We start from the raw sequence: 485703 nt of genomic DNA, 5'->3' as shown, positions 1-485703 counted from the left end.
GGGGCAGGGCTGGATTGGGGCCACAGTTCGGCCCAGACAGCCAAAAAAAGTGGCCCACATTTGCAGATCGCAACCTTTCCTAATACACTGCTTAGTTAGGATAATGGAGCTAAATAATGACACATTTTCAGTAATAAACGTATTTTAAAGCTTATAGGGCCAGGACTTAAATAGGAAATTAACATTCCAATGGAAAAAAATATACTTTAGAAGCACAGAATTATTAAAAATAATAGAAACTCACTTTTAATTGTATTTTTTTATCCATACCTTTGCTGTGGAGGATTTGTTTAATGTTCACTGGGAAACATGATATGGCACAGACCGAAACTGCCTTTTACACTCACTTTTTTATGATATTCATTTTATTTTTTGTGGTACTTAAGAGAGGCCCTTCAATGTTCAGAGACTGGTGAAAGGTCCATCTGTGTTTTTTGTTTTACTTGCAGCTAGCATAACGTTCTGAGAAAGGGAATGATGCTTGTGTGAAAAGAAACAAAAAATAATGTCATTTTCCTTACATGCAGTTTTATATAGCTTGAACTAAGCCTAAGGGCACTGGAGCGCTTTTCATGAGCACCAGATAACATTACAGAGTGTCATATTCCTTTACTTTGGTTTATGTAGAGTAAGTGATTTGCCCAGAATCACAGGATGTCGAACTGACGCTGGGATTTGAACCTGCTTTCCCAGTTTCAAAGTCAACTTACGCCACAACCTGTCCCTGTTGACTGCATTAATTGTTATCCGGCAGACAAAGGAGAAGCGCAGAGACTGCTTTAAATCTGCTGCTTGCATGGAGTGGAAGAGGACAAAAATCAACTGAGGAGCTCCCTTGCTGGCCCTCACCAGCCCCCACCACCCAATGCTTCAGTCCTCTCCCCTGCTGTAGTCCCCTGAAAAGTAAGAGCTAATGGCTTCCCATCAGCAGCTCCCGTCACACCTGGAGGAAGGCAGGCACAACTCATGCTGTGACAGTCGGAGCAGAGCAGCCAGCCTATTGTCATTCTGACTCTGCTCGTGAAGTCAGGCCACTGGGCGAAAGTCAAAGGGTCATGTTTCTAAAGACTGTAACAACAGCCTTTCATACTGCGCATCAGTGATGGAGTCCTTTGTAGACCAAAAAACCGACCCATCAACTGACCTCAGCCAGAAGCCCAATTGCCGATGCCTGACTGCCCACCTTGCCAATCGAGGCTGGATGGGGGGGGCATGACCATGCTGGCGTCCAAGTTGGCTGGCTAGTGCGTAGCTCTGGGACAGTACCTGACGCTTTAACGCCAAACGGGACAATCCAGCCTCACCATTGCCGATGGACATTGGGTGCATCCCCCCGTATATTTAGGATGTTGAGGCATGTGGGCGCAGTTGGCGCTCCTGGTACATGGTTGCGGCCACCTCTCCTGCCTCAAAGGTTGGGTGGCGACATGGGTCGCTGGCGAGCCTCCTGCTGAATAGTAAGCCAACTACTTCACTGGGCCGTGGGGGTAGATCCCTGTCGGCAGGGCTGGCGAACACTGGGAGACCTTGTCAAGGTAGGGCCTCCTGCTGCACCGCGTGTGGCCCGACCTTGATGTGGAGACTGGGTGTGGGCCGCCGCAGACGTCGGACCTCCAGACCTGCTACATGAGGCCCATTTAGGCCGCCCTGCCTGTACTGGTGAAGATGCCCCAGTGTCCTGAGTGGTGCTGCGACAGGGGAGCTCCACTGATCGGAGGTGAGATGCAGGTGTGTCTTCTATGATTGGACTATGGGCTTGCACCACTTTGGGATGCCACTGCGAACTATTAAACCTTCAGTCTGGGTGCCCCTGCTGGCTGCCTCTCCCAGGTGATAGCCTAGTGCAGGGGTTTTCATACTGGGGCGGGGGCCTCAAGTGATCTCAAGTAGGGCACCAGGCTCTGGCCAAAAGAAGCATTAATGCTGATATGCCGTGCTTTTTTTTAAGTGGGGGGTGTGGCCGAACGAGCAGCAGTAATATACTCTGTAATTGGCCTTCACTAGCTTCTTTTGTCATTCATATCCTAGCTGGGATTATGTGTCGAATGGAAAGGGACTCCAAATATTATTCAAACCCCCAACTCCATTTCTAATAATCGCATTGTGGTTTTACACGTTAGTAAGGCCTCCCTGACCAGAATAGTGTTTGGAAATCATGTCTTTAAGTGCATTTTTTAAATGGTTTCAGAATTTAACTGCAATGTTTAAATAGGTCTTGTGTTTAAATAAGCTGAGAAATATTTAAACATTGGCAGTTTAATAGAGTCATTTTGAAAAATCTCAGGTGGGGGGCGATGATTTGTTTTTTATTTACTCGGGGAGGAGGGCGCAACATAAGTTTGAAGACCACTCTCTTAGTGGTCTTGCGTCTCTTGTTGGGGGGTGCATGCTCTGGACTGTAGCCATCACCGCCACTACTCTCCTCCCAAAAAACCACTAATACTCTTCCTGTGTCGAGCTTTTGTCGGCCTTCAGGTTCGTTTGTTTTCTCTGACTTCTACCAGACACAGAGAAGACCTGTGGACATGGGTAAGGGAGACCCTAGATAGGCTAAACTGCAATTTGAGCAGAAGTCTACCCAAAAAAACATGCATTACTCTGGTACCGAGGAGGCGGACCCCTGAGGCCTCTGCTCGGGTGGGCTGGTGATGCTCTCTTTGTGGAACTTTACAGAGCCTTGCACTCCATTGGCAATAAAATCAACTCCTTGGCAAACCCAGATTGATCAGCACACAGAGAGGTTGGATTGACAGGCAACACTCTTCAACGGTGTGGAGCACTGATCTGGAAGATGATAATACTGCTCATGGCACCGGTTTGTCTAACATGGAGAAACAACTCTCCCAGGTAATGGCTAAGAATAAGGATATGGAGGCCTGATCCAGATGAAACAAACACATTTCGGGTATAGCTCAATCTAGGATCATGGATCGGCCAGATCGATTTCTTGAGAAACTGCTTGGGGAATTGTTTGATGCCTCTGAGATCTCCTCTGCTTTTCTGGTGGAGCGTGCTCATAGATCTCTGGGACGGCAGCCACTGCTGGGGGCTTCACCCTGCCCCTCATAGCCCGATAGTTAAACTACTATCAGAGCAACACGGCTCTTCACCTGGCGAGGTAGAGATACCATTTCAGTTTACATAGGCGGTGCAGGATGCTTGTAAGAAATTCACTGAGGTGAAGACGTTGTTGCATGGCAGGGGGATCCGATAATGCATGTTGTACCTGGCGCAGCTGTGGATCTATGTGAATGTCAAAATACACATCTTTAGCAACCCTGCAGATGTATGTCTTTTCTGCAAAAAGCATAAACAGAATAAAAACCGGAATACTCACCAGGAGACTACTGCGAGATCTGATCCCAGGTAGGGCTGTGGAGACTGATCTGCATTGGTTGCCCAGACCTCCTGGACTGTTGTATCTAGGGTGCCTCCTCGGTGTCACCGGAAAGGCTGGAACTCCCAGTGACAAAGCTTTAGTTATGCTGTTTTCACTTGCACTCTTTTGATTGAGACTGAATTGTTATATTAATTGGTTCGATGGAATGGTTTTACGGACCTGTATCTTCACCCATGGTCTGTAGCACCAGCTTCATATTTTGTGAATTTAACTGTGAATTGTCAATTAAAGTTGGGGAAGTTGGTGTGGGAGGAGGGAGGTGGATTGAGAATTTAGAATGTTTCCTTTTTTTTTTTGGTACGGTTGGTTTACAACGAGGGCCCACACAACATGATCCGTTCATGCAGGATGCGGTCCAGACTCATTGGATGATTTATTAATCACTTTTCCCTAAGGCATGACTACAGATGCAGCTAGATATCTAGCATTGTTATCCTGGAACATCCGAGGGATTAACAGAACAGCGCAAGGAGAAATTTATACTGGTATATTTTTAGCGACAGTGCATAGATATTGCATTCTTACAAGAAACATGCCTTCCACCTGGAAGGACATCTATGTTCGCTGCTAAGTGGGGGGCTCATAGATTATACTTCTCCTATTGCACTTACGCGCAAAGTGTCTGCGTCCTTGTACAAAAACGCATCAATTTTGTTATGCATACCGTAAACAAATCCCCGAAGGGTGATACATTTTGGTAACAAGCATGCTCGAAAATCAGAAGGTAGCACTCCTCAACACTTATTCCCTAAATGTTGACGCACTCAAATTTTTTCAGTCTCTCTCACAGACTCTGCAGTAAATATGTTTTACATTGTTTATTTTTGCATTATTAGTAAATAAATGAGTGCATAAATAGTTTATTAGTCAATTAAAACCCCATAAACACAACTCCAATCATTCCATACAAAACATCTAAAAAGAAGTCTAAAACTTATTTTAACTCAGCAGCAACCGTTGCATACAAATTGGTAAACCTTGTCATTGCTTGCTGCCCTTCACGTGAATATGGATAAAAATGTCGAATACTAATCATAAACGTAGTAGGGTGAACCAGACTGCCTAGCGCCTTCCTACGACTCGAGGGTAATTGGTCGCAGACTGACCTTTTCCCTTGTTGGTTATCATGTGAGTTTTTTACGATGCAGCAAGTTGTGATTCTGCACATGAATGCAGTTACTCAAGACTATCGGTTGCAGTGCCCGTGTGCAAGTCCATGGAGCAGGTAAAATATATGTGCTTTGCTAAGGGGTCAGTGATAGTACTACCAATAAAGTGCAAGTGTGCAAAACTATGTGAAGTTAAAGTACCGATGTGCAGGACATAACTGCTGGATTAAGCGATTTTTGCCTTTGCATGACGGGATAGGTAACAACTACTAACATTATCCCTAGCAGCCCGTTCTTGCGTATTCATTTTACCTGCACATGAAAGTTTACATAACTTAACAGGATTGGCAGAACCTTATATCAAGTTCTCTGGAAGTCCTTAACAACCTACCCTGGAGCCTGCTAGGAACCTATCCGTCTCATCACTGCTCCCCCACCCCCCAAGTTCACCCATCATCCTACCTACGCACTAATCATGTTTTTAAAAATAGCCAGGAACTGTATTAATCTAATGTTCAACATTATTTTCCTTGGTCCATTGACTCCACTAGTGCAGTCCTGCAAGACCCGATTCCCCAGTCAAGGAACTCTCGTCTTAATAGGCTTCTTCGTTGATTGACCAAAACTGAGCAAATACATATAATGTGGAGCAGAGTCTCGATCCCCTGATGGCATAGTCAGCAATTCTTGTCTTCACTTAGGCTGGCTTTCCTCAATGTTGGCTGGAAGTCTAATGTGGGTATCTCACAAAATCTAAGGGCCAGGAACAACTGTTTAACCTTCCGATGATGAGGTGCTGCCAGCAGTAGAGATTCTTGTAAGATTAAATATGATTTCAACACCAGCCACCCATGCTGATGTTTGGTCAACCTTTCCTTGTCTGCAGTCCAGCTTTGCAGTTTGGTCGACTTATTTACCAATTTCTTAAAGGTTGCCCAGGTATTTCAGAGTTCCATAAGTTGCCTAGTTCTAGCATCTCGATGCTGTGCTCTAGATATTGCCTGTGGGCGCTATCCCCCCGCTGTAGGTTGATTTCGGACCAAATTTGGTTAGCCAGAGTGTTATCAACCGCTGCATGCAGTTTGTGACAAAGCTTTACAAATGTCGCCGGCCTGACGAATTACTGTTTTGATAGTGAGAATTCCGACTGAAGTTGCACTGGTGAGGCTGACCTGGGTAGCCGTACCCTGCAGCTTGTCGACATAACCCCCTTAATATAGAAGGGGAATCTCAATTTTGTAGTCAACACTGACAACAACTGTACAGGACCCAGACATACCGGGTAAACTCACTCTGCTACAACATTGGTGTAGCTCATCCAGATGTGGGCTCTGACTGTTGTCTGGAGAATTACACATTCTAATGTTTACGAATACACATTTTATTCAGCCACCCCCACAGTCCCGTATTGATTACTGGCTACCCTCCCGGTCCATCAATATGTCGGTCAAAGACGTCAATCACCAGCGTTCACTGTCCAGACATCCACCAGTGAAAATGCTCCTCCAGATACCTGGTCGTGGGTTTCACTGTCCAAGCTCTTCGGGGAGGAGTTGCATGAGGCAATGGAAGACTATTTTAGACTAAATGAGGGGACTGTGCTCACCCATTCCAAACTGGGAAGCTTTTAAGGCTTGTATATGGGGAAACACAATATCTCTAAACATTTGGGGGTCTTCAAGACCATCCGTACACAGCTTACTAAACTAGAACGTGACCTATTGCAGTTGGACATGACCGCATCAATCCCTCCCCCCTTCCCCTTTCGCTGTGCATTTACATGAGAGACACCGTCTGCTCCAACTCTATAGGGAATTTGTTGATAGTGAGGTGTAGTGTTCTTGGGCAAATATGCTCGTGCCCAGAAGTATGGAGGAGGCGACAGACCAGGTAGGATGCTGGCTTATTTATTGCTGGAATACTCAAACATACTCAAACCGGACACACACAACTCACATACATAGGAGAAACCATATTCTCCACGGAAGAAATGTTAGATGAATTTGCCCACTTCTGTGGCAACCTCTATAGAACACAATTAGTCACATCCTCTATCACTATGACGTGGCAAAAGTATGGTTGGAGCGGGCAGGCCGACAATTCCTAAGAGTCCCCATCACTGTAGAGGAAGTAGTGGCAGCCATTGAATCCTTGACAGGCCTCAAAGGACCTGGATTGGTTGACTGGTGAATTGTATAAGGCATATAAGCACCCATTGCCTATAGTGGTTTATGCGAAAGCCGTACAGACCGTGATTCTCTCCCCCACCCCCTCTATCCGCGAGGACATGTTTACGCTCCTACCTAAGTCCGATAAAGACCCAGCGTATTGTGCTTCATACCGGCCATTATCTTTAATGAACCTTGATTAAAAAAAATATATATTAGCAAAAGTAATTGCACCACGCCTTTCCTTACTGATGGGATATTTGCTCTAGTCCGTTCAGTCCGTTTTTGTGCCCCATATTTCCACATCCACCAACCTGTGTACAGTCTTTGTAGTGCTTGATCAGATAGCCCCACAGGTAATTGCGACAGTCTTTTTAGATGCAGAGAAGGCATTTGATCTTTGGTGTGGCCTTTCCTATTTCTAGTGCTGACAAAGGTGGGCATTCCATCAGATTTAAGTGCACTTATTAAGTTACTCTACACCGTATTCTGGTTAATGGCTTTCAAACTGACCCTGCACCAGTACCCAGAGGCACGAGACAGGGCTGCCCCGTCTCTTCTGCTCTTTGTGTTGGCCATGGAGCCCTTGGCCTGTTGTTCACCCGCGATCCAGAGTCCCACCTTTCTCCTGTGATCCATGCTATCATACAATTTGGTCGTCATTCTGTCTCAACCATCAACTGGGCGAAATCTGAGATTTTTCCCCTTACAGACTGCACATTGCAGGCTCCCCTAGAATATCCTATTTGTTGGGAAGCTGACACAGTTAAGTATCCGAGCATAATACTGCATCGGAACATACGGGCTATAGTGCAACAAAACTATGGCGCTGCACTTGACTGGCTGGAAGCAGAGGTGCAGCTCTGGATTAAGTTACCCTTGTCCAAGGCTGACAGAATTGCCGTAATTAAAATAGTGGTTTGTCCCCTTTTTCTCTAACATTTTGTCAATAACCCATTTCTCTCTAATGTACCTTTTTCAAAACACGCCATAGCATCTTGATGAAACTTATATGGGCTTGTAATCAATCCCACATCGGCTGGCACTTTCTCACGTTACCGTATGAGGGAGGGGGGGGCTAGAAGTACCAGACCTGGAGCTCTGTTATTTGGAGGCACAGTATCACTATGTAAGGCACTGGTATCATCCTGATGCCAGCCTCGCCTACTTGCGACCGAAACAAGACCAGGCTGGCAACACATCTCTTCACACTATCCTCCCGGTGGGCCTCCCCGTGCACATTACAGACTGCTGGAACCCCTGGCTGAGCCTGGAAAAAACTGAGTAGAGGACTGGGCTACCCTAGCTTATACTTACAGGCATACCCATCCTAAATCACCCACTAATACTACCCACGACTGACGGGCTAGTACATTGTGTCTTGACGAAATGGGAGGTGAGAGAACTAGGCAGTCTTTACCCCCAACATTTTTTTACAACACTGTATCACTTTACTGATATAGATGCCCCCTTCTTTAGACCTTGTCCTCAACCTGAGGGTGTGTCATGCTGTCCAGGCATGTGTACCCAGCTTCCACGACGAACCTCAAGACTTACTCCCCCCTTGACCTTGAGTATATGCTCTACCAAAAACACCAAATGGGTATCCTGTGTCTATAAAACTTGCTCTGCGTCATGAAGTGACACCCCTAGATCTAGACAGATCTAGAGTTTCATGGAGTAGAGATTTAGCAACTGAAATCACCATTCCCCAAGGGACATACTGGTGCCATCAAATCATAATGATTTCAAATAATCACAAGCATAAACATGTGCATTTTAAATAACTTCATTGCCCTTGCTCCACACCTGCCAACAGAGCCAAAATTGACCCTTCCCGCTGACATCAGTGTGCTCGGTGCTCCCATGACTAAGCAGACTTTCTCCATTTAGCATGTGATTGTCCTAATATATAGGCCTTCTGTAGAGAGGTGGCTGACTTGTTAGCTGATTTGATTGAGTTCTGCTTGGAGCTCTCACCCCTGGTTGCCCTTCTGGGCATTGTGAAACAGTTTCCAAAGAGGGTATGTCAATTCATAGTAATTATCCTGGAGTTGGCGAAGAGGCGCATAGCGCAGTTAGTCCAATGATGCTGTGCAAATAGGACTGGCTTGGAGACTTGGTTTACTGCAATACTCATTGTGAACTTTATGTGCAGCTACATCCCCTGGCTTCTCGGCCAAGACACATCTTTGTACCCTTGACGACTTATCTGGCTCATTCTAGTGAGTCGGATCCACATTCTAAAATAGAGGATGGCGATGAGACAATGGTCGCTTGCTCACCCTCAGACCCTGTTGGGTGATGCTGTTTGTATGGGTGCTGACACCGACATTGGTACTCTTTGTATGTCTCCCAATCCCTGCCTATTCTGAGAGGATTGTTGGTTCCAGATTTTCAATATTGTACAATTCCAAACATGTACTCATTGCTCCAAATTTTACCGCTATAAATTGATATGTGACCTGAGTGTATCATGCCATGTTCTTGTAATCATTTGTAAACTCAATAAAAAAACAAAAAAGAAGCCAAATTCTACTGCAAGCTAACTGAATTGCCAAGTACCTCTTTTTTTAGGCTTTGACTTTCAGGAGAAGCTGAGATCGAAAGATCAATGTTTAATCCTAGAGGGTGGTTTGGTGGCAGGACTAGTCATTCTTTTGTGCTGATGATTGGTTGTTAACAGTGGCGAATTTCTCGGTGCTTGGCTTTTCCTTTCCCCCTACAAGCTACAGCCTTATGATCAAAAAGGAAGGAGTGGGTGTAGTTGCCTGTCCTGTACTTTGCACACCAGCCATAAATGATGAAGCATCACCCCAACAGGTCGTTGCCGGCAATGTGACATCACATCAGTAACTTCAGCTCCAAGTTAACAACATATTGTTGACTGAGTTTAGCTCTGTAAGAGTGGAGGAGTGGGTACCAACTGATCTCGCCTTCCCCCAGACATATCTTTAGGGAACGTAGATGAAGAGTTAAAATAGTAACTCTACACTCACCTTTGCATCCTTACCTTCACAATATTATTCTGTCTAGAATATATTAGAAGGACGATATTTTTGTTCAGATATTCCAACAAACATAAGACTGGTTGGAAGATGCCATAAGACAAGTCACAGGGGAGGAAGTGGGTGTACAGGGGGTGGAGGGGCTGCCATAAAGGCACCTCTTGGGATGTGCCCTGAACTATTAGAGAACGCGCTTCACAAGATACTGGAGCAATCTTGTGTGCATGCTCCAAAGAGTCCTGACAGAAGTGCGAGATGCTTTAGCAAGCTGGAGCACTCCAAGATGTGGGAGACCGGAAAGCACCTCCCAAAAGGCACCAAGTGATTGGCTCCTGTGGTGAGTAACTTCTGAGGGGTCACCTTAATAGAATCAAACTTAGCTTATATAATTCTCTCTCTTTCCACTGTCTCCTCTCTCCCTACCCTCTTTGTTCCATACTCTTCCTCTTTGGTTCTTGCTCCCTCCCTTCTCTTTCTCTCCTGCCTCTCTTGCTCTTTCTATGGTTTCTCTGTTAAAATTATAGATGGTCCCTGCTTGAATTGAGGTTTTATAAAGTTAACACAAGTTGGCTAAAGTAATAGGTAAAGATTTATACCACACCAGGTGCATGTATTCTTAGCTCAGCCCAAACACTTTTGAGTTCAACTGAACCAGTGGAATCATTGAATAGGTTTACTCTGCATTAAATCACCCATACTATGGAACACTGATAAGTTGACCCACAAAACGCAACAAACTCAGGATACAATGCTCTCCTCATTCACTGTTGCTTCATTCCTCTTTTGTCCCACACACTGGTACTTTTCACTTTCTCCCTCATTTTTCTCTTTCTTTCTGTGCCCTCTTCGCTTTTCTCTCTACTCCCTTCCCTTCTCTGTCATCCTCTCACTCTCTAGCTCCCGTTCCCTTTATATCTTATTTGCTGCTCCCCAACTCAAGGTTAAGCAAGTCCAGCCACACCCATCTACTGGATTTAAGTGGGATTCTCATCAAGGGCCAGTTCCAAATGAGTCTGCCTGTGCTGGACACACAGTAAGAGTGAAGAAGGCGCTCAGATCTGGTTCCTCACCCTCCTCTCTGTGGTGCTGAAATCCAGATCCATGACAACTGGCAAATCAAGTTTGAAAACGTGTTGAGATTATTTTTCTATGCAAACAGACCAGCTAATCATATCTACGAGCTCGCTCACAAATATTAAGTGGATACACCGCAGTATGTCAGCTGGATTTAGTCTGTGAAGATGCTGTTTAATAATGCAAAAGATGTGATTAATGGAATAGTTTCTTTCTAGCGTACTTATTTCTGAATTCTGAAAAGGGTTGAAGAGAGATTTCGTTTGGCTGTGAAACAACTCTTGGCGATTATAATGCATGAAAGTGCAGTTTGATTCGTTTTAGTGAGGGAATTTTTGTTTATGTGCAAACTGTGCTGTGTCAAAGAAATTATGGGTAAGAGAAATAGAAGTGTGGCATCACTGAGATTTTCCAAGACCTCAACATTTTCTGGAGTCATTCCATTTCGATTCCTTTTCAGAGTAGCACATAGGCATAAAGACAGTCTTATTGAATCCATCCTTACTTCCCACGAAACCTTCCTTGCCCATGACCTGAGAGTCATTCCACTGAATCATTGTATGCTGGCTGTATTTACTTCGTTTAAAAAAACAACAACATTTTATAGCTTTTTATTAGTTTTTGTATCAATACATGAGTGAATCCGCATTATCTGTGTACTGCATCAGATAAAGTAGCGGTTCCCATTGTCGTCATTCTTACTATGAGCAGTATGTACTGGGACTATGAACACTAGATTATATATATCATAGTGTGATGTGTCAGAGTGGATTTTTATCTGACAATCCTTCCAAGGCAATCGGTAAATGGTTTCATGCACCATAAGCTATGCCTTTTATGCCTTTTCCTATCTGTTTATATACTCTAATTCATGTGTCAGTTTCAGCATTAGATCATTTATTTAGATAATTTATCCACAGTTTCACTGCAGGCGCCCTGGCTGATTTCCACTACTTTGCTCTCTGTCTTTTTTGCCAATATTAAGGCTAGATTTATACAGTTAGACACGTTGGTGTTTTTTGGACATTGGAAAATACCCCATTAAATATAACAGCTGGCACTGTGTCAGTTGTTTTTTGGTGGTATCTCTTAAAATGTTGAGGACATCTCCCCCGTATTCCTGAAATGTAGGGCAGCCCCAAACCATAGGGTAAAAATCCGCATCTAGTGACCTACACCTAGGACAATAATTATTGGCTCCTGCTTACATTCTTCCAATACTTTCGGGAGAGAGCTACGTCTGGTAAAGGTAATTACATTGAGTGTATTTGAGGCTCGGATTTCTAGAGACCATGTGTGAATATTTCGGCCACTTATGCTATTTCTCATCTGCTATTGCCTGCCCTGTCTGTGCTTCCTAATGTGCTCTTGAGTCTATATTTTCAGGTAGGTAAAGTTGTAACCCAGCTTTTTTGTGGCAGAGTTATAGCTTTCTTACCATGACCGTAAAAAAGTGTAAAGTGCAGCAGTTCATATTTTGGTGGTCGTGTAGAGTTTTCTTGATTTTTAGTTTTTTTAAAAACAGTTGTTTGTTCTGTTTTGAGCAAAAATAATGGCGTCCAATTTGGAAGGATATGCCTAAGATTTTGTTAAAACTGTACTTTGGACCTTCAAATACATTTTCAAAATCATGTCTCCATAAAGTATCAATGGACTCTTAATTTTTGAAAATAGATATTTAATATTCCTACCTAATGCCCAAAAGCTTTATAATATGTGTCTTTTAAAAAAGAGTATATTTAATATTCCAACCTAATGAAATGTACCTCGAGCAAGAACATCATTACAATTGTGGTGGACTGTAGTGTGTTTATTCATTTTGCTGGACCATCCTATATGCAGCTATACCACCTAGAAATAAAGTTGCACATATATAAAGGCACAGTCTTGTTGAATACATCCTTAATCCCAGTAAAACATTTCTTATTTGGATTTGAGTTTTATTAACAAGTTTATTCTGTTTTGCATACAATAATCATGGCGGATTTTGAAATATTTGGCAAAGATGTCTTTATAACTGTACTGTGGAATATTAAAAATATTCTGTACATCCTACGTCTCCATAGAGCTTGAAGGGAATCGAGGAAGCATATTTTGAAGGGAGAATGTTAAACAGCACCATCTAGAATCCATTAGCCTTAAAATATATGGCTCGAGCAACAACATCATTGGAGTAGTCATGGCCTGTGGTGTACTTATCAACTTCTGGATATGTCCTGATGTTTGCGGGACCGCAATTATAGGCAGCAATTGCACCTAAAAACAAAACATGAAGCTCTTTACAAACAATGTAATTAACAATCTGTCATTGATTATTTTGTAAGTTATCATGTTTGTTATTAGCTTAAATATCAACGCAGTGGTGATTTGACTTGCTCCCTTATCCCATCCCACCCCACGCATATATGTAGTTGGCATTGGCAGCATTTAACCTTTCGTATGACCTGCAAGCATGAGGCTGCAGTCTTACCCTGGCATCCCAGGCAGGAGTGCTGGTAGTTGCACCTCAATCATTTTCTGGAGCATGTCAGGCACTTCCACTTAACAGCTCTTGTTGGATAAAATAACTGCCAAAGCACACTGCTTCACAGCCCTCCATTGTTGCCAGTGTTTAGGGAATCTACCAAATCCTTTTGTTTTGGCTCCTACCCTTCCTCCTGGCATGTAATCTCCTTTGTATAATACATTTGGTAGGTGAGCTCAATCCCACCACATTACCGCAACTGGGCAGTTCTTGCCTGCACCTCACAGGTTTCTACACCAAGCCAGGCAGGGGAAAATGCAAATGGTAGCAGAGAGAAGTGGCTGTGTAGGGGACGCCCTAATTAAAGCAATAATAATAAAACTATAAAAGGGGTGCTCAATGGGGGCCCTTGTGAAAAAGGTATTACAGGCATGGGGGCCCCCCATAACGCAGATGAATAAAATAAGAAAAACAGACGGGAGGCACTTGAAACAAGAAATTACAAGCATTAACAATGCTAAGTGTTGGGGGAGGAGCCTAGCGCGCAACCAAGATGGCCGCGTAGGTGCGAAGCTCCCGAGGACCTCCGCGACCTCCTGAATTAATCCTGATTATATCCTTTCTTTGACGAGGGGACTGTGTCTGTGTACCCGAGCTGAGGCGGCACCCGTTTTCCGTTTTCGAATCGGACCCCGGACACTGGTGGGAGCACCGCTCGAAGATTGCGGCCTTCTCCGCGCCGGCCCCCCGGATTGGAGTTGTGGGGCGATCCAGGGACAAAGCGAACAACAGCGGCGGGCAGGGCTGGGTGACTCGCGTACCCCGCGCTTTCACTTTCGCTTTTGCGCCCTCCTTGCCCTCAAGCGAGGTAGGGTTGCGGAGCGGGGTGCGGTGGTGTGGCCTTGTCCCGGTGCCCGGCTGACCCGCCGGCTGTGAGTTGTCCTGCGGTCCAGTGGTCACCCCCCCCCGGAACCCGTGAACTGGTTTATCGGCCCTTTTGAGGAGATTGGCACGACTTTGGGAGTGCGACATGTCCACAAAGCAAGATGGCGACCGGGCAAAGGTGAAATCGACCCGCCGTGGCCCGGCACATCAGTCAAACAGTATGGACCGCTACACCCTCCAGAAGGGATCCCCAGAGGCACAGCGTACATCCCCCGCGGGCCCGGCTGAGGCGTCTGCTCAGCCCGCGGATCTGACCCTCCGGGACGTCATGGGCGCCATTGCCGAGATGAAGGCCTCGGTGGACCAGCGCTTTGATACTCTGGCGCAGAAGATAGACTCGGCCCTGGTGGATGTGGGCCTGGTGAGAGCCGACTTGTCTAAAACAAATGACCGGGTCGATTCCCTGGCCCACACCACCTCGAGTCTCACTACAGACGTGGCGGCCCTTCAAAAGGAGGTGCACCGGCTTGGCCAGGCGAGCGCCCTGATGGACCGTCGATTGGAGGACGCCGAGGGTCGGGCCCGGAGGAACAACGTTCGCATTGTCGGGGTGCCGGAGGGACGGGAGGAGGAGGCGGCAGATTTGTTTGTGGAAGACCTGATCCTCACCCGTCTCCAGCCCCGGGGGCTGAGTAAACTTTTTGCGGTGGAACGTGCTCACAGGGTCCCCGGAGGAAGACCTAAGGCCGGAGCCCCGCCGCGGCCTCTCATTGCCCGGATTTTTAACTTTCGGGACAGAGACGCTATCCTGCAGACTTCCAGGCTACAGGGACCGGTCAAGCTCGATAATATGGACGTGAATTTCTACCCTGACTTTACTCCGACAGTCCAAAAGCAGAGACTGAGTTTTCTCGGAGTTAAACGTCGCCTACGGGACCTGAACCTTAAGTACTCAATGCTTTTTCCAGCTAAGCTGAGGGTGGAGGTGGATGGTCGCACGCACTTTTTTGACCGTCCCGAGGCGGCTGGGGACTGGTTGGATACTCTGCCTGGGGATCGGGGCCGGGGGGGTGGGGGGGGGTGCGGTTGGCGGGGAGGGCTCGCCGGATCAGAACTGAGGGGTGAATAGTAGGCCTTGCTCTGGACAACATTCCTGTTACCATTCCCTGATCGTGTATGTTCCCCTCCTATGGAGGTCGTGCGGGGTCCATTGGGGGCTTTCCCTCCTCCTCTGGGGGACTAGTTAGTTTTTCATCTATGGGGCGACAGGCACACTGCACTTTGGGGGGGCTGTCTGGGCTCATGCAGGGGTGCAGGGAGGGGGGAGTTCTGTTGGGATGGGTGGGCGGGGGTGGAGTGTTGTTTGTTTGCACCGCAAGGCGAACCCTTTACTGTATTGTTGTTTTTGAGATGCTCTTTGGGGGACGACTGATGGCTTCCATGTATGATGGGGGGTAGGGATTTGACTGTGTTATCATGGAACGTTAACGGACTGGGGGATAGGATTAAGCGTGGTGTGGTCCTGCAGTATCTGAAACGGATTTCACCAGATGTGGTCTTCCTGCAGGAGACACACCTTATAGGTAATTCCTTTCATGCCATGAATCGGCGAGGCTATCGCTTGGCGGCCCATTCGGGCTTCACCTCGGGCTCGCGGGGGGTGGGCATCATGATTAAGAACTCGCTCCCATTGGAGATTGATGAGGTGCGCCATGATGAGAGGGGACGTTACACTGTCTTGGTGGGTAGAATGGAGGGCAAAGTGGTCGTTTTTGTATCAGTGTACGTTCCGCCGGGGTTGCAATCTACCACGTTTGCGGACCTGGGGCGCCTCCTCCTTGACCTCCCGGGTGGGCTTCTGGTAGTTGGGGGAGACTTCAATGCGGTGGCTTCTGGGTCTATGGATCGTCATCCCCCCAGGGACCTCCCCCGGGCACAGGCGTGGCTGTCCGGCCTTTTAGATACACTAGGATTGGTGGATTGCTGGCGACTAAAGCATCCCGCGCAGCTGCAATACACCTTCCACTCGGGTGCCCATGGTAGCCTCTCGCGGCTTGATTATGTCCTTGTCCCTGCGGCCTATGCTGGGAGAGTGGGAGAGGTGCGCCATTTGGCGCGGGGTATTTCAGATCACTCCCCATTACTGTTGCACTTTGATGTCTTCCCGAGGGGGGAGGGCAGGGTAGCCCCAATCAATGCCTGGTACCTGCGCGACCCCACTATTCGAGCAGAATTGATCAAATCCTTGCAGCGGTACTTTGAGGAGAATGTGGGGTCTGTCCCTTCGGCTATCTCCCTTTGGGAGGCTTTTAAGATAGTTCTCAGGGGGGAGGCCCTCTCCCTTATCTCCCATGCCCGGAGGCGCGAGCGGGAGGAGGTAACCCGGGTGGAGGCCGAAATTACTGAACTAGAGGGTGACCTGGGGAGCGGGGTGACGGATGCCACATTGCATGTTCTACACCTCAAGCAGGCGGCCTATAGGGCCCTCGTCACGGAGGCGGCCAGGGGCCTCAGTAGGGAGCAACAGGGGCGACTGTATGATGTGGGTGATAAGGCTGGTAAATTGATTGCGTGGTTGGACAAAAAGGAGAGAGCGAGTCGTGTGGTTCCGTTGATCGAGAGGATGGATGGTGTGTGTGTCACCGAGCCGGACGCCATTGTCTCCTGCTTCGCGGATTATTTCCGCGAGGTGTATTCCCCGGTTTCTCCCTGCTCGGAGGAGGATTCCCATGCCCTGCTTCGGGACATCGCGCTGCCCTCCCTTTCGGTGGAGGACAGGGATTCGCTGGACGCTCCTCCCACCTCGGACGAAATTGCCCTTGCTATCCGCTCGGTCGCATCTGGCAAGGCCATGGGCCCCAATGGCATCCCTATCGAGCTGTATAAGCTGCGACCGGATGTACTGGCGCCCCACCTGCGCGCGATGTTCCTGGTGGCCCGCTCGCGGGGTTCCCTTCCGCCGGACCAGCGTCTGGCCACGATCGTGGTGATCCACAAGGAGGGGAGACCCCGTGAGCGGGTCACATCCTATAGGCCCATCTCGCTCTTGAACGCGGAGCCCAAAATCCTCGCCAAGGTGCTGGCCAACCGGCTGGTCGGCGTGGTGGGCGATTTGGTCCACCAAGACCAGTCCGGCTTCATACCCCATCGTAACACGGCCCTTAATCTGCGACGCTTGCACGGGGTGCTCGCGCGTGTCCCGTTCGTGCGGGAGCCGGCCATCTTGGCGTCCTTGGACGCCACCATGGCGTTTGATACGCTCGAGTGGCCATACATTTGGGCGATGCTGGCGAAGTTTGGCTTCGGACCGGGCTTCATCGGCTGGGTCAAGTTGTTGTATTCCGGCCCATTGGCGCAGGTGGTGGTGAATGGACGAGTCTCGGCTCCATTCGCACTGGGACGGGGCACGCGACAGGGTTGCCCCCTGTCGCCTCTCCTGTTTGCACTGGCCCTGGAGCCCCTGGCGGAGTGGCTGCGGTGGCACCCTTCCATCCGTGGTCTCCGCTGGACCCCCGAGCATGAGGACCGTGTGTCTCTCTACGCTGATGATATCCTTCTATATCTCGCCTCCCCGCGTAAATCACTGATCGTCCTAGTTGATGTTTTGCGCTCATTCGGTCGCAACTCAGGCCTCGTCATCAACTGGGGGAAATCCTGTGTATATGTGCTTGCCGGGGAGGCTCCGGTCCTACCACGGGACTGTCCGATCCAGATTGCTTCCCAGGGGTTTCGGTACCTGGGTATATATATTACTCTGGACCCGGAGGCCCGCTACGAGCGGAATTTGCTGCCCCCCCTCCAGCGCTTGAGGGAGGACGTGGTGCGTTGGCGGCGTCTGCCGCTTTCGCCGCTCGGCCGAGCGGCCTTGTTTAAGATGATGTCGTTGCCGCGCTTTCTGTACGCTCTCCAGAACACTATGGACTTGGTCCCGGCGCGCTACTTCCGAGAGGTGGAGAGTTTGCAGCGTCGCCTGTTCTGGGATGGGAGGCCACGTATTGCCTTGGCTAAATTGACGCTTCCGTGGTGCGATGGGGGGGTCGCCCTCCCGGATATTAAACGGTATTACTGGGCCTCCCAGCTAGCTGCGATTAATCATGGCCTTTACGGGCCCGCCCTGAACCCGGCATTTGAAATGGACAAGATGCTCCTGCCCGGTGGCGACTACAATCGAGCGCTCTATTCTGGCGCGCCGGACCCGCGCCTGACGGGACCGACGCGTGTCATGGTGCGTGTATGGCACGCGGCTAACGCAGCTATGGGGTGGAAGGACCGTTTGACCCGGGCGTCACCGCTCTATGCGTCTGCGAGGCTGGGCTCCCTGTGGACCTCGAAGGGCTTCGAGAAGTGGGACACGATCGGTATCAGCACCGTGGGAGATCTCTGGACGAGGGGGGGATTCAAAACTTTCGAGACGCTGCAGACGGAGTTTCAGTTGCAAGGCAGTGAGTACTTTCGGTACTTACAAGTCCGCCACGCGCTGGGCTCCGTCTTCCCGGATGTCGCGTCCATTCCGGAGTCTTCCCCCCTAGAGGACAGAGTGCTGGATGGCCATGTCCCAGACAGCACGATCTCCCTTATATATAAAAAACTGATCAACGACGGATCGGGCCTGCTGACTGGCCTCCGCGAGGCCTGGGTTGCCGATGGGCTGGAATTGGATGACGAGGACTGGATTTCCGCGGTGGCCTCTCCGAAGGAGGTGGCCATCCCGGCTCGCCTTCGCTTCGTCCAGCTTAAGATCCTCCACCGGGTTTACGTGACGGGGCCAAGGCTTTTACGTATGGGCTTTGCTGAGGATGGACTGTGTAAGCGTGGCTGTGGTGCTTTGGCAACTTTCTTGCATATTCTGTGGGAATGCCCAAAGGTGGAGCGATTCTGGCGTGGTGTGCACGAGGTCCTGCGAGTGGTTACGCGTGTCGCGCTGTTGCCTGAAGCGAGGAGATGCTTGCTGAATGTGTGGGAGCCAACCGACTACTCGGTTCCGCAGACGCGGTGGGTGACTCTGGGATACATGATAGCTAAGCGTGACATTGCTCAATTGTGGGGATCCCAGAGGCCCCCGGCGGTGTCGGCCTGGAAAGAACACATGGATTGGTGTATGTTTCGTGAAAAGGTGGTGTATGTTGCGAGGGGTAAGCCTGGGGCGTGGGTGAAAATCTGGGGCCCCTGGAACGCCTATCGCGGGGATATCTGCGAGCCGCCACTGCTGCCGGCTGCCTCACCAGCTCCGTCCCCCTAGCCGACCCCCCTCCCCCAGCCATGGGCACGTGGTTCCCCAGTCCCTGATCTGTTCTCATTCCCCTCTTCAGAGTTTGGCGATTGGTTGGGGTCCCCCACTTAAGGAGCGCGTGCTGTCACTTGGGATTGCGGGTTGCCTTGCGGGTGTGGTTTTTTGTGTTGTTGTGTTTCGACAAAAGGAAACCGTATTGTGGGTTTGGAGTTATGTGGCCTGCACTGCTGACATCTCCTGATTTACCCTTTTTGCACCACCAAGAGATTTTTCTGTATGTATGTCATATGCTTCTGCCACTCTAGCGGCCGGCCAGATGGTTGTAGGCCCATACCTGTAACTATTTGAGATTGCAATAAACGGTTTCAAAAAAAAAAAAAAAAAAACAATGCTAAGTGTTCTAACTTTTTGATAGAGTTGGGCCAAATTGAGTGTGTTACCTCAAATTTCCTAGAATGAGAATCCCATAATGAAGAAACATCTTGGGCTAAAGCTAAGTGGATGCTGGGAATAGGACCCTTTTCATGAATAGACTGCTTTACTAGAGTTAAGCAGTACCCTTAAAGAAGAGTGTTATGAAAAGGAGCTGAAAGATTAAATTTACCTTGTAAGTGCTGATCTTAAAGGGCTTACATAGGAGGATATTGCTTAATAGATACTTTTTACAAAGGACGTACAGACTGCATTAAAATGTCCCAGGATAGATTGGACTCTTTGCTTTACTTGCAGAGTTGCAGTGGGACACAAGAGAGGTTCTGTAGGACCTGTCCTACTTGCCAAATGAGTAGTAAATAGGCAGGTACGACCGCAGCACCTTTGCTTCTGCTGATGGTAGTGTGTCATTTGAACAGGTGAGCATTGACATCCTTGGTACATTTGACTGCTCCAAACATTCCTCCCGCCATCATCAAGCAACACATCTTGGTTGTGGTGGGTCATGCTACCAGATAAAAAGAGGAAGTTCTTCTGAGGAGCACAGTGACTAAGGTAGTTCCAAGAGCACTCCTAAGATCTTGCAATGGGTAGGATGTCCCAAGATGGTAATTTCCAACCAGGGAAAATAATTAATTTACTCTTACATGAGAGCGATGTGAGAGCAAGCTGGTGTGACTTACCACTTCTCCTTAGAATACCACCTATATTCTAGTAGGTTGGTGGAACTGTTTAACATGAGTGTTAAGAGCGTGACAGGAACTCTACCAGAGAACTTCATCAGAAAAATAGAGTTGTTTCAGCCCTTTTGAATTGCTATTTGGGCATTCAGTTCATGACCCATTCACCCTGGCTAGAGAAGAGTGGGAAGGAACTTTTAAGTCAAGCACAAAGGATGTGGTGGGCTATGTGATTGGCCTCAGTAGACAGATGGCGCTGTGCATGTGTCTGGCAATGACAAATATTCAGACAAACCAAGAGTTGATGAAGGGGTGGTATGACCAGAAAACAGTGCTGATTTGGTACTAGGAGGGTCAAGAGTTATTGGTTCTGAAGCCCATTGTCCCAGCACATTGGAGGATGAGTGGTCTGGGACATACAGTCTGGCACAGAAAATTTCTGATGTTAACTACCTAGTGGACACTGATGCCACTTTAGAATTATAGACGGTGATCCATATGAACTGGCTGAAGCTTTTCCCTCAGAGAGATTTTATTATGGACGTCCTGGCAATGACAGGGGAGACTGAGGAGGACAGTAAACTACTCTCTGACCTTTTGCACAGTGATGAGAAGGATGACTCTAGAGAAGAGGTTAAACCTGCGCCTAAAATGAATACTAATGAGCAAGAAGAGTGTAGAAAGGTACTAAGACTATTTTCCCATGTTTTCTCACTAACATCAGGGTTGGTGCCCATCTATGTACACGGGATAGCTTGCCAGTGAAGAGCAAGGTTAATAGGATGTCGGACCTGGTCCAAGAGCACATAAAGACAGAGGTTGCTAAGATATTGGACCCAAGAGTGAGTGAGCGCTCCCGTAGTCCCTGGGCCATCCCAGTGGTGTTGGTTCCCAAGCAATAGTTCGAAGACCTGCACTTTGGTTTCCTCAGTGAGGTGACTAAGAACAAAGCACTCCCCATTCCCCACACTTATGAGCTGGTGGACAGGCTGGGTGCTGTGTTAGTGCTTGAGTACCTTTGATCTGACCAGTGGAGTTTGGCAGGCTGCTTAGTGCCAAGGAGAAGAATGCATTCTTGCTACCAGAGGGCCTGTATCAGTTTAAGATCATTCTGCTTAGGCTTAAGAATGCACTTGAACTTTTCAGCACCTGGTGAACTATTTTTTAGTGGATCCTGATACGTTTGTATGGCCTACCTTGACAACATTGCTATCTTTCGCCATTCCTGGGAAACCGCCTGAGCCATCTAGAACAGGGGGTGGTCAGGAAGTAGGTGGCAAAATGGACCATCAAGGCAACCAAGTGCCAGAGGGGGCAATACTCTGTTGTCTGCCTTGGACATCAGATAGGCAACAAGATCGACCCATTGGGTGCCAAGATCAATTCTGTTTTAGATTGGGAGATTCTCACTAGCCAGACCCATGTAAACGCTTTTTTAGGACTCACAGAATATCACAGAACCCTTGTGGCCAAATATTGTCCAGTGCTGTACTCTTAACAGCTCTGACATCCAAGCAGCCCAGAAAAGTGATCTGTAGTGGCAGAAGGACTTGGAGAACCAAAAGGCGACACTGTGAGGTGCTTCTGCATTGAAGACATCTAGCTATGGCCAACCATTGATTATACAGAGGCCTCAGATATACCAGTTGCAGCAGTCCTGGCTAACTCAATTACACAGGAAAAGAGCTTCTGGTGGCATTCATAAATCACAGATTGCTTCCTAAAGAACATATTGGGGCTGCCATTGAAAAGGAATGCTTTGCAATAGTTTGGGCCCTGAGAAGGTTCCAGCCTTACGTATTTGCTATCACGTTTGTGGTTTGAACAGATGACGAACCACTCAAGTAAATATCGCCAATAAAGGAGAAGGATGCCAAGTTGCTGAGATGGTCTGTCTATTACAAGGTGTAGATTTCATTGTAGAATTCAAAGCCAGAGATCAACATGGGAATGCAGATGGACATGCCCCCGGTTTTGTTGATCCGATGATCACGCTTCTTTAACAGTGGAGTAAGGTTCTAGGTAGTCTGATCTGGAAGGGGCATCTTTTGGGACAGGAATGTCCTCTGCGTGGTGAGTGGGTGTGTACCACTGGCCTGACTGACCCGACTTGACCTGACTGCATGTGAAACTGAAATCCTGTCTGTACATTAGCTAGACTGTTGTATGCACTAAGGCCTAGGCCTGTCCATGACGATTCTTAGGTCTAGAGAATGTTCTAGGACCTAGCGGGGTGCACCAATCATGCCCTTTATCTAAACATAGGACTTCCGTCCATGTCCCGGGTTGTTGACATATAGTGTGTGGCAGAATACCAATTTTTGTGGATTATAGTACTGGTAAACTATTTTCCTGGTTCGGGTGGAGTGTTGTGCCTACATGTCTCACTTGTGTAAAGTTCCACTTGTAGGTGACGCTATGATCTGTGCGCTGACATCCTGGGGCCTGTTCACAAACTGCATTTTGTAGTACATTAGTAGTACTGCAATAGTACTACTAATCTACTACAAAATGCTATTCACAAATTTACGTGCAGAGGTTCTGCCTTTAACTCTTCTATCCTTTTCTATGTGGAGTTGTCTACCGCAATTGTGAAGTTTGCACACATACACATGTACTTTTTAGTAGTAAATATGGGAGGGACAGAAGCGAGTGGTTGGAAAATAGAGAATACTTAGGACTAGGAAGGAGGTCATCATGCAGGAGTAAGGAGGAGTTTAGGGAGGGAAGTGCAGCCACAAACAAACAGAGAAAAACACATTGTGGTACACAAACTGTACTTCTGAAGTTACTTCAGCTAAAAAGGACCTAAAACAGTAGTAAATGTACTTCAGCTAGGAGCTGGAGCAAGTCCAGCACCATACATGGACAGCCACTGGTACTGCAAAATCCTTCCATTAAAAAATGGTGATGGTAGGGACTTAAAATAAAACCCCTTAGGAAATAAAGTTAAATTAAATTATTTAAACTAGTTTAAATATAGATACATTTAATGTAAGAACAAATATCTAAAAAGAATCTATAGTATTGTATTTTAAAATATTTGAATACCCTTTTTAAAATGTTTAAATTGTAGCAATGTTCTATTAACATATAATTAAATTGCTTATAATTATATGCATCAATTTTAATAGGTATTAATACATAATACAAAAACATTTTATGTGGGGATTTTTTTAATTTAACTTCAGAAAAACAATTGTGATTTAATTGATTCAAAATAATAAAATGTAAAATGTTAATGAAGTTATTAATGCTGTATTTTTTGATTCGACATCTAAAATAAATATATAAAATTAATTAACAGTTATATTTGACATAAAAATGTGTAATTTCTTTTTACAGTTTTGTAAGCTTCTTCACTTTTCTCAATGCTTTACATTAGGGAGATTTCCACCACTGGGCTGTTTGAGTCTTTATCAAGTGCAGTTCCTCTGCCACTGACCATCTGAGAATGTTTTTGTCATTTTTCAAAAAAGGAATGCTCCGAGCGGCTGATGCGAATGGCTCCTCAGCCCTCGCCGCAAAATCCGACATTTATCCTGATAGACCCGAGTGCTTAGCCCGGAATTCAAGGTGGGAAGGTGCCTGCATCCCCAAGACTTCATTGGTGGCTTGGCGGTGCCCTGCTCAAAAACCCAGACGTGCTGTGGATGATGAGCTCACAATGGCGGCAGCGCGGTGCTTGGCCGTGTGAGCCTCGGCGCGGACTGCGGTGTCCGTGAGACCCTGGACGCTGAGGCAGTGAGTCTGCTTCAACCAATGTCAAGGAGAGGACGGCAGTGACGGAGAGCAGGTTCGATCCAGCGGAGCCAGTCCCGGCTACGGAAGAGGCGGTGAGTGCGGGGCGGGAGTGCGGCAGGAGGAGACCTGGCTGGCCAGGCTGAAATCGAGGCCCCGGCTGTAGCCTGGGGTTAGGCCTCGCCGGGCGATTGGCGCCCCTCCCCCCTATAAGCGCCCGTAACGACACAGGGCGGCAACATGGGAGCACATAATCGCAGTGGCAATAGCGTTGAAATCGGCGGGGAGGGCCGGTTCATGTGACGCAGCCCTACTCCCACAGAACTGCTCCCATCATAGCGGCAATGCATCAGGGGAGGCCTGTGGGACACGGCGGCACCCAGAGACGCCGAGGTGAAGGGAGATGAGACCTGGGACATTCTGGTACGAGAGGGGGCCGCACAAGAATTCAGCTGCAGGGAAGGCGACACCAGGGGAAGTTAAGGCCTGAACCTGCGCCCAGAAGACACACTGAGCTATAGCTCCTAGTGGACACTAACAGACGCTGCTCACAGTCCAGTGCCAGAAGCGAGTTGGTGGCCGCCCCTTGGGAAACCCGACAGGCCGCCGAGGGATCAGCTTCCACTGGGCAGGCGGCAGTGATTACCAGGGCAGACCACAGGTGGTGCACCAGTTCGCCAGCGGTAATGGCAAGTGGAAAAGGACCCAAAGCCTTGGCGGGAGAGGAGAGGGACACAACGCAAGCGGAATCATCAGGAGAACCACGCGGCCTCTCCCCACAGGTGGACCCCACACTCCACGACATCATGGTGGCCATCTCAGGAGTTCGCACATCCATGGCCTCGGTGACTGTGGAGGTGCCCCTGCTCTGCGCGGACTTTCGCGAAATGGACGACAAAGTAAAATGTTTGGGGGACTCGACAGCTGTGTTGCAGGCAGACACATCTCAGCTCCAACAGCAAGTCAGTGTACTGCAAACTCAACAGGCCTTGATGGCTAAACAGCTGGATGACTATGAAGGGAGGGCACAAAGAAATAACATTCGAATTTTGGGGGTTCCAGAACGGGCTGAAGGGCCCGCAGCAGACCTATATGTGGAGGAGTTGATCACCAAACATCTTCAACCCAAGAGACTGTCTGGTTACTTCTCCATTGAAAGAGCGCATAGGGTGCCGGAGGTCGTCCTAAGCCGGGGGCTCTTCCGCGCCCAATCATCGCGCGGGTCTTCAATTTCAGAGACAGAGACACGATCCTGCAAACGGCCAGGGCAAATCCCCCACTGAAGATCGACAATAGCGTACTCACCTTTTTCCCCAGACTATACCGCGAAGGTCCAGGCACAACGACGGAGCTTTCTGGAGGTCAAAAAAGAACTGAGGCAGCGTGATGTGAAATATGCGATGTTATTTCCTGCGAAACTGCGGGTGGAATCGGATGGGAAGTCATGGTTCTTCTCCAAACCAGAGGAAGCCTGGGATTGGTTTGAAGGGTGGAGAAGAGTCGAGGTCCCGCGAAGAAGTCTCAACGGAGGAACCCGGACACCCAGCGGTGCACAACAGCAAGACAGGGCAGACGTCGATTCTTCGTCTGAGAAGGGGGAGAACACACGATGTGGCACAGACTGAACCTCAAAGCAGGAAATAATGGTATCAATTGTAGACTAATGGTGGACAAAGATAGTGACACTGAGTGATTCATGGGTGGTTATAATGCAGGCGTGGAAGCAAGCACAGTGCATTACATAGTACAGCACAATCACTATGGCGAGGCGAGGGTGACAGGGCAGCCAGCCAACACCCAAAAACACAATGGGGGGGTTACGAGGCACTCTGCCTAGTTTGGGTGTGGGTAGTTTTAAATCCACGGGCAGGGGGGGCAGGGAGGGGGTAAGAAGGGCAGTTTAGGGGAGGGGGGGGTGGGATGTTTGGGTTGTTTGAGTTCACGTGACAAAGGTAAATTGGGAGCATATTTCAGGATTGACCGATCCGGTCATATTACAGAGCAGAAAGGTGACATTGCAACAGTACATCATGTGTGCGCCAGGGTTGACACAGGAGAACGCTGGGGGGTTTTCCTCCGACCGATTGCAGTTCTCCGTATAGGGGCCATGGTGTATGTAGGTTTGCACTCAGGGAAGACAGATGGCAGGGTTTAAGAGGGACATAGCACTATCAGTGATGACGTGGAATGTGCATGGCATGGGGGACAAAATTAAGAGGGGAATAGTGCAGCAATACCTTAAAAGACAAGTCCCCGACCTAGTGCTCCTCCAGGAGACGCATATGGTGGGCAATAAATGCAAGGCCCTTACAAGATGGGGATACAAACTGTTGGTACATGCGGAATACACCTCAGGCTCCCGGGGAACAGGTATCCTGGTCAAAAAGAATGTGGCACTCACAGTGAGGCGGACATGGGCGGACCAGAGGGGCAGGTTTGCAGTGGCTGAGGTGCAGTGGGAGGGCAGGTCTTTAAATGTGGTCTTGGTGTACCTCCCTCCGGCATTGGGCAGGGAAGTGCTGGCAGATCTGGGAAGGTAGTAGCAGATCTTCCTTTGGGTATGCTAATACTAGGAGGGGACTTCAATATGACGATGGATGACAGCAGGGACAGACATCCACCCAGACAATTGCCACGACCGCACACACAGATGGAAGAGTTCGCTGGGCCTTAGGCCTAATTGACATTTGGCATGCACTCCAGCCCGATGGGGTTCAATTTACATACTATTTCAACGTCCACAGAAGCTCCTTACGATTTGACTATTTCCTTACGCAATCAGGCTCTCTTGGCCAGTTTCGGAACCCCAGGGCCCTCCGACAGGGCATTTCCGCCCACTCTCCAGTGACAGTAGAGTTTACAGTTTTTGAGCGCCAACCGCACACCACCCTGACCATTAGCCCCTGGTTGCTGAAGATCCCAGACATTAAGGAGGATCTAATTGACTGCACTCAGAACTATTTTAAAGAAAATGTAGACTCGGTAGACTCAGCACAAACAGTGTGGGAGGCATTCAAGACAGTGATCAAAGGGCAGGCCCTGGCTCTCAAGGTGAGTTATACTACACAGCGGCAACACCATATAGTCCAGGAAGAAAGCGACCTCCAGAGACTGGAAGATGACCACAATATGGCCCCCTCCGAAGACACTAGACACCGACTGCAGCTCAAGCAGGAGGAATATAAGTTCCTGACCAGAGAAAAGATACAGGCCAAACTCCTTCATACTGCACATACACTGTACGAACTAGGGGACAGAGCTGGGAAATGACTGGCGTGGTTGGAGAGGAAGGAACAGGGGACGAGATGGGTGCCCCTGCTGACTCTCGGGGAGGGGTCGCACGTCACACACCCACTAGATATTGCCAATGCCTTTGCCACTTACTTAGCACCAGTTTATACCCCGTCCACTTCATACACCTCTGATGACTCCCACCAACTCCTGGAAGACAGTGACGTACCGGTCTTATCGGACGAAGACAGAGAGGCATTGTAGGGGGATTTGATAGATGTGGAGATCCAACAGGCTATGAGCAAGATACAATCAGGCTAAGCGATGGGCCCCAATGGTATCCCTACAGAATTCTTGAAAGTGGCTGCCACACAGGTGATGCCTCATTTGAGGGCAATGTTTGAAGAAAGTTATGAGAGGGTCTCCTGCCGGCAGACCAATGTCTAGCGTCCACTGTAGTAATTAGGAAACTGGGTAAGCCGGCGGATGCTTGTGGCTCCTACCGCCCGATTTCCCTGATTAATGCGGAGGCAAAGATCTTATCTAAAGTCCTAGCCCTACGTCTAATAGCGGTCATCCCACCACTGATCCACCCATATCAGTCGGGCTTCATGCAGCGTTGAACATTAGGCGCCTACAAAATATCATTGCCCGTCGGGAGTTTATCAAAGAAGATGCTATGATCCTCTCCTTAGACGCTTCGATGGCATTTGATTCCATCGAATGGCCCCACTTATTCGAAGTCTTGAGGCGTATGGGTTTTGGTCCTAAATTCATGGGGTGGGTAAGACTACTATATAGAGATATTCGGGGACAGGTACGGGTCAGTAACCATACATCCAGGTCCTTCCCCCTCGGCAGGGGTACCAGACAGGGTTGCCCACTCTCCTCTCTGCTGTTTGCTCTGATGCTGGAACCATTCGTGGCATGGGTTAGGCGAGATGCTATGGTGTGGGGCTTGAGGTGGGCGGAGGGGCACGAGGACAGGATATCACTTTATGCAGATGATATTTTGCTTTACCTGGCATCCCCCTATAAATCATTGTATGGGGCTTTGGATATATTCACAAACTTTGGGAAATACTCGGGATATGCCATTAACTGGAGCAAATCAGTGCTGTTCATCTTGAAGGGTAAGGCCCCCCGATTGCCATCGGGCTGCACGGCGGAAATCACCTCATGGGCTTCCGATATTTGGGGATCTTTGTGACTCCGGACCCCCAACTTTTCTACGATCGTAATCTCGCAGCCCCCCTGGTCGGGCTTCGAGTGGACGTCAAACACAGGCACTCTCTGCCTCTATCCCTGGTGGGGCGAGCAGCTCTCTTTAAGATTCTGGCCCTTCCCCGTTTCTTGTACATCATTCAGAACTGCCCCTTCACAGGGTCCCAGACGCCTATTTCGCTGGAGTGGAGAGCAAAATTTGCACGCTGCTGTGGGATGGTGGAAGCCCTCGAATAGCCATGCACAACCTGACTAAAGGGTGGTATGATGGGAGTATTGCCCTCCCCGACCTCCGTCTGTACTATTGGGTGACGCAGCTAGTGGTGGTGAACCACTGGATCTACAGATCTCCGGCAGATCCGGCATACATGCTGGATAGGTACCAGATGGGAAGATTGGGACATCTGGAGGCGCTATACTCTAAAGCCCGAAAAGGTCGATACGTTGGCCCCACAGCTCACACGGTGATGATATGGCACCTGGCGAACTCCCATCTGGGATGGGCAGCGACCCTCACCAAGGCCACGCCTCAGAGACTGGGAATCTTAGGCAATCACCCCAGGTTCGATAAGTGGGACACTATCGCAATTTCAACAATAGGAGACTTGGTTAAAAGGGGGGCGCTTCTCAAATTTGAAGACCTACAGAGAACGTATGCTATGGCCAGAGGGGAGGTAGTCAGATACCTTCAGATCAGACACGCCCTCACAACAGCTATCCCTGACATGGCGGATATCCCCGACTCGTCCCCTCTGAAAGACAGGTTACTTGACGGTCCTCTGCCTACGAAGGCTATATCACTCACATTTAAAAAACTATGTAATAATCTACCGGACACTTTTCATAAACTTCGAGAGAGATGGCAGGTGGACTTAGGAGCAATTGATGACGAGGAGTGGCAGGCGGCATTGATGTCATCTCGGGAGGCAGCCATAACACAGCAGCATAGACTTATCCAACTAAAAATGTTACATAGATCATACCTCACGGGAACGACCCTTGCAAAGATAGGCTCCAGACCTGATGCATTATGCCTAAGAGGGTGTCAGAAAGACGCATCCTTTTTCTGCAGGATATGGGAATGTCCGGGGGTGAGTCCCCTATGGGAGGGGGCCACGGAAAGTATCCTAGAAGCCCTGGGAAAAGAGCATACCCTTACGCCTCGGCTGGGTCTACTAAATATATGGGAGCCGACTGACCTTACAGATGCTGAACAACAATTCATGACATTGGGTTACACATTTGTCAAGAGGCAGATAGCGAGGAAATGGGGGGTGGCAGACAGACCCTCACTCCGGATGTGGTCCCGGAAATATGACAAATGTATGATTGCGGAGAGGGACGTGTTCAAGGTGAGTGGGTGCCCCAAAAAATAGGACAGAAAGTGGGGCAAATGGAATACATATCAAGGTGAATTATGTGTGTCCCCTACAGTGAAACTAGAAATGCAATGTTCAAAACGAAGATCACGAGTTGTCCCCTGACTACGCTAGAGGTTTTACATGGTGAACTGTTCTGTATGATGCAATATGCCAATTGTTTCTTGATTACACACGTGATTTGTTTTTGTTTAACCTTAATAAAAAGATTTTTCAAAAAAAAAAGGAATGCTCCAACCTGCATACCATTACGTAATTATAACCATGCATTTACCACTTGATCCATCTTCCTTGTTATACTCATTACTAATTGAGGGTATGTCCAACCAGAAACCTTGGCTACTTTACAGAGCAACAGCTGAGATGACAAAAAACATAATGAACCCCCAACTGAGGTACTCAACTAATCTAATGAGGGTGGTAAGAGCAAACCAATAGAAGACCTTAGTCAAACTAGCATAGATTTTATATAGCCAAGCATAATGGAAGAAACCCAAGATACCATAGTTTCAGGGTGGAAATCCATCCTGTGCTTTACCCCTGGTAGTAACTTTGAAGGGGAGGGTAGAAAAGAATCCAGAAATGCATCACATGCCGCTGAGAGGATCAAACTGTAAACACAACTGTTTAGGAGATCCTATCTCAAGTTATAACCAATACTGTCCCAATGGCCTATACCTAGCCTTAAGAAAGGTGTTATAAACTGAAAGGTAATATAGTAAGTCTTGCAGGAAATCAAACAAGAAATGAATGGAAGAAGTGAGATTTGAAAGCCTCCCTGGGGTAATGTATGCCCTTTCACACCAACAACTTAGGAACACCAACCATAGAAAATACAGCAACGGATAATACTGGTGAACTTTCATTAACCTTGTTAACGTGTTGGATCACAGATCCCCAAAGGGCCTAGATCCTTTCCCATGATACAAGAGCATGCCAGATAGAGGCATTGGAGTCTTGGGTCCTCCACAGGGAGCACATAACCAAAACTGTGGATAGTGAACACTATCTGAAGAAGAGAAGGCTTAAGGACCTAAAGATGTGGGAGGTAAACAATATGTGGGCCCAGTGAAAAGGTATGAGCCTAGACAAAAAAACATAAGGGGAGTAGTCGGGTTATCAGCTCTCACCTGTGCACAAGGCACCAGATCTTTCATCCTTCTTCTAGCCCCCTCCCCCTTCCTACGAAAAGGAGACTATCATTTTCTAAATTCTGAAGCAGTCTTTTCATGCCAGTTGTGAGTGTCCTAGGGAACTTATGGGCCACTGGGCAATCCTTGTAACAAGCATCGCCTGTTGTCCCATCAACCTCCGGAATAAGATATTACTGTAAGACAATGAAATGCTTAAAAGACTCCATTTTAGGATTAAAATCTTCAGTGGCAGCAAAGTTGCACCTTCAGAGGTTATTCTTGAAAGGTTTTTTTGATATAACACAAGACTATTGTGATTAAATTAGCAGGCTGTGTTATAACTTTTTTCCCCACAAAGTATAAGATTTGTATTCACAGTTGAAGGTTTGATACCTTAGTATGAATCTTTGTATTTACTAGACAGCAGGTTACACGCAACACAATGAAATGTGTACATTCTAGATTTCCCAGGTATGCAGAGGAACCCTACATGCACTGTACAGGAATTCAATGGCAAACATCTGTAAAAGTCATGCTCACGAATGGTCTGGTCTGTAGTGAAAATGTAGGAGGTTCTTTGCAAGCCACATGTTGACATGACCAGACTGATCTGGTCTTGTCAGATGAGCACACATTATGGGTCTCTATTGGAACCAAACACACAAGTCTTACTGTTCTTTCTGGGAAATATGCATCAATGTGGATTGCAGCTGCAGGAGTATTAGTCCTAGAGTAGTTTATTCACTGGTGGGTGCAGGGATCTTTGAGTGGTATGCCACTTCAGGCAAATAAGTGTCCCAGACACTCAGCTACTTACTTAGCCACTGAACGTGCTTGCGGGGGCACAGGTAGTTCAGTAGATGTTAACTGGGGTTAATGCAATCTTTGGAGCCACGTGAATTGGTCTGAGAAGGCACAAGAGGGATGCAACAATGTCTCCTTTGTGATGGCCAGCACACAGGGAGAAGCAGATGTCAGGGTGCTAAGAACGCCTATGGGAAGCTGCAAGGCACAGAGGTATTCCCCAAAGTTACCTGAGCTCTTCGTTCTTCTTCATGTGGTAGGTGGAAGGTCCTTCACGTATTTCAGCACATTTCCCCGGTCTTGTCCACATTCTATGCTTTTGAACTAATAATTCCGGTTCTCATTACAAATTACATCAGATCACAGCAATGCAAGCCTTTTCCTAGGTCTCAAAGTCTAGGTTAAGACTTGTATGAGGACAACCAAACTTTCCTCTGGTTGGGCGGAGAGCTTGAATTTGAAATCAAAGGTGAACATCTCATAGATTGATAGTTGGGGGCACGGCCTGTCACACAGACCTTGTGCAACACTCGTAGTTTTCGAGGAGGAGGAAATCGGGGGCAAATGCAGCTTGCTCAAAGTACAGTCTGGTCTTTAGTAACAAACAAACCATAATGTCAGTGTCACTGGTTCCAGGTTCATAGAAATAATTCCATAATGCCACCAAGAACTATTAATATCACTCTGACAATTTTCATTCTGTATGGAACTTTTTGCTGGATTTATGTCCACTCCTGACAGAGTTGACCACGTGGAGTGGATGATGGTCCCTAAACACTTCTTATTTGTTCAGGTGTTAGTGGCCATGTCCTTCACCACCTTCTTTGTCAGTGTAATGGCTCTTTGGAGGCTACAGGTTGACATTAGCAAACTGGTTAGATGAGTACAAATGATGTTTCATTTTACCACTTAGAGTTTGTGGATCGATACTAAACATGTAACAAGTTGGTTACAATGGCAAGTGTAGTGAGGGGAATTAGAGTGAGCAGCGCAAGTATGTTCTGAAAACACCAATTTCTCAAAGCATGTTGTCTTGTGGTCCCCTATGTTTAACAATACTGAATTATCGGCCCCCAGGAGCCGGCTGGCCCTGTGCACGTGGCTGACAACCAGTTTCCGACTGGTTTGGTTTTGGTGAGTTATTCCCCAATTATTAGTACCCCACACAGTCAGTCCTTAGAATAGGAATTGATTTAATTATTTTAATAGGTTGCTCTTCACCCTGTCCTGAAGAAGACACCCCATTAAGGAAATAATTGGCCTAGGTACTATTTATATTGAAATAATCCAGTTGGGACCTATGGTTTTTGTACTATGTTGTCTAACATGGCAAAACATCTTCAGGGAGCTACTCATAGATGGGGGGTGGGGTGGAGGCTGTTTCGGATATCCAATAGTGAAAATGTTGCTGGTGGTAACCAGTGAGTTGGTGGTAACCAGCAAACCTGCCTGCCCAGGCCCTGCCTGGCCAAGGCATTCATTATCAGGAACAGCTCACACAGGGGTCAGAGCGTGGTGGTTTCAGCCCCTCCAACCAATGCTCTTGTACCAGGGTTGGATTGGGATAAAAATATCGGCCCGGGCACGCTAAAAAAAAGCGGGCCACATTTGCAGATTGCCTTTCTGCAAAACACTGAGGCATGTTTTCTTGACTTTACTTTGATAAAAAAGGAATGAACACACCTGAAAACAAGTAAGGCCACTTCTGCTTGGGCCCCCTGCTCGCACTCCACCTGCATACATTAATGGGCCGGCTCAGCGAGAGAAAGGGAGTGACACCTACGCCTGTTGATAAAAGGGAGGTCATTGAAGCCCATCTGCCTTCAGAAAAGCCACTCGGGCACCAAGTGGGCCGCTGGTGGCATCCTCCCAACACAGACACCGCCCACATCTCCCCCCTCCCCAGGCTGCCCAAAAAAGCAGCCCACATCTGGAGCTGCGATTACGGCCCCTCGGCCATTGCCCGAGTGCCCGCCTTACCAATCCGACCCTGTCTTGGGCCCTCAAAGTAAAGCAGGAGCACGTGTTCTGTGATTGGTTGATTACAGATGGGGCTAAATAGTCTGCACTGCAGTCAGCCAATCAGAGGACAACTCTCTCAGCTAAGTGTTGGACTAGCTTTGACTGGTTCACTCACTAGGCCATTGTAGTTTGGGAGTTGGCAAGTTTGTGCTTGTGCAATCAAACTGTTTTAACACTTGAGTGGAGGGTCAGAGCCACTGTGGTAGGCACAGTGTCTTGCTGACTTATCGCAGTGGTGACAACAGCTGTAGTTCACCGTCATATAATTTACCAGTTGACCTCTTTCTCTCCCATTAGAAGCCCAAGCACTGGAGCTGTTCATCTGCGCAGATGTTGCAAAGTTCCTTTCCAGAAGCATTCGGGTCCAAATTACATAAACGCCGTGTTTTATGATTTTGGCACAGGGTTCTGAAAGTAACTACAGAACCACTGCTAGTTAACTCCATTAGAAGTAAACGAAATTGCCCCTAGAAGTATTCTGATAAATATATCCCCTCGTGCTAACACTACCTGTAACCAGGTGGCGCACTGCCCCCTTCAGGGTCTGTCCTTTCATTGGTTCTGTCAGACAACGAATTAATTTTCGACTGGACGGTTGCACAATTCCTAGATGCCCTACCTAACTCATGGCAGACCAAGCCCAGCCTTCCTGCCCTCTCCTGTGGTTGCTCCAGGCGTTATGAAGCCCCAAGGTTTATTAATGCCATGTAACGTAACTTCCCTTTTCATGTCCAGTTAGACCAGATACGGTGTACAAAGCTCTGTTTACCTTTAAGGATTAGGTCAGCTTAACCTCACATTTGCCAAATCTGTCCATTGTTGTGGGCCTCCTGTGCCCTTCTGTTTTAATATTGGTCTCCAATTGGTTCTGAATCACCAAAGCAGGCTGCACAGTGTATGGCCTGCTGAATGGCTCCAAGGGCCAATCAGAGGCTCAGCGTTAGTGTGTCCCCCCCCTGCCCGAGCGTCTGTGATAGGCTCTGGAAGTTCAGGAAGTTCGTTACGCAGCTTGGCAGTCAGTAATGGGAGGTCTGTATTTTAGATTTGCTTATCATTTGTATTGACAAGGTTTTAATGAACTATTAATACTATCAATAAACATCCATTTTTCCATTTAAATGTCACTGAGAAAGGGCAGGAAGGATTAGAGAAACATTTACTAAGGGGGCCATTCTGGCTAACATCAAGAGGTGCTCTAAAGATCTGAAGATAAAACGAATGTTGCATAAACATATCTTTCGACATATTAGTCACAAAATAAAATGCAGAAACCTGGGCAGAGAGAAATAAACTCCCGGGATAATCGTATCTCACAGCGGAATGGTGCCATATGTTCAAATTATGCCACCAAATTGCATATATATTTTTTAGGTATGTGGAGAAAAGGATCACACTAACAAAAGGAATTCCCGAATGTACTGGAAACCGATTTTCATCCCAATTGATTTTGGGCAGGTGGTTGAAGGAGCAGGGCTTTGGAATTTAAAAACAACAACTGGGCAGCAGTTTGATCCTTGTGGTCATCGGGTATGAAATGGTTCCCCTGCCCCCTCTATGGACGAGAGATTCATTCTCGAATACGTGGCTGTATCCTTGGCATGTTTGGCTATGATAGGTTCACTCGCTGAGGCTGGGCAAGTCAATTTGAAATGATAGGCCACATCGAAATTTAGGAAAGGACAGTCGCAGGTACACAAAAGCAGTGACTCTGAATTACAAATGGGGTCCTGTCAATGAAAAGATACTGTAACTCTGCTCCAGAGTAGCGCCAAACGTGTGTAATCTACCACATGTGATCCTCTGCGATCAGACGCCTTTGGAGCCTGACACTCACCTTTCAACTGTTGATTTATTGTCCAAGTTGGAAACTTTATCTGGATTGCCTTCATCATCTGGATTAAAACCTCAGTCCCCTGAGTAATGTGCTCTGCACTGTCCCAATCCCCTTTAGTCGTGTGCCATTCTTTGTTGAGCTAAAACACAAGGCCATATAGTATGTATTATTTTCAGCGAAACAAAAAGAGGTTCATTGAAGACTTAAATCACAACCGCGTTGCCCTGATGTCGGTTCTCACCTGCATTAAGCCAAAATATTTCCCCCCAGCATCCATTCCATTCTTCAAGATGGCGCCCACATGAGACTCGCGGGAAATAAGTGCAGCTATCACAGCTGGTTCTATGCACAAGTTGTGAGCAACAATTCCAATAGTTACTTTGTACTTGGCCAGCCTTTTGAAATCGGCTTCTGCCATTTGTAGTGATGCAATGTGCCCTACGACAAAGAAATCAGTGAGATGACATTAAAAGCAAAATACTCTTTGACCTCTTTCGTTGTTAAACAGGCCAATTAGCTTTGTAAATGTGAATAATCACTACATTTTGTATTGTAAAAAGATTAAAAACAGAATAGCTGACGTTGTTTATCGGTTGATTGTCTTTACTTGCAAAAGTAGTTTGCATAAAATCATTAAATAAATCCTTCATAGTGCAGAAAGATTTCATGGGCCCAGTTGAGCATAGTGTGAAACTACATTAGGTATTATGACGCAATCACCATTGTGATCTTTACTGTCCCAAAATACAAGTTAGGCATTAAAAACGTATACACCCTGTTATATTTCCGGGTTAGGCCCATGTAGCGAAGCAGCTTATTTCTTACATTGTCCTCACAAATAACATTTGCAAGCTGTGACCTTTTGCATACATTTGCATGCACAACAATGTTGAATTAGTTTCTCTGAAACTAAAGTTGTTTTACATCCAGCGTTGCACAACATTATCACAACGCCCTAAACATCATGTACAAGGTCTCGTTCCTTACTACGTACAAATGTCATCACTAACTTCATCCAGTGGGCGACAGGCCTATCTACACATCCACAACATCACTAATCTATGCGTACATGCAAGGCTGCTTTGTATTTATAAAAGATGAGCATCCCGATAGATTAGTAGAGAAGGTACTTCCGCTGACATCGAGGGTCCTTGCATGCTGAGAAATCACCACGCAGCAACCTGACATCTCGTGAGGGGGGTCGTATCCCATCAGGTAATAGGGTTGGATCGTCCCTTGGGGGATTCTTGGCTCTACACCTTTACCCACTCTAGGGTTTGCATAGTAGGAGTACTCTAGATTGCCACACTGTTTATATGCCTGCATACATACAATTGTTTAGCACCATGGTAGAACTACATCTACTATTTACGCTGTTGGTGCTTGTAATCCCGTTTATCTGCTTCTATCTACCAATCATTGCAGCACATGTATTTAATACAAGAAGAATGTTGGTTCAATAAATATTATTGAAAAAGTCCCACTGTGTACTCTCTGTATATTTCTCTGACTGAGCGAAAGGTTCTGTACTGTTTCCACAATTCCTGAGGAATCAGGGTTATCATGCTCCGTGGTTGCCAGAAACCATTCACTCCCTTGTAGGTTAGGGGGCTTACAGTGGCACTCTGAGCTAGCTGGTTTTTAGGCCAAAGTGTCCTGCGGGGGTCTCTGGAATCAGTCTTGACACCAAGCTCTTAGTTAATGTTGAACGAACAATGGGCAGGTCCTACGGATTGGTAGGAACTACACGACAATCCCCAAGCAAACATTACAGAACCGCCCACCTTACCTCCCAACACCCAGTATTTTCATAGCCAATATGTGAATAAGCACCCAAGTGTCCTCCTCTTTGCACTCCTATGACTTCAATCAATTTTAAGGAACACATGGGTACAATGAGTATCCTGATGCATGTCAATAGGTGTATTCAGCCTCTTTAAATGTGTTGAAACCTTTTGTCTTTTAATTCAGCCACCCAACCCTCTAATATTTCAAAACAATATTAAACATTTAGAATGATAAAAACATAACTAAAAATGAAATCAAGTAAAAAAGCACCAACATTTTTTAAATCTTTAAAATTAATTATACTTTGACAAAAATAAATAAGAATATATAGAGAAATGGTAGATTGAAAAAAGAAGCTACAAACGAAAAAAGGTTTAAAAAACACAAACGAAGAAAGAATGAAAAATACACTAAATATGGAGGACATGAGCAGCTCAACTATGGAATAGAGCTGATGTGAAAAACTTGCAATGAAATTAGCTAGCAGAGCACAAAGATCAATGAGACATGCAACAGACACAGACAAACAAGAATAAAATATATTCCAAATAATGCAACAAAGAGAAATAAAGAAGTAGATCAGTCATTGAAAGATTATATAAGAGATAAAATAACATTGAAATACATATATCAGAGATACTGTTACAGAATAACTTCAGTGATCAAGGACAAATAGACCACACAAAAGCAATATTAAAAACTAAACATGATCAGGCTTTTAACCCTTTCGCTGCGGCGGGAATTCCGCCGCAGCGCTGGGGGGGGTTTGGGGGCAGCGCGGTGGCGCGGTGCTCATGACGGAACCACTCCGTCATGAGCCGCGGTTGAGCTGTGCTCATGAAGGAGTTGTTCCGTCATGCCTCCGCCCACTGCGCTAATCGCCCGCACAGGCGGGGAATTAGCGCCGCGTGGGCGGCGCGGCCGCCAACGGCCGCAGCATGACGGAACCACTCCGTCATGAGCACATGGCGACCGTGGCTCATGACGGAGTGGTTCCGTCATGAGTGGGGAAGGGGCTAAATAAACAAATTTGGCCTGCTAATATCAGCAAATGAGTAAGTATTACTATTGTAAGTCCCCTTAAAACATCGATGCACCAGTCCATGTCTGTTATTAGGTTCTTTAAGCGGAGATCACAGTGCCATAAATTCCTTTCTAGGTTTCGCCTGAACAGCGCTTGCACTGTGCTTGTGAAATCTATTGTTTTTAATATAAACTCAAAAGAGGCGTACATCCAGCCCCTCTTTTTTTCCTGGCTTTTCATTGGTTCCTGTGCTTGCCACTGACTTTTCCTCCATTTCTATTGTTTGCAGCATATTTTCCTGTATTTACCAATGCTTGTTCCCCGTCTGCTTCTCTTATCAGTTTCCCGTAGCCAAAATACTGTTAACATCCACTTTGGTGGAACTATTTTTCCATAAAGTTTTGCCTCTTTTTGGCTCGTATGCTACTATAAATTCAATTAGCAGATTTATATCACCCAGAGAGATTAAGTAATTTGCCTAGAATCACAGGATGTTGCGCTGCCAAGACTTGAACCTCGATTCCCAGCTCTCGAGTTAGCATCTCTGGCCGCTAAGCCACATCCACTCCACTCCTGTGATACTTGTAAGGGAGCTCTTTCCTTCGTTTTGGATGGTGATTGATAAAAATAGCTTATTATTCAGTACATCGGAGAAACCAATGCATTACCAATGCTTGCTCTTTGCTGGAGTTGCCCCGAATAGGTTTTGTGGTATGTAACTCGTAAGACCAGACTAAGTTAATTGTGTCTTTTCCTCATCAGCATTGACAACTGACATCAATTCTTTATTCTCCAAAATTACATTTTCCAATTATGACTAACTTTAGGGTCCCTACTGAAAGATGGATATTCATTTCTCTTGCCTAAACAGTGAGTTCATTGCAATTTCAGTTCATTTAAATTAGACAAACCAAGGTACTTAGGCAGGAACTTCTTGAAAATATATAACATTTGATCTCCCTCAACTTCTTTGAGAACGCCATAAAGTGATTGATTATTACAGTGATTACTCATTTCTGAGTCCTCTATTTTCTTGTTCCGTAAAGATCATTCATCTTCCAACTTCTGATATTTAAGTGGTAACATTTTTATATCACTTTTTCTCTGTTCCATTTATTCAACTCAGTTTTCAATATTTATAGTTTCTACAAAGAACATTGAACAAGCACAGCATATACTCTTCCACAAACTTAATGGAAATACTTTATTATGGGCAATCTATCTGAAAGAAACTCATCCCAAGGACCGGAAAACTGAGTTATGAGTACAGAAATTGTGCACTGAACAGAATATATTAAATTAGTCTCATCCACTTGTCATTATTTATTACAAAGAGACCGTAATATTGGCTTCATAACATTAATCAGCAATTTATATAAGTGGGTAGTACTGACTTAAAATGCAAATGCCCCAGCATAAATGTTTCAAAAACACTTCACAAGATGTTAATAAATCATACACAATAAGTGTATTCATTCCATTGTGAGTGTATGATATTTAGCAAAGAAAAAGGAGATGTTTAGGCAGTTCTCAGTATATTGCCTGATGTTCTGTTCTGTTCAATTTGCGTTTATTTAGACCATTGTTCCTCAAACCTTACATATATGATTAAAACACATCTAAAATTGCATTACCTTAAATACACTAAACGCATCTTAAAACACATACAATTAATACACCCTCCCTTAATTAATTAAGTCTAGGTGGCTTAAAAACTCATTTAAAACCAATAAGAAGAAGTGCCTTCACTTTTGCATGAACTTCCCAATAGCAAAGGCAATGTCTAATTGGCTCATTTCAGTCACCAAAATTACAGCCTGGGCCCTAGATTATATCTCATATTTCCTAAAAATCGGTCTTAAAAACATAATTCGAATATCAAGAAACTTCTGGCAATCTATTAAGATAGGTAACAAGTCATATGAAGTACCCAAAGTGCTAATACATCTTCCCATCTTATCAATCGTTGAGCTTTTTACCACATTATTTACATAACACAGGTTTACCCCAATTCTTACCCTTAAAACCTCTCTTCGCAAGCGGCAAGCGGGTAACCCGTCAACGTAGGGAAAGCATTGTTCATTTTTCCATGCCATAGTCATAAAGTGTACTGAGGTTTTATTCGCAAGGTAGTTTTGATCCTGTGCCTGCGATATTTCGTTCCCCAATGTCCTAAGTACCTTCTTATCACAATTAATTATGTAAGTGATGGGGCACAATTTAACCTTCATCGTACAACACAGTTTCATCATGATAGCTCTAGTCTCTTTTGCCCATTTTAATTCGCTGTTCTGAATTTCGTTTTTACACCATTGTAATATTTTGGTATCTCACCTACTCCTAGGCATTGCCAAAAACGGAGAAGAGCCATACTGGCTAGAATGCACCATGAAATCAGTCCTAATTCAAGTCTTATGGCCTGTACTATTGCCGACAAGGGGAGTGAGAATAGGTTATATATATATTAAATGAGTCTCATCCACTTGTCATTATTTATTACAAAGAGACCGTAATATTGGCTTCATAACATTAATCAGCAATTTATATAATTGGGAAGTACTGACTTAAAATGCAAATGTCCCAGCATAAATGTTTCAGAAACACTTCACAAGATGTTAATAAATCATACACAATAAGTGTATTCATTCTATTGTGAGTGTGTGATATTTAGCAAAGAAAAAGGAGATGTTTAGGCAGTTCTCAGTATATTGCCTGATGTAAAAACACAGTAGGCTTCACTGACAAAATGTGAAGTGTAGGTTATAAATCTCAAATTTAAAGCAGCTACTAAAAATGGGTCAGATGCAATGTTAAGTAAGAAAGTGTAATATCCATTGTCAATATGGACATACTCCACAGCATTAGGCAGAAGACACTTCCAGACACTTACAATTGTAACTGAAAATGCAAGCTGTATTGATCAGCTTTGGTAGTACTTGTTATTTAAAAATCTTTGAGTCAGACCGTAGACTTTACTGTAGCAGGCTTCAATACTGCTGGTAGTTACTAGAGGTCCCTGAAGTTAAATACAAATACTTTCTTTAGTAGGCTCCTTGGAATCAAACACAAATCATTTTCTGTACCTAGCTGGGTGCTTCATTTTAGTTGGTGGTCATAGGTGGGGCCCATAGGCATTCATTTTTGGGACCAGCACTACTTATTTTTCCTCATCAGACTTTGACCCAGAGCAAGAAAGAGAAAAACACAAAGGGAAGAGGAAATGAAAGATGGGAAAGTAGTGACAAAAAGAAAAGCAGGAATTAAACATAACCTGCATGAGAGAAATAAAGAGGTCAGGAGTATATGGTGGTGAAAGAAAGCGGTATCAGGTGGAATCAAGACTACACAGCCCTGGTGTTCAGCAATCCTGATATCTGTCAATGTGGGCATCTGAGAAAAACTTTGGGCTTCGGCACTTATTTTACAAATTAAGCACCGATAGTACCATAGTCATTCTAAAGGTCCTTGGAGTCAGAAACAAATCTTTTCTGAAGCAAGATTCAGTACCTTAGGTTGTTATTGGAGGTTCTTGAAGTCAGACATATGCTCTTTGTTGTAAAAAGGCTGCAAATCCCTAGGTCATTACTAGAGGTCCCTGGAGTCAAACACAAATCATTTTTGTATCAGGGTGCAGTGCTGTAAAGGCAGTGCTTAATTTGCGCTGGTGGTTTTTAGTGCTCAGTACCGGCACTTAATTGTCAACACCGGCACTTATGACAGTCTATCACAAGGTGACAGTCTCTTATTTACAGATAAGCACAAAAACAGTTGTTTATTAGTTCAGTATACATTAAAAAAAAACAAATACCTACCACTCAAGCCATTCTTATATCTGTGACGGCGTGGAAAAGTCTGACTGTCACACTTGTAGGAGTGTGATAGTTAGTAGTTGTGTTGGTACTGTCATTGGCAGCGCTAGCAGAGGTCATGGGTGGGGCGAGATGCAGTGGTCTCCAGTCTAGGGCCCTGGCACTTATTTTGTTACAAATTAAGCACTGTTTAAACGTTGTTAGTAGAGGTCTCATAGGTCAGCCACAAATAAGTTTCCATAGTGGACTGCAGTGGCTCCCGCTACTAGAGGTCCCTGAAGGCAGACTCTAATCCTTTTCCGCAGCAGGCTGCAGTACTTGCTGCTGTAAGGTCCCTGGAGTCAGAAACAAAAAATTTCTGTAGCTAGCTGCAGTACCGTAGGTTGTTGCTAGCAGCGGCGGCTCCTCTGCTAAGGTGGTGGAGTGTCGCCCCACTGCATTTCGAGCAGTGGATAAAATAAAAATAAAAGGATAACACTAGGTTATTATCATTTTATTTTTCCAGTTTACGGGGCGGGCATAGCTGTGTCACAGTCAGCAGGGGGAGCAGTGGTGGGCACTTAAGTGGGCATGAGTGCTTGGCCTGCCATCTTGGCCCGGCTAAACAGTCATGCGCACTTTGCAAGTTCTCCACCAGGCTGTAATGCACAGCATGGTGAAAAACTTGCACAGGCTCCTACTGCCTGTCTGAGCGCCAAACCACGGTGCTCAGACCAATCGCAACGCTGCATTGCAGTGTTGTGATTGGTTGAGGGAGCCTATTTGTGCTTTTTCAGAGGAGGACAACGCGAGACAAGGCAGTGGTCCATGAGAAAGCTGTCCTTTTTAAAATTTATTTTCCTATCCCCCCACCCTGCCTCACCCGTTATAGCTTCAGAATAAGATATTTCCTTTTTGTCACAGTATTTCAGGACAATACACCATACACAGAGACCACTCTGGGGGACTGTCTGTCTCCACCGAATACCGCGGGCATAATATCGGGTGGCCAACATTGGCCTGAAATACTGTGACGAAAAAGAAATATCTTATTCTGAAGCTCTGGACTTGACAGTCACCAGCTTATTGAGAAGAGCAAGACTTTATTCCTTTATACATCTGAGACGATACATCATATTTAGGAATGTTTTACGTGATTAAGCCCTGATGAAGTGCTGTGAAGGGACGAAACGCGTTGGCTATTTCATGAAGAATTAAAAAGAATAAAGGATTTTGAAAATGTAATTACGTCTCCATGAAATTTTTTGAGAATAATTGGAATGAGAAAAGCGATTCTTATTACTTAACTCTAGTCTGTGAATAAAGTGTGTGCTGATCAGCCTGTTGTGAATGTATATTAATTTTATTCACTAATTTGGGAAATAGGAGGTCTTTTTTCCCATGATCTTTGCACTCATAGACAAAATCCCAATAGCATAAAAAGTACGGTACTGTGTGTCTAAGTCCTCCCTGTAAATCTTCTGCTCCGATCCCATGTTCAAAAGCATCTGTCTAGACAATGAACTTTTAGCTGAAATCATGTGCCTTTAGGACAATGCTGAGCACAAAGATTTTTTGAGGGTTTCAAAGGCCTTTTGACACTGCTTAGTCCAGATAACTTTTCTAGGTTGTTTCTTAGAGGTGAGTACTGGTAGTGTTGCCACTTTTGTACCCTAACCTTTAATAAACATTTTTTAGTACACAGCAGGCCCACAAAAGGCTCTCACTTTGGGTTTGTGTCCTACGAGCTTCCCATGCCAGAACCATCTGTATCTTGGTTTGGAGCGGTTGTACATGGCCTCCACCTACTTTGTGGCCCAAGTACACAACAGAACCTTTCCCTATCTGGCACTTACTTGTCTTGATAATCAGGCCTGTCTGCTGCAGAGGCTGATGCAGGTCTTTGAGGTGGACCTGGTGATCCTCCCAGGTGGAACTGAAAACAGCAACATCATCCAGATATGCTGTACTGGAACTTTCCAAGCCGTAAAATACTATGTTCACCAACCTCTGGAAGGTGGCAGGTGCATTCTGCAACCCAAAAGGCATCACTTTGAATTGAAACTAGCCTTCAGTTGTAGAAAAAGCAAACCTTCATTAGCTCCTGGTGTGAGGTTTACCTGCCAATAGCCTGCAGCCAGGTCAAAGGTACTCCGATATTATGCAGCCCATAACTTATCAATGAGCTCATCAGCTCTGGATATGAGTGGGATATCAGTCTTGGTGACTGCATTTAGGCCTCTGTAGTCCACACACAACCTCATCTCAGGCTTCCCTCCTTTTAGGTTTGGTTTGGGCACCAGTACCACTGGGTTGGCCCAAGGCCTCTGAGAGGGCTCCATCACCCACAACTCTTGCAACATAGCCACCTCAGCCTTGATACTAGCTTTCATCTGGTCTGGCAGTCTGTAAATTTGACTCTTGACAGGCAAGCTGTCACCTTAAGGGCCAGGCAAGCTGTCATCTTAAGGGCCAGGCAAGCTGTCATCTTAAGGGCCAGGCAAGCTGTCACTTTAAGGGCCAGGCAAGCTGTCACCTTAAGGGCAAGGCAAGCTGTCACCTTAAGGCGCGCAGGTCCTGGGTACCCCATGTACCACACACTAGGGACTCATAAGTAAGATAGCTTGTGCCAATTGGATAAAGGGCAATGGAACATGCACGTTTAAGGCTCAGGACACTGGCACTGAGGTCTGGATTGCAGGCATCAGTGCACTCTCAGAGTCAAAAACCAGCAGCAGCAGACCAAAACGAGGCATTTCCTTATGATTGGTATAGATTGGTACAGATTGGTACACTACATGTAGGGATGAAAGTTATTAAACTGTTTTTTGCTATTCTTGTCTGGTTTTCTCTGTGTCCCCCATACCTCTTTCTATGGGCAAGCCCACTGAATGCATTTCACATTCTTTGTTCACTCAGGTGTTTACATTAAGTGTACCCCCACATGTACTGTAGTAAGTGCCTTTCCCCTCAACAGGCTATTGTGCATCATGGCTTTTAGTAGCTGCTGAACTTGTAGGGCCTGGAAATGGTCTTTTTTGCTTGTAACCCTGAAAGAGTTTACTGATCACCTCATGAAAAATCTACTCATTCTGAATAAGAGAAGTCCTTCACTTCCCTAAGTGCACACGTTCTGAATTATGTGATCTGTGTGATGTACACTTTGCACCTCTCCATATCCATGTGCTGTTCGGATGGTGTTTCAGAAGGCACAGCATAAGCAGCACAATTAGGATTAATTTAGGTGCGTTCATGAAATTGACAATCTGCATCTGGGGTCTCCAGTCTTTTCTGTAATAATAACTACTTATGTTCAATGAAAATCCCCCGAGTTACTTTTAGTGTTGTAGTACTGACCACATCAGACAAGATTGCATTAGTGGCCAACAAAAGCAAGATTACCAGCAGTGATGGCCTCAGCGTGTCAGGCACCGTTGCCGGCATTAATGTAAAACAGGCCTGTCAGCGTTGAACGCCTCTACATGGGTAGTACATAACAGCCGCAGCTGCAATGCCCCTGGCATCAAAGTAATAATATTAGTATTAAACCTCCCCAAGCGCGCATGATTTTATTACAAGACAGGAGATTCTAATATGCAGCCTCTTTTCCCGCTGTTAAAGGGGCACATTTAAAGCACACTGCATTTCCCACAATCCTGTTCTCCTGGGTAGGAAGTAAGGACAAAGAAGAAATACCCTCATCCCTTTAAATAGGGACAGTCTATAACTATCTTTGTCTTTTGTGGCTGCTAAAGGTAAGTACTTGTCAAGCCTTGTACTGACTTTTGATATTAGAGCAAATTTGGCATTTTGTTTATTGTGATTGAATAGATTGTATTTGTTAAAGACAATAACCCTCCTGTGTTGAGGCAGGCGCGAAGTGCAGGTTTTGATTGTTAGTTTTTTTGGTAAGGCCAATGATCTTTTTCACGAAGGGGAGGTTTTGAGCTGCATCCTGCGTAGAATTGAAATTCTGTTATTACCACAGTGTTGCTTTGATTAAACAGAAGCATTTGACAGCCTAACAAGTTCTGAATAGAAACTCTGTTTCCATCAAGGGTGCATTACTTTCAGCACTTGTTGATGTGGAGAGCTCTTCATTTTCTAAGCTCCCAGCTGCCCTACCACCCTGTTAATGGTGGATTCTGCATGCAGACTCATAGTTTTAAGAGATACCTGTTGCCTAATGGTTAAGTCTTGGACTCTTGCTCTGAAACTAACGGTTCAATCCCAGGGTCTCAATAATCATGTGTTTGTGCTACTGATATGTTTATTAGCAATATACAAGGGTGCATTTACTGACTTGTGTTTAGATCCTGTTTTTCTGGGTAAATTGACTCTTTTCTAAGTTAGCGAGTAGGAAGAGAAGGGAAATGTTGACTGTGAGAGTTTTGTAAGCATTCAGAATAAAGTGTTGGTGCACATTTAAACAGCTCTGGGTGTGTTTATGTTTGTACAGAACTATGTGTGTGTCACTGTCTTTGGAGGTTCACTTCCTTCTTGGTGACATCATGATATTGTTGGATACTTCTGTGTCAAACTCAATTCATGATACAGTCACTTTGTCTGAAAATGTGGGTACCGATATCAATATCTCAGTTGCGACCATAATATCTACTACTTTATTTTCACCTGCTGAAAGAAAAACGGTAATGAAAAATAAACATGTGGTACTCATTGAAAATTCTCAAGGGAATCAACATAATGTAGGTTGTGGTGGTTCAATTCTGCAATTTGAGAACGACTTAAAGTCCATGTGGCAAGATACAAATATGGGTATAGATTCTCCAAACAAAAGGTCATTTAATGATTCATATGACCCGTATCAGAATGATTTATATGACACTGATGCATTTTATGCTGATGATAATGCCACTAATAGTGCTAGGAAACTGAAATCAGCCAATAAGCCACACATGGTAATCAACAATGCCGAGGAAATCTCATGTTTGATCCCGATTTGTTACAACACCCTTACTCTATGGAGTGGTTTCCCCAACATTTTGTGGTTGATTATGCAAAAGCAGGGATCAGAAATCCTATTGATAGCTCCACTAGCTCCAAAATGAGGGCATACTGCTCAAAGCCTGCTATTACTGATAAAGTAGCTTTGGCCCAGGTGTTAGACACACACATTGTTACCTTTTTAAGTAAAGGGGCTAAGGATCCCAGAAGGGATGTGAATAGACTAGAGCCTGGGCATCATACCAGGACAACATTTTGGACACACTAGGTCCACTGACCTAGGGTGGCCTGGCTGAGCAGGCAAAGAGCACAATGAAACCTTTTGATCCAGAGGTGGCCTTCAGGTGGGCCTAGAGGGCCGTATGACTTTTGGGAAATACATACCCAAGACTGTCATATGAAAGGCTTAAATGTCTTTTGCTGAGGATAGACCCAAGTTTGGATTGAATAGACAGGGGTCTCTGTTTGGCGATGACTTTCCTAGGGAGATTGGGCATTATGTGCAGGTGTTTGCTTCACTGGACAAAGCCCTCTCCTCACTGATGAGGATGTTTGGCTGGGTCTTTCCCAGGGCCAGATGATACTGGGGTTGCTCCACTGGACTTTTCACCTACTTCACGCCCTACTTCAACTGCTAACAGTACCGATACACCCAGCTGATTTTCTTCCCACAAAGGAGGAGAGGAGAACAATTTGGCATAGATAGAGGGCAAGCAAGGGAAAGGAGAGTTTATGGTAAGAGTTTTGTCCATTGTGTTATGCTTAAATCTCTGTGCAGTCAGAACATACATATCCCGCTAGAAAGTCTGCACAGTGTCTCTCTAATCCACATATTTTTAAATCTTTTGTTGCCTCTTTTCCCCTTCATTATGAAAGATGTGCTGGAACTATGACTTTTAAACCTGGCATAATTTGCGACGTGCCCTGCATCTCCAGTTTGCCATAAATACTTGACCGCTAATATTTTGTATTTGCTTGATCTGACTATGCACATAACATTTTAAGTTCTTCATCTTCCTGTCCTCATTTGCTGAGACGCAAATTAAAGACCTTAAGCAACTATTCCACTGTCTACCTACTGGCCTCATCCAATACTCATAACTTACTACTCTGCAGCAAGTGGCGGTATTCACAAACAGCAGGGCCCCACACCACCTCATATGCAGTAAGTAGTTCATGGTATAATGAGGGTCTGGTGAAACCATCTTTTTACTACACCATCATCTTTCCATTATCTCCGTCTACCCTGTTTACTGCACACTCTATTTGAACAGGACAATTGCACTAGAATTGGTGCCCACGTGGAATAAGCGCACTCGTTGCAAATTGGGGCTTTGCACAGCGAAATTTGAATGGTTACAATAACATGGTTAGCAGCTAAGTGAAGACCTCCTCACTTTAGCCTTTCTAGCTAGGTCAAACGGCTGCATTTCAAACAACTGCTCGGACACGGGGTTGTAAATCTGAGCGGTTTGAGGGATCACAAGCATATTACACCATTGCCAGTTTAGGTAGAAGTTTAATTTAATCACTTCCCTTTGCTGCAAGCCCAGCTGCTATCGACGAAAGCCCTAACAAACTTCTCCACATAGACAGTGGTGGATGTGGAATTGGAAATGCTAAGTAATATGAACGGATATGAGCAGTTACCACCAGGTGATCCTTCACATCTGTTATACAAGTATCCTTCATCAGCAATGAGTATGGCAACTAAACCAGGACATCAATGATCTGTTCAGAAGACCCCTTCATTGCCTTATACATCACAGGATGTCGTACAGAGAAGCTCAGAAGAGGGGAGGTTTGAGGAAAAGCGACCACACGAACAGGTCACGACGACATCAAAACTGCTGGACAATATGAAATAATGGTTCCCAGATCGCATCTGTCCCTTCTCATTTAGCAATTAGGTCCCTCCCACCAACTATTGTTGGATTACTGATATTTTCTTGAAATCACCTGTGTGGTTCTTAACCGTTATAAAGTCAAGTGGTCAACCCTTGTAGTTAAATTGTCAGTTCATTGGTCGAGAATTACCAGCCTATAACCTGGTTCCTGTGTTGGAAACAGCATCCAGCATTAGCATACTTCCACTGGCCTGAAAATGTGGGTAATGTGCCCCTGTCCTCAAAAAAAGTTAATTCTTTAGGAGTTTTAATCAATCGTGACCTTTCCCACTCAGCTAAGATTACTGTGGTTTCGGCAACATATTTCCACATACTATAGCAGCTGGGAGAAGTCCTCCCATTCATAGCCAACCAACTTGAGGTCAGGCCGCTTCTGCATGCATTTTGTCAAGGAATGACTCTCATAACATTCTCTTTTTAGACCTTCCTGAGTCTTCCCTAATCAAGCTTCAAAGGGTTCAGAGTCTAGCAGCGCGAAAGGTATGCAAACTGTACAGTCACTCAAGCTAGAATTCAACTCCACTGACTTCCGCTTAAGCAGAGGATAGTTTTAAAAAAAATCTGTGTTATGTACAGAATTTTTTATGCAACTAAAAGATCTCCCCATCTTCATTTTTTCACTCACTACACTTTTTTAAAATCTCTGTATTCTAACTCTCCACTGCTGCTCTCTGTCCTTTGTATTAATTACAGTTTCTCATGCAAGAGGCTGGAAACTTTGACTGCTGGTCCCCCAGCTCTGGAAAAGCCTCCCATTACACATTCAAAATATTCAATCATATATTTCCTTCAAGATAGCCCTAAAAATCTTTCTTTTCTGCCAATTTTTGTTGTTGTAGGATTTAGGGCACCATTTGCTTTAACTGTTCCTAAGAGCTGAAATGCCTCTGTAGGTGAGCGTGTGGTGTATAAATAAAACAATCAATCAATTATGGAAATAATTGAAAGGAGTGCAGCCAAGCAACTGTCCACAATCCTAGAAGTATGTGGGTCTCTGGATCTGTGGCAGTTAGACTTTCACATAGGCAGGGAAATCACCCTACCCTTGGCTTTAGATGAACTGAGAATGACAGTCAATAGGAGGGACGCAGCAATACGATAATGGTGAACCTTTCTACCACGTTTGACTTAGTGGATTCCACCATCTTACAACTCAGGCTTCGAGAAAGAGGTATCATGCAGTAGTAAGGTGTCCAAGTGGTTCTCCAATTTTTTGAGTATCTGCTCACAGTCCCCTTATTCACCACCTTTTGGTCTACAGTTTTGATGGCTCTTCAAAGATCTTTCCTGTCACCTCTCTTGTTGTACATGGATGTGAAGACACTGATATGATTTTTAAATACCATGTACGTGCCGCCTTGATGTAGCCAGACGAGACTCAGCTCATTGTAAGAATAGACTAATAAGCCTCTAAATCTCTAACCTACCTCAGCGACTGTTTAGTAATCTCTGAGCCTCGATGATTGACAAACTTCCTTTCACTAAATAGTAGAACAAACATTAGCAAAGCCAAACATCTGACCATGGCCTTTCCAAAGCTTGAGTTATCAAGGTAGACAACCCTTTTTACCAATACATAATTTCAAAAGTATTCAAAGATGGCTGCATGTGTGTGCGGCACACGAGAAGCCATATTTGACTATTTTCTAAACTCTATGATATTGCTTACCGTTCCGTGATGTCCAATTCATTGAAACGGTATCAGCCATCTTGGACCGGGTAAAATGGATAAAGTACTGAAAAAACTACTCCAAGATGGTCACATGCAGGTACATGCACAGTGGCCATCTTGTTTTTTTTATAAATACACTCTATAGCTTTTGGCATTCTTTATTATTACTCTACCATTCAGGAAGGCTGGTGTCATTTGGGAAAAGTAAATAAAGATGCTGTGCACATTCAGATGTGTAAGCAACTGGGTAGCAGTGTATATAGCGTTGCCAGGCACTTGCAAGAAAATAAAGAAAAACAATTACAAAAACATAATAAAGACAAATGTACTCCTACAAACCTTGGCACTGAAGTGCGCTATTTAATGCCGGGATAACCTCATTGTGAGCAGGCAAAATTGTGTCACTCACAGTGAGGGAAGCAAATTGCTGAAGTGGTTTGATCTATTCATCAATGCTGTGTACTGTAGTGATAGTAAGCATAAAAATATATATATATATATATATATATATATATATATATATATATATATATATATATATATATATATATTCCAAACGAAGAAAGCTCCCACTTGAAGCACCACACCCAGCGTGTTTTTCACCTTTTATTTCAGCAGGCGTGCGGGTGATACAGCACAACATTTCCAGCATTCGTGAGTGCCATACGCGTTTCGGGCTTCCTAGCCCTTGCTCACTGGCATCTTGCAGGGGAAACAGCAGTCAAGGTTTTCACCGTTCTCACAGCGATTCTTTTAAGTCTTGCCTTTAGTGGGCGTGACTAGATGGCATTATGGTCTTTGAAGTCCTTGTGATGCCGTATTGTCCCAAATTTTCTTATATCCCCCAGTGGGTTACCAGAATTAGTCTAGCTGGTCCTCCGCCTTAGTCACCTTACTGAACGGCCACGTTGGTCCTCTTCGCCACACAGTCATCAGCGAACGGCGATCAGGAGCTGCGATATCCGCAGCGGGGTGCTTCGCGACCGGGATGGCCGCAATATATTCCAAACGAAGAAAGCTCCCACTTGAAGCACCACACCCAGCGTGTTTTTCACCTTTTATTTCAGCAGGCGTGCGGGTGATACAGCACAACATTTCCAGCATTCGTGAGTGCCATACGCGTTTCGGGCTTCCTAGCCCTTGCTCACTGGCATCTTGCAGGGGAAACAGCAGTCAAGGTTTTCACCGTTCTCACAGCGATTCTTTTAAGTCTTGCCTTTAGTGGGCGTGACTAGATGGCATTATGGTCTTTGAAGTCCTTGTGATGCCGTATTGTCCCAAATTTTCTTATATCCCCCAGTGGGTTACCAGAATTAGTCTAGCTGGTCCTCCGCCTTAGTCACCTTACTGAACGGCCACGTTGGTCCTCTTCGCCACACAGTCATCAGCGAACGGCGATCAGGAGCTGCGATATCCGCAGCGGGGTGCTTCGCGACCGGGATGGCCGCAATATATTCCAAACGAAGAAAGCTCCCACTTGAAGCACCACACCCAGCGTGTTTTTCACCTTTTATTTCAGCAGGCGTGCGGGTGATACAGCACAACATTTCCAGCATTCGTGAGTGCCATACGCGTTTCGGGCTTCCTAGCCCTTGCTCACTGGCATCTTGCAGGGGAAACAGCAGTCAAGGTTTTCACCGTTCTCACAGCGATTCTTTTAAGTCTTGCCTTTAGTGGGCGTGACTAGATGGCATTATGGTCTTTGAAGTCCTTGTGATGCCGTATTGTCCCAAATTTTCTTATATCCCCCAGTGGGTTACCAGAATTAGTCTAGCTGGTCCTCCGCCTTAGTCACCTTACTGAACGGCCACGTTGGTCCTCTTCGCCACACAGTCATCAGCGAACGGCGATCAGGAGCTGCGATATCCGCAGCGGGGTGCTTCGCGACCGGGATGGCCGCAATATATTCCAAACGAAGAAAGCTCCCACTTGAAGCACCACACCCAGCGTGTTTTTCACCTTTTATTTCAGCAGGCGTGCGGGTGATACAGCACAACATTTCCAGCATTCGTGAGTGCCATACGCGTTTCGGGCTTCCTAGCCCTTGCTCACTGGCATCTTGCAGGGGAAACAGCAGTCAAGGTTTTCACCGTTCTCACAGCGATTCTTTTAAGTCTTGCCTTTAGTGGGCGTGACTAGATGGCATTATGGTCTTTGAAGTCCTTGTGATGCCGTATTGTCCCAAATTTTCTTATATCCCCCAGTGGGTTACCAGAATTAGTCTAGCTGGTCCTCCGCCTTAGTCACCTTACTGAACGGCCACGTTGGTCCTCTTCGCCACACAGTCATCAGCGAACGGCGATCAGGAGCTGCGATATCCGCAGCGGGGTGCTTCGCGACCGGGATGGCCGCAATATATTCCAAACGAAGAAAGCTCCCACTTGAAGCACCACACCCAGCGTGTTTTTCACCTTTTATTTCAGCAGGCGTGCGGGTGATACAGCACAACATTTCCAGCATTCGTGAGTGCCATACGCGTTTCGGGCTTCCTAGCCCTTGCTCACTGGCATCTTGCAGGGGAAACAGCAGTCAAGGTTTTCACCGTTCTCACAGCGATTCTTTTAAGTCTTGCCTTTAGTGGGCGTGACTAGATGGCATTATGGTCTTTGAAGTCCTTGTGATGCCGTATTGTCCCAAATTTTCTTATACCCCCCAGTCTTAAGGCAAGACTTAAAAGAATCGCTGTGAGAACGGTGAAAACCTTGACTGCTGTTTCCCCTGCAAGATGCCAGTGAGCAAGGGCTAGGAAGCCCGAAACGCGTATGGCACTCACGAATGCTGGAAATGTTGTGCTGTATCACCCGCACGCCTGCTGAAATAAAAGGTGAAAAACACGCTGGGTGTGGTGCTTCAAGTGGGAGCTTTCTTCGTTTGGAATATATTGCGGCCATCCCGGTCGCGAAGCACCCCGCTGCGGATATCGCAGCTCCTGATCGCCGTTCGCTGATGACTGTGTGGCGAAGAGGACCAACGTGGCCGTTCAGTAAGGTGACTAAGGCGGAGGACCAGCTAGACTAATTCTGGTAACCCACTGGGGGATATAAGAAAATTTGGGACAATACGGCATCACAAGGACTTCAAAGACCATAATGCCATCTAGTCACGCCCACTAAAGGCAAGACTTAAAAGAATCGCTGTGAGAACGGTGAAAACCTTGACTGCTGTTTCCCCTGCAAGATGCCAGTGAGCAAGGGCTAGGAAGCCCGAAACGCGTATGGCACTCACGAATGCTGGAAATGTTGTGCTGTATCACCCGCACGCCTGCTGAAATAAAAGGTGAAAAACACGCTGGGTGTGGTGCTTCAAGTGGGAGCTTTCTTCGTTTGGAATATATTGCGGCCATCCCGGTCGCGAAGCACCCCGCTGCGGATATCGCAGCTCCTGATCGCCGTTCGCTGATGACTGTGTGGCGAAGAGGACCAACGTGGCCGTTCAGTAAGGTGACTAAGGCGGAGGACCAGCTAGACTAATTCTGGTAACCCACTGGGGGATATAAGAAAATTTGGGACAATACGGCATCACAAGGACTTCAAAGACCATAATGCCATCTAGTCACGCCCACTAAAGGCAAGACTTAAAAGAATCGCTGTGAGAACGGTGAAAACCTTGACTGCTGTTTCCCCTGCAAGATGCCAGTGAGCAAGGGCTAGGAAGCCCGAAACGCGTATGGCACTCACGAATGCTGGAAATGTTGTGCTGTATCACCCGCACGCCTGCTGAAATAAAAGGTGAAAAACACGCTGGGTGTGGTGCTTCAAGTGGGAGCTTTCTTCGTTTGGAATATATTGCGGCCATCCCGGTCGCGAAGCACCCCGCTGCGGATATCGCAGCTCCTGATCGCCGTTCGCTGATGACTGTGTGGCGAAGAGGACCAACGTGGCCGTTCAGTAAGGTGACTAAGGCGGAGGACCAGCTAGACTAATTCTGGTAACCCACTGGGGGATATAAGAAAATTTGGGACAATACGGCATCACAAGGACTTCAAAGACCATAATGCCATCTAGTCACGCCCACTAAAGGCAAGACTTAAAAGAATCGCTGTGAGAACGGTGAAAACCTTGACTGCTGTTTCCCCTGCAAGATGCCAGTGAGCAAGGGCTAGGAAGCCCGAAACGCGTATGGCACTCACGAATGCTGGAAATGTTGTGCTGTATCACCCGCACGCCTGCTGAAATAAAAGGTGAAAAACACGCTGGGTGTGGTGCTTCAAGTGGGAGCTTTCTTCGTTTGGAATATATTGCGGCCATCCCGGTCGCGAAGCACCCCGCTGCGGATATCGCAGCTCCTGATCGCCGTTCGCTGATGACTGTGTGGCGAAGAGGACCAACGTGGCCGTTCAGTAAGGTGACTAAGGCGGAGGACCAGCTAGACTAATTCTGGTAACCCACTGGGGGATATAAGAAAATTTGGGACAATACGGCATCACAAGGACTTCAAAGACCATAATGCCATCTAGTCACGCCCACTAAAGGCAAGACTTAAAAGAATCGCTGTGAGAACGGTGAAAACCTTGACTGCTGTTTCCCCTGCAAGATGCCAGTGAGCAAGGGCTAGGAAGCCCGAAACGCGTATGGCACTCACGAATGCTGGAAATGTTGTGCTGTATCACCCGCACGCCTGCTGAAATAAAAGGTGAAAAACACGCTGGGTGTGGTGCTTCAAGTGGGAGCTTTCTTCGTTTGGAATATATATATATATATATATATATATATATATATATATATATATATATATATATATATATATAAAAATATTGTCTCAAAGGCCAGACCCAAAAATCTTTCATTTTTTTCTACCAGCCTGGGAGTGTTGAAGGGTTTACATACTTCTTTGATTATGTCAGGAATGTCCCTCAAAAGGATCAGTCTATTTTGCAGGCAGTGAGGAAAGTAGGTTTACCTTTAGGGACCTCACTTCCTCTCAATTTTGGGCCTTAATGAAATACAAGTAGAGAATTGTAGGCTTCTCCTAAATGTTCTCTTTAAGTATACAGAAAATGATTTTTGCTGAGGGAGGTAAATATAGCATGGAGACGTTAACAGCAGAGTTTTCAACTATGGTTACTGTCCATACAATAGGGGCCTTTTGAGGGCTTATGGCTCAGCCAAAACTGCTTTCAGCTACCAAAGAGGTAAACAGCAAAGTACAGTTGAGCCCTGAAAACTTTCTTTTCACACACATCAGACAAACTTCATGGATTTAGTCAATAAAAGTAGTCACATGTGCCTAGGATTTCTATATATTTCAGTGTACACATTACGTGTATCTCAGAATTTACTTTTTGAAAAGTTCCTAGAAACATCACAGAACATATTAAGCATTTCACACTTGCCTCTTAAGTGTGTAAAGACCTGGCCCATGGTAAGATGCTCTGATCTAAAACACAAAAAGATTTGAGGAATGATCAAATTGATTCCCTCACTACATGAATTCTCCTTTAATTTTTGATAATTATAATATTAGTAAACAGGGCCATAGCAGGTGTAAAGATGTCTGTGATGGGAGAATGGCCAGTAAGCCCATAAGGCAAAGTAAGGTGGTTCTAAACTAATGAAAAAGGGCCAAATGTTGTGGTTTTTGTTGTATGGGGAGTACTCCAGCTGGCAATACTGTATTTAACCTGGAGCATTCTATACCCTAGCACCACTTGGGGATGATAGGAGTCCACAGAATCAAGACATTCTATAAAATTTATATCAAGCGTAATCCAGATAACATTGATTGCAGTTTGACTTTTGACTTGTAGATTTGTTAAAATATATATATTTATATATGCCGGCTCAGATGCATCACCATTAGTAAGTGATATGTTCTCATAATAAATTAGGATGCGAACAAGAAGAATCCCCACACATATCGTTAGTATGGTAGTATGCAACAAAATAGAAATAATCTTGCTTCTCCCCATTTACACTTATCAGCCTGAGCTTTCTGCGTTCTGTATTTTCTGAAACACATTCTGTTTTTTTGTACAGGTGTTTTTTAAATTATAAAGAAAGTGAAGTGCAAAAAAGAAACAAAAAATAAAACAAAAAATAAAATGTTAGAAAACTAGCCCCTTTGAAGCCTAAAGATCACTTGTCTTAAGTTTGGAACTGTCTGCATTTGCCACAGGTGGAGGATAAAAACCACAGGACTGCAGTTTGAGGCTATCATGATGGACTGCGCTGGTCAGGAACTGTTTTATGCGCCTGCAGATTGAAAAGTTACTTCATTTAAGGGCCATATGTACAAACATTCAGTTTAGCGAGTTGCAAATTGCGCAAAATTGTGACTCGCAATTTGGGGCTCACTAAACTGACTGTACAACAGTGTCTCAGACTCTGATTGCGATTCCCAATGGGGTCGCAAATTGCATGCCTCATCAATATTCATGAGGCAAGTGCAATTTGCGACTCCATTGGGAATGGGTAGCACTTCCAGGGATGGTGGCCTGCTGGGGTCAGCAGACCACCATGTCTGTGACTGCTTTTTAAATTAAGCAGTTTTTTTTAAATGCAGCCCATTTTCCCTGAAGGAAAATGGGATGCATTTAAAAAAGAAAAATTAAACTTTTCAGTTAAGTTTTTTAAGGGCAGGCAGTCGTACCTGGGACCAAAATATTTTCACACCCATTCACAAAGGATAAGGGGTTCTTTGGGTACCTCTTCTCGTTTGCGAGTGGTTTACCACCTACTTAAAGTAGGTGGTAAACTGCAGTTGCAAAACAATAGTACATTGGTGTTAGAGTCGCTATTAGGAAGACTTGGCACGCCCCTTCCTAATAGCTAGTCACAAACGGGTTGATTTTCCTTTTTCGACTGCAAAAAAGGGTTGTACATCTAGGCCTTATTTCTCTGATTTAGACCTTCATTTTCAGGCATTGCAGCTTGAAAACAGCGATCTGAGTTTGCCTCTTCCTGCTTCTGGGTTGTGGACCCAGATTCGCAAAGGTTTAGCAGTATTTCTGTAACGCTAACCCAACACTACACCTATTTGGGTATTAACAAACCAGAGGTTATTAGTATTAGCGTTGGTTTGTATGGAAAAGTAACGCAAAGCAGCATGAAATACTGCTTTGCATCAAGGGGGCATTACATGGGTCATATATGGGCTTTTCCAATTCCCATGACACCCCCCCATGCTTATTTATGCTAAACCCTATCTACTGACATTAGGAGCCAGGGTTTAGCACCAAAAGTTAACACTGCTGGAAAGCAGGCGTTAAAAGGAGGAATGTTTTCATTTCTCCTTTCTTTTCTGACTTTGCATGTGTCCTGTGCTGTGCAGTACACATACAAAGTAGGAAAAGGTTTTAAACTTGTCCAGCCATAGTATTGTGTACAGGAAGGGTATCCTTCTTGTAAAAAACCTATGGTAGACTCAAGCACACTCCCTAGCACTGTGGTGCTAAGGTGTGTGGCTGCTGCACGGCAGCTGAAATCTTCCTGGGCTCTAGGGGATTGGGGAGGAGAGAGACATATCTCTGTGAATATGGCATTATCCTGCTCTCTCCCTATCACGCAATGCTGCTCAGCCTCTTTGGGTGCTTGGCTGCATTGTGACACCTTTGTAAATCTGGGCAGCGCGGTCTAAAACGATGAACTAACTCGGAATTAAAAGAATTCAGTCAACAAACTGCAGATGCATAAAAACGAAAGCCAGCACAGCCACCATGATAGGGCTCCTAATGTGCAGAAGCCATCTTGATGTAAGCCTGATAAAGGACAAAGCGAACGAAAGGAACTGTTCTATCAAACAAGGGATAACACATTAAACGGCAGCACATTAAAATGAATACATCCTACAGGGCCTGACTGGCTACCTGGCTTCCCTTAATAAACAATGCAAAATAAATGTGTAAAAAAGTATGCTTTAAAGCTATTTGTTTTGCATTGTTCATTTAGAAGCACTGGAAGCTCCCCAGCAACAAAATCAGCCTGGACCCCACCCTGCCACCCCAGCAAAAAACACCCAGGAGCCAGTCCGGCCCGGACATCCATCTTATTTGTTCCAGCAAGGGAACTGCACTCCATCCCCTTCGCCCTAACATTTCCATCTGTAGATTAACGCAGTACTTACTCTCCAATTATGTCACAGTTCATACCTTTTCTGCTTGTTTTCTATAATCTTTTGTTTTGCTTTCCTCACACATAGCATTTTATTATCAGCAAGGTACAAACCACTTTTACCAGTGATATGGTAAGAAAGGAAAGGAAAGACAAAATAAACGCCTGCGTTGAAGCACACCCGAGTGGTATTCGACTGCTCGGGTGGACCCCGATGATGAAGCATGTCACCAACTAGGTTGGTGAGTGAGGGGTTTCATAAAAAAGAAATAATTTCTCTTTTTACTTCTCTGAGAACTCTCTAACAGACAGAAGGTCTTTACCTTCTCTCATTTAAGGATACCCCCTTCTTTGTTTATTTTGTATACCTCAGGGGACTGGGAGTACCCCTTACAACTTAGTTGTGAAATCCCTTTCTCTCTCTTTTGTTATATTGTAAGAAAGGAAAGACTACTGTCAGAAAAAGATGTTGAAATGTTTTTAATTGATTGTATCTAGCCAATGGACTCTGACTGTGAAACAAAATATGTATCAGACTTAAAGTCAGTGAAATGACTTGAAGCCCAGAGAGTGTTGTATTTCCTGAAGAGTCCAAACATAATAATAAATCAAATACATTGTTCCATGATCGCTGGCACTGAAATGCCCACAATCGCAGGGAAGGGAGCCAGTGGTTCAAATGATCTTACCTACTGACTCAATGATTATTTGAGCCAGCGGTTGCCGGTGGGGGCTACTGGCACTCATTTCTGGGGTCCTGCACTCATTTGACCCTTTCAGACATTTCCCGAGAGTAAGAGAGAGAAAAACACACAAAGGGGAAAGACAGAGGAAGAATCCAGTGTCCAGCAAGAGTGAGATAAACGGGCAGAGAGTGTCTGTCAGTGGATTAAAGAGGCCTGGGGTGGATTTAAGACTACACAACCTTGGTATTAGTGACGCTGACATTTAATAGCGCCCTCTGCAGCCTTCTGGGCAGAGCATTGGGCACTGGCGCTCATTCTTTTGAAAAGTAAGCAGTGCCCTTCCCGGCGCTGTATTCTGTGGTGGGCAGAATCCAAGAGTGAATGACAAATGAACAGATCTATGATGAAGATAGCTGGCTGAAAGCCCCAAATTATATTTATAGTATATGTTTTTTTATTCTTAAAAACAATCTTCTGGCGAGACAGCTAAAACTGTCCCAAAATGAGCTGATTCTAGTATATATTAAAATATTGCACAAACCTCTATGAAGCAACAGAGTACTGTACATTGCATGAGAAGTTGGGAGATGATCATCGATTGTGTACATCTAGTAGGGATTAGACAAATACATTTCAACATACATTTTTAGACACAGGGATATTAAGTGATTTGCCTAGAATCACACAGTATTGAGTCAAGTGCTTATGCTGGAGCAGAGTTTTCTGTTGAAAATTTATTGAGTTTTAAGCTCCAGTTTTGTCTATATGTTATGAATAAAATTACTAATTTGTAATCACTAATTAATAGTTTGTTTTGTTAAAAGTCTAAATTAATCAACAATACTAATGAGAGAATCTACACGTGGGATGCATATATGTTGCTTAATAATAATGTGCGGGTTTATTAAATGAGTGTTGTAAGTGCTATTTGTTTTGTGTTTGTGCGTTTAAAATAACGTGTACTAATGCTTTATTGCGTTGCACAAGGCTAGATAATTACATACACATAGGGGTATTAGTGGGAATTAACATTGTTTAATCATTATGATGTGGTAACGTTGTTTTGTGTTTCTTTTAATTAAGATGGTCCGTTTTGGCCTAAAACAAGATGGCTGCCATTTACAGCCTGCACTCGAGTGATTGAATTTTGACGAGAGGCCTTGCTGAACATGGTCGAAAGTCACCTGACCACAGCTTCTGCCTGTGTAGAAAGTTTCCGTGAGGACAGTAGCTCCGGGAACGATTCCAATTGTCCTTGGAAGAAGGATAAAGCCACAAAGAACAATGATCAGTCTGCGGTGGCTCTGCTATGATACCAAGGAAGAGCATTTATGAAAGTAACATTTGCAAACTCGAGTTTCCTTCTTCCGTATTTTTTATTTTTGTGATTTTCCCTGAGCGGAGGTTTTCTAAATGTAACCAAGAGACTTCCTTTCCTGCTTGCTCTGCTCAGCGGCTCAACGGATATCTAAAATTTGTTTGTAACTTTAATTTGTTATTTTTCCTATAAAAATGTTAGACTAGAGAGGGTCCATGTTCATTGCGCTCCTTTCATTCATCGCGTTCCTTGCGGTCATCGCGTTTTGGACTTCATGCAGAGGACGGCAGCTCGAGAGACTTTACCGAGAGACCAGTCCTGACCCATTTAGCTAGAATAGGTAATTATGAGAATAATGATTTACTAATGATTGATTTCCATTTTTGAACTAATTTAGATAACTAAGCATTTACTTGAAATCTTGTGTCGGGTGGTTATTTCTTTGTCATTTATTGAGTTTCAGATGTATTTCCTATGTTTAAAATCATGACTCAGGACAATTTCTTTAAGGTCGCATTGGCCTCGCATTAGATGCAGATTGGTTTAGGTTTCTCTCCTATATTCAGTGTGGATAGAGTAATAGTGTGAATTTAGTGTGATGGGCCCTAGCGAATGAAGAGTGTATGTGCGTGTGACTGTAGATTTACTCTGTCCGTGGAAGTAGGGAGAATTTATATGCGCCGATCTGCAGCAGTTTCCTGGTAGCAGTATGATGGTTTTAGATTATTGTCTTGATCTGATAGATTGCTTGTACATAGGCTTTTGATTTATTGATTATTGATTGATGTTGGTATATGTACTAATACTATATGTTGAAGTCGTCGTGTTGAGTTTTATGTAGTGTGTACGGCTTCTGGAACTTGGGAGCTGGTGACGGTTCCGTAGTAGGGCAGAGGGAAATGAGCGCTGCTCTCGGGAAAGACGGGATTGTTGGAATTACCTGTATGTATGCAGGAAAAACGTGTGACAATTGAAGTTGCGCGTCACATTGTCTGGGTTCGGAATCAGTGACATCGTCGTGTGTTACTATTAGGGACATATTTTCAGTATAAAAGGAGTGTGTATGGTAGCGAAGGTTATCTGTGAAACTCTGGTCTTAAGTCCTAGGGATCCATAAGGTTCGCCGTTAAAGCTTATCGCGGGAGGAGTAATAGGTATTCTCTGAGCTTGTCTGTAGGACTGGGCAGAGGTAAGCACTGCTTGGTTAACGCGTGTTATAATTCTGTAGTGGGACAGACTGTTCGCTGTTCTCGGGAAAGGCAGGATTCTGTGTGCAGGTGCTACATTTTCTGGTGTGAAAGTGCGTGAATGTATGAGCATTTAGTTGATTGTAAGACTCTTTGGAGCAGTCCTAGAGGAAACAGTTAATGGATGCATGTTAGAAGGGCAGAGTAGAGGGATGTGCTACTGTGTCAACGAAAGTAATTATTCCGTGGTGGAGCAGAGGTAAGCGCTGTTCTAGAAAGAAGTGGGATTCTTGTGAGAAAGATTTTCTTTACTATTCTGTGGTTAGCGAAGCAGACAATGGAGATGTTTATATGTTGTAACTAATAGATTTTGTAGAGTCTGAAACAAAGTCTACTGAGAAGGCTTTGTAAAGGAGGGGTAGACGAGTGACAGGAGACAGGAGACAGGAGCAGAAGTGACTGCAGCGATTGCTGACGTCATACTGACCGCGCTGTGATTGGGTAGTGGATCAGAACAGTGCTCGCGCTAGGATTGGTGCGTTGGTGTGAGCCGCGCAGGGATTGGAAGGAGTACAGAGTGACGTAGACGCTCCAGGATTGGTGCATTGGTGTGAGTCGCGCTGTTATTGGACAAAAGATCGTACAGTTGCGGAAGTGACTAGAGAATATTGGTAAACGTTAAAATGTATTACCAACCGGAGGAAAAGAAGAAAAAATCTTTGTTCGGTAAAATAAAAAAGTGGTTCGACAAGGATAAAAACGTAATAACTAGAGAGGGCGAATTGTGACCTCCGACGAGAACTCCTGCATCCTTCATGGTTGCGAAATATGGGTATCATACCTGTATATGGTTAGATAACTGGGCTAAGTATACTAAAGAAGATGGTGTCTTAGCGTTCCCGGAACATGGTTCATTTAATCTGGCCGTGTTGAGAAATTTGTGGGAGAAAATGATGTGTCTAGAGCCTAGACCAAGGCCGACACAGTTTGAGGCGTTGGTGGAATGGCAAGATGAGGTACATGAGCGAGAAAAGCAGAGGAGTGGAGGCAATTATAGGTACTTTTTTGGGAGGAAGTATGATCGTGAGACTCATCATGATCGAATGAGGAGATGGCGAGATGTTAGTATGTCAGAGGGATTATATCCTATGAGGACTGTTGAAGAAGCGGAAGGAAGGAAAGGTGCAGAAAAGGTGCCTGATACAGAAGTGAGAAGGTATGGAGTTAATGATTACGAGGATGAGGTCTTGGATGACATGGTTTACAAGAGACCACCTCCGTATAGACCAGAACCAGAAGAGTGCACGCCAATTACTACTCCTGTAAGAGATACTTTGCGAATTATTAAAACTGAGGTTGTGACACCTGATTTGAAAAGTGGTAGCTCTTTCACGGAAAGTGAGAGAGAGAGAGAGCGGGAGAGAGAGAATCGAGTCAGTGAAGAGAAAACAAGAGAATTAGCCAGAACAACATCTGAGCTGACTGAGAAAATCCGAGAGCTGACGAAAAATCTTGAAGCCGTTACAGTGTCTGTAACTATTGGTCCGGTTGTGCCTATTTTTGATAAACAAAGAATGGGTGAAAATGGTTTGACGGTTCCCTATGTTGGAAATGGTTTCGTTGGTACTTGTACTTTGGAAGAATCAAGAATGAGAACAGGAGAAAATAATTTGAGGCAGTCGAGACATGACACATGTAGTGGAGGATCAGATGTGCAGCCTAATTTAGGATTGAATACTGGTTGTTTGGGAGGAACAATTTTGGAACCACAGAGGATGACAGAACAAGTGGGTGTAGTGAAAAAGTCTACTGAAATAACAGCTGAAGATTTGAATGCTTGGTTGAAAGTTCTTCAAAAGAAGGATAAAGATTCACAGGCAATTGATGTAGCTAGGTTGCGCATAGAATTGGAGGAGCTTATTGCAGGGACAATTCCTACAGATATACTCAAAAACCATCATGATGGAGAGTTGTTATTTATGTGCAAAAGTATCACCTGGAGGGCTAAGAGTACACATGACAGGTTAAGAGCAATAGCGAGTGAACAAGGAGTTGACATGGATAAGGTGAAAGCTTTGCAGAAACCTTACAGGGTGGATTTTTCAGACAAGGATATTGAAAATCTAAATGGTGCTGGCAGAACAGGACAGATTAAAGAAATGATTGCCATATTGAGAAAATGGGGTGATGTAGAAAAGTGGAAGGATAGGTGGTACAAGAAAAGGGAAGATTCAGTTGACAGGACTTACTCAGCTTTCCCCATGAGAGAAAAGGAGAAAACAGTGGATGCTTATCCTATGAGAGAGATTCCTGGAGAAGGATATGTACATGTCCCATGGACTAGACAGGATATTTTATCATTTACGAATGATTTCCCTCGACTGAGAGAAAAGCCCGTCGAGTGGTATAGGCAGGTAGACAGGTTTGTGAAATTGTCGAAAGTGCTGTGGATTGACCTGAATAGTCTGTTTGATATAATTGTTCCAGCAGACTTGTGGGCTGAGTGTAAAATAGTTGTAGATTGGCCTGCTAAGGAGTATCCAAGAGACCCGAAAACAGGAGCACCAGATCCAGAGGTAATGAAGAAGTACGAACAGGTTATTGTGTTCCTGAAGAATAAGGTACCCCCAAAAGAGACAGACTGGGTTAAGATAGATCGAACACATCAGGAAGCAAAAGAATCAGTTCATGCTTTTTACGAAAGGCTGATACTGGCTTTTAAACAGTTCAGTGGAGATGAACACCTGGGTGACAAGGATTTGAGTCATTTTGTATACAGATTTGTATATGGCCTGAGACCAGAAATCAGTGAAAGAATACGTGAGCATACGGTTGACTGGCAGAGTAAAAAGATTGATGAAATCCTGAGACATGCAAAGTACTTCAGTGATGAGATTGAAGCAAAACAGAGAAAGCTGAAAGAGAAAGCAATGTGGGCACAGGTGAAAGTTGCTGAGAGACAAGAAGCACAGTTGATGGAACAGGCAAATAATCCAGGAATTAGACCTAGATTTGCAGGAAAAGGAAAAGGGAATTTAGAGGAAGCAAAGAAGAAGTTCCCTTGTCACAACTGTGGACAATTGGGGCATTGGAGATCCGAGTGTACCAATCCACCATTAGTGAGTAATGAAAATAAACCCTTAAATCAACAGGTGCAGAACGAGGGGTGTAATCAACAGCAGCAACAGCAGAAGGTTGTCAGACAGCAGAGTCAAGAGCCAAAACCACCCTTGCCACAGAATAGAGGGTCCCAAAAGTATAACCAGGACTCAGGATTCTACAATGATGAGCAGGTAAACAAACCAAGACGTTCTAACTTGGTACAGCAGTACTGGTTAAAGAATGAGGGGAGTTAGTCTGAAGGGGACTATTGACGGTGCCGAAGAGAGGAGGAAGAGTGCATACTTGGTGCAACTCTAGAAATAGACCAGGCAGGACCATTTGTAGATGGGAAAATAAATGGGGAGAGTGTTACTTTTTTAGTAGACACAGGAGCGACGAGATCAACTGTCAGGTCAGCAGATATTAGAAATCTTCCTCTCTCGGACAAAGCAATCCAAGTAGTTGGTGTAGCCAATACACAGATTAAGACTCGTCTTACCGAACCAGTAAGGGTAAGAATAGGGAAATCTTCAGACATGCACAGATTTGTGGTCTGTGACACTAGTCCAGTGAACTTGTTAGGTAGGGACTTATTGTGCAAAATGAACTGTACAATTTTCTGTACTCCGGATGGAATAGCTTTTGAGACACCAGATGAGGATGTTTTGTACCGAATGACTCTAGATAATAGAGAGAGTGAGATTGTTGGTACATATGCTGTGTTTAATCCAGATGATTTGCCACAGGAGTTGAGACACACAGTGAAAACAGCAGTTTGGGATTTTACTGGAGAAGATGTGGGATTGATGAATAATGTAGATCCAGTGAAAATTTCAGTGAAAGAAGGGATTGTTTATCCTAATATTCCTCAGTACAGATTGACACCGGAAATAATTGAGGGAATTACTCCTATAATTGACAAGATGATTCAACAGGGTGTTTTGAGAGAGTTATTAAGCAGCCCGTGTAATTCACCGATAATGGGGCTAAAGAAACCTAATGGAAAGTTCAGGATTGTACAAGATTTGAGAAAAGTTAACAAAATTGTGGTGGCATGTTGTCCCATTGTGCCAAATCCTTCAGTGATTTTGTATCAGATTCCACATGATGCTGAGTGGTACACGGTGATTGATTTGTGTCATGCTTTCTTTTCAATTCCATTGCATCATGATAGCCAGCCGATTTTTGCATTCCGGTTTGGCCAGCGTATTTTAGCATGGTGTCGTATCCCACAGGGGTATACAGAGAGTCCTTCGATATTCAATCAGTTGTTGAAAAAGTCATTGGAGAGTTTGATCATGCCTGAAAGCTCAGTACTAGTGCAGTACATCGATGACTTACTTGTGGCATCGAAGACACGTGAAGCTTGTGAAGTAGATACCATAGCTTTACTGAATCATCTGGCAGATGGAGGGTTAAAGGTATCTCCAGCCAAATTGCAATTTTGCAAGAAAGAGGTGCATTATCTTGGACACAATATTGAAAAAGGTCTAAGAAAGGTGACTGATGACAGGATCAAAATTATCAGAGGAATGAGAGCCCCAATGACCCAGAGAGAAGTGAGGATGTTTCTGGGTATGGTGGGTTATTGTCGTCAGTGGATAAGTAATTTCTCCCTGATAGCAAAGCCACTGATTAAGCTGACAAAAAGTGAAGTGAGAGACCCATTGGAACTAGATGGAGAACAAATGGCGGCATTTGAGGAGTTAAAGAGCAGAATGTGTGAAGCCCCTGCTTTGGGAATGCCAGACTATGAGAAAGAGTTTGAGTTGTACTGCAGTGAGAGAAATGGTTGTGCACTTTCAGTGTTAATTCAGAAGCATGGACAATTAAGAAGGCCGATTGCGTACTTCTCATCGACACTTGACCCTGTAGCTGTGGGTTTGCCAGGTTGTCTGAAAGCAGTAGCTGCTACATGCAGAAGCTTGGAACAGAGTGAGGGCATAATAATGGGATATCCTGTATGGGTATTCGTACCTCATGATGTGGCAATTCTTTTAACAAGAAGCAGGACTCAGTACATGTCACATAGTCGGTTGACTAAATATGAGAAAATCATTCTGGGAGCATCAAATGTGACTCTTGAGAGATGTGTGAATGTGAATCCAGCAACGTTGTTACCGGATGCTGACAATGTGAATGTGGGAGATGATGTTGATCATAATTGTTTGGATGTGCTTGATTACTGCACGAAACCAAGACCAGACATAAGAGATCTGCCGTTGCCTGAGAGTGATCATGTGCTGTTTGTGGATGGATCATGTTTAAGAACTGATGATGGTGTGCTGAGTGCAGCATATGCGGTGTGCAAGGTTTCAGAAGTAATGGAAGCTTCGCCTTTGAAAGGAGTAAGATCTGCTCAAGTGGCTGAATTGGTGGCATTGACAAAAGCTTGCAAAATTGGGAAAAATCTGAGAGTGACTGTGATGACTGATAGTCAGTACGGATTTGGAGTCGTTCATGATTTTGGCCAGCTTTGGCTACAGAGAGGTTTCTTGACGTCGAGTGGGACTCCAATGAAGAATGCTGAAGTGATTGGAAAATTGCTTGAGGCGATACAGCTGCCTAAAGAGTTAGCAGTTGTGAGGTGTGCTGCTCATGGACAAGGAGATGAATTTGTTACTCTTGGTAATAGATTTGCCAATGACATAGCACAGTATTGTGCCAAAAACAATCATTCGATTAATAGGGCACGAGAGAGGGAAATGTCTTTTTGTTCTGTGATGTTTACTAATGTCCTGGAAACGTGGGATGAAGTGAAGCAGTTGCAGGATGAGGCAGGAGATGAGGAAATGAGAGATTGGATCCAGGCAGGTTGTGCCCCAAGAGAAACAGATCATGTTTGGATCTACAGAGATGGTAGACCAGTCATGCCCAACTCAATGCTGTCGACAATGGCAAGAATGTATCATGGCCAAGGACATCTGGGGAGGGACGCAATGATTAGGTCCTTTAAGCAAACCTGGTACAATGCAAAGTTCAGGTTGATTGCAGAGAGCATCTGTCAGAGATGTTTGATCTGTCAACAGTTCAATACTGGGAAAAAGACAGTGGTGAGCCTAGGAACAATAGGCAGAGAAGGAGGTCCTTTTACCAGAATGCAAATAGATTTCATTGAAATGCCCCAAGTGAACAAATTGAGGTATGTTCTAGTGGTAGTCTGTTTGTTTTCAAGATGGGTGGAGGCCTATCCGACTAGGAGAAATGACGGGATAACAGTTGCAAAGTTACTGTTAAGAGAGTTGATTCCTAGGTACGGGTTCCCAGTGACCATTGAGTCTGACAGAGGTGGACACTTCTACAATGAGCTCATGGGTTTAATTTGTGAAGCATTGAGCATACAGCAGAAGCTACATTGTGCATACAGACCAGAGGCTTCTGGCGTTGTTGAACAGATGAACGGCACAATAAAAAATCGAATTGGTAAGATGTGTTTAGCCACTGGAATGAAATGGCCTGATGTCTTGCCTCTAGTGCTGATGACTATTAGGTCTACTCCAGATAGAACAACAGGTTTAAGTCCGCACGAAATCTTAATGGGACGTGCAATGAGACATGCATTTGTGCCTGTCAACAAGTTGATGACAATAACTGATGACATGATTTTGGATTACTGTAAAGGCCTGGCTGACGCAGTTCATTCTGTGTTTCACCAGGTTGGAGAAGACGCTACCACACTTGAGAAGAAGCAAGCCCATGATCTGAGTCCAGGGGACTGGGTGAGGATTAAGGTGCACAGGAGAAGAAATTGCTTGGTTCCAAGGTGGGGAAGGCCAAGACAAGTTATTCTGACTACAACAACTGCAGTAAAGTGTGCTGGTGTGAAAAACTGGGTGCATGCGAGTCATACTCTAAGAGTTCCAAATCCAAAAGATGGGACTGGTAAGGAGTATTTTGAAGAGTCAGATTCCAGTGATGATGCAGAAACTGAACCAGTGAGAAGGGGGAAAAATCCTGAAAGGGGTGAAGGTGAAAGAGAGTTGAGTGATTCTTTCCCTTTTCCGAGAGAGGCTTCAAGAGAAACATTGAGAGTCTCAGAGGAGAGATCGGATTCTGTAAGAGTGCCTGAGGTTCCAACAAGCAGTAGAAGAGAAAAGAGCAGTTCCACAGAAATTACACGTGAATCAGATGAAGAGGTTGAAAATCCACTTGAGATTACACCTGAAGAAGCAGGGTCAGAAGAAGATAGAGAGGGACAGATTGCGGAAGACCCCCGAGGAGGTGTAGGGAATATTCCTGATAAGCTAGGTGAAGGGACAAGTAGACAGCAAGAAGATTGCGTGTCGGAGACCCAAGGAGGGACAGAATTAGGGAAATCTCAATCAGTGGTGGAAAAGACTGTGGAGCAAAAGAAAATTGTTGAAGAACAAGAGGCAAATGAAACAGAATCGGATGAGAGTGAAAATGAGAAATCAGAAAGTCGAGCTCTGAGAAAGAGAACTTGGATCGGAGAAAGAAATAATAAAGAGGTAAGACCAAAGAGGGTTGTAAGAGGAAATCTTTGGCCCAACAGGATAAAGAGACTGAGGTACAGACTGACACGAGCAAATTCATCGAAAGCTGAACAGGTGAATGAGGTGTCGAGTCAGAATCAAACAAAAGGTGGAAAACAAAAAGTTACAAAAGAACCAGAGGAGATCAAGAGAATCAGAAAACCTAACCAGAAGTATAGGTCACCGGAATGGACGTACGTGGCACTGTCTGAAGGTGAAGAGGCAGAGAGTCAAGAAAATCCAGAGGGGACCGTACGAGAAGTGGTTGAGGAGAAAACTGTTGGAATCCTGAAAGTTATCCTGACTGACATTGGAGAAGAGTCGGATGCACAGGATGTTGTTGATGATCTGATACAATTTGATGTTGCTGAAGAAGAAGTGAAAAGTGATGAAAATCCAAACTGAGTGAATTGAAAGAGTCACTTGGAGAAAAAGTGAAAAGTGGAAAATCTAAAAGTAGCTGTTTGAATTAATCTAGAGTTCTAAAACTCAGTAGTGGAGTAGAAGAGGCTAAGTCAAAAGACGCTGTCAAAGTAGTAAAATGGCTAACACAGAGAATAATCAAAGTAGATGTGCCTTCTTGAAAAGATGGTGTAAAATGTGCTGCTGCTGTACTGGATTATTAATGCTATTATGGGGTGTATTAGCTCTATTAGTTACCTTTAGGGTTACAATAGATACTTTTGGAATACATACTGAAAATGTGACTAATATAGAGAAGAATTCACAGAAAGTAGTTCCAACTAGAATTAGTAACATTTACGTACATAAAGATAGGTCAATTAATGATTTTTCTAGCAATGTTTTTTCAAAGTTGTTGTATGAATACGTAAAGACAATGGAAGTTAGGGATTGCTACGTCTGTATGCAATTACCTGCATCCGTTTCAGAGGGTGTTACTTATCACCATTTACCAGCTACGTATGGAATTTCATGTAGTGTGCTAAGTAGTGTTTTTTATTTGTTAGGGAAAATAGATTATGAAATGTCTAACAAAGGTAATATTTTTGGGCAATTGCCTGTGGACAAAAGGCTGAATCCAGCTAAAGAAGCTAACATTTTTGGTGAGATTTTTATTGAGAAAGAAGAATTAACTTTAGATTACATTTTTAGAAACAATTTAACATGCAGTCTGAAAGAAGAGGAGAAGGCCTTCCTAAACATGGTAGAGGAAAGGAGAATGAGCATGCATGAGAAGGCAGGGAAATACAAAGTGAGTGAGACAATATGGGACATTGAGATGGGAAAGGAATTGAAGAATGGGGCTAGTCCGACTTTGGCGTTAGATGCGCCACAGAAGGGTAAACTATGCATTACCAGAAAGAGATCCCAATATGATACATATTTTGTTGGGACTAGTGAGTGTCATGATACATACTTCATTGCAACAGGATGGGGTTTTAAAGGTGGTGAGGATCCAGTTTTCCCAGGAGTGTATTATGTTTGTGGGAACAAGGCTTATTACAAGTTGCCTGACCATTGGTATGGCACGTGTTATGTGGGCCTGGTCTTTCCAAAGATTTTTCATATAGATAGGATAGAAGATGTAGAACATATTAATCTACTAGCACGTTTTAAGAGAGAAACTTGGTCAGAAATTGTAGGTGACATTTTTGGTGCTTTGATTCCAGCAGTGGGAATTTCTTTGAATGCATATGGGATTAGGAAACTGTCAACAGTGGTGGATCGTTTATCGACAAGTACCGCTGGAGGGTTTCGTTTGGTAAATACGGAGATGATTGCCGTACGTGCCATGTCTATGCAAAATCGACTTGCCCTTGATATTCTGTTAGCAAGGGAGGGTGGGGTCTGCGGAATGCTGAAAGTTCAACATTGTTGCACTTATATTCCTGACGAAAGCAGAGACCTAAAGGTCTATATCAAAAATATTACTGATTTGCATGAAGAATTAGTACCGCTGGAAGCTGAAAGTATCTGGACTAAAATAGCTAATAAAATAGTTGCTGTTAAGAGTTTTATTGCTAAGATAGGTAGTACCATTATTGGTAAAATATTATTTCCATTGACATGTGTAATTGTTGCTTTATTGATACTAAGATTGGGGTGTTTGTGTTGTAAAAACAGGGGAGGGAAAAAGAGAATAATTAGAAGGGATACTGAAAAGAAACAAAAGAGGTCAAGGAGAGACCCACAAGAAATAGAATTAGAAGAATTGAGGGAGAGTGTTTACTTGGAGTCTAAGAGGGATGATGTGAGAGAGTCTGGTGTTTAATGTTCATAAAATACATTTTCAATTTCTCCTCAAAATTGGGACTACATTTTTCTTTTTTGGGTTGGTTTTTGTGGTGATAAGATATCACCAAAGGGGGGATTGCTGGAGCAGAGTTTTCTGTTGAAAATTTATTGAGTTTTAAGCTCCAGTTTTGTCTATATGTTATGAATAAAATTACTAATTTGTAATCACTAATTAATAGTTTGTTTTGTTAAAAGTCTAAATTAATCAACAATACTAATGAGAGAATCTACACGTGGGATGCATATATGTTGCTTAATAATAATGTGCGGGTTTATTAAATGAGTGTTGTAAGTGCTATTTGTTTTGTGTTTGTGCGTTTAAAATAACGTGTACTAATGCTTTATTGCGTTGCACAAGGCTAGATAATTACATACACATAGGGGTATTAGTGGGAATTAACATTGTTTAATCATTATGATGTGGTAACGTTGTTTTGTGTTTCTTTTAATTAAGATGGTCCGTTTTGGCCTAAAACAAGATAGCTGCCATTTACAGCCTGCACTCGAGTGATTGAATTTTGACGAGAGGCCTTGCTGAACATGGTCGAAAGTCACCTGACCACAGCTTCTGCCTGTGTAGAAAGTTTCCGTGAGGACAGTAGCTCCGGGAACGATTCCAATTGTCCTTGGAAGAAGGATAAAGCCACAAAGAACAATGATCAGTCTGCGGTGGCTCTGCTATGATACCAAGGAAGAGCATTTATGAAAGTAACATTTGCAAACTCGAGTTTCCTTCTTCCGTATTTTTTATTTTTGTGATTTTCCCTGAGCGGAGGTTTTCTAAATGTAACCAAGAGACTTCCTTTCCTGCTTGCTCTGCTCAGCGGCTCAACGGATATCTAAAATTTGTTTGTAACTTTAATTTGTTATTTTTCCTATAAAAATGTTAGACTAGAGAGGGTCCATGTTCATTGCGCTCCTTTCATTCATCGCGTTCCTTGCGGTCATCGCGTTTTGGACTTCATGCAGAGGACGGCAGCTCGAGAGACTTTACCGAGAGACCAGTCCTGACCCATTTAGCTAGAATAGGTAATTATGAGAATAATGATTTACTAATGATTGATTTCCATTTTTGAACTAATTTAGATAAATAAGCATTTACTTGAAATCTTGTGTCGGGTGGTTATTTCTTTGTCATTTATTGAGTTTCAGATGTATTTCCTATGTTTAAAATCATGACTCAGGACAATTTCTTTAAGGTCGCATTGGCCTCGCATTAGATGCAGATTGGTTTAGGTTTCTCTCCTATATTCAGTGTGGATAGAGTAATAGTGTGAATTTAGTGTGATGGGCCCTAGCGAATGAAGAGTGTATGTGCGTGTGACTGTAGATTTACTCTGTCCGTGGAAGTAGGGAGAATTTATATGCGCCGATCTGCAGCACTTACTCCTGGATTAACCATGGATCACCAGGTTCCAAAAGTGGCAGCTCCAGCCACTAGGCCACCTCTCCTTCTTAAAACAATAGCAGAATTCTATCTCCCTTGGCACTGCCCTGCAGCAGTGTGCTGTGATAAGGGCAGAGGGGCCCCACCCTCAACCTTTTTGCAGACATGAAGAGTGTCTGTCAGGCTGAACAACCATCAGTCTGACAAACACTTTTTATGTTCAATTCAGGCAGTCAAGTGCTATGCATGCGCTAAATGCACAGGCACCTGGCTGCCTGAGCTGCACTTCTTTGGGCTGATAATTTCACAGCCTTGTGGGCATGATCTCCTCAGACCAACAGAGTGCTGCAAGGCTCTCTCCCTCATGATAAGAGGGAGTGTCACTGACAGACTCAGATCTAGGCGCTTCCGTTTTAAGCCCTGAAGTGCCCAGGGCTGAGTGTCAATCAGTGGTAGTGTCAGAAACTTTATCTGACCCCATTCCACTCTCTGATGAGTAAGGGACCGCTGCCTTCTCTCACTGGCTGACCCAAGGTAAGTCAATGAGAGGAGGCAGAAATCCCAACCCTCCAGGCTTTTCTCCCTTCACCCGAGATCACTGCTGCAGCCGGTAAAGTGTGATTTAAAAAAAATGTTTGGTGCCTGTGTGTGTTAATGTATGAATGTATAAGTATTCTTGTATGTGGTGAATGGGTGTGTTTGTATTTGCTTATGAATAGTCAGTGTATGTGTGCACGCTTGTGCAAGCATAGTTGTGAGTTCGTGTGCATGTAGATGGGCGAGTGTATGTGTGTGGCCTGCCTGCCCCCCCTCCTGCTCGAATTACTGGCCACCCCTGCCCTCTGCACTTATAGTCAAATCGCTGGGGGTCTAACTTGATCACATTAAGTCCTTCAAAGATGAAATTAAATGTTATTTTTTTCCTGTTTTCATGCTCTTAAAATGCAGAGAAAGGCAGTGCCGTGTATTGCTACACCCCACCATACTAAAGACATCTCCGTATATGATCTGTCTCTTTTAAACTTCTGAATTGGTCTTTACATGGGTCTCCTGATTTCTGTTACCTTCACATTATGGCACATTCAGAACTTTACAGTGAGGAAAGAAAGTGATCTTATCAAGTTTGATCATATGAGAGCAGCCACCAGAAAAATTAACTGGCTTCTGGTAAACCAGCGGGTCCATTTTAAAACCCTTTGCCTTATGCATAGGTTCTGCTATTGAATAGATACATCCTCACTTAAGGAAAGTTGCCAAAAATGTGATAATATGCACATAATATGTTTCATTTCTTCACTACTACTATAGGTTTCTAGATTCTAACTTGCTTATGTAGGTGTCTGCTTTTTTGACTTACTTAGGCCCCACTACTTGGAACAGCCTCCCCTTTTAGTTCATGAAAGTTTCCAAGCACCTTCCTTTTAGGAAGACCCTCCGGACCATCTTATTCTCTTCATCCTTTTAGGAGTTTTTTGCCTTTCAGGGCCCTGATAATACCTGAGTGACAAGTGATTTTAGTAATAATAAACAATAATAATAAAAATAATAATAATAATTGATGATGATGATAATAATGATAATAGTTGCTGGCCCTTTTTTATCCCCGAACTTCATTACTATTGTACAAATGTGGCTTTTTGAACGTGGACATTTCTATGTGCTTATGACTACTTGTGTTTTGCAGCCTGACTCCAATCCACGTCTAGGGCAGAGAGTCAGTGAGGGTTTGTGCATACTTTACAGACAGTCATCACACAGAGAGGTTGGGGTGTAACAGGGTTACATCTGAATGGTCTTCCTGGGCTGGGAGAGAGAGAGGTGGGCCGCACTTACATTTGTATTAGCTGTGTCCTGCTCTTACACAAAGGGCTTGTTTACCCTACTGATGTCTGGAGCCAGGGCTGGGGTTGAATGGGGGTGTTTTGCATTTCTAAGGTTCTTTTGAAGTTACCTCCCATATCAAAGACATTTTGAGTATAAGTACAGGGTCCCTGCCCCCATAATCTTAGACACTGCGTGGGACTTGTAACCAACGATTGCTGTCTCTACATGCAGCACCTTGCCAGGGGACTGTTGTGCTGCTAGGAGGCACCGCCACTTGGACTGTCTGCTTTGTTGGGTGGCCTGCTGCCTGCCAGGCTGCAGGAGAGACTGCCACTTTGCACTGCCTGATATATTTAGCACTCTGTTCATCATTTTATTGTGTTTACTGCATTAAGATCTGATGTCACTTCCTGTGAGGTCATGGGCTGTGATGGCCCTTCCCGTGATGTCAAGCGCTGGGATGTCACACACTGTGATATCACACGCCAGGATGTCACTTGCATACAGCCTAACTTGGTTAGTACGCTCACTTCTTCTTTTTTCTGTTTTTGTTTTTTAGGACTTGTGCCCTGCGAAGAATCGTTGATTTGTGAGGATTGCCAAATACTGGATTATTTTAAAAATTACTTTGTGCTATTTTTAGCAAATTGACCTAGAAATCTTTGCTGGTAACATTCTCAGTCAGCGCAGAGCCTCCCTGTATAAGTGTGACTGAAGCACTTTAAAAGTAGCTTTGTCATGCACATTTCCACAGTAACCTGCCTCAGTTATTCACCTGCATGTACAAAAGCTTCTATTCATGATACTCAGGCTAACGACAACTGTTCACACAGGGGGATAGCATGTCACTATGACCCATTTTAAAATCCTCTACTTTGTTGGCTCTGGAACCTGAGATCTGTTATGAATAAAAGTGTTGCTGGTTTAACATCCATCAGTTTATTAAATTCAATTCACATTTATCCAGTTTGCATAGAATACATTTAGAGGTAAAATGCCTTACTGAGGTTTAAGAAATTAGGAGTCTGGCTCCAAGCTACTTGAAAATCTTGATAGGCACGAATTTCTCCAAAAGCCAACCCAAGTGCCATAACTGGTGCCTCGGATTGCACCAAACACAACTGTTTGCAAGTTTTGAAAGTTTTAAAACTAAAGGGTAAGCAGAATTCCCTGGAATGAGTGACAGCCTGTTGCCCACTGATCGTGACTAAGTCATATGGAAAAGAAAGGGGGTACTTCCAGGGATGTAGCTTCAATTGCTGAAGCAGGTGCAGTGGCATCAGAACCCAAAACCCTGAATGGCCCATTGATACTTGATAATTGCTGTATTGTACTACCCCAATAGTCCAAGAGATAATTTCTCTTGGCTTGCACCATGGCATTCTTGGTATGCTACTTTGTACAGCTCCGTTGTCTGGCCCTCCCTGCGAAAGAGCTGCCAAGTTTCTCAGTTATATGCCTGATGTTTTTGTCCAGTCCAGGTTTTGCCTTTAAATTTTAGAACTTGTAGTCCTGTTTTATAATGGAATAAAAAAGACTACAAGTCCCAGGATCCATAAAAAAAACCTTTGACTTGAGCAGCCCCCCTCTTGGACCTGAGAAGCTTGACAGGGCTGTTGCGAGGACTCACTAGAGACAAAAGAAGCAGTTAGCAGGGGCAGACATTTTTCGTACCACCACCACCTCTGTAAGATGATCCAGCAGCAGTCTTCTTTTAATGCATGCATGACGGTGTCCAAGCCCCTCCTTTACAGTAGCAATATTGGGCTCCTTTTGGTTAGTTTTGAGCTAGAGAGTGTTATAAAAATCTAGCAACACTAGATAGGAGTTTATAGTGTGGAACTGTTTTTAAAGGCATGCCCTATTCTGTATTGCTGACATAAATGTTGTTGATGTCCCATCTTATCACCCTTGTCTGACACCCCCTCTTCCCCTGTCATGCTCACAATATCAAATACAGTGTGCAACTTGTATTTTATTTCTTATAACGATCAGAGTGTTTGTAATTATCAATGTATACAATGGTACTATCTTAAGTAGATTAATACATTTTATTGTTCACAATTGCAGTTTCTAGCATTTTTATTTCAAAGTATTGACTGCTTTGTTCTTGGTGAGTTTAGTATGCCACAGGCATAAGTACTGATCAGCATATTACTTGCTAAATCTCTTAATATATTCAAGTGTACTCATGACAGACCAACTGAACATGCATGTCACTTCCTGTGATGTTACGTCCTGTGATGTCACGTGTGATGATGTCACATACAGTGATGTCGCACACATTCTGCCTAACTTGGTGAGTCCCCCCCTTCTTTTTATAGGCCATGTGCCCTGCACTTTGGGAATTAACCTTTGTCGCCCTGCTGTCCCCACTAGTTACTTATGGAGCAGGGTGGGGGCACCTCAAACTAAGGATTAGGGTTCTCCTTCAGGGAACTGATGAACACAAGATGGTGAAATAAAGAAGCATCTCATCCATACCTGTGCTATTACAATCCGCAGCCCAATGAAGTCTGCGGTTGTGCTGATAAAGGGAAATGTAATGCAACATACAGTGATTAATTACCCTGCAGCAGTCATCTCAAACCACTTTATGAAAATAGGTTACAAAATCCAGTTAGATGGAACACATTGCGATTTTTGTATTTTGTCAAGAATTAAACAGTACCTACCACAATATTTCAGCTTGTTTACTTTTGCAGTAAGGCAACTTGCCCCAGAAGTTTGGATTTCTTTTACATAGCCATAACAAAAAGCTCCGCTCGATAGATCTAGAAAGGTAAAAAGAAACATTTTAATTAAATTGACTGATTCACAAGATTCGGTGTTTTTAAAGCTCACTAACCTGTCAAATTTGGTAAAAAGAATTTAAAGTACATGCACCTGGAGCATGGCCTGCAGGCCAACATGGCGGATGCAACCATGGAGGCTCCCACCTGGCATGCACACAAACATTAAAATCCGGTCTAATCTGCACAACTGAAGACCTCCTACACCCACAGCTGGAAGCGGTGAAAATGTGGAAGCTAACTGTGGCCCAAGACACCTAGGACCTGCGGTGCAGAGTCACTGCGCACCAGGGACTCAGTCTTCAAGGGGAAGGCAAGCAACGTCTGCTCATTCTTCGCACACGCAGCTAGGCGAAGGTGCACGAGTTGAGGTGCAAGTAGGAGAAAGTCCAGGGTCTTGGGAAACAAGGGAGGAAGAAATTGCAGAGAGGCAATACGGGTGGAATCAGAATGGCCTCCACAGAAGAAGGAGGCCTGCAGAAGGGCTTTGACAGGAAGCCTCCAATCCTTTTAATGAAGATACTGGGCATGTGGTGCCGGGCCTGAATAATGCATATGACCCCTGAGATGGAGCCAAAGAGTCCATTAAAGGGTTGAGACCTTCCGCCCACCCTCCCGCATTGAAGGAACAGACACAAATGGTGGATTGAAAACAAGACCAGGGGGTGTCGAGCAAAAAAGGGGGGAGGGGCAATTAACACTCACCTACACTAATAAGAGGTATGCATTGGCCAGACCGCAACTGTGTGTCATAAGGAATGGAGGATCCTATATCAATCTCCCAACTAGATGGAAGGTGGACATCAGCAGTGGGGAAGACAGCCATGTTCAGGGACCTCTTGGAAGGTGACGATGACCTTGATGTAGATAGGCACGGACTCCTGAACTGATGAATACTGCCCTTAAAAAAAGACAAGCTAATGTAGAGACACCCTCCTGTAGTTCTGACACTCATGGCTGGGCCTGCCTGTGGCAGGCCCATCCCTTTGGAGAATGTGTGACGAATCAAGTGTTGGGGTGATTCCCTGCTAGTCATACTCTTTGCCTGAGGGTTGGCCTCCTCCCTATGAGACATTATTGATTGAGCATGCAAGGTAGGCACCAAAGATAAGGAGAGGAACTTTCTAGGAACCCTGTAGGGCTGGGAACAAAAAAGTACAATATCGCCCCTAGCAGTGTACCTCGTGGGACCATGCCCACAGGGACAGGAAATATGAGGGGAGGGAAACAGCCTTTACACCGCAAATGTTACAACACATGCATTTATCCTGCATGCCGTTGCAATGACATAGGTGTGCAGCAGTGGGTAGAAGGTGTTGGATTTAACTCCAACACGTTCCCTACTGTTGCACACACTGGAGTTGGAATAGAATATTAATCTATTCCAACTTCCAGCGCTACCCCGACAGCACGTTGGGGTAAAGTATGGTGTTACGACTGCATGCGGGGGTAATGGTATGCGTTGTAAAGCCACATAACCATGAGAGGAGGGTAGAAGATTTCACAGCCTCACCTTCCCATCATCCACTTTGCTATGCACTGCACCTGGACCAGTCCAGCCAACTCACAGTTTAGGAAATTCACAACCAACCTAGAAACAAGAGTGCTCATATTTCTGAAAGGGGTAAATATCGGTAGTACACACGTGAAGGAACTCCTGCACAGCGGAGAAAGGCAAGCCCAATCAAGGGCTACAACAGCCCACAAATTATACATTTGCCAAGCCTGTGGTTGTGGTAGATAAGCCCATGGGTGGAAATGGCACCAAAGCAGAAGGAACTGTTGAAGAGGCAGAGCAAAACAACAATTATTTTGCAATCCTACAGGTGATCAGGAGCATTCTGTTCCTGTTTCAATATTGGGCGTGTCCAGAGAGCACTCACACAGAAGTCCCTTGTATTTGGGACCAAATGGGAGTGGGACTGGACCCAGCCAACAAAGATGACTCCTGATGCGACCGGTTTTTATGAAATGATAATATAGGGGTCCCAGTAATGGTAGCCAATGAGGAACAATGCAATGACACTATTAAATTCACATTAGGGGGTGTCGGCTAAGAGCTAAAACAATCACAGAATGTGCCTCCTTTGGTTCCTGTGCCCAACCCACACCCCAGATGCACTAATTTGGGGGGGGGGTATTCTTGTCCAAGGCTTTCCTTTGGGACCCAGCCACAATGGTAAATGTTGTAAGTAGATTAGATAGGCATCAGGACACGTCTTCAGGTTACAAGATAGATTTATTAAGATAGCACAGCAGCGATAAAGCACTTCGCTAGCTGACCAGACCATCAACTGCCAAGACTGGAACATTCACATACCAGATAGAACACTCATAGGTAGTAAGGGAGGTTGAGAAGATATAAACACAAAGAATGGACTACTGACCCCAAGTAGCCATAACATATGAAGCACATATATACAACATATCTTCTTCCTTTACAGAAAACACAATAAACGCTTCAAACACACAACAAGAGCTTAAAGCATGAAAAAGGAAAAGCAAGAAAACATAAAACATGTAGGAGGTCAACGACCTCTTGGACTTCCAGATGACGAAAGCAAAGGGCAGGATAAGAAGAGGATCACAATGAGAATCATGATGAATATCACGATGACATGACCACCTTCTCCCCTTCGATTGACGAAAAACAAAAAGAGACAGTCTACTCTCTACAGTCCGTCCTTGTGGCCATCAAAAACGGGAAGAGACAGCTTACGTTCTCCAATCAGTTTTTCGTCTGTCGCGGCTGACTGCACACAGTTGAAGATATAAAAGTTCAACAAACGCCTCTAATGCTCAACAGCTCTGGAAGAATGCTCCCTAAGAAAAATTTTAGCCAGATTTCTTACAGCCCAAAATGACGTTCTGGTTCTTTTCTTGGGTTAAAGGCCTCTCGATGTGGTTCGGGCCTCTACATTAGACTTAAATTTAATTTCTTTGTTGACAAACTGTCTCAGTACTATGGGCTAAAAAGCCCGGCTCTAATCGCGGAACATTTGTCCCGGTAGAAAGAACCTCCATGTCACGATTTTGTCTCGTGGTACTGGAACTTTTGTCATCACAACTCTAGGTCGTGAACTCTCCTTGTCAAAGGACACATTTTTTCCTTTCTTTTCCTATCCCGGTACTGATTTTATGACATCTGTTGTCTCCCGCTAGATAGGTTGGAACTTTAGTTCTCTCATTTTTCCCCTTTTCCTTTGTCTTCGTCTCCTTACGGTGCTGGGACATCCTTTGTCCTCTCGCGGTTTCTGGTTTCGCCGGTCCTGGGACTACCATTGTCCTCTCCCGGTCGTGGTCCAAGGCTCACTTCCTTAGTCCTTACTTTTCCCTGAAATAGGATTAGGGTTGCAATATCTTCCCTAAACAAATATTTAAATAGGAATTCCACTTTGCAATTTTCCACTTGCATTTCATCTCGTGAAAAGACAGTCTTTCAAAAATTCTAAACAGTGCCAACTTTTCATTTACTTTGCAATTTTTCCATTTGCATTTCAACTCTTTAAAATTGACAAAACTTCAATACTTTTGAAAGGTGGCATCTTTTCTTATCCTTTATCTGCCACACCTGCTTTTGAACTGCTCTCTGTAAACGCTAGAATTAAGTGAATTACACTCTCCAAAAGTTGATGCTGATTGATGAAAGTACTCCTCTTTGCGCTTCTTCGCTACTATTAAATATATGTGCTATTAAACATCACCATCAGAACAATTTACTGTTCCAAATCTTACCATATCAGGTTTTAGATCTCTGATCTTGTTTTATAACACTCTAACTTTTACTGTTCTTGGCCAACATTTATTCCAGCTTACACATGCAGATCAAAAGAGTAATGCAGTCATAGGTTTTTATGATTTCCAAGCATTACTTAAATGCCACTCATTCTGCCTGCCTTTGAAAAATATTAACGTGCAACACGATCACAAAAACAAGAAGTCCTTCGAAAATCCACCAGGTGGCACTCTCGTAAGTGGATTCATATGTTTAACCTCGGCTCGTCTGTGCTCCCATGTGTCGCTGTGACTAATTGCTGGTCTTTGTGCTGAAAGGGCAAATCCAACGTAGTGCGACCTAAATTGCTGAAACTGTGTGAGTAGCCAGTATCACATCTGTAATCATTAAATAAATACACGGGCCTAAAAACGGAACTGCCAGTGCTTCAGTAATTCGAACAATTCATAACACTCTCACCTTTAACTCTCCGGCATTAGAGTGAATCACCGGCGAGATAATGATGGTCTGCCTGCAGAGTAGCGTCCAGTCCATCCCATTACCATGGGAACACACAACCAAACTTACAAAGATGGCTTCCTGACGTTGCGTGTTGCGCGATGACGTGCTCACTCTGGCTACGAGGAAGGCTTTCTCCCAGAGGCAGTAATAAACGATAGAATTACGTTTCTATGACGGTAGGCAGCTGATGTTAGACATGGAATGTCACGCTTCTCCACCGATACCCACGGAGAATTCTAAGACATCATCATTTTCAGGATGGCAGCAACGTCGGAAAGATCTCTCCGAAGCATAACGGTAAGGCGGAGACTAGGACACGCTACAACTTTGTCTTGCTCCGTGTCGTTTTCTCAACTCATTACAATGTCCATGTCATTAAAAATAGATCTCATTGCATGCCTCAGCCACGCATATCGTTTACCACAATAAACAGTTCCAGACACACGTTGGCTTAATTTTATCCAATCGATCGCACTTGTTTTAAAATATGTCAGTTTCAATCAAACATACGCTCTTCATGTTTGGAAACTGACATGTCACCTAGTGTCAATATGATGAGCTCTTGGTTGCGCTTATACAGGAAGTGGCTTCCATACCTGTCATGTCGTCTTGACTCAGTGTTAACAGCAAATGGAGAAATGACAAGTTTCTCGATAATTCTTGTTCCTTTTCCCCCTTTTCCTTGCGTTACTCAGGTTTTCAGTTTCTCAGGTTACCAGTTTCTTTCAACTTTTTTTTTTTTTATTTGAATAACTTGCGGCAGATTTCTTCTTTTCTTGGTGATTCTGTCGGTTTCTTCATATTTTGGTTGAAAACTTCATCCATACAGAAGGTTTCTTTAAGTTTTGCGACATACCAGAGGTATCTTGTTTACTTTTACAGTTGCTTTCAGCCGCAGATGGATGACAAGGTGTCTTGGGTTCTTGATGCGAAGTGTTTCTCGTGCTGCGCTGTGCTTCTGCCTTGGTCTGGTCAGCCAATTCGTCGCCAAAATGTTGTAAGTAGATTAGATAGGCATCAGGACACGTCTTCAGGTTACAAGATAGATTTATTAAGATAGCACATCAGCGATAAAGCACTTCGCTAGCTGACCAGACCATCAACTGCCAAGACTGGAACATTCACATACCAGATAGAACACTCATAGGTAGTAAGGGAGGTTGAGAAGATATAAACACAAAGAATGGACTACTGACCCCAAGTAGCCATAACATATGAAGCACATATATACAACAGTAAACTCACTACATGCATTAACATACCAATAATTCATGATGTAGAAGAGTTGTGTGGCGGTGGGCGAGGTTAGTTTAGTAAGATTACAGTCTTTTTCATTTGCTTTTGCAAATATGAAATTGACAGAGAGCAAGAGGCACATATGCCACTCACGGTACAAAATCAAGCAGTAGAGAATGGCCTCTCACCTGGAAAATCCGATCAAATGAGGTGCAATCCTTAAACTAACAAACAATACAATGCAGATGTCATTATACAGAAAACGCACCCAATGGGAACAAAATGTCTGCCTCTCGCATGTCAAGGGTTTTTACATCAAACTGCATGCTAGGGTCACAAAGGGATCATGAAGAGGGGCGACACTGCTCATAAATCACCTCTCTTTCACATGGTTCCATACAAGGAGGAACATACAAGAATGCTATATTGTGACTATGGGAATCCTACATGGGAAATCCATTTATTCTAAGCATCTATGACCAGCTCCCACAAACTAACACTTTTCTTAAACACAAATGTCTGCTCAAATCGCAACTTCTGACACAAAGACTGATCCTAAGAGGGGATCCAATGAGGTACCAGTTTGTTACAAAGATAGGACAGGAATGGAAGCACCCAACCCACATACCTAGCCGACATGCTAAGGAATTCTAATGTGCCTTGGTTATTGTGACATTTGGCGTCACTTCCACCTGGCCCCAGAAAAGGTTTCACTTTTTACTGTAGAACTCATGCTGGGCCTACAGGGAGGAATGCGGATGGTGGATTACAGATGGGCGAGAAAGCAAAAGACACTCAATTGATGTACGGAATGCAAAACAAATCAAAACATTCACCCCCAGTCAAGAGATCTGGGTTAAATCCATGATTCTTTTGCTCACCATGCCAACCCAGTTTAGACCTGGCAATATGCAAATCAGCCTTGACCCTGTGCCTCATGGGAACAGACCAACCCAAACTACCAAGCCAGGTTCTCCCTGGACCAGAAACAAGCATCCTAAGACCGGTTTCGGGGTTTCACCCCTCATCACCCAGGATAGCTTGATTCCAATGGCACAGTGAGCCCGGGACCCACATCTGGGCATACCCGGCACACTTAGGGCGAGAAAGCAAAAGACACACAATTGATGGACGGAATGCAGAACAAATCAAAACATTCACCCCCGGTCAGGAGATATGGGATAAATCAATTATTGTTTTGCTCACAATGCCACCCCAGTTTAGACCTGGCCATATGCTAATCAGCCTTGACCCTGTGCCTCATGGGAACAGTCCAGCCCGAACTGCCAAGCCCGGTCCTCCCGAGACCAGAATCAAGCATCCTAGGACCAGTTTCGGGGTTTCACCCCTAATCAGCCAGGATAGCTTGAGTCCAATGGCACAGTGAGCCGGGACCCACATTTGGGCATACCCGGCACACTTAGGGCGAGAAAGCAAAAGACACACAATTGATGGACGGAATGCGGAAAAAATCAAAACATTCACCCCCAGTCAAAAGATCTGGGTTAAATCAATCACTCTTTTGCTCACCATGCCACCCCAGTTTAGACCTTGCCATATGCAAATCAGTCTTGATCCTGTGCCTCTTGGGAACAGTCCAGCCTGAACTGCCAAGCTCGGTCCTCCCTGGACCAGAAGCAAGCATCCTAGGACCAGTTTCGGGGTTAAACCCCTCATCAGCCAGGATAGCTGGATTCCAATGGCACAGTGAGTCCGGGACCCACGTCTGGGCATACCCAGCACTCTTAGGGCGAGAAAGCAAAAGACGCACAATTGATGGACGGAATGCAGAAAAAATCAAAACATTCACCCCCAGTCAAGAGATCTGGGTTCAATCAATCACTCTTTTGCTCGCCATGCCATCCCAGTTTAGATCTGGCCATATGCAAATCAGTCTTGATCCTGTTCCTCATGGGAACAGTCCAGCCCAAACTGCCAAGCCAGCTCCTCCCTGGACCAGAAACAAGCATCCTAGGACCGGTTTCGGGGTTTCACCCCTCATCAGCCAGGATAGCTTGATTCCAGTGGCGCAGTGAGCCCGGGACCCATGTCTGGGCATACCCGGCACACTTATATATATATATTTTTCTCGGAGGTGGTTCGAAAACCGGAAAGGCGGCGCTGCATAAAGGTGCGTGGTCCTCGCGGTTCGAACCTGAACCGCTAATAAATGCCAAATTCTTCTCCGTGGGAGAAATCAGGGTCGCACTCCAGTTTGCTCAGTTTATAGAGATGTTTATTTCATTTCAATGTTCCATCAGCAATCGTGCCAGACACACAGGTCTCCAAACCAACGCGTTTCGGTATTCTCACAATACCTTGATCACGGTCGATTGTAACATGTCAAATGATTGGTTTTAAAGAAAAAACTATCAAGGAAATGTTAATTACCTCATTTCCTGTACCCATCAGGACTTGCTCCATAGATTTATGGGAGTTGTAGTCCGGTGATTTTATGTGTTTCAAACCAATGTATAAAGTTTAAAGAAAAAACATTGAAACATTATTACTTCAATACTATTTCAAAAACGAGATAAAGTAATGAGAAACAGACCAAATCAAACATTATCAGGTCGACTTTCACATCTGTCCATGATACGAACTGTGTTAGTTCCTCTGAAAACTACAACATTATTTTCGTTGAATAATTGTTCATGAGTATGAACAAGTTTTTTTTGTTCGTTTATTCTCCTCCAGTGGAGCGTCTCACTTTATTTCACAAATTGGGTAGTGGGTGTTCGTTATCCTTTTCAAATGTTGTTGTGCAGTTTCGAGATTAAATGTGTATATAAAGTTCTTCTGACTGATTCAATCCATTTGGTGCCAAAGTCCTGAAATTCAGGATGTGGCGTGATTCCCGTTGGCGTAGCATTTTCTCTCTATTGCCACCGCGTGTCAAGGTAGGGATGGATTCTATCCCATGAAATTTCAAAAGTTTCCAATTGCCATTGTGATGAGTGTCCATGTGTTTTGCAACTGCGTTGTTTTTGTCTTTGTTTTTAGTTGCGCGAACATGTTCTAATATTCTCTTTTTTAGTTCGCATATGGTGCTCCCCATGTACTTTAACTTGCATGGGCATTCAATGATATAGATGGTATATTGACTCTTGCAAGATATTAGGTTGCGTATTTGCCAGACTTTTCCACTGGCCATTGAAATTTCTGAGATTGGTTGTGCAATTTGGCATACCTTGCAGTTGTGGCATTTGATGAATTCTTTGGTCTTGAGCCAGGTTTCCTTTGATTGTTGAGTTTGTAGATGACTGTGTATCAGTCGATCCTTCAAGTTAGTTGCTCTTCGAAATGTTATAGTAGCCCGGGATCCCATTTTCTCACCAATTGTGCCATCCATTTGTAAGATTTTCCAATTCTTTTGTATGATTTTGGCCACTTCCCTTGATTCCAAGGAGAAGTCCATGATTAGTCGGATGGGGTCTGAGTCAGATATTTCTTCCAGATCTTTCGATTTAAGGCATTCATTTCGGGTGATTTTGTTGGCTTTAGACCAGCATCGACTGATGATTTTGGTATTGTATTTTCTGGCTTTGAATCTTTGAAATGTCCCAGCACTTTGTTTTTTCCACTCAGATTCTTCACTACAAATTCTTCTTAGGCGTAAGAATTCACCATACGGTATGCTTGATATTAGGGCGGGTTGATGGAAGCTTGTTGCTTCTAAGGTCGCATTGGTAGCTGTTTTTTTACGATGGAGTGTGGTTTCCAGATGATCGTTTTTCACATAGATTTCAGTGTCTAAGAAGATCGTTTTTTCTTGACTGATTGTGTAGGTGAATTTCAAACCCTTTGTGCTGTTGTTGAGTATAGCAAAATACTCCTCAAATTCATCTGTCTGTCCATTCCAAATGATGAATAAGTCATCAATAAAGCGAGTCCAGCTCACTATATGTTGGGTGTATTTCTCATTCAGTTTGTTCCATGCGACTGTTTCTTCCCACCAGCCCATTGTTAAACAGGCGTAACTGGGACTAAAAGAAAAGCCCATAGCCGCCCCGTTCTTTTGTCGGAAAAGGTCCTCACCAAACAGAAAGATGTTGCTAGTTAGGCATGTGTTGATCATGTCCAACAGCATATCGTTGTGATGTTTGTAGTGTATGTTTCTATCTTGTAGGAAGAAAGTGATGGCATTTAGGCCCAATGTATTGTCGATGTTGGTGTATAGGCCAACTACATCCATTGTGATTAGGTGATATGTACTTTGCCATTTGATTGTTTCAAGAATCTTCAACAGATCTGTAGTATCCTTTATGTATGACCGTAATTTGGTGACATATGGGATCAGAAAGTAATCAATGTAATTTGAGATGGGTTCTAATAAAGAACCTTTGGCTGATAAGATAGGTCTACCCGGCGGATTTGTTCGATGTTTGTGAATTTTCGGGAGAAAATACATTGTTGCCAGTTTCGGGAAATCAACCTTGAGGTACTTGTTTTCATCCTCGTTGATCAAATTTTGTGCACACCAAGTTCTTAATTTTTGATCCATGTTTAGTTTAAAAGCTGCTGTGGGATTAGTCTGTAGTTTTTCGTAATAGGTAGTGTCCAACAGTTGTCTCCTGGCCTCAGTGATGTAGAGGGTTTTGTCCCATATCACGATGTTGCCGCCTTTGTCAGCCATCTTGATTTCCAGATCCTGATCTTTGGCTAGTTTCTCGAGTGCTTCTCTTTCCTGCTTGGTGAGGTTATCTTTGTATTTTGTCTTCTTCATTTTGTAGAGGTCGTGGACAACTGCTTCCTGAAAGAGGTCAATTTTATTACCAGGTGGTAATTGTGGGTAAAATTTTGATTTTGGGTGTTTTTTGCTTCAACCTGCTCCCAATTGTGGGCATGCCGTTTCTAAAGATATATCCTGCCCTTGTTCTGCATTCAAATTCAATAATGTGAGGAAGTCACTGCTTTCTTTGGCCAGTAGTGATGACGTGGGTTGTTCCAAGGGCTTTGATTGTTTGGTTTTATTTTGATTTTCCAAGAAAAATTTGGCCAGTTTAATCTTTCTGATGTACAGGTAGAAGTCTATTCTCATTTGAGCTAAATCCATCCATGGAAAATCAAAATAAAACCAAACAATCAAAGCCCTTGGAACAACCCACGTCATCACTACTGGCCAAAGAAAGCAGTGACTTCCTCACATTATTGAATTTGAATGCAGAACAAGGGCAGGATATATCTTTAGAAACGGCATGCCCACAATTGGGAGCAGGTTGAAGCAAAAAATACCCAAAATCAAAATTTTACCCACAATTACCACCTGGTAATAAAATTGACCTCTTTCAGGAAGCAGTTGTCCACGACCTCTACAAAATGAAGAAGACAAAATACAAAGATAACCTCACCAAGCAGGAAAGAGAAGCACTCGAGAAACTAGCCAAAGATCAGGATCTGGAAATCAAGATGGCTGACAAAGGCGGCAACATCGTGATATGGGACAAAACCCTCTACATCACTGAGGCCAGGAGACAACTGTTGGACACTACCTATTACGAAAAACTACAGACTAATCCCACAGCAGCTTTTAAACTAAACATGGATCAAAAATTAAGAACTTGGTGTGCACAAAATTTGATCAACGAGGATGAAAACAAGTACCTCAAGGTTGATTTCCCGAAACTGGCAACAATGTATTTTCTCCCGAAAATTCACAAACATCGAACAAATCCGCCGGGTAGACCTATCTTATCAGCCAAAGGTTCTTTATTAGAACCCATCTCAAATTACATTGATTACTTTCTGATCCCATATGTCACCAAATTACGGTCATACATAAAGGATACTACAGATCTGTTGAAGATTCTTGAAACAATCAAATGGCAAAGTACATATCCCCTAATCACAATGGATGTAGTTGGCCTATACACCAACATCGACAATACATTGGGCCTAAATGCCATCACTTTCTTCCTACAAGATAGAAATATACACTACAAACATCACAACGATATGCTGTTGGACATGATCAACACATGCCTAACTAGCAACATCTTTCTGTTCGGTGAGGACCTTTTCCGACAAAAGAACGGGGCGGCTATGGGCTTTTCTTTTAGTCCCAGTTACGCCTGTTTAACAATGGGCTGGTGGGAAGAAACAGTCGCATGGAACAAACTGAATGAGAAATACACCCAACATATAGTGAGCTGGACTCGCTTTATTGATGACTTATTCATCATTTGGAATGGACAGACAGATGAATTTGAGGAGTATTTTGCTATACTCAACAACAGCACAAAGGGTTTGAAATTCACCTACACAATCAGTCAAGAAAAAACGATCTTCTTAGACACTGAAATCTATGTGAAAAACGATCATCTGGAAACCACACTCCATCGTAAAAAAACAGCTACCAATGCGACCTTAGAAGCAACAAGCTTCCATCAACCCGCCCTAATATCAAGCATACCGTATGGTGAATTCTTACGCCTAAGAAGAATTTGTAGTGAAGAATCTGAGTGGAAAAAACAAAGTGCTGGGACATTTCAAAGATTCAAAGCCAGAAAATACAATACCAAAATCATCAGTCGATGCTGGTCTAAAGCCAACAAAATCACCCGAAATGAATGCCTTAAATCGAAAGATCTGGAAGAAATATCTGACTCAGACCCCATCCGACTAATCATGGACTTCTCCTTGGAATCAAGGGAAGTGGCCAAAATCATACAAAAGAATTGGAAAATCTTACAAATGGATGGCACAATTGGTGAGAAAATGGGATCCCGGGCTACTATAACATTTCGAAGAGCAACTAACTTGAAGGATCGACTGATACACAGTCATCTACAAACTCAACAATCAAAGGAAACCTGGCTCAAGACCAAAGGATTCATCAAATGCCACAACTGCAAGGTATGCCAAATTGCACAACCAATCTCAGAAATTTCAATGGCCAGTGGAAAAGTCTGGCAAATACGCAACCTAATATCTTGCAAGAGTCAATATACCATCTATATCATTGAATGCCCATGCAAGTTAAAGTACGTGGGGAGCACCATATGCGAACTAAAAAAGAGAATATTAGAACATGTTCGCGCAACTAAAAACAAAGACAAAAACAACGCAGTTGCAAAACACATGGACACTCATCACAATGGCAATTGGAAACTTTTGAAATTTCATGGGATAGAATCCATCCCTACCTTGACACGCGGTGGCAATAGAGAGAAAATGCTACGCCAACGGGAATCACACCACATCCTGAATTTCAGGACTTTGGCACCAAATGGATTGAATCAGTCAGAAGAACTTTATATACACATTTAATCTCGAAACTGCACAACAACATTTGAAAAGGATAACGAACACCCACTACCCAATTTGTGAAATAAAGTGAGACGCTCCACTGGAGGAGAATAAACGAACAAAAAAACTTGTTCATACTCATGAACAATTATTCAACGAAAATAATGTTGTAGTTTTCAGAGGAACTAACACAGTTCGTATCATGGACAGATGTGAAAGTCGACCTGATAATGTTTGATTTGGTCTGTTTCTCATTACTTTATCTCGTTTTTGAAATAGTATTGAAGTAATAATGTTTCAATGTTTTTTCTTTAAACTTTATACATTGGTTTGAAACACATAAAATCACCGGACTACAACTCCCATAAATCTATGGAGCAAGTCCTGATGGGTACAGGAAATGAGGTAATTAACATTTCCTTGATAGTTTTTTCTTTAAAACCAATCATTTGACATGTTACAATCGACCGTGATCAAGGTATTGTGAGAATACCGAAACGCGTTGGTTTGGAGACCTGTGTGTCCGGCACGATTGCTGATGGAACATTGAAATGAAATAAACATCTCTATAAACTGAGCAAACTGGAGTGCGACCCTGATTTCTCCCACGGAGAAGAATTTGGCTTATATATATATATATATACTATATAAACACCATTTCCGAATCCCACATATGAATCGGGCACCGACACATGGGTAGCGTTGCCATTCAGTCTTGCGTTTTAATCAAATCTTCGCTGTAATGCGTTTTGGCACACCTGCCTTGTTCATTATTATAATATCCCAAAAAGACCACTTCAGTGTAAAGTAATCGGAGGACACACTGGGGAACAGCAGTAAGTCCAATTTATTAAAACTGCTTTGGCAGACGCGCTTCGACAATTTGTGCCTTTTTCATATGCCGCTGATGCCGGTAAACTGCCCCAACCAACCTTTTTTGAAAGTCCCACAGAACTCCCAATTGGTGGAAGTCTAGCTGGCCCCAATTCGTTGTTATGAGAGAGGCTGTAGTTTCTGGATAACGAACTACAGCTTCCAGCAGGCACCACTACTGGGTAAGTTTCTCCAACGGGCCCCTCATGGTTGTTAAATATGCGCTGGTAATGCTAGCAAAAAGGCTGCTGTGTGTGAATAAAAGTCCCGGAATTTTCAACAGCCTGGATCTTTCCTGTGTCCCCAAACGCCCAGCCACAATCACAAGCATTAGTAGGGCCGTGAAACACTGATACAGTAATCATGTCTCACCGTGATATGTATAAAATTCACGATTAGTGTAACAATATAATTGACAGATGACAGAATACAAGGAAAGTGCAGTCCAAGCGACGGGCGTCCATAAAGTCGCCACTGATTTTGTCACCTCCGAGGCCAGTAGTCTCAAAGGCAGTGCAAGGGGCAAGCCAGGGCTGCGACCCCTAAATGACTTCCATGGCAGACACCACACCAGGACCACCTGCATCCCTGGGACCGGCACAATTATCTAGAGTGCACCCTATACAGATATTGCATGCACAACCATGTAGGGTGAGCCCAGAGATTTTTTTGAACGGGGGACTTTGTTAATTCTGCGGATTCGCTTCTGTAGAGTGCTCATGCACCCCTCTGAGGGCAATTCCAATTCTTCGTTTGTCAGTAGTTTCCACATGTGCTGCAGGCCGGTAAGGAAAGCAGAGAGGGCTCTCAGAATCCCATAGAGGGAAGAGCAGAGGACTACCAGCAGCTCAGAGATGGCAGGCCTCCCCCCCTTCCTGATTTCAACATGCGGGGGAGTTTTGGGCACTGTTGGCGGAGGGGATTCACCAACTGTTTTCTGGGATCTCTTCTTGCACCCCAAAACGCAATTAGCCACCCGGTGGTGTGACTTCAGCAGAGGGAGCCTACATCCTCCATCTGCCAAGGTTAAAAAGAGGTCCTCATTTAAAAACAAAAATGTGCTCTTGGGTAAAAAGTATGATTTGCACACCCAGGCTTTGTGCCGAGCGGGCATACATTTTTCCCCCAAAGAGTTATACACCTTTAAAAATGGTGTGGTGAAATTTCTTTCACACCAAATTTTCAAATGAAAGGTGAACACATGTCGCTTCTCTAGGATATATGGGACCAAAGGCTGAAACACTGTGCACCCCCATATTTTGCTGGAAAAGAAAAGCAACATTGTAACACTGGTACAAGTAGAAGGTACCGGCTTGGCTTTTGTCTCAATGTTATGTTGAAAGCATTTAAGATAGAAGACTGAAATCTTGACTTGTCTGCCTACATTCTGTGCTTGGCGCAGAAGGTGCAAATTTTCGGTCTAGGATAAGCCAAGACCTTTTGATTTTACTAAAACTATACGTATAATGTACTTATAGGGGCATTCAGCCAGCCCTCTTCATCCGTTTGTCTGTTACTGTGGCATTAACATGTTTCTTCCACCAAATACAGCATATACCATGGGGCAAAGGTCAGCCCACTTCAGGCCTTTCGCAAGGAGAACATCCGTACACAAAGTAGTTCCCTTTCTCTGCCAGGAACTACTACGGCAAGTGGTACTTTTTTTTTTTTTGTTAAAATGTGTTTATTGGTTTAACAGCATCGTTATACATCATAGACTGAGGATAAGTTCTTTTCTGACCCCACTTTCGGATGTACCAAGTCAGTAAACAGAATATACATTTCATTCAATCTGCTCTTTCTGCCTGTTGACGCATTTCCAATTCAGCCGTGGGGGATGCTACAGGTTCCCCTTGGTATTTGGTCCACCTTTCCCACTTCCGATCCCATTTTTTGGGACATCCCCTAGCTACATAGTCCTCCGTTTCCGCCAGCATACATCTATCAAGCTCTGTCACAAGTTGTGCTTTTAGAGACAAAAAGATAAGTCTGCTTTAACCAATGGGTTTTTTGGTTGATTGGCAAGGGTCCAGCAGCTAGCCCAACAATAAAGTTTTACAAAAACACAAGACAAACTCAAACAGACATTGAAAAAGCAAAAAGGTTGGCAGCCAAGGTAGACCTATTGGGTGGAATGATTTATAGTATAGCAATGCGAGAAGTAAATCAGTTTTGCACTCACTACAGTGGGACTTGGTAGGTACCCATTTGTAATTCGTCTCATTGTCATAGTATAGTAGCTTTATGCCAGTTGATCAGAGCAGTATTTGGACACCAAAATATTGTTCTAGATGCACAAACACACTCACACTTGATTTTTTAAGTATTGTGATTGACTCTTTTCTGAGAATAGACATTTTGCATTACTGTTTGAAGTGGATGGTACACACCAATCTGTTTTGATGTTATGTATAGAATCGTGACAGAAAGCTGCAAGAATGTTTTGAGCAACCAGGTTTTGTGCTGCCTGCACATGAGTCAGTTTAATGAATGAGAGTGTCAGACCCTTTGAGATAGGTGGGTGAGTGGGGGAGAGAAAAGTATTTTAACCCCCAACACTGCAAGTGGAAAAATAAGGTACACTCTTAAAATGTATGATACCGATAAATTATTGGGTGTTCCTGTAAATTTGTGAAAATCAAATTTGCACCCACATTTTGTGTGTATATATATATATATATATATATATATATATATATATATATATATATATATATATATATATATTACCTACTGGCGGTCGCCAGTAGGTAGTTATAGTTAGGACCCTGTTTCCATAGGAAATCCGCAACATTCTATTTTGAATAACTTTGGCGCCGGTCGACGAATCCTCGCGAATTTCTCAAAATAGGTGGGGCGCTACGCTCCGCTCCTACCCTGAAAGTCTCGGGGGGATTCGTCAAGCGGGGGCTGAGATAAAAGGGGGGTCTCAAAACACGTTTTTCCCATGCATTTTTCCATAGGACCTTTAGACAGGGCTACAGCCCGAACGGCTGAACAGAATTACTAGAAATTTGGCAGAGAGGTAGTCCTCAGGTCAAGGAAGTGCCTTTTGTAGGTTTGGTGTAAATCTGTTCAGTAGATTCTGAGAAAATAGCCTTTAAATCAATATATATATCTGAGCCAGCTTACGGTACGCTTACCGTAAGCTTACCGTACGCGTACGGTGGCGTGCGCGAGCGCGATTCTGATTGGCTGTTACATCTAAGTAAACATTCGAATCGGTCGAAACCAGGAAGCGGCGGCCGCCAGTTTCTCTCTCGCACTCTGAGGGGGGGGCTGTAAACAAAGGCAAAAAACATATAAAGGGGCTGTTTAGACAGCGCCCATGCACATAGCCATGTTAGTTGAGTCCTCAAAGATCCCCCAAGGCCAAAAACGGTAAATTTTTATTTTTTGAAAATTTCGCCGATTACGCTTACCGTACGCGTATGGTGCGCTAACGCAAAAAATTTTAATAAAAAAAAAAAACACTCTCTGTGCATGGCATATTATTGTCATCACTTACAAATTAAATTTAACAAATTACCTATCACAAGGAAGCGCATAATATGTCCTCCATGTGCGCACGGTGCGTAACGTGGGCACGCGGTGCGCGTAGCGCACTGCGTGCCCACCTTGCGTGTACGGCACTAACTGCGTAAAGTGGGCGCGCGGTGCGCGAAGCGCACCGCGTGCTCACTGTGCGCGCATGGTGCGCGAAGCGCACCGTGCGCGCACGGAACGAACTGCGTTAAGTGGGCGTGCACGCCACAAATGGCGTAAAGTAACTTAGCATTTAAAAAAACGTACAAATTCACTGAAAAAACCATAGGTTTCACACACGTTATAGTTAGGAATTAGCATTTAAAAAACCTTGCAAATTCACTGAAAAAACCATAGGTTTCAGACATGTTATAGTTAGCGGAAATTTTACTGATAAAAAACCAATGAAATTCCCCCGTTATAGTGAGTGCAGGCAACTATAACTCACGCGACCGCAATCTTCTGCTGATGACATATGTGTCTTTATGAAAAAAAAATATTTGTAATATATGTATAGCTAAAAATTTATGGAAGAAGACATGGGCAAATAAGTGTCTAAATACAGTATTAGCATCAGCAGAGGATTGCGGTCGCGTGAGTTATAGTTGCCTGCACTCACTATAACGGGGGAATTTCATTGGTTTTTTATCAGTAAAATTTCCGCTAACTATAACATGTCTGAAACCTATGGTTTTTTCAGTGAATATATATATATATATATACACATACATACATACATACATACACACACTCACGGACACACACACACACATATATATCTCTCAAAGAGAAGATTGTCGATTGTGTTGTAGAGTGCCTCATGAAAAGGAGATTGCCCCCTCCTGAAACTTGATCACTACCCAGGGTTCCCTTCTTCTCTATTGCACAAGTTATGAGATACTTAAAACCTGAACGGCATTGTTTGGATTTATACTGGGTACTCCTTTGTGTCTGGACAAAACTATGCTTCTCTGACGAGCCGTAATGAGAGCAAAACACTTGTATCAGAAGCTTCTTTTATTAATTCCACGTCCATTCTGAAGCACACATATAAAAAGGAAAAAGCCTCTTGTGATTGTTTTTGTACAGGTAGGAGTTCCTTCCTGCACCAAAAAAATCATCCCCGCAATGCAGGCACCCTTGCATCATGCGTTAGCACACTGGAGCCCATTTTGCGCCCGCGCAGGCAAAAAGGACAAGAATGCGCCGTATCTAATAGATACGGCGCATTCATGTCCTTTTCTTTTGCCGTAGGGCAGCGCAGCAAAGCAGGAGGGCCTACGGTGCTGCCCCACGGCAAAAACTCAAAAATGAGGTCCCCTGTTAACATCCTATGTGTTGAACTCTTTAATTTGAAATATTTTTTATCCAAGAGAGGACCTGAGTCCTATAATTTATTTCTACTCTCAATGCCTTTTTGGAATTTCTCAAAATATTTATTGATGAATAATCATCTATATTAGAGTTTGAGGCTGTTGTTACAGTTAATTCTTTATATACCAACTGGAAATTCTTTGCTGTTGCGAAAGATCCCTATCTTGCTTTTTGTCAACAATTTAGTTCAAACCACGGATTATTTTGGAAATTAGAAAACTATATTTCCTTGTAGCCTACATTGCTATATTTCTTGTAACATTTAACAGGAACTATGGCAAGGATGCATTACTTACCTACGAAGGCAGTTAAGTACAGACCGATGACTACAACCAATGCTGTTTCAGGCATTTTCATTTTCCTAAAAAGAGTTAGCAAACATAAAACATTAATACTTCAGATTGCAAAGGCGCAACGCAAATGAAACACAAAATAAGACGAAGCATGCACATATCTTCGTTAGTGAGCACAAGTTGTTGCTCACATACAGTACAGTACAGAACACAAAATCTATCATTTAAATTTGAAAACTCTTTAGGTTATCACAAATCCAACAGTTCCTTAAGACAGATGTGGATGTGTGTGCTGAGGTTTTGGAATATGGTGATGGGCAATTCTTTTGCTCTTTTTCTGGCCCTGATGTTGATTCTGAATGTAACCATCTGTCATATGTCGGGGGGCAGTCTTGTGCTCCACCCACTGTGTTCTGCTCCTGTTTCTTATCACTTCAATGTTATGTTTTATTAAACGGTTAAACAAAGTTGTTGTTTTTTTTAAATCCACCACTTTCAAACAGAGGTGTCGAATTAAAAAAGCAAGTGATTTTGAGAATATGTTTTATATAATTTATTATTATATAACGTAGACGAAAATATCATTATTGGTCTGGTGCATTGAATTTTTTATTGTGTTTCGTAAACTAGTTTTTGCTTCTAGTTTCAACTTTTTATAGAGGCAGGTGCACACAAATGTTAATGAAAATGTTCAGGTAGTGGTTATCTTCTTCAAGGAAGGTAGACACTTGCTAGTGTGTCGTATTTCAGAATTTTATCACGTTGTTGTAGATTAAAATTAAGAGTAGGTTGAGAATGACCATGTTGCAGCTGTTCAGGGTTCAATGTGAAATGAGCTGTTGGTCTAACTCGATTCAAAGTAAGCAGATGTGTACCCTTTTAATCCTATTATACCAGCACAATTTGTATTCATTCTGGGCCTTCAGATAAGTCGAGGACTGAAACAGATTGGGGAAGAAAACAACCCTCACGTGGTGGTCAGGCCTGTGTCCGGTACTGCGAAAACAAAGGGCATCATTTATGAGGTTTTGACATAGGACCGCACCGCAACGAATCTACGTCAAAACAAAAGGGCAGGAATGCGCCGTTTCTATGAGATATGGTGCAAACCTGTCCTTTTCCCCTGTGCTGGTGCACAATGAGCTGCCGTGCACCAATGCAGGCATCCTTGCACCATGGACACCTTCCTGCACAAAATCAATCAATTCAGGCGATTTCCTCTTTCTATGTGTGCTGCAGAATGGGGTGGTGTTATTTTCTGACGCATTCCCAGGTTTACGATTTCTCGTAAATCTGGGAATGCTTCAGATTCCATGGATGTTGCGTGAGAACATCCACGGCAACACCCATGGAACACTCCTTCCACACAGTGTTCTGCGTGAAAGGGGCAAATAGTTACAAGGCCATGAAAAGCCTTGTAAATATGCTGGGGCATATTGCGAAGCCGGAATACCCAAAAAAGTATGTTCCGTGGCACAAAAGTGCTCATAAATGAGGCCCAAAATATTTAAACCAGACTTCAAGTGGTTGACATTTGTAGAATCACATCAGAATTAATGTAATTTAAACACTAATTAGACCAGGTCCAATCCTGCCACCACCGGCAGCCGTATCCATAACTACAGTGGCGGCCAATGATGTCTTGGCAGAATGGTGGAGCATTAGCTGAAAGCGGCAAGGCAATACATGAAATGCTGGATGATATTTTGCCTGATTGCTCGATATGACTACCTAGTGAAAAAAAGGAGCTTGGGGTCCATGACATTTCACTCCCTCAAAGCCATGCAAACATGGTGCCATGGGGTGGAACCCAAACAATGCATAATGACAGTGGCCCTTGTTCATTTTTAGAATTACCTTCACTTGAAGTGCAAGCACCCTCCCCCAACAAAAGTGGAATCCTGGGATTTCTCTCACCAGTATAGATGATTTCCTCTTGCCTTTTGTGTGTTGTGTAATCACACTTGGCAACATTATGATATTAGTCAAAAGGAACAAAAAAGGGCCCACATTCTGGCTCTTAGGCCCGCACATTTGACAGTGCCAAAGTGTCCGATATTCCAGTCCAGAAGTGTTAACCTTCCTCTTTCACGACACTTCAAATGGCATGCAAATGCTAATATGTTAGGGTATCCTAAAGTTGCAGCGATGTGCTTTGGAGTACGAAGTAGCTGGATCCATCACACATCTTGCATAACTAAAAGAGTGCACCACTTTGCCCATTGTCCTGATGAGGGTGTAAATTAAAAAATATTTTTGCCCCATCATAGCCAGAAACGTTTTAAGGCATGGGCAAAGTGGGAAATTGCCCCGGTCCCCATCTTCCAAGGGTACCCCTGGGCAATTTCTTTGTATTTCACTTTTGTCTCTCTACCCAGTGTCATATAAGGATTATTGGAGTCCTGAGCAAGAACTATATGAACGGTTTTTTGTGATCATGTGAAAATATAAGATAATTTTGTATTGTTTGGCATCATGCAGTTTTATATTAGCAGGAACTTGATAATATAATTCAAATTTGTTCTCTACAGGGACCCACAAAATAAGTTTTGCCCAAGGCCCCCAAAATCCTTAAGATGACACTGATCATAGCCCATATAGGGGCATATTATCAAGAAAGGGCGTTAAAATTATCGCCGCTTTAGTGGCAGAAAACTGCAGCTAAAGCGGCGATAATGTGCTTGATAATATGCCGCAAAGAATTCCAATAGAAGCCCATGTTCTTGTGTCAACATGGGCTTCTATTGGAATTCTCTAGTGCATATTATCAAGCCCATTATCGCCACTTTAGCTGCAGTTTTCTGCCGCTAAAGCGGCGATAATGTTAACGCCGTGCTTGATAATATGCCCCATAGTCTGTCAGAATCTTCCATGCTAATGTGCTCCAATTCTTTTAATCTTCCTGATACTCCTTTGGAGAACTCTACGCATAGCTCTAAGTGTGATACAGGCCTCCCTACCCCTGCTTCATGCTACTACCAAGAGAACATTTATTTCTTGATGCTCAGAAAGTGACTCCTCGTCACTCCCACAGACCTCCAGTCTTTGAAGCAGACATCTAGGCCCTACCCTTATCTTTAGCTGGGGCTCTCTCTGGGTCCAGTCTTAATTGACGAGCTAAACTTTCGTCAGAGCTGGGTCTCCTTTGCTTTTCTTATTCCTGTTGGAGCGAAAGGAGGTCAACCAATTGACCATTCAACTGTAGTTCTAGTCTTTTGGTGCCAGCAGGAATCAGAAGTCCTTTAATCTCTTTTCCTAGTAACCAAGCAACACCTTCCTTCTTCTTGATGTTCTTTCCAGGCCCAAAAATGTGATGAAAAGGTGGTAGTGAAGTGCCAGTCTCATCCTGTGCACCAACCAGCCAGTAAATGGAGAATTCTCTACACTTAATCTTAGGAACTTCCCCATGAAAACATACCCTTCTTTTCCAGCACTTCTATCACAGTTCCCTGAAAACCTTTGCAGAGTTCCTAATTTAAGATGGCCTCCCTTTTCTAGAGAATGCTATGCCCACTGAGACACACACTTATGGGAATGACGTCTCCTCTTTTCCCCCTTCTCCACGTCCTGATACTGGTGTCCTGCTGAGAGGGGTGAGGGGATACAGAGAGAAAGTCTAGCTGGGTTCTGGGAATTAATGGTTTCTACTCCTGAGAACCTTCATATAGGTAGTTCACTTAAAAGGAAGAGCTCTCATGGCAGTCATTTGTGTTGCCATCTGCTCCTTTTCTCCATGACGAACAATCCACTAAAAGCTGTTAAAGCAAATGGCACCTAGCACTAAAGGAACAACAAGCGTCCCTAAGGACCTGGGAAAAACATTAGCAAATAAGTCTATTGAATGCAGCATGAATGATCACCCACATATAATCTTTAAACATATTTTCAAAGGCAATCATTAAATTTCCAAGTATCATGTTGAAAAAGCTCGAATTTTGCTAGGAAATTCCAGCTATTTACTCTGATGAATAAACTCAGCCCCCCCACCCCCCACCAAAGCATGTAATGCTTGCGAAAAGGCACATTTTGTGTTCCAACGTGTAATCTAGTAATTTTCAATAAATGGACATTTAGTTACCAAGCATTAGCTTGTCAGTTTTAATCAATAACCCATGTGTACTACTGTCATATAGTGGCAAATTCTGCCTTAAATGCCCCCCTATCACCAGTGCATGCCAGGGATGTTTACGATTATTCCTTTCAAAGGTCACAATTAAGACTGCCCACAATATGCTGAGCATGAATGCAACTATGTAAGACCCATAATATCGCCACGGGAAAGTTCTAAAATGTAAATGTAAAGGATGCACACAATACGCGAAGGATGGCCTAATTTAATCAAGGTTGACACTTGTCTGCAAAGAATGCCTGCCATTAAGCCAAGGCTAAGTGAATGCTAGAGACAAACTTCATAAGCCAAGGTTGCCCACAGTTCCCAGGCGCAATATGCTAGCCCTCAAACCCACTTGGCTGCTGACTGTCAAAAAAGAATACAGTCATCAGAGACCCTCAGTTGGCTCTTAGAGTCTTAATTTATTCTAAGCCACCTACAACTAGCCCTCAGACCCACTCTGCCTGAATTAAGCCCCACTTTGTCAGTCTTTAGAGGCTTTACACATTCTATATTGGCCATTGTACAGCCCTTGCACTCTCCCAGACACTTGAGACCTTTCCAGAGTCCACCAGGGTCCCTCTACAGCTCACCCTTAGACCCCCATACCTGGCCCAGGGAAACCATTATCCAACTCGCAAAAACCCTTAGCTGGGCCCACATTACCACAGGAACTCTTTATTGGCTCTCAACTGTGTCTCAAATACCCTCTACCAGCTCTCACAGCTCTTCATCACCACCCTACCAATACCCAGAACATCTTAGACTGTATCTACTGGCTCCTATGGTCCTACAGCTTACCCTTGAATGCAATATCTGAAAATCTCTACCTGGTCCTCAGGACTGGTCAGACCACATCCACTAGTTCTCAAAGCCTCTCTGAGTGGATGACTGCCAACTGTCTCCAACTTAACGGCAGCAAGGTCGAGGTGTTGGTCGGGAAAGACGCTGGGTTATAGAGTGAGCGGTGGTGGCCTGTTGCCCTCGGCAGCGCCCCCAAACAGGTGGTAAAAAATCTGGGGGTATAGATGGACTCGCCCCCTAGTTTTCAAGCCCAAACTAAAAAGGTGGCAGGGACATGTTTTGGGCTACTGCGGGAGCTCAGACCTTTATTGTTTTTTTTTGACCCATCGACCCGTCAAGTTATCGTCCAGTCCGCAGTTCTGTCGAAACTGGACTACGCCACCTCGCTCTATCTGGGGACAAATAAGGCAGAAATTCTGAGACTACAAAGGGTCCAAAATTCAGCTGCCAGGACCCTTCTCGGCCTCCCTAGAGCCTGCTCTGCGGCAGATGCCATCCGCCGACTTCACTGGTTGGGGGTGGCCAGGTGGATAGAGTTTAAAGCTCTCTGCATGGCCTTTAAGATTCTGAAATCTGCCTCCCCAGGGATCCTGGCTAACCTGCTTTTGCCCTATGTACCTACCCGCCAACTCTGCTCTCTGGGGCAGCACCTATTGGAAGTCCCCCGGGTGAGGAAGATGCGCATTGGGGGTCGCTCCTTTCGCACCATGGCGGCAAAACTTTGGAATTCTCTCCTGTTACAGATTCGCAGCTTGAGCAACTACCTAACATTTCGGAAGGCAATTAAAACATACCTCTTTCCTTTGCCGTAGGCTCTAGTTTCCACCTGGGTATCTGTTCTTTCACTGCTGTCAGTGCCGGGACGCCTTTTTGCTGTGGCAGCTGTGCGCTATACAAAAATGTATAACATAACATAGTACCTTACAGGCCTTTCTGAGGACATTTTGAGCGCCTAAATTGATCCTTGGACCTGAAGACTGTCTAACCTTAGCTCTTCTTTGCAACACTCAGGGCCCCTTTGATATTATCTCCAAACTGTAAGAGTACTTCCTAGGGTCTAATAGACTTCCTTCAAGCCTGGCTTCGGGCCCCTGGAAGCCCTTCACACACTTAACACTTACCACTAAAGCTCTTTTCCCAGCCCTCATAGCTCCCGAGAACCACAGCCAAACTCGCAACAGCTGCGCGGCTTCCTAGCCACAGGCACCAACATTTGCTGTCGGGTCAGGTGCTTTACTGATCTCTGAGCAGTACCCCTCTTTGGTCTATCCTTACAGCGAATTAAACTACCAGCAGCACACTTGTCTACGTTTCTCAGGTCCATACTGAAGAGAACGTATGCATATACTTATCATGACACACAGATCTAGGATGCAATGTATTTGTCACGTGATGGAAAGAGCTGATTGTTTAATGGGAAATTCCATTAGCAATGGCACAGGGACTCACTCCCACTGCGTGGAATCCCAGTTTGTCCGATTTTAAGCGCGAGAGGAACCAATGGATTTTCTTTTCACAGTAAAACATTGAATCATGTCTGGATAGATTAGGCTTTTTTCGCTGATTTCTGAGCCACCTCTGTATGTCGCAGTTTATCGAAATATTGCATTGCAACAGTTTCATTAAATGCTGGAAATTAACTTTAGTTTGCCAGTTTCAGGTGGTAACTAATTGTTTCAAGTGGCATGAGATCCCCTACATAGTGAAACTTTTGGTTTACGGCCATATAATAAATGCAGTCCCATAATGTTTCATCCTCTTGGTTCTAGAAAATGTTCAGTGTCAGTAGTCTTGTTTGAGCTATGACTATTGCGACAAGTTTGAGCAGGAATTGGCCTTCTGTTGATCTGTGCCTGTCCCCTCTCCTCATAATTGGCCATTAGAGCATCAGTGGCCCTGTTATTTAGACACTGAGGGCTTCATTTACAACAATTTGGCAGAGGACAGTGCTACAAGTCGCTTTGCTGCACAGCCCTACGTCAAAAATAAAGGGCAGGAATATGCCGTATCTATGAGATATGGTGCACTCCTGTCCTCTTCCACTGTGCTGGTGCACAAATTGGTGCCTAGTGCCTACGCAGATACCCTTGCACCATGGTGCAAGGGTGTTGTGTTGTTGGCACAATTGTTTTTGTACAGAAAGAGGCACCTCCCTGCACGAAAACAATAGCTAAGCTTTCCCTGGGGAGGCGCATGGTTCTGATGCATTTCCAGATTAATGCTGTGTTGTGAATCTGGGAATGCATCAAATACCATGGGCGTTGTGTGGGAAAAACCATCACAGCTCCTATGGCACACCTCCCTGACGCAGTGTGAGGCAACGGAGAGACTTGTGCTGCGTTACCTTACACCATATTTATGAGACCCTGAAAAGCCACACTGTTAGACCTGTCAGCCCTGAGGGTGGTCCCTCCTCATCATTATTTATTTTGTCCCACCTTTGCCTCAAACCCTGTTATGAATTTTTTCCTTTTTGGGAACCACCAGACTTTTTAGTGTTGATGCAGGATCAGGGAGCCATTTTCCCTACCCCTGGAACTTCTGTCTAAGGGCCTGAGACACAAAATGGAGGCCACCTGTGACATCATCAGAACCCACTGGAGATTTCTAGAACCTTCTGCAACATTCTGGAACCCTGTGACAGTTGGAGGCAGTTTGGAATGTTGGGAGGCCATCTCAGAGTGGCAGTTGGCACTTGACTGGAGAGGAGAGAGGACAGAGATTCAGAAGGAGGAAGGAGTGAGGCAGCAGGGGTGGAAACCAGTGCTTGGAGTGGGGTCCAGAAACCCACCCTTGATGCTAGTCCCTACTGACCAAGCCCAGCCTAGAGCCCTGTGTGGGACCAAGTCCAGAAAAACCATCTAAAAGGACCTGAACATTTGGAACAGGCCTTACAAAGGAAGAACAGCAAGTTCCTGACCTGTACAGCAGTGTTCTCCTGGAGTCCTGACGTCGAGAAGCCTGGAGACCTGGAGCCCGAATTGGAGAAGCGGCGCTGACTGAAAGCAGACGTCGTACCCGGAGCCGCCAGAGGTCGATAGAGGGCGCCGACGGAGGTCGTGGAGTTACCGGAGGTCGAGTAGGAAGTCACCTGAGGTCGAGGTGAGACGTCGACGGGGGAGTGAAGTCCGCCCTCCGGAGTCGCCGGAAACCGAGGTGAAGCGCGCAGGAGATCGGGAGTGGAGGTCGCACTCCGGAGTCGCCTGAGGTCGAGGTGAAGTGCGCAGGAGGTCGGGAGTGGAGATCGCACTCCGGAGTCGCCGGAACCCGAGGTGGAGCCGACGGAGGTCGGGAGTGGAGGTTGCACTCTGGAGACACCCGGAAGCGGGGAGACCGTGACCCTATGACGCCGGAACACGACATCGAGCCAAGGCCGCCCAGCGACATCGATCCGGAGCCGCCACACGGCACCGACCCGGCGTCAGGTAAAGCAGATCGACGCGACATCGAACCGAGGCCGCCCGGCGACATCGAACCGAAACCACCAGATGGCATCGACACGGCGTCAAGTGGAACAGATCAACGCGACATCGAACCGGAGCCGTCCAGCGACGCCGACCCGGCGCCGAGCGGAGCCGATCATCGTGAAAAGGGCAGTAAGTGGTAGAAAGGGCATTTGAGGCCCTGTGGAGCCCTAAAAGACCATTCTAGGGGCTAGAGGGGTGTTAGAACCAGCCTGGGAGTGCCAGGGGTGAACTGAGACTGGTGTAGTGACCTCTGTAAGGGGTTGTGTATTGTGGGAGAGCCAGATCCGTAGGTTACCCTTAGTCTACCTCAGTGCAGGCCCAGCCTTGACCAATCTAGGTGGGACACCCCCCATGTCATCCAAATGACCACAAGCTGTACTTGGGCATAGTAAAACCAAACTACCTCAGGAAAGTGATGTGAACTGTAAGTGTCATTAATTGTGTTATTTAAGTTATTGATGGTGCTTTATTTATTGACTGTATTTATTGTCTGACTGTATTTATTCCTGCATAATATTTATTGTCTGACAGTATTTAATTGCCCTCTGTATTTATTGTACCTATAATTATTTCGTGTTTATTTATGACCTGATCCTATGTATTGAAACCCCACTGTGGTATTATTTATTTGACCTGCTATTTTCAAGAAAAGTCTTATGGTATTGTATGTATGTTTTGAAACCTGCAACTAAGAAAAAAAATAAGATAAAGACAAACTTCTTCCTTTTATAATTTTTACGGTGTAGTGTCGTTTTTGGAACGGATGAACGCATGGTTATTGTGAGGGTGTGACGTACGCTTAGCACGGTGCCTGACCCCCGACCGCTCGAGCCAAGCTACAGTTGTGCTTGGAAACCTGGTGACTGCTGACCCGGTTGCCCGGTTTCCAACATAAAATTGGTGTTCAGCGGTGGGATAGAGCTGTGCTTGCGTCCACTCGACAATAACTGTGGGTAGTCCATAGGCCTACACCGGGAGTTTTCTCCAAGCGGACTTCCTAATTTTGAGTTTTGTTTTTTTCAAATTTACTTCTGGTGGTGGGAGGAGGTATTACAAAAGGTACCCCCCTGCATAGATTCTGTAAGCAACTGTCTTCTATCCTGAGTGGGCAAAATGGAGTTTGTATTAGAGGATGTGGAAACTTATACTGTGGCCCAACTCAGAGAGTTTTGTGAGCGAGATGGGGTGTTTTGTCCCCAAGGTGCAAAGAAGGGTGAACTCCAAACAAGCTTGAGGGCTTGGGGGGAGGCACGACGAGAAAGTAAGGTGGAGAAGGAAGATAGGGATGGAGAGCCTGTCAGCGAGGGGGCTGGTTTGTACCAACCTGAGGTGGGGGACCTAGTAGCGGGGACCAGAACACTTTCAGGGAAGGGCAGCAGTGTCTCTAGCAACGGCTTATTAGAAGCAGAATTCACTGACCAGAGGGAGAAAAGACAACTCACATGGGATTTGGCGAAGCTGGAGAATGAAAAAGAGGAACGGAGGATGGCTCACGAGTTGAGGCTCAGGGAGATAGATCTCCAGATCCTACGGGTCGGGGCACACCCTGTTCCTAGTGGTGGCAGCGAAGAAAGAGGAATCACCAGGGAATCCAAACCCTATTTGCCAAAGGACATAGTAGCTAGCTATAGTGTAGGTGATGATATCGCCAAGTGGCTAGCGGCCTATGAGATCTCATTAAGGGTCCATGGGGTTCCAGAGAAGTACTGGGGAGGGGGATTGTACAAATACATGCCTCCAGCTGGTAGGGATACATTATTGGCCCTGGAGCAGGATGAGCAGACCCACTACCCCACCATGAAAGTGGCGCTCGTAAGGAAGTTTGGACTAACACCCGAGAAGTATAGACAGAAGTTCCGGGGTAGCCACAAACTGGGCACACAGAATTGGGTGGATTTCCTGGACTATGCAAAGAAGGCATTGGAGGGTTGGATACACGGCAGTGAGGTGAGGGACTACGAGGGGTTGTTTGATATGATGTTGAAGGAACACCTGCTCGAAAAATGTTTCCCTGAACTGCGTCAACACCTGGTGGATAGCAAGTTGACCAATCCCCGGAAGCTTGCTGAGGAGGCGGACATTTGGGCTAGTACCCGGGTGTCCACAAGGGGGACTGGAGGGGACTCTCAAAAGACCGGACAGGGCGCCCCCCAGAAGAAAGAGGGAGGGGGAAGAAAATGGAGTTCTCTAAAGGCCCCCAAAATAGTTCCCAAGGGAAGGGAACAGGATTCACCCCTAGGGCTAACCCACCCAGAAACCCTAATCCTGGCCAGAGTCAGCAGCCAAGGGTTGTCCATTGCTACAAGTGCGGTGGTGTCGGACACTATAAGGGAGATGTGAAGTGCCCGAAAAGACCACCCCCTCCCAGCGGAGGAAAGACCCCCGGAGTAGCTAGTGTAGTGCTCGGGGAGGAGATGCCCTTAGGTAAGGGAAGGGAGTGGGCGGGTGTCACTTTAGTGTCCCTGGGAGAACGGGAGATGGTTCCTAAGATCCAGGTGCCCGCAAATACCACAAAGTATGGACAGTGGGTCACCATCAATGGCCAAAGAGGGGAGGCTCTGAGAGACACAGGAGCCAGTATGACTATGGTACGTAGCCAACTGGTGTCTCCAGAGCAGGTAATTCCCCATGTACTCCACCCTGCCGCGATGGCTGACGGCAGAATGGGCCACTATCCGGTGGCCGAGGTTCCATTTGAATGGGAAGGGGTTGCAGGTTCACTTCGAGTTGCCGTAAGCCCTGCCGTGCCAGTCGATTGTCTGCTGGGGAATGACATGGAGCACAATGCTTGGAAGGAGGTGGAATACCGGACTCATGCTGAGATGCTGGGTACACCTGACTGGGCCTGTGTCAGCACAAGGTCCGCGACTACCCGGAGGGGGAGTTCGTTTAGGCGGGAGCCTGGAACAAAGGCACCGCCGGCTGCCAATCAAGGGAAGAACCGAGGACAGGAGGAGCCTGCCTCGGCATCCGCGCCCCGTGTGACGGATAGGCCACTGGAGGTGGTGGACCAGGAGTCCGCGGAGGGGGATGTTACCAACTTGGAGAACCTACCCATCCCGGCCGAGTGGCACGTGGAGGGAGGGCCGACCAGGGAGGAATTCTGCAAGGGCCAGAAGGAGTGTCCTACCCTTGAGGGACTGAGGCGACAGGCCGAAGCCCAGGCAGCAGGGAACGTTGAGGGGAACTATAATATTTACTGGGAGGATGGCCTCCTCTACAGTGAACCCAAGGCACCCATGCACGGATCGTCACGGGCCTTGGTTGTCCCTCAACGTTACCGAGCCTTCCTTTTGGAATTGGCTCATGAGATCCCCTTGGCAGGACACCTGGGGCAAGACAAGACCTTTGCCCGTCTTGTCCCACACTTTTATTGGCCTCAGATGAAAGTGTCGTCCGACACCTACTGCCGGACGTGTGTGACTTGTCAAGCCAGTGGGAAAACAGGGGTGAAGCTGAAAGCTCCCCTGGAACCACTTCCTGTCGTTAGCACCCCCTTTGAAAGGGTGGGCATCGACATTGTGGGTCCATTAGATCCGCCTACTACAGCTGGTCACAGGTTTATCCTGGTTCTGGTGGATCATGCCACACGGTACCCAGAGGCTATACCCCTGAGGACCATTACTGCACCTGTTGTGGCTAGGGCCCTGATGGGAATCTTTACCCGAGTGGGTTTTCCCAAGGAAGTTGTGTCCGACAGGGGGACCAACTTCATGTCAGCATACATGCGGGCCATGTGGAAGGAGTGTGGAGTGACCTACCGGTTCACCACTCCTTACCACCCCCAGACCAATGGTCTGGTGGAGAGGTTCAACAAAACCTTGAAAGGCATGATCAGAAGTCTGCCTGAAATCCTGCGGAGGAAATGGGACGTCCTCCTACCCTGTCTATTGTTTTCCTACAGGGAAGTGCCACAAAAGGGAGTGGGCTTCAGCCCCTTCGAGCTTTTGTATGGGCACCCTGTGCGTGGACCTCTCAGCCTGGTGAGAGACGGATGGGAAAGAACTCCCAGAAAGCTTCCCCAGGACGTGGTGAGCTACATTCTGGCCTTCCGGAGCCAAATGGCTAAGTTGTGGAAGCAAGCTTCTGACAACTTGGAAGCCAGCCAAGCAGTGATGAAGGCGTGGTATGACCACAATGCTCACCCGGTGGAGTTGGAGCCTGGCTAGAAGGTGTGGGTGATCGAACCAGGAGAGCTTAGCGCCCTCCAGGATCGCTGGTCAGGACCCTTTGAGGTGTTGGAGAAGAAGGGTAAGGCTACCTACTTGGTGGACCTGAAGACCCCCCGTCAGCCCCTACGGGTGCTGCATGCCAATCGCCTCAAACCCCACCATGAGAGGCCCGAAGTCATCTTGCTGATGGTGACTGACGGAGCAGAGGACGTGGAAAGCGAGCCTCTCCCCGACTTATTTGCGTCTCAAGAAAAGGATGGGTCGGTGGAGGGAGTGATTCTCTCCCCATCCCTAACTCCTGAACAGCAGGAGGACTGCCGCCAGGTCCTGGGGCAGTACTCCTCGTTGTTCTCCCTTGTCCCGGGTAGGACTCACCTGTGCGTCCATGACGTGGACACAGGAGACAGCCCACCTGTGAAGTCCAAGATCTACCGGATGACAGACAAGGTGAAGGCCAGCATTCACAGTGAAGTCACTAAGATGCTGGAGCTAGGAGTGATTGAACCTTCCAGCAGCCCCTGATCCAGCCCGGTGGTACTAGTACCAAAAGCTGCACCACCGGGTGCCCAACCGGAACTGAGGTTCTGTGTAGACTACCGGGGACTGAACTCAGTAACCAAGACTGATGCTCATCCGATCCCAAGGGCGGTTGAATTGATTGACCGGCTGGGAGCTGCCCAATATTTGAGTACCTTTGACCTTACATCCGGGTACTGGCAGATCTCTTTGACTGATGGAGCTAAGGAAAGGTCAGCCTTCTCCACGCCCAAGGGCCACTACCAGTTCTGCGTGATGCCCTTTGGGCTCAAGAACGCACCTGCCACGTTTCAGCGTCTGGTGAACCAGATCCTCGCCAGAATGGACAGTTTCTCTGCTGCTTATCTGGATGACATTGCCGTCTTCAGTAACAGCTGGGAGGATCACTTGCGTCACCTGCAAACTGTTCTCCAGGCCCTGAAACAAGCTGGGTTAACGATCAAGGCCAGTAAATGCCAGATCGGGCAGGGGTCGGTAGTGTACCTTGGACACTTGGTGGGTAGGGGAGCGGTGCAACCCCTCCAGGCGAAAATCAAGGCTATTATGGCCTGGGAACCCCCCAAGACTCAGACTGAGGTCCGAGCTTTTCTGGGCCTCACAGGATATTACCGCCGCTTCGTGAAGGGGTACGGTACCATTGTGGCCCCCCTTACGGAGCTTACGTCCAAGAAACAACCTCGACGGGTAGTCTGGACGGAGGCTTGCCAGCAGGCCTTTGTGAAACTGAAGCAAGCCATGTGCGAGGCCCCGGTCTTAAGGGCCCCAGACTTTTCCAAGGAGTTCATTGTCCAGACGGATGCATCGGAACATGGCATTGGGGCAGTGTTATCGCAACTCAATGAAGAGGGTCTGGATCAACCCGTGGTCTTCCTATCCCGGAGACTACTTCCCAGGGAACAGAAGTGGAGTGCAATAGAACGTGAAGCCTTTGCAGTGGTATGGGCTCTGAAGAAGTTGCGGCCATACCTGTTTGGCTCGCACTTCCTGGTTCAGACCGACCACCGACCCCTTCGTTGGCTGATGCAGATGAAGGGGGAGAATCCCAAGTTGCTAAGGTGGTCTATTTCCCTACAGGGAATGGACTTTCAGGTGGAACATCGGCCTGGAGTGGACCACGCCAATGCAGACGGTCTCTCAAGGTATTTCCGCCTTAGTGATGAGAACTCCCAAGGGGTTGGGTAGCTCTCCCCACTTTCAGCTGGGGGGGACGCGTGTTAGACCTGTCAGCCATTTGGGTGGTCCCTCCTCATCATTATTTATTTTGTCCCACTTTTGCCTCAAACCCTGTTATGAATTTTTCCTTTTTGGGAACCACCAGACTTTTTAGTGTTGATGCAGGATCAGGGAGCCATTTTCCCTACCCCTGGAACTTCTGTCTAAGGGCCTGAGACACAAAATGGAGGCCACCTGTGACATCATCAGAACCCACTGGAGATTTCTAGAACCTTAAGCAACATTCTGGAACCCTGTGACAGTTGGAGGCAGTTTGGAATGTTGGGAGGCCATCTCAGAGTGGCAGTTGGCACTTGACTGGAGAGGAGAGAGGACAGAGATTCAGAAGGAGGAAGGAGTGAGGCAGCAGGGGTGGAAACCAGTGCTTGGAGTGGGGTCCAGAAACCCACCCTTGATGCTAGTCCCTACTGACCAAGCCCAGCCTAGAGCCCTGTGTGGGACCAAGTCCAGAAAAACCATCTAAAAGGACCTGAACATTTGGAACAGGCCTTACAAAGGAAGAACAGCAAGTTCCTGACCTGTACAGCAGTGTTCTCCTGGAGTCCTGACGTCGAGAAGCCTGGAGACCTGGAGCCCGAGGTGGAGAAGCGGCGCTGACTGAAAGCAGACGTCGTACCCGGAGCCGCCAGAGGTCGATAGTGGGCGCCGACGGAGGTCGTGGAGTTATCGGAGGTCGAGTAGGAAGTCACCTGAGGTCGAGGTGAGACGTCGACGGGGGAGTGAAGTCCGCCCTCCGGAGTCGCCGGAAACCGAGGTGAAGCGCGCAGGAGATCGGGAGTGGAGGTCGCACTCCGGAGTCGCCTGAGGTCGAGGTGAAGCGCGCAGGAGGTCGGGAGTGGAGATCGCACTCCGGAGTCGCCGGAACCCGAGGTGGAGCCGACGGAGGTCGGGAGTGGAGGTCGCACTCCGGAGACACCCGGAAGCGGGGAGACCGTGACCCTGTGACGCCGGAACACGACATCGAGCCAAGGCCGCCCAGCGACATCGATCCGGAGCCGCCACACGGCACCGACCCGGCGTCAGGTAAAGCAGATCGACGCGACATCGAACCGAGGCCGCCCGGCGACATCGAACCGGAACCGCCAGACGGCATCGACACGGCGTCAAGTGGAACAGATCGACGCGACATCGAACCGGAGCCGTCCAGCGACGCCGACCCGGCGCCGAGCGGAGCCGATCATCGTGAAAAGGGCAGTAAGTGGTAGAAAGGGCATTTGAGGCCCTGTGGAGCCCTAAAAGACCATTCTAGGGGCTAGAGGGGTGTTAGAACCAGCCTGGGAGTGCCAGGGGTGAACTGAGACTGGTGTAGTGACCTCTGTAAGGGGTTGTGTATTGTGGGAGAGCCAGATCCGTAGGTTACCCTTAGTCTACCTCAGTGCAGGCCCAGCCTTGACCAATCTAGGTGGGACACCCCCATGTCATCCAAATGACCACAAGCTGTACTTGGGCATAGTAAAACCAAACTACCTCAGGAAAGTGATGTGAACTGTAAGTGTCATTAATTGTGTTATTTAAGTTATTGATGGTGCTTTATTTATTGACTGTATTTATTGTCTGACTGTATTTATTCCTGCATAATATTTATTGTGAACAGTATTTGATTGCCCTCTGTATTTATTGCACCTATAATTATTTTGTGTTTATTTATGACCTGATCCTATGTATTGAAACCCCACTGTGGTATTATTTATTTGACCTGCTATTTTCAAGAAAAGTCTTATGGTATTGTATGTATGTTTTGAAACCTGCAACTAAGAAAAAAAATAAGATAAAGACAAACTTCTTCCTTTCATAATTTTTACGGTGTAGTGTCGTTTTTGGAACGGATGAACGCATGGTTATTGTGAGGGTGTGACGTACGCTTAGCACGGTGCCTGACCCCCGACCGCTCGAGCCAAGCTACCGTTGTGCTTGGAAACCTGGTGACTGCTGACCCGGTTGCCCGGTTTCCAACACACACCAGGTGGTTTTTGTAGCCTGGTAGATATGGGTTTGCACTGTGCACTGCAGAACATAAAAAAGTGATGTTACGGTGGCACAACAGGCTTGTAAATAAGCCCCTGAAAGTTTAACTCTTTAAGTGCAGAGCAGTTCTCTGGCCGCTTTAAACCAAGGAATCCCGGCTCACTTATGATTGTTTGTGTGTCTATAAAAGTTTTGGCAATTATTTACTGAAGAAAAGGGTTGTCCTTGCTTCATGCAAGTCATTGCAAGACAACGCAAGTCCTTAACTGGATTTACTGAGCTATGCAAGGGGTTTGGAATGCATTCCGTGTCTTTCTAGAGAGAAAGTGACGCAACACAGTCCCTTGTGCTGTGTTGCTTTACACTAGGTCTGGAAGGCATTCCATGGGTGGATTATGGGTATTCCCATGCATCCATCCATGGATTATGGCGCATTCCCAGATTCACTAATGCAAGTAAACCTTGGAATGTGTAAAACGACTACACCTTGCCGAGTGAGGTGTAACCAGGAGAAATATCTTTATTTCTCCTTGTTACTTCCTCTTTCTATGCAAGATGCATTGCACATCACTCATAGAAACATGAAAATGCCTTTAAGGATTGTTATTGTACATGAAGGTATCCCTTCATGCACAACAGCAATCCTGTCCGTAACACAGACACCACCGCACAATCGTGCTATGGTGCCGGCATTGGCTGCTTTGCTGCCCACAGTGCTCCAGTGCAGGAGAAAGGAGAAATGCTCCACATCTTAATGGAGCATTTCTGCTCTCTTCCTTTCATGCAACCCAGAGCAGCAACTTTGCTTGCTGCCCTGCGTGGAAGATTAGTAAAAATGCCCCTTTGTTATTTATGACATTTATTGCAAATTCTCCGGTATATGAGATTTGATTCACTGAACCAATGACCAATAAAACTTGCCAAGTGACGTGTTATAGCATAATTGATACATTTGTGGAATGTATTTCTGCCAATTTTGTTCTGTTGGTTGGGGATTGTAATTTTAACCATAATAGTAGAACTAAGACATGAAGGTGTTTTTTTAAGACCCCTAAGAATTCAAATATTCTCATTCAAGGTCTAACTAGGGTTTTCCAAAATAAATCTATCTGGCCTCTGCCTCAGTCACACATACTGTGTATGTACCACGTAGGCTACACCCATCATCACAACTAACACTCAATGTTAGTGCGAAGGACAGGGTAAGCAAATAGAAGCAGAACTTTAGACAAGTGGGCCAGTAGGCCTCCCCTCTAATAACTCAAATATAAAGTTATGGTCACGCTATCGATTTTTCAAAACATGTATGGTGTCACCACCACTCTACATGCTAAACAATGGGAGAATAGTCCACTGTCACTTAACAGGGACACCAGTGGAGCATCCCTTCATGTGGCCAGACAAGCCTAGGAGGTACCCATGTCAGGGACAGGCCTATGCCTCTGAGCTAGCTCTGGATTGCTGTGACACCATGGGCATATATCAAAAGTCATTATACTATATAGACACAGTCGGGCACACAAGACAGGAACACGCCTGAACACTATTCAGGGAAAATTCCCATAGCATCAATAAGCATTTCACATTTATTTTTTGTTCCTTTTTCTAATCATGGAAATTATTTTTCAGGAACACTCTATTTTCCCTCCACATCTATTGAGGAAATTTGGAATTTAGTGCATTTTCCCAAACTAACTAACCCCACTTATGCATAGGTCTTTCCAGTGTAGGGTTTGATAGTTCAAGGAAATGTGTCGATGGAATAACATTTTTCTAATGAATATCTACAGAGTTACAGCTGTGTTTTGTGGAGGTGGGTTAACAACATTCCGTAACAGTCACTCATCAGACACTCCGTAACAGTCACTCATCAGACATGCCCAATGAAGAACATTTGAATTTCATTTCCAGCAGTCGAACTTCAACTCACTTGGCAGGAATATTGAAGTCATTACTATTTTTTGAAGTAGGCTATGAGAACTGTATTCTGTGCTGTTCTCTAACCCACATTAAGTTTTAGTTCTTATTGATTACTATTCCAATGAACAGTAGAAAGAATGATTCTTAAACCAATGGAGCCAATGGAGCCAAAATAAACCTTTCCTAGACTTAAAGCCACCTGATAAAATTCCATGACATGCATGGCCTTTTTTGCCCAACCATGCATGAAAACCCCTTGGTGCTAATAGTATGTGCTCACGGTGATTGTGCAGCTGAATTACATGTTAGTATGAAATATAGTGTGATAATGTAAAAATGAGCGCAAATAGCAATTGCATCCAATTTTACAAGAGAAGTGCTCAGGGTAGCACATACAAATAAATACAAAAAATGTCAGTTAAAAAAGTGGACACAAACGAATGTTTGTGTTCTGCAATGTTATCCTAGGAAAGGAAGAACAAGTTCTGCAAACAGGGATAGTACAGCGACTTACAGGACCAATCTCCAAGCGTTCAGGTGAGTGGTGGGCAAGATCCATGGTAGTAAGCCACCAGCTGCAAGAGGGCGGCTGGGTGTAAGGTGCAAAACAGTGTTGGGAGCCCAATGTTATTCTATGGAGACGGTCTCTGTGAAAAGAGACTGCATGCTCTGACTGAAATGCCAGTAGGGCTAAATCACCAGGAGGCTCAGGCCTTGCGATGCTCAGGATGTAGGGACACATTCGGTCCTCTTCTCCAAAGCCCGGGGGTGAACGGATGCAGAGTAACTCTGGGCGGGTAACTCCGCTCCGCCCTCCGAGTTTGCGGAGATTTGCCTACTTCGCACTCCGTGACGAACGCCGAGTAGGCACAAACTCCACCTCCGTGGTGGAGCGGAGTTAGCCGCTCCCTCCACCCTCCCAAAGTCTTTACAAATGTAAAAGAAGCCATTTACCTGTTGTCTGCCACCTCCCCTGCCTGGCTGCATTCTTCTTCCTGCTCCTTACACGTGCGCACACGTGTCAGATGTACAACGTAGTGTGTTTTTAATTACAGAAGGACGCGAGACGGCAAGGAACAGGGAGGAGAATGCGGAGAGGCAGACAATAGGTAAGTGGCTTCTTTTACATTTTTAAAGACTTTGGGAGGGGGAGGGAGCGTAGCGTATTTCCACTGAGTATTTTTTAAACTCTGTGGAAATACGTGTAGAGGCACTACGCCTGCTATGCACAGGGTTAATGCAGAGGTGGCTTTAGGCATCAGCTTTTCTTACCAGGAGCAGTCATGGTAGAGGGGGGCCTGTTGGCAGAGGTTGCAGGCGCAGTTGTCAGTTCCACAAGGGATGAAACCATGATGGACTCGAGCTCTGATGGGCTGGGGGACTTTATTGATAACATCGGCCCACTTCAACTCAGGCTGGGGACAATGGGTGAAGTGGTGGCTTCAGCTGTCAGGTTATGGTGGTTCTGTATACCTCAGAGTCTTTGGTTTGGAGTTTCTGCAGGATTCAGGGTGGACAGGTTCGGTGTTCACGGGAGGTCTTGGGTCTTTATCGAAGGCATTTAGTCCTCTCAACAGCAGCAGGAGGAGCTGACTTGGTATAGTTTTTGGCGAGGGATGCAAACAGGCCACCAGGTCAGCTGATTCTTCTCTCCTCTCTGCTTTTGTGGCTGTTTAGTGCCCTCTCTCTTCTTAGGTCATCAAGATTTGCTTCTCTGGTCCTCTAAATACTAAGGGCCTCATTTATGAAAATTGTTGAATCGCTGGGAAAAAACAGCGTTGCAACACTTTTTATTGTGCCATCCTTGAGACACCATGGATGCGCTGTATTTACACTACGGCACTCCATGTTTCAAGTATTGCACAGATACGTCAGGAATCCTGATGTATCTGGTGGTGCAGTAATGATGCATTGCTGGAGTGTGTCGGTAACCTGACACACCTCCAGCAATGTTTCATTACACATGGGGCGAGTCCCATGTAAAAAGGCCCTGCATCACTCCTTACGCCTGCTTGAAGCAGGCGTAAGGATTTGACGCAGTCAAGTCGTAGCAGTGGAGTAGTGAAATCTCATAAATTTCACTGTGCCACTTATACCATTTTTTTTACGCGGAACACCCACTCTGCATATATTATACCTGACACAGGAATAATGTGGTGCAGGCCTTTACAAAGTCACACATCTGCCTAGATGTGTCACTTTGTAAATAAGGAGCAGTGTTGCGCAATGATTACGCTGCCGCTACGTCACTGAAAAGTGACGCAATAGTGGCGCAAGGCCTTCGTAAATAAGGCCCTGAATTTAGAGTCATTAGGGGAGTATAGGGTAGTAGTCAATGGGCTACTGACCCTTGGGTTCATTACACCCACTATATGACCACTTCCTGTGGGAAGTGGGCATACCCCTGTCCTATTCCTAGGTATGCCATCAAAAAGATAGCTATTTCAGAAAAATCATATCCACCTCAGTGTAGCCCACCTTAGGGGTGGTACTAGCCTGGGGGTGGGATGTGTACCTGACAAGCTAATTTTCCTGGTTGTCAAGGGGGTCTGGGACTAAGGGGGGCGGGCTTCCTCTCCTGTGATAGGAGACATATTTGCATTCCAAAGGCGGCAGCTCTTTGAAGCTTGCATGCCTAGAAGGCTAATTAGCAGGTCATTCTGTGGGAGGGGGTGGTAACCCTCTTCTTGGACAGTCTTTTGTTCTGGCCACCTGAGAGCCAAAGCTCTCTCCCTAAGAGGTCAGAACAGTGTCTCATGTGGTAGCCTGTCAAAAACCAGTCAGGGAGCACACCAGAGGCTGGTAGGTTTTCATGGGGGGCCTCTATGGTTCTCTCCAGATGTATGTATTGGTAAATCCATCACCGGAATTAGTGTGGGTTCATCAATGCGAGATGTTTGATACCACACATAACTATTTTCAGTAAAGTCATCATGTAGCTGGGGAACTCGTTTTAACCAGTGTCCAGCACATATTTTAAAATGGCTTCCCTGTTCACTTCCACTGGCTGTAATAGGACTGACCAGCACATGAGCATATCTGTTCATGCAGGTATGCCCTCACATGTAATATTCAGCACCCCACATTATGGCTGTCACACCTGCTGTGGGGGTGACTTACAAATATCACATGCAATGTTAGGGGACATGGCATACAAGGATGTCTGAAATGTTGTGTTTTCAGTTGTGTCTGCACCAAGACACGCAGCCTTTAATGGCAGCCTTGCATGTGCTTGATGAGGGTTCCCTGAGGGTTGCAAAATTTGTTCTGCTGCTCTTACGGACATTGTTTAGTACCTCAGACTCTAGGAACCAGGGGTACTATTTACTAGGGACTTACAGATGGTGATAAATGTTTTGCCAATTGGGGAAACAATTTTACAGTTTTGTGAAAGAGCTCTGGAACTGGGGACCTGGTTAACAGGAACTCATTGCACTTCCATCCTAAGTCACAGCAGTTACCAGGCAAAAAGTGGGGTTGACCATGTCAAATAGGGGTACTTTCCTACATAACTCTTTCCCACCCCCATGGGAAAGAGGATGTAACTAAACTTCCCAAGAGTGTCTTCATCTTCTAAGTGGATGCACCTGGAAAGGCCATCTGCATTGGTATGGTCAGTCCCAGGTATGTGTTCCACTGTGAAGTCCATTCACTGTAGGGAGATGAACTACCTTAACAGTTTGGGGTTTTCTTCTTCCATTTGTATTAGCCAACTGAGAGGCCTGTGGTCAGTTTGTACAAGGAAGTGAGAGCCAAATCAAGTAAGGCCTCAGCTTCTTTATGGTCCGAACCACAACAAAAGCTTCCCTCTCAATGGCACTCTAACATACTCTCTGGGGAGTAACCTCCTGTTAATGAAAGCAACAGGTTGGTTATGTCCATCATCATTGGTTTGGGATAGGACCGCTCCAATTCCATGTTCAGAGACATCTGTCTGCACTGTGAACTGCTTTGTATAATCTGAAGCTTTTAGAATGGGTGTGTTTCTTTTAGAGTGTCAAAAGCCTTTTGACAGTTCACTGTCCAGTTAACTTTTTTGGCATCTTTTTGGAGGTCAGTTCTGCCAGGGGTGCCACAATATTACCTTACCCTCTCACAAACCTCCTGTAATACCCAGTCAAGCCAAGTAATGCCCTGACTTTAGTCTGGGTGGTTAGAGCTATCCAGTCCAGAATTGTCTTGATCTTAGGTTGTAAGGGTTGCACTTGGCCTCCACCTACAAGGTGGCTCAATTATACAACAGAGTCCTGCCCTATCTGATACTTGCTTGCCTTGATAGTGAGGCCCGCACTTTTCAGATCCTCAAAGACCTTGCCAAGGTAGGCCATGTAGTCCTGCCAGGTGGAACGATAGACAGCAACACCATCAAGATAAGCTGCACTAAAAGAATCCAGCCCAGCAAGGACTTTGTTCACCAAACTTTGGAAGGTGCCAGGGGCATTCTTTAATTCAGGGGCATTCTTTAAGCCAAAGGGCTTACAATAGATGAAAGCACCATTTGCGAGTCCCTGTTGCCATCAACATGACTGCATGTGGAAAACATGAGTGACTACAGCGTGGACTGTAATACCGCCCATCCAGCAATTCAGACTCTGATGTTAGATCATTTTTTCCTGAAGACAGCCTACTACAGGTACCAAAAGACAGAGTATAAACATGGTAAGCTGTCCACCGATGATCTGAAGTGAGTATGATGCCAACAAATGCAAACAATAAGTTGTATACAGTGAAGCCAGGTAGCCCTGGGAGTTAGACCATAAGAACAAATGCAGGCACCACATGCTCAAATCCATGAAGTGATCAACCTCTCTTTGCTGCAGGTAGGGTAACCATCTTTTGTTCAAGCCAGACCTAAAGAAGGCAATAATGAACTTTCTCCATCCCAGTTCACTGTAGGCCTTTTCGGGGCATGCAAGCTCTCTTACTTCAACACTTGAGCAGACGTGAAAAATACATTTGTATATAGGTCACTGCATAAATAAGTACCTTTATTATCATACCTATTTATCTATAATGGCTTCACTATTGAATAAAAAAAAAATATATATATATATATATGAAAACAAAATAAATTAGCCTAGAATACAGCAACACTTGACAGCAGGGCCAGACTGTCCGTAGCGGGCACCGGGCATTTCCCCGTTGGGTCACTTCGGTGGGGGCCGGTTTTGGGCCCCTGGAAGGCCGTTTTTGTTACTGAGGGTTGGCAATATCGACCCCCTGTAACAAAATCGTCTGAAACCGGCCCTAGCAAACTGCTCAGCTGCACCTCCGCTCACCCCAGGGGCAGCTGAGCAGGTTGCCAGGGACGGTTTTGGTTCCCAGTCCGGCGGAGTTTATTAAATCCAACTTAAATCTAGTTATATTTCCTTCATTAGACATTTATACCTTCCATGTACTTATGTATCTTTATATTTATTACTCTACCCCTAATTCAGCACATACAATACACTACCCTATATCTCACCCTATACCCCTTTCAATATATCCTCTACCTCCACTCTTTGACTCATACCAGACCTCATTCTACTACTCTCTCAAATGCACTACCCTATTTCTCACTTCAAACCTCTCTCAGTATATCCTGTACCTCTACCATTCAAAACTTCCCAAACCCCATTCTATTACAAGGACCCCCAAAATAACCCTTTCTAGAATCTTTCATCTTCTACTGCTCCTTGCATCGTCTCAAACCTCTTTTACTATTCAGCTCTCCCAAGCAAGCCTTTTCAAACCCTTCCCTCATGTATCCCTCCTATACTCCTTTGATACCTCATCTTCCTTCCTAAACCACTTGTACAGACTTTCTCCCCTCAATCTCTCCTTTACTCATCACATCTCCTCTACTGCCATGATCTCCAAATAAACAATTTCCAAACCCTTCCCTCTTCTATCCCTCCACTATCTTTTTCAATCCAACTAACAGAGTCACATGTTCATCGCTCAAATTAATTTAATATTTTCGTGTACTAATACACTAATCCTTTTTGGGTTCCAGAGTAGTGTGCTACTCCCCGAAAAGCGTTTTGATGCCTCGTCAGAGGTAGTAAGCGCTATATAAATACAATTACAACATCACAAACAAATTTTCTCGAACAAAATTACAGAAGCAATAAATCACCTCAGGGTGCTCTTTTTAGTGATCCACAAACACTGCCAACTCATTGCACAGAAGCTAAACTACGGCAAACTTAATCTTTTTGCAATGATCTCTGAGCTTTTGTAGGGCAAGATTGAGGGAAGTAGACCCTAAAGCCGTTCCTCCATGTAGCAGGTGGCAAGGCTCTGGTCTTCTCCGGGACGAAGGGAGCTCTTTGAACTTTTTTTCAGCCGTTTGTTTTCAAGGCTTGTGCCAATTTACAGTATTGACTCTTCACCAAACCTAGAAATCTGTTACAGGGGTTGGTGATTCATACAGTGCATCATTAATATAGAAAGTGCTGAATTATTCTCTATTCTAGTTGTATCTGCTCATCTGCCAATGAGCAACTGGAACTGCTGGTAGGAAATACAACATCAGTTGGGGCTCTATCAGCCATTCAAGGCCTGCATTGGGTTTAAAAAATCCAGGAACAAGCTTCAGCTCCACTCTCTTGTCTTCACCTCTTGGAACCTCCCAGTTAAATGCTTTATTCCATTCTTCCTCTACATCCCCGACAAAAATTGTAAAAGATCTTAGTGGGGATCTATATGAGGAATGTTGTTCTCAAACTTTCTATAATAATAGTACACAGTTCTTGCATTAATAATGAGAGGAAGACACGAGGAAGACTTACATAGAATTTACTTAAAGCATACCACAGAGCAGGCACAGTGTAACCCTATGCAAAGCATAATCTGTTTGTAGCTCAAGTTCCCTCGAAGACCCACTCCCAACATTTAATCACTGTAGAGGTTTTAGGGCTGTTGTGTTTACAATAACAAAATGAATCTTCACATGCCACGCTCATTTATACATTTAGAGCATGAAATAAAAATGACTGTGAAATGATGAACTTAAATGTTGATACCAATGACACTCATTTAAAACTATGCAGCAATGATATAATTGTGCAATATCTGCATTACCTCAGATGTCTTCCATACCTCAGATTTATTGAAATAAAGTATTACTTCATTACTTCATAAAAACACCATGGTGCAGATTCAGAAGAGCATTTATGAGTATAGGAAGTAGGACTAAATAGGTACTACTCAAGTACTCTTTTACGTGTTTCCCATGCTCTTAAGAATTGCTTTCGAAATTTCCTATTAGTAACACTGTAAAGAAGGCACAATTCTTTCAATTTGTACTAATTGTATATGAATATTCCAAATGTATTTGTATTTTAGACGTTTAAGAGCTAATTCACAATGCCATGTACAAGTGCGTAAAGGAGTACTGCAGGAGTACCACCTTATGTACTCCAAAATGCCTGTCTGAGTAGACCCCCATGGTGGTGTCCACCAGTGAATGGCAGGTGGACTTTGAATGAAAATAAATGCAAAACAACATGCAGAGGTGTTGTTACACTAAACGAAGTGCTAAACTCTAAGGTAATACTACTCGATGACGTCATACCTGCATCGAGGTATTACCCATGAATTTTACGCAGGGTTGTTGAAGGAAAAAGAATAGTAGAAGAAAAATTAAACTTCTTTAATTGATCGAGAAGCACATCCATCTAGGCATCTCTTTTACAAAAATCTACTGATCATGATGAGCACTGTTGCTAGATCCATTTTTTTAATATCAAAATGTAACCAAATTTATGAAATAATCACACAGCGCAGCGCAGCAAGCCACCTTAATGCGCTGTGCTGCATGATAGGGAAAGGGCTGGAATGTGCCATATTTAACATTATACGGCACATGTCTGTCATTTCCCAGTGTTGGCGCACGTTGTGCTACCTGGCACCAATGCAAGCAGTCTTGCACCATGGTGCAAATGTGCCTGCATTTAAGCAGTATTGTTTTTCTACAGGAAGGGACACCTTTCTCCACAAACACAATCCCCTGAGACATTTTCCTCTTTAATGTGTGTTGCAGAACACATAGAAAGAGGAAACAACGAGGAGAAATAAAGATATATCTCTTTGTTACACCTCTCCTTTGGATGCCATTTTGACACATTCCCAGGTCTAACAGTAATGGTAAATATGGGAAGGCACCAAAATCCATGGGTGGTGCATGGGAACACCTACGCTCCACCGAAGGAACGGTTCCCTGGGGTGGAGTAACGCAACACTGTGATTTGCACTGCGTTGCATTACTCTAGATTTATCAAGCCATGCAGGGCCACGCAAGGTGGCCTTGCATGGCATCATAAATTTAACTTACAAGTTGCATTGCTCTTGCCCGCTGCTGTGTGGTAGAAGGGCAACGCAACCCTTTGATAAGTAAGCCACTTAATGGCAAAATTTAATGAACAGGTGTAAACAAATATTCAAAAGGATCGGTAATTCTGCCTTTTCGAGTTTAATCTGAAAGTTCATAATTGTTTTACAATACCTCTAAGACATTGCCCCAACTTCTTTTTTCCCTCTGCCACAGATGTGCTTACTGTTCAGCCTGCTCACACTTACCTTACTACTGATGGAGACACCTAATTCTGTAGCTCTTTCTTCAGGTTTCTGGGATCAAATGAAAGTATCAACCTTGGATCCTGCCTAGAAGTAGTAGACTCCCTCCTCCAGTAGCACACCTGTGGTTGCCTCCCATTGGCACTCACATTTAAATCTCAGGTGGATAACTTTGCTGGGACCTATTAATGTGTAACGAAGCTGGGCAATCACCCCAAATGTAAATGAGGGTTCTACAGGTGAAGTGATTGCATATAAATAAGGTAGTTAAAATAATTTATATTTATTGTGTACAAGGTGTGCCATGAAGTAGATTGAGGTATCTTGGCTTATTTCCAGTAACTCTGGTACAAACTGTGTAAGATTCACCCTAGAAAAAGAAGAGTCAAATACAAAGCCATAAGGAAGCTATATAGAATAAAACACCTTTGTTACTCTGAACAAAGGGCCAGATGTACGACCATTCACTTTTGCGAGTCACAAATAGCGTTGAATTGCGCCTCGCAATTTGCGACACGCAAAAGAGAATGTACAACAGTGTCTCAGACACTGTTTGTGATTCCCAATGGGTCGCAAATTGCATGCCTAATTAATATTCATGAGACAAGCACAATTTGCGACCCCATTGTGAATGACTAGCACTCCCAGGGATGGGGGCCTGCTGGGGTCTGCAGACCACCATGTCTGTGACTGCTTTTTCAATAAAGAAGTTATTTTTTAAAATGCAGCCCGTTTTCCTCAAAGGAAAACAGGATGCATTTCAAAAAGAAAAACATAACTTTTCAGTTTCATTTTTTAAGGGCAGGCAGTGGTACCTAGGACCCCACACTGCTCTTAAAAAATATTTTTGCACACACTCACAAAGGGGAGGGGGTCCCCTTGCGACCACTTCCCATTTGCGAGTAGTTTACCACCTACTTGAAGTAAGTGGTAAACTGCAAGAGTTTTGCGGCCACAAATTTGGTCGCAAAACAATAGTACATGGCATTGAGACTCGCTACTAGGAAGGGACGCACCTTCCTAATAGCGAGAGTCGCAAACGCTATTTTGCAAGTCAGTGGCTCGCAAAATAGCGATGTACATGCCAGGACTCCTAACTTTACTACTCCTAAACTGAGAAAAATCCTAACTTTGAGACTTTCGGTATTCACAGAAGGCATTAGGACTCCTAACTTCTGTAATACCGAAATGAGTAAGTGCCTTCTGTGAATACCCTCTTTGCATAACTTGGGGCAAGGTCATTGGAATCAATCTATCTATCTATCTATCTATCTATCTATCTATCTATCTATCTATCTATCTATCTATCTATCTATCTATCTATCTATCTATCTATCTATCTATCTATCTATCTATCTATCTATCTATCTATCTATCTATCTATCTATCTATCTATCTATCTATCTATCTATCTATCTATCTATCTATCTCTATCTAGATACTGGTGTGCAGTACACGCAATGGGCTAACACACTTTAAGTGATGGATTGTAAGGGCAGCAGAGCTACACCTCTTGGTAATAATTAATGGTCACTTGGGGAACCAAAGCGAAGTACGCAGAAAAGCCTCCCATTACTTTTTTCATTGAGAATTCATTGAGGTTTTCATTGAGCATTCAACACGCCCATCAAGATTTGGCCGGTGGCCTGTTTTGCCACCTGTTTGATGGTATCTATTTTAGCGCAATGTTCTCTCCACACTTGATTGAGGAGCAGAACACAGAGTGCAGCCGGTGTTACTCACTGTGCCTTCGTGCAGCACAACAAGTGCTGCTCGCCAGTGTTTTGGGGGTGTTGCTGGGGAATTCACCTGCAACTAAATAAATAAACCACGGCGATATATTTGCAAGGGATCTTGGGGGGTACTCAAACGTTGTTTTCTCTTTCTTTTGCCTTGAGATATAAAAGTTTGTCTTTGTGTACATGAGGAGATATAAAGGGACAGTTGAGAATCCCTGTCGCTGTCCACGGTGAAACTGATGTGTTGTGCTTTTATGAATGCATTGTAAATATCTAGCTTCTATGTTGGTGAACATTGATCTGATGGATTTCCTCTGCCTAAAAGCTTTAGTATAGTCATTGTACACTGGTGGCGCCCAGTGCGACAATGTGAGTTGGCGCCCCCAATGTCCTCCACCATGGATTCTCTCACTATCACCCTTTAACAGTGACCAAGACTCCATAACCACTCTCTCTCAGATGCATTGAATTCGTTATATAGCGCCACTCATACCAGTAAAGGATGTCAGAGCACTTTGCATCACACATACATTACACAGAGACAATCATACATGTGTAAATCAGTGTATAGGAAAGGTTACATAAGCCAAAGGACTAAAAGTGTAGGAGTCACATGTCATCCATACTGGTAGGCAGTATAGCTTAAGAGTGCTTGGTGTGGAGAAGCACAAACTCAAGAGTCGAAAAAGAAACAGCATAGTTGGGAGTTTCCTTTAATAATAAGAATCGATTTCTAGCCAAATTAACCCTTTTTGCAACATTAATCAGTGTTCTAATGTATACTTTGCAGTGTGTATGCAGTTCTATGATGAAAGTTAATAGCTCACTGTTCTATATTAGGACTTTAAGTTATAAATTGCAAGTAAAAAAAGGATGTCTCTTTTAAAAGCAGTAACCTGGTGATCTGTTTACATTATAGGCACTCTGTAATCTACTTCGTACATGTTCTTTGCAGCAGGCATATTAACCCTCTGCACTACCTTCACATAACTCAAAACCGCAACAATACAAAACTCTGATCTCTCTCCATGAAGAACATTAATGACGGGGGTTATCTTGACATTTTTTGAGGCCTGGTAATTGCTGGAGGAAAGAAACGCTGCAGCAGGTACTTTAAAAACAAAATAAACTTGCAAACAGGGCGCCCTCAGGAAGCCAGCACCCGGTGCGGTGGCACCAGTTGCACCGCCCTAGAGCTGGCCCTGGTCATACAGGAGTCTCTTGCCATATGGACGTTACTGGTGGTCTGGAAACGTCTGAAAGAAGATAGCCCCAGCAACACATGTCAACAACAGTGAAACAAATTTGACTACCAAAAAATGACTGAGACAATTGTGTCGAAACCATGAAGGTTTCATCAACAAATTAGTCAAGTTACAAATCGATTAATCAGTAAGTCAGTTTAGCCAGAAAGCATCTATATCCATATAATTGTGCAATCTGACTATGCATTATATTAAAAAAAAGATGCAAAATATGACAAAGAGAGCACAGAACAAGAAATAAATTGGTTCTATAATTGAGTTTCCCTATTCTAAATAAGGCATCAAAAGTGGCAAGGAGAAATTTCTAAGAGGAACGTCTCTATATCAGAAAAAAACAATGTAAGGTTCAGGGGAAAAACACGGCTGCTCAAGCATGAAGCTCAACACTATGCACAGTGAGAATAAACATAGTTCAAGAAAGGTCTTCCCTCACCAAAGTCACGACAGAAACTGGCAAACTATTCAATACGCAATAGAAGGTTCTGAAATTTTTGTCCCACTAACTCCAGCTGGGCGATCCAGTCAGGAGATGTTGTTCCCTGGGAGCAGGTAGATTCCCCAGGTTGTATACAATAAGGAGCTCTAGAGGGAGAGAGAAACCCAGGTTGCCCTCCACTCAAACAGTCTGTCGCTACAAAGACCTAGGTTTCTGAAGGTTTACATGCCATACAGATTGGTTCTAACCTTATAGGTATTTAGTACTCCCCTTAATTGGAAACTTTTTGGGGTAGTTGAATAGACACATAAATGTGAAAAAAATGTGAAAAGAGACGTGATGGCACCTCACGTGCGCAACCCCAATTGAGCCTGCTGGCTGGTACTCGTCAACTTTGCCCACTCTTCTCATCATCGGTAGCCATCACGCTCCAAAATAATAACGAGGTGTCCAAAGAATAAAGCCAACAAAAACAAGTGATGCGACTTAATAGTGATGAATAAAAAGTTAAAAAGGTACACCCACTATAGGTTCAAACTTTATTCCGCCTTAGGAGTGCACCTACTTCAATGCTTAAAAAGGTTGCTAAATATGCATACCATTCTTATATGCCAACATGTTTCATCGCCTGGAGTCTTTCTGGCGATTTCGTCAGGGCAACAACAGTCGCTTGGCACACGATAGGGACACTTCTTAAAATTGGAGACCTCGTGGAGCCTTGGCCTCGCGTACCAGCTCAGTCAATGAGGTCACCAATAGGCTCCTTATGTGAGTCCTTGTGGTTAGTGCGGCATTCCACCGTAATGCCAATCACCCAAAGCCTCACGGAGCTCCTTCTCTCCGCCGGAGAGAAGGAGCTCCGTGAGGCTTTGGGTGATTGGCATTTTCACATTTTTTTCACATTTATGTGTCTATTCACGGTTCTCTCATGAGACAATCGAATTGAGAAACCCCAGGTGTACTACACATGAGTTTAGACACCTTCACGATCATTTGGGAGACTGCTTTGAGTAAAATCGTTTATTGTTTTTTTAAAAAAAAGTGAAGGTAGCTAACTAGTTGGCAACTACCTCAAAAAGTTTCCAATTAAGGGGAGTACTAAATACCTATAAGGTTAGAACCAATCTGTATGGCATGTAAACCTTCAGAAACCTAGGTCTTTGTAGCGACAGATTCCCCAGGTTCCCAGTGGCAAACAAATAAGTATGCACTTGTGCGTCCTTGAAGTTAGCAATTGTCTGGTCTGTGTGTTACTGGAGGCTTTCTCCCATACCCATGCAATGCACATCCATGGCCAAGTTCTAATTAAAATGTCTAATTTCACAGTTCCCAAAATAAACAAAAAATGCTCTTCTACCTAACGAGCGCTTCTTGATAAGCACCTGCAGAGAAAAAAGAATGCGTAACGCACAGTACATTAAATAGGAAAACAGTTCAAGTGGCTTGGGCCTCGTCTCAGTCATACCAGCGTCAAGAGAGAAAATAGTAGTTGAGTGAGCACAGTTAACAAAATCAAGGATTATAGTTCATTTATAGAAATGTGGCTTTCACTGTAGGTAAATACAGGCACTCATCAGCATTTTTATTGTGTGCAAACATCTTAATATTATTATCACTGCTAGAAATTGGGTTTCTAGTTGGCAGAGGTCTGCACCCTGTCCAAGCAGGAACCACAATCCTAGTCAGGTTAAGTATGTAACACACTGCTCACTCTCTGGTAACTTTGCACAGAGCAGTCAGGCTTAACTAAGATGCAATGTATAAAGTATTTGTGCACGCGATACACAGTGAAAACACCACAAAAGGAGCTTCTTACCCTTGCATAAACACAAGGGTTCAGACCTGTGAGAACCTGAGTTTCTTTTGCAGTAACCCCCCCCTTTTTGCCAGACTACTGATGCACTTAAGACTTGATGTGCCCTGGGTTCCTGCCAATCAGGTTCCCAGGGCATGTGTTATTTACCCAAAATGAACCCAAACCCAATTGGCATCTCTGGCCACAAGTAAGCCCCTGGTAAATGGTACCACAGGTACCCAGTTCACAAAATTTATTCCTGGCGCACACCCATTATTAATGTTTTAAGGTTCCTTTTGAATTTTTCTCAAATTTAGCGTGCAGCACTCGTGTGTGCTCCGTTCTGTGTGCACACCGTATATGAATGCATGAAAAGAGATGGCCCGCACTTTGTAGGTCATCAAACGAGTTGCACAGCCGCATGAACATAAGTGTTTCAATAATACATATTAAACCAGATTGCTCCAAATGTTTTTCCGTTTTAATGCATGTTTAATCCAAGTTTCTTTGTCACGCCAAAGCAGCGAAATTCCTTTGTACTTGTGCATTTAATTGCTACATGATTGCCAATCCAGGCCTAAACATGAGCTTTGTACGAATCTCGGGTCCTCCAAATTATGCATACAACATCACTTTTAATAAGTGACTTACCCCTAACGAAGGTTTTTACCGAAATGCATTGGGTGTGATGTTGTATGCATAATTTGGAGGACCCGAGATTCGTACAACGCTCATGTTTAGGCCTGTATTGGCAATCATGTAGCAATTAAATGCACAAGTACAAAGGAATTTCGCTGCTTTGGCGTGACAAAGAAACTTGGATTAAACATGGATTAAAACGGAAAATCATTTGGAGCAATCTGGTTTAATGTGTATTATTGAAACACTTATGTTCATGCGGCTGTGCAACTCGTTTGATGACCTGCAAAGTGCGGGCCATCTCTTTTCATGCATTCATATACGGTGTGCACACGGAACGGAGCACACATGAGTGCTGCACGCTAAATTTGAGAAAAATTCAAAAGGAACCTTAAAACATTAATAATGGGTGTGCGCCAGGAATAAATTTTGTGAATCGTACTGAACCGTTCCAACCTGTTCAGCACCCCGAAATGATTAAATTGGTTAAAAACAGATCACATGAAGGTCACGCCAGAGACTGCCCACTAAATTGATGGCATTGAGGATTTGGAGAATCACTTCATTCAACAAATATCGGGATATCCACATATTAGTTAGAAGTTTCATAATTTGTATATTGGGATAGGGAAGGGGGAGAGTTTACCTGATTTTGTGGATTGTTTTTCAAGTTAAGTTTTGCTTTTTTACTTTAAATGTTTCTGATAGAATCGGGCACTGGGTGTAAATGGGGAGGAGCTATCAGAACACGTGATGGTTTACACTAGGGATTTACAGGTGGGTGGGACACGCTACCTTAAACTCAGCGGGATTAAGCTGGTTGGTGAAACTGAAGTTTTACACAGAGAGGAAGGTCGTTATGCAGCAGATTAACATCGGTTACGAAAGTAAGCTAGATAATGTCAAATAACGATCAAATAGGGGTGTTAAAAATGATGTTTGCAACCAAAAGAGTGTATGATGTGTTGAGATAGAAGAATTAGAAGATTAGGTACGTTACGAGACTAAGGAGGTTGAAAATGGCATTACGCAGCTTTACGGTTTAAGGTGCACAAAAATATGTTTGATGGTAAATCTCTGTGATAGTTTTTTTCTGGGTTAATTTATTAGAACACAATGAGTATAGGTGCTTCTTGGGGGAATTACAGGTGATTTGTTGCTTGGGTGTTCGTTTAGATTAAGAGTGGGTAATTAATTTATTTATTCATTCATTTGTTAGTTTGAATCATGTCTAGTGCTAATCAATTTAATAAGTGACTTACACATGAATATTTTTACATCTTAGATACCCCTGACGAAGGTTTTTACCGAAATGCATTGGGTGTGATGTATGCATAATTTGGAGGACCCGAGATTCGTACAATGCTCATGTTTAGGCCTGGATTGGCAATCATGTAGCAATTAAATGCACAAGTACAAAGGAATTTCGCTGCTTTGGCGTGACAAAGAAACTTGGATTAAACATGGATTAAAACGGAAAAACATTTGGAGCAATCTGGTTTAATGTGTATTATTGAAACACTTATGTTCATGCGGCTGTGCAACTCGTTTGATGACCTGCAAAGTGCGGGCCATCTCTTTTCATGCAACCACAGGTACCCAGGCCACTGTGCCCAGGGAAGACCTCTAAGGGCTTATTGTGCCACCCTTAGAGGCCCTGTACTATTACACAAACACACTGCCTTTGCAGGCTGCGTGTCTTGGTGCAGAACAAAGTGAAGAGTCAACATGGCACACATCTCTGTGTGCCATGCCTACAACCCACTGCACTGGCATAGATCAGTCACCCCTCTAGCTGGGAGCACTATACCAGTGATCAGGGTACAGGTGCATGAGCCCTGTACCCCTACAGTGTCTAAGTCCATTCTTGGACATTGTAAGGGCAGTGCTGTCATTAAGAGTATATGGTGCTGGGAGTTTGTCATTACGAAATCTACAGCACCATAATGGCTACACTAAAAAGCTGAGAAGTTTGGTATCAAACTTCTCAGCAAATTAAACCCACACTGATGCCAGTGTGGGCTTTAATGAAAAATACACACAGAGGGCATCTTAGAGATGCCCCCTGAAAAACGACCTATCACTAGAGTCCAGGCTGAGTGGCTGCTTTCAGCTGCCACCACAAGACATGTTTCTGGACCCCTGGGCCGAGAGCCTGCTGCGCACAGGGGCCTGAAACAATGCACGTCCTGGGACGAGGTGCCAAGCCTCCTTCCCAGGGTCCACGAAGGGGAAGCTTCAAAGGTTTGCCGCCTTTGTGAGCTTCCCCAGGCCACTTGCTACTTTCAGCAACTGGTCCCCACGAGTTCTGACTCCCACTTCGGGCTGGAGAACCGGTGGGAAAAACAAGTGAGGAAGAGAGGCGTGCCCACCTCTGCCAACTCAACCCCTCAGGTGGGGGAGGCGAGGTGAAGCACAACTCTCAGTCCACGCCATCTTACAGATAGGGGGACCCAGCCAACCAGGGAAAGGCTTATGCCCCCCTCCCACTGGAAGGTGGCATAATAGGGGGTGTACCCACCCCAGGGAAGGGACCAATTGGTCCCGACCTTTTTACCTACCTGTAATGTCCCTAAATCTAGTATTTAGAGGCACCACTGAACCTTGCTTCCTCAGACCAGAAGAAACTACAAGAAAAGAAGAATGATTGAACAGCCGTGCAGAAGCTAACAAGAGGAAGACTCCCACTGATTTGGCCCCAGCCCTACCGGCCTGTCTCCCCCTCAAACCTGCTCCTTCGGAAACCCGGTGTGACCTGCAGCCAGCAACCTCGAAAACCCCAGAGGACCTGCCTGCTTTCAACCACAAATACTCTGTCTCCCGTGAACACCGGATTTGTTCGTCTCCAACCTCTGGCTGGACACCGCGAATTGGCACCACTCTGCACCCGCCGTCCATGGCTCGAGCTCGAATGGGCAAACACCACTGGATGGAGACCCCCGGTGATCCTGAACCAAGATCCGGTGACTCCTGACCTGTCTCAAACCTCCAGCCAATGCCTGCAGTCTAAATCCGGAAGGTCCCCCCAACCCTGACCAGGAGTTGGTAAGTAGATACGACCCTAAAAGACACCCATGCACCCTACGTATCACGTCCTTGGGTGGTCCAACCGACAGTGCCTAACGAACCTCCAAGATCCCAACTTACCTCTCAAAGTGGTGGTCGCACCCAGAAGACCTTTGTACCCAAGCCTGCAGTGCCTTTGCAAACCAGAGGTTCTTCGTTGCAAACAACAGGGCGCCCGACGTCGATACAGAACCCTGCACTAGGATGCACTAGTGCCGCTGAGGGTGCACCTTTGGTGTTACTTTGTTTCCCCATTTGCCCTGAGCTAAAGTCTAGGAGCTTAGCTCCCACAACAAAGTGGCCTGCTCGTCAGCAGCCACCAACCGGAGGCCCCCTATACCCCTTTGGATAACATTGGGCCTCAGCACTCTACAACCGGCCGCCCTAGTGGCGCTGCAGGTGTAACAAGATTGCATCCTTGACCCTGGGGGACCCCTGAGTCTACCCCCAGAACCTCAACTCCCAGTACTGAAAACTTACCCTAAAACCGATAACACAATTTTTCTCCATAGGATAACATTGACTTTAAAATTGTACTATTTATCACTGTGTAGTATCCGTATACTACACTGAGTAAGAAAAGTAATATAAAAAGTAACTTACCTGGTATTTTACTGAAAAGTCCATTCAAGTCTATGTACTGAATTTACAAAGCATCGCATTTCTCTGCAACAATACTGTAAGTCAAAACAAAGTGCATATACTTTTACAACCCATATTATATTTCAACAGTATATTTACTACAAAGTACTTATCACTTACCTGGGCCAGGCTTGCTTAGTTCTAGGAAATAAAATAACTAAAATAATATTTTTATACAAAAACAATTGGTCTGAGGTTCAGTCTTTGAGTGTGGGAATTCATTTGCTGACTGAGTGTGCACAACAAATGCTTAACACTGTCCTCTGATACTGCCTTACTACTCGACCACACTACCACAAATAGAGAGTGAGGTGCTATCTAAATTTACCTCTCCCTACCTTTGGGGTACCACTGGACTCTGTGCACACTATACCTCACTTTGGTATAGTAGATACAGAGCCAGCTTCCTACAAGCCCAAGATGGACTATCTTTCATTGAAGCTAAGGTAGGACTGGGTGACACAATGCTTTTCCTATAAAAGCAAAGAAGGACTCAACAATGAAGCTCTTTCTTTGAAAGTAAAGTAAGACCCAACTCTTATGATTGGTCCTTCTTGCAGCTAATGGGGCAGCCATTTTGGAATGGTCACAATATGATCCCCCTCCATGTACAAGACCACTGCAATTCACCAGTTATAGTCAAGTCAAGTAACTATAACTCGTGCCCTAACGTAACTATAACTCGCACCCCCGCCCTGCACAGTTTTTTCATCAATAATTTTATTGCAAATGTTGCAGTAATATTATTATTGATGTCATAGAAGATGTCATGAGTGAAGTGACATGTGGGGTAATTAGCAGTGCATGGCGAGGGCGCAAGTTAAATTACCTTAGGGCCTGAGTTATAGTTACTGGCCCTGCAGCCAGACATCCCTTCCACATCCTCATACCCATCCCGCTCACCTTCTCCCGCTTCTTCTCTCCTGCCCTCTCCCCTCAGGCACCCAATCCCTATATATAAAGCATATCTATCATCTTTCTTCAAGTCTCGCAAATAATTATAAATAAATGTATATTTCAATAATACACACAATGTAATGCTTGTTAATATTTGATAACATAAAAAATATTTTAAAAAGTTGTATTAAAATACATGTCTGTGACTCTTTCATTTTACATAGTCTTTATTATTACATTTTTTCGGTGAAAAATGTGAACATAAATAATCGGAGACACATTGTTCAAAACAAAAAATATATGCAACAATCATGTCCCTGAGTCTTTCATTTAACATTTTTCAACCCAAAAAATGCAATCATTAAAAAACAACCACAAGAGGGCCTTATATCTTTTTTTTATGCATCTTCAGGCCACATAAAACGTAGGGCTGCATTCCTAGCTGTAAAACAAAAGCTCAAGGTTAGGAAATACTTAAAAAACACATATGTAAAGTTCTCCTGGGGTCATGGTTTCAGTGTTCCAGGAGACTTACAGGGAGACCTCAGCCCACCCAACATAAAAAATATTTTTAGGCTGAGCCCCCGCCCCTTCAAGGAACATCAACAAAACCCAAAAATATGTAAACTGCTATCGCAGGGCATTATGGGGCTCTCTATGAAGGAGCATTGAATAATAAATGAGCGGCTGTGGACGTGTTGAAATATTGACCTGCTGAAAATTGAACATTACTGAATATTGAACTGCTGAATAGGGAACGGCATGTTATGCTCATTTTAACTGTTTTTAGTGTGTGCCCTTGTGTGTAACATACCTGAATTACTTCTGCTTGCTAACTCTCTCTGCCAGCGCCCTGTTCCACCGCGGGTTCTCCCGATTGTTGTGGAGAGCTCCAGCATACGTTTGGGCTGTTTTCTGATTCAGGGGGCGGAGCTAGGGGATCGTTAGCGCTCTAGCGCTCCAGCACTCCTCTCTATTTAAACTTCCTGCTCGGCTCGTCGCGAGCCGACATGTTGAAATACTGACTGCTGAATATTGAACATTACTGAATATTGAACTGCTGAATAGGGAACGGCATGTTATGCTTGTTTTAACTGTTTTTAGTGTGTGCCCTTGTGTGTAACCTACCTGAATTACTTCTGCTTGCTAACTCTCTCTGCCAGCGCCCCACCGGCATACATTTGGGATGTTTTCTGATTCAGGGGGCGGAGCTAGGGGATCGTTAGCGCTCTTGCACTCCTCTCTATTTAAACTTTATGCTCGGTTCGTCGCGCAGCCCAAGGCCCGCCTAAGGCAAGCCCGTCTGCGCCTGTCCGCGCCACGACCATGCCAGGGGCCAGGGATGCTGCTCGTGCTACCTTAGATCTTTACCCTAGGAGCTGCTACTCTAGAGAGGGCTTGTTAAACCTTCGACCTGCTGCTCTGCCCTGTCATCACAATTGGAATCCCGAGTTTCTCCCCAGGAAATTTTACCAGGGATGTAGGGGTTGTAACATTAGCTGGAAGCAGTCCAGTGAGAGCTGCCCAGACATCACTGCCGCTAAGTTTCTCGGTAAGGAGATGTCTGCTCATGGCTTTCTTCTTAATGCTAGGTCTATTATTAAAAACAAAAAAGATTTCAGAGACTTTGTCTCAGCTAGAAAGCCCACCTGGGTTTTTATTACAGAAACCTGGGCGACGGATGCATCGGGCCCTGACCTGGTAGACGCTATCCCTTCGTGGTACACTTTGTCCAGATTGGATAGAGTAGGCCAGCGGGGAGGAGGGCTGGGAATCCTGTATAAAGACGCCCTCATCTGTCGCACACAGGCTCTGACCACTTCCTCTGAACCTTACCAGACTTACTATTTTTCGATCAATCTTCACCCCACAGAAAGCTTCTCGGGCATTTTATGCTATAGACAACCAGGTCCAAGGACATCCTTTAGTCGGGACTTTGGCAAATTGGTAGAACCCTACCTGGAGAGATCCAACATCACGATCCTGGGGGATTTTAATTTTCCTTTAGAAAACACCTCCTGTAGGGATACTCAAGGCCTCTTGGAAAGTCTGGGCTGCTGTGGGCTTGCTCAGCGGTTCGGGAGTTCTACGCATATTGCGGGGCATACCCTCAATGGGGTTTTCTCTAGTGATCCTAGGCTCATGGTGGGGCAGCCTATCCCCCTCGCCTGGTCTGATAATTTTGCTGCCCCTTAGATTTGCATTTCCAGGCCTCATCATCATCTGCCCCTAGCGATAAGAAATTTAACGAAAGAAGGAATTTCAACCATATAGACAAGGAGGCACTCTTGCCTTTCCTTGATAAGTTGGAGCCCGCCAAGCAGCTTGATGCCAATTCCGCTGCCGCGGAGCTATCTCACACTCTGACTGCAGCAATGGATTTCCTTGCTCCGGTTAAAAAGCATTATTCGGCAAGAACAAGGCCTTCAGCTCCCTGGTTTACCGAAAGACTTAGAACACTTAGACAGGACTGTCGTGAACAGGAGAGGTTGTGGCGTGCTCACTTAGAACCCTCGGAGAGGGAACGACATGAGCAGTGCCTGAAAGAGTATAAGGCGGCTGTTGGACTTGGCCCTTCTGGCAGGATCACCCCTGAACTTTTTTGCTTTTTATTGGTGATCAGCGGTGGGATTTGGACTTGCGTTTGCGCTGTACCGCAGCGGCAACTGGCCGCACTACAAAACTCTACATTTAGATAAATCACATGGTATAGGGATTATTGTTCTAAGTTTGTTTTTAAATTTAATTTCTTTGGAAATGTGTTTCTTGTGCACTGTGAGTTAGGTGTCCCTAGCTCGGAGGGTAGATCATCCCCCTTAGTGCATTGTGTTTTCTGGATTCACCAGAGGGTGGGATCCAGTGGTGGCAGCGTAATAGTGTCCTGTACATTTGTCTCCCGCCCTGCACACAGAGTTTGGTACCTGTGTCACTTGTGGTCAGGTTGAGGAATCAGGGGTGGTAGAAACTGCCTTACCAGTCCGAGGGGAGGGTTGTGTGTGGATGGATGGTGTGTGGCACTAGGCAAGTGAGTGTGAGTTCTCTGGGTTAGAGAGCTTGCTGAATCTTTTTGTGAATTGTGTGCTCCTGTTAGGCTCAGACCCCTAGGTTCCCTGTATAATCTTTTTACCATAACGTCCGCCAGAATGGAGCCTGCTTGTGATCCCTATGAGCTAGCTTGGCGCCAGAGGCAGGAGTTAGAAAGGTCCTGTACAGGGAGAGAGTCCGACACTCTGTACGAACTTCAGGACCACCTGGTCCTATGGCAAAAGGGTGCATGGGATCTTGAGCACAGTATGGAAAGGGCCCGGGCCTCACACCTGGAGGGTGGTGGGTCTGTGGGGAGCCCTGAAGAGTCAGAAGAGGAGAAAAAGTTGGAGACCGAGAGGGTCTTAGCGCAGGAGAGGATAGCGGAGGCTGAGAGGGCCTTCACCAGGGAGAAATCAGCTCTGGAGGGTGGACTATCCCCTGCGCGCAGTTTTAATTTTCTGGGCTCCCCAGGGAGGGTTGAGTCCAGTGATGGTAGCTATATAGATTTCAGTGTAGGAAATCCCAGTCCCAGTTCCCCCAGTCTGGTACCTGTTCCCCAGGAGGAGGAGTTAAGGTTAAAATTCAGGGGCAGTAGGAAACTGTCTCACCAGACTTGGGAGGAGTTTGTGGATGGATGTGAGGATGCAATGTTTGATTGGATTCCCACAGCAAGTGATTTTGATATACTGTGTAATCTGGTTCTCAAAGAACACCTGCTCAGTTGTTGTGCGCCGGGGTTGCGCCAACACCTGTTGGGGTGTGGATTGTCTGAGCCCCTTGAGCTTGCGGAGGAAGCAGAGCGCTGGGAAAGGGCTAGAGGTTCTCTAGAGTCATTAGGGAGTGAATCCAAAAGTAGTGGTTCAGGTATCTTCCAGCCCAGCGTGGTGGAAGAGGCTCGGTGTAGCCCAGCTAGGTCCCAGGATAGCAAGGAGGGTGTAGGGGCTCACTGCCTGGCTCAGTGGAGCAGGAGTGAGAGGGTGACCGAGGGTCCCCAGACGCACGAAACCCTGCCTCAGGACTTGGATGGTTTCTTGAGGGAACACCAAGTTGGGGACCTAGGCTGTCCTGTTACTCCACTTGAGGAAGATCTCTTAGTGAGTAGAGGACCTGGAGCACCTGTAACCAGGGCTCCTGTGGTTCTAGAGTCTGGCAGTACCGCTCCGGTAAGGAGGGTACAGGAGTCCAGCGTGAGGAGTGATTGGGGGATGAGTTCCCCAGTGGAAGAGCCTGTGGGTCAGGGACTACCCAGTTGGGCTAGGATCCCGTGTAGTGACCAGGGTGGCACCACTTCTGTTCTGGGGGATCTCCGCGCACTGTCAGGTGGACAGGGGACGGGAGATCAGCGCCAGACAGACAGTCGCTCGACATATGTGTCATTTGATAGCCTCAGGGGGATGGAGTGGAAATCCCCAGAAGTCCTGGAGTGCCAGGCAATTATTCCACAAAAGGTTCTAGGCCGGAGGTTGGGAGGCCAGGTTCAGGATCAGCCTGACCTGAAGGGTGGGACGTCTGTAACCAGCGTCCCGACCGGTTCTTCTTCCAGAGGTGCCGCCCCAGTTGGTAGGGAGCAGGGCTCTGGAAGGGGGTGCAGAGGGTGGGAGAGCCCCCCTCTGGCCCCGGTACAACCTGAGGGGTTAAACCCTGGGTTGGAATGGCGTTCTAGGTGTACCCCTCGCCGGAGGAGGAGGAACCCTAGGAGAAGAGGTGGGGGGAGGAGAGCCTCCCCTGAGACTCCTGGTCCGCCTGAGGGTGAAGACCCTAGGCTGGAGAACCAGTGGCAATCTAGTCCTGTCTTGCAGAGAGGAAGAGTGGAGAATGGCCGCTATGTGCCAGGGGTTACTACCCCCCACTCTGTGATTAGGCAAAGACCGGGGGCACCTGGGTGGCCTAGGGCCCGGTCTTGGCCGCGGACAGCTTGGGAGTACCAGTGGGGTAGCCCAGTTGGTACAGACAGTGGTGTTAGAAAGAATTCCATGGGTTCACCGTGGCGTAGAACCGGAGGGTGTCCCTGCAGTTGTGGGCCCGCGTCCGTGTTCTATCGCCCCAAGCAGGGAAGTCCATCACGGTGGTGATTGGTCTGCCCTGCGTTTTGGCTGGAAGGGGGTTGTGTTGGACTTGGCCCTTCTGGCAGGTTCACCCCTGAACTTTTTTGCTTTTTATTGGTGACTTGGTGTGGTGATTTTTCGTTTCTGCGCACTTTCCCTGTGTCCCAGGGTAAAGTGCGTGCGCACTCTGAGTGCATGTGGTGAGATAGGCCTGCCCTCCCATAGGAATGCATGGGGAATGTATGTGTCCCTAGTAGTTCCTGATGCGTGGGGTGTGCAGGCCCGAGTTTGGTATGTGCGGACTCGTGTGATTGAATGCTGCGCGATGATGTGTGCGGCGTGCATGTACCTAGAGTGGAAGTGCCACTTCTAGAAGTGGGCACTTCTGTGTGCAGTGTGTCTGGCGTGTGATTGGCTGGAGCTGGCTCCAGGAGTCTGGTTGGGTCTGCCCCAGTGGTGAGTGTGAGATTAGCATGCTGATGGCTGGGGAGGAGTGCACCTGGGTCCTGAATAGGGCAGGGCTTTCCCCACACAATGCTGGCTCCGCCCCCTGTGGTGCGACTGACGACCCTAGCCCTGCCAGTGAATAGAGTGAGGGGCTGAGCACATCAAGGGTGCTCCCCAACCAGGTGCGACTGGTTTTCCCCCTCACCCTGAAACAAGAACAAAGGGTTTTAGTGTATAAAAATGGGGCTGTGTCCCCACAGAAACTGTTCTCTGCCAGGATCTTACCTGAGGGGGGCTGCTGCTGCTGCTGGACCAGAGGACCGCCACTTGGACTACCTCCCTGCCTGGAGGCCCAGTGAGCTGGCTCTGGGTCCTGCCTTGCCCCCCACCCCTGCCCTGCTGCATGCAGGGAAGAACGTTGCTGGACTTTGAGGTTCTTTTGCCCCTAAAGCGCTGGAAGAGCTTTGTTTGGGTCCCCTAAGCGCCTGGAAGCGCTTTTCTTTCCTCCAAAGCGCTTGGATTTGCCTCTAGCGCTCAGGAGCGCTTTATCGATGCCAGCCGGTGCCCACCCGGCGTTTACCCCGCTTATTTAATTATTTGATCGAGCGGGAGCCCACCCCGCATTGTGGTGTGCTCGCGGGTGCCCACCCCGCTAATTTGTTTATTTTACGGCGGGTGCCCACCCCGCCGTATATCGCATCTACAGAGGGAGCCTACCCCTCGTTGCCGCTGAGAAAGTCACCGCTGCGGCCCTTGGGCTTGCCGGAAGTCAGGCAGGCCGAGGGCGGGCCTCCGGGACAATCGAATCCGGAAGTAGGAGGGCGGGAGCCTACCCCGCCTCCCACTGAGGACTCGCACTGGAGTGAAGCCCCGGAGCCGGCAGGAGCCTACCCTGCGCCCCGGGGTCCTGAGGAGTGCACTGCCGTCGCCCGGGACCCGCGCGTTCACCCGGTGAGGCGCTCTGTTGAGCCCGTAGGCTCCGCATCCAAGCTCGTCTCGACCGGAGGAGGTCTGAAGGAGTCCTCCAGAGTCCCGGTGAGTGAGGGGGCGGAGTGTGCAAGTTACGAGCCGACGAAGGCTCCAACGAGTGGAGGCATGGTGTGCGTGTCCAGAGCGCGCTGTGCGCTCTAACCTACAGGGGCGCATTACTGGATTCAGAGTCCGTAGGGACTCCACCGTGGGGGCATATTTGTTTAAGAGCCCGAGGGAGGCTCCAACACCGGGGCCATTAGTATTCTAGAGCCGAGAAGGCTCCAACGTCGGGCATGATGCTCTTGAGCCCCTGAGAAGCTCCAACGGTTGGGGGGCCTTGGTATTTCAGAGCCTGCGAGGCTCAGGGCATTTCGTGTTGAGAGCCCAGAGAGGCTCAGGGGGCCACAAGTGTTTTCTTAGAGCCCAGAGGGGCCCCACGTGACTGCGATTTGTGGTCAAAGGGCACAGTGGTGCCCCCGTTCCTTTTCCCAGCTGCCCAGCACTTAGTGGGCAGCTGCAACGTTTAGGTTGTGCGCCCTGGGTTGCGCAGCCTGTGCAGGCGCGCCCTGACTTTTCTGGACACAGGGCGTCCTTGCCCCTTCAAGGTCAGTTGGCCTAGGGACTGCCACGGTGGTGGCTAATGTGAGTTTTGCGCTATTGTTTCTAACCTGCACCTCGGAATGTTTTTATGCATCATGTGTCTTCCTTCCCTACACCTCTGAATGTGATGCATCATGTGTAATGTGCGTTTACCCCTACAGGTATTGTGATACTTAGGTGGTTGTTTTCTCCCTAGTACAGGTGGTGCTAGTGAGGTCCTGATTCCCTGCGCAGTATTTTCCTAAGGTGGTTAGGGTTGCGTAGGTGGTACTTACCTGTTACCAGTAGTTACTGGTTGTGTGCTACATTTTCTATTTAGTGCTACAGTGATTGTATGTGCTATGTTCTAAAGTATTATTCCTACAAAGTGTTATTTCTACAAAACGTACTATTTCTAAAAGTGCTAATTCCTGACAGTGGTCCAGGTGGCCCTGTCCCCTGTATATATAATCCCTTGTAAATTCTGCCCGTGCCTGTTGGCACATTGTAAAGTGTGTTTTTATCTAATGTGTTTTGTATAATACAAAGGCTATTTTTTATAGAATACCTTGTGTGGAGTTTCCTTTGTGGTGGGCCTTGGGTGTTGTTGCTGGGTGCGCGCGCAAACGTTTTACACATCGCCTCAGGGATAAGCCTGTCTGCTCGTGCCAAGCTACCAAGGGGGTGAGCAGGGGTTATCTTTGGCGTGTAACTCCACAGCCCTGACTAGAGTGGTGGTTTCTGCCTGACTTTGGCGCAAGCCTTAGCCAACCAGAAATCCCATTTCTAACAGCGGCTATTATGGAGGAAAAGAGATTATACTTTTCCAGGGTTACCGCCTCCCTGAAATCCTCCAGGGATCTTTTTAAGGTTATTTTTTTTTTTTTTTTTTTTTTTTTTTTTTTTAAAAACCTTTATTTGTGCATAGTAAAAGAACAAATACGGGCCTACAACCATCAGGCCGGCCACAATACGGTTGAGCACAGAGACAAACAATACATCCCCTGTGCGTCAAGGTCAAGATTAGCAACGATTCAGGATTCATACACTGGAGGGAGCCTTGACACCGGGGGAAGGAGAAGTGAAGGTTAATTTTAAGGTTTTCAAAAAAAAAGTTTATCGGGAAAAAAGTCAGTAAAGGATAGAAACAAGGAGATTCGAGTCCGCAAGTCGGCTTCATACACTGGAGAGCAGCAGCATCATTAAAACAGCCATAGAAAATATCATACAGTAAGGCGATGCAATTAGATAACAGGATCATCACAGTAGTAAATACGCACCCCCTAAAAGCCGCCCCCACTCAATCCACCCCACACCCGGACCCCGAATCGAAACAAGTATAGCGCAGAGACATGAAAGAAAGAGGCCCATAGAACTAAAAAAGAAACAGTAAATTACCCCCCCACCCTACACCAATGCGGAGGCTATGGCCTACCCCCCCCCCAGCATAGTGCCTGTCGCCCAATGAACCCGAAATATAGACGAGAGAGAAAGTAGGAATAGAGTAAAGAAACTAAGAGAAGAAAGAAGAAAGGAGGCGGGGAGGAGCCCACGTATCCTCAGGAGCGCCCGACACCACCGGCCAACCAAGCCTCCACACACTGAAACCCCACTACACCCAAAGGCGGTCGTGGGAAGATAGCATGTAACACCACGGAAATGAAGGCAGACAGATCGCGACGAGTGCGCGCAACATAAGTAGACAATTCCAGTCCCAGTCCAGCCCGGCCGTGAAGCCATGATAATAGAAAGTAATCTAGCCCTGGCCCGATCGCGGGCGTACGATTAGACCCGCCCCCTCGTGAATGCCCCGCATCCCGAACAGACAAAGACAATATGGCCACTTGGGAGAAGATGGAGAAGTAGAGTCACAAAATGGCCGCCGATCATCTATTGAGGTCCCCTTGCACACCATATAAAATCCAGACCTGGCTTGTAAAGTACATGAGTTCCACATAAAAGGAGTCGTAGGCCACCGTGAACAGTTCCTCGAGGTCGCCAGGTGTAGTTCAGCTGGAAACTCCTGCGGGCACGGTGAGGCAGGCAACAACAAAGCAGGCGGCAATGACCGGGGAAACAAAGTATCTGCCATTGAGCAGGAGAGCGATTGATCCTGAGCGCCGGGAAAGCCAAATGCAGACACCAGTGTAGCACCGTTATACCCAGTCGTTGCTTCCCCGCAGGAGGACCACAGCACTGGCAGACTCACGTCTTGTTGATCACAAACGGGGCGCTCACGGCCCGCAGCAGACAGTGTAGAGTCGAACCGCTCACTCAGCGTTTGCAAGCCGACACACAATTGCAGACGAAAGTCCCGCAGGGCAGCCAGAACGGAGCCGTATGTCAGCGGAAGCTGCGCCCCCCCAACGGCAGCAATCCGGGACGGCACTGGGGAGCTGGAGTCTGGTAGAGGGAGGGCGAAGCGGGCAGCGGGCGAGACCGGAGCATCACCCCCCCGCAGCGAGCAGGCAATCAGCGCCATGTTTTACCGTTGAACGGTACCGTGGCCAGGGGGGGGATCGTGACAAGGAGGCAATTCCCAACAGGTCTGCGCCGCAACAGGTGAAAGCCAGCAGTCTCTTCCCCTCCCTCAGGCTCTCTTTGCAGCCGACTAGACCATAGAAGAAGGGGGTCTGCAGCCTTCTACAGCGTGATCCACAGAGCGGGGTAGGAGACCCGCCACACCGGGGCTTACCCTCTGGCTCCAGCCCATCAGATGCAGGGTACAGGAGGTGTCCGGGCGTCTCTCTCCCGGCTCTTCTGGCGACCGTGCGTGGCGTGAGGCGGGATCGGGACCTCGGGCTCAGATTTGCACCAGCGGGTCCGGTGACTGCAACGATTCCAGGGGGTCGGCCGAGGCCACAGTAGAGCAAGGGTCCAGGGCGGGGAACAAAGGCACCAAAAACTCCGGCATCCGGGCGGGCTAAGACTTCGGGAAAGCGGCGGCGCGGTCAGCGCGTCGTCGCACGCGTTGCACCTCGAAAATCGGCAGGGATAGGAATCAGGATGATAGTCCGAGGCCAAGGGCCGACGGAGCCGGGCGCTCAAGCGACTGCTCCGGTCGCCATCTTGGCTCCTCCTCCCTTTTTAAGGTTATTAATTCCCTCATCTCCCCGCGGGTATTGGCTCCCTCAGAATCTTCACAGGAACTCTGTGATAAAATATCGGATTTTTTTCAAGCTAAAATCTCCGATATTTATTCCCTGCTGGAAATAGTGAACTCCAGTATCAGGTCTGGAATGGAGATGTCGATTCTCTCCTGTGAGGCCCTCCCCTTGGTGGAGACCCCTAGGCTTCTTACTTTCCCCCCCTTGTCTTTGGAGGTGACGGATAGGCTCCTGGACCGTGTCAACTCAGGCTCCCCTTTAGATCCTTGCCCGCTCAAGGTGTTAAAAAACTACCGGGAGATTGTGATTCCTCTCTTCATGAGGGTCATGAATGTTGCTACCTCTGAAAGAGTTTACCTGTCTTTGTGGAAGATAGCGGTTGTTAAACCACTATTGAAGAAGCCCTCTTTAGACCCTGGTGAATTAAAAAATTTCCGGCCGATCTCCCTGCTTCCCGTTCCTGCTAAGATCTTGGAGGCCCATTTAAATCTCCATCTCAGCACATACTTAAAAGACCATCATCTCCTGGATGTCTCTCAACATGGTTTCAGGAGATATCATAGCACGGAGACAGCCCTGACGGCAGACTTTAATAACATCCGGACTCAGGTCGATGCTGGCTGTACTACGCTTTTGGTGCTCTTGGATCACACAGCGGCCTTCGACACCTTATCTCCTCATAGGCTGGTGGCTCGCCTTCAGAAGATGGGTGTCGGGGGTACAGCTCTGAGCCTCCTTGCCTCCTTTCTTGGGGAACATGAACAGAGGGTGAAATTAGGCCAGTATTTTTCTGCCCCTAAAGCTCTGCAGTGCGGTGTCCCCCAGGGCTCCTCTTTGAGCCCTACACTATTTAACATCTATGTGGACCCACTTGCAAAGGTGGTAAGATCTTTTGGGCTGGAGGTGCGGTCCTATGTGGATGACACCCAAATAATGGTTTCTATAACACATACCGTAAAAGACGCGGCCCTCAATTTTAGGAGCTACATGGAGGCAGTTTCCCTCTGGATGGTGGAAAATTTCCTGAAGCTGAATGGAGAGAAGACCGAGGTCTTGATCATTGGGAATGATCAGGAAATCTGGTCCAGCGATTGCTGGCCGGCTGCGCTGGGGGTCTGTCCTTGTCCAGTTTCTCATGGGAAAAACCTAGGGGTGATCATGGTCAATGTTCTCTCCCTGAGGCTGCAGGTAAACAGGACTGTCTCCACCTGCTTTGGTATCATCAGGATTCTTAGAAAGATCTCTCACTATCTTTCCTTTGAAGCATGTAAGCAGGCCGTTTTGGCCTTGGTAACCTTAAGACTGAATTATTGTAATGCCCTTTATTTGGGCATTAATAAAGGTTTCATTCATCGGTTGCAGATGGTGCAGAACGCAGCGGCCAGACTTGTCTTGAATCTTTCTAGATTTCACTCAGTTACAGCCTCGATTAAGCTTCTGCTCTGGCTCCCGATGAATGATAGGATCATTTTTAAGATCCTATGTCTGACTCATGAAGCCTTTTATGATTCTGGTCCCGAGGGCATTAAGTTGATCGTCTGTCATTATGCTCCCTCCAGATCTCTTCGGTCCGCGGACAAAAACCTTCTTGTTGTGCCTAGGTTTAAGAAGGCTAACTGGGGCGGCAGAGCCTTTTCCACCATGGCACCCAAATTGTGGAATTCTCTTCCTTTGAACATCTCTAGTGAGGCCTCGCGACCTTCATTCTGTAAGGCTTTAAAGACTTGGCTCTTTTGTGGTCCTTCAGTATGAGCATGTTCCTTTTCTCCCGTCCCCTGATGTTTTGCATCTAGCGCCTTGACACCCTTGGGCTAATTTTGCGCTTTTATACATTTAAATTAATTAATTAATTAATTCATTCATTTTTATTTACTTTTTATGGGTTGTTTCAAAACAAATTTCCGGGGGTCCCGGTCCCACCCGGGAGACCCACTGTCTTTTTTTATAGGGGCAGGGATGTGGAAGTACTACAGGCCGACTCCCAGTACATATTGTTTGGGGTCAAGGACAACCAGTATTGATGTTTATTTTGTCCTTGGGACAAGTAGACCCAACCTCCTGCAGCACAAACCCTTTGGCTGCCAGTTTACAGTACCACATTATGGATCAGGAAAGGGCACTATCTGCAGTTAAGGAAATATATGTGTCTTTAGGTTTATGTTGTTTGAACTTGTATTTATGAATCATTAAGGCAAAGTTTTTTTTATAAGCGTTAGTGCTCTAAGGAATTGTTGCAAGCTAACTGCACTGCTGACAGTGGTCCCAGTATGAAAATGTGTACACAGGTTTGCAAAGTTTACCAATATGAGGCTACGTAGAATGCTCCCAGAATGCTCACAGATTAGATGCAAATATCTACAGAACTTGAAAGCAAGATTGGTAAGTCTTTGCTTTCGAAATAAAATGTTCACAAAAAATGCAACCAGGAAATAAAATGTTTTGCAAAAAAAACTACTGTGCTTTTTTAGGTACCATTTCTTTGAAACATCATCTTGTAAAATATTTTGATGTATGCTAGAATGACCAAAAAATATTCAGAATGGAAAATAAGTGCAAACTGTTCCAAGAAGATTATTGGAAACAGGAAAATAATCACTCATTGGCATAGCCAATAGGTCTGACGTTGGCGGTCAACCATTTAGTTTGTCAATGCGAGTCTTATTTTGGCAGGGTTTTTGTAAAATGTTATTGTTGTGGGAGCTGCCAGGTCCTCACCAATATTTTTTTTATCTCAAAAAGAACACATTGCCGCAGTAGTCCCTGGCTCTGTACAAAACTACTTTGTGTGCCGATATGCTACTTGTGAAAGAACAGAAAGCTGTCACTTACAGTAAAGACAGCCTACAGATAGACAGAGAGAGAGAAACAGAATTGTAATAAAAATTAAAGGTCTTGGTTAACTCAAGACCTAACTAGGGGACCAATTCTTAAATGATGTCACAAAAGTGCACCCATGCTATATGTTCTTGCAGTAGTGGAGGTTTACAGCTTTGAATAATTCACTATAATTTACCGAAGTAGACCAGGAAATCACACTCCTAGAAAATATTTGTAAATTGCATTTTAGCACAAGAAAATAAATATGCATGTGTAGATTTGCTTATGCGAAAATCTATTGAACGTTTACAAGTTCACTTTCCCTCGAACTACTTTTTTCTCAACCCTGGAAAATGGTTTTACTACTGCCCTTGACAGGACTAAATTTCCTTTCTTTCTCAGTATTGGGAAAGATTAGAGAAGAGCTGGTGAAAACCCATAAAACATGCAAGTTAGTGGGTTTGCACAGGCCCAAAAGCGCATTCTAACCCTAATGCTTAACACTACCTCCAGCCCTAGTATGTAGATCTGTGGAAAGGTGGCAAAATAAGGAAATTGCTAGAAATCAAACCCTACTATAGTATTAGCCCTGGCATCATCAGAGAGGCTATAATAAGAGCTCTTACATAATGAGATTGCTGCCATAATTTGTTTCCGGACTACGTGGCACCAAAGGGGCTAGTTAATTTGTTTACAAAATCAGTAGATTCATGAAGCAACTCATCCCAAAGACAAGTGGATATTTGTTTTAATTCCACACCTTTACAGGGGCCTGCAAGGGCTTGCCACAGGGCCCCTGTGGTCCCGCCTGCTATTTGCAAGTAGCCCCACACGGGTACAGCGAGAGCCATCAAGGTGGGAGCAATTCTGTGTATTTTCACTGCTCAAAAGCACAGACTGGAATATGTTTTCTGCTCCCAGTTAGCGGAAGCAGCTTTTTGTTCATGCCAGGTGTGAGCACTTTACTCTTTCCATGCCTGCGCTCTTGGGCAGGGAAAAGACGGTGCCCCAGGAGTTGGCTAACTTGGACACCATCCCTGAGCCAGCCCCAGGGCATGGGTTCCCTGAGACCACAATATGGCTCTGGGAGGGGTTATTCATGACCCCCCTCTCCTTCTAGTGACTTGCATCCCTGGGTAATAGGGTCACTAGGGCCTTTTTAGGTTCGAGAAGGGGGCTGCGCCCCCCTCTTTAAGAATATATAGACCAAGAGGGAAGGGGCTCTCCCCCTAAATACCATATGTCCCACCTCCCTGGCTAAGGCCCACCCCAGCATTTCTTTTTTTTTTTTTTTTTTTTAAAAACCTTTATTTGTGCATCTTAAAAGAACAAATACGGGCCTACAACCGTCAGGCCGGCCACGATACAATGAAGCACTGATACCCACATTACATCCCCCGTGCGTCAATGGTCAGGATTAACAACGAGTTATGAGTCACATACTGGAGATATCTTTGACACCCGGGGAAGGAGAAGTGAAGGTTAATTTTAAGTTTTTAGATTATTTTATCAAAGAAAAAAGTCAATGAAGGATAAGAACAAAGGAGATTCGAGTCCGCAAGATAGCCTCATCACACGGGAGAGCAGCAACATCAGTAAGAACAACAATGGAAGTAAAAAACTCAAACAGTGAGGCGGTGCCGAAATATAACAGGATAGTCACATGAGCAGGTACGCACCCCTCCGGAGCCGCCCCCACTTGATCCACCCCACACCCGGACCCCGAATCGAAGAAAGTAGAGCGCAGAGACATAGAAGAAAAAAGGCCCATAGAACTAATTAAGAACAGAGTATTATCCCCCCACCCTACACCAATGCGGAGGCTACGGCCTACCCCCCCCCCGACATAGTGCCTGTCGCCCAATGAACCCGAAATATAGAGAAGAGAGAAAGTGGGAATAGAGTAAAGAAAATAAGAAAACAGAAAAGAAGGTGAGGAGGAGCCCACGGGACACCAGAGCGCCCCGAACCATCAGCCAGTCATGGCCCCCACACACTGAGAGCCCACTACTCCAAAAAACGGCATGCGAAGATACCATGGCACCACAGTGTAAGCGAATGGATACAAGTCGCGATGAGTGCGCGCAAAACAGACATACAGTTCCAGTCCCAGGCCAGCCCGTCCATAAACCCTGGCAATAGAAGTCAGTCTAGCCCTGGCCCGATCGCGGGCGTGGGATTAAACCAGCCCCTGCATGAAGGCCCCGTGTCCCGAGCAGACAAAGACAAGATGGCCGCTCGTGAAAGGATGGTGAAGTAGGATCACGAAATGGCCGCCAACCATCGGTTGAGGTCCCTCTTTGCACCACATAAAATCCAAACCTGGCAATTAAGGTACAGGAGTTCCACAAAAAGTAAGCCGTGGACCACCGCGGACGGTTCCACGACGCCGTTAGGTATCGCTCAACAGGATAGTCCAGCGGACGCGGCGAGGCAGGCAACAATGAGGCAGGCAGCCATGACCAGGGGGACAAAGTGTCCGCAGTTGAGATGTAGAGCGGTGTACCCTGAGCGCCGGGAGCGCCAGGTGAAGGCATCAGTGTAGTACAGTCATACATCGCCGTTGCGTCCCCGCAAGTGGACAAAAGCACCGGGAGATCCACGCCCTGTAGATGACAAACAGTGCGCTCACGACCCGCAGCCGACAGTATGGGGTCAAGCCGCTCACTCAGCGCTTGCAGGCCAGCGCACATCTGTAGTTGGAAGTCCCGCAGGGCAGCCAGAACGGAGCCGCATGTCGGCGGAGGCTGGGCCCCCACAGCGGCAGCAATCCGGGACGGCACCGTGGAGCTGGTGTCCGTAAGAGGGAGGGCGAAGTGGGCAGCGGGCGAGACCGGAGTAGCACCCCCCAGCCTCGAGCAGGCACTCAGCGCCATGTTTTGCCGCTATACGGTGCAATGGCCGAGGGGGGGGGGGAGTCGTGGCAAGGAGTCAATTCCCCTCAGGTCTACGCCGCAACGGGAACGGCCAACAGTCGCTTCTCTTCTCGCAGGTTCCCTTCGCCGATGGCTAGGCAATAGGCGAAGGGGGCAGCAGCATCCCACAGCGCGGTCATCAGAGCGGGACAGGAGACACGCCGCACCGGGGCCCACCCCACAGCTCCAGCCCAGCCGGCACAGGGTGCAGAAGGTGTCCGGCCGTCCCTCTCCGGGCTCATCCGGCAGCGATCCGTGGTGCGAGGGGAGATCGGGACCGCGGGGCTCAAGTTAGCGCTCGCTGGTCCGGTAACTGCGGAGCTTCCAGGGGGCCAGCAAAGGCCGTAATGGCGCAGGATTTCAGTGCCGAAGACAAAAGCACCCAGAACTCGGGCATCCGGGCGGGCTGAGACTCCGGGAAAGCGGCAGCACGGTCAGCGCGTCTTCGCACACGTTTCACCTCGAAAATCGGCGAGGATGGGCATCAGGATAGTAGTCCGAGGCCACGGACCGACGGAGCCGGGCGCTCAAGCGTCTGCTCCGGTCGCCATCTTGGCTCCTCCCCCAGCATTTCTTTTTTTAAATACATTGGAGCATATGTTAAATTATACTGCAGATTCACGGATCCTCTGTGAATTTGTAGCAAAATAAAACATGAAAAAATCTTTAGGGGGAGCAAAAGGCCTATGGGGCCAGGGTATCCCTACCCTGACCCCTTATGTCTTGTCTTTAATTTTTTTCTTAGGACTCAGGACTGAGTCCCGAGTCCTAAGATGGTTGCTACCACATTCTTGTTAATGTGGTGACAGTCAATCAGATCTTACCTTGAGATCTGTCAGCCTCGTGGATCCTTTGATGTGTGATGGGAAACATCGTTTACAACGCGGGGATTACATCGCGATGCCATTACATCGCGGTTTTTACAACGCAAGTCGTTACAACGACTTGCGCTAGATGGCGCTCTAGGACAAGGAGTAGTATAATTTACTATCCAACACCTTCCCTACTGTACGTAGACTGGAGTTGGAATAGTAAATTATACTACTCCTAAGTCCTGCGCCCTCCAACGCAAGTCGTTGTAACGACTTGCGTTGTAAAAACCGCAATGTAATGTACCGCGATGTAAATGTATGCGTTGTAACGTCATACATCCACGTGTGATATATGCAATTGTTTTGAGCATGAATTGCTCAAAAACTACTGAAAGGATTTACAACAAATCTGAAAAAGCTCTTTTTTTACCAATATCCAGCTTTTTGCCAAATTCGGTGTAAACCCCTTCAGTTATTTCAGCTGTAGCTGTGTCTAAAGTTCCTATGGAAAAATAAATGGGGAAAATGCATTTTGGGACCCCATTTTCTTGGCCCCTGTATGACAGATCACCCCGACACTTTTCATGCACAAACTAAATGAACAGTCAAAGGTTTTTGAAAAGTTTCCTGGAGATTCACCAATTTGTGTCAAAGTTATTAGCAACACAAGAAAGAAGGCATTTCCTGAGTAAACGTGTCCCCGACACTATAACTACCTAGTGACAACTGCTATATATATATATATATATATATATATATATATGTGTGTATATATATATATATATATATATATATATATATATATAAAAAAGACGACGACGACGCCATGTGCGGTTTTAATTTTTATTTTCTGCCGCCACCAAACGCGTTTCGACTGCCAAGCAGTCTTGCTCACTGGTAAAAGAAGTATAAAAATGCGGCCATTTTTTAAAGTGCAAAACGTGCAATAATGTTACTACAAACGTGACTGACATGAAAAACAGACTCGTAGTTTTTTGCAGAATATTCACAAAACATTTCTTCTGATATATATATATATATATATCGTTGCTTCAACTGCACCTCAAGACAGCGCACTCTCTGGACGAGTGCTTCCAATGCAAAGGTGCATTCGCGTTTACACATACGCGCTCACTCCTCCTCTTTTACAGATTCAGGAAAGTACTCAACAGGAACTTCTGCAGTCTTTCAAATCCTTTAATTCATACCAGCCACGGAAAGCATGAAAAACATGACGCGTTTCGGCTATGCCTTAGTCGAATGTTTTCATTAAACGCGTCAGGAAGCGGCACACTTTAAATTGCGTTACGTGAATCACGTGACATATTGAAGCATAAAAATCAACAAAGGACTATTCCATTTCAGTATACGGCGCCATATTAGGGTATAATTTTAGAATACTCAAATCCTAATCGTTAATGTAAATGTATGATTTGTTAAACGCATTACATATTTAATGCCTTCACGATGTATTTTAAATTTAATTTCCTCATATTGAGAAAAATTAATAAAACATCTTGAACCATTCCACCGTGTATAAGCCTTACTGGTGCCTCAACTGAATGTCTGTGATTACGCCGTGAATCGGCTAAAGCTTCTACATGATTACATATCTTTTCAACAGTCCACTGATTCACAAAATGCAAGGAAAATGAAAAAATAATTAAAATAAAGCATATTACTGACATCACAAATTACCAAAAACAACAGCACTAAAAAAGCTCCAATACACGTTTAGTCCCCAAGATGAACTGCCAATTCCTCCCCTACATTCATACCGTAGGGGTTCTTAGTTCCCAGGTCAATAATATATCTTGATTCTAACCTGTGGAGTTGTCTGATTCTATCACCACCCTTTATATTTATTGGAACATGATCCAACCCATAATAACGTAACAGCTCCCTGTTACTGTTGTGTTTCTCAGAGAAATGTCTTGCAACGGGATAGGTGACATCACCCTTTGCTATAGCCCGCATGTGCTCCAAAATGCGTATCTTAACTGAATGAGTGGTGCTACCAATGTAGCATAGGGTTCCAGCTGTTTTAGGTTTGGTAAATAGATGACTCTGTACCAGACTATCCCTTAATGAGCTGGCTTTTCTAAAAGTTATCAGGGGGGGCAGATGGAATATCTGAGCCTATAATGTTGTCCGTTTTTAAAATGTGCCAATTCTTTCTCAAGATCTTCCTTAATTAATTGGCATAACTTGAGAAAGTGGTCACCATCCTGAATTTATTTTCTCCTGTCTCATTCTTTTTTGTTCTCTTTTTCTCATTATTTAGCAAGGTGTCTCTTGACATGTTCCTAATCCTATGAAGGGTTATATCTAAGAATTCCTTTTTATATCCTCTAACAATGAATCTGTTAGCACTTTCTTGAGCCGCTATTTCAAAATCCTCCTCCCTAGTGCTGTTACATTTTAATCGCAGAAATTCCCCATAGGGGATACTTCTGACCAATCCAGGGAGATGAGTACTCGCGGCATGCAATGTAGAATTGCCGGCCGTAGGTTTGCGGTACAGGGACACAAACAATTGATTATTGTTCACTCTCATTTTAAGATCGAAAAAATGTGCTGTTTCAGAGCTAACTTCCCCACTGAATTCCAAATTCACAACATTTCTGTTCAGGTTATTAATAAAGCCAGCAGCTGATTCAAAAGACCCATCCCAAATTATACATAGGTCGGCGATATACCGATACCCCAAAATAACCTTGCTCATGTCTATATCTCCGGACACTTTGGACACCTATTCCTCCCACCAGCCCACGAACAAGTTTGCGTAACTGTGGAGGACGCAGGTGCCCATCGCAGTACCTGACCACTGGTGATAAAAATCCTCACCAAAACCAAAAATGTTGTTATTAAGACAGAACTCCGTGAATTGGAGAATCATTTTGTTATGTTCCGTAAATTTAAATGGCTTTTTTTTCAAGAAATGTGCCACAGCTTCCAAACCATGTTGATGCCTTATCCTGGTATACAGACTGGTGATGTTTAATATATGCAGGTAAGGTCTTCACTAATGGAAAAAGGAATGAGTCAATGAAGATCGATAAATGTTCTGTTAACCCACCCTGGGAGGAAACAATAGGTCTCCCAGGAAGATTATCCCTATTCTTGTGAATCTTGGGGATATGATAAAAAGTAGGCACTACTGGATTAAGACATCGAAGAAACAAATATTCTTCCATATTCAACATGGATTTATCAAGCCATGATTTAATCATATCATGATATCTTTTTATGCTGTCCATGTAAACATTTTTGGAGATTTTCTGATAACTATCCTCAACCGATAGTTGTCTGAGAGCTTCTGCCATGTAGTTCTCCCTGGTTTGTAAGACCACATTACCTCCTTTGTCCGAGGGTTTGCAAATGACCGTATAGTCCTTTCCCAGACTTACGATGGCCTCTTGTTGTTCTTTGGTTATATTTTATTTCTTGTTGGAACGTGTTAGTCTTTCTCTCAGGGCTAAAAGATCCTTATTCACAGCCTCCACAAACACATCAATAGCATCCATGGGTAGCTGTGGTAGGAACTGTGAAGTCGGTTTAAACTGACTCTCATCCTTCTCTTGGTCAAATCCCAGTCGCGTTATTCTCTGCACTTGATCACACTCCTGGATACTCTCATCCTGATAATCCATTTGATTGTCTATCCGGACTGATTCCATTGTTTCTAGTGCGGCCAAATCCTCCCCTGTTAAAGTGTCAGTTACTCTGATTTTGCTTGACTGTCTCTTCGGTTTTAGAAAGTTAGGTTTCATCTTGAAATACTTGTGAAGTTTGAATTTCCAAACTAATTTGAAAAGATCGATACAGGTCTGTGTGTATTCCATTTTACTGGAGGGGCAAAAGGTCAAACCCAATCTCAATACTTGCTGTTCCGCGGGTGTGAGAATCTTGGGTGTTAAATTGATAATGGTAAGGTTATCTAATTCCATTTCTTCCCCTTCCTGTTGCGTGAATCTCTGGTAGGGGCTTTTGGCCCTTCGATTCCAGTCGCCCCTCCTTGTTTTTCTTTTTCCACCTCGGGCGGTCTGCTTTTGCCTCCTCGCAGCCACGTTTGCCTCATTATGCGGAATTCCTCCTGAAAAGGAGTCTTGATAGATCTTGACTGGCCTACTGCATCATATGAGGATTCCCCGCCGGTAAGGTCCGATTCTGAAGTTTCAATTCTGATTATATCAGGTTCGTTTTCTCTTGCTTTCAATTCTTTGCGTGAACCCTCAAATTTCTTGGCAAACGTTAAAACCCTGCCCAAGTCATAATTGCGTTCATCACGTTCTAACTTTTCTTGTTTTCTTAATTTGATTTTTGCTTCATATTTCACATATTTTTTTCATCTGTTCTTTTAATTCTTCGATTTTCTTTTTGTCCTCTTGTTTGTCAATTTCAGCCTCCATTTTTTCGATTTCAAATAGGGCTTTATCCCTATCACTCCAGACAAACTTTACTAGTATGGACATCTATTTATCAAACCTAAAACAGCTGGAACCCTAAGGGACCTTAGCAGTTTCTTCCCTTGTGGAAAATGCAAGGCCTGTGTGGGAAGCAAGAGGACACTCACTCTTTTTGGTAACTGGTTTAAAGAAACCTAGACTCATTAATACGTTTCTCACATGTAATACCAGCTATGTGGTATCTTGCTTGGAATGCCCCTGTGGCTTACGCTACATTGGTAGCACCATTCATTCAGTTAAGATACGAATTTTGGAGCACATGCGGGCTATAGCAAAGGGTGATGTCACCTATCCTGTTGCGAGACATTTCTCTGAGAAACACAACAGTAACAGGGAGCTGTTACGTTAATATGGGTTGGATCATGTCCCAATAAATATAAGGGGTGGTGATAGAATCAGACAACTCCGCAGGTTAGAATCAAGATATATTATTGACCTGGGAACTAAGAACCCCTATGGTATGAATGTAGGGGAGGAATTGGCAGTTCATCTTGGGGACTAAACATGTATTGGAGCTATTAGTGCTGTTGTTTTTGGTAATTTGTGATGTCAATAATAAGCTTTATTTTAATTATTTTTTCATATTCTTTGCATTTTGTGAATCAGTGGACTGTTGAAAAGATATGTAATCATGTAGAAGCTTTAGCCGATTCACGGTGTAATCACAGACATTTAGTTGAGGGACCAGTAAGGCCGATACTCGGCGGAATGGTTCAAGATGTTTTATTTATTTTTCTCAATATAAGGAAATGAAATTTAAAATACATTGTGAAGGCATTAAATATGTTATGCTTTTCACATATCCTACATTGACATTAACGATGAGGATTTGAGTATTCAAAAATTATACTCTAATATGGCGCCGTATACTGAAATGGAATAGTCCTTTGTTGATTTCTATGCTTCAATATGTCACGTGATTCACGTAACACAATTTAAAGCATGCCGCTTCCTGGCGCGTTTAATGAAAACATTCGACTAAGGCATAGCCGAAACGCGTCATGTTTTTCATGCTTTCCCTGGCTGGTATGAATTAAAGGATTTGAAAGACTGCAGAAGATCCCGTTGAGTGCTTTCCTGAATCTGTAAAACAGGAGGAGTGAGCGCTTATATATATAAATTCTGCGTTAAAGCAGTTTTTTAGATTGGGAATGGAGAAAACAGGCAGAATGTAATGAAATGAAAACCATTAAAAAATGGTGCCAGCACTTACCTACCTTTTACTATGTTGATGAAAATTTGGCAGTCCCTCATCTATGTTGTTTGTGTTAAGTGTTTTTCTTTAAAAATGAGAAACGAATGGTTGCTCACTATCGTGAACAAGGTGGCGAGAGGCCATCGAAACGCGTTGATGTGAACTCATCAATAAAGGAAGCCGTGTAAGAAAACCCCTTGGAGTGCAGTGTGGTTACTGTAGAGCTGTTCGTAACCCTATGCTGAATATATATGTATGTATGTATTCCGCTACTTCTACCGTCTTTTCGGAACAAGCGGGCACGGACCACAGGATAAGTGCACAGTGTTGTTTATTCTCCGTCAGCCATTACACGTTTCGGCCCTTGAGGGCCTTGATCACATGACAACATCTTTTTTACACACACACACACACACACCCGCACACGCACACACACACACACAAACACGCACACACACCCACGCACACACACACACACACATATATATAAAGATAACAGTCCCTTTGCAGACACAAACCTGGCAGCACACACAAAAGTCAATTTCTTAATTCAATTTATTTCACCAGAGTTGACAAACGCGTTTCGGTCATAACGGCCTTTCTCAATGTCGGCGTCCAATAGTGCATCAATTATTTTTTAAATACTACAACGTGGCAATCAAAAAGGGACTCTCAAAATATCCTACTGTTATCCGAAATGGCCCCACTATTTTGGTACAGTTCCGTGTTACTTGTGTGCTGAACATTATTATACAATGGCAGGTTTAAAACAATACATTTATATTTTAACAAATTGTATGTCTGATAAAAAACAAATATATGCATACAGCATACTTGATTCATTTCATCATTACTACTATCTAGTGCATCAGTGTTTGACCAAATCTACAATCTTATTTAACACTTACCAGTGGTTTATATACAGAGAACGATGGGAGACAGGATAATATTTATTATTTATTTATTTAAGAGGTTTATATAGCGCTAGCCAGACCCGAAGGTATCAAAGTGCTTTACAGCATGATCACTCGTAAGATACATTAACATATTAGTGTGTACAATGACTTATGACGCATCGCATACAATCGTAGTAGAGAGCACAGTGTCACTCGTATTGTATGTTATCACAGTAGTATGTACAAAGACTTATGACGCTTCACGTAATGTTGTCATTGAAAGCACAATGACTCGTGACGAGATTAAAAGGAGACAGTCATAAGGAGAGTGAGGTAGAGTTCTTAAAATCAAAGTGTCTGTGTGCTATTGTGGGCAGGCTCCGGCGGTTAGGTTGTAGCAATCCATTCGGGAGAGATAGGTTGAGGAGGAGGTCTTTGAGCTGCCTTTTGAACTTTAAGTAGGAGGGGTTAGTCCTCATATGGACTGGTATGGAGTTCCAGATGTTGGGCAACTTTCCTGCGAGGGATCGAGATGCGTTTTTTTGTTTGAGAGTTTTCGGAGGGATAAGGAGTAGGATGTTGGTGCTCCTTAGGCTTCTTGTCCGACTGGCCTTCTGGAGTTTGGTGGCCAGGTAGGCGGGTTTCCCTGTGAGCAGCGCTTTGTGCGTGAGGCAGGCAGTTCTGAAGTTGGCTCGCATTTCGATTGGGAGCCATTTTAGCTCTCTGAGTGCAGGGGAGATGTGTTCATATTTCTTTACTCAGGTGACCATTCTGGCTGCTACCTTCAGAGTTGATCTGAGGGGAGCTAGGTGAGATTTTGCTGATCCTGTGAGGGTTGCAATCCCGTTGTCCAGTCTGGAGAGCACCAGGGATTGAATAGCTTGTTTGAAGTCGTTCGGAGGGATAAAGGGTTTTATTTTGTTGAGTAGTTTAAGGTTGAGGAAGGCATTCTTTGCGGCATTCTTGATGTGTTTGCTCATGTTTAATTAAGGGTCCAGAGTGATTCCCAGCGATTTTGCAGAATCGGCTAGGGTGGGGTTGTAGTTGAGCGCATCCATAGCTTTTAGCCATTCTGTGATTTGGGGGTTCTTCTCATTGTTGGAGATGAGGATGATTTCCGTCTTGTCTTGATTACGTTTTAAGTGGTTGCGTGAAAGCCAGTGTTGGACTTCTCTTAGAGTGATGTTGAGTCTCTGAATGTCTTCAATGGAGGAGGTTTCCAGATAGATCTGGGTATCGTCTGCATAGAGGAGAAAGGGAATGTTGATTTTCTTGAGTATGGTGGTAAGTGGTTCCATATAGATGTTGAAAAGTTGCGGTGAGAGTACTGATCCTTAGGGGACACCCCTGCTAACGGGGAGAAGGTCAGACGAGAAGTTTTTGATTTTTATACTTGGGGTGCGGTTCTGTAGAAAAGAGGTGAACCACTGTAATGCCACCTCTTCTGCTCCAGCCCTTTCTTGAAGTGCCTTAATGAGTAGTTTGTGGTCAACCGTGTCGAAGGCTGCCAATAGGTCCAGGAGTTTGAGTAGGCAGCATTGGCCGGTATCAAGAGATTTGTGCATATCATCAATCACATTTAGGATTGCTGTCTCTGTACTGCATCCTTTTCTGAAACCCGATTGATGAGGGTTTAGGAGGTTGGTGCTGTCCAGGCATTGAGTAAGTTAGAGGGAAACACATGAATTTTCGCTAGGTGAGGGAGGTTGGGGATGGGTCTGAAGTTATTCAGATCGTTTGCGTCAGAGCCCGTTTTTTTCAGTAGAGGTGTGACTTGGCCGCTTTTGAGACAATCCGGCATGACTCTCGTACTCAAGGAGCTTTTTATGATCTTGGGCCAGTACGGGGCTAGGGTGAGTTTGAGCTTTTTGGCCAGTTGGACAGGTATGGGATCCAGGACGTGTGCTGAGGGTTTGGTGGTGGAAATCATTTTGATGACCTCTGCTTCGGAGATGGGATTGAAAGATTTCCATAAATTTGGGGGGTGCTTGGGTGTGATATCTCCTGTCCCTGGGGGCAATTTACTTTCTGGGGGACTGCTTTGCACGTCCAAGGAGAGTTCTATCTTGGTGATTTTGTCATTGAAGAAATTGGCAAAGTTATCACATAGGTCTTTGCAGGCCACAACTTGTGTCGAAGGGGGCTTGGAAGTTTGTTGCCTGATAAGATTGAAGAGCTCTTTAGGTCTGTTTTTAGCATTGCCATGGGCATTACAAAAAGAAGGAAGCTTTTTCATTCTTTATGTGTTTTTTGTATTTCCCTCGTACTGATTTGACTCTAGCTCATAGGATTGTGGATGGGTTGTTTCGCCAGAGTCTTTCTGCCGCTCTTAGTTCTCTTCTTTCGGAGTTTATGTCTGAGTTGAACCACGATCTAGATGGTATGTTCCTGACTTTTTAGTTTCAGGGGGACTATTTGGTCCCTAATGGAAGTCATAGTAGGGTTGTAGTGGGAGGTGAGTTCTGTTGTTGAGAGCTCACCAGTGTGGTTGGGGAGGTGGGAGCTTACCCTTTCCTCCAGGTCTGCAAGGGGAATCTGACTTAAATTTCTCGCCCAGCGGGGGGGGAGTCCTTCGTGCGGGGCTGGCATTGGATCGTGTGGTTCATGTCGAACAGAATGATATGATGGTCAGACCAGTCAACAGGCAAGGTGTGGTCGATGGAGACTATATCTGCTTGAGCGATAATGGCATCGAGGATTGAGCCTCTGTTGTGGGTTTTCTCTGTGCAGTGTTGGGTGAGGTTATTGTTGCTTAGGAGATCGTTTAAGGTTTCGATTAGTGCGTTGTTTTCCTCATTCCAGTGTAGATTGAGGTCGTCTAGAATAATATTGTTGGCGTCACGGAGTGAGCATTGAGTTATCAGGTCAGAGAGGTGTTCTCCGATAGAGGAGGTGTCTCCTGGCGGGTGGTTAAGGAGATGGCAGAGTAATGTCCTGTTGTCACTCATCTTAATGGTGGCAGTAAGACATTCGAGAGAGTTATATTTGAGGGCATCAGTTTCCGTCACAGAGATGTTGTTCTTATGTATGATTGCTATACCCTCTCCTCGCTGGTTTTTTCTATCTTTGTAGATGATTGCGAAGCCTGGGGGCACAAGCATGTTCAAAATTGGGGGAAAGAGCTCGTTTAGCCATGTTTCGGTGATGAATGTGATGTCTATGTCGTGGGTAAGGATGTTCTCTGCCAGTTCTGTTGCAGGTTTGATGGCCGACCTGCAGTTAATGAGCATGCAGTTAGTTTTGGATCCCTCATTTTTGAGATTCTTGTTTAAAGGGGCCCTGGGGATTTTAGTGAGGAAGGCTGGGGGTCTTGCAGAACTGGGAGGGAGTAGTATCTTCCAAATCCAGTGATAACCCGGATCTTGGAGCTAGAGGTGGCAGTAGTGGATGTGTCATACGAGGAGGCAAGATCCCTCGCTTCATTTGTGGACATTGTGGCTCTAGTTTTTTTGGGTCTCTGTTTCTGATTCGGGAGGGGGGTTGTGGTCCAGCTGAGCCATTGGGTCTTGTGAGGCCTTGATTAGTGTTGACATAAATATACTGTCAGGAGACTCTTATTCAAATTATTAAGACCTATATGGACTATATCAAACTCCAGACTATTATCAAAAACAATACTCCATCATTCTAAAAAAGAGATTATTGCTCAACCTTTACCATTGACTAATCTACATTAGGCCCTAGATGGGCTGGCTCAGTGGTATTTACACCCATCGGGTGATCTATGAGGCCCTTTTATCAGCTGTAAGTGAAATTCATCCTAGAATTCCTAATGTATAATTCTCTTCACCTATAATGAGGAGAAGAATATATATCAGGCATACTAATAATATTGTAAGGTGCTTGGAACCACACACGATATTAGAACCAAAAAGTCTTTATTACTGCCTACCACCCATTTAAACTACTGAAATCATCATTACACTTGAAACAGTCCTTAATGCAAAAGGTTTCATAAGAGAGAGACCAACCCTGTAAGGAGCTTCTAACAATTGGTATAGAGGGACCTGTACTCATCTAGCCTATATGGACCCACAGTTCCTCTTCACTGTTTAACCCGAGTGGGACCGAGGTCCTCAATTCAACAAGATTTAAGTTAGTTGATATAAAGCTTTCACCCTGTCACCACCCCTTTCTGAGATTGACACCTGGTCTACACAAAAGAATCTCAACAGATTACTGTTGCTTTGATGATGAATTGCGAAATGTCTAGCTACTGAGTAGCTGTTGTCTAGATGAGTTATAACCTGCACCCTTTTCTTTGCAGGATGCACTGTGCTCCCAACATACATAAGGTTGAATGGACACAGTAGGCAATAGACCACAAAATCAGTGTTACAATTCAGCAACTTGGTGATGGACTTCCTGGATTTATTCCCTGGAACTGCATAATATTTAATCTTCATACTCTTCCTGCATGCCTTGCATTTCATACATGAGAAAACCCCCTCACTTTGTGCTTAGTTGTCCCTTTCCTTGAGAAGTGACTGTGCACTAAAAGATCTTTTAGTGAAGTATTTTTACTATAGGTTATACTAGGATAAGATGGAACTACTTGACCAATTAGTCCATTTGCTTGTGAGATATTCCAATGTTTCATCAAGATTCCACGTACCTCATTGAAATCTTTGGAAAAAGCGAGGATTAACCTGGTGGTTTCAACTTCTTCCTTCCTACACTTCTTAGTTAACAAGTTTCTTCTATCTTGCTGTTCAGCTCGGGCCACGGCTGTTGCCAGACTTCTGTTAGAGTGCCCCCTTCTCTGGAACCTGGATATAGCCTCTTTGCTTGCTATCTCGTAGTTTTGCTGGGTTGTACTGTTGTATTTGATTGTGTTTGACATTAGAGCTCTGTTCGCCCTAAGTTGGCAGAGTAAGCTCAGACATGGGTCCCTTGCTCACTTTGCCACTAGATTCAAGCTAGCCTGGACAATTAGCCAGAAACCGGTCCCAGGATACTTGTTTCCGGTCCAGGGAAGACATGGCTTGGCAGTTCGGGCTGGACTGTTCCCAGGAGGCACAGGGTCAGACTGATTTGCGTATGGTCATGTCTGAACTGGGGTGGCGGAGTGAGCTAAAGAATGATGATGGATTAAACCCAGATCAGTTGACTGGGGGTGAGTGCTTGCAATGTTCAACACTCCATCCATCATCCCCTTTGGTTTTGCTACTGAGAAGTATAGCTTTGTCCAGACACAAGCGAGCACTAAGTATAAGTCAAAAAAAGGCCCTTTAACCCCTTCAGTGCCCGCCCCTTTCCCCGCCCTGTGCCGGCCGTTACATTAGCGGGCGGGGTTTATGACGAGCTGGACTCGTCATGGGCACAGCGCAACCGCGGCCCATGACGAGTCCAGCTCGTCATGGGCACCGAAGAGGTTAAGGCATAGAGTGACGCATACATTATGCAAAAAAGAAGCAGAGAACTCTGGGTAGTTCTCAAGTGCCTGAAAGGATATTGTTTAGACTTATATTGGGGACTCCCTTGTGTCTGGACACAGATATACCTCACTGAAGAGATCTAATGAGAGTGAAACACATGTCAGGGGTTGCTAATATTCATTTTAGGTTGGCTTAGTTGGTATTTTACCAATTTAAAGCTGTAATTCTGTGTCTGGATTGGTAAAGGGTTTTTGTCATTTTACAGCTTGGCATGGATAGCACTGCCCTAGTCCTATGCTTAAAAACATTGCTGTAGAAATGACAAAATACTTTGTCCATTTCTATCTCAGCGTGGATGGCACTGTGCTAATCCTATGCTTAAAGACTTTTATAGAAAAGCAGACATTTGAGGTAGAGTGCCGCTGGTGTTGAGGGTGCTCTACACAGGAACTGCTTTCCACCTAAACTTGAGAACTACCCAGAGTTCTCTGCTTCTTCTTGTTATATATCTATATATATATATATATTTGACAACCAATTGATTCCAAGAGCAGCGCACAACACGGGTGGTGCGATCGTGCGAGGTAGAATCAATCCATGTATCCAATTTACCATCAAAACAAATATGTTGCACTCCAGGGATTTGGTTTCAGCAGTTTTTGCAGTTTTACTTACTTGCCAACATCACCAATGCGTTTTGACCTTCACGGTCTTGATGCGGTTAGTTAAGTCCATCTTTACTTTCAATTTATACATGTATACTCACTTGACCCATAATGAGGTGTTGTGGGACATGCAGTCCAATAATTGTTAAAAAATGTGTGTGAATTTCATTTGTACTAACAACAAGCATCATAACACAAGTATATTGTGACACTCTGACAGTACGGCAAGTGACCAGTGGGTTTATTAGTAGAAGGTTGATTACCACACAATCTAATGTATTAAATAGTTTAACCATTTAAAAAATCACGTATTGTGAGGATCACCAAGGATGGTATTATATATTCACCACATTACAAGTCAATTTTTGAATGTTTGAGACAGGTTGTCAGAATGTTACTTGTCAGGTGTTGTAACATGTGTATTATTTTTACCGAATTCGTGTTTTGTATGATGGCGGACTAGTGCCTGATTGATAATCTTTATATCACCTCAACAAAATCGCTTATAGGGAATTTCTACATGTGTATGTCCCCAGTTTTCATGCTATTTCTGGCATCGAGCCCGGTGGGTTGTGTGTCTTCATCAAACAAGAAACCATTCTTACGTGGAAATTTAGTGGAATCATTTTCTATTTTTGGCTAAGTGCCAATTGTCACAAACCTTTCCCTATCTAGCTCTACTGAATATTTCGTATATAAACTGTATGTCTTGTGTCCCTTCAATGGCAATATCTACTGATGTACATATAACTCCTCATCCCTTTTAGACAGTAAGGTTGTTTTGTTCTGAATCTTATAATCAGTCTGGACTCAAAGCGTCTTACTTTGAGTGTTCTGTCCCCGTCTCATTGTTTGCCAAGTATATCCTTGGTGTATTGCCATATGCCTTGTCATTGCAAAGCTGATTTACATATAGATGTGTCTGAACTGGGGTGGTGAAGTGAGCTAAAGCATGATGATGGATTCAACCCAGATCTGTGATTGGGGGGTGAGTGTTTGAAAAGTTTCAGCGCTCTGTCCATCATCTCCTTGTGTTTGCTTTGTTCGCCCTAAGTTGGCAGGGTATGCCCAGACGTGGGTCCCTTGCTCACTTTGCCACTGGATTCAAGCTAGCCTGGCTGATAAGGGGAGTTACCCTGAAACCGGTCCCATAATGCTTGTTTCTTGTCCAGGGAAGACATTGATTTGTAGTTCGGGCTGGACTGTTCCCATGAGGCACAGGGTCAAGACTGATTTACATATAGCTGTGTCTGCACTGGGTTGGTGAAGTGAGCTAAAGAAGGATGATGGATTCAACCCAGATCTGTGACTGGGGGTGGGTGTCTGAACAGTTTCAGTGCTCCGTCCATCATCTCCTTGTGTTTGCATTGCATAATTCATGTAATTATTTTGTTGTGCTCGGATATGTTCTAAAATCCTCTTTTTTAATGGGCAGATTGTGCTCCCTATCTACCGTAGGCCACCTTGGCATTCAAGCATATATACAACATAGGTAGTTTCACAGTTACTTCTTTCATCAATGATAAACATTCTCCCTTTGAAATCTTTGATTTCTTTGATGTTTTTCCCTATTTGGCATGGCTTGCATTTTTCACATTTATTGAAACCTCTACGATATTGTTCTAACCATGACTCAATTTTCAGCCTTGTAAAATGACTGTATATCAATTTGTTTTTCAATGTGGGGGCCCTTTTGTATGTCACATCTGGTCTTTCTCCCAGTCTGTTCCCAATATCTGGGTCTCCCCTTAGTATGGTCCAATGTTTGTTCATGATGTTCATGATTTGCTGATTTTCTTTGCTGTAGGTTAATATCAATCTAATATTTTGGTTGACTTCTTCCATTGTTTTCATTATTTTGTTCTTTTTCTCATTCATCAAGGTATGTGCTCGAGTAATGCCCTCAGCTCTTTTTTTGCCTTCCTGGATGTCTGATCCTTTATAACCTCTTTTTGGGAATTTACTTTCCGTTTCCTTTGTTTTCATTTTGAGTTCTTTCTCATTTACGTTTCATCCAATAAAACTCCCCATTTGGGATGCTTTTCTTCACTGCTTTCTGATGGAAGCTTTTTCTGTGTGATATGCGATTAGTGGCAATTGGTTTTCGATATACAGTGGATTTCACATGATACTCTTCAATACATACTTGTATGTCTAAAAATTGAACAATCTTTGTGCTTGTGCCACGTGAATTTTAGACTCGCTTCATTATTATTCAATATGTTAAAGTATTCCATGAATTAATCAGTTGTGCCATTCCAAATTATGAAAAGGTAATCGATAAACCTTAGCCAAAGCATGATCTTCTCTGTGTATCGATCCCATCGCGGTTCCACATATTTTTCCCAGTCATTTCCCAATGTCTGGGTCCTTCCTTAGTATGTTCCAATGTTTGTTCATCATGTTCATGATTTGCTTATTTTCTTTGCTGTAAGTGAATATCAATCTAATCTACATACATACATATATATATATATATATATATATATATATATATATATATATATATATATATATATATATATATATATATATATATATATATATATATATATTACCTACTGGCGGTCGCCAGTAGGTAGTTATAGTTAGGACCGTGTTTCCATAGGAAATCTCAAAATTCTATTTTGAATAACTTTGGCGCCGGTTGACGAATCCTCGCAAAATTTTCAAAACTAATGGGGCGTTCCGCTCAGCTCCTACCCTGAAAGTCTCGGGGTGATTCGTCAAGCGGGGGCTGAGAAAAAGGGGGGGTCCCAAAACACGTTTTCCCCATGGATTTTTCCATAGGGACTTTAGTCGCAGCTACAGCCCGAACGGCTGAACAGAATTATGTGAAATTTGGCAGAGAGGTAGCCATAAGGTCCATGAAGTGCCTTTTGCAGGTTTGGTGTAAATCTGTTCAGTATTTCCAGAAAAAATAGCATTTAAATCAATATATATATCTATACGCGCGCAGCGTGCGCGCACAGAGCAAGCCCTGTGCGCGCACCCTGCCGTGCGCGAGCGCACATCTGATTGGTTGTTAGATGTCAGTAAACATTCGAATCGGTGGAAATCAGGAAGCGGCGGCCGCCATTTTGTCTCTCGCAGTCTGAGGCAGTAAAAAAAAAAGGGGGAGAACGTGTAAAGGGGACAGAGTGGGGAGATATTGACCCACTAGGCATTGGCAGGGGGTCACAGTAGGACCTTGTAGGGCAAAAAAAAAGAATTATATATTTTTTAAAAATATCGCCGAGTGCGCGCACCCAGCGCACACCCGAAAAAAACTTTTAACAAAAAAAAGAAAAAGAAATCACAGTAAAGTGTTTAGATATTAGGTGGCTCTAAAAAGAGCCCTTGTGTTCATTGAGTGCTTTTTTTGGTAGTACCTACAAGTAAGTACCGATGCAGAGTCTTAAGTTCAAGAGGAAGACTCTGTTGCCTTCATCAGTGAAGTGTACACCATCTCCTCTATAAATGTCTTGCATGTTGTAACGCAAGTTGTTGTGGTATATAGAACCCATACCATAGTCTCTGAGGAAAGCAGAAATAGATTTGTTGACGTGCTTCCTTGCTTTGTCAATCTGCGGACAATGTTGGTTGGACCAGTTCCACTTTTGCCTTTGGCATATATTAGAATATACAAAGGCAGTTTGTGGAAAAAGTGACATCAATTGCACAAAGGTGTCCTTAACAAGCATTTCCAGACCTACCCCAGTTAAAGTGCCTAGGTCATTTCCACCACAGTGCACAATAATAAGGTTAGGCTGTGGGAGATGTAGAAAGGTTTTCACCAAAGGCATTAATTGGTGCCACTTCAACCCACTCTGACCAATCCATTTAATGTCTACATTTGGCAAAGCAAGGTCTCTCATCATACCTCTTTTTACTGCATACTTTTCATTCCAGAAGACATAGCTGTGACCTACAATCCACACTGTGAACATCTTCCAAGGAGATCTGGATGCAGTCAGGATGTGTCTTTCAGCAGAATGGCAAAATGAAAAGAAAGACAGTTGAAAAAAGGAGGCATACATATTTTTTTAACAAAAAGAACTGATTGGCTGATTCAAACTATTTAAAAGTTAAAACTAGGCTGTCTGTATACATTTTTAGAAGCATGTTTTGTATTGGTTATGAAAAATGTGTTGCCACTGAACATTACTTTGGATTTGCTGAGAGGTTTGACAGGTCAAGCACTCTTGCTCTTTGGATTTGAAACATTGTGTGCTGAACTTTTGACCTCTCTGCACACACCAGTGTTCCATGACCTGTTGCTATGGCAGCAGGCAGAAGTCATGTTGGGGGAAGGGTTCAGTTGGAAAAGGGTTGAAAATGACAACCAATAAAAAAGTGTGATTCCATTTGAAAAAATGTGGGAAGGAATGTGATTTGGAGTTAACATGTATATGTGTGAAAAAAGAGAGGGAAACTGTGCCATTAACTGGTTCTGCTGAGAGGAGAGAGGTGTTCAGCTCAGAGATTCTGGTCTGATAAACTGCTGTGTGACTGCCACATTTCTTTCCCAACTAACTAATTTTAAAGGTTAGTTATGAGTTTGAGAGGGGGTGTTTGTGGTTAATTTAGATATAAAAAAAATAATTGTGATTATTTGTTTAAAGTTGTGATTTACATTTTGTGTTTTGGGAGATATTTAACTGTCTTGAATATGTAAAATATTATGGAGTATGTTTTCACCATAAGTTAAGGTGTACTGGTAACAATGAGGAATAATATTTTGTGCCTACTATCAAACCATGAGTTTGTGTGCAGTGAGGAATTGTTGACAGAGATTTAATTTGTGTTGCTGTTGAAAAGTAAGACTTGCACCTGAAAGAAAAGGAAAGCTTCTTTTTAACTGTGATGGTTAGGATTTAGCAGAAATCACTTTGAAAGAAATGAGAGGCAAATGCCAACACATTTGAAATTAGCATGGTAGATTTTCGTTCTACATTAAAAGTTGTGAATTACATTTTATGTTGTGGAAGATATGTATCTGTTTTTAACATGTTAGATATTTTGGAGTATGTCTTCCCCAGAATCAAAGGTGTGCTGAAACTATGCACTGTTACATACATCCCAGCAGTCTTCATGCATTTCTCTTGCACCAGACAAAAAACAGTCTCTGTGTGCTGTTTCAGATAGCACTGTGTAACGCAAACACATTCAACGTCACCAAGGCACATTTCCTTTGCTCTAGTGTAGTCACTCACCCAGATTGCACATGCTCATGGTATGAAGTAGCTGTTAGGACATGTGCTCTTTTCTGCCTCTGTGATGTACAAGGAAAATGTGTCAGGCTGTAACAGTAATTATCACTTGCTCTACCACAGTAGTGAATGTGCTTTGAAATTGCCAATCAAATTCTGTTTTCTGCTTAGAAGCACACCATGAGGCTGTGTGCGCACAGGAATTGTGGCCAGAGATGTAATTTGTGTTGCAGTTGTTCTGTAAAACATGCACTTGCAGGAAAGGGACAGCTTGTTTTCTTCAAATGTGGTGGTTAGCAGTCAGCAGAAATCACTAAATCGCAAATGAGAGGCAAAAGCTAAAACATTTGAAACCAACAGGGTAGATTTTCCTTTCAAAATAGCAAAGGCACAGGTAGTTGCCATATGTTCAAAACTGAAAATAACCCTTAGCACACATGCACTGTTACATACATCCCAGCAGTCTTCATGCAGTTTTGGAAGTCTCTTTGCTCATCTGTCTTGCACCAGACAATACACAGTCTCCAGAAACACACTCTTGGCACACACGCAGCAGCTTCTCCAACACTCCCATGCGTAGTACTCTGCTCTGTGTGCTGTTTCAGATAGCACTGTGTAACGCAAACACATTCAACGTCACCAAGGCTCATTTCCTTTGCTCTAGTGTAGTCACTCACCCAGATTGCACATGCTCATGGTATGAAGTAGCTGTTAGGACATGTGCTCTTTTCTGCCTCTGTGATCTACAAGGAAAATGTGTCAGGCTGTAACAGTAATTATCACTTGCTCTACCACAGTAGTAAATGTGCTTTGAAATTGCAAATCAAATTCTGTTTTCTGCATAGAAGCACACCATGAGGCTGTGTGCGCACAGGAATTGTGGCCAGAGATGTAATTTGTTTTGCAGTTGTTCTGTAAAACATGCACTTGCAGGAAAGGGACAGCTTGTTTTCTTCAAATGTGGTGGTTAGCAGTCAGCAGAAATCACTAAATCGCAAATGAGAGGCAAAAGCTAAAACATTTGAAACCAACAGGGTAGATTTTCCTTTCAAAATAGCAAAGGCACAGGTAGTTGCCATATGTTCAAAACTGAAAATAACCCTTAGCACACATGCACTGTTACATACATCCCAGCAGTCTTCATGCAGTTTTGGAAGTCTCTTTGCTCATCTGTCTTGCACCAGACAATACACAGTCTCCAGAAACACACTCTTGGCACACACGCAGCAGCTTCTCCAACACTCCCATGCGTAGTACTCAGCTCTGTGTGATGTTTCAGATAGCAGTGTGTAACGCAAACACATAAAAACATCATCAAGGCCTCATTTTCTTTGCTCTAGTCTAATCACTCACCCTGTAACACATGGTCATGGTCTCAAGGAGCTGTTAGGGCATGTGCTGTTTTCTGCCTCTCTAAATGATAAGGAAAATGTGTCAGGCTGTAACAGTAATTTGGTACTATCCAGGAACACTGTTTTGTGCCTAAAATCACAGCATGAGTCTGTGTGCGCACAGGAATTGTGGGCAGAGATTTAATTTGTGAAGTTGTTCTGAAAGAATTGCAGTCCCAGGAAAGGGGCAGCTTGTGTTATGTGCCTAAAATGACGGCATGAGTCTGTGTGCGCACAGGAATTGTGGGCAGAGATTTAATTTATGAAGTTGTTGTTCAGTAAGAATTGCAGTCCCAGGAAAGGGGCAGCCTGTGTTATGTGCCTAAAATGACGGCATGAGTCTGTGTGCGCACAGGAATTGTGGGCAGAGATTTAATTTGTGAAGTTGTTGTTCAGTAAGAATTGCAGTCCCAGGAAAGGGGCAGCCTGTTTTCTTTACTCAAATTATCCCTTAGCACACATGCACTGTTACATACATCCCTGCAGTCTTCATGCAGTTCTGGAAGTCTCCTTGCTCATCTCTCTTGCACCAGAGAATACACAGTCTCCAGAAACACACTCTTGGCACACACGCAGCAGCTTCTCCAACACTCCCATGCGTAGTACTCAGCTCTGTGTGATGTTTCAGATAGCAGTGTGTAACGCAAACACATAAAAACATCATCAAGGCCTCATTTTCTTTGCTCTAGTCTAATCACTCACCCAGGTTGCACATGCTCATGGTATGAAGTAGCTGTTAGGAATGTGCTCTTTTCTGCCTCTCTAAATGATAAGGAAAATGTGTCAGGCTGTAACAGTAATTTGGTACTATCCAGGAACACTGTTTTGTGCCTAAAATCACAGCATGAGTCTGTGTGCGCACAGGAATTGTGGGCAGAGATTTAATTTGTGAAGTTGTTGTTCTGAAAGAATTGCAGTCCCAGGAAAGGGGCAGCCTGTGTTATGTGCCTAAAATGACGGCATGAGTCTGTGTGCGCACAGGAATTGTGGGCAGAGATTTAATTTGTGAAGTTGTTGTTCTGAAAGAATTGCAGTCCCAGGAAAGGGGCAGCCTGTTTTCTAACCTCAAATTATCCCTTAGCACACATGCACTGTTACATACATCCCTGCAGTCTTCATGCAGTTCTGGAAGTCTCCTTGCTCATCTCTCTTGCACCAGAGAATACACAGTCTCCAGAAACACACTCTTGGCACACACGCAGCAGCTTCTCCAACACTCCCATGCGTAGTACTCAGCTCTGTGTGCTGTTTCAGATAGCACTGTGTAACGCAAACACATTCAACGTCACCAAGGCTCATTTCCTTTGCTCTAGTGTAGTCACTCACCCAGGTTGCACATGCTCATGGTATGAAGTAGCTGTTAGGACATGTGCTCTTTTCTGCCTCTGTGATCTACTAGGAAAATGTGTCAGGCTATAACAGCAATTATCACTTGCTCTACCACAGTAGTAAATGTGCATTTAAATTGCCAATCAAATATTGTTTTCTGCCTAGAATCACACCATGAGGCTGTGTGCGCACAGGAATTGTGGGCAGAGATTTAAAGTGTGTTGCAGTTGTTCTGAAAGACTTGCACTTGCAGGAAAGGGGCAGCTTGTTTTTTTCAACTGTGGTGGTTAGCACTCTGCACAAATCAGTAAATCACAAATGAGAGGCAAATGGTAAAACATTTGAAATTAATGAAAAGCATAAAAAATATTTTAATGAATTATAATTACAAAAAGGAATTTTTTTTAAGTTTCTTGCAGGTATTGCTGAGCAACAGTGAAAAAATAAAAAAATGCCTTTAAGGACAAGAAATAGGAAAGAAAAGCAACAACAAGTATATCTGGACAAAACTGGGGGAAAAAAAATAGGAGGAAAAGCTTGTGATGGAAAAAAGAAAAACTCTACTGGTAAGAAAACTAAAGTTTTCTTTAAAAATATCTTCAAAAAAACAGAAAATGGCAAAAATAAATGTAAAACAAACAGTGTTTTATGTACAAAGCAACAACAGAGTCAACAGCAAAAAACAAAAGCTAATGTACAATCAGAAGTAAGTAAAACTGATTTAACAGGAAAATTAGATTTTAAAAACATTCGTCGAAAAATGTTTCAGAGAAGAGTGATGTTAAATTTGCTAAAGGATGTGAAAAAATATAAGAAAAAATCAAAATTTATTAAGAAAAAAAAATGTATAGAAAATATTGTAAGTAAGGCTTTGGAAATAAAAAGAAAAATTTTTATTCTAATTTTGAATAGGATGCGTAGATTAGATAAATTACTCAATGCAATGAAGTCACAAAGCAAAAGGAAAAGAGAAGTGAAAAAAAGTAACTTTTGTAAAGTGTTCTTGGGAGAATGGAAGCACAGTTCAAGTACTGAACCATTTTTTAATGAAGAGAGTTATCTTCAAATTAATAGTGTGTTGCATGCAGTTGACACCAATGGTAGAGCATATGAAGTTAAGGATGGTTGTGTGATGGAAAAAGAGAAAATGGTCCCAAGAAATGAGGAAGAAGTAATGGCTGCTGAGGCTATGGGGAGACGTCCAAAAGCCCCAGTGTACACTTGGAACTGTAGTAGTATTTGTACTGTGCGTCAGGAATCTATTGATAAATTACGTGACTTTCTAAGAGAATATAGTAAAAAGAGTGTAAAACAGAAGATGAAGGTGCTTCAAACACTAGATCCATGCAGAGTGAGAGAGAATACTGGTTTGCAAGGACATTCTCTGGCTTGTCTATCTAGAAAAGTGTGTAAAAGTGTTTTTCATCATTTTAGGATGCTGGCTGTTCATCATACTGAAATGAGAAAGTTTGTGAGAACATTGTATTTTGCTAAAAGTCCAGCAGTAAAGTTAAATGAGTTAAATAATGCTCTGTTCCGTGGATCTGTATCAGATGTAGTAAAGGTTACCAATGAGATTCAGTTTTGTTACTTTGGTCCAGAACAAGAAAGTGCAGAAAAGGACACAGTTAATGAGGAAAATGAGGAACAGAATGTACAACTCATTATTACTAAAAATTTTGAGGATGAAATGACAAAATTTACTATCATCTCTAATGAAAGACCAAATATTACTTGTATTTGTTGCCGCAGAAGCCATTATAAAATTCAAACAAGGAATGTTGATCTGTATAAAAAAAGTGAAAATGAAGATAATTATAAGTGGAAGGATTTTGCAACATATATATTTCTGGAAAATTGTTTTGAATTGGGTGAAGATCAGCGTATTTGTAAATACTGTTATAATAAGTTAGAAGAAAATAGAATGCCGACCAGAGCTGTACATAATAATTTAGAATTGGATGCTATTCCTGCCGAACTTTCTGATTTAAATACATATGAGTCTATACTCATTCAATGTGTTCATCCGTTCCAGACCATAGTATGTATGGAGCCCAAAACTGGTAAATTACCTCCTTCAGATTTACTGAGAGGTTTAAAAGGAAGAGTGGTGTATTTGCCATTGGATTTGAAAAAAAATATGGAAACTATTGATGCAGATACTTTGGAAACTGAACCATTAGTTATTCTGGTTAATGGTGTACCTACAAAGAATAAGAAGATTTGGCAGGAGCTGGTAGATGTACGGAAAGTACAAAGAGCAAATTTATATTTGAAAAGGACTAATAAATGGTATGAATCAATTTATATAGATGAAGAAGAAGAAGATTTACAAGAAGACACAGAAACACCAACTGGACAAATTGAAAAAGTGGACAAGTCAAAAGAAGAAGAAATTTATGAACATTTTAGCATACATCCTCTTCATTCAAAAGAAGTTATGGGAGACACTATTGATCTGTTTCAGATGAAGAAAGCAAAAGGAACTCCCGTGAGTGTATGGGAGAAGAGCTTGGAAGCTCGTTGTTTTCCCCAGCTGTTTCCTACAGGAAAAGGTGGACGATACGATGAACGCCCAGAACAGATTCTAGCTTCTGAGTATCGGACTACAAGACTATATGCTGAAGATTCAAGATTTCGTCAAAGTATTCCTTATTTGTATCATCTTTTATTTGAAAGCGACTTGTCTGCATTATCTTATGCAGTAAATCACATTTTAAAAAGTGGAGTACATCTACATAATGTGTCTGCTAAGGATTTTATGGAGAAAGTGCAGCACCGAGATCATTTGGAAACACAATTGATCAATCTGATGGCTTGTCAGCGTGGGACAAATGAATATTGGTACCGACGCCATGGAGAATTAAAATGCATGTTACGGAATTTAGGAACTCCTACATGGTTCGTAACCCTAAGCTGTGCCGAGTACGCTTGGGATGATTTATTGGATTTTCTACGAGAGGCAAATTCAAACATTAAAAACATTGAATACAAGACAGCAGGAGAACTGTGCTCATTGGATCCGGTTAATGTTTGCAGATATTTCAATCATAGATTTGAGGCTATGATGTCCTTCATCTGCAATAAAAAAAATCCACCTCTTAGAGAAGTAGTGGATTTCTTTTGGAGAAAAGAGTACCAAGCAAGAGGTGCTCCTCATATTCATATGCTGTTGTGGATCAAGGATGCCCCAAAATTTGGAACAGATGCTGATGAAGCAGTGTTATCTTTCATTGAAGAATATGCAACATGTGCTATACCTAAAAGCACAGAAGAGAAAAAGTTAAAAGAGCAAGTTTTACGTTTCCAAAGTCATCGGTGTGGAAAATACTGTCGATGGAAGTACAAGACCAAAGATAAATTCTACACAAAGTGTCGATTTGGATTTCCTAAACCTGTTCTTTCAAAAGGAAGAGTCAACAGTTTTATGTCAGCTGTGCGACATACTATAACAAGAAAATCTCCCAAAAATACATACAACCTAAGAAGAAAAGAAGAGTCAAAATTTATAAATGACTACAACCCAGTCATTTTAACCATGTGGAATGCTAACATGGATATTCAGTATGTGGCAGACAATTCTATTGCTGTTGCTCGGTATGTCACATCTTACATCACTAAATCTGAGACAACAGAATTGAAGGAAATGTGGGAAGAGATTTCTCACGAGAAGACTGTCAGTAAGAAGCTGTACAGTTTCAGTTTAAAGATGTTATCGCATCGAGAAATTTGATCCTACGAATGCTCAGATAGGTTATCATCTGCAAGTCTTTACTCGAAATCCAGAAGAATAATTTGGGTCAGTTTAGGCCTTGCAGGAATGCGAAATCGGGTACTGAAATCTGTTGGAGAAATTGAATATTTGGCCGAGAATGACCCAGAAAGTACAGATATTTTGAAAACAAACATGTTGGACACATATCACCCAAAAAGAAGTCATCATCTTGAGAACATGTGTCTCTATGAAGTGCTGCAGAACTACATTTTTTCACGGAAAGCCACAGAAGACATCAACAATGGAAAATATAAAGTCATTGGTTAGGAAGGATGTTTAGTGAAGCAAACAAAAGGAAGTTTGATAAATCACAGGAAGCTGAGTTGCGACACTACTGACAAAAAGGAATTTTACTACTTGGCTCTTTTACAGCTGTTTAAACCATGGCGTTCAGAGGATGAACTACTGGGAGAATTTCAAAGCTATGAAGATTCTTTTAATGCTAGCAAAGACAGCATAGAATGCAGTACTTTCACAACTTATGTCCAAATGTTAAATGAAGAAAATGAACAGGAAGCAAAAATTGCAGCTGAAGTAGCTAGAGACAGTTCTCAAGACAGCCAAAGTTCTGGAACACTTAGTCAAGATCCCCTAGGACAACCAATTGTAGAAAATGAAGCTGCAGTAGCCATGACTGAAGTAGAAACTGCTATGAATCAAGCACAGGAAGATTCAATAGACTTACTAAATCTGGAACAACAACTGAATGAAGAACAAAAACAAATTTATGAAGAACTCACCAAAAAAATTGATCATGGATTACTACATGAAAAAAAACAGTGCTCATGCACATCATTTGAACCAATCAGGATGTATGTGAGTGGATAAGCTGGAACTGGTAAAAGTTTCTTAATAAAAGTCATCAGAAGCTACCTACAGCAAAAAACAGCTTCAAATTTGTCTTGTGTGGTAACTGCTCCAACTGGGTTAGCAGCCTATAACATAAAAGGAATTACCTTACATCGCTTGCTAATGTTACCAGTGGAGCATGAGAACAAAATAGAATACCACAAGCTAACTGGAGAAGCATGCTTCGAAGTTTCAAGAGTGTTGAAGAAGATGCACGTTCTCATTATTGATGAGGTGAGCATGGTATCAAACTTAATGCTTGCCTTTGTGCATTTAAGAATGCAACAAATTCTTAAGAGAGACTATGACGTGTTATTTGGAGGTAAACACGTCATAGTTTTTGGAGATCACTCCAGTTAAAGGACAACCCGTGTTTAATACTGTCACACATGAAGACACGAAGAAGTCATTAGGAAGCATTGGTAATGCGAATATTTGGTCGTTCTTTGAGTACAAAGAACTCACTACCAATATGAGGCAAGCAAACGATGAAGATTATGCAAGTATTCTGAAAGATATCAGAATTGGACTACTCACAGAAGTTGGCAAAAAAGCATTACAGAGTAGGATGCTACATAATTTATTTCCAAATGAAGAAATAGTTGCAGAGAAAATATACAAGAACATTGCTGAAAAAAATACTGTAATCTGCTTAATGCCAACACTACGTGAGTGCTCAATATTCAATGAGGAACTTTTGAAATTGGAAAAGGAAGAGATTAAGAAAATGGAAGCAGAGGACAAAATTCAGCATGAAAGAATTACTATTACATTAACAGGCAAACTGAAAAATAAATTGGATTCACTAGAGAAGAACATTTCCAAAACAGCTGGATTAGAAATAAATCTATATGTTTGCATGAATTGTCGAGTGATTTTAAGGAGAAATTTGGATGTAGAAAAAGGTTTAGTGAATGGAGCTATGGGAAGAGTTGTGGGTTTTATTAATTACCAGAAAAAAGTTGGAATTGATTGTTTAAAAATAAAATTTGATCAGATAGAAGAAGTTAAAGACATTTGTCGTTGTTCAGTTCGTTTCATGCTTGTGAAAGACTTATATGTGCGTAGAAAGCAGTTTCCATTTTCTCTAGCATATGCTGTAACTATTCACAAGTCTCAAGGATTGACTGTAGATAGTGCTTTTGTAAACATTGGTTCTACTGTGTTCAAAGAAGGTATGGCATATGTTGCTCTGTCACGAGTAAAAACATTATCTGGTTTATTTATGATAGACTTTGATGACTCAAAAGTTAGTGCTGATACAAACTGTGTAAAGGAGTATAATAGATTAAGAAGAACCTATGCTCCTCATTTAGGTCAGTATCCTGTGATTGAAAAACATGTTGTTTCTCGGAAAAGGAGAATTGAAAATATCTGTAATGTGGATGAACAGAACAAAAAAAAAAAGGACAGTGATGTGATAGCAAGGAAAAAGAAAAAGGACAGTGTTGAAGAGGTTGTTGGTTGCCATTTTGAAAATAGCTCTGGTGTCAACTGCTATGCAAATGTAGTGCTGAATGTTGTATTTTATCTTGAAAAGTTGCAAGAACAGATAATAGTAAATCATTGAAAAAGATTGTGTTCTCTGCTGAGTTTCCTTTATGAGAAGCTAAGTAATGATAAAACTAAAATAGAAAGTGCTTCTGATGTTAGAAATCTTTTAGATGTATGTTCTGGATCTACACAGTTTAAAGAAAATGTCCAGCAAGATGCACAGGAATTCTTAATATATATACTGAGCGTACTTGAAGATGAAGGAGTAGAAGTAGAAAACTTATTTGGTGTCTCTTACAAATGGGAACATTGCTGTGAAAACTGTATGAACACATGCAGTAGTAATGTTGATTCAGAAAGGTTCATATTTTTACCATTACCACAAAGTAAATCAGTGACTTTTAGTAAATTAGTTAAAGATGCCAATCACAACATGGAATGTTCTGAATGTAAATCTGACATGTTTTCCACGTTATTTTTACAGAAATATGGTCAGTATGTAATTTTAATGATGCAACGTTGTAGAGCTGATGGTTCAAAATTGGATACTTTAATAAAGAAGTTTATAGGACAACAATTATCAATTTCTGGAAAAACTTTTGTTACAGTTGCAATAATTTTTCATGAAGGACCTACTGTAACTTCTGGACATTACACAGTTTATCTTAAATGTGAAAAAGGCTGGACACTGTGTAATGATTCCCAATTGATTTTCAAGCAACGTTTGCCTTATGATTTACCCAATTCTTACTTAATTTTTCTGAAACCTAAATTTTGAAAAGTAAAAACTGCACCTGAAGAAAGCATTTTTTGTAATTTTAAAGGATTATAATTGAAGATATCACTTAAAAAGGATTTTGAAATTACTATTTGGCCTAAAGGAAAAGTAATAAAAACAATTGTGGACTCCTTTGACAGAAATTATTTTGGCATGTGTGCTTTTGCAACAAGGTTTAAAGACGGTTTATCTAGAAAATTTTTATTCATCTAGAAAAGTATTTGTAATATATATGTAATATTTCTAACAAGGTATATTTTAGTGAGGATAGTTTTGGGGCTTTTTTTAAACAATCTTTCAGATTGTTTTTTTTTTGCCCGCTGTTAAATGATGAATACAATTGTTTTCACTATTTTAAGTGAAAATTAAAAAATTCTGAAAACAGCAAAAAAAGGACAAAAAATTGCTTTGTTAAATATGTAAAAACATGTAATGCTTTTTAAAATGTATGATTGAATATTAATACTTTTTTCTTTTTTTGCAGAAGTAGAAAGAAAAATTAAAAAAAGAAATTATGTTCCCTTGCAAATTACTAAAAAAATTTTTTTTCAAAATAAGTTATTTTTTTAAAAGACATAAGTGAAAAATATTTGTATTTCTCAATCCTCCCTTTTCATGCTTCCATTTCTTCACCTCTCTTTGTACATTAAATTTAAAAAAAAAAAAAATGTTTTAAAAAACATCCTAGGGTGCGCGCAGGGTGCGCGCCCCCCCCAAAAAAAAAAAATAAAAAAATCCCCCCAAAATTTTTGGGGGTTTAGTTTTTAAGTGGCTCTTAAAAGAGCCCTTGAGTTAATGTAGGGAAACAGGAAGAGAAAAACGAATAAAAAGAAAAAACATCTATGGCCTACTGCACTCATGCGCATCAAATTTTCTCTGAATGAGATCAAGACTGGTCTCACCCACAGAAATAAGTCAACCGCAATCAGTGCAGCGTGTGGACAACCTCGCCAAACAAGGTGGTCCAAAAAGAGGTGTAGAAAAAGGTGAAGGCACCATCGCAGTAGAAGTGCTAGCCTGAGCTGCCGAAGATGTGCTCGGCTGAGCTGCTGCAGATGTCGTCGGCTGAGCAGGTGGAGGGTTTGATCCAGAAGCTCGACGAAAAGTCACTGGATACATTTTGTCAACATGCCTCAACATAGTGTAAATGCTAAAAGAATACTTCTTGTTAGGATTCCCACGTGACAAGACTTTTTGACAAAGTACACAAGTAACTTTAGGTGCATTTACCTTTTTTTGTCCCTCTGGAAAAGTGAAAAACTGCCATATAAAGCTGTCTTTCTGCTTCCTGTTCCTCTGTCTCTCAAGAGTGTCCTGGTCACTGTCTGAAGATGGTTGCTGTTCAGCCATTGTCTCTCAACAACAGAATAGCTCCTTCTCCAAGGCAATCAGAACTAATAATGAGGGGAGTAGGTGTGGTTTGGGAAGAATCTGGAACTGAAAGTACTTCAAACCAATCAAAAGTGATGATTCTTGATCACATGACTTGCCATGAGGGGATTGGGTGTGGTGTTGAAACAATCAGAAACTGAAAGTAATGATAACCAATTAGAAGTGTTGTTTTATTAAGCATATAACCCGAGGTGCGCGCACTGCGCAAGCTCCGAGCGCGCACCTTGTGATTACTCATGCGCGAACGTGTAGGAGCGCATGCGCATACGTTGCACACGCGTATACGCGAACGTAAACGCGCGTAATTTAAGCGTATGCAGAAGTGAACCGCGTGGAGCGCGTACAACGCACGCACGCATGCGTACGTACGCATACGTACGTACGCATACGTACTGGGTGCACGCTCCCAGCGCGCACTAAAACGTATGTATGCGTACGTAAATAACGTACGACGGTATTCATAAAAAACTTACGAAAACGTACTAGGTGCGCGCTCTGAGCGCGCACCCCAAGAATTTATATTAAAAAAAAAAAGTGGAAAAAAATAAATGGAAAAATTAAATAAACTGTTCAACTTTAACCTAATTGAAAGTTAAAAAAAAAGAGCCAAAACAAATAAAAGGATACAGATAATATATAAATGAATACATAGAATTTTTTTTTTTTTTTTTTTTAAATATATATAATTTAATAATTCAAAAATTAGCATTAAAAAAACCATACAAATTCACTGAAAAAAACAAAGGTTTCACACACGTTATAGTTAGGAATTAGCATTTAAAAAACCTTGCAAATTCACTTAAAAAACCATAGGTTTCACACACGTTATAGTTAGCTGGACATTTCTCTCGTAAAAAACCAATGAAATTCCCCCGTTATAGTTAGTACAGCTAACTATAACTTGCGCGACCGCAATCCACTGCTGATGACGACACATATTACATCACTCATGACATGGTCAGTGACATCACTCATGACATCACTGATGACATCTCAAATGACATCACTGATGATGTCACTGTTGAAGACATCAATGTGATAAAAAACCACATCTTCTCACACCCTTATAAAACCTTTGATATACCAACTGAAAATTACACAGTTCCATTCTCAAATCCATAAATAATGCAATACTAATAACTGCATACCCAAAAAATTACTTTTAGGTCTTCATTCACCTCCACACACTCACCTGTACAGTCACTCATAGTTACATTCAGTCCATAAAAAAGTATCATATGAATTTATACATACATCTATATACACACACACACACTAACAATCATCCATAGAGGTACTCTCACACCTAGTCATTCATACAAATAATCACACTGCCATTTACTCATCTATGCAGTTATACACACTCAAGTTCACTCAATCACAAAAATAGTATCATATTCTTATGCTCAATTAGAATCATTGACACAAGCACACACTCATCCATACAGTTACTGTCACAATCACACACTCTCACATCTAGCCACTTATATACTCTTACACGCATATATACTGCCTTTCACATATGTAGTTAGTCACACATGTACCACTGAGATATACATTCAAACTATAACACAGCCATACATACACTCACTCAACCATACAGTCCTTCAGAGATGCACTTTTAATAACATCCAATCATAGAATCACACACTCACTCATCTATGCACACTCAGACACACTTTACCCACACAAACACTCAGGAACTCATACAGATACTGAGACAAGCAATCAATAACCCATATAGACACTTATATAGCTATTCACAAAACCATGCCACCACTTATACACCAACACACAGACACATACAAAACTTTTATACAGTTTATGCACTAGTCTGAAGTAAGATGCAGTTAAGGGACTCACTTGTCGAGTCAGTTACACAACACAGAAAATAATCCCTTTACACACTTGTACACCCACTCATTCTTTAACAGGCCTTTCCCTATATTTATAAAATTTTTTGCAAATTAAACGTTCACTGGATGACAACATCAGTGACGTCATCAGTGATGTCATTTGAGATGTCATCAGTGATGTCATGAGTGATGTCACTGACCATGTCATGAGTGATGTAATATGTGACGTCATCAGCAGTGGATTGCGGTCGCGCAAGTTATAGTTAGCTGTACTAACTATAACGGGGGAATTTCATTGTTTTTTTACGAGAGAAATGTCCAGCTAACTATAACGTGTGAGAAACCTATGGTTTTTTAAGTGAATATATATATATACACACACAAACACAAAACAAGGTCCTGTCTCTTCTAACAAAAAAACAATTTGGCGTGTTTCGGTCCCTCCTGGACCATGTTTAAAGCTGCATTCAAACATTGTAACTATATAATTTAGAACAGAAGCAGAAATGTGATCTGTTTGATGGAGCCTAAACATGGTGTCTGTCTGTGCACACAGCTCAGAGCATTCAGCTAAATGTTCAACCCATGTTGGTTGCATGCAGTAGGTCAAACATCATTTTTGAATTGCCATGAGTGGAACACATCAGAACAGCAAGGAAGGTGGGGAGGCCACTCACCACTAAAGCAGAGGGGGATCAGTAGACAGGGTGATGACTTATTTGTTCCCAGCTAGTTCAGCAGTGTTGGGTGCAAATGGATTTGAGTCAAAATGCTGGAAACTCCTTACCTTGGGCACCCAAAAAAGGGGAGAAATGCTGGACATGGGAGAAGACTAGGAATACCTTGGGCAGTCCACATCTTGTATCTTGATCACCTGGTAGCCTAGGAAAATGATAATTATTGTCCCCTCCAATGGACAGCTCCACTGTTACTGATCATGATCTTTGGGTTGGAGTTTTGGGCATCGGCTTGCAGGCCGAAGCTAACAGCAGCAAATGTCACAGCTGGACCTGCCGTTCTGGTCTATGTGAGGCAAGTGCTTAGCACATAAGGCAGTGTACTTTCTTCTTCTCCTTTCTTTTTTTCAGGCACTGCACCCATCAAGTTGCTTGGTTTTTTTCATAATGAGAACTCCTTTTAGCCTCTTTGGTCTCTGTAACGGCCCTTTAAGGGAGTTGTAGTTTTGTACTAGTTACAAGTGCATAGCGGTCAACTTACCCTTTGACATGAGAATGACATTAAGCCAGTCACATGTTTTCTGCCTAAAGTACAGTGGATTTGTTGGCTAAAATATCTGGAGCCTGAAAGTCACTCTCATGTCATTGGGCAAGTAGACAATGACATTTGGGTAATGGGGTAATTGTAAGTTAACTAGGAGGGCAGAGGGTATGTGAAAAAACTAGAAAGGAAGCATGTTTTAGAGCACACTTGCATATGAGACACTCATCTGTAGCAGGTTTTCAGAGACATAGACCTGTCTTGTGACTGATACTACCACAAAACCAATGGCCTTTAGGAAGCACAGGACAGGCATTTGACAGTCAGAAGCAGGAATTACCATCAATGTAGAGCTTTCCTTTATAGTCAACTTTCAGAACTGCAATGGTAACACTATTGAGGTTCAATAAGGGCCAAAAAGTAGATTGTCCTTTGTAAAGTCTTCTTTTGGGCCTTGTTTGAAGGCTGGGAGGCTAGGAGAGGTCCTCTGAAGACTGTCTGGTTGTGTGTGAAGGAGAACTGGTTTGGCTCATGGGTTGTTTATGGCATGTTTATGGACAAACTCGTGGAATCTGAGAGCATCTGATGATTGGTATTTGAAGGTAAGCTGATAGTCTCAGAGATCTGCCTTGAGAAATTTAAAGACTGAATCGGGTGTTAGAAGGAGACTAAGCAACTCTGAGGGCAAGCCCAGTTGTGGCTGAAGATGATCGGGGAGTCAATGATGACACGCCTGGGGGTATTAGAAAAACCACTGGTAATGCCAGATGACAGATGTCACTGGATGGTATGAGGGTTTCATTTCTGCTATCTTCTTGTCCGTGATCGAAGGCTGGCAGTCTCTCAGAGCTAGCTAGTGGTGTTTTAGGGCTAGATTGACTGCCTGAAGGCTGTCTGTGGGCCTTTTAGGGTGGTAAAAGGATCTCTCTGAGCTATTTGACCTTCATGCAGGCTGAAGGTCTCTGGAGGACTGCGAGAGGTCTTTTGGTGTGGAACTCTGCATGCTGGCTTGGATTGTCCAAGGGTGGGTTAGGGCCATCTAACTTCTAGCCAAGGGTTTCTGTGAGACAGTTTCAATGTCCAGCTGAGGGTGTTTGAGCATCTGCAGGGTATCTCTGGAAGAAGAGTGATACAAGGGAATGAGAGGGAGAGCTATGGTGTGAATTAGTCTTACAGTTTTTAGATTCCCATATTTTTTCGAGAAAATGTAAATTATGAATAGATTCATCTTGGCTTTATACAGACGACTATTGACAATACAGGCCTTTTACTAGCATCAACAGAAACTACCCCGTTGGGGGTAACGGAAAGACTGTGCTGTTATCTGGATGCGGGAGACACAGTGGCCCTCATTCTGCTGGATTTAAGTGAAGCATTTGACACGGTGTCTCACACAGCGTTACTTAAAACTCTAAGATCCTTAGGCATCTGTGGCTTAGCTTTGAACTGGCTCACTTCCTTTCTTACTAACCGCACTTTTCAAGTATTTTCACCCACAGCCAGCTCTGACACTCACTCATCACCCCATGGAGTACCTCTGGGCTCCATTCTTAGCCCTTTACTTTTCAACCTATACGTCAGACCTCTTGCTGATGTTGCGGAAGATGCTGGGCTGACCCTGTTCTCCTATGCAGACGATTCCCAAATCATTTTCTCTTTCGCCATGAAGAGCGCGGCCGGGCCCTCACCTCTTCAGTTGGGCCTGAGCAAAATCGCATCATGGATGCAATCAAATTACCTCAAATTCAACGGTGAGAAAACCGAGGTTTTGTTACTTGGAAAAAATAAGGATCTCTGGGCCCTCAACACTGGCCTAGCGAGATGGGTGTACTTCCTTTACCTTCCTGCCAAGTCTGCAACTTAGGCGTCATCGTGGATGACTCGCTCAGTATGCATCATCAAGCTGTCAAGGTAGCTGCCACATGTTTCACCATCCTGAAGTGGTTAAAAAAGATCATCTGGATGCTACCAGAGCCCACTCAGAGAACAATAGTCCAGACCTTGATCACCTCAAAGCTGGACTACGGAAATGTTCTCTACCTGGGTTCAAATAAGGAGGTGACCCGTAAGCTGCAGATGGTCCAAATCTCTCCTGCAAGGTTACTTTGCTGGGTTCCTAGAGCCACCTCTATTTCTGTCCATTTACGAGATTTGCACTGGCTCAGGGTGGAGAACCGAATCAAGTTTAAAGCCCTGAGCTACATGTTTAAAATCAAAAGAGGGCTTGCCCCGCAGGACTTACAATCTCTAGTCCGCCCATATCTCCCTCCTCGCAATCTCGTCTCATCCACTCAGGGGAAGTTTTTCGTCCCCAAAACTAGACTATCTCCGATGGGTGGAAGGGCATTGACATACCTAGGTCCCTCACTTTGGAATGCCCTGCCCATTGCTCTTCGAAATGAAACAGAATATGTCCAATTTCGCAAATCATTGAAGACCTGGCTCTTTAACAAGTAACCTGTAAGCCGTCTCATCTCAGTCTCTAATCTGCTTGGCACCGGGAAACCCTTTTTGGGTAGCTGTTGCGCCTTATAAATGTAATAAATAAATAAATAAATAAATCTTTGAATATGCAGCTGTATATTAAAGATGCACAGCATCTGTGCATGATTGGTCATTGTAGGTGATGTACATAGGAGACATTAGCAATTACCTAGTCACTCAACATTCAATAAAAAGTGCTGATACTGTCCATTAATAGTATAGAATACCAGCTCTCTAAGAAATGTTGGAAATTTATAATATACATTGTACTGAAGTGTGCTTTTCACTTATTTTGTCTATCTTTCTCTCGCTGTCAGTCATACACACTCTCTTTCTCTTTTTCTCAACTTTATGCTCCAAACAGATCAGGGATAAATCAATGTAGTCAATGTAGTAATGACCCTAGATGAGCTATTTTGGAGTGTGAGAATGCGTCACCACAATTGATCCAACCCCTGATTATGGTCTCCAGGTGCCCAAAAGCACCAAAACATTTCATATAATTCGCCCTATGCACTGCAAATGCTAGCCAAACCCCTGTGGGTTCTGTGAGGGCATTGTATATGAAGGATTTATGAATAACTTTCATGGAGAGCATAATAGTGGCTGTATGATTAATGTAAAATTATTTCGTTTTTTTGTGTTGTCTTTTTAAGTAAACCTGTTGCATTAGATGTTACAAGAAACAAGAGGTGCACCACATAGACAATTAGGAGACAAAGGAGTCCTTTGTCATTAACAAATTTTCTCAAAGATCATACCTTATGAACATTTTATTTTCCAATCCAATCCAAAAATTCTTTATTTCGGTCATATAGACCATAAAAGACACAATAAAAACATTACAGACAATAAAACATTATTAAAATACATTTAAGTAAAAACGACTCTCCCAGCAATGAATGAGTTAAAATTACATTTAAAAGATTCTTTAAAAAGTTCAGGGAGCTTCAGACAATTTTTTCCTTCTAATCAACCAAATGGCCATAAGAAATTTGGAAACAGCAAACACAATGTGGCCCAGGGTACTAGTTTTCAAAATCCTGTATGCTTGTGCAAACTCTCTGAATCCCAGGTTCTTACAGATTGGCGCTATCCAATATTTTCTGGGCCTTTGGTATGCAGGGCACACAAACAAAATATGGGGGTCATCTTCCACATGGTTGTTACAGCATGGTTGTTACAGCAGGGACATATTTTATCGCCCCCATTTGACCACTTCGAAGTGTATGAATTAATAAGTAGTGTGCTATACCTCCACTGAACATACAATTTCCTTGCCAGGATGGGAAAGATAAAATCCATAAAAGGTTCGAAAACATAAGAATTTTTGGATTCTAAAAATTGCAGGGTTAAGGTGCCACTATTTTGAGCAGCCGTCAAATGTTCAAGGGACCTGGCTTTATAGATTTGTGCCAGAGCCTTGCGCGAAATTGCACGGCAGCCTCGTACAGGGTCCTCCCACAGAACGCGGAGATTAATGCCAGACAGTTCGTTTTCCACGAAGGTGAGCCAGGGGATTTTACCGCTAGAATTTAAGCTCATGACATGGGTAAGATCCTCCCTATAATGATGGAGTTCGTCCGTAGACCAGAGCCTGTGCCAGAACTTCACTGGCTTTGTCACAAGCTCCTCTGCGATAGGGGCGAGACCCATGTCCATTCTCAAAGGCTGGAGTGGCGTGGCACTTGGAAGGGCTAGAAGGCGCCTTAGAAAGCTATTTTCCACTATTGATAGACCCTTCACCGTTTTATGTCCCCATAGCTCACTGCCATACATGGCCGCTGCCTTGGCCTGGGTCTTATAGGTTTCAAGGGCCGGGCTTATGGGCTTGAAGGAAGAAGTGTTAGCCACTTTCAGGATTGCACCCGAGAGTTGGGATAGTTTAGCCTTGGATCGTACTATCTGTCGGTCCCATGCCAAGTTTTCCTGCAATATAACCCCCAGATATGTGAAGGTGGACACCCTCTCGAGGCTAACGGTCCCCAGGGTAGGATTAGGCCTAGTTTTAGTTGGTGGGTTAAAGATCATAAACTTGGTCTTCTCTGTATTCACCTCCAACCCATGCTGGTGGCAGAAGAGACCAAAACCATCCAGGATCCTCTGGATCCCCATTGGCGATTTTGAAAGGAGGAGGGTATCATCGGCGAACATGATTGCCGGAACCCTCCTACCTGCCAAACAGGGGGCGTCGTTATCCTTGACGTTTTCCAGATGTGAGATGACATTATTGATGAATAAACAAAACAGGGTCGGTGCCAAGACACAACCCTGCCTCACACCTCGGCACACAGGAAACCTGGATGAGAGTCTACCATCCTTCCCACACCTAACTTGCGCATAGTTGTTCTCATGCAGCCTGACCAAGATGTTAAGTAGCTGGGGGGGAATACCTAACTTCTCCAACACCTCCCAGAGTTTCCTGCGCGGGACTAGGTCAAAGGCTGACCTCAGATCCACGAAGACCATGTACAATCTCCCGCCCTCGATCCTCACCGTCTTCCAGTAGAGGAGAACTAGGCGGAAGATCTGGTCCATGGTCGATGTGTTTCTCCTGAAGCCAGCCTGCAAGGGACTCAAGATGTCATTTTCCTCGACCCAGTCTAATAGGTGGTTCAGAATGAGGCGCGCAAAAAGCTTCTGGGGAACATCTATCAGGCTGATAGGCCTATAATTTGCAGGACTCAAGGGGGACCCTTTCTTATAAATCGGAACTATTTCAGCCCCTAACCAGGAGAAAGGGATCGCCATACCTCCCAAGATGGCATTAAAAAGGACTAGAAAGTACGGGGCCCAAATGTCAGGGTGATATCTGAACAGATCACCGGGTAACTTGTCCAGCCCCGGTGCCTTCCCCAGCGCTAAGCCCTCCAGTGCCAGCTTCACCTCCCCCAAAGAAAATTCCAAGGCCACATCTGGCAGGCAGGGGGACTCTACCATCATCCCCTCCGGCCAGAGAGTGGATTCTTGATATAGAGACCCAAAATGAGCCTCCCAGACAGAGGGGGCAATATTGGGTTCTACTGCAGACAACAAATCCCCTGTTCCATTGTTTACAAGAGCCCAAAATTTTCTAAAGTCTTTAGATTTGAGGGCTCCAGACAGGTCATGCCAGTGATTCCAATCCCACTCTGCCCTTGCGTTGGCCAGTGCTGCCTTGTACTCCCTCCTAAGGGCAGCGATCTTCACCTTATCACTACCATCTTTAATTGCAGAAAGTAGCTCAGACTTAGTTTTCCTACAAATGGAGGTATACCAAGTCGGAGCACGAGCCTTTTTCCTTCTAATGGGCAGGGCCGGGTTGAAGACATCTGCGAGGTCCCTTACTAGGGCCTGGTGAATACCAGATAGCCTCTCATTATAATCTGCGGGTCTAGGTTGGTTTATGAGGGCGTCCACCTCCTGGAACCTAGGGAGTGCTATACCATAGAGGTTTGTTAAAGCTTCTTCTTTCTCAACTATCATTTTATTTTCAATTATATAATAATTCCAAAAGACATGAACAAACAGTTTATATGACTTTACAAACAGACCAGCCGACGCGTTTCGTCCTGAAACAGGACTTCTTCAGGGCACTAGATCGTAGCGTAGATTATAGATGGACGAGTCCTCATGGATTTCTTTCAATCCTTAAGTTGATTATAGTAGGGGGCAAATTGCCATTTAATCAGCTAAGTGGGCGCCAAGACAAAAAGATCAAATCCTCGTTGATTTTTTCAATCCTTAAGTGGATTATATTAGGAGGCAATGTGGCATTCGGTTAGCTAAATGGGCGCAAAGACAAAGTAAACAGTATAACTGCCGAAATCCAGTGGCTTGTCGTCCACAATCACAGGAACCATATAATCTTTAGATGACGGGGATGTTTATATTTAACATCGTCCCAGATCATCGGATCCCGCTTTGCCCGTCGGAGACTCCTGGGTGCTTTGTTGCTCAGCAAAAAATATATTGCGAATTCTGGAAATAAAATGTTCATAAGGTATGATCTTTGAGAAAATTCGTTAATGACAAAGGACTCCTTTGTCTCCTAATTGTCTATGTGGTGCACCTCTTGTTTCTTGTAATATACTCGGATTCCTAAGGGAATAGACATTTCAACAGTGGGTGCCACTGAGTGTGCACACGTCTCTCCCTTATATGTAGGGTTATTACAGATAGAGTTATAGAAGGTTAGGTGCTGGTCAAGTGAAGGTTCCACTGTTAGTTTTTGCTTCTCAAATCTGTTGCATTAGATGTATTTAAGAGACTCCAATTTGCCCCAGTACAACGATTGGAAGTGTTGTGAGCCAAGCATTTTTCAATTAAAAAATATTCATGAATATGAAACGGAGGAACGTATTGTGGAAAGTCAAGAGAGCAGAACGAATGCCACTTCCCAAATTTTCAAAGAGACCGTGCCAGTGGTGGTTCACACGTAGGGGGATATCATTGTGGAAAAGTCTTTCTTAATGTGCATTTTATCTGCTGATAATCTTTTTCTTATTGTTCCTTTGTGGGTAACCAGTTCCAGGGAAAGATTGAAAGATTATGTAGTTCAGTACATAGTCTGAATCACTGCAACCATTGCTGTTCCAAAAGTGTTTGTTAAAAAGAAATATTGAGGTTAGATTGCAGAGTGATAATTCTACGCATGTCGCAGGATGTTAACTTTTTCTGTAGCCATTATTATAAAATAACTTTCCCACACTGCTGAAACACACAGAGATAGCATTCAATTCCATGTTTCCACAACGTCAATAATGCAGATAGAATGTTTGTTAGTGGACAGAGTTAATAATAAAAGATTACGTTGTCTAGTATTTTATTCATCACTATTAGATCGAATTCTGCAAAAAATATTTTTCAAAACATTTTCATGTACAAAAGTCACAGTGTATACATTTGGAAGAAAAGTTGATCCACGTAATATTTAAAATCCATTTTGTTTATAATATTGGGCGCGAGCCACTACATCATTGGAATAGTCACGGCGGGTTGTGTGACTGTCCACTTGTGGGTAGCTTTTGATGTTTCCAGGGCCAGCATTATATGCAGCAATTCCACCTACAGTTTAAAGTAAATAAAACACACAGAAGTAAACTTAATAGATTTTCCGCAAGTTTGTTTAACAAACACAAAATCATTTTTTAAATAATGTTCATGTTACAGAGTGCAGGCTGTTCTATTTCTTATCTAGGTCACACACCGGGAGAGCGACCTTTCCTCCAATGTTGCTGAGACAGTATTGACTAGCCACAGTTTATGGAGAAAAGTCTTGTACCCAGGGCCGGACTGGCTGTAGCGGGCACCGGGCAATCCCCCGGTGCGCCGCACGGGTGGGGGCCGGTTTTGGGCCCCTGGGGGCCGTTTTTGTTACAGGGCCGTTTTTGCAGCATAGCTGCAAAAACAGCCCTGTAACAAAATCGGCCGAAAACCGGCCCTGGTAAAGAGCTCGGCGACACCCCCAACCCACCGCGAGGTGGGTCAGGGGGGCGGCCGAGCACTTTGCCAGGGCCGGTTTTGGTTCCCAGTCCGGCCCTGCTTGTACCTTCTCCTGGTCTAATTGTTTTCCTCAGAAGAAAGGGGCATGAAACATGTACTGCTTTGCCATAATGCTTCCAGAGTGTGAGTGGGCATACCATTGTCATAACTCTCTTAAAATACCCAAGGCTGATCCCACACAGCTGGTTAACCTCCTCCTGATATCCCTTTGCCTTTCATTTCTAAACTCACCAAATCACTGTACATTTGCAACTTTACACATTTATTCAAGATGTGGCCTACTAGATGCTGCCAAGCAGGTCTGCACAAGGGGTTACGGCCATTCAGGTCTCTTTCTCTTCTCTTCATAACCTCAGACTGATTCTGGACAATAGCAGTACTTCCGTCCTGGTCCTTTTAGACCTTTCTGGTGCATTCAGACGGTCTCTCCATTCTCACAATCATCTCTGGAGATTGCGGTGAGAGAACATGGCATGGAAGGTATGAGCTTGTTTTCTGCTGATTGCACCTTTCAGCAAATTGCTGAGTGGTCCCTTCCTCAGATTCTACAACTATGCAGATGACATGCAGCTACTCTTGGTGATTAACAACTCATCTGAATCTCAGAAAGCCTTTCAAAACACAATGCTATTAATGCGTGATTGGATGAACAGCAATTATCTAAAGTTAAATTTAAAAAAAAATGAAATTGTCATAACCAGAAACAAGTATGATTTTTGGAGTCCCTCATTTTGTCCGCCAGCGATGGACGTTACCTCACAGTACAAGAAATCAGTAAAAAGTCTTGGGGTCCTCATTGATGAGGATCTCTGTATGAAGCCCCCTCTAAGAGCGGTCATTTCTTCCTGTTTCTTACAAATCCGAAGAATCAGGAAATCAGGAAATTCCTTAACTGTGAGACCCTTGTCCAAGTAGTCATTGCCCTGGTCATCTCTAGGATAGACTACACAAACTCTCTCTACCCGGGCCTCTCAAAAAGCCTCTTGGCCCAGAACCAGGCAGCCAGGTTAATTTTCCATCAACCCAGACACTGTCACATTACCCTTCTGATAAAAAACTTACTATAGAACAAAGGACCGTCTTCAAGACAGGCTACATCATTTTTATATCTGTTCACAGAAGAAACCCAGCTTTGATTTAAGCCTGAATTTAAAAAAAACACATTCCCAGTCATAACTTAAGATCCATCTACATGAACCTTCTCACAATTCCCAAATTTAAAAAGAAGAATATGGGAGGTTCCAGATTTTCAGTTCTGGCCCCTCGTATCTGGAACTCCCTAACTCCTGTGATAAGAGGCGCCCCTAGCTATCTGAGATTTAGGTACTTACTAAAAACATGTCTTTATAAACTAGCATATAACTAAACACTGTGGGGCAGATTTACAAGAAACCGACGATCGCCCGGCACCACAAGCCCTTTGGCTGCACCACGCTGCGGCACTTTCAGAGCACAGGAATGCGATATATTTTCAATGATATGTTGCAGTCCTGTGCTCTCCCCTGCGGTAGCACACCAACAGCTGCCATGCGCCAGCACAGGCCCCCTTGCACCATGGTGCAAGGATGCCTGCGTCATGGGGAGATTGTTTTTGTGCAGGAAGGTGCACCTTCCTGAAGGAAAATAATTACTACAGGCATTTTCCTCATTCAATGCGTGCTCCAGAATGCAGCACACATTGAAAGAGGAAAAACACAAGGAGAAAGGAAAACATTTCTCCTCGTTGCGCCTCACTACGCCACCCTTGGGTGGCGTAGCATACTGACGCATTTCCAGGTTTACAATACCTCATACATCTGGAAAGCTGTCTGTCTGCACACATTGAAAGAGGAGGGGGTGGGGGGTGGGTTGGGGTTGTGTCCGTTTTAAAATAATAAAGAACAGAAAAAAAAAAAAATGAAAGAGGAAAAACACAAGGAGAAAGGAAAACATTTCTCCTCGTTGCGCCTCACTACGACACCCTTGGGTGGCGTAGCATACTGACGCATTTCCAGGTTTACAATACCTCATACATCTGGAAAGCTGTCTGGTTCTATGGGTGTTGCGTGGGTACATCCACAGCAACACCCATGGAACGCTTCTTCCACGCAAAGTGCTGCATGCAAAGGGGCTGAATTTACAAGCACAGGAAAAGCCACGCAGTGTGGCATTTCCTGTCCTTGTAAATATGGGGCAGAGAAATGCGCTGCCAGTGCGTCACAAAAAGTGATGTGCTGGCTGTGCAAGGGGCTTGTAAATCTGCCCCTGTCAGTAGTGCGCAGTACTTCTGTCACCCAAACGCCAATTAATGTTCCCGGTGTACATGCGCTCAACAAATACTAGTAGCATAACATTACAAAGGAGGAAAGAGGGTATGGCATTCAGAAAGAATGAGAGTAATTCAATGGCTTGCTTGGTCCTCTATGCCATTTTTCCTCACTCATTGCAATACCCTCAATGTGCCAACAGGAGGCTCTCCACTGTTTCTGCGAATGTGTTTAAGTGAGTCATGCTTGTATACAATTACACATGGGTTTCTAGTAAAAACTAAGACTGTCTTTAACGCCTTAACTTGACCTGTATGATGATTGAATATGATGTCGCTAAGGCCTTCATTGGAACACTGGGCTGGATGGACATTCACATTGAAATTCCAAATGATCTACGGTCCAAATCCCTCTCTCTGATGGTCAAAATTAGTACTAGTTTCAGTGACCTTTTTTAACAAAAGGGTTTATGGTGCATCAGGCTTGCCTGTTCAAAACGTGTGAGACAGAAGACAGTGTGTTACGGGAGTTTCCCCGCAGTGAAGTGACTCGCACTGTCTTGACCACCTCCATTCTAATGGCACTCTGAAGACTAGAGACCAATATGTCAACGATTTTAAGTTGAGACCCAAAGACCTCTACCATATAACACCACTCCTACACTGGGCTAGACACCCTAGAGTGAGAGAATTTGGTGAAGACAGAAGACAGGAGTGGAGGATATGATCACAGATAGGGACACCAGCAAACCATTCGTGCATCTTTATCGCTCCCTAGACAGACCTACCGACCTAACACAATTAGCGTACACAGGGCAATGGTTAACGGACCTTGCCCTCACATTGACCGAGGCTGACAGGATCCAAATATGTGGTAGAGAGAAGAAATCCTCCCCACGTCTCCAACTCAGGGCACATGCTTTCAAATTAATGTTACGGTACTGGTACATGACCCCAGTTCATCTGAAAGGGACGTTTGATGCTCCCGACAGTTGCTGTAGGGGTTGTGATTCACGGGGGACTTCTATCCATATGTGGTGGGAATGCTAATAAATGCAGCCATTTTGTCGTAAAATTTTGTAACTCATAAAGGGAATCACAAACATTGAGCTACTTTAGTTGCTACAAATAACTTTTTTAGGCCATATGGAGGTGGACGAACTTCACCCCTATATTGAGCTGAGAAAAATTTGAATAGACCCTCTTATTTGTAGCCCACATAGTGATAGCCCAGGAATGTTGACTAGATATGGACCCCGTTTCACACCTACATCACAAGTGATGGGACAATACCACAACCACCACAACTGGTGCGATTCGCTGGGTTGTGTCATTAGAAACTATTACTCTACAAAACTCAGACTAAAGAACGGAATGTGTTCAATTGTGATATTGACATCCCGCTGTGTGCTGTTCTAGATGCCCTCCTGTGCATATAAGTGTAAACCGGATGCGACAAAAGTGAAAATTGTTTAAAGTCGTTAAAAAAACGAGTTCCCCACAGTGAAATACCAGTCATCTAGGTGAGAGAAACTCAACGTTTTATCCTTTAATGTGGATATTTCCTGAAATCAAAGCCAGGTTCCTATGCAGAGGGAGAGCATATTTAGCTGTCCATTGTTATTAAAGTTTCGTGTATAATATCTTTTGCCTCTCCCCAAAAATTTAAATATTATGGTTTAGTCAAACAGTCTTAAACAAGCCTCAATTATGAGTTTAGGCCTGGAATGAGTGTGTTAGGGGTTACATCCAAGCAGCAGAGTATTTTAATGCAGGTCCTTACAGGGAGAAAATGGGTCAGGAAGAGGAACGCTGCAGGTATTTGGCTTATTGTGAGAGTTCTTCAAAGATTAATAATGAGCACATACAGTTGATAGCTAAGCACAGAGAGCTTAAAAACCTCAAGCTCTGGGCACATCTGGAAAAACGTCCGGTAAATACAGAACTGTGCATTTTTTGCAAGTGCAGGCAGGGTTTGGATAATTTGTGACTTGACGCTATAACTGTATGACAGAAGTATACCGTAGTCATTGCCCATTGACAACCTAATCTGGGTTTTTTCACCAGACTGATGAGGTCCCTAACCCTTCTTGAACCAAAGATTCATTTTATAGCATAGTTGCCATTTTAGAAGAGGATGTGATTGAGAAGCGTTGCATTCAATGCTTTCTGTACAAACCAGCAATTTATTTGTTTATTCAGGGCCAAATAATATCACCAGGCACATGGAAATCACATGCCGGTACACACGAAATCTCACACAATGAGTGGTAATACACATCTTCAGATTTCCCACTCCACTGAGGTAAAGTAAGATGTAAGAGCAATCAAATGTGGCTGCAGCTCTTTCTTTGATTTTCAAGTTAGTTATCCAGGTTGCAGTGGTTTCAGGTGTAAGAGTAAATTATTTCCTGTTACCTGTTAACTGTAGGTACTGTGCAGAATAATGGAATGCAAGAATCTTCTTTTTGAGCTTCAATTTTCAGGGAGTAGTGAGGACAAGGATTTAAGTCTTACTCTTGCAGGGTTTTGTAGATTAAGGAACCAAAATACAGTTACACAATGTGAAGTAAATAGAACGTACAATTTAAGCAAAATCTTTTAGAAAACGAACAGGACTTTTTTTTACATCAAGTTATTGGTGAAGTTTTTTTTATATCCAATATGTTCCATTACTATCACTAGGGGTTGGAATTTGCTTATTAGCTTATTAATCATCAAACCCATACACATTATTAAAATATACAATTAACATCACAAATGTATTAATAAAAGAGAAAAAGAAAAGAGACGTAAAAGACAATCAATAATCAGACACCTCAAGACGACATCTAAAACCCAGGCCCCTTTACCCATACACCCTTCAATATTATAGGACCAGGTTCCTTACTACTTAAAAAATACTTTACTAAAATGCCTGGTGTAGTGGAAGTGACATCACACATCCTTTCAACTTAATGACATCACAGGAACAGGAAGTGACATTATATGACCTGTGATTCTTTGACTGTTCCCAGAAAGTGATGTCTCTTGACCTTAACCCTGATGCTACCAAGATAATTGGCATTGCTGAAGTTCCATAGTAACTGCTTGATTATACCAACACAAAACAGACACATTTCTGTGCTAGATACCACATAATTTGGGATGCCACTGTAATCTTTGAAAGTGGTGGGACGTAATACTTGTCCTGATTTGTGTCAAACAAGTGAAGCGAGTGTGTAAGACCTTGTCTAAAAGGGCTCAAGGTTTTCTTTCCCCACCACTATATCCCCACTATGCCAGGCCAGTGTTTTGTCATGGACTCCCCTTATATCCCATGGATGCCCTAATGTCAAATATCACATACGCTATGCCATTGCCAGAACTTTGCCACCGGTACCCCATATGCTAAGGCATACCTCTTCTGTGCCAGTTTTTTACCATAGGTGCACATTATGCCAAGGATTACCTCCAATATTCCATTACCAGGTGCCTGACATGCTAAGCATCACCTGCTTCATACCATTGCTAGTATTTGCCATGGGTGACTCTGTAAGGCAGAAATGACTTTCCGTATGCTATGGTCAATCATATAATTTGCAAGCATAATACTAGATTTGTACTAGTGCCCATTTACATTCACTGACTTAAACTCATTCTATTTAATTCTCATTAATTAGCACTCACTTATCCTCATTCGTTCTCACTCACTTGCACTCACTCTATCTTGCTCATACTCACGTATTCTTACTCAGACACACTCATACTTTCTTATTCACTCACTCTCTCCCAAACTCTCACTCCGTTAATCCCAAACACTGTCACTTATTCTCCGTTAGACACACTCATTCTCTGTAATTCATTCAAACTTGCTCACTCACATTCACTAATAGTGTCGCTCACTCACACTTTGCCACCTACTCACAACCACTTCCACTCTCACTTATTTTAACTCACAATTACACTCATTCTGACTCACTCTAATACTCCCTCACACTCATTCTTAATCATTCATTCTCATCCATACACTCACATTCACTTACTGTCACTCTTACTCTAACTCACTTTGACTCTCTCATACTCCTTTACAGAGACTCATTCTCACTCAATACCTGTTACTGTTTCTAACCCACTGGCTTTCACCTACATATACATGCTCACACATACAGAGATGCACGTTCACACATATATGCAGTCTCACACAAACTCACATCCCTAAACAAACTTTGCTCTTCTTTCCTACTCTGATAGCAAAAGTCTAGTTCCAGCTCCTGGTGCTCCATCTTTTATTACACTAATAGTGAATAATAACGTGTTATTCACTTTTAGTGTAACTAAATAAGGGCGGTAGACAAAGCTAAGGCGCCAACAACCAAAAAAACACAAACTGTCCCTGTATCATTGCACTGATTTTGCAACCTCTGAGGCCAGGGGTTGCAAAAGCAGTGCCAGGGTTTGCAAGAGGCAAGCAAGGGGTCTCAAGTGCCACTCCTGTTGACCCCTAAATGATTTCCATGGATATTTGTAGAGAGAAATTATGTTTATTCACCTTTAGTTTAACTATAGCTAATGTAGGCCTAAATATCAAAATAGTTATTGTTAGTTGCCATCTTTGCTTTGTCACATGTGAACAGTTTATTTCTAGGCAAGATCTAAGTGTCGAATATTCTTTTTTTCATCTTCCCTATGTGGAAAAATGTTTTCTTTTCTTTGTGATTATCGTGGAATGTTGTATTAATGAATATCACATTCAAGAGACACCTGCAGTGTGCACACTAGTCCAGGTATCTTATACAGTTACAGATAGTGTAAGTTTGAAGGGCGCAGAAAAAAGTTTGTATTCTGAAAAAACTTGAGAACATATTGAGAATGTCATTGTTTCATTTTGCTTTAACCTGATTGGATAGTGTAGGTGTGTAAGATGTTAACATTTATGTGGTTTTAGCACAGATGAGAGCAGAGCAGAGTAAGAGCTTTTTAGTGTGCTCTTTCAGAGTGATGACTGACATTTCCTTTGTCCTGCCTTATGAGACAATCGAATGGTGGGTTGTCCTCTGCTTTGTCAAATTTGATTGCTTCTTAATTGAACCATATTATAAATTGCTGCTAAACAGATTTTTGCCTTCTGTAAACCCTTAACTTTTAAAAAACCTTCATGGTTTGATACTAAAATATTCTCAGCTTTTTTGTGGAGCCCATTGTGCTTTATATAATGTTGAATGTATTTTTTTTATTGACCTGGCTCACGTGTGGAGCACTAACATCCTTAGGGGATTAACACTGCTCCCGGTCCATCCGGGGAAGATCTTGCTAACCCTATGAAAGTATCCTAAAATGCATCGTTCAGTAACGTTTTGGCAAATAAAGTCATCTTTTGGGTACTCATCTCTCTTAATTCTGTCTGCCGGCATTATAGTAAAGCGATTCTGAACCTTGCATGATAGATGTGTATACAGAGGCTGTCAGGGTTCATGTTTTGGTAAATATTAGGTATTCTGATGTGTGAGGAGCTTGGTCTCATTTAAGATAGGTGTAATGCTGATATGACTGGCAGTACTGAGGTTCAAGAGTTTTGGCATTCACGACCCTTGGTACCAGATACAGGCTACAGATACACTAGCTAATACAACCAGAACTGTTGTGTCGGTTCAGAGTGTTGGTGCTGCGCGGAGGTCTTAAGGCACACATAGAAGACAAAAAAAAGAACTCAGACAACAACAAATGTTAGTTCACAATATTTTGTCAGCAATCTTATTTGCTGTGTAGTTTATTTCCCACAGGGCTGGCAGTTGGGATAATTTTTTTGTTTGTGGTACAGCTTCTGTGTATACTTAGGTATCTCAGGGTGACCTTAACAAGTAGGATACTGATAAATCCTGGTGGGATGAAAAACCACTGCAAGAATCAATGCAATCGCCACTAGATCAGAAACGTGACTTGGGCAGTGGTTTGGTCCAGAGGCTTCATAGGCTGCAACAGATAAAGCCCTGATACCGAAGGTCAACTGGCCTTAATTCTGGGGTTGTCTTGTTTTCAGATAATTACAGCTGCAAGGACATCTGTGGAGGCACCCAGGCTTCATGCTGAGGCCCACATCATTTGCAGGGGGATCAAAAATGTACAACAATTACTGAGAAATATGAGCCTTCATACTGGAGTCGTGCTGCCCAAAGAGGATGGCAGGTCATGTATTCAGGCTTGATAGATTAGTTCCTTCCAAACTACTTATGGTTATACACTGGGTTGCTCATCTTCAGCTCTGATCTCCAAGGGAGCTAGACAGAAGTTCTGCCTGTGGTCCCACATATCCTTATTGTGCAGGTGCAAGTGAATGTGAACTTGTTATGCAAATAGGCCAGCTTATGTATCCAATATAGTAGTAATTAGGCTCCAGCACACTGGCCATTCACATTCACAATTGCCACCAAACATTTAGAGGGAGTCAATTGATTGAAAGTACTTTTCCTTCAGGTGTGTCATGGTCGCGTGGCAATCAGCACAATCAGATGCTTTTGCTGAGTTTTGGCTTCTTGGTAGTATTAAGGGCACAGGATTTGGGGGATGCACACCAACTGCAATCAGAGGTCTCAATGAGGCCCACCCACACTGATTTACACAGGGAGAGCCATTATGCATTCTCCTCACTGGTGTGGAGATGCAAAGGCCTGTACCCCGCACTTTTAATCATCTGGCACCACCCACTAGGAGCGTTATGATCTAGTCGTCGTAATAGGAGTCCCCCATGTGAATAGAAGTTGGATTTTTTCTTTGCCAAGCAGAGTGTAGCACTTTGTTCCGCTGCAACAGACAAAACAATATAGAGCTCTGTCAAGGGTGTTGTGAAATAAATCTCCTGCAGAGGATAACACATAGAATTTGTTGGATTCAGAAATTGAGGATCAACATGCCACATGGATACTGCACTAGCAATCTTCGACCTTGTACCCATAATGCCCTTAATACCCAAGGCCCTGATAAACCAGTTATCAACGTTACTGGTAATGCCTTGTCACTATTTTATATTTGCACAGCTTTGCATTAATCCGAACCGCATACATTTATATATGTAGAGCGTGATTTTTAAGTTAAAGTTGACCATAGTTAATGTAGGCCTCAGTTTAAATGATTCACTCTAAAGTTAAATGTTATTTTGGCTACTGTACAGTTTTTTACCTTTCTCTCATTTCAGGAGCCAAATTTCAAAAGTATGACCTAATTAGAACTATATTCTTATTCTTTCAGTGTATGTGTGAATGTTTATTGGTATGTGCTCCATGGTGAGGTAAATAATGAAACACTGCTCCTGTGCATAGAAAATGCTGACCATGATGTATCATGCACTAAGAGATATCTCTTAAAGGTCATGCAGCAGAATCTTCAGTTGTGCAATGGCTGGGAAAAGGGCAGACACAGAGACATCATGGAATGTTTGATCCTGTTCGGTTCTCTTCATGGGATTGAGCATTGATGAGTTAGTTGGATGCAGGTGCCCTCTCCACTCTCCTCCGAAGATATACTCCTTTGCTCCAGCTCAAAAGATTTAGACTTCTGAGCAAATCCATTCTCACTTACTTGACTGAATCTTTATTTGCCTTTTAGAGGCTTTACTTCCTGACACCTTCATCTTGACGTATCCCCAACTTACCTGATTTCTTAGCTAAGCATATTAGGGAACTTCCCTTCAAGGAAAGCTGTGCCTGCTTGATTTGCTTTATGAAAACTGTGAGACCTGTCAGCCTTAGGGGGTCCTTACCCCAAACTTTTTGTCTGTTTCCCACCATTTCTTTTGCTGAAATTCATTTTTGTTAGCCTTAGGACTCTGTGTACTTTACCACAGCTAACCAGTACTAAAGTGCTTGTGCTCACTCCACTACACATGGTAATATTGACTTACACTTGACTGGCACATTTAATTTACTTATAAGTCCCTTGTAGAGTGGTATACCATATACACTGGACCTGTAAATTAAATGCTATGAAGGGACCTGCACCACTTATTGTGCCACCCACTTATGTAGCCCCTTAAAACATGCCTCAGGCCTACCATTGCAGCCTGATGTAGTTTTAAACTAGCAATTTGACTTGGCAATATAACCCCCTTGCCAAGGCTTAAACTCCCCTTTATTGTATATGTCACCCCTAAGGTAGGCCATAGGGTACCCATTGGAGGCCCACAGGGCAGGGTGTATTGCAATTAAAAGGTTGGACATGTACTTTTAAGTTTTACTTGTCCTGGTAGTGCAAAACAACTACATACATTTTTCACTACTGTGAGACCTACCAATCCCATAGGATAACATTGGGTTGCCTTATTGCATTTAATAAGTGTTTTCTTTTGCTTGGGGACAGATAAGCATTTCATGTTTGGTATCCATGAAATTGTAATTAAAATCCTCTTTAATGGTAAAGTTGGATTTTAAATTACGATTATGAAAATGCCACTTTAGAAAGAAGGAATTTTTCTGCCCTTGGCCCATTGGTGCCTGGAACCTTCCCCATGCCACATGACTGGGTGTAGTTGGCAGTTAACCTTAATGAATTCCTCCTATACAGTCGCACAATTGTCAGGAACCCCCGTCACGCAATCCACAGAGTGCCCTGCATTGTTTGTCAACACCCATATGGTGGGAATATCAATCATATTGCAGTGTTCCTACAATAAGTTCTTTGACCAATGTTTGTTTTTCTTTAATGTATTTGCTTTTGCCAATGTTTATTCTTTTTGTATGGACCTTGCCAATGCTTGTTAGATATGCTGAGGATCAGGTGGCACAGGTGCAGCTGCTCGCGGTGTTTTTAACAAGTGAGCAGTAAGTGTACTGAACACATGGATTGAACACGCCCGGCAATGCCCAGGGTCTTGGCTATAAATAGCCTCGATCTGCAGACACCTGTTGTTTGGCTTTCTGTTTCCTGCCACAGGAATTCCCTGGAGCCTTGCGTCATCGGAGCCTCAGCTGAAGAGAAGGATTCCATCTCGTCAGGAATCACATGACCTCTGCCAGCAGAAATTCTCTGTGTTTTCGAGCCAGCTCAGGACTGAGATTAGGACTGTGCTGGACTCGTTTTAAAAGCGCTTCAGAGCTAATTGTTCTATTCAAGCTTTGCATGTAGTTTTTTTGTTATTGTAAATGATCATGAGTGATATTTAAGTGAAGAACTTTGCTTTTACATTAGTGGTGTTACTTTTGAATTCAATTTTGAAAACTGCCCGATATTGTTAACCTGTGCTTTTACATTAATGGTGTTGCTTTTGAATGCAATTTGAAAAACTGCCTAATATTATTGCACATGTGTTTGATTATAAAATGGGTACCAGTTCTTCCTGGTATTTGTTAAGCTTTCTGATTCTTGATGCACACGTTTTCTGGTCGTGTTTGGACAACAACTCTCCTTGTATTTTGAAGTTGACTGATTTTGGTTGTGCTCTTCTTTGGCAGTAGTAACGGGACATTTGATAACATTGTAAAGCGCCAAGGACCATATGTAAAGTGCGCCTTTTCAGATACTGTTGTGCGCAATTGCATTTTAGTGCTCCATTCCTAAGTTGCTGGATATTTTGGGCAGCATTTTAAGGCACAGTTGCTTAGTGTGTTTTAAAACAGGCTTTGATTGAACTCTTGAAATATATATTTGGAAAAGTCTTTGGAAAATATTATGCACAATCAGGTGAGATCATAAGGTATTACAAAAGAACAAATATACTACGTGAATTCATAACATAGAATACACAGTCTAAAACAAATTCCTGTTTTATGTTTATAGAAACCTTCATATACATTTCTTAATGCTTATTGAGAGACAAACTGTTTGAAGGGCCATCACGCCTAAAAGGTAATCAGAAGTAGTAGAAGACGTAATGTTAGTATTGCTAGTAAAGAGTTTTAAGGGCATTCTGTGCTTATCTACCTCTGTGTATTTTAGGAAAAGTTACGAGTGGCTCGCCGTGTCGAATTCCAGAACCTGGCTGGCCCAGACGGCACACCCTCTTCTTGGAAAAGCGCGAAGATTAGCAGTCTCTCTTTCTTGTCTCTCATCCCAAATCCCCTTCCCTCTTTGGGCACCTGCCAGGGCTTCTGGTTTTGGTCAGCAGCACTGAGAGGTGTTCAGGGGGGTTGAGGAACTGTCACCGCCCCTGCTGACGGACCTGGTTTTCAGGTGAGTGGCTGGACTCACAAATAACATAAAGCCAAGCCACAACAACTAAGTCTGCCTGGGGAAAACATGGCGGCCGGCGATTAGCAGGTCACGGGTGCACTCCCGGGATGTCCGTGAAAACTTTCACCTTAACATGGGATTGAAAGCTGAGTTTTGCCTTTAGAAAAAAGATGTCCTACTTTGTCGGCTAAAATACTGCAGAATAAGTTTTTACCTCGCTTGTGTCCGGATTAAAGTTTCCAAAGCTCCAGGCTCCTTGACGTGTGAAGCGGCGTCTCCTGTGTTAACACGGCGCTGGAGCGGGTGTGGCCATAGAGTGGCCCTGGAGCTCCGTAAGGGGAGAGGAGCCGCGGCGAAAATCACCTTCCAGGGGATTGGCGGCGAAGGCTTGTGCGGCGCAGAGGACAACGGCGTCAGTAAAGGGGGGAATGTTTCCTCGGCTAAGGTGGGCCCCACAATTGATTACACGCCCAGTCAAGTTCCCAGTGGAGTGAAAGTCTCTGCGCTCCAGCGCCAGCTCACCAGAGGCAAAGCCAAGGTAACCAGTGGAAGGAGGAAAGGGGCTTTCGAGGGTGTGTTAGCAGGTAATGAACACAGATACGCCCTACGGAGTATAATAAAAACGGAGGTTAAGGAAGATAGCTGTGTGGCAGGGGGAGCCCAGCAAGATAGGGGGACATCCTGCACACGAGGTAGGGGGGAAAAGTGAGAGACAGGTGGAAAGGGAGAGAAGGGGAAGGAGGCGGGGGAGGCTGAGAAAGCAGAGGAAATTTAAAAAAAAGGAGCAAAAGAAGGGGTTTGTGAAACCGCACTCAGTACTGTTAATAAAACGGTTTCCCTCCCCCCCAGGTCAAAACATAGGAGAACATCACAAGAGCCCCTACAAAATAAAAAATTACAAAGTCGCAAGGTTAAAATAACTCCCTCGCTTAGAACCTACTTTAGTGTCCTTCCAAAACTTTTAATTTTTGGGTGGGAACTCGATGGCGGGGTCAAAGAATAACCTGGTGAAGCAAGTTGAGAGTCATCCAACCTTCTCAGAACAGCCCTGTTTAGAGGGGAAAAAGCACGAAGTAGGTGGGCTACAAGGAAACGTTGAAAATTATCTGAATAGGCCAGCTACTATTCCTGAACAGGGCTCAAATAATCCGGGTAAGGGTAAGGAGGATCTATCAGTGGGCGCGCTTTTAGCTGCACTATCGGATGAAATTAGAACCAGATTTGAAATCTCTGAGTCTAATCAGCTAGAGATAAAAAAAGCTTGTGAAGTGATGGAGAAGAAGATCGACGATCTCAGCTGCAGAACAACAACCCTTAAGAAGGAGGTCAAAGACCTTAGAGAATCAGTGCAGGCAAACGTCGTGGAGATCGTCAAACTAAAATCTGTCTAAAAGGAGAATATGGACAGAGTGGAAAGGTTGGAAAACTTCCAGAGACGGAATAACTTAAAGATTTTGAAGGTACCTGAAGGTAGAGAAGGGGACGATATTAAATCGTATGTTGTAAAGCTGATCAAGAACAAACTCCAGCTGGAAGAGTCAGAGTAGGAAATAGCAAGAGACCTACAACGAGTTCATAGGATCCCTTCAGACTCAATACAAAGAGGGTAAAGCCTCGGAAGATCCTACTAAACTTTCTAACCTATACAATAAAAGAGAAAATTCTCTCCAAAGCCCTGGGGGTGAAATCAATGGAGGTGGATGGAGTTAGGTGTGAGATAAAATCAGATGTTTCTGCTACCACCTCAAATAGACAATGGGAGATGGGACAAAGGATAGACAGTTTGAAACGCCTGGGTGCGTCAGTGCAGTTAAGATTCCCTGCCTACCTAAAGGTTATGCTTAATAAAAAGATGCATATCTTTCATTCCGTAGACAAGTTAGATGACTTTATTAAAAGCTTCCAATCAGGGAGTTAGGCTGTTTTTTCCTTATACACTGCGATATTCCGATAGGAGTCACGCTTATGGGTACAAGCTAAGGTGATTTAAGTTTATAAATTTGCAATTTTTTAGGCAAACTCTATGTCTCTGAAATAATTATGTAATTTTTCTTTTCCTGTTTATTTCTCTCACACTCGTTCGTCCCGGGGGGAATCACCCATATGGCCATGAGCCATGCAACAGTTGGGGTGGGTTTTCCAGGGGGGCGGGGTTTGGGGGATGCAAGGGGTGGGGAGCAGTGGGAATTGTTTTTTAAAAAAAGATCCTCAGACGCCTCTAAAAAATTCTGTAGAATTGATTATTCTTGCCCTTGTGATTCCTTTTCTTTCTTAAGTTAGATGGGTGATAAAAGAGGAGAACTAGTAAAAATTTGTTCATGGAACGTCAATGGTCTCAGGGTACGAGGGAGAAGGAATAAGATACTACAGTATCTTAAAGACTGCCCAGCTCAGATTATTATTCTACAGGAGACACACTTACCTCATGGAGAAGGTTTAGATCTCTTTGGGCGCCAAAGCTGGATTTCTCAAGTAGCTTGCACTTCGCACTCGGCAGTGACAAAAGGTTGCTATTTTAGCAAAAAGAGGGTCGCAAGTGGTGTTTGATTCCCATATTTCAGACAAAGCCGGAAGATGGCTTCTGGTTAAGGCAAAGGTTTCAGGTTACCCTTTTACTTTAGTGGGATATTATGGCCCCAATCAGGATGACGTCTCCCCTTTGGGAGAGCTATTAGCTGAGCTAGTGGATTCTTTGGATCCTATCATTATGGCGGGAGACTTCAACGCAGTTTTAGATCATAAACTAGATAGGACTTCATGTAGCAGAGCTTGTGTTAATCCAAAAATGTCAACCCTTATTAAACAAATAATGTCCCAATTGGGACTTTGTGATATTTGAAGGCAGAGGGCGGGGCAAAGAAAGGGCTATACATTCTATAACCAAAAATACAGACATCAGTCTAGGATAGACTATTTCCTTATTGATAATAATCTGTCTAAATTGATTGATAAGGTTGAACATGTGGGTGCTCATCTGTCCGATCACTCGGCTGTGATTCTACATTTAGAATTACATGAGAAAGCCTCTCAATCCAGGTGGACTCTGGACCGTACTATTTTACAGGACGAAGATATAATAGCAGCACTGTCCAGAGAAACGGAAGAATTTTTTCAATTTAATCAGGGGTCAGCCTCACATGGAATAATTTGGGACGCTTATAAAGCCTTTCTCAGAGGCAGATTAGGTACAATAGCGGCTGGAAGAAGGCGTTGTTATTATGCGGAGGTATCAGCAATAGAGGAACAGCTTCGCTCTCTAGAGAAAGGTCTGACTGATCCTAGGACAGATGAAGAAGCTCGGGAGATGTTATCACAAAAAGTGCAGACAGCTAAATGTAAAATAGTGACAATTTTACATGAAAGGGTGAGAAGAAAGTGGGAGGCAAGTAAGCTAGCTCATTTTGAATACAGCGAAGGGCAAGCTGCTGGCCTGGAAAACTAAAAAAGATCTGGCAAGGAGTAGAATTGATCAGATCAAATGTGACAGTACAGACGCCCATATTAATGATAATAAAGGGATTGAACAGGCTTTTCACAAATATTACAGTAAGGTATATCAAGAGGATGCAAAACCTACTCGAGAGGAGGTTGGTGGTTGGTTGGGTCAGAGCTCGAGAGTGATCCTTACAGAGGAAAAGAATAGGATTTTAAATCAGGAAATTAAGGAAGGGGAGATTGAACTGGTATTAAAACAAGGAAAGAAAGGGAAAGCTCCAGGTCCAGATTGCTTACCCCTTGAAGTTTATAAAGTATTGGCAAACACACTAATACCCATCCTTTTGGGTCTTTTTAATGATTTTTTTGTCAATGGGGCAGTTATGCCTGCCTCTTGGAATGAGGCAAATATTTCCCTGATTTTGAAGCCCGGCAAATGTCCAAATAGCTGCGATTCGTATCGGCCGATATCTTTATTAAATTGCGATTATAAGATCTTCGCTAAGATACTGGCCGATAGGTTGAATGGTTCCATTGTTGAGTTGATTCATCCAGACCAAAAGGGTTTTGTACGAGGAAGGTTTTTAAAGGAATTAACTTTTTCTCTGATAGGTTCAATAGACCTGGCATCTACCTATGGTTTACCACTTGCGGTTATAGCTTTAGATGCCACTAAAGCTTTCGACCGAGTTAATTGGGTCTTTTTGCAGTCCGTGACTGAATCAGTGAACCTGGGCAGAAATTTCTGCAGAGTCTTGGAAGCCATATATAGGTCCCCCAAAGCAAGAGTATTGGTTAATGGCTCCCTGGCGGACCCAGTTTCGATTAGTAGAGGCACGAGGCAGGGGTGTCCCTTATCTCCACTCTTATTTACCTTATACATAGAGCCTTTGGCTACGAAAATCAGGGAAGACCCCGAGATTACACCTTTCCATTTTTCAGGGTGGAGCAGGAGACTGGGTCTATATGCAGATGATATTCTTATTTATACAATTAACCTTAAAAACACCTTATTCGCATCTTGGAATTAACAGCAGATTTTGGGAAAGTGTCGGGGTACGATATAAATAACAGCAAGACTGAAATAATGTCCTGGAATTTAGAATCAGGGGAAGTTGCTATAAAAGAAGTAATGAGATATCTTGGAGTTATAATCCCACACGATATTTCAAAACTAACGAAACTTAATCTGGAAATGGCAAAAAAAGAGATTACTGGGCTTTAAAAAATTTGGTCACATCTCCAGTTTACACTACTAGGCCGAATTAATCTAATAAAAATGATGATAGTCCCCAAGCTAACCTTCTTGTTTTGACACTATTCCTCTTCCCTTCGATAATGAGTTGCTTAAAAAGCTGCAAGGTCAAATTAGCAGTTTTATATGGGCAAGTAAAGGCCCAAGAATAGCCTGGAAGAAACTAGGAAGGAGGGTAGAGAAAGGGGGCCTAACATTGCCGGACCTGCTTTTTTATTCCTGGGCTTTCTTATTAAAAAATGGGAGAATGCTATTAAATACACCTACACAATCTGAAATAGGGAGATTGTTGGGAGTTATGTCTAGACAAGAGCTAGGAGGCAGCCAAGGGTTTATGTTCAAGTATGCAGACCCTAAATACTTCAAGAAGGTTAGGTTGAAGATCCTTAGAGGCCTGGCTGAGACCTGGTATAGGGTCAGAAGAGCTCTTAAGATTCCATACTATAGCTCTAGGGCTCCTATCTGGGACTCACCAGGCTCACCAGCATGGACAAAAGATGCTTTGGCGAGGCCTTTGAGAGAGGCAGGCTTAACAAGCTGGAACCATATTATATTGGAATCGCAACTGATAAGCTGGGAAATGTGCAACCTTTTGTCGAACCAACAAGTATCCAGATTTAAATATATACAAATACAGAGCTGGTTCCAAGATGTAAGCACGGAAATATGAATGAACTGGAGGACAGACTTTTGGACGAGACAATTACTAAAAATGAAGTGGCGATGATTTATTGGCTGCCGGTTGAGATGGAGGACGGTGTTTTTACATTACCTACGGAGCTTTGGGGAGGATGCTTGCAGGAATCCTCGTTGGAGAAAAAGTGGCAAGTATCTATGTCTATGCTTTTTAAAATTGTAAAACCCGCACACCTAAGGAGAAATCATATTTTCTCCATCCACAGAGCTTATTGGTCGCCACAAAGGCTGTCAAAATTTGGGAGAGGAGGTGATGTTGCCTGCCCAAAGTGTGGAAGTCTGAAAGGAGACGACGTGCATATGTTTGTGGACTGTCCTGAAATTCAAAGATTCTGGGCTGACGTGAGTAAGGCTCTCTCTACTATGATCGGCTTTGACATCAAGGTAAGCGTTCTGTCGATTATATTTGGCAGTGAAACCGCTCTCGATTGAGCCTCAGGGGATAAGGCAAGGCTGTTTTTGTATTCCATGCTACTAGCACACAGAGAAATATGTAAGAACTGGGTTTCTGCGTCCCCTCCCAGGTTTTTTGATTGGCTATCTTCAGTTAAATATGTGGCCAGCCTAGATATGAAGGTGTTTAAAAAGCATACATTTTGGACCCCTGTTTTTGAGTGGTGTGAACAACAAACAAATGCTGTTATCCAATGATTATGCCTATCTGCCGGTACGGCTGGCTTGGGTGTTTTCTCTCTTTCTTCCTGGCTGCCCAATCGGTGCTTTGGCATATGGGGCGGCAGAGGAGTGATAACAAAGGAGTTGTGGCAGGAGGATGGCTCTTCTTCTCAAACCAGGGCGGAAACAACTCTGAAGCAGGCATCTCCTCCCTCCCCTCCTTCCAGCACAATTGTACAAAAGGGAAAGATATTCTCCATTTTACTGGTGCAAGTGGAATGGTGCCTTTTCTTGTTTTAAGAGGCAAATGAGGATAAAAAAAACCCAAAAAAAAACAACTAAGTCTGCCTGGACAATAGACGTCACCACAGAAGAAAACACCATGACAGTACAAGGCTTGTATAGAATAGTGTCAAGTTTACAGCATGAAGTCACTTCAATAAAACAAGAAAAACCACACGCTACACTGCGAGTTCCAACGATATAAGCCACGAGAACACCCTTAGGATAACACCTCGGTCAAAACCAAACCAGTGGTTCAACCACAGCGCTTTACGTTCACCCCATTGACTACAGAGGGAGCATGGGGGGCCCAACCTGTAAATGTCAATGTCACCACTCCTACTCCAGTACCATTGGCTCCCCCTGAACGGTTCTTTGGAGACCAGACAAAGTTTAGTATTTTTATGAATCACTGCCAGTTACCTTTCCTCTGTAAACCTGCAGCTTTTCCTGATGACGCCTCAAAAGCGGCGTTTGTCCTATCCTAATTTGGTGGTACGGCAGCCACGTGGTCAATACCATTCATAGAAAGGGATGACCCGATTGTGCATAACTTTCGCCGTTTTAAGGAAACAATGCAAAAGCTTTTTGCAAGGCACCAGTTTATACAGGCAAGCGACAATAAGCGTCAGGGCAATAAGGATTTATTGTCTTATATCACATCTTTTAATAGGTTAGTTGCTGAGATACAATGGCCAGATGAGAAAAGATTGTGTTTATTTGATGATCTTAAAGAAAAAAAATTGGAATAAGGAAGTTACTTTTCTATCATTCTTGCCTTTCTGGACTTCTTGTGTTGTGCACCCCCATTTGTCGTAACAGATAAGAAAAGAACATCACTTTTTTATCCTGGCCTTCGAGATGACTTGCCATCCGATTGTGTTGAATTAATTGACTTAGTGGTCCGGTTGGATCATCGTCTGGGAGAAAGGAAGAGTGAAAAGACTTGTGGCGACATGCCCAGAGTCGTTATAGTTAAACATGAGAAAAAAGACACATCCAATGCCAATACTTCGGCCCATCATACCGAGCCCATGATTGGGGGACTTAGGGGACCTTTGTCCAAGGAGGAAAAGGATAGGAGACGTCGCCTTAATCTTTGTTTACATTTCGGGAAGTCTGGGCATTTCGCCCGGGATTGTTTGAGTAAAAATGCCCCCCAAAAGGCGGTCGCTGTTATTGACTCCCATCTTCCCATTGTTGAAACTAAGCAGTCGGAAAACTTCCAGGCCAATAAGGATTGAGGTCCCCTTATCGAGCACAAACAACAAATTGGGCTCTTACCATCATTTAGGAAACGCTATGACTGCTGCACCTCGTCATTTAACCTTAATGGTTACCTTGCTCTTTTCTACCCAGACCAGAAAAGTTATTCCCATATTGTTGGATTCTGGTTCTACCGGAAATTTTCTGGACAAAGGCTTAGCTAAAACCTTAAACATTCCAACTGTCAAGAAAGAGGTTCCTGAGCCTTTGCGTGCCGTAGATGGCTCAGAATTATCTTCTGGTTTAGTCCTGTTTCAGACCTCCCCTGTAACCATGATCTGTGCTGATGGACACACCGAACAGATCCATATTGATCTTATTGACACCCCTGTGTTTGGAGCCATATTGGGTATACCATGGTTCCAATTACACAATCCTAAAATTGATTGGTGCAAATGCACAGTGACATTGGATTCCGCCCATTGTTGGCAGAAATGCTATTCCACTGATCAGCATCCTCTACCACCCTTGCACTGTGCCTCCGTGGTTGACAACCCAGCTTTGATACAAGTGGAGGAATCCGAAACCATTTTACCAAAACAATACAGTGACTTTAACGATGTGTTCTCTGAACAACAGGCAACCCAGTTACCACCCCACCAGTCGTACGACTGCCGTATTGATTTGCTCCCAGGAGCCTCTCTACCATGCAGTCGTTCGTATGCCTTGTCTGAGCCTTAGACCCAATATTTGTACGAATACTTGGACGACTTATTACTAAAGGGGTTTATTAGACATTCTACATCCCCGTTAGTTTACCACTCTTCTTCGTCCCAAAAAAGAATAAAGAACTTCGCTTCTGCATAGACTATCGCGCCTTAAACAAGGTGACGGCAAAAAATGCTATCCACTCCCATTAATACCGGTGTTTATTAGATTAGGTACTGCATTCCACTATTTTGACCAAATTAGACCTGAGAGGTGCATACCACCTAATTAGAGTAAAAGATGGGGACGAGTAGAAGACCACATTTAGGACTAAATTCGGTCTTTTTACATATACAGTGATGCCTTTCGGTTTGTGGATTTCCTGGACGTCTTTGTAATAGTTTACATAGACAATATCCTGATCTTTTCGTCAACAACCAAAGAACATATTGGGCATGTCTGCACTGTGTTACAACGGCTACGAGAGCATCAACTCTTTGTTAAGTTAGAGAAATGCGTCTTCCATGCTACCCGCATTGAGTTTTTGGGTTACGTAATATCTCCCAACGGTATAGCTATAGATGATTCCAAAGTTCAGGCCATTTTGAAATTGGAAACACCTGGATTTTCAGAGGTTTTTGGGTTTTGCCAATTTTTATTGGCGGTTTATCCCTCAGTTCTCCTCCGTTGTGTCACCCATTACTCACCCTCTCAAGAAGGGAGTTACTTTTCATTGGTCCTCAGCAGCAGAAGAAGCATTCCAGAAACTCAAGCAGACGTTTACCGAAGCCCCACTGTTACATCACCCAGAACCTTCACAACCCTTCTATGTGGAGGCGGACGCATCTCAGGTTGCTGTTGGAGGTATTTTGTCTCAGAGAGATCCTACATCAGGACATCTACATCCCGTAGCCTATTTTTCGAAACAACTCTTGCATGCTGAACAAAATTATACGGTGGCAGAACGAGAACTCTTAGCCATCAAACTCTTAGTCACAAAATAACAATTTACTCAGATCACCGTAATTTGCAATTTTATCAGAATGTCAAAGCACTAACTCCACAACAACTGCGTTGGCTTTTGTTTTTCAATTAATTTGATTTTGTAATCACATACAGACCTGGAAAAGAACAGCAGAAGGCTGACACACTGTCACAATTAAATTTTCCAGCTCCGGACAAGGGTACTGACACACCTACTGCTATTATCCCAGAACATAAGATCATTGCATTGTGTTCCCCCAGCGATTTCATAGAGCAGGTCCAGGTAGCACAACAAAAAGATTTCACACCTTCTCATACTTTTAAAAAGGGAGACCTCCTGTATCATGATCACCAGTTGTACATTCCCACAAAGGAGTTGCGTGATACTGTTCTGAACTGGCATCATGACTCAGCAGTTCCTGGTCATCCAGGGGTAAAGAAAAGAGTGAAATTATGCCAGAGGGAATGCTGATGGCCCACCTTAGTATCAGATGTTGAACGCTACGTCAAAACCTTTCCAACCTGTGCACAATCCAAACCCCTTCATGTTGCTCCTGCTGGACTACTCCAATGAATGCCCATCTCACCTGCACCTTGGCATACGATTAGTATGGATTTTATCACCGGTTTACCCACATCAAACGGTTTCTCCATTATATGGGTGGTGGTAGATTATTTAACAAAAATTGCACACTTCGTTCCTTTAAAGCACATCCCGTCGGCTTAAGAATTACCAGACCTGTTTATACAACATGTGGTCAAATTACATGGCTTACCAACAGCAATTGTGTCCGACAGGGTTCACAGTTTGTGTCTAGGTTTTGGCGAAGTTTTTGTTTCTCTATGAAAATTGATGTTTGTATGTCCTCCGCCTACCATCCTCAAACGGATGGACAGTCAGAATGCCTTAACCAGACCCTGGAACAATCATTGCGTTGTTTTCTTGTTACCATGACCAGTGAATGGGATAAGGCTTTACCACTGGCGGAATTTGTGTATAATAATTCAGCCCATTCGGCTACTGGAGTCTCACCTTTTTTGTGTGTATTCGGTTACCACCCAAGAATGCTCCCACTATTGCAGCCATCTGTTGTTAGTCAGGTCCCGGCAGTCCATGAACATCATCGCCACTTAGCACCAATCCAGACACAAGTTAAGAAACACTTAGAGTCATACCAAAAACAAGTTAAAAAACAAGCGGATAAACATAGGCTGCCAGCCCCACAATATGCAATAGGAGACCAAGGTGCCGATCACGATCCGGTAAAAAAATTCCCCGTACGACTCGTATCCGGTCTTTTTACCGTACGAATCGTACAAGTGCCGTACAAACTGCCAATTACGATTCGCATGGGAAAAAGACCATACGAATCGCATTGGGAATAATTCCCCACACGTCCTCGGGTCGGAAAAAGTGTCCGACACGTCCTCGGACGATTTACCGTACAAACGTGAAAAGCGAAGTCCGACCGTGCAAGTACGATCCGTCCCGGGCGTCCGATTTTACAACCGTATGGTAAAAAGACCGTCTGCACCGAACTCCCATAGCAACCATGGAGATGTCCAAACAGGTGCCCGGTAAGCGCCGAACCCCCCCCCTCCAGCCCCCATATGTACGCGCCGAACCCCCCCCAGCCCCCGTACGTTCGAGTCGACCCCCCCAGCCCCCGTACGTTCGAGTCGTACCCCCCGTGTATGTACACCCGTGTACGTGTCGAACTGTACGTGTCGTACCCCCGTGTATGTGCGCTGGGGGTACGCACCGTACATACACGGGTGGGGGTACGACTCGAACGTACACGGGTGTACATACACGGGGGTTCGACACGCACAGTTCGACACGTACACGGGTGTACATACACGGGGGGGTTCGACGCGTACACGGGTGTACATACACGGGGGGTCGACTCGAACGTACGGGGCTGGGGGGGTCGACTCGAACGTACGGGGGCTGGGTCGACTCGAACGTACGGGGGCTGGGGGGGGTTCGACTCGAACGTACGGGGGCTGGGGGGGGTCGGCGCGTACATACGGGGGCTGGGGGGGGGTACGGCGCTTATCGGGCCACCTACTCTGGTAGTTTCGCGCCGTACTTCGCTTTTCCGGCACTTTTTGGGTGCCGTGAATATATTGCCGTCCGGACTGCTGTCGGTTCGATTCGTACTTCCTGGGTCGTGAAACGCTGCCTGGAAGCGTCCCGACGTCACGTCGCAGCATTCCCGGATCACATTCGTATGCATATTTTCGTCGGTCGGTGTTTTTTACGATTCGTACGGAAATGGTGTTCCCGTGCGAATTGTAATTCCATGTTTGTAAAGTTTTACAACCGGGTACGAGTCGGACGAAGAATACGCTCCGACCGACGGTTCGTACCCGGTTTTTACCGGATCGTAATCGGCACCCAAGTATGGCTTTCAACTAAAAATATGAACATTGACGGACCTCGTAAATTAAACCCAAAGTATCTGGGACCCTTTACTATATCAAAATGATCAATCCGGTGACAGTAAGATTTGAGCTCCCATCGGATTATCGGATTCACCCGTTTTTTCACGTTTCTCTGCTAAGGCCCTGCTCTCGCTCTACTCGTACAGGACCACCGCCACCCCCAGAGAAGGTACGTGGAGAATGGGAGTTTGAAGTAGCCAAGGTTTTGGATTCTAAGAGAATTCAGGGAGTGTTGCATTATTTATTGGCAGGAAAGGGTACAGTACGGAAGACAATTCATGGGAACCCGCCTCTTCTGTTCATGCCCCTCGATTAGTGCGACAATTCCACCAACAAAATCCCTCTAAGTCACGAACACTACCAGGACTTTTGAGAGGGAGGCTGTCAGGAACCCCAGTCACACAATCCACAGAGTGCCCTGCATTGTTTGTCAACACCCATATGGTGCGAATATCAATCATATTGCAGTGTTGCTACAATAAGTACTTTGACCAATGTTTGTTTTTTCTTTAATGTATTTGCTTTTGCCAATGTTTATTCTTTTTGTATGGACTTTGCCAATCCTTGTTAGATATCTGAGGATCAGGAGACACAGGTGCAGCTGCTCGCAGTGTTTTTAACAAGTGAGCAGTGACTGTACTGAACACATGGATTGAACACGCCCGCAATGCCCAGAGTCTTGGCTATAAATAGCCTCGTTCTGCAGACACCTGTTGCTTGGCTTTCTGTTTCCTGCCACAGGAATTCCCTGGAGCCTCGCATCGTCGGAGCCTCAGCTGAAGAGAAGGATTCCATCTCGTCAGGAATCATGTGACCTCTGCCAGCAGAAATTCTCCCTGTCTTTGAGCCAGCTCAGGACTGTGATATGGACATTGCTGGACTCCTTTTAAAAGCACTTCAGAGCTAAGTGTTCTATTGAAGCTTTGCATGTAGTTTTTCTGTTATTATAAATGATCACGAGTGCTATTTAAGTGAAGAACTTCTGCTTTTACATTAGTGGTGTTGCTTTTGAATGCAATTTGGAAAACTGCCTGATATTGTTGCACATGTGTTTGATTATAAAATGGGTAACAATTCTTTCTGGTATTTTTGAAGCTTTCTGATGCTTGATGCACACGTTTTCTGGTCATGTTTGGACAACAACTCTCCTTGTATTTTGAAGTTGACTGATTTTGGTTGTGCACTTCTTTGGCAGTAGTAAGGGGACATTTGATAACATTGTAAAGCGCCAAGGACTATATGTAAAGAGCGCCTTTTCTGATATTGTTGTGTGCAATTGCGCTTTAGTGCGCCATTTCTAAGTTACTGGATATTTTGGGAAGCATTTTAAGGCACAGTTGCTTAGTGTGTTTTAAAACAGACTTGGATTGAACTCTGGAAATATATTTGGAAACCTCTTTGCAAAAGTCTTATGCACAATCAGGTGAGATCATAAGGTATTACAAAAGAACAAATATATTACGTGAATTCATAACATAGAATTCACAGTCTAATACAAATTCCTGTTTTATGTTTTTAGAAACCTTCATATACATTTCTTAATGCTGATTGAGAGACAAACTATTTGAAGGGCCATCACGCCTAAAAGGTAATCAGAAGTAGTAGAAGACGTAATGTTAGTATTGCTAGTAAAGAGTTTTAAGGGCGTTCTGTGCTTATCTACCTCTGTGTATTTTAGGAAAAGTTACGAGTGGCTCGCTGTGTCGAATTCCATAACTGGCTGGCCCAGACGGTACACCATCTTCTTCGCAGTAGCAGTCTCTCTTTCTTGTCTCTCATCCCTTGGGCACCTGTCAGGCCTTCTGTTTATGGTCAGCAGCACTGAGTGGTGTTCAGGGGGGTTGAGGAACAGCCTTCGCCCCTGCTGACAGACCTGGTTTTCAGGTGAGTGGCTGGACTCACTTATAACAACAATAGAGGAATTGGGTGTGCCTGAATGGGCCATGTGCTGCCAGGATGGGGTGGAGCTGGGCACAGCCCCACGTGCAACTGAATAGGCTGTGCTCTGCCTTCACACAAAGGGCCTGACACCCCCACGTTGTCTCTACATCCACCTGGGAGCTAGGGCAGGAGAGTCAAGAGATTCTAAGCACTTCATAGGGAAACCTCTAGAAACTTCTCCCTCATCAAAGAAGGCACCAGGTATAAAAATAGTGGCCTCAGACCCACACTTCAGTTCTCTTTCTGGACCTGTGGAAGGACTCTCAGAGGACTGCCTGCTGCTGTGGCCTGCTGTGTACTCCACAAGACAGCTTTGCCGCACTTGGAAGGACTGCCTTGCTTCCTGGAGCCTGCTTTGAACCCTCAGAGGCCTGCCCTGATGCTTGAGCTGTGCTTTATCACCTTAACCCAGGACTACCAGAGTGACCACAGCTACAGGGATATAACAGGCTCCCACGATCATGAATCTGCACCTGGACTCAGCCTGAGTGAGTCCTAATCCCCCAAATGGTTCCCCTTCAGTCCTAGACCCTTGGTGATGGTGCTAAATGTGCCCTGATAGCCACCATACAAACCTTTGAACATTTGTGGCTAAACACTGCTCTGAGAACCAAGGGAAGCCCTGCTTGTTGATCCACCTTAGGTGCATCGCGGGTCGTCCTGACTTCATGGTAGCCCCCTACGCTCTTCTCCATAGCATCAAATCCTGTTCAGCGGTCCTTCGCCAAATGGGACACCGGTCTCCTGGAACTCTCTTATACTACAGACTCCTGCCTCATCCTGCTGGAGATTTTTGACTTCCATAAAAGTGACTATGTCCGAACGTAGATATCTTCACCGCTACTTCATCCAGCGGCTCCCCATTGACAGCACTCCTTGGCCGGACATTACCTCCAGCCTTGCCCTGCTGAACTTTTCCTTCTCAGAACATCCATTCCAAAGGTAAGCGCTGACTGGGCCCAATCTACTTTTTGTATCCGACCGACGTTTCATTGCGGTTGACCATATTTTTCACCTGAGTCCCGTTTTTGCACGACTAGATGTCCGATGTCAGAGGTTTGATCTTTAAGGTGCTAGTCTTTACTAAAAACCTTAAAAATTCATAACTCTGGTTCTACTGATAGGAGTTTTGTTGTTTTCGTGTCAAATAGTTGATTAAAATGTACTCTCTTTTTCTAAATTGGTGTGGTACTTTTCTGGTGTTGAGTTATTACTTTATTACTGTTGGTGTGCTGCATAAAAAACCATGTACATTGCCTCTTCGTTAAAACTGACTGCTTTTTGTGTTAAGCTACCCAGGGTTAAGCACAAGTTAATCTAGTGACTTTTTGTGGTTCACCCTGCCAGGGATTGCAGCTGTTGGTTGACCTGGGCCAACATCTAAGTCAACCAACAATCCAATTTCTCACAAAAACCTTAAGCACTTTGGGCCAGATGTATGACCATTTTATTTTGCTCCACACAACTTGTGACTAATTGCGAGTCACAAATTGCAAGGCGCAAAATCAAATGTACAACAGTGTGTTTAACACTGTTTACGATTCCCAAAGGTGTCGCAAATTGCGAGTCTCATTAATATTAATGAGCCTCTTGCAATTAACAAGTCCATTGGGAATAACAGGCCCTCCCTGGGATGGGGACCTGCTGGGCTCAGCAGACAACCATGTCTGGTACTGCTTTGAAATAAAGCAGTTTTTTTAAAGGCAGCCTGTTTTCCTTAAAGGAAAACGGGATGCTTCTAAAAATTAATAAATAATGAAACGATTTCATTTCATTTTTTAAGGGCAGGCAGTGGTCCCTTGGACCACTGCCTGCCCTTAAAAAATATTTTCGCTCGCATTTGCTAAGGGGAAGGGGTCCCCTGGGGACCCCTTCCAATTTGCGTATGTATTATCACCTACTTGAAGTAGGTGGTAATTGGGAGTGTTTTGCGACCGCAAGTGCAGTCGCAAAACATTAGTACATGGTTTTAAAACTTGCTATTTGGAAGGGGACGCCCCTTCCAAATAGCAAGTTGCAAAACCTATTTAGCCAGTTGCAAATAAATTGCGACTCGCTAAATAGACTTTTTACATGGCCCATGATGTTTTTGTATGCGCGAACGGGTTAGCAAACCCGTTTGTGCATGCAAAACGGATCGTACATCTGGCACTGCCTTTGTATTTGCTATTTTTAATTGATTTGAATCATACTAATTTATATATTCATTTATTCACTACTGATTTATGACAACATTAAATGATTTGAGTTTGCATCTTTGCTAATTTGTTACTAAACCTTCATGTTTTGCAAATCTACCACACTCTGTTATCATTATGGGGCCTAATTGCTACACTGTCATTGATGTATTGTTGATTTGTTGAGTCATGCCTCAGTCTGGGACTAAAGGTTTATCCCCTGGAGTGCAGCTTGTACTTGAGTTTGGACCAACAATCTGCACCGCTTAAAATCCCATCCACCCTGCAATAGTACCATTCTAGCGCAAGGCCCATAAATCAGTGGTCTCACAACCCACTTAGGTTCATTTTCAGAGGTAATTGCAGACTTCACTGCTTAGGAAACACAATTATCGAGAAAGTCGTCACCCCTAGAGGCCTGAGGGGGTTCGAGGATTTGGAGTGAGATTGAAGGCGCGAGCAGTAGGAAATAGCCCCTGGTGTGCTGATACAGACCTTTCAAGTGCTGATTCTCAGACCAACTTGAAAACTTTTTCTTGATTGACTTGATCATGTTGATTATGATCTCTGTACCCTGGGAAATGTGTTCTTTACTGTTCCAATCACCTCTGATCTTCTCGCTTTTGCCAATCTAAAATACAAAGCAGCATTGGTACTACATTTCCATATGACCAGTTCAGGCACACATTTGAGACAATACTCTATGAGGATTATATATGGAACACCATGCCACTGCTGTGATGGTGATGGTGCTTACCTGCATCAAACCAAAGGCATTTCCTCCATTACCCCAGCCATTCTTCAGGGCAGCACCGGCACGGGATTTACGAGAAATGGTTCCAGCAATCACAGATGGATCCATGCACAATTTGCTGCCAACTGCTAAAATCACTGATTTGTATTTCTTCATGTTTTGGAGGTCAGTTGCTGCCATCTGGTGGGATGCACGGACCCCTGCAATGAAGATGGTAAAGTAGTAAAGATTATTGTTGACATTGTTGTTTGATCATTGACATTCTTCCCAGTCAAATATCCAGAGCTACAGGCACAGCCATCATAACAGGAACGGTCAATACCCTTTGATAGAGGCTGCAATGCCATTTGCTAACAGCATAACAAAAATTTAGCTGTAGCATTGCGTGCTCCTAAAAAACGTTTTTATAAACATTCACAAAGGGGAAGGGATCCTTTGTGGACTCCTTCCAGTTCGCGAATGGGTTACTATCTACTTGAAGTAGGCGGAAAAATTAGAATGTATTGCAACTGCATATTGGTTGCAAAACATTCACACCTACCACTGTGAGTCACAGTTAGGAAGTCACTCCCTTAACACGCTCCATCCTAATACCGAATCACAAACCCATTTTGCAATTCGGTAATAGGTTATTGAATAGTAAAATAGGCTTTGTACATAGAAAAATGTTTTTTTCTGGTTGCTGTTTGCTATCTAAAAAAAGCATCGTACATCTGGACCTTAGAAACATAGCTTACATAAAACATGACAGCGACCATTCACAATGCAGTGCAGGGGACTTGAAATGTAGCAAATCTGCCTTTTTCTGCATGGTCACCCCAGCTTTTTTACCTTTTTATGGATCTTATTTTTGCTGGTTATTGAACCCTGTACACCTTCTAAATAGGAGAAAAGTGCTGGTGCTCTCTCTTTAAACATGGTCAAATTATTTTATCCCTTATTGACATATTTAACTTGCCGACAGGTCCCTAGTATATGGTGTAGAAATGAGCTCAGGACCCGGAAATCAAACGCCACTTGTGGACTGCAGCACCTATTGTGCTATTGATATGTCTGGCCTGTAAAACAAGGCTTCAGGCCTACCATGTGTAGACTGACTGCCAAACCTGTCAAAATAACCCTTTTTGACTTGAGGAAAAACCTGCTTGAAATATTAATACGCCACCCCGAGGTACACTCTGTTGTTCACACAGTAGTGTCCCTGATATTTAAAAGTAGAACATGTCCAGAATTAGAGTTTGATATGTTCCTCCAGGGACTAACCCTCAAAAAGTTATTTTATTTCACCGGCTATAACTGGATTCTAGAAAATGTCAAAGTACGATTATAAACTTTAATCTGTAACTTTTAACATGAACAGCTATGATAGTCATTCAAAGTCTTTTTGTCGGGGCTTGGCCAGGCAAGATGACCAGGTGGAAGTAATCCACACTGGCTCCGCTGCCGCGTTGACTAACTAATGAGAAAACTGGGGCAAATTAATAGTGCAAGGTACGGATTGCCCATAGGAATGCCCAGGGGGTGACAAAGGACCGGCAAAAGCCTGGATAAAAGCCGTATAGCGCTGATCCGCACTTGAAGACGAGCAAACCATGAGCAGTTAAAATAGCGGAGCGGGCCGGCGCAAGAAGGGGTTGCCGTGCAGCGGCCCCCTCCTGACCGCTTCCCCCCTGGGAGAAAATAATCACAGCGTACAGTCTGAAAAATCGACTCAACACCCGGGACTCGGAAACGCACCGGAGGAGACTTAAACGACTGAACAACAGAGGCGCGAGCGATGCGGAGGAGCCAGCGTTGGAGAAAGCTCAACAGAGGTGATGCTTCAACGAAAGTGGTGAGGAATCCTGATGCCAGTTAGCATGACAGAGGCACCTGATGTTAGAACACCTGAGTAAAGTACCAGCAGCATATTTAAAATGAACAAAGACTTTGGGTAATCACGATTGTGCACAGTGGACATAGGTCAGAGTCTATATGACCCTATAATCTGTGATATAAAAAAATTAAATAACTTACAAACAGGGTCTGAGGACAGTCCCTAATTAGTGAAGGGACTGTTAACTATCAGAGAGGAGGAGTCAGCGACCATGATGGCTGCTCTGAACTGAAGCTCTGTGGTGGACCCGCTCTCCATTATCCAGAGAGGCGCTTTGCCTCGTTCAAATCCCACCAGACTCACAAATCCCGCAATCAGAATGCTGGCTGATCACACTGATCACAAAACCACCTTTCTGCAATCCTGATCAACCGCGATATGACCTGCGGAGTCCCCGTATGGGAGTGATCTAACATGGTGCCCGGAGATCTACGTGACCACACTCGGAGGTCGGGAGCCAGGTACTGGGATGCCACTAGTCTTACACCCCCTGCCCCCCCAGTAGGACAGTCCAGTCGGCTGGTGCCCAGGGACCCTCAAACTAGCGCCTTTTGCTGAATGAAGTGCTCCATAATACCAGTGATTACCGCCCCAACCAGCAATCTAAGCCCCCACCCTAAGTGCCTGACGCTTCCACGGGGGTGAAATCCGCCCCTTTGACCCATCTCGTGTTCCCGCTCTGCCAACATCGCACGCCTGCAGCTGGAGAAGGAGGAGCACTTAAACTCTATCGGCAGTGTCCTTCGAGATTCTCACGGACGCTCTCCTGAGGCGGTAAGTGGGGGCACATAAAACGGCCTTTCACAACCTGAACTTGGGTTTTGAGATCCTGATGGCGCCTATTTTAACCCCTATTAAACTCTGCACTTACTTTCTAAGCGGATCTCGCGGAGCCTGACTCTAAAATGGTGCCCACCAATGTATTTTCACCGGTATGGGAAGATGTCCCATCTGACAAGGAGGTTCCGATGTTCCACTAGGACATTGGGCTTTGCTGAGGAAACAATCCTAAGATCTAGAGACAACACAACCTACAGAGTCTTGGAGCTCAACAGACTTGATTTGCCTGGCTTTAAGATGACTGCCAAGCTACACTCCCCTTCCTATCCTGCCACCCTTGCCAGCTCCACCAGCCCGTCTCTGGACTCTAGACTTTTGGTCCCTTCCTGATCCTCATTTTTATCCGGCAGTGTCTGAAATGTATGACCGATTCCCGGTGGAGCTGCTCCGACAGCTATAGGGGAGACAGGCTCTGGCACACCGCTATGGCCGTCACCTACCAAGCCGGACCTTGGACTTATGTCTCGTCTCTTTCTCCGCTGCTGACTCCCTCCCGTGTAATCCCTGCTCTCCCTGGCCTTTTTCTTTTTTCTTTTTTGTTGATCTGGTTTTTCATGGTCGCTAATTACTCCTGTATTGAATTTGTATCCTTTCTGTAATTAATGTGATTATTTTTGTAATTTGTAACACACTTGTAAAGACGACGATTTGGCTCCAAAATGGTTTTCACACAAAGTATTTATTATGGAGTACAGAGAGCCGTCCCAGCTGGCACAGCTACAGCACAGAGTCAAACTGCAAGAACACTCAGAGCAGAACAAACCTAAACACTCTATATTACATCATAGTATTCTCACAAGTCCCTACCAGCATCACATCACCACACCTCCCCCCTTTTTTAACCAAAATAAAAACTATAACAACATAATAATACAACAGAATGTATAAAGAAGGAGAGAAAGGGAGAAAGAGAAAAAAAAATAAAAGCAAAAAGCAGGAATAAAACACAATATAACTTATACGTAATCTCGCAGTCTGCCTGGTTTAACATGAATTCTGGTGCTCTTTCTAATACCACTATCCTTTCTTAAAGTATTTTTGTCATTTTTTACATTCTTGTTAAAATAGCAAGGATCCTTGGCTACCCGAGAGGTATTCCACCAATTTCCATTGGCCAACTTAACAGCATTCTTCCTAACTTCCACAACCTGCTGAGAATATAGAAACTTTGAAAGACCTTTTCTAACTGACACTGGATTTTTTACTTTAACCGAATCCCCAATACAAATACTGTGAATTTCTTTCTCAATAGCAGGTTCAATTTTCTTACAAATTTCAGATGATTTTTTATTAGCAGAATCCCACATGCTCCTCATGTCACAATCACGGTGGAAAGATTTCACCATCCAAAAAGGATAAACCTGTGAAGGAGCTTTCCTCCCTCTCATGAGTTCGAATGGACTAAAATTACCACGAAAAACATTACCCCAAAAGTGTCATTACTTGTCTCAATAAGATCTGGCTAATAATAGTTATCTGAAGAGAAATGGTGTGGTGAATTCTCTACTTTATCAGTGGGGATTAAAGGTTCAAGCGTCTCATCTCTAGAAAAGGTTGCACTCCCCACTGATGTGACATCTACATCATTGATTGATGAAGCAGTGGTACTTTAGGAGATTTCCATATTAATTTTGTTTATACCCCTACCACTTACCTACAATTGGTAACATTTTACGGTCCTAAAGAAGGTGGATAAAACGTGTTACAGTACACCAAAACGTACGTTGACCTGTTTATGTTTTTACCCAACCCACAAGATGGTCACAAAGATTTCAACATCTTTGTCCCTTGTTTGACCATTTTCTGTATGTGTTTTTGGGTAGGTTGTTAGTGTGGATGGTATGTAAGAGATTGAATGTGGATGTATGAGGTAGCATGAGTATGTATTCAAGTGTGAGGGGTTTTGTTAAGAAAAATTCTACTTGATGTGCAACAATGGTTATGATATTTGCAATTGTACAAACAAATTCTAAAAAAGGAAAAATGGAAAAAAGTGTTTATAATATATATGCTTTTAAATGTTTTTTGTACACTAATAATGAAATAATTAGAAAGAAAATAATTCGAAAGAAAATGATAAAAATGTTTCTTATAAAGTAAGTTTGCGTATGTCTCAGATAATATAGTAGTAATTCAGAGGAGCAGTCATAGCCCTAAAAGAGCAAAGAAATAGAGGTCAGGTGGGAGGTTGTCTTTGACATCTTGTTTGTTATTTTGTCTCCCTTTTCCCTCAGACCTTAAATGCAACCTTTAGAGGGGGTCCCTTTTTTGTAGGAGGAATCCTCCAGGGTGCAGCACGACGGCCCTGTGGGAGGGAGAACACAGCGGGCTTTGAAAGTGGCAGCAGCATTGAGGGGAGACGTGGAGAAGACTCCTGGCCGGTGGCTGACATTAAAATGATGGCCGTGGCCCGAGATTGCACAGCTCTTCAATAAAGGAACACCTGGGGGAAGCTACCCCACCCTGTACTCCGCAAAGCCAGCGAGGTAAATCAAAACAAAAAGGCTAAGCCTGACAGCCTAAGAAAGGGGGTCACACAGAGCTGCTCTAAAGCAACCAGGCAAACCCCTGCCTGACCCAGGCATGGTGAATGTTTAGAAGAAACAGGCCTAGGAGACAACTGATACAGCTCTAGCTCAAGCATAAATACTCATCAGGAGAAATTCCCCCAGCAGAAATCAGCAGGAGGCCAAGGGTCAGCGCATATGCCACCTAAGAAATCCTCAAAAAGGGTGTCCAGCTATTTCACCCAACTGAAAAAAAGACGCTCGCAAGCAGGAAGACACAGGAAGGGATATGGCCCTCACCAAAGACAAAGTGTGGCCTCACTTAGAGACTTTAAAGCAGAACTACGTGCAGATCTCAAGCAGGATATGGCAGCATCCATCGACCAACTAAAGGCAGAACAAATCAGTCGCATGGCCGCACTGCAACAGAACATGGACTCCATAGGCACCACGAAACTGGATCTGGAGGCAAAAACTCTTGATCTAGAGCAAAAAGCGACGGGAACTTTGAAGCAGTAAAAGACCTCCAAACTCAGCTCCACGCAGCTCTACTGAAAAATAAAGACCTTGAAAATAGGTCCAGATGGGATAATATAAGAATCTGGGACCTGGTGGAGGGGGCAGAGGGACCAGATGTAGAAGCTTTTGTAGTGGGCCTGTTTGGAGAAATAATAGGCAAAGATCACTTGAACATCAAGGTAGAGCGATGCCACTGGGTGGGGGATTGGCCCCAGGAGGGCGACACCATACATGGGATGTCCTAGTCAAACTACATTCATTTAAAGTGAAGGAAGTGAAACTGCAGGCAGTCTGAAAAAAAGACGTGATCACCTATCAAGGATTCAACTGCACCTTGTATCAAGACTTGACGTAAGCAACCCTTAAATGTAGTCAACAATTCAGACAGGTAACAGAAAAACTGCACCACAAGCACATCAGATACCGCTGGACATACCCCTTCAGACTATCCTTTGCTCACATCAATAAAGAATAACATGTAACAAACCTGGAGTATGTGCTAGACCTCCTGGGTTTGCCACACCCAGACACGGCAGACAACCATAAATTGCACCCGGGGACCTCCAATGAACGAGAAAAGAAAATCAGTTGCACACCCAACACTGACTGCGAAATCCGAAGAAGTGACAGACTATACTTGACAAGCTAATATTTTGCACCGATGCCTCAACTGGTAGCTTACACTATATATTGCCTCTCCATTAGGGCAGACTAAGATTGAGAAACTGACATATAACTGTTTAAGGTCAAATGATTCAGTGCTTGTGTTAAGAAAAGGGGGACTCTACATCACTACTTATAGATTTCCCCGGGGTCATGAAGGTTCTAGTGCCCTGACACGTATCAGCAAGCGAAGAGCCATGGTGGTGTACAAGGTCCAAGCCACAGACGTTAATGGTTAACCACCAAACGAGTAGAGTTAGGTTGGGACAGTTATTGTCCCAAAAGTTGGTTATGGGGAGGGGATTGGGATACATAAGTTTTGCATACCACATGGACAAAATAGAAGGGTGGCACGAGAGCTTAACAAAGAGAGGGAACACACGTAGTAGAGGGATGGTAATTCTGGCTGCAGGGGCGAGGGACTGGGGACAGGATTAAGAGACACAGAGAGGGATCCAAGGCTGTCCAATGTGAGGAAAACAGTTGGATTACTTTTGGATAAATATAGTATCCTGGAACGTGAGAGGTCTCAACGCACCTCTTAAAAGACAAAAGATATGGAAATATCAGCTAGATCACCACTATGATGTAGTGGTACTGCAGGAGACACACCTTAAGAGACCAGTGAACCACAGATGGAAACATAAAAAGTATCCTCTGATCTATAAATCCTCAGCAGGTACAAAACAGAAAGAAGTAGCACGGATGTTCCACTCCGCGACAAAGTTTCAACCCGAGGGGTATGAAACAGATAAAAATGGGAGGTTTGTAATGGTGAAGGACAGACTACAGGGGCAACTATGCACATTTGTCTCAGCATATGCACCAAATACGGGTCAACTCGAATTTATCGCATCCCTACTAGCAATAGTTGGAGGTTTCATGGAGGGCCCCCTCATGCTGATGGGGGACTTCAATCTCACATGGCACTCAGAATTAGATAACACCCACCAGCGTCGTGCACATACTGGCAGTTTCTCCAAAGTGATAATACAAAATATCCTAGATCTGGGACTTAGGGACATGTGCATAATGCTGCATCCCACTATGAAAGACTTCAAATTCTTCTCCCATGTTCATCAATCCTACTCCAGGTTAGATTATATCTTCCTTAGCCAAGGGCAATTGAGTGATCTTCGAGCCGTAAAAATCTACCCCATCACTATCTCAGACCATGCACTGCTTTTCATATGTCTAGATTGGAATGCACATCCCACTAAAAGCTCACGATGCTCCTTTTCTACCTCCATTACATGGGACAGATTATTACGGGATGAGTTGCGCACGGAAATTAAAGAATATTTCCAAATAAACCTCCCACAAGAAACCACACCGTCCAACAACTGGGACGCCTTTAAAGTAGTTATAAGGGGTAAATGTATCTAACTAAATTCAATGCTGAACAGGCAAAGGGCTAGATAGTGCTAGAGGAGGAACTCCAAGAATTAGAGCAGGCACATAAAAAAGAACCCACGAAAACCCTCCAACGTAAACTGACCACGTTGAAGGGAAAATAAACACAATTTATACCAATGGAGCAGAATTGACTCTCCTGCGCTTGTGACGAATCGCATACAAACAGGGAAATAAGGTTGGGCCCTCTTGGTGAGACAATTTAGAGTTAAAAGAGAATGAGAATAGGTAGGGGATGTAAAAGATGCACATGGTAAGCTAGAAAAAAGAGAGGTAGGGAAAGCCTGGATTTTCTGGGCATACTATGAGTCTCCATATCAGGCAGATGAGACAGGTCCTTTGGCCCAGAAGGAATACTTAGACTTAGATCACAACTTCTCCAAATGAATTTTTAAGTTGCTTAATTACTGAATAAGAGGTACAATTAGCTATCAAGGCTTTAAAACCACACAAGCCACCAGGACCAGTTGGTTTAATGACTCATTTTTACCAAACATTTACAATAGTAGTGGTGCCCCATTTGACCTCTCTATTTAACCATATCGCATCCGATACAGCGTTCACTCACTCAGTGAGTGAGGCCCTAATAATGGTTCTATCCAAATCAGGGAAAAACGCACAACTATGCTCCGCATATGGGCCGAAAGCACTTTTTAACCTGGATGCCAAGTTATATTGCAAAATACTGGCTAACAGACTGGAAGACCTGATGCCCGAACTGATACACCCCGATCAATCAGGGTTCATTAAAGGACGACAGACCCACTTAGAGGAAAAGGCCTCGAAGTGTCGGTTCCCGGCAATTCTACTGGGGCTCGATGCCCAAAAGGCAGTTGATAGAGTTGCATGGACTTTTCTCTTCCAGACGTTAAAGTGATTTGGGTTCTTCGAGACATTTGTTTGCCTTGAGTATCAAACCCTTTGCAGCCAGGATAAGGGCAAGGCCAGATGTCAAGGGCATACAGTTTGGCTCAGAAGAGCATAACATTTCATTTTTCGCAGATGACATACTCTTAACACTAACAGAACCACGAGCATTGCTGACTGCCCCGCAGGAAGAACTTCAATCCTTTGAAAAAATAGCTGGGTTCCGGGTTAACCTCTAAGTCCTTTATTTTAAATCTTACCCTCTCAGAGGGAGAGATGACTTCCCTGGTAAGGGATTTCCCTTTTATGTTTAAAACGTTTTTATTGAAACAAAACAAACCATGGGGGAGGGGGATAGGAGGTTAGGGTACATATAATACAATCAAAGAAAAAGGGGGCAACTCGAGAGGGTTGGCGATGGATAGCTCGATGGGCCAGGGGAAAAGCACAATAAATGAAAGGCTAGAAATGCAATCTATGGAATCCCTGCGTGCATATCCAACACCCCAAATCTGAGCAATGAAAGCCAGCATCAACTCAACGAGGCACACTCCACCCCCCCCCATCCCCCAGCCATCCAATAAAGAAAGGAAGAAAGAAAAAACAATATCCCACCCCCCCCGTCCTATGGTCCTGCGCCAGATTAGTCCTCACCAAGAAGCCCCGCACACCCCCCCCCCCGGGGGCCCCGTCTCACATGTGATCTAGTCCGCCGGGATCACCGGCGGCGTCAACCTGAGAAGCCTAAGATACCTCGGGCAGGTGAGCTCCCGGAATTCGGTGGACAGCAGCGCTAGAAAGGGTTGCCACAGCTCTTCAAATTGGTCTATCTCCTCCGCCACCGTAAGTGACAGCTTCTCCATTCCCAGCACATGCCAAAGCCTATGCAACCAGCCCGTGATGGAGGGGACAGTGGTGGTGCGCCAGTGGATAAGGATGTTCTGGACAGCAGACCCCAGCGCAATCGCGATCTGCCTGCCCCTGCGGGACTTCAGTGGGTACATTAGGTCATTGGGGAGGCCCAGCAGAACATACGCCGGGAAGCGCGGCAGCTCTATCCCAAAGTGCTTATCCACCTCGTCCAAAACTTCCTTCCAGTAAGCGGTCAGCACGGGGCAATCCCAAAGAATGTGTGAGAGGGTACCCTCCTGCCCGCAGCCCCGCCAGCACCCCTTGTCAGTGTGTTTATGCATTTCATGCAGTCTCTCCGGGGTGTAGTACCAATAAGTGGACACCTTGGTAAAGGTCTCCGTAAGGCCCGTGTGATACGCAGAGTGCCGCGCCCGATACGCAATTTTGTCCCATTCCTTGTGGCTGAGTGTCCTACCCAATTCCCTGTGCCAGCGCTCCCTCCCCGGGTTGTAATAGTGAAACGGCGGGGGTTGTAGGTACTTATACAGATCGGTAATTAGCTTAGCGTCGGAGGTCCGGGTGGCCAGCCACCTCTCATACGGTGTAATTTGACGAGCAGCGGTGTCACGCACTTGGGGCTGGAGGGCCCAATGCCGAACCTGCATGTAGCGCAATCTGTCCAGCTCCGTCAGGCCGAACTCCTGGCGGAGTTGCTGAAAAGGAATCACTCCCTCCGGGCCATAGACCTGGAAGAGCGCCCTGCAGCCCGCCTGCACCCAATGGGAGAAAACTCCCGGCTCCATCCCTGGGGAAAAGTCCGGGTTGCCCACTATGCGTGTGAACGGCGAAGGGAAGGTGGTGAGGCCCCGAGTCTCACAGACTGCATCCCACACCCGCAGGGGGACCCGCGTAACGAAAGAAGCGTATAGGTTAGGGGGGCGATGCGCGCGGCGCAAGAATGGAACCTCTTGTAAGGTGCGGCCCGCCACTGCCTGGTCTTGAAAGAGCCAGTGTTTGTCGGACTCCCACCTGCTCCACTCCACCAGATAACGCAGCTGTGCCGCCTGAAAGTACTTACGGAGGTCCGGAATACCGAGACCCCCCGCCTCCGGAGCAAGCGTGGAGAGGACCCTCTTCATTCGTGGCTTGCGGCCCTGCCACACAAAGCGGGAGATGTCAGCCTGCATTTGTCGTATCCAGCCCACCGGGGGCTGGAAAGGAAGGGCCCGGAAAAGATACAGTATCTGGGGCAACACCGTCATCTTAACCGCCGCGATTCGCCCCAACCAGGACAGTAGGCCCTTGCTCCAGCGACCAAGCTCCTCCTTGATCTTCTTGCTGAGGGAGGCATAATTGGCCGTTACCATCTCCGGCAATGTGGGCGCCAGCAGAATCCCCAGGTATGGCACCGTGGACGAGGACCACTGCATGGGGAAGAGTCGCTGAAGGTCCCTCCTGGTGTCCGCAGCCAGGGACACGTCTAACGCCACTGACTTGCTCATATTCATTTTGAAGCCGGCCGCACAGGCAAAGGCGTCCAGTTCCTGGAGGCAAGCAGGCAGCGACCTCCTAGGGTCGTCCAAGGTCAACAGGACATCGTCCGCGTAGAGACTGACAGTGTGGACATACTGGCCCATCCGGACCCCAATAGCGTCCGGGTTATCGCGAATCCTCTGAGCAAACGGCTCCATGTAGAGAGCAAACAAGAGCGGCGAGAGGGGGCAGCCCTGCCTCGTGCCGCGTTCGATGGCAAATCCGCCGGAGCTACACCCGTTGACCCGTACCGACGCTGAAGGATGCTTATAACAGTTGAATACCATGGTGCGGAACTTATCCCCGATTCCCAATTTCTTGAGAACCAGCTCGAGATACGGCCAGTGAACTCTGTCGAAGGCCTTCTCCGCATCAACGGACAGCAACATCCGCTCCCCCGGGATGCGCGAGGCCTTCTCCAGAACATGCGTCACCCGCTTGGTATTGTCAACCGTCTGTCTGCCGGGTACAAAGCCAGCCTGGTCCGCCTCCACCAATCCGGGGAGGTGCGGACCCAGCCGGGACGCTAGAATCCCTGTATACAACTTGAGGTCGACATTTAAAAGCGAGATGGGTCGATATGAACCGCAGAGGGCCCGGTCCTTCCCAGGTTTCGGGATTACCGCGACCGTTGCCCTCAGGAGATCCGGTGGGATGGCTCCCGGTTCGGAAAAGGAATTAAATAGCCGAGTAAGGACAGGGGCCACCGCCGTGCAAAAAGTCTTGTAAAACAAAGACGTGTACCCGTCCGGGCCCGGGGCCTTACCATGCTTCAGCCGCGCGATAGCGGAAATCACTTCCTCAACATGGATATCCCGCTCCAGGTGGTCCGCCTGAACCGGATCCAGCACCGGAAGGGTCACCGACTCCAAGTAGCCTGTGGCATCCCGTGGCGAGGAGGGCTCCTCAGCATACAACGCCTCGTAGAAGCCGCGGTAAGATTCCGCTACCTCTGCGTCCCCGGAGACAGCCACCCCGTCCGTGCCCACCAGTTCCTTCACGACGCCATGCTGCTGCGTGACCCGGAGCCGGTGTGCTAGGAGCTTGCCACATTTGTCCCCCCCAGTGTAGAAGGCATTTTTCAAGCGTAGGGCGGCATACTCCGCCCTATCAAGATCCAGTGCCGACAGGAGCTTCCTCGCAGCCTTCAACTGCCTCCACACCCTTGGTGCCCCCGTGCGGCGGTGGACCTGCTCAAGCTCCCGGACCTGAACGGTCAGCTCGTCCCTCTTCCATTGCCGCTCCCTATTTTCGGCTGTGGAGATAGAGATAAATTCCCCCCGGAGGACTGCCTTCAATGCCGCCCACTGTGTCGCCTGCGAAGTGTCGGTGTTGCTATTGTGAGTTAGGTAGTCCTGTATGACCTCTCCAATGCGCTGCACTACAGACTTTTTGTGTAAAAGGGTATCCCGGAGGCGCCACACCCCCCGAGAGGGGGAGGCCGCCGGCCACTGGAAAACGCCGGTGACTGATGAATGGTCAGACAGGGTCAGGACCCCGATGTCCACCGCCGTGGCAGCGGCACGCATCGGTCCACTCACCAGAAGGTAGTCCAGCCGTGAGTAGGTGCGGTGTGCGTGTGAAAAGTAAGAGTAGTCCCTATCCGTGGGGTGCATGGAGCGCCAAAGGTCGTGTAAATCCATTTCCGCAATCCGGGCCTTCACAGCCTGGGACAGTTCCCCCGTCTGCGGGAAGCGCTGCGCCGATCTGTCCATCACAGAATCGAAGACAATATTAAGGTCTCCCCCCAAAATGACGTGGCGGTCGGGAGAAGCAGTGACATCCACCAACACGGAGTCTAGGAAGCGTTCTTGATGGTCGTTTGGGCTATAAACGGAGCCGACCGTAAACGCTATGCCTCCTAAGCGCATGCGATACGCCAGAAGCCTCCCCTTCTGTTCAGCACACTTATACAAGACCTCCCCCCTAAAGGAGCTCGCTAGAAGAATGGCTACCCCCGCCGTCTTGTTCGCTGCCGAGGAGAAAAACTGGGTAGGGAACTTAGCAGAGCGCAGCCTATGGCAATCCCGGGACAATAAGTGGGTCTCCTGCAAAAGGCAAATGTCCGCCTGCGTCCCCTCCAGCAAAGATAAGATCGCTCTGCGCTTCACGGGGTTATTCAGACCCTGAACATTAAGGGTCACTACCTTTAGGGCCGACATTCCTCTCGGGGATCAGGAACGCCGTGCAATGGGCAGGGGATCAGCGGGTAGGGCGCGCGGGGCAGCCGCGCGGGACAAGCCAAAACAGACCAAGCGTGGGCATGGACAACATCGGACGGGACCTCCCCAACCCCAGAACAACCCCTACACCCACCCAAAACACAACCCTGGCAACTAGCCAAACGCAAACTCAAACACCCCATTGTCCCAGACAAGCCCCAAAACGGGCAAGTCCGTAGAAAAGAACGAAGTGGACGTCCAGCCACTCACCTCCATCCGCTCCCCCCCGACCCCCCCGCCCCGTACCCAGCAGTTAAAGAAGCTAAAGGCATCTCCCCCCGGAGTGAGTGTTAGGCCGTCAAGGCCACGCCGGTGGAGCCGGCCGAGTCCCTGGCCGCCGCCCTCAAAGCGTCGGCCATGTCCGCCCTGATGGTAGGGGAGTCAGGACGCCCTGCGCTGGCCGCTGATCGTCGCCTCGTCGACCTCCGCCGGCTCTGTCTCTCCGAGGGCCTCCACGACGGTGTAGCTCCTTCCTCCTCCGCCGCCGTAAGCCCCAGGACTCCACAAATGTCCTGCAAGGAGCGTAGCTGGTGTAGCACCCCATTCCACCGGAAGATCAGGCGGAAGGGATGTCCCCAAGAGTACGGCGTCTCGTGTTCGCGCAAAAAGTCAGTGGCAATCCTGAAGGACCTGCGTTTCTGCAGCGTGATGGCGGAGAGGTCCTGGTAAAGCGCCACCGGCCGCTCCCGGAAAGTCAGGGGCTGTTTCCTGTGGGCCTCAGTCATGATGCGTTCCTTCAGCGGGAAGTCGGGCAGGAAGGCCAGAATGTCCGGTGGAGGTGCCGATGACTGGCGCTGCCGGCCAACCCTATGTGCCCTATCAATGCTAATGGGGAAGTCCGCAGCTTCCCCCAGTATCTCTCGGAACAGGTCCCGCAGGGAGCCCCCCAGATCGGACCCCTCGTCTGCAGTCGGCACACCACGCACTCGAATGTTGTTCCTCCGTGATCTGTTCTCAAGGTCCTCAGAGTGGGCCTGGAGCTCAACACACTGCTCCCGGAGGCGGAGAACGTCCTGTTGAAGATGGACTATCTCCTCCTCCCGGCGTTGGGCCTCCGTCTCCACCATTTCAACGTGCTCGCCAAGGCCCTCCACTTCCCTGCGCACTTCCCGGACCTCGCTGGCCACCTCCCGCTTCAGTGTCTGGAAGTCCTCCCTGAGGGAGCTAAACAGTTCCTCCATAAAGGTCCTCGTGACGGGTGGCTCCCCCCCGTCACATCCGCCGAGGCCCGGGAGGACCCCGGCGAAGGCTGTGTTCTGTCCCGCAGTTGCTGGGCCCTGCCAAGCATGTCCGGCAGGGTGCGGTCCCCTTTCTTCGAGCCGCCTCTTCCAGACATCGCAAGCACTGCGGTCGGGCACAGGTCCAGCCGCCCTAGGGGTGCCCAGCTGCTGGCAAGTGCTCGACGTGGGTGTCCCCCCACAAGCAGAGTCGCTGCGTCACAGGTGACAAAATGGCGGTCCAGTCCGGTCACCGCCAGCCGCGGGTGCCCATCCGAGACAGCAATGGCAGCTACAGTGGGGGGCTCCTCATCAGCACATCCCCCAGAGAGTCAGCCCGGCAGCCGCGGCGGTCACATACATCCACCAGCAAGGGCTCCAGTGAAGGCCAACACCACTGATCCCTCGGGGACCAGATGGCGGCAGGGGGGGGCAGGGCAGAACGACCAGGTCCGGCGACACCACCGGTGCCCCCAAAACGCACAGCACTCAAAGAGGTTCCGCCACCGGTTTCAGTCTGTCACACGCAAGGGCCCAGACGGGCCGACCCCAACAGAAAGTCCGCCGTACTTCGGTCAAGGGACAGGGGCCCCGCAGTGCGAAGTGTCACCGACACAAGTCTGAGTGCCAAAGCGCCCGTCCTAAGTCTCCCGCACCGTCGGGTCCCCTCCCGCGGCTCCTTCACCCTCCGTCGAGCGACGGGCCAGATTCCCTCCAGATCGCAACTTTCAGCACCAGGCCCAGCCGAGGCGCACGGACAGCACTTCGATGCGCTCCGCCTCCCAGGCCTCCGTCGCTCCTCGAACTCGATCAGACTTTTTGGGGACTTCCCCCGAGGCGATCCGAACCAAAGCGGCAACAATGTGCGCACCAGGTGCTCCGCCACGCTCCTCTCACACGCTGAGCCTCAGCGGGGGGAGAAAAGCATAAGAAAAGGGCTCAAGCTCGGCCGGGCCGGAGGAGCTACGGGAGGAAGCGTCCGCTCACCCCGCCATCTTGGCCACGCCCCCGGATTTCCCTTTTAAATGGGCCAAACACAACATCACATATTTGGGGGTGAGAATCACAGCTACTATAGGTGGATTATACGGGGCGAATTACCCTCACTTCTGCAACAATTACAGACTGACCTCAAAAGGTGGGGATCGTTATATTTTTCTTAGTTGGGCCATTTACATGCAGTCAAAATGATGATTCTTTCAAAATGGCTATATCTATTTCAAGCCCTCCCAATCACCCCGACCACGATTTCTTTTCTACATTACGCACAATGACCATGCTTTATGTCTGGCAGAATGGACATGCTAGGCTCCCCTTCAAACATTGCAGAAGAATCTAGAGACGATGGTGGTGTGGCCCTCCCGGACTTTGCCCTATACTATAAAGCGACACAGCTGAGAGTAATTACAGAATGGTCCCTAAGAGATTAAGATAAACACTGGTTACACATGGATAGGGCGATAGTGGGTAGAACTATCTGGGATGTGCTCTCGGAACCAAGGGAGGATCAACCTAGGAATGATTACTGGAGTACTCCCACCCAGCCCACACTTAAGGTGTGGGATGAGGTTACAAAAGCTGAGGAATGGCCGACCTTTCCCTTCCCATACACCCGATCCATTTCAATCCTGCTTTCCCAGTGCCAACGCAGCCAGGACCTTTTGATGCATGGAGGGAAGGAAGGTGTCTCACACAATCAGACCTATTCCATAACTCTGACATACTAACCTTAGAACACTGCCTGAGCGATTTTAACCTCCCACCCACTGAACAATATCATTATGTTCAGCTCAAGCACTGGGCATTGAGTCCAGAAGTCAGAGCAGCAGCAACCCGAAAATTAACACCCATTGAAAAGTTTGTTAGGAGGGTGGGATCCTCACAGGGAGCTATCTCTTTCCTATATGCGTTGTTGTTGTCCACACTACATAAGCCTAGACCCCGCTTTATGGACTTCTGGGAACTTACGTTAGGGACTGAGATTACTGAAAGACAGTGGAAAACCCTCTGGAAGGATACTGCCAAAAACAATCACTCCATGTGAATGAGAGAGGATCACTACAAGATGATCTATGACTAGTGTCTATACCCCACAAAACTGAAACAAATAATCCAGGGGACCTCAGATCTGTTTTGGAGAGGCTGCAGGCTGCTAGGAGACTTTTGCCATATTTAGTGGGATTTCCTGATGATTCGCCCTTCTGGGGTGGTCATTCTGGTGCAGATCAGGGAAATCCTGGGTACCCAATTCCAGACACTCCTGAATTTGCACTCCTGGGACTCAGAACTGGCTTCCTGCAGTACCAGACGAAGGGGGATAAGGCAATTATGTGACATGCCCACCTCTAGAGGGCACTTAAGATAGAAAGAATGGCAGACATTTTTAGAAATAATTGTAAAAAATGTGAATACTCATGGGGCCCCCTAGTGGAGTGCTTGTTGCGGTGCCTACCACTGACAACATGTCAACCAATCATAAGATCGCTACACCTATTCCAATGTTAGCCAATGAAAACCAAAGCCCGAACAACCCTTTTTCAGACTGTATAGGTTTGACTGGAATTTCCCATCTCTAATTGCCGGTTACAGTTCACACGGAGTGACCATCCAATCTCAATCCATCCAACACCTACCATATGTTTAAGGGAAGGTCAAGGTGGGAGGGGGTGAAGGGCGGGACTAGAGGACATTTTTGGTTTAGTATAAAAGTTTAGAGCTAGCAAATACCAACATGGACTGAATAAAAGTTAACACTATACCATATTCGTCGAGCAACTATACTACCTGTAGACTGTGAATATATTGGGAAAGGATGGCATGATTGTGTAACAGACATTGCTTGCTATTGCACTTAAAATCAATAAATAAAAAGCAATTCATTGGTGCTGTTGGATTTTTAATAAATATTTAGGAAAATATCCTTTTCTAAAGTTGCCCTTTCTCTTCTTAGAGCTCCTAGGAAGCTAATTTACACTAGCCTGACAGTAGCTGCCCAGCCAGTGCTTGACCTTAGTGAGGTGTGAAAACTGCTCCCAGAGTAGAATAATGTCCTAGGCCTGGTGGCAAGATGGGCTGGGTGTGGGGCATGTGATCCCTACCAGCTCACGAATGACAGTTGGGTGGGCCCAGGAACTTCATTAACTTGAAAGGGGCTGTTATGAGCTCCAATGTACCCCAATATAGGCCTCTATAGCTGCATAACCTTTTACCTACATGTGTCCTACCTTGCTCTACATAACGGCTCTGCCCTGACCTTTTTTATCTAGTTAGGTGCTAAATAAATGTGTGGTTTTCTTCGAAAGCTAGCCTCATTTTTTATGCACGAGGTTTCTTAGTATCACAGCAGAATTACCATATTATGCATAATAACTCTGTACAAAAGTCACCGTTATCGTCATCCTTGGGCGATAGGCCGACAGTACCATGACACATTTGGGTAGAACCCCTGAGGGTACCTTTACGGGTATATAAGTACCACCTCTTTGCTGAGCAAACCAGAGGAGAAGGTTCCATGCTGACATGAGACGCTGAAGTTCTTGCACGCAGACACTCCAGCACCCAGTGGTCTGACATCCCTTGTGGGGTGTCCAACTTGAGACCAAGACGGGGTCCTTAATTCTCTCCCATCAGGTAATGGGGTTGGCTTTTTCCTAGGGGGATTCTTGGCTATACACCTACATACATGCTAGGTACACTTAGGTACATTTAATTAGGGTTTGCATCTTAAGAGTTTTCATCATTACTGCCATATATCTATATGCCTGCATATATTCACTGTTTTAGCACCATGGTAGAATTCTACCTTTTATTTACTCTGTTGGTGCTTGTAATCGTATATATCTGTTTCTGCCTAATGGTTGTTGCAGCACACATATTTAATAATAGAATTATGTTGGTTTAATAAAAGCTTATTGAAAAACGTCCCCTCTGGTCATTCTGTATATCTCACTGAGAACAAGTGAGCATGAGTGACTGATAGAAAAGTAGTACACTGTTTTCACAATCCCTAAGGGGTCAGAGTTGTCATGTGCCAGAAATTATTCGCTCCTTGGTAAGGTTGTGGGGCTTATAATGGCACTGTGAGCTAGCTGGTCTACAGACTAAAGTATCCTTTGGGGGTATCTAGAATCAGTCCGGACACTAATCCCTTAGTTTAGGTTGTCTAAATGCACAGATCCTATATAGATTTATAGAAACTACACAACAGGACAAAGGTTAAGCCGGCACATTTGTGGTTGGAACTATGACGGAACACGCATTCAATTGTAACGAATGCCATTACAACATGGCCATTACAACGTGAATTCCATTACCATTCATAACCTTTACCACACTTTTTTTTGTAAAAGCATGAAAGGTAAAGGTATATGCATGGTAAAGGTTTTACATGTAAATGTAAGTATTTTAAAAAGAAAGTATAAACCCTTTCTCTCTCTCTCTCTCTCTCTGTATATATATATACATATATTCACTGAAAAAAACATAGGTTTCAGGGGCGTTATAGTTAGCTGGACTTTTCACTCATACAAAACCATTGAAATTCCCCCGTTATAGTTAGTTCAGCTAACTATAACTCGCGCGCCCGCAATGCACTGCTGATGACGTCACATATTACATCACTCATGACATGGTCAGTGACATCACTCATTACATCACTGATGACATCTCAAATGACATCACTGATGACATCATCCAGTGAATGTGTGTTTTTCTGAAAATTACATATGTTTTACATATATATATCTCAAGGTCGATCGAAGAATAAATGGGTATATAAGTGCCTAAATGGATGATTTGTTTTTGAAAAATGTATTGTATAACTGACTGATTAAGTGTATCTGAGTGAATACATGGCTTAGTGAGAAATGTTTAAATATGTAAATATCTGTATCAGTCTCTCACTTTGTGTATAAGTGGCTGCATGGGTTGGTGAGTAGCTACATGACTGTCTATTTAGGTTATTAGTTTTTTTTGTATCATTATGAGTGTCTGAGTGTCTGTATGGTTCGGTGGGGGGTATTACGTAGTACATAGGTGCATGAATGAGTGACTCACTGTTTGTATGTGTTGAAGACAGCATGTGTGCAGGACTGTATGGGTGGATGAGTGTGTGCATGGGTGTGTTAGTGAGTGAATGACTGTCTCAATAGTGTCTTTATGAGTAACTACATATGTTTTAAACTAGTATATGTGACTATTGGTGTATATAAGTGAGTATATGTGAGAGTGAGAGATTGGAAGAGTTCCTGTATGAATTAATATGTGTTTCTATAAGTGATTGTTTAAAAGACTAAGTATGTGTAACTTTCTGTAGAAGTAAGTGTGGTGGTGTGTGTATAACTGTATATGCAAGTAAATGGATGTTTGATTCTTTATTAGCATGAGTGACTATGTGTGTGAGTAACTCTATGGATGAGTGGCATTGTGTAACAGGATGTATAGGTGTATGAGTACATATGATGAGTGAGTACATGTATGAGTGACTGTATAGGACTGTTGGTGAATGAGTGGATGTGTATGTGGATCTTAGAATTACTGAATAGGTTGTTGTAACTGGTATTGGTATGTCCATTGTTTTGAAAATTGTAGTTTCTATTTTTGAATGTGTGTATCAAAAGTTATATTAGGGGGAGAGGAAGTCTGCCACTCTATCACAAGGATGATGTCATCAGTGATGTCATTTGAGATGTCATTAGTGATGTCATGAGTGATGTCACTGACCATGTCATGAGTAATGTAATATGTGACGTCATCAGCAGTGCATTGCGGGAGCACGAGTTATAGTTAGCTGAACTAACTATAACGGGGGAATTTCAATGGTTTTGTACAAGTAAAAAGTCCAGCTAACTATAATGCCCCTGAAATCTATGGTTTTTTCAGTGAATTTTTAAGGTTTTTTAAATGCTAATTCCTAACTATAACGTGCCTGAAACCTATGGTTTTTTCAGTGAATTTCAAAGGTTTTTTAAATGCTAATTTCTAACTATGCCTACAGAGATAGGACATGTGAAGAAAGAAGAAAAACACACAGAAAGAAAAAAAAGAAATGCAGAAAGAAAGCAACAGAAGTCCTCAAAGATGAAGAAAAGTGCAGGAAGAAGAATAACGTGCAGAAAGAACAAACAGAAAAGCAGAAAGAAGCCTTGTTGCAAAATCATCCTGTACCCTCAACTTTTTCAGATGGATACTGGTGGTAACTGAGTCTTACTAACCAGTCCTAGAGCCAGTGCTATGTTAAAAGACACTCAGAATACAGTGAAATCACCTACATACACTAGGCAACACTATGCGTTGGGGTCCCCCTGTGATTAGCATGACCTCCTCTGTAAGCCCCTAGAATATAATAGGGTAGGGTATTAAAACTACCTCCTAAAACGCGCCACAGGGCGTGTTTGTACCCGTCACCTCAGGCCCCGTCCCCTCCCTTCACCACTGTGTAAACACGCCCTGTGGCCGTTTTAAGTTGGGAGATTAAGTCCCCTTGAATCCTGAGGGTCCCTAGGGTCCAACTAGACCACTAGGTACCTCCAGTAAGCGCCACAGAGCTGCGTTGCAGAGAGATGTAAAAAGGGGCACGGCCTAGACCAACTCTCTGCAACGCAGGGCAGTGGCGCTTACTGGAAGCACCTGGTGGGCTAGTTGGCCCCCAGGGTCCCTCAGGATTGAAGGGGAATTATTTTCCCAACTTAAAACGCGCCACTGGGCGTGTTTGCACACGTTAACTCAGGCCCCATCCCCTCCCTTCACCACTGTGTAAACATGCCCTGTGGCCGTTTTTAGTTGGGAGATTAAGTTCATTTGAATCGTGAGGGTCCCTAGGGGCAAAATAGCCCACTAGGTACGTCCAATAAGCGCCATTGCAGAGAGGTGTAAAAAGGGGCACGGCCTGCACCACCTCTCTGCAACGTAGGGCAGTGGCGCTTACTGAAAGCACCTGGTGGGCTAGTTGGCCCCCAGGGTCCCTCAGGATTGAAAGGGAATTATTTCCCCAACTTAAAACGGGTCGCTAGGGTCAAACTAGACCACTAGGTAGCTCCAGTAAGCGCCACAGAGCTGTGTTGCATAGAGGTGTAAAAAGGGGCGTGGCCTCAGAACACCTGTCTGCAACGCAGCTCCCTGGCGCATACTGGAGATACCTGTTGGGCTAGTTGGCCCTCAGGGACCCTCAGTATTGAAGGGGAATTAATTCCCCAACTTACAACTGGCCAGGGGGCGCGTTTGCAGAGTGCTGCAAGGAGGGGGCGTGGCCTCCAGCGCGATGCCGATCTTTTAATTATTTTATTTTTTTAAGAAGGAGGGCTGTGTGGCCCCCCTTCGATTTCTGATTTATTGGCCCAGGGACCCCATCACCCAGGGCCTGCACCCTAATTTTTTTTGTTGAAAAAAATAAATTTGGAAGGGGGCCGCGTGGCCCCCCTCCCAAGGACTTAATCGGCCCCGGGGACCCCAACCCTCGGGTCATGGCCTTTTTTTTTTTTTATTCTTTAGGAGGGGGGCTGCTTAGCCCCCCCCTCAGGCCACTTATGGCCCCAGGGACCCCATCCCCCGGGGCCGGCCTTTGTTTTTTATTATTTGTTTTTCAAATATATTTATAGAAACACCTAGGACATGCTGGAAAAACCGTATGTACCTATCACCATGACGATTTGCGTGAAATTCATTAAAAGGCGACTATGCATACAATGAATCCATGTGGAATGTATTTACACCGCTAGTGAAGCTCTGACGTGTCTGACGCCCTACCGTGCATAATCCCGGCGCCCCCGCCGGTGGGTACTCTCTAAGTAGACACCCTTGTCGTTTATTTATACAAACATGGGTAGCTATTGACAGGCACATTTAATACACACGCACACCAAGCCATTCAAAGGGGATTCGACAAAAATTCGACCAAACTGTGCAAGAAACCCCCCTCACCGTTAATAAAACACACATCCACCGCCGGATGTGTAATACTTTTTTATTTTACTCTCTGGAAAGGAGACGAACCTCACTTGAGAGTCACAGCATGCTCCTGGCTGAGCCCAATGCTGTGTTACACCCACCAGTGCCCGCCGAGTGCCACACACCTCTGTGTTGTATTCCACCAGCTAGTGCGTATGCTATGACACTCTCTAGCCCATGTGCACTGTAACACCACCCCGTGAATATGTCATGCCACACTTGCCTTCGCACGGGTTATATTGCCCCATCTAACGTGCCTTCCTCGATGCCTATGTTATAACGCACAGCGCTATGCCATACTTATTACAATCTGGGACCCATATCTTTGTCACAGTGCATATGCAACGTTACACTCCCCAGCACATATTTTATATTACAACTTTAGAGACTAGTTAGGTTACACAACACTGCCCTGTGCATATTACACTCCAAGGCGCATATCGCATAGCACGCGCTAGTGCCTGTGCTATCTCATGCTCTCCAATGAATCTGTCATTGCACACAATGTATTGCATATTATATTTCACGCCCCGGTTCATCTTATATCACACTTTTTGGTGCATAGTTTATACCATATACTATATCTAGTTTTCATTTTCAATCGTGCTCTCAGGACTATGTTCTATATAACACTGCATCCACCTACCCTTTTCACGGGCATTACATTTTACGATGGGGGATGGAGGGTCAGGGGGTGTTGCTGCCAAGTGAGGCCGGACTCACAGTCACAAACGTCCTCTTCTTCCTGAATAAAAGTGAGATTATGCTGCATACTTGTTCATATTTTAAGTAGTTCGCACAGACACATATTTTAAAAACAATAAAGTTCCTAATACCCACCTTCTCTGAACAGTTAGCTTGCTGCCCCATCCACCTCCTCCCTATCCTCTGTTGTCTGAATCCGTTGACTAGCCTCCTCCCTCCTGCCATGCATGGTCTGATGTGCTGCCACTGCCCTCCATTTAGCATGATGTACCAGTCCACTCCTCCTGCCCTCCATTGCCCAATTATATGGCCCATCATTGACCTCCTGCTTAGCCTCTGTGCTTATGTTTCTGCCCCTATTCTCCTTCCCCCTGCTCTCCCATGTCTTTGTGCATGCCCCTGCTCCATCCTTTTTGCCCACCATGTTCCATGGACCTGCCACTCCTATCTACTCTGAGTGTTCTGTTGAGCTGCCACTCCCCTCCCATATGCCTAGCATTGTCAGATGACTGTAACCTGTCCCTGCCACCTCTACCCTGCCTGTCCACATGCCATGCCCCTATCCCCTTCCTCCTGTCCTCCATGGTCCATTTTACTGAAACACCCTTCTGCCCTCCCTGGTCTGTTGTGCTGCAACTGCTCCTCCTGCCTGCCCCGCGCGGTCTGTTGTGAGGCCCCTTCCCCTGAACTCTCTTGTCTGTACCCAGGTCCTGACCCTCCCTTCTATCCTTCATGGTCCTTTGTGCATGCCCCTGCACCCTCTTTCTTGCCCATCATAGCCATTGTGCTGCCACTAACCCTCCCGCTTGCCATGCATGGTCTTCTGTGCTGCCATGGCCCTTCCCACCTTCCCTGTGTGGTCAGCTAGCTGTCCCTGACCCCCTCCCACCTTCCCTCCATGGTCTGTGTGTATGCCATCATAGTCTCACTGTTGCTCTCCATGGTGTGTCTTGTTTCTAGTGCCCATCCTGCCTGACCTCCATGGTCATCTTGCTGCTCCTGCCCTGCCCCCTTGCCCCCAGCCCTCTGTTTCCATGTGCAGACCCCTATTCCCTCCCTCCTGGCTTGTCTGTTCCATTGTAATGCCCCTGATCCGTCCCTCCTGCCCTTTATGGTCTGTTATGCTGCAGCTTTCTCTCCTGTCTGTCCATTATGGTCAGCTAGCTACCATTGCCTCTTTCCCCTCTGTTCTCTGTTGTACATGTGCATGGTCCTGTCCCCTCCCTATTGCTTTCTATGGATTGTTGTGCTGCACTCCCGTCCCGCATGCCCTGTGTGGTGTATTGTGCTGCTGCAAACCCTGATGCCTGCCCTGTAGAGTCAGTTTGGTGCACCTCTCCATGTCCCTCCTGTCCTCTGTTATCCGAGTCCATGTCCCTACCCCAGTTCCTCCTGCCTACCATGATCCAATGTACCATACTTGTGAACATTTTGAACTTGGTAAGAGGGAGATTTTGAAAAAAAACACTGGGGTATTGATTTTCCCCTTTGAGTCACATTGAAAAAGAGGAGATTGTAGACAGGAGACAGATCAAATAAAGCCCATTTGAGCTTAAAAACATTGGACGTTTCCTGGCTGAAACGGGTCTGTAGGCATGTCTGGTTGTACTACCACTGCCTCTTCCTTCTGCCCACAATTGTCTATTATATTGCCACAACCTCTCTTGCCAGTCCTGTATTGTTGGTTTGTTGCCCCTGCCCCCCTTTCCACTACCCTCCATAGTCTGTTGTGCTGCCACTGCCCTTCCTGCCTGCCCAGTGTGGTCAAATTGTTGCCTCTGCACTCTCCTACCTGCCTTCAATTTTCAGAGTCCGTGCCCCTGGCCTCTGCCTCTCAGCAGTATCGCAATGAACAACTAGATTGCTAACATTCTATATTTATTACAAAAGTGTGGAACGCCTGACGTCATCTTGATGTAATCAAAACTGTAATACATAGGGCCTTTCCTTTAGAAATTACATATATGAAAGGGTCTTATTTGCATCAAAATTATGGTTAGTGCTCTGAAAAACTAAAATGAGGACATATTTTCTGAGTTTTCAAATAGCGACAAAGAACTTTTAAATTATTTGTAATCTTTATGTTTTTTTATCCAGTTGACCACTTGATTAAATGTTGCACTTAGGGGAGAGGACGTGGTGTAACTTCCAAAGCTGCAGACTTTGCAACTGGGGAACCAGGTTGGAGTTTCTGCTTCAGCTCAACATTCTGTGATTCTGGTCAAATCACTTAATCTCCCCATGTCTACAAACAAAATGAATTTGATCTTGTGTGATGTAACCAATGCTCATGTAAAGCACTCCAATACCTGACAAGTATGCACTATATAAAACTGCAAATACACAAAAAATAAGTGTTTTGCACAATTCTGTCATTGGGCTACATGTGGGCTACATCTGGGTGATATTTGTGCTGCATTTGGGCTCTTTTGTCTCTGGTGGCCATCTTGGAAGATTTATTTGTTATGAAGTTTCCAAATTTCCTCATTTACTGCAGTCTCCTCAGTAAGAAATGCTTTCAGTTTTTTACTTTTGTTAGATCTGTCAGCCCTAGGGTGGTCTCCCCCTCTATTTTTGATCGTGCTTCATGTTTTCCACCCTCATTTTGATGTTGGAGTTAGGTCTCCGGGCGCCTTTTCATTGCCAACCAGTGTTAAGGTGCAGGTGCTCCCTTCTCCCAAGATGGCTGCCACAGGCCCCTGCTACTGCAGAGTGGTCTTTCTAGTAGCACCCTAGCTGCCAGGAGCTGGCTGGAACCCCACAACAATGTTGCGACACCAGCCCGCCTTTTTTGTCCCATAGGTAGAATGGGGAAGCTCCTGGAATGTGCTGGAACCTTCTAGAAGGGAGGTGTGTTTTTACTTTTGCCGCCTTGGATAGAGGTCACCTGACCTAGGGCTACTTAACAGAGGGAGGGAACATTTTCTAGTCAGTTGGTCAGTTGGGGTAAAGCAGAGCTGGAGAATCCACGCCGGAGTTTTAGGCGGTAGGGCCTAGCCAGGGACTTATGCCTCTGAGAGTGACAGGATTTAGGTGCTGCCTCTTAAGTGAGTGAGGGACCCTGTAAAGCCCACTGATCTTGCCCAGCAGTAGGAGGACCCAGGGAACCTCTGCCCAGCCTGACTAGGAAGGAACTAGTCACCAACTCAATCCCTACCCCCAAGGAACAGAACCCCAAGGGCGCCAGTGACACCTGCGCCACAAGGACTTTATGCTGAAACTTCATGCCAAAACTGAATGCTGAAACTTCATGCCAAAATTGAATGCTGAAACTTCATGCCAAAACTGAATGCTGAAACTGCGTGCCAAAACGGATTGCCGGACTGCTGGGGATCAACCAGGTACTAGCGCTTTGACCCCTGCGCTCCCTGACCTGGCCTGTGATCCCCTGCGTCAGTCCCCCGTTGAGCGCTGAGCTCGCAGTCCTCCCGCTTAAGTTGCCAACCCCCCCCTGGCGCGGGGACCTGAAGCGTGCTCACCGCCGTGGCCCGGAAGCCTGAAGGGTGCCCCCTCATCGAGTCAGGGCCCGCGGAGAAGCCCGGGGCCCCGTCGGTGCCGTCGCAGCTGCTGTCGGAAGCGTACGAGGCTGTGACCTGTCCCCCGCCGCTGCGCGCATAGATTGCGGGGCCCAGAGCTGTGCCGGACGTGCTGCAAAGAGGACCCTCCCCCCGGGACGCCGAGACCGAGGTAATCCCCGGGGGCTGGGAGGTAGCGTGGCCGTGTGGAGGCCTGGGACTCACCCCCCTGCTCCCCGGGAGGCTTGGGAAGGACCCGGTGCGCCCCCTGTCGATCGGGAGCGGCACCGCACTCTGAGACTCTGATTCCCCTCCGTGGGATTGCCCCTTTCCTTGAGACTGCCGCGTGTCAGGAGTGCTCAATGCTTTATGTATCCGAGTAGCGCTTTATCCTCAAGTTCTGCTCAGAAGTGCTCAATGCTTTATGTATCCGAGTAGCGCTTTATCCTCAAATTCTGCTCAGAAGTGTTCAATGCTTTATGTATCCGAGTAGCGCTTTATCCTCAAGTTCTGCTCAGAAGTGTTCAATGCTTTACGTATACGAGTAACGCTTTATCCTCAAGTTCTGCTCAGAATTGTTCAATGTTCTATGTATACGAGTAACGCTTTATCCTCAAGTTCTGCTCAGAATTGTTCAATGTTCTATGTATACGGGTAACGCTTTATCCTCACGCTCCGCTCCGAAGCACTAGGGAGGCCCGGGGTAGAGTTAGGCTTGCCAGGCCTGCCTTGAAGAGCGGGCCCCAGCCCAATTTCGAAGCGCTAGTTACCGCGCCCATTATCGCGCTAGATACCGCGCGTGGGGCCACGGCAGAGTGAGACGTTAGTGGTGGGAGGGGCGCAGCGCTGGTTAACCGCTGTGTTTACCGCTTCCCCCCAGATTCGCCAGGTATTGCCACTGGAGCCATGAAGCAGCGCTCTGGAATCTGATGCTAAGGTATACAGGTGTGGCCTACTGCATTATGATGAAGTAATGGTGAATCTAAAGCTAAGGTATTCAGGTACTGCCTATGTGACCGTAATGAAATGCTGGTGATGCAAATGCTAATGTGTTCAAGTGAGGCCCATTGCCATTTCAGGAACTGTGCTTGCATATTTGATTAGATAATGCTGATTAATTTGAATTGATCTTGCTGTGTGGCGTCCCTTATTGTGTACGTTTCCTGCTTCAGGGGATGAGTGTGTTGTATGGTCGCTTTACACATAAGCCTTTGGGTGTCCAGCCGCTCGAGTCACGTTACCCCCTTAGGGCTTGGCGACCCCAGGTCTTACATTGTTGGCGAGCGGTGGTATTAGGACCTGTGACCACGCAGCACCCTCCCGTGAAGCGGAGGGCGCCACAATTAAACGCCTATTGTATTGAAGCTCTGCAACTGTTATTACTGCACTGATTGCATTCCACTGTCCAGACTGAGGGTGTAAAATCCTGGTTAGCTTGCAACTGTCACCTATAGCCTAGAGTTTTTCTTCCTTAGTATCTAGGTCCCCACCTGTCACGATGGAGTTCCGGTTAGCCGACCTCGAGGGGTACACTGTAAGGCAACTGAGAGAATTCGGGCAGGGGATGGGGGTGCCTGGGGTGCGGAGGGCCAAAGGACCGGAACTCCGTACCGCCTTAAGGGCATGGGTAGAGGCCCACCCAGATGGGAGAGAGGATGAGGGACAGGAGGCGCCAGATGCACCTCAGGAGGAGAGCGCCCAGGAAGTACTAGACATACTCAATGTGGATATGTCCGAAAATGTGCCCCCAGGGAGACGTTCTGGGGCCAGTAGTAGGACAGGGTCTAGTAGGAGCGCGTCTCCAAAGGAGTATGAGGACAGGAGGGAGGAGAGGCAGTTAAAGTGGGAGCTGGCCAAGTTGGAACAAGAGAGAGAAAGGGAATTGGCCAAGTTGGAACAAGAGAGAGAAAACAAGAGATGGGCACTGGAGGAAAAGAAGATGGCGCACGAGCTTCAGCTGAAGGAGTTGGAGCTGCGCGCCCTCCAGATAAATGCATCCAATAAGGACAATGGTGGCAGCGTACCAAGAGAGTCCCATGAGTCAAAATTTTATTTACCCAAAGAAGTCATTGCCAGCTACACAGTGGGGGACGATATTGCCAAATGGTTGGAGGCATACGAGGTGGCCTTGACCACCCATGGGGTTCCCGAGAGCAATTGGGGAGGGGGCCTGTATCGCTATATACCTCCCAATGTCAGGGACACCCTGTTATACTTAGCCAAGGCGGATCAGGTCAGGTATGCCCCCATGAAAGAGGCCTTACTCAAGAAATTTGGTCTTAACCCCGAGAGGTACAGGAAGAAGTTCCGTGGCAGCCATAAGCTGTCCACACAGACGTGGGTGGATTTTTTTGACTATGCCCGTAAGGCACTAGATGGTTGGGTGCGTGGCAGCAAGGTTCAGGACTACCAAGGGTTGTACAATCTTTTTTTAAGGGAGCACCTCTTGGATAAGTGCTTTCCGGAGCTGCGCCAACATCTGGTGGACCGCAAGTTAACGGATCCCCGTGAGCTTGCGGAGGAGGCAGATATTTGGGTGAGCACCCGGGTGTCTCACAAGGGCCCTGGGGAAGATGGCTCGAAAGGCGGACAGGGTTTCCCCCAGAAGAAAGAGGGAGGAGATAAAAAGGTGGAGTTCTCAAAAGGCCCCCAAAATAAGTTTGGGAAAGGAGTAGGAACCCCACCCCTGTCCAATTCCACAAAACCCACTTACCCTGACAGGAGTCAGCAGCCAAGGATTGTGAGGTACTACGAATGTGGGGAGATTGGACACTACAAAGGAGATCCCAAGTGTCGCAAGCGACCCCCAGCCCCAACGGGCGGGAAAACCCCCGGGGTAGGTAGTGTAGCGCTTGGGGTGGAGCTGCCCTTAGATAGGGAAGGGGAGTGGACAGGCCTGACCCTGGTTTCACTCGGGGATAGAGAGGTGGTCCCCGTAGTGTCCCTGCCCCCGAACACTGCTAAATATCAGCAGAGGGTGAAAGTTAACGGGGAGGAGGTGGAGGCTCTGAGGGACACAGGTGCCAGCATGACCACTGTAGTGAGGCGGCTGGTGTCCCCAGACCAAGAAGTCCCCGAGGAGTTCCATCCGGCCGTATTGGCTGACGGCAGAGTGAGTCACTATCCCGTGGCTCGTGCTCCATTTGAGTGGGGAGGAGTCAAAGGCCTACTGAGAGTTGCGGTGAGCCCTGCCTTGCCTGTGGGGTGCTTGCTAGGGAACGGCCTGGAGCACACCAAATGGAGAGATGTAGAGTTTCGAGCTCATACCGAGATGCTGGGATTACCAGGGTGGACTTGCGTAGTCACGCGGTCCATGGCTGCCCAGCATGGAACTCACCCCGGGTTGGAGCCTGAAATTATAGCCCAACCCAACGCCAAGTGTGGAGAGAAGAAGTTGGTAGAGGACACGCCCCGTGAGATGGATGGGGAGGCTGCAGAGGTGCCTCCGGAGTCCGCGGAGGTGGATGTCGTTCCCGTGGGGGACTTGCCGACCCTTGCCGACTGGCATGTGGAAGGGGGGCCTACCCGGGAGGAATTTTGTCAGGCACAAAGGGCGTGCCCCACGCTTGAAGGCATGCGGCGACAGGCCGAAGCCCAAGTGGCCAGTCAGGAGGCGGGCGGATATCATGTGTATTGGGAGGATGGTCTCCTGTACAGTGAGCCTAAGGTGCCGGTACATGGATCTTCGAGGGCCATAGTGGTCCCCCAATGTTACCGGGCCTTCCTACTGGAGTTAGCGCACGAGATCCCCTTAGCCGGACATCTGGGCCAGGACAAAACCTTTGCGCAGTTGGTCCCACATTTTTATTGGCCCCGGATGAGGATCGCCTCAGACACCTTTTGTAAGACCTATAAGTCTTGCCAGGCAAGTGGCAAGACTGGGACTAAATTGAAGGTCCCTTTGGAACCGCTCCCGGTGGTCGGGACCCCTTTTGAGAGGGTCGGCATAGACATTGTTAGGCCGGTGGACCCTCCGACCGCAGCGGGACACCGGTTCATTCTGGTCTTGGTGGACCACGCCACTCGGTACCCAGAGGCTATTCCTCTGAGGACCATCACTGCACCGGTGGTGGCACGGGCACTGCTGGGGATTTTTACCCGAGTGGGATTCCCCAAGGTCGTGGTGTCGGACAGGGGCACGAATTTCATGTCGGCCTATATGCAGGCCATGTGGAAGGAGTGTGGAGTGACCTACCGGTTCTCCACTCCTTACCATCCCCCAGACTAACGGGCTCGTAGAGCGCTTCTACAAAACCTTGAAGGGAATGATCCAGAGCCTGCCAGAGGGCTTGAGGCGTAAATGGGACGTCCTCCTCCCCTGCTTGTTGTTCTCCTGCCGGGAGGTACCGCAGAAGGGAGTCGGGTTCAGCCCGTTTAAGTTGCTTTATGGCCATCCCGTTAGGGGTCCCCTCAGTTTAGTGAAGGAGGGGTGGGAGAAGACTTCACAGAAGCTTCCCCGTGACATTTTCAGCTACATGCTGGCGTTCCGCAGCCAGATGGCCAAGCTGTGGAAGGCAGCCTCAGAGAACCTAGAGGCTAGCCAGACCGTTATGAAGGAGTGGTATGACCGCAACGCTCGGACGGTCGAGTTGGACGTTGGACAGAAGGTGTGGGTCATGGAACCTGGGGAGCTTTGTGCCCTCCAGGACCGGTGGACTGGCCCGTATGACATAGTGGAGCGACAAGGCCAGACCACATATGTAGTGGATCTAAAGACCCCCCGACAGCCCCTGAGGGTATTCCACGTCAACCGCCAGAAGCCGCACCATGAGCGATCAGAGCTTGCTCTCCTTATGGTGACGGATGGGAGCGAAGAGGAAGAGAGTGAAGCTCTTCCTGACCTTCTAGCGGTACAGGAGAAGGATGGCTCGGTAGTCCTTTCCCCATCCTTGACCGCAGAGCAACAGAGGGACTGCCGCCATGTCCTGGGACAGTTCACCTCGTTGTTCTCCCTCACGCCTGGAATCACTCATCTGTGTACCCATGATGTGGACACAGGGGACAGCCCCCCGGTGAAGAACAAGTCTTACCGGCTCTCTGACCGAGTGAAGGATCGCATCCAGCGTGAGGTAGCCAAGATGTTGGAGCTGGGGGTGATAGAACTTTCCAGCAGCCCGTGGGCTAGTCCGGTGGTGTTGGTGCCAAAAGCAGCCCCACCGGGTACCACACCGGAACTTCGGTTTTGTGTGGACTACAGGGGGTTGAACTCTGTCACTAAGACAGATGCTCACCCCATCCCACGAGCAGACGAGCTGGTGGACCGGCTGGGAGCAGCCCGGTACCTCAGCACCATTGACCTGACATCCGGATATTGGCAGATTGCCATGGCCGATGGAGCAAGGGAGAAGACAGCATTCTCCACCCCCGAGGGCCACTTTCAGTTCCGAGTGATGCCCTTTGGGCTCAAAAATGCTCCGGCCACATTCCAGCGGTTAGTGAATCAGGTACTATCTGGTCTGGAGTCCTTCTCAGCGGCCTACCTGGACGACATAGCTGTCTTCAGCAGCACCTGGGAGGACCATCTGCAGCACCTCCAGGAGGTATTGCAGGCGCTGCAACACGCTGGCCTAACCATTAAAGCCAGCAAGTGCCAGATTGAACAGGGATCTGTCGTGTACCTGGGACACCTGGTGGGCGGAGGTAAGGCGCAACCCCTCCAGGCCAAAATAGAGACCATCTTGGCTTGGGAGCCCCCCAAGACCCAAACAGAGGTCCGAGCTTTCCTCTGCTTCACTGGGTATTACCGCCGGTTCGTCAAGGGATATGGTACCATCGTAACCCCCTTGACAGAATTGACATCTAAGAAGCAACCTCGCAAGGTCATATGGACAGCTGCTTGCCAGGAGGCATTTGACACGCTGAAACATGCGATGTGCACCGCTCCAGTACTCGCAACTCCAGATTTTAGTAAGGAGTTCATTGTGCAGACAGACGCCTCAGAGCATGGCATAGGTGCGGTGCTCTCGCAACTCAACACCGAGGGCGAAGATCAACCAGTGGCCTTCATATCCAGAAGACTCCTCCCTCGGAAACGGCGATGGAGCACCATTGAGAGAGAAGCCTTCGCGGTGGTCTGGGCTCTGAAGAAGTTGAGGCCATATCTCTTTGGAACTCACTTCCTCATTCAGACCGACCACCGGCCCCTTCGCTGGCTCATGCAGATGAGAGGCGAAAACCCCAAGTTGTTGAGGTGGTCCATTTCCCTACAGGGGATGGATTTTCGGGTGGAACATCGGCCCGGAGTTGACCACGCCAATGCTGACGGTCTCTCCAGGTTTTTCCGCCTTAGCGATGAGAACTCCCTAGAGGTTGGGTAGCTCTCCCCTCTTTCGGCTGGGGGGGACGCGTGTTAGACCTGTCAGCCCTAGGGTGGTCTCCCCCTCTATTTTTGATCGTGCCTCATGTTTTCCACCCTCATTTCGATGTTGGACTAAGGTCTCCGGGCGCCTTTTCATTGCCAACCAGTGTTAAGGTGCAGGTGCTCCCTTCTCCCAAGATGGCTGCCACAGGCCCCTGCTACTGCAGAGTGGTCTTTCTAGTAGCACCCTAGCTGCCAGGAGCTGGCTGGAACCCCACAACAATGTTGCGACACCAGCCCGCCTTTTTTGTCCCATAGGTAGAATGGGGGAGCTCCTGGAATGTGCTGGAACCTTCTAGAAGGGAGGTGTGTTTTTACTTTTGCCGCCTTGGATAGAGGTCACCTGACCTAGGGCTACTTAACAGAGGGAGGGAACATTTTCTAGTCAGTTGGTCAGTTGGGGTAAAGCAGAGCTGGAGAATCCACGCCGGAGTTTTAGGCGGTAGGGCCTAGCCGGGGACTTATGCCTCTGAGAGTGACAGGATTTAGGTGCTGCTTCTTAAGTGAGTGAGGGACCCTGTAAAGCCCACTGATCTTGCCCAGCAGTAGGAGGACCCAGGGAACCTCTGCCCAGCCTGACTAGGAAGGAAGTAGTCACCAACTCAATCCCTACCCCCAATGAACAGAACCCCAAGGGCGCCAGTGACACCTGCGCCACAAGGACTTTATGCTGAAACTTCATGCCAAAACTGAATGCTGAAACTTCATGCCAAAATTGAATGCTGAAACTTCATGCCAAAACTGAATGCTGAAACTGTGTGCCAAAACGGATTGCCGGACTGCTGGGGATCAACCAGGTACTAGCGCTGTGACCCCTGCGCTCCCCGACCTGGCCTGTGATCCCCTGCGTTTGTCCCCCGTCGAGCGCTGAGCTCGCAGTCCTCCCGCTTAAGTTGCCAACCCCCCCCTGGCGCGGGGACTTGAAGCGTGCTCACCGCCGCGGCCCGGAAGCCTGAAGTGTGCCCCCTCATTGAGTCGGGGCCCGCGGAGAAGCCCGGGGCCCCGTCGGTGCCGTCGCAGCTGCTGTCGGAGGCGTACGAGGCTGTGACCTGTCCCCCACCGCTGTGCGCATAGATTGCGGGGCCCGGAGCTGTGCCGGACGCCGCTGCAGCGAGGACCCCCCCCTGGACGCCGAGATCGAGGTAACCCCCGGGGGCTGGGAGGTAGCGTGGCCGTGTGGAGGCCTGGGACTCTCCCCCCTGCTCCCCGGGAGGCTTGGGAAGGACCCGGTGCACCCCCTGTCGAATGGGAGCGGCACCGCACTCTGAGACTCTGATTCCCCTCCGTGGGATTGCCCCTTTCCTTGAGACTGACGCGTGTCAGGAGTGCTCAATGCTTTATGTATCCGAGTAGCGCTTTATCCTCAAGTTCTGCTCAGAAGTGCTCAATGCTTTATGTATGCGAGTAGCGCTTTATCCTCAAGTTCTGCTCAGAAGTGTTCATTGCTTTATGTATACGAGTAACGCTTTATCCTCAAGTTCTGCTCAGAAGTGTTCATTGCTTTATGTATACGAGTAACGCTTTATCCTCAAGTTCTGCTCAGAATTGTTTCATTTCTATGTATACGAGTAACGCTTTATCCTCAAGTTCTGCTCAGAATTGTTCAATGTTCTATGTATACGGGTAACGCTTTATCCTCACGCTCCGCTCCGAAGCACTAGGGTGGCCCAGGGTAGAGTTAGGCTTGCCAGGCCTGCCTTGAAGAGCGGGTCCCAGCCCAATTTCGAAGCGCTAGTTACCGCGCCCATTATCGCGCTAGATACCGCGCGTGGGGCCACGGCAGAGTGAGACATTAGTGGTGGGAGGGGGCAGCGCTGGTTAACCGCTGTGTTTACCGCTTCCCCCCAGATTCGCCAGGTATTGCCACTGGAGCCATGAAGCAGCGCTCTGGAATCTGACGCTAAGGTATACAGGTGTGGCCTACTGCATTATGATGAAGTAATGGTGAATCTAAAGCTAAGGTATTCAGGTACTGCCTATGTGACCGTAATGAAATGCTGGTGATGCAAATGCTAATGTGTTCAAGTGAGGCCCATTGCCATTTCAGGAACTGTGCTTGCATATTTGATTAGATAAAGCTGATTAATTTGAATTGATCTTGCTGTGTGGCGTCCCTTATTGTGTACGTTTCCTGCTTCAGGGGATGAGTGTGTTGTATGGTCGCTTTACACATAAGCCTTTGGGTGCCCAGCCGCTCGAGTCACGTTACCCCCTTAGGGCTTGGTGACCCCAGGTCTTACAACTTTGATTCCATCAAGAAGGTATTCAGATATGTCACAAGGATTTGAGAAGTCACTCAAAATGTGCCCTAATTTTTCTTTCTTCAGCACTAATCATAATTTCTATGGCAAAATGAACCCCCCTCATTGTGTTCCTTTTTAAATTAAATGTTTTAAGTGTTACCAGTTTATTTAAATCAAGATGGCTTCAGGTGTGCCATTTACTGCAGTCTCCTCAGTAGGAAATACTTTCAGTTTTTTACTTTGGTTCCATCAAGAAGGCATTCAGATGTGTCACACATTCGCCATAAATTTGGAATGTTAGCACTCTAGTTGCTCATTAGATCACTGTAGTAAAGCTACTGCTCACCAGGGAAGTCTGCTGCTGGTATTCAAAGTGCATGTTTCAGTCTGCATGTCAGAATTTTTTTATGAAATAGAAGAGGATTTGAGAAGTCAAAATGTGCCCTAATTTTGCTTTCTGCAGCACTAATCATAATTTCTATGGCAAAATGAACCCCCTCATTTTGTTCCTTTGTAAATTAAAGGTTTTAAGTGTTACCACTTTATTCCAATCAAGATGGCTTCAGGTGTGCCATACTTTTGTCATAAGTAAGACTGTTCGCGCTCTAGTTGTTCGTTAGAACACTCTGGGACATTCTGTCATTGGGCTATACTTGGGCTATATCTGGGTGATATTTGGGCTACATTTGGGCTCTTTTGTCTCTGGTGGCCATCTTGAGAGATTTATTTGTTATGAAGTTTCCTAATTTCCTCATTTACTGCAGTCTCCTCAGTAGGAAATACTTTCAGTTTTTTACTTTGGTTCCATCAAGAAGGCATTCAGATGTGTCACACATTTGCCATAAATTCTGAATGTTAGCACTCTAGTTGCTCATTAGATCACTGTAGTAAAGCTACTGCTCACCAGGGAAGTCTGCTGCTGGTATTCAAAGTGCATGTTTTAGTCTGCATCTCAGAATTTTTTTATGAACTAGAAGAGGATTTGAGAAGTCAAAATTTGACCTACTTTTTCTTTCTGCAGCACTAATCATAATTTCTATGGCAAAATGAACCCCCTCATTTTGTTCCTTTGTAAATTTAACGTTTTAAGTGTTACCACTTTATTCCAATAAAGATGGCTTCAGGTGTGCCATACTTTTGTCATAAGTAAGACTGTTAATGCTCTAGTTGTTCGTTAGAACACTCTGGGACATTCTGTCATTGGGCTATACTTGGGCTACATCTGGGTGATATTTGGGCTACATTTGGGCTCTTTTGTCTCTGGTGGCCATCTCTGGAGGTTTATTTGTTATGAAGTTTCCTCATTTCCTCATTTACTGCAGTCTCCTCAGTAGGAAATACTTTCAGTTTTTTACTTTGGTTCCATCAAGAAGACATTCAGATGTGTCACACATTCGCCATAAATTTGGAATGTTAGCACTCTAGTTGCTCATTAGATCACTGTAGTAAAGCTACTGCTCACCAGGGAAGTCTGCTGCTGGTATTCAAAGTGCATGTTTCAGTCTGCATGTCAGAATTTTTTTATGAAATAGAAGAGGATTTGAGAAGTCAAAATGTGCCCTAATTTTTCTTTCTGCAGCACTAATCATAATTTCTATGGCAAAATGAACCCCCTCCTTTTGTTCCTTTGTAAATTAAATGTTTTAAGTGTTACCACTTTCTTCCAATCAAGATGGCTTGAGGTGTGCCATACTTTTGTCATAAGTAAGACTGTTAGCGCTCTAGTTGTTCGTTAGAACACTCTGGGACATTCTGTCATTGGGCTATACTTGGGCTACATCTGAGTGATATTTGTGCTACATTTGGGCTCTTTTGTCTCTGGTGGCCATTTTGGGAGGCTTATTTGTGATGAAGTTTCTTAATTTCCTTATTTACTGCAGTCTCCTCAGTAGGAAATACTTTCAGTTTTTTACTTTGATTCCATCAAGAAGGCATTCAGGTGTGTCACACATTTGCCATAAATTCAGAATGTTAGCACTCTAGTTGCTCATTAGATCACTGTAGTAAAGCTACTGCTCACCAGGCAAGTCTGCTGCTGGTGTTCAAAGTGCATGTTTCAGTCTGCATGTCAGAATGTTTTTATGAAATAAAAGAGGATTTCAAAAGTCAAAATGTGCCCTAGTTTTTCTTTCTGCAGCACTAATCATAATTTATATGGCAAAATGAACCCCCTCATTTTGTTCCTTTGTACATTAAATGTTTTAAGTGTTACCACTTTATTCCAATCAAAATAGCTTCAGGTGTGCCATACTTTTGTCATAAGTAAGACTGTTAGCGCTCTAGTTGTTCTTTAGAGCACTCTGGGAAGCTGCAGTAGAACACAAAGGAATCAACTGACAGTCTCTGCCCTTGTTGGATGTACATGTTTTACTTAGAATGTCAGACTTCATTCTTACATGACTGAGAAAGATAATGGGAATTTACAGAAAATATGCTCTCAGTTTAGCTTATAGATCACCTTCCAAACCTCTGTGGGAAAAGTATGAGAAAATAGCTTTCTCTCAAACATGGTTCGTGATATCACAGCAGAAGGCTTTTTCACATGATAAAATCACCTTAGAACACACCACAATTCCTAAAAGGAGTATGGTACCATCAACAAATGATTTATAATGTAACTAAAGTCTTAAAACTTTCTATTAACTGCAATGCTTTTTAATGAGGTGCTATCATGTATATTGGTCCCAAGATGGCTGCCAACACTTCTTGGATGAAGTACTGACAGCCAATCAGATCTCACGATGAGATGTGTGGTTAGGGTCCGCCCAGATATGTATGTGATTTTACTTTTGATTTTCTCAGGAACTACTGAACAGATTAACACCATATATGCAAAAGGCACATGCCTGACCTGAGGACTACCTCTTTGCCAAATTTCAAGTAATTCTGTTCAGCCGTTCGGGCTGTACCTTGGACTAAAGGTCCCCATGGAAAATTGCATGGGGAAAACGCGTTTTGGGACCCCCCTTTTTACTCAGCCCCCGCTTGACGAATCCCCACGAGACTTTCAGGGTAGGAGCGGAGCGGAGCGCCCCACCTATTTTGAAAATTTCGCGAGGATTCGTCAACCGGCGCCAAAGTTATTCCAAATAGAATGTTGCGGATTTCCTATGGAAACACGGTCCTAACTATAACTATCTACTGGCGACCGCCAGTAGATAATATATATGTATATATATATTCTTTGAAAAAAACAATGTTTTCAGGGGCGTTATATTTAGGAATTGGCATTTAAAAAACCTTAGAAATTCACTGAAAAAACCATAGGTTTCAGGGACGTTATAGTTAGCTGGACATTTCCCTCGTACAAAACCCTAGAAATTCCCCTGTTATAGTTAGTTCAGCTAACTATAACTCGCGCCCCCGCAATGCACTGCTGATAACGTCACATATTACATCACTCATGACATGGTCAGTGACATCACTGATGATATCACTGATGACATCTCAAATGACATCACTGATGACATAACTTATGACGTCATCCAGTGAGTGTGTGTTTCAGTACAGTTTTAATATGTTTAATATATATAGGGAAAGGCCTGTTGAAGAATGAGTGGGTGTACAAGTGTGTGAATGGATGATTTTCTAGGTGCGTAACTGACTCTATAAGCGAGTCATTAAATGTATCTTACTGCAGACTACTGACTAAACGGGGTGCCGCTCGTAGCAGTCAGACTCGCCTGGTGTCTAAGGATTGTTAACACGGGACTGCGAGGAGCAGCAGCCCCGTTTCTTTCACAGCTGTGTCCTCTTCCCTGTGTCTCCGCCCTTCACCGCTTCCTGCTGCTTAATACTGCTCGCTGCCCCCGCTTCGCGGGAGCCGCTCGTAGCAGTCGGACTCACCTGGTGTCTAAGGATTGTTAACACGGGACTACGAGGACCAGCAGCCCGGTTTCTATCACAGCTGTGTCCTCTTCCCTGTGTCTCCGCCCTTCACCTCTGCCTGCTGCTTAATACTGCTCGCGACCCCGCTTCGCGGGAGCCGCTCGTAGCAGTCGGACTCGCCTGGTGTCTAAGGATTGTTAACACGGGACTGCGAGGACCAGCAGCCCGGTTTCTTTCACAGCTGTGTCCTCTTCCCTGTGTCTCCGCCCTTCACCTCTGCCTGCTGCTTAATACTGCTCGCGGCCCCCACATCATGGGTGCCGGTCGTAGCAGTCGGACTCGCCTGGTGTCTAAGGATTGTTAACACGGGACTGTGAGGACCAGCAGCCCGGTTTCTATCACAGCTGTGTCCTCTTCCCTGTGTCTCCGCCCTTCACCTCTGCCTGCTGCTTAATACTGCTCGCGGCCCCCGCTTCGCGGGAGCCGCTCGTAGCAGGCTGACTCGCCTGGTGTCTAAGGATTGTTAACACGGGACTGCGAGGACCAGCAGCCCGGTTTCTATCACAGCTGTGTCCTCTTCCCTGTGTCTCCGCCCTTCACCTCTGCCTGCTGCTTAATACTGCTCGCGGCCCCCGCTTTGCGGGAGCCGCTCGTAGCAGTCAGACTCGCCTGGTGTCTAAGGATTGTTAACACGGGACTGCGAGGACCAGCAGCCCGGTTTCTATCACAGCTGTGTCCTCTTCCCTGTGTTCCCGCCCATTGTATACAGGTATTTAATTCATCTCCCCCCCCCGCTACGCGGGACACGCGCGGGCGCGCGCCGGTCGAAGCCCGGGCCAAGGGCGGGCCCGTCTGAGTACGGTTGAGAACGGAACGGGAACCCCCTCTAACATCTGGTACAAAAGGTCAGTTACTGGAAGATTAAAATACATTTGCTGGGCTAAAGTGCTATCATTGAGTACACCTCTTTTGAGAAAATAAGAAGGCTGATTGAGTCTGGGCCTACAAGTACAAGTTGGAGAATGGATAAGTCCACAAGCAGGGATGGGAGCGGCAGGCAATCTACAGGAGGTGCCTTAATGAGGACTCTAGACAATTTTCTTGTGCGAGTACAAACAGCATTAGCTAAAGACATCGAATTAACGGAAAAAGACTATCACTAGATGTACTCTGTGATAAGAGATCGTCCTTGGGAAGAATGGCCAAGGCTAGGTCACCACCGTGTCAGCTGTCTGTTACGCAGGATCTTCGGGACTCATCATCTCTTTTGGTGGAGGCTGGGAGCAGTCCAAACAACATTGATATCACCACTGGCTGTAACTTTAGGCGAAACCCTAGAATCCTCGATCCCCTGTAACCCGGTCCCGAAGAGTATGCCCTTATCAATAATTAAGACCCGATCTGCTAGTAATATTAAAGCGGGCCCCGTACAACAACATCATGGCTTAACATCGAAAAGAAAGCGCCAGGGGACCCAATCGCACGCTGCAGGGAAAAAAGTAATGGCTGGGCCTGTACTTGCTCTGAATGAGGGTCCAGTTCCTAGTCTTACTCAATCGATAGTAATCGAGGATAGGGCAAACTCACCATCATTCCCGGGGAGTGGAGTCATGGCAGATATGGGCCCGATGTTTTGGAAAAAATTGGAGTGTAATTTAAAGAAACTGTGTGACCCTATTTATGAAAGACTGGGCTCTATAGAAAGCAGACTTGTGTGTTTGGAACTTTCACTTGCTTCGGCCCAGTCACGGGGGGGAAGTCGGTGAAATGGCTTATCCAGTGAACGACCTAATGTGGTAGGGCAAAGTATTGACGTTGAAGCTGTTCTTACTGGTCCAGCAACTGGTATAGAGAGTTCTAAACAAACTGACTCCCTAGAGCCATGTGCCATACCCTCTCATGTTAATCAGTTAAGAGTTGTACAATCCCCACAAAGGGACGGATCCCATATAACAGTTGTTAACAAACATAGAATGGATAAACAACCTATGCCCATACAGCCTCCAGTGCATGCTGCATCTGGAATAATAGATATACATCTTCCCCCAGAGGCAGCCCCCTATGTGGTGGTTTTAACTGGGGTCCCACCCTTGGCGATGGGGACAAGGGAATCGTACAGGGAACTTAAGAATAAGTGTACTTTTTGGCTTAATGTAAAGCGCCCATTGCCGGTCCATATACGTGCCGAAATTCTGTTTGTTAGGAGAGTAAATTGGGTGGGCAGGATGCACAAGTCGACAAAGGGGGATTGTATTACTATTAATTTCAGGAACAGGCGTTGTGTGGAACATATTTGTAACTGGCCCCAACACGATTCATCATCTTTAATTTGCACTTTGCCTTTTGTCCTACTTTTATGCTCCCGAGCTATCGTTCCAGGGAGGAACAATATCAAGGGGAATTATGACAAATGGTTGTCTTTTTGGGGATATAAGGCCTTTTAATCGATTTTATGTGTTGTCCGGACTAGCGGACTGTGATTGACAGAAAGATAGAAATGGTCATCCTAGGCCTGGAAAGGTATATGTAGCCACTGATATAGAGGATGATAAAAAACAAGGAGGGTTGTCTGGAATGGAAAGTGCCATGGATGGAGTTGTAATCCCTGGCTTTACAAATGTTAACAGAGTTGCTGTACAGGAACCTAGAGGGGTGTTACAGTTGGAATCATTTAATAACGAGGGAAATCCAGCTCCCTCTTATGGTTCGGATATATCTCCCAGGCAAATCCCTCTAACATTAGGCACAGGGAGCGCTGGTAGGCCTGGAAAGGTTGTAGGCTATACAACGATATTATCCTGGAATGTGGCGGGCGTAAGACCCAAATTAACTTTGCCTCACTGGACGGACTTTATTGGCGAACACGATATCTGTCTTTTCCAAGAGACATGGTCAACAGAGCCCGTGTACAGATTGGGGTATTTGAACTTCTTTATCCCAGCAGAGAAAAGGCCAAAGGGTCGGCCAGTAGTAGGCCTGGTCATTTGGGTCAGACAAAACTTAAAATGTAATGTCCAACTTCTCCCAATCTTAAGTTGTGACATCCTGGGAGTTAGGTTGATTTTCCCGTCAAACACAAAGATTGATATTTTCAATGTTTATGCAAGGGGCTTACCAGGTGGGAAAAAATCAGAGGTTATAACAGTATTAGATACCCTTGTTGAATCCAGACCAACTGATGTGCTCCCATTGATAGCGGGAGACTTCAACACGACTTTTGAGCCATTAGGACTTTATGATTCAAATCTAATGGAGGAGGAGGACCTTAGATGGGGAGTTCCGCAGCTTGAGACAAAGCCCATCAGCAAATGGACGGAGGCGGCCCTGCATTTGAAGGGGCTCTGTTTGGGAAACCAACTGAGGGCTGCAAATGGTAGAACTTTGTCAGACAGGATGGGAAGCAAAACATATGACAATGGCATCAGGGCAAGCAATATAGATTATCTTCTAGTCCATTTAAGGATGTGGCACACTCTCGTTGATATGGTGGTAAAACCCCGAATAGAGAGTGACCACAATCCACTGGTTGCACTTTTTAAATTGGACATAGAAGAAAGAGTGGATTTAGCAATCGGTGCTATAGGCCCAGATGTTATTATATCAAATGATGAATGCCGCCTCAAGTGGTGTAAAGTAGTAGAGCATCCTGACATCATAAATAGTATTAATTCTAATGTAGAAGAGGCATTAGCATCAATGGTGATAGGAGGCATCGAAAGTCGGACTTACGCTCCATTTAAGATAGCACATGATAATCTCTTTACTAAACTTAAAGCTTATTTTTGCAGGCCTTTTTTTACCAAAAAGAGATCCTAGAAGAAAACAGGAGAGTTGGTTTAATGCCTCCTGTAAGCAAGCCCGGGAAGAGCTGGGACTTGCATTAAAACTAAAAGATCAGAGCAAGATTAAGAAAGCCCGTAGTAATTATAGGATGGCACAATGTAATGCTAAAAAGGTATGGGAAGAGTGCGAGTGGCAAGATCTTAAGGTTGCATGTGCATCAAAAGATCAGAAAAATGTTTGGGACATTTTTAAATGGAAAAGGGGTGAGATCACTGACAGCCCGCATAACTACGTCGCCCATTGTTCTTGGGTTGATTATTTCAAGCCACAATATGCAAAAGGAACCTAGGACGATAGTGAGCTCCATCAGGACATGATGTTTTATAACAAATCCGTTTTTAGTGTTGAGGAGGTTGATAGGGCGCTTGATCTAGTAACCCAGGGACATGCCCCAGGCATGGACTGCATCCCAGCTGACTTATTTACGAATGATAGGCAAAGATGGCGGGTATACATTGTCTATTTAGCTAATGCTATAGCCCAAGGGATGGCTGTCCCTCAGTCCTGGAAAGGTGCTGAAATTGTGCCCGTATACAAAAAGGGGGACAAAACATTAGCATGTAATTATAGGCCCATTAGTTTGATTGATTCTATTAAAAAATTATGGGCCGTCTGGTCTTGGGAAAAATGAAAAATCCAGACCTGGATGGAGGATAGTAATATATTGAGTCCTCTCCAGGCCGGTTTTTGTCCCAAGACTAGCACCGTAGACCAGGTTTTCAGGTTCATGGTCCTCTATTGGAGGACAGTGGTTCTGGAAAAAGGGGTTTTGTATGCAGTATTCGTCGACCTGCGGGCGGCTTTTGATTTGGTCCCGCGCGGCAAGCTGTGGCGGGTACTGGAGAGGCTGGGGATAGCCCCAGAGTTGTTGACATTGGTCGTCCGCTTACATGAGGACAATTTTGCCCAGGTGCGGTGGGGACGACAGGGGGAGGTTACGGATGCCTTCCCCGTTGAGCTGGGAGTGCGGCAGGGCTGTGTCTTGGCACCGACCTTGTTCTCGGTCTTCGTGAACGGGGTGGCTGATTTCCTCTCCCGGGTCCCCACGGATGACCTGGCTATGGCTGGTAATCGTGTTCCGGTCCTCATGTTCGCGGACGATACTCTGCTAATCTCAAAAACACCTAGTGGTCTCCAGCTGACCCTCCGGCGCTTTGAAGAATTCTGCTTGCTGCGTGGCCTAGAAATAAATGTTGCCAAGACAAAGTTTATGGTCTTTAATGGACCTAAACCTTGTAAGTCTTATAAATCTTTCAGAGGAACCATCCTTATGAATGGCTCCCCATTAGAGCAGGTCGACGCATTTACCTATCTGGGGGTCACGCTGCAGAAGGATATGTGCTGGAAAAGCCAAATAGATTTGGCTATATTGAAGTACCAGCAACAGGCAGGTTTCCTTTTAAAAAGATTCAAAACTTCACAGACTCAACCAATTAGACCATTCCTTGAGATCTATGGGATGAAGATTCTTAGCTCGGCCCTTTATGGGTCTGAGCTATGGGGGTTTGAAAATTTAAAACGCCTGACACTAGTGGAAAATGAGTTTATTCGGAAAGCCACTGGTGTCCCGCAACGTACCCCCCTGATACCACTATTCTGGGACCTTGGTTTGAAAACGCTCCAAGATACAGCTTATTTACGTCCACCGCTGTATTGGCGCAGGGTATGGACTACCGAGGAGCTCAAGCATTATGCCTTGGGTTTGAAGGAAATCATGGAAAAGGATTCCTCTCATAAGATATATTGGTTGAGGTCAATAAGATCGCTCTTAGATAGATTGGGAATGGGGGACTTATGGGAAGAGCCTCAAAATGCGGTTTTCCCTTAAAAAAAAACCATGAAGACCAAATATTGGGAACTGATCTGTTCTGACTTAACTTTTAAAGGGTGTTCATCCCACCTTACAGGCAGATTTTTGGAATTCAAGGTTTACCCAAAATTGGAATTGTATTGGGGCCTGATTGAGAAACCATATGATCGTAAGCTCTATTTCCAATTTAGGGCAGGTACGCTTCCGATCCGATCATTTACAACTAAATGGGCTGGAGCGTCTCACGATAAATGCCCAAAGTGCAGGGACAAGAGTGAATCTTTGAGCCATTTTATGTTTTTTTGCCCCCTTTACAATTTATCACGGAAGAAATGAGTAATACCTATTTGTCGCCTGATTGGATCTCGAAGGCATGAAGAGGCTATGCGAATTTTGTGTTCTGACGCAAGCCCGGCAATTGTAATAGCTATGGCAAAATTTATAAAGTGGGTAATCCGGACAAAACTGATAAGCCCCTAAAGTGCCCACTGAATATGCATAGCCCCTGATCAAATAAAATTTTCATTTTAGGACGCATTGCTGCATTGTTACTTAAATTAAGGGATGGTGGCATATTGCTGTACAAATCTGAAAACTGTTTGTTTTATACTTGATTTTAAAGATATTGGCTCATTTAACATGTATAGAGCTTAATCATGTTTTAGGTACTTATATAAATCTGTAATGATTTTTTGTATTTTAGTTTGTATTTTTGTAAATGATTTTTATATATTACTTTTATGACTTAATTGTCGAATAAAGTTTTGGAAGGAAAGACTAAACTGTGTGAATGTCTGTATGTGTCTGTGTGTTGGTGTATAAGTGGCTGCATGGTTTTGTGAATAGCTATATGAGTGTCTATATGGGTTATTGATTGGTTGTCTGAGTATCTGTATGGGTGCCTGAGTGATTGTGTGGGTAGGGTGTGTGTGACTCTGTGCATAGATGTGTGAGTGGGTGATTCTATGGGTGCATGGTTTTAAGAGTGCAACTGTGATGGACTGCATGGTCGGGTGAGTGTATGTATGGGTGTGTTAGTGATTGAATGTATATCTCAGTTGTACATGTGTCAGTAACTACATATGTGAAACGCAGTGTATATGTGTGTAAGAGTATATAACTATCTATATGTGAGAGTGTGTGATTGCGGGAGTGGCTGTATGGATGAGTGTGTTCTTGTATTAGTAATTGTATAAGAGCGTCAGAATTTGTTAGTATTTTTATGAGTAAGTGAACTTGAGTGTGTTTAACTGTGTAGGTGAATAAATTGGACTGTGTTTAATTATTTGCATGACTGACTAGGTGTGTCCGTACCTCAATGGATGATTGGCGGTGTGTGAGTGTCTATATAGGTGTATAAATGCATATGATATTCTTGCACGGAGTGACTGTAAGTATGAGTGACTGTACAGGTGAGTGAGTGGAGATGTATGTAGACCTAAGAGTCAATGAGTGGGTATGTAGGTATTGGAGTATCTATGGTTTTCAAAATGGCCGTCTGAAATTTTGAGCCGGTGTATCAAAGGTTATATTAGGGTGTGAGAAGATGCACTAATTTATCACCTGGATGACGTCATCAGTGATGTCATCAGTGATGTCATTTGAGATGTCATCAGTGATGTCATCAGTGATGTCACTGACCATGTCATGAGTGATGTAATATGTGACATCATCAGCAGTGCATTGCGGGGGCTCGAGTTATAGTTAGCTGAACTTACTATAACAGGGGAATTTCTAGGGTTTTGTACGAGGGAAATGTCCAGCTAACTATAACGCCCCTGAAACCTATGGTTTTTTCAGTGAATTTCTAAGGTTTTTTAAATGCCAATTCCTAACTATAATGCCCCTGAAACCTTTGGTTTTTTCAGTGAATTTCAAAGGTTTTTTAAATGCCAATTCCTAACTATAACGTGCATGAAACCTATGGTTTTTTCAGTGAATTTCAAAGGTTTTTTAAATGCTAATTCCTATCTATAACTTATCTCTAAAGATATCATGTTTAATGATTTTCATTTGATTTCTATATTTTTCAAATTCAGTGTGTCAATTTCATTAATTATGTTTTTTTTAAATTCTTTTTTATCACCATTTTTTAAACTTATTTTTTCAATTAATTCTTTTAACAATTAAAAAATATTATTTGTTTTTATTGGGGTTTTCAAACATATTTTTAAAATATTTTTTTAACTATATGTTCAAAACTTTATTTTTATATTTTTTTTCCATGTTTTTGGGATCCGTGCACCCTATGCGCACCCTATGGACCGCGCATGGTATGCTTTGGGTATGTGTTTAGTGCGCAATCACAATGCAACCGGTACGCGACTCCCAGCCTATACGCGACACAATCGATGTACGTAACGCGACGTTTATGCGCTTCCGCGATGCGTCATCTGCGTCTATGACGTGGTAGGTGCGCGGATCCCGCGAAATATTTAACATTTTAAAAAACATATATATATATATCATGTGAATATCAATTGAAGACAAACTCTAGACTAGTCTTAAAAGTAATATATTTTTACATCTAATCCTATTTTTTTTTTTTATTCAATTTCGCGGATGCGCGCTCGGTGCGTGATGCGTAAGCGCAGTGTGCGCGGATCCCATGTGACCTGCAAAAAAAGAGATTTGATTGGTTCATTACACTTCCTGTTCTAACTTTTGAAAAACCTCACCCAATTCAATCATTCTTCTTTGACCTTCTTTGGAGGAGCATCTCTTTGCAGAGAAGAAGATTTTTGGGACTAAGATTTCACTTAGCTCTAACTTTTTTCAACCAAAAATGGGTTCAGGGCAGCAGGCATCACCTGCATCTCCTCATACATCTGAGGATGAATTTTTGGAGGAGACACCACGCACACCACGTTTTTCATCTGTGGTGTGGAAATTTTTAACTTTTCCCGAGGGGCAAACGAAGACCAATGCCACCTTGGTCACGTGCAAGATTTGCAAAAGAGTGCTGTCGCGAGGGGATCCTAACAAGAAATACTCGTGTGGCACGGCAAGTATGATGAAGCACCTGAGGACCCTTCATCCGTACAATCTTGCACGAGAAGAATGCTGACGGATGAGAGACACTCCTGCTCCTGCGCCTTCCACCTCATCGCAGCCAAGCACTTCAAGAGTGCATCCATCAGCCCAAAATGTGGACATCCATCCTCAATTTCAATTTTTAAAAGTGCTCTACAATAAGTGCAATGCGACTTTGTGCTACGGTGAGCAGTCGATCGATCTGATCTGCCGCCGCCAAGAAAGTCACAATTGCTAGGTTTTTTTTTTTGTTCCCTGAAGTTCATTGTTTCGTTCCTCCTGTTTTTTTTTTGTTTGTTTTTTTGCAGAAAAACCAAAAAAAATTAAAAATTGTTCAGAAAACCCCCAAAAAATATAAAAGAAGAAAGAAGAAAAAAAAAGTTCTTCTAAGAACTAACTTTCCTGGTTTAAAAAAAGAGCTAAATTTCTTTGTTAGTGTGTGAAAGTTTAGATGAATGTATGTGTAGTACGTAATTGACTGAATGAATGCATTAGTAGCGTATGGTGAATGTATAAGTGCAGAACTATGAGGAAGTGCTGCAGCATCACACAGTAACCTCTTTAACTTCAGTGCGATGTAGTACTTCCGAAGCACAGGGATGCAATATATGTACATAAATATGTTGCAAATCTATGCTTCTCTCTGCACGGCTGCTTAAACTGTAGCCATGTGGTGACACAGGCACCCTTGCACCATAGTGCAAGGATATCTGTGTCATATGCTGTTTGTTTTTCTGCAGGAAGACACACCTTCCAGCACAAAAACAATGAGAAAATGCATTTTTCTCCTTCAATATATGCTGAACATTTCAGCATGCATTGAAGATATAAAAATGTGGAGAAATGAAAACAATACTCCTTGTTGTGCTTTCCTACACCAATTTTAGAATGGTGCAGCATTCACAGACATATCGAGATTTATGATTTCTGATAAATCTAGACATGTGTCTTGTTCTATGAGTATTCAGTGCAATCATGCACAACAACACTTATAGAACACCCTTTCAACGCAAAGTGGTGTGCATAATGAGGTTGTATTCACATGGAGTATAAAAAGTGCACAGAGTGCCTTTTCCTCTCTTTGTAAATATGAAAGAGTGTCTTGCACAATAACCATGTTACAAAAAGTGACATATTTCCGGTTTTAAAATTCCTTGCGAATGATAGAAGGTAAGCACAGAGTTTTGTCTGCAAAGATGTTCAAAGAAGAATGATTGAAATGATTGCGGTCCTTCAATAGGTACAATGGGAAATATTATGAACCCCTCAAATCTCTTTTTTTGCAGGTCACATGATATCTGATTATGGTCAGATTTCAAAACTACATAGGTATAAACAGAGTGTTTTTAAAAACGTGTTTCAACTTTGTAGCTTCTTGCAGACCTCCTCATTCTGCATATTGAGACTTAGTTAAACTTACCTTCACAGTAATAGGAATAAAAAATGGTATACATTTTTTTCAGATTTTCATTGCAATCTAAATTCATATAAATTGCTTATTTTAAAATTTGGATCTGTCAAAGAAAAGAAAAAAATATTATAACATGTAATAAGACATTTTTTACAACACAGCATAATTTCCACAAAGTAATTTGTTTGCCTTTTTTGCTGTTCTCAGAATATATTGAATTTCACTAGAAATAGTGATTTCAATCGTACTCATCACTTAACAGCGGGCAAAAAAAAAAACAATCAGAAAGATTGTTAAAAAAACAACAACATGCTATTCTCAGTAAATTACCACAATATACAAATCACACATATATAAAATGCTTATGGCTAACACAATTTTATAAGTTTAACTTACAAAAACTGTAAATGTTGCCGCTTTAAAATATTCAGCGAATCTAAAGATTAATTTTTGGAGGAGGCACCACGCCCACAACGTTTTTCTTCAGTGGTGTGAACATTTTTTACTTTTCCCGAGGGGCAAACAAAGACCAATGCCACCTTGGTCACGTGCAAGATTTGCAAAAGAGTTCTGTCGCGAGGGGATCCTAACAAGAAATACTCGTGCGGCACGGCAAGTATGATGAAGCACCTAAGGACTCTTAATCCGAACAATCTTGCACGAGAAGAGTGCAAACGGATGAGAAACACTCCTGCTCCTGCGCCTTTCTGAGTTTCTTTTCTTTTTCTTTTTTTTCTGCCATGATTTCTCTATTTTAACATTGAAAAACAGTATTTGTAAAAAAGAATCACAAATAAATGTATATTAATAACTTTAAAAATTAATTCTATTCCATTACTGTACAAACACATTTTATATAAAAACTGACTAAGAAACTATAGCCCTGAACCACAAGTGGTTAAAACACTACATGCATAGTGCATACTACTTTGAAGCAGTTCATGCCCTAAAGCCTACCTCACTAAAAGACTACATGCTAACTGACTGAATGATTACAGTACTATAAGGAGACACACTGGGTGACTAACAGGGTGTTTGCTAGAAGTGTATGAATACTGACTGGGGAATTGAAGGTGTGGAAGACAACTGTGTAGGTGGTTAAGAGGACTACAGACATAGTGGATAGGCATTTGAAGCAGTCCATCTGCTAAGGCCTGGCTCACTGCATGAGTACTTGGGTACTGACTGAATGATTAGAGTACAGCAAGGAGAGTGGCTGGGTGAATTTATAAGCGGTTGGCTTTTGGCACAGTGAATGGATTAGTACTTGGTACTGAATGGGTCACTAGAGGAGTGCAAAGGGAGTGACAGGATGTTTTCTGGACTGGATGGATACTGACTAGGGAATTGAAGGTGTGAAAGACAAGTGTATAGTATGTTAGAAGACTGCATGCATACTGCATAGACATTTGAAGCAGTCTATGTGGTAATGTATGGTTCACAACATGAGTACTTGGAAACTGACTAAATCATCAGACTACTGCTAGGACAGTGCCTGGGTAAAACTTTTAAATTTTCAGTTCTGGCGCAGTGAAGAGAATAGTACATGGTACTGCACTTTAGTGTCAAACCCTGACTCATTTTATCAATGCATAAGCAAAGACTACCTTCTAATGCTACTAACACTTGACAACATGACCGGTTTTAAAACAGTTATCTGTCAGCAAATACACGATGTTACCAAATACTTCTCTCACAATCCTTACCCAAATGCACACAGGCTCACAGTGTGATTTTAGACAAGCAACACTATCCTAGGAGTTTACCAAAACTCATTCACTAGTCTAGAAGAGGTAAGGGTACTGCACACAATCTACATATTTAAGTACTGCACTTTAGTGTCAAAGCCTGACTCATTTTATCAATGTATAAGCAAAGACTGGCTTCTAATGCTACTAAAACTTGACAACATGACAGGTTTTAAAACAGTTATCTGTCAGAAAATACACGATGTTACCAAATGCTTCTCTCACAGTGGTTCCCAAATGCACACAGACTCACAGTGGGATTCTAGACAACAACCACTATCCCTAGGAGTTTACCAAAACTCATTCACTACAGTGGAAGTGGTAAGGGAACTGCACACAATCTACATATTTCAGGACTGCACTTTTGTGTCAAAGCCTGACTCATTTAATCAAACGATAAACAAAAACTGCCTTCTAATGCTACTAAAACTTGACAACAAGACAGGTTTTAAAACAGTTATCTCTCAGCAAATACACGATGTTACCAAATGCTTCTCTCACAGTGGTTCCCAAATGCACACAGACTCACAGTGTGATTCTAGACAAGCAACACTATCCCTAGCAGCTTACCAAAACTCATTCACTACTGTGCAAGGGGTAAGGAGGCTACACACAATCTACATATTAAAGTACAGCACATTAGTGTCAAAGCATGACTCATTTTATCAATGCATAAGCAAAGACTGGCTTCTAATGCTTCTAAAACTTGGCAACATGACAGGTTTTAAAAGAGTTATCTGTCAGCAAATACACGATGTTACCAAATGCTTCTCTCACAGTGGTTCCCAAATGCACACACACTCACAGTGTGATTCTAGACAAGCACCACTATCCCTAGGAGTTTACCAAAACTCATTCACTACAGTGGAAGTGGTAAGGAAACTGCACACAATCTACATATTTCAGGACTGCACTTTTGTGTCAAAGCCTGACTCATTTAATCAAAGTATAAGCAAAAACTGCCTTCTAATACTACTAAAACTTGACAACAAGACAGGTTTTAAAACAGTTATCTCTCAGCAAATACACGATGTTACCAAATGCTTCTCTCACAGTGGTTCCCAAATGCACACACACTCACAGTGTGATTCTAGACAAGCACCACTATCCATAGGAGTTTACCAAAACTCATTTATTACAGTGGAAGTGGTGAGGGAACTGCACACAATCTACATATTTCAGGACTGCATTTTTGTGTCAAAGCCTGACTCATTTAATCAAAGCATAAGCAAAAAATGCCTTCTAATGCTACTAAAACTTGACAACAAGACAGGTTTTAAAACAGTTATCTGTCAGCAAATACACAATGTTACCAAATGCTTCTGTCACAGTGGTTCCCAAATGCACACAGACTCACAGTGTGATTCTAGACAAGCAACACTATCCTTAGCAGCTTACCAAAACTCATTCACTACTGTGCAAGGGGTAAGGAGACTACACCCAATCTACATATTAAAGTACAGCACATTAGTGTCAAAGCATGAATCATTTTATCAATGCATAAGCAAAGACTGGCTTCTAATGCTACTAAAACTTGACAACATGACAAGTTTTAAAACAGTTATCTGTCAGCAAATACATGATGTTACCAAATGCTTCTCTCACAGTGGTTCCCAAATGCACACAGACTCACTGTGTGATTCTGGACAAACAACACTATCCCATGCACTGTACCAAAACACATTTCTTCATCTAGAAGGAGTACTACATTTTAGTGTAGAAACATAACTCATTTCACAAATTCATAAACAATGACTGGTTTCTAATTCTACCAAAATATAAAAACAGCACAGTTATCTGTCTGCAAACACATGAAAAACACAAATGCTTATCACAGAATGGTTACTACATGCACACACACTGTCAACAAGATTGTAGAGAAAAAAAGTACTCCCTACACTTTAGCAGGAGAAATACATTAGTCTGATTAAAATCAAAATAGTCTACATACATCCCCTCACAATTAAATAACTCACCTTTCAAGTTGTTTTGTAGATTAAGAAGTATATCAGTCACACACCAGATATCAGTCACACACCAAACTTTCTTATACAGAATCTCTGCACTGTGCACCTGTCAGCAGAACCAAAGAATGGCAAAGTTTCCCTCTAATTTCCCACACATATACATGTAAACATCAAATCACATTCCTTCCCACATAAATTCAAAAGCAAACACACATTTCTATTGGTTAAAAATTTCAACCCTTTCCAAATGACATAAATTGGAACCCTTCCCCCAATCTGCCTTCTGCCCGTTACCATAGAAACAGATCATGGAACGCTGTACTGAGCACACAGGTCACAAGTTCAGCACACAATGTTGCTAATCAAGACAGCAAGTGTGCTTGACTTTTCAACATATCAGCTTATCATATATAATGTTCCTTACAATCAGTTTTTGTTAACCAATAAGAATCATGCGTTTAAAAAACAGAAACATGCACCCTACCTTTCAGTGTAGAAGGTTGTCAAACAACCAATGATTTCATGTCTTTTTTCAAAACTGCATCTTAGCCACCATTTTAGAAAATCTTACTTTCCAAACTGCCATTTCATTTACAGAGACCATCTGAGTGCATCCAGACCTCCTTTCAAGATGCTTAGAGTGTGGATTGTGGGACACAGCTATATTTTCTGGAGCCAAAGGTATGCAGAAAACAAAGGCATTCACAAAGCCCTAGGTTTGCCAAATGTAGACATTAAATGGACGAAGTTTTGGAAACGGATTGGGCTGAGAGGGTTAAATTGGCACCAATTGATGGCATTGGTGAAATCCTTCATGCATATCCAACACCCTGACCTCATAATAGTGCACTGTGGTGGCAATGACCTAGGCACTTTGACTGGGGTAGGTCTGGAAATCCTTATGAAGGACACCTTTGCAGAACTGATTTCACTTTTCCCCAAAACTGCCTTTGTGTATTCTAAGATATGCCAAAGGCAGAAATGGAACTTGTCCGATCATTTTTGTCCACAAATTGAGAAAGCTAGGAAACATGTGAATAAATCTGTTTCTATTTTTCTCCGAGACTATAGAATGGGGTCAATTTACAATAACAATCTGCGCTTTCATATGCAAGAGATGTATAGGAGAGATGGAGTACACTTTACTGATGAAGGAAACAGAGTCTTCCTCAACAACTTTAGACTCTGTATAGGTACTTAGTTATAAGTACCAAAAACTCTCAATGAACACAACAGCTCTTTTTAGAGCCACTCAAGAACAAAACACTTAAGCTTGATCGTTATCTCCCAAAAATTTCAATTCTTTTTCCTTGGATCCGCGCACCCAACACTAGAGAATCCGTGCACCCAACGCGATAGGATGCGCGCACCCTGCGTGCATTTCGCATTTTTTTAAAAAGGGGGCCCCAGGGGGTCCTTCTGGGACCCCCTAAGCACCTCTAGAGGGTCAGAGTATTTCCACTCTGCCCCTTCATATGTTTTACACACTTATTCCCCTTGCTTCTTCAGCCTCGCTTCTACCGAGGCAGAAAATGGCCCCCAACAGTTCCTGCTTTCGAATGTAGACAGACACTCGACAGCCAATTAGCATTCAGCACGCAATCGGGAGGGTGCGCGCTCGGTTCGGGGAGGGTGCGCTTACGGTGCGGGTAGGGTGCGCGGATCCTCCCCGGCCATAGATATCACTAACTTTTTTACCCTAATTTTCTCAGGAACTACTGAACAGATTCACACCATTTATGCAAAAGGCACGAGTCTGAACTGAGGACTACCTCTTTGCCAAATTTGGTGTCATTCCGTTCAGCGGTTCGGGAGTAGCTTTTTTCTCGGCCCCCGCTTGACGAATCACCACGAAACTTAGGGTAGGAGCGGAGCGGAGCTGGCCAAAAGTTTGGACAATTTCGCAAAGATTCGTCAACCGGTGAAGAACCAGAACCTTTTGGGCCTGGCGGCGCAGGGTACGCCTTAATCTCCTGGGTTCTCCTGCTTCAGCTAACAGAGACACGGGGACACTCTGTCGGCGTAAAAGATCAGATTTTATTAGCTGCAGCTAGTACAGTTGTCCTAGAAGTACACACGGTATGTTCTCAGGAGACTGCCACTTCACTCCGTGGCCTACAATCTTATATAGTACATAGGTAACATATACATTAACACAGAACACACCTAAAACTTACATGGAGGACCAATAAGGTAAGGTTAAAGACAGAAAATGTCCAATACGAAAGGTTGAAAAACAAAGATATTGAGTAACTCGAAGAAGCCTCTCCTCCAACGGTGTTTGCCATCCCTCCCACAGGTTAAGGTATTAACGTGTCTGTAGCTGACTTGCAGGTGGCGAGATACGTTTGTGTGTTTTGGAGGACAGTTGTGAAACGAGAGAATACGAGCAGAAGACAGCGAAGGCCAGAAGATAAGATAAAGTCAAGAGAGAATAGTGTGAACCAACAGATAGTTGAGACGGGGATTAGAAGAACCAGACAGGGATTAGTGTACTCGGCCAGTTTCTAACACCAGCTTCGTAAACAGAGGCAGAAGGCTATTTGACACAATATTGCAGGAAAAGCAGAAAAAGACTTCCTCCGTCGTGCTGCCTGAGTGAGGGCAACACAAAATGGCGGCGGTTTATAAAATGGCGGGTCAATACGATCGAGATCGAAAATCGAATTTCCTCAGACCCTCCTTTTGCCAGAACTCAGGCAATAGTATATAGACTCATGTTAATCTGAGTCGATGTCAATGGTCATGAGGTCATCAAGCTGTTGTTGCAACATCATTTTGATATTCTCCGTTCTCTGTGACTTGGGTTTTGGGATGCACATAGTAGCACAAAGATCACAAATGGCGGGACCACAGTGCATACAGAGACAACAAGAGAAAATGATAGCCAAAACCATTCCAAGGAATGTTAATACCTTCCAACCCCATTTGGACAGTAGTCCCCAAAACCAACCCAATAACGACCAATCTCCTTCGTCCTGATGAATCGACTCGGAGATTACATGTAATTTAGAGATGGCCTGGTATACTGTCGGAGCGTCATCAGGTATATAAATATAGCAACTTGATTTGATCAATTTGCAGACTCCACCACGATCTGCAAGAATAACATCTAGGGCCACTCGGTTCTGCAAAGTCATAAGACGATCCGCCTGTAGTTCCGCTGTAATATTACTTAAAGCTCCTACAGTGATGTCTATGGTAGTCTCTACGACACAAACCAGTTGCCTCATATTCCTACTGTTTGCCATAGCACCCCAAAAAGGGAGAAATCCCTTTAGGAAGTCTCCTCCCTCTTGACCTGCTGTGTCTTTGGAATCAATAATTCCTCTGCCATATCTGTTTTTATGAAAATTTGAAGAAGCAGTATATGTAGGGGGAAGAAGGAAAGCTATATAACAGGTTCCAGAAAAACCAGTCAGTAACCATGTATAGGCTCTATCATGACAGATGAAATACGTGCCCTGAGATGGTACTAACGGCGGCGAATTCTGAGAGGAGTGAATGTAAGTATGGGAACAAAAGCTTTTACTTTGTTCGGGGTTAGTAGTTTGACCATTGATTTGTAAACAGAAATTGCCTTGATGAGGTACAGTCCAAATTAGTGGAGATTTGCCCTGTTTAACCTTATCACTAAGGCTTGTGATATAATGAGTGACATTCCAATTAGTGTATGCTTTTCTCTCATCGACAGCAATTTTGCTATTTTCCATGATTTTAGCCATAGCTACCATTCCCTTTATCAATGAACTATGACTGAAATCTGGTCCACCAATATAGGAACTGACAGGTCGTTTGAATCGGCTTTGATAGGCGTTAGAGAAAATTACAAAATAAGCCCAAGCAGAATCTTCATAAGAGAATGGAAGGACTAAATATGGCATCCCTTTTTCTGTGGTATGGGGCATTAGTCCACACACCCAACAGTCAGTTGTATCAATCACTAATTGGTGTTGAATGTAATAACTGGATAAAGGAGTTATTGTAATATTCGGTTCTTCTTACAAGTTCATGTTGAGGAAGTGTATGAAAAAGATTTGGAGAGATAGTGGAATAAGAAGGCACAGTGATAGAAGAAGGGACAACTTTCTGCTGCATAGCATAAACAATCCAACCTATACACGCCAATTAAAATACACAATAATATGAAAATACATAAGGTTATACCACAACGACTATATACTATTTTACAGTACTTTTTCATTTTTTCTTTTCTCTCTCTGTCTCCTAATGTAGTATCCATTTTCTAAGTGGATGCTCATGGCAATCTTCCTCAATCACTTGGTTATGATTATCTGCCGTCCTATGACACTGCACGTCCTGCAGACCTATTGCCACTACTCAGGTCACAACCAAGACTCCTACCGTGACCCTGCAACCGGGATAGAAACTACATGGAAGAGAGAATTTCAAGTTTTCTTCTTCGGTCTAGGTCTCAAATTATAACAAGCCTTATCAGGTACAGTCTGATCCTGAAACAATGTTCGTGGATCTGTGGTATTCAGACGAAGGTGCGGTGGTACAGATTCCTGGAGAATGTCGTCGCTTTCTTTCTCTGACAATGTTCCATTCACATGTGCATCACTAAATGGTACAAAATGAGGAACCTTCTCGCTTTCAGAGTCTCTTATACCCTTGCGGACCCACTGATCAAAGGGCAAAGGCAAAGGAACCTTCTTGCAGTGTACACCGTGAATCCAATTCTTCTTTCCTTCAACTTTCACTGCTGTACGGGTTGTGAGAAGCACCTGACGAGATTTTCCCCAGCGAGGCTCCAAATTCTTCGTCCTTTGAAAATTCTTCACGCAGACCCAATCGCCTGGTCGGATGGAATGACCTGAGTCTGTGGAAGCATCGGTCAAAGCGCTCTGAACCTGTTGATGAAGAATATGCAATTTAGTTGTGAGGTCATGCAAGTAATCAATCAACATTGGGTATGGTATATCAAAGTACTTTTTAGGGTGAGGGACTCCTCATACATTAGCTGGGCGTCCGAAAACAACCTCATAAGGGCTAAGTCCCAAACGAGAATGCACAGCCGTTCTGGTAGATAGAAGAGCCAAAGGTAGGGCATCGGGCCAACTAAGGCCTGTCCTGGCTTGTATTTTAGCCAGTTTAAGCTTTAGAGTGCCATTATAGCACTCTACTAGACCCGCTGACTGTGGATGGTTTGCCGCATGGAACTTTTGCTTGATGCCAAGACCCGCAGAAACTTTTTGCATGATCTGGCCCACAAATTCACTCCCATTGTCACTCCAGACAATGCGCGGCAAACCGAATCTAGGGAAAAACTCTTTTAGAAGTGCTTTGGCTGTAGATAAAGCAGTATTGTCTTTCAGGGGGTAAGCCTCTGTCCATGGTGAAAAGGCACATACCACCACTAGAACATATTTGAGATTGTTGCATCGTTCCATGTGAATGTAATCGATTTGCAACACCTCAAATGGATAGGTTGGAGGAGCAAAGTGACCTGCTGGAGTTGGGATTCCCTTTCCCGGATTGTACATTAAGCAAATGATACAATGTTTTACTACATTTTCTGCACATTTCGGTATTCCCTCATTCTGCCATACTGGAGCCAAAAGCTTGCATATTCCCTTTGCACTTAGGTGAGCTGGACCATGCACCATAGTAACTACAGGTAGTACATAGGCGTCTGGTAACAGCCAACGTTGGTGCTCGGACAATTCCACCCAACAACCCATCTCATCTAACATTCCTGTACTTTCTTTCCACTTACTCAACTATTTCTCTGTAACCTCTTCTTGAATTGATTTCACACTTTCTACTGTGTCTTCGTACATTCCTCTTTCCCTGACCCAATTTGCAGGGCCCGAAACATACATGCGACTTGTAGCATCTCTGGCTGTCTTTTTAGCTACCTTGTCCGCAAATGCATTTCCATGACCAATATCGTCAGTAATCTTTTTGTGCGCACTACACTTCACAATTGCTATCTGGGTAGGTAAAGCAAGTGACTCAAGAAGGTCAGTCACCAACTGACCATGTTGTATTTTAGTCCCATGGGAAGTAAGGAATCCCCTTTCTTTCCACAGACGTCCGAAATTGAACGCCACACCAAAAGCATACTGACTATCGGTATACACGTTCACTCTTTTTCCTTTGGATAACACACACGCTCTAGTTAAGGCTATCAGTTCAGCTGCCTGAGCTGAGTTATGTCTGATGCGTGCTGTTTCCACGAATGTATGCAAGATAGTAACCGAATAGGCTGAAGTTGTCTCTCCATTAGGTAGCTTAAAACAAGAACCATCTACCCACAGCGTTCCATCCGGATTCACTAATGGCGTATCTGTCAAGTCAATTCTACCTTTTGTCTCTTCCTCAGTACGGAAGAAACAATCATATTGCTCCTGAACACCTTTCTCTTCTAGAAGAGGCAACAAAGTAGCTGGATTTAAAGTGTTACATCGTTTGATGTGCACGTGACTAGCCAAAAGTGTCAGCTCGTATCCAGTTAAACGAGCACTCGTAAGATGCTGCGTTTTTGTTCTGTTTAATAAAGTATCTACTGCATGTGGCACCATAACAATGAGAGTACTATCCAGCACCACTCCAGCCGACTGGCGAATGGAAATTGCTGCTGCTGCTGTCGCTTTAAGACAGCTAGGCAATGCTTTAGCTACTGGATCTAACGTAGCCAAGAAATAGGCACATGGCCGCTGTTTGTCTCCAAATCGCTGCGTTAAAACTGACAACGCACAACCTTCTTTTTCATGAACATATAGCGTAAAAGGTTTACTATAATCAGGAGTACCTAGTACAGGAGCAGAACACAGAGCAGCGCGTAAGTCAGTAAAACTCCTCTGACATTCGTCAGTCCACGGAAGGGGCTGAGGTTTATCTTTCAAAGTAAGTGCCAACAAAGGTTTGGCCAACAGAGAGAAGTTAGGGATCCACTGCCTACAATAGGAAGTAATGCCCAGAAAGGCACGTACCTCTCTTTGTGTGGTTGGCACAGACATTTGCGCAATAGCTTGGATACGTTCTGGGGTTAACCGTCTTCCCTCCTTTGACAAGATATGACCCAAGTAGGTAACCTCTCGACGAACATATTGTAGCTTGGAAGGTGAAACCTTATGATTAAGATCGGACAAGTGTCGCAACAATGCAACCGTCACATTCTTACATATTTCCTCTGAATCAGCAGCGATCAACAAGTCGTCCATGTTCTGAATAAGAGCAGCACCAGACGGCAAAGAAAAAGCATCAAGATGACATTTCAAAGCTTGACTATAAATAGAAGGACTTTCACAATAGCCCTGAGGTGCGCGCTTAAACCGGAAGCTTCGGCCTCCAAGAGAGAAGCCAAAAACATCTATACTTTCTTCGGCAATGGGAATACTAAAGAAAGCATTTTTCAGATCGATAACAGAAAACCAAACCGCTGTGGAAGGTATCATCGTCAACAGTGCAGTGATATCTGGGACAACTGGGAACCGTCGTACAACAATTTTGTTTACCTCCCGAAGATCAATCACAAAACGATAAACAGGAGGCTGAGAAGGATCAGTGTGTTTAAGAACGGGAAGACTAGGGCTATTACATATGTTTCCTCTCGTTTCCTCAGCCACTCCCTTCTGGATCAAATCATGAATGATTTCCAAAAGCGCCTTTTCACCTTCAGGGGAAATTCTATATTGAGGAACGCGTGGCAATTCAGCATTGGGCTTGAGAGTAACAACATACGGTGGGATCTCAAGACAACCAACATCATTTGGACCCGTAGCCCAAAGCGTTGTAGGAAGAGAGAGCAGTTCAGGTGGGAACTGATCTTTCGACAAGTACATTAGAGAAGTCAGTTTCTGTCCTAAAGTGAGATATACACCAGAAGGAGAACAAGATATCGTTGCATGCAATCTTTTCAATAGATCCAAGCCCAATAGATTCTCACCACAACCATTCGTTAAGAGAAGGGCCAATTGAAAAAGGCAAAGGGCCAGAGACCGGATTACGAACTGGGGTGCCAGAAAAACCTACAGATACATTCGTTAAGCCAGACAAAGGTGCCCCAGGGAGTTTTGAATGAATGGTAGAACTTCTCATCGCACCAGTATCTAAAAGAAATGGCTCTGAAACACCCATTGTAGTGACATTACCATATGGTCCATTCTGATCTACTGGAATCGACACAACTCCCTTACTTTGTCCATGGCTGTCCTAGTTAGCATGAAGACCTCCATTATCGCTTTCAACATAACAATCCTCATTGTAGTACTGTGTAGACCGAACGTTTTGCTGATCAAAGTAGTTCACAGAATTAGGAGGAGGAAGGGAACGCTGTTCTTGAGTCAACATACCTCGACCTCTACCTCTGTTTGCTGACTGGAGGCCAGCACGACCTTGTGAAGCAGATGGTGTGCCATTACGTTGCACTAAAACCGGACAACTATTCTTAAAATGACCTTCCTCTCTACAATAGGCACATTGATTAGGTCCTAACAAAGGTCGCAGAATATATGGCTCAGGTTTTTGATACACCCTCTGAAACTGCGGAGGCTGTTGAAACTGAGGCTGAGCATAACGAGGTGGATAAGCCTGTTGCAAGAGAACCTTAGTTTTAAATTCTTTAGTCTTTTTCTCTTGCTTATCTTTTTCTTCTTTATCTCTATTTTCATAATATTGAGCAGTAGCCAATATCTGGGCTGAAGAAGAAACAGCCCATGAACTTTCGGAGTCTTTCAACTTGTGTGACAGCTCGGGAAGCAGATTGAATACGAACTTATCCACAAATAATCTCTGTCCACCCTCCGTAGTCATATCCTGACCACTGTGATCAATGAATGTCTCTTCGAAACGAGTGCAGAAATCGGAGACACTCTCATCTTTCTTCTGTTTACACGCGGTTAGTTTATCCCAGTTAACTCTCAAGGCAGGCATCATCGTTTTCATTAATGTAATAATCCTACCAGGGAGTTCTGAAATCAGAGCGTCAGGCTTCGCACCACCCACTTGGTTTCTATCTGCGGCAATGATAGCATCCCAATCTCCACCTAATTCTTGGGCATGATTCTCTTTACGAATTTTAGCCCATAATGCTTGTGGAACTACATTCCCCATCAACATGCCAATGTCTGCTAAATTCATGATACAGGCATCAACGGTCTGTGACAATTCTTTATAATAACCTGTAGGGTTCTTATGAGGATCCGGTAAAGACTGTTTAAGAGCCAAAACCTCAGATCTTTTCCAGGGGACATGTACCCATATACGCTGGAAGTGGGCAGGAATAACTGGAATATTACCTGCTCCTGGAACCTCTTCTCTCCATACCGGAGGAACCTCTCTCATTGGGTAATTTTTCAGTGTCAACCTAACTGAGGGATCGGAATCTAGAAAAGTCTGTGAGGTAAATAAGGTTCTAAAGGAAACAAGTGTCTTTACAGCGTCCTCCACCTTAGAACCCACAATGAGACCCTTATCAAAATCAGCCTGAATATCTAACAGACCCTGAGGAACCGAATCCAAATCCATATCCTCCCATCCTTTAACGAGAGTATCACACATGACATTGAAAACATATCTCTGCGTAGGCGCATTCCACTGTGAGAAGGTAGGCATAATGTCGAGCACACTATACCGAGGACCCTTTTCAATCCATTTTCGAGCGAGAGAGTTCAACATTTCTCGTTCTTCGGAAGCTGGGAACTGACTACGAGACTGTCTTCGAGAAAAAGGCGGAGACACATTTAATGCCTCAAAGAAAGGAGATAAAAGACCAGAAACCGTATCTGTGAGTCGTTTAAGCATAGATGGCGACTTGGACATAAGGATAGGGGACAAAGTATTAGGCAAACTAATTGAAGAGGAATCGGTAATTACCGGGGGAGCAGAGGGCAAAGAAGATGAAGGCAAAGGAGTCGAAGGCAAAGCCGGCAGAGGCGGCAATACTTGAGGGGGCAAATGTGGAAGAGCCGGAGCAAGCGGAGGCGCAGCTGGCGGCTGAGCAGGCTGAAACAACGGGGGTGCATTAGCACCTTGTACATAGGGCGGAGGCAATCTTAATAAGTGAGACATCAAGGGATCTTCCTCTGAATCTTTTCTTTTATCGGAAGGGGAAGCTGGCAACATCGGATAGCATTTATCTATCGCCATACGATGCTGTCTTTCTGAAATTTCCTTCGCATTATCGACTTCATCATCTTTAAATTGTTGAGCAGCCTGTATAATTGTCATACCCTGTGTTTTCCTATCTCGTTTTTCTTGCTTAATTTTTCTCTGTTTGGCGTTCTTACGCCAAAGGCGGAAAGAGTCAAACATTGCCGGCCGGGCTTTTCTTTTGAATAAAATAGCTTCCAAATGATCTAATATATCAGGCTCAAAACTACCATTTTCTGGCCATTTTAAAACACCATCATTTTTCGTGTATCGGATCCATGCCTCTTTAAAGGCAATGGGGCCAACACCATGTTTAGAATAGAGCTCATAAGTGGGAGTTCCAACCGAAGGAATCGGACAAGAGTCCTCCAGCCGGGAATCCCTATTACAACCAAAACAACAAAGTTTCTTAAACTTAGTCAGACCAGGCATCGTTATTTCACTGGACTGTTCACAAACATCAAGGGGGTTAAAATTCAGATTAACACAGCACAAATGTACTTACCCCTCGGCTTCGGTTATTGCAATACCCGAATCAAAGAACCTAAGAACCAAAGAACCAAAGAACCAAAGAACCAAAGGACCAAAGAACCAAAGAATCAATGTGGGAGCGACCCACCAATACTTAACTAAGATGTCTTCTTACACCAACAGAGGCCCGTCTATCGTCTCGCCTTACCATACATCATCAAAAAGAGGGCCAAGGCAGGGCGGCAGTCAGGGCAGCAGTCGTCAGTAGCCGTCAGGAAGGAGTAACCGCGCTGCAAAAGACCTTTGGACCACTTTCGACATACAGGGGTCGCTTGACGTGGCTCGCGATTCCTCCAGAATTTTCTTGTGGGGTTCCTCACGACCTTCAGGCAGAACCACTACCTCTGAAGCCGCCCCACGATGGGCGCCAGTTGAAGAACCAGAACCTTTTGGGCCTGGCGGCGCAGGGTACACCTTAATCTCCTGGATTCTCCTACTTCAGCTAACAGAGACACGGGGACACTCTGTCGGTGTAAAAGATCAGATTTTATTAGCTGCAGCTAGTACAGTTGTCCTAGAAGTACACACGGTATGTTCTCAGGAGACTGCCGCTTCACTCCGTGGCCTACAATCTTATATAGTACATAGGTAACATATACATTAACACAGAACACACCTAAAACTTACATGGAGGACCAATAAGGTAAGGTTAAAGACAGAACATGTCCAATAGGAAAGGTTGAAAAACAAAGATATCGAGTAACTCAAAGAAGCCTCTCCTCCAACGGTGTTTGCCATCCCTCCCGCAGGTTAAGGTATTAACGTGTCTGTAGCTGACTTGCAGGTGGCGAGATACGTTTGTGTGTTTTGGAGGACAGTTGTGAAACGAGAGAATACGAGCAGAAGACAGCGAAGGCCAGAAGATAAGATAAAGTCAAGAGAGAATAGTGTGAACCAACAGATAGTTGAGACGGGGATTAGAAGAACCAGACAGGGATTAGTGTACTCGGCCAGTTTCTAACACCAGCTTCGTAAACAGAGGCAGAAGGCTATTTGACACAATATTGCAGGAAAAGCAGAAAAAGACTTCGTCCGTCGTGCTGCCTGAGTGAGGGCAAACCAAAATGGCGGCGGTTTATAAAATGGCGGGTCAATACGATCGAGATCGAAAATCGAATTTCCTCACCGGCGCTAGACTTATTTGGAATAGAATGTTGCGGATTTCCTATGGAAAATAGGTCCTAACTATAATTATCTACTGGCGAAGGCCAGTAGATAATATATATATCATGACGCAGGTCTGCCTTCGTGTGAATTACGAGGGCGGAACGAGGGGTGCTCTGGTGATTGCTGCATTGCGGAAAGAAGGACAATTATTTCCCGATTCTTAATATTTTAAAGGACTGTGACAGCGTGCAAGCTTACCCACTGGGGTTTGATTGTAAACTACTAATCCCATGATGCATCTATGCCTGTTTGAATTTCAACTGCCTAAATTGAAAATAAAAGAGGGATTTCAATAGTAGCAGTCTTGCTTGCTGTCACCTTTCTTCCGGTCCATGATGAAGGGCTATGTGCCAGAAACGCGTCGGACCTAAGCACAACGGAGAGCTTTGCCTTTCTTTGCCGCTGAATTACAGAAGCGTTGAACTTACCTTGGGTGTGCCAGCCATTTGGGTAACTCCTTTTGCAAACAAATTTGTGGCTCACCCAGGCCACGGCTCGGCACCACTGCTCATGACGCAGGTCTGCCTTCGTGTGAATGACGAGGGCGGAACGAGGGGTGCTCTGGTGATTGCTGCATCGCGGAAAGAAGGACAATTATTTCCCGATTCTTAATATTTTAAAGGACTGTGACAGCGTGCAAGCTTACCCACTGGGGTTTGATTGTAAACTACTTATCCCATGATGCATCTATGCCTGTTTGAATTTCAACTGCCTAAATTGAAAATAAAAGAGGGATTTCAATAGTAGCAGTCTTGCTTGCTGTCACCTTTCTTCCGGTCCATGATGAAGGGCTATGTGCCAGAAACGCGTCGGACCTAAGCACAACGGAGAGCTTTGCCTTTCTTTGCCGCTGAATTACAGAAGCGTTGAACTTACCTTGGGTGTGCCAGCCATTTGGGTAACTCCTTCTTGCAAACAAATTAGTGGCTCACCCAGGCCACGGCTCGGCACCACTGCTCATGACGCAGGTCTGCCTTCGTGTGAATGACGAGGGCGGAACGAGGGGTGCTCTGGTGATTGCTGCATCGCGGAAAGAAGGACAATTATTTCCCGATTCTTAATATTTTAAAGGACTGTGACAGCGTGCAAGCTTACCCACTGGGGTTTGATTGTAAACTACTAATCCCATGATGCATCTATGCCTGTTTGAATTTCAACTGCCTAAATTGAAAATAAAAGAGGGATTTCAATAGTTGCAGTCTTGCTTGCTGTCACCTTTCTTCCGGTCCATGATGAAGGGCTATGTGCCAGAAACGCGTCGGACCTAAGCACAACGGAGAGCTTTGCCTTTCTTTGCTGCTGAATTACAGAAGCGTTGAACTTACCTTGGGTGTGCCAGCCATTTGGGTAACTCCTTCTTGCAAACAAATTAGTGGCTCACCCAGGCCACGGCTCGGCACCACTGCTCATGACGCAGGTCTGCCTTCGTGTGAATGACGAGGACGGAACGAGGGGTGCTCTGGTGATTGCTGCATCGCGGAAAGAAGGACAATTATTTCCCGATTCTTAATATTTTAAAGGACTGTGACAGCGTGCAAGCTTACCCACTGGGGTTTGATTGTAAACTACTAATCCCATGATGCATCTATGCCTGTTTGAATTTCAACTGCCTAAATTGAAAATAAAAGAGGGATTTCAATAGTAGCAGTCTTGCTTGCTGTCACCTTTCTTCCGGTCCATGATGAAGGGCTATGTGCCAGAAACGCGTCGGACCTAAGCACAACGGAGAGCTTTGCCTTTCTTTGCCGCTGAATTACAGAAGCGTTGAACTTACCTTGGGTGTGCCAGCCATTTGGGTAACTCCTTCTTGCAAACAAATTAGTGGCTCACCCAGGCCACGGCTCGGCACCACTGCTCATGACGCAGGTCTGCCTTCGTGTGAATTACGAGGGCGGAACGAGGGGTGCTCTGGTGATTGCTGCATCGCGGAAAGAAGGACAATTATTTCCCGATTCTTAATATTTTAAAGGACTGTGACAGCGTGCAAGCTTACCCACTGGGGTTTGATTGTAAACTACTAATCCCATGATGCATCTATGCCTGTTTGAATTTCAACTGCCTAAATTGAAAATAAAAGAGGGATTTCAATAGTAGCAGTCTTGCTTGCTGTCACCTTTCTTCCGGTCCATGATGAAGGGCTATGTGCCAGAAACGCGTCGGACCTAAGCACAACGGAGAGCTTTGCCTTTCTTTGCCGCTGAATTACAGAAGCGTTGAACTTACCTTGGGTGTGCCAGCCATTTGGGTAACTCCTTCTTGCAAACAAATTAGTGGCTCACCCAGGCCACGGCTCAGCACCACTGCTCATGACGCAGGTCTGCCTTCGTGTGAATGACGAGGGCGGAATGAGGGGTGCTCTGGTGATTGCTGCATCGCGGAAAGAAGGACAATTATTTCCCGATTCTTAATATTTTAAAGGACTGTGACAGCGTGCAAGCTTACCCACTGGGGTTTGATTGTAAACTACTAATCCCATGATGCATCTATGCCTGTTTGAATTTCAACTGCCTAAATTGAAAATAAATGAGGGATTTTAATAGTAGCAGTCTTGCTTGCTGTCACCTTTCTTCCGGTCCATGATGAAGGGCTATGTGCCAGAAACGCGTCGGACCTAAGCACAACTGAGAGCTTTGCCTTTCTTTGCCGCTGAATTACAGAAGCGTTGAACTTACCTTGGGTGTGCTAGCCATTTGGGTAACTCCTTCTTGCAAACAAATTAGTGGCTCACCCAGGCCACGGCTCGGCACCACTGCTCATGACACAGGTCTGCCTTCGTGTTAATGACGAGGGCGGAACGAGGGGTGCTCTGGTGATTGCTGCATCGCGGAAAGAAGGACAATTATTTCCCGATTCTTAATATTTTAAAGGACTGTGACAGCGTGCAAGCTTACCCACTGGGGTTTGATTGTAAACTACTAATCCCATGATGCATCTATGCCTGTTTGAATTTCAACTGCCTAAATTGAAAATAAAAGAGGGATTTCAATAGTAGCAGTCTTGCTTGCTGTCACCTTTCTTCCGGTCCATGATGAAGGGCTATGTGCCAGAAACGCGTCGGACCTAAGCACAACGGAGAGCTTTGCCTTTCTTTTCCGCTGAATTACAGAAGCGTTGAACTTACCTTGGGTGTGCCAGCCATTTGGGTAACTCCTTCTTGCAAACAAATTAGTGGCTCACCCAGGCCACGGCTCGGCACCACTGCTCATGACGCAGGTCTGCCTTCGTGTGAATGACGAGGGCGGAACGAGGGGTGCTCTGGTGATTGCTGCATCGCGGAAAGAAGGACAATTATTTCCCGATTCTTAATATTTTAAAGGACTGTGACAGCCTGCAAGCTTACCCACTGGGGTTTGATTGTAAACTACTAATCCCATGATGAATCTATGCCTGTTTGAATTTCAACTGCCTAAATTGAAAATAAAAGAGGGATTTCAATAGTTGCAGTCTTGCTTGCTGTCACCTTTCTTCCGGTCCATGATGAAGGGCTATGTGCCAGAAACGCGTCGGACCTAAGCACAACGGAGAGCTTTGCCTTTCTTTGCCGCTGAATTACAGAAGCGTTGAACTTACCTTGGGTGTGCCAGCCATTTGGGTAACTCCTTCTTGCAAACAAATTAGTGGCTCACCCAGGCCACGGCTCGGCACCACTGCTCATGACGCAGGTCTGCCTTCGTGTGAATGACGAGGACGGAACGAGGGGTGCTCTGGTGATTGCTGCATCGCGGAAAGAAGGACAATTATTTCCCGATTCTTAATATTTTAAAGGACTGTGACAGCGTGCAAGCTTACCCACTGGGGTTTGATTGTAAACTACTAATCCCATGATGCATCTATGCCTGTTTGAATTTCAACTGCCTAAATTGAAAATAAAAGAGGGATTTCAATAGTAGCAGTCTTGCTTGCTGTCACCTTTCTTCCGGTCCATGATGAAGGGCTATGTGCCAGAAACGCGTCGGACCTAAGCACAACGGAGAGCTTTGCCTTTCTTTGCCGGTGAATTACAGAAGCGTTGAACTTACCTTGGGTGTGCCAGCCATTTGGGTAACTCCTTCTTGCAAACAAATTAGTGGCTCACCCAGGCCACGGCTCGGCACCACTGCTCATGACGCAGGTCTGCCTTCGTGTGAATTACGAGGGCGGAACGAGGGGTGCTCTGGTGATTGCTGCATTGCGGAAAGAAGGACAATTATTTCCCGATTCTTAATATTTTAAAGGACTGTGACAGCGTGCAAGCTTACCCACTGGGGTTTGATTGTAAACTACTAATCCCATGATGCATCTATGCCTGTTTGAATTTCAACTGCCTAAATTGAAAATAAAAGAGGGATTTCAATAGTAGCAGTCTTGCTTGCTGTCACCTTTCTTCCGGTCCATGATGAAGGGCTATGTGCCAGAAACGCGTCGGACCTAAGCACAACGGAGAGCTTTGCCTTTCTTTGCCGCTGAATTACAGAAGCGTTGAACTTACCTTGGGTGTGCCAGCCATTTGGGTAACTCCTTTTGCAAACAAATTTGTGGCTCACCCAGGCCACGGCTCGGCACCACTGCTCATGACGCAGGTCTGCCTTCGTGTGAATGACGAGGGCGGAACGAGGGGTGCTCTGGTGATTGCTGCATCGCGGAAAGAAGGACAATTATTTCCCGATTCTTAATATTTTAAAGGACTGTGACAGCGTGCAAGCTTACCCACTGGGGTTTGATTGTAAACTACTAATCCCATGATGCATCTATGCCTGTTTGAATTTCAACTGCCTAAATTGAAAATAAAAGAGGGATTTCAATAGTAGCAGTCTTGCTTGCTGTCACCTTTCTTCCGGTCCATGATGAAGGGCTATGTGCCAGAAACGCGTCGGACCTAAGCACAACGGAGAGCTTTGCCTTTCTTTGCCGCTGAGTTACAGAAGCGTTGAACTTACCTTGGGTGTGCCAGCCATTTGGGTAACTCCTTCTTGCAAACAAATTAGTGGCTCACCCAGGCCACGGCTCGGCACCACTGCTCATGACGCAGGTCTGCCTTCGTGTGAATGACGAGGGCGGAACGAGGGGTGCTCTGGTGATTGCTGCATCGCGGAAAGAAGGACAATTATTTCCCGATTCTTAATATTTTAAAGGACTGTGACAGCGTGCAAGCTTACCCACTGGGGTTTGATTGTAAACTACTAATCCCATGAAGCATCTATGCCTGTTTGAATTTCAACTGCCTAAATTGAAAATAAAAGAGGGATTTCAATAGTTGCAGTCTTGCTTGCTGTCACCTTTCTTCCGGTCCATGATGAAGGGCTATGTGCCAGAAACGCGTCGGACCTAAGCACAACGGAGAGCTTTGCCTTTCTTTGCCGCTGAATTACAGAAGCGTTGAACTTACCTTGGGTGTGCCAGCCATTTGGGTAACTCCTTCTTGCAAACAAATTAGTGGCTCACCCAGGCCACGGCTCGGCACCACTGCTCATGACGCAGGTCTGCCTTCGTGTGAATGACGAGGACGGAACGAGGGGTGCTCTGGTGATTGCTGCATCGCGGAAAGAAGGACAATTATTTCCCGATTCTTAATATTTTAAAGGACTGTGACAGCGTGCAACGCTTACCCACTGGGGTTTGATTGTAAACTACTAATCCCATGATGCATCTATGCCTGTTTGAATTTCAACTGCCTAAATTGAAAATAAAAGAGGGATTTCAATAGTAGCAGTCTTGCTTGCTGTCACCTTTCTTCCGGTCCATGATGAAGGGCTATGTGCCAGAAACGCGTCGGACCTAAGCACAACGGAGAGCTTTGCCTTTCTTTGCCGCTGAATTACAGAAGCGTTGAACTTACCTTGGGTGTGCCAGCCATTTGGGTAACACCTTCTTGCAAACAAATTAGTGGCTCACCCAGGCCACGGCTCGGCACCACTGCTCATGACGCAGGTCTGCCTTCGTGTGAATTACGAGGGCGGAACGAGGGGTGCTCTGGTGATTGCTGCATTGCGGAAAGAAGGACAATTATTTCCCGATTCTTAATATTTTAAAGGACTGTGACAGCGTGCAAGCTTACCCACTGGGGTTTGATTGTAAACTACTAATCCCATGATGCATCTATGCCTGTTTGAATTTCAACTGCCTAAATTGAAAATAAAAGAGGGATTTCAATAGTAGCAGTCTTGCTTGCTGTCACCTTTCTTCCGGTCCATGATGAAGGGCTATGTGCCAGAAACGCGTCGGACGTAAGCACAACGGAGAGCTTTGCCTTTCTTTGCCGCTGAATTACAGAAGCGTTGAACTTACCTTGGGTGTGCCAGCCATTTGGGTAACTCCTTCTTGCAAACAAATTAGTGGCTCACCCAGGCCACGGCTCAGCACCACTGCTCATGACGCAGGTCTGCCTTCGTGTGAATGACGAGGGCGGAACGAGGGGTGCTCTGGTGATTGCTGCATCGCGGAAAGAAGGACAATTATTTCCCGATTCTTAATATTTTAAAGGACTGTGACAGCGTGCAAGCTTACCCACTGGGGTTTGATTGTAAACTACTAATCCCATGATGCATCTATGCCTGTTTGAATTTCAACTGCCTAAATTGAAAATAAAAGAGGGATTTCAATAGTAGCAGTCTTGCTTGCTGTCACCTTTCTTCCGGTCCATGATGAAGGGCTATGTGCCAGAAACGCGTCGGACCTAAGCACAACGGAGAGCTTTGCCTTTCTTTGCCGCTGAATTACAGAAGCGTTGAACTTACCTTGGGTGTGCTAGCCATTTGGGTAACTCCCTCTTGCAAACAAATTAGTGGCTCACCCAGGCCACGGCTCGGCACCACTGCTCATGACGCAGGTCTGCCTTCGTGTTAATGACGAGGGCGGAACGAGGGGTGCTCTGGTGATTGCTGCATCGCGGAAAGAAGGACAATTATTTCCCGATTCTTAATATTTTAAAGGACTGTGACAGCGTGCAAGCTTACCCACTGGGGTTTGATTGTAAACTACTAATCCCATGATGCATCTATGCCTGTTTGAATTTCAACTGCCTAAATTGAAAATAAAAGAGGGATTTCAATAGTAGCAGTCTTGCTTGCTGTCACCTTTCTTCCGGTCCATGATGAAGGGCTATGTGCCAGAAACGCGTCGGACCTAAGCACAACGGAGAGCTTTGCCTTTCTTTTCCGCTGAATTACAGAAGCGTTGAACTTACCTTGGGTGTGCCAGCCATTTGGGTAACTCCTTCTTGCAAACAAATTAGTGGCTCACCCAGGCCACGGCTCGGCACCACTGCTCATGACGCAGGTCTGCCTTCGTGTGAATGACGAGGGCGGAACGAGGGGTGCTCTGGTGATTGCTGCATCGCGGAAAGAAGGACAATTATTTCCCGATTCTTAATATTTTAAAGGACTGTGACAGCCTGCAAGCTTACCCACTGGAGTTTGATTGTAAACTACTAATCCCATGATGCATCTATGCCTGTTTGAATTTCAACTGCCTAAATTGAAAATAAAAGAGGGATTTCAATAGTAGCAGTCTTGCTTGCTGTCACCTTTCTTCCGGTCCATGATGAAGGGCTATGTGCCAGAAACGCGTCGGACCTAAGCACAACGGAGAGCTTTGCCTTTCTTTGCCGCTGAATTACAGAAGCGTTGAACTTACCTTGGGTGTGCCAGCCATTTGGGTAACTCCTTCTTGCAAACAAATTAGTGGCTCACCCAGGCCACGGCTCGGCACCACTGCTCATGACACAGGTCTGCCTTCATGTGAATGACGAGGGCGGAACGAGGGGTGCTCGGGTGATTGCTGCATCGCAGAAAGAAGGACAATTATTTCCCGATTCTTAATATTTTAAAGGACTGTGACAGCGTGCAAGCTTACCCACTGGGGTTTGATTGTAAACTACTAATCCCATGATGTATCTATGCCTGTTTGAATTTCAACTGCCTAGATTGAAAATAAAAGAGGGATTTCAATAGTAGCAGTCTTGCTTGCTGTCACCTTTCTTCCGGTCCATGATGAAGGGCTATGTGCCAGAAACGCGTCGGACCTAAGCACAACGGAGAGCTTTGCCTTTCTTTGCCGCTGAATTACAGAAGCGTTGAACTTACCTTGGGTGTGCCAGCCATTTGGGTAACTCCTTCTTGCAAACATATATATATATATATATGCAAAACAGATCACATATATATGCATCCAGATGCTCTGCGGTGAGCCCATACATTCTTGGAAATTGAGGTTACTCGGAGTCAGGCATTGCTGAAGGAATGAAGCTCAGGAATGAGAGCAAAAGACTTGATTATTGGTCCACAGTGCTTGTTTGCAAGTTGCAGCGTTGCAGCAGCTTGTAACAGACGGTTATTGAAAGACAATATGAAGCATGTTTTTTGGGAATGATAAGAAGAGTATTTTGTGACTGTACAAAGGCTAAATAATGCTCCTGTATTGGGACAGAATATTTACAGGTGCCTAAAAAGGAGAAATAAATCTTAATGAAAGTGACTGTCTCAGATGGTACAATCACCGGAAAAGCAAAGTAAAAAGCATGCCTCTCTTAAATACCTGTGAAGAGATAACAAGCGCTGAGCTGTTGTTTCCCTTCCGATGCATTTACATTTAAGTGTGAGGTTCTAGGCCGCCGCCGCCGGTGCGATACTAGATTAAAAGGAAGCCTGATGGCCACTTAACTTCTGCATTTATCTTTGACACGGCTGGAGGTGAAAAAAAAGCCCCCTCGCTGCTGGGAATGGAAAGCAGGCAGCGTGCAGGAGCAGCTGAACGTGTCCCGGTGTCTGAAAATTACACTGGGACAGGTTCAACATATGTTTGTGGGGCCTAACTTATTGGCAGGGTGGAAGGCATCCACCCTGTAGAAATAGTGGATGGACGCCATGCACCACCATGTACCCCTGACTCGTGCCCTGAATGGGAAGGATGCAGCAGCGTATGTTCGACGCTGGGAGTCACAAGGGCTACTCTTGGCGGGGGCTAATGCTCTGCGGTATGCCCATACATTCATGGAAATTGAGGTTGCTCGGAGTCGGGCACTGGTGAAGGCATGAAGCTGAGCAGTGAGAGCTAGAGACTTGACTATTGGTCGAAAGTGCTTGTTTACGAGTTGCAGCGTTCCAGCAGCTTGTAACAGATGGTTGTTGAAAGAAAATATGAAGGATGTTTTCTGGGAATGCAAAATAAGTTTATTTTGTGACTGTACACAGACTACATTTTGCTCCTGAATCGGGAGAGAATATTTAAATTGGCCTAAAAAGGAGAAATAAATCTTAATGAAAGTGACAGCCTCAGAAGAAACAATGACCAAAAAAACCAAAAAGAAAGTTATTGAATATATTTTCGATCTTTGCTTTTGAAAGCTGCCAGAACTGTTGTTGAGCTCTTTTTTTTACAGAATTTAATTTTCTTGTAACAAGTGAGGGCAAAAATGGACACAAATGAAGTAAATACAGCATTTAGTTGCTTTTAAAATGGAAAGTATTTTGTCTATGTTTACTTACCTGCACACCTGTGGAAAGTATTTAATCTGTGAAGATAATGAGGCTCTCTAAGGTTGACAAGGTCTGAGTGAACAGCTGAAACTTGTTCCTTTGGCAAGCTTGCACCACTGACTGTCTGGATTCACAACCACAAACCTAGAGGTATCTATCTATCTATCTATCTATCTATCTATCTATCTATCTATCTATCTATCTATCTATCTATCTATCTATCTATCTGTCTGTCTGTCTGTCTGTCTGTCTGTCTGTCTGTCTGTCTGTCTGTCTGTCTGTCTGTCTGTCTGTCTGTCTATAGATAGCAGTTCAGGTTGCAGTTTTATCTAAATCTCCTATGGGAGTTGACATGGAAAACACACTTTTTTGACCCCCCATTTTCTCAGCCCCCGCTTGACTGATCACCCTGAAACCTTTGATTAAAAACAAGACTCACTATGCCACTTTTTGGGGAAAATATTGAGAAGATTTGTGAAACGATGCCAAAAGCCAAAGATATAGACAAGCGTTTCCTATGGAAACATGGTCCTAACTCTAACTACCTATCTAGGATATATATATACATATATACACGCACCTTCCATGAGGGTAGAAATGTAAGGGGACCGGACAACTTCGAGAATGGGAACCATAAAACACCGACACAACTCATATGGGATTTAGAAAGTGCAAGACGTGCGGAGGCCAAACAATGGTGGGAAATGATGTCCCTGACTAAATACCTGAAATGCAAAAGAATGCAGAGGGGCTTGAGAATTATGCTACTACCCACTTATGAGGACATGGATGAGGACTTGATTAATGAATGATGTGGGAATACAGAGGAATGCTCAGTAAGTCTGATGAAAACGCTCATTGAGCATGCAAGGAGAAAGATGAAATTACATTTGGAGAGAATTGAAATGATTAATAAAACATCTGGAAAATATAAAGAGGAAAGCAATATAAAAGATCCGCTTAACGAAATGGAAAATCACTACAAAAGTATGATGAGGAGATCATCGAACAAAAAGCTGGAAAATTCATAAGGGACAGACTGGATTACCAGTATGGTCAAGTGGATACGTTCGCCCAAAAATTTGACAGCCTTAGAGCGAAAGAGAGATCCATCCCATTCACACGAGCAGCTCAAAGTGAAAGTAAAGTAACCTCAGACGCAGGATCCAGTGCTGATGAGACACCAAGGAAAAAACTGGATTTTCACAAAGATCTTCGGCTATTGCGGATGACTACGAGACAAGGAGGGAGAGGTCAGACACCACAGGGCCAACCAAAAGAAGACACAGATCAAGAAGGGGCAAAAGGAAGAGGCCAAGGAAGAAACCGGAATCGGAAATAAACAAAGCTATAATTGTTGCAAGCCAAAAACCCTTGGTAGTAAATATTTCATCAGTGACACTGAAAAATAATCAACTGTGATTACTTCATTTGGGTTTAACATTCTGCCCAATTTCCCGTCTGGATTTCGTGGACACAAGAATTGAGATTTATAAATATGTGAGAAAACTGAAGTTGCATAAATTCCATCAGATGAAACACAGAGTGAGAGCGCAAGAAGTAGTGGAAGCCAATAGAATCTCCTCATTTCAAATTTCAGATGTCCCGCATCTACTCAGTATCCAGGACCTGGACCAATCAAGCCAGAGAGTGGAAATCGTAAGAGGAGTTTCCACCATAGACCAGCAAATCAAAAGGCTACAGGACATGGGTTTTCAATCGGGTGAACATGTCAGTAGTGGTCTTAAACCAGGAAGCAAATTTTACCCACAGCTTCCACCAGGCAATCGTCTGGGTCTCTTCCATGAACTGGTGGTTGATGACTTAAATAACATCCAAAAGACCTGGTGAACTGACTACAAGAAAGGTAATTTCACATCTCAAGATTGGAAGGACATCAACGAATTAAAGAATAATCCCACACTCATTATCAAACCCTCCAATAAAGGAGGGAATATTGTTCTAATGGACCAGGTAACCTATGTAACAGAGGTACTGAGACAATTGAACAATCCTCAGCACTACATCTGCTTAAAAACGAACCCATGGGGAAATGAAGGCGGAATATCATCTGAAACTGAAAGTGGTTTGAAGGGAGTTTGCTGGACTATGAAGAACTTCAGTACCTTCGCACAGAAAATGCAAGATTGGCCACATTCTATCTTTTGCCAAAGATTCATAGGAGCACCGAGAATCCACCTAGAAGGCCGATAGTGAGCTTGATTGGATCACTATTAGAGAACAGCTCTAGACTCCTCGATCTGTTTTTACAGGAATGTGTACTTAGCCTACCCTCCTATCTGAGGGACAGTGTGGACTTTTAACAAAAATTGGATGACATTCCATAGAAGAAAGAATACATCATGGTGACAATGGATGTTGTGTCATTGTATACTTCGATCGAACATGAGAAAGGGATACATGCATGCACAAGCTTCATGAGATACTGACCAGTGGAATGGCTAGAACATACCCGCATGCTGCTTGATATGTTGGAGTACTGTCTCACGCTTAATGTCTTTTTATTTGAAGGGAAGTTCTATCAACAAAAACAGAGGACAGCAATGGGCACCTCCTTCGCCCTCACCAACACAAACCTTTTCAGTGGGTGGTGGGAGAGGGATGTAGCCTGGGCTGAGGAAAACAACACATCCATGGGAAATGTAGCATTGTGGACCAGGTTTATTGATGACTTGTTTATTCTATGGGAGGGCAGTGAAAGGGATTTGGAGCTCTTCCTGACCAAATTGAACATCAACAATTGTAACCTGCGGTTCACATGCACATGAAGCTGGCAACACTATACCTTTTTGTATGTGGAGTTGGAGGTCAAGGAGAACGTGCTGACCACAAGCGTCCATAGAAAACCGACTGCAACCAACTCTCTTTCGCACGCCAATAGTGGTCACCCAGGTGCACTAAAATGGAGCATCCCTCACAGTCAAATGCTGAGAGCAAGGAGGATCTGCTCCACAGAAAGTCTATACGATGAAGAAGTGGCCAGACTGTTTGGGATGTTCAAACGGAGAGGCTATCCAATAACAGTTCTTGAGGATGCTAAATGTAGGTCCAAAGCAAAGACAAGAAAAGAGTCTCTTTACTCCCGAAGGCCCCAAGAAGAGAACAGCAACACCATTAAGAGGCTTTTTCTGGAATATAATATGGCACAACCGAGTATCACAACAGTTTCTTAAAAAACATTGGTGTGTCCTAAAAAACGATGAACATTTAACTGAAACCTTTAAAAGGGCCCACATATTACATCGAATAAGGTGCGATCCCTAGGAGTCATTTTGACCTCAAGTCATTTGGTCAACAACAAAAATCAACAGGGAATAGGGTCATGGTTAGGCAGCAACCAGGAAGGCTTTGTGAAATGCAACTCATGTAAGGCCTGTGAGTATGGAATAAACAGCAAGAATTATCGTACAATGGATGGGCGCACAATACCAATCAGGGAGAGAATAACATGCAACACGGAGTTTGTCATCTACGTACTAAGATGTGGCTGCAATAAGCTGTACATTGGTAGCACTAAAAATAAGATGAAATTAAGAAGAATCTTACAGCATATAAGAGCAATCAGGAATGTGGATAAGACCTACCCAGTAGCTTGCCACTTTGAACAAACGCACAATCGATCCTTATCAACATTCTCCTATTGGGGCATCAAACACATCAAGGCCAACCCAAGAGGGACAAATCGGGAGCATGAGCTGCGCAAACAAGAATCTCAATTGATTTTATTGATTGGGACTGTGACACCATGGGGTCACAACAAGGACGCAGAATTGTTTATACACCTATAACATCAGGAGCATTTGGACTAGAGAAGGGCTGTAATTTATGTGTCAAATTATAAAATCCCAATTTGTGTGTTTACTAGGATTGTGTACTCATCAAAATGTGGGATTGTTTAGAGAATAAGTCTAATTTGAAAATTTTAAATGTCTAGATAGAACCAGAACTTTTACACATCATATTTAAGTTGAATGGGAGGAAAGAAAGTCAGAGACAGCTCGATGCACTTTAAAATAATTAGCACTTTGTCACTTATGCTGCCTATTCGGACAGGATAAGCTAATCTCCCTGGCAGTAAAATGTAAATTAATATGCTCTTCGCCACATATGCCATCACTCTCTTAGGGGAGGCAGAACATTTGCACCTTGTACTCTAATGATATTGCATTTTGGAATATGCTGCTTCCTGGGGTGGTAACAATAACCCCGGGTCACGTTGCACTTTACATGCCACCCTTGTTCTAAGTAGGGCACTACATTAGCACTTTCTCCTATAGCAACATCAGGGCTGGCAATGAGGCATCCAGATTACTGTTTTTGTAAGAACAGGCATTCTCTCCCATAAGCTCTCCCCTGTTTTAAGAAGAACTTGTGATTGTAAATTGTACCTCTTTTATAAAATGGCATCTTTTAAATATATTACTCTCTTTGGGGCAAAGAGAAGGGTCCACGGAAATATAGCACTTTATTGCATAGGCACTTTTTCCAGGATATTTTAAGAATATTGACCCATTAGCGATTAGGGAGAGACAGCCATGCATTTGAACTTTATGAACATCTTAGGAAACGAGACAAATAAGAATCAGAAATAAGTAGTAAGATCACATGTGGCATCTGGGCTAGTTGCACCCTGGGAATATAAGCATGGTAGTGCCATTGGATTACCTATATTCCCAAAGAAATGAAAGGAATGACAGCAAGGTCAAATAGTGCACATATTGAAGAGGCGGCAGGGGAGACAATCATGATTACTTTGAGCTTTGACCTCTCTCTCGCTCTCTTTTCTTCTATTCCTTATTCTTTCCAAATGGTTAGACAAATAATGGAGTACACTGATACTCATTTTCTATTAGGAAAGTGTGGAAAGACATATAAAATATAAGACTGACATTCATGAAATTAAAAACGTGCACTATAAAGAAAATGATGATAAAAAGAAAGAAAAGATAGACAAAAACAATGTAGAAAAAAGAATACAATACATATAAAAAATATGGTGGAAGGGAATCACCGCGTAATATGCATGTATATATATTTCACAAATACACTATGATGTTTGTAGTTTGATGTGGCTAATTGCAAATGGCAGGGAACATGGACCAGAATAAGTAACTGAATGTTGTCTCTCTAGTAGTCATTCAAGGGTCAACAAGACTGAGAAAGGACAGTAGATATATGGAACACAATGTCGAACCCACAGTGATCCAGTAGAAGGCAATTCGCCGAAACTCGTCAGTCCGATCTTTTAAATGTAATTGTGTGTATTTGAAATTGAACCGAGAACGAATAAATTAACTTTTTTTTAAAAGGATTCCCTGGAATGTAGTAAAGTTGCAGTTTGTTCACCGGGTGTTGCCGGATTCGGTGTTAAGACAATCAATTGCATATCTAAAAATGTATTGCAATAAATAGGCATGATGCATCTCATCCAAACCTGGCCTTGTTCATATATATATTCTATATATTTGGCGCTGGGGAGCATCGGGGAGATTAAGTGAGCTATTGCCCAGAGTCACAGGGTGCTGTGCTGAGCTGCTGCCGGGAATCGAATCATGAGCCCTGTGCTCCGGAGTCAGCAACCCTGGCTGCTGCGCCACACCTCTCCCACCCACATATACATGCTCCTTCACAGCGTTCACATTCGAAAACACCTAAAGCAGCGACACCGCATGGAAAAATCATCATCCGAAAGATATTGTCCCAATTTTTCTTTATTTCTTTTCCTTTTTATGTGCAAACTCCAAATTATCGCACAAGGGCACATAAATAATCAAAAATATTCTGACCAACGCATTTCTGCTGTCGCTTTCTACAAAGTCTTACGGACTTCACAGTGTGTAACCATTTATTGCCAGTCCTTTCTCTATTTTAGTGACCCATGTAAAACTGGAGTGACAGCTTCCCCCTTTTCCTTTGGCACATTCTTTCCACCACATTCCCATCCATGATTATCCTGATCACCATACAGCCTATTTATTTTACAAGCATCTCACTACCATATAGTTCTTTCTATACAGGTGGTGTTACAGAAGTTCACAATTGTTCAGTTATTTAAATACAAATATAAAAACACTTTTTCTTTTCTTTTTGTAAGTGCCATCTATTTAAACAATAGAAACCATAACCCCTTACATTTACCAAGCATTCCTATTGTGAGTATATAGCTTCTGATGTTCAACATTCAAGAGTACGCCCTTATTTTCACATTGTACTCTTTTTCTGTACATACATGTGAGGCACCGGACACCGTTATTCCACCCTCAAAAATCCTCCTTTACTCAGAATCTTGAAGGGGCCATATATACCATTCCACACTCCACACCCTAAGTACGAACTTCTCTGACTTCTACTCAAACTAAAGTGCATAATGCATTCAGGTTAATCAGTTACTACAAAAATCTTTTTATTCTTGATGTGTCTATGTTTAATATCTCATTCCCAAAGAGAAATAGTAGCTATCAATTCCTAAAGTGCAAGGAGCTTAGATTTAAAAGATCTTACAATTCTATAATTCCCTTGATATTCTGAGGCAAGCGGTAGTTTTTAGTTCTATAGAAGGGTGTAATTGTGATGACCAGCATGTCTCTTATTAAAGTGCATAGTGCAAGATTGTCAGAGATTCCATAGTGGGTAATTTTACAGGATACCCTATAAAATATAGTAAATTCAAGTTTCTAAAGTACAAGGTGCTTAGTGGATCCTCTGGGGCATATGGTGATTCCTAATTGTATAGGGGCTAACTCCCTGGCAGATCCCCATAGAGTGCATAGTGCTGTTCCACTTGAACACAAACCACAATATCCCTATGAAATACCAACCACATCATGTATTTTAGTCATACATAAAGTGCAACTTACCCTTATAGTGCCATGTGTATAAAGTGTCCTGTGCCCAGCTAAAATAATATTATTAAAAAATTATCCATTAACTCCTTTTTCTTGCTCTATCTTAGAAGAGAGTTGGGAAAACATGAAAAATAAGATCCAAATAGGGAATGAGGGAGAAAGAGTACAGAGTAGAAGAGAAAAGAGGTTATCACTCAAGACTAGCTTAAGAAGGTCAGAGCTAGATTTAGTTTGAAACGGGAAACGATGAGCACGTTCTATAATCAAAGGCCAGTTCCAAGATGTGAGTTCAGGAAATGCTTCAGAAAAAAGTTCACAAATAAATTTCCGCATGTCTGTGCCACCTAGATTCTCGGGAACCCCGAGCACACGCAAGTTGTTCCTCCGGGATTGATTTTCAATCTCAGCAAGCTTGAAACTAACATCGTCCCGTTGTGCTATTATAGAAACAAGTTCCTTCTTTTGTATAGCTAGTTCATCTTCAAGAGAAGATATCCTGGTTCCGGCTTCTGAGACTCGAGTCGTCATATCAGTACAAAATTTCGTGATGCGACGAACGGCATTTTTGACTTTTTGACATGTACCTTGTGTACGAGCAATCTCCATTTTTGTGTCTGATCGATGAGCCAGCATTGTTTGATATATCATGGAGAGAGTCACTTCCGGGCAAAGATCAGCATCAGGTTCCTCAAAAATAGCTGGTCCATTTGAAGGATTAGATTGAGTGACTGAAAGGTCCTCTACACCATTAGACTGGTTCCTGGTTGAGGATATCCTCCTAGTCTTGACCTTATGTTTCTTTACGGTCACACTAGAAACAGGTGACGTCTCGCTTACTCCCGTCTCCTCTCCCAAGCTACTGTCCTCTGAATAATCAGCCCAGTCCTTATCCAGGCTTTCGTCAGATGTGAGATCAGACATAGAATTTTTTTTTTCAGTGGGCTCCGAAGCAGATTCCTGGCACAAAGTTTCAATAGGCATTGCTATGGGCTGAGCAGAAATAGAGGTAATCTGAGCATTTGCCATAGTGTTTGTCGCCTCCCCACCTCCAGCGGTAGTAATCAAAGAGTTCAGGACTCCAGATCCCAGAGTGCTGTGCGACATTAATCCAAACACATGCTCGGAGTCAGGAAAATGTAACGCTTCTGATCCGGGATCGGAAACAGATTTTGGGGAGGTATCTACAGGTGCGGGTGCAGGGGAGGAAGCCGATACTGTACTGAGATTAATTACATTTTTGGCAGCTTGCTTTTTAAATAATGCGGGAACTGTTTGGTTAAAAGCTCTACTCAGAGATTCTCCACCTTTTTTTGCCGAGAAAGAAGTGGATGTAGACTCACCGGATTTAGCTAATCCTCGAGTCGAGTTACCAGCTTCCAGTTCTTCTGTGCGGAAAGTTTGGGCATTCCTGTTCTTGCCACTGCGCGTGTTTAGAGGCTTCGCCTGTTGATTAGCATTTTTTGGCGGCATGATGTATACAGAGCAAAGCGCAGATTGTCTCGCCCAGCAAAACAAGAGGTGCCGGGTAAAATCACGTAGCCGAGGAAGCCGAATAATAAGAGGCCACATAGATATCAGCTGAGAAGCAGTGCATTCAGCCCAGCACCAACGAAGTCGAGCGTAATGAGAGCCAAACAAACGATGAAACAGACCCAAATCAGCAAGAACGAGGAGGAAGCCAGATGGATACAACGCTGGTAACAATCATGGCGCGAACAACAAAGTCGAAGATGAGGGAAGCATAATCAGACAAATTTTCGTGCCAGTGACTCGTAAATTCTTATCCGAGGTCAGCCACGGGTATCACAAAGCCTGGAATCCGTGAAGCCAAAATCAGCAAATCACATAATCTCACTTCGGCATCAGCTCTCTTCAGGTAAGGGAAACAGGAGCAACTGGGAGGCAGCTCACACCGCTAGGCTAGCGGTCGCCATCTTGCCTCCGGATCCGCCCAATCTAGACCAAAAGAGGGAGAGCACTCTAGAGCCATTCTGATCAGATTTAATAATTTTTTAGCAAGAGAAGCTATTTTTGATCTGGCCAGACCGGATAAGAAACGCTCCGCTAAAGGCTGCAGTTTTTTCGTAAGACCGGATTTTTGTCAGTCCACTGTCACCAAGCGATGGCAGTTAAGACAATTAATAGCTGGCTTTCAACAAAAAGGCGCTACTGTTTATTTACAAAATCCGGCCAAACTCAAAGTTATTTTTAAAAATCAAACAAGCTTCTTTTTTTCCGAAATTGCTGCAAAAGAATATCTAGACTCTCTTTGACTCAATGTTTATTGTTATGTTGGCTTGATATTGTTGGCTGGGTTAAGTTGTTTTTTGAACAATATCTTCTCTTTTCAGGTCTGGGAGGGGGCGGGGAGGCTCTCCATGACCCCAGGGACTGGCTATCCCTGTGCCTCATAGGGTAGGTTGGGGTGGGGGTTGGGGTTGGGGTGGGTGGAAGGTGTCAGGGGCGGGGGGGTGGTGGCGGTGGTGGTGGTGGTGGTGGTGGTGGTGGGGGTGTAACGCAACATCAGTCCAATATGAGCAAGATATAACGATTTTGTTTAGTTACTTGCAAGCCATGGAGTACTGCTCAGTCTGCTTTACTAATGATTTAATACTGGGTAAAGTAATGATTTTTCTCGCTATGGTTGTCTGTGTTCAATTTTTTATGGAACCATGTTTTATAGATTCTAGTTTTCTAATTTTTCTTTATGCTCTATCTTTAAATGGATAAGACAATTAGAATGTGTACCTTTAATGTCAATGGTCTCAATGATCCGAAAAAGAGAGGTATTCTGTCCAAAATGATCAATTTGTTGCAAATTGATGTACTCTGTCTTCAAGAGACTCATCTATCATGGGGAAAAAAGGACTTGCTAAAGAACTTGGGGTTGGAAGTGTTAATTGTTTCTAGGCAGACTGGCATTAAAAGAGGTGTCGCTATACTCATGCGTCGGAATTTGGGCATTCTAATTAAGACTGCTGCTGATAAATGGGGCCGCTGGGCCATGGCAGAACTTTCTATCTCTCAGAACAGGCTTTTGATCTATTCAGTTTATGGCCCTAACCTTGATGATTCCGAATTATTTAATTATCTTAATCAGGAGCTTGCTCTTAGTAGCATCCCTATTATTTTTTGTGGGGATCTCAATATTCATATTGATTCTGCTTTCAATATTAGAAAAAATTCAAGGTATAAAGGATCAAAGCCACGGTGTTTTAAGGCTCTGCGGTCTCTGGTATTAGACAATGCTCTATCTGATGCTTGGCATATTGCTCATCCAGATGAGGATGGCTTTACTTTTTTTTCTGCCCCGCACAAGAAACACATTCGGATTGATTTTTTTTTTAGTCTCAGTTTTTTCTGGATAAAATTGGGTTAGAAATTCTGCCTAGGCTATTATCGGATCACAATCCTCTTTGTTTAAAGATTAGTATAACATCAAATGAACAGGGCCATAAAATGTGGACGTTTCAACGAAACTTACTTGTACAACCTGACTATATTCAATTTATGTCTAAAGTAATCCAGGATTTTTTTGAATTAAACAACGACTCAGCCCCTGTCCCAGTTGTTTGGGACACGTTTAAATCTGTGGTACGGGGAGAGACGCTAACATTTACTAATTTTCAGCTAAAGAATAAGCGAAATAAATTTAAAAGGGACTGTGAAATGGTATTTCATGCAGAGTTACGGATGGCTGAATGCATTAAATTAAATAGGGACATAGAAGAAGCCCAATTAGATCTACTGATTAAACGTAGCTCTGTTTATGCTCCTATAGCTGAACAAGTAGCTCTATATTATAATCAACATCGGACTGAAAGCTACGAATTTAGCGAACAAACAGGGAAAGTCTTAGCACAAAGACTACGTCAAAAAACCACTGCTAATGAGATTCTCAAAATACAAGATCTTCATGGGGGCTTCAAAACCTCAAAAGAAGATATACTTGCAGCCTTTAACGAATTTTATCAAGTACTTTATCATCAACCGGATAATGTGTCTCATTCTGCTATAAAACAATATCTTGACAAGATTTACACTACAGAAATGTCAGCAGAATATGTGGAGCGTCTCAGTACTCCAATTACCTGGGATGAGATCGAACTTGCTATTATGAGTCTTGCGGCTGGAAAAGCCATGGGTCCTGACTCTATTCCTCTGGAATTTTATCGAGTATTCAGAGAAATTTTGAAGCCAGAGCTAATGAAGATTTTTTCCCTGGCTTTCGCTGGTAATCCTCCTGAGTCATGGTCCCTCGCAACGATAGTAATTTTTAAAAAGAAAGGTAAAAACAGCGAAGAATTAGGCTCATATCGACTCATCTCTCTGATCTCCACTGATAGCAAGATCTATTCAAAAATTCTTGCCAACAGACTTAACCCAATGATGCCGACCCTTGTTTCTATCAGGCAACACGGCTTTATATTGAACAGAGATACCACAGATCACGTCAAAAAAAATAATAACATTATTAGATTGGGCTCAGATATCCGAATCCCCGGTCGCGGTGGCCCTGTTGGACGCAGAAAAGGCGTTCGACAGGGTCTCCTGGGAGTTTCTTTGGTCTGTCATGCTCTGGATGGGTTTTCCTATCTTATATATTAACGGTGTGAAAGCCCTTTATTTTCAATCTAAGGCTGCCATAAGAATAACTAACTCTCTCTCAAAGGGCTTTCCGATAACAAGGGGGACTAGACAAGGTTGTCCCTGTTCCCCCTTGTTGTTGGCTTTATACTTAGAACCATATTTATGTAATCTGTCCCTTGCGGCAGACATCATACCTGTCAAAATTAATACCAATCTATTTAAAATATTTGCCTACGCGGATGATGTCGCCGTAACTACCGTAGATATTGGATCTGCTTTACCAAAAATCACTCTTTTGACGGAAGAGTTTGGTCAGTTATCTGGCTATAAATTAAATATAGCCAAAACCCAATTGATTCATTCTGATTTTGGCCGACCTAAAGAAATGGTTTTTGATCTTGCTGCTCAATACCTGGGGATAACGATCTCTTCCAGGGTGGACGAGATTGTACGTTTAAATATCGAGCCTATCCCGAACTCATCTAATATAACTCTAGAGAGACTAAACAATATGCACTTTTCTCTTTATGGCCGAGTTAATATTATTAAAATTTTAATTTTACCAAAGTTTCTATATTTGTTTCTCACCATATCACTCCTGTTTCCGGCACACTAGTTTACAAAAATTGACAGAATGATCTCTAGATTTTTGTGGGGGTATCACCGCTCTCGTCGAGCTCTGAAATGGTGTTTTTTGCCTAGGCTGAAAGGGGGGTGGGGTATCCCTAATTTTCGGCTGTATTATTGGCTTATTTCTTTAAAATGTATGGGCACACTTCTTTTTGTGGACTCGGTTACTGAAGAATCCGTCTACCTCTCAGTATATGAATTACTACTAGGCAAGGCTGCTCCTCAATGTTTAGTTAAAATCATTGAACCCAGCTATTATAAAAAAACCAAATTCAAGACTATTTTAGCCTGTTTCTCAATCTGGCGACAATTTAGGAATAAAATTCTTGGTCTGGGTGACATCACTTATTATTCTCCAATTCTCAATAACTCTGCCCTCCCCCCTGGGTTTAACGATCAAATCACCAGAGTATGGCATCTTTCCGGAATACAGACTCTGGGAGATTTATACGAGGGAGCTCAATTTTCTTCATTTATGGCTCTTCGCACTAAATATGGCTTACCTCAGCATCATTTTTTAAATATCTTCAGATTCGAAGCTTTCTGGAATTAAAAGGACTTCTTATTAATCCTAGTATGAATTCTCACAAGATATTAGAAATTAATAGGAAAACAAAAAAAATAGGCCCAGTTTATCAAATGATTATTAATCAGCTCGAAGATGACTTATCTTTTGTAGAAAGTAAATGGCAAAGGAAGCTAGATATAGCATACATTGACATAGGAAGATCAATCGAGATATCCATGAAGCTACTCTTTAATGGGCCCCTTCAAAGTCAACACTATATGTCTATCTTTAATCTTTATTATTCACCCGCTAAGATAGCCAAATGGAAGGCCGGCGGCGATTCAAGATGTAATCGCTGCAAAGAGCTTGATGCGGATTCTATTCATATGTTTTTTAAGTGTGAAAAACTTCTCCGGTTCATTACTGATATTGAATCCTTTATCAATAATAATTTATGGATAGTTGTAAAACTCTCTCCTGAGGTGGTGATTTTTGGTATTCAAACAGATCAATCTAAGATAAGACCTATCGCTGAGGAAGTATTTTTGTTTATTTGTATGTCTGTTTTCCGATTTTGCATTACTTCCCGGTGGATTGATAACGAACCCCCGACCTTTCATCAATGGCAATCTAAGCTACTCTCCATTTATCATATAGAAATGGCTATGTATAAGCTTAAGGGGATAAAGAAAAAACGACTAGGCTTGAAAATTTGGGACCCGGTTACTGAATGGATTTAAAAGACATCTTTTACTTTTTGTATTATTGCTGCTTGTATCTTTTTTCCTTTTTTCCTTTTTTTTTTCATATATATATTATCTCTTCTTCCTGTTATATTGCTCATTGTACGACTGTATGTTGTTGCAAAACTGTAAATAAAATTAAAAAAAAAAAAAAGAAGGTCAGAGCTTACATGTGTCACAGTCTTGTATAAAGTGCTCCAAAGTTCAATCATAATCAGTTTCATAGTCATAAATGGACATGAAGCTGCAAATTCATATTGTGACCCCAAGATATCTACGTTTCTATGGATAGTATTAGTCAAGACTCTTGATTTCTCAGTTCCATTTCCCGACCCCCACCCCTTGGGTGAGCCTTGATATGTCTAATGCCACAATAGCTGAATGTTGCTAGAGATTGATTGTGGAACTGTTCAAAATGACAAGCTATGGAGTAACTTCTATCGCTTTTTTTATGGCTCTTATGTGCTACAAGTTTCTTAGTTTCAATTTGTTGACTGTGCTGCCCACATACAGCTTCTCACAACCACACTTGAGGACATAGATAACATGATCCGTATTACATGTGATTCTGCCCTTAATGAACACCTCAAGGTCCTCAAAAGTTTGATAACTTTTGCAGTTGAGTCCAAATTTATATGCCCTACAGGAGTTACATCTCACAAAGCCTTCCATATTCTGTCTTAGCCAATTCATCTGCTCACTTTTTTGAACATAATGGCTAAATGTTAAAGTGTCTCAAAAGGATTTATGTTTTGTACAAGTTATATGTGGCCCTCTCTCCACAATCTACCTCAGATGGTCATCTTTCTTCGGTACATACCAGTTTTTTTGTAAGATCTTCTTGATGCTGGATTGAGCCATATTGTATTCCAAAAACAAATTTATATCTCCCGGATCTTTCCCATTTTGACTATTATTCTGTGTGTACAGTAACTGTACCCTCGTTTTCTCATTGGCTCTCTTTTTAGCATCCTCCAATACTTGAGTGGATATCCTCGTTCTTGAAAGTGTCTAAACATGCTGCATACTTCTTGGTCATATAGTTTCTCGGTGGAGAAAATTCTCTTCGCTCTTAGCATTTGACTATATGGTATGCTCCATTATAGAGCATCCGGATGCCCACTATTCGCATGTAATAGGAACATTCTTGCTGTTGGTTTTCTGTGGATACTAGTTGTTGATGTGTTCCTAATAACCTCCAATTCTACGTTCCAAAAATTAAAAAGTCGATGGCTCTGTATGTGTGTAAACTGTAAGTTACAGTAATTATGATTGAGACCCTCCATGAAAGCACTCAGTTCTTCTTCACTTCCTTCCCACAATATAAATAGGTTGTCAATATCTACACACACACACATATATATATATATATATATATATATACACTGAAAAAACCATAGGTTTCACACATGTTATAGTTAGCGGAAATTTTACTGATAAAAAAACAATGAAGTTAGTGCAGGCAACTATAACTCACGCGACCGCAATCCTCTGCTGATGCTAATACTGTATTTAGACACTTATTTGCCCATGTCTTCTTCCATACATTTTTAGCTATACATATATTACAAATATTTTTTTTTCATAAAGACACATATGTCATCAGCAGAAGATTGCGGTCGCGTGAGTTATAGTTGCCTGCACTAACTTCATTGGTTTTTTATCAGTAAAATTTCCGCTAACTATAACATGTGTGAAACCTATGGTTTTTTCAGTGAATTTGCAAGGTTTTTTAAATGCTAATTCCTAACTATAACGTGTGTGAAACCTATGGTTTTTTCAGTGAATTTGTACGGTTTTTTAAATGCTAAGTTACTTTACGCCATTCGTGGCGTGTGCGCCCACTTAACGCAGTTCGTTCCGTGCGCGCACGGTGCGCTTCGTGCACCGTGCGCGCACAGTGAGCACGCGGTGCGCTTCACACACCGTGCGCCCACTTTACGCAGTTAGTGCCGTGCACGCACGGTGGGCACGCGGTGCGCTACGCGCACCGCGTGCCCACGTTACGCTAGATGGGCCATGTACGCACGATGCGCTTCGCGCACCGTGCGCACATGGAGGACATATGATGCGCTTCGTTGTGAAAGGTAATATTTTAATTTTTCACATCTGTGATATGCCATGCACAAATGGTGCCCTTCGGGCACTTGCACATGGGGTGGGGAGGGTATGGATAATTTTTTTTAAAATTTTTTTTTTACCGTACGCGTACGGTAAGCGTAATCGGTGAAATTATCTAAAAAATTAAAATTCAGTTTTTGGCCTTGGGGGATCTTTGGGGACTCCCCCAACATGGCTAGGTGCTTAGGAGCTGTCTAAACAGCCCCTTTACATGTTTTGGTCCTTTGTTTTTTAATCCCCACTCAGAGTGCAAGAGAGAAAATGGCGGCCGCCGCTTCCTGGTTTCGACCGATTCGAATGTTTACTAAGATCTAACATCCAATCAGAATCGCGCTCGCGCACGGCACCGCCGTACCGCGAGCGCTGGTCTACCCGGAAGATCGTGAGGACGAAAAACTATTGACGAAGAGGGACTTCAAAAAAGAAGATATTACGCGTCCCTGATTAAAAGACGAATCACATAGCTTTGGATCCACAGGATTAGAACTGCTATCGTGCGGGCCATTTTTTGTATTACAAGAAAAGAACTCCTAATATAAAAGGTTCTTGAAATTCAATTTCTTTATTAAATGACTAGACGCTCTGAACAGAATCCCTTTTAAACAAGTATTCCCTGGGCATTATCGTTTGTGAATACAACTGTGGTCCTGATGAAGATGGCACCTATGCCATCGAAACGCGTCGACCATTGAGCTGATAACACTACTCTGCGTTTGCAGTTGACTTGTTAGTCACAGGAGGCTTGGTGTATCTAGTACCTCCAGAGTTCAATTAACGATAATAACAAGTTAAACCTATGCCTTTTTCGATATTTTTTATGAGATATATATGTTTGAGTGTGGAATGATGTGGGATGTTTGTAGGTGTGACTGTGGGATGAGATAGATCGTGTGTGATCTATATTAGGCTGTTCCAGGGACTACTGTCAATTATTAATTAACTTAATGTGTATTCACTGTAATGTATTTAATCAGTGAAATTTAAGATTTTGAAATTGATTTTTGTGTAAAGTAAAATGAGTATATTGGTTTTTTTTGGAGAAGAAAAACATAAAATGATAAATGATAAAAAATAAAAAAAACAAATTGAAAAATATTTCTTTGTGGCTGGTATGACTATTGTGCAGGCCCTTTTGTTTCCCTTTCACAATTGAATTATTTTTCAATAATAGAGGTCGTGAGGGAGCTTTTTTGTTATGATTGTTTAGACACTTATTTGCCCATGTCTTCTTCCATAAATTTTTAGCTATACATATATTACAAATATTTTTTTTTCATAAAGACACATATGTCATCAGCAGAAGATTGCGGTCGCGTGAGTTATAGTTGCCTGCACTAACTTCATTGGTTTTTTATCAGTAAAATTTCCGCTAACTATAACATGTGTGAAACCTATGGTTTTTTCAGTGAATTTGCAAGGTTTTTTAAATGCTAATTCCTAACTATAACGTGTGTGAAACCTATGGTTTTTTCAGTGAATTTGTACGGTTTTTTAAATGCTAAGTTACTTTACGCCATTCGTGGCGTGCGCGCCCACTTAACGCAGTTCGTTCCGTGCGCGCACGGTGCGCTTCGTGCACCGTGCGCGCACAGTGAGCACGCGGTGCGCTTCGCACACCGTGCGCCCACTTTACGCAGTTAGTGCCGTGCACGCACGGTGGGCACGCGGTGCGCTACGCGCACCGCGTGCCCACGTTACGCTAGATGGGCCATGTACGCACGATGCGCTTCGCGCACCGTGCGCACATGGAGGACATATGATGCGCTTCGTTGTGAAAGGTAATATTTTAATTTTTCACATCTGTGATATGCCATGCACAAATGGTGCCCTTCGGGCACCATTTGCACATGGGGTGGGGAGAGTATGGATAATTTTTTTTAAAATTTTTTTTTTACCGTACGCGTACAGTAAGCGTAATCGGTGAAATTATCGAAAAAATTAAAATTCCGTTTTTGGCCTTGGGGGATCTTTGGGGACTCCCCCCAACATGGCTAGGTGCTTAGGAGCTGTCTAAACAGCCCCTTTACATGTTTTGGTCCTTTGTTTTTTAATCCCCACTCAGAGTGCAAGAGAGAAAATGGCGGCCGCCGCTTCCTGGTTTCGACCGATTCGAATGTTTACTAAGATCTAACATCCAATCAGAATCGCGCTCGCGCACGTCACCGTACGCGTACGGTAAGCTTACCGTAAGCGCACGGTAAGGGCACCGTAAGCTGCCACAGATATATATATTGATTTAAATGCTATTTTCTCAGGAACTACTGAACAGATTTACACCAGACCTACAAAAGGCACTTCCTTGACCTGAGGACTACCTCTCTGCCAAATTTCAAGTAACTCTGTTCAGCCGTTCGGGCTGTAGCTGTGTCTAAAGGTCCTATGGAAAAATGCATGGGAAAAACGCGTTTTGGGACCCCCCTTTTTCCTATGGAAACAGGGTCCTAACTATAACTACCTACTGGCGACCGCCAGTAGGTAATATATATAGTAGATAGTTATAGTTAGGAACGTGTTTCCATAGGAAATCCGCAACATTCTATTTGGAATAACTTTGGCGCCGATTGCCAAATCCTTGCGAAATTTTCAAAATAGGTGGGGCGCTCCGCTCCGCTTGTACCCTGAAAGTCTCGGGGGGATTCGTGAAGCGGGGGCTGAGAAAAAAGGGGGGTCCCAAAATGCGTTTTTCCCATGCAATTTTCCATAGCTACCTTTAGTCCAAGGTACAGCCCAAACGGCTGAACAGAATTACTTTAAATTTGGCAAAGAGGTAGTCCTCAGGTCAGGGATGTGCCTTTTGCATATCTGGTGTCAATCCGTTCAGTAGTTCCTGAGAAAATCAAAAGTAAAATCATATATATATCTGGGCGGAGCCTAACCACACATCTCATCGTGAGATCTGATTGGCTGTCAGCACTTCATCCAAGAAGTGTTGGCAGCCATCTTGGGACCAATATACATGATAGCACCTCATTAAAAAGCCTTGCAGTTAATAGAAGATTTTAAGACTTTAGTTACATTATAAATCATTTGTTGATGGTACCATACTCATTTTAGGAATTGTGGTGTGTTCTAAGGTGATTTTACCATGTGAAAAACCCTTCTGCTGTGATATCATGAATCATGTTTGAGAGAAAACTATTTTCTCATGCTTTTCCCACAGAGGTTTGGAAGGTGATCAATAAGCTAAACTGAGAGCATATTTTCTGTAAATTCACATTATCTTTCTCAGTCATGGGAGAATGAAGTCTGACATTCTCAGTAAAACATGTACATCCAACAAGGGCAGAGACTGTCAGTTGATTCCTTTGTGTTCTACTGCAGCTTCCCAGAGTGTTCTAAAGAACAATTAGAGCACTAACAGTCCTACTTATGACAAAAGTATGGCACACCTGAAGCCATCTTGGTTGGAATAAAGTGGTAACTCTTAAAACATTTACTTTTAAGAGGAACAAAATGAGGGGGTTCATTTTGCCATAGAAAGTATGATTAGTGCTGCAGAAAGAAAGGTTAGGGCACATTTTGAGTGACTTCTCAAATCCTCTTCTATTTCATTAAAACATTCTGACATGCAGACTGAAACATGCACTTTCAATACCAGCAGCAGACTTCCTTGGTTAGCAGTAGCTTTACTACAGTGATCTAATAAGCAACTAGAGTGCTAACATTCTGAATTTATGGCAAATGTGTGACACATCTGAATGCCTTCTTGATGGAATCAAAGTAAAAAACTGAAAGTTTTTCCTACTGAGGAGACTGTAGTAAATGAGGAAATTAGGAAACATCATAACAAATAAGTCTCCCAAAATGGCCACCAGAGACAAAAGAGCCCAAATGTAGCCCAAATATCACCGAGATGTAGCCCAAGTATAGCCCAATGACAGAATGTCCCAGAGTGTTCTAACGAACAACTAGAGCGCTAACAGTCTTACTTATGACAAAAGTATGGCACACCTGAAGCCATCTTGATTGGAAGAAAGTGGTAACAGTTAAAACATTTAATTTACAAAGGAACAAACTGAGGGGGTTCATTTTGCCACAGCAATTATGATTAGTGGTGCAGAAAGAAAAATTAGGGCACATTTTGACTTCTCAAATCCTCTTCTATTTCATAAAAAAATTCTGACATGCAGATTGAAACATGCACTTTGAATACCAGCAGCAGACTTCCCTGGTGAGCAGTAGCTTTACTACAGTGATCTAATGAGCAACTAGAGTGCTAACATTCAGAATTTATGGCAAATGTGTGACACATCTGAATGCCTTCTTGATGGAACCAAACTAAAAAACTGAAAGTATTTCCTACTGAGGAGACTGCAGTAAATGAGGAAATTTGTAAACTTCATAACAAATAAATCTCCCAAGATGGCCACCAGAGACAAAAGAGCCCAAATGTAGCCCAAATATCACCGAGATGTAGCCCAAGTATAGCCCAATGACAGAATGTCCCAGAGTGTTCTAACGAACAACTAGAGCGCTAACAGTCTTACTTATGACAAAAGTATGGCACACCTAAAGCCATCTTGATTGGAATAAAGTGGTAACACTTAAAACATTTAATTTACAATGGAACAAAATGAGGGGGTTCATTTTCCCATAGAAATTATGAATAGTTCTGCAGAAAGAAAAATTTGGGCACATTTTGACTTCTCAAATTCTCTTCTATTTCATAAAAATTTTCTGACATGCAGACTGAAACATACACTTTTAATACTAGCAGCAGACTTCAATGGTGAGGAGTAGCTTTACTACAGTGATCTAATGAGCAACTGGAGTGCTAACATTCAGAGTTTAAGGCAAATGTGTGACATATCTGAATACCTTCTTGATGGAATCAAAGTAAAAAACTGAAAGCATTTCCTACTGAGGAGACTGCAGTAAATGAGGAAATTAGGAAACTTCATAACAAATAAATCTCCCAAGATGGCCACCAGAGACAAAAGAGCCCAAATGCAGCACAAATATCACCCAGATGTTGCCCACATGTAGCTCAATGACAGAAGTGTGCAAAACACTTATTTTTTGTGTATTTGCAGTTTTATATAGTGCAGACTTGTCAGGTATTGGAGTGCTTTACATGAGCATTGGTTACATCACACAAGATCAAATTCATTCTGGTTGTAGACATGGGGAGATTAAGTGATTTGACCAGAATCACAGAATGTTGAGCTGAAGCAGAAACTCCAACCTGGTTCCCCAGTTGCAAAGTCTGCAGCTCTGGAAGTAACACCACATCTTCTCCCCTAGGTGCAACATTTAATCAAGTGGTCAACTGGATAAGAAAACATAAAGATTACAAATAATTTAAAAGTTCTTTGTCGCTATTTGAAAACTCAGAAAATATGTCCTCATTTTAGTTTTTTAGAGCACTAACCATAATTTTGATGCAAATAAGACCCTCTCATATATGTAATTTCTAAAGGAAATACTCTAGGTATTTCAGTTTTGATTACATCAAGATGACGTCAGGCGTTCCACACTTTTGTAATAAATATAGAATGTTAGCAATCTAGTTGTTCATTGGAATACTGTTGAGAGGCAAAGGCCAGGGGCACGGACTCTGAAAATTGAAGGCAGGTAGGAGAGTGCAGTGGCAACAATTTGACCACACTGGGCAGGCAGGAAGGGCAGTGGCAGCACAACAGACTATGGAGGGCAGTGGAAAGGGGGGCAGGGGCAACAAACCAACAATACAGGACTGGCAAGAGAGGCTGTGGCAATATAATAGACCATTGTGGGCAGAAGGAAGAGGCAGTGGTAGTACAACCATACATGCCAACAGACCCGTTTCAGCCAGGAAACGTCCAATGTTTTTAAGCTCAAATGGGCTTTACTTGATCTGTCTCCTGTCTACAATCTCCTCTTTTTTAATGTAACTCAAAGGGGAAAATCAATACCCCAGTTTTTTTTCAAAATCTCCCTCTTACCAAGTTCAAAATGTTTGCAAGTATGGTACATTGGATCATGGTAGGCAGGAGGAATTGGGGTAGGGACATGGACTTGGATAACAGAGGACATGAGGGACATGGAGAGGTGCACCAAACTGACCCTACAGGGCAGGCATCAGGGAGTGCAGCACAACAATCCATGGAAAGCAATAGGGAGGGACAGGACCATGCACATGGAGAACAGAGGGGAAAGAGGCAATGGTAGCTAGCTGACCATAATGGACAGACAGGAGAGAAAGCTGCAGCATAACAGACCATAAAGGGCAGGAGGGACGGATAAGGGGCATTACAATGGAACAGGCAAGCCAGGAGGGGGGGAATAGGGGTCTGCACATGGAAAAAGAGGGCTGGGGCAAGGGGGCAGGGCAGGAGCAGCAAGATGACCATGGAGGTCAGGCAGTATGGGCACTAGAAACAAGACACACCATGGAGAGCAACAATGAGACTATGATGTCATACACACAGACCATGGAGGGAAGGTGGGAGGGGGCAGGGGCAGCTAGCTGACCACACAGGGAAGGTGGGAGGGGCCATGGCAGCACAGAAGACCATGCATGGCAAGCAGGAGGGTTAGTGGCAGCACAATGGCTATGATGGGCAAGAAGGAGGGTGCAGGGGATTGCACAAAGGACCATGGAGGATAGAAGGGAGGGTCAGGACCTGGGCACAGACAAGAGAGTTCAGGGGAAGGGGCCTCACAACAGACCGCACGGGGCAGGCAGGAGGAGCAGTTGCAGCACAACAGACCAGGGAGGGCAGAAGGGTGTGGCAGTAAAATGGACCATGGAGGACAGGAGGAAGGGGATAAGGGCATGGCATGTGGACAGGCAGGGTGGAGGTGGCAGGGACAGGTTACAGTCATCTGACAATGCTAGGCAGGTGGGAGGGAAGTGGCAGCTCAACAGAACACGCAGAGTAGATAGGAGTGGCAGGTCCATGGGATGGAGCAGGGGCATGCACAAAGACATCGGATGGCAGGGGGAAGGAGAATAGGGGCAGCAAGCTAAGCACAGAGGCTAAGCAGGAGGTCAATGATGGGCCATAGAATTGGGCAATGGAGGGCAGGAGGAGTGGACTGGTACCTCATGCTAAATGGAGGGCAGTGGCAGCACATCAGACCATGCATGGCAGGAGGGAGGAGGCTAGTCCATGGATTCAGACAGCAGAGGATAGGGAGGAGGTGGATGGGGCAGCAAGCTAACTGTTCAGAGAAGGTGGGTATTAGGAACTTTATTGTTTTTAAAATGTGTGTCTGTGCGAACTACTTAAAATATGAACAAGTATGCAGCATAATCTCACTTTTATTCAGGAAGAAGAGGACGTTTGTGACTGAGACTCCGGGCTCACTTGGCAGAAACACCCCCTGACCCTCCACCGCCATCGCAAAATGTAATGTCCGTGAAAAGGGTAGGTGGACGCAGTGTTATATAGAACATAGTCCTGAGAGCACGATTGAAAATGAAAACTAGATATAGTATATGGTATAAACTATGCACCAAAAAGTGTGATATAAGATGAACCGGGGCGTGAAATATAATATGCAATACATTGTGCGCAATGACAGATTCATTGGAGAGCGCGAGATAGCACAGGCACTAGCTCGTGCTATGCGATATGCGCCTTGGAGTGTAATATGCACAGGGCAGTGTTGTGTAACCTAACTAGTCTCTAAAGTTGTAATATAAAATATGTGCTGGGGAGTGTAACGTTGCATATGCACTGTGACAAAGATATGGATCCTAGATTGTAATATGTATGGCATAGCGCTGTGCGTTATAACATAGGCATCGAGGAAGGCACGTTAGATGGGGCAATATAACCCGTGCGAAGGCAAGTGTAGCACGACATATTCACAGGGTGGTGTTACAGTGCACATGGGCGAGAGAGTGTCATAGCGTACGCACTAGCTGGTGGAATACAACACAGAGGTGTGAGGCACTCGGCGGGCACTGGTGGGTGTAACACAGCATCGGGCTCAGCCAGGAGCACACTGTGACTCTCAAGTGAGGTTCGTCTCCTTTCCAGAGAGTAAAATAAAAAGTATTACACATCCGGCGGTGGATGTGTGTTTTATTAACCGTGAGGGGGGCTTCTTGCATAGTTTGGCCGAATTTTTGTGGAATCCCATTTGAATGGCTTGGTGTGCGTGTATATTAAATGTGCCCGTCAATAGCTACCCATGTTTGTATAAATAAACGACAAGGGTGTCTACTTGGAGAGTACCCACCGGCGGGGGCGCTGGGATTAGGCACGGTAGGGCGTCAGACACGTCAGAGCTTCACTAGCGGTGTAAATACATTCCATGTGGATTCATTCTATGCATAGTTGCCTTTTAATGATTATCACGCAAATCGTCATGGTGATAGGTACATACGGTTTGTCCAGCATGTCCTAAGTGTTTCTATAAATATATATTTTTTTTAAATAATAAAAAACAAAGGCCGGCCCTGGGGGATGGGGTCCCCGGGGTCATAAGTGACCTGAGGAGGGGGGCAACGCAGCCCCCTCCTAAAGAATAAAAAAAAAAAAAGGCCTTGACCCGGGGGTTGCGGTCCCCGGGGCCGATTAAGGCCTTGGGAGGACCACATTTTTTTTTTTAAACAAAAAAATTAGGGTGTAGGCCCTGGGGGATGGGGTCCCCAGGGCCAGTAAATTAGAAAAAGAAGGGGGGCCACACAGCCCTCCTTCTTAAAAAAATAAATAAAGTCCGGCATTGCACCGGAGGCCACGCCCCCTCCTAGCAGCACTCTGCAAATGCACCCCCTGGCCAGTTGTAAGTTGGGGAATTAATTCCCCTTCAATACTGAGGGTCCCTGAGGGCCAACTAGCCCAACAGGTATCTCCAGTATGCGCCAGGGAGCTGCGTGGCAGACAGGTGTTCTGAGGCCCCGCCCCTTTTTACACCTCTATGCAACGCAGCTCTGTGGCACTTACTGGAGGTACATAGTGGGCTAGTTTGACCCTAGGGACCCTTAGGATTCAAGGGGACTTAATCTCTCAACTTAGAACGGCCACAGGGCGCGTTTACACAGTGGTGAAGGGAGGGGACGGGGCTTGAGTTAACATGTGCAAACACGCCCTGTGGCACGTTTTAAGTTGGGGAAATAATTCCCTTTCAATCCTGAGGGACCCTGAGGGCCAACTAGCCCACCAGGGGCTTCCAGTAAGCGCCACTGCTCTGCGTTGCAGAGAGGTGGTGCAGGCCGTGCCCCTTTTTACACCTCTCTGCAATGCAGCTCTGTGGCGCTTACTGGAGGTACCTAGTGGGCTAGTTGGACCCTAGGGACGCTCAGGATTCAAATGAACTTAATCTCCCAACTAAAAACGGCCACAGGGCGTGTTTGCACAGTGGTGAAGGGAGGGGACGGGGCCTGAGTTAACATGTGCAAACACGCCCTGTGGCGCGTTTTAAGTTGGGGAAATAATTCCCCTTCAATCCTGAGTGCCCCTGGGGGGCCAACTAGCCCACCAGGTGCTTCCAGTAAGCGCCACTGCGCTGCGTTACAGAGAGGTGGTCTAGGCCGTGCCCCTTTTTACATCTCTGCAACGCAGCTCTGTGGCGCTTACTGGAGGTACCTAGTGGTCTAGTTGGACCCTAGGGACCCTCAGGATTCAAGGGGATTTAATCTCCCAACTTAAAACGGCCACAGGGCGTGTTTACACAGTGGGGAAGTGAGGGGACGGGGCCTGAGATGACGTGTGCAAACACGCCCTGTGGCGCGTTTTAAGAGGTAGTTTTAATCACCTGCCCTATTATATACTAGGGGCTTACAGAGGAGGTCATGCTGATCACAGGGGGACCCCAACGCATAGTGTTACCTAGTGTATGTAGGTGTTTTCACTGTATTCTGAGTGTCTTTTAACATAGCACTGGCTCTAGGACTGGTTAGTCAGACTCAGTTAACACCGGTATCCGTCTGAAAAAGTTGAGGGTACAGGATGATTTTGCAACAAGGCTTCTTTCTGTTCTTCTGTTTGTTCTTTCTGCACGTTATCCTTCTTCCTGCACTTTTCTTCGTCTTTGAGGACTTCTGTTGCTTCTTTCTGCATTACTTTTTTTTCTTTCTGTGCGTTTTTTCTTCTTTCTTCACATGTCCTATCTCTGTAGCCATAGTTAGAAATTAGCATTTAAAAAACCTTTGAAATTCACTGAAAAAAACATAGGTTTCAGGGGCGTTATAGTTAGCTGGACTTTTTACTCGTACAACACCATTGAAATTCCCCCGTTATAGTTAGTTCAGCTAACTATAACTCGCGCGCCCGCAATGCACTGCTGATGACGTCACATTTTACATCACTCTTGACATGGTCAGTGACATCACTGATGACATCACTGATGACATCACTGATGACATCTCAAATGACATCACCTATGACATCACTGATGACATCATCCAGTGAATGTGTGTTTTTCTGAAAATTACATATGTTTTATATATGTATATCTCAAGGTCGATGGAAGAATAAATGGGTATATAAGTGTCTAAATGGATGATTTGTTTTTGAAAAATAGATTGTATAACTGACTGATTAAGTGTATCTTAGTGAATACATGGCTTAGTGAGTAATGTTTAAATATGTAAATATCTGTATCAGTCTCTCACTTTGTGTATAAGTGGCTGCATGGGTTGGTGAGTAGCTACACGAGTGTCTATATAGGTTATTAGTTGGTTTTTTGAGTATCAGAATGAGTGTCTGAGTGTCTGTATGGTTCGGTGGGGGTATTACGTAGTGCATAAGTGCATGAATGAGTGACTCACTGTTTGTATGTGTTGAAGACAGCATGTGTGCAGGACTTTATTGGTGGATGAGTGTGTGCATGGGTGTGTTAGTGAGTGAATGACTGTCTCAATAGTGACTTTATGAGTAACTACATATGTTTTAAACTAGTATATGTGACTATTGGTGTATATAAGTGAGTATATGTGAGAGTGAGAGATTGAAAGAGTTCCTGTATGAATAAGTATGTGTTTATATAAGTGATTGTTTAAAAGACTAAGTATGTGTAAGTTTCTGTAGAAGTAAGTGTGGTGGTGTGTGTATAACTGTATATGCAAGTAAATGGATGTTTGATTCTTTATTAGCATGAGTGACTATGTGTGTGAGTAACTCTATGGATGAGTGGCGTTGTATAGGTGTATGAGTACATATGATGAGTGAGTACATGTATGAGTGACTGTATAGGACTGTTGGTGAATGAGTGGATGTGTATGTGGATCTTAGAATTACTGAATAGGTTGTTGTAACTGATATTGGTATGTCCATTGTTTTGAAAATTTTAGTTTCTATTTTTTAATGTGTGTATCAAAGGTTATATTAGGGGGAGAGATGAGGTCTGCCACTCTATCACAAAGATGATGTCATCAGTGATGTCATTTGAGATGTCATCAGTGATGTCATGAGTGATGTCACTGACCATGTCATGAGTGATGTAATATGTGACGTCATCAGCAGTGCATTGCGGGCGCACAAGTTATAGTTAGCTGAACTAACTATAACAGGGGAATTTCAATGGTTTTGTACGAGTGAAAAGTCCAGCTAACTATAACGCCCCTGAAACCTATGGTTTTTTCAGTGAATATATATATATATATATATATGGTCTGAGTGCTTAATCCTTAATAAAATAAGCAAAAATCCAAGCCTTGAGTGCTGAGTCCTTTGTGGTAAAATCACAGAAATTTGGGCCAGGATCCGGCCCCAACGCAGAGCACCCGTCAATGAGCGCGATGGGCAGGATCGAAGGATCACATTGTGGGAAAAAAGAATATATAAATATATCCTAGCACACTCTTTCTCATTCTGATTTCTCCTCCACGCGAAAGAAAGAACACGGACCACAGGAATTTGTTCTTCTGCTATTTTATTGCTCCCAACAGATCGCAGTAGCCATGACACGTTTCGTCCTCACAGGGGACTTGATCACATGATGCGCATTTAGCATAATCAGTTCTTTAAATACCATTTTTTTTTACTTTTTGCCGCGTGATTTTCTTAAAGTGAAAAGTGCCTTAAAACACCGGGTTGACCATAGATATAGAAATAGTAACGTCTAGATGGTTTCTTATTGAATGGTTTCATTGTAAGCAATGATGAGTTTATAAAGGTTGCAATTGCAGTGTGTCCTTAAATTCATAAATACATAAATAACTCTATTTGTTAGATATATAAATATGAATAAATAAATAAATAATTACAGACATTCGCATACTGAGTTGCTTTTTGTAAAATCACGGTACAAATACCTGAAATCACCCTTTAAAATATCTGTTTCTTTGCTTTTGAAACCATAAATCAAAAAACAACATTACCTCATGTCTTCTTACTTTAGGTTTACCGAATATTCTTGCTTGGAAACCTTAACATCCAACTTAAAGAGGCTAATAGATACTTACAAGTTGAAAATTCTACTTATTGTACTCTATCTAGGTACAAATACCTTTTACATTGTTATCAAAACATTCTGTAGAGTATAATAATATGAAAATGGGCCTGCCTGTTTGTAATAAAGTGCTCCTAAGTGCAATAACGTGAAAAACGTGTCCTGTGCTCGTTGTTTAAAGCCATATGTGCAAACTTATCATGTTAAGTGTGTTAAAATAGGGATGAGGTTGGCGGTTGAATAAAACAATATATATTGTTTTGAAGATGAATTCATTCAGAGAAGAGATGGGTCACGGTTTTAATTGGTACATACAAAGTGCCCTAGTTAATTATTGCTTTCAATTGAGTAAGCTCGCGTGTAACTCCTCTGTGGCATTTTAGACCTCTTGGGTGCTTGGTATCGAGATGCAAAATGTATAGCATTTCGAGTTTGCGAAGTGCTTTTTCCCGATCACCACCCCTTTTGTTCGGTAGAATTGAATCAATGAGGAAGTATTTTAAATCTTTGGGGTTGCCCCCATGTGTTTCATTAAAATGGCGTGCCACTGGGTATGACTGATTGTTATTTTTAATAGCCCTTATGTGCTGAAGCACCCTTTAATGACCCTGCAGGATGGTACTTCCTACATATAAACAATACATATTAAAAATATGGTGGAAGGGAATCACCGCGTAATATGCATGTATATATATTTCACAAATACACTATGATGTTTGTAGTTTGATGTGGCTAATTGTAAATGGCAGGGAACATGGACCAGAATAAGTAACTGAATGTTGTCTCTCTAGTAGTCATTCAAGGGTCAACAAGACTGAGAAAGGACAGTAGATATATGGAACACAATGTCGAACCCACAGTGATCCATTAGAAGGCAATTCGCCGAAACTCGTCAGTCCGATCTTTTAAATGTAATTGTGTGTATTTGAAATTGAACCGAGAACGAATAAATTAACTTTTTTTAAAAAGGATTCCCTGGAATGTAGTAAAGTTGCAGTTTGTTCACCGGGTGTTGCCGGATTCGGTGTTAAGACAATCAATTGCATATCTAAAAATGTATTGCAATAAATAGGCATGATGCATCTCATCCAAACCTGGCCTTGTTCATATATATATTCTATATATTTGGCGCTGGGGAGCATCGGGGAGATTAAGTGAGTTATTGCCCAGAGTCACAGGGTGCTGTGCTGAGCTGCTGCCGGGAATCGAATCATGAGCCCTGTGCTCCGGAGTCAGCAACCCTGGCTGCTGCGCCACACCTCTCCCACCCACATATACATATACATGCTCCTTCACAGCGTTCACATTCGAAAACACCTAAAGCAGCGACACCGCATGGAAAAATCATCATCCGAAAGATATTGTCCCAATTTTTCTTTATTTCTTTTCCTTTTTATGTGCAAACTCCAAATTATCGCACAAGGGCACATAAATAATCAAAAATATTCTGACCAACGCATTTCTGCTGTCGCTTTCTACAAAGTCTTACGGACTTCACAGTGTGTAACCATTTATTGCCAGTCCTTTCTCTATTTTAGTGACCCATGTACAACTGGAGTGACAGCTTCCCACATTTCCTTTGGCACATTCTTTCCACCACATTCCCATCCATGATTATCCTGATCACCATACAGCCTATTTATTTTACAAGCATCTCACTACCATATAGTTCTTTCTATACAGGTGGTGTTACGAAAGTTCACAATTGTTCAGTTATTTAAATGCAAATATAAAAACACTTTTTCTTTTCTTTTTGTAAGTGCCATCTATTTAAACAATAGAAACCATAACCCCTTACATTTACCAAGCATTCCTATTGTGAGTATATAGCTTCTGATGTTCAACATTCAAGAGTACGCCCTTATTTTCACATTGTACTCTTTTTCTGTACATACATGTGAGGCACCGGACACCGTTATTCCACCCTCAAAAATCCTCCTTTACTCAGAATCTTGAAGGGGCCATATATACCATTCCACACTCCACACCCTAAGTACGAACTTCTCTGACTTCTACTCAAACTAAAGTGCATAATGCATTCAGGTTAATCAGTTACTACAAAAATCTTTTTATTCTTGATGTGTCTATGTTTAATATCTCATTCCCAAAGAGGAATAGTAGCTATCAATTCCTAAAGTGCAAGGAGCTTAGATTTAAAAGATTTTACAATTCTATAATTCCCTTGATATTCTGAGGCATGCGGTAGTTTTTAGTTCTATAGAAGGGTGTAATTGTGATGACCAGCATGTCTCTTATTAAAGTGCATAGTGCAAGGTTGTCAGAGATTCCATAGTGGGTAATTTTACAGGATACCCTATAACATATAGTAAATTCAAGTTTCTAAAGTACAAGGTGCTTAGTGGATCCTCTGGGGCATATGGTGATTCCTAATTGTATAGGGGCTAACTCCCTGGCAGATCCCCATAGAGTGCATAGTGCTGTTCCACTTGAACACAAACCACAATATCCCTATGAAATACCAACCACATCATGTATTTTAGTCATACATAAAGTGCAACTTACCCTTATAGTGCCATGTGTATAAAGTGTCCTGTGCCCAGCTAAAATAATATTATTAAAAAATTATCCATTAACTTCTTTTTCTTGCTCTATCTTAGAAGAGAGTTGGGAAAACATGAAAAATAAGATCCAAATAGGGAATGAGGGAGAAAGAGTACAGAGTAGAAGAGAAAAGAGGTTATCACTCAAGACTAGCTTAAGAAGGTCAGAGCTAGATTTAGTTTGAAACGGGAAACGATGAGCACGTTCTATAATCAAAGGCCAGTTCCAAGATGTGAGTTCAGGAAATGCTTCAGAAAAAAGTTCACAAATAAATTTCCGCATGTCTGTGCCACCTAGATTCTCGGGAACCCCGAGCACACGCAAGTTGTTCCTCCGGGATTGATTTTCAATCTCAGCAAGCTTGAAACTAACATCGTCCCGTTGTGCTTTTATAGAAACAAGTTCCTTCTTTTGTATAGCTAGTTCATCTTCAAGAGAAGATATCCTGGTTTCGGCTTCTGAGACTCGAGTCGTCATATCAGTACAAAATTTCGTGATGCGATGAACGGCATTTTTGACTTTTTGACATGTACCTTGTGTACGAGCAATCTCCATTTTTGTGTCTGATCGATGAGCCAGCATTGTTTGATATATCATGGAGAGAGTCACTTCTGGGCAAAGATCAGCATCAGGTTCCTCAAAAATAGCTGGTCCATTTGAAGGATTAGATTGAGTGACTGAAAGGTCCTCTACACCATTAGACTGGTTCCTGGTTGAGGATATCCTCCTAGTCTTGACCTTATGTTTCTTTACGGTCACACTAGAAACAGGTGACGTCTCGCTTACTCCTGTCTCCTCTCCCAAGCTACTGTCCTCTGAATAATCAGCCCAGTCTTTATCCAGGCTTTCGTCAGATGTGAGATCAGACATAGAATTTTTTTTTTCAGTGGGCTCCGAAGCAGATTCCTGGCACAAAGTTTCAATAGGCATTGCTATGGGCTGAGCAGAAATAGAGGTAATCTGAGCATTTGCCATAGTGTTTGACGCCTCCCCACCTCCAGCGGTAGTAATCAAAGAGTTCAGGACTCCAGATCCCAGAGTGCTGTGCGACATTAATCCAAACACATGCTCGGAGTCAGGAAAATGTAACGCTTCTGATCCGGGATCGGAAACAGATTTTGGGGAGGTATCTACAGGTGCGGGTGCAGGGGAGGAAGCCGATACTGTACTGAGATTAATTACATTTTTGGCAGCTTGCTTGTTAAATAATGCGGGAACTGTTTGGTTAAAAGCTCTACTCAGATTCTCCCCCTTTTTTTGCCGAGAAAGAAGTGGATGTAGACTCACCGGATTTAGCTAATCCTCGAGTCGGGTTACCAGCTTCCAGTTCTTCTGTGCGGAAAGTTTGGACATTCCTGTTCTTGCCACTGCGCGTGTTTAGAGGCTTCACCTGTTGATTAGCATTTTTTGGCGGCATGATGTATACAGAGCAAAGCGCAGATTGTCTCGCCCAGCAAAACAAGAGGTGCCGGGTAAAATCACGTAGCCGAGGAAGCCGAATAATAAGAGGCCACATAGATATCAGCTGAGAAGCAGTGCATTCAGCCCAGCACCAACGAAGTCGAGCGTAATGAGAGCCAAACAAACGATGAAGCAGACCCAAATCAGCAAGAACGAGGAGGAAGCCAGATGGAGACAATGCTGGTAACAATCATGGCGCGAACAACAAAGTCGAAGATGAGGGAAGCATAATCAGACAAATTTTCGTGCCAGTGACTCGTAAATTCTTATCCGAGGTCAGCCATGGGTATCACAAAGCCTGGAATCCGTGAAGCCAAAATCAGCAAATCACATAATCTCACTTCGGCATCAGCTCTCTTCAGGTAAGGGAAACAGGAGCAACTGGGAGGCAGCTCACACCGCTAGGCTAGCGGTCGCCATCTTGCCTCCGGATCCGCCCAATCTAGACCAAAAGAGGGAGAGCACTCTAGAGCCATTCTGATCAGATTTAACAATTTTTTAGCAAGAGAAGCTATTTTTGATCTGGCCAGACCGGATAAGAAACGCTCCGCTAAAGGCTGCAGTTTTTTCGTAAGACCGGATTTTTGTCAGTCCACTGTCACCAAGCGATGGCAGTTAAGACAATTAATAGCTGGCTTTCAACAAAAAGGCGCTACTGTTTATTTACAAAATCCGGCCAAACTCAAAGTTATTTTTAAAAATCAAACAAGCTTCTTTTTTTCCGAAATTGCTGCAAAAGAATATCTAGACTCTCTTTGACTCAATGTTTATTGTTATGTCGGCTTGATGTTGTTGGCTGGATTAAGTTGTTTTTTGAACAATATCTTTTCTTTTCAGGTCTGGGAGGGGGCGGGGAGGCTCTCCATGACCCCAGGGACTGGCTATCCCTGTGCCTCATAGGGTGGGTTGGGGTGGGGGTTGGGGTTGGGGTGGGTGGAAGGTGTCAGGGGCGGGGGGGTGGTGGCGGTGGTGGTGGTGGTGGTGGTGGGGGTGTAACGCAACATCAGTCCAATATGAGCAAGATATAACGATTTTGTTTAGTTACTTGCAAGCCATGGAGTACTGCTCAGTCTGCTTTACTAATGATTTAATACTGGGTAAAGTAATGATTTTTCTCGCTATGGTTGTCTGTGTTCAATTTTTTATGGAACCATGTTTTATAGATTCTAGTTTTCTAATTTTTCTTTATGCTCTATCTTTAAATGGATAAGACAATTAGAATGTGTACCTTTAATGTCAATGGTCTCAATGATCCGAAAAAGAGAGGTATTCTGTCCAAAATGATCCATTTGTTGCAAATTGATATACTCTGTCTTCAAGAGACTCATCTATCATGGGGAAAAAAGGACTTGCTAAAGAACTTGGGGTTGGAAGTGTTAATTGTTTCTAGGCAGACTGGCATTAAAAGAGGTGTCGCTATACTCATGCGTCGGAATTTGGGAATTCTAATTAAGACTGCTGCTGATAAATGGGGCCGCTGGGCCATGGCAGAACTTTCTATCTCTCAGAACAGGCTTTTGATCTATTCAGTTTATGGCCCTAACCTTGATGATTCCGAATTATTTAATTATCTTAATCAGGTGCTTGCTCTTAGTAGCATCCCTATTATTTTTTGTGGGGATCTCAATATTCATATTGATTCTGCTTTCAATATTAGAAAAAATTCAAGGTATAAAGGATCAAGGCCACGGTGTTTTAAGGCTCTGCGGTCTCTGGTATTAGACAATGCTCTATCTGATGCTTGGCATATTGCTCATCCAGATGAGGATGGCTTTACTTTTTTTTCTGCCCCGCACAAGAAACACGTTCGGATTGATTTTTTTTTTTATCTCAGTTTTTTCTGGATAAAATTGGGTTAGAAATTCTGCCTAGGCTATTATCGGATCACAATCCTCTTTGTTTAAAGATTAGTATAACATCAAATGAACAGGGCCATAAAATTTGGACGTTTCAACGAAACTTACTTGTACAACCTGACTATATTCAATTTATGTCTAAAGTAATCCAGGATTTTTTTAAATTAAACAACGACTCAGCCCCTGTCCCAGTTGTTTGGGACACGTTTAAATCTGTGGTACGGGGAGAGACGCTAAAATTTACTAATTTTCAGCTAAAGAATAAGCGAAATAAATTTAAAAGGGACTGTGAAATGGTATTTCATGCAGAGTTACGGATGGCTGAATGCATTAAATTAAATAGGGACATAGAAGAAGCCCAATTAGATCTACTGATTAAACGTAGCTCTGTTTATGCTCCTATAGCTGAACAAGTAGCTCTATATTATAATCAACATCGGACTGAAAGCTACGAATTTAGCGAACAAACAGGGAAAGTCTTAGCACAAAGACTACGTCAAAAAACCACTGCTAATGAGATTCTCAAAATACAAGATCTTCATGGGGGCTTCAAAACCTCAAAAGTAGATATACTTGCAGCCTTTAACGAATTTTATCAAGTACTTTATCATCAACCGGATAATGTGTCTCATTCTGCTATAAAACAATATCTTGACAAGATTTACACTACAGAAATGTCAGCAGAATATGTGGAGCGTCTCAGTACTCCAATTACCTGGGATGAGATCGAACTTGCTATTATGAGTCTTGCGGCTGGAAAAGCCATGGGTCCAGACTCTATTCCTCTGGAATTTTATCGAGTATTCAGAGAAATTTTGAAGCCAGAACTAATGAAGATTTTTTCCCTGGCTTTCGCTGGTAATCCTCCTGAGTCATGGTCCCTCGCAACGATAGTAATTTTTAAAAAGGAAGGTAAAAACAGCGAAGAATTAGGCTCATATCGACTCATCTCTCTGATCTCCACTGATAGCAAGATCTATTCAAAAATTCTTGCCAACAGACTTAACCCAATGATGCCGACCCTTGTTTCTATCAGGCAACACGGCTTTATATTGAACAGAGATACCACAGATCACGTCAAAAAAATAATAACATTATTAGATTGGGCTCAGATATCCGAATCCCCGGTCGCGGTGGCCCTGTTGGACGCGGAAAAGGCGTTCGACAGGGTCTCCTGGGAGTTTCTTTGGTCTGTCATGCTCTGGATGGGTTTTCCTATCTTATATATTAACGGTGTTGAAAGCCCTTTATTTTCAATCTAAGGCTGCCATAAGAATAACTAACTCTCTCTCAAAGGGCTTTCCGATAACAAGGGGGACTAGACAAGGTTGTCCCTGTTCCCCCTTGTTGTTTGCTTTATACTTAGAACCATATTTACGTAATCTGTCCCTTGCGGCAGACATCATACCTGTCAAAATTAATACCAATCTATTTAAAATATTTGCCTACGCGGATGATGTCGCCGTAACTACCGTAGATATTGGATCTGCTTTACCAAAAATCACTCTTTTGACGGAAGAGTTTGGTCAGTTATCTGGCTATAAATTAAATATAGCCAAAACCCAATTAATTCATTCTGATTTTGGCCGACCTAAAGAAATGGTTTTTGATCTTGCTGCTCAATACCTGGGGATAACGATCTCTTCCAGGGTGGACGAGATTGTGCGTTTAAATATCGAGCCTATCCTGAACTCATCTAATATAACTCTAGAGAGACTAAACAATATGCACTTTTCTCTTTATGGCCGAGTTAATATTATTAAAATTTTAATTTTACCAAAGTTTCTATATTTGTTTCGCACCATATCACTCCTGTTTCCGGCACACTATTTTACAAAAATTGACAGAATGATCTCTACATTTTTGTGGGGGTATCACCGCTCTCGTCGAGCTCTGAAATGGTGTTTTTTGCCTAGGCTGAAAGGGGGGTGGGGTATCCCTAATTTTCGGCTGTATTATTGGCTTATTTCTTTAAAATGTATGGGCACACTTCTTTTTGTGGACTCGGTTATTGAAGAATCCGTCTACCCCTCAGTATATGAATTACTACTAGGCAAGGCTGCTCCTCAATGTTTAGTTAAAATCATTGAACCCAGCTATTATAAAAAAACCAAATTCAAGACTATTTTAGCCTGTTTCTCAATCTGGCGACAATTTAGGAATAAAATTCTTGGTCTGGGTGACATCACTTATTATTCTCCAATTCTCAATAACTCTGCCCTCCCCCCGGTGTTTAACGATCAAATCACCAGAGTATGGCATCTTTCCGGAATACAGACTCTGGGAGATTTATACGAGGGAGCTCAATTTTCTTCATTTATGGCTCTTCGCACTAAATATGGCTTACCTCAGCATCATTTTTTAAATATCTTCAGATTCGAAGCTTTCTGGAATTAAAAGGACTTCTTATTAATCCTAGTATGAATTCTCACAAGATATTAGAAATTAATAGGAAAACAAAAAAAATAGGCCCAGTTTATCAAATGATTATTAATCAGCTCGAAGATGACTTATCTTTTGTAGAAAGTAAATGGCAAAGGAAGCTAGATATAGCATACATTGACATAGGAAGATCAATCGAGATATCCATGAAGCTACTCTTTAATGGGCCCCTTCAAAGTCAACATTATATGTCTATCTTTAATCTTTATTATTCACCCGCTAAGATAGCCAAATGGAAGGCCGGCGGCGATTCAAGATGTAATCGCTGCAAAGAGCTTGATGCGGATTCTATTCATATGTTTTTTAAATGTGAAAAACTTCTCCGGTTCATTACTGATATTGAATCCTTTATCAATAATAATTTACGGATAGTTGTAAAACTCTCTCCTGAGGTGGTGATTTTTGGTATTCAAACAGATCAATCTAAGATAAGACCTATCGCTGAGGAAGTATTTTTGTTTATTTGTATGTCTGTTTTCTGATTTTGCATTACTTCCCGGTGGATTGATAACGAACCCCCGACCTTTCATCAATGGCAATCTAAGCTACTCTCCATTTATCATATAGAAATGGCTATGTATAAGCTTAAGGGGATAAAGAAAAAACGACTAGGCTTGAAAATTTGGGACCCGGTTACTGAATGGATTTAAAAGACATCTTTTACTTTTTGTATTAGTGCTGCTTGTATCTTTTTTCCTTTTTTCCTTGTTTTTTTTTTCATATATATATTATCTCTTCTTCCTGTTATATTGCTCATTGTACGACTGTATGTTGTTGCAAAACTGTAAATAAAATTAAAAAGAAAAAAAAAAGAAGGTCAGAGCTTACATGTGTCACAGTCTTGTATAAAGTGCTCCAAAGTTCAATCATAATCAGTTTCATAGTCATAAATGGACATGAAGCTGCAAATTCATATTGTGACCCCAAGATATCTACGTTTCTATGGATAGTATTTGTCAAGACTCTTGATTTCTCAGTTCCATTTCCCGACCCCCACCCCTTGGGTGAGCCTTGATATGTCTAATGCCACAATAGCTGAATGTTGCTAGAGATTGATTGTGGAACTGTTCAAAATGACAAGCTATGGAGTAACTTCTATCGCTTTTTTTATGGCTCTTATGTGCTACAAGTTTCTTAGTTTCAATTTGTTGACTGTGCTGCCCACATACAGCTTCTCACAACCACACTTGAGGACATAGATAACATGATCCGTATTACATGTGATTCTGCCCTTAATGAACACCTCAAGGTCCTCAAAAGTTTGATAACTTTTGCAGTTGAGTCCAAATTTATATGCCCTACAGGAGTTACATCTCACAAAGCCTTCCATATTGTGTCTTAGCCAATTCATCTGCTCACTTTTTTGAACATAATGGATAAATGTTAAAGTGTCTCAAAAGGATTTATGTTTTGTACAAGTTATATGTGGCCCTCTCTCCACAATCTACCTCAGATGGTCATCTTTCTTCGGTACATACCAGTTTTTTTGTAAGATCTTCTTGATGCTGGATTGAGCCATATTGTATTCCAAAAACAAATTTATAACTCCCTGATCTTTCCCATTTTGACTATTATTCTGTGTGTACAGTAACTGTACCCTCGTTTTCTCATTGGCTCTCTTTTTAGCATCCTCCAATACTTGAGTGGATATCCTCGTTCTTGAAAGTGTCTAAACATGCTGCATACTTCTTGGTCATATAGTTTCTCGGTAGAGAAAATTCTCTTCGCTCTTAGCATTTGACTATATGGTATGCTCCATTATAGAGCATCCGGATGCCCACTATTCGCATGTAATAGGAACATTCTTGCTGTTGGTTTTCTGTGGATACTAGTTGTTGATGTGTTCCTAATAACCTCCAATTCTACGTTCCAAAAATTAAAAAGTCGATGGCTCTGTATGTGTGTAAACTGTAAGTTACAGTAATTATGATTGAGACCCTCCATGAAAGCACTCAGTTCTTCTTCACTTCCTTCCCACAATATAAATAGGTTGTCAATATCTACACACACACACACATATATATATATATATATATATATATATATATATATATATATATATATATATATATATATATATATATATATATATATATATATATATATATATATATATATATATATATAATCTACTGGCGCCTGCCAGTAGATAGTTATAGTTAGGAACGTGTTTCCATAGGAAATCCGCAACATTCTATTTGGAATAACTTTGGCGCCGATTGCCGAATCCTTGCGAAATTTTCAAAATAGGTGGGGTGCTCCGCTCCGCTTGTACCCTGAAAGTCTCGGGGGGATTCGTGAAGCGGGGGCTGAGAAAAAAGGGGGGTCCCAAAATGCGTTTTTCCCATGCAATTTTCCATAGCTACCTTTAGTCCAAGGTACAGCCCAAACGGCTGAACAGAATTACTTTAAATTTGGCAAAGAGGTAGTCCTCAGGTCAGGGATGTGCCTTTTGCATATCTGGTGTCAATCCGTTCAGTAGTTCCTGAGAAAATCAAAAGTAAAATCATATATATATCTGGGCGGAGCCTAACCACACATCTCATCGTGAGATCTGATTGGCTGTCAGCACTTCATCCAAGAAGTGTTGGCAGCCATCTTGGGACCAATATACATGATAGCACCTCATTAAAAAGCCTTGCAGTTAATAGAAGATTTTAAGACTTTAGTTACATTATAAATCATTTGTTGATGGTACCATACTCATTTTAGGAATTGTGGTGTGTTCTAAGGTGATTTTACCATGTGAAAAAGCCTTCTGCTGTGATATCATGAATCATGTTTGAGAGAAAACTATTTTCTCATGCTTTTCCCACAGAGGTTTGGAAGGTGATCAATAAGCTAAACTGAGAGCATTTTTTCTGTAAATTCACATTATCTTTCTCAGTCATGGGAGAATGAAGTCTGACATTCTCAGTAAAACATGTACATCCAACAAGGGCAGCGACTGTCAGTTGATTCCTTTGTGTTCTACTGCAGCTTCCCAGAGTGTTCTAAAGAACAACTAGAGCGCTAACAGTCCTACTTATGATAAACGTATGGCACACCTGAAGCCATCTTGCTTGGATTAAAGTGGTAACTCTTAAAACATTTACTTTTAAGAGGATGAGGGGGTTCATTTTGCCATAGAAAGTATGATTAGTGCTGCAGAAAGAAAGGTTAGGGCACATTTTGAGTGACTTCTCAAATCCTCTTCTATTTCATTAAAACATTCTGACATGCAGACTGAAACATGCACTTTCAATACCAGCAGCAGACTTCCTTGGTTAGCAGTAGCTTTACTACAGTGATCTAATAAGCAACTAGAGTGCTAACATTCTGACTTTATGGCAAATGTGTGACACATCTGAATGCCTTCTTGATGGAATCAAAGTAAAAAACTGAAAGTTTTTCCTACTGAGGAGACTGTAGTAAATGAGGAAATTAGGAAACATCATAACAAATAAGTCTCCCAAAATGGCCACCAGAGACAAAAGAGCCCAAATGTAGCCCAAATATCACCGAGATGTAGCCCAAGTATAGCCCAATGACAGAATGTCCCAGAGTGTTCTAACGAACAACTAGAGCGCTAACAGTCTTACTTATGACAAAAGTATGGCACACCTGAAGCCATCTTGATTGGAATAAAGTGGTAACAGTTAAAACATTTAATTTACAAAGGAACAAACTGAGGGGGTTCATTTTGCCACAGCAATTATGATTAGTGGTGCAGAAAGAAAAATTAGGGCACATTTTGACTTCTCAAATCCTCTTCTATTTCATAAAAAAATTCTGACATGCAGATTGAAACATGCACTTTGAATACCAGCAGCAGACTTCCCTGGTGAGCAGTAGCTTTACTACAGTGATCTAATGAGCAACTAGAGTGCTAACATTCAGAATTTATGGCAAATGTGTGACACATCTGAATGCCTTCTTGATGGAACCAAACTAAAAAACTGAAAGTATTTCCTACTGAGGAGACTGCAGTAAATGAGGAAATGTGTAAACTTCATAACAAATAAATCTCCCAAGATGGCCACCAGAGACAAAAGAGCCCAAATGTAGCCCAAATATCACCGAGATGTAGCCCAAGTATAGCCCAATGACAGAATGTCCCAGAGTGTTCTAACGAACAACTAGAGCGCTAACAGTCTTACTTATGACAAAAGTATGGCACACCTAAAGCCATCTTGATTGGAATAAAGTGGTAACACTTAAAACATTTAATTTACAATGGAACAAAATGAGGGGGTTCATTTTCCCATAGAAATTATGAATAGTTCTGCAGAAAGAAAAATTTGGGCACATTTTGACTTTTCAAATTCTCTTCTATTTCATAAAAATATTCTGACATGCAGACTGAAACATACACTTTTAATACTAGCAGCAGACTTCAATGATGAGCAGTAGCTTTACTACAGTGATCTAATGAGCAACTGGAGTGCTAACATTCAGAGTTTATGGCAAATGTGTGACATATCTGAATACCTTCTTGATGGAATCAAAGTAAAAAACTGAAAGCATTTCCTACTGAGGAGACTGCAGTAAATGAGGAAATTAGGAAACTTCATAACAAATAAATCTCCCAAGATGGCCACCAGAGACAAAAGAGCCCAAATGCAGCACAAATATCACCCAGATGTTGCCCACATGTAGCTCAATGACAGAAGTGTGCAAAACACTTTTTTTTTGTGTATTTGCAGTTTTATATAGTACAGACTTGTCAGGTATTGGAGTGCTTTACATGAGCATTGGTTACATCACACAAGATCAAATTCATTCTGGTTGTAGACATGGGGAGATTAAGTGATTTGACCAGAATCACAGAATGTTGAGCTGAAGCAGAAACTCCAACCTGGTTCCCCAGTTGCAAAGTCTGCAGCTCTGGAAGTAACACCACATCCTCTCCCCTAGGTGCAACATTTAATCAAGTGGTCAACTGGATAAAAAAACATAAAGATTACAAATAATTTAAAAGTTCTTTGTCGCTATTTGAAAACTCAGAAAATATGTCCTCATTTTAGTTTTTTAGAGCACTAACCATAATTTTGATGCAAATAAGACCCTCTCATATATGTAATTTCTAAAGGAAATACTCTGGGTATTTCAGTTTTGATTACATCAAGATGACGTCAGGCGTTCCACACTTTTGTAATAAATATAGAATGTTAGCAATCTAGTTGTTCATTGGAATACTGTTGAGAGGCAGAGGCCAGGGGCACGGACTCTGAAAATTGAAGGCAGGTAGGAGAGTGCAGTGGCAACAATTTGACCACACTGGGCAGGCAGGAAGGGCAGTGGCAGCACAACAGACTATGGAGGGCAGTGGAAAGGGGGGCAGGGGCAACAAACCAACAATACAGGACTGGCAAGAGAGGCTGTGGCAATATAATAGACCATTGTGGGCAGAAGGAAGAGGCAGTGGTAGTACAACCATACATGCCAACAGACCCGTTTCAGCCAGGAAACGTCCAATGTTTTTAAGCTCAAATGGGCTTTACTTGATCTGTCTCCTGTCTACAATCTCCTCTTTTTTAATGTAACTCAAAGGGGAAAATCAATACCCCAGTTTTTTTTCAAAATCTCCCTCTTACCAAGTTCAAAATGTTTGCAAGTATGGTACATTGGATCATGGTAGGCAGGAGGAATTGGGGTAGGGACATGGACTCGGATAACAGAGGACATGAGGGACATGGAGAGGTGCACCAAACTGACCCTACAGGGCAGGCATCAGGGAGTGCAGCACAACAATCTATGGAAAGCAATAGGGAGGGACAGGACCATGCACATGGAGAACAGAGGGGAAAGAGGCAATGGTAGCTAGCTGACCATAATGGACAGACAGGAGAGAAAGCTGCAGCATAACAGACCATAAAGGGCAGGAGGGACGGATAAGGGGCATTACAATGGAACAGGCAAGCCAGGAGGGAGGGAATAGGGGTCTGCACATGGAAAAAGAGGGCTGGGGCAAGGGGGCAGGGCAGGAACAGCAAGATGACCATGGAGGTCAGGCAGTATGGGCACTAGAAACAAGACACACCATGGAGAGCAACCATGAGACTATGATGTCATACACACAGACCATGGAGGGAAGGTGGGAGGGGGCAGGGGCAGCTAGCTGACCACACAGGGAAGGTGGGAGGGGCCATGGCAGCACAGAAGACCATGCATGGCAAGCAGGAGGGTTAGTGGCAGCACAATGGCTATGATGGGCAAGAAGGAGGGTGCAGGGGCATGCACAAAGGACCATTGAGGATAGAAGGGAGGGTCAGGACCTGGGCACAGACAAGAGAGTTCAGGGGAAGGGGCCTCACAACAGACCGCACGGGGCAGGCAGGAGGAGCAGTTGCAGCACAACAGACCAGGGAGGGCAGAAGTGTGTGGCAGTAAAATGGACCATGGAGGACAGGAGGAAGGGGATAGGGGCATGGCATGTGGACAGGCAGGGTGGAGGTGGCAGGGACAGGTTACAGTCATCTGACAATGCTAGGCAGGTGGGAGGGAAGTGGCAGCTCAACAGAACACTCAGAGTAGATAGGAGTGGCAGGTCCATGGGATGGAGCAGGGGCATGCACAAAGACATCGGATGGCAGGGGGAAGGAGAATAGGGGCAGCAAGCTAAGCACAGAGGCTAAGCAGGAGGTCAATGATGGGCCATAGAATTGGGCAATGGAGGGCAGGAGGAGTGGACTGGTACATCATGCTAAATGGAGGGCAGTGGCAGCACATCAGACCATGCATGGCAGGAGGGAGGAGGCTAGTCCATGGATTCAGACAGCAGAGGATAGGGAGGAGGTGGATGGGGCAGCAAGCTAACTGTTCAGAGAAGGTGTGTCGTAAATAAAGTATTACGCACTCAGAATTTCTATATTATCAATATGATCATGTATAAAGCAAGAGGCTGAGTCTGTGGTATCAGGTTCAAAAGGGCTTTATTCCAATAACTCGAGTTATAGGGAGAGTTCCATCACCACAAGGGATCAGGAAGGGACTTCTGGTCAGAATTATTAAAATATTCTCCAACTTTATTCACAGAGTACAGTATATATATATTTCAATAATATACGTAAGCAGGAGTGCTTCAGGCGGAGCAAGAGAGAATGAGATAAGAGCATGTGGGCGTGTAAGTAGGCGTGAAGGTGGGCGTCCATGTGGGCGTCCACTTGATGAGTCATAGGTGAGTGTCATAGGTGGGTGGATACCTAGAAGGGGTTGCATGATCAGCTGGAACTTTACTGGAACTTTGCCTTACTTGTGCTCAACTCGAGCATGACGTGTAACTGACGTGGGGAAGGGTTGCTGTGCAACCGGGGAGTCTGGAAGTGAGGCCTTCAGTGTCAGGACGACCAGCACATCTTGTATTATCTGATATCTAAAGTCTGGAGCAGGGACTGATTTGTGACATAGGTTGCCCATCACCAAGAGCCAATGTGGCATCTATTTCTTCATTTACTGCGTAGGCCTTTCATGGGGGCTATGGGCTTTTCACTGACGTGAGCTTTGTAATCACATGAAAAGAGACAGAAAGGCTAGGCTCTCTTCTTTGCAGACGGGTCGTGTTTATTCCTCCTTCTCCAGGCAGGAATGTGTTTCAGTAGCAGTAAGCAGATAACCGTGCTCAATACTGTCTCGGCACCCCGGACTGGGCCCCTTTGGATGAGGCCCAAGTGTGCAAGGCCAAGGATACGCAGCTGCAGCTCTCAGAGCGTTCTGAGGCCTGAAACCTCTTTTCGGCTCTGGCTGAGCCACAATAATGGGTTTTCAAGAAAATGCAGGAAAACATGATGCAGAACGTGTAGGCCTCAGTGCAGATTTGTCGTTTCTCTCAAGGGAGACTGGATGATGACAGGCCACGTTTATAGCATAAGCATCATGATAGACAGACCATGGAGGGGAAATGCATGGGTTACATGCATGTGCACATGAGCGACGGGGAACACACGGGGACACATAGGCCTCATAATTTTTATTTCCTCATTCCCTCCTTGTCCCCTAGTGGACCCTTCATGTCACATCTATTCCCATGAGACAGTCGATCTGTTCTTGCAGCATTATTTTTCCATTTTCAATGCTTTGTAAATGGGGATGTGGAACACATGCAGTAGCACACAGGCCGCAAATGGCCGGGCCACACTGCAGACATAGGCAACAACTGAATACCATTAGTAGTATTAACCCACAGACAGTCAACACTTTCCATCCCCATGCCGATATTATTCCCCAGAGCCAACTGGACCAAGTCCATATGCCTGGGTCTTGATGTATGCTTTGGGCAATCTTGTGGAGCCTTGTTATTGCTTTGTATACAGACGGTGCGTTATTAGGAATGAAAGAAATGATATGTAGCACGTCCCACCCCAGTCCAAGGGCAGTTGTACATAGGCTGTCTGGCCACAAATAAAGTAGGTGTGTCGTGATGCTCTGAAATAGGACTTTCCTTTGTCTTTAAACACTATTATAGTATCACACTCGCTGTGCCCCAAATGTACTGAGCCTTCTTTTCTGACACACAAGTTCCCTTTTACTGGCAGGACTGTAATTGAGGATGGACCTAAATTGTGTATGGGCTTGACATTCAACACTATAAAGTCGAGGGTCGCATTTCCTTGCAGATACTCCTCATTTTCTAGATCTGTACCTTTCCTTTGGGGAAGACCTTCTTCATCTGGGAAACATGCTTCATTCATGACTTTATTCAAGTTACCCCATACCCAGTCACCTCTACACTCCTTGTCTTGACATTCTTTGGCATCACCGTTGATGGATGTCATTAAGGCAAACCATGCTCCGCAAGAACCATTATGGGAGAATGGAAAAGGGAAAAGAGGCAACACTCCCTTCACCTTCTGATACGGGGGAAGTCGGCCACAGACCCAGCAGTCTGTAGCATTGCTAGTCTGATGTGCATGATGCAGCATCTGAATAAAGGTATTGTTGCGTAAGGCAAGTCGATATGATAGCTCATGGGATGGCAGATCACTAAATGTGTGCTTTATGGTATCATTAGTGGAGGAGTGTAAGAGTGAGGCAATAGGAGGAAAAATAGCATGTAGTATTAAGCTGATACATATTATCGTGATGCACAGAAGAAATAGAAAACTCAAAGTCACTATACATCTACTACGTAATATTTTACAGTATTTGTTTTTCATCTTGCTCTTTTTCTCATTCTGATTGTTCAAGATCCTTTGCAAGCCAGAATACATGTTCAACCGCTTCACCACCTAGTGGACTTAATTGTTCAAACGGGTTCTGACTTTTTAGATCTAAGTTTAGCTTTGTACTCCTGCTGGGGAGTCTCCTCTAGAAAATGGTGCTCAAAGTCTGAAAAGTTATTTTCCTTTGTACAAGAGTGGTGAAGGTGCAACCATCCTTTCCGCCCTTTGACTTTAACGGCTGTCCTCGTGGTCCAGAGCACTGACTTCGGCGCCTTCCATCCAGGAGCGATGGAGTGTTCCCTGACCTGGGTGTTGTCAGGGAAGGCGGCAGCAACCTGCAAACGACAAGAGAGTAGTGCAGACATCAAGGAAGCCAGGTAATCTGTCAGCATGTTACTATCAACATCAGTAATCTTTTTAGGCATCGGAGTGCCCCACATATTCGGTGGTCTACCAAAGACCACTTCATAGGGAGATAAGCCTGTTCTAGAATGGGCTACCATTCGCATGTAAAAGAGGGCAACCGGCAGGGCTACCATCCAATCTACACCTTTGTCTGCGCAAATCTTTGCTAGTTTTATCTTTAAGGTCTGATTGTGTCTTTCTACAAGGCCTGCTGCCTCAGGATGTCGTACGCAGTGGAACTTCCAGGTATACCCTAACAGAAGGGACACCTGTTTCATGAGTTCAGAGGAGAAAGGCTGACCGTTGTCGGAATATACGACACGCGGTAATCCATAACGTGGGAAAAACTCTCGCACCAATTGTCTGGCGGTGGTTACAGCAGTATAATCAGGGACTGGATAAGCCTCTGTCCATCTTGATAGTGAACATACTACTACCAGGACATATTTGTAACCTCTACATCTGTCCATTTGGATATAATCCATTTGGAGGACTTCAAAAGGATGGTCAGGTGGATGGAATCCACCTTGTTCCATCGGAATGCCTTTACCTGGATTGAATTGGCAACAGATCATACATGTTCTGACCTTTTGTTTCGCTGCTGCACGCAGGTGCTTGTTGAACCATATATTCTGCAAGCTGTCTAGCATTGCTTTCTCTCCTAAGTGTGCAGGACTATGTGCGGTATATATGATCACTTGTACCATCGAATCAGGAAGAAACCATGTGGTTTTGCCCTTAGTCATCCAACCCTGATCAGTCAGTACCCCTCCTTGTTCCGACCATTTCTTTAATTCGTCTAGAGTAGCATGTGTCTGTATGTCTTGTACATCCTTGGAAGGATCCCTGACTGTCATGGCTTTGGTCATTGATGGTATCTGTGAGTTCGTCATGTCTAGTGGGGTCTGAGCTGTCTGTTTAGCAGTTCGGTCTGCCAGATCATTGCCTTGAGAAATGGTATCTGTGGCTTTAGTATGTGCTTTGCATTTTAGGATAGCTATGGCTGTCGGTAAATGTATCGCTTCCAGAAGGGCTTGTATAAGGGGGCCATGCTGTATCTTGGCCCCGTGAGAGGTCAAGAAACCTCTTTCTCTCCACAGTACTCCGAAGTCATGAACTACCCCATATGCGTATTGTGAGTCGGTGTAAATGTTTACTCTCAGGTGCTTAGCTCTTATGCACGCTTGTGTCAGAGCGATGAGCTCTGCTGCTTGTGCTGACAGTATGTCTATTCTTTTAGTCTCTATGATTTCAGTAGCAGTGGTCACTGCATATGCTGCCACTAATTCTCCAGCCCCCGTCCTCATGCATGAGCCGTCAACATAGAGTGTTAGGTCAGGGTCTGGGAGTGCAACATCTGTCAAGTCTTGTCTTGGCTTAGTCACGGTATGTATTACTTCAACACAGTCATGTGGGGAAACGCTTTCTGTACTGGAGGGCAAAAGAGTAGCAGGATTCAGTATGTTGCATCGTCTGATCTCTATGTGTGGTTGAAATAACATCAGCTCATAACCTGTCAGTCTCGCTACAGTCAGGTGTTGTGTTTGTGTTCGGTTCAAGAGAACCTCCACTGCGTGCCGTACTTGTACTGTCAGGGGGTGGCCCAGCACTATCGAGTCACTTTGTCTTATGGCTAAGGCTGTTGCTGCAACAGATTTTAGGCACGCAGGCAAAGCCTGTGCTACTGGGTCCAATGTACTAGAAAAATAAGCACAGGGCTTGTGTTTTCCTGCATGATCTTGTGTTAGGACAGATAGTGCTGTTCCATCCCGCTCTGTCACAAAAAGCATAAAAGATTTGTTGTAATCAGGGATCGCCAAAACTGGTGCTTGACATAAAGCTCTTTTTAATTCTTCAAATGCCACAGTGTGTTCTTGTGTCCAAGGGAGGACATTAGTAGAAGCTGCCTCCTGTGTTGACAACTGTATTAGGGGCTTGGCTATGTAAGCATACTGGGGAATCCACTGCCTGCAATATGAAGTGAGGCCAATGAATGCACGTACTTCCTTTTGTGTCTTGGGCTGTGAAAGGCCAGAAATCAATTGAATACGTTCTGGTGTCAGTCGCCTAAGCTTAGTAGAACAAAAAAAAACTGCCCACAACTAATTCCCCTGAAAGATCACAATAAAACATGAGAAAAGGGAAGAACAACATACCTATTTCCTCGGCTTAATTTCTAAGGGGGCTAATTTAATTTCCAAGGAGCTTAATTTCTAAGGGGCTAGCGGGAAGCGAACCTCCTCAGGGGCCAGCAGGAAGCCAATATTCTCCTCCTTCCCCCCTTTTTGACAGGAGGAAATCTGAAACAGATTTCACTGCTGTCAAACACTATCAAACCCTGTGTCTTGTCAACACTATCAATCCCTGTGTGTAGCTACTAGGCGTAAGCAAAATTATAGGAGATACACAGCGTATTTGAAATGGCGAGAAATCCTTCTAACAAATGTACAAACCTCATTGTGTCAGCTCATAGGCTGGCCAAATGACATCTCATGTGCAAATGTCCCTATTACATGAACCTACACCAACCTGAAGTCAATATTAATGCTAGGAGGCCATACTAGGAATGCTAAGCTTCCTAAATATTTGGAAAACCAATTTTAAGAACACTTATTAATGTTGATAATTTCATAATTAATATTTTATCTGCTAAAGAAACCAGTCATTTTGCAATAATTTCCACCTATACAATAAGCTGCATCCCTCGCCTTTCATATTCAAACGTCTCCCTTCAGAAGCCCAAACCCAATAGCCTAATTTAAAAACATGTCAACTTTTGGCGCCACTATTTACAAGAATGAGTTTACTAAAGCAAACTTTAAAAAGGAAATCCTGTGAGATATTTCTTATTACCCTAAATACCGAGCCATATTTGTGGAAGCCCATTTACAACATTCTAAAAGGCAGAGTTGTCACTCTGGGGTGGCAGTCCTTATTTAAAACAGGCATTTCAAGTGTTAAGATGCGAGTGTACAGATCATAATTGTTCCTTAATGTCCAATCTGGAAACATATGACCGAGGCTGCCTGTCTACAAGAGAAGGGCAGTCATGTGATACATATTTTAGTCTTGCATAACTTTTTTTCTTCTTTTATTCATCTCCAATACCAATTAGACATACACTGATAAAGTGTTGTCTGCTATTTTGACAGCATGATAATGGTAATATCATGTCTGTGAAATTTAGTAATTGTGAACAAGTTCCAGCCAAGCGCCGCGCAAAGATTGACGTCGTCGCGACCATCTCTGTAACGCCCAGGAGAACTTGTATTAATGCTAAACAGACTGATCAATACGACACAAAAACAAAACATATATAAAATACATATGCCAAGCCATCAGTATACCAAGCACAGAAAGCATAGACAATTACACTAACATATATAAATGAGCAGTGATGCGCAATTACTGTACCTACAGCTCAGAGGCGAACATTCTGGCCTGCTTAATTTGTCAGGCTTATAATCAATAACTGATTTTCCTGCCCTATTCACCCCCATCTGACAGAAGGTCATCTTAATGATGAGCAGCTGTCAGCTGGACTGACTGTGTTATTTCTGACACATAGGACCAGCAAGAATAATCAAAAATGAAAAACACACGAACAGCTTTTTTTTTTTTTTTTGGAAAGGTGTTATGACAAAAAAAAAATACATTTATTTCAACACAATGTACCCTGCTTTCCTATTTGAAGGCGCATATCTCATGTGTCTTCTCATACTTGTAACCTTTGGATCATTTTGCCAATCCAACTGGTGGCAGCTTTGGGCCACAATTTAAAATTGTCAGAATTTGAAAATCGTTTTTATATAGGCATATAGCCCTTAAAATTTCAAGCAAGAGCATAATTTTACTTTTTGTCTAGAAGCAATGTAACATTTGCTAAAAAATAAAACTACAGTCTTCCATAGACATTTCCTTGGGGCACTTGTCTTGCACAGAATCGAACAAAGGAATGTTTCTCGACTTTCATTTCTCAGCTGCCCTGTCTTATCAGAGAAGCTAAAAATAGCCCCTCAGCGCGGCTTGAGCCTGGGCTGCCAGCCATCTGTTTTTTTTTTATCTACTCCTGGCCCTCAAGGCTCTCCGGCTGCAGGCATTACACAGATGCTATGTCAGAGAAGCTTTCTAAGCAGTGTCTCTGTTCTGCTCCTTTTCCGGCCCCCACTTTGGCTTCAAGGTCAGAATCTGTCTCCGATTTCTGCATAGCTTTGCATTATTCAGCCCCCACCCTCTCCTCACTCTGAAGCGGGGGCTAAGCCGCGACGAGTAGGAGGGCTGCTGCGGCGCGCACGGACCTCACTCTGAAGCTGTCAAAGACAAAAAGTCTTCTCAATTCCATATAAACTGCAATAATTCGCCCTATTGAAAAATCGTTTTAATATACAATTTTTTCTCAGGGGGTTCCTCTACCTTCATAATGCATTCCGCATCCCACATTCCCGTGATAGGCCATCTATACTTTGTCTCTAAATCCTTCGTGTAATCCACCCATAGTTCTAAAAACAACACGGCATCTAAACCATGCTTATAGTACATGAAATGTCCAGGTGTGTCTCTAGGCGGAATGTTAACTGGTTCCTCTAGTACACCTTTTCTGGTACATATCTTACGTAGTTTCGAAAACAACGGCATGTTGGAATGTAACCGAAAACAAAAATCACAATGAACAAAAACAAAAATCACAATGAAACAATCTTACATACAAACCTGACACATTCAAACCTAACTGAACCTGACTAAGACAATAACATTCATACAGTTAAATCGGTGCACCTGAAAACTTGGACTTTAATTCTTTAATTCTTGATGCATGCTCTTGAACATACCGGTCTCACAAGTGAGACACGTCTTTACCGTGTTCATTAACTGAACCCGTCTTTATTGCAACCCCCATGAAAAACTCACCGGGAAGCAGAACTTGAACTTGAACTTGAAGGCCTCGGACACTTGACGCTGCGCAGGGAATGGCGTATCTTAGGTGGATCTCTAGAAACCTCGGAACAGCTCTCTTGCAGGGTGGGCTCTGGGTTAGGACGATCCGCAATCCTCACCGCCTCGTATGGATGCCTGGTCGCAGTCCGTCTCCTTCGTTGGCCTGAGGGAGTTGGCGGGAAAACCCGCGACGTGCGCACTTGAAGTCCGTCACGGCTGTGGAAGGGGGCAAAACTGGACCTTCATCTCCGGCGTGTGGGAAAAGAGATTTGTCCCTATTCGGGCGCCATTAAATGTCGTAAATAAAGTATTACGCACTCAGAATTTCTATATTATCAATATGATCATGCATAAAGCAAGAGGCTGAGTCTGTGGTATCAGGTTCAAAAGGGCTTTATTCCAATAACTCGAGTTATAGGGAGAGTTCCATCACCACAAGGGATCAGGAAGGGACTTCTGGTCAGAATTCTCAAAATATTCTCCAACTTTATTCACAGAGTACAGTATATATATATTTCAATAATATACGTAAGCAGGAGTGCTTCAGGCGGAGCAAGAGAGAATGAGATAAGAGCATGTGGGCGTGTAAGTAGGTGTGAAGGTGGGCGTCCATGTGGGCGTCCACTTGATGAGTCATAGGTGAGTGTCATAGGTGGGTGGATACCTAGAAGGGGTTGCATGATCAGCTGGAACTTTTCTGGAACTTTGCCTTACTTGTGCTCAACTCGAGCATGACGTGTAACTGACGTGGTTAAGGGTTGCTGTGCAACCGGGGAGTCTGGAAGTGAGGCCTTCAGTGTCAGGACGACCAGCACATCTTGTATTATCTGATATCTAAAGTCTGGAGCAGGGACTGATTTGTGACATAGGTTGCCCATCACCAAGAGCCAATGTGGCATCTATTTCTTCATTTACTGCGTAGGCCTTTCATGGGGGCTATGGGCTTTTCACTGACGTGAGCTTTGTAATCACATGAAAATAGACAGAAAGGCTAGGCTCTCTTCTTTGCAGAAGGAGGCTTCTCCAGGCAGGAATGTGTTTCAGTAGCAGTAAGCAGATAACCCTGCTCAATACTGTCTCGGCACCCCGGACTGGGCCCCTTTGGATGAGGCCCAAGTGTGCAAGGCCAAGGATACGCAGCTGCAGCTCTCAGAGCGTTCTGAGGCCTGAAACCTCTTTTCGGCTCTGGCTGAGCCACAATAATGGGTTTTCATGAAAATGCAGGAAAACATGATGCAAAACGTGTAGGCCTCAGTGCAGATTTGTCGTTTCTCTCATGGGAGACTGGATGATGACAGGCCACGTTTATAGCATAAGCATCATGATAGATAGGCCATGGAGGGGAAATGCATGGGTTACATGCATGTGCACATGAGCGACGGGGAACACACGGGGACACATAGGCCTCATAATTTTTATTTCCTCAGGTGGGTATTAGGAACTTTATTGTTTTTAAAATGTGTGTCTGTGCGAACTACTTAAAATATGAACAAGTATGCAGCATAATCTCACTTTTATTCAGGAAGAAGAGGACGTTTGTGACTGAGACTCCGGGCTCACTTGGCAAAAACACCCCCTGACCCTCCACCCCCATCGCAAAATGTAATGTCCGTGAAAAGGGTAGGTGGACGCAGTGTTATATAGAACATAGTCCTGAGAGCACGATTGAAAATGAAAACTAGATATAGTATATGGTATAAACTATGCACCAAAAAGTGTGATATAAGATGAACCGGGGCGTGAAATATAATATGCAATACATTGTGCGCAATGACAGATTCATTGGAGAGCGCGAGATAGCACAGGCACTAGCTCGTGCTATGCGATATGCGCCTTGGAGTGTAATATGCACAGGGCAGTGTTGTGTAACCTAACTAGTCTCTAAAGTTGTAATATAAAATATGTGCTGGGGAGTGTAACGTTGCATATGCACTGTGACAAAGATATGGATCCTAGATTGTAATATGTATGGCATAGCGCTGTGCGTTATAACATAGGCATCGAGGAAGGCACGTTAGATGGGGCAATATAACCCGTGCGAAGGCAAGTGTGGCACGACATATTCACAGGGTGGTGTTACAGTGCACATGGGCTAGAGAGTGTCATAGCGTACGCACTAGCTGGTGGAATACAACACAGAGGTGTGAGGCACTCGGCGGGCACAGGTGGGTGTAACACAGCATCGGGCTCAGCCAGGAGCACACTGTGACTCTCAAGTGAGGCTCGTCTCCTTTCCAGAGAGTAAAATAAAAAGTATTACACATCCGGCGGTGGATGTGTGTTTTATTAACCGTGAGGGGGGCTTCTTGCATAGTTTGGCTGAATTTTTGTGGAATCCCCTTTGAATGGCTTGGTGTGCGTGTATATTAAATGTGCCCGTCAAAAGCTACCCATGTTTGTATAAATAAACGACAAGGGTGTCTACTTGGAGAGTACCCACCGGCGGGGGCGCCGGGATTAGGCACGGTAGGGCGTCAGACACGTCAGAGCTTCACTAGCGGTGTAAATACATTCCATGTGGATTAATTCTATGCATAGTTGCCTTTTAATGATTATCACGCAAATCGTCATGGTGATAGGTACATACGGTTTGTCCAGCATGTCCTAAGTGTTTCTATAAATATATATTTTTTTAAAATAATAAAAAACAAAGGCCGGCCCTGGGGGATGGGGTCCCCGGGGCCATAAGTGACCTGAGGAGGGGGGCAACGCAGCCCCCTCCTAAAGAATAAAAAAAAAAAAAGGCCTTGACCCGGGGGTTGGGGTCCCCGGGGCCGATTAAGGCCTTGGGAGGACCACATTTTTTTTTTAAACAAAAAAATTAGGGTGCAGGCCCTGGGGGATGGGGTCCCCAGGGCCAGTAAATTAGAAAAAGAAGGGGGGCCACACAGCCCTCCTTCTTAAAAAAAAAAATAAAGTCCGGCATTGCGCCGGAGGCCACGCCCCCTCCTAGCAGCACTCTGCAAATGCACCCCCTGGCCAGTTGTAAGTTGGGGAATTAATTCCCCTTCAATACTGAGGGTCCCTGAGGGCCAACTAGCCCAACAGGTATCTCCAGTATGCGCCAGGGAGCTGCGTGGCAGACAGGTGTTCTGAGGCCCCGCCCCTTTTTACACCTCTATGCAACGCAGCTCTGTGGCACTTACTGGAGGTACTTAGTGGGCTAGTTTGACCCTAGGGACCCTTAGGATTCAAGGGGACTTAATCTCTCAACTTAGAACGGCCACAGGGCGCGTTTACACAGTGGTGAAGGGAGGGGACGGGGCTTGAGTTAACATGTGCAAACACGCCCTGTGGCACGTTTTAAGTTGGGGAAATAATTCCCTTTCAATCCTGAGGGACCCTGGGGGCCAACTAGCCCACCAGGGGCTTCCAGTAAGCGCCACTGCTCTGCGTTGCAGAGAGGTGGTGCAGGCCGTGCCCCTTTTTACACCTCTCTGCAATGCAGCTCTGTCGCGCTTACTGGAGGTACCTAGTGGGCTAGTTGGACCCTAGGGACGCTCAGGATTCAAATAAACTTAATCTCCCAACTAAAAACGGCCACAGGGCGTGTTTACACAGTGGTGAAGGGAGGGGACTGGGCCTGAGTTAACATGTGCAAACATGCCCTGTGGCGCGTTTTAAGTTGGGGAAATAATTCCCCTTCAATCCTGAGTGCCCCTGGGGGCCAACTAGCCCACCAGGTGCTTCCAGTAAGCGCCACTGCGCTGCGTTACAGAGAGGTGGTCTAGGCCGTGCCCCTTTTTACATCTCTCTGCAACGCAGCTCTGTGGCGCTTACTGGAGGTACCTGGTGGTCTAGTTGGACCCTAGGGACCCTCAGGATTCAAGGGGACTTAATCTCCCAACTTAAAACGGCCACAGGGCGTGTTTACACAGTGGGGAAGTGAGGGGACGGGGCCTGAGATGACGTGTGCAAACACGCCCTGTGGCGCGTTTTAAGAGGTAGTTTTAATCACCTGCCCTATTATATACTAGGGGCTTACAGAGGAGGTCATGCTGATCACAGGGGGACCCCAACGCATAGTGTTACCTAGTGTATGTAGGTGTTTTCACTGTATTCTGAGTGTCTTTTAACATAGCACTGGCTCTAGGACTGGTTAGTCAGACTCAGTTAACACCGGTATCCGTCTGAAAAAGTTGAGGGTACAGGATGATTTTGCAACAAGGCTTCTTTCTGTTCTTCTGTTTGTTCTTTCTGCACGTTATCCTTCTTCCTGCACTTTTCTTCGTCTTTGAGGACTTCTGTTGCTTCTTTCTGCATTACTTTTTTTTCTTTCTGTGCGTTTTTTCTTCTTTCTTCACATGTCCTATCTCTGTAGCCATAGTTAGAAATTAGCATTTAAAAAACCTTTGAAATTCACTGAAAAAACCATAGGTTTCAGGCACGTTATAGTTAGGAATTAGCATTTAAAAAACCTTAAAAATTCACTGAAAAAACCATAGGTTTCAGGGGCGTTATAGTTAGCTGGACTTTTCACTCGTACAAAACCATTGAAATTCCCCCGTTATAGTTAGTTCAGCTAACTATAACTCGCGCGCCCGCAATGCACTGCTGATGACGTCACATTTTACATCACTCTTGACATGGTCAGTGATATCACTGATGACATCACTGATGACATCACTGATGACATCACTGATGACATCTCAAATGACATCACCTATGACATCACTGATGACATCATCCAGTGAATGTGTGTTTTTCTGAAAATTACATATGTTTTATATATGTATATCTCAAGGTCGATGGAAGAATAAATGGGCATATAAGTGTCTAAATGGATGATTTGTTTTTGAAAAATAGATTGTATAACTGACTGATTAAGTGTATCTTAGTGAATACATGGCTTAGTGAGTAATGTTTAAATATGTAAATATCTGTATCAGTCTCTCACTTTGTGTATAAGTGGCTGCATGGGTTGGTGAGTAGCTACACGAGTGTCTATATAGGTTATTAGTTGGTTTTTTGAGTATCAGAATGAGTGTCTGAGTGTCTGTATGGTTCGGTGGGGGTATTACGTAGTGCATAAGTGCATGAATGAGTGACTCACTGTTTGTATGTGTTGAAGACAGCATGTGTGCAGGACTTTATTGGTGGATGAGTGTGTGCATGGGTGTGTTAGTGAGTGAATGACTGTCTCAATAGTGTCTTTATGAGTAACTACATATGTTTTAAACTAGTATATGTGACTATTGGTGTATATAAGTGAGTATATGTGAGAGTGAGAGATTGAAAGAGTTCCTGTATGAATAAGTATGTGTTTATATAAGTGATTGTTTAAAAGACTAAGTATGTGTAAGTTTCTGTAGAAGTAAGTGTGGTGGTGTGTGTATAACTGTATATGCAAGTAAATGGATGTTTGATTCTTTATTAGCATGAGTGACTATGTGTGTGAGTAACTCTATGGATGAGTGGCGTTGTATAGGTGTATGAGTACATATGATGAGTGAGTACATGTATGAGTGACTGTATAGGACTGTTGGTGAATGAGTGGATGTGTATGTGGATCTTAGAATTACTGAATAGGTTGTTGTAACTGATATTGGTATGTCCATTGTTTTGAAAATTTTAGTTTCTATTTTTGAATGTGTGTATCAAAGGTTATATTAGGGGGAGAGATGAGGTCTGCCACTCTATCACAAAGATAATGTCATCAGTGATGTCATTTGCGATGTCATCAGTGATGTCATGAGTGATGTCACTGACCATGTCATGAGTGATGTAATATGTGACGTCATCAGCAGTGCATTGCGGGCGCACAAGTTATAGTTAGCTGAACTAACTATACCGGGGGAATTTCAATGGTTTTGTACGAGTGAAAAGTCCAGCTAACTATAACGCCCCTGAAACCTATGGTTTTTTCAGTGAATATATATATATATATATATATATATATATATGGTCTGAGTGCTTAATCCTTAATAAAATAAGCAAAAATCCAAGCCTTGAGTGCTGAGTCCTTTGTGGTAAAATCACAGAAATTTGGGCCAGGATCCGGCCCCAACGCAGAGCACCCGTCAATGAGCGCGATGGGCAGGATCGAAGGATCACATTGTGGGAAAAAAGAATATATAAATATATCCTAGCACACTCTTTCTCATTCTGATTTCTCCTCCACGCGAAAGAAAGAACACGGACCACAGGAATTTGTTCTTCTGCTATTTTATTGCTCCCAACAGATCGCAGTAGCCATGACACGTTTCGTCCTCACAGGGGACTTGATCACATGATGCGCATTTAGCATAATCAGTTCTTTAAATACCATTTTTTTTTACTTTTTGCCGCGTGATTTTCTTAAAGTGAAAAGTGCCTTAAAACACCGGGTTGACCATAGATATAGAAATAGTAACGTCTAGATGGTTTCTTATTGAATGGTTTCATTGTAAGCAATGATGAGTTTATAAAGGTTGCAATTGCAGTGTGTCCTTAAATTCATAAATACATAAATAACTCTATTTGTTAGATATATAAATATGAATAAATAAATAAATAATTACAGACATTCGCATACTGAGTTGCTTTTTGTAAAATCACGGTACAAATACCTGAAATCACCCTTTAAAATATCTGTTTCTTTGCTTTTGAAACCATAAATCAAAAAACAACATTACCTCATGTCTTCTTACTTTAGGTTTACCGAATATTCTTGCTTGGAAACCTTAACATCCAACTTAAAGAGGCTAATAGATACTTACAAGTTGAACATTCTACTTATTGTACTCTATCTAGGTACAAATACCTTTTACATTGTTATCAAAACATTCTGTAGAGTATAATAATATGAAAATGGGCCTGCCTGTTTGTAATAAAGGGCTCCTAAGTGCAATAACGTGAAAAACGTGTCCTGTGCTCGTTGTTTAAAGCCATATGTGAAAACTTATCATGCTAAGTGTGTTAAAATAGGGATGAGGTTGGCGGTTGAATAAAACTATATATTGTTTTGAAGATGAATTCATTCAGAGAAGAGATGGGTCACGGTTTTAATTGGTACATACAAAGTGCCCTAGTTAATTATTGCTTTCAATTGAGTAAGCTCGCGTGTAACTCCTCTGTGGCATTTTAGACCTCTTGGGTGCTTGGTATCGAGATGCAAAATGTATAGCATTTCGAGTTTGCGAAGTGCTTTTTCCCGATCACCACCCCTTTTGTTCGGTAGAATTGAATCAATGAGGAAGTATTTTAAATCTTTGGGGTTGCCCCCATGTGTTTCATTAAAATGGCGTTCCACTGGGTATGACTGATTGTTATTTTTAATAGCCCTTATGTGCTGAAGCACCCTTTAATGACCCTGCAGGATGGTACTTCCTACATATTTTAGGTTGCAAGGGCACTCCAGCACATAGACTACATGATCAGTTATGCAATTCAACGCTTTCTCGATATTTATTTCTCTCTCATCAAATGGAGTCCTGTAAGTTGTTGTGGTTACTCCATGTTGGCATATATATCCTAGAAACCCCTCACCCATACCCGCCCTACAGCTAAATTTACCCTTGCCACCCAAAAATCAATACCCACCCTAAACTCAAAGAATTCCTTTGCCACCCAAAAACCCATACCCACCCTAAACTCTAAAATGTCCCTTGCCACCCAAAAATCAATACCAACCCTAAACCCTAAAAATTCCCTTGCTGCCCTTAAAACTACCCCTTCCCCTGAGGCCTTAAACCATGCTCCTTACCATATACTATCCCACCCTCCAGAGTTGTCCCTAAATGTAGCCCAACCCCTTCCACTGCCCTGAGGCCTAAAACCCTGCCCCCAGTAGAATTACCTACCCAGATCCCCCTGCCCTGAGCCGTAAAACCGCCACCAACTCTGAAATACTCTCCCAACCAAGGCCTTAAACTACCCCAACCCCCTTGCCGCACCCTGAGCCCTAAAAACCTCCCCCTTTCCAAAACTACCCCAACGCCTTCCACTGATCTGAGGTCTAAAACCCTGCCCCCAATTGACAAAATAACCTGATCTCCCCCTTCCCTAAAAATGACCCCCCAACCTGGCCCCAGCCCCACTTACCTGTGCGTGGTCAAGGCACATGCGTTGTTCAGGCAAGCATGGTTACCCATGCAGTGTTCTGGCACTCATGGCTCTGCCTACGTTGTTACAGCGGTTCCCCTTGTGCTCCTGATGGGTCATAAGTGTGTAGCGGTATGGAACATATTATTAAGGCCTGTGTATAGAACTAACGCTTTATGCAGGTGACAGTTGATGACTTGTGTCCAATAAGTTGGACACACCTTTTTTGGTTTTGCTAAAAACGTTTCTAACAGGCCTGAGATTGTATGTAGTAGATACTAAGGGGCATATTTACAAGCCCCTAACGCCACTGGAGTGTCACTTTTTCTGACGCTCCGGTGGTGTTGTGCAATTCCTTGTAAATATGCACCTTTCTGTCGCAGTCTGCTGCAGCAAAGGGGTGGGCAATGGGAGTTGCTGTGGGCATTCCACCGCAACACCCATTGCTTTTTGACGCTGCCCTAGATTTTCAAGGCTGGGGCAGCGGCAAAAACTAAGGCCAGGTAATACTTAAATTTAGGATGGCGATACAAGGAGAAATTATTAATTTCTCCTTGTTTTTTTGCTCTTTCTATGTGTGCTGCTGTCTGCAGCACACATAGAAAGAACAAATTGCCATTATCGATAGTTTATGTGCAGGAAGGTGTCCTTTCCTGCACATAAATAACCGCCCTTGCAGCGCAGGCACTCTTACAACATGACGCAGGGTGCCTGCACTAGCATTAGCGCTAGGGGTGAGGCAGGAGTGCGCCATATTTTTGTTAATACGGTGTATGCCTGCGTTTTGAAAATGTCTGTGTGCATCATTGCCAAATTTGGCCTAACACTGTGCTCCGGCATTTACTTGTAAGCATCCCCCTAAATATCATAAGTCGACTTGAGTATATTGAGTGAATAGTCTCAGGACGACAATTTCTACACAGGATAGACGACACCAGGTACTTACCCATATAACATGTGCTTGATTAGCCACTGAAGGTGATGATCTATAAATATTTATTTAATCAGAATATGAAGGCTATGGGAAGTATGTACTTTAGCACCTTCAGACTTCTGGTATTTACAATGAGTAGTCTCTCTTCGGAGAGGCTTTGCATAGAGTGAACACTGTGATGTATTCCTCATGAGAGTTTGGCTATCTGCAAACAATGTGGTACAGGGTAAAGTCTCTGCTAAGTACAACTGGTACATTTCTGTGGTTTTTGTAGTTCATAATATTGTGTTGTCTCTGAAATCTTCAATGAATATATATTTGCATATATATATATATATATATATATATATATATATATATATATATATATATATATATATAGGCAGATATTATTAATGTTTACTTATCTATATATACTTAGGGTCACAATATTGTCATATTTTGTCTAGGCCATTTTTGTAGCACTTTAGTTTTGGGTTTGATATTCTGATATGTGCTCATTTGAGATGTATATATGTGCATATGTGTGATGTCATTTGAGGTGTCACGCGTGATGTCATAAGTGATGTCACTGAGCAGGTCATCAGTGATGTAATATGTGCGGTCATAAGCAGTACAGTGCGGGGGCACAACTTATGGTTAGCTCAACTAATTAAAAGTGCTGAATTTCACTGGTTTTGTATGAGTGAAATCTGAGCCTCACTAAAACAGCCCTGTAGCCTTTGGTTTTTTAGTGAATTTCTAAGTTTTTTTAAAATTCTATATCCTAATTATATTGTCCCTGTAACCTTTAGATTTTTCGGTGGATTTCTAAAGTTTAAAAAACATGTTTTTTCCTAACTATATTGTCTCTATAACCTTTGGTATTGTAAGTGAATTTATAAGGTTTTTGAAATTGGATTTTCTAACTGTTACCAGTAATGTTTGGAAGTGAGTGTGTCAGTGAGTGCATGAGTGTCTCAGTGGGTGTTGGACAGGCCCCACGAAGGGCTTGCTCCCTCCCCGCACGACAGGGCCTGAGCTCCGGCCCACCAGGCATAACCCACGAAAAGCACCTGTACCCCGTCTCCCGACGGATCTTCTGCCCTCGGACCTCTACTCATCACGAGGCCCAGCCCCACCGGCTCCCCCGGCCGGTGCAAGCCGCCATCTTGGGCCCTGCACCACGAGGCCGCGTGGCCTCGCCCCGACCCTAACCCCGGGCCTGGCCGGCCCCGACATCCCGGCACCACCATCCACCCAGGAGGTGAGCGGACCACTTGGCAGGTCAATGGGAGAACGAAGTGTCAAGAGCTCTTCCCCCGCCAGGTGCCGATCGCCTCCAGCTCCCCCAGGCGCGGGCTCCACCCCCTGCGGGGTGTCTGGACACCTTCATCCCGGGCCCTCCAACCTCCAAGTGCGAGGGTCCGGACATCAAAGGGCGCCTGCCCTATAACTGGGGCAACTCCGGAGCAGGAAGGCAGTTGTATCCTGGAGTCGAGAGACACCGAGAGAACTCAGCCTTGACGGACTACTGGCGCTGCCGTAGCCCGCTCTTGCGAACCATCGTCCTGCCTGCTGGCGCTGCCGCGGCCTTCTGCAACATCCATCCTCGTCGGGACCTGCTGGCGCTGCCGCGGCCCGTTGTAACGACCATCCTCACCGGGACCTGCTGGCGCTGCCGCGGACCGTACATCGACCATCTTTCCGGGACCTGCTGGCGCTGCCGCGGACCGTGTACCGACCATCTTGACCGGGACCTGCTGGCGCTGCCGCGGCCCGTACCAACTAAACCACCAAGCTCGAGGATTGTGAGCTAGTCATCATCTCATCCGAACTACCTGACTGGTAAACAGATTGTCCCGCTACCCCTTACCCTGCTTTGAGAGACTTGAATCGAGGGGACCCCTGAGTCCAGACCTCCTTGTACTATTTCATCGTACCTTAAGAAGTGCTTATAAAGAACACTGAACCTTATCCGTGTGTGGTATCTGTCTGTGGGGGGGGAAGTTACTTGTCTGTACGATCGCTGGAGACGGCTCTCCACGGAGACCTCTCCTCCTGACCCCGGCCGACCCTCCCGGTCCGTCTACCCTTTCTAACATTGGTGGCCAGCGGCGCGATCCGAATCAACGCGTAATCGTACAGAGAGTAGCTCACCCCACGACAAAAACACGATGTCAGCCAAAGATAGCAGCTCTACCGAGAAGTTCCCCAGAAGTCCCTCGGTTTTAGCCCTTTCGAACTCCTGTACGGGCACCCTGTGCGAGGGCCCCTCAGCCTAGTAAAAGAAGGTTGGGAGATGGCCCCCCTAAAGACCCCTCCAGACGTCTTCAAATACATCCTGGCCCTACGCAATCAGACCCGGCGCTTCAGTGAGATGGCCAAGGCGAACCTCGAGGCCAGCCAGGAGGACATGAAGAGGTGGTATGATCACAATGCCTCCTCCATCGAGTTCGAGCCTGGACAACAAGTATGGGTGATGTCCCCCACCGAACCATGTGCCTTGCAAGATAAGTGGACGGGGCCCTTCAAAGTGGTCGAGCGCAAAAGCCCCGTCACTTACCTCATCGACCTGGGGACCTCCCGGAACCCCCTTCGGGTCCTCCACACCAACCGACTCAAACCACACTTTGTGCGCTCAGAACTCAGCCTCCTGATGGCTACGGACAGTGGGGCAGAGGAAGACTCTGAACCCCTCCCGGATCTTCTGAAGACTCAGAAGAATGACGGCTCCGTGGACGGGGTCCGGCTCTCTGACGCCCTCACTTCGGAGCAACGCCAGGGCTGCCGGAACCTCCTGCTGCAGTTCGCTACCCTGTTCTCCCTCACCCCCGGGGTCACCCCTTGGTGTTTGCACGACGTGGACACCGGGGACAGTCCCCCTGTCCGACACCGGGCCTACCGCGTACCAGATCGGGTACGGGCCTGCATACAGGAGGAAGTGGCCAAGATGCTCACAATCGGGGTCATCGAGCCCTCGGACAGTCCCTGGGCCAGTCCGGTTGTATTGGTTCCCAAAGCCGCTGCCCCCGGCACCGCACCTGAACTAAGATTCTGCGTCGACTACCGGGGCTTGAACGCTGTCACCCGGACCGACGCTCATCCGATCCCCCGAGCAGACGAGCTGATCGACCGGCTGGGGGCCGCCCGCTACCTTAGTATCTTCGACCTAACAGCGGGCTACTGGCAGATCGGCCTCACACCCAGGGCTCAGGAACGGTCAGCCTTCTCTACCCCCGATGGCCACTACCAATTCAAGGTCATGCCCTTCGGCATGAAGAATGCCCCCGCCACGTTTCAACGCCTCGTGAACCAGGTCTTGGTGGGGCTCGAAGAGTTCAGCGCTGCCTACCTGGACGATATCGCTGTATACAGCCGCCACTGGCCCGACCACCTCCGTCACCTCCAAGAGGTCCTGCAGGCCCTCCAGCGGGCCGGCCTCACAATTAAGGCCGGCAAGTGCCAAATTGGCCAAGGGTCTGTGACCTACCTTGGGCACCAAGTGGGAAGCGGGCTGGTGGCCCCGCTACAACTTAAGATTGCTGCCATCCAGTCCTGGCAGCCCCCCGTCACCCAGACCGAGGTCCGAGCCTTCTTGGGGCTCACCGGCTACTACCGGCGGTTCGTGAAGGACTACGGCAGCATCGTGGGGCCCCTCACGGGTCTCACGTCCAAGAACCAACCGAAGCGGATTAACTGGACCCCCGATTGTCAAGCGGCCTTCGAGAAGCTGAAGGCCGCCCTGTGCACCGCCCCTGTGCTCCAGGCCCCCGATTACAGTCGGGAATTCGTGGTACAGACCGACGCCTCCGACCACGGCATCGGAGCCGTCCTTTCTCAGTTAAACCCCGAAGGTCATGACCAGCCGGTGGCCTTCATCAGTCGACGTCTCCTGGCCCGAGAACAGCGCTGGAGCACCATCGAGAGGGAGGCCTTCGCAGTGGTGTGGGCCCTCAAAAAGCTCCGGCCCTATCTCTTCGGTACCCACTTCCGGGTACAAACCGACCATCGACCCCTGCAGTGGCTGATGCAGATGCGGGGGGAGAACCCAAAACTCTTGCGCTGGTCCATTTCCCTGCAGGGAATGGACTTCACGGTGGAGCACCGACCAGGCCAAGACCTCGCCAACGCGGATGGCCTGTCCCGCTTTTTCCGCCTCGACGAAGAGAGTCCCCAAGGAGATGGGTGACTCTCCCCGCCTTCAGCTGGGGGGGACGCATGTTGGACAGGCCCCACGAAGGGCTTGCTCCCTCCCCGCACGACAGGGCCTGAGCTCCGGCCCACCAGGCATAACCCACGAAAAGCACCTGTACCCCGTCTCCCGACGGATCTTCTGCCCTCGGACCTCTACTCATCACGAGGCCCAGCCCCACCGGCTCCCCCGGCCGGTGCAAGCCGCCATCTTGGGCCCTGCACCACGAGGCCGCGTGGCCTCGCCCCGACCCTAACCCCGGGCCTGGCCGGCCCCGACATCCCGGCACCACCATCCACCCAGGAGGTGAGCGGACCACTTGGCAGGTCAATGGGAGAACGAAGTGTCAAGAGCTCTTCCCCCGCCAGGTGCCGATCGCCTCCAGCTCCCCCAGGCGCGGGCTCCACCCCCTGCGGGGTGTCTGGACACCTTCATCCCGGGCCCTCCAACCTCCAAGTGCGAGGGTCCGGACATCAAAGGGCGCCTGCCCTATAACTGGGGCAACTCCGGAGCAGGAAGGCAGTTGTATCCTGGAGTCGAGAGACACCGAGAGAACTCAGCCTTGACGGACTACTGGCGCTGCCGTAGCCCGCTCTTGCGAACCATCGTCCTGCCTGCTGGCGCTGCCGCGGCCTTCTGCAACATCCATCCTCGTCGGGACCTGCTGGCGCTGCCGCGGCCCGTTGTAACGACCATCCTCACCGGGACCTGCTGGCGCTGCCGCGGACCGTACATCGACCATCTTTCCGGGACCTGCTGGCGCTGCCGCGGACCGTGTACCGACCATCTTGACCGGGACCTGCTGGCGCTGCCGCGGCCCGTTCCAACTAAACCACCAAGCTCGAGGATTGTGAGCTAGTCATCATCTCATCCGAACTACCTGACTGGTAAACAGATTGTCCCGCTACCCCTTACCCTGCTTTGAGAGACTTGAATCGAGGGGACCCCTGAGTCCAGACCTCCTTGTACTATTTCATCGTACCTTAAGAAGTGCTTATAAAGAACACTGAACCTTATCCGTGTGTGGTATCTGTCTGTGGGGGGGGAAGTTACTTGTCTGTACGATCGCTGGAGACGGCTCTCCACGGAGACCTCTCCTCCTGACCCCGGCCGACCCTCCCGGTCCGTCTACCCTTTCTAACATTGGTGGCCAGCGGCGCGATCCGAATCAACGCGTAATCGTACAGAGAGTAGCTCACCCCACGACAAAAACACGATGTCAGCCAAAGATAGCAGCTCTACCGAGAAGTTCCCCAGAAGTCCCTCGGTTTTAGCCCTTTCGAACTCCTGTACGGGCACCCTGTGCGAGGGCCCCTCAGCCTAGTAAAAGAAGGTTGGGAGATGGCCCCCCTAAAGACCCCTCCAGACGTCTTCAAATACATCCTGGCCCTACGCAATCAGACCCGGCGCTTCAGTGAGATGGCCAAGGCGAACCTCGAGGCCAGCCAGGAGGACATGAAGAGGTGGTATGATCACAATGCCTCCTCCATCGAGTTCGAGCCTGGACAACAAGTATGGGTGATGTCCCCCACCGAACCATGTGCCTTGCAAGATAAGTGGACGGGGCCCTTCAAAGTGGTCGAGCGCAAAAGCCCCGTCACTTACCTCATCGACCTGGGGACCTCCCGGAACCCCCTTCGGGTCCTCCACACCAACCGACTCAAACCACACTTTGTGCGCTCAGAACTCAGCCTCCTGATGGCTACGGACAGTGGGGCAGAGGAAGACTCCGAACCCCTCCCGGATCTTCTGAAGACTCAGAAGAATGACGGCTCCGTGGACGGGGTCCGGCTCTCTGACGCCCTCACTTCGGAGCAACGCCAGGGCTGCCGGAACCTCCTGCTGCAGTTCGCTACCCTGTTCTCCCTCACCCCCGGGGTCACCCCTTGGTGTTTGCACGACGTGGACACCGGGGACAGTCCCCCTGTCCGACACCGGGCCTACCGCGTACCAGATCGGGTACGGGCCTGCATACAGGAGGAAGTGGCCAAGATGCTCACAATCGGGGTCATCGAGCCCTCGGACAGTCCCTGGGCCAGTCCGGTTGTATTGGTTCCCAAAGCCGCTGCCCCCGGCACCGCACCTGAACTAAGATTCTGCGTCGACTACCGGGGCTTGAACGCTGTCACCCGGACCGACGCTCATCCGATCCCCCGAGCAGACGAGCTGATCGACCGGCTGGGGGCCGCCCGCTACCTTAGTATCTTCGACCTAACAGCGGGCTACTGGCAGATCGGCCTCACACCCAGGGCTCAGGAACGGTCAGCCTTCTCTACCCCCGATGGCCACTACCAATTCAAGGTCATGCCCTTCGGCATGAAGAATGCCCCCGCCACGTTTCAACGCCTCGTGAACCAGGTCTTGGCGGGGCTCGAAGAGTTCAGCGCTGCCTACCTGGACGATATCGCTGTATACAGCCGCCACTGGCCCGACCACCTCCGTCACCTCCAAGAGGTCCTGCAGGCCCTCCAGCGGGCCGGCCTCACAATTAAGGCCGGCAAGTGCCAAATTGGCCAAGGGTCTGTGACCTACCTTGGGCACCAAGTGGGAAGCGGGCTGGTGGCCCCGCTACAACTTAAGATTGCTGCCATCCAGTCCTGGCAGCCCCCCGTCACCCAGACCGAGGTCCGAGCCTTCTTGGGGCTCACCGGCTACTACCGGCGGTTCGTGAAGGACTACGGCAGCATCGTGGGGCCCCTCACGGGTCTCACGTCCAAGAACCAACCGAAGCGGATTAACTGGACCCCCGATTGTCAAGCGGCCTTCGAGAAGCTGAAGGCCGCCCTGTGCACCGCCCCTGTGCTCCAGGCCCCCGATTACAGTCGGGAATTCGTGGTACAGACCGACGCCTCCGACCACGGCATCGGAGCCGTCCTTTCTCAGTTAAACCCCGAAGGTCATGACCAGCCGGTGGCCTTCATCAGTCGACGTCTCCTGGCCCGAGAACAGCGCTGGAGCACCATCGAGAGGGAGGCCTTCGCAGTGGTGCGGGCCCTCAAAAAGCTCCGGCCCTATCTCTTCGGTACCCACTTCCGGGTACAAACCGACCATCGACCCCTGCAGTGGCTGATGCAGATGCGGGGGGAGAACCCAAAACTCTTGCGCTGGTCCATTTCCCTGCAGGGAATGGACTTCACGGTGGAGCACCGACCAGGCCAAGACCTCGCCAACGCGGATGGCCTGTCCCGCTTTTTCCGCCTCGACGAAGAGAGTCCCCAAGGAGATGGGTGACTCTCCCCGCCTTCAGCTGGGGGGGACGCATGTTGGACAGGCCCCACGAAGGGCTTGCTCCCTCCCCGCACGACAGGGCCTGAGCTCCGGCCCACCAGGCATAACCCACGAAAAGCACCTGTACCCCGTCTCCCGACGGATCTTCTGCCCTCGGACCTCTACTCATCACGAGGCCCAGCCCCACCGGCTCCCCCGGCCGGTGCAAGCCGCCATCTTGGGCCCTGCACCACGAGGCCGCGTGGCCTCGCCCCGACCCTAACCCCGGGCCTGGCCGGCCCCGACATCCCGGCACCACCATCCACCCAGGAGGTGAGCGGACCACTTGGCAGGTCAATGGGAGAACGAAGTGTCAAGAGCTCTTCCCCCGCCAGGTGCCGATCGCCTCCAGCTCCCCCAGGCGCGGGCTCCACCCCCTGCGGGGTGTCTGGACACCTTCATCCCGGGCCCTCCAACCTCCAAGTGCGAGGGTCCGGACATCAAAGGGCGCCTGCCCTATAACTGGGGCAACTCCGGAGCAGGAAGGCAGTTGTATCCTGGAGTCGAGAGACACCGAGAGAACTCAGCCTTGACGGACTACTGGCGCTGCCGTAGCCCGCTCTTGCGAACCATCGTCCTGCCTGCTGGCGCTGCCGCGGCCTTCTGCAACATCCATCCTCGTCGGGACCTGCTGGCGCTGCCGCGGCCCGTTGTAACGACCATCCTCACCGGGACCTGCTGGCGCTGCCGCGGACCGTACATCGACCATCTTTCCGGGACCTGCTGGCGCTGCCGCGGACCGTGTACCGACCATCTTGACCGGGACCTGCTGGCGCTGCCGCGGCCCGTACCAACTAAACCACCAAGCTCGAGGATTGTGAGCTAGTCATCATCTCATCCGAACTACCTGACTGGTAAACAGATTGTCCCGCTACCCATTACCCTGCTTTGAGAGACTTGAATCGAGGGGACCCCTGAGTCCAGACCTCCTTGTACTATTTCATCGTACCTTAAGAAGTGCTTATAAAGAACACTGAACCTTATCCGTGTGTGGTATCTGTCTGTGGGGGGGGAAGTTACTTGTCTGTACGATCGCTGGAGACGGCTCTCCACGGAGACCTCTCCTCCTGACCCCGGCCGACCCTCCCGGTCCGTCTACCCTTTCTAACAGTGGGTGTGTGAGAGAGTGCGTGAATATCTCAATGAGTGTGTGTGTGGATGTGTGAGTGTCTCTATGGATCTGGGAGTGGCTGAAAAAGTGTCAGAGTCTGTGAGTAGATGCAAGAGTGTCTGAGAGGGTGCATGAGTGTCTGAGTGAGAGTCTGAGTGGGTCTGTGAGTAGGTGTGAAAGCATCTCAGTGGGTTTGAGATTGCCTCCATGAGTGTGTGTCAGTCTGTCAGCGAGTATCTGAGTGGGTCTGTGAGAGGGTGTGTTAGCCTCTGAGTGGATGTACTAATGTCTCTGTGTATATGTGACTGTGCGTGAAACTCTGAGTGGGTCTGTGAGTGGGTGTAAGAGTGTCTGTGTGGTACAGGGAGTGGGGGTGTGAGTCTGTAAGTATGTCTGTTAGTTGCTGCGTGAGTCTCTGAGTGGGTCTGTGAGTGAGTGCAAGAGTGTCTCAGTGGGTTTGTGAGAGAGTGCATGAGTTTCTGAGTGGGTCTGTGATTGGGTGCATCTCTGAGTGGGTGCATGAGTGTCTTCGTGAGACTGCATGGGTGTATTAGTTTGAGTGGGTGTATTTGTGTGTGCATAAGTCTATCAGTGTATCTGCCATTTCGACCCCAGGGACCCCATTCCCTGGGGCCTGGGCTTAAAATACACATATTTTTAATGGGGGACGGGGGCTGCAAGGCTCCCCTCCCCTGGCCAATTTTGGCCCCGTAGACCCCATCCCCCAGGGCCTGGCCTTAAACAAATGGGGGAGGAAGGATGCACGGACCCCTACCTGGGCTGATTTGAGCTCGAGGACACCATGCTCGAGGCCCGGCCATAAACAAATTGGGGAGGGGAGCCATGTGACCCCCGTTCCAGGGCCTATTTTGGCTCCAGGGACCCCATAGCATTGGGCCCGGCCTAAAAAATTGATATATTATTCAGGGAGGAGGGGTCGAGTGGCTCCCTCCCCTGGCTGATTCGGCCCTTGTGACACCATCCCATGGGGCCTGGCCAAACACATTTTAAAGTAATGTTAAAGGTAGGTGAAATGTTCAGTAACAATGTTACGTTTGAAACTCTAAAAAACTCTGAAATTCACCAACTACAGTAATAGTTATCTAAAGTAACCACAACTTGTGCCCCAAGGTAACTCACACTCTTGCCATGCACTGCTAATTACCCCACATATTAAATCACTCATGACTTCTTTTATGACATCTTTGATAATATCATTGTTACTTGAGATAACTATAACTTTAACTGGTGAATTTCAGAGGTTTTTAGATTTTAAATATTAATGGGAAAATGACACTTACAACATACTGTTTTTAAACAAACAAAACCATTCAAATTCACCTGTTGTAGTTATCTTAAGTAACCACACACAAGGAGGACCTGGCTTGGCAGTTCAGGCTGGACTGTTCCTACAAGGAAGAGGTTCAATATTGATTTGCATATGGCTGGGTCCAAACTGGGGTGGTGTGGTGAGCAAAAGAATGATGGATTTAACCCAGATCCTTGTGATTGGGGGTGAATGTTTGCATTGTCCAGAATTTCGTCCATCAATTGTTTCTTTTGCATATGTCGCCCTAAGTGGGAAGGGTATGCCAAGAGGTGGGTCCCATGCTCACTACACCACTGGATTGAAGCTAGCCTGGCTGATGAAGGGTAATGCCCTGAAACCAGTCCCCGGATACTTGTTTCCGGACCAGGGAGGACCTGGCTTGGCAGTTCGGGCTAGACTGTTCCCTAAGGAACAGGGTCAAGACTGATTTGCATATGGCTGGGTCCAAACTGGGGTGGTTTGGTGAGCAAAAGAATGTTGGATTTAACCCAGATTCTTGTGACTGGGGTGAATGTTTGCATTGTCCAGCATTCCGTCCATCAATTGTTTCTTTTGCAGTTATCTTAAGTAACTACAACTCATGCCCTAATTGAAAATGTCACCCTAAGTGGGGAGGGTATGCCCAGACTTGGGTACCATGCTCAGTTCACCACTGGATTCAAGCTAGCCTGGCTGATGAAGGGTGATGCCCTTAAACCGGTGCCAGATTGATTGTTTCCAGTCCAGGAAGGACCTGGTTTGGCAGTTCGGGCTGGACTGTTCCCACAACGAAGAGGGTCAAGACTGATTTGCATATGGCTGGGTCCACACTGGGGTGGTGTGGTGAGCAAAAAAATGATGGATTTAACTAAGATCCTTGTGACTGGAGGAGAATGTTTGTATTGTCGAGCATTCCGTCCATCAATTGTTTCTTTTGCAGTTATCTTAAGTAACTACAACTCATGCCCTAAAGTAACTATAACTCGCGGCCCCACCATGTGCAGTGTTGTGATCAATGATGTAATATCAGATGTTGCAGTGATATTATCAGTGATCTCTTAGAACATGCCATGGGTGATGTTGTAAAGAAACCGGACTATTAGTGTAAAAAATTCTGTGACCCAGCACACTTAGCGTCACTTTGGAATTGGCTTTGGGAGGTGCTGCTACATTTCTGTGTCCCCCAGACACATTCTCTTTTGAAAGTTGGTTGCGCCCCTGCTGTCCAGGGGCCACCACAAGCAGCAGAAAAGTTACTTGGTCCATCACAAATCCTGCAGTGCATTATGGGGAGCTCCCTCCTGAAAGCAAGCACTCCTAACAAAAAAAAATGAATGTTTGGCCTCATGTAACGTAACTGGTGCTATGTAAAGCGCTCTGATACCTGGTTGGATTCGGGTCAAGTTCACGCTATATAAAAACTCTGCAAAAAAATAATGAGCCTCTCTATCTGCGGCTTTGTTTTCATTGTGCGGGCTTCTTTATGTTTTCTTTATGTTGGTTTTTTCTGTTTTTTAATCGGGGTTGCCTGATTCCATCCGGGCACCCCGACTGGTGCTTAAGTTGGGTAAAGCAAGGGAACCCACCACCGGCTGCCCCACCAGTCCTTTTGTGTTGGCTTGGGACCTCTCGGCTTGACTCTCCATGTGGGCAGGATGTTACACTGGTGGGGGCCACCTGCTTCCCCCGACAATGACATGGAGAGCGGGAGCAAGAACACCACAGATGGGGGAAAACGCCACCGCTCCCCATCTTTAACCATTGTTGGGCACCCAGATATGGGGTCTCTTTCTTCCTTCTCGGTGGAGTGATGGTGCTCCTCCCTCTCCTTGCTTGATGTGGGGCCAGAGGTGGGGTTCTGAGTACCCCTTTTCATGAACTGGCTGAGGATTGGATTCCCGAGAGGAGGCCCAACGCAACACCGTCCCGAACTTATTAATTATTAATGCAGCACTTTGTCAACTCCCAGGCACTGGCTCGCCCGGAAAATGTTTGCCAGTTTTACAGCGGAGCTTCACACGCACTGTTTTCTCAGTTGAGGGTCAAAGGTCAAATACTTTTCCCCTCCATATGTCGAGCTCCGTTGGGCCATTATGAGCAATGATGGTCTTATTTTGCTCCTGGAGACCTACTGGTCCTGGGGACAACTGTAGGTAGAGTCCCGAGTCCGGTTGGACATCAAGGTCTTGTCTTTCCAGTTGTTCAAGATCCAACAACAACTCTCTCTTCCTTGTGAAAGAGTTTTAAGTGGGGGTGGAAAGTTCTTAAAGCCAGGCCCCTTTGGCCAATCCTAGGGCGTCACAAAACCACTCCACCCCTGTCGCAGGCCTCCTCTACAGTATGCTGGGACAATTTGAGATGGCACCTCCACAAAATCACTACACACATCTACTCTAGGAGCCTCGGCTCCGCCCTTAGCTAACATCACATCCAGGACCTTTCCCACCAAAATTTCAAAAAGGGGCCCCCTCCTGTGTTGGCTCCAGAGGTCTAGGCCTCATCCTTCGTTCAGTGCGCATGGGCTGTCCCAACCCTGGTACGATTTGACAGCTAACTACCGGGTGCTGACATTACCCTACTCTGCCTGGGGACTAAATGCTCCTGACCTGGAGCTTTACTACAGAGTGGCACAAGCCTCGAACGCACATGCCTGGATACACGGTCCATAGGACATCCCACACTATCGTATTGGAAGGTTGGTTGCTGATCCGATCCGTCTGTCACACCTGGTTTTCTACAAGCCCAATTGGAGACATGGAGCCTTGGACTCTATACATGCCACTATTCATGCTTGGAAATGCCTCTTAGAGAAACAGGCGGGGGCGCTCCTATACTCTCCTTTAATACTGCTACAATGGTGGAAGGGGTTCCCGACAGGGACTGATTCGGAGGTCAGAAAAGCACTACAGAAATTCGGCATCACTCGGGTGGGGGATTTCTTTGATGATGGGGTGGTCTATACATGGGGAGATGTCCCAAAGGAGGAAGGGTTCTCCTCAGTACTTGCCTTATTTCAATATCTTAGGGCCCGACACGTCTGGCATGACCTGCTCGAAGATGATCTGCAGGAACCTGAGGCTGTGCCTACACTTACGTATGTCCTAAAGACAAGTTCCCCCAGGAAGCTAGTGACCAGGTTGTATGGGTTGCTACAGGGCCAGAGGAAGTCACTGTCGTCTAAGGCTCATCAAGATTGGCAGAAAGATTTAAACATACACATAGATGATAACACTTGGCAATACTGCTGCTCTGTTACCAAGAGCATTTCTCTAAATAGCAGACACAGACTCGTACATTTCAAATATATTAATAGAGTGTACTATACACCAGAAAAACTCTGCATATACGGTTTGAGGGACACAACTAACTTTCATAGATGCCCGTGAAGTACTGGGTATTTTAAGCCCAGCGGTGCAGGGAACACACCCTATGACTTCTGGGTTCTTCCTGTTTCAGACCTACAGAAACACAGAGTCTTCTGGGTGAAGTCAAAGATCAGTTTATTGGCTGCAGACCAATTACAGGCATCCTAGAAGTACAACAGCGTGTATGTTCTCAGGAGACTGCTGAAAATCACAGAAACTGGCTTTTCCTTAAATACAGATTTTCCTGCCTCAGGCATACATTCTTAAGTTTATGGTATGGTCATTCAAAGTATACATTTCAAAAGAAAAGGCAGAGTCATGATGACCATCCCACATTCCAGTTAAACAAGCCCGTAATTATTTACCCAGCAAGGCTCAGATCCCACATCAGATATCGATAGGCCCCAATAAACATGAGCATCTCCTGTTTTGGGAAACAAGCCATAAAGCAGGAACAGTCAGATGAGAAAGAGATTAGCTGGAGGCTTGTGTAGGATGAAAAGACTTTATGGTGTGTCAAGCCCTGATGCTAATCACAGGTGGCCAGAGGACGGGAACTCGTGAGACCAGTTTGACCCGGGGCAGCGGAGCCAAGCTGCCCAGGTCACAGAGAAGTCAAGGAAAGGCACATGTGCTCAAAAAGACCCGTACTCGCTTCATGCTATATTGTCTATGTGAGGGCAACCATAAGATGGCCACCGATACAAAATGGAACCCACGTAGTGATGTGGAATAGCGTATACACAGTGCATTCATAGCTGAAACGTTACACAAAGCACTCGTATATACCGCATTAACCATTCGCGGTTCACCATTACCGAGATAGACAGGGGTAGGACCCTGCCTCCTACGCGGTCCCAAATTCTAAAGTACGACAGACCCTCCTTTTGCCCTTACATAGGCAATAACTATGCTCATTTCAATCCGAGTCTAGGTCAATATTCACGAAGTCATGGAGATGTTGCTGTAGCATCATCCTATTACTTAGCTCGTCCCTCGATACAGGTTTCCTTACACATAATGTAGCACAGAGGCCACATATCGCAGGAGCACACTGTATGCACAGACAGAACAGGAAAAGGATGGCTAAGATCATTCCAATGACTATCAGAACTTTCCAACCCCAGGCAGATATCAGTTCCCAGAACCACCCCACCAGTGACCAATCTCCTTTATCCACGTGTATGGACTCAGATATTTTATGCAGTTTGGAGATGGCTTGATAAACTGTTGGAGCGTTATCTGGTATGAAAATGCAACAACTGGATTGGATAACCTTACATACCCCACCACGGTCTGCAAGTATAACGTCTAGAACCATGCGGTTCTGCAAAGTCATGAGGCGATCCGCTTGGAGCTCAGCTGTCAAATTACCAAGGGCACCAGCCGTAACATTAACAGTGGATTCAACCACACGAGTCAGTTGTCTCAGGTTCCTACTATTTACCATAGGTCCCCAAAACGGCAGAAAACCCAAAAAGAAGTCTCCTGCTTCCTGACCGGTAGTATCCTCCTTACTAATCACGCCTCTCACAACTCGGGTCTTGTGATAGTCGGAGGCGGCAGTGAATGTTGGCGGTAGCAGATTTGCAATATAACATGTGCCCGAGAAGTCAGGGGGCAACCATGTATATGCTCGGTCATTGCAGATAAAATATGTACCCTTGGCAGCCAAAAACGCTGGGGAAAACTGTGACGGGAAAGTGTACGTTTCAGTACAGTCACTTCTGCCCAGTTGAGCTCTAGGATTCTGACCATTACCTTGCAAACAGAACCGACCTAGGTGGGGTACGACCCAGATTGGGGATGAGATTTTCCGCTGTCTTTCACCTAGACTAATACTATACCCCGTCGCGTTCCACCCTACATAAGCTCTCAACTCTTCTTTGGGAATGGATGAGTATGCATCGATATCTCTACTCATATCGGCAATTCCTTTCATTAAAGCTTTATTATTGGTACAAGGTCTGATGGAACGCGGTTGTCGCGGGGAGTATACTTCTAGTGCATAGAGAAACATGGTCTGGAATGCCCATGACGACCCATTATAACTATACGGCAGCACCAGATAAGGAATACCCTTATTAATGGTATGTGGCATTAAACCACACACCCAACAATTGGTTGTATTCATGACTAGTTGGTGCTGGTGCAAGAGCTGAATAAACGAGTTATTCACAAACTCTGATCGTCTAACTTGTTCGTGTTCAGGCAAAGGGTGAAAAGAGTGTGAGGAGATAGTAGGAGGAGGTATAGGCTGTACAGTGGGTGCAATGGGCTCTTGAAAGAAGAAGAATACAAATCCTACAGTAAACACTAACATACTACATAATACAAACAGGCATAATAATACAAAATGTTTGGTTTTTGTTATGTTACATATTCTTGCTTTAAAGTTCATTTCCTCAGTGAGTCTCTCCATCTTACAAAACTCCATCCTCTAATCGTGCCGCTCGCGGCGGGTGAGTATCTTCTGCTAAGGAGTACGCCTGTCAGTCCAGGGAACGCCCTAGACCAACCAGAACCGTTGACCTAACGTCTTCGGCCTGTACCCCAAAGTCTTGGCACCGCGACCCTGCGGCTGAACCCGGATGGTGGTTCGAAAAACAAAAATCAAGAAAGTCCTTCAGATGGGAGAGCTCTGGTTATCAAAAAAATAGAAAGGTAAAAAGGAAAAGAATATTTATTTGTCCATGGGCCTTGGCCTTAGATCGTAACAAGAACGGCCAGGTACTGTTTGATCTTGAAACAAGAGTTCAGGCTCGGTAGTGTCCAATCGAATTGACGGAGGCACAGCTTCTTGCAAAATATCGTCACTTTCCTGCGCCGAGGTTGTGCCTTTTTGCGTGCATCACTGAACGGCACAAAACGAGGTACAGTGTCTGTTTCAGAGTCAGCAATACCCTCCTGGACCCACTGGTCATACGGCAAAGGCAAAGGGATCCTTTTGATGTGGGCGCCGTGGATCCAGTTTTTCTTCCCCTTCACTCGAACAGCTGATCTTGTAGATAGGAGCACGAGGTGAGGGCCAATCCAGCGGGGCTCATCGTTGGCCTTCCGCTGGAAGTTCTTCACGAGGATCCACGTGCCTGGTTTGATAGGGTGTCCAGGAGCTTCAGAAGCCGGGGGGAGAGTATCATGCACCTGTTGGTGTAAAACACGCAGTTTAGCTGTCAATTCGTGCAGGTAATCAAACAGTACTGGATGCTTGATTTCACTGAATTTCGTCGGCCTTGGCACACCCCATACATTGGCCGGGCGGCCAAAAACAACCTCATAAGGACTAAGTCCCACTCGTGAGTGCACGGTCATTCTGGTGGACAGGAGTGCTAGAGGCAGAGCGTCAGGCCATTTAAGACCTGAGCTCGCTTGGATTTTGGCCAGTTTAAGTTTTAGAGCACCGTTGTAACGCTCTACTAATCCAGCTGATTGGGGGTGATTTGCAGCGTGAAACTTCTGCCTTATACCTAGTCCCTCACACACATTCTTCATCACTTGGCCCACAAACTCACTTCCATTATCACTCCACACCATTCTTGGCATTCCAAACCTAGGGAAAAATTCCTTCACAAGGGCTTTGGCTGTGGACAGAGCAGTGTTAGCCTTTAGAGGGTAGGCCTCTATCCATTTTGAGAAAGCGCAAACAACCACTAATACATATTTCAGGTTGTTGCATCTTTCCATGTGGATAAAATCCAACTGCAAAACTTCGAATGGATATGATGGAGGCGCAAAATGACCAGCTGGAGTTGGGGTTCCCCTACCAGGGTTGTACTTCAAGCATACCATACAATTCTTGACCACATTCTCTGCACACTTAGGAATTCCAGCATTCTGCCATACTGGAGCCAACAACTTACAGATTCCTTTCGTACTGATGTGTGCCATTCCATGTGCCATAGTAACCACTGGAAGCACATATGCATCAGGTAACAACCATCGCCTATGTTCTGACAAATCAGTCTAACAACCATTCTCATCCAACTTACCCATACTTTCTCTCCACTTGCTCAACTCTTTCTCTGTGGCTTCAGCTTGAAGACACTTTACACTCTCTATTGTGGTTTCACACATTCCAACATCACCAACCCATCTGGCCGGGCCTGCAACATACATTCGAGTCTTCACATCTTTTGATGTTTCTTTCGCGACTTCGTCAGCAAACGCATTACCACGACCAACATCATCAGTGATTTTCTTGTGCGCACTGCATTTCATAATCGCAACTTGCAACGGTAGGGTCAGCGACTCAAGGAGATCATTCACCAACTTGCCATTCTGAATCTTAGCTCCATGCGAAGTCAGGAACCCACGTTCTTTCCACAATCGCCCAAAACTATGAGCCACGCCAAAGACGTACTGGCTATCAGTGTATATATTCACTCTCATTCCTTCAGACAACACGCATGCTCTCGTAAGGGCAATCAGTTCTGCTGCTTGAGACGAATTTTGTGGCACATGTGCAGTTTCCACAATCGTGTGCAAAGTCGTGATAGCATATGCAGCAGTCGTATCACCATTTGGAAGCTTGAAACACGAACCATCCACCCATAAAGTACCATCACACTCAGTCAGGGGAGTATCTTTAAGATCTACTCTTCCTTTCGTCTCTTCTTCCGTTCTGAACAGACAATCATGTTGCTCAATCTCATCTAGGTCTGCTGGGATTGGTAATAATGTAGCTGGATTCAGCGTGTTGCATCTCTTTATGTGTATGTGATTTGCTAACAGTGTCAGCTCATAACCAGATAATCGTGCACTAGTTAAGTGTTGTGTCTTAGTCCTGTTTAGCAGTGTGTCCACAGCATGCGGAACCATAACAATCAATGTGTTATCCATTACTAGTCCAGCAGACTGTCGAATAGACATAGCTGCAGCGGCAGTGGGTCTCAGACAGCTTGGCAATGCCCTCGCTACAGGGTCCAAGGTTGATGAAAAGTACGCGCATGGACGCGGTCAGTCACCAAAAGGCTGTGTTAACACTGACAATGCACAACCATCTTTCTCATGAACATACAATGTAAACGGCTTGCTGTAGTCAGGGGTACCCAACACAGGAGCTGAACACAATGCGTTACGCAATTCCAAAAACCTTTTCTGACACTCTTCAGACCATGGAATAGGATTCGGTGTGTCTTTGCATGTCAATGCTAACAAAGGTTTTGCCAGCAAAGAAAAATTAGGGATCCAATGCCTACAGTATGAAGTAATGCCCAAGAAAGCACGCACTTCTCTCTGTGTTCTTGGCACACTCAACTGTGCAATGGCTTGAATTCTTTCTGGGGTCAGTTTCCTTCCCTCCTTCGATAAGAGATGACCTAAGTAGGTCACTTCTTGTCGACAATATTGCAGCTTTGAGAGAGACACTTTATGGTGGAAGGCAGACAAATGACGCAACAATGACAAGGTAGCGTCTTTGCAAATCTTTTCAGTATCCGCGGCGATTAGTAAATCGTCAACATACTGAATGAGGATAGCGCCACTGGGTAAAACCAGTGCATCAAGCTGCGCTTTTAAAGCCTTACTGTATATTGATGGACTTTCACAGTAGCCCTGAGGAGCGCGTTTAAAGCGGAAGCTTCGACCTCCTAAACTAAAGCCAAAAATGTCTCTGCTCTCCTCTGCAATTGGGATACTAAAGAAAGCATTCTTTAAATCGATTACTGAAAACCATGCAGCGGACGCTGGAATCATGGTTAACAAGGCAGTTATATCAGGGACAACTGGAAACTGTGGTACAACAATCTTATTAACCTCTCTAAGATCAATCACAAATCTGTAAACAGGTGGCTGTGAAGGGTCCATTCGTTTCAAGACAGGTAAAACAGGACTATTGCAAACGTTGACTCTTGTCTCTTCAATTACACCCTTTTTAATCAAATCGCCGACAATCGCTAACAAAGCTTTCTGACTTTCATTAGAGATCTTATACTGGGGAATGCGTGGCAATCTAACATTGGCTTTTAAAGTGACCACATATGGCGGTATTTCCAAAAGACCCACATCATTGGGACCAGTAGCCCAGAGGACATCCGGAAGGGATGACAATTCAGGTGGCATTGCATTTTTAGACAAATACATTGGGGAAATCACTTTCTTGCCTAATGTAAGTTGTACTCCTGAAGGAGAACAATATAGCGTTGCATGCGATCTTTTCAGCAAATCTAAGCCTAGCAGATTTTCACCACAACCTGTTGTGAGAATGAGGGGTGCTTTCAGCTCACAAGGTCCAACAGAAAGTGACATAGGACTAGAAATCGGGTTCTTAACTGGGGCGCCAGAAAAACCTACTGAGACATTCATTTCGCCAGACAAAGGCGCGCCAGGGAGTTTTGAATGCATGATTGAACTCTTTGCAGCACCAGTATCCAGGAGAAAGGGCTCCGTTACATTTGCTGTAGTTACTTTAACATAAGGTCCGCTCTGATCCACTGGCACTGAAACAACTCCCTCTCTCTGTCTGCGGCTGTCCTAGTAATCATTATCTTCTACATTGTCGCCTTCTGCATAATAATCCCTATTGTAGTACTGAGCTGTATTACCAGTCGCGTTGGCTTGCTGATCAAAGCTATTTATGGTGTTTTGAGGCGGAAGAGGACGTGCATTCTGGGGAAGATTTCCACGCCCTCTGCCTCTAGGAGCTTGCTGACCACCTCTACCTCTTGCGCCATACGCATTACCATTACGCTGCCTCAATCTAGGGCAACTATATTTAAAATGACCTTCCTCTTTGCAATATGAACATTGGTTGGGACCTACAGGGATTCGTGGTTGATAATACCCGTTCATTTGCTGATTACTCTGAAACTGTTGGGGTTGCTGATAGATACCTTGTGTTTGCCTATAGTTATTCTGTCCTCCACGTGGCGGATAGGCCTGCTGTAAGAGGACCTTCGTCTTTAGTTCTTTCATTTTCTTATCTGTTCTATCCTTCTCATCTTTGTCTCTATTCTCATAATACTGTGCAGTAGCCAGTATTTGCGCTGAAGAGGAAACAGCCCAAGAACTTTCTGAATCTTTAAGTTTCTTACACAACTCGGGCAGTAGATTCTGCACAAATTTATCAACAAATAACCATTGGCCACCTTCAGTGCTCATGTCTTGACCACTGTGGTCGATAAACGTTTCTTCAAACCTGGTGAAGAAATCAGACACTGTCTCATATTTCTTCTGCTTACATGCGGATAGTTTATCCCAATTTACGCGCATTGCAGGCATTATAGTTTTCATGTAGGTAATAATTCGACCAGGAAGCTCTGCTACCAAGGGCTCAGGTTTCGCACCACCAATTTGTCTAGCGTCTGCAGCAACAATATTAGCCCATGTATCACCCAATTCTGCAGCGTGATCTACATTACGGATGGATCCCCATAAAGGCTGTGGAACCACATTCCCAAACAGCATATCCATGTCAGCCAAATTCATTACGCAAGATTCTGCAGTTTGGGATAACTCCTTATAATATCCTGCAGGGTTTTTACGGGGATCCGGCAATGTCTGTTTAAGTGCTAACACCTCAGATCGCTTCCATGGGACATGTACCCAAACACGTTGAAAATGGGCTAAGACAGGTGGATTAGCATTTGGATCAGCAGGTCTCCAAACTGGGGGGACCTCACGCATCGGATATTGGCGCGCTTTTACCTTTTTCCCCACAGGGAGTTCCTGTTCGAACAATAATTGCTGACAATCGCCATTTCTGAGGGACAGTAAAGTCGCAACTGCTTTATCGACATCGGAGCCCACAATTACCCCTGTTCCGAAATCAAATCGCACTCGGCACAATTCCTGTGGGTTCGGGTTTGCACCCTTATCCTCCAATTCCTCACAGAGGAATTCACACATTTTATCAAAGACATACCTCTGTTTTGGGGCATCCCATTGGTGGAAAACGTTAACAACCTGTTCCACATCATAGAGTGAAGAGAATCCAATCCACCTACGCGCCAGATGATCTAACACCTCTTTCTCTTCGGGACCAGGTAGCTGACTGCGCAATTGCTTACGCTGTAAACCAGGAGTCGCACTAGATGACCCAAAGAGAGGCGACATTAGACTAGTAACTACATTAGCTAGTCGTTGTCATGCTGAAGGAGAAGTTGAGGCGAAAACAGGGGGATAGAAAGAGGGAAGAAAAACAGACTCAGATACAGGTACCGGAGTAGTGTAAGAAGGAGCGCCAGGGGAAGCCGCTGGCGTGCTAGGCAAAGTCGCAGAAAGCGCGGGGGTAACAGGTAGCAAAACTGGCGGCCCTTGAGAGGGCTGCACTGCAGGGATAGGAGCCAGCTGAGGAGGAGCTGGCGGCTGCGGGAAGACTTGCGGCATATTTACTGGAAGCTGTACATTCACAAGCTGTGGAGGTGCTGTAGCATTTTGCGCATATGGGGGTGGCGAACTTAACAAATGGGACATTAGGGAATCTTTCTCTTTTTCCTTCGTCTCATCCTGCACAAGGGGTGACAAAACAGGGTAACATTTATCAATCCCTAATTTGCGCTGTCTGTGCAACTGTTCATTCCTTTGTTCTTCCTCATTATCTTTAAATTGCACAGCTGCTTGCATCATTGACATACCTCTCTCTCTCTTATCTCTTTTCGCTAGTTTTATTTCCTTCTGTTTGGCTTCCTTTCGCCATAGGCGGAAAGAATCAAACATCGCCGGCCGGGCTTTCTTCTTAAACAGTTTCACCTCCAAATTATCTAAGATATCTGTATCGAAACTACCATTTTGGGGCCATTTTAAAACACCGTCCTTTCTGGTGTATCGAATCCATACTTCATTATATGCAATGGGGCCCACGCCATGTTTTACGTAAAGCTCATAAGTTGGAGTTCCAATTGGAGGAACTGGACATGAATCCTCTAACTGGAAATCCCTTCTACAACCCAAACAAAACCAATTACCAAATACACTAGTACCAGGCATCTTCGCTCAATAGTCTAGTTTCAAACGTCAAAGGATTATCGAACACGATAGCCTCATGAATACACGAGTCCTCTGGCTTTGGGACTTGCAAGCACCAAATCAAAATGATCCCGAAGGATACCAAATTCAAACTGGGAGACGCTCCACTTATACTTAACTGAATATTGATGATCGATGGCGTCACCAGAAGACTCTCTCGATTGTTTTGCTCTACGAAAATCGTCAAGGGTCCAAAACAGGGCGATTAATCAGGGCAGCAGTCCTTCGTAGCTGTCGGGACGCGGAGAACCTCGCAGAAAAGACCTTCGGACCACGTCGACATGCAGGGGTCGATGAAGTGGCGGCCTTCCTCCAGAATTTCCACACGAAGCTCCTCACGAACCTCTGGCTTGGACCGGTACCGCTGAAATCGTCCCGAGTTGGGTGCCAACTGAAGTACTGGGTATTTTAAGCCCAGCGGTGCAGGGAACACACCCTATGACTTCTGGGTTCTTCCTGTTTCAGACCTACAGAAACACAGAGTCTTCTGGGTGAAGTCAAAGATCAGTTTATTGGCTGCAGACCAATTACAGGCGTCCTAGAAGTACAACAGCGTGTATGTTCTCAGGAGACTGCTGAAAATCACAGAAACGGGCTTTTCCTTAAATACAGATTTTCCTGCCTCAGGCATACATTCTTAAGTTTATGGTATGGTCATTCAAAGTATACATTTCAAAAGAAAAGGCAGAGTCATGATGACCATCCCACATTCCAGTTAAACAAGCCCGTAATTATTTACCCAGCAAGGCTCAGATCCCACATCAGATATCGATAGGCCCCAATAAACACGAGCATCTCCTGTTTTGGGAAACAAGCCATAAAGCAGGAACAGCCAGATGAGAAAGAGATTAGCTGGAGGCTTGTGTAGGATGAAAAGACTTTATGGTGTGTCAAGCCCTGATGCTAATCACAGGTGGCCAGAGGACGGGAACTCGCGAGACCAGTTTGACCCGGGGCAGCGGAGCCAAGCTGCCCAGGTCACAGAGAAGTCAAGGAAAGGCACATGTGCTCAAAAAGACCCGTACTCGCTTCATGCTATATTGTCTATGTGAGGGCAACCATAAGATGGCCACAGATACAAAATGGAACCCACGTAGTGATGTGGAATAGCGTATACACAGTGCATTCATAGCTGAAACGTTACACAAAGCACTCGTATATACCGCATTAACCATTCGCGGTTCACCATTACCGAGATAGACAGGGGTAGGACCCTGCCTCCTACGCGGTCCCAAATTCTAAAGTACGACACCCGGAGCCGATAGCTGGTTTTATACATCTGGCTTGGTGCTTCCAGGAGATCCTTGGCTATTGGGAGGGAATATTTTGCAAGTTGAGTGAGATCACGGGACATATTCTTGTCCCTGACCCCGTGCTTGCCCTCCTCAGCCTGGATAAGGGTATAGATAAAGATATTAGGAAACTAGTGCCGTTTGGTATAATGTTATCCAAGCGTCGGGTAGCCATGTGATGGAGAAGAGACCCCACACCCACGATAGAGGAATGGGCTCCTGATATGCTCTATTGCAATACCCAATCTGATGTATATAGTGAATTGTTGCCTCCCCAGAGTCGGCCTAGACGTTTTTGGGGGATTGTATCGAAATGATTTACTGGGGAAGGAAACAGGGAAAACTGAGGGTGAGCGGAAACCAGCATAATGCTCCTCATTATTTATATATTGCACTATGTGAACAATTATATGTTATAACCAAAATGTATAGTCTGAACGGTTGGGTCGAGACTTCACTGCACAATTTGACTTGTAAGTTTAGTATGCTCTTTTCTTTTCCAATCAACATGTATTCTTGCCTAAGGTTCCTCTCACCTCTGTACTAGATATCATGATGTTTCCTAGCTCTGTGACTGTAGACTTTATTATGTATGCTATTGATTGTACCATCCTTGTAGGGTGCACAGTCGTGCTGAGGTATTTTTTGTCGTGCTGTTGTTAAAAAAACTAATGAAATAAAATATATATATAAAAAATTACCGGGTGCAGATTTTCTTCCCCACCTCTCATTCCTCAGGCGTTAAGTGATTCATTACTCCCTTTATGTCAGTGACCTCTGTTCCTTCTGCTGAGAAGCAGGATAATTAACTTGGCATAGCAGGGGAACAAAAGGACTGGGCTCTGATCCTGGCACACTTTTTACCCCAGTTTGATACTTTGCTGGACTTTGTTGGCCAAAGGGAAGCAAAACTTCACTCCAAGACAGAATATACCCTATGTGTATAATCACTGCAGACAAAACCATAAACCATATCGACTTTACCTGTAAGTGCCCACTAATATCATAAGGCCTACCTGAGGTTGTTAAATCACTCTGTAGAGTCCCCTCGGTGCCAGGCTACCTGTGCACAGTTACCAGGTTGTGCATGACGATTGTTTCACTTATGCCACCCTCACACTGGTGCACAAAAGCTCATGTGGAGCTGGACAAGTGCCCCTTACCCCTTCTATATTGCACCAGCCTTATCTTAATAGGCAGACACTGGCAGTAAACACTCGCCGTCCGTTAACCATGTGATTACTATGGGTGAGACACCTGTTGTGAGGCTCATCTACAGCAAAAAGTCCAAGTCCAGGTGATCCAAAAACAAAGCATCCAGGCGGAATAAATAGGCAGAACCCTTTTCACTACAAATGTAATATGGGAGTTAATTACCTGTGCATGGTGAGGGCACGACCTATGCCCAGACAGTTTATATACTATTTCAAAATGTGCTGCATTACACCACATAATTTTTATTTTCTTGCGCATAATTAAGTCAACCTTGTTGCATAATTTGGCCCTCTCTTTTGCATCATTCCATTGGCCCTACACTATGCTTCTTGCAGATATGCATGCTAAAATCATATTTACATAGAATGTGGTGGAGAGAAGGCTGTGGTCGGGCCCTGATCGGTGATGGTCACTTGACTTTGTGCTCCATGTCAAGGGGGTCACAAATGGTTGCATTGGTCTAGTAAGAACTACGTGAGAACCGTGCATAAGTGACCGGGTTAGCAGGACGAACCGAGGAGCCAACGCAGATGCCCCGACACTGGAGAACGATGCTTCTGCAGCCTTGAATGCCAGACCCCAGCCTGTGCCCGCACCGTGATCAGGAGCCACGGACTAAAGTGAGAGACACCGCCCAACTGCGAGACGGCCTGGCATGGCCCCTCACGACAGACTCCTCCCTCCTACAGATCCTGAGGAGCATATTAGGTATCCTTGAGGGGTGTGGGATAAGTGGTCCCCCCTCCCACCTGTTTGGAGCTGTACAACAGAGGACTTGATGGTGCTGCTGAAGCCAGGTGACTGTGGACCTCTGCGGAAGGCGACACCTGTCCAAGCGGTAACCTTGCAATGCCCTCCCATGTCGGACTCCCCTCACCAGTGGAGTGCTCGACGGATCTAAGGAGTGCTCAGGGACTCCCTGTGCAAATCGGAACAAGCAGACCCCCCTCACTCTCAATCAACTGAAGTGATTAGACAGAGGGTTGATGGCATAGCGGAGACCCAGTGAGTGTTGCTCTGACCACTGACTTGCAGAATAGGCCCCGGAGGACCAAGCTCCTCATAATACAGAATATTGGCTACACGCACCTTTAAGAAGGGGACCCCCCGCTTGAACTGGACCTCCCCTTGTCCCTGACCTGCACAACCTCATGAACTCTGCCTCCTACTGTCTAACCAACTCCAGATATGCTAACATGGGACGACCGCAGAAGGGGCGTTAGAGCCCTTGATCCTCTATGCAACAGTTTGCCCAGAGATGGCACCCTCTCTGGGGAGAATCATCCTAGTTGCCTCAGCGATGCCACTGCGGGGGAAACACACTCTCCCACCTCCCAGTACTCAGTACACAGTGAACGATACCCATAGCGAGATACTGGGAAGCCTGCGAGACAACTCCTCTTCACAAAAGCGTTGAAACAGGGTTGCCCCACCTCTGGCACCCAGAAAACCACCTCTCTTTGATTGAGCCCACTCCACCCCACCACGGCTGCATCTCCAGATACCACTATGCAGTGGATACTCTATGAAATCTAAGCCATGGGCCGACGACTTAAGGGCACAGAGATAACATTTTCTGCTCTCAGCGCAGAGACAAAGTCCATATGCATAAACATCACAGGCTTCCAGAACCATATGGACGGCCTGACTGAACGTGCTTCTACGATGGAGGCCCGTCTCAATACTATCCCGGACCGAGACCAGGAACTCTTCTACCTACACAGTAAGGTCACAGACCTGAAAGATGGAAGCCGTCAAGATAATGTCCGCTTTGTTGGATTTCTGGAGGGAGTGGAGGGATCTGATGTCAGGGCTTTCCTTGGTGCAACCCTCCTGAAACTCACAGGCCTAATGCTTGACCCACCACTGGAGATGCAACAGGCTCATCGTATTAGTCCGCCTCGCAGTGGAAACTCTCTACGGCCACGACTATTCATCACTTGCTTCCTGTGCCAGGACTAGGTCCATCAGCTGATCATGGCGTCTCGCACTCACGGACACTATACGTTTGAGGGTCATGATATCGGGATAGCAGCGGACTTTTCCAAGGAGACCAATGAGCGCCACAAAGCTTTCCTTTCCCTCAGACCTCTCCTAAGGCAACTGGATGTCAAATATGGACTCCATGAACCTGCATGCTTCCGGATCACCAGAGATGGAGTTTCCAAGGAGTTCTATGATCCGGAGGACCTCCACCTCTTACTGGAAAGCCTCTGACCTCAGGACATGGACCAAGTTGCATCTGCTCTTGGAGACAATCCGACCCACCCGCTGGCAGCCTCCTCATCAGCCTCCACCAGGCCCTGGTGGAACTCCGGTGGCTACCGCTTCAGGGGTAGAGATCTGAACAGGGGTGCTCGCTGGACTCTACACAGGCTCTCCAAGTGTTGGTTGCACTCATGCAAGACCACCACAGGGACAAATCACGCTCCCCCTGAAACCAGCCCCTCTTGATTGGTGAGCACATCCTGAACTGCATAGACTCCCTTGACTGGCTAAGGAGAAGAGGCTCGCCACCAGGCTACCCAGGGCCCACAACGGATAGACGGCTGAGTACCAGATCCTATGTTATGTTTTACAATGTTCTCCTCTCTCTCTCCCTTCTCCATTTGAAATGTTCATGGTATTGTTCAAATAGCTATTGGCAAATTGTATGCTCTCTCTGCATTATGTGACCTGTCTCTCATCCGCTGTCCCCCCACGTAAGTCGCTCCTCCAACATCACCACCTTGACCCAGACACACACACACCTTATCTCAGAGAGGACACAACACTAGGGATCCAATATCTACCCCGTTTCGAACGGTTTGCATGTCTAAATGCCCAACAGGACTTTCCCCCACCACTCTTTCCCACATATGGTATAGGACGGAATCTATGACTCTATACATTCCTGACCCCCACAGCCCACTCCCCACCTACATAGTCCACCCTTGTACCTGATAACCACTAATGAGACTGTACTACTCCCCCACTAGCCCTTCGACCTGTACTAACCAAGGCTTGACATGCATGACCGTATCCGCACACGCTCTTGTCTGCTACATCCCCTGCGGTGACACCGTGGACCCTGCACCCACACTCCAGGCAGGATTTTGGCTCTACATCCCACCGTACATCCGTAGGCCCCCATTGAACACACTGGCTATACCAGAGTCGTACGCGACCACATACACCAGGTAACGCGATAATACCGGCCCCTCAGATGCCATCAGAGACCACTGGTTGCCTATTAAGTAACTATTACTCCACCCTACTCCCCCCTGTATCAGCAATGCTCCTTCTTCTGCACCAGACACTGATCCTTTATGCCCCTTTCCCCTCTGCACGTGTTTGAACAGCAGCCAATTCAAAATGTTACACTGAAGTACTCCCTGGAAGGCCCCGCTGCCTAATGGGCCCCCCTGACACACATGAGCTGGCAAGCTTAGACCCGCAGTGAACAGTTCCTCAGTCCCAGAGGCGCACTTATTGCGCGCAATACCCCCATTTCCCCACTACAACCCATCCTCCTGCTCCAGCTCAACCCAACTGTGTCACAACCCCTTAAGTGAATCCCAGACACCCGCCACTGCGTACCATCGGTGGACCCCAATAGCACCCTACCCCACATGCCTTACCAGGCCTCTCGCCAAACCCCCTCCTTCACCGTAGCCTTGCCTGTCCCCCCACCCCTTTCCCACTTTGTCAATTACCCCTAACACATCCTGTGCTGACCACCCTTTCACTCCCCCATATCTGTTGACTCTATCCTCTCACCCACGCCACACCAACCACACAGGCCGAATCCTCAACCAGGCTCCCCCACCAACACTAGTGTACCACCCACATCGTGTTCTCCACTAACAACCAGACATCTGCATTCACTACGGAGAACGCAGATGGCAGCGACCAGACCCAGCCCTTCCCACCCACTGCGTGTCCTCTTGTGGAATGTCAATGCCTCACCCACTACACCAAGCGCAAGGAAGTACTCTACTACCTTCAGATAAAAAAGCGGCATCGCTCTCCTACATACAACGATGCACCTGGACTCCATAGAGTCCGACAAACTGCACTGAGACTGGGTGGGGAGGGTATACCATAGCAGCGTGTCAACGCACACCCTCGCCGAGGGGGGTCGTTCGCAGAAATGTGGAGTCGCTGCTCTTATTTGCAAATCCATACCTGTTACCATTGTTAAATCTCGGTCTGACCCCGACGGCAGATACACATTTGTCAAGATGAAAATGGGGGATAAATCCCTGTGTGTAAGCTCGATGTACATCCCAACGGGGAATAAACGCTCCTTCATCCTCCGACTGAACCGACTACTCTACTCAAACGCCGTTCCCCTCACGGCAGGACAAACAGCCTCAGGGATGTGGCAACAAGTGAGTTCAACGTGCGTCCCACGCTGCGGGTTTCGTATCGGGCTTAAATCCCTCCCCGGCGCTGCATGATGATGTAATTGGCAGGCGCCCGGGGCAGGGAGTTCTGGGAGATGTTGTTTTGGTGGCCGTTTCCCTCACGGCAATGCGAAGCTCGTAGCAGCCCTCCAGGCAGGATTCCCCCGACAAACGCCATTCCCCTCATGGCAGGACAAACAGCCTCAGGGATGTGGCAACAGGTGAGTTCAACGTGTGTCCCATTGATGAATGACACCTACTAGACGCAGCTCTTTCTGACCTACTTCTAGCCATGGACTTAGGCCTTACTTCCCCAGGCCTCCACTTACTTGACTGATAATAAGTCATCAGTTTCCTCTTGTAGAATACTATGGGCAGCTGTGAAGGGAACTATCAGAGGATAGCTGATGCGGCTAAAAAGAAGGCAGCCCTCCATCGTATTGAACTGGAAGATCAGATCATCTCCATCACCCGCCTCTACTCCTCCCACCCTTCAGTACTGACTCCCCACCGCCTAGAACTAGCTAGTATGGCCCTCAGCGGCCTTTACACCTCCAAAGCTGAGTACGTCCTCCAACGCCTCAAAGGTAGGCCCTATGAACAAGGGGAAAAAGCTGGTCGTCTACTGGCGGAACAGTTGAGGTAACAAGAGGATGTGATGGCTATCCCCATGATCCGAACTACGGCCGGTGCAATCCTCACTCGACCACAAGACATAGCTAGCAAATTTGCCTCATTTTATGAGAAAGTGTACACCCTGGAAACACCCACCAATGAGGAGCAGTTGACTGCATACCTCGGGAGTATGGACTCACCACGCCTCTCGGACAAAGGCAGAGAACTGCTAGAAGGAGACATCAGTAAGGAGGAAATCACATCAGCCATTGCCAAATTATCCTACCATAAATCCCCAAGAAAAGACGGGTTCCCAGCAGAGTACTATAAGTGGTCAGGAGGGGAGGCTACTGAGACTCTACATGCTGGCTTGCAAGAGGCCGACAGAACTGCATCCCTAGGCCCTATCTCCAAAAGAGTGGTGATTGCGGTTATACCCAAACAGTGGAGAGACCCGCTCATCTGCTGCAGCTATCACCCCATCTACCTTATAAATGGGGACATTAAAATACTGGCCAGTATACTAGCAGCACGACTGAGCAAGGTCATCCCATCCTTCATTCATAACACACAGGTCAGTTTTGTCCCGGGCTTATCTTTCAGAAATCACCTCCGCACGCTGGCACACACACTATGGGCTGAAAAAGACCTACTGGACAATGCAGGGACCCTCTCTTTGGACGCTGAGAAGGCGCTTGACTGTATTGACTGGGGTTACCTCTTCGCTGCCATAAGGAGCTTTGGCCTAGGTGAGGAGTCTATCCAACCACAGTCAAAATCCTTATCATTAGAGCGCGTCCACTTATGCAGCACACAAAATCTAACTCAGAGTTCCACTAGACGAATTGCTAGAACTAGCGAGGTGTAGCGAGCGACCCCTATAGTCAAACTCTGGAATGAGACACAATGATGTTCTTAATGAGCAAAACCCCTGAAGATCTATTTATGGGTCAATCATAATCAGTAGTTAATAATAAAGTCACTACCCTCATTCACTTGTGTAGTTACCATCCAAAAAGTACAATGGCCCCCATCTGTGGCAATCTCATTCTGATCCTAATATTAATTTATTTATATACACCTGCATGGTATAATGACTGGATCTAATAGTGTATCTCGGGATACATGGTTCCAACTCCAACACCGAGTCAAAATTGTTCAGGGATCGTGTATACAAATATATATCGGAGTGCTTAAAACACCAGTGTATTCATCTAGGTCATCACTGTATCAGTGTTCCGTACCAAGGGGCCCCACCCCGACTCCTTACTTCCTCAAGGCAGAGGCGTAGCTAGAGCTTGTGGCGCCCGGGGCTATCCGTCAGATTGCCGCCCCTGGGGTGGGTGGGTTGCTGGGGAAAAAGGTCGGCAAGCACTTGAAAGAGGACCGAGAGACACATATTATCGCCGCTAATAGTTACCTCGATCATGCAAGTTACATGCACATACATGACACAGTCCAAGGCTACACAGTTGAATACACCGGTGACTGGCAGTGACTAGCAGTACAAAAGAGAACACAGAGACTGCATTATCTATCTGGGGACTCAGAAAAACCGCATGTGATATCCATCAGAGAGCTGCGTGAACAATTATCTGGTAATCCCCTCAGCACAATGCAAACATGCACATAAATGACACTGTTCAGGGATCCATCATCTACAGCTGACATTAAATGACCATTCATCATGGTCCCCCCATTAAAGCAGTGCACTTTGTGATCTGCAGGGTACATGTTCTTTGCAGCAGGCACATTAACCCTCTGTGCTACCTTTCCAGGAGTCAACCCTTCCACTAGACAAAACTCGGATCTCTCTCTAGGAAGAACAATAATCACCAAAGTTATCATGACATTTTTATTGTTTCTGAAAATTGCTGGAGGCCAAGAAGGAGGCAGCAAGTTTTTTTTAATCCATAATATACTTGCAAACACTACGCACCCACCCGAAACAGGTACCTAGTGCGGTCACACCATTCGTACCGCCCTAACCTGCTCAAGGTTCATGTGACCTCAATGACAGAGTCACAGTGACTGGATCACTGTTGCTCTAGGGTGTGCTGCTTCGTAGGCCTGCCCGCAAGACTGGAGATGAACTTCAGTATGGATTGTGGTGGACAGGCCTTCAAGGTTAACTCACAATTGACACCATTAGGGTACACCTGCTTGTGCTAAGACATCAAGCCTTCTAAGGTCTAGTGGGGCCTTCTAAGGTCTAGCATGGGAATGTGCTCCCTCAGTAGAGTGGTCTGGTGGACTGGTCATGAAGGCCAGTTCTCCAGTTCCAAATTCGACAGCTCTGGCCATAGTGCCACATCCTCTCCCCCACTGAACACCATACTGCCCCACTGAGAGAAACTCACACTGCCTTCAGCAACAACCTAATTGTGCCCGCTATAAACACTTGGATGTGGCTCAATTCAAATTATGCACTTGATAAGAGTAATATGCTGCCTAAAAAAAAAAAAGTAAAATAAAACACTCATAGGGAATGCAAGATTAAGTAAAGCATGTGAAATGTAAGCAGAAACAATATGGTTACCTTAACGATCTCTCACTCACTATTCAGAAATCAGCGAGTGGTTTTACCTGAAAAGTTAAGGACATGACTACAGGGCCCTGAAGGGAACCGTTTCAATGTCCATTGCTTATATCCTTATAAAACGTAAGCAGTATGGTTTAAAAAGACCACATCCATAAACACAGAGCCATGGTACACATTTTGTTTTCCAGTCCACCCATCAACCAGGTATTGCAGTCCCTCCAGGAATGGTAAACTTTCCCACCTGGGGACAACAATGCTGTTCAAAGAAAGACTAGAAAACAAAAGTAGCGCTTCACTGGCAAACTCTGTAAAGTGAGGCTGATGTATTTGGATGTGAATAAAACCAATCTGGCCACTTTGCAACCAATCTGTCTTGCTTTATTTAGTTATGTATTTATTTTTCATATTTAAAACCTTCTATTTCTCTCCATCCCCCTGCACTTTGGAATAGAAAAATGTCAGAAAAAGGGCATTTCCCGCAAGAGTGTTTTTCTTTTTTGGATCCATTTCACAGGGAAGCAACTAAATGAAAGAAGGAAAGAGAGGTTGTGAACCATTTCTTCAAGTTACGGTTTTCAGTAAGTGAGGAGCAAGACAGAAAGAGAGGGAAAAATAGGAAGAGAGGTGGGGGGACGGCTGCCAGCACAAAAAAGAAGAGGACATTGCCCGAGTCCTATTCCTTCTCTGCCCGTCCCCCGAAAGGTCCACGAAAGCAAGCCAAGCCTAATCTGAATGCCTTTGTCCGCCCCCAAAATAGTGCCGCCTGGGGCGGACCGACCACACCTAGCTACGCCACTGCCTCAATGTAAGTGCGCTGCCTGTAAATCCTCCAACTCTCGCCGTGAAGGTGGCGGGCTACTGTGCCCATCATTCCCTACATCGGGATTTAGTTCCAGTCACGTGGGGGAACGTGATCCCACGTGACCATGACGTATTGACGTCACTAAGCCCGGTTCTGTAATGCTTTCATTTGGTTACCACTGATCGTTATGATTGCCTTATAAATCAATTAAAAATGTATAATTTTAGCGCATAGAGAATCAGCTTCTGACACACGTTTCTTATTTATCTTCTTTAATTAAATAATTCCTCATAAGCGGACCCTCTGGAGGGCGGCTTGCTCGATAACAAGTCAGGTAGAAAAACGAACAGTAAATACAATTCTAGAATTCAGAAGGAAGGGACAGAGAAGAAAGACCTAAGAGAATGTTACACATCTTCCCCTTATTGGAGAAACAAAATGTACAGGTTTTTTTTTTAAAATAAGACAAAGGATACATTTGACAAATCAAACAAAATAAGATTCTTTCAATAACATATAAGATTAAGCATATGAAACACAGTATCATTTTTTTAAAAAAATCATGACATAACGAAATCCTTAAAATGAGCAGGTAGCTTACAAATTCTCCTAGAAGCTAAGGTGGGAATTAAAACAAGGAGAACTAGATGAAGAACAGAGGTTGCTTGTGCCATCCTGAGAAAGAGAAGTGGATGTATTACCAGTTTCATCCTGAGAAAGAGCAGTGGATGTATTAGAAGGGAAAACTGGAGTTTCAAACAAAATGTAATCGTCAGAATCAGAAGTAACAGCAGTTTTAACATGAATCATGGCTTGTTCTTCTGAAATGGGAACAAGTCTGCTCTTGTTCCACCATCTCACATCCTGAAGAAGACCAGAACTAAGACCAACTTTCTGAATTTTGTAAGGAGATGTAAAGGAAGATTCTCCTTTTTTTATACCAAAAGGTTTTCTAATTAATACCCATGATTCCGGAATAAACTCTTTAGTTTGAGAGTGTTTGCGAACGTCAAAATGAGACTTCTGCTTGCTTTGTGCGAAAGTAACAGTTGGACGTATTAGATCATTTTTCCTTGAATTATTGAGTCTGTCAGAAAATTAAGAATATCTTTCCAACCATGAAGGTAAGAGTAAAGTGCGACATTTCCTGCCTCTCAATAACTCAAAGGGTGTGAAACCAGTTGTCGAGTGAGATGAAATGTGATAAGAATTGACCTTTTCTTTAAGAAAAAGGTTAACATCTAAACCAGAAGCAAGGGCAGTTTGAATTCCTTCTTTAAGAAAGCGATTAGCTCTTTCGACAAGACCATTTGCTGCTGGACTATATAAGGCTACTTGAATATGTTTTACATCCATAGAGTTCAAGAATTCTGTCATGGCATTTGAAACAAAATGGGTTCCATTGTCTGTGACTAATTCTTTGGGCGGACCTTCAAGTGAAAAGACAGACTTGAGAAATTGCAAGACAAAAAGTGAGTTGACGCTGACTCCACAAAAGAAAAATAGATCCATTTTGAAAAATAGTCAATCAATACCAACAAAAATTTTGAAGAACTTGGTAAAAGGTTGAAGGGACCAGCGAAATCTAAAGCAATTTTGGACCAGGGACTGTCTGGGAGAGGAACTAGACGAAGAGGACTCTGAGTAGTCTTACAATGTTTGTCCGAGATTACACATTGAGGACAAACATCTATAAAAGAGGATACTTGAGCATTTAATGAAGGCCACCAATAATTATCTCTGAGTTTCTTACAAGTGGCAGTAACCCCAAGGTGACCTGCATGTGCAATAGAAATGATCCTATTGCTAAGAGACGAAGGAGGAATAAAACAACCATTTCTAGTGCAGATGTCATTTTCCAAAGACAATTCTGAAGCAACTTGAGCATAGGATTTTAAATCATGGGGAACATTGCGAACGGGAGGCCACCCTTTAACGATGAAATTAGCAATTTTTTTGAGGGTGTGATCGGAGAAAGAGGCTTCAATCCAATCTTTTTCTAAAATAGCACCATTAGATATGGAAGAAGCATCAATGGATGCCACTACACAGTCAAAATCATCAACATTATCATCAACTAATGGTAAAGGAAGACGAGGAAGGCAATCAGCTCTGAAATTTTTCCCGCCTTGTATATATTTAATAGTGAAATTATATTCTTGCAACTTAGAAAGAATACGTACAAGACGAGCAGAGGCTTTGCCAAGTCCATCCCCTTGTAAAAGGTAGACAAGGGGTTTGTGGTCGGTAAAAATAGAAAATGGACAGCCCCAGAGATAGGTCTTAAATTTGGAAACAGCCCAAACACAGGCTAACGCCTCCCTCTCTATTGTACTGTATCTCGATTCAGCAGTAGACAAAGATCTAGATGCAAAGGCAACTGTATGATCTTTACCAGAACCTTGTTGACCAAAAACAGCACCAAGACCATTAAGACTTGCATCGACAGTGACAGTACAATGAAAACCATGAACATAAGGACTAAGAGCAGGGGCATTGACGACCAATTTTATGATGTTCATAAAGGCTGTATTAACATCATCGGACCAGACAAAGGCAGTTCCTTTTCTAAGAAGAGATCTCAATGGTTGAATACAGGAGGAATAATCTGGTACAAAACGAGCGTAGTATTCGCAGAGACCAAGGAAAGAACTCAGCCTATCTTTGTTGGGTGGAGGCGGAGCCTTAATGATGGCTTCCACATTGCTAAACTTAGGTTTGATGCCTTCGGGTGTGATGTTATGACCTAAATAATCAATTTGCTCAGCTAAAATTTTGCATTTATCAGGCTGAACAGTAATACCTCTTGCAGACAAAATGGAAAAAACTTTGTGTAAAGTATCTAAGTGTGATTCTCTAGTCTCAGTGAAAACAAGGATATCGTCCTGAAAATTTTCAACATCTTTAAATAGGACGTCCATAACTTTTTGGAATACTGAGGCAGCTGAGGCTAGGCCGAAAGGTAGTCTCAAGTATTTATACGCACCGAAAGGAGTGACAAAGGTGGTAAATTCTTGAGAATCAGCATGTAATGGTATTTGGTGATATGCTGAATGTAAATCGATTGTTGAAAAGTACTTTGCATGACCAATGTTTGAAAGCATTTGTTGAATGTGAGGAAGAGGATGACAGTCAACTATAATGTTGCGGTTCAATGATCTGAGGTCCACGCAAAGACGAAGATTCCCATTTTTTTTTGCGAGAACAATGGGAGAAACCCACTCAGAGGAATCGGTTGTTGCAATAATGCCCTCTGCAGAAAGTTTCTCCAACTCTTTTTTAAGATCATGTCTGACACTGATAGGAACAGGTCTAACTTTGTGGGTAACAGGTATAGCATTATTTTTGAGTCTAATGACATGCTCAAATCCTTTTATGTTACCAATTTTATCAGTAAAAAACAGAAGGAAATTCTTTTTTAAGAGTATCAATGGTACACAAATTTTCAACACTACCATCGATGGCCAGTATTGGAAGATCTCCTAAAACGATAGAATTTTTATGACCAGGTTTAAGAATTATGCCTAATTTGGCTAAATCCTTCCAACCTACTAGGTTTCTGTCTCTGACTGCAACATATACTTTAGTGTCAATAGATCTCCCAAAAATTTGTAAGGAACTAATAAAGTAACCAAGTAAATCAATATCCTTTTCACCAAAAGCCTTTGGAGAAATGTCAGGAGCTTGAAGTGTGATGGAATAACCCCAGGTGTTATAGAAAGTGGTATCAGCTAATACAGTGATAGGGGCTCCGGAATCAGCCATAACTTTTAAAGGTTTGTCATTAATAAAGGCTTGGCAAAAGGGATGTTCAAAATCAATAGAATCAAGAGGTTCATCAATAGATAAAAGAAGATTTGAAAACGTATTGGTACAGTCAGAGACAGAAGATACAGAAGGTGAGCGAGGAGAGTTTTGTAATTCAACATTATGAATTTTAACCACTGGAAATGAACAGCGAGATTTACAAAACTCTTGAAAATGACCAGTTTTCTTGCATTTGCCACATTTTCTACTCAAGGCAGGACAAGAGGGAAAATTTGCAATGTGATTTTTGTTACCACAGCGAAAGCAAAAGGTTTTTTTATAGTCTTTGTTCATTTTGATGGCAGAAACAGTAGAAGATTCTGAATTTTCAGAAACATAGGAAATAGGAGAATGACCCTCTTGGCCTGACAATGCTTGTGAAGAGACAATAGAGCGCTCAATACTTTTCCGTCCGATGAGGAAGGACTACGACAAGTTAAGAGACGTTCTTGCATTCTTTTTAAAAAACAGTTAAAAACAAATTGATCTCTAATGGAGATGTCAGTATAATTGTCAAATTCACAAGTAGAGGCAAGAACCCGAAGAGCAGCTACATATTCTTCAACTGATTCATCGCTGGCTTGTTTCCTTTTAAAGAAACTGTGTCTCTCCAAGAGAACATTTGGTTCATCTGAAAATTGTTTCTTAAGCTTGCTTATTGCTTCAATGTACATGTTCCAGGTGCCATCACCGGAGGGTCTAGGAAAAGGAGGTAAGTTGTCAAAAAATTTCTGAGCAGCAACACCCAAATGATTGTAAAGAAGAGCGTGTTTCCTTTCTGGAGAAAATTCCTTTCCATCAATGGCAACCAGATAATTTTCACAAAATATGGATCCATTGTTTCCATTCAATTTCCGGTTTGCCAGGTTTTGTAGAAATGGAGGAGGATGTAATACACTATCTGAAGCAGACATGGCGACTCCCAGTAAAAGTGAGACTGTAAAATGGTGATTCCGTATTAATGGAATAATAAAAAAAAAAATTAAAAAAAAGTATTGTTCTCTTTTATAATTCTGCCGCTTTGTAATAAATCCTTTTATTGAATTAAAAAATGAGATAGAGTGGTTTTTTTTAAAATTCTTCTTGAAATTGACAATATAGAATAATGAGCCTTTGTATTGAATCCTTTCAGATAGCTTGGAAGGTTAGAGTGTGGAAGCAAAGACCTAAAAGAATGTTCACCAGTTAAAATTCCAAGAGAAGAGGCAACTTGTGGTACACTTCTGTTGCTATAAAGCCTTTGTTACAAAGTATGCTGGTTAGAATGCTGGAAACAAACACTTAAAGGAATGTTCCCCACTTAAAATTCCAAAAGAAGAAGCAACTTGTGGAACACTTCTGTTGCTAAGTAATGTTTATCTTCCAAAGAATGCAGATTTTTTAGAACGTTTTTGGCAGTCAGCGCGCGTATTGACTAAAGGATTCCAAGGCGCGTGAACCAATTAACATTCTCTTTGCCGGAATGCAGGAAGCAGCTTTGTTGCTTGGAGGCGTGCGGGAGGTGCGTATACAAAGCGCATTTAGAACAAGGCAGCTCGCGTTGGTTGCTAGGGAGCGCGTTTGTACACAGCGCGTGGAGAGCGTTGGTTGCTATGGAGCGTACGAACAGTAAATACAATTCTAGAATTTAGAAGAAAGGGACAGAGAAGAAAGACCTAAGAGAATGTTACAATAATTTTGTTGACATCATGCCTCATAATTATGATGACAAGGGGCCTAAAATACGCTCGCAAGGTGGTCTGAAAGTATTATTACACATTGAATGCATACACATGAATACAGCGCCCTGTGGGACACAAACCTGTTAATATCGACTGGTTGCCACAGGATGTCGTGGTTATTTATAAGTCAAAGGAAAATACCTTGTTTTAAGAAAGTCTATTGATCGAGATGACCCGGAGCATGTGAAGTGTTCCTACGAGGATCCCCCATTCTGTGTGATACACTGGTTGTGTGTGTACATGTGTACATCTCCCTCTAGGAGACAAACAGGTATAAGTGCTGCCCAGCCTGTCTGAATAGTGAAATGATGGAAGCTATCAATCTACTCTATTAGCTCTAAACCTTAAGTATTGGCTATGACCTATCTGCAGGCATAGCCAAAAAACCGGTTAGCTATTCACACATTTTTGTTAGCTTTTGCTCCCACATGGACTAAGATTCATGGAGTTTAAGAGACGTGTGATCGGTGCATAAATCAGAAATCAGCATAATAATCCATCTTCTATTTGGTAGAAACAATTCCATTATCAACCCGGTCATCTAGTCAGAGAATTCCATCATTAAGTCCCACCACATGGCTTCGTAATCTGTAAACCCACTTCTGTTCCCTCAGTAGGAGTAACCTTTTTGTATCTCCTGTGGAGTAATTGATTTTGGGTTCATCCAGCACCATCCAGGATAGGTCATTCACTGTGTAATGTTTCTCTAAATAGTGTGTTGTGAACTAGGTGTTAGATTTATGGCATCTAATGGTGCTCCTGCATTCCAAGATGCACACTTTAACCTTCCTTGTCGTCATGCCTATGTATTTTTTCTTGCAAGGGCACACTATTAAATAGATTACATTTTCTGAGTTGCAATTAGTGTGAACCCTCTGCTCCCATGAATAGGAGAGGCCCACATCAACACTTTTAGAATTCTCTGTCAGATGGCAGACATCACATGAACCACATCTAGTGTGTCCTGTAACTGGAGTAAAATCTAATCAACCTTGAGTTTCATTTGGTCTAGTAATGCAGGGTCGGTGTGAACCAGTAGATTTTTCAAGTTGACACTTTTCTTGTGGGATAATAAAGTTTTTGCAAATTGAGGCCATTGGAGTTCAATATCCACCAATTTTTTAAGTATCAGTTGTTTAATGTGGTGTGAAGCTGTATTGAAGGTTGTAACACATAGGTGCCGATCACGATCCGGTAAAAAATTCCCCCGTGCGACTCGTATCGGGTCTTTTTACCGTACGAATCGTACAAGTGCCGTACGAACTGGCAATCACGATTCGCATGGTAAAAAGTCCATACGAACCGCACCGGGAATCATTCCCCACACGTCCTCGGGTCGGAAAATGTGTCCGACACGTCCTCGGACGATTTACCTTACAAACGTAAAAATCCAAGTCCGACCGAGGAATCACGATCCATCCCGTGCGTCCGAGCCTACAACCGTATGGAAAAAACACCGTCCGCACCGAACACCAATAGCAACCATGGAGACATGTGCCCGCATACGCGCCCAACACTCCCCCCAGCCCCCGTACGTCCGACACGTACCCCCCGTATATGTATACCCCCACCCGTCTATGTACACCCCAGTACGTACCAGTCGTACCCCCACCCCAGTACGTGTCGTACCACCGTCAATGTACACCCCCCCACCCCTGTACGTGTCGTACCACCGTCAATGTACACCCCCCCACCCCTGTACGTGTCGTACCACCGTCTATGTACACCCCCCCACCCCTGTACGTGTCGTACCACCGTGTACCTACACCCCAGTACGTTCCAGTCGTACCCCCACCCCAGTACGTGTCGTACCACCGTCAATGTACACCCCCCACCCCTGTACGTGTCGTACCACCGTCAATGTACACCCCCCCACCCCTGTACGTGTCGTACCACCGTCTATGTACACCCCCCACCCCTGTACGTGTCGTACCACCGTCAATGTACACCCCCCCACCCCTGTACGTGTCGTACCACCGTCTATGTACACCCCCCCACCCCTGTACGTGTCGTACCACCGTCTATGTACACCCCAGTACGTTCCAGTCGTACCCCCACCCCAGTACGTGTCGTACCACCGTCAATGTACACCCCCCCACCCCTGTACGTGTCGTACCACCGTCTATGTACACCCCAGTACGTTCCAGTCGTACCCCCACCCCAGTACGTGTCGTACCACCGTCAATGTACACCCCCCCACCCCTGTACGTGTCGTACCACCGTCAATGTACACCCCAGTACGTTCCAGTCGTACCCCCACCCCAGTATGTGTCGTACCCCCCGTGTACCTACACCCCAGTACGTTCGAGCCACACCCCCACCCCAGTACGTGTCATAGCCCGTCTACCTACACCCCAGTACGTTCCAGTCATACCCCCACCCCAGTACGTGTCGTACCACCGTCAATGTACACCCCCCCACCCCTGTACGTGTCGTACCACCGTCTATGTACACCCCAGTATGTTCCAGTCGTACCCCCACCCCAGTACGTTCCTGGCGCACCCCCAACACAACCTCCTAAGTACGGAGCGCACCCCATGCCCCAACATCACAACCGCATGTACGAGTCGTACAAAGCCACACACAAGGACCAAATCGTACAACCAAATGGCCCATGTACACACCGTACACACGCACAAAACGCACGTACCCAACAAGGACAAAACAAAACAACTCAACAATACACCATTCGAAAGGCACACAGCCACTAAACATGGCCAACAACCACTAAAATAACACAATCACTGACCTGCAACTGTCAAAAACAAACAGAGGCCCAATACACCACCACTCCTTATAACACACCCACCCAAAATTCAAACACTGCCACACCCACCCATGGACCAATAAAAAGGGCCCACACACACAAACCATGAGCCTTTGCAACAGACCCACTGCTGCCAGACACCACAGAACCAGACTACAAGCGACACCACATCTTACACTTGCACACCTTCACACGACCACCCTCACAAACACCCTCTCATCACATTCACACACACACACAACCATCCACACCCCCCCAACATCCACACACCCCCCACACCCACACCATCCCCACCCACACCCCTCACCATGCCCACTACCAAGAATCCAAAGTTCAGTCACCGAGAGTTGGAGGTCCTTGTTGATCAAATCCTCAGAGTCGAGCCACAGATCTTTGGAACATTGGTCAGAAGCACCAGCCAGGCAGCCAAAACAGCCATGTGGCAGACCATCGTCGATGCTGTGAATGCTGTTGCGGACACCAGGAGGACCAAGCAGGATTGCCAGAACAGGTGGTACGATCTGCGGAGGAGGGTCAGAGCCAAGAGACAGGAGGAACACGACCAGGCCAACGCCACCGGAGGAGGGCCCTCCCGCAGACCCGTACAGTACCATCCCTGGGAGGAGAGGGTGATGGCCATACTGCCGGTGGAGGCAGTTGAAGGAGTAGAAGGACTCCGAGACCCGGGTGAGTACACAAACAACGCACCTCACATGGGGGGAACTGCAACCACAACCAAAATTAATAACAGGCACGCAACCACCACAAGCCATCGCATTACTCAACCACACTCCATGAGCAGGCACATGCCACTGCTGCCACCATGCCCCATGCACCCAGCTGGACAATGTCAAGTCACAGGCCACAGAAGACAACAACACATGACACGGTAACCCGGATGGCGGGAGGCTGGGCACCAAGAATCACATAGTGCGACTCCAAAGCAGACAACAATGCCCTCTGCCCATATGGCCTAGGTCACAGCCAGACAAACACTGTGTCCCAACACAGGAATGACTTGCCAGCAAATGGCGGATGCCTTGCATCAACACATGGGGGTGAAGGCACTGTTTTGCACATGCCAGCAGCTAATGAACAGCCAACAGTGTGAAAGAGTGGCAGCACACACCACCACAGCAGCAGCGCACAGACACACAGCAGACAAAATGGGTGCCTGGAGATCAGAAACAAACTCACATCAACAGGCCAAGGGCCACTCAAAGATCTGCTAACAGTGTGTGCCCAGGAAGCTGGGCCAAGGTGACAGAGGGTGACACACGGAGGGAGGGAGAGGGGGACACAGAGGGAGGGAGAGGGGGACACAGAGGGAGGGAGAGGGGGACAGAGAGGGAGGGAGAGGGGGACAGAGAAGGAGGGAGACACAGGGAGAGCAAATCAGTCCTGTGGTGTGTGGGAATGTCTGCTCGTCAGCAGGTGGACTGCGTGCATGTAGACAAGGGTGGCCAGTGCCAGAACACCCCCTCTTCATCATGGCAAAACGCAGGGCCATGTCACAACCTGTACACGAGCACAAGGACAGCCACCTGCATCATATGAGTGTGTGGATCCACTCCATGTGCACATGTACAGTGCTACAAGGAAGGCGCAAATGCATAGCTCGGCACACATGCACACTCCACTGCTGACTGCAGTCACACTTGACGCAGCAAGTAAGACTGTGCCACACATAGTTAAAGGGGCCAAATTGGTGCCCAAGGGACACACACATGCACAAGTGCACTGTGAGTGGAATGCAAGACAGATCCTAATTCCAAGAGGAAATGTGCCAACTTTGTAACGGATGAAACATGGATGTTGCATGGATCAAAATTAACATTTTCTCTCTCACACACAGGTCAACGTCGTGCTGCACCCCCCAACACTGGGGGGGAACACTCACAGGACCCGGATCTGCAGGAGACCGATCCCACCGGCAGCGACCACTCTCACCACTCTGCGGACGACCCCGACCGACCTGGCCCCTCTGGTGTCCAACCACCTGCAGCACCTGCGTCAGGTACAACCGTGCCAACCACCACCCCCACTCCTGCCACATCCCAGGAGACACCCAGGATCCCTGCCCCAACACCACAATGCAGCCAGGCTCGCCAGGAGGGACACGGTGTCCCGGGCACCCAGGAGGAGGCAGGCGACAACGCCAATGCCACCCCTCAGGGGTCCCGGAGACCCGATGTGCCCACAAGTGCAGGCCAGACGCAAGTGGGCAGGGGTGGTGGGAGTGGAGGACGGCGGAGGCGCGAGCCTGACCAGTTGGCTGGGGATCCGGTATTTTCACATGTCCGTAACATCCTGGACTCATACCGGCAGGACACCACGGGCATGGCCCAGGTTGTGTCCGTCCTCGAGGGGATCAAGGTCCAGCAGGCCCAGCAACATGCGGAGCTAATAGCCTGTCTACAGCTACACCAACGGAGGATGGAGGACAGACAGGCTGAGCAAGTGACGGCGTCCCAGGGGATTCACGCTGAACTCCGTCGGATGGCCGACACCATGGCCGACCCTCCCTGTGCCAGAAGGCGGAGAACATCACCACCCACAGGGAGGGATCATGAGGAGGAGGAGGAAACATCCGACGGAGCATCCCAGACGTCGTCACGGCCTGCTGCTGAGGTTCCCCGCAGGAAGCCGGGTCGTCCACGGAAAGGACCGTGAGGGTGGCTGCTACATCACCATCGCCCAGGACACCTGGCCTGGCACCTGGCCCACTGGAGCAACAGCATCACAGCATCAAGAGACATTCTCTGCCACATGGCCCTGCTGGTCACTGGCTGACCAATGTTGACAAAGACTGTGGCATGGACTCTGAGGATTTCCAATGGCAAGGACACCAACTCCCCTACTGAACTTTGGATTCCCTAATCCCGGAAAGCCCCCCACTTTTCCCCCCCCCCCCCCCTAATAAATCACACTATTAAGAGTAGATGCCTGCTGGTAGCATTATTACCTAACATGTGTCTTGTACAGTCTAAACATGCCTGAGTCATCTGTTCACTTCAACCATCCACACCCTGGGGCCTGAGTCTGGCACAGGACACATGGGTCACAGTTTATTAGGCAAGACAGACATGGAGCACCATACACACCCGTGATGTGCAGAACCAGCTGAGGGGGTGGCCGAACAACCGTGCTGACAGACACATTGAGTACAGCAACAGTCATGCGCAGAGGTCAGGGAACCTGGCCCGTGTCCTGGGGGGCACCCAGGTACGTGTAGACAGGTGGCAGAACCATGTCCTGCAAGCTTGAGTCCGGTGGATGCAGAGAATGGGGGCCTGGACAACGTTGGATGCATGGGGATGGCACATGTCACACTACCCACACAGTCATGGACATCATGCCCAATACACAGTCTCAGCACACACACACAGCTTGCATCTTGCCACTCGACACATTGACACATAGCCACAATCTGGGAATACCATGCCAGACATGCAGGATGCACCGTGCCAACACACCAGCATTGACTGAGCAGAGGCACCTTGGAGGCATAGGGACACCTTTAATAGTCATGTTTTTGGGATTGCAGAGGCAACTTGAAGTACACATGAACACATCATGTGGAGTAACATGTGGCTCAAACACTGGCACCCCCCTTCTGCAGCACAAATGCGTGATAGCCATGGTACTGGCACACAAGCGTCGGCTAACAGCTAAATACCCACAGCTGCACACGGAGAGCCTGCCATACACCATAGATCCGCTGATGTGGAAGTCCCACGCCATGTCAAGCCAATGTCAACCGTATGTGTCCGAGGGCAGTGTCACACACATTGATGCCATCATCACAATCCACCATCCCATCACTGATGACTGACAACCAGGCAGCCCATCTATTCTGGTGTACCCAGCTGCATGTCGTGTCCCATGGGGATGCCACATGACTGCAGAGGAACCAAACCCCGACCTGGGCAGTGTGCACACATCGTGAACAACTGCCACACCCAATACACCCCAGATGCATCCCTTACCCCATGGAGACTTCCAAACGTGTCCGTGCCTGTAACGCTGAGTCAGCCCACGATGCCATGTCCATGAGGAATAGCAGTGCCACAACAATGCAACCAGCAGATGGCATGCGCAGGTACCTGGGGAAGAGAGACACACAAGAAGTCAGCCACAAAAAGCACAGCCACTTGCATGTGCATTGACTCGACACATGTATGGATGACAACATGCTAGGTCACAATTATGACTGGGGAAATACTACCATCACTGCCACCATCACTCCAGTGACACACCCACACACACCTCTGACTCATGTGCCATACATGCAGGTGGACACACACATCACAACACATGCCACACGGGGACCAAGGCGTGCACACTCAGACACTGGTACTCACCACTAAGCAAAGAAGTCGCGTATGAGCCGAGTCCGGATGTCCTCTTGCGGCTCCGCATCCTCCACATCACTAGCCCCATTGCCAAGCCCTTCGTCCTCCACGGGTGGATGGTCCTCGTCATGTTGATTCAGGATGAGTGGCACAGCTCTTTCAACTGCCATGTTGTGCAGCATGCAGCAGACCATGAAGATCTTGCAAACCTTTGCCGGGGCATATGGGAGTGCGCCGCCGGTCTTGTGGAGGCACCGGAATCGGCTCTTCAGCATGCCAAACGTCCTCTCTATCACTCGCCTTGTCCGGCCATGGGCGGTGTTGTAGCGGAGCTGGGCCGGCGTGATGGGGTTGCGGAGAGGTGTCAGCAGCCAAGGCATGTTGGGATAGCCAGCGTCCCCTAAATGGAAAGCACATGGATATCGTTAGAACTGGCGAAGCGGTAGTGCTGCTCGGCCAAACAGAATACACGACAGACAGACTGTACCCACCAACAACACATGCTCGTTCGTTGCGCAGCTGCATCATCATATCAGGCATCCCGCTACGCCTCATGATGTAGGCATCGTGTGCTGATCCTGGGAAACGAGCACAGACATGTGAAATCACCATGTTGGACAGACACACCACAAGGGCATTGATGGAGTGGTAGTGCTTCCGATTGCGGTACGCCACCTCCCGTGCGTGTGGTGGTACCAAACCTACATGTGTCCCATCTATGGACCCAATGACATGGGGCATCCCTCCCAGGGCATAGAAACCACGCTTGACCTCAGTCATCTGTTCAGGGGTTGGGAACTTGATGAAGTCATCCAGGTGAATCAACATGGCCTCCAAGAAATCATGCAGCACACCGCTGAACATGCTCTGGGACATGCCACCAACATGAGCTATGGTATTTTGGAAGGTACCCGTGGCAAGGAAATGTAGGGCAGCCATTACCTTCAGCTGGGGTGTCAGTGCCGTAGGATACCTGTGCTGCGGTTGCAGGTGTGGTGCCAGTCTCGCCGTCAGCTCCAGAATCAACGGTTGGGTGAAGCGGTAGAGCCTGATCCTGTCATTCTCCTGCATGGTGGCCAAGTCTGGAATTCTTCGGGCAACAGGAGGCGCTCTGCAGTAATTTGGAAGTGACAAGGAAGAGTGAGTGCACTACGAGAACAACACATGTCTACTGAGCACATGTAAATCTGGCAATACACACATGCCACATAGGGAGTCAGGCATGTGCTACATGCCCAGGACACGTATGGATGCAAGGTGACACTCCTTCCAAGACCCAGCTACACACGGTGATTGAGAACCTCCCCATGCCACGCCATGGAAATAGCTGTGTCCCAGTGCAAGTGCACTGCCCGACGCAAGACAGGATTGACATACACCCACACATCAGCAGAAGTGTGATGCCGATTGCAGAGACTGGCAGCGGAACACTTGAGCCACAGGTCACATGACATTACACTAGTCCAGCCCACACACCTTGCCATGAAGGTGCACATGTCATGACTCACCACACATTCCTTGTGAGTTTGCTGACATGGCCTTGTCACGCTACTCCGTGTCCCTTGCATACATGTGCACCTCACATCCGAGAACACATGTGGCATGGTGTTGGGAACAGTGTGCAATGACAATCTACACACAGCCACATGTTGGTTGCTGCAACGGCTGCAGCTTTTGAGGGTGCTACAACATCAACCTGATGTAAATTCCGGACACATATATGGCATAGTCACATTGTGCACTGTGGGTAGTGATAAGTCATGTGTCATGACCCCTGTACCTGGCATCATGGGACACTTCCGTGTGTTGGTGTCGGTGCCATGCCAGTGACGCTCACCCCAAGTGCGCAGTCCCACATGCACACATGTCAAAGGAGTCAAGGGCATGCCTGGCACACATTGCACCCTCACACAGTGCACATGTACACATCTCATCATACATCTGGTGCCTTCTCCACTCAGGAGGCATGTTCCACATCACAGCCTGTGACACCTGTGCCCCACACATGTGGTAATGCACAGACGATGCCTTGATGTCCATTCCTGGACAAGTATGTCCATCCATGGACAAGTTTGTCCGCCCTATTCCTACATGTGTGTCGCCTATCACCACAGTGATGTGTAAAATCCGCCGTACTGCTGCTGAGAGGGCCTGTGCATGTTCCCAAATCACTGTGGGAGTGCTGCCGTATGTGTACCCATCGTGATGGCGAGCGTAGATGCGAGTGTACGGTCCGTACCACTACGGGTACGCATACGCGTGCAGACCCATAGTGATGGAGAGCGTAAATGTGAGTGTACGGTCCGTACCACTACGGGTACGCGTGCAGACCCATAGTGATAGAGAGCGTAGATGCGAGTGTACGGCCCTATCACTATGGGTCTGCACGCGTATGCGTACCCGTAGTGGTACGGACCGTACACTCGCATCTACGCTCACTATCACTATGGGTCTGCACGCGTATGCGTACCCGTAGTGGTACGGACCGTACACTCGCATCTACGCTCACTATCACTATGGGTCTGCACGCGTATGCGTACCCGTAGTGGTACGGACCGTACACTCGCATCTACGCTCACTATCACTATGGGTCTGCACGCGTATGCGTACCCGTAGTGGTACGGACCGTACACTCGCATCTACGCTCACTGTCACTACGAGTACGCATACGCGTGCAGACCCATATTGATGGAGAGCGTAGATGCGAGTGTACGGTCCGTACCACTACGGGTACGCATACGCGTGCAGACCCATAGTGATAGAGAGCGTAGATGCGAGTGTACGGTCCGTACCACTACGGGTACGCATACGCGTGCAGACCCATAGTGATGGAGAGGGTAGGCATGCATGTACGGGCCGTTGCCATGCATTTGGGGTGCCCTAGGGCCCCCACACGCACCGTACCTGTGTGTGATGCTCCAAATTACATAGGGGACAAGTATTAAGGCCTACATGCATGCTGGTTGTCATGGAGACCAAGTTCAAAATTCAAAATTGTTCTGGAAGGTGCACAGCAGAAGTCAGTTGGAATTTGTCTACTTTGTTGCAATGTGTTTGTGGGGCTGACATCATGCAGGAGAATGAAACCGATAGAGAACACACAGACTGCTAGGTTTGTAGGGATTGGTGGAAACATAGGATGCAAATGTGAGTGACCAATCTCTCTGTACTCCTGTGCATGAGACTGGGCAGAAGGGCACATATAAGGCAGCCAGGTCCCATGAGGGAGCACTTGCCTGCACATCTTTGCATTCGTCGACCCAGCTGCTGCTACTGATTCCCTGGAACCATGTCAAGGGCTGTGGAGAGGACACAGCCATTCACCCTGGAGGAGAACATGGCTCTGCTGGATGTGATCCTCCCACAGTACCCCATGCTGTATGGGCGACCAGGGTATCAGGTGAGTGCATAGGCCACTGCCACAGACTGTCCCTATGTTGTGACTGTGACTTCTGCCATTGCGTCCAGGTGTAACACACATGCCATGTACTGTCGGGGGGGTCCCAGGGGGGGGGTGCCTGATGTCTCCCAGCAGTGCCCTGAGACAGGAGGGGTGGGGGCCTATCACTCACAGCAGTGCCCTGAGACAGGAGGGGTGGGTACAGAGTGCTCCCAGCAGTGCCCTGAGACAGGAGGGGTGGGTACAGTGTGCTCCCAGCAGTGCCCTGAGACAGGAGGGGTGTGTGCCTATCACTAACAGCAGTGCCCTGAGACAGGAGGGGTGGGTACAGAGTGCTCCCAGCAGTGCCCTGAGACAGGAGGGGTGGGTGTGATGCACAGTGTGAGCCTTGTTCATTGATTGTGACATTGCCATCATTCCACCTGTGTACCCACTGTGGCACGTAGTGCTTTTTCCCCTCAACAGGGGATGATGTCCCTATGACAAAGGTGCAATGCGTTGGCTGCATGACATGCCTTGTTGTAACCAGCTAATTTGTACCCATATGTCTCTCTGTGACATGTGGCTGGTGTATTGATGTTGTGTCACTTGTTCTACCTCACAGGTGGGCGCCACTGCCAAGGAGCAGATCTGGCTGACCGCCGTCAGTGCCGTGAGGCGTGTGGATGGTCGGAGGCGGAGCCTGCCCCAGGTGAGGAAACGCTGGCAGGATATCCGGTGCTGGACGCGGAGGATTGCACGGCTCCTGCTGGGGGACTCACCTGAGAGCCACAAGAACCGCGGCCGCCGCCGTCTGAGCCACCTCCACAGGCGTGTGCTGCCGGTGGTCTTTCCAGACCTGGAGAGGCGCTTACAGGCGATGCAGCAGCCGGAAGGGGGTAGGTACATGTGTGTTTGTTGTGTGTCACCGGCATTTGTAAGGGCACAGTAGCATGAATTCACTGGCAGGGTTTAAAGGTGCTGTGCAGATCCTGTTTGCCCCAGTATAGCGCTGTGCCCCTGCCACCCTTTCCCTCCTTGCAATGTGTTCCCTGGTCTGTGTGTAGTCACTCCTCCACAGGGTAATGTAGGCTGGCGCTTTGTCCACGGGAACAATGTCTGTAGCATCATGTGTGGGGGTGGTGTGTAACAGGTTGTGGGACATTGCCTGTGCACTGTCAAGTTCACTGCATGTGGGTTCCATATCAGTTGGCACTGATGCTGACTCCAGACATGGGAGTTGGTCTCTCATGTGTCATGCCTTACAGCGCGCATGTCCCATGTAGTGGCCTGTGACATGATGTGCATGAGTGTGCGATACACATAGTGCAGGGATGGTGACGTGTGTTGCAGTCATTACCATTCAGTAGCATGTAGTTGCGTGCCCACTACTGTCCCCTGGGGCACCTTTTCCTCAGTGGTGTATGTGTCATCATAAACGTGGCCACTGTCAGTGTCTACAGCGTAAGTTGTGCTCTCTGCCATTGTCCCCTGTCACCATGTATATAGACGTGCTATTTTGTACAGGTGTCCACTGTGCAGCCTGACCTGATTGTCCTTCTTCATACTCACAGTTGCCAGTGCCTGTGTGTCTTGCTATACTCATCTGAGGATGGGCACTGGTACCACATTATTTGTACAGGCGCACCTTGGCTGTTTGGCGTTCAATCTCGCTTTTTGCCTGCCCCTGTGTGTATCACCCAGACTATGAGATGTTGGTGCCACCTGTGTCTCAACAATTTGCCTCGTGTAGGGTCTTGTTGGGGCGGGCAATGCCTATGTGTTAAATCCTGATTACCACTTGCTGGGTCTGGGCAGTGTGTGATGTGTCTGGACACACACGCAATGTGCAGTGACAGAGTCATGTTGTGCATGTTTTCAGCATTACCTATGCAGCATGTGTCTCAAGTTCATGGATATGGTCCCTGGTCATCGGAATTTTCGCCAACGCTGTGTGGTGCAGATGCAGTGCTGGATTGTCCCCAGGGCCTGGGTGCTATGTCAGACTCCTTTTCCTGTGTTTAGCTATTGTCTCATGCTCTCCATGGTATTTCAGTGGCATGGTGGCTCAACCAACTGTGTGTTTCATGCCCTACATCGGTACCCTGTTCAGTAGATGTTAGGGATCTTCCTTTTCAGGCCATGCAATGTTACCTATGTGGATTGGACTCATGTGACAGATGTGTACAGATGTCTGATTATTTCTGTCTCTCCACCCTGCCCACCAGCATCGTCGGGGGACACAGAGGGAGACATGGACACAGACCAGGCGGAGGGACCGAGCACCAGTGCCAGCCGTGACATCGGGTCTGGCACATCGAGTGGTACAGAGGCGGAGGAGAGTGTGGCCGAGGACCTGTCGACTGGCACATCAGACTACGAAGCTGACAGGTCCGGGGACGATGTCTCCGAGTGGGCGGAGGCTGCACCAGCAGCTGACAGCGGAACAACACCTCGCACCGCCCCCTCAGTTTCCACCAGCCGCCTCCCACTTGCTCGTGTCCCTTCCCAGCGTGCCCGGTCACAGCATGTCTCCTTCCTGCCAGGCACCGCACCCCCTGCCCCTGTCTCCACTGCTGCCGCCAATGCAGAGTCTGTGGACATCCAGCGGCAACTGCAGGTTGGTCAGGCTGCGATCCTTAATGTCCTCCATGCCCACGGCAAAACCCTCACCAACATCGAGGCTTTCTTGGAGGGCATTCATTCATCGCAGGCTGACCAACGCAACTTGCTGAGGTCCATCGACTCCACACTGACTGCAGCAGTGGGTCTCCTGCAGCGCGACCTCCCCCCACCTACCCCTGCCCCATCCACACTTCCCACTCCCATGCCTGTCACACGTACACCCAGACGTCGGCATGCACCCACATCAACAGACACGGGCACCACACCAGCAGGGAAGGTCCACCGCACTCCTCCTGACACGCACACACAGGGTGAGGTAGGCACACCCACTGGGTCGGGGGGCAAACGTGTGACACGCAGCCATAGTGGGAGTCCGCATTCCACCCAGTCCACTCCCTCCAAATCCCCTCCCCTCAGCTCTCCTGGCCACATCTCCCCCAAGGACACCTTCATGGCCGCTCTGTCCCTGAGCCCCACAGTTACACCACCACGCAAGCGGTCAAGGAGGTCCCCGGTCAGGGTGGTTGAGTCTCCCCCCCTGTCTCCACCCTCCCCCGGTGGCGCTGCGACCCATCCCTCTGACCCCCCCCCCTCCTTGGGGCCTGAGGTCCCTTCGGGTGCAGGGGACTCCCTGGAGGACCTTGCAAAGGTGTGTAGTGCCATCCTGGCCTCCGCCTTTGGCACTGACCCACCCCCTGTGGTGGAGTCCTCCATCCCTGCACCCACAACGCCGCCCCTTTGCCCTGATGTCCCTGCGGTGCCTGTTGCTTCCCCCCCCCCTGATGCCCTCACCAGTGTGGAAGACGATGCCATTTGACTGTGCAGGCAATGTAGGGGACACGCATCCCACTGTGTCCCCCATCCAGCTGAGAATCATTGACTGCCCTATGGGCTTTGTGAAGATTGAACTGCCTGCGATCCACGGACATTGTGCTCATGCTGAATAAAGCTTAATTTTGTTTTCATTATCACACTACTGCTATGCTGGTATTGGTGTTGGTGGGGCTGCTACATGGTTTTGGGTGGTGTGTAAGGGTTTGGGTGTGTGGGATGTGTAGTAGTGTACTGCCCATTGGTGGGACCCTGTGATCTGTGTGCCATCACAAGGTGTTGGCTAACTTTCTTTGTTCATGTAAGCAGTTACTGCATGGTGCACTTGTCCCAGGGTGTATTCCTTCCTCTGTGTACCCAGCTTTCTTCCCTGCAGGGTGTTCCCAATGTTTAGCGCAGAGCTGTGTCTACATGAGCTGTGTGTGTGACGGAGCCCTTCTACTTTGGCCATGCATGCAGGGCCATGTCTCCACCTGCGACAATCGTGGCATCCTTGGTGATCACTGTACTTGTGTGTGGAGTCTGTTGACATGAGTTCATGGGGACATGTTCCCTTGTAGCCAGTATGCATGTGGATAATTCTGGCCTCACACACATGTGTTACATCCCTCCTGTATCAGGGCACTGCTGGGAGTGATGGGCACCCACCCCTCCTGTCTCAGGGCACTGCTGGGAGGGCTCTGCACACACCCCTCCTGGGTCTGGACACTGCTGGGGGGACTCTGCACACACCCCTCCTGGGTCTGGACACTGCTGGGAGGACTCTGCACCCACCCCTCCTGTCTCAGGGCACTGCTGGGAGGACTCTGCACACACCCCTCCTGTCTCAGGGCACTGCTGGGAGGACTCCACACCCACCCCTCCTGTCTCTGGGCACTGCTGGGAGGACTCTGCACACACCCCTCCTGGGTCTGGACACTGCTGGGAGGACTCCACACCCACCCCTCCTGTCTCAGGGCACTGCTGGGAGGACTCTGCACCCACCCCTCCTGTCTCAGGGCACTGCTGGGAGGACTCCACACCCACCCCTCCTGTCTCTGGGCACTGCTGGGAGGACTCTGCACACACCCCTCCTGGGTCTGGACACTGCTGGGAGGACTCTGCACCCACCCCTCCTGTCTCAGGGCACTGCTGGGAGGACTCTGCACACACCCCTCCTGGGTCTGGACACTGCTGGGAGGACTCCACACCCACCCCTCCTGTCTCAGGGCACTGCTGGGAGGACTCTGCACCCACCCCTCCTGTCTCAGGGCACTGCTGGGAGGACTCCACACCCACCCCTCCTGTCTCTGGGCACTGCTGGGAGGGCTCTGCACACACCCCTCCTGGGTCTGGACACTGCTGGGGGGACTCTGCACACACCCCTCCTGGGTCTGGACACTGCTGGGAGGACTCTGCACCCACCCCTCCTGTCTCAGGGCACTGCTGGGAGGACTCTGCACACACCCTCCTGTCTCTGGGCACTGCTGGGAGGACTCTGCACACACACCTCCAATTTCTGGATATGTACGCTTGGGACATACACGGTGTGGGTGCGCTCCATGCATTCGAGGTGAGGGTACGGGTCGTACTTACACTGTTGGGGTGGGGGGTACGCTCCATGCATACGCGGGTGAGGGTTCGTGTCGTACTTACACTGTTGGCATGGGGGGTACGCTCCATGCATACGCGGGTGGGGGTACGGGTCGTACTTACACTGGTGGGGGTGGGGGTACGGTCCGTACGTCCGCGGGTGAGGGTTTGAGTCGTACTTACACTGTTGGGGTGGGGGGTACGCTTCTTGCATACGCGGGTGGGGGTACGGGTCGTACTTACACTGTTGGCATGGGGGGTACGCTCCATGCATACGCGGGTGGGGGTACGGGTCGTACTTACACTGGTGGGGGTGGGGGTACGGTCCGTACGTCCGCGGGTGAGGGTTCGAGTCGTACTTACACTGTTGGGGTGGGGGGTACGCTCCTTGCATACGCGGGTGGGGGTACGGGTCGTACTTACACTGTTGGCATGGGGGGTACGCTCCATGCATACGCGGGTGGGGGTACGGGTCGTACTTACACTGGTGGGGGTGGGGGTACGGTCCGTACGTCCGCGGGTGAGGGTTCGAGTCGTACTTACACTGTTGGGGTGGGGGGCACGCTCCATGCATACGCGGGTGGGGGTACGGGTCGTACTTACACTGTTGGCATGGGGGGCACGCTCCATGCATACGCGGGTGGGGGTACGGGTCGTACTTACACTGTTGGCATGGGGGGTACGCTCCATGCATACGCGGGTGGGGGTACGGGTCGTACTTACACTGTTGGCATGGGGGGTACGCTCCATGCATACGCGGGTGGGGGTACGGGTCGTACTTACACTGGTGGGGGTGGGGGTACGGTCCGTACGTCCGCGGGTGAGGGTTCGAGTCGTACTTACACTGTTGGGGTGGGGGGTACGCTCCTTGCATACGCGGGTGGGGGTACGGGTCGTACTTACACTGTTGGCATGGGGGGTACGCTCCATGCATACGCGGGTGGGGGTACGGGTCGTACTTACACTGGTGGGGGTGGGGGTACGGTCCGTACGTCCGCGGGTGAGGGTTCGAGTCGTACTTACACTGTTGGGGTGGGGGGCACGCTCCATGCATACGCGGGTGGGGGTACGGGTCGTACTTACACTGTTGGCATAGGGGGAAAGCTCCATGCATACGCGGGTGGGGGTACGGGTCGTACTTACACTGTTGGCATGGGGGGTACGCTCCATGCATACGCGGGTGGGGGTACGGGTCGTACTTACACTGTTGGCATGGGGGGTACGCTCCATGCATACGCGGGTGGGGGTACGGGTCGTACTTCCACTGTTGGCATGGGGGTACGGTCCGTACGTCCGCGGGTGAGGGTTCGAGTCGTACTTACACTGTTGGGGTGGGGGTACGCTCCATGCATACGCGGGTGGGGGTAGGGTCCGTACATATCCGTCCCCACGCTATGTGATGCTTGTGCGGGCCGTACCCAGGCCTTTGCCACGTGGGTACGATCCGTCCCGCCATTGTTGGGGTGACGTGTGTGTGGGCGTGGTACGACTCGTACCCACGCTCTTGAGGCGTGGGTACGGGACGTACCTGTCTGGTTGTGTTGCCGGTTCGCGTGGTGACGGACTTCCGTTGTGGCGGTCGCTGGCTTATCAGGACACACCCCCACCCCCTCGTGGTGACCAGGGCATGGGAGTCAGGTATGTCCAGGCCATGTGTGACTTATGTGGTTGTTTTGTGGTCTGCCCTGGTCGTGCCACCCCCACCCCACCCCACTTTCCCCCCTCCCTTAGTTATTCTGACCTTCTGCGGCGTCTTCGTCGGTGCCTGTAGAGCAGGTGGACTGCTATGAGGGCAGGGATGACTCGTAGGTTCGGGTCCATGTCTGTCCGTCGCGTACTGGTACTCCAATCGCGTCGTCCTGTCGCGTACGGGTCCTCCTTGGTGGCGTCGTCCTGTGTGTCCGTCACGTACTGGTCCTCCTTGTTCGCGTCGTCGTCTGTCCGTCGCGTACTGGTGGTCCTTGTTCGCGTCGTCCTGATTTCCCGGCAGTTTTTGGCTGCCGCAAAATATTCACCGTGCGGGGTGACGTCGGTGTGAATCGTGATTCCTGGGTCGTGAATGGCTGGCTGCGAGCGTCCCGACGTCAGGTCGGCACTTTCCCGGATCGCATTGGTAGGTGTTTTTTTGTTCGGTCGGACTTTTTTACGAATCGTACGGTCATGGTGTACCCGTGCGAATCGTAATTCCTTGTTTGTAGAAATTGACGACCGGGTACGCGTCGGACGGAGAATATGCTCCGTCCGACGGTTCGTACCCGGTTTTTACCGGATCGTGATCGGCACCATACTGTGTTGGAAACCGTTGCTTTTTTAACCCTCTACAACAGGTTTTCCCTGTTAGCATTCATGGTTCTCTTTCTGGCTTGTTTTAGGATGGAAGCTCCCAAAACAGAGCAGGAAGTTTTTGTCTGTAGGTTTATGGTAGATACAGGTGGAAAGTCTTCCTCCTCTAGGACAATGATCAAGTCTAGGAATGGCAACTCTGTTTTAGTGATGGTTGATGTGAAATGCAGTAACGGATTGCGGTCACTCAACCATTCGAGAAATTCATGCACTGTTGACTCATCACCCCCTCCATATCACTAGGACGTCATAAATCTACGCCATAGTTTGATGTGTTGGAACCACGGGTTTCCCTCGCTGTAAATGTGTTCCTTTTCAAATGCTCCGACGTAAAGGCCTGCCAAACTTGGGGCGAAGGCAATCCCCATGGAAGTACAATGGGTCTGTAGATGTAGTACCCTCAAATTACAAGAAATTCTTTAGTGAGAGCAATTTCTGGCAGGTTCAAGATGAATGCCTGTGGAGTTTTATATAGCCATTCCTCTGCATATAAGAGGTCCTCGAGAACCCTGAATGTTTCTCTCTGGGGGAATATTCATATAGAGTGCCTCGATGACACATGACATCTTCCCAGACTGGACAACCAGATAGGAGACTTGCACAGACACATGCCCACAATACAGCCTCACCCCAGTTTGAACACCCCGCCGCCAGCGCCCATCATGTAGGGGATCTGGACACACCATAAAAGGGGGTTTATGATACCCACCGTCAATGTACTGCATGTTACCTGGCACACTATTGGACTGTACCAGCACAACACCAATGATGATGATGAGGACAATATATAGGATACTTGTTATGCCCTAACCCTCCCCTTCTCCCCCCCCTTGTCCCCACCGCAGTATAATTGTATCAGTTTTTCTCTTCATGCTCTTTAGGAATGAAATGGTACCTACCACAATATGATAGCCTGCAAGGAATGAAAGGGAACCTACCACAATATGCTAGCTTGTCTTGCATTGCAGTTGCGCAGTTAGCTCCAGTTGTCGGCACCTCCATGATTTTTCCAAAGCATCCCGTTCCTGCGGTGATGCCTAGAGGGGGTGAAGAAAACATATCTTGCCTTAATTGCGCTGTTTACCCCATTCTGAATGTGTGAATGCTCATGAGCTGGCATAGCTAGCTCCTTCTGACCCATTTAAATTATACTGCACCCATTTAATGCTATTAATATCAAATCTTCTGGGAACATCGCACCAGTTGGGGTGAGTGGTATTGAGACAGAATATCGAGTTGAAAATGTCGGCTTACACAAATATCGAGTTGGAAATATAGCCACACAGAAATATTGATGCAAGAATATCGTGGTCAAAAATATCGAATTTAAGGCAAGAAATATCCTTTTCAAAAATATAGAAGTCATTAATATCGTTTGCACAAATATAGTTGTTTAAAATATCGATTTTTTATTTAGTGTTATGTATTTCAGTTTATATTTTAAATGTATGTGATGTCTGTTTTTTTGTATAAGTATAGTTTATGTTTTTAATATATGTGTTTTATTTTAAGTGCATTTTTCATTTTATAGTTCCGTAGCGGGTTGTGGGTTTATAGGGGAATAGGGTGGAAAGTAATTTCATTATAATAAATTAATGATTATTTTTTGTTTATTATTTTTTATTTAATTAAGTTTTTATAGTGTTAATTGGGGGAATTAATTTATTTGTAATTGATTATAAATTGTTAGTTAATGAATATTAATTAAATAATTAGTAATTAATGATGGTAATTGCGTAATTTATTTTAGGTGCGGGTTGTGGGGGTAATAGTGGGGTTTATAGTGGTGAAGGGTGGGATGTAATTTTTGATTAATTAATAATTCATTGTTAATTTATACTAATTAATTGATTGAAACTTAATTATGGAAATTGTGTACTTCATTTTAGGGTCTGGTTGTGGGGTTTATAGTGGTAAAGAGTGAGAAGTAATTTCTGTTTAATTAATTAATAATGAGTCGATCATTAATATTAATTAATTAATTGAAAATTTAATATGAAAATTGTGTAATTAATTTTAGGTGTGGGTTGTAGTGTTTCGAGGGGTAAAGGGTGGGAAGTAATTTATTTTTAATTAATTAATAATTAGTTGATCATTAATATTAATTAACTAATTAATATTTACTTAGTGTATTTGTTTATTTTTGTTGTGTGTGGGTTTTACTTTTATAGAGATACAGTGTGGGGAGTAAATAAATTTTACTTACTTTATAAATAGTTGTTAAATACGATTAGTTTTTTAATTGAAAGTAAGTTTTAATTGTGTAATTAATTTTTTTACAGTTTAATTTCAGCAGTGGGTTGTGGGGATTATAGGGGTAAAGTGTGGGTAATTAATTAATTTTTATGAGTTTTAATGTATTTATAATTTATAATCTTTCTTTAATTGGTAATTAATTTTGTTAATTATGGAAGTAAATTAAAAAAAAAATTAGATGTGGGTTATAATTAATTTGTTTGGTTTTAAATCATTTCTAATTTAAAATATTTATTTGTTTAAAATATTTTTTTATTTTATTCAGTATAATAATTGAAGCAATTTGTCAAATGTATGTAACATTATAATATGTTTTTTTTACATATTAAATACATTTGTATTTTAATTTTTAACATAATTATATTTTTTTTAATTTATTTTAACCTAAATATTTTTGTTGTTGATAATATTTGGTTTGTTTTAAATTTTGAACTGACTGGAGTGAGAATACCATTTGTTACCCCTCCGCAATCCAACACTTTCCCTACTGTTGCACTCACTGGAGTGTGAATAGCCATTTTTACGCCTCCGCTATCCAACACTTTCCCTACTATTGCACTATCTGGTGTGGGAATCGTAAATATTACCCCTTCGCTATCCAACACTTTCCCTACTGTTGCACTCACTGGAGTGGAAATCGTAATTTTTACCCCTCTGCTATCCAACACTTTCCCTACTGTTACACTCACTGGAGCGGGAGTATTAATTTTTACCCCTCCACTATCCAAAACTTTCCTTACTGTTGCACTGACTGGTGTGGGCATAGTCATTTTTACCCCTTCTCTATCCAACACTTTCTATACCATTGCACTCATCGGAGTGGGAATCATCATTTTTACCCCTCCGCTATCCAACACTTTCCCTACTGTTACACTCATTGGAGTGGGAGTAGTAATCTTTACCCCTCTGCTATACAACACTTTCCTTACGTTACAATCAATGCAGTGGGAATAGTAATTTTTACCCTTCTGCTAACCAACACTTTCCCTACCGTTACAATTATTGCAGTGGGAATAGTATTTTTACCCCTCAGCTATCCAACAATTTCATTACTGTTGCACTGACTGAATTAGGAATAGTAATTTTTACCCCTCTACTATCCAACACTTTCCCTAATGTTGCACTCACTGGAGTGAGAATAGTAATTACTACCCCACCGCTATCCAGCACTTTCCCTACTGTTGCACTCACTCGGCAGGGATTAGTAATTTTTACCCCTCTGCTATCCATCACTTTCCCTACTGTTGCACTCAAAGGAGTGGGAATAGTCTTTTTTACCCCTCCGCTATCCAACACTTTCCCTACTGTTGCACTCACTGGAGTGGGAATAGAAATTTTTACCCCTCCGCTATCCAACACTTTCCCTACTGTTACAGTCACTGGAGTGGGAATATTAATTTTTACCCCTCCGCTATCCAACACTTTCCCAACTGTTGCACTTACTACACTGGGATTAGTAATTTTTAGCCCTCCGCTATCCATCACTTTCACTACTGTTGCAATAACTGGACTGCGTATAGTAATTTTTATCCCTTCGCTATCCAACCCTTACCCTACTGTTGCACTCACTGGATAGGGAATAGTAATTTTTAGCCCTCCGCTATCCAACACTTTCTCTACTGCTGCACTCAGTGGAGTGGTAATAATAATTCTAACCCCACAGCCATTCTACACTTTCCCTACTGTTGCACTCACTGGAGTGGGATTGGTCATTTTTACTCGTCTGCTATCCAACACATTCCCTACTGTTGCACTCACTGGAGTGTGAGTAGTAATTTTTACCCCTCCGCTATACAACACTTTCCCTACCGTTGCACTCACTGGAGTGGGATTAGTAATAATTACCCCTCCTCTATCCAACACTTTCCCTACTGTTGCATTGACTGGTGTGGGATTAATAATTTTTACCCCTACGCTATCCAAAACTTTCCCTACTGTTGCACTGATTAAAGTGGAAATAGTCAACTTTATCCTGCTAATATCCTACACTTTCCCTACTGTTGCACTCACTGGAGTGGGCATAGTAGTTTTTACCCCTCGGCTTTCCAACACTTTTCCTACGGTTGCACTCACGGGAGTGGGAATAGTAATTTTTACCCCTCCACTGTCCAACACTTTCCTTACTTTTACAATCAATGCAATGGGAATAGTCATTTTTACACTTCCGCAATCGAACACTTTCCCTACTATTGCACTCACTGGAGTGGGAATCATCATTCGTACCCCTCCACTATCCAACACCTTCCCTACTGTAACACTCACTGGAGTGGGAGTAGTAATTTTTACCCCTCCACTTTCCAAAACTTTCCCTACTGTTGCACTGACTGGTGTGGGAATAGTCATTTTTACCCAATAGCTATGCAACACTTTATCTACTGTTGCACTCACTGGAGTGGGAATCATAATTTTTACCCCTCCGCTATCCACCACTTTCCCTACTGTTACACTCATTGGAGTGGGAGTAGTAATTTTTACCCCTCCACTAACCAATACTTTCCCTACTGTTGCGCTCACTGGACTGGGATTAGTAATATTTACCCCTCCGCTATCCAACAGTTTCCCTTCTGTTGCACGCACTGGAGTGTGAATACTAATTTTTAACCATTCCGCTATGTGGGAGCCGGCCTCGTGGCGTGGTCCTGTTCCCCCTCGCTAAGCCGCACAAGGTCCCATGCACCTCGGGGCTCCTCCATTTTGGAATATACGTCACTCCACGTGACCACCTGCGTGACCCTGCTTCACCCGGCCTCTGCCCCAGCGAGGCCCGACATCAAGGCGCCAACCCCTGGCCCGGGGCATACCACGTGAACCCTTCCCACTCCCGGCGGAGGGCAGTATCGATGGGACCCCCAACCGTCCTTCCACACCTAGGTGCGATCGCCCCACAGCTCTCTGGGGCCTGGCGCCTCTCCTGCTGGGCGTCTGGCCGCTCCCTACCCGGCCTCTCCGCCCCCTCCGGGCACAAGGGTCCGGACATCAAAGGGCTCCAGTCCTATATCTGGGGCGACCCGACAACAGGACAACAGTTGTATCCTGGAGTCAGGAGCCCTGCTGATCGGATCGCGGCTGACCCTACGGAAGAAGACTCATCCTGAACCCACACTCTGAGCCCTGCTGACGACGTCGCGGCTCCACCGTGCTTAAAGACCTTCACGAACCTTTGGGGCCCTGCTGACGCTGTCGCGGCCCGACCTTGTTGAAACTTACCATCAGAGCCCAGCTGACCTCGTCGCGGCTCGACCGAAGCGGACCTACCACCGGAGCCCTGCTGACTGTGTCGCGGCTCGACCCAAGCGGAACTACCACCCGAGCCCTGCAGACGCCGTCGCGGCTCTCCACGTCCGAGCCGCTCCGAGACCAGCACTCAAGGTCTGGCGCAGAGCCTTCCCGTACCTGGCTGGTACTAAGACTGTCCCGCTACCTTATCCCTCTAAAGACATTGAGACTCTCACTGGATCACTCGATCCCACTGTAAATATTGAACGTACTACTATTGATAAAGAACCAAGTTAAGCAACTGATACGGAGTCCTGTGTGGTGGTATTACTGGGCCTAGCACGATCATAGGAGAAGGACCTCCCCTAGGGGGCTTCTCAGCGGCGCTCGGCTATAACTTTGCAGTAGGAAGGTGCCCGGAGTAGTCTCCCCGACTCCCCGGTGGTCCTCCCTCCAACATTTGGTGGCCAGCGACGGGATCCGAGCCAGACGCAATCGTACAGGCAAGTAACGCACCCACTACCTAACCAGACGTAAAGAAAAGGGAACCATGGACGGCCAAGAGGCAACCGTGGCCGCAACCTTCCAGCCGGAAAGGTTGGAAGAATACACCCACAAAGAACTGAAACAATTCTGCAAGGACAAAGGGATCTCAACCACAGGATTGGGCACCAAGGAAGAAATGCAGAAAGCCCTGAAAGCCTGGGCAGAACCCGAGACCACTCCACCCTGAGCCGAAGGGACCTCGGCCCGGGACGGAAACCTGCCAACCCCAACCCCGACAGATGGGGGGCGAACCGTCCCAGAAACCAGCCTTTCCCACGAAGAAATGCGAGAACGGGAGAGGGTCCGGACACACGAAATGGACCTCGCCCGACTCCGGCTGGACGGTGAGCTCCTACTGGCGGAGAAGAAAATAGCCTTGGAGCAACTACGGCTGCAAGAGGAAATCGAGGAAAAGAAACGGCATCGGGAACTAGAGGAGAAACGGCTAACCCTCGAGCACGAAAGGAGCCTCAAGGAACTTAAACTAAAAGCTAAAACGGGGGAGACCAGCACCCCCGGAGCCCGGGACGCTCTGCCACTGACCGAGCCAAAGGTTCACATCCCCAAGGATGTTGTCAAGGAGTACTATAAAAATGACGACATCCAGCAATGGTTCCGAGCGTACGAAGTAGCCATGACCTCCCATCGGGTACCCCGGAAGGATTGGGGTGCCGGCCTATGGGGGAGGTTCCTCAGCGAGGGCCGGGATACCCTGCTGCAACTCCCCGACGCGGTGATGACATCATACGACCACATGAAAGAAGCCCTACTCACACGTTACGGACTATCAGCCGAGATGTACCGGCAGCGCTTCCGGGACTGCAAGAAGCTCCCCGGTACCACGTGGGTCGAATACGTGGACTTCTTCAGCCGAGCATTGGAAGGATGGATAAAAGGAAGCAAGGTCACCTCATACAATGAACTGTTCGACCTCATTGTCTGGGAGCACCTCGCCAACAACTGCTTTGTTGAACTAAGGCAACACCTCCTGGACAGTAAACTGACCGAGCCCCGGAAGCTCGCCGCCGAAGCAGACCGATGGGTCAACACCCGGGTCCCCCGGAACCCCGTGGGGGACTACCAACGGAGTACCACGGGACCTCCCCGCCAGCGAGGCGGAGGAGGGGGGTCCCACCGCAGTCGAGAATTCCCGGCCGGGCCGCCCAGAAGCCCGCCACGAGGCCAAGCCACCAACCACACGTCCTTGACCCTGGGCCGAAGGGGGACTCCTATCGCACGGCCTGGACCACGACCAACAGTGACCTGCTTCGGCTGCCAGCAGACCGGCCACTATGCGAGTGACCCGGCCTGCCCCGTGAACCGACGGAACGGGACCGCTGGGCCCCCTCCCCGGCAAATAGCCGCCGCAGCCCTGGGGGAGGGAGAAGACGAGGAGGAAAACCACGACGGCGGGTCCCCCGAGTGGGAACCAGCTGCCATGTCGCTTGTATGCCAGGGCTCCCGAGAAATGGTGCCCCAAGCTGCCATCCCAAGCAACACCCAGAAGTACCAACAGTGGGTCACCATCAATGGACGACGGGCCGAGGCCCTCCGGGACACTGGGGCCAGTGTGACCGCTGTCCGCTGCCACCTGGTGACCCCCGAACAACTCCTGCCGCATGTCCTATGCCCTGTCCGGACCGCGGACAACACCGAGAGCATGTGCCGGATGGCCAGGATCCCCTTCGAGTGGGGAGGAGTGTCCGGCACCCTAAAAGTGACTGTCCGCGACCACGCCCCAGTGGACTGCCTCCTGGGGAATGACCTAGAGAGCTCCCCCTGGGCCCAGGTGGAACGCCGAGAGCATCTGGGGATGCTAGGACTGCCCGAGTGGGCCTGCGCCACCACCCGGTCCATGACCGCCCAACCAGCCGCTGCCACGGCCCCCGACAAGCCGACGGGCCCCGAACTATCACCCTCCTCCGGCACGGAGGAACCTGACGAGGAGGTCAGGCCATCCGAACTTTCTACCAACGAGGCCGCCTCCCTCAGCGAGATCCCCGAGCTGGCCCAGTGGCGCCACGACGGGGGCCCCACCCGCAAACAATTCCAGCAAGAGCAGAAGGCCTGCCCGTCCCTCAAGGGGGCCCAACAGCAAGCGGCCGCCCAGGCTGCGGGGGACCCCACGGGAACCCACTGGGTCTATTGGGACAATGACTTATTGTATAGCGAGCAGAAAGTCGCCGAACTAGGGGCCGGCCGGGTGTTGGTGGTCCCCCTCTGATTTCGAGAGTTCCTCCTGAACCTGGCACATGACGTGCCCCTCGCCGGACACCTCGGGCGAGACAAAACGTACAGCCGCCTAGTGACCCATTTCTATTGGCCCCGAATGAGAAGAGACGTGGACCATCACTGCCGGTCCTGCCCGACCTGCCAAGCTAGGGGGAAGACTGGGGGTCGAGTGAAAGCCCCCCTACAACCATTTCCAACCGTCAACACCCCGTTCGAACGAGTGGGGATCGACATCGTGGGGCCCCTCGACCCCCGAACCGCCCTGGGACACCGCTTCATCCTGGTACTGGTCGACCACGCCACCCGATACCCCGAGGCCATCCCACTCCGCACCGTGACAGCTCCAGTGGTGGGTCGGGCCCTGATGGGCATCTTCTCCAGGGTGGTGTTCCCCCGAGAAGTGGTGAGCGACAGGGGTACGAACTTTATTTCAAAGTACATGAGATCCCTCTGGCAACAATGTGGGGTCACCTATAAATTCACCACCCCTTACCACCCCCAGGGGAACGGACTGGTCGAGCGGTTCAACAGAACCCTGAAGGGGATGATTAAGGGCCTGGAAGAGCCCCTGAGGAGGAGATGGGATGTCCTGCTGCCCTGCCTCCTGTTCGCCTATCGGGAGGTACCACAGAAATCCCTGGGCTTCAGCCCCTTCGAACTATTGTATGGGCACCCCGTCCGAGGGCCCCTCAGCCTGGTCAAGGAGGGCTGGGAGGCGCAAGTCCAAGATGCCCCTCCCGACATCTACCGGTACCTCCTGACCCTGCGGAACCAGACTCGGAAGTTCCGGGCCCTGGCAGAAGCCAACCTCGAAGCCAGCCAAGAAGACATGAAACGCTGGTATGACGAAAATGCCTCAACCATTAAGTTTGAGCCGGGCCAGAAAGTCTGGGTCATGTCACCCGTGGACCCCTGCGCCCTGCAGGACAAATGGACCGGGCCCTTCAAGGTAGTTGAGAGGAAGAGCCCCGTCACGTACCTAGTCGACATGGAGTCCCCGAGGAACCCCCTCCGGGTCCTGCACGCCAACCGGCTCAAGCCCCACTTTGCCCGAACTGAACTAAGCCTGCTGCTGGCTACCGACGATGGGGGCGAAAGTGACTCCGAGCCCCTACCAGACCTCCTGGGGTCCTCGGGCCAAGACGGCTTCTTGGAGGGCGTCCGCCACCCTGACACCAGAACAGCGCCATGACTGCCAGAAGCTGCTGCAACCCTTCGCTGCCCTCTTCTCTCTCACACCCGGGGTGACCCCCTGGTGCGTCCACGACGTGGATACTGGGGACAGCCCCCTGTGCGACACCGCGCTTACAGAGTACCTGACCGAGTCCGAGCCTGCATACAGACCGAGGTCGCCAAGATGCTCGCCCTCGGAGTCATCGAGCTGTCCGACAGCCCGTGGGCCAGCCCGGTGGTCTTGGTGCCGAAGGCCGCCGCCCCCGGCACTGCCCCGGAACTCAGGTTTTGTGTCGACTACCGGGGCCTGAACGCAGTCACCAAGACCGATGCCCACCCCTTGCCACGAGCAGACGAGCTGATCGATCGCTTAGGGGCCGCCCGCTACCTAAGCACCTTTGATCTCACCGCTGGATACTGGCAGATCAAGCTCACTCCCGGCGCCCAGGAACGATCCGCCTTTTCCACCCCCGATGGGCACTACCACTTTCGGGTAATGCCCTTCGGTATGAAGAACGCCCCAGCGACCTTTCAGAGGCTAGTGAACAAGGTCCTGGCCGGACCAGAAGCCTTCAGTGCGGCCTACCTCGACGACATTGCCGTCTTCAGCGACCTCTGGGCCGCGCACCTAGTACACCTCGGGGAAGTCCTGGCCGCTCTCCAAAGGGCCGGACTCACCATTAAGGCCAGTAAATGCCAGATCGGTCAAGGATCTGTGACCTATCTGGGCCACCAGGTGGGGAGTGGCCAGGTGGCGCCCCTCCAGTTAAAGGTTGAAGCCATCCAGGCATGGGAGCCCCCCGCAACCCAAACCGCTGTCCGGGCCTTCCTAGGCCTCACAGGCTACTACCGACGATTCATCAAGGATTATGGCAGCATTGTGGGCCCCCTTACGGAGCTCACTTCCAAGAAACAGCCCAAGGCGGTGCACTGGACGCCCCGCTGTCAGACCGCTTTTGAGGCCCTCAAGGCGGCCATGTGCGCTGCCCCTGTGCTACAGGCCCCTGACTACAGCAAGGAATTTGTAGTCCAGACCGATGCCTCGGAGTACGGGGTCGGGGCGGTCCTCTCCCAGCTGGACCCCAAGGGCCTCGACCGACTTGTGGCCTTTATCAGCCGCCGACTGCTGCCGCGAGAACAGAGGTGGAGCACCATCGAGCGGGAGGCCTTCGCCGTGGTATGGGCTCTCAAGAAGCTCCGGCCCTACCTTTTCGGCACCCACTTCAGGGTCCAAACTGACCACCGGCCCTTGCGGTGGCTCATGCAAATGCGGGGCGAGAACCCCAAGTTGTTGTGATCGTCCATCTCGCTGCAAGGGATGGACTTCGCTGTGGAACACCGGCCCGGCAACGACCACGCCAACGCTGACGGCCTGTCCAGATTCTTCCGCCTCGGCGAGGAGAACCCCCAAGGAGATGGGTGACTCTCCCTGCCTTCAGCTGGGGGGGACGCGTGTGGGAGCCGGCCTCGTGGCGTGGTCCTGTTCCCCCTCGCTAAGCCGCACAAGGTCCCATGCACCTCGGGGCTCCTCCATTTTGGATTATACGTCACTCCACGTGACCACCTGCGTGACCCCGCTTCACCCGGCCTCTGCCCCAGCGAGGCCCGACATCAAGGCGCCAACCCCTGGCCCGGGGCATACCACGTGAACCCTTCCCACTCCCGGCGGAGGGCAGTATCGATGGGACCCCCAACCGTCCTTCCACACCTAGGTGCGATCGCCCCACAGCTCTCTGGGGCCTGGCGCCTCTCCTGCTGGGCGTCTGGCCGCTCCCTACCTGGCCTCTCCGCCCCCTCCGGGCACAAGGGTCCGGACATCAAAGGGCTCCAGTCCTATATCTGGGGCAACCCGACAACAGGACAACAGTTGTATCCTGGAGTCAAGAGCCCTGCTGATCGGATCGCGGCTGACCCTACGGAAGAAGACTCATCCTGAACCCACACTCTGAGCCCTGCTGACGACGTCGTGGCTCCACTGTGCTTAAAGACCTTCACGAACCTTTGGGGCCCTGCTGACGCTGTCGCGGCCCGACCTTGTTGAAACTTACCATCAGAGCCCAGCTGACCTCGTCGCGGCTCAACCGTAGCGGACCTACCACCGGAGCCCTGCTGACTGTGTCGCGGCTCGACCCAAGCGGAACTACCACCCGAGCCCTGCAGACGCCGTCGCGGCTCTCCACGTCCGAGCCGCTCCGAGACCAGCACTCAAGGTCTGGCGCAGAGCCTTCCCGTACCTGGCTGGTACTAAGACTGTCCCGCTACCTTATCCCTCTAAAGACATTGAGACTCTCACTGGATCACTCGATCCCACTGTAAATATTGAACGTACTACTATTGATAAAGAACCAAGTTAAGCAACTGATACGGAGTCCTGTGTGGTGGTATTACTGGGCCTAGTACGATCATAGGAGAAGGACCTCCCCTAGGGGGCTTCTCAGCGGCGCTCGGCTATAACTTTGCGGTAGGAAGGTGCCCGGAGTAGTCTCCCCGACTCCCCGGTGGTCCTCTCTCCAACACGCTATCCAACACTTTCCCTACTGTTCTACTCACTGGAGTGGGATTAGTAAGGTTTACCCCTCCACTATCCAACATTTCTCTACTGTTGTATTGACTAAAGTCGAAATAGTTAATTTTATTTTGCCACTAGCCATCACTTTCCCTACTGTTGCACTCACTGGAGTGGGAATAGTAAGATTTACCCCTCCACTATCCAACAAATTACCTACTGTTAAAATAATTGGAGTGGGAATAGTAATTTTTACCCCTCGGATACCCAACTCTTTCCCTACTGTTCCACTAACTGGAGAGGGAATAATAATTTTTACCCCTCCGCTATACAACACTTTCCTTACTGTTACAATCACTGCAGTGGGAATAGACATTTTTACCGCTCTGCTACCCAACACTTTTCCTACTGTTGCACTCACTGGAGTGGGAATAGTAATTTATTTACCCCTCCGCTATCCAACTCTTCACCTACTGTTGTACTCCCTGGAGTGGGAGTACTCATTTTTACCCCTCCTCTATCCAACACTTTCCCTATTGTTACTCTCACAGGAGTGTGAATAGTAATTTTTACCCCTCCGCTATCCAACACTTTCCCTACTGTTGCACTCACTGGAATGGGATTAGTAATTATTACCCCTCCGCTATCCAACACTTTCCCTACTGTTGCACTAATTAAAGTGGAACTAGTCAATTTTATCCTGCCACTTTCCTACACTATCCATCACTTTCACTAGTGTTGCAATCACTGGACTGGGTATAGTAATATTTAGCCCTTCGCTATCCAACACTTACCCTACTGCTGCACCCACTGGAGTGGTAATAATAATCCTAACCCCACAGCCATTCAACACGTTCCCTACTGTTGCACTCACTGGAGTGGGAAGAGTAAATGTTACCAGTCCGCTATCCAACACATTCTCTACTGTTGCACTCACTGGAGTGTGAATAGTAATTTTTACCCCTCCGCTATCCAACACTTTCCCTACTGTTGCCTTTAACAGGTGTGGGATTAATAATTTTTACCCCTCCGCTATCCAACACTTTACCAACTGTTGTACTGATTAAAGTGGAAAACATGTGGGAATAGTTATTTTTACCCCTTTGCTGTCCAACACTTTCCCTACTGTTGCACTCACTGGAGTGGGAATGGTCATTTGTACCCCTCCGTTGTCCAACACTTTCCCTACTGTTGCACTCACTGGAGTGTGAATAGTAATTTTTACTCCTCCGCTATCCAACACTTTCCCTACTGTTGCCTTTAACAGGTGTGGGATTAATAATTTTTACCCCTCCGCTATCCAACACTTTCCCAACTGTTATACTGATTAAAGTGGAAAACGTGTGGGAATAGTTATTTTTACCCCTTTGCTATCCAACACGTTCCCTACTGTTGCACTCACTGGAGTGGGAATATTAATTTCTAGCCCTCAGCTATCCATAACTTTCACTACTGTTACAATTATTGCAGTGGGAATAGTATTTTTACCCTTCGGCTATCCAACAATTTCATTACTGTTGCACTCACTGGAGTGGGAATAGTAATATTTACCCCTCCACTATCCAACACTTTCTCTACTTTTACACTCACTTGAGTGGGAATAGTCATTTTTACCCCTTTGCTATCCAACTATTTACCTACTGTCGCACTCACTGGAGTGGGACTAGCCATTTTTCCCCTCCGCTACCCAACACTTCACCTACTGTTGTACTTATTGGAGTGGGAATAATAATCTTAATCCCCCAGCTATCCAAGACTTTCCCTACTGTTGCACTCACTGGAGTGGAAATAATATTGTTTCCCCTCGGCTATCCAACACTTTCCTTACTGTTACAATCCATGCAGTGGGAATAGCCATTTTTACCCCTCCTCTATCCAACACTTTCCCTACTGTTTCACTGACTGGTGTGGGAATAGTAATTTTTACCCCTACGCTATCCAACACTTTCCCTACTCTTTCACACATTGGAGTGGGATTAGTAATTTTTACCCCTCGGCTATCCAACACTATCCCTACTGTTGCACTCACTGGAGTGGGAATAATAATTTTTAGCCCTCAGTTATCCAACACTTTCCCTACTGTTGCACTCACTGGAGTGGGAATAGTAATTATTACCCCTCCGCAATCCAACACTTTCCCTACTGGTGCATCCACTGGAGGGGGAATAGTAATCTTTACCCCTCCCCTATCCAACACTTTCCCTACTGTTGCACTCACTGGAGTGGGATTAGTAATTTTTACCCTCCACTATCCAACACTTTCCCTACTGTTGCACTCACTGGAGTGGAAATAGTAATTTTTACCCCTACCCTATCCAACACTTTCCCTACTCTTGCACACATTGGAGTGGGAATAATAATTTTTAGCCCTCAGCTATCCAACACTTTTCCTACTGTTTCACTCACTGGAGTGGGAATAGTAATTATTACCCCACTGCAATCCAACACTTTCCCTACTGTTGCACTCACTGGAGGGGGAATAGTAATTTTTACCCCTTTACTATCCAACACTTTCCCTTATATTCCACTCACTTGAGTGGGAATATTATTTTTTACCCCTCCGCCATCCAACACTTTCCCTACTGTTGCACTCACTGGACTGGGATTAGTAATTTTTACCCATACGCTATAAAACATTCCCTACTGTTGCACTCACTAGAGTGGGAATAGTAATTTATAGCCCTCCGCTATCCAGCACTTTCCCAACTGTTGCACCCACTGGACTAGCATTAGTAATTTTTACCCCTCTGCTACCCATCACATTCCCTACTATTGCACTCAGTGGAGTGGGAATTTTAATTTTTAGCCCTCCGCTATCCAACACTTTCCCTACTGGTGCACCCACTGGAGTGGAAATAGTAATCTTTACCCCTCCCCTATCCAACACTTTCCCTACTGTTGCACTCACTGGAGTGGTATTAGTAATTTTTACCCTACTCTATCCAACACTTTCCCTACTGTTGCACTCACTGGCGTGGTGAACAATAATTTCTACCACTCCACTATCCAACACTTTCACTACTGTTGCACTCACTGGAGTGGGATTAGTAATTTTTACCCCTCCACTATCCAACACTTTCCCTACTGTTACACTCACTGGAGTAGGGATTTTTTATCCCCTTCGCTGTCCAACACTTTCCCTACTGTTGCACTCACTGGAGTGGGAATCGTCATTTGTACCCCTCCGCTATCCAACACTTTCCCTACTGTTGTACTCACTGGAGTGGGATCATTAATTTTTACCCCTCCACTATCCAACACTTTCCCTACTATTACAGTCACTGGAGTAGTAATTTTTACCCCTTCGCTGTCCAACACTTTCCCTACTGTTGCACTCACTGGAGTGGGAATCGTAATTTTTACCCCTCCACTATCCAACACTTTCCCTATTGTTACACTCACTGGAGTGGGAGTAATCATTTTTACACCTCCACTCTACAACACTTTGCCTACTGTTGCACTCATTGGAGTGGGAATAGTCATATTCACCCCTCCGCTATCCAATACTTTTCCTACTATTACACTGGCTGGTGTGGGATTAGTTATTTTTACCCCTTCGCTATTCTACACTTTCCCTACTGTTGCACTCTCTGATTAGGGAATCGTCATTTGTACGCCTCCGCTATCCAACACTTTCCCTACTGTTGCACTCACTGGAGTGGGAATAGTAATTATTACCCCTCGGCAATCCAACACTTTCCCTACTGTTGCACTCACTGGAGAGGGAATAGTAATTTTTACCCCTTTACTATCCAAAACTTTCCCTTATATTGCACTCACTTGAGTGGGAATACTAATTTTTACCCCTCCGCTATCCAACACTTTCACCTACTGTTGCACTCACTGGACTGGGATTAGTAATTTTTACCCATACGCTATAAAACATTCCCTACTGTTGCCCTCACTAGAGTGGGAATAGTAATTTATAGCCCTCCGCTATCCAGCACTTTCCCTACTGTTGCACTCACTGGACTAGCATTAGTAATTTTTACCCCTCTGCTATCCATCACATTCCCTACTATTGCACTCACTGGAGTGGGAATTTTAATTTTTAGCCCTCCGCTATCCAACACTTTCTCTACTGTTGCAGTCACTGGAGTAAGAATAGTAATTTTTACCCCTCCGCTATCCAACACTTTCCCTACTGGTGCACCCACTGGAGTGGGAATCGTAATCTTTACCCCTCCACTATCCAACACTTTCCCTACTGTTGCACTCACTGGAGTGGGATTAGTAATATTTACCCTCCACTATCCAACACATTCCCTACTGTTGCACTCACTGGCGTGGTGAACAGTAATTTTCACCACTCCACTATCCAACACTTTCACTATTGTTGGACTTACTGGAGTGGGATTAGTAATTTTTACCCCTCCACTATCCAACACTTTCCCTACTGTTACACTCACTGAAATAGGAATTTTTACCCCTTCGCTGTCCAACACTTTCCCTACTGTTGCACTCACTGGTGTGGGAATTGTCATTTTTACCCCTCCGCTATCCAACACTTTCCCTATTGTTACACTCACTGGAGTGGGAGTAGTAATTTTTACCCCTCCACTATCCAACACTTTCCCTACTGTTGCACAAATTGGAGTGGGAATATTCACATTCACCCCTCTGCTATCCAACACTTTCCCTATTGTTGCACTGGCTTGTGTGCGAATAGTTGTTTTTACCCCTTTGCTACCCTACACTTCCCCTACTGTTGCACTCACTTGAGTGGGAATCATCATTTGTACCCCTCCGCTATCTAACACTTTCCCTACTGTTGCACTCACTGGAGTGGGATGAATTATTTTTACCCCTCCGCTATCCAACACTTTCCCTACTGTTACAGTCACTGGAGTAGTAATTTTTACCCCTTCGCTGTCCAACACTTTCCCTACTGTTGCACTCACTGGAGTGGGAATCGTCATTTTTACCCCTCCACTATCCAACACTTTCCCTATAGTTAGACTCACTGGAGTGGGAGTAATAATTTTTACACCTCCACTCTACAACAGTTTCCCTACTGTTGCATTCATTGGAGTGGGAATAGTCATATTCACCCCTCCGCTATCCAACACTTTCCCTACTATTAAACTGGCTGGTGTGGGAATAGTTATTTTTACCCCTCCGCTATTCTACACTTTACCTACTGTTGCACTCACTGGAGTGGGAATCGTCATTTGTACCCCTCCGCTATCCAACACTTTCTCTACTGTTGCACTCACTGAAGTGGGAGTAATAATTTTTACCCCTCCACTAACCTCCACTTTCCCTACTGTTGCTTTCACTGGAGTGAGAATAGTAATTTTCACCCCTCCGCTATCCAACACTTTCCCTACTGTTGCACTAATTGGAGTGGAATTAGTAATCTTTACCCCTCCGCTATCCAACATTTTCCCTACTGTTGAAAATAATGGAGTGGAATTAGTAATTTTTACCCCTCCGCTATCCTATACTTTCCCTACTGTTGTACTCACTGGTGTGGGAATAGTAATTTTCACCCCTCCTCTATTCAACACTTTCCTTACTGTTACAATCAATGCAGGTGGAATAGTCATTTTTAACCCTCCTCTATCCAACACTTTCCCTTCTGTTGCACTGATTGGTGTGGCAATAGTAATTTTTAACCCTTCGCTATCCGACACTTTCCCTACTGTTGCACTCACTGGAGTGGAAATAGTCATTTTTAACCCTCCATTATCCAACACTTACCCTACTGTTGCACCCACTGGAGTGAGAGTAGTAATCTTTACCCCTCCGCTATCCAACACTTTCCCAACTGTTGTACTGATTAAAGTGGAAAACGTGTGGGAATAGTTTATTTTACCCCTTTGCTGTCCAACAATTTCCCTACTGTTGCGCTCACTGGAGTGGGAATGGTCATTTGTACCCCTCCGTTGTCCAACACTTTCCCTACTGTTGCACTCACTGGAGTGTGAATAGTAATTTTTACTCCTCCGCTATCCAACACTTTCCCTACTGTTGCCTTTAACAGGTGTGGGATTAATAATTTTTTCCCCTCCGCTATCCAACACTTTCCCAACTGTTATACTGATTAAAGTGGAAAACGTGTGGGAATAGTTATTTTTACCCCTTTGCTATCCAACACTTTCCCTACTCTTGCACTCACTGGAGGGGGAATATTAATTTTTAGCCCTCAGCTATCCATAACTTTCACTACTGTTACAATTATTGCAGTGGGAATAGTATTTTTACCCTTCGGCTATCCAACAATTTCATTACTGTTGCACTCACTGGAGTGAGAATAATAATATTTACCCCTCCACTATCCAACACTTTCTCTACTTTTACACTCACTTGAGTGGGAATAGTCATTTTTACCCCTTTGCTATCCAACTATTTACCTACTGTCACACTCACTGGAGTGGGAATAGCCATTTGTCCCCTCCGCTATCCAACACTTCACCTACTGTTGTACTTATTGGAGTGGGAATAATAATCTTAATCCCCCAGCTATCCAAGACTTTCCCTACTGTTGCACTCACTGGAGTGGGAATCGTAATTTTTACCCCTCCACTATCCAACACTTTCCCTATTGTTACACTCACTGGAGTGGGAGTAATAATTTTTACACCTCCACTCTACAACACTTTCCCTACTGTTGCACTCATTGGAGTGGGAATAGTCATATTCACCCCTCCGCTATCCAATACTTTTCCTACTATTACACTGGCTGGTGTGGGATTAGTTATTTTTGCCCCTTCGCTATTCTACACTTTCCCTACTGTTGCACTCCCTGATGTGGGAATCGTCATTTGTACCCCTCCGCTATCCAACACTTTCTCTACTGTTGCACTCACTGGAGTGGGAATAGTAATTATTACCCCTCGGCAATCCAACACTTTCCCTACTGTTGCACTCACTGGAGGGGGAATAGTAATTTTTACCCCTTTACTATCCAAAACTTTCCCTTATATTGCACTCACTTGAGTGGGAATATTAATTTTTACCCCTTCGCTATCCAACACTTTCACCTACTGTTGCACTCACCTGACTGGGATTATTAATTTTTACCCATACGCTATAAAACATTCCCTACTGTTGCCCTTACTAGAGTTGGAATAGTAATTTATAGCCCTCCGCTATCAAGCAATTTCCCTACTGTTGCACTCACTGGACTAGCATTAGTAATTTTTACCCCTCTGCTATCCATCACATTCCCTACTATTGCACTCACTGGAGTGGGAATTTTAATTTTTAGCCCTCCGCTATCCAACACTTTCCCTACTGTTGCAGTCACTGGAGTAAGAATAGTAATTTTTACCCCTCCGCTATCCAACACTTTCCCTACTTGTGCACCCACTGGAGTGGGAATCGTAATCTTTACCCCTCCCCTATCCAACACTTTCCCTACTGTTGCACTCACTGGAGTGGGATTAGTAATATTTACCCTCCACTATCCAACACATTCCGTACTGTTGCACTCACTGGCGTGGTGAACAGTAATTTTCACCACTCCACTATCCAACACTTTCACTATTGTTGGACTTACTGGAGTGGGATTATTAATTTTTACCCCTCCACTATCCAACACTTTCCCTACTGTTACACTCACTGGAATAGGAATGTGTACCCCTTCGCTGTCCAACACTTTCCCTACTGTTGCACTCACTGGTGTGGGAATCGTCATTTTTACCCCTCCGCTATCCAACACTTTCCCTATTGTTACACTCACTGGAGTGGGAGTAGTAATTTTTACCCCTCCACTATCCAACACTTTCCCTACTGTTGCACAAATTGGAGTGGCAATATTCACATTCACCCCTCTGCTATCCAAAACTTTCCCTATTGTTGCACTGGCTGGTGTGGGAATAGTTGTTTTTACCCCTTTGCTATCCTACACTTCCCCTACTGTTGCACTCACTGGAGTGGGAATCATCATTTGTACCCCTCCGCTATCTAACACTTTCCCTACTGTTGCACTCACTGGAGTGGGATGAAATATTTTTACCCCTCCGCTATCCAACTCTTTCCCTACTGTTACAGTCACTGGAGTAGTAATTTTTACCCCTTCGCTGTTCAACACTTTCCCTACTGTTGCACTCACTGGAGTGGGAATCGTCATTTTTACCCCTCCACTATCCAACACTTTCCCTATTGTTAGAATCACTGGAGTGGGAGTAATCATTTTTACACCTCCACTCTACAACACTTTCCCTACTGTTGCACTCATTGGAGTGGGAATAGTCATATTCACCCCTCCGCTATCCAACACTTTCCCTACTATTACACTGGCTGGTGTGGGAATAGTTATTTTTACCCCTTCGCTATTCTACACTTTACCTACTGTTGCACTCACTAGAGTGGGAATCGTCATTTGTACCCCTCCGCTATCCAACACTTTCTCTACTATTGCACTCACTGAAGTGGGAGTAATAATTTTTACCCCTCCACTATCCTCTACTTTCCCTACTGTTGCTTTCACTGGAGTGAGAATAGTAATTTTCACCCCTCCACTATCCAACACTTTCCCTAATCTTGCACTAATTGGAGTGGAATTAGTAATCTTTACCCCTCCGCTATCCAACACTTTCCCTACTGTTGTACTTACTGGTGTGGGAATAGTAATTTTCACCCCTCTGCTATTCAACACTTTCCTCACTGTTACAATCAATGCAGGTGGAATAGTCATTTTTAACCCTCCTCTATCCAACACTTTCCCTTCTGTTGCACTGATTGGTGTGGCAATAGTAATTTTTAACCCTTCGCTATCCGACACTTTCCCTACTGTTGCACTCACTGGAGTGGAAATAGTCACTTTTAACCCTCCGTTATCCACCACTTACCCTACTGTTGCAGTCACTGGAGTAGTAATTTTTACCCCTTCGCTGTTCAACACTTTCCCTACTGTTGCACTCACTGGAGTGGGAATCGTAATTTTTACCCCTCCACTATCCAACACTTTCCCTATTGTTAGACTCACTGGAGTGGGAGTAATCATTTTTACACCTCCACTCTACAACACTTTCCCTACTGTTGCACTCATTGGAGTGGGAATAGTCATATTCACCCCTCCGCTATCCAACACTTTCCCTACTATTACACTGGCTGATGTGGGAATAGTTATTTTTACCCCTCCACTATTCTACACTTTACCTACTGTTGCACTCACTAGAGTGGGAATCGTCATTTGTACCCCTCCGCTATCCAACACTTTCTCTACTATTGCACTCACTGAAGTGGGAGTAATACTTTTTACCCCTCCACTATCCTCCACTTTCTCTACTGTTGCTTTCACTGGAGTGAGAATAGTAATTTTCACCCCTCCACTATCCAACACTTTCCCTACTGTTGCACTAATTGGAGTGGAATTAGTAATCTTTACCCCTCCGCTATCCAACACTTTCCCTACTGTTGTACTCACTGGAGCGGGAGTAGTACATTTTACCCCTCCACTATCCAACACTTTCCCTACTGTTGTACTCACTTGAGTGGAAACAGTAATTTTTACCCCTACGCTATCCAACACTTTCCCTACTGTTGCACTCACTGGAGTGGGAATCGTCATTTGTACCCCTCCGTTATCCAACACTTTCCCTACTCTTGCACACATTGGAGTGGGATTAGTAATTTTTACCCCTCGGCTATCCAACACTTTCCCGACTGTTGTACTCACTGGACTGGGAATATTAATTATTACCCCTCCGCAATCCAACACTTTCCCTACAGTTGCAATCACTGGAGGGTGAATAGTAATTTTTACCCCTCTGCTATCCAACTATTTACCTACTGTCACACTCACTGGAGTGGGAATAGCCATTTTTCCCCTCCGCTATCCAACACTTCACCTACTGTTGTACTCATTGGATGGGGATAATATTCGTAAGCCCCACAGCTATCCAAGACTTTCCCTACTGTTGCACTCACTGGAGTGGAAATACTAATGTTTCCCCTCGGCTATCCAACACTTTCCTTACTGTTACAATCCATGCAGTGGGAATAGTCTTTTTCACGCCTCCTCTATCCAACACTTTCCCTACTGTTACACTCACTGGAGCTGGAGTAGTACATTTTACCCCTCCACTATCCAACACTTTCCCTACTGTTGCACTCACTGAAGTGGGAGTAATAACTTTTACCCCTCCACTATCCTCCACTTTCCCTACTGTTGCTTTCACTGGAGTGAGAATAGTAATTTTCACCCCTCCGCTATCCAACATTTTCCCTACTGTTGTAAAGAATGGAGTGGAATTAGTAATTTTTACCCCTCCGCTATCCAACACTTTCCCTACTGTTGTACTCACTGGTGTGGGAATAGTAATTTTCACCCCTCCACTATCCAACACTTTCCCTAATGTTGCACTCATTGGGGTGGAATTAGTAATCTTTACCCCTCAGCTATCCAACACTTTCCCTACTGTTGCACTCACTGGAGTGAGAATAGTAATCTTTACCCCTCCGCTATCCAACACTTTCCCTACTGTTGCACTCACTGGAGTGGGATGAGTAATTTTTACCGCTCCGCTATCCAACACTTTTCCAACTTTTGTACTGATTAAAGTGGAAAACGTGTGGGAATAGTTATTTTTACCCCTTTGCTGTCCAACACTTTCCCTACTGTTGCACTCACTGGAGTGTGAATAGTAATTTTTACTCCTCCGCAATTCAACACTTTCCCTACTGTTGCCTTTAACAGGTATGGGATTATTAATTTTTACCCCTCCGCTATGCAACACTTTCCCAACTGTTGCACTCACTGGAGTGGGAATAATAATTTTTAGCCCTCAGCTATCCATAAGTTTCACTACTGTTACAATTATTGCAGTGGAAATTGTATTTTTCCCCTCAGCTATCCAACACTTCACCTACTCTTGTTCTCATTGGAGTGGGAATAATAATCTTAACCCCCCAGCTATCCAAGACTTTCCCTACTGTTGCACTCACTGGAGTGGGAATACTAATGTTTCCCCTCGGGTATCCAACACTTTCCTTACTGTTACAATCCATGCAGTGGGAAAAGTCTTTTTTAACCCTCCTCTATCCAACACTTTCCCTACTGTTTCACTGACTGGTGTGGGAATAGTCATTTTTACCCCTTCGCTATCCAACACTTTCCCTACTGTTGCACTCACTGGAGTGGGAACCGTCATTTTTACCCCTCCAGCATCTAACACTTTCCCTACTATTACACTCACTGGAGCGGGAGTAGTACATTTTACCCCTCCACTATCCAACACTTTCCCTACTGTTGTACCCACTTGAGTGGACACAGTAATTTTTACCCCTACGCTATCCAACACTTTCCCTACTGTTGCACTCACTGGAGTGGGAATCGTCATTTGTACCCCTCCGTTATCCAACACTTTCACTACTCTTGCACACATTGGAGTGGGATTAGTAATTTTTACCCCTCGGCTATCCAACACTTTCCCTACTGTTTCACTCACTGGACTGGGAATATTAATTATTACCCCTCCGCAATCCAACACTTTCCCTACTGTTGCACTCACTGGAGGGTGAATAGTAATTTTTGCCCCTCTGCTATCCAACTATTTACCTACTGTCGCACTCACTGGAGTGGGAATAGCCATTTTTCCCCTCCGCTATCCAACACTTCACCTACTGTTGTACTCATTGGAGTGGGGATAATAATCATAATCCCCCCAGCTATCCAAGACTTTCCCTACTGTTGCACTCACTGGAGTGGAAATACTAATGTTTCCCCTCGGCTATCCAACACTTTCCTTACTGTTACAATCCATGCAGTGGGAATAGTCATTTTTACACCTCCTCTATCCAACACTTTCCCTACTGTTACACTCACTGCAGCTGGAGTAGTATATTTTACCCCTCCACTATCCAACACTTTCCCTACTGTTGCACTCACTGGAGTGGGAATCATCTTTTGTACCCCTCCGTTATCCAACACTTTCCCTACTCTTGCACACATTGGAGTGGGATTAGTAATTTTTACCTCTCCGGTATCCAACACTTTCCCTACTGTTGCACTCACTAGAGGGGGAATAGTAATTTTTACCCCTTTACTATCCAAATCTTTCCCTTATATTCCACTCACTTGAGTGGGAATATTAATTTTTACCCCTCCGCTATCCAACACTTTCCCTACTGTTGCACTCACTGGACTGGGATTAGTAATTTTTACCCATACGCTATAAAACATTCCCTACTGTTGCACTCACTAGAGTGGGAATAGTAATTTATAGCCCTCCGCTATCCAGCACTTTCCCTACTGTTGCACTCACTGGACTAGCATTAGTAATTTTTACCCCTCTGCTATCCCACACATTCCCTACTATTGCACTCACTGGAGAGGGAATTTTAATTTTTAGCCGTCCGCTATCCAACACTTTCCCTAATGGTGCACCCACTGGAGTGGAAATAGTAATCTTTACCCCTCCCCTATCCAACACTTTCCCTACTGTTGCACTCACTGGAGTGGTATTAGTAATTTTTACCCTACTCTATCCAACACTTTCCCTACTGTTGCACTCACTGGCGTGGTGAACAATAATTTTTACCACTCCACTATCCAACACTTTCACTACTGTTGCACTCACTGGAGTGGGATTAGTAATTTTTACCCCTCCACTATCCAACACTTTCCCTACTGTTACACTCACTGGAGTAGGAATTTGTATCCCCTTCGCTGTCCAACACTTTCCCTACTGTTGCACTCACTGGAGTGGGAATCGTCATTTTTGCCCCTCCGCTATCCAACACTATCCCTATTGTTACACTCACTGGAGTGGGAGTAGTAATTTTTACCCCTCCACTATCCAACACTTTCCCTACTGTTGCACAAATTGGAGTGGGAATAGTCACATTCATCCCTTTCCTATCCCACACTTTCCCTACTGTTGCACTGGCTGGTGTGGGAATAGTTGTTTTTACCCCTTTGCTATTCTACACTTTCTCTACTGTTGCACTCACTGGAGTGGGAATCATCATTTGTACCCCTCAGCTATCCAACACTTTCCCTACTGTTGCACTCACTGGAGTGGGATCAATAATTTTTACCCCTCCGCTATCCAACACTTTCCCTACTGTTACAGTCACTGGAGTAGTAATTTTTACCCCTTCGCTGTCCAACACTTTCCCTACTGTTGCACTCACTGGAGGGTGAATAGTAATTTTTGCCCCTCTGCTATCCAACTATTTACCTACTGTCGCACTCACTGGAGTGGGAATAGCCATTTTTCCCCTCCGCTATCCAACACTTCACCTACTGTTGTACTCATTGGAGTGGGGATAATAATCATAATCCCCCCAACTATCCAAGACTTTCCCTACTGTTGCACTCCCTGGAGTGGAAATACTAATGTTTCCCCTCGGCTATCCAACACTTTCCTTACTGTTACAATCCATGCAGTGGGAATAGTCATTTTTACACCTCCTCTATCCAACAATTTCCCTACTGTTACACTCACTGCAGCTGGAGTAGTATATTTTACCCCTCCACTATCCAACACTTTCCCTACTGTTGCACTCACTGGAGTGGGAATCGTCTTTTGTACCCCTCCGTTATCCAACACTTTCCCTACTCTTGCACACATTGGAGTGGGATTAGTAATTTTTACCTCTCCGGTATCCAACACTTTCCCTACTGTTGCACTCACTGGAGGGGGAATAGTAATTTTTACCCCTTTACTATCCAAATCTTTCCCTTATATTCCACTCACTTGAGTGGGAATATTAATTTTTACCCCTCCGCTATCCAACACTTTCCCTACTGTCGCACTCACTGGACTGGGATTAGCAATTTTTACTCATACGCTATAAAACATTCCCTACTGTTGCACTCACTAGAGTGGGAATAGTAATTTATAGCGCTCCGCTATCCAGCACTTTCCCTACTGTTGCACTCACTGGACTAGCATTAGTAATTTTTACCCCTCTGCTATCCATCACATTCCCTACTATTGCACTCACTGGAGAGGGAATTTAAATTTTTAGCAGTCCGCTATCCAACACTTTCCCTACTGGTGCACCCACTGGAGTGGAAATAGTAATCTTTACCCCTCCCCTATCCAACACTTTCCCTACTGTTGCATTCACTGGAGTGGTATTAGTAATTTTTACCCTACTCTATCCAACACTTTCCCTACTGTTGCACTCACTGGCGTGGCGAACAATAATTTTTACCACTCCACTATCCAACACTTTCACTACTGTTGCACTCACTGGAGTGGGATTAGTAATTTTTACCCCTCCACTATCCAACACTTTCCCTACTGTTACACTCCCTGGAGTAGGAATTTGTATCCCCTTCGCTGTCCAACACTTTCCCTACTGTTGCACTCACTGGAGTGGGAATCGTCATTTTTGCCCCTCCGCTATCCAACACTATCCCTATTGTTACACTCACTGGAGTGGGAGTAGTAATTTTTACCCCTCCACTATCCAACACTTTCCCTACTGTTGCACAAATTGGAGTGGGAATAGTCACATTCATCCCTCTGCTATCCAACACTTTCCCTACTGTTGCACTGGCTGGTGTGGGAATAGTTGTTTTTACCCCTTTGCTATTCTACACTTTCTCTACTGTTGCACTCACTGGAGTGGGAATCATCATTTGTACCCCTCAGCTATCCAACACTTTCCCTACTGTTGCACTCACTGGAGTGGGATCAATAATTTTTACCCCTCCGCTATCCAACACTTTCCCTACTGTTACAGTCACTGGAGTAGTAATTTTTACCCCTTCGCTGTCCAACACTTTCCCTACTGTTGCACTAACTGGAGTGGGAATCATCATTTGTACCCCTCAGCTATCCAACACTGTCTCTACTGCTGCACTCACTGAAGTGGGAGTAATAATTTTTACCCCTCCACTATCTTCCACTTTCTCCACTGTTGCTTTCACTGGAGTGGGAATAGTAATTTTCACCCCTCCACTATCCAACACTTTCCCTACTGTTGCACTCATTGGAGTGGAATTAGTAATCTTTACCCCTCCGCTATACAACACTTTCCCTACTGTTTTAAATAATGGAGTGGAATTAGTCATTTTTACCCCTCCGCTAGCCAACACTTTCCCTACTGTTGTACTCACTGGTGTGGGAATTGTAATTTTCACCCCTCCGCTAGTCAACACTTTCCTTACTGTTACAATAAATGCCGGTGGAATAGTCATTTTTAACCCTCCTCTATCCAACACTTTCCCTTCTGTTGCTCTGACTGGTGTGGCAATAGTAATTTTTAGCCCTTCGCTATCCGACACTTTCCCTACTGTTGCACTCACTGGAGTGGAAATAGTCATTTTTAACCCTCCGCTATCCAACACTTACCGTACTGTTGCACCCACTGGAGTGGGAATAGTAATCTTTACCTCTCAGCTATCCAACACTTTACCTACTGTTGCACTCACTGGAGTGGGTGAGTAATTTTTACCGCTCCCCTATCCAACACTTTCCCAACTGTTGTACTGCTTAAAGTGGAAAACGTGTGGGAATAGTTATTTTTACCCCTTTGCTGTCCAACACTTTCCCTACTGTTGCACTCACTGGAGTGGGAATAATAATTTTTAGCCCTCAGGTATCCTTAACGTTCACTACTGTTACAATTATTGCAGTGGGAATAGCTATCCAACAATTTCATTACTGTTGCACTCTCTGGAGTGGGAATAGTAATATTTACCCCTCGGCTATCCAACACCTTCCCTACGGTTGCACTCACGGGAGTGGGAATAATAATTTTTACCCCTCCGCTATCCAACACTTTCCTTACTTTTACAATCAATGCAGTGGGAATAGTCATTTTTACGCCTCCGCAATCCAACACTTTCCCTACTGTTGCGATCACTGGATTGGGAATCGTCATTTGTACCCCTCCACTATCCAACACCTTCCCTACTGTAACACTCACTGGAGTGGGAGTAGTAATTTTTACCCCTCCACTTTCCAAAACTTTCTCTACTGTTGCACTGACTGGTGTGGGAATAGTCATTTTTACCCTTTAGCTATCCAACACTTTATATACTGTTGCACTCACTGGAGTGGGAATCATAAGTTTTACCCCTCCGCTATCCAACACTTTCCCTAATGTTACACTTATTGGAGTTGGAGTATTAATTTTTACCCCTCCACTAACCAATGCTTTCCCTACTGTTGCACTCACTGGACTGGTATTAGTAATTTGTACCCCTCCGCTATCCAACACTTTACCTTCTGTTGCACGCACTGGAGTGTGAATACTAATTTTTAACCATTCCGCTATCCAACACTTTCCCTACTGTTCCACTCACTGGAGTAGGATTAGTAATGTTTACCCCTCCGCTATCCAACATTTCTCTACTGTTGCATTGACTAAAGTGGAAATAGTTAATTTTATTCTGCCACTATCCAACACTTTCCCTACTGTTGCACTCACTGGAGTGGGAATAGTAATTTTTACCCCTCCACTATCCAACACTTTCCCTACTGTTGCACTCACTTGAGTGGGAATAGTAAGATTTACCCCTCCGCTATCCAAAAAATTACCTAATTGGAGTAGGAATAGTGATTTTTACCCCTCGGCTGCCCAACTCTTTCCCTACTGTTCCACTCACTGGAGAGGGAATAGTAGCTTTTACCCCTCCGCTATCCAACACTTTCCTTACTGTTACGATCACTGCAGTGGGAATAGTCATTTTTACCCCTCCTCTATCCAACACTTTCCCTATTGTTGCACTCACGGGAGTGTGAATAGTAATTTTTACCCCTCCGCTATCCAACACTTTCCCTACTGTTGCACTCACTGGAATGGGATTAGTGATTGTTACCACTCCGCTATCCAACACTTTCCCTACTGTTGCATTGACTGGTGTGGGAAAAATATTTTTTACCCCTCCGCTATCCAACACTTTCACCTACTGTTGCACTCACTGGACTGGGATTAGTAATTTTTACCCATATGCTATAAAACATTCCCTACTGTTGCACTCACTAGAGTGGGAATAGTAATTTATAGCCCTCCACTATCCAGCACTTTCCCTACTGTTGCACTCACTGGACTAGCATTAGTAATTTTTACCCCTCTGCTATCCATCACATTCCCTACTATTGCACTCACCGGAGTGGGTATTTTAATTTTTAGCCCTCCGCTATCCAACACTTTCCCTACTGTTGCAGTCACTGGAGTAAGAAAAGTAATTTTTACCCCTCCGCTATCCAACACTTTCCCTACTGGTGCACCCACTGGAGGGGAAATCGTAATCTTTACCCCTCCCCTATCCAACACTTTCCCTACTGTTGCACTCACTGGAGTGGAATTAGTAATATTTACCCTCCACTATCCAACACTTTCCCTACTGTTGCACTCACTGGCGTGGTGAACAGTAATTTTCACCACTCCACTATCCAACACTTTCACTATTGTTGCACTCACTGGAGTGGGATTAGTAATTTTTACCCCTCCACTATCCAACACTTTCCCTAGTGTTACACTCACTGGAGTAGGAATTTTTACCCTTTTGCTGTCCAACACTTTCCCTACTGTTGCACTCACTGGTGTGGGAATCGTCATTTTTACTCCTCTGCTATCCAACACTTTCCCTATTGTTACACTCACTGGAGTGGGAGTAGTAATTTTTACCCCTCCAATATCCAACACTTTCCCTACTGTGGCACAAATTGGAGTGGGAATAGTCACATTCACCCCTCTGCTATCCAACACTTTCCCTACTGTTGCACTGGCTGGTGTGGGAATAGTTGTTTTTATCCCTTTGCTATCCTACACTTTCCCTACTGTTACAGTCACTGGAGTGGGAATCGTCATTTTTACCCCTCCACTATCCAACACTTTCCCTATTGCTACACTCACTGGAGTGGGAGTAATAATTTTTACACCTCCACTCTACAACACTTTCCGTACTGTTGCACTCATTGGAGTGGGAATAGTTGATGAGTACAGGCCCCAGCTAGGCCCGCAGGACACAAGGGTTCGCTCTCCTGCAATGGAATCTATAAGGAAGTTGGCACGGAAACTGCAAAGTACAAAGACAAGGTTTATTAACCCTTAAGGGTGGTCCTACAATCCATACAATACCCTTCAGTATTGCATAGAGTAGCACACAGAACTTGCATACACGGTCCCCTTTTATACACAACAGAGGGGCTCATAAGTGGGAGGGCACGACATGAGACGAGGAATGTTACCTTTTATGGACATTTGCAATACAAGATCGATATGTGGGCGGAGCTGACATACTCCTTAAGCCCGCGAAAACATGGTCAAGCAAGGACTAACTGATAACAGATGTGGTCAAGTTTGGGCATGCGCCAGACGGACAAAGGAACTATTTATAGACTGTTACTAGGCAGATTACAAGAGCAACTAACACAAAGATAAGACTCTCCTCGTGTTGAGCACGTGGAGACATGACAGTACAAAATGGAGTCCAGACTTCAGTCAACATAACAAAAGGAACATGTGTAAGGGAGGAGAATTCATGTCTTTAGTAAATGCTTAATCACATCGAAGTTGCAATTTACAACAGACGACCCTTTCAGCATTTACTGAAGACATCCGGCTTGTTAGAATAATCATCATATATATCAATTATCATCATCTCTTCTACTTCCTTAGCTAAACGTTTCTGATAAGTGACATTGGCAATAGCTTTCTTATCGGGGATACAAAATGATACACATACGGAACAGAGCAAAGGACCACATTGAATACAGATACAGCAAGAAAACAGAACTGCTATAATTATGCAGAGACCAGTCAAAACCTTCCAACCCCAAGCAGTGATCAATGCCCAAAACCATCCAGAAAAGGACCAAGTGCCGTTTTCTGTATGGATTTCAGCTGCAATTTTATGCAACCTGTTAATTGCATTGTAGACTGAAGGTGTGTGGTCAGGAATAAACACACAGCAACTACTTCCGATAATTTTACAAGCTCCACCTCGATCAGCTAACATAACATCTAACACCATACGATTCTGCAATGCAACAATTCTGGTAATCTGTAATTCTTCCGTAAGATTCCCAAGAGCAGCAGCGGTTTGGTTTGTCACAGCCTCTACCACTCGTGTTAATCTTCGAATTTTCCTACTATTTAGGGCAGCTCCAACGAAGAAAAACAATCCTAGATTGAAGTCGATATACTGCTGTAAACTGGTGTCAGTTTGATCCACATCATCAATTGATAAAGTATTTTTATACCTATTTACAGTCACATTATTCAACAACTTTAAATCCTTATGATAGGATGCAGGTGCCAGAAATACAGGAGGTAACAAAAATGATACATAACATACTCCAGACCAACCGGCTGGCAAACGATAATAACCCTTAGTTCCACACACGAAGTACGTATTATGGGATGCTAAAAAAGTACTGTTATTCAATCCATCGATGTTTAATATGGTAATACAATCGCTAACACCGACGGGAATATAACCCACACTTTGGACACACAGGTCCGCTTGAGCTTGTGCCACTTTAATCACAAATTTATCTCTTCCCACAGTGTCTCTGGTGTTCGTAAAAACATATGGAATCGATTCATTGTCTGGTCGATACTCTTCCCATTCCCAAATTGTCCCATTCGCTTGCGGATATCCATCTTTATCCTGATGACATTCTTTATTGAGTCTGAAGAGTAATCGTCCCACTGTGGGTTTCCGAGTGGCAAAAAGCAAAGTGTACCATGCTCTACAAGAGCCATTATGAGAGAAAGGAAGAGGTATAAATGGCGTTCCTCCCTTCTTCTGATGAGCTGGCATCATACCACATATCCAACAGTTCGTAGCATTGGTGGCAACATGGGTATGATGTAACATCTGAATGAAAGTGTTATTCAAATAAGACTGACGATGCTTCAATTCTTGGTATGGAAGGGTATAGAAATAGTGCTCCACAGGCACTGGAGTGGTCAACACAAGCAACTCTCGGGCAGGAGTCACGTTCTCCACAAACCATGTGGTTATCCCAACAATAGTTACTGTGAGCATAAAACCTGTTGCGCAGAGGATCTTCTTCTTCTCCATGTCAAAAAAAATAAAAAATCAATATCTTCCTGAAACTAAAGGTTTGTCAGAACTCTTCCCCTTGGGCAGCGGTCGATTTCTTCACCAACGGGCCAAGACGGGTGTCACTACACTAATGCAGGGCTGATCCCCCCCCCTTGCCTCACTGGCTCTCCGTTTCACTAACCCAAAGGCCGTTCTGACAACATGTCCCGATACTGAAGGATTCACTTTCTTGGCCTCAGATGATATCGCCTTCCTCCAGGAGTCGCGTGGTCCGGAAAGAGCTCCTCAGCGTCGTTCGATTCCACAGCACGGCCTTTCTCTGTGGTCAGAATCTCTCGTTGATCGGTCAGTACAGCGGGCTCCACCAATCCGGGCGGTACTTTGCGGCAGTGCAGGGAATGAATCCAATTCTTTCTGTTGGAAACTCGCACAGCCGTCCTTGTTGCCAGCAAGACTTGCTCAGGGCCCACCCATCTCGGCTCCAGGCTGTTCGTCCTATCGAAGATTTTCAGCATGACATAGTCTCCAGGCCGGAGACTATGTCCTTCGCCGGTGGACCGATCAGGGAGCGCCTCCCGGACCCGTTGATGAATGGAAACCAAGTTATCCGTTAACTGTGCCAAATAATCATTCATCATTACGCAAGGTACATCATACACAGTCTTAGGTTTTGGCGGACCCCAAACATTCATTGGACGTCCAAAGACAATCTCATATGGTGTAAGACCGATTCGAGAGTGCGGTACCGACCTAATTGACAACAATGCCAGCGGTAAAGCGTCTGGCCAAGTCAAAGACGTTGAAGCTTGAATTTTAGCGATCTTGAGCTTCAGTGTACCATTATACTTCTCGACTAGTCCTGCAGATTGAGGGTGGAATACTGCATGGAACTTCTGGGTGATGCCTAGACCCTTCAGAACATACTTTATAACGTCCGCTATAAAGTGGGGCCCGTTATCACTCCACAGAAGTCTACAAACGCCATATCGAGGGAAGAACTCCTTCAACAGCATCTTAGCGGTAGTCATTGCAGTATTGTCCTTCGTGGGGTATGCCTCAACCCATTTGCTAAAGGCACACACCACTACTAGAACATACTTCAAATTATTACAACGCTCCAGCTGGATGTAATCCATCTGTAACACCTCAAAGGGTGCAGTAGGCGTTACGAATCCTCCTGCTGGGGTCCGAGTCCCCTTTCCTGGGTTGTACCGCAAGCAGATCATACAGGTCTGCACCACTCTCTTTGCCGTGCTAGCAATCTCTGGATGCTCCCAAACTTGGGTAAGCAATTTTACAATTGCGGAAGCTCCAACATGTGCTAGCCCATGTGCCATCTGAACCATAGGTTGTACAAAAGCTGTGGGTAATTTCCATCGATCCATCTGCTTATTTCTCCAGCAACCCTCATCATCCAATTCTCCCTCACTGGACCATTGCTCCCGTTCTTTATCAGAAGCGGTCCTCTGTATTTCTCACACTTCTTCCTTCGCATCATGCCATCTTTCTACTTGCGACTTTACTACATACATGGCAGTAGCACCGGGCTGCATCGCAGTCTCCCGCGCCACTCGGTCTGCTAACGCATTCCCTTCTCCAACTTTGTCGACTACTTTCCTATGGGCGCTACATTTAATGATAGCAATTTTCTTCGGATATGTCAATGCAGTTAAAAGATTATGAACTAACTCCCCATGCATTATTTGTACTCCATGCGACGTTAAGAACCCTCTTTCCTTCCAGAGCAGGCCGAAATCGTGCGCTACTCCGAAGGCATAGCGGCTATCTGTATAAACATTCACACACAATCCTGTACTGAGCTCACATGCTCGTGTTAATGCTATCAGTTCCGCTGCTTGAGCTGATTTCTGTGGTATGCGTGCTGTCTCCACTATTGTTTGCAATGTGGTAATCGCATACGCTGCTGAAGTCGTACCATCTGGTAGCTTCAGGCATGACCCATCCACCCACAGTTCTCCATCTACATCTGAAAAGGGCGTATCCTGGAGATCAATACGACCCTTTGTTTGTTCCTCGGTCATGAGGATACAATCATGTGCTTCTCGTGCCTCAGACCGAGTCTCGGGGTATGGCAACAATGTGGCAGGATTTAACGTCACGCACCTCTTCAACGTGATATGAGGAGCCAAAAGCGTCAGCTCATATCCCGTTAAACGGGCACTGGTCAAATGCTGCGTCTTTGTCTGATTAAGCAGGGCATCAACAGCATGGGGGACTAATACCAACAGCTTATGAGATAACACAATTCCCTCGCTCTGGCGTATTGACACAGCTGTCGCCGCAACCGAGCGAAAACAACCAGGCAATGCTCGGGCAACAGGATCAAGTACAGCCGAAAAATATGCACAAGGGCGCTGCTTATCGCCGTGCATCTGCACTAAAACTGATAATGCACATCCATCTTTCTCATGCACATACAACGAAAAAGGCTTGGTATAATCAGGTGTCCCTAATACTGGTGCTGAACAGAGGGCCTGTCGCAGTTTCTGAAAGGCAGTGTCACACTCATTCGTCCAGGGGAGCGGGATAGGTGTATCTTTTGTCAAAAGGGCTAACAATGGCTTGGCTATATACGAAAACCCTAATATCCACTGCCTACAAAACGAAACAAGACCCAAAAATGCGCACACGTCCTTCTGCGTGGACGGCGTCGGTGTATCCAGAATCACTTGAACACGGTCTGGTGTGAGTGCACGTCCCTCCTTAGACAAAAGGTGACCTAGATAAGTCACCTTTGGTCTACAAAATTGCAACTTTTTCCGAGAGACCTTGTGATTGTGGGATGCCAAAAAGGAAAGCAAAGACAACGTACTCGTTTCACACAACTCCGGGGTGTCAGCCGCCAGCAAGATGTCATCGACATATTGAATGAGGGCGACACCCTCGGGCAGAACAAAGGAGTCCAATTGTCTTTTCAAGGCTTGACTGTAGATGCTAGGGCTTTCCGTATAGCCCTGGGGAATTCTACAAAATCGGTAAGACCTATTATTGAGAGTGAAACCAAAAAGGTATCGACTATCGGGATGAATGGGAATTGAAAAGAAGGCATTTTTCAAATCAATAACAGAAAACGTGGTCGCCGTAGGTGGGATCAAAGTAAGCAACGTCGTGATATCCGAAACCACTGGGTACTGGGGTATCACGATCTTGTTTACTTCTCTCAAATCAATGATAAACCGGTAGACTTTAGCATCCGTATCCTTTTTCAGAATGGGTAGAATCGGGCTATTACAAACATTATAGGGAACTTCTGCCACCACTCCCACCTTAATCAAATCCTGCACAATCTGTATAAGAGCCTCTTCCCCCTCCTGCGAAATACGATACTGTGGAAGGCGTGGTAACACAGCCCCCTCCTGGACACTAATGTGAACAGGCGGAATCACCATCTGTCCCACATCAGTATCCGAAGTGGCCCACAGAGCACGGGGGAGGGCAGCTAACACAGCATCTTCTGTAGCCACACACATCCGTTCAGACAGGGGGTAATTGTCATTCAATATCACCCGCACTCCAGCAGGGGAACACCGGATCGTAGCTCTGAAGTGCTTCAGCATATCAAGGCCCATAATATTATCCGGCGTGCTCGGAGCTAACAAAAACGGACAGGGTGCAGAAAAGGAATTAACCCGAAATGTAAGGGGCTGCGAAAGAGGGCTTCGGGAGAGTGTTCCATCAAACCCTACCGATGTAACCATTAAGCCAGATGGGGGAGCCCTCGGAACCAATTGTTTAGACAGCGCACTACGAGTCGCTCCTGTGTCCACTAGAAACTGATCAGTGGAGCCCAAAACCTCAGCTGATACGTAAGGACCCCTCTGATCAACTGGCACCTCAACTGATTCTAACCCCCATCCAACGCATTCCTATGCATGCTGAGAATCATGATACCCAGACCGGTCAATTCCCGACACTTGATACTGATTTTGTCGATCAAAAACATTAGACCTATCTCGTTGCTGCCCAGCAAGGTCAAAACGAGCGTGATCAGTAGAATTCCCTCTAAAATTCGAGAAACCCCCTCTACCTCTGGGGCCACTCTGAGTGTGTCCCTGACCGTGCCCCTGCCGTGAAGCATGCAACGCTGGGCATTCTCTGGCCCAGTGCCCCGATTGCTTACAATACGCACATTGATTCCTATTCAGATCAGATCGGCCCGAGGGAGGACCATAAAATCCTCCCCTACCTCTATTTACACCCCGTCGGGGCGGACCATATACTTGTGCTAACATCACCTTCGTTTTTAAATCCTTCGATTTCTTTTCCTCCTGCCCCTTCGCTTCTAGCTCCTGGCGCTCATAGTACTGAGCTATAGTCAGAAGGGCTGTCGGGGTCGTAGTGGACCAAGAACTTTCACTCGCTTTGAGGCGAGCTGCAATTGCCGGTAATAAATTCGCCACATATTTGTCAGCAAAAAGGTGCCGACCCGTATCATCCGTAAGAGACTGACCACTAAAATCATGGAACGTCTCCTCAAAGCGCGTAAAGAAATCTGCAACTGATTCATCGGCTTTCTGCTTACACGAGGCTAGCATATTCCAGTCAATCTTTTTAGGGGGAATGATGGTCTTCAACTTAGTCAAAATAGCAGCGGGGAGATCTAAAATAATCTGAGGTGGTTTCTGCGCGGGCTTTCTCTCCCTATCCTCATCCTCAAGTTCAGACCATCGAGCCTTAAAAGTGGCAACATCATCTACCTTCCGCACGGATCGCCACATATCTGGTGGTAGAATAAGCCCAAAGAACAAATCTATATCCGCTAAGGTCATAATACAAGAATTCAAGGCCCCCTCGACTTCTTCGTAAAAGGCCGCTGGATTCTTGCGGGGATCAGGCAACGCATTCTTTAATGCCATGACGTCAGCCCTGTGCCAGGGAGTATAAACCCAATTATACACAAAATATCCCTTAGCATCGGCGGAGGTAATATCCGAGCTAGTCCCCGCTCCTTTAGGAGGAACATACAAAGGCGCCGCCTCGCGCATTGGTTTAGCATGCACTGGATCGCTCTTATCTGATTGAGAGATGGATGAATGGCCGCCTCCAGTACGCGAATCCGACCGCCTTTCCTCCTCAAGATGTTGGCGCGCTTTCTCTTTAAGGTCTGCTGCCGCATCCCGCAACGCAAACAGTCGCCAAACTGCTTCAGGCGCCTTAGAGGGAGAGAAAACACCATTACGCAATGCTTTAGCATCCAATACCACATCGTCAGGTTCAAAGACGCTGGAATATTTCCGAAAGGCACCAATCACTTCATCAGAAAAGTGTCCCAAAAAATACAACCTTTCTCTATCCTGCTACGACTCCCAAGAAGCCAACAGTTCATCAAGGGATAACTTGCCCTTACATGCACGATAAGAAACCTGCCGAAGCTCACCCATTCGCTCAGCCGATAACATGGACCGCGTGTCTACCTTACTCGAACCCGATCCAGAATCTTGTGGCCTCGGGGCAGACGCGCCGACATAAGGAGGCGGAGAACGATCTAATAAATAAAAATCATCGTCATGATTATTAAGGACAGGATAGAGTGGCTGACGAACAGCATATTGACCCGAGACTTGTAACCTATGTTCTTTCTCTTGTTTCTCCGTCTGTTCTCTTTCCTCCCGACGCTTTGCTTCCTGCGCTCTCACATGATCATTCTTTCGTTGCTCTTTATCAAACAGCGCTTTCTCGCGTTTCTCTCGCTCACGCACTTCCTTCACCCATAGTCGCACACATTCAAACATGTCTTGCCGCGCACGCCGTTTACACATACACTGTTCCACATACTCAATCTTACGTATATCAAACGACCCATACAACGGCCACCGTAACTCAGGATCCTTCTTGGTATATTTCCTCCATACTGTGCTGTACATTATGGAGGAAAGACCATGCTTCACATACATATCCCTATTAGGAGTCCCCTCTGGGGGAGCTGGAGCAGATTCCTCGAGGTATAACCGGTTTCCAAAACAGCAGCACCACTTACGGAGTGCGCTAAAAGCAGGCATGCTCAAAAATAATGCAGAATATGCAGTATTATCAAAAAAATGGCACTTAAACGTTGTGCTGGTCAAAGTTACACAGTTCCGGAGAAATATCTCCACATTACCTGCCTATATGTGTTGCAACGCATATATTCTCACAATAATCAATACAAGATATGACCGGTCATCGCAAATCAAAACTCAAATAGCCAACCCAGGCTTCAAAAACTCGGAGCAAGTACCGTACAACGGTTCTTACCAATCAAGAGTCCAGATTCCAACTGCCAAGCTCCGAAATTCGCCCAAACGGCTGTCACGGCAGAACCGACAGAAGAGGTCTCAGTCGAGGACCGGCGCCACCCAGATGGTCAGCTCGGAAGGGAAGGAAGAAAAACCTCGGGATGCCAGGACTAAAGTGCCTCTGGCAGTGATCACATCCCCGGCCAAATTCCTCACCTTCGTCGCGACCAATCCTTCGAGCATCCGAGTCGCCGATGAGCCCCACGTGACGGGCGCCAATTGATGAGTACAGGCCCCAGCTAGGCCCGCAGGACACAAGGGTTCGCTCTCCTGCAATGGAATCTATAAGGAAGTTGGCACGGAAACTGCAAAGTACAAAGACAAGGTTTATTAACCCTTAAGGGTGGTCCTACAATCCATACAATACCCTTCAGTATTGCATAGAGTAGCACACAGAACTTGCATACACGGTCCCCTTTTATACACAACAGAGGGGCTCATAAGTGGGAGGGCACGACATGAGACGAGGAATGTTACCTTTTATGGACATTTGCAATACAAGATCGATATGTGGGCGGAGCTGACATACTCCTTAAGCCCGCGAAAACATGGTCAAGCAAGGACTAACTGATAACAGATGTGGTCAAGTCTGGGCATGCGCCAGACGGACAAAGGAACTATTTATAGACTGTTACTAGGCAGATTACAAGAGCAACTAACACAAAGATAAGACTCTCCTCGTGTTGAGCACGTGGAGACATGACAGTACAAAATGGAGTCCAGACTTCAGTCAACATAACAAAAGGAACATGTGTAAGGGAGGAGAATTCATGTCTTTAGTAAATGCTTAATCACATCGAAGTTGCAATTTACAACATAGTCATATTGACCCCTCCGCTATCCAACACTTTCCCTACTATTACACTGGCTGGTGTGGGAATAGTTATTTTGACCCCTTCGCTATTCTACACTTTCCCTACTGTTGCACTCACTGAAGTGGGAATCGTCATTTGTACCCCTCTGCTATCCTCCACTTTCTCTACTGTTGCTTTCAGTGGAGTGGGAATAGTAATTTTCACCCCTCCGCTATCCAACACTTTCCCTACTGTTGCACTCATTGGGGTGGAATTAGTAATCTTTACCCCTCAGCTATCCAACACTTTCCCTACTGTTGTAAATAATGGAGTGGAATTAGTAATTTTTACCCCTCCGCTATCCAACACTTTCCCTACTGTTACACTCACTGGAGTGGGATTAGTAATTTTTATCCCTCTGCTATCCAACACTTTCCCTACTGTTGTACTCACTGGTGTGGGAATTGTAATTTTCACCCCTCTGCTAGTCAACACTTTCCTTACTGTTAAAATAAATGCAGGTGGAATAGTCATTTTAACCCTCCTCTATCTAACACTTTCCCTTCTGTTGCACTGACTGGTGTGGCAATAGTAATTTTTAACCCTTCGCTATCCGACACTTTCCCTACTGTTGCACTCACTGGAGTGGAAATAGTCATTTTTAACCCTCCGCTATCCAACACTTACCGTACTGTTGCACCCACTGGAGTGGGAATAGTAATCTTTACCTCTCCGCTATCCAACACTTTACCTACTGTTGCACTCACTGGAGTGGGTGAGTAATTTTTACCGCTCCGCTATCCAACACTTTCCCAACTGTTGTACTGATTAAAGTGGAAAACGTGTGGGAATAGTTATTTTTACCCCTTTGCTGTCCAACACTTTCCCTATTGTTGCACTCACTGGAGTGGGAATCATCATTTGTACCCCTTCATTATCCAACACTTTCCCTACTGGTGCACTCACTGGAGTGTGAATAGTAATTTTTACTCGTTCCCTATCCAACACTTTCCTTACTGTTGCCTTTAACAGGTGTGGGATTAATAATTGTTACCCCTCATCTATCCAACACTTTCCCAAATGTTGCACTGAATAAAGTGGAAAATGTGTGGGAATAGTTATTTTTACCCCAGTGCTATCCAATACGTTCCCTACTGTTGCACTCACTGGAGTTGGAATATTAATTTTTAGCCCTCAGCTATGCATAACTTTCACTACTGTTACAATTATTGCAGTGGGAAAAGTATTTTTACCCATCGGCTATCCAACAATTTTATTACTGTTGCACTCTCTGGAGGGGGAATAGTAATATTTACCTCTCCGTTATCCAACACTTTCCTTACTCTTGCACTCATTGGAGTGAGATTAGTAGTTTTTACCCCTTGGCTATCCAACACTTTCCCTACGGTTGCACTCACGGGAGTGGGAATAGTAATTTTTACCCCTCCGCTATCCAACACTTTCCTTACTTTTTACAATCAATGCACTGGGAATAGTCATTTGTACGCCTCCGCAATCCAACACTTTCCCTACTGTTGCCATCACTGGAGTGGGAATCGTCATTTGTACCCCTCCACTATCCAACACCTTCCCTACTGTAACACTCACTGGAGTGGGAGTAGTAATTTTTAACCCTCCACTTTCCAAAACTTTCCCTACTGTTGCACTGACTGGTGTGGGAATAGTCATTTTTACCCCTTAGCTATCCAACACTTTATCTACTGTTGCACTCACTGGAGTGGGAATCATAAATTTTACCCCTCCGCTATCCAACACTTTCCCTACGGTTGCATTCACGGGAGTGGGAATAGTCATTTTTACCCCTCCGCTATCCAACACTTTCCTTACTTTTTACAATCAATGCAGTGGGAATAGTCATTTTTACGCCTCTGCAATCAAACACTTTCCCTACTGTTGCCATCACTGGAGTGGGAATCGTCATTTGTACCCCTCCACTATCCAACACCTTCCCTACTGTAACACTCACTGGAGTAGTAATTTTTACCCCTCCACTTTCCAAAACTTTCCCTACTGTTGCACTGACTGGAGTGGGAATCATCATTTTTACCCCTCCGCTATCCAACACTTTCCCTAATGTTACACTCATTGGAGTGGGAGTAGTAATTTTTACCCCTCCACTAACCAATGCTTTCCCTACTGTTGCACTCACTGGACTGGCATTAGTAATTTTTACCCCTCCGCTATCCAACACTTTCCCTTCTGTTGCACGCACTGGAGTGTGAATACTAATTTTTAACCATTCCGCTATCCAACACTTTCTCTACAGTTCCACTCACTAGAGTAGGATTAGTAATGTTTACCCCTCCGCTACCCAACATTTCTCTACTGTTGCATTGACTAAAGTGGAAATAGTTAATTTTATTCTGCCACTATCCAACACTTTCCCTACTGTTGCACTCACTTGAGTGGGAATAGTAATTTTTACCCCTCCACTATCCAACACTTACCCTACTGTTGCACTCACTTGAGTGGGAATAGTAAGATTTACCCCTTCGCTATCCAAAAAACTTACCTACTGTTAAAATAATTGGAGTGGGAATAGTAATTTTTACCCCTCGGCTACCCAACTCTTTCCCTACAGTTCCACTCACTGGAGAGGGAATAGTAATTTTTACCCTTCCGCTATCCAACACTTTCCTTACTATTACAATCACTGCAGTGGGAATAGACATTTTTACCCCTCTGCTATCCAACACTTTTCCTACTGTTCCACTCACTGGAGTGGGAATAGTAATTTTTTTACCCTTCCACTATCCAACTCTTCACCTACTGTTGTACTCCCTGGAGTGGGAATAATAATCTTAACCCGCCCAGCGATCGAACACTTTCCCTACTGTTGTACTCACTGGAGTGGGAATACTAATTTTTACCGCTCGGCTATCCAACACTTTCCTTACTGTTACAATCAATGCAGTGGGAATAGTCATTTTCACCCCTCCTCTATCCAACACTTTCCCTATTGTTGCACTCACGGGAGTGTGAATAGTAATTTTTACCCCTCCGCTATCCAACACTTTCCCTACTGTTGCACTCACTGGAATGGGATTAGTAATTATTACCCCTCCGCTATCCAACACTTTCCCTACTGTTGCATTGACTGGTGTGGGAATAATAATTTTTACCCTCCGCTATCCAGCACTTTCCCTACTGTTGCACTCACTGGAGTGGGATTAGTAAATGTTACCCCTCCGCCATCCAACACTTTCCCTACTGTTGCTTTTAACATGTGTGGGATTATTAATTTTTACCCCGCTGCTATCCAACACTTTACCACCTGTTGTACTGATTAAAGTTGAAAACGTCTGGGAATAGTTATTTTTACCCCTTTGCTGTCCAACACTTTCCCTACTGTTGCACTCACTGGAGTGGGAATCGTCATTTGTACCCCTCCGTTGTTCAACACTTTCCCTACTGTTGCACTCACTGGAGTGTGAATAGTAATTTTTACTCCTCCGCCATCCAACACTTTCCCTACGGTTGCCTTTAACAGGTGTGGGATTAATAATTTTTACTCCTCCGCTATCCAACACTTTCCCAACTGTTATACTGATTAAAGTGGAAAACGTGTGGGAATAGTTATTTTTACTCCTTTGCTATCCAACACTTTCCCTACTGTTGCACTCACTGGAGTGGGAATAGTAATTTTGATCCCTCTGCTATCCAACTATTTAGCTACTGTCGCACTCACTGGAGTGGGAATAGCCATTTTTCCCCTCTGCTATCCAACACTTCACCTACTGTTGTACTCATTGGAGTGGGAATAATAATCATAACCCCCCAGCTATCCAAGACTTTCCCTACTGTTGCACTCACTGGAGTAGAAATAATAATGTTTCCCCTCGGCTATCCAACAATTTCCTTACTGTTTCAATCCATGCAGTGGGAATAGTCATTTTTACCCCTCCTCTATCCAACACTTTCCCTACTGCTTCACTGACTGGTGTGGGAATAGTCATTTTTACCCCTCCGCTATCCAACACTTTCCCTACTGTTACACTCACTGGAGCGGGAGTAGTACATTTTACCCGTCCACTTCCAACACTTTCCCTACTGTTGCACTCACTGGAGTGGAAATAGTAATTTTTACCCCTACGCTATCCAACGCTTTCCCTACTGTTGCACTCACTGGAGTGGGATTAGTAATTTTTAGCCCTCAGCTATCCAACACTTTCCCTACTGTTGTACTCTCTGGAGTGGGAATAGTAATTATTACCCCTCCGCAATCCAAAACTTTCCCTACTGTTGCACTCACTGGAGGGGGAATAGTAATTTTTACCCCTCTACTGTCCAACACTTTCTCTTATATTCCACTCACTTGAGTGGGAATATTAATTTTTACCCCTTCGCTATCAAACACTTTCCCTACTGTTGCACTCACTGTACTGGGATTAGTAATTTTTACTCATACGCTATAAAACATTCCGTACTGTTGCACTCACTGGAGTGGGAATAGCAATTTATAGCCCTACGCTATCCAGCACTTTCCCTACTGTTGCACTCACTGGCTAGCATTAGTAATTTTTACCCCTCTGCTATCCATCACATTCCCTACTATTGCACTCACTGCAGTGGGAATTTTAATTTTTAGCTCTCTGCTATCCAGCACTTTCCCTACTGTTGCAGTCACTGGAGTAAGAATAGTAATTTTTACCCCTCCGCTATCCAACACTTTCCCTACTGGTGCACCCGCTGGAGTGGGAATAGTAATCTTTACCCCTCCCCTATCCAACACTTTCCCAACTATTGTACTCACTGAAGTGGAATTAGTAATTTTTACCCTCCACTATCCAACACTTTCCCTACTGTTGCACTCACAGGAGTGGGATTAGTTATTTTTACCCCTCCACTATCCAACACTTTCCCTACTGTTACACTCACTGGAGTAGAAATTTTTACCCCTTCGCTGTCCAACACTTTCCCTACTGTTGCACTCACTGGAGTGGGAATCGTCATTTTTACCCCTCCGCTATCCAACACTTTCCCTATTGTTACACTCAGTGGAGTGGGAGTATTAATTTTAACCCCTCCACTATCCAACACTTTCCCTACTGTTGCACAAATTGGAGTGGGAATAGTCACATTCACCCTTCTGCTATCCAACACTTTTCCCTACTGTTGCACTGGCTGGTGTGGGAATAGTTGTTTTTACCCCTTTGCTACCCTACACTTTCCCTACTGTTGCACTCACTGGATAGGGAATCGTCATTTGTACCCCTCCGCTATCCAACACGTTCCCTACTGTTGCACTCACTGGAAAAGGATTAGTAAGTTTTTACCCCCCCGCTATCCAACACTTTCCCTACTGTTACACTCACAGGAGTAGTAATTTTTACCGCTTCGCTGTCCAACACTTTAACTACTGTTGCACTCACTGGAGTGGGAATCGTCATTTTTACCCCTCCGCTATCCAATACTTTCCCTATTGTTACACTCACTGGAGTGGTAGTAATAATTTTTACACCTCCCCTCTACATCACTTTCCCTACTTTTGCACTCATTGGAGTGGGAATAGTCATATTCACCCCTCCGCTATCCAACACTTTCCGTACTATTTCTTTGGCTGGTGTGGGAATAGTTATTTTTACCCCTACGCTATTCTACACTTTCCCTACTGTTGCACTCACTGGAGTGAGAATCGTCATTTGTACCCATCCGCTATCCAACACTTTCTCTACTGTTGCACTCACTGAAGTGGGAGTAATAATTTTTAACCCTCCACTATCCTCCACTTTCCCTACTGTTGCTTTCACTGGAGTGGGAATAGTAATTTTCACCCTTCCGCTATCCAACACTTTCCCTTCTGTTGCACTCATTGGAGTGGAATTAGTAATCTTTAGCCCTCCGCTATCCAACACTTTCCTTACTATTGTAAACAATGGAGTGGAATTAGTAATTTTTACCCCTCCGCTATCCAACACTTTCCCTACTGTTGTACTCACTGGTGTGGGAATAGTAATTTTCACCCCTCCGCTATTCAACACTTTCCTTACTGTTACAATCAATGCAGGTGGAATAGTAATTTTTAACCCTCCACTATCCAACACTTTCCCTTCTGTTCTGAATAATAATCTCAATCCACAGCGATCCAACACTTTCCTTACCGTTACACTCACTGGTGTGGCAATAGTAATTTTTAACCCTTCGCTATCCAACACTTTCCCTTCTGTTGCACTGACTGGTGTGGCAATAGTAATTTTTAACCCTTCGCTATCCGACACTTTCCCTACTGTTGCAATCACTGGAGTTGAAATAGTCATTTTTACCCCTCCGCTATCCAGCACTTTCCCTACTGTTGTGCTCACTGGAGTGGGATGAGTAATTTTTACCGCTCCGCTATCCGACACTTTCCCTACTGTTACACTCACTAGAGCGGGAGTAGTAAGTTTTACCCCTTCACTATCCAACACTTTCTATACTGTTGCACTCACTGGAGTGGGAATCATCATTTTTACCCCTCCGCTATACAACACTTTCCCTACTGATACACTCATTGGAGTGTGAATAGTAATTGTTACCCCTCTGCTATCCAACACATTCCTTACATTGCAATCAATGCAGTAGGAATAGTAATTTTTACCCTTCTGCCATCCAACACTTTCCCTACTGTTACAATTAGCGCAGTAAGAATTGTATTATTACCACTCGGCTATCCAACAATTTCATTACTGTTGCACTGACTGAAGTGGGAAAAGTAATTTTAACCCCTCCGCTATCCAACACTTTCCCTACTGTTGCACTCACTGGAGTGTGAATAGTAATGTTTCCCCCTCCACTATCCAACACTTTCCCTACTGTTGCATTGACTGGTGTATGATTAATAATTTTTACTCCTCCGCTATCCAACACTTTCCCTGATGTTGCACTGATTAAAGTGGAACTAGTCAATTTTATCCTGCCACTATCCTACACTTTCCCTGTTGCACTCACTGGAGTGGGAATTATCATTTGTACCCCTCTGTTATCCCACACTTTCCCTACTCTCTCACTCATTGGAGTGGGATTAGTAATTTTTACCACTCGGCTATCCAACATTTTCCCTACTGTTGCACGCACTGGAGTGGGAATAGTAATTTTTACCCCTCCGCTATCCAACACTTTCCCTACTGTTACACTCACTGGAGTTGGAGCAGTCATTTTTACTCCTTCGCTGTACAACACTTTCACTACTGTTGCACTCACTGGCGTGGGAATCGTCATTTTTACCCCTCCGCTATCCAATACTTTCCCTACTGTTGCACTCACTAGAGTGTGAATAGTAACTTTTTACCCCTCCGCTATCCAACACTTTCTCTACTGTTGCACTCACTTGTATCGGAATACATATTTTTACCCCTCCGCTATCCAACACTTTCCCTACTGTTGCACTGATTGAAGTGGAAATTGTCAATTTTATCCTGCCACTATCCTATACTTTCCCTACTGTTGCAGTCACTGGAGTGGGCATTGTAATTTTTACCCCTCCATTATCCAAAAGTTTCCCTACTGTTGCACTCACTGGAGTGGGAATAGTAATTTCTACCCCTCGGCCATCCAACACTTTCCCTACTGTTGCACTCAATGGAGTGGGAATAGTAATTTTTACCCCTCCGCTAGCCAACACTTTTCTTACTTTTACAATCAATGCAGTGGGAATAGTCATTTTTACCCCTCCGCTATATAACACTTTCCCTACTGTTGCACGGACTGGTGTGGGAATAGTCATTTTTAAGCCTTCACTAACCAACACTTTCCCTACTGTTGCACTCACTGGAGTGGGAAGCGTAGTTTTTACCCCTCCGCTATCCAACACTTTTCCTACTGTTTTACTCACTGGAGTGGCAATAATAATCTTAACTCCCCAGCGATCCAACACTTTCCCTACTGTTGCACTCTCTGGACTGAGATTAGTAATGTTTACACCTCCGCTATCCATCACATTCCCTACAGTTGCACTCAGTGGAGTGGGAATAGTATTTTTTACCCCTCCGCTATACAACACTTTCCTTACTGTTACAATCACTGCAGTGGGAATAGTCATTTTTACCCCTCCGCTATCAAACACTTTCCCTACTGTTGCATGGACTGGTGTAGGAATAGTCATTTTTACCCCTCCCCTATCTAACACTTTCCCTACTGTTGCACTCACTGAAGAAGGAATCGTCATTTTTACCCGTCCGCTATCCAACTCTTTCTCTACTGTTACACTCAGTGGATAGGGAGGAATAATTTTTACCCCTCTACTATCCTACACTTTCCCTATGGTTGCATTCACTGGAGTGGGAATAGCAATTTTCAGCCCTCCGCTATCCAACACTTTCCCTACTGTTGCACTCACTGGAGTGAGATTAGTAATTATTACCCCTCCACTATCCAACACTTTCCGTACTGTTTTACTCACTGGAGCGGGAGTAGTAATTTTTACCCCTCCGCTATCCAACACTTTCCCTACTGTTACACTCACTGGAGCAGGAGTGGTAATTTTTACCCCTCCACTTTCCAACACTTTCCCTACAGTTGCACGCACTGGAGTGGGAATTGTAATTTTTACCCCTCCGCTATCCAACACTTTCCCTACTGTTGCACTGAATCGTCTGGGAATAGTTATTTTTTCCCCTTCGCTATGCAACACTTTCCCTAATGTTGCACTTACTAGAGTGGGAATCGTCATTTGTTCCCCTCCATTATCCAACACTTTCTCTACTCTTGCACTCATTGGAGTAGGATTAGTAATTTTTGCCCCTCGGCTATCCAACACTTTCCCTACTGTTGCACTCACTGGAGTGGGATTAGTAATTTTTACCCCTCGGCTATCCAACACTTTCCCTACTGTTGTACTCACTGGAGTGGGAATAGGAATTTTCACCCCTCCGCTATTCAACACTTTCCTTACTGTTACAATCAATGCAGGTGGAATAGTAATTTTTAACCCTCCTCTATGCAACTCTTTCCCTCTGTTGCACTGAATGGTGTGGCAATAGTCATTTTAAACCCTTCGCTATCCAACACTTTCCCTACTGTTGCACTCACTGGAGTGGGAATAGTCATTTTTAACCCTCTGCTATCCAACACTCTCCCTACTGTTGCACTCACTGGAGTGGGATTAGTAATTTTTACCCCTCTGCTATCCAACACTTTCCCTACTGTAACACTCATTGGAGTTGTAATTTTTACCTGTTCGCTGTCCAACACTTTCCCTTGTGTTGCACTCACTGGAATGGGGTTCGTCATTTTGAACCCGCTGCTATCCAACACTTTGCCTACTGTTACACTTACTGGAGTGGGAGTAGTAGATTTTTACCCTTCCATTAACCAAATCTTTCCGTACTGTTGCACTCACTGGAGTGGGAATAGTCATATTCACCCCTCCGGTATCCAACACTTTCCCTACTGTTGCACTGACTGATGTTGGGAATAGGTATTTTTACCCCTTCGCTATCCAACACTTTCCCTACTGTTGCACCCACTGGAGTGGGCTTAGTAATTATTACCCCTCCGCTATCCAACACTTTCCCTACAGTTACACTCACTGGAGAGGGAATCGTCATTTTTACCCCTCCGCTATCCGACACTTTCCCTACTGTTGCACTCACTAGAGTGCGAATAATAATCTTAAACTCCCAGCGATCCAACTCTTTCCCTACGGTTTCACTCACTGGAGTGGGATTAGTAATTTTTTCCCCTCCGCTATCCAACACTTTCCCTAAAGTTGCACTCAGTGGAGTGTGAATAGTAATTTTTACCCCTCCACTATTCAACACTTTCCCTACTGTTCCACTCACTAGAGTTGGATTAGTAATTTTTACCCCTCCACTATCCAACACTTTCCCTACTGTTGCACTCACTGGAGTTCAAATAGTAATTTTTATCCCTCCGCTATCCAACACTTTCCCTACTCTTGCACTCAATGGAGTGGGATTAGTTATTTTTATCCCTCGGCTATCCAACACTTTCCCAATTTTTTAACTCACTGGAGTTCAAATATTAATTTTTAGCCCTCATCTATCCAACACTTTCCCTACTGTTGCACTCACTGGAGTGGGATAAGTAATTTTTACCCCTCACCTATCCAACACTTTCCCTACTGTTGCACTCACTGGAGTGGTGAATAGTAATTTTTACCACTCCGCTACCAACACTTTACTTACTGTTACACTCACTGGAGTTGGATTAGTAATTTTTACCCCTCCGCTATCCAACATTTTCCCTACTGTTGCTCTCTCTGGAGTGGGAATAGTCAGTTTTTACCCCTCCGGTATCCAATACTTCACCTACCATTGTACTTACTGGAGTGGGAATAATAATCTTAACCCCCCCGCGATTGAACACTTTCCCTACTTTGCACTCACTAGAGTGTGAATAGTAATTTTTAACCCTCCTTTATCCAACACTTTCCTTACTGTTACAATCAATATAGTGGGAATAGTCATTTTTACCCCTCCTCTGTCCAACACTGTCCCTGCTGTCGATCTCACTGGAGTGGGATTAGTAATTTTTACCCCTCCGCTATCCAACACTTTCCCTACTGTTGCACTCACTAGAGTGTGAATAGTAATTTTTACCCCTCCGCTATCCAACACTTTCCTTACTGTTACAATCACTGCAGGGGGAATAGTCATTTTTACCCCTCCGCTATTAAACACTTTCCCTACTGTTGCATGGACTGGTGTAGGAATAGTCATTTTTAACCCTTCACTATCCAACACTTTCCCTACTTTTGCACTCACTGGAGTGGGAATCGTAATTTTTACCCCTCCACTATCCAACACTTTTTCTACTGTTGTACTCACTGGAGTGGGAATAATAATCTTAACCCCCCAGCGATCCAACACTTTCCCTACTGTTGCACTCTCTGGACTGGGATTATTAATGTTTACCCCTCTGCTATCCATCACATTCCCTACAGTTGCACGCACTGGAGTGAGAATAGTAGTTTTTAACCCTCGGCTGTCCATCAAATTCCCTACTGTTGAACTCACTGGAGTGGGAATAGTATTTTTTACACCTCCGCTATCCAACACTTTCCTTACTGTTACAATCACTGCAGTGGGAATAGTCATTTTTACCCCTCCGCTATTAAACACTTTCCCTACTGTTGCATGGACTGGTGTAGGAATAGTCATTTTTAACCCTTCACTATTCAACACTTTCCCGACTTTTGGACTCACTGGAGTGGGAATCATCATTTTTTCCCCTCCGCTATTCAACACTTTCCTAACTGTTACAATCAATGCAGTGGGAATTGTCATTTTTACCCTTCTGCTATCCAACAATTTCATTACTGTTGCACTGACTGAAGTGGAAAAAGTAATTTTTACCCCTCCACTATCCAACACTTCCCCTTCTGTTGCACTCACTGGAGTTGGAATACTAATTATTACCCCTCCGCAATCCAACACTTTCCCTACTGTTGCACTCACTGGAGGGGGAATAGTAATTTTTACCCCTCCACTATCCAACACTTTCCCTACTGTTGCACTGAATGGTGTGGCAATAGTCATTTTTAACCCTTCGCTATCCGACACTTTCCCCACTGTTGCACTCACTGGAGGGGGAATATTAATTCTTATCCCTCTGCTATCCAACACTTTCCCTACTGTTGCACTCACTGGACTGGGATTAGTAATTTTTACCTCTCCGCTACCCATCATATTCCCTTCTGTTGCACTGAATGGTGTGGCAATAGTCATTTTTAACCCTTCGCTATCCAACACTTTCCCTACTGTTGCACTCACTGGAGTGGGAATAGTCATTTTTAACCCTCCGCTATCCAACACTCTCCCTACTGTTGCACTCACTGGAGGGGGATTAGTAATTTTTAACTCTCCACTATCCAACACTTTTCCTATTGTTACGCTCACTGGAGTGGAAATATTAATTCTTATCCCTCTGCTATCCACCACTTTACCTACTGTTGCACTCACTAGACTGCGATTAGTAATTTTCACCACTCCGCTATCCATCACATTCCCTACTGTTGCACTAACTGGAATGGGAATAGGAAGTTTTAGACCCCTGCTATCCAACACTTTCCCAACTGTTGCACTCACTGGACTGGCATTAATAATTTTTACCCCTCCGCTATCCATCACATTCCGTACTGTTGCACTCACTGGAGTCGGAATATTAATTTTAATACTCCGCTATCCATCACATTCCCTACTGTTGCACTCACTGGAGTGGGAATAGTATTTTTTACCTCTCGGCTATCCAACACTTTCCCTTCTGTTGCACTCACTGGAGTGGAAATAGTAATTTTTACCCCTCCGCTATCCAACACTTCACCTACTGTTGTACTCACTGGAGTGGGAATAATAATAATGTTAAACCCCCAGCGATCCAACACTTTCCCTACTGTTGCATTGACTGGTGTGGGATTAATATTTTTTACCCATCCGCTATCCAACCCTTTCCCTACTGTTTCACTCACTGGAGTGCAAATAGTAATTTTTATCCCTCCGCTATCCATCACTGGGATTAATAATTTTTACCCCTTGGCTCTCCAACAGTGTCCCTATTGTTGCACTCACTGGAGTGGAAATATTAATTTTTAGCCCTCAGCTATTCAGCACTTTCCCTACTGTTGCACTCACTGGAGTGGGATTAGTAATTTTTACCCCTCCGATATCCAACACTTTCCCTACTGTTGCACTCACTGGAGTGGTGAATAGAAATTTTTACCACTCCGCTACCAACACTTTACCTACTGTTCCACTCACTGGAGTGGGATTGGTAATTTTTACCCCTCTGCAATACAACACTTTCCCTACTGTTGTACTCACTGGAGCGGGAGTAGTAATTTTTATCCCTCCGCTATCCAACACTTTACCTACTGTTCCACTGATTAAAGTGGAAATAGTAACTGTAATCCTGCCACTATTCAACACATTCCCTACTGTTGCACTCACTTGAGTGGGAATCGTCATTTTTACCCCTCCAGTATCCAACACTTTCCGTACTGTTATACTCACTGAAGCGTGAGTAGTAATTTTTACCCCTCCGCTATCCAACACTTTCCGCACTGTTATACTCACTGGAGCGGGAGTAGTAATTTTTACCCCTCCACTTTCCAACAGTTGCACGCACTTGAGTGGGAATTGTAATTTTCACCCCTCCGCTATCCAACACTTTTCCTACTGTTGCACTGAATCGTCTGGGAATAGCTATTTTTACCCCTTCGCTATGCAACACTTTCCCTACTGTTGCACTCACTAGAGTGGGAATTGTCATTTGTACCCCTCCGTTATCCAACACTTTCCATATTCTTGCACTCATTGGAGTGGGATTAGTAATTTTTACCCCTCGGCTATCCAACACTTTCCCTACTGTTTCGCTCACTAGAGTGGGATTAGTAATTTTTACCCCTCCGCTATCCAACACTTTCCCTACTGTTGTACTCACTGGAGTGGGAATAGGAATTTTCACCCCTCCGCTATTCAACACTTTCCTTACAGTTACAATCAATGCAGGTGGAATAGTGATTTTTAATCCTCCTCTATCCAACACTTTCCCTTCTGTTGCACTGAATGGTGTGGCAATAGTCATTTTTAACCCTTCGCTATCCGACACTCTAACTACTGTTGCACTCACTGGATTGGGATTGGTCATTTTTACCCCCCGCTACCCAACACTTTCCCTACTGTTACACTCATTGGAGTGGGATTAGTGTATTTTTATCCTTCTATTATCCAAACCTTTCCGTACTGTTGCACTCACTGGAGTGGGAATAGTCATATTCACCCCTCCGGTATCCAACACTTTCCCTACTGTTGCACTGACTGGTGTGGGAATAGGTATTTTTACCCCTTCGCTATCAAACACTTTCCCTACTGTTGCACCCACTGGAGTTGGAATAGTAATCTTTACCCCTCCGCTATCCAACACTTTCCCTACTGTTGCACTCACTGGAGTGTGAATAGTAATTTTTACCTCTCTGCTATCCAACACTTTCCCTACTGTTCCACTCACTGGAGTGGGATCAGTAATTTTTACCCCTACGCTATCCAACACTTTCCTTATTGTTACAATCCTTGCAGTGGGAGTAATAATTTTTACCCCTCCACTATCCTCCGCTTTCCCTACTGTTGCATTCACTGGAGTGGGAATAGTAATTTTCACCCCTCCGCTATCCAACACTTTCCCTACTGTTGCACTCACTGGAGTGGGATTAATAATTGTTACCCCTCCGCTATCCAACACTTTCCCTACTTTTGCACCCAGGGGAGTTGGAATAGTAATCTTTACCCCTCCGCTATCCAACACTTTCCCTACTGTTGCACTCACTGGAGTGGAATTAGTAATTTTTACCCCTCCTCTTTCCAACACTTTCCCTACAGTTGCACGCAATGGAGTGGGAATTGTAATTTTTACACCTCCGCTATCCAACACTTTCCCTACTGGTGCACTGAATCGTTTTGGGAATAGTTATTTTTACTCCTTCGCTATGCAACAATTTCCCTACTGTTGCACTCACTAGAGTGGGAATCGTCATTTATACCCCTCCGTTATCCAACACTTTCCCTACTCTTGCACTCATTGGAGTGTGATTAGTCATTTTTACCCCTCGGCTATCCAACACTTTCCCTACTGTTTCGCTCACTAGAGTGGGATTAGTAATTTTTACCCCTCCGCTATCCAACACTTTCCCTACTGTTGTACTCACTGGAGTGGGAATATGAATTTTCACCCCTCCACTATTCAACACTTTTCTTACTGTTACAATCAATGCAGGTGGAATAGTAATTTTTAACCCTCCTCTATCCAACACTTTCCCTTCTGTTGCACTGAATGGTGTGGCAATAGTCATTTTTAACCCTTCGCTATCCGACACTTTCCCTACTGTTGCACTCACTGGATTGGGAATAGTCATTTTTAACCCTCCGCTATCCAACACTCTCCCTACGGTAGCACTCACTGGAGTGGGATTAGTAATTTTTACCCCTCTGCTATCCAACACTTTCCCCACTGTAACACTCATTGGAGTTGGAGTTGTAATTTTTACCGGTTCGCTGTCCAACATTTTCCCTACTGTTGCACCCACTGGTGTGGGATTAGAAATTTTCACCCTTCCGCTATCCAACACTTTCCCTACTGTTACACTCACTGGAGAGGGAATCGTCATTTTTACCCCTCCGATATCCAAATCTTTCTCTACTGTTACACTCACTGGAGTGGGAGTAATCATTTTTCCACTCCACTATCCTCTACTTTCCCTACTGTTGCATTCAATGGACTGGGAATCGTAATTTTTAGCCCTCCTCTATCCAACATTTTGCCTTCTGTTGCACTGACTGATGTGGCAATAGTCATTTTTAACCCTTTGCTATCCGACACTTTCCCTACGGTTGCACTCACTGGAGTGGGAATAGTCATATTTACCCCTCCGCTATCCAACACTTTCCCTACTGTTGCACCCACTGAAGTTGGTAAAGAAATCCTTACCACTCCGCTATCCAACACTTTCCCTTCTGTTGCACTGGCTAGTGTGGGTATAATTATTTTTACCCCTTCGCTATCCTACACTTTCCCAACTGTTGCACTCACTGGAATGGGAATCGTCATTTGTATCCCTCCGCTATCCTACACTTTCCCTTCTGTTGCACTCACTGGAGTGGGAATCGTAATTTGTATTCCTCCGCTATCCATCACTTCCTCTACTGTTGCACCCACTGGAGTGGGAATAGTAATCTTTGCCCCTGCACTATCAAACACTTTCTCTACTGTTGTACTCACTGGAGTGGGATTAGTAATTTTTACCCCTCCGCTATCCAACACTTTCCCTACTGTTGTACTCACTGGTGTGGGAAGAGTAATTTGCACCCCTCCGCTATTCAACACTTTCCTTACTGTTGCACTGATTAAAGTGGAAATAGTAAATTTTATCCTGCCACTATCCAACACTTTCCCTACAGTTGCACTCACTGGTGTGGGAATAGTAATATTTACCCCTCCACTATCCAACTATTGACCTACTGTTGCACTCACTGGAGTGGGAATAGCCATTTTTACCCCTCTGCTATCCATCACTTCACCTACTGTTGTACTCATCGGAGTGGGAATAATAATCTCAACCCCCCAGCGATCCAACAATTCCCTACCGTAGCACTCACTGGAGTGGGAATACTAATTTTTGCCCCTCGGCTATCCAACACTTTCTTTACTGTTACAATCCATGCAGTGGGAATAGTCATTTGTATCCCTCCTCTATCCAACACTTTCGCTACTGTTTCACTGACTGGTGTGGGAATAGTCATTTTTACCCCTTCGGTATCCAACACTTTCCCTACTGTTACACTCACTGGAGCTGGAATCGTCATTTTTACCCCGCCGGTATCCAACACTTTCCCTACTGTTATACACACTGGAGCAGGAGAAGTAATTTTTACCCCTCCACTATCCAACACTTTCCCTACTGTTGCACCCACTGGAGTGGGAATAGTAATTTTTACCCCTCCGCTATCCAACACTCTCCCTATGGTAGCACTCACTGTAGTGGGATTAGTAATTTTTACCCATCTGCTATCCAACACTTTCCCTACTGTAACACTCATTGGAGTTAAGCTTGTAATTTTTACCCGTTCGCTGACCAACACTTTCCCTACTGTTACACTCACTGGAGTGGGAGTAGTAGATTTTTACCCTTCCATTATCCAAATCTTTCCGTACTGTTGCACTCACTGGAGTGGAAATAGTCATATTCACCCCTCCGGTATCCAACACTTTCCCTACTGTTGCACTGACTGGTGTGGGAATAGGTATTTTTACCCCTTCGCTATCCAACATGTTCCCTACTGTTGCACTCACTGGAGTGGGAATTGTCATATTTACCCCTCCACTATCCAACACTTTCCCAACTGTAGCACTCACTGGAGTGGGATTAGTAATTTTTACCCCTCCACTATCCAACACTTTCCCTACTGTTACACTCACTGGAGTTGGAGTAGTAATTTTTACTCCTTCGCTGTACAACACTTTCACTACTGTTGCACTCATTGGCGTGGGAATCGTCATTTTTACCTCTCCGCTATACAACACTTTCCCTACTGTTACACTCACTGGAGTTGGAGTAGTAATTTTTACCCCTCCCCTATCCAACATTTTCCCTACTATTGCACCCACTGGAGTGGGATTAGAAATTTTCACCCTTCCGCTATCCAACACTTTCCCTACTGTTACACTCACTGGAGAGGGAATCGTCATTTTTACCCCTCCGCTATCCAAATCTTTCTCTACTGTTACACTCACTGGAGTGGGAGTAATAATTTTTCCACTCCACTATCCTCTACTTTCCCTACTGTTGCATTCAATGGACTGGGAATCGTAATTTTCAGCACTCCTCTATCCAACATTTTGCCTGCTGTTGCACTGACTGGTGTGGCAATAGTCATCATTTTTAACCCTTTGCAATCCGACACTTTCCCTACGGTTGCACTCACTGGAGTGGGAATAGTAATATTTACCCCTCCGCTATCCAACACTTTCCCTACTGTTGCGCCCACTGGAGTTGGAAAATTAATCTTTACCATTTCGCTATCCAACACTTTCCCTTTGTTGCACTGGCTGGTGTGGGTATAATTATTTTTACCCCTTCGCTATCCTACACTTTCCCTAATGTTGCACTCACTGGAATGGGAATCGTCATTTTTATCCCTCCGCTATCCTACACTTTCCCTTCTGTTGCACTCACTGGAGTGGGAATCGTAATTTGTATTCCTCCGCTATCCATCACTTCCTCTACTGTTGCACCCACTGGAGTGGGAATAGTAATCTTTGCCCCTGCACTATCAAACACTTTCTCTACTGTTGTACTCACTGGAGTGGGATTAGTAATTTTTACCCCTCCGCTATCCAACACTTTCCCTACTGTTGTACTCACTGGTGTGGGAAGAGTAATTTGCACCCCTCCGCTATTCAACACTTTCCTTACTGTTGCACTGATTAAAGTGGAAATAGTAAATTTTATCCTGCCACTATCCAACACTTTCCCTACAGTTGCACTCACTGGTGTGGGAATAGTAATATTTACCCCTCCACTATCCAACTATTGACCTACTGTTGCACTCACTGGAGTGGGAATAGCCATTTTTACCCCTCTGCTATCCATCACTTCACCTACTGTTGTACTCATCGGAGTGGGAATAATAATCTCAACCCCCCCAGCGATCCAACAATTCCCTACCGTAGCACTCACTGGAGTGGGAATACAAATTTTTGCCCCTCGGCTATCCAACACTTTCTTTACTGTTACAATCCATGCAGTGGGAATAGTCATTTTTATCCCTCCTCTATCCAACACTTTCGCTACTGTTTCACAGACTGGTGTGGGAATAGTCATTTTTACCCCTTCGGTATCCAACACTTTCCCTACTGTTACACTCACTGGAGCTGGAATCGTCATTTTTACCCCGCCGGTATCCAACACTTTCCCTACTGTTATACACACTGGAGCAGGAGAAGTAATTTTTACCCCTCCACTATCCAACACTTTCCCTACTGTTGCACCCTCTGGAGTGGGAATAGTAATTTTTACCCCTCCGCTATCCAACACTCTCCCTACGGTAGCACTCACTGTAGTGGGATTAGTAATTTTTACCCATCTGCTATCCAACACTTTCCCTACTGTAACACTCATTGGAGTTAAGGTTGTAATTTTTACCCGTTCGCTGACCAACACTTTCCCTACTGTTACACTCACTGGAGTGGGAGTAGTAGATTTTTACCCTTCCATTATCCAAATCTTTCCGTACTGTTGCACTCACTGGAGTGGGAATAGTCATATTCACCCCTCCGGTATCCAACACTTTCCCTACTGTTGCACTGACTGGTGTGGGAATAGGTATTTTTACCCCTTCGCTATCCAACATGTTCCCTACTGTTGCACTCACTGGAGTGGGAATTGTCATATTTACCCCTCCACTATCCAACACTTTCCCAACTGTAGCACTCACTGGAGTGGGATTAGTAATTTTTACCCCTCCACTATCCAACACTTTCCCTACTGTTACACTCACTGGAGTTGGAGTAGTAATTTTTACTCCTTCGCTGTACAACACTTTCACTACTGTTGCACTCATTTGCGTGGGAATCGTCATTTTTACCTCTCCGCTATACAACACTTTCCCTACTGTTACACTCACTGGAGTTGGAGTAGTAATTTTTACCCCTCCCCTATCCAACATTTTCCCTACTATTGCACCCACTGGAGTGGGATTAGAAATTTTCACCCTTCCGCTATCCAACACTTTCCCTACTGTTACACTCACTGGAGAGGGAATCGTCATTTTTACCCCTCCGCTATCCAAATCTTTCTCTACTGTTACACTCACTGGAGTGGGAGTAATAATTTTTCCACTCCACTATCCTCTACTTTCCCTACTGTTGCATTCAATGGACTGGGAATCGTAATTTTCAGCCCTCGTCTATCCAACATTTTGCCTGCTGTTGCACTGACTGGTGTGGCAATAGTCATCATTTTTAACCCTTTGCAATCCGACACTTTCCCTACGGTTGCACTCACTGGAGTGGGAATAGTAATATTTACCCCTCCGCTATCCAACACTTTCCCTACTGTTGCGCCCACTGGAGTTGGAAAATTAATCTTTACCATTTCGCTATCCAACACTTTCCATTTGTTGCACTGGCTGGTGTGGGTATAATTATTTTTACCCCTTCGCTATCCTACACTTTCCCTAATGTTGCACTCACTGGAATGGGAATCGTCATTTTTATCCCTCCGCTATCCTACACTTTCCCTTCTGTTGCACTCACTGGAGTGGGAATCGTAATTTGTATTCCTCCGCTATCCATCACTTCCTCTACTGTTGCACCCACTGGAGTGGGAATAGTAATCTTTGCCCCTGCACTATCAAACACTTTCTCTACTGTTGTACTCACTGGAGTGGGATTAGTAATTTTTACCCCTCCGCTATCCAACACTTTCCCTTTCTGTTGTACTCACTGGTGTGGGAAGAGTAATTTGCACCCCTCCGCTATTCAACACTTTCCTTACTGTTGCACTGATTAAAGTGGAAATAGTAAATTTTATCCTGCCACTATCCAACACTTTCCCTACAGTTGCACTCACTGGTGTGGGAATAGTAATATTTACCCCTCCACTATCCAACTATTGACCTACTGTTGCACTCACTGGAGTGGGAATAGCCATTTTTACCCCTCTGCTATCCATCACTTCACCTACTGTTGTACTCATCGGAGTGGGAATAATAATCTCAACCCCCCAGCGATCCAACAATTCCCTACCGTAGCACTCACTGGAGTGGGAATACAAATTTTTGCCCCTCGGCTATCCAACACTTTCTTTACTGTTACAATCCATGCAGTGGGAATAGTCATTTTTATCCCTCCTCTATCCAACACTTTCGCTACTGTTTCACTGACTGGTGTGGGAATAGTCATTTTTACCCCTTCGGTATCCAACACTTTCCCTACTGTTACACTCACTGGAGCTGGAATCGTCATTTTTACCCCGCCGGTATCCAACACTTTCCCTACTGTTATACACACTGGAGCAGGAGAAGTAATTTTGACCCCTCCACTATCCAACACTTTCCCTACTGTTGCACCCACTGGAGTGGGAATAGTAATTTTTACCCCTCCGCTATCCAACACTCTCCCTACGGTAGCACTCACTGTAGTGGGATTAGTAATTTTTACCCATCTGCTATCCAACACTTTCCCTACTGTAACACTCATTGGAGTTAAGGTTGTAATTTTCACCCGTTCGCTGACCAACACTTTCCCTACTGTTACACTCACTGGAGTGGGAGTAGTAGATTTTTACCCTTCCATTATCCAAATCTTTCCGTACTGTTGCACTCACTGGAGTGGGAATAGTCATATTCACCCCTCCGGTATCCAACACTTTCCCTACTGTTGCACTGACTGGTGTGGGAATAGGTATTTTTACCCCTTCGCTATCCAACATGTTCCCTACTGTTGCACTCACTGGAGTGGGAATTGTCATATTTACCCCTCCACTATCCAACACTTTCCCAACTGTAGCACTCACTGGAGTGGGATTAGTAGTTTTTACCCCTCCACTATCCAACACTTTCCCTACTGTTACACTCACTGGAGTTGGAGTAGTAATTTTTACTCCTTCGCTGTACAACACTTTCACTACTGTTGCACTCATTGGCGTGGGAATCGTCATTTTTACCTCTCCGCTATACAACACTTTCCCTACTGTTACACTCACTGGAGTTGGAGTAGTAATTTTTACCCCTCCCCTATCCAACATTTTCCCTACTATTGCACCCACTGGAGTGGGATTAGAAATTTTCACCCTTCCGCTATCCAACACTTTCCCTACTGTTACACTCACTGGAGAGGGAATCGTCATTTTTACCCCTCCGCTATCCAAATCTTTCTCTACTGTTACACTCACTGGAGTGGGAGTAATAATTTTTCCACTCCACTATCCTCTACTTTCCCTACTGTTGCATTCAATGGACTGGGAATCGTAATTTTCAGCCCTCCTCTATCCAACATTTTGCCTGCTGTTGCACTGACTGGTGTGGCAATAGTCATCATTTTTAACCCTTTGCAATCCGACACTTTCCCTACGGTTGCACTCACTGGAGTGGGAATAGTCATATTTACCCCTCCGCTATCCAACACTTTCCCTACTGTTGCACCCACTGGAGTTGGAAAATTAATCTTTACCATTTCGCTATCCAACACTTTCCCTTTGTTGCACTGGCTGGTGTGTGTATAATTATTTTTACCCCTTCGCTATCCTACACTTTCCCTAATGTTGCACTCACTGGAATGGGAATCGTCATTTGTATCCCTCCGCTATCCTACACTTTCCCTTCTGTTGCACTCACTGGAGTGGGAATCGTAATTTGTATTCCTCCGCTATCCATCACTTCCTCTACTGTTGCACCCACTGGAGTGGGAATAGTAATCTTTGCCCCTGCACTATCAAACACTTTCTCTACTGTTGTACTCACTGGAGTGGGATTAGTAATTTTTACCCCTCCGCTATCCAACACTTTCCCTACTGTTGTACTCACTGGTGTGGGAAGAGTAATTTGCACCCCTCCGCTATTCAACACTTTCCTTACTGTTGCACTGATTAAAGTGGAAATAGTAAATTTTATCCTGCCACTATCCAACACTTTCCCTACAGTTGCACTCACTGGTGTGGGAATAGTAATATTTACCCCTCCACTATCCAACTATTGACCTACTGTTGCACTCACTGGAGTGGGAATAGCCATTTTTACCCCTCTGCTATCCATCACTTCACCCACTGTTGTACTCATCGGAGTGGGAATAATAATCTCAACCCCCCAGCGATCCAACAATTCCCTACCGTAGCACTCACTGGAGTGGGAATACTAATTTTTGCCCCTCGGCTATCCAACACTTTCTTTACTGTTACAATCCATGCAGTGGGAATAGTCATTTTTATCCCTCCTCTATCCAACACTTTCGCTACTGTTTCACTGACTGGTGTGGGAATAGTCATTTTTACCCCTTCGGTATCCAACACTTTCCCTACTGTTACACTCACTGGAGCTGGAATCGTCATTTTTACCCCGCCGGTATCCAACACTTTCCCTACTGTTATACACACTGGAGCAGGAGAAGTAATTTTTACCCCTCCACTATCCAACACTTTCCCTACTGTTGCACCCACTGGAGTGGGAATAGTAATTTTTACCCCTCCGCTATCCAACACTCTCCCTACGGTAGCACTCACTGTAGTGGGATTAGTAATTTTTACCCATCTGCTATCCAACACTTTCTCTACTGTAACACTCATTGGAGTTAAGGTTGTAATTTTTACCCGTTCGCTGACCAACACTTTCCCTACTGTTACACTCACTGGAGTGGGAGTAGTAGATTTTTACCCTTCCATTATCCAAATCTTTCCGTACTGTTGCACTCACTGGAGTGGGAATAGTCATATTCACCCCTCCGGTATCCAACACTTTCCCTACTGTTGCACTGACTGGTGTGGGAATAGGTATTTTTACCCCTTCGCTATCCAACATGTTCCCTACTGTTGCACTCACTGGAGTGGGAATTGTCATATTTACCCCTCCACTATCCAACACTTTCCCAACTGTAGCACTCACTGGAGTGGGATTAGTAATTTTTACCCCTCCACTATCCAACACTTTCCCTACTGTTACACTCACTGGAGTTGGAGTAGTAATTTTTACTCCTTCGCTGTACAACACTTTCACTACTGTTGCACTCATTGGCGTGGGAATCGTCATTTTTACCTCTCCGCTATACAACACTTTCCCTACTGTTACACTCACTGGAGTTGGAGTAGTAATTTTTACCCCTCCCCTATCCAACATTTTCCCTACTATTGCACCCACTGGAGTGGGATTAGAAATTTTCACCCTTCCGCTATCCAACACTTTCCCTACTGTTACACTCACTGGAGAGGGAATCGTCATTTTTACCCCTCCGCTATCCAAATCTTTCTCTACTGTTACACTCACTGGAGTGGGAGTAATAATTTTTCCACTCCACTATCCTCTACTTTCCCTACTGTTGCATTCAATGGACTGGGAATCGTAATTTTCAGCCCTCCTCTATCCAACATTTTGCCTGCTGTTGCACTGACTGGTGTGGCAATAGTCATCATTTTTAACCCTTTGCAATCCGACACTTTCCCTACGGTTGCACTCACTGGAGTGGGAATAGTCATATTTACCCCTCCGCTATCCAACACTTTCCCTACTGTTGCGCCCACTGGAGTTGGAAAATTAATCTTTACCATTTCGCTATCCAACACTTTCCCTTTGTTGCACTGGCTGGTGTGGGTATAATTATTTTTACCCCTTCTCTATCCTACACTTTCCCTAATGTTGCACTCACTGGAATGGGAATCGTCATTTTTATCCCCCCGCTATCCTACACTTTCCCTTCTGTTGCACTCACTGGAGTGGAAATCGTAATTTGTATCCCTCCGCTATCCAACACTTCCTCTACTGTTGCACCCACTGGAGTGGGAATAGTAATCTTTGCCACTGCACTATCAAACACTTTCTCTACTGTTGTACTCACTGGAGTGGGATTAGTAATTTTTACCCCTCCGCTATCCAACACTTTCCCTACTGTTGTACTCAGTGGAGTGGTAAGAGTAATTTTCACCCCTCCGCTATTGAACACTTTCCTTACTGTTGCACTGATTAAAGTGGAAATAGTAAATTTTATACTGCCACTATCCAACCCTTTCCCTACTGTTGCACTCACTGGTGTGGGAATAGTAATATTTACCCCTCCGCTATCCAACTATTGACCTACTGTTGCACTCACTGGAGTGGGAATAGCCATTTTTACCCCTCCGCTATCCATCACTTCACCTACTGTTGTACTCATCGGAGTGGGAATAATAATCTCAACCCCCCAGCGATCCAACACTTTCCCTACCGTAGCACTCACTGGAGTGGGAATACTAATTTTTGCCCCTCGGCTATCCAACACTTTCTTTACTGTTACAATCCATGCAGTGGGAATAGTCATTTTTATCCCTCCTCTATCCAACACTTTCGCTACTGTTTCACTGACTGGTGTGGGAATAGTCATTTTTACCCCTTCGGTATCCAACACTTTCCCTACTGTTACACTCACTGGAGCTGGAATCGTCATTTTTACCCCGCCGGTATCCAACACTTTCCCTACTGTTATACACACTGGAGCAGGAGAAGTAATTTTTACCCCTCCACTATCCAACACTTTCCCTACTGTTGCACCCACTGGAGTGGGAATAGTAATTTTTACCCCTCCGCTATCCAACACTCTCCCTACGGTAGCACTCACTGTAGTGGGATTAGTAATTTTTACCCATCTGCTATCCAACACTTTCCCTACTGTAACACTCATTGGAGTTAAGGTTGTAATTTTTACCCGTTCGCTGACCAACACTTTCCCTACCGTTACACTCACTGGAGTGGGAGTAGTAGATTTTTACCCTTCCATTATCCAAATCTTTCCATACTGTTGCACTCACTGGAGTGGGAATAGTCATATTCACCCCTCCGGTATCCAACACTTTCCCTACTGTTGCACTGACTGGTGTGGGAATAGGTATTTTTACCCCTTCGCTATCCAACATGTTCCCTACTGTTGCACTCACTGGAGTGGGAATTGTCATATTTACCCCTCCACTATCCAACACTTTCCCAACTGTAGCACTCACTGGAGTGGGATTAGTAATTTTTACCCCCCCACTATCCAACACTTTCCCTACTGTTACACTCACTGGAGTTGGAGTAGTAATTTTTACTCCTTCGCTGTACAACACTTTCACTACTGTTGCACTCATTTGCGTGGGAATCGTCATTTTTACCTCTCCGCTATACAACACTTTCCCTACTGTTACACTCACTGGAGTTGGAGTAGTAATTTTTACCCCTCCCCTATCCAACATTTTCCCTACTATTGCACCCACGGGAGTGGGATTAGAAATTTTCACCCTTCCGCTATCCAACACTTTCCCTACTGTTACACTCACTGGAGAGGGAATCGTCATTTTTACCCCTCCGCTATCCAAATCTTTCTCTACTGTTACACTCACTGGAGTGGGAGTAATAATTTTTCCACTCCACTATCCTCTACTTTCCCTACTGTTGCATTCAATGGACTGGGAATCGTAATTTTCAGCCCTCGTCTATCCAACATTTTGCCTGCTGTTGCACTGACTGGTGTGGCAATAGTCATCATTTTTAACCCTTTGCAATCCAACACTTTCCCTACGGTTGCACTCACTGGAGTGGGAATAGTAATATTTACCCCTCCGCTATCCAACACTTTCCCTACTGTTGCGCCCACTGGAGTTGGAAAATTAATCTTTACCATTTCGCTATCCAACACTTTCCATTTGTTGCACTGGCTGGTGTGGGTATAATTATTTTTACCCCTTCGCTATCCTACACTTTCCCTAATGTTGCACTCACTGGAATGGGAATCGTCATTTTTATCCCTCCGCTATCCTACACTTTCCCTTCTGTTGCACTCACTGGAGTGGGAATCGTAATTTGTATTCCTCCGCTATCCATCACTTCCTCTACTGTTGCACCCACTGGAGTGGGAATAGTAATCTTTGCCCCTGCACTATCAAACACTTTCTCTACTGTTGTACTCACTGGAGTGGGATTAGTAATTTTTACCCCTCCGCTATCCAACACTTTCCCTACTGTTGTACTCACTGGTGTGGGAAGAGTAATTTGCACCCCTCCGCTATTCAACACTTTCCTTACTGTTGCACTGATTAAAGTGGAAATAGTAAATTTTATCCTGCCACTATCCAACACTTTCCCTACAGTTGCACTCACTGGTGTGGGAATAGTAATATTTACCCCTCCACTATCCAACTATTGACCTACTGTTGCACTCACTGGAGTGGGAATAGCCATTTTTACCCCTCTGCTATCCATCACTTCACCTACTGTTGTACTCATCGGAGTGGGAATAATAATCTCAACCCCCCCAGCGATCCAACAATTCCCTACCGTAGCACTCACTGGAGTGGGAATACAAATTTTTGCCCCTCGGCTATCCAACACTTTCTTTACTGTTACAATCCATGCAGTGGGAATAGTCATTTTTATCCCTCCTCTATCCAACACTTTCGCTACTGTTTCACTGACTGGTGTGGGAATAGTCATTTTTACTAGGGGTGGGCGGAATTTGCGGAATTAACCTTCGCAAATTATCGCGAGAATGTTTAAAATTATCGCAAACAAGCAGAAATATCGCGAAGATGCGGAAGTTTTTTTCCGGCATGTTCGCGCGATTTTCTGCATGGTTGCGGGTCGCCAACTTACCCATGTGGCTGCTTGCGGGCGCGGCCATCTTGTTTTGAGTTGTTCTCGCGGTGCATGATCGCGAGAAGAAAGACGTGATCGCGCGACGCATGACGTCACTGCGGGCGCGAACTGTCGCGAGACAGCGCAAATGGCTAAAAACAATACAACATCTCATGGAGAACGCGACCGGATCAAGAAAACTTGTCGGCGAACGCAGGGAATCAGGTAAGGCGATCGCGCGCGCGCGAGAATGTATCATTTTACAGCGCGAGCAAGAAACAAATTATCGCCAAGCTGCGGAAACCGGAATTTTTGACATCTTCGCGCTCTCCGCGGAACGCTAAAATGTCAAATTATCGCAATTTCCGCGAACGGAACGAAATTTTTGCCCAGGCCTAATTTTTACCCCTTCGGTATCCAACACTTTCCCTACTGTTACACTCACTGGAGCTGGAATCGTCATTTTTACCCCGCCGGTATCCAACACTTTCCCTACTGTTATACACACTGGAGCAGGAGAAGTAATTTTTACCCCTCCACTATCCAACACTTTCCCTACTGTTGCACCCTCTGGAGTGGGAATAGTAATTTTTACCCCTCCGCTATCCAACACTCTCCCTACGGTAGCACTCACTGTAGTGGGATTAGTAATTTTTACCCATCTGCTATCCAACACTTTCCCTACTGTAACACTCATTGGAGTTAAGGTTGTAATTTTTACCCGTTCGCTGACCAACACTTTCCCTACTGTTACACTCACTGGAGTGGGAGTAGTAGATTTTTACCCTTCCATTATCCAAATCTTTCCGTACTGTTGCACTCACTGGAGTGGGAATAGTCATATTCACCCCTCCGGTATCCAACACTTTCCCTACTGTTGCACTGACTGGTGTGGGAATAGGTATTTTTACCCCTTCGCTATCCAACATGTTCCCTACTGTTGCACTCACTGGAGTGGGAATTGTCATATTTACCCCTCCACTATCCAACACTTTCCCAACTGTAGCACTCACTGGAGTGGGATTAGTAATTTTTACCCCTCCACTATCCAACACTTTCCCTACTGTTACACTCACTGGAGTTGGAGTAGTAATTTTTACTCCTTCGCTGTACAACACTTTCACTACTGTTGCACTCATTTGCGTGGGAATCGTCATTTTTACCTCTCCGCTATACAACACTTTCCCTACTGTTACACTCACTGGAGTTGGAGTAGTAATTTTTACCCCTCCCCTATCCAACATTTTCCCTACTATTGCACCCACTGGAGTGGGATTAGAAATTTTCACCCTTCCGCTATCCAACACTTTCCCTACTGTTACACTCACTGGAGAGGGAATCGTCATTTTTACCCCTCCGCTATCCAAATCTTTCTCTACTGTTACACTCACTGGAGTGGGAGTAATAATTTTTCCACTCCACTATCCTCTACTTTCCCTACTGTTGCATTCAATGGACTGGGAATCGTAATTTTCAGCCCTCGTCTATCCAACATTTTGCCTGCTGTTACACTGACTGGTGTGGCAATAGTCATCATTTTTAACCCTTTGCAATCCGACACTTTCCCTACGGTTGCACTCACTGGAGTGGGAATAGTAATATTTACCCCTCCGCTATCCAACACTTTCCCTACTGTTGCGCCCACTGGAGTTGGAAAATTAATCTTTACCATTTCGCTATCCAACACTTTCCATTTGTTGCACTGGCTGGTGTGGGTATAATTATTTTTACCCCTTCGCTATCCTACACTTTCCCTAATGTTGCACTCACTGGAATGGGAATCGTCATTTTTATCCCTCCGCTATCCTACACTTTCCCTTCTGTTGCACTCACTGGAGTGGGAATCATAATTTGTATTCCTCCGCTATCCATCACTTCCTCTACTGTTGCACCCACTGGAGTGGGAATAGTAATCTTTGCCCCTGCACTATCAAACACTTTCTCTACTGTTGTACTCACTGGAGTGGGATTAGTAATTTTTACCCCTCCGCTATCCAACACTTTCCCTTTCTGTTGTACTCACTGGTGTGGGAAGAGTAATTTGCACCCCTCCGCTATTCAACACTTTCCTTACTGTTGCACTGATTAAAGTGGAAATAGTAAATTTTATCCTGCCACTATCCAACACTTTCCCTACAGTTGCACTCACTGGTGTGGGAATAGTAATATTTACCCCTCCACTATCCAACTATTGACCTACTGTTGCACTCACTGGAGTGGGAATAGCCATTTTTACCCCTCTGCTATCCATCACTTCACCTACTGTTGTACTCATCGGAGTGGGAATAATAATCTCAACCCCCCAGCGATCCAACAATTCCCTACTGTAGCACTCACTGGAGTGGGAATACAAATTTTTGCCCCTCGGCTATCCAACACTTTCTTTACTGTTACAATCCATGCAGTGGGAATAGTCATTTTTATCCCTCCTCTATCCAACACTTTCGCTACTGTTTCACTGACTGGTGTGGGAATAGTCATTTTTACCCCTTCGGTATCCAACACTTTCCCTACTGTTCCACTCACTGGAGCTGGAATCGTCATTTTTACCCCGCCGGTATCCAACACTTTCCCTACTGTTATACACACTGGAGCAGGAGAAGTAATTTTGACCCCTCCACTATCCAACCACTATCCAACACTTTCCCTACTGTTGCACCCACTGGAGTGGGAATAGTAATTTTTACCCCTCCGCTATCCAACACTCTCCCTACGGTAGCACTCACTGTAGTGGGATTAGTAATTTTTACCCATCTGCTATCCAACACTTTCCCTACTGTAACACTCATTGGAGTTAAGGTTGTAATTTTCACCCGTTCGCTGACCAACACTTTCCCTACTGTTACACTCACTGGAGTGGGAGTAGTAGATTTTTACCCTTCCATTATCCAAATCTTTCCGTACTGTTGCACTCACTGGAGTGGGAATAGTCATATTCACCCCTCCGGTATCCAACACTTTCCCTACTGTTGCACTGACTGGTGTGGGAATAGGTATTTTTACCCCTTCGCTATCCAACATGTTCCCTACTGTTGCACTCACTGGAGTGGGAATTGTCATATTTACCCCTCCACTATCCAACACTTTCCCAACTGTAGCACTCACTGGAGTGGGATTAGTAGTTTTTACCCCTCCACTATCCAACACTTTCCCTACTGTTACACTCACTGGAGTTGGAGTAGTAATTTTTACTCCTTCGCTGTACAACACTTTCACTACTGTTGCACTCATTGGCGTGGGAATCGTCATTTTTACCTCTCCGCTATACAACACTTTCCCTACTGTTACACTCACTGGAGTTGGAGTAGTAATTTTTACCCCTCCCCTATCCAACATTTTCCCTACTATTGCACCCACTGGAGTGGGATTAGAAATTTTCACCCTTCCGCTATCCAACACTTTCCCTACTGTTACACTCACTGGAGAGGGAATCGTCATTTTTACCCCTCCGCTATCCAAATCTTTCTCTACTGTTACACTCACTGGAGTGGGAGTAATAATTTTTCCACTCCACTATCCTCTACTTTCCCTACTGTTGCATTCAATGGACTGGGAATCGTAATTTTCAGCCCTCCTCTATCCAACATTTTGCCTGCTGTTGCACTGACTGGTGTGGCAATAGTCATCATTTTTAACCCTTTGCAATCCGACACTTTCCCTACGGTTGCACTCACTGGAGTGGGAATAGTCATATTTACCCCTCCGCTATCCAACACTTTCCCTACTGTTGCACCCACTGGAGTTGGAAAATTAATCTTTACCATTTCGCTATCCAACACTTTCCCTTTGTTGCACTGGCTGGTGTGTGTATAATTATTTTTACCCCTTCGCTATCCTACACTTTCCCTAATGTTGCACTCACTGGAATGGGAATCGTCATTTGTATCCCTCCGCTATCCTACACTTTCCCTTCTGTTGCACTCACTGGAGTGGGAATCGTAATTTGTATTCCTCCGCTATCCATCACTTCCTCTACTGTTGCACCCACTGGAGTGGGAATAGTAATCTTTGCCCCTGCACTATCAAACACTTTCTCTACTGTTGTACTCACTGGAGTGGGATTAGTAATTTTTACCCCTCCGCTATCCAACACTTTCCCTACTGTTGTACTCACTGGTGTGGGAAGAGTAATTTGCACCCCTCCGCTATTCAACACTTTCCTTACTGTTGCACTGATTAAAGTGGAAATAGTAAATTTTATCCTGCCACTATCCAACACTTTCCCTACAGTTGCACTCACTGGAGTGGGAATAGTCATATTCACCCCTCCGGTATCCAACACTTTCCCTACTGTTGCACTGACTGGTGTGGGAATAGGTATTTTTACCCCTTCGCTATCCAACATGTTCCCTACTGTTGCACTCACTGGAGTGGGAATTGTCATATTTACCCCTCCACTATCCAACACTTTCCCAACTGTAGCACTCACTGGAGTGGGATTAGTAATTTTTACCCCTCCACTATCCAACACTTTCCCTACTGTTACACTCACTGGAGTTGGAGTAGTAATTTTTACTCCTTCGCTGTACAACACTTTCACTACTGTTGCACTCATTGGCGTGGGAATCGTCATTTTTACCTCTCCGCTATACAACACTTTCCCTACTGTTACACTCACTGGAGTTGGAGTAGTAATTTTTACCCCTCCCCTATCCAACATTTTCCCTACTATTGCACCCACTGGAGTGGGATTAGAAATTTTCACCCTTCCGCTATCCAACACTTTCCCTACTGTTACACTCACTGGAGAGGGAATCGTCATTTTTACCCCTCCGCTATCCAAATCTTTCTCTACTGTTACACTCACTGGAGTGGGAGTAATAATTTTTCCACTCCACTATCCTCTACTTTCCCTACTGTTGCATTCAATGGACTGGGAATCGTAATTTTCAGCCCTCCTCTATCCAACATTTTGCCTGCTGTTGCACTGACTGGTGTGGCAATAGTCATCATTTTTAACCCTTTACAATCCGACACTTTCCCTACGGTTGCACTCACTGGAGTGGGAATAGTCATATTTACCCCTCCGCTATCCAACACTTTCCCTACTGTTGCGCCCACTGGAGTTGGAAAATTAATCTTTACCATTTCGCTATCCAACACTTTCCCTTTGTTGCACTGGCTGGTGTGGGTATAATTATTTTTACCCCTTCTCTATCCTACACTTTCCCTAATGTTGCACTCACTGGAATGGGAATCGTCATTTTTATCCCTCCGCTATCCTACACTTTCCCTTCTGTTGCACTCACTGGAGTGGAAATCGTAATTTGTATCCCTCCGCTATCCAACACTTCCTCTACTGTTGCACCCACTGGAGTGGGAATAGTAATCTTTGCCACTGCACTATCAAACACTTTCTCTACTGTTGTACTCACTGGAGTGGGATTAGTAATTTTTACCCCTCCGCTATCCAACACTTTCCCTACTGTTGTACTCAGTGGAGTGGTAAGAGTAATTTTCACCCCTCCGCTATTGAACACTTTCCTTACTGTTGCACTGATTAAAGTGGAAATAGTAAATTTTATACTGCCACTATCCAACCCTTTCCCTACTGTTGCACTCACTGGTGTGGGAATAGTAATATTTACCCCTCCGCTATCCAACTATTGACCTACTGTTGCACTCACTGGAGTGGGAATAGCCATTTTTACCCCTCCGCTATCCATCACTTCACCTACTGTTGTACTCATCGGAGTGGGAATAATAATCTCAACCCCCCAGCGATCCAACACTTTCCCTACCGTAGCACTCACTGGAGTGGGAATACTAATTTTTGCCCCTCGGCTATCCAACACTTTCTTTACTGTTACAATCCATGCAGTGGGAATAGTCATTTTTATCCCTCCTCTATCCAACACTTTCGCTACTGTTTCACTGACTGGTGTGGGAATAGTCATTTTTACCCCTTCGGTATCCAACACTTTCCCTACTGTTACACTCACTGGAGCTGGAATCGTCATTTTTACCCCGCCGGTATCCAACACTTTCCCTACTGTTATACACACTGGAGCAGGAGAAGTAATTTTTACCCCTCCACTATCCAACACTTTCCCTACTGTTGCACCCACTGGAGTGGGAATAGTAATTTTTACCCCTCCGCTATCCAACACTCTCCCTACGGTAGCACTCACTGTAGTGGGATTAGTAATTTTTACCCATCTGCTATCCAACACTTTCCCTACTGTAACACTCATTGGAGTTAAGGTTGTAATTTTTACCCGTTCGCTGACCAACACTTTCCCTACCGTTACACTCACTGGAGTGGGAGTAGTAGATTTTTACCCTTCCATTATCCAAATCTTTCCATACTGTTGCACTCACTGGAGTGGGAATAGTCATATTCACCCCTCCGGTATCCAACACTTTCCCTACTGTTGCACTGACTGGTGTGGGAATAGGTATTTTTACCCCTTCGCTATCCAACATGTTCCCTACTGTTGCACTCACTGGAGTGGGAATTGTCATATTTACCCCTCCACTATCCAACACTTTCCCAACTGTAGCACTCACTGGAGTGGGATTAGTAATTTTTACCCCCCCACTATCCAACACTTTCCCTACTGTTACACTCACTGGAGTTGGAGTAGTAATTTTTACTCCTTCGCTGTACAACACTTTCACTACTGTTGCACTCATTTGCGTGGGAATCGTCATTTTTACCTCTCCGCTATACAACACTTTCCCTACTGTTACACTCACTGGAGTTGGAGTAGTAATTTTTACCCCTCCCCTATCCAACATTTTCCCTACTATTGCACCCACGGGAGTGGGATTAGAAATTTTCACCCTTCCGCTATCCAACACTTTCCCTACTGTTACACTCACTGGAGAGGGAATCGTCATTTTTACCCCTCCGCTATCCAAATCTTTCTCTACTGTTACACTCACTGGAGTGGGAGTAATAATTTTTCCACTCCACTATCCTCTACTTTCCCTACTGTTGCATTCAATGGACTGGGAATCGTAATTTTCAGCCCTCGTCTATCCAACATTTTGCCTGCTGTTGCACTGACTGGTGTGGCAATAGTCATCATTTTTAACCCTTTGCAATCCAACACTTTCCCTACGGTTGCACTCACTGGAGTGGGAATAGTAATATTTACCCCTCCGCTATCCAACACTTTCCCTACTGTTGCGCCCACTGGAGTTGGAAAATTAATCTTTACCATTTCGCTATCCAACACTTTCCATTTGTTGCACTGGCTGGTGTGGGTATAATTATTTTTACCCCTTCGCTATCCTACACTTTCCCTAATGTTGCACTCACTGGAATGGGAATCGTCATTTTTATCCCTCCGCTATCCTACACTTTCCCTTCTGTTGCACTCACTGGAGTGGGAATCGTAATTTGTATTCCTCCGCTATCCATCACTTCCTCTACTGTTGCACCCACTGGAGTGGGAATAGTAATCTTTGCCCCTGCACTATCAAACACTTTCTCTACTGTTGTACTCACTGGAGTGGGATTAGTAATTTTTACCCCTCCGCTATCCAACACTTTCCCTACTGTTGTACTCACTGGTGTGGGAAGAGTAATTTGCACCCCTCCGCTATTCAACACTTTCCTTACTGTTGCACTGATTAAAGTGGAAATAGTAAATTTTATCCTGCCACTATCCAACACTTTCCCTACAGTTGCACTCACTGGTGTGGGAATAGTAATATTTACCCCTCCACTATCCAACTATTGACCTACTGTTGCACTCACTGGAGTGGGAATAGCCATTTTTACCCCTCTGCTATCCATCACTTCACCTACTGTTGTACTCATCGGAGTGGGAATAATAATCTCAACCCCCCAGCAATCCAACAATTCCCTACCGTAGCACTCACTGGAGTGGGAATACAAATTTTTGCCCCTCGGCTATCCAACACTTTCTTTACTGTTACAATCCATGCAGGGGAATAGTCATTTTTATCCCTCCTCTATCCAACACTTTCGCTACTGTTTCACTGACTGGTGTGGGAATAGTCATTTTTACCCCTTCGGTATCCAACACTTTCCCTACTGTTACACTCACTGGAGCTGGAATCGTCATTTTTACCCCGCCGGTATCCAACACTTTCCCTACTGTTATACACACTGGAGCAGGAGAAGTAATTTTTACCCCTCCACTATCCAACACTTTCCCTACTGTTGCACCCACTGGAGTGGGAATAGTAATTTTTACCCCTCCGCTATCCAACACTCTCCCTACGGTAGCACTCACTGTAGTGGGATTAGTAATTTTTACCCATCTGCTATCCAACACTTTCCCTACTGTAACACTCATTGGAGTTAAGGTTGTAATTTTTACCCGTTCGCTGACCAACACTTTCCCTACCGTTACACTCACTGGAGTGGGAGTAGTAGATTTTTACCCTTCCATTATCCAAATCTTTCCATACTGTTGCACTCACTGGAGTGGGAATAGTCATATTCACCCCTCCGGTATCCAACACTTTCCCTACTGTTGCACTGACTGGTGTGGGAATAGGTATTTTTACCCCTTCGCTATCCAACATGTTCCCTACTGTTGCACTCACTGGAGTGGGAATTGTCATATTTACCCCTCCACTATCCAACACTTTCCCAACTGTAGCACTCACTGGAGTGGGATTAGTAATTTTTACCCCCCCACTATCCAACACTTTCCCTACTGTTACACTCACTGGAGTTGGAGTAGTAATTTTTACTCCTTCGCTGTACAACACTTTCACTACTGTTGCACTCATTTGCGTGGGAATCGTCATTTTTACCTCTCCGCTATACAACACTTTCCCTACTGTTACACTCACTGGAGTTGGAGTAGTAATTTTTACCCCTCCCCTATCCAACATTTTCCCTACTATTGCACCCACGGGAGTGGGATTAGAAATTTTCACCCTTCCGCTATCCAACACTTTCCCTACTGTTACACTCACTGGAGAGGGAATCGTCATTTTTACCCCTCCGCTATCCAAATCTTTCTCTACTGTTACACTCACTGGAGTGGGAGTAATAATTTTTCCACTCCACTATCCTCTACTTTCCCTACTGTTGCATTCAATGGACTGGGAATCGTAATTTTCAGCCCTCGTCTATCCAACATTTTGCCTGCTGTTGCACTGACTGGTGTGGCAATAGTCATCATTTTTAACCCTTTGCAATCCAACACTTTCCCTACGGTTGCACTCACTGGAGTGGGAATAGTAATATTTACCCCTCCGCTATCCAACACTTTCCCTACTGTTGCGCCCACTGGAGTTGGAAAATTAATCTTTACCATTTCGCTATCCAACACTTTCCATTTGTTGCACTGGCTGGTGTGGGTATAATTATTTTTACCCCTTCGCTATCCTACACTTTCCCTAATGTTGCACTCACTGGAATGGGAATCGTCATTTTTATCCCTCCGCTATCCTACACTTTCCCTTCTGTTGCACTCACTGGAGTGGGAATCGTAATTTGTATTCCTCCGCTATCCATCACTTCCTCTACTGTTGCACCCACTGGAGTGGGAATAGTAATCTTTGCCCCTGCACTATCAAACACTTTCTCTACTGTTGTACTCACTGGAGTGGGATTAGTAATTTTTACCCCTCCGCTATCCAACACTTTCCCTACTGTTGTACTCACTGGTGTGGGAAGAGTAATTTGCACCCCTCCGCTATTCAACACTTTCCTTACTGTTGCACTGATTAAAGTGGAAATAGTAAATTTTATCCTGCCACTATCCAACACTTTCCCTACAGTTGCACTCACTGGTGTGGGAATAGTAATATTTACCCCTCCACTATCCAACTATTGACCTACTGTTGCACTCACTGGAGTGGGAATAGCCATTTTTACCCCTCTGCTATCCATCACTTCACCTACTGTTGTACTCATCGGAGTGGGAATAATAATCTCAACCCCCCAGCAATCCAACAATTCCCTACCGTAGCACTCACTGGAGTGGGAATACAAATTTTTGCCCCTCGGCTATCCAACACTTTCTTTACTGTTACAATCCATGCAGGGGAATAGTCATTTTTATCCCTCCTCTATCCAACACTTTCGCTACTGTTTCACTGACTGGTGTGGGAATAGTCATTTTTACCCCTTCGGTATCCAACACTTTCCCTACTGTTACACTCACTGGAGCTGGAATCGTCATTTTTACCCCGCCGGTATCCAACACTTTCCCTACTGTTATACACACTGGAGCAGGAGAAGTAATTTTTACCCCTCCACTATCCAACACTTTCCCTACTGTTGCACCCACTGGAGTGGGAATAGTAAT

At 45.2% G+C, this 485703-nt stretch overlaps 2 protein-coding genes and 1 long non-coding RNA gene across 3 annotated transcripts; 1 reads left to right on the top strand and 2 right to left on the bottom strand.

The window, feature by feature from the left end:
* Positions 1-11354: 11354 nt before the first annotated feature.
* Positions 11355-82497, bottom strand: LOC146805538 (lysozyme G-like). The gene is made up of 5 exons (XM_085622793.1): positions 82251-82497; positions 77939-78037; positions 36060-36256; positions 35819-35957; positions 11355-13015 (listed from the first exon to the last, which is right to left on the bottom strand). The coding sequence occupies exons 3-5, from the start codon at positions 36234-36236 to the stop codon at positions 12882-12884; spliced, it is 450 nt and encodes a 149-aa protein (XP_085478919.1). The 5' UTR covers positions 36237-36256; positions 77939-78037; positions 82251-82497; the 3' UTR covers positions 11355-12881.
* On the top strand, positions 82457-236931 carry LOC146805537 (uncharacterized). Its single transcript, XR_014967854.1, has 2 exons — positions 82457-82589; positions 224494-236931. It is a non-coding gene; the product is annotated as an uncharacterized LOC146805537 (long non-coding RNA).
* Positions 190086-410747, bottom strand: LOC146805536 (lysozyme g-like). The gene is made up of 4 exons (XM_085622794.1): positions 410651-410747; positions 219547-219743; positions 219285-219420; positions 190086-190219 (listed from the first exon to the last, which is right to left on the bottom strand). The coding sequence occupies exons 1-4, from the start codon at positions 410712-410714 to the stop codon at positions 190086-190088; spliced, it is 531 nt and encodes a 176-aa protein (XP_085478920.1). The 5' UTR covers positions 410715-410747.
* Between the last annotated feature and the right edge of the window lie 74956 nt (positions 410748-485703).

The sequence above is a fragment of the Triturus cristatus genome, chromosome 8 (assembly GCF_964204655.1).
Source record: "Triturus cristatus chromosome 8, aTriCri1.1, whole genome shotgun sequence".
Taxonomy (NCBI): Eukaryota; Metazoa; Chordata; class Amphibia; order Caudata; family Salamandridae; genus Triturus; species Triturus cristatus.
The sequence above is the reverse complement of the archived record's forward strand: the minus strand, read 5'-3'. Positions and strand labels throughout refer to the sequence as shown.

What these genes read in the sequence shown, in the direction of transcription:
- LOC146805538 (XM_085622793.1), bottom strand. Translation starts at nt 36,236, where the DNA reads ATGGCAGAAGCCGATTTCAAAAGGCTGGCCAAGTACAAAGTAACTATT. An exon ending in AATATTTTGGCTTAATGCAG is followed by an intron (nt 35,958 to 36,059) that starts GTGAGAACCGAC and finishes CTTGTGTTTTAG; the next exon opens with CTCAACAAAGAATGGCACAC. An exon ending in AATAAATCAACAGTTGAAAG is followed by an intron (nt 13,016 to 35,818) that starts GTGAGTGTCAGG and finishes TTTTGTTTTTAG; the next exon opens with GTGCAATTGCTGCCTATAAT.
- LOC146805536 (XM_085622794.1), bottom strand. Translation starts at nt 410,714, where the DNA reads ATGGAGGTGCCGACAACTGGAGCTAACTGCGCAACTGCAATGCAAGAC. An exon ending in ATGCCTTTGGTTTGATGCAG is followed by an intron (nt 219,421 to 219,546) that starts GTAAGCACCATC and finishes TTTGTATTTTAG; the next exon opens with ATTGGCAAAAGCGAGAAGAT. An exon ending in TGAGAATCAGCACTTGAAAG is followed by an intron (nt 190,220 to 219,284) that starts GTCTGTATCAGC and finishes TTTAAACTGTAG; the next exon opens with GTGGAATTGCTGCATATAAT.